Source organism: Rhipicephalus microplus, chromosome 6 (assembly GCF_043290135.1).
Source record: "Rhipicephalus microplus isolate Deutch F79 chromosome 6, USDA_Rmic, whole genome shotgun sequence".
Lineage (NCBI taxonomy): Eukaryota > Metazoa > Arthropoda > Arachnida > Ixodida > Ixodidae > Rhipicephalus > Rhipicephalus microplus.
In genome coordinates, this window is record NC_134705.1 from 58,325,241 (window position 1) to 58,901,956 (window position 576,716).

A 576,716-nucleotide genomic window follows, 5' to 3' on the forward strand; every position below is an offset into this window, starting at 1 on the left:
TTTACTGCCACACAAGACTAAAAAAAACCTTAATATGTGTTGTATACAGGTCATCACTAAACAAAATCAAACAATTTTTTCAAGAACTTGGAAAACTACTCGACACCTACTTGAACCGAACATTCATGCCATTTTACTGGACGATACCAACATTGACGTTGCAATGCTCAAAAAGACCATACTAATTATTCTTATATTGACTTGCTAGCTCGCGAAGGTCTTCAGAAATCATTAACATCTGTCACTCGTATAACAAGCTCACGACAAAGTATAATTGATCATATTATAAAAAGCCATTTATCAGCAATTTTTGTAACATGCACCATTTCATGTGACATCACTGATCACCTGCCAATGTTTGTGATATCAAATCCTACTAACCAAACAAGCGAAAATAAAGTCGCGTGTACATTTTATGACAAGAAGCAGATTTTCCACTCTTTGGCAAGAGAAAACTGGAAGGTTCAACGGAGGAAAAGTACAATGCATTTATCACCATTTTACTGACACACATGACGGTGGGAGAGCAAATATATGGGTGGAGAGACCTTAGTCAGGCAGAGGTAATCTGCCTTTAGTCCCTTCAACCTAGGCAATCATTGTTTTTGTCTGAATAAACAGTGAATGAATGAATGAATACCACTATCACTATTACAAGAACTAATTTACGCAAGCCATGGATAATGGTTGGCCTTCTGCGCTCCCTAAATCACAAGAACAACATGTAAAAAAATTTAAAACGACAACCGCATAACGTCAACCTCAAAACTTAGTACAAAGCTCAGTACAAATACCACCTTAATAAACTTCTAGGAACTTCGAAGCGTGGCTACTACAGCTCATAAATAGCACAAACTAATAACGACAGTAAGGCAACGTGGAAAGTTATTGATTAATCCCTCAATAAAAGGAAGATGGATAGCAATATTACAGCAATTATTGATGGTGATATCACTGTGACTAATTGTACCGCTATAAACAATGCTTTCAGTCATCACTTTGCAAATATGGGCACTACCAGTGACGGGGCACTACCAGTGACGCAGTTTCATGCAGCAACACTTGTAGTAAGCTTTCTGGCGCAAAAATCTTGAAATTTATTTTCTTTTCTTTGGCAGAAATTAAATTGAAACAAAAATTACTTGCACTAAAAACACCAAGTCAATAGATGACGACGGCCTATCGGTTCAAATACTAAAACACACACCTCACTTCTAGCTGAGCCATCGACATATGTCATCAATGCTATTTTTGAAACTGGTTGGTTTCCTTTGAAATTAAAACTCGCTAAAATAATACCCGTATTTAAAAAAGGCGACAAGACAAAAGTTGCAAATTATCGTCCAATTTTTATATAGCCAGCATTAACCAGAGTTGTTGAAAGGGGATGCACATTAGACGGAACAACTTTTTTGAGAAACAATTTGTACGCCCCTGAGCAATATGGCTTCAAGAAGGCAAAATCAACAGCAAATGCTCAATTTAATATTGTTGAAAAAAACATAAATAAACATAGAAAATAAGCTCCTTACAATAAGTATCTTCATTAGCCTCATAAAAGCGTTTGAAGTGCTTGACCATGACATATTGCTAAGCAAGTTAGAACACTGGGGGATACGCGGGACAGCGCTGACGCTTTTGTTTAGCCATATAAATAATAGAGAGCAATATGTATACGTCTACGGTGTATTATCATGTCGATGAGTAACAAATAGAGGTATTTCGCAAGGTTCAATTATAAGGCCATTCTCGTTTTTAGCGTATATTAATGATCTACCATCCATACCATAACGCATATGACACTAATATATTCATAACAGCAAAAAAATATCTTATGTCACAAAGCAACAGCCTTAGGGATGTTATCATTTTGACTTCAAGCAAACAAACTACTCGCCAACAGCTATAAAAGTAATTATATTATCTTTTCTCCCCAAAACAGTCACTTAACCTCAATTAACCACCTTGCAATCATTAGCATTGTACTAGAAAGGTTTAGCAATAAAAAATTTCTTGGTGTATACTTGGATGAACAACTTTCATGGCACACTCACGTGCATGAAACAACACTTACAATATACAGAAAAATACCTATTGTTTACAGGCTACGCTACTTTTTCCCAATAAGGACACTGATAACATCATACCACTTTTTCAAACATTCACACATCACATATGATCATCATTTATTTGACCCTTAAGGGCCCCTTAGGGACATTACATAAGAGGGGGGGACATTTTTCTAAATACAAAAACAAAGAAAAAAATAGAAAGTTGAACAAACACACGAGCCATACTTTTGCAGGATCCGAGAACAGACGCACAGAAAATGTACTTATACAAGTATAAAAACATGCGCGCACAAAATTTACACATATAAGAGCGCAAAATACAGTGACAGTGGCAGAGTTTTAATGGGCTTCCAAGTTTAAGTGAGCTGTTAGTAGTTGTCTAAATGCGCACGAGTCACACTCTGAGACGATGACTTCCGGTAAGTTATTCTATTCCTCGATGGCGACAGGAAGAAATAACTTATTGAATGCAACGGTCGTACCGAAAAGACGTTGGAGGCTTCTGAAATAAATAGCCGGCGAGAATAGCGGGCGGGAGAAAGCAAGAGAGAACCATGCAAGTGAGAAAAATAATAGTATAATTTGTGAAATAAACAAAGTAGAGAAAATATACGTCTGTCAGCTAGATTCTGCTAGTCTAAAGACTCCTTTATAAAAGTGATGCTTGATGAGTGATCGTAATTGGACATAATGAACCAGGCAGCCCTGTTCTGAACGGATTCCAACAGATTAATCAGTTAGGTTTGGTGAGGGCTCCGAATGGACGACGCGTATTCAAGCTTCGTACGAACGAAGGTTACGTACGCAATTTTACGGACTGTAGGAGGTGATAGGCATAACGTTCTTCGGATGTAACGAAGCTTCTTTGATGCGTCAGCAACTAAGTGTGTGATGTGATCCGACCACGTGAGAGTGTTAGAAATAAGCACGCCAAGGTATCGGTAACTATCAACATACGCCAAGGTCGTTGAGTTTAAATTGTAGACGTGTTCCGAGTTAGACTGTTTGCGAGATACGCGCATGACTTTGCATTTGGAAACATTGGTCTGCATCATCCAAAGTGAACACCAGTTTTCAATTAAGGATAGGTAATTTTGTAGAATTTCATGGTCGTCAGGGGTGGGGGGTGGTTATTCGGCGATAAAGGAAGCAATCGTCTGCAAATAATCGAATGGATGATGAAATTCCTGATGAATGTATGATGATATGCTGTAATAATTTGGGGATTAACCTACCCGACAACACTGAAACCCCCCATAGTAGCGCCGAACACAGCAGTACGTGCCCTTCTTTTCATACCAAAAGCACACTTAACTTCATATGCTTATGGACTTCTAAACATACAACCCATCACAGTTTGTGTGAACTATCGTGTATTATTACTTGCCGGCCAACGTCTGCATAATGTTGTTCAGTGCCCGTCAGTAGCATTGACATATCAAACGCACACATATTAATTACGCTCCACTTTAAGTGCATTATTATGCATACCACGCTTAAAGACTAACAACGGATTACACTCATTTTGTTATATTGCACCAAAACTTTTGAACACGTTCCCTTGTACCATCTCAGCTTCCTCATCATTTCATGTGTATAAACAATTTCTTCGCGATCACCTACAAAATTATAACAGTCATACTTAAATTCATGAATACTATTCAGATTTGTTGTATTGATATATATTTTGTTTAATTGCTATGCAACTATTTTATGTATTTCTTGTATTTCATTGCACTAATTTCCAATATTTTCCCTGTAGCTCAGCTGACTACTACTGTTAGAAAACGGACCCCTGCAACTGCCCTTCGATGGGCTCCGGGTTCCTACCTGTATAATAATAATTACCAATTTTATGTATTTTACATGTAATCAACTGATTGATTGACTGCTTGATATTTTGAACAATTAATTAATAATCAAATTATATATGGTTGATTAAATGATTGATTGATTGATTGATTGAATCTCTTACTGAGGCAATATTGGGATATCAGAATCATTTGACACTTAAGTGAACAGTCGTCCATGACTCTGTACACCGAAATTTAGGAGCACGCAACTAACAGCATCGCCACCTCCACCGGAAATGCAATCACCGCGGCTGGGATGAAACCCGGGACTTTCAGTTCAGCAACCCAACCATCTTTGTGGGTGGAGAGGGGCAGGTAAGGCTTATTGTCTTAATAATTGTGCATGTTCACTGTGTTTACACGAAAAATAGTATGTATGGCAGCTCCTCTTCAGTGAAATCTGAGAACATGTGGAGCATGTGCACAACGATTCTCGTTCGTTGAGCTCTCACTGATCCGTTTACGAAAGCGTCGACGACACCTATGTTTAAGGAAAATCAGTTGTGTTTTGCCGGCATGAGTAGAATATCTTTAGGAAGATTCCTACAGTTGGTGTGCGACTCTACAAAAAGTAACATAGTAAACATGAATAGCGGTCAATGGCCACGTGCTGCGGCCCAGACCCGTAGGGTTCCCGCCATCTGTAAGGTGGAGCATCCTCAAACGCTGAACAAGAACCAATCAATCACGACGTTTCTATTGAATAACTGATAGACTAACAGTAATGCTTTGAAATGTTTGGCGAGGTAAATAGTTTAATCGAACTTTTAAAATGCAGTTACCATGGTTCCGGTGCATCTGCATCCATCATTGCTGATCACGGCCCGGCCCTTCGCCACTGCTGCCTGGGCCCCCCTGCATCACACCAACTCCGTTCTGACTCTGCGATTTCAACGGTACCCACGCTTACACATTTAATTAAAAAAGTGAGGAAATTGAATTACTTTACATTGCAATAAGTTTTTACAGCTGGTCTTTGGGCCACAGACACGTAATGAAAAGTGGGTGTTCCAGTGCTATAGTCTCCGGTCAGAAAGTGTTTCGGCGCGTAAAACTGCATTCCTGCCACACTTCTAACGATCTCAACAATCGATACCTTTCAAACCAGGAAATCGGGTTTCATTGACCAATACCAATACTTGACCAATAAAATAAATCATGCCAAAAAGTGGTGCATTCGCAGAAAAAGAAAAGGTGCTCTTTTAAACGATCACCTGCTAAAAAGAAATAATCATACCGCGAGGCTATACGGGGTGAGTAGCAATGAAGGGCTCGCCTCCTCGCATCACTTGTTCGCGCCGCGTTGATATTTTGGTTTTCCCAGCATAAGTGAACCAGTTTGAAAATCTCTGTACTACAATGCTCTTCCTTAGGCACGCAACAGCTGCATTGTCTAAAAGCAATTTCTCAGTCGTCAGGATAGAGACGTTTTAAAGGCTTCAACTACCACTACGCAGCCATATCCATGCCCATAATTTTTTATCCCCTTCCCCTTCTCTCTGTATCATTCTAATACTCCCCTGTTCCGATTCCACCAGTGTAGGGTAGCAAACCGGGATTGTACCTTGTTAACCTCCAGACATCTCTCTTCTTTAAGGGCGAATAACCTTACAGCCTTGCCTTGTCCATCCACGATGTCTGTCACTTGCAGATACGTGGATGTCAAACGCAGCAAGAGGCTCAACTATAGTATAATATAAATCAAAATTGTTACATAGCATTAAAAACAACCCAGAAGCACCCAGCTTTGTCATTCACGCTTAATGGCTGCTGTCGTGGTGGTTAGCAGGTCGTTGATCCAGCCAACACGTATGTGTGTATTGAAATAAAAAAAGGTTCACAATAGAAAAGGAAATCAATCATAATTATGACAAAACAATATTAAACAACTAAAGCACAAACCATTTATATTATTGGTGGCTTCAACGTTCAAAATTATGAACCTAAGGGCCGCGCTTTGTCGTCTAATCAGTATGACACTTCATGTCACTCAATCTACATTATATGGAGCAACGATTTGGTAACATGTATGGGAGGTACCAACCACTATGCATAACCTTCATTGATTACAAGAAGGCGTTTTACTCAGTCGAAATATCAGCAGTCATGCAGACAGTGTGGAATCAGGGCGTCAATGAAGCATATATAAACATCCTGGAAGAAATCTACAGGGGATCAACTGCTACCGTAGTGCTTCATAAAAAAAGCAACAGAATACCAATCAAGAAGCGTGTAAGTCAGGGGAATACAATCTCCCCAATACTATTTGCCGCGTGCTTACAGAAGGTTTTCAGAGGCCCAGAATGGGAACAGTTATGGGTAAGAGTCAATGGAGAGTACCTCAGTAACCTGCGCTTCGCTGATGACATCGAACTGCTGAGTAACTCAGGAGACAGATTTCAACTCGTGATTACGGAGTTAGACAAGGAGAGCAGAAAGGTGGGTCTTAAAATTATTCGACAGAAAACGAAGGTAATGTACAACAAACTCGGAAGAGAGCAGCGCTTCGAGATAGGAAATAGTGCACTTCAAGTTGGAAAAGACTATGTCTACTTCGGGCAGGTAATAGCCACGGAGCTTGACCACGAGATTGAAGTAACTAGAATATTAAGAATGGGGTGGAGCATATTTGGCAAGCACTCTCAAATTTTGACAAGTAGATTGACACTGTCCCTCAAGAGGAAGGTATATAACACCTGCATCTTTCCGGCACTTAGCTATGGAGCAGAAACTTGGAGACTTACAACAAAGAGGGTTCAGCTTAAAGTGAGGACGAGGCAGCGAGCAATGGAAAGAAATATGGTAGGTGTAATCTTAAGAGACAAGAAGAGAGCAGAGTGGATTAGGGAACACACGGGAGTTAATGATATCATAGTTGAAATTAATAAGAAATGGACATGGGCCGGGCATGTAGCACGTAGACAGCATAACCGCAGGTCATTGAGGGTAACTAACTGGATTCCCAGAGAAGGCAAGCGGGTTAGGGGGAGATAAAGAAGGTTTGGTGGGCAGATGACATGAAAAAGTTTGCTGGTATAAATTGGCAGTAGCAAGCACAGGACCGAGTTAACTGGCGGAACATGGGAGAGGCCTTTGTCCTGCAGTGGATGTAGTCAGGCTAATGATGATGATGATGATGATGATGATGATGATGATAACGACGACGACGACGATGACGATGATGATGATTCTGTGAGGCACAAGGAAGGTCTAACGATAGACTAATATCAAATATTAAGGTGGCGGAGTAATTCTAAACACCAGAAGAACAAACCCTTTATACTAGCCGGCGATTTCAATGGAGATGTTACGCATCCTGGCAACTAGGTTCGCCTACTCGTCCTGATTCATTTCGTGGAGATGGTCCCTTTTTTTTTCGGTGCTTCTTCTGCTACAGACACTTGGCTTTGATGGGGATCTTCGGGGGAAAAATTGATGGTTTACAACAAGTGTGCGTTTAAAAAATAGTGCACAATTTAGAGTACTTGGTACTCAACGATGGGAGAGCATAAAGCCGTCCCATTGGCCTTTCACTTGGTGAGGCCGTGTTGGCAAAAATTACGCCATGAATGTAGCCCTGATGAGTACGATGGGATTTGTGTTTAGAAAAAGTGTTTAACGCTTTAGAGTATTTGTACTCTACCATAGCCACCCGATTAGAGCGCTTATGGAGCCATATTCCAATGTATTCGCCTAATCTGCAGTCTCGTTGTGTGAAATAACCCCCTCTTTTATCCGGGAAGAATAAAAAAACTATCTCTGCAGATAAATATGCCATGAAATATACACCGGGTGTCTTAAAACACCATGGACGACAATCAGTTATGGCTTGTGTCTTTAATCTGACTTGGCATTTAAGCTCTACGAAAAGTTCACAATGCTTGCGTAATACGTTCTCTTGCAACACCCGCAAAAGACAGTAAACTCAGATTATGCGTTTCAATGCCAATAAGTTCAGACTGCTTGGTGGTTGTTGTTCGCGAACGCGCTGTTGCTTGCATTGGCGTTTGCTGAAATCGGTGACGTGCCCAGAAGAAAAGGAAGAACCTTGTGAGATAGGGAAAAGGAAGGATATCAAGTATAATATAATAGTGAAGAGAACATGTAGTAACTAATAATGATGAAATGATCACTTAAGTTAGCTTCGAAAGGCACCGTTTTAAACCGGGTCTCACGGTTCGAAGAAAAGTGTTTCGAACCGCTTGTTTATATTAAATACGAAGCATTTATTAGCAAACTTTGGTTACTTTGAGCGTATCTATCCTTCTATCTATCTATCTATCTATCTATCTATCTATCTATCTATCTATCTATCTATCTATCTATATATCTAGCCGCTTACGTTTGGGTGCTCTCGTGGTCACCCCCTTAACTTGGCGGGAACCAAAATTACCATGGCACGGTAAGATGGTTTGACGAATATGACGCCCTGCCCAAGACATGAATAATGCCATAATCCCGTAGCGTACGTCGTGACACACTTCCTGCCAGATAGTGGCACATACCCACGGGCGGGTATGTGCCACAGGTGATTGACACTAGTAGTTACCCAGGAAGGACGAGAAAACACATGGGCAATTTTAACGCGCGAACGTTAAGAAATACCTGACATCGGTAGCGTCGACCCAACGAATGCAAAAAAAAAAACAAATGTCAGGGTCCAAGCTGGAATCGACCCCAAGCATTTTGCGGGGCAATGAAGCCTTTTGCCACAGAGCTAAGCCAGGTCTTGGAGCTACTTTTCAAATAGACGCTAATCTTCGTGAAACGTCAATAGCGGTTGCAGTGATGCCTACCCAATTCTATAAACTATACATATGTACTCCTTCGATATAGCAGTCACGTCTGGTTAATGCCAATTGTGGTTAGTTGCCATGCGCTGAAGTTGATGTATGTAGCAGAGTCCCGAAAGCAACACTTCACTTTGGAAAGGAAATCTGTAATACTTGGTGATTTTAACTGCGTCCTCAACGGGCGAGATCGATCAAACGGACGCGCCATTTACGATAAAAGTAGTAGGACGCTAGCGGACGTGGTTACCGAATTCGACTTGGAAGACGTGGGCAGCTGTATGGAGGGAACGCGGGATGTGCGTTTAACCACATTTTCAGGGGTATAGCCATGTACGCCTTGATCGCATTTACGTGTCGCTTGAATTAATAGCCCACTGCAAGACATATGCTGTCTACCCAATACACTTCAGTGATATTTGTTTAGTTAAATGTGATATGGGAGAGAAAACAAAAGATGGAACTTTTTCATGGGAGCTTTGGAAGATGAATTCCACTTTCATCCTTGACGAATATTTCTTATATCAGGTAATGAACTGCATCAATAAAACAAAAATGTATGATGGAGCTAAACTTGCAGAACAATGGGAAGAGTTCAAGCAGCGAATAAAAATACAAGCTATTGATCGTTCTTGCGCATTGAGTTACGAAAGGAAAAAGAAAGAAAAAGAACTCCGAAAGACTTTGGAAAGACTGGTTGACTTGGAGTGCAAACAACCGGGAGAGTATAAAAGTAACATACGCAATATTAAGCAGGAACTTGCACTGCATGACGAGGAACGCTACCACGGTGCACTCGTCTGTGCTAGGGCTGAGGCTTTAGCGGCTGGAGAGACGCCAACCAAAAGAGCGTTAGGGGTAGAGAAAACGAACGCTCGACGGAATCATATCAAAAAAATAGAGAAGGATGGTCACGAAGTAACCGATACCGACAGCATTTTACCCGTATTTTCAAGTCATTTTAAAAATCTTTTTGCGTGTAGACAGGTAAACATAGAAAGATGCTAAGAAGAGTACTTAGGACGCATGCCGCAAGTGAGTGAGGAAGAGAAATATGCTTTGGAATTATCTATATCTGCATCTGAAGTTGAACGGGCGATTGATAAGTCAAATCCCGGGAAATCTCCACGACCAGATTATCTTTGTGCCAAGTGGTACAAATGTTTTAAAAGTGAATTGTGTCCAATACTTGCAGGCGTTTTTAACGAGGCATATGAGGAAAAGAAATTACCACCATCCTTTGGTGAATCACGTACCGTTCTGATTCCGAAAACAGACGAGGTTGAAAAGCTCAGGCACGTCACAGCGTACAGGCCAATCGCACTGACAAACGTAGACTACAAAATATTAATGAAAATTTTGGTGGCTAGACATCAGTCAGTAATAAAAGATATCGTCGGTCCACACCAAACGTGTGGAATCGAAGGTCGGTCCATAGTAACAAATGTTCATAAAATGCGATCCGTGCTCGAATGTGTTGACACCAGTCAAGCTCGTGTGGCCATACTCCAGCTGGATCTGGAGAAAGCGTTTGATTGCGTTGCCCACGCTCTTTTGTTTGCAGTATTGGGGCACATTAATGGCAGTAAGATAGGTATTGATGGTGTAGCCATAGCATATCAAAATGGTAGTACGAGACTAATTATCAACAAGACATTACCCCCCGCCCCAATTAGAATTGAGCGCTCAGTGCGTCAAGGTTGCCCTGTTAGTCCACAGTTGTTTTGCATATATATTGAAACTTTTGGTCGGTTGATATTGCAGAACGACATCATTAATTGGTTTAGAGTACAATCTTCAGAGGTCAAACTACTCGCATACACTGATAATGTTGCGATTTGTAGCACTTCCTATGAAGGTATTGAAGAATCAATCAGAGTTTCTAAATCTTTCGCCGAAGTTACAGGAAGCCACGTAAACTGGGGTAAATGCCTCGGCTTTTGGTATGAATATTGGCCTTGAACACCAGAATTTCTCGCAGCCATTAAATGGACAAGAACGCCAGGTAAATATCTCGGAGTACCGCCCAAGTCATACAAAAGTACTGATGAATATTGGACACAGCAAACGAAAGAAATTAAAGAGAAAGCGAATAGGTGGTATGCAACTTATCTGTCCATGTTTGCTAGGGCTACTGCATGCAACTGGTTTTTTGTGTCTAAGCTGTGGTATGTGACGCAAGTGCTGCACTGCTCCCGGGTAAATGTGCAAAAACTACATCGGGTGTTTGCAATATTTGTGTGGGGGTCTAACTGGGAAAGGTGCAGTCGCACGAATTTGTTTAGACGAGTGAAGTGTGGAGGCCTTGGGCTAGGACATCTGTTTATCAAGCAGTTAGTAAATAGGTTTTTTTTTTCTTTTTTCGCGAGACAAGAGATCCTTTCCTACTAACAGTGTGCCAAACAAGACTAAGTAGACTGCTGCCTGAGTTTGTTGTGAGCACTCATGTTAACACAGGGGCTGTGCAAAGATACACGAAGGAAGTTCTGGCCAGCGTGCGGTTTTTGTGTGTTTGTTTTTCAACTGGCTACCTGTGGCCTGTTAGGAAAAAAAACTGTACCAAGATTTATGTGACACGATGCTCCCCATCCTACTGTACAGAGCGCTATATACAGCACGCAAGGGTCAGAACGTACTTAAACGAGTTAAAAAAATGCCGGCAGCTCCAAGTGCAAAAACGTTCTTTTTTTAAATTACACACCGGAACACTTCCTGTAAGAACCTTCCTAGAGGAGCGTGGGTTTTATACGCCTTGGGGATCTCACTGTCTAATCTGTAAGAAACTGGAAACTATTGACCATGTTTTCCTGCACTGTTCAGGAGGAGTTTATTTTTGGGACGTATTACAAAGGACAATCAAAAAAGAGTTCCCGTTAGACCCTCATGGGATCAGGTATTTGGCAATAGTGAATGAGGATGAATTACCTTTCGATTTTATTATGGTGATGGCCTCGCACAGTATATGGCGCTCTAGAATGGCTGGATTTCATTGTGACCCAGACAGGAGACCAGCAAGAGAGTATTTTAAAGAAAGCATCTCAAGATTACTCGAGGTAGTAAGAACAGACGAATGTGTACCTTTATGGGTAGAAAGGGTAGAAGCCCTACTCATCATGAAGGAATCCTAGGACGTGATGTATTATAGTAATGCTTTAAGGCCTTAGTTATTTTTAAGTTTTTTGCATTGTTCATTGTGAATTGTCAAATAATTATCGTAGCAGTCCGTTTGTGAAGTTTAACCGGAAATAAAGAAAAAAAACCGGTGTAGCTCAGTGGTAAAACGCTGGGCTTGGACCCGGGTTCAAGGCCTACTGTGTCATTGGTGCGAAATTTTTTTTTCACGTGATGTGGTTACGGACACCGGCGGCGGCGTCGGACAACAACTGCACGTGACCTAAGAAGTAATCTCATAACAGCTTTCGCTGTACAATGGAAAACTGAAAACGGTTGGGTGGGTTTGGCAAAACACCGCGTAAAGAATGGGCATGATTATGGCGCCTATTGGACAGAGCAGATACGTATGCACGTGGATCAAGGACAAACTTATGATTAACAAGAAAATAGTGAACGTTGAAGCGGCTTTTCGTTTGTCGTAGTTAAAGTGTCATGATGTTCTGTGATGAGCTTGGTCGGTGAGTCTGCAATTTCAAACTTACAATACAGAAACCTTAAAGCATTTCTTTGTATTGCTTCAAGTTTGTAAATGTTACTTTTCGCAAGGAGGTCCCATAAACACAATATTATACCAGTTTAGACTTGAGGTACATGTAACTAAGTAGTTTAGTGTTTGAAGAAGTGTTTCGAAGTTTATGTTGTTTTTGAAACACAACTTGCGGAAGGCAGCAGGACTTACGTTGTCTGTTTGTAAGTTCCAAGACAAGTCATTAGTGGTATTTCCGCCTAGATATTTGTAGCTTTTTATCTGTTGTACTGATAATGAGCCGAAGCTATATTAAAATGGCGGGGTGTGTTGAAACGGGTTACACAAAGATAAACAGTTCATGTCATGTTCAGTTCCATACTATTGTCGTTACGCCAATTAGGCACGTTATCAAGAATTATTTCAAGTGCTGTTGATCGTTAAAACAAGCAACTTCACGAAAGAGCACACAATCATCTGCTAACAGTTGAATTTGAGTTCCTAGCAGTTTACTGTGTTTACAATGTCAATTACAAAGTAAAAATAATAGCAGCCCCTGAACACTATTCTGTGGCACGCTTGATGTTATCGGAAGAGAGGTCGAATTGTTTCCTACTACTGGAACAATCTGTGAACGTCCTGTTAAATAATCTTGAATCCAGGCAATAATTATGTCGGGTAGATTCATTTCCCTGATTTTTGTACTTAGTTTGCGATGAATGACTTTGTCAAACGCCTCACTGAAATCAAGAAATATGGCGTCCTTATGACTAAAGAACTCAGGCATCTCCACGAATAAATTGAAGACGAGTGGGCAAAGTTAGGTCACATGGTCCATAATGTCAACGTTAAAGTCGGCCACTACATTTCTTTGAGTCACGGTGTATGCAAACGTATACGCCAACCTCAATGACACGTCATGCACCACATGTTTGATCAAATGGCTTGAAACATAGGGTGCACATTTGTGCAGGCCTCCTGAGTAGACAACTGGTGATCATTTACCTTCATTATACTGCGTATTGTTGCAGAGGACCACTTTTCTGGATACACTACCATGTTTGACAATTGCCCGATGTGATGCGTTCCAAGACCAACGTGAAAGGTATTTTTTTTTCGGCGAGCTTGGTTTGCATAGTACACTTGAGGAATTGATAGAAGCACAACGTATTGCACAGTACGAGTGCCTCTCTAAAACCAAGACTGGTAGATACATCCTGGAAAAATTAGGCATCACTTACCACACACAATTTGACACCAAATGCGGCATTCCTCGTGACGTGTGGGCTAAGCTCACAGTGCCTCCGTTACCTAAAACATGCATCCCGTGCACAACGCAGGGAGAAGGCTGAGCGCAGCCAAGATAATGACAAAAGCTACGGAAACAACAAAGAAGTGGTCTTCGTAGATGCCGCTCGTTACAAACACAAAAGCTGTTTTGTCCCGTCCGTAGTTAACCACAAGAAACAATGCAGCACCGCTCTGACGCTCTGACAATACACACGAGACACGTTGAAACGGCGGAAGAGATAGCTATAGCTTTGGCCATATCACAAACTGACGCGTGTTATATAAATAGCGATTCACAAGCAGCGGTACGCATCTTTGCAAATGGCAGAATCTCATCTGAAGCACTGCGTATTCTTAGAACAGGCAAAACGAACCAAGACTACAGATGTATTAGCATTCTCTCCATGGTTCCCAGCTCACATACCCGACACCACGGGAGATATCAACCCTAACGATGTGGCACACAACGTAGCTCGAGGACTCACTTTCCGGGCTACGACTAATGTTGATCCTTCGTCAGAATTTCCAAATGTGTGGGAGTTGGAGGAACGAATCACAATGTTCAATGAAATTACGAAACATTATAAATTGTACAGGCATATTTACCCTCCTCCTCACCATAAACTCAACAGGGCACAGTCTTTCAAATGGTGACAATTACAAACCAGATCCTATAGGAATCCAGTGCTATTACATGCTATGTATCCAGAGATCTACGCGACCGCTCAATGCAAAGATTGTCATGCACGAGCTTTCTTAGATTATATACTACGGGAATGCCAGGGATTAAAATACAGTAATGAGAACGCGGTCTCCACCGATGCCTCCGCGTGCGTTGGCTAGCCGTGCTGCTTAGTCCAGCCCTGCATGATCAGCTATGGGTAATCCAGAGGGCCGAGGAAGCCGCTAGAAGGCAAGACCTTCTAGCCGACACCTAGGCGGGAACCCAGCCCACTAACACGCCGGATACAAAATAAAGTTTATTCCATCCCTCCATCCATCCTTCTTCGGGCGAACCAAATACAACCAAAAAACAACCTGCGCATGCATTTTGGGTCTAAAGGTGGATTCTTTTCATGCAAACGCTAAAGCTGGTTGGTGGCAAAACAATTAGAAAATGAGTTACAGTCTCGATACGTTAATTACTAAACCTCGCACAAACCGACATGTTCCTTCATTTTCTTACTTGTAATGTAATACCGGGTGCCTAGGAATCATCCCACGTGAGTTTGAGGCGTTTCCGACAGCGCATCATAATTCGTGGCGGAAGGAGATAGTCTAAAGGACAAACAGATGGACAGACAAGCGGACGGAGATATGCACGTACGGACGAAACACGCAGTTGATCATGTGTTATACTGTCATATCCTTGATTGATGTATTGATAAAGTCGATTTTTACGGTTTCAGAAAATAATGCCAACGATTTTCAGCTAATTTCCCTCCATTAGATTTAGAAAAAATGGTTGACAATTTAGAGCACTATGTACTGTAGTATGGCAGTGCGTGGAGCTCTCCACGAGATGTGTGTTAAGATAAAGTGGGTAACGATTTATAGTACTAAGTACTCTACAATGCGAGGGCGTAAAACTGTCCTGTGAAGCTCAAGACGCACTCAGCGACAACACTATTATGTTCCCAATAATCATCATCGATGAGTGTGGGTGGATCTGCTTCATTCACGTAGTCTCGAGTTTTGCCAAGTCCAACAAGACCGTATGTTGCCCTGCAAGAATATGCGTGAATGGTCGTGTCAGATAAATATGATATTATACGTTCACTGGATTTTCTCAATCGCCATAGATGACCACCGTACGCGGCTTCTGTCTTTAATCTGAGTTTTTATTTATTATCTTCAAAAACTTAAGTACGGTTGCTTAATATTTTTCTTCACTACACCACCCGAAAGTTTCCACGCGTTGCGCAATGAAGTGCAATAAATTACAGCAACGTGGTGGTTTTCCCGCAATGTGTCATAGAGCTCTCCTTCGAAGCACACATTTCGGAGTGGGCTCAGGAAGCAGCGATAGCGCTTGCAGCCGCGGATCACAAGCCAAAGACGATAATAACAGATTCCAAAATAATCACCGCATATCCATGGAGTCAATGAGGATGAGTGGCGCGAAGCGTCTGTCCGCACGTGCGCCCATCCGTCCGTGCATGCGTTCATGCGTCTGATAGAGTTCGAGAACGCACATGGCGTGCGGGTAACACCGACGAGACGAGAGCCAAGGTAGCCGAGCGCAAACGTCTTCAACGCCCCTGCCACTCTGCTTCACCCATGCCCCACCAACGACCCGCCACGAGCGGTGACTATCCAGGAGACCAAAAAAAAGCACTCGTTCTCCACGCACCCAGGCACAGCCCGCGCAGCAGCCAATCGGAGAGTAGCGGTACAGCGCCATCTAGAATATTCTCACTGAGCTGCAGTTTGTATGTTCTTCTATGAGACATCGGCATCTATTGTACTGTTCGGAAAATACTGCCTTCTTTTCTTTCTCGTCTATTCTTTCGGTTACGCGTGACTCATGGCAAGGTTAGACTAAGAGGAGCTTCGCCCCTAAAAGCGTGTGCTCACTGCCTAGAAGAGGAGATATTCCCCATATCTAGTCTTATTCGAAGATGGGCTGCCGCTGATCCAACAGCGAAACGCGTAGCTTGGCCTTCTAGCCTTAAGAGTTTACGAGGTAATTAGGCCGATGACGCGAACGCCCAAGCGCTTACTCACCCGGCTCCACACCGCGGCTTTCATGACTCGGCGGCCAATACACCACTGCTGCTGTTCAAAGGAATATTTTGTATTATCGCTACACAAGGTGATAATCCGCTATCGTATTATCGCCTTTTCCTAGCTGCTGCAATGGCGATGAGTAAAGCGCATGAGCGAACTTTAAGGCACCTGCAGACAGATGCTATGCTCTGTCCTGGAATTATCAAAAACTCCGATCTCAACACGAATGGGTGGTACCTACGCTGTGGCGAGACCTGGAACATCTTTCACGTGGTTAGGCATGTGCAAAAAATACTCACCTGCCGCCTTCTTTTACCACTCCCTGAGAGACATGGCACACTGCAATACTATACTGCTCCTCACAGGGGGCTCAACGGACACAAGTGGGACGGGCGGGAGTAGGGGCCTCGTCATAAGGTGTCGTGGACTGAAGACGACTACTATGTAGTGGGGTCATGCTATGGTCCGCAAACTCTCTAGCTTTTTTTTTAACACGAATGTATTTTATGCCGGGGTCCACCAAGATTTCAGTGACGTATTTTCGTCACGCAAGTGAGGTCGCAAGGTACGCATATATAGAACACAAAGAAAAAAGTGCCACCAATAGAATCAAACCCCTGACCCTTGGGTCCACGATATCAGATGCTCGGTACTCTATTAAGTACGCCTTGCTCAAAAACTTCGCGTGCTTCGCGCCTTTTATATACCACTGTCCTATCACAGCATTCATGGTAAAGTGCACTAACGCATCATAACCGTGGTATCCGCCATTAGTTTCTTCAACGCGTCGTTTCTATGCTTCTGTCCGATTGGGCGCGTTTCCAAGAGGATAACTACAATTTACCTGGTGTCTTCCCACTCCCCCCGATGGTGACCTTAACCCTTGCGTCAGCGTCTTCGTTCCCCACGTACGCTCGCCCCGCGACCAATCGCGGGCCTTCACACGAAGATAGTTTTAAATGCGAAGTATTTCTTAGCGAACTACGGCGACATTAAGCGTATCTATCTATCTATCGATCGATCTCGCCGCTTACGTTTGGGTGCTCTCGTGGTCACCCCCTTAACTTGGCGTGAACCAAAAATAGCATAGGGGGGTAAGATGGCTTGACGAATAGGACGCGCTGGTCAATACATGAATAGTGTCACAATCTCATCGCGTACGTCACCAAACACATCCCGTCTGACAGTGTCACATACCCACGGGCAGGTATGTGCCACAGGTGATTGACCCAGCAACTATGGGAACACACATAGTCAATTTTAACGCGCGAGCGTTAACAAATGCCCGACATCGGTAGCGTCGACCCGATGAATGCAAAAATAAAATGTCAGAGTCCCAGCCAGAGTCAACCCAAGCATTTTGCGTGGCAATGGAGCAATTTACCACAGAGCTGCGCCAGGTCTCAAAAGTACTCTTCAAATAGATGCTAATCTTCGTGAAACGTCAATAGTGGTTGCAGTGCTGCCTACCCAATTTTATAAACATAACACATGTAGCCTTTTTATACAGCCTTTACGTTAGATTAACGTCAATTGTGGTTACTTGTCATGCGCTGAAGTTGTTTATGTAACAGTGTCCAGGGCCAGCATCCTCGCGAGCATCAGTGCTTCATATCTGCTTCTGGTGTTGGTAGCACGCATGTTCCAGTTGGTATCGTTGCGCAAGTGCAATGAACATCTGCAACTCTTCAACATAGGTCTGTGCGTGGAACATTTGTACATATATTTAGTGTCATTTCATGACGCGTCACTCAATGAAAAAATCGCAACACCGTCAGCTTCCCCCCGCGTGCTTCGCTTAACGTCGATTCCCAGGCACATGGGATCTGCTGATTTTTTCACTACAACCACCAAAGAAAAGACGCGACGTGCGTTTCGTTTCCCGTTGTCGGGAAGTAGTTTTTAACTTGATGATGTTTTGAAATAAAGCTCATCTAACAGGTCGAATGCATGTGGTGCGTGTTAATTATTCTGTGTGATGCTTTTTGGGTGTACTTTCCGGGGTACCGCAGAGGTGGCTGCGGTACCTTTATTAGATGCGAAGCAGCTCTTTGACTTGCCTGTGTAACGCTGTCCATACGTGTCTCCGTGCCAACGCGTCGTACCGCGTTCCCTCCGCTGCAGTTGTTGAAACCCTGCCAAATAGGTCAAGTCGCAGCTGTGCGTCAACGTCCCTCTCTCCCTCACCCGCAGCAGCTGCCGGTAAGTGGTGTTGCTCCTCCGCCCACTCAGGCGATGATAATTTCAGGTGGTTTAAACGATGTCTTAAATGAAGATACAGCAGGACTAGCAACCACACTGGCGAAAGGCGTCGATGACATGCGCGCCGCTTCTCCTCTGGTACAGGTAGTGATATGCACGATACCGGAGGTACCGGTGCGTGATAGCAACCTGCAAAGAGCGGTTGTCAACGCAAACCAAGAGATATGGCGGATGAGTCGGGAGAAAGGCTTTGAGGTGGTGGAAATAAACAGAGAGGTGCATAGGTGGGGTGGTTTTCAACGAGACAGAATTCACTTTGATGGGCGGCTAGGTCATGAGGTGGGTTGGCGACTTGCAGGACGCGCAGTGGCTTTTTTGTGGGGCAAGCGGGCCCTTCGGGGTGCAAGATAGCTAGTAACGAAGAAAACAACCAGGGAGACTCTTTGACAGGTGGTGTGGACAGATACGATTCCAAAGTGGCACCAGTATCTAAGATAGGTAGAGTCCGGGGCAGAAATAGACGTAGCCACGAGCGCCGAGCCAATTCAGACATAGTGCATATTAACATACAGGGTGGTAAGAACAGGCTGAAGGGGGAAGAGATAGAAGAACACCTAAGGGAAGAGAGGCCGATGATATACGGTTTCGTAGAAACACATCTCAGGGACATGGAACAACCTCCGAACAATCCGGACTACGCGTGGGAATATTGTAATAGAACAGAAGGCAGCAGAAAGGGGGGGGGTGGTATTGGGGCATTCATTCATAAAAGTACAGACTAGCAAAGGGTCAAGCAGGAGTGCAAGGAACATTAACGGCTAAAAGAGAAAGTGGCAGGTCAAATGACACTCCTTGGTTTCGTGTACTTGTGGGCGGGAGAAAAGGCCAGAGAAGAAAACCAGGCAATGATAGAGTGTATATCAAGGCACATTCAGGAGTTAGAAAGAAAGTGCGAGATAATTATACTAAGAGATATGAATGCGCACATAGAAGATATAGATGGCTATACCGACCCGACAGGCAAAATTATCATGGATCTGTGTGAAAGGCTTGATTTGATCATTTGCAACAGTACCCAGAAATGTGAAGGGCAAATAACATGGGAAGTAGAAAGGCTGCAGTCGACGATAGATTATGCACTGATGTCACATAAGATGTATGATAAGCTCAGGGGAATGCACATAGATGAAGGTGGCTCCAGAAGTCTAGGTAGTGATCACAAACGTATCAAGCTAAGTTTTGGAAGAGCAGTGAAAGTGGGAAGGAGACAAGATGAGCAACTACAGGAAAATTTTTATCCAGAAAGGCAAATTGAAATAGCCACTAAACAAATTGAGAAAGTAATCACGGAGGATAATAAAACACTGTAGACATACACGAATCTAATTAGACTGTTCGAGCTAGAGCTTGCTAAGACGCGTGACAAGTCACCCCAGAAAAGAAGACACAAACCCAAAAGTTGGTGGGATGAGAAACTTAAGAGAGCCATAGCAAAATGCCAGGAAGCCTCTAGGGAACACAGACATGCTAAGCAGCGGGGTGAACCGACAGATGATGTTGAAAGAAAATGGGAAACCTTTCTAAGCTGTAAAAGGGATGCATCCCTTATGATCAATGAAAAGATCAGAAGAAAGGGAGCTCAATGGCTGGCAGAAGTACACAAAAAAAGATAGAAAGGCAGCTGCGAAAGTTCGGAACCATCTAAACTCCCTAAGAAATGAGACAAGCCTAGAGCAGAGTTTATAACTACAGCCCATGGTGCTAGGCTAGAAGGGAACGAAGCTATTGAATATATAACAACAAGGGTGACAGAAAAATTTCAACAAAGAAGTGTCTATGCACCACAATAGACAAGGATGAATCAAGTGGCGCAATGGCTCCATTTTCACAACGAGAGTGGGAAATGGCTGAGAAAAGGGTTCCTAGTAGTACATAAACAGGCCCAGATGGCATTCCAATTATGCTGATAAAGACATTTGGTCCGAAGTCTAAGCAGGCTTTGAGAGAGGCAGTGAGCAAAATAATAATCGATGGTGAAGTTCCCGATGTATGGAAACTTAGTAGGATGAGCATGATATATAAAGGAAAGGGGGGCAAAGCTGACATAAACAACTACCGTCCTATAACAGTGACATCAGTGGTCTACAGGCTGGCGATGCAGATTATAAAAGAAAGACTGCAGGCATGGATAGAGAATGAGGGGGTGCTGGGGGAACTGCAGAATGGGTTTCAGAAACAGAGGAGGTTGGAAGACAATCTGTTCTCACTGACGCAGTGCATCAAAATATCAGAAAAGGAACCCAGGGCCCTGTGGCTAGCATTTTTGGATATCAAGGGAGCGTACGATAGCATGGTTCAAGAGGAATTATGGCGATTGCTGAACACACTAGTCGTGGTACATGAAGTCACTAATTTTTTTAAAGATATCTATAAAGGTAACAAGGTAGTTATAAAGTGGAAAAAACAGATATCCAAGCCTGCAGAGGTCAAACAGGGGCTTGGGCAGGGGTGTCCCCTGTCACCCTTATTATTCATGATGTACCTACAAGAATTAGAGGCCAAATTAGAGGAAAGTGGACTGAGCTTCAACCTCTCTTTCGTCAAACAAGGAAAACTCATTGAACAGGCACTACCAGCATTGATGTACGCAGATGATATAGTGCTAATGGCCGACAACAAGGAAGATTTACAGAGATTAATGGACATCAGCGGTAATGAGGAAGATAGGTTAGATTTCAGATTCAGTAAGGAAAGATCAGCAGCCATGATTTTTAATGATGTTGAAGGTAGTGAGCTTAGAATACAGGAGGTCACGCTAGATATAACAGATAAATACAAATATCTGGGCGTATGAATAAGCAATGAGGCCGAGTACCTAAGGGAACACGCAATATACGTGACGACTAAAGGTAACAGGAATGCAGCGGTAATGAAAAACAGGTCGCTGTGGAATTACAATAGGTATGATGTTGTCAGAGGAATATGAAAAGGGGTCATGGTTCCTGGTCTGACGTTCGGCAATGCGGTCGTGTGCATGAGATCAGAAGTTCAAGCAAGATTAGAAATTAAGCAACGGGGAATAGGCAGGCTTGCCTTAGGAGCTCACGGTAATACACCAAATCAGGGAGTACAAAGTGATATGGGATAGACATCATTTGAGAGCAGGGAAGCTAGCAGCAAGATAAAATTTGAGAAGCGATTGAGAGAAATGGGGGAAGAGCGTTGGGCTAGGAAGGTATTCAGCTACTTTTACATGAAGAACGTCGATACAAAATGGAGGAAGCGAACCAGAAAATTGACTGGTAAATACTTAGAAAACAGCAAGAGGCCAAACCAAAAAGAATTATCGGTTAAGAAGAAAGTGAAGGAAACGGAGACTGATATGTGGAGAATTGGCATGATTAAGAAGCCCGCAATAGCGATCTATCGAACTTTTAAGTAGGAAATTAGCAAAGAAAGGATCTATGATAATACTTGGGGTAGTTCTCTACTGTTTGAGGCCAGGACGGGAGTATTGTGAACCAAGACATATCGGGCCAAATACGAAGGGGTAGACATGGTGTGCAGTGCGTGTGGAGAGGAAGAAGAAACTGCCGAACACTTGATAATGTTCTGTAAAGGGCTTCGCCCTACAGTTCAGGATGATGGCGCAAAGTTTTTCAAAACAGTTGGATTTAGGGACAGGGAGGGCAAAATAGACTTTAAGCGGGTAGCATTAACTAGAAGGTGGTTATCTGATTGGTGGCTAAAGCCAAGACACGAGTGAAAATTAAACCCTTCGCTGCAAAGTACGACTCCTATTTAAAGGGAAAAATATAAATCTATATTTTGGCTCACTAAGTATTACGGCTTGGTGGCGTGAGCCACCGCCCGATCTAAAGGGTACAGCCACATTAATCCATGCATCCATGGTGAGGAATGTGGAGTCATGGCACGCATAATTTAGATATTTTGATTAGTGCTCGGCTGTTTCATCTCTGGAAGGCTTTACAACTTCAGGCGATCATCGAGCGAGTGTTTTTGCCTACGACAAGACGGATATGTAGATCCATCGTGTTCGCAATGCCGCACCGGCTGCCCTGTCCGCAAGGCTGCGGTTTGAAGGTGATCAATCTCTTCTTCGAATAAGTGAAGATTTAGATGTAATATAATGCTATACAGTATTTTGAGAGTGGATATTACCGAATGTTGCCTTGTAAACAATGCTTTAGACACTGAAGATTCGCTGCCATTTGTTTGGAAGCGTCGTAAAAGATGAGTGTCAATCGTGCAATACTCGTGTTCAACAACATGCTAAATAACGACGAAGTATACTCGTGCAGTCTTGTAGTTTTATCTCGTATTTACTCGTAAATAAATATCCCCATACCTGTTGTCTGTGTGTGAGCTTCGCCTTTACTGTCCATAAATTTTTTTTTTGCCATGGAGATATGCTCGACGGTCTGAAAATCGGAATAAAATATGATGTTTTCTTCAAATATAGTGTTCAGTAATGTACTGTGACATTTATGAGAATTCTCGAGAAAATCAAAATTTAGAATAGTAGGTGGCACAAATTGTGTTAACAATTGCAGTGCAAGATTGTAAATTTACTGCGATGTAATATGTCTGTAACATTTACTGATATGTACATTAAAGGTATGCGTATTTAGTCACAGAACGTTAATTATGATTGCTTCGTAAAAGTATGGTATAGTCATCTATCAAGTCACGTATTAAGAGATGTTAATTAGGAGCCACTGTTCCTGCTTACAGGAGCTGTCCGAAATTGCGACGTGTGTTTTGGTTCAGAGCAATATCTACTTTACTTTGAGGCACACTGCACAATTTTTAATAATTCAGTACTAGTTCGATGTTGATGAAATTTAATTTCTTGTAGTAGTGCATGTGTAGTAATTGCAGCTTCACTAACAGTGTAAATATTTCTTTCAGATGGTTCCGTACGCACGAGATCCAAGAAATTGCAAGCGCCTGCCGCCTTTCCAAACAAGCAATCAAGATGCTTCACAGCCCCTGCACACTCAATCTGCAAAGTTTCTAATAAACCAAGTCAACGCCAAGCTTCCTCGTCTAATGCACCACAGGGGTCCACTGGCAACTGGAAACAATTGGGACCAGTTCATGTAGTTTATGGTCAAATTCCCAGTGGATACCAGCTGCCAGTGGGTCTCAACTGGGATCCTGTTCAAGTAGTTTATGGTCGAATTTCCAGTGGAGACCAGTTGCCAGAGGGTCCCAGTTGGAACCCACTTGCAACTGGTCCCCGCTGGGAATTTGACCATAAACCTCTTTAACTGTGAACTGATCCCAGTAGTCTCCAGTTAGAATATTTGCACATGGGATATCTGCGAAGTCGCCTGTTCAATGTAGAGAACATGCCACAAATACCAACAACATTGAACAAGTTTCAGAATTTGTTTCTTACAGCGAGCTCTTCACCACGCGTTCTTATATAGTCTACTTGTCGACTCGTTGCCTTCATTTCAGTCCTGGCTGAATTTCTCTTCATTCCTTGATTTTCAAGTACAACGCTAAATCTTTCAATGAATCATAACACGACAAACTTTATCAGAATGGGGTCAGTTAGCATGTCATGATCTTGTTTTGCGCACCAGGTGGTCTTGCATAAATGTGTCAATTACAATATTTTGTCTTTTTTTCGGTCTTATTCGCTGTATTCCATGGTCACAGTGAAAACACGGAGAACGAGATCTCTCCCAAAGCAGCGCAGGCAGCTGCTTGTAGACTGACCTGAAGTCGTCGGCTGGCGCTCGACCAATCAGCATATTTGGCTCGGCGCGTCTATATAGACCCTTTCAGAGTTTACACCGTCTATACAGACCGTGAAATGAACAGCTTTCAGTTCGCGGTTGTGTCTCATTTCTTGTTTTCTTCATGAATTCTCTTTCAGTGTAGAGCGCAAAAAGTTTGAGCAGAATAGTATTTTGCTTAAAGAATATATAGGAAGCATTGTTTGTTATCTCTGGTGCTTTTTAGTGTGCAGAATACAAGTAAAGCTACTTGGATAGGCAGCCCAACTTTGGCGTATAGCCAGACCGAGCATGGAATTTTCATGGGGGTATATACTACACGACCTCATGTGCATTTAGTAATACAAACCCTTAACAACTTTTATTGTTGTACATGTTTCAACTTCATCTCATATCCATATGTTCATGTAAATGGCGTCTGTTTCGTCATCATCGTTAGAGTATGTCTAAGAAGGAAATATTATTATGTTGAGTGCTATCGACGTTTGTGGCAAAAAAATTTTTCTAAACAAATTTTCGCCGTTTCTATCCCTGCGAGGCCCACGGGACGGCTCTATGCTCTCCCATAGTTGAGTACAAGTACTCAAAATGGTTAACCACTTTTTCTAAACATGGGCTTCCCGTGAACTCGTTCACGACGTAATTTTTTTCTATGCGGCCTAATCAAGTGTGAGGCCCATGGGAAGGCTTTATTCTCTCCCATAGTGGAGTACCAGGTACTCTAAATTGTTACCCACTTTTTCTAAACACACAAGCTTGCCTGCTCGAATGTAAAACTGACCAAAGCGTCTTGGTATGGGGTGCTTTATGCTCTCCCATAGTAGAGTGCGAAGTACTCTAAATCATTAAACACTTTTTTTTTCTGAACATGCATTTCTTAAGTCTGGCTTTGTCAGGCATCAAGCGACTGTCCGCTGCGGTGTCCGCACGCCAGCAGGTGTTATATCTGTACTCTCAATCTCTCTCCCATAGCAACAGCTGCGGACGCGCGCGCTTACCCTCGCCCCTGGAAACAAGAGCACGTGGTGCGAGAGAGTGTAGGAAAGGGTACGTGCAGTGCTTCGCCACTCTTTCTTCCACCATTCACTCTCTCCCCTCCCTGCGCCCCACTGCTACCACTGGCCCGTCCGCTTGCACCTAACTCTCGACTGTTCGCTGGCTGGGCGCCTCTCAAGAAGATCCGGAAATGTGTGCTCGAGACGCCGCTGTGAAACGCAACGCCGAGCAGAGAACGTTGACGCCTTACTCCCCCGTCCACTCACTTCTCACTCTCGACCGTTCACTGGCTAGGCGCCTCTCAAGGCGATGGCAAAAGTCGGTGAAGGCAAATGTCTCACGGCAATGGTACCCTCTCTTGGCGCAAGAGATGCATTCTCATTTCCTCACAATAATTTCCTACGGGGAGGGGGGGGGGGGTTCTATTTAGTGTCTCTTTGAATGTTTTGCTGAGTATCACGCACATGCGTAGTACGTGTGTCGGTGTTGCAAGCATTATCATCGTGTTAATATTTTGCATCATCATCATCATCAGCCTGACTTCGTTCACTGCAGGACAGGCCTCTCCCATGTTCCGCCAGTCAACTCGGTTCTGTGCTTGCTGCTGCCAATTTATAAGTTGCGGGTATAATATTTTTACAGTCGTCAGCAAAACAGACTGTTCGGCGAGTTGGTATTATACGCCCCGCCACATTGGTTTGGTGGCTAAGGTACTCGGCTGCTGACCCGCAGGTCACGGGATCTAACCCCTGCTGCGGCGGCTGCATTTCCGATGGAGGCGGAAATGTTGTAGGCCCGTGTGCTCAGATTTGGGTGCACGTTAAAGAACCCCAGGTGGTCGAAATTTCCGGAGCCCTCCACTACGGCATCTTTCATAATCATATGGTGGTTTTGGGACATTAAACCCCACATATCAATCAATGAAAAAAACTTAGCCCATTTCCACTCCGAGAGTGGCCGGGCAGTTCCATTCTATTCCTGCAATTCCTCAACGCAGGAGAGACATCTTGATAGTTGTTATCCGTGCTGCAGTGGCTGCATTCAGTTCTGTCAGTTCAATGTAAGTTCTAGTTGTAGTACTGGATAGTTTCACAAAAAAATTACATACTCATATGATACAGAAGTGACGTCCAATTAACGTTCGTTGTATTTATGCGCTGTGTGTTGTGCATATGTCATTTTAGCACCACGAGATATCTCAGACGTGTGACTTCGCAAGCACGTGATTTTAATTATTTTCGATTAATGGCGAATAACAAATGACCAAAATAAGCCGTAATAAAAACTGTGTTTTGTGTAATTTTTCACCTAGTCGTGAATGAGTGATCATTACGCAATGGATCATTTTCGAGTTATTGTTTCACCGCGGTATGAGCACGTGCTCTGTGCATTAACGAGACAATCACGGACAATCATGAACAGCTAACGACCAATGCGTCATTTCACAATGCAGACGGAAACAATGCGGCGTAGCTTAACTACATAATCACCCACATTTGTTTAAAGAAAATTTCTGCTTATGTCCTGAAGGTCGCGGGATTGATACCGGCCGTGCCAGTCGCATTTCGATTGAGGCGAAGTTCGAGTGGACACCAGGCGGTCCAAATATCTGGCGCTCTTCACTCTGGCGTCCCTCGAAGTGATACCGCAGTTTTCGAGCGCCAGTACGCTCCAAGTGAAGTTGCAAAATACAAACATCATGAATATAAATATTGTGCTGTGCCCCATTTACCGAAAATAATTTCCTAAAAATAACTTCTGGTTGACAAGTCAATAGTGGTGATATAATTGTAATAATGATACAATGTGCTAAAACACGCTTTGACTAGGACCAATTACGACACGCAAACCCGAATAACTGAAAGAAAGTGCATTAATAAATAACGTAAAACAAACGTTGCAGGCACTGCTACAAACACTAAAAAATAAAATAATTAACGAGCAGCTTTTAAACGTTAACGAAAGCTCATTGAAGGTTCCAAACATATACTAGTGGAAAGCCGGCATCGACATAATTGTAATAGATAAATCTATAAAAAATTCATTGTTGCAATAATATTACGCGCATAACACGTTATGTAGGGTTGTCGCAGCGTATACCACGTAAAACTGTTCCATTCTGTAATGTTGCTGAACACTGCTAACCGAACTCTATCTCAGTATATAAGAAGTCACATCGAATTATTGAGAAGAATGAAGGCATTTCACATTTTTGCTCTTATATATATATATATATATATATATATATATATATATATATATATATATATATATATATATATATATATATATATATATATATATATATATATATATATGAGATCTAACCGACAGTAATGCCAAGAAGGAATGTACACGGGAAGTTATTCGAACCAATGGAATGTAAATAAGAAAGGTGGGTGAAAAAATAACCAGCCGTGAGCAGGATTCCTGCTCACGGCTCGGTTCCTGCTCACGGCTGGTTATTTTTTCACCCACCTTTCTTCTTATTTACATTCCATTGGTTCTAATAACTTCCCCTGTACCCTGTACATTCCTTGGCATTACTGTCTGTTAGATCTCATTATTATTGTGTCAAAACACGGAAAAACGAGCTCTTAGGTACACACTTCTTTCCCTTATATATATATATATGTATATATATATATATATATATATATATATATATGTGTGTGTGTATTGTTATGAATTTGAATAACGGACGCTCTGCTGGTAATGAAGAAGACGATGATGATCGGTGGCTATAGTAGTAGCTCGCGCACGCCGCTCGCCATTAGCCAGACCTGTCTGATAAAGCACATTTCGCCAAGCTGCGTCTGAACCTGTCTCGACGTACAACACCTCTATTTTAAGTGGTAGAGGAGCCGGGGTTCCCATCAACCTGGAACTTCGCAATCGGACGCAATAGGATGGGATTTCCTTTCTGCCCATCAGGCCTTTGTCGACTGCGCTCGTGCTGAACTCTCGTTGACGAATCCGTGCCTTGATATCGACCACCACAGTCCCTCGAAAGTGTTTGCCACAGCTAACGTCCGCATCGCGCCGTTGTCCGCCGTCCTAGTGCCTGTGTTTTCCCTGCTGCCACTAACTCGACGTTCCTGTTCCAACCAACCATAGCTGGTGTGCACCACCGAGCCATCGTCCTCCCGTTCGCCGTCATCAACTTTTCCAATGTTTCGGCGGTACATTATGCGTGCAACGTTTCTGCTTGTCCGTACATCCTGCTTCGCGGCGAGTGTCTGGGAAGCCTCGAGACCCTAAATCGTATTTTCGAAGACTCGATGTATCCAGACAAGCCAGTTCTACCGGCTTGTGGAATTACACCCGCAACTGACGCCAATGACCCTATGGGTGTATTCCGCAAGTCCACTGACTGCCACCTCACGCCTGGACAGCAGGAACAGCTGATCAAGCTCCTCCAGCGTTTTCGAGCCTCGTTTGACCACAATCAGCCTTCCTTAGGTCGAGCGTCATCTGTTGTTCACCATATAGATACCGGTCAAGAGACGCCCCTTCGACAGAGTCCATATCGTGTGTCAACTGCCGAACGCCGTGTCATCAATGAACAGGTTGACGATGTACTGACACGTGGCATAATCGAACCGTCAAGCAGTTCTTGGGCCACTCCAGTTGTGTTGGTGAGGAAGAAGGATGGATCCATCAGGTTTTGCGTGGACTACAAACGTCTCAACCGAATTACGCGCAAGGATGTCTATCCGCTGCCACGCATTGGCGATGCCTTGGACTGCCTACAGGGAGCGGAATTTTTCTCTTCTTTATATCTGCGCTCTGTATACTGGCAGGTACCCATAGCAGAGGCCGATCGCGAAAAAACAGCTTTCATCACGCCCGACGGGCTTTACGAATTCACAGTTACGCCCTTCGGCCTCTGCAACGCATCAGCTACTTTCGAGCGAATGATGGACTCTATCCTTCGAGGCCTCAAATCGAACGTTTGCCTTTGTTATTTGATGAAATTGTCATCTCTTCAACTGATTTTGCAAGCCATTTAAGCCACCTCAAAAAAGTCCTCACGTGTATTTCTGCCGCGGGGCTGCAACGGATTCTGAAGAAGTGCCATTTCGCCGCTCAAAAGCTTACGATCCTTTGCCACGTGGTTTCAAAAGACGGCATTCTTCCTGACCCCTCCAAACTTACAGCCGTTTCAGCGTTTCCCAAACCGGCCATCATGAAAGAGCTCCGAAGCTTCATAGGCCTTTGCTCTTACTTGCGGCACTTCGTCCGCAATTTCGCGACGATCATCGCTCCTTTGGCCAAGCTCCTCGCCGGCTCTAGAGAGCTTTCAGCCTGGTCTGGCACCTGTGACGATTCTTTCAATGAACTGCGCCGCCTCCTCACGTCGCCGCCTATTCTGTGACACTACGACTCATCGACACCCACAGAGATCCACACCGACGCTAGTGGTGTCGGGCTAAGTGCTACTTTTGCAGAGCAGAAAGACGGCTTGCACAGCAGAAAGAGTACGTGGTTGCCTACGCAAGCCGAACTCTTAGCAAAGCCGAAATCAACTATTGCGTCACTGAAAAGAAATGCCTCGCCATTATTTGGACGATAGAGAAATTTCGACCTTCCGTGTACGGGCGCCCTTTTTACGTCGTGACTGACCTTCACGCCCTCTGATGGTTGTCGTCACTGAAGGATCCAAGCGGTCGCCTCACCCAATGGGCGTCACGCCTCCAAGAATATAATATTCGCGTGGTCTATCGCTCCAGCCGGAACGCAGACGCCCTCTCCCGTTCGCCCCTACCCCCTGACCCGGCCTGCTGCGAAAGTCTAACTTGTGATGCCACTGCCGTCACCATCGCCGACATGCCATTTGAGCAACGCAAGGACCCTTGGGTTGCTTCGATTCTAGACATCCTGGCTGGGCGGACGGCTCCCCCCCCCCTTCTCGCACGTTGCGTCGGCAAGTCGAGCACTTCACCACTCGCGACGACGTGCTGTATCGACGCAACTACGCATCCGGTGGACGTCAGTGGCTACTCGTGATTCCACGTCATGTGCGACCCGAAATTTGTTCCAAGTTTCATGACGACCCCCAATGTGGCCACGCAGGTTTCCTGAAGACTTATTCTCGCATACGGCTCCATTATTGCTGGCGTGACATGTACCGCTTTATACGACAATACGTTCGGACCTGCTCGACGTGCCAGAGACGAACAACTCCCCTTCATCACGCCAGCGGTACCTTATTACCTTTACCATGCCCATTCCGCCCATTCGACCGCGTCGGCATCGATATCTATGGTTCCCTTGCCAACACTAGAGACGGTAACCGCTGGATCATAGATGCCGTCGACCACCTCACGCGGTATGCCGAAACTTCATCCCTTCCCTCGTCTACAGCAAAAGACGTTGCGACTTTCGTTCTTCACAACATTATATTACGTCATGGAGCACCTCGAGAGTTTTTTTTTTTTTTTTTTTTTTTTATTGGCGCTAGTATGCCCTACGGCATCAGTTAAATAACCGAGAGTTACTGAGTGATCGTGGTCGCGTATTCTTGTCAGACGTCATCACGGCATTGCTGCGTGAGTGCCACGTCGTTCACCACCCTACAAGTGCCTATCATATCCAGACCAATGAAATGACAGAGCGCTTCAAGCGCACCCTTGGTGACAAGCTGTCTATGTACATCTCGTCAGACCACTCCAATTGGGACCGAGTGCTCCCGTTTATCACGTTCTCCTATAATACCGCCATTCAAAGCACTACTGGGTTCTCTCCTTTTTTCCTCCTTTACGGGCGCGAACCTTCTTGCACGATGGACACCATTCTTTCGTGCAAACCTGACTCCTCAGAGTCCACGACTTTGTCTCAAGCCGCTATATACGCCGAAGAATGCCGCCAACTGGCAAGGTCATTCACAACCCAAGACCAAGGACGCCAAAAGCACCACCATGACGCATCAAATAACATTAATTCCTACGATCCAGGTTCACTCGTCTGGCTGGATGTCCCTTCTGCTACACCTGGCCTTTCTACCAAGTTGGTCCTCAAGTATCACGGCCCATATCGTGTGCTACAAAAAACGTCACCGGTGAATTACTTCATCGAGCCACTGGAACTATCTTCTGACCAACGTCGTCGTGGCCAGGAAATTGTGCACGTCTCGAGACTTAAGCCCTGCTACGACTCTCCCGTGTTTACTTGTCCATAGGTCGCCAGGACGGCTCCTTATTTCGCGGGGAGTAATTGTAATGAATCTGAATAACGGACGCTCTGCTGGTAATGAAGAAGACGATGATGATCAGTGGCTGTCATAGTAGCTCACGCACGCCGCTCGCAATTAGCCAGATTTGCCAGATAAAGCGCATTTGCCAAGCTGCGTCTGAACCTTCCTCGACGTACAACACCTCTATTTTATATATATATATATATATATATATATATATATATATATATATATATATATATATATATATATATATATATATATATATATATATATATATATATATATACCATTTCTTACTATTAAAATGCAAATTATAAACTTTGTGGGTATGCACATCAGGAATTCACCGAGCTGCACATCTAATTAGGGCAAAAGCATAAACGAAAACTGTGCTCGGTGAAGTGGAGCACGTGAAACACGTGAAAAAGAATGAGATAAAATAAAGAAAAATAGAAAATAGAAATAAAGAAAAATAGAAATGAAGGTGATGAACACATAAAAAATAAAGACAGAAAAAGACGTAGAAAAAGAAATATCAAAAGAAATATACATGAAGAACAGATTAAAAGAACAGAGTAAGACAGAAGAAGAGACATAAAGTTCTAAAAAAACTTAAGAAAAAAAACAATATAGAAAAAATGGAAGAAATGATAGGAAAGATATAAAGAGCAAGAAAGAAAGAAATAGAGTGCGAAAGAAAGAGAACAAAAATAAAGACCAGATACAAGAAATATACATGAAACAGTGGCAAAGCGCAAGGCAGATAGAAAAAGGGTAAAGACAAACAAGCTGGCCAGCCACCTTTGCTTTCGCTTCAGGCTCGTCACCACCAGTCAATATTTTTTGTTTATTGGCATCAATCGATCATGCAGCCTTCACTTCAGATAACCTCGACATAAATTAATAACGGCATATGTCTTGAACGATGACACCAGAGTTCTATCTAAGTAAATCATTGCGTACGCCGCAATATGAGTTTCGCCGCCATAAAAGCCTCTTTCTCTTCTTCTCTTCTCGTGGCTTTTACCACATGCAGGGGATAGGCCGAGTGTTAGGTGAATTTTTTTGAAGTGTTTCCTCGCAATATTTCTCGTATAAGCTAGGGATCGGTAATACAGCAAATTTAATTTAATTACAGAATATTAGTATTTAAATGTTTAAAAGGGTGAAGAATTTGACTCAATAATATTTTAGTCGGACTGATAAATTCATCTATGGCGTAGTAAACATCCATGTGACCGTATCCCAGAGTAGAGGCGCCAAACGATAGAACGACTGATTGGGATGCTTCCAGACCCAAGTTTCGAAGAGGTGGTGCTATGAATCTTCTCCTCAATGACTTGTACTGACGACAGAATAGAAAGTAATGGCTAATTGTTTCATCCTTCTTACAGAAGAGACACTGAGGAGACAGCGCTTTACTTGCTCTAGGCAGGAAAAGTTGAGGGAGGTAACCCGGCAGCGAAGTTTTGTTATAGCCACTTTCATTATACTCGACCGCGATAACCGACTGCTCCAGGGAAATTATAGGTGCTTATATTCTGGAGAAGCTGTAAATACAGGGTCTGATAAGCATTTTCTGACAGTTAGCGTGCGGAATCGTGCAATTGTAATGTATGCTGTCAGTGGAGAAAACGGAATGATTGGCACCAAAAGCGTGGCCTTTGCTAAAAAATCAGCGCTTTCGTTTAAAACTAAATCCTTGTGTTTTGGTACTCAAATTAAGTGGAGAGATTGAAGGTGCGTGGGAACTAGTATTATGAAAAGCTTTAGTGAAGCCGCTTCACCAGATGCGAAGAGAGACGAACACGCAGATAATGATTCCGTGATAATCACTACTACTGCATTTAAACTGTGTAACTTTCCGAAAGCTTATATTATGGCCATAAATTCAGCTATAAAAACTGGGATAAAATCTGCCAGTCATAAAGAAAAAGACCACTCAAATTGAGGGCAGAATATTATTATGGCAGCTTTTTACTCAGTTTGTGATGTATCTGTTGGAATAACCACGTTCGTTGTCAGATTATTTAGATGCCCTTGCAACAGACCATTTATAATTCCGTGAGGTAATAATTTCGCCTGATTAGAAAAAAATATCGTGGTAGACAATGTCTGTGAATTTAGGTTGCGTGGTCACAGGACGTACATCACGAATTTATGCATTTAATTGATTGATATGTGGGGTTTAATGTCCCAAAACCACCATATCATTATTAGAGATGCCGTAGATGAGGGCTTCGGAAATTTTAACTACCTGGGGTTTTTTATCGTGCACCCAAATCTTAGCACACGGGCCTACACCATTTCCGCCTCCACTGGAAAGGCTGCCGCCGCAGCCGGGATTCGATCCCACGACCTGCGGGTCAGCAGCCGAGTACCTTAGCCACTAGACCACCGCGGCGGGGCGATTTTGTACATTTAGGTCGTCGAGTAATGTTTTTATAACTATGATTTGTGCCTTGCGGAATCTAGGCCAGTGATCGAAAAAAAATAAAATCGGGATTGGAGATCAAGATTATTTGAGTATGAATAGACAGTGTTTCGTACAACCGTGGAAAAGTCTGCACCGTAATTAGGTTGAATCGGCTTAACAGGGGTAGTGTTCTCGCTTTCAGGTATAATACTGCATTTGCTACATATTTGGAAGGCCTAAGCACAGCCGTAATGCCTCTCGCTCTATCTCGAATGAATGACTGGCGCACGCTACTTTTGAGCTTCCCGCGATTCAGACGCCAGCCTTCGACAAGCGAGTGTTTGTGTCCAATACTCCCCGATGGCGCCACCACCGTTAAAAACGCATGCTGTAGCTGAAAAGATCCCTTCGTCATTCGTACAAGCGAAAAGCACTATCACCGCAGGCGGTGCTCGTTGCGTGGTGAGAACGTGTTTGCACTCAGTGACGTGTTAACTAAGGCCGGTAGTACACGAATTGATTTCAGCACAAGTTAGTATTGATGCACTTCGCTGATCGCAGGCACTGGCGCAAAACAAACCGGGCCGACCCCGGAAAAACGAGCGAGAGAGAGAGACAGTTTCATGTGACCGCCGGTAAGTGCCGCTGCGGTCGCAACTCATTGAAGCAAGTGCATTGAAGCCAGCAGCCGAGTTGTGGAGAGAGCCGGCGCAATGAAAACATTCTAAAATGAAAACAGGCGAAGGAAGGGCGAGAGAGTGAACAATCAAAATAGCGACATAACAGCAACACACGCCAGCGCGCTCGTCCGCGATGGCGACCCACAGATGGACCCGCCAGTGTCACCGCATCGTCGGCGGAAACGTGGATTTTGCCTCGTTCGTGCGATGAACAGCCGCGGACGACGACGTCTCAGCCTTGGGTATCGTCGGTGACTACCGAGTGCGGTTGTGCTAGCTTCAGTTCTAAGTGTTCGACCGCGTTGACTCGAGAAGTGTGTGGTGATCTCGCGTTGGTTCTCGCCAATTTTCTTCCCTCGGAAAGTGAAGCGTCGTGAGCGCGCATGTGTTCTCCCGGTGCTCGAGCCGCGACGACGACGCGTCAACAAAGGCTCCGTGATCCTCGTTGTGCTTAGCGGTGCCGTGGTGCGCTCAGCATCGTCTCAATTTTTGCGGTATCATTCTCTCGATCAACTGGCGGCGACTGCCCGGGAGAAATCGACACGGTGAGTTGTTTCTTTCGCATCCCCGCGCGATGGCTTGCGATGAAGTGATAGAGCGCATGTCGGGACAAGCTTTCACAGCTCTCAACGCGCGTGCTGTTCTTTCTTGCCCCGCGGCGAAAGCGCCGCACCGCTGGCGAACGTGAGTCACTTCAACTTACTCGCCGCGCCCGCTCGCTAGGTTGCCCCTCACCTTTAGGGCTTCGCTACTTTCATTTGTTCATTCGTCGCTAGACTGCGTGTGTGGCTTATCGGAATTGTGTGTGCGTACGCCATCGCGTTTGCCTGCAGCGTGTGTGATATGTACCGATCTGCACCGGGGTATCCGCGACTCGGGCTAGCTGTACGCTTCACGAGCCTGTCTGGTATTTCCGGTCCCGCTGGTTCCTTTTTGTCTGTTTTATTTCTCTTTTTACATTGCGCGCGGTCCTCCCTCCGCTGTTTTTCCCACTACTTACCGTACTCCAGAGTGGTGGGAGGGATGTGCTTTTTTGTGGCTGTCTAGGACACAAAAGGAGAAAGAGGTAAAACGTAAAGAAAAGAAAAACGCTAGCTCAACAACGCGCTGTCGACGACGGTGACAAAAGAGCCCGCTGACCTCCCCCCGCCATCAGCTCCCCGTTGGTCCATTATGTCGCGTTGGGAGGAGCTCTTCGAAACCGCGCGTTTCATTTTGCGGATACCAAGGCCGCGTTCCTCTCTTTGATGATCGAGACGACGTAGTGGTTCATTCTTTGCCGTAGCAGCGAGGTCCTGCATGCGACACGTGCTTCAGCGCCCCGCAAATTCGTCCCGACAGATTGTGTTCGCGAAGGCGAAAAGACGTCAGCATAGGCGTGTGCTTTCTTTTTTCGACTACGAACGTGTGGGCCGGTGCGGAATGTCGAACCCGGCGGGCCGCTGGTGATGCACGACGCCTTTCGCAAACGGAAAGAAGCGGGGTCAAACACTGCTGCAGCGCCGAGAAGAACGCCTCTCGGTTGTCCTTCTTACCGGCGTAGCTTGCGCGAATGGGTGGCGAACCCACGCGAGCGCTTTGCAGGCCTGCGAATCTGCATTCGCGCACAGTCCCCCGTATACCTGCGACGCTCACGTTTTTCTTATGCCTGCAACAAACACCACCGCCCAGACAGTTCGCACGCTTCTCTAACTGCTCGCACCCATGCACTAACGGCGGCGAGTTTCGAAAGACACGTTTTTCTTTCTTTCAAGCGCGCGTGCGTAGCTTTTAAGTTGGTCATGATCTCTGCGCCTAGCCGTTGCCTGCCGCAACCAACGGCCAGGCGCGTTTTTTTTTTTTTTTTTTTTTTTTTTTGACGGCTGCGCTACTTTGGTTGTTACGCGGGTGGTACGCAACCGCACGCGCCACAATTGAAGCGCGGCGCTATCTAATCGTGCACGCGTGCCACTGACAGCACCGCCCAGGCATATAAGCCGCTCTGTGTGGGGTCGCTCTTGAGATCGCCTCATTCGGTTCCTTTCTTTCTCTTCAACTTCTTTTGTGTCTGTGTGTTTCCATTTTTGGACGTCGTTGGGTGTACCACCTATCTGGCCACGCACATCCGAAACCACCACGCTCGACCATAAAGATTATAGGCAGTGCGGGCGCCCGCTGCACAACGCTAGTTCAGAGATGTCCCATGTTTGCATTTTCGGACTCCCATATCACTGTTTCGCTGAGAGAAATCGGCACAACTTATCCCTTGCTTGCACGGTATCCACTCGCATGAAATATATATATACTTCGTCACAGAAGTGAAGATACATACGCATTACTGGACTGTGGCACGGGACCGAAAAGACTGACCTCACTCACTGCCTGCATTTTGTGGGAATTATTAGCCACTGCTCAACAGGGGCGGATCCAGCCACTCATTTTAGGGGTAGGGGGCGGTCGCTTTGACACTGGAAAGGGGGGCGTGGTCATGACTTGTTTTTATTATACGAGCAAAACCCCTTATGACACAAATACTGTTAATTTGTGCTCACAGCGGTTTCACTCATTTGTCCTAATACTCAGTAGCAGGTGGACTACAAGCATTTAACTAATGGTAGGGGCGGCGTGCTGACACAGACTATGCGTCAGGTTAATCGCCCCTACTACCCCCCCCCCCCCCCCCCCCCCCACCCTTCTGGATCCGCCACTGCCCAAAGGACATTATGGCGACGGCCAAAGACGCTCCTGCTGCCATTCTAGTACACTGTACTCCTGCGGAATGCTGTCAACACGTTTTCACAGAAGGCCCTCAGGGTGCCGCCATAATATCATCTGAGCTGTCCCTGAAAATGCGCTGCCGAGGCTGTGACTTCAGCCTTTGTACTCCCCAGGCACTGCGCCGTGCTCCCGACCGGGCTGCAAAAATTTGGTGCCTTTTTCCTCTTCTAACCACTATACCACCACCACCCCCGTTGAACGGTACATAAAACAGGTGTTTCAACCCCACGGCCAGCTAATTTCAAACGCGCGGGAGCCCGGCGATATGAAAGAACGACTTTTTTTTTTTATTTGACTACTTGCGGCATTAAACGCAGACTCCGCTTTGCGATTGGTAGCGGTAGACGTGAACATGCGCATTGTACTCTACTAAGACCACATGTATGGCGGCGGTATGCACGCGGAGCCCAATGCGGGCCGCGATCGCCGCACGCAATTTCAGATTTTTTGCGTGCGGTCCGCGAACGCCGACTCGCGTTACGACGCATGCGCAGTGGCAGGGACTTCACCGCAAGGGCTCGCAGTGGGCTATTCTAAAACTCCCTGCGCAGTAGCAGCGACCGCACCGCAAGTGCTCGCAGTGCGCTATTCTAATACTTCGAGCCCGGACGAGGCAGGTACATATGCATGGTCACGTGGCCTTTGCAGGTCCCCCCCCCCCCCCCCCCCCCCCCGAAATTGTTAATGCAGGCCAATTCGTATGCGACCTAAGGTCACTATGTCATTCGGACGCCTTCCTTTCCGTCGTCTTGAGCCGCCGCGAAGTTGGCGTGGGTGTTTCATCTTCCTGCTAGCTGCACCGCGAATATTTCATTGAGCTAGCGTAGCGCGCTCGCCCGAGGTATGCGGTAAATGTTACGGCGCTGGGCCTTTCCTTCCACTCGGCTGAAGCTGCGCTATGAGCGCGTGCATTAATGAATGCCGCACAGGATAAGCTGCGCGCAGAAAGAACGCGCCCGTGTAGTCTCGGCGTCGTGACGGTCGGGGTAAGCCGTGCGAGGTCGCTTATTGGGCGCATTACTGGAGCGCCGCGGCAGCATGCAGCAAATTGGTCATACCTTACTATATGATGTGGGATTACGTTTTCTCTCTGCTACTTCTTTCACTTACTTTCATTTCATAGATTCAGCCTGCTTTCAGGCATATTTCCGCTGTAAGCTCTTCACACGGTTTTTGGATTTTGTTTGCTGTATACTGGGGCATTCAGGCGAAGCTTGGCAGACAGACGCAGAAGTTTATTTAGGACTCGAGCATTGCTACAACTCAAAGTGTTAGAGCGTCGAGACTGTAACCTCACCGCCATGTCGTGGTTTTTATTATGCCTGCAATCTATTCATTGGGCCTCATTGAGATGAAACGTTTTTGTTCTTATGAAAAAAATTGAATGAAAGCGAATGAGCCACAATTGTGTATGGTACCATGAAACACACATGCCAAATTGCCATACTTTGGCTAACTGCCTTTGCTGCGTAATGTCATGGGAACAGTACTTATGATACAAGACTATTGCCACAGCTTTCATGTACACTTGTAGCTTATAATCAAGATGAACCTATGAAATAGTTGGGCTTTAGAGCACAGAATACACTGTACAGGATAATTCATACATTACACGCCATTAGCTCCTGTTTTGCCAACCAGCACTGCACTGAACTCCTAAGGGTGCATTGGTTATTTAGCACTGCTTATTCTAAATACTTCCATTAGCCAGTCCAGGTTTTCTTACTGTTACTGTCTCAGGTCTTATTATGACTTTTCAAATGCTGCATGACACGAAGGGATTCTCAAGCAAACAGCCACACAGCCCTTTCAAGACAAGCTAGACATCTCATGCGAACAATTAGTCAGCCTCCTCAAGTACTATAAAACTAAACTTATATGCTGCCCTGAAAGCTAAGTTGTTTTTTGAGAAAGAAAAGGTGGCGAGAAATGTCAGTTGTAACTTCATCTTCAATCATTTGTTATCAGTTTCATTGTAGCCTTTTCTTTTTTCAGTGGCATAGAGACTAGTGACTGAGGAACTACATTCGCTACGCTTGACATAGCAGCTCGGCTGACCTTTAGTTGAGCACATGAGACGTGGCAAAGGCCACAAGCATGGTCGATGAACGTTGATGATCTGTATGCACTAGTGAATAATAATAAATGTACACATATAATGGCAGTAATATATTGTCACATGTCAATCTGTCTGAGCCATCTGTGGTGGCCTGGACACGCTTAAAAGTGGAGGGCATTATTTCACTCATGGCAAATATGCATGAAGGAGGACATAGGAAATCTCAAGGTGTATAGTGACTACTAATGCATTTCATTTGTTGTTACTTTTTTGTAATGGTTACGAAAATGCTAATTTCCAAGGATAAAAAAATTGCAGTGCTGAAACACAATAAGGTGGGTGTGCTGGCTTCATATTTGCAATTATCCAGAATGCCCACAGAACATTGCGTATACACAAACACTTGAAGGTGCCACTTTCTAGCTGTCCGTGAAACAGCATAAAACTGTGATAGGAAGAAGGCAATACAGTTTCATTCATATGGCCTTTTGTTGCATAGGTCATTTACATATTGAAAATTTTAGGTAATTTAGGACACTAAAGTTCTATTGTATTATGTTGACTATGTCGCTTTCTTGCTAATCTGATCGAAACAAAATTGCAGCCTCTCACTCTCTTCCTTTGATTTTTGTTCTTGAGCCAAGTAACGGGGAAAAGATGCCAAGGTTTATTCAGATTTATAGCGTCTGGTGCATGTCAGAGAGGTCGCCTGTGCAGGGCATGCCCTGGAAGCATTCATACCTTTTATGGAGTTTTTTTTTTCTCTATGATTAGCATCATCTAGCTTGGCTGTGTTTCCTTTCTTGAAAATTTTGCACTTACTACTTTCCTGTCAAGTATTCCGTGCTGTGCTGATAGTGCATGTTGCAAAATATTGCGGAACAAACGAACTTGAAGCGTGCCAGACTCCATCGAAAAAGAGGAAACTGAAGCGGAATCAAAGGCAGGCATACGTGGGTGAGGCAGCAGTTCACCTTTAGTATATTGGCAATAAACGGATGTCCTTGATTTATGTCTCGACAACCAGCTATTTCGCAACAGCGCACACACACCATGAAAGGGACTCTAAAGAGAAAAGCACATTTTTTTTTTTTTCGCATATTAGTAAGTAAAGTGCAATTTCACTATCCTGAAAATACCACTCTTGCCGGGAGACAACTCTTGCTAAGCGAGAAAACACAAAAATAAAATGCAGGTCAAGACGCCATCTTGAGATTTCCTCACCACTCTGATGTCATCGATTTTGAAGGCATCTGCTTGAGCCACGCAACTTCTCATTTATAAAAATGTACATTGTCATGTGGTGGGTGCCACAGACCTAGCATGTGAAGTTTCGAAATTCCAGAAAACTTCGGTGAGCCAATCTCGTGAAGGTACGAAAAATATGTTTTGAAATGTTCGACGGAACATGCAGAGATGTCGGCACTAAATTCAAACCTTAATAATTTTTATTTTCTCCACTAATACTGCTCTTATGATAGTAAAACTCATCGCATTAAAGTTCTCAGAATGCATTTGGTCAGTCTGCACCAAATCACTGTCTCTCTTTAATGTCCTTTTAACAAACTAGTACTGGTGTTAAAAGCAAGAAAAGGCGCCAAAGATGAGCAATGATTATTGTCCTGTAACAGAGGTGTAGGTCATAGGCTAGCTTGTTATTGTGAACGTAGTTTCGAGCAGTATGTCCCTTTATGATGAGCTGACAGAAATCATATTGTTGCGGGTTCGCGGCTATGCAGCTATGCGGGCGGTGCGAAGAAGAAGACGACGACGTTTTGGGCTGTTCGAAAATACACAACGGCTGCCATCTTGACTGCTGGAGTACTTTTCTACTCTAAAGTAGTAAATACATTCGCAACATTTTGGTGGTGGCGCTGGGTACGACGCAAGACGGAACTTCGAAGCGGACGTGTTCTCGACTGCCCGACCATGGCAACAGAAACCAATTCTGCCGCTCCTGTTTCAGCCGCGACTCCGGCGCAGCCTGTACAGCCGGTCGTATTGACGCAACCGCGCGACCCTGGCAACTTCTGCGGCACCGACCATGTTGACGTTGACGACTGGATTCCGAAGTTCGAGCGGTTTGCAGCAGTGTACCGGTGGGACCCTACGATGATGCTCGCCAACGTTGGCTTCTATCTCTGCGGAACAGCTGGCGCGTGGTTCGAGGCTCATGAAGCGGACATAACCAGCTGGGATACTTGCAAACAGAAGCTTCGTGACCTGTTTGGTAAGGCCGTCGGACGCCAGCGGGCCGCTTCTAAAGAACTCTCTGGTCGGGCACAAACTACGACCGAATCATATGTCACCTACATCCTTGACGTTCTCGCCCTTTGCCATCGTGCCGACCCCAACATGTCCGAGGAAGACAAAGTAAGCCATTTACTTAAAGGCATTGCAGATGATGCTTTTAACATACTGGTTTCCAAAGACTGTTCCACCATTGATGACATCATCAAAGAGTGCCGCCGATTCGAAGAGCTGAAGAGTCGCCGGGTCGCCAAGAATTTCTTGCGTCTTCCGAACACGGCCGCTACGTCATCTTGCGAGGACCTTCAGCCGCCATGCAGTCAACCACATAACAACGAGAGTGTGGTTCGCATCGTTCGTAGAGAAATCGAGGCCGCGTCTCCGTCTTTTCTGACCCGCCCATCTGATGATCGACCAACGATCTCGTTGATCCAACAGGTCGTGAGAGAGGAACTGGCAAACGTTGGGCTGCAGCCTGTATGTTCGTTGACGGAACCTCGGGTCAGTACCATAGCGCCTTCTCCTGCACCAGAAAGATTCCGCCGCTATCGTGATCCTGCTCAGTGGAGGACACAGGACGACAAGCCTATATGTTTTCATTGTCATGGTGTAGGACACATCTCCCGCTACTGTCGTTTCCGCACGTATCCACCTCGGTCGTTTCCTGGCTATCGACGTGACGACAACCACCGGCCCCTGCAGTACAGCGCTCGTGACGATGGACCGTACAATGGCACTCCTGCGACGCCAGTCCGCCGGTCCAGCCGTTCGCCGTCCCCGCATGACCGTCGCTCCAGGTCACCTCAGCACCGCCGCTATTCGTCGCCCCACCCTAGTGGACGCCCTTCTTCGGAAAACTGAGCAATGCAGCTCCCGGAGGTGACGCTGCATTGGACTCCCGACCTGAAAACCCTCTGCTGACCTTGACTACGGACAAAAACCTGCTTGATGTAGAAGTGGATGGCCTTCCTGTTACTGCCCTTATTGACACCGGCGCACATATTTCAATTCTGAGCTCTGACCTCCGTGCACGATTAAACAAGGTCCTTACGCCGCCAGAGTCCCTATTTGTACGTGTCGCTAGTGGAGCGACCCCGGCTGTGCTCGGAATGTGCACCGCGCGTGTGAGATTCGCCGACCGCCAGACGTCCGTTCTATTCCATGTTCTCGCTCACTGTCCACATGACGTCATCCTTGGACTCGATTTTTTGTCCGACCACTCCGCTGTAATTGACTGCTCAGCCGGCGTCGTGCAACTTGACTTGCCTGCGGCCACCGAAGAGTCGAAGATGGTACAGAACAAGCTTTCGTGCGCTGAGTTTGTTCGCCTCCCACCCCAAGCCCTAACTTGTGTCACAGTTGAACCATATCCCAGTGTTCCGGATGGGGATTACGTGGTCTTTCCCTCTCCTGGTGTTTTACTGGCCTGCAACGTTTCCTCCCCGTACACCATATTAACTGTCACAGCGAACAAGACGTGCCTTCCTCTTCTGAACTTCGGACTCAGCCCTCAAATCCTACCACAAGGCATTGTTCTCGCCACTCTTTCACCGTCACACGAGTGCCAGATCTCATCAGTGTCACGTGAACTGGCCACAGTCGCCTCGCCGAACCCGCATAGCACCGACGCAGCCAACTCTACACGGCTCAACAATGTAACTAAGATGATTGCCTCAGACCTGTTGCCGTCTCAGGTCAAAGACCTCACTGATCTTCTCACGAGCTATTCGGACATATTTGACTTTGACGGTAGGCCCATAGGTCAAACATCGCAAGTCAAACATCGCATTAATACCGGTGATGCAGCTCCAATTCACAGGCGTCCCTATCGAGTGTCACCATCAGAGCGCCAAGTTATCCAACAGGAGGTGAATAAGATGCTCACAAAAGGCATCATAGAGCCCTCATCGAGTCCGTGGGCGTCCCCTGTAGTCTTAGTTAAAAAGAAGGACAATACCTGGCGTTTCTGCGTGGACTATCGGCATTTAAACAAGGTCACCAAAAGGGATGTCTACCCGTTACCTCGTATTGATGATGCCCTGGACTGCCTTCATGGCGCAACCTATTTTTCTTCGATAGACTTACGCTCCGGTTACTGGCAGATCGCCGTGGACGACCTCGACCGGGAGAAGACCGCCTTTGTAACGCCCGACGGTCTCTACCAATTCAAGGTAATGCCGTTTGGCTTGTGCAATGCGCCGGCAACGTTCGAGCGGATGATGGACACGCTTTTGCGCAGCTTTAAATGGTCTATCTGCCTGTGTTATCTGGACGACGTGATTGTGTTTGCCCCAACCTTTAAGTCTCACCTCGAGCGCCTTTCCTCAATTCTTTCAGTATTTCGAGAGGCTGGGCTCCAACTTAATTCTTCGAAATGCCATTTTGGGCATCGCCAAGTTACTATTCTAGGGCATCTCGTTGACTCCTCCGGCATCCGCCCCGATCCCGACAAAGTCCGAGCTGTCCTGGATTTTCCTGTACCGACTTGTGTCAAGGACGTTCGAAGTTTTGTGGGCCTATGCTCATATTTCCGACGATTTGTCAGAAACTTCGCAGAGGTCGCACGCCCCCTCACTGATCTTTTGAAGAAAGATGTACCATTTGAGTGGGGTCCTGATCAAGGCACGGCCTTTTCCCAGCTCATAACACTTCTGACCACGCCACCGATTCTCGCCCACTTCGACCCGTCTGCTCCAACCGAGGTCCGCACTGATGCTAGTGGCTACGGTATTGGCGCGGTTTTAGCCCAGCGTCAATCCGGTCACGATCGAGTTCTTGCGTATGCCAGCCGGCTCCTTTCTCCTGCCGAACGCAATTACTCTATTACGGAACGCGAGTGCCTGGCGCTTGTATGGGCAGTTGGTAAATTCCGCCCCTATTTATATGGCCGGCCTTTCACAGTTACCACTGACCATCACGCTCTATGCTGGCTTTCAGCCCTCAAAGATCCAACGGGGCGCCTTGCTCGTTGGGCTCTGCGCCTCCAGGAATTCACATACACAGTGGTTTACAAGTCTGGCCGTTTACACCAAGACGCCGACTGCCTCTCCCGGTACCCCGTTGACGCTCCAGATCTAGTAACCGACGACGCGTCCATCTGTATTTCCTCGCTCTCTGCTTTCGGCAACATGGGATGTGAGCAACGGCGTGACGCGTCCCTACGCGAGCTAATCGACCGCCTGAACACAGGCTGTACAGACAGTTCGCTTCGCATGTTCGTAGTCATAGACGGCATTTTATACCGCCGCAACATGCACCATGTGGGAAACGAACTACTACTCGTAATACCCACTCATTTGCACTCGACCGTACTTCAGCAACTACATGATGTACCAACGGCTGGCCACCTTGGTGTTGCCAGAACGTACGACCGTGTCCGCCGACGCTTTTTCTGGCCCGGCCTCTACCGTTCTGTACAACGTTATGTTAGGTCTTGTGAGTCGTGCCAACGCCGCAAAAGGCCAGCGGTACACCCCGCCGGCCTCCTTCAACCGATCGACGTACCTGCCGAGCCTTTCTATCGTGTCGGCCTCGACCTGCTGGGCCCTTTCCCTCTTTCTACCGACGGTAACAGGTGGGTCGCCGTCGCCATAGATTACTCGACCCGTTTCGCAATTACGAGACCTCTTCCAAGCAGCTGCGCTACAGATGTCGCCGACTTTTTGATTCAAGACGTCATATTACATCATGGTGCTCCTCGTCAACTGGTCACCGATCGCGGTCGCTACTTTTTATCTAAGGTAATTGACGATCTACTTCGTTCTTGTGCAACCAAGCACAAGCTTACGACGGCCTACCATCCTCAAACAAACGGCCTCACAGAACGTCTGAATCGCACACTCACTGACATGCTCGCCATGTACGTGTCGACGGATCACCGTGACTGGGACATTGCGCTACCCTTTGTCACTTTCGCTTACAATAGCTCACGCCACGACACTGCTGGATATTCTCCCTTTTACCTTTTGTATGGAAGAGACCCGACATTGCCGTTCGACACGCTTGTACCCAACCCTGCCGACCTGTCCACAGCATATGCTCGCCGCACTATTAGCACCGCGGAGAAAGCCCGTCAGATTGCCCACCAGCGCCTTTCGGACTCGCAGCTCCGTCAGAAACGTAGCTATGACAGCCACCATCGGGACATCCACTTTAGTTCAGGTGACCTCGTTCTTCTGTGGACTCCGTCGCGACATGTTGGTCTGGCTGAAAAGCTTCTACCCAAGTATTCCGGACCTTATCGTGTGCTACGGCAAGTAACTGATGTTACCTATGAAATAGCACCTCTAAACCCTTCGATACCTTCCACATCTTCCGACATCGTCCACGTCGCTCGCCTCAAGCCGTACATCTCGTCCAACACCTGCTAACAAGCGCCGGGTCGGCGCTTTTCGCCGCCGGAGGTCGATGTTGCGGGTTCGCGGCTATGCAGCTATGCGGGCGGTGCGAAGAAGAAGACGACGACGTTTTGGGCTGTTCGAAAATACACAACGGCTGCCATCTTGACTGCTGGAGTACTTTTCTACTCTAAAGTAGTAAATACATTCGCAACAATATTCATCACTTTGTCAAGGTACAATTGATGCAGGAGATTGTGACTTTTTAAAAGTACACGACACAAAGGGTATCAACTTTTTTGTTAATAATCAAGTGTTGTGTTTTTTGCATAAGCGCATTCAATTCATTCATTCAATGTACACAGCCGGCACATGTTGAAAACCATAGACAGTAGTGGATACAGGAGCCCAATGCAAGAACTCATTACCTGCTCAGCATGTGCAAAGCAAAGAATGGCAAACACACATGTGCGAGCAATCACAAAGGAAAGAAAAAAATTTTGTAAGAAAAAAAACGAACACACTATGTGTCAAGTGACAAGGTTCATAGCAGTTACAAAACAACTACAAAGTAAATGGTGAATGCACATGTTTGTCAACCACATGTCAGCAAAATGAAAAGTAACTAACGAAACAGATGATGATTACATGTACGAAATGTTGTGGCACTTGTGGCACTCAGTGGCTGATTGCTAGTGAAGAAAAATATTGCGGAACACTCAGTTACACTGGTGGGTGACGGGGCTTCCTGTTGGATGTTTTTTGAGGGAAAAAAATTCTCAAAATTATTCGTTGCATAATTTAAACTCTGTAATCTTGGCGTGTTTATAATTGCGCACTCTTTTTATGCTGTTTAAAGTACTCTTTCAGTTCAAATACCGTCACGATTTCTGACAAGTTCCGAGTTGTTTTTTCACTCTTGTGGTATATATTGGTGCTGGCAGAACGAGAGAATGTCCACATATTATGTTGGTCACTCTTAGCATGAAAACAAGGTTCTTTTGCAACGAGCGCACATCAGTGTTCAAAGAAGCCTGCACACCAAGTTATATTTGCAGAGGCGTGTGTTACTGGTATCTAGGCATTGCTGCACCTGCAGAGCTTCCTTTGCTACGATAGTCAACTGTGGCTGCTGACACCTCGCAAACTTGCTGACACTTCACAAAGCATAGCCACCCACTTGCACATGGGCTCGAGCTCAAGATTGTACGGAGCGCGAAGTGCACTTTTCAAAAAGCTGTTGTGGCCACGTTGTACGTAGGACCTTTCGCTATGCAGCATCTGTTGGAACGCCTGTCTCTGTAGGCACCCATCTGTCAGCCCAGAAAATACCTACCAAGATGACGTAAACAAAAAAAAAAAGAACTTCTGTGCGGCAAGTTCGGGAGCGTGCAGATGACTGACTGGGCAAGTTGAAAGAAACATTGCAAAAGCAGATGCCAACCTGAAAACAGAACACGTCTTAAAAGCGAGCAGATGGGGAGCTGAAGCCATTTGCCATTTTCTCTCCAGATAATCGCTATCATTACTGATGTCTGTGCTGAGGCTTCTGTGTCAGTTGCATGTGTCTCTGTACAAAGCACTTTGATCTGTACAGTGCCTTGCCATTTTTTTTTTAAACTCTAACCTGTGTGATTACTGCAAACCAGAAAAAACTTTACACTGTTCTTGTTACGAATCGTAAACAATGACATGTATGCAGCAGCAAGTCTAAAGGTTAGAAAACACTCGGACAATACTTTTATTCTAATACTGAAGTTAGCCTCCAACAGACTACAACTGGCATCATTGATGTATTCGTGGGTTTGTGACACAAAGGGAAATGTGCATGGTGGCAAGGGGTAGTTATGATGACATTATCAATACATAATATTATGCTTACAATCACATGCTTTTTCTGTGCAAACTCTCTCGTCAAAGGTATTGTGATTCTAGGATAAAACAGGCACAACTTTACACAGAGTGGCACAGCTCCTTTTTTTAGAATTTCCCTTAAAGTTCTGGCACCTCCCGTGAAAGCAGCTCTGTTGCACAAATTGTGCAATTGATTTTCACAGAAAAATTAACTTGTCATTAGTTATCTCAAGTTACATATTTTACTGCGAATGAAAGAACGGAATATCCAGCACTAGTTTGTTTGTTTTGAGTCGGCCTTAGTATAAACTTGCAGATAATGAAGCCAGCAAACTTTATACAGTATGTTCGTTGTACTGTTATAAGTTATAAGTGTAGTGTTCTAATTGGGGTATATATGTGAGGAAGGTAAAGTGGGCGAAAAGACATACTTGCCGCTAGCAGAGATCAGGCCTGCAACCTTTGAATTATGCATCGGATACTTCCGAGCTGTGGTGATGGCCTGACCCCTGCCAACTTTGTCGGGTGTTTTTGTGCACGCAAACCTGAGAGTGTTTGGTCACCGGCTCGATTCCAGCCACGAAAGTTGCATTTTGAAGGAGCCAGAATGCTAGAGACCCATGTACGGGCGAATTCGGACTCCTTAAAGAACACCAAATGGTCCAAATTTCTGGAGCCCACCACTACAATGTTTCTCACATTCATAGCTTGGTTTTGGCACTTGAAACCCAGAAAATTATTATTGGCAGTTTTAGTCAGCAATGCTCATCCTAGCGGTGTGGCTACGATGCTGATGATGACAAAATTATTTTGTTTTGGAGAGCGTTTAAGGGCCCCTTAACAACTATCTGAGAGTACAAAAAATTGGTGTGCACCATGTTTTTTTCTGGCATTTCCCGTCTTTGCAGCACAATTTGAGATGCCAACTAACTTCGGTGACGTGATGTCAAGATTAAGCCCTCGATCGGTCGATATATGCGATGTCTATTTGAATTGTCTCCTACCCCATTTTGTCATGCAGTCACATGCCTGTTCTGCCTTTTCTTACATGGATATTGCGTGCAAAAAGGTGATGTTACTTCGTTTTTTACATTTGCAGCTACACATGCAGAGATAGCTGTGTCTAAATGAAAAGCATGAAATGCTGACTGGCTCAACGTGTAGTGCTGACATTCCTTGTGTTCTATGAAGAAATAATTAAGTGGTGAGAGGGAAACAGCACTTGTAGGAGAGGTTGTGAAGACAAGAAATAAACCGTGTTACCTTTAAATGCAGTGGCCCTTTAACTTTCAGGAAAACTCCCAGGAAATGTGGGCATGCTAGCTGTACAATGCTTGGCATCATACTGCATTGCACTGTAGACAGAACAAAAAGGACAACACAAAATGTGCGCGTAGCTAAATTTAGCTAAGGGTTTGCTAAGTGCAGCATTGGACAAATGCTGCTTTACAAGTGCTGTGAAGCGGTGCAACGTCAGCACTATGTGGTCTTTCTGACCGCTCCAAGCTTGCTCGAAAGGATCTTTCTGGCTTGTTCAAGCCTGCTCCAAATCATCTTTCTGCTGCCTGCTACGAAAGGCACTTTTGCCTGCTCCTGAACCCACATATCCATCGCTGCAATGTGCTGAGGATGAGGGCGGCACAGTGCAGCAGGTTGCGCTGCCAGTGTGTCACAGACTGACGATCGTTTGCCTCCCTCTGCACTGCCAACAAGGACGCAGAGAGGGAGAGGAAAGGGGAACCGATCTCAGGGTTGAAAGGCAATAAAGTTAGTTGGTATTGAGACTCTCAGGAACACGCTTTGTCTCTGCGTCACTTGCGCGTATCAAGAGTACCCCGCTTTTAAGAGACACCTTATATAAAGAAGAAGAGCTGCTGCCTGGTGCATATCCTTCGTAAAGGGGTTCAATTGTTTTGGCAGAGGCCATCTTCTAGTAGATTCAAGGCTCGGCTGTCTAATTTGGCTGTGACTTTCACCATGTGTCCATAGACTTTCATGGACACATGGACAAATATCACGGATGATGTTGCCTGGCTCGGTTTGTTGGAGCAAATGGAAAGAACGCAAGAAAGGGGACACAGGATGGTACAAAAACACACTTAAATATCCTAAACTATACCAGTAGCAAATACTAGCAAGCATATAAAGCAGTAGGAACCCACTCACTAAATACCAGGTCCCATCGTGTCCAGGTCAAGCGTGTGTCCCTTTTTCTCAGGGCACTATTGTATTATTGAGTGCATGTAGGAACAAATTTATTGAGCTGTGAATTATCTGACAACCTCAGTCATTGTAGTCATGATGGGCACATCATTTGACAGAAACCGTACTGTGATCCTATTATTGTGTTATCACTGATGATCCAGAATGGTTGCTATTCTTACTAGGGGCCATTGTGGTGAAGCTCTGACATCTTTGCTACCGCTTGAAAGAAGAGATGTTGTGAGCCCTCTAGCTTGTGCTCCACTAGGATGGCAGTTGAAGTGGATCAGGTTGTGCTTTGCTTGGGTGGACTGGTTGTGCTCAGTTAGGGTAGTCTCATCAGTGCTTGGGCTTACGGCTCGCTAAGGTTTGTAAAGAAATGTAATGCCACTTCCGGCTTGTCTCCAGTTTGATTGTTTCAGCACAGGTGAACACAGATTTAAATCCACCTTGGGCATGATCAACACGTCTTCGTGTGTTGAAAAGTTTCTCTTTTGAAAAAGCTCTGGAATGCAGATAGCCTACCTGGCGTCTGAGCGTTTAATTGCAGATGTGCTGTGTCATTTGTGGATTGTGAGGCATACAACCCCAATTTTCTATTCCCGTCCTATGTATTGCAAACAGGTATCGACAAATCTGCATTCAAGAAGGCAACCAGTGTGGCTGAATTTCAAGTCATGTTTAAGGGGGTCATACAATGTGTTAAGGGGGCACAGTGTCTCTGAAAGCTTTCCTTTTTTTTTTATTCATGGATTTACTATAACTCGCTATGCTCACGTATATTCGGGTGCTGATGTATAATATGCTATTAGTTTACTATTACAATGTAGTTTTTGAAATATCATCCATTCTATGTGCCACTTCGGGAGTTGCAGTTTGCTTAGACCAAGCGAGTTGAAAAGTAGATAAGCATATTAGGATATGTAGAATGAAAACTGTACAAAGTAATACAACAATATATGTTCTAAGCTTGGTTGAACAAAAGTTATGGTATATTAAGCATTCGTGACGGAAATCCGAGCTTCTTATAGACTCGCTGTTAAATGTTCAATGTATAACTTTTCTTCTAACAGGCACAGCACGTCCATTCTTGTTTTATTGCTTACAGTTTTCATTGGATATGTTCTAATATGCTTATTTGCTTTGCAGCTCTTCTATCAAAAAAAAATGTTGCTCCAAAAAAGCGTGTAAAATATCTGATATTTTAAAGTGTTAAAAATTATCACATATTTGAAATTTGCACAGAAATATGCATTAACTCGGTGAGCTTCATATAAATCAACGAAGAAAAATTTTTTTTTTATATTGAGGACCCATTTCCTTCTGTAGAAAATTATAACCAGTAGTCTTTCTTAGGCCAACATTAGTAGGAACCAGAGGAAGAGAATCACAATAGGGGACTAAGTGCATGAAATTAATTACTTGACAGCCTCTTACGTCTCACGGGTTCGATCACAGTTGTAGCGGGTATATTTTAGTGGAGCTGAAATAGTAGAGGCCCGTACACGGTTTGATGTCAGTGGACATTAAAAAATGCTAGATGGTTGAAACTTCCGGAGCATTCTGCTACAGAGTCCCTCGTAGTCATATTTGGTGTTGGTGTGTAAAGCTCCAGATGTTAAAAAGTCCATTACGGCATAATGCAACTTTCGTCTCTCGTAATGCGCTCTATTACACTGAATACTGTGTACATGATTTCTTCATTGCGCCATCCCAGCCTATTCACTACTCATGTTAGTTTTGTTATTGGCTCTATCATCTTTCTGTTGCCCGTTTAGTGCATTTGTGAAACTTATTCCCGCTAAATTCTTTTCCACTTGTACACACACAGCACAAAAGAAGTTTCTCAACTTTCCAGTGCGACCTTCAACCTGCTGAGATATCACAGACAAAGGTACACTGTAACTAAATGTTTCCTAGCTTGTTCCGGTTTTTCGGCAGGTTTGCTTGCCCATATCTCATTGTGCAAGGTTTTGGGTAAGGCTGCAGTTCTTTTATCGCTAAACACAGGAAGACATTGTTCTCTGGCTCTATCTCTCGTCAACAATATATGGGACTAATTAAGTGCCTTGGGAATTATTATTAAGATGAATGCTGTTTCACTTGTATTACACAGGTGAGCAGTAAATGTGATGTCATTTTGAGATAAGCATACCCTTGTAGAAAAGTTCGCTTTTGCTTTTGCATATCTTGCAGACAAGAGAGGTCCAAATACTTACGAAGGCACAACCTGCCCCCCCCCCCCCCTTTTTTTTTTTTGTAGCAACAGAGAAAAATGAACTGACCGCTGCTTGGTATTATAATTGCCACTGTTGTCTGTCTGCACCGATGCATGTTTGTATGGTGCTTTTACATCACAAACTTAACCACATTATAATGCCTGGGAAAACCTATATTGTGCTACTTATTATCAATTTTATCTCTTTTCACCTTCCGAGACGGAACTTAAAAAACACTTTCAACTTGTTGTTGAGGTGTTAGTTTTAATTAACAAATGTTGAGGATTTAACAGATGTTGACGTGTTAACCTTAAATAACAAATCATATCGTACGAATTCAAACATGTGAAATATGCTGAAGTTTCACTTACTGTAAGTAGACTCGCAGCTTGAGCCACTTGAAAGTGACAGCTCTCTTGAAATGAATCAGCATAATCTGCTTTGAGAACTATGTCCACAAAATAGTAGTCATTAATGTGCTAAAAGGGTTGCTAAAAGTAATCGGCATATGGCTTCATTAAAAGTGCTTGTAACTTTGCAAATAAACTGCCGCAAAAATTTCTTATCGTTTACAGTTCAATGAAATTTATTGGGAACACTGCACCCATCAAGAGGGCTGAAACATGTTTTGCCTATTTTTTTATGGTTGACATTGTTCATCTTCTTTTTATCGCGATGCTTCGTGAGTGGAACTTCACCACAATGCTTTATTGCAAAACATCATTACTGACAGACTATCTTGGATGTCAGAACACAAGTGTGGTGTAAGTATTTGTTTATTTTAAGATATGCTGCACTTTGTGATTTTACTTACGAAATTTTCTTGTTAACCTTAGCTGCTTTAGAATAGTGAAAGTAGGCAACTTGCACACAAAGTCAACATGCAATCCTCTGATGTCCCATTATCCAGAATTTTATCACAAGAGGCATAATTGTCTGAGGCTCTAAGTTAATTGTTGAATGCCTGAAGTTTCGTGAAGGGATATTGCCTCGAAAACTTCCACTTGTAGTTTTCTTGCTTCAAGTGCAAGGCCAAGCCCTTAAGAGCGTTGAGAATATGTTCTGCTAATCATGAGTGCAACCTGAAAAAATAATTGCAGTATGTTTTTAAGAGCTAGTCTTAGTTCTTACTGTACCCTGATGTCATAACGAGGTACGAGCCTCGCGTCATGTGAATGAAGGTATCGTAACATTTCCGCAATAGCTCCAACCGTGGCTTTTTTGGTGTCGTACAAGTTGCTATTTAGAAAATTTTGATGATGCACAAGCGGCCATTTTGGAAGTTTTCGTTCCGGATGTCATCAGAACTAGCCAGGCTTCTGCGGGAAGTTGCCAGAACTGTAGACTGACGTCAAGCTAATGTGGATGTCAGCAGGTACACCCCCATAGGAAAATTGACATTAAAATCGAAATTGGGGGACTGTTAAGTTGAACACTGTAGCTATATCCTGTCCCTAGTGCCTACAGAGTTCAAACTGGCTTGTGCCAGTGAAGCTTTTGCATACGCCTGCAGTCTGTGTAATGGGCACTATGCTTTAAACCCCGGGCAATTGTGCGTGTGAAATCTTTTCGAACGGAAAAGGCACAGTAACGTGTGCCTTTTGTAGTGGGTGGCTCGGCTTTAAACCATGAATTTTTGATAACGGCATGCTCTGATGCCTGATTGAAATGTACACTTGTACCACATGTTATGACTGCGTTGCATTGTTAAGCATATATACAGGGCAGTGCAATTGTAAAGCATGCAAGTTACTTTCACTGCATTTCGAAGCAGAGCGAGTTATTTTCACTGTATTGACAAGCAGAAGTGCGACTCTGTGGTAGAACACTTGCTTGCCTTGCAAATTACTTTGGTTCGAATCTCTCTCAGACGCAGAATGCAACCAACGAGACAGTTGCCGACGCTGGAATTACTGCGAAATTAGCTCTTTAACATTGTCGCATCAAATTAAAACATCTTATCAACATTTGCTCAGCTTCATCCTTGCTCAGAACCGTCTTCGTGTACAGGAGACTTGTACAGCAGCAAACAACATTCAAGTGCCAGAAATACAAGGACAGAAGAGAAAGAGTGGACATGAAGAGCACAGGGTAGGCACACCTTTGAAAAATGGTGTCAGTACCTCTTTAAACACAGCTAAACACTTTTTTGGGGTTCATAAGTGCGTCTGCATTTTGCACTCATCAAGACGCAGCTGCTATGACAGAAATAGAACCCAAGACGAGAAGCTGAGCAACACAGCAGCATAGATGTTCAGCTACTTTATTCACACTGGATACAGGTTTTGAGAGTACAGACATTTACTGAATTGTTTTTCAGTATCACAGCAGTGAGGTTACGGCATGAAGCTTGTGTGTGTGTTGACCATATAGCGTGTTTAAAACAGCCTCGATCTTGTGTCTGCAACGAACTTGCTTTCTCCTTCTCATTTGCTACTGCGGCCAGAAGGAAATGTGCGAAGTTTAGAACGACGAAAAGCTCGGGTTAGTTGCTAAGACTTTATTATGAAAGGAAGGCAAGGTGTGAAAACACGGGAGATTAGAGAAGCAAACGGTGGAACCCAAAAGTTGTGTTCTCTTGTGTATGTGTTTGTATGCTTTATGTTTTATGGCGAAAAGCTGACTTCCCTATCTTTGTGCAGATATATGATGCACACTGAGTGTGCAATGATAACACTGCAAGCATGCCTAGCATACGCTTTCTTTTACGGCGAAAGCCGTTATGACATCACAACAAGGGTGCCGTGTCGTCCGCCACTGGCACCAGTGTTTGTAATCGCTGTTGCACCAAATAAGAATAAAAAGCAAACTAAGAAAAAAAAATATTGAGGATAGATTCGGGACTAAACCTATGTCCTTACCATGGCAGCCCAATATTCTACCACCGAGCCACACCAGTGCTTGGATCTCCCGCACACAAAAACCCTATAATGTAGAAAAATATAGAATGGCAATGAGCCATTAGCACTGAGGTGCACATAAAAGCAATATTGATACATAATAAAGCATCCAAGGGCGAGAGGTAATTATCATTACATGTGTAAAAATACAGCAGCAAAAGAAAGTAAAAAAAATGTAGGTTGCTAGAAAGAACAAGCGAAGGCATAAATAACTTGTAAGTGTGCTCACGCTACAATAAATTATAATGTTTAAGCACAATGGCGACTAAGAGTAAAATCGCATGCAGGCGGCACAGAATACGAATTATGAAGCTAGGCGTCACACAAATAAATTGTGTTACGAAAGGGTCATTGAATGCTTTCAACCTATCGCAAAGGGCTGAGCCATAATTGTTTGTCATCGACTACCGAATCAATTAATCTAGTAGTGGGTACCTTACAAGCATATTTGCACTAGTAGCCCTAAGAAAACTTGCATCAGGGAAAGCCACTTTTCCAGCTTTCGCTGTGGCTCTGCTGTGCTTTCCGTGCAGACCTGTCCTGTTTTTTTTTTGCTTTTGTTTTTGTGGGGGTCTCGCTTTTCGACGATAAACTAGAAGTGTTCAGTGCCAAGCTGCAGTGACCTGGGTCAGTGCGAGTCCGCTCTGCTTATCGGTGATAGAACATTGCTTGTGGGAAGGGCTTTATTTACGCCTTTTTGTCAAGATAAGTAGAGGGCAAAGTATGTTTGTTGGATCGCTCACTGCTGACTAGACTGTTCGTTCGCAGAGTTCCTAAGTATAAGAATGAAAAAGAAAAGTCATTTTTTACAATTGTGGCACTGTTGAAAAACAAGTGGGCTAAGCGTAACAGACTAGTTTGCATGGTTTGCGGAATAATGCTTGCAAGTGTGTATTCACAAGGCTTGGCAAAAGTGTCAGTGTCACTCGAGCCGAGCTATGGTCGGGTGAGGAATCAATGAATACCTTTGTTTAAAGTAATAATAATGTAGTAGCCATCATTCTCGCCGTCATGGGTACTGGCAGCACTGACTAATGCTCCCAGGTTGAAATGCACATATATGCCTCATAAAGTGGATGGGGGAGGCGTGACTGCCATTGTAGCTCAGTCAGTAGAGCGTGGGACTCATTATTCGAAAGTCGCAGGTTTGGTCCCTGCCAGCAACAAGGTAATCTTTACGCCCACTTTTCTTTTTTACATTTATTTACACTACAATTACTATCACTAATATCTCTTGTACCTCTGATTGCATCATTGTCTATTAGTTCTCACTCAGAAAAATGAGCCCTTACGTTCTAACTTCTTTCTTTTGTGTGAGATGGTGGTTTTGTGTTCATAATTAAACTACTCATGCTGTGACAAAACTAATACTTAGTTCGGAATTCACTAATTATTCTGGTCTCTCTGTGAGCTATGGGCAAGGCAGACACTCAAGTGAAATTTTCCGGTTCACTTTTAGTCTGCACAGGCTTGTATCACATCTTTTTATTGCATAATAAAGAGGTTGTGAAACATTCTCAGAAAGTTTTCAACTACTTGTGTATTCAGAATCCTGGCTGTTAATTCAATACTGTACCTCAACTTGTTCCATCGTTTGGGTTCACTTACAGTAGCTATAAAAGCACAGTATTGATCCTCTTTTGCGTTCCTCTCAACTGTACATGGACGTCACTTTAAGGGAGCCAATTCTCTGTCGTCGAAAAAACATGGCAACACAGCCATGTTTGCTGAGCCATAGTTGACTGATATTCATAGCATTCACAGCATCATATCATTTCAATTACTGTGCTGTAAAGCCATCGTTTACACTTTAGTAAGTTGTGTAGCATTGTCTAATGATGCATATAGTAGGCATAGTGAGTGCTAAGCCACCAAAATATGCTCTAAAACACAATCTAATGCAACCAGTAAGAGAAACCCCAGGTGCACTGCACCAAGCGAGTGGAAGCAACACGACAGAGTCCGAACGTATTTGAATGTCAAACTAGAGACCCTAGCAGAATCAAGCAGATCACTCACTGTACTTCTAAGGCTTGGAATGCTTTTTTGCATTCCTAGGTTCATGTAAATCCATTATTTTGGTGCAAAAAAAATCTAACGCTCTGTTTATAACTTCACTTATCATGACGTTTCACTGAAGACACATGTTAGTGCCTATTGTGGCCGGTAGGGCCTCATGGTCATTTTAGAGCCCGAGAAAAGTGTAATTTGAAACGCAAGTCATGTAATATACTCTGAATATTGTAGTCTGGATATTGTTCCAAAATGCCTACTTTTTACCCCACAAAGCCCGCCTATAGAAATTGCCATAGAAAAAAATCAGATATCTCGTTTAATTGCTCTTGGGATACAAGTGAACATATTCAGAACAAGTTGAAGTGCTAAAGATGTTACATATCAAAAATAGAATTCGTATCATATTTGATACAGTGGGCTTTTCCGAAAGGCACGCCAGTGTCATGCTTCAGCACCTATGATAATCAAAAAAAAAAAACAATTTCTTTCCTTGTTGAGGCAAAGTGTGGTGTCACATTTGGAACAAATGATGGAACTGAACTTGTTCTCACTTGCCACACAGTTCCTGCAGCGCAGCCGCTGGTTTGTAACCAGTGGGAAATGCCAAACACCATCTTTCCTGACGTCAACATTGGGCTCTCTTAGTGGAACTCTTCTTTTTTTTTTTCAGAGCAGGTGATGGCAAGCTAGATAGGCGTCCCTTTTTGTCTTTCCAGACAGCATTAGGCGCTCTGACAGCGCAGTGATAAACACACGCAGCTTCATTGGGTTGGAGCGCAGTTGGGCAGATTGGCACCTGTGCTGATTCCATGCATTTACTGCACAGATGAAAATGCTGTGGTACAGTAAATACATGTACCACCGCCTCGACCTGATGGTGTATTTAAACAGGGAAACTTGGTAGTTGTGTTGATCAATCCCCCCCATGAAGCTGTTGTACGCGCCCACAACACATGGGCGTGGTACGTCACTGTGCTTTTTGACTTTGCGGTCGTAGCGTTTGACCGTCTCTATGGGCTCCACAGAAGCAAAGTTTGAAACTAGGGTGACTGCTCTTCGATCAAACCGGCTCATCGTCATCACTAGTGTCACCTGGCACAGCGTTGTTAGCAACGGTCCGTTCTTCTTCATCGCTGTCCGAAAGATCACTGAAGTCACTTACGTCGTCACCAACAGCAACACGCTCGAGGATATCCCTCACCGTCGCACCTAAAACAAAAAAAGACAGCACGATCAAATAGTGAAGCAAGAAGCACCGAACAGTTGCTTGTGTTTTACGGCGAGCAGAAAATTTCATCTTATGCTTTCATTTCCAACTTAGAGCAAGAAAAATGCGCGTTCAAGTAACGCCCGCTGTATCAGATATGATACGGGCGAAATTACCACGCAATTGTAGGGTCCGAAGCTACCACACATCGTAAAAAATTATACCTAGTGATCAGATAATGCATCAGGCTAAACAATTCACAGAAGGTTTAGGAAAACATACGTCATAATTACCTTTTCTAGTGTAGAACGTTCGAGCTGGAATACCGTTTCGTGCGGTGCTGGAGGCGGCCATCTTCTAATGTGAGCTAGCGGCGCTCTGGTGGCAAAAATTAGAAGCATGGAAATTCGAAAACACTCTTCAACGTTCCCTAAGCACCACCAACTAGCTTTCGTGCTTTCAGTTTCGGTTTGTAGCAGCGGGGCTAGCTTCAAACTTGGCGTATCAAATATGATATGGTGGGCGTTGTGGGGCCAGTTAAACGTTGCTAGACAACAGTATGAGAAGTAATTAGTCCGCCATAAATTTCAGTGTACGGTGGCTTGGCATCGATCACATGGCCCATTCATACACGATGACACTTTAACGCGCTTCTTTTGCCTAAAGCAGGGAAAATTACAACTGGGCAGCTTCATTTTCGTGTCACAGCCCCTTTAACTCATGGCCTGTTTCACTTCTTTTCACTGTGTTAGGTGCTTTTAGAATAGCATGGGTGTGATTCTTGACTGTAGCAGTCAAGAATCACACTGTAGCAGTGAAGAACCCCAGGCGGTCGATATTTCCAGAGCCCTCCACTACGGCGTCTTTCATAATCATATGGTGGTTTTGGGACGTTAACCACCACATATCAATCAATCAATCGACTGTAGCAGTCACAATTTACCGTGTAAAGATTTCCAAAGGCCCCCTAGTTAAATCTTGGTTCATGCTAATTCACTGCAGTTGAAACTAACCCTGAGATCTTATAACTTGGAAGCACAAAATTGACGAGAACAGAAAGGAGCACAGAAATATGATTTTTCAATGTGGGAGCAGCCCACTGCCCGTTGCATCATGCCATAGAGTTTCCTAAAGCTAACTAGAGGGGCTCTGGAATCGTTCAGCGACCATGGGAATGATGGGTAGGACACGGATTCGCTTAGTCTTCGTATTTGCCGCGCTCGAATTGCACCTGTGGCTGCGTTTATTGCTGTGTTTCGGTTTTGTTTTCAAAGAAAGAACAAACACATTTGATCTTTGTGATCCGATTTGAAAAGGTAAGCCTAAAAAAACAAGGTGTTGAAGCACAGCCGCTAAACATTTGCTGATATTTGTTTCATGAGAAAACAGCTCCAAGCCACAAGAACATATAAGGAGCCAGAACTACGAAAATTGGACAAATCCGTGTACTACCCATAATTTCTATGCTCACTGAAGCGCCATGCATTGCAGCTCCCATAGACACTAGCGCCAGAGTTCCCTCTAATGTATACTTAGGAAACTCTATGGCGTCATGCACCTCAGGACTTCAAATAAAGTCTCGCATCCATCTATCTATCTATCCATCCATCCATCTGCTTACGCATTCTAAGACATGTGCATGTGAACCAGTGTTGTCTAGCGTTTGAACCAGTGTTGTCTAGCATTTGAATTCTGGGCAGAAGTAGAAATGCTATAGTAAGGGAACTAATGGGGACTTATCACATTGAAAAGAAAGAAGGTGATTGTATTAGTGACACTTCTGCTGTGCTGCGCACTAAGAAAAAACTGTTCTTAGAAACTTGGCTGTGGTATGACTATTTGTTGCTCTGATAATCTGATTAGTGTTGTAGAATGTGATGTGCATTGTGCCTGCGTGCGCCACTCGGTTGTTTATATATATATGGACACTTCTAAATAAAGCTAAGTTGCAAGTTGGCACCATGTCCTATCGATGTGTGTTCCCTCATTTCCTAGTTAATTTTGCCCTTCCAAGTTTTGATATTGTGAACCAACTAGCCCAGCAACACATTCTTTTAATTCTGAGATTTATGCAAGTGGATTCTAAACAGTTTGAGAATTGAAGTCTCATCCTTTAATTATGTCTAAACCTTAAATGAGGGTTCACCCCACCTACTCTTTTTCAACTGAAGGCTAGCCCTAATGTTTCTCAAATAATTGGCACTGGTAGATTTTTGTCACGCAAGCCCTGTCAGGGCAACGGTGTCTTTGAACAGCATTTGCATGTGATGGTGCATGGCTGTTTCATCAAACTATTAAACCAATGGCACAATGCGTCAGTAGTTAAAGAGACACTATAGAGAAAAACGCTTTTTCTCTTATTAAAATTACTATTCTCACCACTAAAAGATGCTTCAAGCGATGTAATGCTAGAAAATGAAATGCGGGTAGCTATACGACCTTGAAATTTTAGCACTAGTCTGAGATCTTTTATCATCTAGTAGAGTTTACGTAGCTTTGAATTTGTTATAAAAATAAAGGTGCATTGTTCTGTGAGGGGGCCCGAGATTTAACATAACTTTGTTGAACCAACGTCACCGAAATTCACTTTCAACTCTGTAAAGTCACACACAAATTTCTGCAAAAAATATAGAAATGACATTTTCAGCTTTATTTTCTCCTATAATAATATGCATATAAGGGTGAAATTATTGACATTAGTGTTAGTATTTTCAGAGTACAGTTCATCAATTTAAACTGTTAGTTGCACTCTAGTGGCCCTTTAAGTTACTATCTGTTGTCTAGCTTTTTGGTGGCAGCACTCATCATATTAAAGATTTTGACACACTTCGTTTCAGCGTGCCAAAAATGAAAAGTGCCTAGAGGACATTAGAATGCGAGATGGAAGATGTTTCGATAAGCAAAGGATTTCTTTGAGATGTTTATTACATTATACTTAAAAGCAGTAGTTTGTGGATATTGTGCGTGACATAGACAAGTAGACGAAGAGCAGTGGAAGGAAATATGGATTGGTTTTGGACTGTTCTGTATATGCCACGATTAGCACAGTATCACACTGAGTGCTATTGAAGGCTGCAGAGGGATTTTTCCACAATAATAGTCCTCATTACATTTCCCAAATATCTTTGTTACCTTTCTTCGTTTCAAGGCTCAAAATATGCCAGGAAATAAAACAGTGGCATTAAACGGGGAGCACTGATTTATGTATGCCTTGCTTCTTCTTATTAACCAATCTTATTCTGTGTGCATGTGCTAGAGGTGTTATGACTTCACGATAAACTTGCTCATTTTATTCCTGTGAACTTTTTGTTCATATACAATTGCAGTGCCACTAACTGTCTTTTTTCAATAATATAGTCATGTTTACTGTTGCTGTATGATGCTAGTTAATGGTGCTCTGTCTTTAAAAACTACAGTAATGTCACTAAATATTGAAAGGCTCTATTTCAGTAACTCACAATCAAATTGACATGACAAGGGTATCATAAAATCAGTGTGTGCATTTCATTCTTTTGGGCTTAAGAAATGTCAGTTCATTGATTGCTCATCATTACTTCTGTATGTACAACCCAGCTTGCTTTTGACACTCAGGAATTAAGCTATTTCGTAACAATATTTATAATATCTTGCACTTTACATTGAGAAGCCACATTACGATTGCCAGGGACGCCCTACTTGAGGGCTCCAGAAATTTTGACCATCGCATGTTCTTTAACATGCACCAGCATGGTCCAGCACATGGGCTTCTAGCATTTCGCCTCCATCAAAACGCGACCTCCGCGGGCAGTATTGGACCCGTCATTTTCTGGTCTTCAGCATGGCATCGTAAGTGCTATGCCACTGCGGCGGACTGAGATCCTGGGTATTGCAAGAAATATACACGAAAGAGTGATGCGAAACACTGATGGTTTGCCGTTTGCTGAAGATATGGTAATGGTAACTAGAAAGGGGCATTCAATCTCCTGTGTTTCCATTTATGCTGTACGTATTGCTCAGGCCCATAAGTGCCCTTGAAAGGTGTTGTGACTCGCAGGCTTTTCTTTTTTTTTCTCTCTCTCTTCTCATCCTACTCGCATGGTAATTAGAAGGCGGCTATCAGTTTATTGTACTGAGTCATCAATTTAAGGAAGGAAGTTGAGAATTTCAGTTGTGCGTCATTTTGATAAGTCGAGAATGAGCTCTATGCGGCTGGATGACCGGGTGGCATGGCTGCATGGGAGAAAAATTGTTTGCATCTAATGTGGTCCTGATTATGTGGGTTATAAAAATTAACATACTTCTTAGTAGGTCAAAACATGCCTGATATTTTTGTCCGCATATGCGAGTTTAACAGAGCATCTACTTTGTTGTGATATGTTGTAGCTTAGGCGTAAGCATTAACAGGAAAATTTGGAAGGGGCATCATCAACAAGATCTTTTGTTGTAGCAATCTTGGACTCATTTGTTTTGATGCACTCCTTTTTCTTTTAAAGAAATAGAAAGAAAATTTCTTATGTTGCATACAAGTAGACTGTAAGGCTCATTGTAATGTTTCAGAGTATGAACTGTGCATGCGATGTCTCTCAATGCACTGTGATGTTGTGTTGCTTAGATTGTTAGGTTGCAGAGCGTGTGACACGTTGAAGACAGAGGAGAGGGGGTGCTTTTAAAAAACACAATTATATTGTATGGCACATAGACAAACTACATCAGCAAGCAGGGGAGATATAACAAGAAGATCGTCTTCTGGTTGTGTGACTGAATTTTGTTGTGGGCTGGTAGAGGCCTGATGATGTTGTAATCACTCTAAAATAGCTCAGCAGCCCCGCCGCGGTGGTCTAGTGGCTAAGGTACTCGGCTGCTGACCCGCAGGGCGCGGGTTCGAATCCCGGCTGCGGCGGCTGCATTTCCGATGGAGGCGGAAATGTTGTAGGCCCGTGTGCTCAGATTTGGGTGCACGTTAAAGAACCCCAGGTGGTCTAAATTTCCGGAGCCCTCCACTACGGCGTCTCTCATAATCATATAGTGGTTTTGGGACGTTAAACCCCACATTCAATCAATAAAATAGCTCAGCAGCATAACAATGTGACAGAAGCAGTATGGAACAAGGAATGCATGAGTAACCCACCATTTAGTTGGCAATAGCAGCCATGGCCAAGCTCTCATCAGTGCCAGGCTAGGATCTTGAGGTGCTCGCAGTCCTAAATGTGGGCTGTTAAAACGAACCTTGTGTATAGATGTGGCTTCCATGACAGCAGTAGGTCACGTATTAGGTCTTGCAAGGCAAGGAACTTGAGGCGCTCATTGTACTGGAGACAGGCTCCTGTTTGAGCAAATCTCGCTTGCAGATGCAGGTTCGGTAGCCCTGCGACCCATTGTACCAGTGTTTAAATCCGTCTCTGCCCTGCATGAGGCCTTTTCTTTCCCTCTCCATCTTTTTCTTTTTGCCACCTTTTCGTGCCATCAGCAGCTCCATCGTCTGCTTTCGCTGGTTCTCCTTGACATGCTTCTTGAACTTATTCGTGAGCTTATATCAAACTGATCTGCCACCATAGTGGCTATGATATACTTAAGTGTCTCGTACCCTACCCTGGGTCCGAGAAAAGTGCAGGGAATAGCACTTTTAAGCCGTTGTATGCTATCTTCTTCACCCTTGCAGTCTGTGATGTTGCCTTCGCCACTGATCTTTAAAGTCGCGTAAACATGCTCTGTAGTGCCCCATTGATCTTTTGATGTTTCACGACATCTTCTATATATGCCGAGATTCGAGGTATAGTTTTTGTTTGTTTGTAAAGCTTCGGTGGAATGAGCCAAGCAACATTAATATGATAGTCTTGCTTCTTGCTGTGTTCTTTGAGGGTGTGGCACTCTGCGTAGAATCTGCATACATTGTTTTTGTGCTGATGGCTCTTTTTTAGCAGGTTCTTCGTCTGACAAATGAAAGTGACATGGAAATCAGCGCAGGGCATCTGGCAAACTTGCCTTGGGCTGGCTTGATATTGGGAAAGGAATGTCGTTAATATGATTCATAAAGCGTTTCGTAACAGCAAACTACCAACCAGGCATCACACAATGCGAATCGCGTAGTGAGTGGGTTGTCCAATGCTCCAACACATTACAAAAGCTTGTTCTTCATCAGCTAATAACTGTGGCACATATCCACTTCAGGCATGATTCTTCGTCGTCAGCCACTGTATGCAACAGAATATTTTTTTCAAGTATTAAGCGATTTCTCTGAAGAATGACGGAGGATAGCATAGTGAATGCCGGTCTACTGTGCAGAAATTGTGGATATTTATGGCATAGTGGGTACCTTGCATGTGTGCTTCTAGCATTTACACTAATAGTGTATGGTGTTTAGAACAGGCTCTGAAAGGCTGCTCTTCATGCTTTTGCTGTGACTGTGCTGTGCCTTTCGTGCAGGCCTGGTGTTTTTTAATCAGCCAGACAGTGGTCTGTTGAAGATGTTTACCTTGAGAGATATTGTGTGTTATAAGGGGAGCTTAGCTTAGCAAGTTTCAGAAACTTTTCTTCAACTAATGAAGCCGAGATACGAAAAAAAAAACCCAGCGAGGTATGAAACCAAGGAAGGTATGGGAACAGTTCATTGAACTGTTGTATGTGTATTGTTTTAATTGCGATACAAATCTGAAGAAAGTAAAGCGGGCAAAAAGACATCTTGCCTGTGGTAGGGATAGAACCTGCAACCTGCGGATTATGCAACCAATGCTCTTACTTATTGAGCTTTGGCACTGGTCGTCGCCCCGTGCATTTTATTGTGTATTTATGGGCATGTAAACAGAGGACTGCAAGAGCCTGCACTGCTCGTAGGCAGGACAGTGAGTGTCACTCACCGTCATGGCATGCTGTAGCAACTCAAACTACAGCAGTAACAAAACTCGCTTGGACTGGATACGTAGCTTTCTGGCTTGAAGTATTCAAAGCGTAACAGTGAAGAGTCCCGAGCCTGCCAATGCTCATGTTCAATGTTCAGCACCCATGCATTATGCTTTTAGGCTAATTTGAAACTTGAAGGAGCAACGACACCAAATTCCAAACACGAGAGTGGCGTTCATTCGATTGCTTCATATTCATTCATGAGCTTTTTAGTGAAGTAAGAATGGCGTTCATTACGTAGAAGTTGTCCTATTTTGGAGTGCAAAGAGTGGCCAAAGATTAAATGGTGCGTTCCCGGCAATTACACATCGACAGTATTTTGGCGCGTTCAGCGAGCTCCTAGGCCACGCCTCAGGCACCGGGATGAGCAAGCAGTGATGATAATTTTAGTGCTGTCATCAGATCACAGTGTCTACATGTGGTACTAGAGCCACTGTATATGCTACCTTTAGGTAGCAGAGTAGCAAATTTGTTTTCCAGCGCCGCCAGCAACTATCCACTGCAGAAAAGCTGGTGTACAGGCCGCACCGCTGAAAGCGAACGGCACCCACGTAAAATCTTTCAAGTAAACGTCGTGTGCTCTGTAGCTCGTTAGCTACAAATTGGTGCTTTTATGTGATTTATATTCATGTCTTCAAGCTTCGACAGCCAAGTATTTGCATGGATTCGGTACCATTTTCTGAAAACATTTTGAAATAATCAATGCTGTAGGCTTAGTGGGGCGCTCCTTGAATCTAGGAGGACTTATATTTTGTGTTTGTGAGTTGTTGCTTATCTTCCATAGCTAGTGCCACTTCACCATGCGGCAGCAGCAGTTCATGTTATTCGGCACTACGCTATGTCCTTGGACTTGGCATTACCGAACAGAGCAAAACATGCTTTTGAAGCCCCGTGGCACAGTCCCAAAAGCAGGCATTTCTTCTTCCCCGGTTGTTGAGATGCCAGGCACGTCTACTGGCTTTCAGCGATACACTTTGTCGATCTGTGACAGGCTCAAGCAAGTCACCTGCCAAAATAGAGTGCGGCTTCACCGCGTAACTATGGTTGCTAACCAAGCAAGATGTCCGATCTATGCACTACTTTGCTCCCGTAGAGAGTATATACAGCGACTCTATGTGGTATCGTCTGGCGGCGACACCTGGCTGCCTGGCAATGGCTTCACTTTCTTCGTTTTGCTTGTTTTGTCCTGCGCGTACATGTGAATCCTGCGTTTTCATTGTGCCGCTACGGGTGATTTGTTGGGGAGTCATGAGCATGAATGTAATTATTCAAAGCTACGGTCATGGCAAACAAGCAACACGCACGCAGTGATCATATGTAATACCAGCCAGCATGGCTCAAGCGTATGTCTCCAGCTGCCTCGTTGCTGCTTGGTTGAGCGTCGATGTCAGAATCACTGCTCAGCATGGGATCGGGCCAAAAATGATTTGTCACGCCTTGAATCACCACAATTCCATAATGGTCAGTGTTTTAATCGTTGCTTATGGACGCTGATGATGGCAAGCACAACGGGGGGGGGGGCAAAGACATGCCTATACACGTGTACGTGGAGCAGACGAAATGTCAACTGAAACTTGCGTCATGATTTTGAGTGGCCACAAGATTACATGGGGTAGGACCGCAGGGGCGTCATGATTTTGAGTGGTCACAAGATTACATGGGGTAGGACCGCAGAGGGTGACCGCTTGGCAGCGCTGAAATTTCGCGGACTTTGCACCTGCTTTTGATTGGGTTCGATGCTGGCCGTAGTAATTTATATTTCATATATTAATTCATTTCTATGTTGCATTATTAGTACCAAATTGTTACTAGGATACTGATAACCATGCATTGATGCAAAAAATGCATTGTGCAGCATGTTGTCACTGCTCCTTTAATGTACGCCTGTGAACAAAGGTATTAGGGCCATGGGGATGTGTGGTCAAAATCAATTGTTATGTGCACCATCTAGTGGTGAATTTCGAGAGCATTATTCTGGTCAAAAAATCGCCAGAGCAGTGCTCTCGACATTACACGAAGCACCACTAGATGGCGCACATTTCATTTTTGCCACGCACTCCCTTGAACCATATATATGTACTTTCGCTCACGGGTGCGCATCAAACCTCCTTGCTCGATGCACTGCAACGCCCTATACCGCAAAAAGGTAGCCTTGTTAATTATGTAAAAAGGTTTATTGGGCGAACCTAACGGGCAGGTGGAAGATTCGAGATAGCGACAGGATGAGGAAGATGGTGGAGCTCGAGCGCCGATCTCGTGGTGCATTACTCTACGATGATGCTTGTTACCTTTTGTTGTCATTATTCCTTCATTAGAATTACATCACACTTGCAATTGTTTAACTTGCGCAACACCAGAGTGAATCCAGAAAAAAAAAAAAAAGGCTTGCAGAAACTTATCTCATGCTTAGCACTTAAGTGCAAATACAAAAAAGAAATATGCATTGGCTGTATAGAACACACTTCATTTCATTACCTGTTGTGATATCACCGTATCGCGAAGCGCCGAGTGATAAGTCGGACCGATCCATGGACGGGGAACCACCCCTTTATTTTGATGGCAATCGCTTATATACAGATGATAGCATTGACAGCGCCCCCTATACACTACACAACACATTCCCCCCTCATAAAAATTAACAACACAACTAAAGTCAGTCTACTTTCGCGCACTCACTTCACAGCACACGTTCACTTCACCACACTTGATGTTCTTGTAGTCAGGTCAGCTCGTAGTCTTGATACCGTGTTGGCATTCTTCTTGTTCGTTCCGGCCTGGTGCGTGATGGTGCTGTGGCTGTGGCCAACTGCGACCGAGATGTGTCCTGCTGATCGGGAACCTCTAATATGGGCTCCGTTACCGTGGTTTGTGCACTGTCAGAATGGTTAGCGCTTCCCTGGGTGTCTTCTGATGGACCCACTTCCGATTCATTCACGACTATAGGGTTTTGTGGCTGAGCCATCTTTCCTATGTGAAGATCCATGTCGTAGGAAAACCCCGAAGATGCATTGCGTCGCGCTGTAACCGCGTCAGCTAGTGCTTGTGCCTGTCCTGTCCTTCCTTTACTAATTACTGTTAACTTTGATGCGTTCCATTTCGTCCCGTTTGCCAGTAGAAACGAATTCGTGCCCACACGTCTCTTCACCTGGATCGGCAAAGAAAACTTGTGTTTCGTCTTCGGTCCGCCTTGTTTTACTTTTACGAAATCTCCTGGCTCAATGACAGACGCTCTGGCACCTCGTTTTTCATCGACGTACTTTTTTGTTCGTTGTTGCTGCTCCTTAACGCGCTGTTTCAACTTTTCCATGACGACACGCGGCTCCTCAAAAAATTCCCTTTCTGGGAGGCCAACAACATCCAATCTCGTTCTGGGTTTTCTTCCATGCAGCAGGTAAGCCGGCGACGCTCCTGTAGTTGCATGCGGGGTGGCCCTATAAACACCCAGGTAGTCCCAAATTGCCTCCTTCAGTGGTCTTCGCTCCAATGCCGCAACCTGCATATACTCCTTGAGAACGCGGTTGAACCGCTCAATTTGCCCATTGCATTGCGGGTAGTACAATGTTGTAACACAGTGCTGAATTCCCCGGTCTCGTAAAAACTGCTCAAAACATGTCGACATGAACTGACGCCCATTGTCAGTCACAATGCTTTTCGGGTACCCTTCTCTCGAAAAAATTTCCACGAGTACTTTCACTACTGCCTGTGCAGTTATTGTGGACACAAATGCCACCTCAGGCCACTTGCTGTGGTAATCAATAATAGTGATTGCAAACCTGCACTCTGGAGGGGCTCGTTCCATCGGCCCAACGATGTCAATTCCAAGCTTTTCCCACGGCTTCTCGGGCCACTGCACTGGCTCCAACGGGGCCCTTACAGTTTTTGCAGATTTATCTGATGCTTTGCAGACAGCACAATTCCTAACCAAAGATTCAACATCACTGTCCATTCCGGGCCACCAGTACTGTTCCCTCAACCGTTGTTTGGTCCTTACAATGCCTGGATGCGATTCGTGTGCCATCATGACCAGCCTGGAAGCAAGTGCTGCTGGGGGAACGAACCGTTCAGCGCGAAACAATAGTCCGTCTATAACCGACAGTTCTTCTTGCATACGAAAAAACAATTTTATGTTTTCAGCTAAACAGCCCTTTTCCGGCCATCTGGACATAACATACTGTGCCACCTCATTTAACACTGAATCCTCAGCTGTCGCTGCTTGCAACTCACTCTTTGTGATCATGCTGGAAACCACAGCAACTACTTCCTCCACAGGGTCGTCCTCTGCAGGGGTCAACGGTAGCCTAGAAAGCGCATCCGCAACGACATTGGTGCTCCCCTTTGTGTACTGCACCGTGAAGTTGTATCTCAGAAGTCTAGCAGACCAGCGTTCAATACGCAGTGGCCGTCTTCCAACCCCATTTGTGGACAGCAGTGTCACCAAAGCCTGATGGTCAGTTCGTAAGACAAACTTGCGGCCCCACAGATAAACATGCCAATGTTCGCACGCCCATAAACATGCCAGCGCCTCTCGTTCCCCGGTAGAGTACTTGCGTTCTGGTGGCGTTAGTGTCCTCGAAGCGAATGCCACTGTACGTACTTCTCCGTCGACTACCTGCTGTAGCACAGCTCCCAGTCCATATGCCGAGGCGTCAGTGGTCACTTGTACAGGCAAAGACTCGTTGAACATGGCCACCACCCCACATGACGACAGCATCTTCTTGACCCAGCAAAAACTCTCCTCGGTGCTCTGGTCCCACACGAACTTCTGTCCTTTACGAAGAAGCCGTCGCAGCGGCTCCACCACCTCTGCATAATTGGGGAGAAAATGAGAGTAATAGCCTATGAGCCCAAGGAAAGACCGCAGCGAGACTACATCGGCAGGCGTTTGTGCTTTCATCACAGCATCCACCTTTGACTTAAGTGGGGCCAGACCTCTTGCACTCACGTGATGACCCAAAAAGGAGAGTTCCTTGACAGCGAATAAGCATTTCTGATTCAGCTGCAGCCCCGCCTCAGCGATCCGATGCAATACCTCGCGAAGGTTACGGTTGTGCTCGTGCTTAGTCTTTCCAAAGACTATAATGTCGTCGATATAAAACAACACGCCCTTGCAGCCCTTCAATATTTCTTGCATCATTCGCTGAAACGCGGCAGGTGCCGATGCGAGGCCAAAACAAACTCTGCAGAACCTAAATAAGCCTTCGTGCGTAATAAACGTCGTTATTTCGCGACTCTCTTCGGCTAATTCCACTTGATGGTAGGCTGCAGCAAGATCCAGTTTCGAGAACCATGCTGCTCCGCTCAGCGCATGTAACAGTTCCTCCGTGTGCGGCAAAGGGAATCCATCAATGACTACTGCTTTGTTTGGCTCGCGCAAATCGACGCATAGGCGAATAGTTCCATCTTTCTTCTGCACAACCACTATAGGAGACACCCATTCCGCAGCGCTAACCCTTTCTATAATGCCTGCATCCAATAATCTTGTCAGTTCAGCCGCTACTTTATCTCGCAGCGTCAGGGGCAAACGTCGAACTTTCGCTGCTACTGGTTTTACGTCTGCGCGCAGCTTTACAGAATGTACAAAGTTTTTCGCTAAGCCCAACTTATCAGCGAAAAGAAAAGAAAACTCACACAATTCAGGAGGGAGCGACTGGGGGCTGGCCGTGACTTGTAGACATTCCAATGTAGAACCGATGATGTTCAACTGTAGCTGGTGCACCGCGTCTAGTCCCAGTAATGCCACGCCCTGGGGAACAACGTAAAAGCGGAGGCAAGCCGAGTTTTTCCCGCGTACAACTCTGGCTGTGAACCATCCCAAGACTGGAATTTTCTTCTGTGAAAAATCACGCAGCGTCGCTGTAGCCGCAGTCAAAGGAAACCTGTTGGCGAACTTGTCTCGGTAGACGTGGTCGGGCAAAATAGACACCGACGACCCAGTATCCACCAGCAACTGAAGTGGCTCGTTCTCAACAACGACGTCAACTACCAAAGTCCGTCGTTCCACTTGTCTGACCGCCAGCACAGTGAGCACGCCTTCTTCGCTAGCGCCGTCGTTCCGGATCGTCCGTACGTTGCCATCTCGTAGGCGACGCCCCTTAAAACGGCAGGAAACGGTTCGTCGCTAGCTCGCTAGCTTCGCCGACTGCGCCAGAATGTGATATCACCGTATCGCGAAGCGCCGAGTGATAAGTCGGACCGATCCATGGACGGGGAACCACCCCTTTATTTTGATGGCAATCGCTTATATACAGATGATAGCATTGACAGCGCCCCCTATACACTACACAACACCTGTCATTTGCCAGAACATTTCTCTTAAACTGCAATATGGAAAGATTTATCGAGAATCCCTACTGGGCGAAATGTGCTCAGATGGTGTCAATTTGCCACAGGGCATATATGATTTTACGAAAATTTCATTACTAGTGCTTGAGAACTTCATGTTCTTGCTCCTTTAACTTGTGCAAAGTGTTCAATTTCATTGGACCCCTGTCCTAAGCAATAGTGTTACATGCAGGTGGACCCCTGGGCATGGCCGAGCAAACGAGGCCGGGCCGTGGCACAGGTCGCCAGGAATGCCGGCAGCAGCACAAGCCGAAGGGGCGCAAACAGGGCGGCGAACGGCAGTCACGATGACCAGGAAAGCTCCATGAGCTCGAGCGTCCTGCGGGCCTGCTCGGCCCAGTACTACAATGCCTGCCTGCCTTCTGGCGATGCCCTCCATCGTAGCGGCAGCGCAAACCAGCTCAATGGGCATCACGCGCAGCCGCAGTCGTCGCCGTCCTCCCACCAGTTGCATGAGAGTTCTGCATCGGCAGTCCCCCACCAGACAACGGCCGGCATGAGCAACGCCACGTCGGTGGGGCCTGCACGACCTCAGCGGACGCACAGTGAGCGTTCCCAGCGCACGTCCCGAATGAGCCTGTACCGGAGCAACAGCTCTCTGGACCTCGACCACAACGCAAGCGGCAATGCAGTCAGTGAGCCGGGAGCACTTCGCGGAGGCCCATCGCGGAGAGACTATGGCTCGGCGTCGTCATTGGACCTTCTGGCTGCTTCGTCCGGAGGGGACATCAGTTTCTTTGCACTGCTGCGGGAGTATCGAGCTAATCAACGCAGGGAGGACCAGCGAAGGTATGTTTTTACTGTTGTTCAGGTCATTATTTATGCACAGTTCTATCGACAATGTGCGGTCGATTGCGAACTGTGCCTTTGACAGTGTTTCACTGTAATTTTTTCACGTTTATTGTTCACAGTTGTTGTGGTGGTGGTAGTAAAAACCTATGGAGATGGCTCTTTGTTCCAAGGATGGAATGCATGCATGTTTACTGATGTGTAAAAGAAGCATATATGAATCATAACAAGCCGTGTTGTAGTTCCGGTGTGGTATTTTTAAACCAACACAATCTATCCACTACCAACATTGCACCTTGCAATGTAGGTGGTGATTATACCCAATCATTCAGTTCTTTTTCTCATAAAATGTTTCGCTAATGCTGAACCTGTTAACATTGTTATAACGTCTGAATATCCATTATCAAGAAGCCTGTATAAGGCACATTTGTTGAGGTTTATGAAGTATTTGCTGCCTGAAGCTTCAATATTAAGCAAACCTAAAGTAACAATGCACAAAGTGTTTGTAGAAACTAGTTTACTGAGCTTAGTGTGGTAGGACAGCCACTGATCTTCCAGATTGTCTTTAAATTAGTAAACAAACAGTACTCTAGAGCAACAAGAATAGGGGTTCCATCTTACACTTTTTGCTATCATTTATACACTCAATTTCATTCTTAAAAGTAGATGCAATTAAAAAAGTTGCACTAATCTATAGCCTAGAGCAATGAAATTTTTCGCTTTACATATAGGCTCTTATGCTGATTTCAATTATGTGATTAGTTTTACAGTAAGTCACACAGTTTTCATTTTGTGCCATTGCAATGTGTGAAGTACTGTTCGTTCTGGACAAACTTTTTGTGCCACTAAGCTTTTGAGGTTCTGAGCCAATAATGGCTCATCTTACTCTAGATTGTCTATAGAATGAGAATAACTATCAAGAAAGTGCACATAAAGCATTTTTACAGTAAACAAGAATGTTATAATATGAGAATTCCTAGAATCTTCAGCCCCTACTAATTGTTTTCTGTGGGTTTGTAATAACTATACTGGTGATATAATGTTATAAAGGAGATACTTGCATCCTTCACATGTTAAAGAATATCTTGGGAAAAATTCATATTGATTTTGCTATCAGAAATACCAAAAAACATGATTTCTGAGCTCAAAAAGTTCCCTAAAGATTGATCTTGAGAAACACGCATTTCAAAGGTATGAATGAAAGCTGATCTGTGTGACAAATATAAGTTTTTAAAATGATTTCTCCCACTGTGAGAGCTTGGCAATTATTATTTCGAATGGGTGGATTTAGTGAACTCCTCATGAAAAATGAAATAGCAAGCAGCCAGGTGATAATTTCCAGGGAACACGAGATAATGAACTCTTTGAGTTCTTAGTAGCCTCATTGTGCTCTTTGAAGGTAATTTTAACCTACCTGGAGTTTAATTACAATCTTTAGTTTTCTTTGTTGTGAAAGTAGAGACACTAAACTTGGGAAAACAAATAAAAAGTGTGTATTTTTGGAAAAACGTTGGCGTTTTTTAACTCCCCTCAAGAGGCAGTGTTACAAAAACTGTGGAGGCTTGTGTAACTGCTTGCATCTTTCACCACATTGTAGTGCCTCATGTGTTGCAGATATCTATATGTCTTGCACAATCATAAAATCGTACACAGCATCAAGTCTCCTTGATGCTTGGTGTGTAGCATTTCTGTCCGGGCTTGTATCATTCAAAAGACCCATGCTATATCACATGCTTTCATTCTGGCTTTGTTGTGAAAGCAGTGGAGCCACCGCCAGCTATGGGGATTAGTTTCACAACTTTATTTGTACTGTTTGATTTGCTATGTATACCATTGAGCACCCTCATACACCTGAATAGTTTAGTTCATCGGGCTGGGGCAATTTATGTAGGCTTCTTAATTCAGAACTCAGCAGTTCAAAGACAAAAATGACATTGAGAGTTTTTTTTTTCTTGGTGAAACAGCTTTGGAATGCCTCTGCATTTTTGCTAAAGCACCATTCGTCAACCGCAATATCAAATTGCCACCCAATGCACTCGCACAATGCAGCACCTGGCTAGTCACCTGCAATACGAGCAAACCAACAGGCATGAGGGCCGCAGAGCAACCACTACAGAAAGACACAAATCTCAGTATAGATTCTTTGATCAGGACTCAACATTTTATACCTCAGCACAAGATGCCTCATTCTAGGTGAGAAGCATTGTATATGTGAGAGTTGTCTGCCACCACAACACAAAAGCAGGTATAGAAGGCAGCGTTCAGAGGATATAGATAGCATGAACCTCGATTTTCGTTGGCCCCCCCACTGTTAACAAAAACCTGGGCCTACCTATGCCTCTATATTTGATACATCACAACTGCAATCTCCATTTAGTTTCTTCTCTAATTTTTATCACCTATAATATGATTATCCCTACTGTGTGATCATTATATGACAGTATCTTGTATGCTATTCATTTGGCATCTTTCACTGCCATGTTTCTAGTATGGCCACTAAGGGATTACAAATTAAGAGCAGCTATCAATCCTGGTGATTATGTAAGTGCTACAGCCACCTACGACATCTTATCATATACATTAAAATGCAATCTAGAGTAGACTCTTAGTAAACTGAAATCTGTAACAAAACTGCTGCTTCAATGGAGGATTTGCCTCCAGCACAATTGGTTTCGTACATTTGTTCATCTCACCTTTGTTCATCCCTTAGCAAGTGGAGCTCCTGAACACATTTTGCTGGTCCCTTCAGGTTCCATTTAACGAGAGTCTTTTGTATGTTCACTATACGTCGCCTTCTATACTTCTTTTGTGTAGTGGTGGCAGACAACTCACACATGTACAATGCCTTTCACTTAGAATGAGGCATTTAGTGCTGAGATAATAAAATGTTGAGTCCTGATCCAGGAATCCATCCTGGGATTTGTATCTTTTCGGAGTGGTTGCTCTGCGCCCTGCATCAGACTGCGATATGAGGTGACCTTTGAAAGGTGATGGTCCTGAGTTCTGTGTGGCTATTGGGGAAAATGTGTATTTAATAGTAAAGTTTTCTTTTTGATAAATGTGGTCCACAAAGGGTCACAGAAACAGTCTTTGTAGCATTCTTCATGGCTCCTGAAGCCAGGTTTCGTTACACGCAGCTCTTCATGAGAATCGAGAGACTGCAAAGGAAGCACAGTGTAGTACGTGAGCCATCTCGCAACTAAGAATATATTTGAAATAATTTAGCAAAAAGAGGTCAGGAACCCACAAGCCTTTATTTCTGTGTGACTCAGTGTGGCTTTTGTAACACCAGCAACTATGACAACACAAGGTGTGTGCGATTCGTCAGTATGCCCGCATTATGTCCTTTTTGCTTGGGTATGCTGGATCAGTGATAATGAAAAAAAATGTTCGCAACTTCTCACAAGCGGCCCATGGCCATAAACAAATACGTCCTAACATTTTTCTTATCTTAAGGTTGATGAGCTGCAGCATCGGCCACATTTCATGCAGTGTGCTTGTATAGTGTCACGTTGACAGGAAGTTTGCTGAACAGAAATACCAGTCACAGCTGCCCTGATTCAGTCATCAGCTTTTCAGCGCCTCATACTAGGGTTACTCATGTGTAGTTGCAATGCAGCAGTTTGTTTTTGTTTCGTGAATAGCAGAGAACTTATCTACACCATTGTTATTGCCAGCCTATTAAAAGTGATACAGTAGAGGGCTCTTATCCGTTATCTGTAATTACTGGGATAAGTGCTATCTGTTGTCACTAATTATGCACCATTTCGATAATTTCAGTAGACCTCTCTCTTTTTTCATCTCCTCTAACAAGAATAGATCAGCTTAAGGACATTTTGGTGCTTTACGTGCAGCCCCGGACCAGCCAACATCCAGGAGTTTCTTCGAGGCCGCCTCGACCCTGCCCCGGCGGTCCAGAATGCCTCAAACACGTTGGCGCACGGAGCGCTTGAGGAAGGGTCAAGTCCGCGCCTTAAGACAAAGTTCCAGCGTCTTCTGGAGCTCCGGGATCGCGGCAAGAACTGGAGTAGACTGCCCAGTGCCAGCGTAACGACGGGCAGCGTGAGTGCTACCACCGGCAGCTCGAGTGGCGGAGGAAACCAGGAGAGCTCGCTCTTTCGCAAATGGAAACCAGGTGGTCGGAGCGAGTCCGCCGACGCTCGAAGCCTCGAGCCCTCGCTGCCTGATCCGGCCGAGGAACGGTTACGAAGGAGAGCACTGGCCCACTACGACTGCCAGAGCCTGGGAACCAACTTGAGTCGTGCGTCGGGCCGTCTGGCGTCCATACTTGGGAGGCGGAGGAACACGACAACGGGCGCATCTGCCGCATCCATGCTCCAACGAGCGGGAGCTGGAGGCGGGCTTGGCGAAGATGGAGTGGAAGGCGTTCCGGATTCGGGGGATGGCCGGCAGAGTGCGCTGCTACTGAGCTGTCCTTTCTTCCGGAACGAGGTCGGAGGAGAGCAGCAGAGGCAGCTTGGACTTACCAGGGCGACGTCTAGGTAGGTCTGCCAACTTGCAGTGTATACAATTTGATAATAGATGTAGCAGTGCCATTTAAGTGGCTCATAGTACAATGGCAAATGAAAATTTATCTACACTTTTCATTCAACAGTTTATACACATGAAGCTAAAGTGGTACTATGCCCATAATGTTTCTATGTAATTTTCGTCCTTATTAATGCACTTAGCCCAGAGGTCAGCGAGGTTACGCATTTCCTAAATAAACGGTTTTTGGGTTGGTCGTGAACTCACTTTTCACACCGCATTTTGCCCTTCTCACTTTGACTCTGACACTTCCCGACATGAAGAATCTGATCACTGCTCGTGATCAGATTCTTCATGTCGTCATCAGATTCTTCAAAAGGGCAGTTCGCTCCTGCCGCAGTGGTCTGCGGTTAGCTACCAACATGTTGGAAATTTTCGCTCTGATCGCAGCTGGCGGAGCAATTTTCGATCGGGGCCCATCGAAATAGGGCCAAGCCGTCGAAATTGGGTCGACGTCCTTGTTTTGGTAATGGCCGATGCTCTCCATTGGCTGATGCTCTCCTGCAAAATGAAGCAGCATCGATCCGCACCCCAGTGTGTTCAGGTTGTCGCCTACTAAAAGCGTGCAGTAGGCCAAAAGTTATGCTAAACCATACGCGTACCCGAGCAGGTAGCCGGGGATGCTCTCTGGGATAAGGCTTTGCGCATACAAGTTGTACAAGCGCATTTGTTGGTGGTTTTCGCCGATGATTACACGCAATGTCATCGCTGCAATCGCGCGGAAGTTGGAATTGCTTATCGGCTGATCTCCGCACTTATCAACATGACAAAAAACCGTTCACGGCACATTGTGGTGCCTGCAAATTCAGCGGCGCAGTGAAATTTATGTTTTAACTGCCTGTACGCTTAAAGCGGGTACGCACTCACAATGTTTAACTGTACTAATGTGAACTAGAAAGAGCGTAAAATCAGATTGCAACCCAATATAGTACACAAGCATGAACCTTCATAGAATAGCTGCACGTAAATTGTACAAACCGAGCCTCAAACTGTAGCAATCGTGGCGGTACAAGTGTTATGGTCCTAGCCCGTTAAAACAAAAGTTTTGGGTTCAATTTCTGGTGTGGTAGTTGCATTTTCATGAAGGCGAAAGGCCAGAGGTCTGTGTATACTTCAATTTAGGTTTACTTTAGAGCACCCAGGGGATCAAGTTTTCAGAGCCTTCTACTAGGAGGGTTCTGGAAAGTTTAAAGAATCACCATAACATGTTTTGGGACATGAAACCTCGAATATTACTATCTTAACCATCAATGGTGCGCACTATATTATGAGAACTTTCATAGGGGATTAGTTGATATGTGTCCTCTTGTTTTTAGACTTTCTTTTTTTGTGCATGTTCACCTGGAAAAATGTGCTCAGTGATTCCTGTCTGCATTAAAGCGACTGTCCTGTTGAGTTATGTATTTTTTATTTGTTGTGCCATGCAGTAGTAGTAGAGTCTGTCCCCACAGTTTCTATTGAAATACCTCAGCGTAATGAAAGTGATTAGGTCAGTTGAACACAGTAGTTAGTGGCTCTATGGGTACATTCTGATGAAAAACAGCCACTCAGGGACACGTCAAATAAAAGGGGCATTCATAACACCACTGCTAATTTTGTAAATTTTAAATGCATGTTAGACCTTCATTGTGCTATGGGCCATTTGCATGACGTTTTCGCAAATCGTTTTACCGATTTTAAGTAAGCACTTTAGGGGTCTGAGCTGTCATGTGCTGTTTTGTGCTGTGATCGTATGCTGTCATCGTCGCTTGGTGTTATGCAGGCAAGACCCATAGCCAGCTGTAGGATATCAGGTGCGCGCTCGCGCCAAGCTGAGTCTTCTTTTTCTTCTTCTTCGAGTGTCTTGATGATGATGATATAAAGTACATACATTACTGCTGTGGCTAAGGAAACGCGACAACACAAACCACGTATGAAAATTTGAACGAACAAGCAAGCGAGAAATAGAAAGAGAGAGAAATTAGGAAAATATAGGGAGAAAAATGGAATTACAAAAAGGTAAGGCCCCGCCGCGGTGGTCTAGTGGCTAAGGTACTCGGCTGCTGACCCGCAGGTCGCGGGTTCAAATCCCGGCTGCGGCGGCTGCATTTCCGATGGAGGCGGAAATGTCGAGGCCCGTGTGCTCAGATTTGGGTGCACGTTAAAGAACCCCAGGTGGTCAAAATTTCCGGAGCCCTCCACTACGGCGTCTCTCATAATCATATGGTGGTTTTGGGACGTTAAACCCCACAAATCAATCAATCAAAAAGGTAAAACAGAAAAATTTTAAATAGATTAAGAGAACAAGAGAGAAGGAAAGAGAAACGAAGCGAACTGCCTAGCTTTGCACTTTCTTCAGGCCAGAGATTTTTCTATAAATACCCTAAAGGAAACTCCGGCGCTAGTGTCTATGGGAGCTGCGATGCACGACGCTTCAGCAAGCATGGTAATGGTGGGTAGTACCTGGATTTGTCTATTCTGCATACTCCTGGCCCCATTTGGCTCTGTGTGGCTTGGAGCTGCCTTGTCACAAAACAAAAATCTGCAAATGTTCAGCATTTGTACTTCACTATATCAACCTTTTAAGCTCATCATTTCAAACCGGGTCACGAAGTTCATAACAGTTCGCTCTTTTATTCGGAACAAAACGAAAACATGGCAAGTATCAAAGCCACAAGTGCATTTGAGCCAAAGCATGAGGAGTAGGCAAATCTCTGTACTACCCATTATTCCCATGGTCCCTGAACAATCGCAGCTCCAAAATCCCCTCTAGTTAATTTTAGGAAACTCTTATGCTTCAGGCTTTGCACCAATAGTGCGAATCTTCCTTAATATTTATTGTGCGATGGCAAACAGATTCACCTGTAGATAAGCAGGAATAAGCAGGAACGAACTCTCTCAGTTCTTAATGTGAAACAAAAAAGTTCACACAAATTACTGCATTTATAGATATAAACGGTCATTTGCTCTTTGTATAGCTTATGTTTAGTGTATGACTCCTCAACTGATGCATGCTGTGCAAAAAGAAACAACAACCATATTTCTTCATTGCTATAGCATGCCTACGCCTTATGGCAGTAGGAATGACTACTGAAAGCTTTTTAACATAGACTAGCCTTTTCAAAAGTTTTTTAGGCCCCTAAGCAGCCGCAAGAAGCTTGGAGTCCTAGTAATTTTGTAAAAGCATTTGTGGAGCCACTGCTCTATTCTTCCTTTTTTCTTATGGCCCATGCCTCCCATCGCTCTGAGTGACATTTATTTATTATACTTTTTGAGGCTTTGAATGCTGCATGCTCAGTTAAGAAAGATCTTTTGTACATGGGCGCTGCAGGGGCCTCCGGTCGGGTCGAGGAGGTTCTCCCCGCAACAATGGCACCAATGGTCCCTGGCATCGGCCCACTTGTCTGAGCGGGCTTGCCATTCTGGAGAGGCCCGGCCTAGACGATGGAGCGTGTCCCTACCAGCGGCCGGCCACCCTGCTCGATGGAGTGGACAGGGGTGCCCTCTACTACAGGACACACTTCCACGGCAAAGGTGGGATCAAAACTTTTGGTGGCTTCACTTCAAAGTGTAGTTTTAGACTCCTTGCACAGACATTCTTCACAGCCGTTAAAACTGCAGTAGTAGAATTTTTCCCCAGTCTTTGAAGCAGAAGACAGTTACATCAAGTGAAACACAGTACAGTAAAATCTCGGTAGAATGAATATTACTTTAGTGAACTTTTCAAACTAACGAACTTTTAACAAATACCACGCCGATTGCTAAAAGTTTCAATAAAAATATTTTACTACTACGTACCTCAGAATATCGAACTTTTTTGAATAACTAGCGCTAATTTAGCTCCGCATTATACAGTCGAGCCCACATATAATGGCCCCACTTAAAACGAACTTTTGCTTAAAACGAACAATGTCCACTTGACCGTGAAAATATACATTTGTTCAATGGCACAAAGTCGCACTTACAACGAACGTCTCCGAGCACCGCTGATCGGTTACAGCGAACGGAGTCAGCGATCTGCCGACTTCCCGGGAAACCAATTTCGACCACCGATCAGACATCGGCGAGGTGCCCCTACATCCTTATTATTAAATACCGACCCTGGCTCTGCGACCCTCTAGTTGCCGCTTTCCCCAACCCATGGAGAAAGGAAAGTTGTTTCCTTCCTCCATGCTCCGACTCTCTTTTGTTACGCACCCCTCCGTCTTGTGTCCCCCCGCTACTCTGAGCACCCGGCATCACCAGACGAGGCCCGTGTTTTCACACTGCCACAGATCTTTCGAAGACCGGTCGGCCATCTACCCTGTTTTTGATCGCTGGTACTGTCGTTGGCGTCGCCGGCCTAGAGTGACCAGACCATTTGCTAATATGGTCGGCCACTGACTGTATCCGATAGTCTGCGTCTAGTGCCTGCGCGTACGCTACCCCGCCGACTCTGATAATTTGCGATTCGTTCCGTGTTAAGGACTTGCTCCCACTCACTTCGCACTCAGCTCAGCACGTCTTCCGTGCACGTGCGGAAGCGCGAAAACGGCTGTTAATTTGCGCGGAAGGAATCGCGAAATATTGAAGTTCGTGAGGCCACGCAAACCTGCCGGCGCAACAGAACAATTTTTTTACTACGGCCGCCGATTCTTCGAACACCGCCGCACGCACTGATGCAGGCGGCTATGCTTTGACTTCTGCGCGCGCAGGCACTCTTTCCAAGTTTTTCGACGTGCGAGTTTCGCGGACCTTTTAAGCAAAACGATAGTTATAGCGCGAGAACAAAACGACGACACAGAGACAAGAAGGACACGAGGGACACGTCTTGTCTCTGTGTCGTCGTTTTGTTCTCGCGCTATAACTATCGTCATGCCATACCAACTAGCCCAAGCTGCCACACTTTTAACTTTCAAGCAAGCTACCCAACCTGCCTCCTTCCCGTATGTTTTGGTTTTCGAAGTCGCTCTCCCACTGCATCCTTCCCTCTCTTTATTGCAACTCTTTGCCCTTCTTTCGCAAGTCTGCTCTCCTCTCTTGTTCACAACCCTTTCGCCTGTCTCCACCGCTTCACGACGCCTGCTACGCTGGCTTGAATTAGTTTCATTTTGCTGACTGGAAACGGGCCCAGATCTGTTCCACGCGTTCTGGCATGTGTGTCGCGTGGTGTGCGTGTGTGGTCATGATGGCCGACGGGAGGACTAGCACGCTTTTTCCTGCTGCTCAACAAAACGTCGAAAGTGTGACCGCTTGGCTTGAGCGTAATCCACGCGTTAGGTTCCGCGTTGCGAAGCGCTTGCTCATAGCTGTTGACCACCTGGCAGACAACTTGCCGCTTCGGGCGTCCCGGTATTCAGCTGTGGAGATTGTGGATATTTCGTGGGCGGCGGTGACAACTACATGCGTGCGAAACTGTTTTCGCGAGGCCCACTTCGTCGACGTCGAACCCGCTGCCAAGCCTGAAGCTTCCGAACTGCAGTGGCAGCGTGTCGACTCCGACCTGGGAGAGCGGGTGGGACATCTGTTACGATTGTTTAATTACGGCCGATGATGAAGCCAACACTGCGGAACCGTGCACGAATTTGGGCATTGTGAATGAAGTACGTGGCGAGAGCGATTTGGAGGAATCGGATTGCAAGAACGACGACACTTTGTAGTCAGTGCCCTATGCAGCTTATGCCACGGGCCTCGGCGAACCAGCACTCTGCCGTTTTAAATGAACTGGAGACTGCCCTTATCGCGTCTGCTCTTTGAAACACGTGCATCACGGACTTTTTGAGGCAAAAAAGTTTGTGTTTTCACTCGCAACTTTTTTTTTTAAAGCTGTGTTTTATTTACTACGAACTTCGGCATACAGCGAACGGATGCTGCGTCACGCTCAGGTTCGTTATAAGCAGGCTCGACTCAATTAACAATGCCTCAGTACTATGAACTCATGTTCTGAAATCTGTCGCGACCAACGGAGCTGTACCCAAGCAGACAACACAGCGAACGTAAGCCTTGATTCTTGGGAAATGCGCAACAGTGTGGAGAGAAAAAAAAAACAAGTGACAACTTTTTTCCTTTTTATTGAAATGCTGACGCTGCAGGGTTACAAGGGCAGAGGCGAGGGGCAAGGTCAGCACGGGAGGGCAGGGTCTGTGAGGCAGAGGGCAGAGTGGGAGTTGCGGAGCAGAAAGCATGGGCAAGGAAAACTTGATACAGCGAGGAAGCAGAAAAGCAAGCGCGAGAAACTTTTTTTAGCTCTTTGTTTTCTAAGGAAGAGGCGATGACAGCCGCGACACTTTGGGTTTTTCTTATCTTTGTCACTTCTACATGTGATCTTGGAGGCCAAAGGGGTATAGGTGTTCTATGAGGAGGCCTTGTCAGTCGTGTTCATCTTTTCTGTGATTACCGTAATTGCTCGAATCTAACGTGCACCTTTTTTCCGGTTAAGCGAGTTCATAAATCGCATGCACGTTAAAATCGAGCGCGAGAACAAATGAATACGGTCATTCTATTGCCATCGGCATTTCCAAAATGGCCGCCCCCTACGTGCTTTGGCATGGCACGTTGGCCATTTCTGCCTATGGATTTCCCAAGTGCGGCACTTCGTACGTGTGCTGAGGAGTTCGTCATCTTGTAGTTCATTAGCATCGACGGCATGGAAGGGCCGGCTCCAAAAACTCGACAAGTGCACCACGATGGCGCTTTTAAAAGAAAAGTCATGGCGTGTGCCAAAACAGACGAAAATCGGGCCGCATCGCGGTCGTTCGGAGTTCCCAAAACGTGCGTGTGGGACTGGCGGAAACAAAAGCAGAAGATTGTCAAAGATTCACGCAAAGGCTTCAGCGGACCACAGCAGGGTCGGTTTCCGCAAATTGAAGAGCTGCTTGCCGAGTATGTGCTTGAGCAGCGAGCGGCACAGCAGCCCGTGACGACAGAACTGCTCTAAGTGCAAGCTATGCAGTTAGCTTTAGAAAAAGGGCTAACGCGGAGCCAGTTCAAAGCGAGCAGGTGCTGGCTAACTAACTTTATGAAGAGGACAAGCTTTTCCCTCCGAAAGCGAACGGGCATGCGCCAAAACTTGCCGGAGGAGTACGAAGAAAAGCTTCACAGTTTTCAGAGGTTCGTCCTAAACTTGCGACACAATAACGGCTACCTGCTTGGGCAAATCGGGAATGCCGATCAGACGCCTCTTTACTTCGACATGCCTGGCACCACAACCGTCGAGAAGGGGGCGAAGCAAGTTGGCATGCTGACATCGGGCCACGGTAAAACAAGAGTGACGGCAATGCTCCGTTGCATGTCAGATAGGCAGAAGCTTCCCCCGTACCTCATATTTAAACGGAAGACGCTCCCGAAAGGAGTCATTTTCCCGAGTAGCGTGATTGTGCGGGCCGAGAAAAATGGGTGTGCGTTGCAATCGATGTCTTACTTTTTTTTTTTTTTTTTTTAGTGGTGAAAACCGAGTGCGTGTTACAATCGAGGGCGCGGTAGAATCGAGTAAATACCGTACTTATCGTGTCCACAAAGCAAGTCGGTGTTCGCGCTGCGGTGCTAATACAGTTATTTCATCTGAGGTTGTGACGAAGAAACGAAATTAGTTTTCGCTAAGAAGAAAGTGGCGATAGTGGATGAGCTGGAGGCCTTCGAGCTGCAAAATTATGCTGCACGCATCATAAAAAATTTAAAAATCAAATTTTTTTAAAGAAACGGGCATTTCTTGGTGTTCACTTGCGCATTTGTTTTTTATCGGAAAAAACAAGTTCAAGGACCCATTGTTGTAAATGTAAGTCAAATTGGTCAGTTGAAAATAAGTATATATGGTTAATTTTCGGGCTTCCATTATAACCACCTTTTGAAATAAGGAACAAATTGCCCTGGTCCCCTGAAGTTTGTTGTACCGAGATTTTACTGTACTTTTCTATCTTTGTTGCAATTGCACCACTTGAGCAAATTTATTATCATAATCAACATGAGTAATGCTGCTTTTAACAATTTATGTACTGTTAAGGCAAATTGAACAGCTCATATGGCACCCTTTTGTTACTTGGAGCTCTACAGAAGGCCGGGGTGATGAACACCTTCTTGTTCGTGCCTATCGGCATCGATACAGGACTATTGACCATTTCAAATTAGAATTTAGATAGCGGGCTATTGGCCATTTCAAATTAGAATTTTTCAGGTTTAAAGTGCACCTGGACAACTACAGTAATCTAGAGGGTAAAAGGAACGCTACTTTTGCTGTTTTGTTTGTCTATCTCGTTTTACAACTGCGCAGTGTTTTTTTTTAGTTATTGTAGTCTGTCAATACAGTTCTCAACTTGACATTGATGTTACATGCTGGAACTTCGTGGACATCATGCACTGCTAGCGATTCCAGTGCATCTGCACACAAATGTTTTTTCACAGAAAGAATAGGTAACCCCCAGAGCAACTTCGTTTTATATACAGTAAAACCTCGATAATTCGAAGCCGGCCGGACTGTCAAAATTCTTTAAATTAAGTGAATTTCAAAATTAACCGAAATGAAGAAAAAAAAAGCAAACAAGCACTACAAGATGAAATCACATAATTTTTTTTTTTTGCAAGAAAAAGGTTATTGTAAATCATCGGTGATAATGGATTGCTTATTGCGGTAGTTCGCCACCCCAAGTGCCATGTTCTCAAATTTGCTCACAATGCTCAGCATTTCACTGTCACCACCGCTGCACTCTACAAAGCTGTGGAAGGTGTTCACGGCATTGGCCAAAGCGCGCGCACGGGCGGGCTCGTTATCGTCGCCATCATCGCCGACTTGCTCACTGTCGGTGACGTCCTCATGCACATAAGCGTATGATGTTTGTACACCTGTCTCAACACTGGAATACTCCACGAAGCTTAGTCCGTCCCCGGAGTCAGTGATCTGGGTGCACATCGAGTCTCCCTCGTCATCTAGGCTGGACGAGCTGCAGTCTTCATCAAGATTTTCGCCACCTTGTTTGTAGAACCCGGCATGTTCAAAACAGCGCTTGATCACCTTTGGCTTCAACTCCTTCCAGGCAAAGGCAATTAAACAAATCGCACCAAGCAGATCGATGTGGTATTGCTTCCCAATGTCGTAGCGAAGCAGAACCCGCTTCACTAGGTGGTGGCAGTAAATCTTTCTCGTTTGCAGGATCACCCCTTGGTCCATCGGCTGTGATACGGCCGTAGTATTTGCCAGGAGGAAGACCATCTTGATGGCTTCCAGGTTTCTGATGTCCCCGTTGGCCGGGCAATTATCTATAACAAAGAGCACTTTCCAGCCTTTGGCGGCGAAATCCCAGTCGAGGAACCACATGTATTCCTCAAATATCGCCACCATCATTCAGGCTTTCTTGTTATGTCTGTACGTGACAACATCCCTCAGAGGAAGGCACCCGTTCTCAAAGCGCCTAGGCTTACCCGATCGGCCGATTACGAGCAGTGGAAGCTTGTCTCTTCCAGACATGTTCGCACCAAAGAAAATAGATATTCTCTCCTTGGGCTGCTTTCTCCCCGAGACAGTGGTGTCCTTGGCAGCAAATGTTTTTGTGGGAAACATCTTGTAGAACAAGGCTGCCTCATCCAAGTTGTAGACATCGTCCTCGCCAAACTTCTCAAGGAGCAGTGTTAGCATACGCATCTGCAAGTCGTCAACGAAGTTCATGTCGGCGCTGCCGCTTTCCCCGCACACGATCAAGTATGTAAGGTTGTTTCGCTCTTTAAATCGGACGAACTGACCATTACTGCACTTGAAACCTTCATGGCCAACGCGCAGTACCAGGTCATCGGCCTTCTCCCTAAGGATGGTGCCGTTCACGGGAAGACTAGCTACGTTTGCGTGCTGCAGCCACTTCATCAAAGCGACCTGAACGTCCGGGTGGGTTGGGTAGCGAATCCTTGATCGCTTTGATGAATGCGTTTTTCCATATCTCTCAAGCAACTTTACTTTGTTCTTCAAAATGGTCGAGAGCGTCGACAGGGGCATCTTGTGCTTTTCGGCGAGTTGGGTCTTCGTGCATGTCGACTTCTCAACCGCCTCAATCAGGGACACCTTCTCCTGCAGCGTCAGCGTCTTGTGCTTTGGCATGGTGAGTCCAAAAAGAAGTTAGGACTTTGCAGGTGACACAAGCAGGCATAGGAGACAAAGTAAACAAGACTAATGGTCGGAAGCATGCGAGCTACGTGAAAAATGTGAAACGGAATGCACGAAAAACGGTAAAACGTAGAAAATCGCGAACGTCGAAAGCACGAAACGGAAAATGCATTTTAACCCGTTTCCGGTACTCCAACTATTATGACCTCCGAGATAAGCTTCACCGGAAGGCTGTTTCACGTTCGTTGCTGCCGGTCAGAATTACGAATTATCCATATAAAACCCCGCGGGCTGTTAAAATAATCCGGTAAAATTTGCATAGGAAAACACGGGACCGCAGAAGTTCTTTGAATTAACCGAAATTTCAAATTATCCGAGTTCAAATTAGCTAGGTTTACTGTATTTCAGTAGCACGGATAGTGAAAGTGTGACATATCAGCCTGGAAATGTACACAAGTTTACCTTTCTTCTCTGAATTGTTTCACCGCTGCCTCATGCTAATCTCAAGGTCTTTGTCCTGTTTTAAAGGTCAAAATTTTTAGGCACCACATTTCAGCATCACTTTAATTTCCAAATTAGCAGTACTATTGTTTTTTTGCGAGAAGACTGCCGGCATGGATGTTCACGTTTCACTACCACCTATTATAAGTTGACACGAAATCAATGTTTGTATTTAGCTTGCTATAACTTATGATTCCCCGTATCGGTGTTCATTGCTAGGAGGGTAAACTTTAATAGATATGATGTACATGTAACATATATGTCACAAAGAGTAATGAAGGGAAGGTCTCATACAGAACCTCTGTACTAGTCCTCGTAAAGGTGAATCATTTTTTTGTTTAGTGTTTTTATTCCCGCATAATTGTATATGGAGGCTGTTTGGAGGCAATTTGAATAAAAGAAGTGCATTATAGAGTGATATTTTTTATGAAATCTGTACAAAACATATTTGATACCAATCGTACCCAGTGCAAGCAGTAATTGTTGCACTTTGTTTTTGCAGGATAAATTAGTAGCTAGTTGGATACTAAGTCTTTTTATAAGTGCTCCAGAAGCAATATTTTGTACAAGTTCATTGGTTCTCTCTTGTGGCCAATTGTTGATGTGCAGGTCATCAGAACTGGTTTGGCATTGACGAACGACTAGGACCAGTCGCAGTTAGTCTCCGCAAGGACCGTCTTGATGTGCCAAACTCTGCGAGACCGTCCCCCGGTGGAGCACCTCAGACACTGTATAGGATCATCGTCCGAACGAGTGAGGCAAGTATTGTGCATACAATTTCAATGGTACATTTTGCTGGGTGCCACAGCACTTGTATCGCATTGTAACATCGGTAAGCCCGCTCTCAATTTCAGCTAGACAACGCCTCTTTCAGCTGCTCGTCCCGTATGTCATATATTGTGCTGTAAATAGACAAAGTGCTGCATAACTAGAACACATTTTCAACGCGTTACAAGGTCATAGTGAGAGCGCCTCGTGGTGCTCGGTGTAGGCGTGTAAAACAGCCAGCCAAATGTACTCAAAGTGCTCACTTTCGACTTAAAAGTGATCAGTTGAATGTACCATGAATATAAGCTCTTCAAATACTTCATGCATATTTCGTGCATATTTTTGGATTATGAATGTTTCATAAAGGTGTAGACAACATAACTCGCAAAAAAGCTTTAAAGGCGTTAAGTATGAAGGCAGATAAGAAGAGTGCTGGAGAAGCATCTAGAAAAGAAATTGTAATGGTGCCTACACAGTCTTCTACTGGCAATGGAAGATAGCATTTATGTCTATGGGCATCATTTGAAGCAGGTGAATTGTGGTGCGGGTGAACCCCTTCATAAAAGACATGCACCTGGGAGTAGTTCTTGTTCCTGATATGAGGTGTCCTTATAAGCAGGATAACACATCCTCATTTTCTAATCAATGCCTGTTTTATTGTTAGGCCCAGTGGTGTCTCTTATAACCAGTTGTCTCTCACATCAATCTTCCTTATAAAAGGGTTAAACTGCACTCAATGAAGACACAACCTGCATGCAGTCAGCTATACTTAATATACAGGCTCGTGGTCTAATGGAAGCATGCTTATTCTAATGTTCTTGTTTGCGAAGCTCTTTTGATTGACATTCATCTAAAGAGCATTGTGCTTCTAGCTGTATGTCATTGTTTGATATTTCACTCGCGTTGAAGCTCTTGAAAGCACTCTTAAAAAAAAAAAACCTGTGCCGGGCACTCAAAATCGCGTTGCAGGTGTTTTTATTTGTGTCTTTATTTATTACAGTATTCTTTTGGCCCAAAAAATGTCCGGAATCATCGCTTTCTTGTGTGAGGCTTGTGACAGGCACTTGTTCTGTCACATCATAGGGTCAGATAAAGGTTGTGCTTGGTTCTCCATATGCTGCTATGCTATCTCGGTTTCGAACTGGTCAAAATGAGCATCGCTTTGTTGCAGTGTATAGACATGTAGTTATGTAGGGGAGCGATTTGCCCGTAGCATTGGTGCGCAAGTTTTCGCAGCAATGAAATATCAGAGTTACACATGCACCAAGGTTAAAACGGCTGCGCCATTTACGCAATCAGGCGCCAAACTTGTTCACCTGCGTCTTCCCGCGTCGAACTACCACTGTATGCGTCATACTTGTTTATCAGCGTCATTCTAGCTGTATCAGCGCCATACTCGTTTATCAGCGCCCGAATTTAGCTGTAAGATGCGACAGCCATCAAGCCCCATGCCCGAAAACATGGCTGAAACATCGTGTTTTCGATTTCTTTGAAACTGTTATAGTTTCGGTTTCATCAGGGCTGTGATTGTGCAAGCACCAGCTGTGAGCTTCAAATTTGACGACGTGGTCACGATCGCTGCAGCGAGCGTGCTAACTCGGCAGGCATCACCGCGAATTGGCTTGTGAGTCCTCAAAGCGAAGAGACTGTGAAAAGAGCATCTCTCTTTGGTGCAGCCGTATTTTCTTATACCAGCGTTTTGTGTAGTTACGAAGTATCGGATCCGAAAAAAAAGTTAATTTCCAGCCTTACTTCGTAATAACATGACAATTTGTTGCTATTGCATTCATTGCTTGGTCGTTGCAGTGAAAGAAACTGTAGTTTGTTTTTGTAGCTTGATGGCAGCATTCAAAAAAAAAGAAAAGATGACGGTAACAGTGCTCAAACAAAAGCGGGAGTGGTGTCCGGTTCCGGGAACAACCTATAGCAAAGACAGGTGCACAGAACTGTATATCGAGCACACGCACGTGTTCTGGTGAATTTCGTCGCTGTGCTTGGCTACGCGGCGCTTCTCGGCTCGGCAATTGACTCTTATGTGTTTAAATTTAACAAATGGGTGGCTGTAATTAGCTAAAAAGAAAGGTCAGTTTGATTTCAAGGGCAAAGCAAATTTCCAACCTCACATAACTCTACAAAACGCTGGTGTAAGGATACGGCCTCGCCAGGGTGAGCAACACTTTTCGCACAGTCTCGTTGCAATGAGAGCGCAGCACGTAAAAGTGCATGCACGCTGCCCTCTGATTGCTGACGGCTTCTAAGCTAGTGCGTGCACCAGTGATCGTCGCTCCAGTAGGGTTAGCTGCGTCCTTGGAAGCAACAGTTGTTGCTCAAGCGACACACTCCCCCTCCTCGCATCTTTTCATGCTCGTTCAACCAGGCGAGGTGTTCCTCCTCTTCTACGGCACGCCTCCCAAGTGGGGTGATGTTATCGCATACGCCTTTTGAGTGGCATAGAAGGGCGGGCTCATTGAAACTTTGTTTCAGCAGTGTCCGTCGACCCCATACTCACACTGTTACTCGCTGGTAGAATGTACAACCACAGAGGTATGCTGTTTACCAACTGGGATTTTGTGAGGAACATGATGGCAACGGTGACGGCAAAAAGCCATTGAGAGTGATTGCTATCGTTAATAATAAGGCTGCTGCACAATTTTTCATAGCATTCACAAAATGCTACATTGAACCAATGTTGCTTTACAAGTACACTCAAACCTCGATATAACGAATCTGGATATAACAAAATATTGGTTATAACGAAGTAAAGAAAAAGTAGTCTCGCGAAAGATTTAGTGTTAAGAATAAACCTTTATAGTGAATTTTCGGATTCAACGAACTTATTGTGTAAGATGCAAATTTGTTCTACTGAGGTTCAAGATTACTGTGTAATGTGCTACATCTGCTCTGAATGTTCTCTGACTGCTCCAAACTTCCTCAATAAGGTCCGTCTGGCTGCTACAAGCCTGCTCCAAAATGTCTTTCTGGATGATCCAAGCCTGCTACAAAAGCCACATTTGCCTGCTCCCAGGACTGCTTCCTAACCCATGTACCCTCTTCCACCCCTTATGCACTGCAATTTTCATTAAACGTTCCTTTATCACTATTTTTTTTTTTCACTTTTTTCTTTGTAAGTCTGACATCAGAAGGGATTTGGGTCAAAAAGGCAAGGCTATGAACTTTTGCACCAGGCCATGGTGGCAACTGCGCACCACTGCGGTGGCCTTGTGGCTCAGTTAGCTGCTGACCCTCAGGTTGCGAGATCAAATCCTGGCTGCAGTTGCTGCCTTTTCGATGGAGGCGAAAATGCTGTAGGCTCGTGTGCTCAAATTTGGGTGCACGTTAAAGAACCCCAAGTGGTCAAAATTTACGGAGCCCGCCACTGCAGCGTCTCTCACAATCGTATGGTTGTTTTGGGACGATAAACTCCACGTATCAATCAATCAATCAATTATGGTGGCAACTGAGTAGGCTATAGATGTCTCCATACATTCCGATTTTTGCGGGACTTCAATCACTTTCTCACAGTCTTCACTGATTAAATTACTTTGTAAATCAATCTGTCATCAGTTGTCAATCTTTTTTTACTGCTGCTTTACTTTTTGAATAGTTTCCCAGCTTGGTGACATTGCATGATTGCTGTACTATGTTACAATACAGTTGAGCCCCTTTATAAGAGACATGCACCGCGGAGCAGTTATTGTCTCTTATATGAGGTGTATCTCATAAGCAGGATACCACGTATGCACTTTCTTAATAACCTCCATTTTAATGTAGGCACACTGATTTGGGTGCACGTTAAAGAACCCCAGGCGGTCAAAATTTCCAAAGTCCTCCACTACGGCGTCTCTTAAAATCATATATTGGTTTTGGGATGGTTAAACCCCACATATCCATAAATAATGTAGGTACACTAGTGTCTCTTATATACATTTGTCTATTACATCAGTGCCTCTCTTAAAGGGGTTCGACTGTATAACTAACTAATATTCCAGTGTTAGCACTTTCCTTTTATGGGAGTTGATGTATGTGATTTCGTCTGGGACTAATGCTGAGGCTCTCGCTTGCACTTGGCAAGTAGGTGTCTTGGTATTTGATTTCTTGATCTGTTAGTCAGTCTTTTATTTTTGAATCTAGCTATATGTAATGTTCAAAGTATGCTTTATTAAAGTGAGACTCATTCGCTGCTTTGTTTAATTAGTGTGTCCTCATTAATTGTGCTCCCTTCTTCCAGCTGGCTGTGCTGCGTTGCAGCTTGGCGGAAGAGTCTCTGGGCGGCTCGGTGAGCAACGGCCGATTGAGTGGCAGCGGCAGTGGAGCCAACTCCCTGCCCGTCCGCGAGCTGCTGGAGTTGGCCGCACCCGAGCTGCAGACAACCTGCCTGCGACTGGCCGTGCCTGGACCGGCGACTGAGCAACAACTGCTCAAGCTCGATGAACAAGGGGTCAGTGGGCAACATCCGAAAAGACAGCTGTAATGAAATTGGGTTCAGTTGAAGCATTCTGGACAGATATGCAGGCTACTAATACAGTTGAACCCACTTACAAGAGTATTCAGGCGCCACTGATTGTTATAACTGATAATTGCTATGAACGAGTTACATGGGAAAAAGCTATATGAAAGGATGGCAGCCTGTTGTGATGTCTTATTGAGAGGGATACGCGAACAGACATCAGTGAGCACAATGACAAAGCAGCTGATTTCACAGACACGTTTGAAAATTGGACGCTTTCAAAGGACCGCATCAAGCTTCATAGAGCCAATTTACAACAATGTTTGAAAGTTTCGGACGCTGAAACTTTTCAAAGTTTCAAATTCGTAACCTGATTGCCCGTTTTAATGGAAGCCTCTGCCACTACCCTGCCTTAGCATATTTAAGGGTATCTTTGCCGCAGTTCCGCAATGCTATGTGGCAAAGCATACCGTAAGTCCAAGGGGGCGCTGAGGCAGGTTAGTTGCAGGCTAGGATACAGCAACTAGAATTTTTCTGTAGATAGGAATTTGCTCTAAAAAACACACACGAAGAAAGAGAGCACAGTCAAGCGCAGACTAACAACTGAAGTTTTATCATTCCCTTGTGTCTTTTCGAGGATTTCTCGTTGCATTACCTTTCGGCACGGACAACTCACAAGCAGAAGCCATTGCTATAAGCGAAAACGCGACATGCGGGCATTGTGATAAGCAGGTTGTTTCACCACAGTATACACATTAAGGTTCGACGGTGTCTGCCTCGGATCAGTGGCTGCTGACCTGATGGTCACGAGTTCCACCTCGACCACGGCGGTCACATTTCGATAAAGGTGTATTGGTAGGGGCCCGTGTACTGTGCGATGTCCGTGACTTATATTAAAATATTTAATCGGTAACTGTAGTTTTATCATTTCTTTGCATTTCTCACTCACCAACCTTTCGTACAGTTTTTATGCTTCATAACCATGGTTAATTTACCCCAAGTGAAATGTGTAATCAAATTTGCACTAGGTTGTTTATTGTAAATAAACAGGGCAAATTATTGTTATACAATGCACGGATTACCATTAGCAAGTACTTTATGGGGGGAACTTTACCAAATTGCTGAGTGCTTTCTATAGCGTTATGTGTCTCACTGTATTTTTGTGAGTTTTCGCTAATCTTGTGCGCAACTTCTGTTGCAGCTGATGAAATCGTACAAGGTGGGGGTCATGTACTGTAGGGCGGGACAGGCCACGGAAGAAGAGATGTACAACAACGGTACGTAACGATCATGACTAACTAGAGCAATAGAGCAGCATCACATATTCATCTAATCTTGAAATTGTCTTGCTGTTTTTATGCATTAGCTCATTTTAAGATTCTACAAATACAGCATCAAGTGTTACGGGTGATATGAAATTAAGGTAAGTAAAGCACACACGGGCTATGAATGCCACTGTGTGCTCATTGGCCCCTGTGTGCTGTATTTTCATGAGCCAATGAACTTCATTACACCAGCATCTTGGCCATGAAGGTTGTTCTGGCACCAGTTTACTATCTGAGGCCAACTGGAGACATGTTTTTCTTCAGTAGCCTGACTTCAGGATTCCTACATATTCCCTACCCCTATCTCTCTGTCCATTGGCTAGTTCGCCAGTTCCTGGGCAGACCAGTATGGAGGGAATGCTTTCCTGCCCCCCTTTAAGTGGTGTGTCTGTGCTCACCCACAGTAAATAGTACAGCTAGTTTCTAAAGCTGCCTTTGCGTACCTTCTGTTTAGATCATAGCACTTGTTGTAGTAGGTAGGCTTGTGTGAATAGTGACATTTAGGTACGAAGGGAATCGTGACTTTGGTTGAATAATTTTGAATCGAATTTAAATAGTATCTATAAAATATTACAAAGAAAATGGGCATATTTTTTATAACCTAACAAACCTGCACAGTATTTTTTTAAAGATTGAGACAAGGCCTGTGCAACTCCCATTTTTTGGTTCAAACAACTTTGAATAGTAGCAGCAATTGATTTCCTGTGGAATGCAAACAGTAACCTGCAAGTTATGTTCATTTTAAAATTTACTACACTTAGAACATATAAGCCATTATAACAAGCTTTCAAACTCTAAAAATGATCAATCAATGTGATGGTGTGCTGTTCATTTAACCTTCATGTAAGGCTTCGTGGCAGTGCAGATTTTGTCTGCAAAGGTGCTTTCACAGCTTTGCACACCTTCACTGCAGTGAAACCATTATTACAGTAAGTTACATGCAGATCAATGTATACCCATTCATTCATTTGAAATACTTTGAAATCATTGACAATTTCAATTCGAGTCAAAGTGAATTTGAATACTGTAATATTTGTCCGAATATTTGAAGCATTTGAATATTTGCACAAGCCTAGTAGCAGGTGTCATCATGTAAGCCACATGGTCAAAAAAGGAGTCGATAAAGAAGTAGGAACAAAATGATGGTGATGATGCTTTTCTTCAAATAACTAAAACCAAACTGTGATGCTCAAAATCACAACCATTATAAGGACTCTTTTTGCCCCACAGTTATCTAGTCGTTATAGCTCTCAACTGCTGACCCAAAGGTCATGGAATCAAATCCCAGCCGCGGGGACTGCATTTTCGTCGGAGACTAAAATGTTCACGGTCCATGTATTTATATTTAGGTGAACATTAGAGAACCCCAGGTAGTTCAAGGTCCATGTATTTACATTTAGGTGAACATTAGAGAACCCCAGGTAGTAGATATTTCTGGAGCCTTCTGCAACGGTGTCTCTCATGATCATATTTGGGCTCTGAAACGTTAAAGCCCAAATACAGGGGTGCAACAACTGTGCCAATTGAGCCAATTTGATACAATCCTCAATTGTAGCGCTGAGCTGCGCCAAAATGTTAAAATTTGTTGAAATCACGCCACGCTGTGCCAAAATGCCTGATCAGCCAGGTGAGAAAAGGAGCAACGACACTTTGGCCAACTGCAGTTTGCGTCATCAATGAAATAAAGCCCTCAAACTCTAACCCTAAACCATATGTGAGATAATACTTGTTAGGTGAGCTTACTCGCGACATGCAATTGACCAGATCAAGTAACAATGCCGCGCACCCATTGGTCCTCTGACTGCCGCGGATAACGGGATAACGGATGGTGGGATAATGGGACTTTAAGACAAAGTGCGTTGCTGTAGCCACCAAGGCTTCGCTGGAACTATAAATTTTCTAGTCTGCAAACGCGGTTATAGCATGTGAGGAACTAAAGCTAAAAGCATATGCCGCTTTTCTGCGTGCGAACAAGCTCGACGTGCTGCGAACACTGGTGTTGCTAGCAATCAGGTTGGCTGTCGTAGCAGTGGCACATAAAACAATGCTGTCTTGAAGTTCCATCGTGTCGGTCACGGTTGTGGCAATAGACAGCCGTTGCCATCGCTGGGCCAATAGGTGCACGCCGTTGTTACTTTCAAGCGATCCGAAAAGGCACCTAACCCCACCATGAAAGAAAAAAAAAAGAAAAAAAAGGGGAGGGTGCATGTGGCAGTTCAAAAATTTCCAGGCCTTGTTCTAATTCGTGCAGAACGTTGCACAAGCCGCATTTCCCTCTGTACGCCGGTGTCATGCAGAAAAGTGTATGAAGGTTTTGGAAGGGGATGTTAGCGCTAGTCATGGGACGCAGCACATTTTGTTTAATTACTCATGCATGTATACGCCGCATAATTCTGAGTAGCATTATGAGCACTGATGTCTAAAAAAATTACTAGCAATCATTTGGAGCAGTGTATGACATTTCTGCATCTCTGAAACAAAAAAGAAACAAGATTTTGTGCCGGTTTTTCTTTTTTCACCACCCTACTCCTTTGTTTTACGAATCTCCCAAATTTCAAGTTCACGAGCTTGGCAGATCTACACTTTAATTCGCAGAATCTGTCAAAGGATTTGACAGGTGTAGCAAATGCTCATGTGGACTTTATCATTGTTTGCTTAGTGGGGCGGTTCAAAATACTACTTTTATTGAAACAGCAGTGCTCATGTTCACACATTTGTAATTTGGTGCTCCAAAAGTAACATTTTGCAGCTCCGAAACTTACTCCAAATTTTATTCTTATTGTTGCACCCCTGCAGATCCAGTCGATGTCCGATTTTTCGGACGCCTGAAATTCCAGACAAGCCTGATTTCCCATACTCATCTGTGGCACTGTCAACTTCACTATAGAATAAATGTATTAAAAAGTTCAAAATTCCGGACATTTATAGCTTTTGCCATCCGATTTTCCAGACTTTTTACCGATAACCGCAGACTCGAAGTCACTATCGACGCTGCCATTTTGGTTGCTTTTGGACTGTTCAACCCACCGCGCCGCGGCTGCCGCACTCTTGAAACCCAAAATGCCACGGTCCAGCTCACGCCAGTCTGTTGCCAGCCGTAGCCTCTGGCTGTAGCTTAGGCCACAGCCTTAGGCCGCATGGTGCTGTGCAATGGCAAAAACTATGCTTTTGACCTTTGATCTGCCGTCGGCATGCTTGCAGACTCGTAGAAAGCGTTTTCGCCACGCAAGACGGCCGTCTCGCTCGGAGTGGACACGTGTGTGATGAACTTCCACCCGTGGACGTTGCCTTCGACTATCTGCACGTTACCGGTATTTCGATTACAGCCGGGATAACCCATGAGGGCTTCACCAATTCTGAAACAAACCTCAAGCTGTGTTTGAATTAACTAATGATGAAATCATTCGCAAAGTTACGGAAGATTTCGACGACTCCGACAGTGAGATCAAAGAGGCAGCGCTACACAGCCAGTGAGCTCGAAGTTGACACAAACACTGACGCTGAAATGACGTTAACTGAAATTGAGACAGACATCATCGTGAGTAAGTAGAACGCCAAGCAAACGAAAATAAATGACATTTTGCGCCTAAGTGTTTACAAGTGCGGTAGTGCTGGCCACATCGTATTTCCTTTATCTTTTTTTTTTTTTTGCCCATTTCATAGCCACATAAACCTTGCATTTGCTGAATTGCAATAAGAACCCTGTACTTTTGTCGGGACTCTCTCTCTGTCAGCGAAAAATACCTGTTAGAAAGTGTGTGTTTTAGGGGCGAAGCTCCTTATGGCGTGGCTTGGGCGTCCCTCGTATGTAACCACCAGTGGCACATACCCGAAATAGGTATAACACTTGACCTCCAAGGTGGTGCCAGTGAGAGATTTCTTCTGTGCGTTGTTTAACAATAAAAAATAGTGCTCAATGTACATGCCAATGGCTGCTAATGGGGAATGAGAGACATGAGCATTCGGCTTTTAGTCAACGCGCACGCTGCGATCCCCATTAGCAGCCATTAGCATGTACATTGAGCACTATCGGACAAGAAAGGGATGCTACATTATACTCGCTGGGTGTAACCTCCTTAGCTTTAGAAAGGTTTAGCGAGCGTTGAGCCGCAGTGCCATGAATACAATGAACTTGTATATACCATGAATGAACTCAAGGTGGTTAAAAATGAGAAGTAGATACGAAGCGCAAGCCGTAAGAAAGTAAAAGCCGAATTCTCCTGTCTCTCATTTCTCATTAGCAGCCATTGGCATGTAAATTGAGCCCTATCTGACAGGGAAAGGTTGCTACGTTATACTCGCTGGGCGTAACCTCCTTGGTTTTCGAAAGGTTTAGCGAGCGTTTGGTCGCAGTGCCATGAATACAGTGAACTAGAATATACCATGAACTCGAGGTGGTTAAAGGTGGGAAGTGGACCCAAAGCGCAGGCCGTAAGAAAGTGTGCGTGTGCCACCTCTCGTTTAGTCCTTGGAATGTCCGCTGGATGGCGGTGCTTCTATATGGGGAATATATGATAAAAAGATGCGAGATGGTGGGACTTGGAGTGTTGAATAGATGAACGGACGCAGGGGCGGATGCATGAAAGAACGCAGGGACGGGCGCACAAACAGACGCATGGACGGTCACACAGACGGACGCATGGACGGACGAATGCTTCGCCCCACTCTCCATCATTCACTCCGTGGATATGCTGCCATTTTTTTTTTTTTTTTGCTTGCATTTCTTTCCGGACTGCCCGATTTTCTAGACGTTTCCACTGTCCCTTGTGGGTCTGGGAAACGGATTTCGGCTGTATTATTAATATTATGAGGGTTCTTTGTACCGAAAGTCATCGTTATCATCATTACAGCTTCGCTGTCAGGCGGCTCTCAAGGCATAGAAATGATTCAATCTTTTTATTTGGGGAGGGGGGGAGGCACTGTGTTGGCGCTAGACTATGGACATTAACTCGGCATTGTATTATATAGTGATTCTCAATGAGTACAATGAAGACATCGGCATTGTAATGCATCCTTGTTCACGATACATTTAAGACTGTATTACCAAGGTGTCTGTGGAGATGGGGAACGTGCTGCTGAAACACAGTTTCAAACATATGGCATAATGCAAATCATTGGTGCAATTTTATACGTGTTCTGAATCCGGACAGAGACTTTCCATTCCATCGAGTTGATCATGATTGGCACATTTGAGCCGGGGGGAATGCCGTGACGTTTTATGTCATGTGAGCCAAATTCGGACGGAGGCGTTCCGCTCCATTGAGTCTCACATGATTGGCTCATTTGAGCCATGATGAATGCCGCGACATTCTGCGTCACGTGAGTCAATGTGCCGTGTGTCTATTTTTGTCCGTTACTGCGACGGAGGTGAAAGAACGCTTGGAGAGACTGTCCAAAATGAGACGGATGGATCGAAATGGCTGCGAGGCAGCATGGATTGGATTGAAATGTAAGTGCTTCGCGCCTTTCAGTATCCGGGTACATTTAGAACATAGTGTCGGAGCAGGCCTCATGCACTTACGCTGTGACTCAATCCCCCCTTCGTTGTCATAGCCAATCGTCTGTCTGTCCGTGTCCGTTGTGGTAGACAAACAGAGGGAGGAGCAGACAGATGGACAGACAAGCGAACAGACAAACGGATGGACAGACAGATGCAGGACGGATGGAGGATTCAGGGTTTATTGATGAAACACTTTCAAGCTCCGCCCCACTCATCATCATTCACTCCGTGGTGTTACGAGCATGCTGCGTCTCTTGCGGAGTCACTGAGTGTGTCCATCACAGACACTGGGCCCGTCCTTCGCAGGTCGAAGACACGAGGCGCTTCCAATAAACACGCTGGTCGCGTCTTTTCGCACAAGGCACATCCCACAGGGACACTGGCCGCGTCAAATTTCAATTGCGCTCACTTGAAACGTGCCAAGCCGACGTCAAAATTGTGATGCAGGCCTCCATTTCCCACACTGGCTGTTCGCTTTCTCTCATCCTCGCGACCGATGCGGACCACCCACTTTCTGACGTAACGAATAGAACGCCTCCATCCGGATTTTCGAACGCGGATAAAATTGCACCGCAGTTGTCAAGGAGAAGTGCACACACCACATTTCAGTGAACACTTCTGTCTGTTTCTGCCCCGTGTGTCTGATGATGATGCTGGCTCCACCACACCATCCAAGTCTCAGCCTTGAGGTTTCTGACTCTGCCAGACAGTCCTTACAAGTTGAACTACATGTATATATCTGTTGTTTGTTGCAGAAACTGCGGGTCCGGCCTTTGAAGAGTTCCTCGAGATGCTGGGTCACAAAGTTCGGCTCAAGGGCTTCCAGAACTATCGGGCGGGCCTCGACAACAAGAGTGAGCGCTTGCGAGACGTCAGAACTGTGGGCGTACTTTAGCAGGGCCACAGGGACAACAGTAGTGTTGCTTGGACCTAGTTTGTTAGTATTGAGAAATCGTGTGACTGAGAGGGTGCATTTCCTAAGATGGGTGTTTTCTGTAGGAGTGTCAGCGTGACAGGTCAATGAATGAGTGCAATGACAGCAAAAATAGTACCAATAGGATCTTCACTGGGAGCTTTAACGTAACTTTAGGACCATGCCTTCAGTTGGGTAGAAACCTTACCTAAATTCTGACCATAATAAACCAATTGTCTTAAGCAGCATTGTTTATTGTGCAGATGTCCTTTTTTCTTTCTTTATGGTTTTGGGTTTTTTTTTATACTTCAACTCAAGTCTTAATCAAGCTTTCTTCTCTTTTATTATTATTCATTTATTTAAGCTGCTCTTATGCTGCAACTGTAGCAAAGAAGATAGTGATTCTTCACAGGGTGTCAGGGTTGAGTGAACGGTTGTAGTGCAACATTTCGCTTTTTTCTGTCATTTGATCTGACACTGATACGAGGAATGTTGGTCTGTTTTTCTTTTATCCTTTTGTAGCGGACACCACCGGCCTGTACTCGGTGTACTCAACCTATGAGGACTGTGAGATCATGTTTCATGTTTCCACCATGCTTCCATACACACCCAGCAACAAGCAGCAGGTCAGTGGCCGTGCCTGTTACTATGCTCGTATTCTGGCACTGTTAAAGGGGCACTAAAGAGCAAAACGATTTTTTGTGCATTAGTAAGTTATGATTTCACTCTCTCGAAAACACCACTTCTACTGCAAGATGGCACTTGGTAAACCAGAAAACGCGTAGAAAAAAAATATGAGTACCGACACCACCTTGGGATTCCCGCACTAAGCACTGTGAATAAGAAATTTTGAAGGTGTCTACTGGGTCCTAAATAGCTTCTACTCGATATAAATTAAAGTCATTGTCATCTGTCTGTGCCACAGACCTAGCATACGAAGTTACAAAAAGTTTCATCGTGCCAATGTCACGAAAATACATTTGAAATGTTTTACGTTGCAGGGAAATGTAGGCGCGAAATTAAAAAATGCATTAGTAAGTTATGATTTCACTCTCTCGAAAACACCACTTCTACTGCAAGATGGCTCTTGGTAAACCAGAAAACGCGTGGAAAAAAAATATGAGTACCGACACCACCTTGGGATTCCCGCACTAAGCACTGTGAATAAGAAATTTTGAAGGTGTCTACTGGGTCCTAAATAGCTTCTACTCGATATAAATTAAAGTCATTGTCATCTGTCTGTGCCATAGACCTAGCATACGAAGTTACAAAAAATTTCATCGAGACAATGTCACGAAAATACATTTGAAATGTTTTACGTTGCAGGGAAATGTAGGCGTGAAATTAAAAAATGAAACTGCAACCTTGATTTTCTCCACTGATAAGGAACTTGTGATAGTGAAACATGGCATTAGAGTTCTCAGAGCGCAGTATGTCGATTTAAACCAAGTCATTGTTTTCTTCTAGTTTCTCTTTAAAGACTATGCTGCGTGCAATTGCAGTTGCGGAAACATGTCTGCAGGCAACCGAAACTGCGTGCCACCACTGGTATTCTGCCCCATTACCTTGCTGCACTGTCGTGGTCCAGATAGGGTTCCAACATTTACAGAGGGTCAATTTTCAAGGCCTGCATGTTTATTGAGGCCCGTGGTCTCCTGTGCTACACATAACACAAGAATGTGTTTACACAAATTGCTTGGTTCTGCAGCTGCATAAGTGTCAATTTGTTACATTCGTTCTGCTGTGCTGGGGAAACGGAAGTTTGCTACTACAAAGGAATTACTACACGTTTTATTGTTCTGAGGTGGAAGTTTTGTGTTCTACTGACATAGGAAACTACATTGTAATACTGTTAAACCCCTTTACGAGAGATATGCTCAGGGTGAGAGTTCTTGTCTATTATATGAGTTGTCTTATAAGCAATGCTCCACGTATGCATTTTCTTATCAATAAGTATTTCACTGTAGGCACACTGGTGTCACATACCCATTTCTTTTACATCAGTGTCTCTTATAAAGGGGTTTGACTGCATAGTCGTCTTTGTCTCATTGAAGTTATGAGGACATTTAACTGTTGGCCCAAAATTCTAGCAGCCTCAGATATAGTGCGCCACACTTTTCAGGCCTGCATGTTCACAACTTTTTATATTAAACAGAACTGAATATTAAGCAAGTTTGTGTGGATTTATTTCGAGGAAATAGCACTAAGGTTGCAACACTGTTCATGTGTCTTCTACGCTCTCATCTTAATCAGTGGTGCTGTTCTGTCAAAATGAATCTAGTGGTATGCTTGCTGGAGCACGTTTCGCTACAGTAGCTATTAGCTATTGTATAGGCTTCTTCCACATTTATATACGAGCTTACATATTGGGGGCGTTCATTGCCAGCGCAACCTGTCAAAGTTTGATTCACGAGGAGCATTTTGTGTGCAGCTGCTGCGCAAGCGTCACATCGGCAACGACATCGTCACCCTTGTGTTCCAAGAGCCCCGAGCTCTGCCCTTCACGCCCAAAAACATCCGGTCGCACTTCCAGCATGTCTTCATCATCGTGCGCGCCATCGAACCCTGCACCTCCAAGACTCGGTACAGGTCAGTGACTCGGCTGTGTTGCGGCTTTTATTCATTTATTTGTTGCCTCAAAGGCCCCTCAGTGAGAGGTATTACATGAGAATATGCCTAACCCATTTGGAGCCCTCACCAAGCATACCTCATTAACGTTTTAGAATCCATACAGAACCGTGCGGCCAGATTCATCTCTTCCAGGTACAGCCATGATGAAAGCATCAGTGCCATAAAGTCATCTCTTGGAACACGAGTCGTTGTCATTCCGACATAAGATTGTAAGGCTGTGCTTGTTCCATCGGCTCTATTACAACTTCCCTCAACTTCGTGGTAAATTCCTAAACTACCCGCACCGTACATCTCGTCGCCTTTTTAGCTCTTGCAGCATCCAGCGGTTCCATGGTTCAACGTCTTCTTTCAATCAATCTTTTTTGCCGATCGCCAATGCAGAGTGGAATATCGGATAGTGTTGTCACCGAGCATAACCTCATTGTGTTTAAGCAGTTGCTTACTGATCACCTCACGCTGTAATATTCGTTACGGTCTTACAATGTTCTCCATGTCTCGTTAAATTGCAATGTTTCTATTTTGCATCTAAACAGGTAATCTATTTCACTTAGATGTGTGTTTCAAACTTGTGACCTGTCAAGTCTCATGTCTAACTTTCTATGTTACCCCCCCCCCGCCCCTTAAGTAATAATCCAACAGGGGCCTTTAAGAGAAAAATAAATAAATGATGATGATGATGATGATGATGAAGTGTGCTTTCGTGCATGTGTTCTTGTGCGAAAGCACCAGAATAAATGTATGGCCACTAGGGACAATGCCATTGTGATTTAGCTGTTGCAGGAATATGCCTTGTCATGGTGGTATTTCTCGATCTCTTTACTTCATACATTCGTACAGCATTAGCCTTCAATATTACTGTAGTGATGTAAAAGCATAGTGGCAGCCTAGCATTTAAAGGCTGTTATGATCATGGCAATAAATAGGGGTATCAGGATGGTGTATGTAGTTGCTGGCAATAAAGGAGCTTTCCCCGCAGGGGCGCCTGCGCAAGTAGGCGTTTGGTGTGTAGCGACACCACGGACCCGAGCTAACGGGGGAGTTTTTACTCCCTCCCACGCCTAGCCGTGCGTGGCTTTGCCGTGTCCGGGGAAAAGGGGATCCTGGGGGTTGAGCCGATGCTGGGTGATTGGACCTTTAAGGCCCCCCGGCAGAGGCAACACACCCCTTTAGCCCCGGCTTCACGTAGACGGCACCCCTGGGCTGACCCACCCAGGGGAAATCGGCAGTCGCCTTTTCCTATCTCTCTCTCCCTACATCTTCGTCTTTATCTCTCACTTTTTATCTGTCCTGTCTTCTCCTCTCTTCTGTTTACTTTCAAACTTCCTGGCGGCTAGGGTTAACCCTGTGCAAATAGCCTACCTTGGTCTAGGCGCATTGGGTTGTAGTAGTGTTGTACGGCTGGCGTCTGCAGGTTTAACACCCGCAAACTTGTAGCGTCCCCTCGTTGGGCTCCGTGGTGGGTGGCCGCCAACGCTTCCGAAGAAAATTAAACTGGCATGCATAGAGCATTTTCATTATTAAGTGATCGTACCGCCTTAAAGCGCGTACGCACCGAAGACTTAGGATTTTTCAACCGATCAACTGAAAACTTCCCCCATTTTCATGTTATACATAGTGAGATAAGCAGCAAGCAAGCCAGAACTGTATCCCCCTTTGTAGTAGCCAGATGTCTCACAGAAACTCTAGGAGCCGGGTACAAAGTTACCAAAATGGCCAGCGGAGACCTCCTCCTTGAAGTTCGAGAAAAAGAACAGTATGAAAAGCTACAGAATCTTTCAACTTTTGGTGACACTCCCATAACTGTAACGCCACACAGATCCATGAACACAACCCGTGGAGTAGTATCTGATGCTGATTTGCTCGGCTTGACTGAAGAGGAACTTCTGGAGGGGTGGAAGAGTCGGAATGTGACCAATGTACAAAGGATCACCATTAGAAGAGACAACAAGGTAACACCAACAAAACACCTAATACTCACGTTCGCTTCCAGTAATCTGCCAGAAAGTATTCAAACAGGGTACACTAAGACGTCGATCAGACCATACATACCTAACCCACGTCGTTGTTTTAAATGCCAGAAGTATGGCCACGGCTCACAAAGCTGTCGTGGTCACCAAACTTGTGCACAATGTGGTGTGTCAGGCCACAATTCTGACAATTGCGAAGAACCATCACACTGTGTGAACCGTGGCGGAAATCATGCCGCATACTCACGGTCTTGTTCATTTTGGAAAAAAGAAAAGGAAATCATCACATTGAAAATTAAAGAAAATATCACATTCAAGGAAGCAAGACGAAGAGTGTCGCCATTTTATGGCGCTACATATGCTGATGCGGCGCGTCAGGGGGCAACGCCGCACCAGCCCTCGTCACTCCTTCGGCCAGTGCAGAGCGAGCCGACGGCTGTGGCACCTGCCCCCAAGGCGGCAGTAGTTCAGTCTACTCCGCCTCCTAGCGAATTGAGGCCGGAGACTCCAGGGTCTTCTGGTCTCAAGGCCTCCCCTCACCAGGCGAGGCCTAAAACCCGAACCACCAGCTCGCATGTGCAGGCACCCAGTGCCTCTGAGGAGGCAATGGATACAACGGTACCCTTGGTACCAAAAGAGCGGCGCACCTCCTTGGAGAGCGCCAAGAAAACTAAAAAACCAATAACGGGGCCGGACGACCGTCCTGCCACCTGAATTAACGAGCTCACTCCAACACAGGATGCTCTTTGTACACACAGCAACATCTCTCTTGTTTAAATATGCAGACAGAAATATTACAGTGGAACGTCCGAGGCCTTCTTCGAAACCTCGATGACTTACAAGAACTCCTCCATGAACACAATCCAAGAGTGCTGTGTGTACAAGAGACACACTTAAAACGAACTAACACAAACTTTTTACGTAACTACATAATCTTCCGAAAGGATAGAGATGATGCCATGCTACCATCCGGTGGTGTAGCGGTTATAGTAAGTCAAGGTATAGCATGCACACAATTACCCCTTCAAACTTCCCTCGAGGCGGTGGCTGTCCGAGCAGTTATTCGAAACAAACTTGTCACTGTCTGCTCTTTGTACATACCTCCGCACCACCGTCTCGAAAAACTTCAATTCCAGTTTTTAATAGACGAACTACCTGAACCTTATCTGGTCCTTGGGGACCTGAACGCACATAATGGTCGGTGGGGTGACTCTCGCTGTGATGCCCGAGGTCGTCTCATTGAACAATTCCTCATTTCATTGGGTGCTTGTCTGTTGAATAGGAAAGAGGCAACATACTATAACCTTGCCAACAAAACTTACTCTTCCATAGACCTCAGTATCGCATCTCCTTCACTTGTACCATTACTTCAGTGGAAAGTCATAAATAATCCATACGGAAGTGACCATTTCCCTTTAGTTTTGAGTACACCAATAATAAATGAATGTCCTCCACATGTTCCCAAATGGCTGGTAAACAAAGCCAACTGGGAACAATTTCAAAAGCTTACTCACCTAAATTGGACTGACATATGCGGGTTAGGCATAGATGAAGCTGTGCAGTACTTCACGGCTTTTCTTACTGACGCAGCAACCAAGTGCATTCCACAAACATCTGGACTGCCCGGCAACCGACACGTTAGGTGGTGGAACGCTGAGTGTCAGAATGCGCGAAAGGAACAGAACAGGGCATGGAGGTTGCTGCGGAACTCGCCGACAGCGGAAAACCTTGAGAGCTTTAAGAAAATAAAATCTCGAGGCAGGAGAACGCGTCGGCAGGCCAGAAAAGAAAGCTGGCACAAGTTTTTATCAGGGATAAATTCATATACACAAGAGGCTGAAGTCTGGAACATGGTTCGTAGGGTAGCAGGAAGACAAGTACACTCACTCCCACTCGTAAACACACAGGGTGATAGCCTGGAAGATCAAGGGAACTTCCTCGGTGCACACTACGAGCAGGTGTCTAGCTCGTCACACTACACTGAAGCTTTCCAAAGACATAAAGCAAAGATAGAAAAGCAGAAACTAGAATCCAAGTGCACAAATTACGAGGAATACAACCAACCTTTCAACTTAGCTGAGCTACAAAAATCACTAAACTCTTGCAATAATTCTGCTCCAGGCTACGACCGTGTCACATATGAAATGTTGAAAAACCTGCCGCTCGAAACGCGCAAAAACTTTACTCTCTCTATACAATGCTATCTGGCTTTCAGGCACCATCCCTGCTTCCTGGAAAGAGGCTATTGTTATCCCAATTTTGAAACAGGGCAAGGACCTTTCCTTAGTTTCAAGTTATAGGCTCATTGCACTAACCAGCTGCCTTTGTAAATTGTAAACTTTTTGAAAAAATGATAAACCGCCGACTTTTACATTTCCTTGAAACACACAATCTGCTCGACCAATTTCAGTGTGGGTTTCGGGAGGGTAGATCCACCACCGACCATCTGGTGCGTATCGAGGCACAGATCCGAGACGCTTTCGTCCACAAACAATACTTCCTCTCAGTGTTTCTCGATATCGAGAAAGCCTACGACACAACATGGCGTTTTGGCATATTAAGAGACTTGTCTCACCTGGGTGTGCGCGGTAGAATGCTTTCCATAATCGAGAGTTACTTGTCCAATCGGAATTTCAGTGTCCGTGTGGGCAGTACTCTCTCGCAAACATTTGTGCAAGAAACGGGAGTACCGCAAGGTGGTGTACTTAGTTGTACACTTTTTATTATTAAAATGAATTCCTTGCACCTGTCCATCCCCCGCAACATGTTCTATTCCACATATGTCGATGACGTCCAGCTTGGCTTTAAGTCATGCAACCTAGCAATGTGTGAGCGGCAGGTTCAGTTAGGTTTAAACAAGGTCTCCAAATGGGCAGAGGAAAACGGATTCCGGCTGAACCCAGAAAAAAGCACCTGTGTCTTGTTCTCCCGAAAGAGAGGCATCTGTCTCTCTTTCGTCTGAACGTCTGTCTGTGAATGCGGAGCATAAATTCTTAGGCTTAATCTTGGACAACAAGTTGACCTTCGTACCACACATAAAGTATTTAAAAACAAAATGTTTAAAAACCATGAATGTTATAAAAGTGTTGTCACGTACTACGTGGGGTAGTGACAGGAAATGCCTCATGAATCTGTATAGAAGCCTCATTTGCACCCGCTTAGATTATGGGGCCATTGTTTATCAGTCAGCGACTCAAAGCGCTTTGAAGATGCTGGATCCCGTGCACCATTCAGGCATCCGCCTTTCTACGGGTGCTTTTCGCACCAGCCCCGTAAAAAGCCTTTACGTTGAGTCAAATGAGTGGTCGCTTCATCTGCAAAGAACTTACATGTCCTTTGTATATTTTTTTAAGGTGAAAGCAGACAAGAGGCACCCCTCATACTCTACTATTAATGATTTGTCGAGCTCCATTCTGTTTCAAAACAGGCCTTCAATGAGACAGCCCTTCTCAGTTCGCCTGAAGGGTCTAGCTGAGGACACTGGAGTGTTACTCGAACACAATTTAATGGCTCCTGTAGCATACCTTCCACCGTGGCAGTGGCAGACTATAGTTTGCGATGTGTCTTTCCTAGAAATTACTAAACATGCGCCTATTGCCCATATTGGAACATACTTCCTGGAACTTCAACACAAATACACACGTCCTGAGTTCTTTACAGATGCTTCTAAGTCTAACTCCTCTGTGTCCTACGCTGCTGTTGGCCCTTCCTTTTCGGATGCTGGCCCTCTACATCCAGGCACAAGTATCTTCACAGCGGAAGCTTGTGCAATACTTGTGGCAGCTAAACACATCAAAAAATTACAAATACAAAAAGCAGTAATTTTTACAGACTCCCTCAGTGTGGTAACGGCTCTGCACAGTCTTAAAAAACAAAAAACCCTGTCCTCATTTCACTTTACTCCATTTTATGCACACTCTACACACTCAACCAACATGTTGTAGTGTGCTGGGTGCCAGGGCACCGTGAGATTCAAGGCAACGTGAGGGCGGATCAGCTCACAGCATCCGTCCACAAAAGCACTGCCCCTACACCCATATCAATCCCGGCCCTTGATCTTAAGCCGTCTCTCAAACGAAACCTCAGGGTATACTGGCAGAGCAAGTGGGATACACACACACAAAACAAACTACACGTTATTAAGCCACACCTTGGTCATTGGCTGCCTGTATCGAAATCGCGTCATACAGAGGTAATACTAACGAGACTCAGGATAGGACACACATACACGACGCACACATATTTTTTGTCTGATGGCGATCCACCATTGTGTGACAGATGTGGTGAAGCATTGACAGTCCTTCACATGTTAATCCAGTGCAAACACTTAGAAACTCTAAGAAAACGACATTTTCCCATTTACCGAGAGCATATACCTTTACACCCTGCAATGTTCGTCGGTAGGGAACCGCTTTTTAGTCATAAATCATTGTTAGCGTTTTTAAAAGAAATTCATAATTTTCATATCATATACCCGGGCATACCGTAGCACGACCTCTCTAGAGAGGTTTTTGCTGCGGTGGCTACACAGGAAAGCACTTGCCTCACGGCCCTTGCACGCAAGGGTACTAACGTGTGAGGTACTTGTGCTAATGCCATACATATCCACCATCGTCTTTTTATCACCAACTTTTGTCATCATTCACACCACACACATCTTTCACGGCATGGTCATCATTTTATTACTTGTATGTTCTTACCTGCCTTATCGCGAGGAATTTTATGGCCCTTATACAGCCGCTTATCACAATGATTGTCCATATTTTTAGTAAGATGAAATGGCGCTCTTTGGCTAACAAATGGCCTTTGCGCCAAAAAACACCATATATCATCATCAATAAAGGAGCTTTCTTTTTGATAAGATTTTAGCTACGTTACTGCATGCATGACCAATATGAATGCCTTTATTACTGGCAGAGTATTAAGGGAGATTTTGTTGAAGAATGCCTACAAGGCATATGCTATTCATTGAGACTGTTTTAAAACCTGTGGATTTTAAATAGTATATATTAGATAATACAAAGGAGAATGAGCATATCTGTCATGACCCAACTAATAAGCACAATATTTTTTGAAATCGAGTCAAGACATGTGGAAATGTTATCTTTTCGTTTTTAAAAAAGTGGAACCAAATTTGAATATAAGCACGGTTTGACTTTTTACTAGAATGCAAATGATAACCTGTAAATTATGTTAAATTTTAAAATTTGCTATGCTTGGAGCATGTAAGCTTATATAACAGGCTTTTAAACTTGAATGATAAATCGATGTGAGGTTAATATCATTTAACCTTGAAGTTGGGTTTTGTGTCAGTGAATTTTTTTTTTTTTTTTTTCAGATAGGTTTATTCGCTGTAGAGCACCACTCCAGTGTAGCAAACCCACATTTACAAGATGTTACATGCAGTTAAAATATGTGTATTCATTCATTTATAATAATTTTAATTTTTGTTGGAGCAACTTTCAATACTGTAACATTTGTTCAACTACTGTACTTGAAGTGCTCAAATATTCTCGCATGCCTAGTGCCAATCTCATGGTTACTAGCTCTTGTGAGGCTTCACAAGTAGTGTAATATATGCTAATAAAACCTTTTTAACTAGGTGGATAATAGTTCACCAATGTGCGAACTATGCCGTGAAAATGCAATTTTTAATCTGCTTCCTTTTAATGACCGACTTCCATATTATGTCGGCCACAGAGAGTGTGCACTGGAGGTCTCCATTTTCACATATTACAGTGGTGACCCCTGCGAGGTGCAATACAGTTCAGCAAAAACCAATGAAGTTTCAATTTATAATGCAATGTATATATATATATATATATGTCACACCCTCATATGTGCTACAAATTGCCTGCTCAGAGTTTAATCAGTGGTTTGAGAACTATTTTTTCATGCAGTGTTGCCGTAAGTCGATCCAAAGAGGTCCCCGTGTTTGGTCCGCCAATCCCTGAAGGTGCCACATTTCCAAAGTCCAAGAAGTTCACTGACTTCATTCTTGCAAAAGGTATTATTCTGTGCCTGACTTTGTTGCAGCCTTTTGACAAGTTCCCTTTCTTAGTGGTCCAAAAGCTGAATGTGCCAGTGTAATGAAGCATTGTGTTGTTGAATAAATGGTCATTCAAGCTAGTGAGGTTGAAGTTTCGTAATGCATTCATTTGCACTAGCTGGCCAGCTGAAACTATGGCTGTTAATTACCATATTTAATGATTTAATTTGTGCCTTTTTTTATTCTAGGGCTTTGAAAAAAGCTTGCATGAATTGCTAAAAAATATTACGAACACATTGTCAGTACTTTGTAATGAAATCACAGGGGTAGAACAGCTGCGCCATTTGGGCCATTGTGTGCCAAACTTGTTTACTTGGGCCATCCTGCACTGAACCCATCCCTGCTGCACCAAACTCATTTATCAGCACCGTGCTGCGCTACAGCATCATAATTTAGCTGCAAGGTACGAAAGCCATCTAGCGCAGTGCCCAGAAACGGGGCTGAGAGCCTGAAACACATTCCTTTTTGTTTCATCAGGAGCAGTTATAGTTTCGGTTTCGCAAAGGATGTGATCGCTCCAGCAGCAATCATGAACTTTGATTCAGTGGGCGCGGTCGTGGTTGCTAAGTGCGCGCAACCACGGCAGGCGTGAATCGCTCGCGAACCCCTCTACACGCTGTGCTCTCAACTCAAAGAGACTGCGAGATGAGCATTTATCCCCGGCACGTCTGTATTCTCTTACACCAACATTTAGTAGAGTTACCGGATGTTCCCCCCATTGCGGTAATCTCCTGCATTCAGAATGCTTGAACTTGACTGGTATGCAGGTGCACAAGACTGCTCATTGAGCGCATGAATGTGTTCTCCTTCATTTGGCTGCCGTGCTTCGAGCTTACCGACTCTGTAGTTGGCGCTCACGTTTTCAGTTCAAATAAATGGGCGGCTGTACGTAACTAAAAATGCTACAGTTACAATACAAGAGCAAAGCAATGAATGTGATAGCAGCAGATTGTAGTGTTATACGAGGGGAGGCTGGCAGCTAACTCTTTTGGATTCCACCTCACATAACTGTACATAATGCTGGCTTACAAGAATACGGTCACTTGAGGGAGAGCTATATTTTTCGCACAGTCTCTTCGCAATAAGAGCATGTAGAAGCATAGGCGAGCCGTGCGCTGATTGCTGCGGAGTTAGCATGCATGCCAGTGATCGTGACCATGCCCTTAGAAATCATGACCACGCCCTTAAAAGCAAAGTTCATAGTTGTTGCTCGGGTAACACCCCCCACCCAGTTCTCGCTTCTTTTCATGCTCTTTCAAGACGGGTAGAGCGCATCCTTTCTGATTCAACTACAGGCTTCCTAGATGGTTGCGGAGTGGGGACCCTATCGCAAGTGTTCCTGATCTCTGCTTCAGCGCATTCTTCGCCCCCTCTCGTGTGCTTTTATCCGGGGATAGAACATACAATGCGCGGGGGTATGTTATTGATTTAGAATCTCAACAGGCACGATGGCAATGAAAAAACCCATCGAGAGTTTTCATATAATTTCTATCGTTATAATAAGGCTATTGCACAACTCGGCTTATGCAGCATTGCACAAATGCTGCTTCACAAGTGCTTTGAATTGGTTTACACTTGCTCTAAATGTTCTTAATACTCTATAGACTTGCTCGAATATGCCATTCTGGCGGCTGCAAGCCTGCTGCAAAAGGCACTTTTGTCTGCTCTCAGGACTGCTCCTTAACCGATGTACAGTAAAACCTAATTAATTCAAACTCTGTGATCTTAAAATTCCGCTCAATTCTAAATATTTCCGCGGTCCTGTATTTTGCAATGCAAGTCTGAGCGCATAATTTGGAGCTGCGGTCAGCACCAGTTCGGCTCATTCAAAAACTTTGGGTGCCATGTGCCAATGCCCGATCCCGCAATTTGCCGCAATTTTCGCCGCAATTAGGCGGAAATAACTGCTCTTAAGAGCCATAAGGCAATGCAACATAGCGATACCACTTAGTGGCAGCTGAAGCACTTCCGCCGCGCTAGCTCCAGCGAAAAAAAAAATGGTTTCGTGATTAATTGAAACGTGCGCCTGTGGGAAACAAAACATGCTGCACTGCAACACAGCAGTGACGTGCAGGTTGCATATTGCGTGTTTCTCGCTACGTCAGCGCGTTATGATTTATCCATTCTTTCTGGGATTGTAAAGAAATTTCATACAGAGCAGTTTGGCGGAATTCACAATGTATGCGAACCTCAAAATGCCGGTTGCTCCAGCAATTTGTGCTCTTGGACTGCTGTCGGAGTTCATCCTAGCTACGCCTATTTAGAAAACTAAGCTCGAAAGCATTAATGGTCATGCTTTTCAGTCAAAACATCTCGTGAATTTTGTCACTCTGGCCATTATTAAATTCTTTTTTTTTACCAGAAAGAATTGGCGAATGGTCGCATCATGACGTGCTGACGCAGCGAGGAGCAGGCAAAATGCTGCCCGCTTGGTCGCTACTGTATAGCAGTGAAGCACATTTTATTTTCTGCAGGCTCGCATTTTAGTTGATCAAGCCTGCGTTTTTTTTTTTGTTTTTTTTGTGGCAGCAGCAAGGCCTATTATTCCTCTGTGTTTGCGGCAAAATTAAGACCATGTATTGCAGGAAAACATAACCTTTGGGGCCACAAACTAGCCGGCACAGTAAATGATCAGCCCTGATTACTTTGAATAATTGCGAGTTCTTTGCATCCCACTTTTCATATGTTAATTCCGAAATCCACCTAATTCGAAGATTTCTCGATGTCCCAGAGACTTTGAATTAACAAGGTTTTACTGTACCCTGTTCCACCCTGAAATCGTAATATGCAAATTATCATGTCACTTTTAGTTGATTTTAACCACAAACCCTCCAATTATAATTGAGAAATTTGCTAAATGAAAGTGGCAGCATGTAGTGGTAGGTGCCAGTAAATCTACACAATAAATCCGTAATGGTGAACACCCTAACGTAATGTCAGATCATGCTACAAAAATGCTGTGCCGTTGAAAGCCTGTTAAATAGCAGCTGTCGTGCATACACGGTGTAATTATTATACACTAAGCATACAGTGCTACAAGACAGTGCACTAGCACACAGTGAGTATACCAAAGAGAATTTTTAATCATCATAGGACACATTGGTGTTGTGTAAGAGAATGGTCTGGCTTTTGTGAATGCATAGGTGTGTGTTTTGAAAGTGATCGGCCACCATCGCGAGAACTTGTGCGATTTCTTTGGAATGCAGTGCCGGCTGTTGCATGGAGCCCTGTAGCTATTTGACAAGCTCTGGCTGTCACCACCAGGGCACTTGCTGTACTTTAAGCACGTATTGCCGTGGAAACGCAGTTGCAGTAGCATTTCTTTGTGTCTGATCCATTCCTGAGCATGCAAATATGTAACTTTCAGTCACAGATTAGGTTTTGCCATAGCTGTAACTGCAGGCTGCTTAAGTAATAGACTCATGCAGTGACCTTGACTGGTTCACGGCCATGCAGCACGTGCATGTGTTGTCACCGAATAAAAGTGGCTATTATGCTTTGAACAACACTACACCACATATGCCCTTGAACAGCTAGCTTTGTCAGTAGATCTACGGGAACAACAAAATTTTCAGTGCGAAGCAAGCTGGTGGGTAGGTGTTTCAAAGCTGTCTAATCAAAAGTGAGGCAGTGGAGAGGCCAAATTTTAATTATGCACTTGATTTGGCACAGCCAAAGTGTCGCCAACAGCACTTTACACGTGAAAGGCGAAGATGCTATTTCCCGAGTCTATCCTCTTCTTTCAACTTCTGTGGAAACCCAACCGGTGTGGCAGACAAGGGTGCGCTCCCTTCATGTTACAAATACAGTCACCGACCGATTTTTCGGATTCTGAAAATTCAGACTTGTTGGATATTTCGGACTTCAAAAGTTCACTGTCAGGGTTCCTATAGAGCTAATGCATTTTTTCGGCCGATTTTTCAGACGAATTCCCCGTAAAGTTGAATTTTTCGGACTAAATCACTTGTTTTGAACCGCGCCACAAACCTGTATGGACGCCGCCATGTTGAATTTTCTGCTGGCTTGACTAAGCTTTGTGGCTTAATTTTAAAATGGCTTTCCTGCCTCCAAGATTGAAAAGCAAGCATCATACTTCAAGTTTCGGAGGCCAATGTCTGCTTTAGAAAACGCGGCACGGGACCTTTTCTCGTCTTCGGTCAGCCGTAGTGGTCAGCACTGTCGTCGTTGCACCATACAGGGAGGAGGCAGAGCCGCGCAGTAGTTGAGTGAATGTGCTTGCCACAATGACATGAGGAAGTTTTAGAATAGCGCAACGCGAGCCCTTGCAATGCAGTCGCTGCCACTGCGCATGCGTCGTAACACGAGTCGCCGTTCGCGGCCTGCCCACAGAAAATCCGAAATAGCGTGCGGTGATCGAGGCCTGCGAGGCCCGTGAAGTGTTGTGTGTAGCTTCCGTGCATTTGAGGGTGAATGTCCCTAGACCTTTCCCTAGGGGAAGCAAATGCTATTCTAGAACTCGTAATGCGTCCGCTATACCCACAACGTGCACAGCGCCTGCAAACGTTATTCTAAAACTACAGTGTTCTAGAAGGGGGCTTCTAGAACACTGTACTAAGACTCCCTATTTAAAGAATTCGCTCGTGCGGACGATGACAATTTGGTGTGCGGAGCCCTCAGAAGAAGAAATTCTTCGCCAGGTCGCGCCGCAGCCGGAGAGTGGTTCAGATGATGACGACGATCGCCCGCAGCTGTTGACAGCGGAGATCGCCACCGCGGTGAAGCTTTTATTGAGCATTTACGGTGACGATGTCACCTTGGCGCAAATATGGGCGAACCAAATTGCTTCCAAGCGTAGTATGAGGCAAGGCAGAATCATGGACTTTTTTAAGCCTACCTGATGCAATAGAGTTCATATTTCTGACCAAAACGAATTTTTCGGACTGTTCAGTTTTTGGACTTTTGTTCGGTCCCCGCCAGGTCCCAAAAATCTGTCAGCGACTGTAAGCCTCGTAGACATCCGTATAAAACATATAAAATTCTCTATGCTAAAAATATTTGGCATCCAATTTCTTGGACTTCATGCCTCGATTTCAGGTTCAAAACAGCATTGAGCCCCCACCTCTTCCAGATCTAGCTTCTCCGTGTTGGAAGTAGCATTGTACTGGGTGAATACGTTTGCAACCGAAGCGGCGCCTGAAAGACAACTTTGCCCCAACATTGAAGTGTGATGACATAAAACATTGAAAATTTGAAGGGGCCATTGTCAATTGGACCTCGACTGTATTTGTCTTCAAACAGATTGAACAGTAAAATTTTACTGTGAATCAGATAAAATGGCAAACACTATCGAAAAATATTCGAAATTTTCTAATATTCGCACACCCCTAGTTGTCGGCAATAAGTCATGCTAGAACATTTTATTGAAGGCCACTACTTATCCTTCATTCTTTCCTGATGCCCATCTACAAAGACAATCACTGCAATCATATAGAAGTATGAATCATTGATCAGCAGGTCTCTGCACTTACCAAAAAATCGCAGCATATCCACGGAGTGAATGATGATGAGTGGGGCGAAGCGTCCGTCAGTACATCTGCACTTCTGGATGTCCGTTCGTTCTTGCTTCTGTCCATCCGTCTGTCTGTGCATCTGTCCCTGCATTTGTCCCTGTGTTTGTCCATGCGTTCATCTGTCCGTGCTTCAAACAGACAGACAGACGATGGACGGACGCGGCCAGCGGATGATTCACAATTTGCCGATAAAACTCTCCGAAGCTTCGCCCCACTCATTATCATTCACTCCGTGGATATGCTGTGAGGTTGTTACTCCATACATGCATACATACAGGTGATGACCGATCCACGCCTTAAGAAGCTTCACTGCTAAAAGCTGGAAGTCCTCTTCTGAGGACAGAGTTGTGCTGGAAAGTTGAAGGGTGCAGTTAGTTTTTACAGGCAAAAACCCTGTTGCACGCGCTTATTGCGCACACCTGTTGTATGCAGGATGAGTCACGGTGGCTTTCAAGCGGTCAGCGAATACATTAAGCTCTACAATACTTGGTCCAGAATCTTTCAAAAGTGCATTTGAATCATTAGTATGTTTGAAGTGGGCGTATATTAACAGGTTTTCTTTGAGCACCTAATTATTTCAATACAGCCCATGCCAGATGTCTCCAAGAAGGTCGGAGCTCACTGGCTTTCGTACTGCCATCATTGCCTTTCAGTGATCAACGCAGAAAATGCTGCCCACCGGTCTGAGAAGTTCGCCACGATGGCACAGCGGACACGGCAGGAGTACCTCAAGGACCTTGCAGCCAACTACTCGACCAACACCACGCTCGACTCAGGACCCAAATTTTGTGAGTGGTCATCTGATTCTTCGCAGTACTCTCAGTGGTGGCTACAGATGCCCGCTGTGATCTCTGATGGCTCTTCGTTGAATGGTGTCTTGTCTTGATTGTCTACATTTAGAACAACTATCCTTTGACATGAATGTAAACTTTGTGGCCGCGACAAGGCAACAAAATGGACGAGGACCAATACTAGACAGCGCAAGTGCAAGCTGACAATCTTTTCTGTGTGTGTGATGTCCCGTATTCTTCTTCATCGATTCTGTTTCCCTGTAGCGTGCAAAAAGTTTACCCATTGTACAATTAACTGGCCCTTACCCAGTTTGGTCTTTATAAATTGGATCTTTTTTATTTCTGCGAATAATATGTGCACCCCAAACTTGGCCAGGATCAGTGGCTCTGTACCATATTTCTTTGGTGTCAATTCGATGCCCTTTACTTCTCTGGAGTGAGGAAAATATAGAATAAAAAAAAAGACCACGGCAGTGCTGCGCGGGCTCGCTGAGTGAAGAAAAAGGGTGGTTGCCTGGCCGTCTGAGTAACCTTTGCATCATTGTCGACGTTGCCGCATGGAACATGCGCCGCGCATGGAACATGCAATCATGTCCTTATCAAGTACCGTATTTACTCGATTCTAACGCGCCCTCGATTGTAACGCGCACCCGATTTCCGCGACGAAAAAAAAAAAAAAAGTAGGACATCAATTGTAACGCGCACCCATTTTCCGCGACGGGAGAGAAAAAAAAAAGTCCGTAGGAGTCAACTTTTGCACATTGAGAACAAGTATTTGGGTTTTAATGCACTAAAGTTTCAAAATATAAAACACAGTCAAACAGCCAGCCCTGTAGCTAACATTGAGACCACTACGGCGGCGTTACGAGTTGCGTAATAGGTCAGTCCTCGTCGCTGTCAGACAACTCCTTATCACTGTCAACAGCCCAAAGCATTTCATCCTCGGTACCGTCCATGGCATTCGAGATGCCACATTTTTTGAATGCCTTGATCACCATGGCTGATGGTATTGCACACCACGCGTCCTTCACCCACGCAGCGAAGTCTTGCAGAGAGGCGCGCTTCATCCTGTTGCCTGGCGTGACATCATGTCGTTCATTGATCAGCCAGTCGGTGTAAAGCGCCCGCATCTTGTCCTTCAACGGCTTGTTCAGGCAGACATCCAGCGGTTGAAGTTGGGACGTCATGCCGCCAGGTATGACTACAAGGTCCGTATTGCACGCAGCGAGCTTGTTCTTGATCCGCTCGTCGAGATGGCACCTGAACGCGTCGAGCACGAGCATCGCTCGCAGGCCCAAACTGGCGCCAGGCCGCTTCCGCCAGACGTGATGGATCCAATCGGCGACCAGGTCCGTCGTCATCCAACCTTTCTCGTTAGCTCGCACGATTACACCACTCGGGAAAACGACTCCTTTCGGGAGAGTTTTCCGCTTAAATATCAGGTACGGGGGAAGCTTGTGACCATCTGACGTGCAACAGAGCATTGCCGTCACCCTAGTTTTTTCGTGGCCCGATGTCAGCACGCGAACTTGTTTCGCCCCCTTTTTCTCGACGGTTGTGGTGCCAGGCATGTCGAAATACAGAGGCGTCTGATCGGCATTCCCGATTTGCCCAAGCAGGTAGCCATTGTTGTGCCGCAAGTTGAGGACGAACCTCTGAAAACTGAGGAGCTTTTCTTCGTACTCCTCCGGCAACTTTTGGCATATGCCCGTTCGCCTTCGGAGGGAAAATCCTTTCCTTTTCATAAAGTTACTCAGCCAGCACCTGCTCGCTTTGAACTGGCTCCGCGTTAGCCCTTTTTCCAGGGCTAACTGCATAGCCCGCACTTGAAGCAGTTCCGTCGTCACGGGCCGCTGTGCCGCTCGCTGTTCAAGCACATACTCGGCGAGCAGCTCTTCAATTTTCGGAAACCGACCCTGCTGCGGTCCATTGAAGCCTTTACGTGAAGCCTTGCAGTCCACAATCTTCTGCTTCTGTTTCCGCCATTGTCGCACGCACGTTTCAGGAACTCCGAACGACCGCGATGCGGCCCGATTTCCGTCCGTTTCTGCACACGCGATTACTTTTCTTTTGAAAGCAGCATCGTGGTGCACTCGTCGAGTCTTCGGAGTCAGCCCTTCCATGCCGTCGATGTGAATGCACTACGATACGACGAACTCCTCAGCACACGTACGAAGTGCCGCACATGGTAAACACATTGGCAGAAATGGCCGACGCGCCATGCCAACGCCTCCTCTAGAAAGATGCCCGAGGAATGCCTCGCGCTTCCAGCAGAGTTGGCCTGCCTTCAGTTTTAAACAAGCTCCGCGCGGTGGCGCTCGCGACCAACACTATCATCACGGCGACGGGCGATACTAGCCCAAGCGTTTCTCATCTGCGGCCCATAGGGGCGCGTAAGTCGAGAGTTGTTCGAGACCTTCAACTGTGCACCACTGTTTTGGAGGCTATGCAAAGTGTTGCGTTGTTGCACCGTCCGCCACAGGTGACGCTAGCGACCAAGAACATTTTCAAAATGAAGGAGAGAAAGGGCGTGGCAACTGTTTTTTTTTTCTCATCCGGCAGGCATCTTCTTAGAGAAGGCGTGGGCCATGCCGACGCACATAGGGGGCGGCCATTTTTGACGTGTCGATGGCAATAGAATGACCCTATTCATTTTTTTTTTGTTTCGTACTCGATTCTAACGCGCATGCGATTTATGAACTTGCTTAACCAGAAAAAAGGTGCGCGTTAGATTCGAGTAATTACGGTACTCTGTGACTTTACAGTTGGGAAAAGCATTGTTGTTATCGCAATTGCTACTTAGTCGGCAAGTTTTAAAGATTTTCGGCTTTCTGATGCGAGCTTCCCCCTTTGTTGCCACTATGTGGACTTGCAAAAGCACAATGGACTTCTGTCGCCGTTGATTTCCCAGCCACAAACCTAAACATCTTATGACACACACTGCCCTTGAATCAGTGCTTCAGTGCGATCTTTCCGATGCCCAATCTTCATGTTGTCTTGTGCAAACTTCCTGCGACGACATGCTGAACTGTAGGCTAGGCCTAATAAGTGTTGGTTACTTTACGGTGGTGGTTGCGGGTGATTAAAATTGCTGTTTTGTGTGGAATCGACATAACTCTTTGTGGTTGCTCTACTTGAAAAAAAAAATAAAAGGTGCATGGGTGGCATTTTTAACACTCCAAAGATGGTTCGTTCGCTATTCAGATTTAACGGCTTTAAATATGGGGTGCAAGCCCGTGAAATGAACGTCCAGTAACGTTCAGCACACAAATATTTGGTTGTGTTAATGCGTATTATCTATGCAGCCTGAGACGTAATCGGTGAATTTCAGCGATGGCGCTATCTTTTCATAGTTTTTTTTTTCTCACATTCATTTTTTAGCAACACTAGGGTATTTCAATGTTAATTTTTGGAAATTTGGACGCTTGTAAGCATACCGCAACACATGCCTCGATTCTTGGCTGAACTCATTTGTGCACGCGTTGCCTATGAAAAAAGTTGTTTCAGCTGTAGTGTGGATATTCACGACTTCGGTGACTTATATTATGAGTGGTTTATGCTATATTCTGAAATAAAATTTTCAGGAATTTTACCTCACGTAATAGGCACACCCAAAACTTGGTGCCAGATTTTTTTGAAAAAATGTGGGACTATTATGTGAGTAAATACAGTATACATGCTATACATGTCACCTGTTCGTTATACCACACCCATGTGATTTTATGTATTTCGTAACCGTGAGCTTGGTAACTGTGAGCAGCTAAAAATAATTGGCTAGCTAAAAACGATGTTGCTATACATTTACCAGAATAATCTATTGGAGATAAAAGTGCCTGTCGCTTAAGATCCCTCTTGCTGAAAATTTTTTTTCTTGACGGAGCGAAGAACATTTGTTTTCTGCTTTGGGCTATGAAGATGGCACTCAGTGATCACCCTAAACAAGTTGTAACAAACAGAAAACATTAAAAGGTTTTTGCTACACTATTTCAGATGGCAAATTAGTTTTGTGGAAATTTCCAAAAACTGTTAGGTTAATGAAAGTGTAGTGGAGCTTACACACTAACGCGTATGCGCCTTTCAAACAGAACGGAAAACCCCGTGCTCTGATTGCGTGAGAACCTGTGCCGCCTTCGCCAGACTTGCTGTACGCCCGTTTTCCGTCGCGACGTCGCTGCGACTCCTCTGTTTGAATAAACATCATCGCATTTGGTGGAGGCTGCTGAGATCCCTAAGCAGACCTGGAGCTCCGCTCTCGCAAGTTGGCCGAAAGACCACCGTACAACATGACTGACGCAGTCGCCAACCAGCCCATCCCAACACAGCCAGCACCATCGACTTGCCCCGGCGCTACCCGTCAGCGGGACCCACCAATCTTTAGCGGCAGTGGTGAGCAAGACGTCGAAGACTGGCTCTCCTTGTACGAAAGCGTAAGTGCCAGCAACAAGTGGGACAACGACTCTAAGCTCGCCTCTGTTATCTTTTACTTGGCTGACGTCGCTAAGCTATGGTTTACCAACCGCGAAACCGCCATCGCCAACTGGTCCACCTTAAAGACCCTCGTGATTGAAGCGTTCGGCCGACCAGAGGTCCGCAAACTCTGCGCTGAGCAGCGTCTACGCCACTGAGCCCAGCAGCCTGGCGAGACTTTTACTAGTTCTATTGAGGATGTGCTCGACCTCTGCAGGCGTGTTAACCCATCTATGCCTGAAGAAGAGAAAATTCAACAGATTCTCAAAGGCATTGAAGATGGCGCATTCCAGATGTTGCTGGCGAATAGCCCGACCACGGTGGCAGTCCTCGTAAGCCTGTGCCAGAGCTTCGATGAATTGCGTCGTCAGCGTTCCATCGCCCGACAGAGTGTCCCATCACCAGATTCAATCTCGGCCATCGCACTCGCAAACGGCAACGTATGCCAAGGAACTCTGTCGAACCAGATTGAAGACTTCATCAGGGAGGAAGTCGCCCGACAGCTCTCCCTGCTGCCGCATAGCGACGCGCCCACCACAAGCCTCCCTTCGACACTGCAGCAGACTATACGCACTGAAATTTACATTCAGTTCCGGCCCCTTACCCATACCTACAGTTCCGGCCCCTTACCCATGCACTTCGGTACCATCTGATCTATCAACTGCCGGCTACGCACCACCTGTGCCATCTTCACCTCTCAGTACGCAGCTGTGGTCGTGGGGCCCCCACCGCATCCAGTCGCCTTTTCGGCTCCACCTCATCTGGCCTCGCCTCTAGTTTACAGGCCCCCACCTCGCTTTTTCCGTCCATCTAATGAGTGGCGCACCCAAGACAATCGTCCTATATGCTTCGCGTGTGGCATCGCTGGCCACGTTGTACGCTTCTGCCGCCGCCGTCCCACACGTGCTCACGCATACTTCGGAGCTCCTACCTACGCGCCGCAGCAGGCCACCACGTCTGCATATGAACAGAGGCACTCAGATTCGGATCGCCGCCCATCGACTGCTCGTTTCCCATCCCCTCGTCGCCGATCGCCATCGCCTATGCGTCGTCGACCACCTCCTGAGGAGGGAAACTAATCAGTGCAGTTCCGGAGGCAAGAACTGCAACTTGTGCGCAATTCCCAAGGCCTCCGTTTTCGCTGCGAAATGTTGTTGATGTCGATGTTGAGGGAGTCGCCACATTAGCGTTAATTGATACCGGGGCCGCAGTTTCTGTGATGAACGCAAACTTTTATCGGAAACTGAAGAAAGTGACCACATCTCTCCGTGGCATGGTACTGTCCACGGCTAGCGCGCAACGCATTCATCCCTCGGCTGTGTGTACGGCGCGCGTCGTCATCCAAGATGTTTTGTACGTCGTACAGTTTTTGTTCTACCATCTTGCTCTCATGACCTTATCCTCGGTTGGGATTTCTTATCACGTCATGAAGCTATCATCGATTGTTCCCATGCCAAAGTGTCCCTTGTGCCAACATGTGAATTTCCACCTCCCGACTGTTCTCCTCTGCTCTGCAAACTCATCGCTGACGACGACATCACCTTGCCCCCAGAAGCTTCGGTCCCTATAAGCCTTTCATGTGTGGCGCAACCTGACGCCACGGTGGTGTTTACGCCATCTCCGGTTTTTACTGAACGCAAGGGCATCGTTCTTCCATTTGCCGTTCTTACAATTGCGTCTGGTTTAACCGTAATGCTGGTTACCAACCACTCCAACTACCCCATTGGCTTACTTCGTGGCGAAACATTAGGATAGGTGCAACCTGTCGACCATATCGATAATATTATTCTTCCCGACGAAACGCCATGTCACATTGCCGCAATCACTCGTGCGTCTGAGCAATCAAGCTCGTCAGCCTTCGACAACGCTATTGACGCAGACCTTCCCCTCTCGCATCGCCGCCAACTTGTTGCTCTCCTTAACAAGTTTCGCTCTTGTTTCGACTTTCAAGAACCTGCTTTGGGCCGTACCACGACTGTCACTCATACTATTGACACCGGGTCACATTCGCCTCTGCGACATGTCCTTACCGCGTTTCCGCCGAAGAGCGTCGCGTCATTACGGAGCAAGTAGATGACATGCTTAAACGTGGAGTCATACAGCCTTCTCAAAGCGCTTGGTCATCACCTGTGGTTCTGGTAAAGAAAAAAGATGGCACCGTTCGATTTTGCGTGGACTATCGCTGCTTAAACAAGATTACAAAGAAAGATGTCTACCCGCTACCACGAATAGACGATGCTCTTGACTGTTTACAAGGCGCCGAGTACTTTACATCTTTGGATCTGCGTTCTGGGTATTGGCAGGTACCAATGGCTGAATGTGGTCGCCCTAAAATAGCCTTTGTAACGCCGGATGGCCTATATGAGTTCAAAGTCATGCCATTTGGGCTCTGCAACGCACCTGCCACATTTGAGCGCATGATCGATACCATCTTGCGTGCCCATAAGTGGAAAACTTGCTTGTGTTACCTGGACGACATCGTAGTCCTTTCATCTGATTTCCCGACACATCTTGTTCGCCTCCACGAGATTCTGACGTGTCTAACTTCTGCAGGCCTACAACTTAACTCCAAGAAGTGCCACTTCGCAGCACGAAAACTAACCATCTTGGGACATGTCATCACAAGAGACGGTGTTCTTCCGGATCCCGATAAGCTTCGAGCTGTCGCTGACTTTCCGTTACCCACATCACTGAAAGCCCTACGAAGTTTCGTCGGTCTCTGCTCCTACTTTCATCGCTTCGTGCGCAACTTCGCGTCCATCATCGCACCTCTCACAAGTCTGCTTTCCAACAGCAAAGGTATATCTTCATGGTCACCTGCATGTGACGACACATTTCGCCAGCTGCGCCACCTGCTGACCTCACCACCTATTCTTCGTCACTACGACCCTGCTGCTGCCACAGAAATTCACACCGATGCAAGTGGCATCGGTCTTGGTGCAGTTTTGGCACAACGGAAAGGCACCCAAGCCGAATACGTAGTCGCCTATGCAAGTCGCGCTCTTAAGAAGGCTGAATTGAATTACTCCGTGACAGAGAAGGAGTGTTTGGCCATAATCTGGGCATTGACGAAGTTTTGCCCGTATCTTTACGGCCGTCCTTTCGACGTGGTCACAGACCATCACGCTCTATGTTGGGTGTCCACCTTCAAAGACCCGTCCGGACGCCTGGGCCGTTGGGCACTTCGATTGCAAGAATACGACATCCGTGTCGTATATCGTTCTGGTCGCAAGCATACAGATGCAGATGCACTTTCGCGATCGCCATTAACACCAGATTTGGCTTCTCTATCACCCCTTTTTACCACCTTGTCACCAATCGACACCACTGACATGCTTTCAGAGCAGCGTAAAAACCCATATCTTGCATTGTTACTCGACTACCTTACCGATCCGTCTGCTGTCCCTTCCACGAGAGCGCTACGCCGACAAGAAGCCCACCTTTCCGTGCGAGACAACATTTTGTACCGCCGCAACTACATGCCTGGTGGTCGGAAGTGGCTCCTTGCTGTCCCAACTCATATGCGCTCTGACATCTGCATGAATTTCCATGCAGATCCCCAAAGTGCTCACGCAGTTGTCCTGAAAACCTACGAAAGGCTGCGCCAACAATATTACTGGCGAGGAATGTATCGCTTTGTGCAGAAATACGTTCAGTCTTGCACCACTTGCCAACAGAACAAGACACCTCCGCGGCACCTTACTGGCATGTTACAGCCGCTCCCATGCCCGGCTCGCCCATTCAACTGCGTGGGTATCGACCTCTATGGCCCCCTCCCATATGGTCGCTCTGGAAACCGGTGGATTATTGTCGGCGTTGATCATCTGACACGCTACGCTGAGACTGCAGCTCTACCGACAGCGACCGCCCACGAAGTTGCACTCTTCATTTTGCGCAGCTTCATTCTCCGCCATGGGGCTCCACGGGAATTGCTCAGTGATAGGGGTCGAGTGTTCCTGTCGGAGGTCATCCAAGCTATTCTCGCTGAATGCAATATTATCCACTGGAAATCTACCGCATACCATCCACAGATAAATGGTCTCACTGAACGGTTCAACCGCACACTCGGCGACATGCTGAGGATGTACACCTCCTCCAACCACACTAACTGGGACACTGTATTGCCTTTTGTTACCTTCGCTTATAACACCGCGACGCAAGGGACTACCGGTTTTTCCCCGTTCTTTCCGTTGTACCGCCGCGAACCTTCTCACCCACTCGACACTATACTCCCGTACCGCCCTGATGCATCAGAGTGCTCCCCGCTTTCGGAAGTCGCCAGATACGCTGAAGACTGCCGTCAGTTGGCTCGGTCTATGACAAGTAAGGCTCAAGGTCTACAAAAAACCCGGCATGACGACGTTCATCACATAGTGCCCACATTTCGTACTGGCTCCCTTGTGTGGCTTTGTTCCTGGCCTGTCTTCTAAGCTTCTCGCCCGGTACCATGGTCCACACCATGTCATTGACGCAACCTCGCCGGTGAATTACATCATCGAGCCCCTAACACAATCGCCAGATTTGCGCCGTCAAGGACGCGAGACCGTGCACGTCGACCGTCGCAAGCCCTACTACGACCCCCTCATTGTTCCTACTCCCTGAGTCGCCAGGATGGCTACTCTTCACTCAGGGGAGGGGGGGGGGGTATTGTAGTGGAGCATACGCACTAACGCGTATGCGCCTTTCAAACAGAACGGAAAACCCCGTGCTCTGATTGCGCGAGAACCTGTGCCGCCTTCGCCAGACTTGCCGTACGCCTGTTTTCCGTCGCGACCTCGCTGCGACTCCTCTGTTTGAATAAACATCATCGCAAAAAGAAAAAATTGCAATGATTCATTTGTAGCAGAAACGCCAGGCATGCGTGGAACGTGCAGCGCAGTAACAGTAGAAGCTGGAATAACGGCCTTTCTGGAGCCTTTTGTAAACTTTCTTGGGGCAGCCGCTACAAGTACACGCACTATGGCACAAGCCATCATAATTTTACTTATGTAGGGAAGTACCTATTATGCCATTATTTGTTATTCTTCAGAGAATCTAAGGCACCCGTTGCATATCTGTAAAGCAACTGCGGAATCAACAGAGTGCACTCGCACTTTATTGATGCCGGTGTCGATTACAATTAAGAACTATTGCTGAGCCCTTTGTAATGAGTTGAAATTCAATAACCTACTCGTTGTGCAATTCTCTTCATGTGATGCCTGGCTCTCATGGTACTCTTCTACCATGCTTGATTACATAGGGTAACGTGATTCCTCGCTTGACACGGTGCCTGCATAAGTAGCTTTTGTGTAGGAGTTTCAAGCACAGGCGTGGCTCTGTGGTAGAACACTAGATTGCCATGCAGTGGGCTCGGATTCAAAATCCTGCATTTTTTTTTCTTCTTTCGCATGATAGTAGTTCCAGACACTAGTCGTGGTGACAGACGACAACGCCGCCTAACTCAGCTGTTGCAATCTTTAAGTAGGTTTCGCTGTAAAAGTCGCAAAGGAAATGCACGTGAATTTGATAAAGAAAGTTTAGGTCTCATTGACTTAAATCATTCTTTGTGAAAAATACATATGGGCTTACCTTTCGGCTCTATACTACGTCGTTGCTTGTGACTGTGTCCATATGTTGTATTTTGTGTGCCAACACGTAGGCTATTTTGTTGACGTACAATTCTTCGCCATATATTTGCAGCTCTTTTGAGCTTTGGGTCACGCAAGAAGGAGAGGCCGAGGCCTAGGTTTGTGCCAGACGGCTTCGTGCGGGGTGCCATCTCTTGGTCGGTGCAGGTGAGTAAGGATGCCTTTATATTAACAGTTACTGCAGCATTGGTCAGCATCGGTGTGTTTGAATGTGGGAGCAGCAGACATGACACTAATGACATACGCTTGACATACCTCAGTCCAGCTTTTGCTAGCTGAAGCTAGGATGAATAACTTAGCTAGGATGAATATGCCGTAGACAGTTCTGTGGCACCACATCTCTGTGTAATAGGACGAAGAGACTTTATGATGACACATTTTGTTTTCAAGTGTGTTCACTAGGCTTGTACAAATAGTTAATTTGAGGTTCAATGGGAATAGTGATTTGGTTAGAATAATTTTCAATTCAATTTGAGTTGTATATACAGTTGCCCACCGATTTTTCGGACTTGGCGGGGACCGAAAAGAAGTCCAAAAAATCGAACAGTCCAAAAAAGTCGTTTTTGTCAGAAATATGAACTTCTTTGCATCAGGCAGGTTTAAAAAAAAGTCCATGATTCTGCTTTGCCTTTCCTATGTGATTCTTAAAGAGAAAAGAAGAGAAAAGTGAGCCCCGTAACTGTCTGCATCAGAGAGCAACACCTCAACAGTAACTCACGAGGGATAAGGGGGTGGGATTAAAAGAATAGGATTAAAGATATAGAGATAGAGAGGGGGAAGGAAAGAGCGAGATGCAAGGATAGCGAACGACAGAAAACGACAGAAGTAAAGAGGAGATGGGAAAGATGGACACGGTCGCAGGAGTCCGAGGACAAGGCACCACTCATCGAGAGCTCTTGTTGACAGCAGGAAATGGTGCTGGGCGAGCCAGTCGGCCAGAGCTGCGCTGACGTTGGAGATCGCGGGGGCACAACCGGTCAGCACGAAATCCAGAGAGCGAGTCTCTGCATTGCCTCATACGACACTTGGAAGCAATTTCATTCGTCTGTATTTGCGCCAAGGGGACATCGTCACCGTAAACGCTCGACAAAAGCGCCACCGCGGTGGCGATCTCCGCCGCCGGCTGCTGCGGGCGATCATCGTCATGATCATCTGAACCGCTCGCCGGCTGCGGCATAACCTGGCGAAGAATTTCTTCGTCTGTGGGCTGTGCGCACGAAATTGTCATCGTACGCGTGAGTGAAAATGTCATCGTGGCAGGCACATTCACTATTCTAGTGACCATACTACAACTATACATTCACTTCACCACTGCGCAGCTCTGCCTCCTTTCTGTACGGCGCGATGACGATAGTGCTGACCACTATGGCTGACCAATGACGAAACAATGGTCTCGTGCCGCGTTTTTTAAAGCAGACACGGCCTCAGAAACTTGAAATATGACGTTCGCTTTCCAATCGCGGAGGCAGAAAAGGCATTTTAAAATTAAGCCACAAAGCTTAGTCAAGCCGGTGAAAAATTCAACATGGCGGCGTCCGTAATATTTCGTGGCGCAGCTCAAAACAAGCGATTTAGTCCAAAATATCCAACTTTCAGTGTCAAATTCGTCCGAAAATTTGGTCGAAAAAATGCATTAGCCATATGGGAACCCTGGCGGTGCACTTTTTAAGTCCAAAATATCAAACAAGTCCGAACTTTTGGAGTACGAAAAATCGGTTGGCGACTGTAGCTTATTTACTCGCATAATTTGCGTACTTTTTTGTCGATTTTGGAGGCCCTAGAAGGGGGTGCGCAAATTATTCCGGGATTTTGCGAGCGCATGGACAAATGTACGAATGGACGGACGGACGCACGGATGAACTGATGGACACAAGGGCGGACGCACGGACGGATGAAAGGACGAATGCACGGATGGACAAAATGACGGACGCTTCGCCACACTCATCATCATTCACGTCACGAATATGCTGTGATATTCATTACTTATCATACAACAAGTAACGTCCCCTAGTATCGTACCATTTGCATTTTCAGCGTATGTGCATTTCGTTATATGTACAAGTACCGCCCTCATAGGCCGATTCAAGAACTAACAAGAGTTGGCTGCATACGACTACGACGGGACGCTCAGCCCACGCTTCAAGGAGCTTCGCTCCTAAAAATGGGGAAAACGCAGTATTGACTTGCATAGCGGTGTTATACACGTATGTCGCAAATGGAAGAAAGAGGTCCCAGTTTGTTTGATCGGGAGCGACACGTGTTGCGAGCATGTCACCCGGAGTACGATTAAACCGTTCAGTAAAACCGTTCGTCTGTGTATGGTAGGCTGTACGCTTTCGTTGTACAGTATGGCACTGTTGAAGAAGTGCTTGGTTTACATTGGAAAGGAGTACGTGAGGAGGACAATGACGAAGCACAAAATGATTGAGGATGAAAGATGCGACGTCTTGTGCTGTGGCTGTGGGAAGAGCAGCAGTTTCAGCGTACTATGTAAGATGGTCAACAGCCACGATAGCCTATCGGTTGCCTGTCGTTATTAATAGCAGTAGTTCGTAGAAGTCATTTCAGCGTACCGTGTAGGATGGTCAACAGCCACGGTAGCCCATCGGTTGCCTGTTGTTATTAATGGCAGTGGTTTGTAGAAGTCAATTCCAATGCAGTTGAATGGGCGGTCTGGGCATGGAAGTGGCTGCAATCAACTTGCTGCAAGATGTGGCGGGTTTTTCCGCCACAGACATTCGTGGCAGCCACGAATGAGCTGGCGGACGAAGGTAAAGATTCCACGCCAGTAATACCTTTTCCATAGCGCTCGTAGTTCTTGAAAACACCGGTGTGAGCACATTACGGGTCGGAATGAAATGACATGCAGATTGTAGAGAGCAGGGTTTGGGGAATGACTAGTAGCCATTTTCTGCCATCTGCTGAATAGTTGCGCCGGTACAAAAGGCCATCTTGAATACTAAAGTGTGGAGCCTGGCGGCGCAGGGTTCGAGTGGTCCGATGTGTTTGTGCCTTGGATAACGCATCAAGAAATGAAGCGGTCCATGGATCATTGTGTTTTGCAGGAGAGATGGTGTCCACATCAAGAGCTGACAATGTCTGGTCTGAGAAAATCGATGCAATGTCAGGGGATAGTGGGGATCGCAACAGTGTATCAGCATTGGTATGCTTGCGGCCGGAACGGTATACAATGCGGATGTCTAGAAGCCGGAGCACCCAACGGGCAAGATGATCCGATGGATCTTTGCACGAAGATAATTTGCATAGTGCGTGGTGGTTCATTACTACATCAAAAGTACGACCATAAAGGTATGGGCGGAACTTGACAAGTGTCCAAACGTTCATCAAGCATTCCTTCTTGGTGACACCGTAGTTTGATTCAGCCTTGGTGTGAGTTCTGCTGGCGTATGCGATGACATACTCGACGAATTCAGGCTTGTGTTGCATGAGAACCACACCGAGGCTGACACTGCTGGCGTCGATGTGGACCTCAGTTGCCGCCGTAGGATCGTAGGGACACAATATTGGTGATGAAGTGAGGAGACGACAAAGGGTGGAGAAGGCTTGGTCACACTCCGAAGACCATGACGAAATATCGGTGGCGCAGCCTAGAAGTTCGGTCAAAAGACCAATAATAGAGGCGAAGTTGAGCACGAGCCGGCGAAAGTATGAGCATAACCCTACGAAGTTTTGTAACTACTTTACAGTCGTTTGTTTGGGGAAGTCGGCAACAGCATGTAATTTAGCCGGGTCTGGAAGTATGCCACCCTTTGATACAACGTAACTGAGAAAGTCGTCAAGCAGCGAATTGGCACTTCTTGAGGTTGAGTTGGAGCTGAGCATTCTTCAGGCACATTAGGGCGTGTTTCAGGCGCTCGAGATGTGTTGCAAAGCCTGGCACAAGAACGACAATATCGTCGAGATAGCAGAGACATATTTGCCACTTCAATCCCCGAAAAACCGAGCCTATCATGCGTTCGAAGGTGGCAGGTGCATTGCAGACACTGTAGGGTATGACATTAAATTCATATAGGCCGTCGGGTGTCACGAAGGCTATTTTTGGTCGATCAGAATCTGCAAGGCGCACCTGCCAGTACCCTGAATGCAAATCTAACGATGAGGAAAACTCGGCACCTTGTAAAGTATCAAGGGCATCGTCAATCATCGGTAAAGGGTACACGTCTTTTCGAGTGATCTTATTTAAGCGCTGGTAATTCATGCAGAAGCGAATGGAACCATCTTTTTTTTAATGAGCACTACAAGTGAGGCCCATGGACTTCGTGAAGGTTGAATGACGCTATTTTGGAGCATATCTTCCACCTGCTCGGTAATAACCTGGCGTTCTCGCGCGAAAACACGGTATGGTCATTGCCAAAGATGCACATGAGAGCTGGTACAGTCAAACCTCGTTATAACAAAGTTGAAGGGGAAGTCTTAATTACCTTGTTTTAACCATTACATTGTTATAGCCAATATTCATTTTTACCGACAATTAGCCAGCAAGAGAAAATGTACTTACCACCAAATATCACAGCAGCATGCCGCGCAGAGAAAAACGGCCGTCGAAAGGCAAAAAAAAAAACGGCAAGTTAATGAACAATGCACTTTATTTTCGCCGAATTCAGCACACTAGCTGGCAGATCACTTTGAAAAAAAAATAGTCCTTAATAGACTTTTGCCAACTACCGTAATTACTCGAATCTAACGCGCACCTTTTTTCTGGTTAAGCGAGTTCATAAATCGCATGTGCGTTAAAATCGAGTGCGAAAAAAAAATGAATACGGTCATTCTATTGCCATTAGCACTTCCAAAAGGGCCGCCCCCTGTGTTGTTCGGCATGGCGCGTCGGCCATTTCTTCCTATGTGCTTCCCATGTGCGGCACTTCGTACGTGTGCTGAGGAGTTCGTCATCTTGTAGTTCATTAGCATCGACGGCATGGAAGGGCCGACTCCAGAAACTTGACGAGTGCACCACGATGCCGCTTTTAAAAGAAAAGTCATCGCATGTGCCGAAACAGACGGAAATCGCGCCGCATTGCGGTCGTTCGGAGTTCCCGAAACGTGCGTGTGGGACTGGCGGAAACAAAAGCAGAAGATTGTCAAAGATTCATGCAAAGGCTTCAGTCGACCACAGCAGGGTCGGTTTCCGCAAATTGAAGAGCTGCTCGCCGAGTATATGCTTGAGCAGCGAGCGGCACAGCAGCCCGTGACGACAGAACTGCTCTAAGTGCGGGCTATGCAGTTAGCTTTACAAAAAGGGCTAACGCGGAGCCAGTTCAAAGCGAGCAGGTGCTGGCTAACTAACTTTACGAAGAGGAAAGGCTTTTCCCTCCGAAAACGAACGGGCATGCGCCAAAACTTGTTGGAGGAGTACGAAGAAAAGCTTCACAGTTTTCAGAGGTTCGTCCGAAACTTGCGGCACAACAACGGCTACCTGCTTGGGCAAATCGGGAATGCCGATCAGACGCCTCTTTACTTCGACATGCCTGGCACCACAACCGTCGAGAAGAAGAGGCGAAGCAAGTTCGCATGCTGACATCGGGCCACGGTAAAACAAGAGTGACGCAATGCTCCGTTGCACGTCAGATAAGCACAAGCTTCCCCCGTACCTCATATTTAAACGGAAGCGCTCCCGAAAGGAGTCGTTTTCCCGAGTAGTGTGATCGTGCGGGCCAACGAGAAAAATGGGTGCGCGTTGCAATCGATGTCTTACTTTTTTTTTTTTTCGTCGTGAAAACCGAGTGCGCGTTATAATCGAGGGCGCGTTCGAATTGAGTAAATGCGGTATTCCTCACACGGATGACTGCTTTTTCAGCTGCAGCAGCTATTTTGAGTTTGTCTTCGCCGTCATCACAAGCATCAAAGAAGCAGCGCAACAGGTCTGTCTGTCGCATCCAGCGCTTGCTCAGGCGTCGGTATGATGGTTTCGCCAAGATTAGGCTCTGGGGTATTGACACATTCATCACTGTCGTCATGCACCCCCGTCACCGCGGGCACAATCCCTGCATCTGACAACTTTTCGGTTGTCACCACGTCAGTATTGGCACCAACGTATGTGCAGAAAGTGTCGCAGTCAGGCGCAACGCAGGCGTCTTGGAGAGCATCCCACAACGTAGGGGCCTGGTTGCCCGCAGCACCCACTGGCGACATCGCCGAAATGTTCGGTTATTGTTTTGTTTCTTGACGCTGCACTCAACAGGTTTCAACATTGATGACTTCTGCTTGATTGTTATATTTTTGTGCCTACGTTTGCCGCTGCCGTTGTACATCTCGTGTCTAGCGGAGGAAACTGATACAGGTGGTGTTGCTCTTCCACAGCGAACAACAAAGAACAAAGCCACAATCTCTGCCATTCTGGCGCAGAGCTGAAGGGGAGAAGGAGGTCAGATGCGCGGGCGGGTCAACCAGCTCTACAGGAGAGGGAAGGCCGGCTGACGCGCACGCTCGTGCGAGTTGCTGCGCGGGCAAGCGCATTAGTTTCTGAGGAAAGGGGAGGCCGGAAGATTTGCTCCCACATGCCTGTTGGAAGGTGGCTCCCAGGGAGCGCAAGACGCGAGTTTTGAATTACCGTAGTCGTGATGAGACGTAAACTGTCGCACGCTATAATATATCGATTTGATGTATTTCAAAATGATCAGTAAACCAGGTTCTGACCGTCTAGTGTATGAAATGTTAAAAAACCTACCAATCGAAACACGAAAAACCTTACTTTGTTTGTACAATGCTATCTGGTTTTCTGGCGCTATCCCTACCTCCTGGAAAGAGGCTATTATTATTCCCATTTTGAAAGAGGGCAAAGACCCTTCTTTACCCTCGAGTTATAGGCCTATAGCACTTACAAGCTGCTTGTGCAAAGTCTTCGAAAAAATGATAAACTGCCGACTTGTACATTTTCTTGAAACAAATAATTTGCTCGACCCATTTCAGTGCGGGTTCCGAGAAGGTAGATCCACCACAGACCACCTTGTTCGTATCGAGGCACAGATCAGAGACGCCTTCGTCCATAAACAATATTTTCTCTCTGTGTTCCTCGATATCTAAAAGGCTTATGATACAACATGGCGTTTCGGCATTCTAAGAGACCTTTCCCACCTTGGCGTGCGCGGAAGAATGTTTCACATAATCAAAAGTTACCTGTCAAACCAGACATTCCGTGTCCGAGTGGGCACGGTTCTTTCCCAAACATTTGTTCAGGAAACAGGCGTGCCACAAGGTGGTGTACTTAGCTGCACACTTTTTCTCATAAAAATGAATTCCTTGCACTTGTCCATCCCTCGCAATATGTTTTATTGCACATATGTCGATGACGTCCAGCTTGGCTTTAGGTCTTGCAATCTGCCATTGTGTGAGCGGCAGGTTCAGTTAGGTTTAAACAAGCTCTCCAAATGGGCAGAGGAAAACGGATTCCGACTGAACCCACAAAAAAGCACGTGTGTTTTGTTCTCTCGAAAGAGAGGCATGCACTCGGAACCTGACATTCGACTGAACGGGCAATGTCTGTCCGTCAAAGCCGAGCATAAATTCTTAGGCCTAATCTTGGACAACAAGTTGTCCTTCGTGCCGTATATCAAGTATCTAAAAACAAAATGTTTAAAAGCCATGAATGTTTTAAAAGTGTTGTCACGTACTACTTGGGGTAGTGATAGGCAATGCCTCATGAACCTCTATAGAAGCCTCATTCGCACCCGCTTAGATTATGGGGCCGTTGTCTATCAGTCTGCTACTCAAAGTGCCTTGAAGATGCTGGACTCCGTGCACCATTTGGGCATCCGCCTTTCTACGGGTGCTTTTCGCACCAGCCCCGTAGAAAGCCTTTACGTTGAGTCAAATGAGTGGTCGCTTCATCTGCAAAGAACCTACATGTCCTTTGTTTACTTCCTTAAGGTGAAAGCAGACAAGGAGCACCCCTCATACTCTACAATTAATGATTTGTCGAGCTCAACTCTGTTTCAAAACAGGCCTTCGATGAGGCAGCCCTTCTCAGTTCGCCTGAAGTGTCTAGCTCAAGAAACTGCAGTGTCACTTGAACATAGTTTAATGGCTCCTGTAGCATACCCGCCACCGTGGCAGTGGCAGACTATAGACTGCGATGTGTCTTTCCTAGAAGTTACAAAACATGCACCTATTGCCCATATCCGAACATACTTTTTGGAACTTCAACACAAATACACACGTCCTGAGTTCTTCACAGATGCCTCCAAGACTAACTCCTCTGTGTCCTACGCTGCTGTCGGCCCATCCTTTTCGGATGCTGGCCCTCTACATCCACGCACAAGTATCTTCACAGCGGAAGCTTACGCGATACTTGTGGCAGCTAAACACATAAAACAATTACAAATACAAAAAGCAGTAATTTATACAGACTCCCTCAGTGTAGTAACGGCTCTGCACACTCTTAAAAAACACAAAAACCCAGTCCTTGTCTCACTTTACTCCATTTTATGCACACTCCACACACACAAACAACATGTTGTAGTGTGCTGGGTGCCAGGGCACCGTGAGATTCAAGGCAACGTGAGGGCGGATCAGCTCGCTGCATCCGTCCATGAGAGCACCGCCATTACATCCATATCAATCCCGGCCCTTGATCTTAAGCCGTCTCTCAAGCGAAACCTCCGGGACTACTGGCAGAGCAAGTGGGATACACACACACAAAACAAACTACACGTTATCAAGCCACACCTTGGCCATTGGCCACCAGTATCAAAATCACGTCTAACAGAGGTAACACTAACAAGACTCAGGATAGGACACATATACACGACACACACACATCTTTTGTCCGGTGGTGATCCACCATTGTGTGATAAATGTGGTGAGACATTAACAGTTGTTCACGTTTTAATTCAATGTAAACATTTAGACACTCTAAGAAGACAACACTTCCCACTATCCTACCGACAACATATACCTTTACACCCTTCAATGTTTGTCGGTAGGGAACCGCTTTTTAGTCACAAATCATTATTAGCGTTTTTAAAGAAAATTCATAATTTTCATATCATATACCCGGGCATACCGTAGCACGACCTCTCTAGAGAGGTTTTTGCTGCGGTGGCTACACAGGAAAGCACTTGCCTCACGGCCCTTGCACGCAAGGGTACTAACGTGTGAGGTACTTGTGCTAATGCCATACATATCCACCATCGTCTTATTATCACCAACTTTTGTCATCATTCACACCACACACATCTTTCACGGCATGGTCATCATTTTATTACTTGTATGTTTTTACCCGCCTTATCGCGAGGAATTTTATGGCCCTTATACAGCCGCTTATCACAATCATTGTCCATATTTTTAGTAAGATGAAATGGCGCTCTTTGGCCAACAAATGGCCCTTGCGCCAAAAACACCATACATCATCATCAAAATGATCAGTAAATGCTTGTTGTGGACATAGTATGCTTCGTTATATTCATTGTGAGGAAATTTTTGCTTCGTTAAAACGAGATTTTAAATATATAGGCGTCTATGGGAATTTCAAGGGGAATTAAGATTCCTTCGGTTTATACATGAGTTTTTTATATCTCATTTTATTGTAACGAGTTTTTACTGTATCGATGTAATGAAGAGTGGTAGAAGTGTGGCCAAGTGTGGGTTCAACAACATCGAAAGATTCGCGGAACTGGTACAGCAGTTGGAGGAGATCAGATCGTTCAGATGGCGAAAGTCCGTCTGTGATCGTCGAATCAAATACTTTCGAGAGTGGTTAAGGCTACTGACGGCGGCGAGGTAACTTCAAAATGATTCTTGCTGCATGGTGTTGTCCCTTATCAATGGGCTGCATGCATCCAAGAGATTCGCCTTCAAACAGTTTGATGGTGTACGGAAAGGGATTAGTGAGGCAGAGAGCACTGGCTCCATTAGAAATTGAGAGGATGGAATAAAGTATAAAAAGTGGTTTCCAGCTTGGAAAGAGGATTGATGGCTCAAAGAGTGCTACTTCATCACACATGCCGTCAGAGAACACAGGTAGTAAAACAGCTGCTCTCGGTGGAATGTCGGTGTCTTCTCTGACAACTAGCTTGTGTACGGTTTGATGCGTGTGGTTGCAGGGCTGGTCAAACCACGGCAGCAGTTCAAGTTCGGAACAGGCACAATCTATAACGGCGTGATCACGCTATAGGAAATCCCAGCCAAGTATGGTATCATGAGAGCAGGAGGAAAGGCAATAAATTCAACAATGTAGTGGTCGTCTGCGATGGTGAGTCGGGCAGTGCAGAAGGCTGTAGGTCGAACAGGTTCTCCATTCGCTGAACGTAAACACATCTTATCAAGAGGCATGGTCACTTTTTACAGCTGGCAGCTAAGTTTAGCGTCCATAACGAACAGGGCGACACTGGTATCTACAAAAGCGTATGCATGGGCGCCGTATACAAAAACTTCGATAATAATTGACGGCAAAGTTCGAGGACTTGAGCGTTCCGATAGTGCAGTTCTTGCCTCCTGCATTGCAATGGCTTGTTTCTCTCATTTTGAGGGACCCGTCGTGGACGCATGGGTGACAAGGAGCGATGATTGGGTGAAGGTGAGCGACAAGACGAAGTTGCTGGATAGTCACGTGAAGGCGTGCTAGGCTGAGGATCCGAACTTTCGTAACCAGATGGGGGTCGGTCCATGTAGTTGCTCTGTGATCGGGCGTCTGTGTAGCCAGGCCCGCCACGACCGCAGTATCGGGCAATATGGTCAGGGCCGCCACATGCAAAGCAGATCGACTGGTTATTGTGTGTTTGCCAGGCATTCGAGACAAAAAGCGAGTTCATTATGGGAGTATATATGGTATATATGCCTATAAGCTGTGAAATTTTTATTAAAAAACTCTAAAAATTAAGCATAGTTTTAACTGACTCAATGTTGGTTTTTCAAATGTTTATGCTCTTATTGTTCATTATTTCTTATGCCCTTGTTCATTATTTCTTACCGTGTTTGCTTACTGTTTCTGCTGTTCTGTTCATGCATTTGGTATAGGGCATGCCTTGAACTGCTGTAATCGCTCAGTGTGTGAGGTGGCCAGTTTTTCCTCAAGCTGCTCAGTGCAGCTTTTTCGCCTGGTCTTCTCGCAACCTTGTTGTGCAACAAACTTAATTCAATAGTTTGACGTCGTAAAAATCAAGGGACAGTGGAGCTTAGGTGAACCATCAGCGATGGCAGTTCAAAGTAATGCAAAGTTAGGCAAAGTAGATCAAGGTTTAGCAATGTTTAAAGGAGTTATGCATTGCCATGCACCATCCGAACTCTCGCTATCCTGATGTTTTGCTATTGCAGTTGCTTGGCTATTTCTTGGCTTTCCATTTCCTAGCACATTTGTGAGCTAATCCTGCACGTGAGCTCATCTTGCACTGGGCACTTTTATGATTAGCCATGCTTTACCTTCTGCCACCTTCTTGCCCTTGTTACAGCCAGGCTCCTACACTGAGCCTATGCATTGCTTTCCCTCTCTCAATGCCCTTGACTTCTCCTGGCTGGGCTATACTGCGAATATTGCTGTGTCCAGTCTGGAGGCAAGTAGTGGAGCTGGCTCAATATCTGTGGCATGTACCTACGAACCTTTCTGGTCCCAAATGAGCTCGGTTTTAATGACTTTGCTCTAAAATAAGGAAATATGTTTTGAAAGCATTGTCCCCCCTCTAGGTCCAACTTGTATGAGTGCAGCTGCTTTTCCATATTAATGATCAGTGGTACCTGCATGACCATCGAAAGTGCAAAATCTTCACATGCAACGTGACCTTCAGGTGGAAGACCAGGGCCAAGGCTGTGTGTGCGACTGCATCCTGGGCATCTCGGCCAGCTCACTGGTGCTGCTAGACGATGCCACAGGAGAGCCGGTCTTTGGCTGTGCGACCGCAGCAGTGCTTGGATGGTCGTCACACAGCAGCAGGTGAGGCTGTCAATGGTCGCCATTCTGCATTATGCATCAGCCAGTTCACAATCGTGACACACTTGGCAAGATAGATCATATCAAACCTGTTGACTGCTGTAAGACCTTCAGTCAATTATTAAGTCATGCTTAGGATCAACGTGTCCAGACAAGAATGTCTCTTATATTAGAACTGAGGTCATTGGATTCGTGTAGAAACATGACAACTGAACGTAACCTTAAGAAGTGTGGGAAATATGTTCCATTCAAAAGTCTTGTTTTTGAGAGATTGAAAGAGATGCATAATTCATGTAAGAGACCATTGATATCAGAGTCAGTTGTTCTACTTGAGCAGCAGTTTTGTTTGTGATATTTTCATTTATTAAAAGTGTAGTGCAATTTCCTGTTTGAAAGAACATGATATAAAAGGGAAAAAATAATAAAATGCAGTTGAGCGGAAAAGCGACAGAAATACCAAGCGATTTTACTGTTGAATAAGTCAAAGGCTGTGTAAACATTGTAAATAGCAGTAAAAGACAGCTTACTAATGACTTCATGGGGACATGGGGCAGCCTGTCTAGCCCAACATATTTGCACAGCGCAATATGTCAATTCCCAATCACCAACTGGCCCAAGCATCTGTCTTGTCTAGCCCACTGGCGTTTCACTTGATGACCTCTAGCAGTGGCTGCCACTATGCTAGCAGATGCATACTCGGAGCAGAACGTGTGCATTCCATCAGAAATTACGCCATGCTTTCAGGCAGTCGTATAACATCCAGGCAATCTTTCACCTTCATTGGTTGGCCCGAACTGCACACGCTCATTCACATGACCTTGAACACATATCATATAAACGGATGTATTGTACACAATGAGCATGTCTTCACACGAGCAAATTACCGTATATTGCCAATTTTAAGTCGACCCTACCACTTCGAAACCCTTTTTAGGCAAAAAAAAAAAGTTAACTCTAAACACAGCTTCATACTGCTGCCATAGCACACCAGTAAGTCTTCAAAAGAAAAAGTGGTGCAAAGAAACATTTATTTGGCCATGAGATATTGCTGAACACCCGTCGCCGCTTGACAGAAGAATGCAGAAATCACGATTCGTTGCCATCGCGCAAGCCACTGCTGCTGTTCACGTGGAAGAGCTGCTGGTGCTACTGGGATGCCACACGTGGAAAATGCTGGGCGGACCATGTCCGTTGGCAGTCCATACTAGACATAATTAACCCATTGTGCCTATTCACTCAAAGAGCTCGGTTTGAACTCGGTTAGCAAGAGTCACATGTCTTCAATATCATCATAGAAAACACTCAAGCTTTTGCTCATCTAGTCATGAACCCTATCTCGAACTGCCTGCTCAACAGCAGGGCACCATGCAGACTTTCGTTCGCGAAAGGAACGGCGTTTCACAATGCACGCAAAGATCTTGTTCCTTTTATTTTCTCCATTCCCTCCAGCACTTTACGGACACTTTGAAATTTTGCCCTACTTCAGCGTTTCTTTCCGATTCTGCATAGAGGATGGCTTGCCACTTCAAAGCAGCGCTGTACTGTTGCCGCTGTAGTGGTGGCATCTTGGCGTCCCTTCAGCAGCTTTTCAGATAATGCACACCACTGCTTGCAACCGAGGTGAAATGCAGAAATAGCGAACAGGCTGAGCGCATCGTGAGTGCAACAATATGTGATGACGCTCATGGGTTAGCGCAGGTTATATTTGACTGGTCATGTGGTCTAGTTCCTTGCAAAGTGCTGCCATCCCACACGGCGCTTCCAGATTTTTCATGAAACACCCATGGTGCTTCAGGGAAATCTGAATTTTTGAATTATACCTAGTTAGCAAGCACTGTTAGGGCCCGCTGGCCACTAGAGCGAGAAACGCATGTCACATTTTTCGCAGGCGGTAAACCTCATGTTTTTTGGGAGGCAGAGATGCATCTCGAAGTTTTTTCTGACATATAAGCGTGTGTTGCATTGTCAGTGAGCGATAAATGCATCTCGCGCTCATGCGCTGTCACACCAATATGCGGTGAGTGCAGGTGTTGTTGTCGATCTTGCCTGACAGACGTGCCGATGCCGTGGTGCTACCATTGAGACCGTGATGTCGTTGGCCATGGGTCATGAAAAAATGTTGTATCTCTGACGCACCGTTGCTGACACCGCCTCCTCTAGCCACCATAGCTAGACCGTAGTTTCGCGATCGTCCTAGCAGATCGTAAAAATGTCCGGCTCCGAATGTGGCGGGCGGGCATTGAGAGATAGCAGTTAGTGCGACTCCGTTGCCTCTATGACTGAAGTTATCAATGCGTCGAATAGCAGTGAATCTGAGGACAAGCATGACGACCATTCGTTGGACCCCTCAGAAAAGCCGACTTTATGATTCCAAATCATCTTTACGATTCCGCGTATTGGTTGACCCCCGAACTTTGGGAGGCCATTTTATGAAAAAAATGTGGACTTATAATTGGTAATATACGATAGATGACCATGCATAAATAAGTCATGTGCTTCAAAGCAAAATTGTAGGTTCACCATTGCCACCAGCATTCCAAGCTCAGTGGTGATGTCCGTGGGCATGAGAGCATCCAGATTTTTTTAATCATGTGCTTCCTCCGTGTCATAGCTTCAGCTGTTAAGCGGACTAAGGCAAGGGCAATTAATATGTTATCTTTCTTTGTCCCCGCACCACTCTTGGCTGTGAAAAACTGTGCACAATTGTAGCACATAGCTTTAAAGTTAAAGTGAACCTGTGCATATACCGTATGAATCGGACTATAGGTCGAGTGGGAGTGTAGGTCGACCCCCCAAGTATAGGTGACCGAAAAAGAAAAACAAAGGGAAAACCTAAAATTGCTGAAGCACACTTATTTGCAAATCGGGTGCACTGTACTCTGATCGGCGGAGCTCCCCTTAACCACCATCGCAACTGCTCTTTTTCATCAGACGAAGCGCCACTCTTTTCTGAAGACGAGAGTTTGTTGCTGCCTGCCTGCCACAGTGCATCATGTTCCATGCCATCCAGCAAGTTGCCGATGCAACATTTCTAAAAAGCATTTTCCACCATGCAATCTGGCAAGAAACGCCAGGCGAAAAGCATCCTGCCCTAAACAGTCGCTAGCGGAGGCGGCCAGTCGGCATCTTTGGGTTGTCGCCGGACATTTACTCGTGATACTCCATCCACACTCGGTTCTTGAACGGCTTTTTTAGCACTACGTTGAGCGGCTGGAGAGTAGACGTCATACCACCTGGTATCACGATGAGGTCTATTTTTCCATCGCCGAGTGCGCACTTCACAGCATCAGTCAAATGACAACAAAACGCTTTCAACACAAGCATGCTGCGAGGAAGCAGCAGTGCACTTGGCCCAAGGTTCCAGGTTACCGTATTTACTCGCACAATCCTCGCACCTTTTTTTTTTGGCGGAAAACCGATGCAAAGTTGGGGGGTGCGAGAATTACATGAGAAAACTATCCACGAAAACATACAGTTCGAAAAAGAAAACTAAGTGGCCGCAAATTGGGATTCTCACACCAGCAACTAACAGCAAGCTTCAAGAAGTACTAATTAAAACTTACCTCAACAATAAAAGCACAGCTTCAACACAAGACAAGATTTATTTTAGACACAGAAGGCGCAAGCGAATAGCCGAGAGTTAGAATACCGTACGCAAAGCTCGTGGGCCTAGCGGCAGCATTCGTGGCTCAACAGGAGCCCGCAAAAGGTAAGCGTAGGACTTCAGTATTGGAATGATGGCCATTTAACAGAATTGCCCCGCAGTTGCCTTCTGACGAAATAAAGTTTACCATCAATCTCAGTCTTGGGCACACGGAAGGCCCAACGCGTCTTGGTGGCTTTCATTAAGCGAACACAACACTCATCGACTCCGAAGGACCTACCGGCGGCCTTGTTGCCTTTGTTTAGTGCAAGATCAATCACTCTCAGCTTAAAAGCAGCGGTGTAGTTTTCGTATCTTCTCATAACGTCGTAACATTTTGGGCACAACGTACAAAATACGCCGCAACATCCACTTCCCACTTTGGCTTGGCTTGAATTGGATTGAATCTCGGTGCAATAATAGTACTCTATGCTTAGGAGATGGTGCGGGCTATCATCATCAGTGGCTGGAACGAGCATACGACATTTCGGGGGTACGATAATTACTCGAGGAAAAAAAAGAAATCTTATTTTTGTTGGGCGATGAGGGGGGTGCGAGAATTATGCGAGTGCGAGGATTACGCAAGTCAATACGGTACTCATATCCATTCAAGCGTCATGGCCTCATTCATGCATCCTTTTTGGTTGATGCCAACAATAACACCTGGTGGGAATGTTTCTTTGGCATTGTTTTTTTGTTTGAAAATGATGAAGGGCAAAAGCTTTTTACTGTCTTTCACTGCAAGCCGGCATGACGGTGAAGAGCGAGTGCTCATTGCCATTGGACAACAGCTTCACATCCTTGGCGCCACGCTGCGTGATCGTGGTCGACAAACACGTGTCGAACCACACGGTGGTGTCATCGGCATTGCCAATCTGCACATGACCTAGTTGTGCAGTTCTTGAAGCTGGTTTACAAAGCGCTGAAGGTTCACAAGCTTGTCCTCGAACTCTTTCGGCAACATTTGACAGATGGATGTGTGCCAGCAAAGAAAAAATCCCTTGAATTTCATGAATCGACGCACTTACGAATTTAGTGCACGGAACTCTTCTCTCGTGAGCCCAGCTTCTTGAGCGAGCTGCACAGCCTTGTTGTGAATGGTATTTAAGTTCACTGGCAGCGAGCTCGCATGAACTTCCCTTGCAAAGTCTGGTAGCGTATCCTTTAGCTGGGGATGAACCACTCTTAGCCCACGAAAAAACATTTTCCGAGGATTGCACATCTGCAGCTTTCTTTTCTGCACTGTCCAACAACGCACGCTTTTTTCTGAAACACCCAAGCGGCGCTGAGCAGCCATGTTGTCGTTTGCTTTTGCGAACTTAGCAACATTCAGTTTAGACGCTACTGAGAACTGCCTCCTCGTGCCGCTACTCGTATTATGTGAATGAAAAAAAATGTGATACAAATCAAATGCAATGTCAAATGGAGCGAAAGCTCAGAACAAATCATAATCACTTTACAAACACCAAAAATACAGGCACACACGAAAAATATGCCTGTTGTTAGATTTAGATGTGGATATAGCCGTGTGTGGCTTTTCACGCGCATGCAAGCTACGTGTTGCCAGACAGCGGCGCACTGTCAGCTAGACACCGCTATTTAAGACTAGGGGTGACTTTAGCTCGCTGTTTTATTGCGAGTATTGTATCTCAACTTATATTTCAGTTTATACGGCACTCAATGACGAGAAAACCAATGGTTGGCCTCCTTGGTGCTTTATGATTGTCATGGTACAGTGTTGCACAATGCCGTGTGCTGACTGCTTGTTCACAGTTCATGTGCACCTTCTGGTTAATGCATTCATCTCAGTGTAAATAAAAAGCATTGACTTTCCCGACGGTACTAGAATTTTTGTTTTCTTTCAGTGAGAATCAATTGGCAGATTATGACCAGAAACGGCCTATTAACAACATTTACAAGTTTGTGCCTATAGTAAGCATCGAGCTTGCAGTGCTGGTGCGCTAGTTACCATGCTAGATTTTTATGCAAAGTTATAAGAGATGGATTTCGCCGGCAGATGTATTTCGCCGGCCTGTGAAAAACTCAAGCAGTGAGTGTACAGAAATGTGGATTTACACAAATAAGGCCCTAGATGGTATGACAGTACATTGCATATTTGTACAGTGAAAGCTCGTTAATTCGAACTTCAATGATTCGAATTTATGGATAACTCGGAACTGTAAGTTATGGTCCGGCCAAGCTCCATACAAGCCTATGAATAAAAAAGCCCGTTAATTCGGTTGCGAATAGGTTCCGCCGCGGATAATTCGAACTACGCGCCACCGGCGGCTTGGCTAGTCATTCGATAGGACTGCTGCCGAGTTACGAGGCAGCATGGACAGGGAGCGGAGAGGAGAGAAAAACGGAGAAACTGGCACGGAGGCCAGAGTGCAGCAAATAGCGCCACTTACTCTTCACCACCCACAATCTCTCTCTCGGCGGCTGCCTGCTGTCCGTCCTACGTAACCTCCAAGATTTGTTTTTTTTTTTTTTAAGTGCCAATCTCGGAGCCTTTGAAAGTCCTGCGTAGTTGTCGCTGTTAGATGACAGAGGGCATGACCAGCACACAGCAAATCGTATGCGTCGTAGCTTCGCCCAGCCTTCTCTGCAGTGTCTCAGGCGTGCCTCGTACACCTAGGTTGTTGGTGCTGGGAGTAGCTTCCGACTGTCGCGATTCTTTGTGTTGGTGTTAGGCCTCGGCTAACGTTTGTTGCGGTAGCGCCAGTAGTAGCTTCCCGTCTGTCGCGATTTTGCTGCTCCGACTTGATGGCATGTGCCCGCGGCAAATACTGTGTCAAAACACTTCAGGAAAAAGCCGATATCCTGCGGGAAGTGGACAGCGGACTCTTGCCTAAGCAAGATATCGCAAAAAAGCATGGGATACCGAAAACGATGCTATCTACTTATATAAAAAATAGGAGGACTATTGAAGACGCCTTAGAGGCAGAAGTTGCGACCAAAAGGAGGAGGTTGCGGCCTGCAAAGTATCCTCACCTCGAGAAAGCGCTTCTCATTTGGATAAAGGAAATGCGTTCGCAAGTGCACTCAAGTGCAGTCGTGTGTTGTGCACTCACGGATGGCAACATAATATGTCAGGTGAGAAGTGCAGAATCTGTCGCTGCCAGTGACGATGATGAGGAGGAGGACGAAGCACCAGCGCGGCCCTCTGCTGCGGAAGTTATGGCCGGATTGAATGCCGCCTGTCTTTTCTTAAGTTTTGAAGAAGGCGGAGAAGAGACCTTCCGCCAAATTCGCTCGTTAGAGCAAAAAGTGCTGGCTGTCGCCTTCAAGGAAAGAAGGCAGACCGCGATCACAGATTTTTTCAAAAAATAAATTGTTATGCCCTACTCACAGTGTACTATTGTTCTTCACTTTCGTTAGTTTGAATTTTCATTAATTCAAACTGAGGTGGCTTCTCCTTGCAATTCGAATTAACGAGCTTTTACTGTATGCTCTGTTTTGCTATACTCTAATTGACGCTGTGTTAATGGTGGGCTTGTTGCCAATCAGCCGTGGTTCATATGGCTATCTGATGTTTTATCAAGGTCACTAGTGATTTTACTTTGATTATTTGATTGTTTCATGCATGACTGTCATTTTTGCTTGTAGCAACCAAAATGTTGCACTGATAATAGCACAGGGGTGAAGGTGCTCTCGTGCATAGAAGAAGAAAAAAGTTGGGACGAAGTGTTGTGCAATGTGATAAAAAAGAAGAAAAAAAATTGGACTCGTATCTGCATGTTACACTGCAAATTTCGTCGAAAGACGAAAGCCTTGCATCTGGAGAGAGTGAACAAAACGTTTATTTGATGTTCTGGGCAAGGAAATCGGTGAATGGGATTCTGGAGGCGCTGCATCAGACTGCCTCAAGCGTGCAGCGGAGGCGAACGAGCGCACCGAGTCGCATTACACATGAGACATGAGCGCTATCTGGCAGTTATCTTGGAAAATGAAGCACGCGGCGTGCACACACGTCTTAGAGGCGATAAGGTGTAGAACGCAAGGCGACGGGTAGGTGCCTCCACCATGTCGTCTTAGCAAAGCGTTGGAAATACTTGCCTTTTCATGCAAGCGTTGTATTATCAGCGCAGCGTTAGAAATGCTTTGATCCATGGAATTGCTTATGTGTGCCTTTTCAAGTATAAAGGCACACATGCAGAATATTGCCGTGTTGTTATGGTGTTTCGGATATGTGCAATAATCGCTTTTTAATCGACAATCGCACAAGTATGAACGCTAAAACTTGAGCAATATTGGTGGGCGCTGCGGATGGGGTCCGCTGTTTAGAGTATCGTTTCATGCCTGTGGTGCCGTTAAGGGGGGATAAACAGACAAATGTACAGACAGACAGACCAAAAACTTTGCATCAAAGGTCCCCAAATAAGACTATCGTCTTTAAAATGTAGCAGGTTAGGCATACACTTGCCAAGCTTCACTTATTCACCCCCCCCCCGCCCTTTTCTAAATATGGGAAGGGCTCCTAGTTTTTCTACATTTACACTTTTCCACTGCTACCATCGGGGGCGCAGCGGGGCAGAAACAGGTAGGTGAAACATGGAGCTTTCAAACTGAGTACTACATCTCGTTTCAGTTACATGCGAGAAAATTAGCGTTCATTTTGCTTTTTTTGTTCGATTTCATCATACTGTACATTGCAAGCAGCTCATTATTTTAAAGCTTAAACATCAGTTTGCTTGTTTTTCTGTGTCTTGCGGCAGGTTGTTTTTGTGTCTGTTAGTTTGACTGATTGGTCACGTTGATGTCTCTCGTTCCCAGTCTGAAGCTTTTCTACCACCAGGGAGAGTGCGTAGTCCTTCGGGCACGTGACTCTGACGCTGACGAGGCGCAGGAGATTGTGACCAGGTTGGCCTGTGTCACCGACGGATGCGAGGCAAGTGACCAGTTTTTTACGCATCGAGTTGATAACTCGTGCCACAATGCTTTCTGCATTCTAGGTGCATAGTAGGTGTGCTAATGATGTAGAACTGTCATTTAGTTAGCTGCTATTAGTGTAAGGAAACTATTGATTGGCCCATTGGCAGTGCCATGGGTGGTACTATTACTGCTATTACCTATCGATAGTGTCGTTAATAATTATGCTGTGGTTGGCTTGTGAGATCGCCACATTTGCGACTTCAACTATTGGCAATACTAGTTTCGTTTAACTTATGAGCAATCTTTTGGCAAAAAAAAAATACAGTAGACTTTCTGTAAACGGAAATTCGTTAAGCAGAGCTGCTGCTTAAATGGAACAACTTTCTCTGTTATGATTGGTTTTATACTTGAATGCTGCAACCCACTTCACCTCTCAATAAATGGAACTCCTGTTAAATGAAACACATTTTCCCGGTCTTTTCAGGTTCCGTTTAATGAGAGCGTACTGTAAATTGTTGCTGCAGTAAAATTGCTGAAATATGTTCATTAACAAATTTATTTTACAATGAACAAACTTAGTCCTTGATATCTTTACTTTGAAATTGCAAAATGCATTGTAAATTTAAGGGGGGACATGGGTCTTAGGGCTCTCTCATTAATTTTATGAACCAAATGTGACAAAAGTTGACATGCTTACTTAGTTTGTTCTGCTGATTCTAAAAATGCAGTGATTTTTTCTGTAGCTTCATTAGTTAATTAAATAATCAAGATAACAATTTCTATTGTTCTTACCACAATGGAAAAATAACCACCTGTCAAAAATTTATAAATGACATAGGGATTGACAGTAGAAAGCATAAGACATACAACATAGGAAGCACATTTTCGATTGGGTCATTATTTCTTACTTTACAGTACACTAAACTTCACAGCTCTGAATGTGGCCATTGTGTGGTCACACAAAAGACTAGTTTAAAAAACTTGCATCAAGATAAATCAAAATCTGCTTTCTATGATGTGTGCCCCAAACATATAGCTTCATGCTGCAAAAAAAGTATTCTGCTATCTGTAATAGTTGCCCATATATTGCAGTAATTTTCATGCAGGGTGTGCTGAATTGCCATTTTGAGAAAATGAAGAAAACATAGAATTCTAACATTTTTAACTGTAAAGATGTATGTACTTAAAATTACATGGCCATTGACGTATAAATGAATGCTAGAAAGCCTAAGGAGTGCAACGCTTCAAGCTGATCTAAAATTGAACAAGTACTTCTCAAATTACAGCACAGTTCATTGCATTTCATTACGGCACAGTTCATTGCATGTAACCAAATACAGAAATTTTTATATTAAAATAAAAAAAAATTGAAGCTGCCCATTAAAAATAGGCTTCCAGCATTGTTTTTTGTGCACATTTAGCTACATTGTGCAAAAACAGTTACAGCTCTAGCTGTCCTAGGTCTACTTTTACCGAACAAGCAAAAGAAAGTGGTCAAAATCTGTGCTTCAAGAATAATGCTGTTAAAACTTTATTTCGCCCCGAAGAAAAAAATATCATGGCACACATACTTTTAGTCAGTCAATATGCACCGGGAATGTAATAGGACTGATTGTTTGCACGAGCGTGTTGTTTCTTCTACTCCTGTAGCAAGTTGTCGTCGTGTGCTTGTCTGCCACGAGGCCGCTTATCAGTTCGGTAACTGTACTGACGGCGGGGTGCGACAAATCCGCGATAGTCGAATAACACAGTTTCAGTTTATTTTGGACATAATTACATGACATGAAATATGTCCACGAGGCAAGGCAAAAGGAGACTCGTATGTCTCCTGACGAGGTCTTCACCCCGGACTTGCACGTCGGACAGCCAGGAGCAAAATCAGAGAAATGCTCATTGCACAACTTATATGAACAAAAAACGAACAGTAAAAAACACATTAGGAAAAAATTATACAAAGTTCACATTGTTCAGGTTTAACAGTTTTTTAAAGTTACATAAATATACAAAATTACATATTTTCATGTTCAAAGCAAAATAATCTTCATTTCAAGGAGGCAGGAAAAGTAGGTTTACTTGTTTTTTAAAATGAGACATACTTGAGTTCTGATTAGCCAATTCGATTAGGGATGGGTATGCATTCAGCAATGAAATAATCTGATAATCTATAGCTTTAGTACCATAATTAGTTCTTGGTCTTGATCCCATCAATGAAATAGTGCAAAAGACATATGCCACTTGTCCATTTAAATATTTGCTTGAGAACATGGTGCGATCACGTTTGAATTCGCGGAAAATCATTGCTGCCAAAGAAATCTGATATAACTCTGAGAATGGTGGTACGTTCAGACTTTTATACAGAGGGTCAGTTGATGGGGGAGAATGGGAAATCATTTTTAGGCTCCTTTTTTGTATAGAGGAAACACGTTCAGCATTCATCTTGTTGCACGTACCCCAGACTAGGTGACAATATGTTAAGTGGGAATGAATAAAAGCGAAGTACAATTGTTTTCTAACACGCAGCGGCAATAAATATTTTAGCCTGTATAACATAGCAAGAGATCTAGATAGTTTAGCACGAACATAATTTATGTGCTCAGACCAGCTGAGGTCAAACCTAAAAACGACTCCCAAGAAGCGGCAAGAGTTGACGGGCATTATTATATTGTTATTGATACTCAATTCTACGTTATGAAGAAGTCTATTTTTTGGGCGAAATGTTACGTACTGTGTTTTCTTTACATTTAAGTTTACTTCGTTCACATTAAGCCAGGTATGAAGTTCGTTTAGCCAGATATTAGCACGGTGCTCTAATAAATTTAAATCTGGACCAGAAAAGAAAACGTTAGTGTCATTAGCGTACATAGCAATGGCGGGAGTAAAAGAAATATTAGCAATATCATTAATATACAAAAGAAAGAGCAAAGGACCTAAAATAGATCCCTGTGGGACCCCAAAGTTTATCTTACCTTAGTCTGACTTTAATTCTTGAAACTGTGTATATTGCATTCTGCCTTCGAGGTAACTCTTTAATAATGTAAGGGCCAGTCCACGGATACCATATGTCGTTAGCTTATGAAACAAGATTTGGTGTTTGATCGAATCAAACGCTTTTCGAAAGTCAAGAAAAATTCCAACTGCAAAATATCACTGTTCGAAATTACTAAGTATCTTTTCTTTTACCTGCAGTAGAGCAGATTCCACTGATTTTCCACATTGAAAGCCGTACTGGTGTTTCAAGATAATATTTTTAACTTGAATGAAATCATACAATCGTTTATAAATAATACGCTCTGCGATTTTCGAAAAAAGAGGCAGTACCGATATTGGTCGATAATTATTCAGGTTATTTTTACTGCCACCTTTATGAATGACAGTAACACGCGCAACCTTCATTTTCTCAGGGAAAATGCCGGTCTCCAACATTCTGTTGCAGATATAAGTTAGTGGGGCAGAAATGTCACAGATAGCAGCTTTAATCGGGGAAACGCTGATTTCATCATAACCGGGCGAGCACGTGTCTTTCAGTGCGAACACCGCAGATGCTATCTCTACATCTGAGGTAGGTGTTAGAAACATAGAATCCTTGTAGGCTGTAGGAATGTAGGAAATAGCAGATTTCGAAGATGATGCTACCTTGGGGCCAAGAAAAGCACCTGATCTCGAAAAATGCATATTAAACTGATTTGCAAGCGTGGTGCCAGAGATGGCTGTTCCATTTATGTGTAGTTAAACACGGTGATGTTTTCCGGCTTGTCCAAAATGAGTTACCCGTAAATGTTGCGAACCAAAGTTGCTCCCTCGCTCATCAATTTCGAGGCTACGCGAGTGCCGAGGTGCTAGTTTCCTTTTCACGTAAGACTGCTTTCGAGCGGAGATCGCGACAACGTTGCGAACACGTCGTTAAAAGCAGTCTACCTGTTGCCACTAGCCTCTATTGCGGTGGTGGCGAGCATTTTCACCGCGAACGGATTGACTTTCTGTTGTTCGTCGTTGGCGGCGTACTCCACTCTGACGACCCGTCGCGCAGTTCAAGGTCTTTTCGTCGGGTGGGGGGAACCGTGGCATCGGCGTGCTTAGCGATAAGACTGCGCTTCCGCTCCGTCACTACAAAGATTGATATCTCTTGTAGCTTCACTTCTGCTTTTTACTTGCTGTCCTCTAACTGATGAGGCTGCAAAACAAAGCCGTTCTCAGTAACGTTGTCGGCAACCAACGGGCTCCTACTTGAGTTAGGCCTACATCGGTGACTTGGCGACTGCCGTTGACCTCGTCGAGTTCGTTATCTTCGTTGTCTTGAGCCATAGCGGGGCTTTTTCTGAAGTTCACAGCGAACGAATGACCATCACACCCGCTTCAGAAATTACTGTAGCACGGAACTTCTTTACTGCCGCAGGCAGTCAGTAGCACCATGACGAAATGGCGCATGTCCGTGCGCGTCACGATGGTGAAGCAGACGCCGAAAGCGCCCCTTGGCCAATCTGATGCCTAGGTTTTGTCACGTGCCCCAAGCAGCCAATTGAATGGCGCGCTAGTGCTTCTCAATGACGCGTTTTTGCTAAAAAAACAAGGAGCAAGGCGAGCCAGCGGTGGCGGGAAATGGAAGATGAAGAACGACCCTTCTAAACGAGACCAAGATGAACACGATAGCTCGTGTGTAACAGCAACAGTTCGGCGCGGATAAAGGCGTAATTTTAGCATCAGTTTGCACTCACATTCATCTCACAGGGTTGTTATAAATTGATTTTGTGCCAGAAATAATGACGCGAGAAGCTAGAAACTTCTCAAATAGGTGCAAAAATAGGCACAGATTCTGAAAATGTCAGCTTCAAAAAGTCGATTTTTTTTTTTAGATTTTTGGCCTTCTAAGACCCGTGTCCCCCCGTATGCAATTTCGCCACATGTAATGGCTTCCTTTTCACTGCAGATAAATAATTCAGTCTAATTATTATGTGTCAGCCAAATACTCTGGTGAATGTACACTGCCATGTCAACTCTCTTGCCCTTCAGCTTGCTCCTTCTGACCCTCCATATACCAAATGCTGTAGGCCCGTGTACTCAGATTTGGGTGCACGTTATAGAACCCCAGGTGGTTTAAATTTCTGAAGCTCTACACTACAACATCTCTCATAGTCACATGGTGGTTTTGGGACGTTAAACCCCACAAATCAGTCAATCAACCTCCATATACTATGCACTCGGGGTATAAAGTTTATGCTGCTATGAGTTCACGTGGCTGATTTTGTGCTATCTATACAATGGAATCTCGATAATACTATTGCGGTTGATCCGAATTCCACGATGTTACAAAAAATTAAGGTTACTTTGGATGCACTGCATTATTTAAAATGCTCCATGATTCAGTGTTATACAAACGCATTCCCCAGCCAATGCGAATGATATGAATGTGCGAGTGACTGCTGCACGTGAGTGGCACAACGCGACTTGTTTGTGGGAGGAAGGCCTGTACACACTTGGCTTGGAAGGAAGTGAAGGAAGTGAATGTGTCAAACTGCTCGAAATTTGCCTCGCATTGCCACCATAGTGGCCGGAAAACCACGTCACGAGGCTTGCGCGATAAAAAGGATCCGAGACAACGTGCTGGTCCTTGTCACTTGTGTTTGTTGTCTAAATTTTTGTGCTGAGCAGTCAAATAATGGAATACCAAATAGCGCAATCCCACACTTAACCTCAAATTCAAAGTGGCGGCAAAGGCGCTCGTAGTGGCTCGCATCGGCCCAATTCCAAACTATACTCAAGAACGGCTTTTTGTGGCAGTGCAATCGAGGCTACAGAGCCGAACCATGCCGTTTCACGAGTGTCATTGCGCAGCTGGAAGTATAATTGATGTCTGATTTCCCGGACTCATCTGTGGCACCGTCAAGTTCCCCATAGAACTTCAAAACCGCACGTGTCAGTCCGTTGCCAGCTTTAGCTTAGCGACTCAGCCAAGCCAAACCTCACGGTGTTCGTTCACATGTTGTTTTGTCAGCTCTGCGGTCGTGTCTGTGGTTGATCGTTTGCTGCTGCGCGCTATCTTCAGTGATCACGTTTGCCAACCTTCAGCATCCACCAAGTTCCTAGCTGTTTCATGCTGCGCTTTTTGTCGAGTGAATTGCCGTTTACAGCAATGACACCGGCTGCTCCTTGTCTTCCTTCGGGCCTTCAAAGCTCACAAAGCCCCCTCGTAGGCTCACGATTGAGAAGAAAGCTGCCATCATTGAACAGGTCTAACGCTGTCGGTCGCAGGCAGAGTTGGAGAGGGAGCTCAGAATTTTGAAGCAAACTGTTCTGGACTTCATCAAAAACAAGGCGAAGATCTTGGGAAGTGGCTGCCAAATCAACCGGGGCTGGAAAGAAGAATGTGAGCCAGGGTGTTTACCCGAAGCTCAAGGAAGTGCTCGTCGTGTGGCTCAGTGCCATGATCGCTAAGAAAATCCCAGTGTCAGGCGACATCCTGAAGCAGAAGGCGGAGTTTTTCGCGCTTCAGATGGGCGTGAAGTACTTCAAGCTGAGCGATGCATGGCTTCGCAATTTCAAGAGCCGCAATGGCTTGAAATGCAAGAAGATGTGCGGGGAAAGCGGCGCCGTTGGCGATTCCATCTCCGCCGAATATCGGGATGGAAAGCTGCAGTCCTTGCTTCAGCAGTTTCCGCCTAATGATATTGCTACGTGCCAGTGCATGCAGTTGAAGAAAATAAAGCAGATAGACTGGCGCGAGCTAATCTGTGCGGCTAGCGCTGATTTTCGCCGGGTCTGGTTGGCGTCTACTAAATGGCCAAGCACTGTGATTTGATGACATCCAAAGTGACATTTGGACGAGTTGAGCTGCAGGCCAGCGCGACGGAAGATTCCCAGTATAGCTGAGAGGTGCTCTATATGAGTTTCAAATGTTGGTGAAAAGACGATGACGTCGTCCAAGTAGCACAAACAGGTGGACCATTTGAATCCTCTGAGCAGGGAGTCCATCATTCGTTCGAAGGTGGCTGGAGCGTTACAAAGGCCGAAGGGCATGACCTTGAACTGATATAGGCCATCAGGGGTGATGAATGCCGTCTTCTCACGGTCCATTTCATCTACCTCTATCTGCCAGTAGCCGGAACGAAGGTCTATGGAGGAAAAATAGTAGGACCGATAGAGGCAATCAAGCGCATCATCTATTCGTGGCAGAGGGTAGACGTCTTTTTTGGTAATTTTGTTTAGGTGTCGATAATCCACGCAGAAACGCCATGCACCGTCTTTCTTGCGGACTAGCACTACAGGAGAAGCCCAAGGACTGCAGGATGGCTCAATGATGTCCTTGGCGAGCATTTTGTCGACCTCACTTTGAATGATGTGACGCTCGGCCGCCGACACCCGATATGGACACCTATGAATAGGATGCTCATTACCAGTGTTTATGCTGTGGCTCATACCAGTAGCTTTCCCCAACGGACGGCTGCTGATGTCAAAAACGTCGATGTAGGACAGCAGAACCCGGTGGAGCTCTTCAGTCTGCTGCGGCGTTAAGTTGGAAGCGATCATAGAAGTAATAGCGTTGTCGGAGCGAGTGGCAGATTGATGTTGAGCGTGGGGGGTCAGAAGGAGCGGCCATCGGGAAAACATCTACCGCATTGTCTTCTGAGGTGCAGAGCAAGGCCAAAGAGATCCCTTGTGGCAGAACTTGAGGTGTCAAGCTAAAGTTGACAACTGGGAGGCACGTAGAATTTCTTGCGACGGACAGAATGGTGTGCGGTAATGTAATGCCACGGCTTATGAGAACATCGGTGATAGGGGTCGGAACATAGTCACCGTCGGGAACTGGTGGTATTGAGACAAGCTCTATGTAGGTCAGTGTCTGTGGAGGGAGACGCGCGTGTCCCGTTGTGCAGAGGCGACTCGGCCGTTGTGCAAGAGGTTCTGTTGCGGGCAAGTGTAGATGGAGCGTACTGGTCGAACAGTCTATGATGGCAGAATGCGCGGACAGGAAGTCGAGGCCTAAGATTACGTCGTGGGGGCAATTATCAAGGACAGTGAAGAGAACAACTGTGTGTCGATCCGCAATGCTTACACGAGTGGAGCACATTCCAACGGTAGATGCTATTCCACCATCCGCAACACGGACGAACTGAGTGGTCGCAGGGGTTAGGACCTTCTTGAGCTTGTGGCGAAAATCACTCGTCGTCACGGAAAGTTGGGCGCCGGTGTCTACAAGAGCAGTGACATGTACGCCATCTACTTGTTCGTCTATGAGGTTCCGTTTTGTCGGTATCATCAAAAGAGGATTTTCGGTCAGTCCGAGCGATGCAGCGCCACCTCCAGGGGCTGCAACGCTTAGTTTTCTGTCGGAGAACCTCGTGGGAAGGCGGGGGAAGATGGTCGGCGGGACTGTGAAGAACGAGACTGGCGACGTTGGGGGATGGAGAGCGGGAGTAGCGGTGTTCAGAAGCAGGTTCCTGGGCAAAATGGTCGCGGCTGGTCTCATGGCGATAGGCAGGACGTGCATAGAAGGGACGAGAGGACGGTTGTGCAGGAGGACCCCAGCGACTTCTGCAATGGCGAGAAATGTGGCCGATTCTGCGACACGAGAAGCAGATCGGCTTGTCATCGTGTGTTCGCCATGCGGACGGATTACGGAACGTTGAGGGAGAGCCAGTCGTGAAGGGACGTGCAGGCGTGTATCGGGGCTGGTAGTCGGTGCGGGGAGGCGGTGAGATAGAGTGAATTCCCAAGCTGGCGATTTCCTGCCGGACGACTGCTTGAATGAGAGACAACGTAATTGGCGGAGAGGGGTCAGGGGACGTTGGCCCCACCTTAGCTGGAGCAGCCGCTTCAAGCTCCCGCCTGACGATTCGCGTCAAGTTGTCACAGGTGTCTGGTGGATGATATGTGTCGAGACACGATGACGTCGCAGTGGTGTTCGGGAGGCGCTGGAACTGATGGGAGATGCGCCTGTTTTTAGCTTGTTGGAACCGGCGGCTTTCTTGAATGATCGCATCAACAGATGACACATTGTTAAATACCAACAAGTTGAACGCATCATCGGCGATACCCTATAGGATATTAACAACTTTTTCAGGTTCGGACATATTTTCGTCAACTTGGCGGCCTAGTGAAAAGACAGCCTGAATGTAACCGGTGTAGAGCTCCGTGGAAGATTGTGCGCGAGTCGACAACTCATTTTTCGCAGCTTCACGACGACCAGAGATGTTGCCAAAAAGCTCACGGATCTTTACCTTGAAGCTGACCCAGCTTGTTATGTCATGCTCGTGGTTATCAAACCAAACACGAGGGGTTCCGTCGAGATAAAAGATGACGTTTGCGAGCATAAGAGTGGGATCCCACCTGTAAGTGGCGCTGACGCGTTCGTAAAGGCGTAGCCACTGGTCGATGTCGGAACCCTCGCTGCCCGAGAACACGCCGGGGTCTTTGAGCGCGGGAAGCTTCACTAAAGTTGTTGCGGGCGCTGGGTTGACAGGCTGGGCAGAAGGGCGGGCTACCGGAGAGGATGTAGCCGAGTCTTGAGTGGTCATGTTGTAAGCCGCGAGGGAGCGTCCGCTTCGGAGTTCCGTGGCAAGGATGGGGATCGCACAACTCCACCAAATATGTTACGAGGAGACTGACTCAGAGGGGTAGTCACCGATGTATTTACAGCTGGTTAGATGAGCAGCGCCAGGGACAGAGATTAGCTCGCGCTGCGACGGAACTGCGACGGAACTGGACTGTTCTACAAGCTGCTGCCAGAGAAAACCCTTGCATTTGCTGGTGACCCCTGCCACGGCGGCAAGCACAGCAAAGAGCGGCTCACTGTCTTCGTTGGCAGCAACATGTCAGGCAGCGAGAAGCTTCTATTACTAATATAGTCGAGCCCGCTCATAACGAACCTGAGAGTGACGCGGCATCCTTTCGCTGTATCCCGAAGTTCGTAGTAAATGAAACAGCTTTTAAAAAAAGTTGCGAGTGAAAGCACAAACTTTTATTGCCCCGAAAGTCCGTGATGCACGTGTTTCGAAAAGCAGAAGCGTTAAGGGCGGTTTCGAGTTCATTTAAAACGGCAGAGTGCTCGTTCGCCGAGGCCCTTGGCATAAGCTACATGAGGCACTGGCTCCAAAGTTTCGTAGTTCTCGCAATCCAATTCCTCCAAATCGCTCTCCCCATGTATCTCATTCACAATGCCCCAATCCGTGCATGGTTCCGCAGTGTCGGCACCATCATCGGCCGTAATTAAACCATCGCAACAGATGTCCCACCCGCTCTCCCAGGTCGGAGTCGATGACGCGCTGCCACAAATCGCCGCCGCAGTGGTCCTGTTCGGAAGCTTCAGGCTCAACATCGGGCTCGACGTCGACGAAGTCGGCCTCGCAAAAACAGTTTCACGCGCATATAGCCGTCACCACCACCCAGGAAATATTCACCATCTCAACAGCTGAATACCGGAACGCCCGAAACGGCAAGTTGGCTGCCAGGTGGTCAATAGCTATGAGCAAGCGCTCCGCAACGCGGCACCTAACGCGCGGATTACGCTCAAGCCATGCGGTCACACTTTCGACGTTTTGTTGAGCGGCAGGAAAAAGCGTGCTAGTCCTCCCGTTAGCCATCATGACCACACAAGCACACCAAGAGCGAGCAAGACGTGCACATGCGACACACATGCCAGAATGCGTGGAACAGCTCTGGGCCCGTTTGTAGTCAGAAAACGAAACTTATTCGAGCCATCGTGGCGGGCGTCTCGGAGCGGTGGAGACGGGCAAAAGGGTTGTATCAAGAGAGGAGAGCAGACTTGCGAAAGAAGGGCAAAGAGTTGCGATAAAGAGAGGGGAGGATGCGGCGGGAGGGCGACCTTGAAAACCAAAACACATGGTAAGTAGGCAGGTTAGGTGGCTTGCTTGAAAGGTTCGTGAAACTCGCGCATAGAAAAACTTGGAAATAATGCCTGCGCGCGCAGAAGTCAAAGCATTAGCACCTAGATCTGTGCGCGCGGCGGTGTTCGAAGAATCGGCGGCCGTAGTCAAAAAATGGTTTTGTTGTGCCGGTGGCTTTGCGTGGCCTCACGAACTTCGATATTTCGCAATTCGTTCTGCGCAAATTAACAGCCGTTTTCGCGTTTCCACACGCTTGCGGAAGACATGCTGAGCCGAGTGTGAAGTGAGCGAGAACAAGTTCTAAACACGAAACGAATTGCAAATTATCAGAGTCGGTGAGGTAGCGTACGCGCATGCACTAGATGCAGACTATCGCATACAGTCGGTGGCCGACGATGTTGGCAAATGTTCTGGTCACTCCAGGCCGGGGACACCAACGACAGTACCAGCGATCAAAAACAGGGTAGATGGCCGACCGGTCTTCGAAAGATCAGTGGCAGTGTGAAAACACGGGTCTCGTCTGGCAATGAGAGGTGCTGAGAGTAGCGGGAGGACAAATGACGGAGGGGTGCGTAACAAAAAGCAGTCGGGGCATGAAGAAAGGAATCAGCTTTCCTTCCTCTGTGGGTTGAGGAGAACGGCACTAGAGGGTCGCGGAGGCAGGGTCGGCGTTTAACAATAGGAATGTATGGGCACCTCGCCGATGCGTGATCGGTGGTCGAAATTGGTTTTCCGGGAAGTTGGCAGACCGCCCACTCTGTTCCCTGTAACCGACCAGCGGCGCTCAGAGACATTTGTTGTAAGTGCGATTTCGTGCCATTGAACCAATGTATATTTTCACAGTCTGGCGGATATTGTTTGTTTTAAGGGAAAGTTCGTTTTAAGTGGAGCCGTGTTATGTGGGCTCGACTGTAATAGGCAAGTCGAAGCAGCCAAGATGTTTCAAAGGGGCAGTGACTGTGCCTGTTCTTTATGAAGCCAACAAGAAGGCGCGGGCAACGCAGCAGTTGTTCGAAGCTTACGTGCGCAAGCTGGACAGAAGGTTTGAGCAGCAAAATCGAAGAGTTCTGCTGTTTGTGGACAACTGCACTGTGCATGGCCACATCAAGGACCTAAAGGCTATACAGATTGAATTTCTGCCGCCGAACACCACAGCAATCCTGCAGCAGACGACCAAGGCGTGATTCGGAACTTGAAGCATCATTCCAAATCATGCATGCTTAGTCGCGTGGTTCTCGGGAAAAGCTACGCTGTTGACCTCAGGTCTGCCGTCGGCATGCTAGCGGAATCATGGAAGGCGGTTACGCAAGAGACTCTCTCTACGCAACTGTTTTTGCCAGGCAGGCTTCACACTCGACATCGAGACGGCTGTCTTGCCTCAAGTGGACAGCGTGTGTGACGAACTGCTATCCGCGGATATTGCCTTCGACCGTCTGCGCACTGCCGGCATGTCGATTCCAGTTGGAATAACTTTTGAGGGCTTCGACGACGCTGACAAAGACGTTGAGCTATGTGCAGACTTGACCGATGACAAAATCATTCGTCAAGTTACAGAGGATTGCGACGACTCCGACACCAAGAACGAAGAGTCATCTCCTACACAGTCAGCGAGCTCGGAGTAGACAGGAGCACTGGTGACACTGTCATCGATGAGCAGCGGCAACTTGACGTTGACTGAAATTGAGGCTGACATGATCGCAGGCAAGTGGAACACCGTGCAAAAAACATAGGCGACTTCTTTGAGCCCAAGTGCTGACCTATGAGGTAGTGCCGGTTAGTCGGATTTTTTCTTTTATATATATATAAACGGCTCTTTTCAGAGCCACCTAAGTGATGCATTGACTCAATTGCAATGGTAATCTTGTACTCCGGTCGTTACCTTCTGTGCCAGCAAAAAATACCCACAAAATAAGGTGCGTTTTTACAAGCATTCCTTTTTCCGGACTGCCAGATTTTCCGGATGTTTTCGCGGTCCCTTGAGGGTCTGGGAAATCGGACGTCAACTGCAGTTGAACAAAAAAAATTTTTGTGTGTGTAATCAAATTTTTTGAAAGTGCACAATTTCTATTCTGCTAATTGATAATGCCAGGAAATTGTTAGTGATATTGTGTGAAATAGCGATATGTTTTAGATATGTTGGGTTTTTTTTTAGTTGCCGCATGCCCCCCTGCTGTCTCATTGGCTCTCTTCCTTCATCTTTCTTCCAAAAAAAAAATGGCCTCCACATCACTAGCGCCTCCTTCCTCCTCTTTTTTCATAAAACAGAATGCAGATAAGAACACGTGACAGAAAGAGATTTGGACAAGTATGTGTTACCAAGATCAATGAATAACCAGCACGCCCAAACCTTCTCCCTTCTTCCTCTGATCGCTCGCCAATTCGCTCACCATACAGTATGTCTAAGAAGCTTTAGTAACAAAAGCTGCCGAAACAAACCAAGCAATTTGTCGACAACGTCTATGCCTAAATGAGACTGACGCAACTGGGACTCTCCGTCGCTTCCGTGTACCGTCCTGTCAGCCAACTTACCTGCGTAAGCAAGCGTACTGTTGCATGGCTCAATGCGGATTATTTATTTTTGAACTTTAGAACCAGCGCTAACTGTGTAGATGTTTAGAAAGCATGAAATTTTACAGACCTGCCGGGGTTTAAATGTAAACATTCGACAGATGTCTGTCAAGTTGGTTAGGTAAACTGGGAAAACGATTTTAACTCCAACCAAATTAAGATACGTGAGGCGGTTGGCCAACAGATAAATTTCAACGAAACGACCATCCTGGTCGAGACTAACTGGAAGAGAAGGCTACTACTCAAGTCATGGCATATACAGTGAACGGCCCAAAACATCAACTGTGCCCTCCAAACCCTTCTCCCTGTGTATCCACATGGACTATGCTTCTTGACAAAATGGGGGATCACTAACCGCCCCGCGAGGGCCTTCAAGATGCCGCTGCGACATCGCCACAGTTGCCCTCTGAGGTAGGAACCGAGTTGGTTTCAAAACGTCAGGTTCTTGCGTATTTTCACGTACCTTACTTTGGTTGCTGTTCAAATTGTTTTCTCAGTGCCGGGGTTCACATGCCTTCCTGTTCTAAGTAAGTATTCTAACGAATGCAACATAAGATTGCTATACTGAGGTGTGCATAACTGGCACCATGCAGTATCGTAAGTGACGACCGCATGCCCCTACAATTTTCATGACGGAGACGAAAATGGGCAGCAGTTGAGATTGAGCACAGGATTCGTGAGTTCGGCAGTGGGGCGAGGTCGTTGCTATACAGTTCCTGAGCCGCAAAAGCTTGTGAGGAGTGGGCCACTGATGCCTTTTGGTGGCAGCCTAACTCAACGCGATCCAAACTGAATTTCACCTCGCGCCACAGGATTTACAATACAGTAGAGTGACTTGTTGGCTGAGTTGGTTCATTCTTATGGTAAATTTAGCGCCTCTCGTCTTGGTATTTGCGCTAAGTCTACTGTAAGGATGTGCAAGCTGCTCTTCGAAACGCCGTGCCTGTGCTATGTAAGCACTCTACACACATCAGTTTTCAGCTCTAGATAAGTACATTTCAGTGCATGCCCTAAAAACTGCAGCGTTGAAAGTATTCACGTCATTTCTGGATGACTCATAATGACAGACAAATGAAAGAGTTGGGAACGAAACGCCAATATGCCTGCACGCTCGGTAATCGTGGTTGAACGCAACCTACGAAGGAGCACATGCAAAGAAATGGACTGCAGAAAATATGCATCTGTCACGCCGAAAGTGGATCCGAGACAAGTTTACAGGGGACTACACTGGCGCAGTAACACCGAGCAGTTAGCTCCGCCCCCATAGCTTTCCCTTCATTGCCACAGAAAGTTGTCCCCGATTATATCTGCGCAGCACAACGAAGCTCACAGGCTCGACAGGAGCACTTTCATCAAGAGCTTGGTTTAGATTACAATTGCTGAAAACACTGCTACTATAAAAGGTGCAGCAACAGCAGCGAGTCGGCATGCCCCCATTGGTCTCGCTTTTTCACAACTGGCTGCTGCAGCTGATGCGTCCGCTCGTGTCATTTCTGCTAGCATATTTCTCAAAACAACGTTCGAAAAAGTGCAAACTGTTTTTTTTTTTTTTCAGTGCTTTGCGTGCATAACTAGATGTCGATATAAATTTAAATGCTGAAGAAACTGGCTAAATGGAATGAATTTTCAAAGTGGCGAATGCGACAGTGGTGGGATGTACAAGGTGCAGAATAAATGTTAAATTTTTTTCATGCGGACGTGGTGTCTTGGCCACTCTGCCGTTTTTATTTTCACTTCGCTTCTCAAATGAGCGCTCATGGACCAATTTTTTTTTTTCATGTCAACTTTGCACCACAGTTTTCCAGCCACTTAAGAGGTGAAGCGAGTGAATTTTCACTAAGGTTTGCCACTTTCGCTCCCTTTGAGCAGCATGAGAGAGGAAACTGCGGCACGGCTTTATTCCTTTCCTGCAGCTTTCTTGAGAGACATTGAAGGCATATAAGTTCAAAAGTTCATTATGAACTTTTCAGCAAGGAGCGATTGACCTCAATAAAGTCCTTGGTTATCCTCATGATCAACTTAACTTGTTTTGGTTCGTGCTAATTTGAGATGATACGAACATTTTCTGTGCTTCCTATGAATTCGTATCATTGAGATTCTACTCTAATAACATCCCCCATACTTTCCTTCACATCATTTTGTGTCAGTTCTCATTAAGATACGAGAAAGTAGCTCTGTTTTTCTTATGCGAATTGTGTCCTGTCCAGACCCAGGAGCTGATGTTGTGCCGCAACACCGTCGGTCAGCTGGGCTTTCACGTCCAGTCTGAGGGGCTGGTCACTGAGGTCGAGCCGCACGGCCTCGCCTGGGAAGCCGGGCTTCGACGAGGATGCCGCCTACTTGAGGCAAGTGCAACACATTCCCCAAACTGTGCCTTCTTCCTTTGGAACGTGTCAGTTTTGACGGGGGCCCTGCAACACTTTTTAAAGGGGCCATGACATAATAACCCCACCCAATTGCAGTGTTCAGCAAAAAATAGACGTAGGGGATTTATTTTATGTGTACATGTATCAAAAATGGACTGTAAAGGAATATTCTAGAATATTGAATTTCAAATTTATTTTAAATAATACTTAATCACGAATATTTAAAGCACGACAAAGGCCAATGGTGAAACTTGGCTAGGATGCAGTATCTAATACTAACTCTTAACGTCATTACAGAAGGCTTTCTGTTGAAACTTCACTAGTGCAGTGGCTCAGAAGTGAGCACATAAGATTGCCGCACATCATGGCTCAAGCAGAAAAAGACAGAAAACAGTCCAGGAGACTGTTGTTAAACTGCTAACATAAAAAAATAACCAGCACTGAGCTCGAACTTAGAGTCAAGTGGTTCAAAAATACTTGCGTGGCTCCTGACCCCAAAAAAAGGATGATCCTTTGAAGTTCTAGAAAGAGCAAAGAGCTGCATTTTATCCAGGTATCGCCAAAATTGCTTTGTGATACCGTCCCATCTCTGCCACTGAGGCACCTAGTGAGTACATGTTTTCAACTGCCAAAAACAGTGCAACATTAGGCGAGGTATCCTTAAGCTGGTCATGTGGAAGTGCTTGTGTTTCTGCCTGATAAATTGTAGTCTTTCATTGGCAGTCACTCACCACGTCATGTGCCCAAGAACATGACAAGATTGTATTTCTTTGTTGGTTTTTTTTAATTTTAACACTCTTTCGTAATAAATATTGACGCGTGTCTACATGTGGACAAAAACAATGATGGGGGATTTAGTGGACATGAGGTAGTGGGCCTCTAGCTGAACTCTAGACTGAAAAAGACGATCTTGTGGCTCAGCTGTTGAGAACACGCTGCTTTCATTGTCTCAAGGTGTACCTGTGTTTAGTTCGCGTTGTACCGCGACACTAGTGGAAGTGCTGGGTAGCAACCCTGTCTGATGCTCCACACGCCCGCTGGGGGCCGTTCATCGAGTCCAGACATATTGTCACCTGTAGAAACTCCGGTGCATCGCTCCAGTCGACGGTTGCGAAGCCTCGCACCAGAGCTCACTCACTCGCCGGAACTTTTTAGGCGCCGCACGCTTCAACCAATGGCCAACGCAAGCCCGCAACAAGTGCCCCAAGGCAGCTTTCCGACGCACCCATCTCAGGTGACCATGTTTCAACCCCTCGTTCCGATCGCTTTAGTGGCAGTGCCCATGAAGACGTTGATGACTGGCTTGACCACTGCAAGCGTGTTGCCAAGGTCAATCACTGGTCGGAACAGGAAAAGCTTTCTCGCGTCTATTTCTACCTTGATGACGGTGCTCGTACTTGGTATGAGAATAGAGAAGGCAATCTGTCAGCTTGGTGCAAATTTCGACAGAAGTTCGTCGATACCTTCGCCAATGTCGATCGAAGAGACTGTGCACGGCAGTTATAGGAGCTACGGGCTCAGAAACCCAACAAAACCGTTGCAATGTTTGGCGAGGACATAACTCGTTTCTTTCATCGAGCTAACCCGCACATGACGGAAGATAAAAAGTTGAGTTACCTCATGCGCGGTTTCGAGGAACAGCTTTTCACCTGGCTGCTGCGCAACCCTCCAAGTACCGTGGTTGACTTCATTAAAGAGGCTACGGTTATCGAGCGGGCCCTTCATCAACGCTGCATGCAATATGACCGCATATCCAGCAATGTACCAATCAATGCTATTGCCATGACTTTTGAGAGTCAGAGCTCCTTGAGAGACTTGATTAGGGAGATAGTTCGCAAAGAACTGCAGAGGATACGGATTTCGGTTGCTGAAAATCCCATCATGTCGGTCGCTGAAGTCGTACGCGACAAAATCCACCAAACGTTGTCTACGACTGGTCCTGATGCTCAGCAGCGTCCTATGAGCTACGCTGCTGCTTTCCACGTCCACCACCCGCTATGCCGACGCTGTACCACCAGGTGCCGATGGCCCCCTGGTCTCCGCTGCAAGAGCAGACACTGCATCAACCACCCAAGCTCCAGCCATACAACTAACCGTCCACAGCCACCCTATGGGCATCGACGCCAGGGGAGATGCTCAGACGTCCACTGACTCGAAAAACAGATGCTTGGCGCACAATGGGCAGACGTCCGCTATGCTTTCACTGCGGAGGTGCAGGCCATATTGCCTGTTAATGCTGGCATCGAGGTGATTCATTCCATCCTCATCGACCTTGGTTTGACGGTCGATGTGCCAACGATGAATACACTCCACGCCTTGACGACACCTCTTTTTATGAAGCCCGTTCTTACTTTGAGGATGGCTCTACCACTGCAGAAAAGGCAATGCCTACTCACCCTTCTGGTCTGAGACGTCAATCCGCTCTCCGTCTCCCGCGCGTTCACCTTTGTTGCATCGCCGCACCTACGCGGACCTTAATTCATGACGTCGGTACAGCGGATAAGCAGTGAAAACGATGAAATTGTGACTGCCGACCTTAGTGTTCTTCTTGACGGCCAGAAAGTGACAGCTTCAGTCGACACTGGTGCCGACTTCTCTATTATCAGTCAGGACCTCGTTGACAGCCTCAGAAAAGGGAAGACGCCGTGGACGGGCCCTCATATAAGAACGGCAGGGGGCCAGTTATTGATGCCCTCTGGAAAATGTACCACAAGAATTGACATCAGAGGTTCTCCTTTCACTGCCTTGTTCATCGTTATCGCCGCATGCTGCAAAGATGTAATTCTTGGTATGGATTTTTTACGGGAATATGGCGCCGTCATCAACATACCAGAAAGCTTGATTACGTTTTGCAACAGTTCCGGCTTACCCAATTCTCCAGAGGCGCGACCAAACCAACTGCATCTTACTGATGACGACGTGGTTCTGCCTCCTAGGTCATGCACGCTTGTTTCTGTGGCCACCGCTGCTCAGTTTTACGCCGAAGGAGTTGCCGACCAAATAAGCTCGCTGCTCTTCACCCATGGTATTTCCGTCGCACAAGGTATCGTCAGAGTTGCTGCTGGACGCACGGACTTGCTGCTGACCAATTTTGGTGCTGAGCGCCGGCACCTTCTAAGAGGCACGGCTGTTGCTTACTTCGACGATGTCGTAGATGCCGAAGGCGGCTTGGCGGTAGTCAACAAGTCGCTAAATCTTGATTCAGCGCCTGTTCTGCACGTTAGCATTACTTTGCCGAAAGACGACCGACACAGACTCCTTGAGCTACTGGCCAAATTTCAAGACTGCTTTTCAACAACATCAAGAGTTGGCTGCACGCCTCTAACCAGGCATTGAATAATTACCGAGAAAACAGCAAGACCTATTCACCAGAACCCTTATCACGTGGCTTCAAAAGAACCTGAAGCGATACAACAGAAGGTAGACAGAATGCTTGAAGATGACGTCATTCAGCCTTCACAGAGCCCCTGGGCGTCGCCTGTAGTCCTCGTTAAGAAACAGGACGGCAGCCTGCGCTTCTGTGTGGATTACCGGAACCTAAATCAGGTGACCAGGAAAGACATATATCCACTACCGCGTATACGCGACTCTCTTGACAGACTTCGAAATGCTTGGTACTTCTCTTCAATGGACTTGCGGAGTGGATATTGGGAAATCAAGGTGGACCCGAGAGACCGCGAGAAGACCGCTTTTGTAACACCAGATGGGTTATATGAATTTAAGGTCTTGCCATTCGGTTTGTGTTCAGCGCTTGTTACCTTTCAAAGACTCATGTATACCGTGCTTTCCGGGTTGAAGTGGAAAACCTGCTTAGTATATCTCGACGATGTCATAGTGTTCTCCGCAACGTTTGACGAGCACCTTGAAAGGCTTGAAGTGGTCTTACGAGCCATACAGTCCGCAGGCTTGACGTTGAAGCCTGAGAAGTGCCACTTTTGCTACGAAGAGCTGCAATTTCGTGGTCACGTCGTCAGTCATACAGATCTTCGTCCTGATCTTGAGAAAATCGCAGCCGTTGCACAGTTCCCTGTCCCAACCAATAAAAAGGCTGCTAGACGCTTTCTTGACCTCTGTGCATATTATTGACGATTTATCGCGGACTTCGCACGCATAGCATCATCGCTAACTCGCCTCACGAGAGAAGACGTCACCTTTGAGTGGAATAACGAAGAGGAAGCTGCTTTTAACCATCTTCACCAGCGACTACAAACACCTTCAGTCCTTGCCCACTTCAACGAGAGATCCCCTACGATGCTTCACACCGATGCTAGCAATGTTGATCTTGTAGCTGTGCTTGTGCAGCAGCAAGAGGGCACAGAAAGGGTAATCGCTTACGCAAGCAGAATGTTAACACGTGCTGAGGTTACTCCACGACTGAGAAGGAATGTCTCGTCGTGGTATGGGCGGTTACAAAATTTCGTCCGTATACCGCGAAAAGATCCGGAAAATCCAGAGTTAATACAGTACTTTTGAAGGCGTAGCTCAAGTGTCCTCCAAGTTTTAACATGGTCAGAAAATGCTGTCAAACGGTAGTCAAGGCTCCTGTGAACATGTGAGCCAACGTGCACAATGCAGCATAGCATTCAGCTTAGAGTTTGCAGTTTGCAATTTCAAAGTCAGCTAGAAATCACTTTTGCTTCTCTTGACTAGGGATGCCATATACAACCGAAGGTCAACTGCGTCATATCCCAATAAGCCCATGGAAATGGCTATCGGCTGATTTGAGCATTGCGAGCTTCATAATCATCTTGGCCACTACGGCATGTGACGACAAACCCGTGCTACGCTCTGTCTACAAAGCTATAATTACATTATTATATTGTTCACCTCGGCAGAACAGCAGCTAGGGTGCTTGGCTGCTGACCCGAAGGTCGCGTTTTCGATTCCGGCCGTAATGGCCGCATTTCGATAGGGGATAAATGCTAGATGCCCGTGTACTGGGCGATGTCAGCGCACGTCAAAGAACACTAGAAGGTCGAAATTTCTAAAGCCCGCCACTACAGTGTCTTTCATAATCATATCTTGATTCCGGAACATAGAAGCCATATTATTATAACATATTATTGCTACATTATATTAATATACCACCCCATGATCGCATTGAAAATGAGCTGCGCTTTTCTGACAAAACGTGCTCAACATCATAACATGTGCTGACAAACGGACATAGCTTCATGCCTTCGTGCCACTCCCCCCCCCCCATTCCTGTGTAGCTTTCACTATGATTGCTTGGCTAAGAGAGAAAGCACTGAAGGGGAGACACAGCTTTGGGATCACGAAAAATGGCTAAAAAAATGATTTTTTGAAAGTCTAGTTTTCGATTTCTGCAACCCTTTTTTTATCTGATTCCCAAGTATCTACACTGAAAACTGTGCAGAAGGGCTTTGGAAAATCGGTTTCACCTTCCTAGGTAGTGCAACTTTTTCTTGAAATCGTAAGAAAACTGCGGTTATCAAAAAATTATAGCTTCGCAATGGCATGGCTGGAGCCGGCTTCTTGAGCTCATCGGAAAGAACACTTCTCGGTGTTTAAATTTTCTGCCTGAGCAGGCTCCTCCCTTCGAAAACAAGCGCACAAAGAGCAAATTTTTGAAGGTCGTTTTGAGGCTTTTAATTGGCTGTGACCACCATGTCGCCTCAGCTCGCCTCGCCGTTGGCCCGATGCTCGCTCCGGGAAATCATCGTCTACTCTTTGTGCGATGCAAGGACATGGCTCTCGAAAATCGCTACCTCGTGACGGGTTCACGGCTCGACGATCACTTAGGATATAATTGCGCTTTAGTTAGGAGCTGTAAGTGGATTCACGATCAGATTACTACGAGCAGGCGCGCAGTGTATGAGCGCGGCGCGTTATCGAGTAGTCTTTAGCTTTAACTCCTCTGACGGCAATACTGCAGGCAAGAACGACTCGCTAACGCACTCGTGGCAACATGCCTCTTCGCAAGCAACGAAGCACATCTCTTGCTAGCTCCTCGGAACCGCAGACGGGCATTTTACGCATCGGCAGCAGACCCCACTGTCAAGCTCGTCAACCCCCCCCCCCTCACTGCCAAGATTGCTCGGAACAGCGTGGCTAGCAGTTTCGCAAATGTGATAACAAGCGCAGTGCGCGCAAGGGTTTTGTCATTGTAGGTACACATTTCACACATTGTCACCGAACACCACCGGCAAGTGCGTCACGCGCCAGCTGCGCTGTCGGTGCGGCCTTGCACTTCACGGTCATATGGAAGGCTGTCAGTAAGCTTTTGTGATGCAATTTAGACATGCTTGAAGCCTTGCTTTGTATCTCCATGGGCGTCTATGAATGTTCTGAGACAATGAAAGCCTCATAGATTAGAGTTTCGGCGACAGGCTCTATGATGATGCGTTTCACGGCTAGAGTGGCAAAAGAACATACGTGAAGCAGGGGCACGAGTTTTTATATGCCCGATTCGTGTCATTAAATCAACTGCTAAAAAATTTCTGTGCCATTGGTTTTGTGCCCATAACTGTTATTCATTTGGAAAGAAGGCAAAGGCTGTCATGATGTGAACCATTTTTTTTGTGCAATGAACCTCTTTCTATAAAAAATGTTCAGTGATTATTTGTAATCAAGAAGTACTCAATTACGCCAATGACAGCTTGAACAAAAAAGAAATGTATAAATTTCAGTATATGGCCTTATTCAATTACAATCTATTCTGTCATGCCTAATATCACACTTCTCCTTTATACAGAGAACTTGTTTTGAAATCTATACTTGTTCTTTGTAGATAAAAAAAAAGGGGGTTAAAGAAATACAGACCATGTGACGTCCCCGCAAACATGGACTGAACCCCGCTTCTTTCGAGATGTGTGCGCTCATTTCTCAAACCCACGCATAAAGGGCATTCCGGAGTTAAGTACCAGAAGGATTGTTTCCATTATCCTCACGGACTCCCCCGCGCAGACACGAGGACCGGGCGGCGCCTTGTCGTCTACAGACGATGTGACAGAGTACAATAATCGGCGCGCACCCTTCAGATCTGTGGCATGGGGGAGCAGCAGAACACCTTTTGTTGGTTCGGGGAAAGCGACCTTTGCGGCAGGCGCCTGTGCCGGGTCCATTATGCCTTTCTATCAGTCTCCGTGGCGCCAGGGCTCTTACTGCGTTCTGCGCGGATGGCCGCCCGCGACGGTGAACGACGAGGAAGCGGCGGCTACGGAGAATTTCGTGGGAGACGCTGAGCTGCATAGAAACGTTGAGACTTGGTCTCGACATCGGCTCACCAAGTAACGGAAGCATCGAGACCATTTTTCGCCCGTAATTAAAGTGTCTTCGGACGGCGCGCCCATCACTCTTCTTGAAGCTTGAGTTTATACATTTTACTTGCTCGGCTTTATTCGGGAGAGGGTTTTCTACTGGTGTAGGCCACGGGGGCGGCCGCCGAAGATAATACACTCCGGACAGAGAAGAAAATATGCTGCGTGGATAGCGGCGATTGGTTTGGTGCCCCGGTAGGGCAGAGTGGGAACCCGAGAAAAGCGGCCACGTGTCAAGAAAGGGGAGAAGCGAGGAGGGTCTCTCCCAGGGGAGAAAAAGAAGTAGACGGCGACGGAAGGGGACAGATCAGACCGCGATGTGAAGAACCAACCTTCGGCCCCGACTCGAGCAGCCAACTCCGAGACTCCGACTACATGGACATTCTGTGAGACGAACTTCACCTCCTTTACTTGAACGAGTTTTGCGGGAAGGAATGCGGTGTATTGAGGCATTGCGCGGTTTTATTAATTTATCACTTTATCATTTGTGTCGTTGTACGTTTACTGTGTATTGAGGCACCGTTGTATTGCCACCGCTACTCGCTTATGTATCTTGTTTCGCGTGTCGCGAGTATTTGTTGAAGTGAACTAGGTGCTTTTGTGTAACAAAGAGGTCATTCACGGGCGCTATGTGTGTACGCCATTTGCACTTGTTATTCAATTAAATGCGTCCATGATTAAGAAAAGATCGTGACGTCTCTTACTTCCCGGCCCCAGCACGAATCCCTGTATGTGGAAAGCAATTGAGACACGTAGCCAAGAGGGAACCGGATAAAAAGGGGTTGAGGGGCTTCCCTCTCTTTGGCGATCGGTGGCGTAGCGGGGAACGTCTCAACAACAAAGGCACACTGGGCAGAGGCCAGTTGCCTGAGAAGGGAAATATCACAACACATACCTAAGATTACAATTTCTAGGTCTTTTGAAGACGTGAAGAGAAGGTGAAACTTGAAACGCAGTTTTCTCGATACTAGTTTTTTTTTTGGGGGGGGGGGGGGGGGGGGCATTATGCTCAGCTCATGGAACAGATATCTCGACAACCTCTGCACAGATTTTTGTTCTGTTTGTTTTGTAACGCTCCTTGAACTGCACTTCAAGGGGCTGCGATCTAGTTTTTCACTTTACTCCCTATAGAATTTTTCATAGGGTTTCTTCTTTGTAGTGCAAGTGTGCTCATTGCAGTGTCGCTGGAGAAAATGTTAGCTATAAAATTTAGTGTTGCAAAAAAAACAATCTTGAAAGTGCAGCCCCCTTCAGCATACATGTGGCTGGGCATTCAGTAATTACTATTTTTGCCATTTTATAAGTCCACCAGCCCCTCCACGAAGTTCAATGAAGAAATAACTTGTATCTCATTAAGTTTTTGTGTGATCACCTCGAAATTTTCATGGAAGCACTGTGAGGCCATTTTTAGTTTCTATTTCGTTTTGAAAGGCACGTCCGCCCTTAAGCTGTACATTAAACTTCTGTAATTCGGCTCATACTTGACACACTTGGAAAAATGTTTTGCAGCAGTCAATTCGGGATGCAATAAACTCCGATATTTGGGATGCAATAAACTCCGATATTGAGGTCTACGAAGGTTACTTAAAAATGTATTGCATGGTCCCTTTCACAATGTCACTCAATAGAAAGCGTGGCAAGAAATAATGTTAAGGGGAGACACGGGTATGGGAGGCTGAAAATTTTCCGAAAAACCGATTTTTTGAAGTATTTTTTTTTCATAATCATTAAAGGTCTAAAGAAGCTGTTCCTAAAATATTATAGCCCTGTAATGCGTATTTGTCGAGTTATTGGGTCGCAAAGTCAGTTTGATGACCATTTTCGCTTCCGAAACCACCTCAAAAACGGTCGTATTCAACGCCGCAGCGCGCGAGAACCGCACCAAGTAGCGCGGCCATTCTGGTCTCATTTTAAAGACGCATTTTTCTATTATCTATTCCTAGCAGAAGAACGTTTTTCGTCTAGCAACAACGCAGCTATTACGCATAAAGAAAAACTGAATACTCGCTCATCATTGGTGCGTTTTTGTCACGTGGGGCAGTTCCCGGTTTCCTATTGGACGTGAAGGGATTCGTCTGCTAGACAGCGGCGTGCAAGCCGCCATTTTGCGTAGAGGCCTAACAACGGCTGTGCATTCGGTGCAATGGCAGGCGGTCATCGGAAGTTCCGGAGTGCTCATGCGTTTGGAAAAAGGCGAAAACGGCGTCTGAGAGCCCGCACCTTATCACCAGCGAGACCTTCTGTCGCCGAGAACTCGGAAAAAGCAGGCTGTGCCAGCGCTATCACCACCGCGGCACCCGCGATCGCGGACGCGATAGCCGCGTCCCAAAATCACACGAGAGCTGTGCGCGTCGACACTCCCCTGGTTTCCGACGCTGAGAAAGTGGCCATCGAGTGTCGTGCGAGCGATGTTCTGCAAGATCTTTCATCGAAGTCTGCCACAAAATGCAAACGGTCTTTTTTTTTTTCGAGACTCGGATGGAGCCGCAACGCCTGGTACGCCGTTCACCGTCGTTAGCTTAGAGTTGGTCAACGAACTTCTTCAGTGTATGAAGTGGGGTGTGTGTGGTGGGCCTGGCAGAATCTCCAAGGAAGACCGCGAATATGGCACAGCCGCGAAACTTGTTCTGACATGTGATGAGTGCAGTAAACTAAGGACCTTATGGAGCTCGCCGAGAGCAGGGGGGGACGCAGCGCACGGCCCCTTTGAAATTAACGTGCTCGTGGTGCGCGCGGCAATGAGCACAGGAAACGGGCAAACTGCGCTCAACGATATTTTTTCAGCCCTAAATATTTCACGGAGAGGCCTGCACACCAAGACATACCAGGATTATGTGAAATTGAAAATGAACCCTGCCACGCATAAGGCTGCCGCGCGCGTTATTGACGACTGCGCAAGCACTGTGAAAACGGTGTATTCCGAACTCAACTATGGAAATCCTGGAAATATCGCCGTTTCCTTTGATGGGACTTGGCTGACCAGGGGCCACAAATCCCATATTTGTGTAGGGACCGTGATTGAACTATTCACGGGTTATGTGCTCAACTTCGTCGTCCTATCGAACTTTTGTTTGGGCTGCCAGCTAGGGCCGAAGGAGGACAACCCGAGGTATGCCAAGTAGCTAGCTGGTCACACTTGCCAAAAGAATACCTCTAGTAAGCCAGGACAAATGGTGGTGGAAATAGCACAAATTTTATTTGGCCGCTCATTGGAGAGACATGGGCTCCGCTACACAACCATGTTGTGTGATGGAGACAGCCCGACCTTCAACAGTCTGCAGGAGGCACAGGTATATGGCTTCGTGCCAATAGAAAAAGAGAACTGTGTCAACCATGTGCATAAGTGCATGGGCACAGCACTTCGAAACCTCCTGCAAAAACAAAGAGCCGAAGGAAAGCGAAGCCTTGGCGGCAAGGGCAAACTGACAGGCTAGCTGGTCACAAAGCTCACGTCATATTATGGATGGGCTTTACAAAGCAACCAAGGAAGCATTGAGGCCATGAATAATGCTGTCTGGGCAACCTTTATCACGTAGCATCTACTGATGCAAGCCCTCTTTTTTTCTCGTTTTATCAAAACAACATTTTTCATCACACCCTAAGCCATTGCCCACAGTATCTTTTGATGTAGCAGTCGGATTTTGAAAATTCTTGTAGCATTTGAAAGCCTATACATTCATTAGTGCAAGAAAACCAGAAAAATGTAATATTTTTATTTACAATAGTGATTTAATTAGCAACAAACTTAAGCAACAGTTTCAGATTTCTAATGAGTATACTTGTTAAGGCCATAACTCTGGTACCAATAAAGCTAAAAATAAAATTATGGTTTTGTTGCACTCCCTGGCCTTCATAGAATGCTGTCATATCAAGTTTGTAGCAATATTTTATGAGGAAGATGTCAAAAGGATGGGCAGAATGCAAGTTTATGTAACAGTCAATATTTAAAAATCTAAAAGTGATAGCAAAAAACTAATTGCATATTTGTTTTCAGCTGTGAAAAATACATATTGTATTAAAATTTCAGCTGGACATACTGAAAATTAAAAAAAAATTTTCAGACCAGTGTCTCCCCTTAATTATCTAGGCTTAAAGAAGGAACGACATGAACTGGTATGTAAGAAACCACTGTATGAGCTAGCTTTGAGAGGGAAAGTACAGGAATTCAGAATCTTGCTTCAGAACAGGCACTCAGCTCTTATCGAGGAAACCAGCCTTAACTTTGATGCAATGAACGATAATCTGATGAGTATCATTACGCAGTACGCAGTGGAAGTTGGAAGTACAGTAGTTAGACAGGATACTAGCAAGCTGTCCTAGGAGACGAACCTCATTAAGAAACGTCAAAGTCTGAAAGCTGGGAACACAACAGACAAAATAGAGCTGGCAGAGCTTTCAAAATTGGTTATTAAGCAGAAAGTATCCGATGTAAGAAAATATAGCATGGAGAGAATTGAAGATGCTCTAAATAACGAAGGAAGCATCAAAGCGGTAAGGAGAAAACTTGCCAAAGACAGAAACCAGCTGTATGCCCTAAAGGACAAGGAAGGCAAAGTACCTACTAATATGGATAGGGTAGTTAAAAAGTAGCAGAGGAGTTTTATAGAGATCTTTACAGTAGCTAGGGCAACCACGATCATAATGTACGGACTTGCAATAACCCAGATGACGTCCCACCAGTAATGACAGAAGTCAGGAAAGTCTTGGAGGGAATGCAAAGAGGCAAAGCTGCTGGCGAGTATCAGGTAACATCACATCTCCTGAAAGACGGAGGACAGATTGGGTTAAAAAAGCTGGCCACCCTGTTTACGGAATTTCTCCTGAAGGGAAGGGTATCATAATTATCAAAGAATGCTACTATCATCATTTTAATCCATAAGAAAGGGGACGACGAGGCCTTGACGAAATACAGGCCTATCAACTAGCTCTGCATTCTACACCAGCTGTTTACGAAAGTAATTGCTAACAAACTTAGGACAACATTAGATTTCAATCAGCTTCAGGGCAAAGACCTCTGCCATGTCCCGCTAATCAACCCAGTCCTGTGCTTTCTGCTGCCAGGTTATACCCACAAACTTTTAATCTCCTCTGCCCATCTTATTTTTTGTCCCCTCTGACGTGTCTGTCTTCTCTTGGAATTCAGTCAGTTACCCTTAAATCACTAGCAGTTGATCTGCCTACACGCTGCTTGTGCGGCCCATGTCCATTTCTTTTGATTTCAACTATATCCTTAACCACCAGTTTGTTTTCTGATCCACTCTGCTCTCTTCCCATCTCTTAAAATTACACGTATCATTTTCCTTTCCATCATTCGCTGCGGCGTCCTCAATTTAATTTGAACCCTCTTTGTAAGCTTCCGGGTTTGTGCTTCGTAAGTGAATACCAGTAAACTGCAGCTGTTACATGTTAAGAACAACGTGAACGTAAAAGCACGGAACAAGGAAGGAAAGCATAACATTGGAAGGAATGGATTGAACATTGTGCCTATCAGTTGACGCTGCTTCTATGAATTGAGACAGCATGCTTAGAGAATTAAACTATGATGACAAGATTAAGACCTCAGCACCACTGTGCTTCGATGTCTGTAGGAATAGTGCATAATGGTGTTCCACAGTGCTGTACAATCGTGTTGCAGCTCTTCTAACATATCAAGTGAAATATGCAGTAATTTTTTTTTTTTTTTAATGTGGACAAATTAGTAAACTAAACACAGTGGTTGGTGTCTCCTACTGCAGATCTGCAAGGTGGCTGTGGCAACCCTCAGCTATGACCAGATGGTGGACCTGCTCAAGACGTCCGTCATGGTCAGCGTCACAGTCGTGCCTCCGCACAAGGACGGCAGCCCACGGAGGTAGGCGAGAATGGAATGTGTGCTCGGTAGCAGCCATGAGACAAATGTTTCCATCACGTCAACTTGAGTGCCGTGAAATTGGGACCTTTTTTCTCGGGACTTCTGTTGAGTTTAAGGCCTCAACTTGTAATTGTCTCTACAGTAGGCTCTCGTCAGAACCTGAAGGGACCAGGAAAATATGTTTCATTTAACAGGAGTTCATTTACTGAGAAATGAACAAGAGTGGAGAATCCATGTATGAAACCAGTTGTGCTGAAGTCAATTCTTTCATTTAAGCAGCAATTATGTTAGCCCGATTTCCATTTACTAAGAGTTTACTGTACTTTTTTTTTTCATCGCTGCACAGAGGTTGCCCCCTGCAGAACTGCAGCTACTTTGGCCCCGACTACGACAGCAGCGCGGGATCAGATCTAGGATCGCCTGGGGGCAGCACTGGTAGCTTGCTCCAAAGGGGAGGGCCCGCACCGGCTGTGGGCCAGCAGGTGCCGTCGTACGCCAAGGCTCGAGCAAGGTAAGCTATGCACGGCCACGCGCTATCGGGCTCCGATAATCACAGCCCAACTGAAACATGCAAGTAAGTAAATGGAGGATGCTTGAAAAAGCAACGAAAGTCATCACACTGAGCACTCTCGGCATTCATAGCATTAAAGAGCTGGTGTCACAGAAATTCCGGTGTCGGTAGCACTGTCCATGTACAAAAAATTGCAGTGGATGTAGCAAATAGAAGTTGGACGTTTCAGTCAAAATCAAACCCGGTTATTCATTGTGGCAGTCAAGTGTTCAACCAAAAAGATACAGTATTGGTTGAAAAGGCTTGTGAAAAACACCCTATACAGAGGCAGACAGATTTTTCAGGCTCCGAAAATTTGGACTTGTTGGAAATGCACTGTCATGATTCCCATAGCACGAATTCCTTACTGCAACCAATCTTTCGGGCAAATATATGGCCGAAAGTTCGATTTTCCAGATTACATGACTCGTTTTGAGCCATTCTGCTCGATTTTGAAAGATGCCATGATGGATTTTTCAGCAACTTGGTTTCGTTTGGCTTGCAATGGCTAGTTGTGTTGCATTCAATATCGGAAGCCCACATGCTCTTCCAGTTTCAGAGGCTGTATTCGATTTTCTTTTTGCTAAAACTGTCTATTGGACACAGCTTTGCTTGTTCAGTCAGCTTTATCGTCATCATTAACATAACGGTAGGTGCATTAATGAGAAAGATTGTTTTTTATTGTCTGGTAATGTGGCAGATAATAAGGCCTGTGGCTAGCCCACCTATTGAAGTTGGCGCGACGGATGTACAATGTAGGCGTCTTCAACACATGTGCCATCTGGATAAAACTAAAAAGCAAAGAGCGGATGGAGAAAAGACAAAGAAGGGAAAAAGAAATAGACAAACGCAGGAGCTGGTAGAGAGAGAGATAGGATGTTGTTAACACCACAATAATTAAGATCTATATATAATATGAGTACTAATTAAGATTACCAATCAAGATTTTTAATTGAGACCTTGTTAATCATCTAGGTCAGTTACAAGTGCCACTGTTTGTCTTGCCTTGCACCACTAGTGCACGCTGTCCTTGTTTTTTGTTATGCTGTATATTTCACTCTTTTGGCAGATATGAATATCACAAACATAATAATAGTCCAGTTTCAATATGTAATTTATGTAACCTTATTAATTTTGCTTAACTGAAAATCTGCTGTTTTCATTTTATAATATTTAGTAATGAAACTGAGCACAGAAAGGTTCATCAAGAGGCTTTTATAATTGCCTTAACCTCCAACAGCATGCACATCAAGAATGGCAAGGACAAAGCACACTGAAATCAGGTTTAAGCTAGAAGAGAAAAAAAATTTATCCGAGTGCAGAACAGAACTCCAGAAGAAACTGTATGGGTTGCTGTAGAAGGTAGTATTGGAGTTGATCAAAGTAATTTTCCTAGTCTTGGATTGAATAATCCAGAAGCATACGAGCTAACCGGAAGTGTAGCTGATAGATTGACTGTAGCTGGTTTACATCTCTTGCTAATTCTCCACTATGTGAAGATGTGAAACAGTGCATATATACCTACTCTTTTCTTTCACATAGTATCTGTATTTCACAGTCACTGTACCATCAGATCTAGCAAGGTGGCTAGAAGATTGATTCATTCATTGGTTAATTTATTGATTGTAGTATCAAAATGCATATGTAGTCAATACTGTCTTTCATTCTATTACTTTATGATCTGATATAACCAGGCCACTAACTTATCGATTGATTGATTGATTGTCTGAAGTAATTTTCTCTTGCTAATAGTTTGCTATGTCAAAATTTGAATTCATACTGTGCATGCCCCTTAGTTTTCATAAGGCATTGAGGATGAAAATGGTGTGGTCTTTCACAGTCTGCTGTGGCTCTGCTTAACAGTGTCGTTGGGTACCGCCTCTTTTCAGGAGTGATATGCAGTTCAGGTGTACCAGCCAACCGCAGAGACCCTGCGAGGCTCCGCCAGCTGATGTAAGTGTTTTTGTTACTTCCAATAAACTATAAATAAGGCTGATCATGCGTAACAATCTGATTTGTGACCTAGAAATAGATATAACACAGTTGACTGTAGTACAACCTCACTCCAACTTTTTACTTTTTTTGAGTGTGTTGAAATGGTTTTTGGGCATTAAACCTGAACAACAATAACAATAATAATTAAATGTGCCAGAAATCTTGACAAAAGAGAAAGAACATGTGCATTTTTATGGAAGGAAAAGTTGTTTAGTTTGAGCTCTAAAGCATTCTGCTTTAAACCAGTCAACTTCTTCTATACCCCCTATTTCATGTGCGCAGTAATTTCTAAATGTTTGAAAAACGTAAACATTCATAAGGCAATGGTACTCATTATCTTCTGTTATGAGCTGTCACGAGCCGCTTGACTATGGTCGCATCATGAACTGTCATGAGCTTCACTTTGCATCAAGCTGGTTAACCTTAATTGTTTTTTATCTTTTAGTGGCGAATGTTCCTTTTGCCAGTGAAGACTTTTCCTCGTGGTTTGCCTTGTCAGTGAAGACCTTTCCTTGTGGCTTAACACGCATGAGCCAACCGTCCATTAACTTGCCTGTAAATAACTTGAAATGCCTCACTAGTTCATTTCTCACGCAGTAGCCCCAGGTGCTCGATTGACAGGTCCGTACCGTAGCCTGTGCAGAGGAGTTTTCGCATCTAGTTTCTATCCCATCTCTGTACGGCTTTTCAGATATTAGCACTTGTGTTGTTTTGATCTCTCTCTAATACCGTATTTACTCACGTAATGAACGCACTCATATAATAAATGCATTCCCAACTTCAGTCATCAAAATCTCGATTTTTCCTCTTGTGTTATAAACACATTCCCTAAATTCGTTCGCTGCTGTCTCGCTAACCCACACCTGAAGGATTCTTGTGCATTGGATCTCTTTTGTTTTTTTATTATTATGCCAACCCCCCTAGGGCACCTCAGCTCACTCCCTCCCCCCATTCGCCCGCTGATGCGCACCATATTGTTCATTCTATATGCGTACAGCATGACCCTAGTCTTTTTTTATTATCTGTACGCTACAGCAAGGTTTATGAATGACGCGAGTGTAGCGACATCGCAGTTGATAAGCACACAGCTAGCAAAGGTCACAAAATTGCCCGCACCACCCAACGGTCGCTTCCTGCAAATATGAAAATTTAACACCCAACCACATGCCCATGATTTTTTAGCAACGACAGGATTTGCTGTTACCATGACCATTCGTCACCATCGCATCGCAGGTATACGGCCAACTGCCATGAGTAAGAGGGCAAGAGGCAGGTGCCAGGCGCTGGAATGCGGCGTCTGTGCGCGAGAGCCCCGATGACGCGCTTAAGCGCTACGTTCACGTACAAGATTGGACAAAAAGGCTCTGGGCACGCAACCTATGCCATAATGGAAAATCTTGAGGGATGAGCTGTCACTGTGGTGTGGAGTTTTGAACTACAAAGGTCATCAAGGTCAGCATCGCTTCAGCGACGAAAGCAGTAGCTGCCCTGTTCTGGAGGATGTCGGTGTGAGAGGCTCGGGAAGTGGCCGTCGACCTCAAAGGTCCTGAGTGAGGCTGCCCGGTCTTGCCGCAACCTTTCACCGCAGTTCCTTTCACCGCAGTTCTGTAGTTCCTTTCACCGCAGTTTCTTTCACCGCGGCGACTGTAGGAACTTGGCGAAGAGGTCGACAACAAAATCAATTAACCATCAACCCGGCATGGGCACGTAGTCGATGTGGCAACACGACGAACTGTAAGAACGTGTTCTTACAGAGGTGCCATTTCAGATAGTTGTTGGATAGGGTTAGAGTTGGTGCTAACGCATATTCTAGTTAGCTTTGGTTTCAATCTGTAGCAGACTGGTGTATATACAGTCAACTGCCGATTTTTCGAACCCTCTAGGGAGCAAAAAACCGTCCGAAAATTCGGGCAGTCCGAAAAAATGAATGCAAGCAAAAAAAACGCATTATTTTACTGATAATTTTCAATGCAAGCAAAAAAAACGCACCATTTTGCTAATATTTCTCAATGCAAGCAAAAAACGCATCATTTCATTGATATTTCTTGGCGTCGACGAGCCGCTCAAAAGTTATTTCCGTGGGCATGGAAGCACCAGCAGAGTGGAGGTCGTTGATAATCTCGTCCATGAGAGGGCAAAGCCCGCGTGGCGAAAGCAGTTGCGAAGCGTGTCTTGCGCTACTTCTTTCCATGCGTTCGCAAGCATTCCGACAGCAGACCAAAAGACAACGCTGTAGCCTTTCCCGTTTTTCGAGCACAGCACCATGCGGTTGAGTATACATGAACGGTACAAAAGTTTCAGATCACGGATAACGCCTTGGTCCATCGGTTGGAGGATCGCAGTCACGTTGGGCGGCATGAATTCCAGCTGGATAGCCTTCAAGTTATTGATGTAATCATAAGCAGCGCAGTTATCAACGAAGAGCAGAACACGTCTGTTCTGTTGTTCAAACTTCCTGTCCAACCTGCGGACGTAACTCTCGAACAACTCCTGCGTCACTCATGCCTTTTGTTGGCTTCATATAACACTGGCAGCGTTGCCCCTTTAAAACACCTCGGGCTCTTGGACTTCCCGATTACTAACAAAGGAAGTTTTTCGCTGCCAGACAAGTTGCTGCCGACAAGAACGGTCAGCCGTTCTTTGTTATGCTTGCCACCATGGCATGCGTCACTAGCAAAAGCAAGTGTTTTTTCCGGCAGCAGCTTGTAAAACAAGCCTGTTTCGTCACAGTTGAAAATGTTGTCAACAGAGAACTGCTGCAACAAAGACTGGAGTTTTCTACTGTGGTACTGTGCAATAACTGCACAGTCGATGGCGCCGCTTTCGCCACACATCTTCTTGAACTCGAAGTCATTCCGATGCTTAAAGTTTCTCAGCCATCCATCACTGAACTTAAAATCCGTGATGTTCATTGAAAGCACGAGAGTTTCCACTTTTTGTTTCAAGATGCAGCCCGAGACTGGCAGCCGCTTGGCAATCATTGAATTAAGCCACACGACGAGAGCGTCCTCAAGCTTTGGATGAACACCTTGGCTTGCATTCATCTTTTGGGCACCAGACGGTTTTTCGGCCGCTTCCGTGATCTTGTCTTTGTTCCTTAGGAAATCGGAAACTGTTTGCTTGGAAATTCCAAACTCCTTGCTCACGTCAGCCTGCGATCGGCCACTCTTCACTAACTTAATAATGGCAGCTTTCTTCTCCATCGCTAACCGACGGTACTGTTTTCCGCGCTTCAATGCCATCGGCGAGGACGAAATCCTCACAATGTGAACAAAGGAGTTTGCTGACGAGCGTCGAAGCCTCTTACCGTTGGCTTAGCGTTGCAGAGCACACTTCACACGATCACACAACCACGCACTAGGCTAGCCAAACACCATGTGGGCTGCGTAAAAAAAAACGGCGCGACGGCAGGTGACGGTGCCTCAAGTACTTCGGAGGTGGCGCTGGTAAACATTCAAGATAGCCAGCGTGGCCAGACCAAATCGGTGTGTGATGGTTAGTTCTAGTTCGAAGTGGTGAAACGCTTCGCGAAAGCGCTGCGCGGGAAGCCAGAGTGGCACGCACGAGCACAAGCGCTGAAGCGAAAGGAGCTTTATTGGCACCAAAAAATTTCCGGGTGGATAGTTTCAATTGTCAGCAAAGCACCTTTGCACGATAAACACGGCCAGTGTTAGAAATCTCGGAGGCCGTGTGTATTTCTCCACTAACGATCAATGAGTCCAAGCAACAGATGCCGCCACAGTAGACCGGCGCGCTCATTTATGCGATCGTAATTGCGTGTGACGCAGTTGTGGTTGTTTCCACTGGAGGTCAGTGGTGGTTTCCGACCTTCCGTTGTGTCGAAAAGACCGGAAAATTGGACTCCGAAGGGTTCGAGCGTCCGAAATTTCAGACTTCCTTGTACATTGATTCTATGGGGCTCGTGGCGGTGCCGCGAAGATGTCCGAATTATCGGGCATGTCCGAAAATTCGAGTGTCCGAAAAATCAGCTGTTGACTGTATAGGTTGTGTTATTAAGTTAATTTTTGAGTGCTTAATGCGAAGTCAGTGTACTAGTTCTGTTCGTCCTTTGTATGAATTGCATTTGTTTTGCCACTCCCGTCTCCCATCTCTCAATCAAGTTTCTTGCTAGCGCTCCCTAATTAAATCGTGACAAAAACAAAAAAAAAATCACTTGTTGCCCAGTAAGGAGCGTGAAGATTTCCGCAACATGTTAGCACCCGCAATTCTCGTTTCCGTTACAATTTGTTCTTCAAGCTTGTTATCCGTACGTACTTCAAAGAACGCAACATATAGGCTACCTTTCCGCAACATGTTAGCACTCGCAATTCTCGTTTCCGTTACAATTTGTTCTTCAAGCTTGTTATCCGTACGTACTTCAAGGAACACAACATATAGGCTACCTTTTCTGCAGTAACTTCTTATGTGGACATCGAGGCAATCTTGTTATTTGACAGTTTGTTCTGATGCTTCGGTGGTAGCTTGCTACAATGTCAACAGCGTCATCGCAGTCGTCGTGCAAGGTTGCCATGAAGTTGGCAAAGTGCATCGTAGTGCATGTTTATGGGCGCCCCTCGAGATCACAGCAGATGCCACTATTGCAGTCAAACGATTGCGAAAAAAGAGAGCCACAAATCGCTTTGATGGAGTGCGCGGGTGGCCCAGGGACAGCTTGTAGAAGATAGCGCCTTTAACCACTGAAGATGAGTGAAGTGCAACAAAGAATCTGTTTCCAAACAGTGTATGCATATGTCAGTCACGAAAGGCTAAACGACCTAACCTTTTTTTTCATTACCGCATATTTTGCTCGTCCCGGAAAAGTTTCATAAAATTTGCATGGCATAATAAACACACCCCCAACATTGCTCCGATTTTTTTTCTTCGGAAAAAAAGCACATTCAGTATGCAATTAGATACGGTATTTGTGTTTGTGCAGCTACCTTTCTTTATCAGGCATGTGTTTCTTAATTATGTGAGCACAGCTACATACACTTTAATCCACATAGAGCTGCATTATAGAGCTGCATGTAGATTTGCATCACGCATACAGGCACAATACACTATATCACTTCACGTCCATTACACTTGATCGCAGGATCGGCCATCCCCTGTACCCCCACCAGTTCCAGCACGAATGGCGCGCAGTCCACCGGGAAGGGGCGGCAGCTCGCCAAACGAGCGGCTGGCCCGAAGAGCAGCGTGCAACTCACTGCCGCCCTTAGTCGTGGCACCGCCACTTTCCTCAGCAGCCTCGGGCCAATCAGGTGAGTTCAGCCTGTTGCCCCACACGTGGCATGGCATGTGAGATTTCTTTTCACGTGCTTCGGTGTTTAGTTACGAGAGCCTGCACATTTTTCACAGGGTCATAACGTTGACAAAAGCAGCAGTTAGCATGTCCAAAACAAAACTTCTTATTTGTCTGTACTTGTGACCAGAAAACAAAAGGTAAAACTACAGCAATGGCAAATATAGTGGCGAACAGAGCATTGCCTGTTGATAATCTGATCATTGCTCAAACACACCGTCTTTTATACTTCACACATTGAACTTTCCAGCTTTATAACAGGGCTTGCATGAGCTCTGGCAGCAATTTGACCTTTCGTATTCTGCACGTAATCACTAAAAGAATAATCTCAAGCAACAGCAAAGCTTCCTAAACATTGGGGCCTGCGTTGAGGGGTGCTAACAGGTCTTGCTGGTGAAACCCCTATACATCAAAAATGAAACAATAAACGCGTGACATTTCTGTTTGAACTATCATTCAAGATTAAGGGAAGTGAGTAGCCCAGCCACACACAGTGGCATGTCAGAGTGTCTTGGTCTGTAAACAGCAGGCACTTATCTTAACGGGCATCTACAGCGATGCACAATTTGGGCGAGTCGGTATGGCTGGCAGTCTTTCAGCTCTCATATTGTCTCTCTTTCATCGATCGGCACTTTGAAGCAAGGGGCAATGCAATGCAGCATTTTTCCGAAAGGCAGATGTCTACAGGCAGAACAGGTATTTGAGACTATTTTCCAGTGCTTCTTAGAGGTTGAGAATGTGAGTTTTTTGCCATTCAAATACAAAAATGTTTGGGAGCATTGCTACAGCCTGAATTTTGTCAATTTGAAATGACATATTTTGAATGATTGAGAGTTCACAGAACCTTACAGTCGGGACTGGATTAACAGTACGGAAAGCCTGGTTAAAAAAAAATATAGTAAGGGCGGCCCCTCCCCCTTCACACCGCCTCCTTTTCTTCCCACTTTGTCATCTGGTCATGCTTGAAACTAGGCACTTTTTTTTATTTAGCTGCAAAGAACACAATTCATATTTATTCTAAACCTCCCTGGTGTGTTTGATGTCACCTGGACGTTTTCTTTCTTTCAGAGCATGTGGAGAGATCGTAATAAATAAATAAATACGTCGGGAGTCTAAGACACAAGGACAGCATTTAAATTTGTCTGGTTCATTGAATCATACTGAACGAAGACCAAACTGTGGGAGTAGTTAAGACGGAAAGAAGTAACACATACGACACTTAGAAGTGCAGTCCAAGCACCATGCATGTTTCTTCCACTTGCCTTAACTTATAGCGTTGTGCAGTACGCACGTGCACTAGACACAGATTATCGGATACAGTCGGTGACCGATGATGTTGGAAAATGGTCTGGTCACTCCAGCCCGGTGTCGCCAACGACAGGACCAGCGATCAAAAACAGGGTAGATGGCCAACCGGTCTTTGAAAGATCGGTGGCAGTGTGAAAACACGGGCCTCGTCTGGCAATGCGGGGTGCTCAGAGTAGCGGGGGGGACAAAGGACGGAGGGGTGCGTAACAAAAAGCGGTCGGGGAGAGCAGCAACTAGAGGGGCGCGGAGGCAGAATCGGCGTTTAACAATAAGAATGTATGGGCACCTCACCGATGCTTGATCGGTGGTCGAAATTGAAGTCGGCAGACCGCCGACTCCGTTCGCTGTAACCGATCAGCGGCGCTCGGAGACGTTCGGTGTAAGTGCGATTTTGTGCCATTGAACTAATGTATATTTTCACGGTCACGTGGATATTGTTCGTTTTAAGCGAAAGTTCGTTTTAAGTGGAGCCGTTATATGTGGGCTCCACTGTAGTGCTATTATGTCTATTGTATATGCCTACTGACCAGGACAAGTAGTACAGATGGTCTAAAACTAAAATATTTTCAATATAGGAAGAGGGTGGGTCAAATTTTTGGAAAAGGTGGCACCTATAAAAAATAAGATTCATTTAGATTTTTAACAATTAAAAATGACCATGGATATTTTTATTTATGCAGAAATCGTTCGCTTTTAAACTTTTTATAGAGTTACATTTTTGCAGGCAACATCCACTTTCATAGGGCTATAGAAAAATGAAACACGTTCATTGCACTCATCTTTCCTGCATCTTTCCTGCAGTTAAACTGCGGAATATCTTTATATTTTTACAAAATATTTCTTCCCTCTACACGATGCATGGTTTTGGGCGAGTAAAAGGTTTTTACCACAGACTGCAGAACTGTGAGCTGACTTCAATATTATGCACGGTACACAATGAACCTCTTAGCATGTATATTGATTATTGAAATAGATAATCTGTTTCTGTCTAAGGAATTCAGCTGGAGGGTCAAACTTTTTCGAACAAAACGACAAAGTCGGCCATTTTTTCTGGTCCTTGGGGGGGGCCCCGAAACCTCAGGGCCCGGTTCATTTGAACTCTTTGAACCCTCCATTATCTGTCCCTGCTTACCATCAATCGGCCATATTCTTGTATGTATTTCTCTCGTGTGTGGTAGTTTCCCAAGAGTAAATGTTGCACTTGCTAAAGAAAAAAAAGGCAAGAGGCAAACTGATATCTCACACTGCATGCACGGTGAATGCATCTGCCTGTGAAAGATTGCAAGAGACTCAAGTGCAAGATTAGTGTCTTGGATTCGTGCGTGCTGAGCAGAGGTAAGCAAACTCGCCCCTGAGACTCGCTGAGATTCAGCTCGAGCTGAGAGTCTTAATGAATCTAGGTGAGTAATACAGTGAAATCTCAATACAACGAATTTCAGGGCACCACTAAAAATTATTCGTTATTTTTAAACGTCGTTGTGAAAGTAATAAAAATATGCAAAAATCATAAACAAGCACATAAGTTGCCTACCTGTGCTGTGCATACATTCGCGACCGTAGTATGCTCTAATAAGGGCGAAAAAACAAACACGAAATATTACTGAACCGGTGCACGTGTATTTTACGAAGAGCGGGATCTATCCTAATGTGGGCAGCGCAACTGCTGAATGACCTCTTGAGCGTGTGCATGCTTCTTGCACACTGCAAAGCATCGGCGTTAAATGCAGATTCTTCACATTGGTTTACAAGTGCTGTTTCAACATCGTCTTCACTCTCGTCGCTGTTTTCTTATCATGACAAATGGTATGGATCTTACCAGTCATCAGCTTAGATCACGTGCACGCTTTGTTATCGCACTGTGCATAGTGTTCGAGCGTTAGTGAATCAGCACGGGTAGTCATTAGTGACTTCATCTTGTAGGCCACTCGCATTGCATTTTTCACTTTGTAGTATTCCTTTCGCGCTGCTTCTGGAGCTCATCCTGAACGTTCAAGCACCAACCAAAAGGCTAGAACAGAACCGCATAACAAGCGCGCAGGTAAAGCTGCCCGACGAAAACAAAGGCAGTGGTAGCAGCAGGACGAAGCCTGACGTGAAAAACAAGTGCTAGGCAATGATCATGGTGATAGGGCTGTCACACATTTGAATAGGGCGGGCAGATAGAGAAATATGCGGATGTTCTGATGATGATGATGATGGTGACAGTGGCAGGTACGGAGCTGGGCATTATTTTCACAGTCGAGAGTAACTTTTTAAAATCTCTATTCGTTAGTATTTTGAAGTGTTGAGGAGATATAAGGTGGGTGAATTTTGGTACGTTGTCCTGAAACAATCAGTATTCTGAAATTCATAGTACTGAAATAGTTTTACATTGAACCAATAGTCATTTGGAGGGAGATTTTCGAAAAAGTTGTTAATCTGAAAAAGTCATTAATCTGAGGTTTGGTATATAGAGAGATAGATGACTGTACTTTGGTCACTTTGAATCTGAGGGAGTCCGATTAAGCAACTTTTGGTGAGTCTTGAGTGAGCCCAAAGTGCAAAATGTATTTCTTGGGTAAGCCTGCATGCGTTCTTTTTTTATTTATGGCACTAAGTCATAATGAGCTGGCATGCTCCACCTTGCAGTGACACCACGCAGCGGGAGTGGCGGCAGCAGTCCGTCTCTGGCATCCCTGATGCTGCTGGAGCCCCTCCCCGGTCCCCTGGTGGTGTCACGGAGCGAACTCAGCCTGGCCCAGCTGTCCTCGCACGAGCAGCGTCAACTGCGCGTGGGCGGCGGAACGGGAGGCGGTGGCCTCGCTTCGTCGTCTTCGCGACAGTCACGGCAACACAGCCCCCTCGACCCTTCCTCGGCAGCTGGCAGGGACACCCAGGTGAGAATTGGAGTCGCAGTTTTATGCAGATCCCAGCTTAGGATGCCAGTTTTTATCTCACAAGGAAAGATGCCGCATATTCACGTGTATGGTGCACATACAGTAAATTGTTCGCACTTAAACAGCACATAAAAAAACTAAATACTCCATGACTAAGCAGGGATACGTGCGGGAAAAGCGCCTTTCTAGGCTTTCGAAGTCGTACCTTTTTTATTAACATTAAAAAGCTTTAAAGTTATTGTGTTTGTATTATTTTAATTTACACTGTATTGCCGCATTCTTCATTGTGGCAACATAATACATTTGAACCCGCTTATAACAATACTCAAGTGCCATAAAGATTTCATCATAATAATTTATTAGTGTTATAAACGAGTTGCATAAAAAAAGGAAAATGCAGTAAACTACCACTTCTTGCGGGACCGTCACAAAAAGCGCGCACCCACGCATGCATCCACGGTGGCAGAAACGCCGGCTTATGAGGTGCAAGCACACCTGACTTTCGAACGCACAAACAGGCGCTCTCGCTTCTTTTGCAGGTGCCCCCGCTTTACGCGCTGTAGTCTGTAATTGGCTGCATAGCCACAGAAGATGTGTGTGGCTCTTGCTCGTGCCGAAATGGCACATTCAGGGCGAGATCCGTAGAGTACCGACAGGGAATAGAAAAACTTTAAAATGTCGAGAAACTCATTGTATGGAGATTCGCTATAGGCAGGTATTTGATGATTTAAATCATCAAATACCTGTTTATAAAAATGGTTGTTAGGCGACAGCACTTTCAAACTTGGCTCATCCTTCACACAATGGCTGTGCGGTGCATGCGTGGCTTCAGCTCTCCACCCCATGGAGGAGCTGCCGCGCCTGACAAATCTACACCCCTACCAAGCGGCAGCTCTTCTATCCGCTTGGTAGGGGTGTAGATTTGGTGCATGTACAGCCCGGTGTGACGTCATGGTAGCAAGGCAGGGCGAATTCAGATAGTGCGCAGCTGTGCCGGTTGCTATGGCAATGGCACAGCAAGGTTTTTTTTTTTTTTTTTTGCCGGACGACAACTGTTTTTACGGTTTGATAAACAGCTTCAGTGTTCAATAAATAACTGATAATTTTGTGTCACTACTTCTTGAACTGAAGCTCGGTGTTGCTGCATTCTTCACCATCGCAGCGTGCTAAATTTTTGCAAAAGTTTTCACCGGGTTTTTCTGCTTTTTCGCCTCTGCAGCACCACCACAGGAGCCAGGGTGACCTCAGCAGTCTAGGATCATCGACGTTCAGCGGTCTTGACCGGTGTGGGCCGTCGGTGCAGCCGGTGGCACAGCACATGGGCTCGGACTACCAGTCTGACAGCTCCAGCGAGTGGCAGCTGGGAGCTGGAAGCAGCGCAGGTTAGTTTGTCAGACTAGACAATAACACATCTCAATATTTTGAGATGTGTTATTGGGGCTGCTGAGCATCAGTTCAATGCTACAGTCGAACCCCGTACCAGTGAACGCCGCTTCAGCGAAATTTTCCGCTACAACGAAAAACTCTTGTTTCTCTGTCAGCAGTTCATAGAAGTAAATTCATAAATATTCTCACCAGAACAAACACTTCTTCTTCTGCTGTTCTCTTTCGAGGAAATTTGATGATGCAATTACAGGCTCACATACTTAATGCTGCACATGAAGGGGGGAGGCTACCACCGGATACCAACTTTTTGTTTATTGACATATCTTAATGAAATTTTCAGGATAGACTTATAGCAAAAGCATTAGAAGAACTACAAAATTTCATCAAGTTATGTTCACTGGTTTTCAAGTTACAGCAGAATATCAGGGTAGTGCACATGGTTCTCTTATTCCAGGCCTGGAGAACTTTGAAAAGGTGCTGGAACTGTGAAATTAACTATGATGGTTCCCAGATTGATACTCCAGGGGGTAACAGAGCCCTTTTTTTGAATTTCCTTGCTGAAAAGTTTTAGCAGACCATCAAACTTTGTGTTCGTGATTAGGATATTATCAATCAAATTTTGATTAAATATAATAAATAACACACACAATATATTGAAAAAATGGGCTTGTCACCCCCTCAGAAATTTATTCATGTACATAATAAAAAAAGACTTATGGAAATCCAATGAGTGGTTCCAGAGATATGGCTGGAATAAGCAGCCTCACTAGCCAAAAAAGTCATTTTGAGAAAACGACGTTTGAAAGTTTTGAGCACATAGGCAGTTCTAAAATGAACCTGCAGCGTAACTGGAGGTGTCCTTTGGCACTCTCTTTCTTTGCCGCCTTTCCATCTTCTCTAGGGATCGCTTCTTAGCCTTTTTCAAGCGCAGAGAATCTTTCTCGGCTGCCCGTTGAATGGCCAGGTGGCCAGGTGTTAGCCCCACTGATGAAGCTAGCTCTTGGGTGGCCCTGTAGCAGCCAGCATTGTATCTTAGCACTGCATCATGCAGTGCTGTCTCCACAGCAATCAGTGACGCATGCTGCTCTTTGGGCATGAGGGACCACAGCACAGAGTGAAAGGACTCTGATGCATTCTGCGTCTTTACTTCCAGGCAGCGTTGCAGAAGAGAAGCCTGTGAGAGCCTCTCATAAATGGGTAGAAGTGCATCTGCAACATAGCGTGGCAGCTTGTACGAATGCTTCGGAGGTGGAACACCGGTAATCTTGCTGGCATTGTGACGACACCAGGAGTCTGCACCCTCTGGGCACAAGTCGTGGTGCGGCTCCTCATCCGTCGACGTCACATGGTGGTACGATGCCATCACTGCCCGCCGCATTGCAGCCACATCATCGGAATTGTTCCGTAGGGCCCAGCCATAATAATCTGTCAACTTGTCGATGAGGGCCTTTGTCAGCCTGCCCTTCCCTCCCAAAGCCTTGTCACTTTTCTGCACAAGGTTGCGAAGTGCAGTCCCCATCCTCTTTTGAACGTGGTTCAGGCATTCCTCTTTTGAAATGGGGACCAGTCCATAAACATTTTCTTGTACAAGGGCAGAGAAGGTGGCACTATCTCCATCAGACACGAGCGTTGTGTAATGGAGGTTGTGCTTCGACAGTGAGCGTGAAAAGAGGATGATAGCTGCCTCAACCTTCATTCTCCCTGATTTAGAGTCGGTGTTTTTCTGGCACACATGATTCTCCAGCCAGCATCCATAGTCTGCGTCTCCAGGCTTTGGCCCTACTTGGCAACCAAGGCACTGATTAGACAGAACAACGGCGTCCAAGATAAGGCCTGTATGGTATTCGATAATTGCCCCGACTCCAATATGGGATGTGTGCCCACGCTTGTGCCATGTTCCATCATAACAAACTGTTATATCCCTGGTGAAATATTGATCCATTTCTATGTAAGTGGCTTTTACAGCAGAAGCAGATTCTGCATAGAAATTTTCTATGCATTGTGTCTGCGGTTCCCTGAATTTCTTCAGGTGCTTCTGAAATGTCTTGTGATGGAGGCCACGATGGGACACGTTCATCGCTGCCCAAAAGTCGTTGAGAGCTGTTTGTCCCTTGCCTATTTGTTTTGTTGCCATAATGGCTCTTACATTCACATCAAAGGCCTTTGTGTCATCCTGACGAGATGAACTCTATGAGCTTGAAACTACTCCACAATGCAAGCATACTAGCTCAAGCTTTGCAGCAAGTCCAAGTTGGGTGCCTCCTCGTACCTTCATCCCAATCGCGGTGCACCGGTGGCACGGGGTCCGAGATAGCAGGTCGTCTAGGGCATTCATTTGCACAAGGAAAAATTTTTCGCCTTCACTTGTAGCGGTGGCAGCTTCATGATCGCGCTCCATTGCCTGAAATTTCCGCTCCGTCGCTGGCATAGCGCCAAGTTCTCTTTGCACAGCAGCGCGTTGTTGATCCGCCGCTTCTTTCTTCTCGCACGTCAGGAAACTTGTTCGCAAATGCACAGTTGACGACGCGATCGCACTCGAGGCCGATGAAAGAGAAGATGCGGAAGCCACTGTCGTTGAGCACGAGACACCAGGCGCACTTGTAACGACAAAATCTTGCACCGGCGGAGCAGGAGTCCCGTTGCTAGGTGCGTCGATGCGACCACTCTCTTGCGTAGATGAAGCAGAAGCTGCCCCACAGGTACCGTCGGCGCGATCACCGTCGGCGCACGTGTGAGCGGAGAGCCTCGCCGCGCGGACAAGCTTCATAGCTCGCTTCCTTGCACCGAACGATTGTAGCGTCTTCTTTTTCGTTGGGCGCATCGTGAGCGAACACAACAACGGTCTCGTATAGACGGTTGAAAATCGTCGCGTAAAGACGGTTGAAAATCGTTTCGAAGACAGTTGAAACGTGGAGAGTATGCGAACGGCTGCAACGATACATGGAAGCGAGTGGAACACAAAGACGCCGGACGGAGGAGCAGCAGACGAGCGGCCGCATCGGCCGCATTATGCGCAAGAGCGCTACGTCATCGCGCGCAGCAGCCAATGGCAGTCGCGGGCTCCCCCGCGTCCTTGGGGAGCGCGCGCTTCGCCCGATCCCAGCTGCGCGCCTCAGCCGCGGGAAACTTGAAAGCTCTCGCGAGCCCTCTAATCATGAGCGGCTTGCTCCTCTCCTGCGCTGCCGCCGGCGACGCAGGTGGCGGGGAAAGAAAGAGCAAGAATTCACAAACAAAACAACACCAAAATGGCGGCGCTCCGTCGAGCGGTCGAGAAACTGCAATCACGCCAAGTTGGGGTATTTTGAGCGCTCGCGCGCCGCTCGAGGGCCGCCACGGCATGTTCTAAACTTTATTTCAAATGGTTTCGCGATGAATTAGACGTTGATATTTACAGAAAAGGTAGTTTATGACACATACTGCCCGAATATGTGGTTTGCCAAAAATCGACTTTTTCGCGATTTTTCGGTTTTCAAAGGCCGCGTCCCCCCTTAAACACAATGTTGCACATTTTGATGTATTTTTCAGTACACGAAAATATGTCTACAAAGTCTAAAACGTGCTTTGGCACCACTAGAAACCACTGCTGTTTACTACTAAACAAGGGGGCCGCCATTGGCAATTTCACTGACCTGCTTTTGCCACTGGCTTCCTTCTGTTCTGCAGACAATCCGAAGCTGAAGTACCCCCAAAAGCAATCGTTGAAAAAAATGACCCGTGCTCCTCCAGTTCGTAAAGTTCATTGCTGGTTGATTCATTGACTCAGCCGCTATCTAAACAATAGATACAGCTGCAGAGCTGAAAACAGTATCATGAGCAGAAATTTAACCAATGCATCGTATTTACTCACGTAATCCTCACACTCACACAGTTCTCTCACCCCCAACATTGCCCAACAAAAAAAATATATATTTTTTTTTTTTGCTTGAGTAATTATCGCACCCCCGAAAATTGCCGTAATAATGTCGTCTGCTTCTTCCAGCCACTGATGAGGATAGCACATGGCAGCCTAGTGCCATCTTTTTAGCATCACGCATACCGTATACGCATAGAGTCTCAATTCAATCTAAGCCAAGCCAGAGTGGCAAGTGCGCATTGCTGTGTGACAGTGCTAGTTCATGTAGGGTGTGTTGTTGTGTTCGTTCTGTGATTAGACTATGGGTTGATTCGAAAGCTACATGGCTGTTTTCAAGTCCACGCCGATGCGATGGTAAAAACAAATGCCGATCTCAAAGGTGCTCCTTTTGCGAGACCTAAAACAAACATATAAAACTAATGCCATCATCTTTGCAGTATGCATCGTTAAGGCTGTTCCTTTGTTTGCGGCAACTGAAAGCACATCATGTGTGCCTAATGCAGCACTCGCGCAGCTAATCTTGGAGTAAAGCGAGGCATAAAAAGTCAACATGGCCGCTCTTCTTGGTTGCTCACCTGGCTTCGAGGGCACTTTACGACTAGAATGATCCTGTAGTTACAGTGTAACAGCGGGATGGCCAATAAAATTGACTCTATGGGTGCTATGCTGTGACCATCGGGAAGGCGACATAATAGTCGGGGAAACGCAGCTGTGAGAAATGAAACAGCGGGGTACTACTGTATTTTGAGAGCATCATCAAATTATATTTTTTGTGACGTTTGCTTTTAACTCTATAACTGCTTCGTCTTTTTGAAGTTTGTATGCAGTGGTATGTAACACGTTGGGGGCTCAAATTCTGTGCAGTGGAGTGCCAGGCACGCTCCATCGACATCTAGTAATGTCACTGAAATGAATGTAAGATGTACAGCTGATTTCAGCAGTTCTGCAGAGTCCACTCAGATTTAGCGTTTTGCCTAAATGTTTTCAAGTTGTGTTTTGTGCCAATGTCCTTTTCCTATAGATGAGCTGTCGACGTGCGGCAGCAGTCATCTCGGAAGCCCACTGCCTCGCCGTGGTCTTCAAGAGCGAGCCCCAAACCACAGTCCCAAGATCCGACTAGGGTGAGGCTTTTTCATGAATGCACATTGAATTAGACGGTTGGCGTTTCGCAGTGGTGGTTGTCTTCCATCCGGCTGCGTTGGGAACAAGTGATGCGAAAAAATTGTCACGAGATGACCACATTATACGATGTCATGATGACGTCACAGTGACGCCACAACACGTAATGTCTACCTATGGGACGTCGTTACATCACATCGCATCATAGATTGGTCAAAGGTGCTCCGATCGTGAAGGGAATGCAAAACCAGATGCTGTACCTTAAATCTTGGGGTCAGTGCCAAATCATGCTAGGTGAAGAAATCTTTCAAAGGTTGGCTGGGCAGTCTCAACACATCGGCTGAGAGGACAAAATGAGTTCGCTTTCGTCTTTGGGTCGTCTTCACTGAAGGCATAAGGGACCCTGCAAGTTTTAACCCACCATGCGGGCAAATGTCGCATGCTACCAGTGCTGTGACAACAGAACGGTACGATTGAGAAAATGCGCTGTAAGCGACGACGTAGTGAACCTTTCTTTAGAAACATGGAGCTGGTGGTGGAGTTTGGCAAGAGGGTGCACAGTAGGAGAGTTTTCATCCATAGAAATGTCTGTCAGAACAGCGTGTAGAATCTTATTCTTTTCTGAAATCAGGGCCTAGCCTTTGCATTGATTGGTTGGTATCCCACTTGTGCATGTGCTGTTGAACCTTTAGCAACCATCCTGTGAGGATTTTACAGTCCTAGGATTATGGCAGCAGTAGAAATAAGATGCCTCGCAAACTTGCTGTCCTTTCAAATGCTATGCTTTAGTGCCATGAAAGGGCCCAAAATAGGCATAACCCTCATTTCTTGTTGATGACTCAGAATGAGGTTTGTAGACTACCGTAATTACTCGAATCTAACGCGCACCTTTTTTCCGGTTAAGCGAGTTCATAAATCGCATGCGCGTTAGAATCGAGTACGAAAAAAAAAATACGTTCAATCTATTGCCATCGGCAAATCCGAAATGGCCGCCCCCTACGTGCGTCGGCATGGCGCGTCAGCCATTTCTGCCTATGTGTTTCCCATGTGCGGCACTTCGTACGTGAGCTGAGGAGTTCGTCATCTAGTAGTGCATTAGCATCGATGGCGTGGAAGGGCCGACTCCAAAAACTAGTGCACCACGATGCCGTTTTTAAAAGAAAAGCCATCGCGTGTGCGGAAACGGACGGAAATCGGGCCGCATCGCGGTCGTTCGGAGGTCCCGAAACGTGCGTGCGGGATCGGCGGAAACAAACGCAGAAGATTGTCGACAGCAAAGCTTCACGCAAAGGCTTCAGTGGACCACAGCAGGGTCGGTTTCCGCAATTTAAAGAGCTGCTCGGAGAGTATGTGCTTGAGCGGCAGAGCGGCCCGTGACGACAGAACTGCTCCAAGTGCGGGCTATGCAATTAGTCTTAGAAAAAGGTCTAATGTGGAGCCAGTTTAAAGCGAGCAGGTGCTGGCTAACTAACTTTATGAAGAGGAAAGGCTTTTCCCTCCGAAGGGGAACATGCATATGCGAAAAGTTTTGTGGAGGAGTACGATGAAAAGCTTCACAGTTATCAGAGGTTCGTCCTAAACTTGCGGCGCAACAACGGCTACCTGCTTGGGCAAATCGGGAATGCCGATCAGACGCCTCTTTACTTCGACATGCCTGGCACCACAACCGTCGAGAAGAAGGTGGCGAAGCAAGTTCGCGTGCTGACATTGGTCCACGGTAAAACTACAGTGACGGCAATGCTCTGTTACACGTCAGATGGGCACAAGTTTCGCCCGTACCTCATATTTAAATGGAAGACGCTCCCGAAAGGAGTCGTTTCTTCGAGTGGTGTGATCGTGCGGGCCAGCGAGAAAAATGGGCGCGCGTTGCAATCGATGTCTTACGTTTTTTTTTTTTCGTGGTGGAAATCGGGTGCGCGTTACAATCGAGGGCGCGGTAGAATCGAGTAAATACGGTAATATAATTAGCCATTTTTCCTTTACAAGTGAAATAACTAAGTATACAATTGAACCCACTTATAACAATACTCACATGCCATAAAAATTTCATCGTTAGAGCCAAATAATTTATTTAGCATAGAAAAGCTACCTAATACCTGTTTGCTTTGTGGTCGTACTCAGTCCTAGGAAGGCATCCTCCAGCTGCTTGATGCATCGCATATCAGTTGATCTTCCCGCCGCTGCACCCAACCTTATTTCGAAGCCATCAGCTTTGCTTCAACGTCAGGGAACTTCGACCCTCGAACCCGCTTTCGCTGGCTGAAGAAGCTCTGCTGAAATTCATTCAGCACCTTCTACCTGTTTTTCAGCACGTCGAAAGCATAGATGCTGAATTTCTGCACAATGCTCGATTTTATACGGCCTTCTTTCTCAAATTTCTTAATTAGGGCAACCTTCTTTTCTAGCGTTAGTGACGTGTACAGCTTTGGCGCCATGCTTGCCGCACTCACGCTAAGTTGCTGCTTTTAGCAGTCGGCAAAAAATTCATACCGCTCGGTTGCACAGATGAACGAAAATCACAGATAAGGAAAAATCGTATGCAATGCACAAAGCGAACGAGACAAACTACGCTAAGCATGTGCAGAGGACCTCCCTGCTCAGCGCATGTGTCACATGACGTGCCACAACGTTGCTTGACAAAGTTGTGTGGATAGGCTGAGACTTTGCACCCTTTGCATTCGTGGAAAGCATCGATGTAGTGGCAAGCGCAGATAAATAGGAAAAAAAAATCAGTGGACTTCAGGCGTGGCATCATTGTGCGAATCTTGCAAAATGGTCCGGCAGCAGTATTTTCGTTCTACTCTGTCAAGATTTTCAGTTATCCGCAATGCGACCCAAAAACACTTCGAGATAAAGGCAAGAATATACATGGGACGTATAGGAAAATGTTTGGTGCCACGAAAAATTTCAGCATAGCCAATTTTTTTAGATATGTGAGTTTGAGTCAACGAGGGATTACTTATTATCAGGTGGAATATGCCAACAGACGTCAGTGATAAGGATGACAAATCTGTCGACTTTAGGACATTTTTGAAAATTCGGATGCTTTCATGGGGCTGCCACAAACCCCATAGAGCCAGCGTATGGCAACATCTGGAGTTTCAGCTGCAGAAACTTCTCAAAGTTTCGACTTTTAACACAGAAGTGTTTTATGGCGGGGTTCATCATGGCATATATTTTCATCACAAGTATGACATTGTAAATATATACTGACAGTTTGCAAAGAAAAAAAAACTTGGCAAGTGTGAATACGTAGGGAAATTTAGACCCAAAGCAAATACTGGTGATTTGGTTGAATAATTTCAAATAGAATTTGAGTAGTATATATCACATGTTTTAAAGGAAAATGGGCATATTTGTCACGACCTAATTACCCGCACAACATATATTGAAACAAGGCCTGTGCAAATGCCTTTTTTTTTTTGTTCGTAGGAAGTAGAAACAACTTTGAATAAAAGTAGGACGAACTTGATTTTTGATAGAATGCAAGTGATAACCTGTAAAAAATATGTTATGTGTTAATATTTAATATACTAGGAGCATATAAGGTGGTTTGACAAGCTTTTAAACGTCAAAGATGGAGAATCAATATGAAAATGACCTTTAAGTAAGACTTCGTGACAGTGTGGGTTTCTCCTGAAAGGGTGTTTTCACGGCCTAGCACACTTTTGTTGCAGTGCAGCCACTTCTACAGAAGTTACATGCAGATTTATATACATTTAAATAGAGCTCACACATGAAGAAGTAAGAATTGTGACAGTTGTTGGTGCTTGGCCTGTGTATACTTGTGCGTTTGTTTCATGTGTCTTTCTTTCTGTTTGGTCAGCGCACTTCAAGTGCCGAGGTGTGACAGCTGTTCGTTCACGCTTGTCCTGTGTATGCTCATTCATGGGTGCTTTCTACTTGATGTGCCCGCTGCAAGTTTTAAGTGGCTAGCCAATCTTCACATGACATTGCAGTGTGTTGCTGTAGTGTTTATTTCTTCGCCCTTGTGGGGAAACAGGACGCAATGAACGCTCAACTACATCTGTAAGGTCAGGTTTCACTTTTATGTTATAGTAACTCCTAGACAAAGAGATCAGCCATGTATATTTTTACTCAAAATGCATGGAGTGTATTTGCAAAAGTCGGCTTTGCCACATTGCCAGAGCGCACTGCAGTAAAGCATACTGGGACTCTGAAGGGGCTTTGAGGGACATTGGAGTTGTGTGATAGGGTTCAGCAGCTTGAATTTCTCATTTTCTTCTTTCTCTTTAAAAATTTCTCATTCTATTACCTCTGGGCACGGACACCCAACAGCCAGAATTCATTATTACCGATAAGGCAGCATGCAGGCATTGATTTAAGTGGTTTAATTCACCATAAAAGACATACGAAACTTGATGGAGCATCACCTTCTCGTTGTTATAACCGATATGTAATTGAAAATGGTATCCTTATAAGTGGATTTGATTTATTGAGTGTTATAATGTGCATGCTGACCTGAAAGTTGTGGATTGGATCCTAGTCGCATTTCCATGGAGCCAAAATGGCAGAGGCCCGTCAGTGCACGTTAAAAAACACCAAATGGTTGAAATTTCAAGAGCTTTCTTCTACAGCATTTCTTGTGATTTTATTGTTGTTTTGCAATGTGAAACGTTAGTTATTATTGAGTGTTACTATGAAAAATTAGAACCATAAAATTATGAAAGTTCGACGAGAATTCAGATGTATTTTTCCTCACATGTCTCTGCATTGCATTGAGATAAAGTGTTGCTTTCAAGATTGGACTCCAGGGTCTGCTTAGGGGGGTTCGTGAGGTGCCAACAAGAACAGATTTGCTTTTTTTTTTACAAGCCAGGTGAATTGCTATAACTTAGCACTATAAAATGGGACATTTGCATGATGTTTGATTATGAACGAAGCTGCAGTAAGCACAGAATCTTGTTAAAGCAAAAAGGGGCCATTTGTCAACCTATTTCATTTTTTAAAAAACTTTCTCACTCATTGTAAAACGCAGGAAGCTTTCGAACTAATTGCTAACCGAAATCTAGAAAACAAGAAAGCGCATCGTGATGCCCGCATCTGTCATTGCAGCCATTCAAATAGTGCTTGGTGTGGTAGCAGATGATAGCCAAGGTGGGGGTGCAATTTCTTCCAGGCTCTTTAGTTGTCAGTAGGGGGTCACATGACTTCTTGAAAAAGGCCCACAGCTATCACAGTAAAATTAAGTTAATCAAAGTTGCTGAAGTAGTTTAAAGGTGCGTGTTAGCACACTGTTGATTCCTGGATATCGTTAACATGACCACGTAAATGAAGTGCATTTGCATATTATTTAGCCACAAAGCCTTCCCTATGTTTGAAAAACAAGGACGTGAGGTTGCACATGTTGCTCGATGAAAGCTGTATCTTGGTTCTCTGAACAATTTGATGGCAACAGGGCTACACGTGGGTCAGCTGAAAAAAAAAAAAAGAAATGAAGCTCTCTCGGCCTCGCTGAAGAAATATATTTTGCTCTGAGGTTTCACTCAGGCTCGGCAAAATTCACTCATGCGGACTCACTTGGACCCAGATTCACTAAACTTTTTCTCAATCTGGCTCGAACGGACTCAAACTCACCTGCACATTACTCAGCCAAACTCGCTCAGACTCGCAGCTTGGCCTGAGTGTGAGTGAGACGACTCACGAGTCCGTTGTCGCAAAAATACCAAATGCTCTACAACGCAAATATATGACGTATTCCGTGCTCTACAATACGCCTTCTGATCTTGTACCTTCATACACTTGTTTTCAATTCATTTTTATGGAATACTGAACTCGCACAAGATATTCATCATTTTTTTTAATGATTTTCTGTGAAAGTGTTTACGAGGGGAGGTCATGGCACCCTCCCTCTATCTCACGCCTGTAATAAATATTGATGTGGTACGTGAACACTAGTACATGGAGATATGAGTCAATAGATTTGGGAAGAAATGTGAGCTGATATAAGGCTGATATTAATGCTGAAGATGAACATGTAGGACGATAGGTCGGCAATATAAGTTGGAGCTCACACAGACTTGCTCAAGAAATGTACTTTGCGTTTATGGCTCACTCAGACTCAGGCTCGCCAATATTTGGCTTAGTTGAACTCACTAGGGCTCAAAATCGCTAAAACATTACTCACTCAGACTCGCAGCTCGGTCCAAGTCTGAGTGTGTCAGAGTGAAAGTGAGTTTGCTGACCTATGGTGCTAAATCATTTTGCTCAGAAGTTTACCCCATTGCAGCAAAGTAGACTGGGACTGAAATGGCTTCTAAAGTGCTAATGTTTATTCACTAGGCTGGTGAAAGTTCACAAGCAGCTGACGTCCACAAAAACAGTGTTCGGGAACCGTGTGACCTCTCTTACCTGAACCAGTGCCAGCATCAATAACTGCCACAGCAATGGTTTGTAGGCAGGGCTACATTTCCTGGCCAAGTTTGTAGGAAAGCTTGTGTCGGAGGCTGGTTAGTAAAACATTATGTGAACCAAAACTGCGCTTGGGACAAAACACCACAGTCTAAGTAAACAAAGTGAACACAGTCGTTCTGTCTGTGTTCGTCTTGTCCTGCTACTACTCTGGTGTCTCGTCATAAATGTTGTTTGAGTTCACATATTAGAATGGAGAAAGTTTACACACAGCTGGCATTGCTGCAGCAGACATTGCAGCACCCCTCTGTAATGACAACTGAGCCTAAAAAATGCTTTTATGCTTTCATATTGTACGAATATGCTTAGGGAGCCTGTGCAACTTTTTTCAGTTCTCTTTCTTTGTTGTACGCAGTTGTCGTGTTGTGAGCAGTGGCAGCACTGCGACCCCAGGTGAGGAGGTGATGCGCAGTCCACTGGCCAGTCTCCGCCACGCTGTTCCCAGCACGCCACGGTCGGCCAGCGCAACTCACCCGCTGTCGTCGACTGGTCCATCATGGTCGCCCTCGTCTGCCAAGGGGGGTGGAAGCAGTGCTGGCAGCAGTGCGGGCAGTGCGGGCGGAGGCTCCACCTTCCAGGAAGACCTGCTCAGACTCATCGGACCGGACTACCTCGACAGTGATTCGGAGGCAAGGACCATAGATTTTTTTAATACATTTGCCTGGGCTAGTTTCTATTGATTGAACGCTTCCATACTACTTGTGAGCACGCACAAGGCGTCCATAGCCTGTGAGAGTGTCCAAGTTTTACAGTGCTGAATTTTGTAGCTCGCAAGAAATATGTTTCTAGAAAATGCATGATCGCGACATTTTTATATGGCTGCGCAAGTGTGAGCAACTATGCTATTGCACTGGTTGAGTCAAAGTTGAGTTCGTCTTATACACAGTTTCGGCTTGATCTGCCAATATTTTCTGGCAAAGTCATAAAATGCACTAGGTGCACCCTATAGAAGGATGGCCTATGCACCAGAAAGTATGGTAATATGCACATAACGATGCTTTTAACATAAAGTGAAGTGAGTGTGGGTGACGAATTGATCGACCCAGGAACCCACTTGGTGCCCGCTTGGGCCGTCGGAGCGTCCCCGCTCGGGCCCTGAGACACCGTCCTCATCGCTGGAGCGTGCTGGAAGACGACAGGGACTGGCGCTGCGTTGCCACTCGGCTGCGGAAGACGTGATTCTCACCACTGCCCAGCCAGCACAAGTGATCGCCTGCTGTGATCTCTCGCCAACTGCCGGAGCATCGGAAGCAAGTGCAAACAATGTGGCTGATAGTGCTAGGTGTGACATCGCGATTTTTGTTGCTCATATAAAAGCAGCAGTTGCAAAGTGAACGGGGCTTGTGCTAATTATTGCAGAGTAATTTAGAAGCAAACAGTTCAAATACACGCGAGATTTCTATAAAACATTGACAGGAATGCCAAATATTGACTAATTCAAAAAACGCTGGGGTCTAGTTGTTTGATTATTTTATTTATAGATGCCATAATCTTTAAGAAGCTACATTAGGTGTGAACCAAATAACAGTTTTCAAGAAAGGCACAATAGTGTACACACAAAGAGCATGCAAAGCAGCAGGTAAAGTAAGCAAAAGTAAATTGTTAAAATCTTTTCTTGGCGACAGGGAACACAGGTACACAGATGCACCGTAAAGTCACATTATTGTTCAAACCTGTCTTATCCAAGCATTTTATGTAAGAGTGCACCTTATCTTCGTAGGAAGCACAGCGACTATTATACAGAACACACAACACAAGCGCTGTGTAATTGTTGCTGCGCTTCCTGCAAAGATGGATTCATACCAACTGGCCCGCTACAATTGTTTATTGAGAGTGCAAGTCTAGCACGTCACGCAAGTCTTGCAAAAAGGTAAATTAGTTTACAGAGTCCTACTCACTAGCATTCACAACACCCCAGTCGCCACGAATGCATCGAACTTTCTGGTGACCGAGGCTGTAGGAGCGTTTCGTTAATGTATAGTGGCATTTTTGTGAATCAATACCCCTGCCCTGACACGACAGTACTTTATGCATTGCTGCAGTCTTTCTGCCTAGCCACAATTATGCATAGCCCATTCTGTTTTGCGGTCTACCCTAAGAGTACAGTCTCTAGATCAATTATGAAGGCTGCGTGATAGCCAGCCATCCACTGCAGCACTCATCTTGGCTGTTTAACTTGCACCATTTTTTTTATGGTGATATTGTGTTCCATTATACTTGGAAGTACTTATTATAGTCAGGTGTAATAAAGTCTTCATAGTTTATTTGTATAATCCGCATAAAATGTTTTCTAGCAGAAAAATTGGTGTGTGACTTTTGTGGAAATTGAGCGTTGTGGCTTGGCATCATGGCTGACGCTGCACACAAATCAGACTAGAGCAAATTGTTGCACCGCCACAGAGGAAGGAAACAGAGCTGATGTTGAAGATGTGACCGTGTTGATTTATGCAGCAGAATGTTTTCACAATTGATTCACTGAGTTCAATAGGTTGTAAGTTGTAACTTAATAAAATTAAGACTGCCTTGGTAACATGCAGAATAATGTGTTGTTTTTTTTTTTGAATAGTTTGGAAACTTCAGATAATTGATCTGAAGTGAGTATCAAGTAGCATAATATTCATTCGCCTCATTGGAAGTAAGATGTATATGTGCAAGGCTGCAAATGCATGCTTTCACGGAGCATCTGGGAATAAAAAATAAACGCAAATCTTTCCAGCAGTTTCCCGCTTTTTGAATCCACTTTCTTTCTGTTTCCTGCATGCTTTCCATCCAGCTCTGGAAGCAGCAGCAACCTCAAGCAGCCAGAGCAGAGACTGCAAGACCTCGAGGACAAAGTGGTGAAGCTCCAGGAAACCCTAGCCCAGGCAAGTGGTCCTGGGACAGTCATTTGGGGGTTACGGCAGGGTGGGCTTAAAATTAGTAGCGACGTTCACTTGTGTAGATTGTGTGTTCCTAAAATGTTATTCCGATTGTGCAAAAAAAAAAATACGGCTCTTTTTTTGCGCACTGCCTCGTGGCAGCACCTAGTTTGCTTTTTGCGTTGTCTCTGTTAGTCAAATGACAAGCGTGGCTGGCCGTAGGGGTGTTAGGAATGGCTGCAATGACCTCTCACATTGAAAGTGGATGTGAATGTTCAAGAAATGTGTGTTATCAAGAAGGCTACAAAATTAATCTTGCAAGGGATCTCAATTAGGGAGAAAACAAAGTCACTGCTTGCACTGTACCACTTATTTCATGATGTGGCAAAGCTCCACAGTGCCAACGTCAAGATAAGCTGGTCTCATTGGCGAGCACTTTTGTTTGGCAACGTGTCATAGTTTCCGATACTGCGTGTTCACTGGATAGAGTGGAAAGCAAGTTCAGTTCCATTAACGTAGAATTCGCGGCGCACCACTCTGGACAACGTTGTGTAAGGTTTTGATGTGAAGCTGTGGGGATGGAGCAAATGTCACAACGTTTTTAGGTCATCCTAGCTTTTTTTGCACATTACATTGGCCCTGCATCTCTTTCAGCTTTATGTGTGACACACAGCCATTGTAATGAGAGACTTGCTTGTGCAGCAACATGTTACAGTTGCAACGTCTCAGACGTAAGAAAACTGACTTTTTTTTACGTTATTTAGAGGTATAGTGAACAAAAATACAAAAAAAAACAAAAAAAACTGCGAGATTCTGCTCCAAAGTTGCCAGTGTTCTGAAAAAGAAAGTTTGTTTCACATTTTTTGTACAGTTGGCTGTGTATTGGGCGGATTGTCAGCACGCAGCAGCTGCTAGCGAGTGCGAGTCGTGACATCAGATTCTCCCAATCAAGGGAGCACGTGCTCCTCTTCCCTTTCTCCACCTCCTTTCATTCCACTCTCCCCCTTCCACATAAGAGCTGATCCTTTATCCCTGCCAGGAGCATTGTTCGCTGTAGGGGCTGTTCATAGTAGTTCCGAAACCGTGTGGGGAGGTGAGCGGGTTGAGACTTGGGTGACAGCTGCCATTAGTGACATGTCCGTTTTCGGCAAGTGTAACATCACCTTCTCTAGATCACGGCGCGGCCGCTGGAAGCGGACTTTTGTTAAAAAATTATTAAATTCATGATATTCCTTTAGTTTCTGCCTGAAAGGAAGGTTGTCTCTATCAATTTCAACACGCAGTCTATCAGTGTGGCTGAAAATTATGGCGGCAGAAATTTTGTTCAGTACCTATATAAAACGCCCAGGCCAAAATTTAGTTGTGGTGTGGCAGTTGTGGTTTGATCTGCATACACAGATACAGAAAGGCCCAGAGGAAAGAGGGCATTTTTATTGCGATAGAACTTATATGGACACTCTCCGCTGCTTTGTACCGTTGGCGTGGGCGTCGGCGTAAATGTCATGCACCGTATACATATTTATATATAAGAAAACGGAAGAAAAAAAAATCCAGAAAGAAAACATTCCGGCGCGCGGAATCGAACGTGGGAGCTCTGCGTCATGAAAGCGAGGCGTTAACCACTGAGCCACACCGGAGCACATTCTTCACCGCTCAAACAGCAAGCTACTTAAACCTACCACTTACCGCTGCTCACGAGTATTTGGGGGGGGGGGGGGGGGGGCTTGTGTTCTGAGCATTACCAGCAAGATGGCGCAAAGAGCGCGCGTCGCCACATTGCGCGGCGGCGCCCGCTCTAATCTACGCATATTTTGTTGGGCGAGATAAAGGCGATCTCGCGGCAGGGAGGAGGGGAAGGTCGTACGCTTTAGCTGGCCTCTGGCTTTACCTGGAACAATTCTGTTGAAGTTACCGGGTGCACAAAAATCACTCCAATCAATGCAGTCTCCGTTTGCGAAAAGCGCCCGCTTTTCAGACACAGCAAAGTAACAAATGAGATGCTTATTCGCGTGCATCCATACCTGTGTGTACGTTTTGTGCGTCATTTGTGCATGAGGAATGCAGGGCATGTTTTGATTTGCTTTTAATTCTGTGTGTGAGCCTTCAATTCATTGCTATCGCATTCATTGCTTTGCCTTTCCGGCAAAGCTATGACTTTTTTCAGACTACAGTCAACTCTCGTTAATTCAAACTCAAAGGGATCTCTGAATTCTGTTTGAATTATCAGAAGTTCTCAGATGGTTGAAGTGACACCACACATTATGATTAGGCATTGATTTTATCACGTTTAAAACTTTTTTAGCATTTTTAAACCCTAACTGCACACAATGAACAAAAAGCAATGGTGTATGGTCCACAAGTTTATTGGCCATCTGAGAAATTGTGAATTGCCAACTGCTTCTTTGCTATATGTGCCTTCAGTACAAACCCATGTATACCAGTTGTGAAGCATCTTGGTTTACTATGTGTGTGCTTCGTTTGAAACATTTGTTTACTAGCAAAGCTTTTTTTCTTGAAGGCTTGAGACACTTATTTTTCATTTTTAGACTATTAGGATTATGAAGGTACATATATTTTGAAACATTAGTGGGAAAGCAGCAGATAATTTCTGGTGCGAAACCTCAAAAGGTATGAATTAATCGAGTGATGAAATTTGAATTAAGAGGCGTTAAAAGAATAGAATACATTGAAATAATAGATAGCCAACCGAAAAATTTAATTTTTGTTTGAATTAACCGAAAGTATGAATTATCAGAGTTTGAATTATTGCAAGTCTACTGTATTTAAGTTGGATTTTCGTTAACTGCTCTGTTACTGTATCATTATTTTAGCACCTTCTGTGTAGAAGAATTCATAGGCAGCTGTACTTTGCTTATATAAAAGGTCAAATTTCACTGACCACAAAATTTTTGTCTTACAAGAAGTTGTAAATTTCTTCAACTTTTTCATATTCAGGTTTTAACATAAGGGCAATCTCATGTTACTGCTGGATGAAATATTTCACAGTACCTTGTGTTGATTCGTGTGAGTACTTCATTGTACAAATTTGTGTTTGTTTGTTTAATGAACACAACATTTTTCTGTGAAAGTTATGCAAAGTTAGTGATGTTAATTGCACTATTTGGTATAAAATTCTCAGCCGAATTTTAATCCCTGCAAACAACGAAGTCTACACTGCACTAAGATTTTGAAAAAAGAAAGCTCATAGAAATTAATTAAATGTATATTGAAACAATGAGAACAGCTAGTGCTGTATTTTGTCATGTTGAAAATGAAACTTGTGAAGAGGTAAACTTGGCTCAAGGAAGTTGCATTTCTAGCTTATTTAAATACTTGAAATTTAGTTAAACATGAGCTCAGAGTCATTCTGCTTGCTTTATTCGATGGAGCCACATTACAGCTTCAACAAGAAAGGGCTGTTGGCGGGAATCTTTCATCTGAGATTGACAGAGCTTGAATTTCATTTTGTGGATTGCAGTGTATTGTTATGCAAAAGAGTAGAAAAGACACGGACGTGTGAAACTTTTGTTGACCTTTGCATATCAGTCTGGCTCAGTAAGCAGAGCAATGATGTACCAAGCTGCACACGAAGCCTTATGGTGCTTCAGTTGGGCTATTGAGCGCATTCAATAGGTGAACGTGCTAATTATGCAGTTAACTACAATTCTTTTACGTACATAATGAAGGGTAACTAGTGCTTCCCCATGTAAATGTCTAACCGTTAACCCTTTTTTATTTTTCAACTGCTCACAAAGTTGAATCTTGGATGGATTTAATTGTAAGTGCAACTCCTATATTGATTGGGTGGACTGTGTCTTGGTGTCCCATGAGAGCACTATTGCAGTGACAGTGGCGAGCTGCACCAGCTAAATTTTGTTTTATGTGATGTTTATAAAGCCTCACAAAGAAAGTTTATCTTCAGTAGATGTCATGGAAGTGGCGTCATGTAGCCATATTTTAGCAGGATCGCACAATCCGCCAGGTACCATTCTGTCGTCTAAAAAGTCAAGTAAAGAAACTTCCGAGTGTCTCGGCTGGTCATCGCATACAGCCATTTTCTGTATGCAGCGTTCTCGCTTGCAATAAATGCTTCTATAAATTTTTATAAATGCTTCAATAAATTTTTATCCAAGTTTGTACAAAACGTAGTAGAGCATGCGATTGTGAGGGCTCAGATTCGCTTTGGTAAAATATTTCTTGGGATGTGTTATGGCAACATTGAAATATTGACTCCATTAAAAGTGCAGCTGTTCAAGCTTGGACATCCCCATTAGTCTTCAACAGAAATTATCATCATCATGAGTTGGCGTGTATTCTCTTTGTCTGCTTCATCATATGCTTCGCTCCCAGAACACAAGTGCCGATTTGTCCGGCGTGAGATGCAATATTTCTGATGGGAGAGAAAAGGAAGAGAAATTAGGGACAAAAAAAAGTTTTTTTTTTGTGTGGCAGGGTTCTAATCTGCATACCCACGATCTGAAGGCAAGCGTCATATACACTCGGCTTTCTAGGCAGGGCATACCGTAATTACTCGAATCTAACGTGCACCTTTTTTCCGGTTAAGCGAGTTCATAAATGGCATGCGCGTTAGAATCGAGTACGAAAAAAAAATACGGTCATTCTATTGCCATCGGCATTTCCAAAATTTCCAAAACGGACGGAAATCGGGCCGCATCGCGGTCGTTCGGAGTTCCCAAAACGTGCGTGCGGGACTGGCGGAAACAAAAGCAGAAGATTGTCGACAGCAAAGCTTCACGCAAAGGCTTCAGTGGACCACAGCAGGGTCGGTTTCCGCAAATTGAAGAACTGCTCGGCGAGTGTGTACTTGAGCAGCGAGCGGCACAGCGGCCCGTGACGACAGAACTGCTCTAAGTGCGGGCTATGCAATTAGCCTTAGAAAAAGGTCTAACGCGGAGCCAGTTTAAGGGGGGACGTGGGTACTAAAATTTTGTTTTTATTTTTTGCTCAATCTTAACCAAACTTCACTACCTAAGCTAGTTTTTCATGCTGATTTCAAATCTCTAATTTGTTTAATATTTCAAGTGGTTTAAAAATTATGAAGGTCTGAATCTTTATTAATTGCGTACTTCTTACAGGACTTCTTGGCAATTTATTCTTGCTAAATCCAAAAAGTGAATGCATAATCCCAATGCTGGAGGCTTGCTGTAAGAGGTGATGCTATTTTTATCCATTTGAAGGCATTTTATAAGCAAGAAAACGGACGAACACTTATGGTCACTTTAATACAATAATTTCTCTCACTAGAATCTTCAGTGGTAATTTTTGAAGTGATGCTAGAGAAATAGAAATAGCATCACCCCCTAGATCATGTCAAGGCAAATAAAATGATACCAACTTTGTCGCATTCACTCAAGTTTAACATAGGAAAAGCCCCCGTAAGGCCGAGTGCAATGTTCAAAAACATCGAACTGAGAAAAACGCGTTTGAAGTTTCTAGCAACTTTAACTTTTGCTAAAGTGAAGCTACATTGATATTAATGACATCATTCTGTAGCTCTATATTATAGGATAAATGGCCATGCTAAATTTCACTGTACCCACCTAGAATACTGCTCACAGCTTTTCTAGAACTATAAAATAGTCATTGACTCAGCATGAGAATTATTTTTTTACTTTGTGGTCGTTTAAGTGCCTTGCAAGTGAAAGGAACACAAAAATATCATGTAATATTGTCGTCCTTGGATAGAAAATAGATTTACGCAATGTTTAGGTCTAAAACCAAGAATATTTATTTTTGCAAAAATTCTCACTATTTGCCATCATGACTGTTTACAGGAGACCAGGGCTGTAAGCAGAGTCCCCTGCTGGCTTGTGGCGCTTTGAAAGTCTTTCCTTTATTGAACTGCTGTCGAGATGCTCTCTTCGTGATTTTTGCAGCCTGCCCTTGTTCTTCTCAAGGCTGCGACGCACCAAGTTATTGCCAGCACTGTAGCCCAGCTTCTCGGCAATTTCCACGTTGCTCTTAGTTGTGCCTTGGCTGAAGAGGCTGATGGCTTCGGCAACTGCCCTTTCAATGCTCCGCAAAGATGCATGCTGAGTTTTGGGGGCCTGCTGCCAGATCATAGCGTGCAGGCTCTCACTTGGGTTCTGGGTGATCCCATCGCTGCACCTTTCCAAGAGGGCATTGTCACTTGGCCGCCTAAACACAGGCTCCAATGCCTCAGTTACGAAATCAGGCAGGCTGTCCTTGTGTGGTGGCGGCTTCTCATTTTTCGCAAGAGCTCTCTAAAATTTGCACCAGGATTCAGGGCCTTCAGGGCAAAGGTCATGCTTTGGTGCTTCGTCAGTTGAAGACATGTGGTTCAAAGTTGCTAGAACAGCCTTCTGCATATCTGGAACATCGTTCCTGTGGCTTCTCAAGGCGTAGCCATAGTATGAAGTGATCTTCTTTATCTTTTGTTGCGTAAGTCCGCCCTTTCCACCAAGTGAGCCACCTTAAGCTTTTTTTTTTTCTCTACAAGGGTACGTAAGGCAGCTCCCATACGCTTGTGTACATGATTTATGCAGTCCTTTTTGGCCACCTTTATGAAGCCGTACACCTCTTTTTCTGTGAGTGCATGGAATGCCCTGCTGTCACCGTCCGACAGCATTGTCGTATAATGAAGCTTGTGCTTTTCAAGTGAATGCTCAAAGAAGCGAAGTGCTGCCTCCACTTCCATCTGGCCGCATTACCATCAACATTCTTCTGGCACAGAGGGGCATGCTAAATGAGCCAGGCAGAATGTCCTGCTTCTCCTTCCTTGGGTCCTGTGGTGCCAGCCAGGCAAAAGTTCGATAGCATGATATGGTCTATCACGAGGCCACTATACATCTCAACAATGCAGCCAATACATGTATATGCGAGCTATGTCTACGCGTAAGCCAGATGCCGTCATAAATAAAGTCAACGTTCCCGGGCGCGTTGCCGAACTCCGCATAGAGCTCCTTGACCCGAGCAACGCTCGCCGCTTCGCATTCGGCAGCAGTCGCACAGCAGGCTTCTTTCATTATATTGATGTGGCTTTGGTAACTCTTGTGGTGAAGCCCTCGATGCGAAATATTCATCCCGGTGAAGCAGTCCGACAGAGACGTTGCCCCCTTGCCGATACTGTTGATGGCCTTCATGGCACGCATATTAACATCAAACGGCCTTATTTTGGCGTCGGTCTCGTCGGCTATACGTGGGGACGAAAAACGCTCTTCGCGAAAGTCACAACTGCCGCACGTGACTATGAGCTTTGAACACAGCCCATACTCTTTCTTGGCCTTTGAAATAGTGACGCTTCTTTCACCGCATTCTAGGCACGCGACAAGTCCAAATAACGAGCGTATCGCCGTCAGATCAACAATAACAAATTTTGTCCCGTTTTCTTTGCCACCATCCTCCAAATCAATATCTAGTAACTCGAACTTACGTTCCGTCGCGCACTGCGATGCGAGTGATGCCTTCGTGCCCGCTGCATTTCTCGCGCACTCAGCAAACTCATCCGCCGAATAAAACCCCGTGCCAATGCAGTCTAGGATGCTGCTGGAAGTGCAATATGACGATCCGACGACGACACAATCCGATGAGGTGCTGCAAGGCACAGGAGAGTGCATCGCTTCAGACACAAGCAGCCGCAGCTGCGCGCCGTCGTCGGAATGCGCCGCTTCGGCGGCATCGGGCGAAATCGGCTGCACGTTGTCGGCTGCTTTCTCCTGGCGGGCGTTCCACAGGCGCCTCCGTTTCTTGCCGTATGCTTGCCGCGTCTTCTTCTTTAAACGAGCGTCTCCAATCATGCCGGCAAAAGACGGAAAGTCAGTTCGTCGGTCGCGTAGCACAAGTAGGCACGTGCGGGAAGCAGACGAACAATGTGCGCGAACGGGAACCGGCAGCCGACGAACAATATACAAAAAAAAGCGCGGGCAACTTTGGCCACATCAGCCAATGGGAAGCGAGGAACAGGGGGCTCGCCTGGTGCGCGCGCGCTCCGGCCAATCAGCGGTCCGGAAGGGGGCTTTGGAAAAGGGTCGAGGGCAGCAGTTCTATTTAAGCGACGCGATTTTGAAGGGTGGCAAAATGCGCACAAAGGAATCAGCTTCAAAACAAGCCCAAGATGGCGGCGATTGGCCAACTGCCTCGCCGGCGGCGCGCGCGGGAAGTTTGAACGAATTTGACCTGCCATGGGTTGTTTTGCGGCTCCCGTGGTGACTTCATAATCAATTTTAATCCATTTACTGATCGAATTCAGCGTTCACAGTTTTAGGACACGTTTTATAGGTCTAAAAATTTCAAATATCGCATTTTCTCAAAATTGACTTTTTGGCCATTTTTCACCATTCTAAGACCCGCGTCCCCCTTTAAAGCGAGCAGGTGCTGGCTAACTAACTTTATGAAGAGGAAAGGCTTTTCCCTCCGAAGGTGAACGGGCATATGCGAAAAGTTTTGCGGAGGAGTACGATGAAAAGCTTCACAGTTTTCAGAGATTCGTCCTAAACTTGCGGCACAACGGCTACCTGTTTGGGCAAATCAAGAATGCCGATCAGATGCTTCTTTACTTCGACATGCCTGGCACCACACCCGTCGAGAAGAAGGGGGCGAAGGAAGTTCGCGTGCTGACATCGGTCCACGGTAAAACTACTGTGACGGCAATGCTGTGTTACACATCAGATGGGCACAAGCTTCCCCTGTACCTCATATTTAAATGGAAGACGCTCCCGAAAGGAGTTGTTTTTTCGAGTGGTGTGATCGTGCGGGCCAGTGAAAAAAATGGGTGCGCATTGCAATTGATGTCTTACTTTTTTTTTTTTCGTCGTGGAAATCGGGTGCGCGTTACAATCGAGGGCGCGGTAGAATCAAGTAAATACGGTAGTGTAGCCTTGTGCAGTACAGCATAGCAAGGAAGTGGACAAGGTAAACTGTTGAGAAGGATGTAGAAGAGTTGGGGAGAGAGTAACGTGCAGCATTTCCTTGCATAGTATAGCGAGGGGGTTGGATAAGACCATGAGACTGATGAGAAGGAAAATAAGGGAAAGTGAAGCATATATATCATGGCCTTAAGACTTTCAGAAAGCTCCAACCAATAAATGGGTTTATTTCCCCGCTTTCAAAACCAACTTCGTTCCTTATTCAGGGGGAGTGACAGCGAAGATGTTGAGGTGTACCTTTCAACTTCACCTGGGAAGAAGTAAAGAATGAGTGTCTTTTTTGATGGGGATATCGTTAACGGGGTTGTAGTTGCTGTGGTTGCATAGGGTTGACGGGCTGGGGGATGGCCAAGGACGGAGACTTACATCTGTTTACGTTCGCGGACTAACAGCAAGAAGGGCAAGCGGAACTGAGAACTCCACAGTCCCAGGCAGCCTCCAGCCCATCAACCCCACGCAACCGCAGCAACTACGACCTCCTCAACATTCTCGCCTTAAAAAAAGACGGGCCTACTTCTCCCCAGTGGGGCCCTCAAAGAAGTTAGGAGTTGCACCTCAACACCTACGTGTCACTCCCCCTGAATATGGAACCGAGTTGGTTTCAAAACGTTGGGTAATAAACCCATTTTCGTTGGAGCTTTGTGAAAGTCTTAATTACTGAACCAAACAAGCAACTCTATCAAAATGTTAAACTTTAAATATCATAGTCTTGTATAGTGTAATACAGCAGAGCTAAAGAAGGGAAGTGAGGGTGATGAGGGAAAAGTGAAGCATAGAATATAGCATAGCAGTGTACAGTATAGCAAGAGTGGGAGAGGGAAGTGTGGGTAAGGGAAGAAAGAATAAAAAGGAGAGGGTACAGCATAGCATAGCCTTGTTTAGTGTAGTATAGCAAGGGGTGGTCAAGGAAAGTAGAGGTGAGGAAAGAGCGAATGAAGAAGGGCAGAGGGTACCGCATAGCATAGCCTTGTTTAGTGTAAGTATAGAAAGGGGTGGGAATGGAAAGTGGGGGTGAGGAAGGAGCGAATAGAGAAGGGCAGAGGGACGTTGGGAAATAAACCCATTTTTTGGTGGAGCTTTTTAAAAGTCCTAATTATCAAACCAGACAAGCAACTCTATCAAAATGTTAAACTTTAAATATCATAGCCTTGTTTAGTATAGCAAGGGGTGGGAAATGAAGTGAGGGTATGAAAGATTGAAGATAGTAAAGCATAGCATAATTATGTACAGCAAGGTGGGAGGTAAGTTAAGGTGAAGAGGATGGAAACGCCACCAGCCTTACGGTTTTCACGGTCTTCACATCCCTGTAGTGCGTAGCTGTGCCAATTTTTTTTACCTTCTAAACGGGCCCTAGTTCTGCTTTAACTAAGTATAAGGGGCAGGTACTAGCACGCCTGTCATGAACACTCTCTGGTAGTAGTGAGGTAGGCGGAATAGTGAGAACATGTATGGTGCATTATAATGTGGCAGACTTGTGTTATTGGCCCCCCATTCACGTTGTGGACCACTGACACCTGAAACGTAAGCCTGAACTGAAAAGTGTTCTGCAATCACACTTTTTAGGAATTGGAAAGGCACCTGCTCTAGTGCTACCAACTTGCATGAGGTAGCATTCAGGCTCTGTTATTGGCTATTTTTAAAAGCCATAATTAACTTTCATCATGGTAGATATAGTGCATAGACAGTTTGCACTGATTTCGTCTTTAGCATGTCATGATAGGGGCAGCAGCATGCTGAGGTGGCAAAGCTGTTTGCACCTTTGGTTCTAGCACCATTATTCATTTAACCAGATCTGTGACATAAAGGCAGTTTACCTGTAGAAGTGACTGCAGTGATGTTGTATTTAAGGCCCAGTACGATAAAGAACTGCGATTGTTTAGTTCCACATTGGGCACTTGCTTCTAGCAGTAATATTAATGTACCAGAGACTGAAGTGTTCTTGATGCTTATGTGCTTAAGTGTCATTTACATGGCCTAAAGTGACCTGATTCTGAGTCATGTCTTGCACATATGAAATATCTGTTTTTGTCCTTTGCAGTATCACTGTTGCACCTTGTGTTTGTTCCTTTCAGGCTTGCACTGTATGTGGAATATTGCAGTCTGTTCAGTAATCGAATGCCATGAAACCTATCCACATAGTGATATTGGCACTCCTGTTTAGAATATCGCAGGTACAATATTAAAAAAGGGGCAAAGAAATTCACTGTGAAACAGGCATGCAAATAATCACCATGTTCACCGTTTCAGAACTCTGACTTCTTTGTTTGTGCATGCCCGCAGGAGCAGCACAGGAAGGCCAGCCTCGAGCACCAAGTCCGGCAGCTGCAGCAAGAGAACCACCGTCTGCACGAACAGTCCGAGACTGCAAGCGCCCAACTGCGCCGTTTCGCAGACTGGTTTTTCGGACCCTCCGACACGTAGCCAGGCACCCGCATGAAACTGTCTCGTTTCTGGCTCTTTGTCCGAGATGGATTACCTCTGCCGACCATGGAGCAGTTTTCCCATGGTACCGAAACTCGAGTTATTTGGAAACCCGAATGCAAGGGTCAGTGGTTCAGCAAGTTGTTTTGTCTGCCACATTCCTTCATTCTTGTGCTCCTCCAAGACAAGATGCAAGTTCGTGACAAAGCTCGTCACCTGATATGTGATCACTCATCTGTGAAAAATTGTCTGTGAGGCTGGGGTGATACGCTATTTCCTCTGCTTCCCTAGCGCACAAGGCGTTGTGTCCTTCTCAAACAACTTCCGGGCAGCTTCAAGACTTCTTTCAAGCCGCTGTTCTCAGCATATGTGTCACAAAAAAAAAGGCTATCCAAAGTCTGCTTCACCGTCCTTCGTGGTGACAGGCCAGAACTTACTACAAGTGGGGCTTGACTTTTGGCACAGTAAAGCATAGGGAAATGTTTGCTGCAGTGTTTCTACATCTGAAGCATAGGGCATTGGATGGCACTATTTTGCCAATATCTGACTAGAAAATACTAAAGGTTGGATGAATGAACCATCGTGGTTGTGTAACTCTGAGGCCCATCTGTATCATTGCTTTTCACTGCTTCTGGCTCGAACGAGTGCTGGCTTGTACACAGCAGGCTTGCCTCTTCAAGGAAGCATCTGCAACCCCAATGAGTGAAGCGCAGTCTTTTCGTCTGAAGTCGACATCTTCTTCTAACTCTTGTGTTGGCAAGGGGAGGAACTTTGAAAAGATTGGAGTGACATTGAAAAATGCAGTTCAACGAGGGAACTCGAGTGGTGCGCCCTACCAATGCGTTTTTTTCGCTGCCAACACGTGACCAGTGGCTAGAGCTGTGCTGAATCGACTCAAAACTCAACCGTACCTTATACATCAAAACTGCTACTCGCAATGTAACTGTTGTCGCGTTTTCTCATAGTTGATGTTCTGTGTGTGTATGTGTGTAGCTTGTAAATCTTGCCTGCTGACAGGAAACCGGGTAAGCCGTTGTTGTACGTACTCAGCCCACCATCAATTGCAGCCGAATATGCTGCATTTCTTAAGAGAGGAATGTTACGTGTCGATCTTTATTTCATCTACGTATACCATATGTCGCATCCTGCATAAAAACGCTGAATGTAGTTTGTTTCACCGTGTCGCTACAAGTCTGGCACCCGCAGGTAGTGTTGAGGTTTATGCAAGCTGGTTACTTGTCAAGGAATTTGTCATGTAGTTTTCGAAGTGGGTGCGATTGCCTTACGTTCTCAAATTAGCCAAACCCTGTCATTTAGCCACATTTCGGACTGCTTGGAATGGCATTCAAAGATCGAGGCTGATGACAGCAGATGATGTTCAAGCATTTGCAACCGAATTGTCATTTAAAACCATTTGTCCCATTCGGTTAAGCATTGCTGGTTATAACGCAAAATGAGCATTAAATAAGAGTCGTGTTTTTATTGCTGTTGTAATGAAAACTGTCCCATATTTTTTATATATACACTATTAGGCACTGGTAATGAAAAACCAATCAAAAAAAGTCTTGCATGGATCTTTAAAGGACTAATCAGATGGAAATTTTCAACATTTCTTCTTCCTGAAGATTGTGTGCAAGTGTTTGGCAAAATTAAGCACGAGTACACTCAAAGCTCATTATAACAGTCAAATATGCCACAAAAGTACCTTTGTTATATCCAAAAGCTCATTATAAATGTGTATTCTAAATATTGTATGACAAAACCGTTTTTTTGTTCTTTGTTATAACCAACAATTCATTATATCCGGGTTCCTTATATTGAGGTTTCAGTGTAGTTTAGCTGGCTTTTCGGAAGTGTGCAATCTGGTATATTTTGTAGAATCAAGTTATTGGTATATCAAGTTATTGGATTGGTATATCTATTCGTTTAAGCTCCAGGGCTCTCTGAAATTTCAAGCTTAAAATGTTATTCAGAATGTCTTTTTTCCCCATCAACATTCCATTGTATTATCAACTGTGCCAATGAAAGTGCCGCAGCCTTGCATGTTCAACAACTGAGACTGTCCATAATGCTCTTCACCATTGCTCTTTGCTCACCGTGTGTCAACTTTAGCTAGTATGTCTAATGACTGTCTTGAATGAGATGCTTTTACAACTCAGAAGACCTTATTTTAAACAATTCTTCTGCACATTGTCCCTGCTGTTGCTCTGTATCATGGTATTAAATTCACCACTGAACTCAGTCATCTGTTGCCCTTAGTTGATATTTTCATTCCTGATAACCGTCGCTTGTCTTTCTTCAATAAAAATAACTGCTCCAGCGACGATCAGTGAAGTAGAATTAAACCAAACATGATATTTTATCGTTTGCATGATGAAACACTGGAAACACAGCTTTCTGATTGCATGTGCCAGTGATGAAGTATACTTGCTATAACATTTAGAAACCAAGGCATGACATCTGGCTTGTAAAGGTCAGCTAAATGGCGTTGCACTGTTACTTAAGGTGGCAGCAAAGCTCTCTTTCAGGGCAAGAGATTGTCCCAGTCTGATGTGCAAACTTGGACAAGAGTTGGAGATTAGGAGAATCTGTCAGTAGGGTCAAAGTGCTGTATTGAATGCAATGCAGTGTGCTTCCTAATTTTTTTGGCTGTGACATACATGAAAAATAATTGTTATATTCGTGCAGATGTATTAATAGGTGAAATTACCCTCGTGAGATTTTTATGCCTGAATTCTGCTTCTAGTGTTTTTCTCTGCAAGCATGGTGAGCACTCCTGCTGCTTAGAGTTTGGCGTGGTCCCCATTTTCACTTAGCTAACAGTACCTCGAAGCATGTTCTTGATGTTGTACAGTTGTAATTGTTTGTCTCTACTGAACTTTGCTAACTTGTTCTTTTGTTTGGAGTTCACTTTGACTATTTAGAGTTCCCCATGCATGAAGCTGTAGCAAGAAGTCAGTATTTAGGGGCCTAGCATGATGCTTCTCAACCTTGTCACTCATTCCTACGATCTATAAAAAGGGTGTGCTTCTTGTTCTGATACCGAATGAGCACCTTCTTCCTTCAGTATCACTGATGATGCATTCTTCTTCCCTGAGTGATTTCATGAAAAAACTGTGATCTATACGAACTGTAGCCTTTCCTTTCTTTTACCCAGAGTGAAAACGCAGTAAGTTTCTCAAAAATGTCGAAGGGCATTTGGGGCATTGTGATTCTCCTACTTTGAAAATGTCACCCAGCCTGTGAAAGTGCATTTTAATGAATTTCGCAGTTCTAGCACTCTGCATAGTGTGTCCGCGTTTTTGTGCCAAGGATATTTGCATTGTGGTCGTTCCCTCGGAAGAGTCGTTCTTTTCTTCTTGTGCTCATGGTAGCTCCCCACAAGGCCGTTCGCTCGTGCTTGTTTATCAAGCCGTATGTAGTTTGCAGCAATGGTATAACTTTGCATGCATGCGCAGGGTTGTTTGCTGTCACTTTCATGTGAATTGTTCATTTCCTCACGCGAACACGCTCATCAAAAGTGTCTTCAAACCTTGGATGTCATGCACATTAACCACTTCAAGACACAAGGAGAATCACGTGCTCAAGGTTTTCGTTGTTTCTGTTATTCATAACTGTGCTCTCTCCTCTTTTATGTTTCTATTTATGTTCTGAATTTTTTTTGCCATTGTGCGACTCGAAAACAATGCTGCCATTTTGCTGTCCTCTTTAATGTGGATCCTGCAACCAGGACAGAAATGAAGCCAGCACGTCGTGCTCAATGTACTCAGGTTTTCTCCTGCTTGTTCTTTGATCTCGGCAGCATTGACTTGTCCTTGAATCTTTCACTCTAACTCTGAACAGAGGACATGGGCCGTGTGACTATCGCAGGTCTGTTGCTGATGTTTTCACTGCAATTGTCGGATTCATTCACCGCTCATTCAGGAAATAGGTGTGTTCTTACGCATCTATGTTTCACAGAGGGATTAACATTATGAATCCTGTAACATCATGAAAACCGTGTGGTTTTAATTTAAGCATCACCTGTCGAATCGAGCTAATGATGCCGAGTACTTTTTACAGGATGGAAGTGGTTGGTCAGAAATGACAATCTGTTTAACGAATGCTTGATAGGTGTTGTGTGTATGGCTTGCTAGTTTCTTGGTTGGCCACTGTTAAGTTATTTAATGAGTGTTCAATCGAATTACTTGCTGGCGCATAAGATGGTCAGTGGTGCTGCGTAATGGGGCAGCTGGCATATTTGGACAGGACTCGGTGCGCGACATCTCTCTGTGAGGTTTCCTTGGGGTTTCATCGAAACTAAGTTCTATGTTGCTGAAGTGCTGCACATTTGTTTGGAACACAAGTGTTTCATGCCTTGTTGACCTCCTCTAACGATGTCAAAGAGTGTCATTCCGCTTTCCAAAAGAGTCTTTTTGCTCAGCCTGATATTTTGCCCTCCTGTATGTTTTCGTGTGAGATGCAGGCATGTCACGAGTGTCACATGGCAGCTCTCTGTGCAACTCGTAGCCACGCAACTCCAGATAACTCGCACCCAGTGCTCTCGCTGTATCAGCCAGTGTCTTCCCGTGCACGGTGCCGAGACAGTTGTTTCTTATGTTGGCTGCGCACAACGTTGTGAAGCTTTCGTGAAGCAGCCGTCTTTTTTGACATGTGCAATTGCTGCATTGTTAGCAAGACAATATGAGTAGTGCATTTGCTTGATGCAGCAGCCTAACGTGTGTGTTTGAACCATTCCTTTTTTTTTCTTGACCTCAAGACAGAAGCGTCACCTCTGCAAGTGTAAACATTTTGTTGTTTTACTTCAAATCCTCATTTAACCACATCTTTTCAGTTATATACTTCTTGTACAGTACCTCAAGCTCTTTTATTCACTACGAATTTTTATGAGCGTTCATTTTTATAGCGCCACCTTCATCTGACATTGTAGGTTGTCTGCATTTGTGTGTTTGAGAGTGTCCTTTTCTTTTATTTGCTGCTGCTGTTTGCGCATTAAGAATGTTAGACGAAAATGCCTCCCGTATTTCCCCGTTCCCTGCAGATTTCCTTTTTTTTTTGTTGAAAAGCAATAATAAAAGTAGCCAAAGATGCGTTCGAAAGATCACTCATTGCTGCATTTACTGTGAACTGTGCTGCAATGAGCAAACAGTATGCTCTGTGACTGAGCTGTTGTGCCACCACTGAATATGTGCATACAGCTTTCTGCTTGTATGGTGACTCAATCCTTTAGCTGTGGGAGCAGGATGGTGGGGGAGGGAGTTAGTGATTAAAATGTGCTACACTTAATCCATCATTTGTTGATATAAAGGGAACCTTTATTTCTAAGCATTTCAGCATTGCTAAACATGGATATTCAAAGGCTTTGCTTGGGTACCTTACCCGAGTAAAGCCTTTGAATAAGGTGTGGAAAAGTTATCCGTGTACCATTTAACCCAGTCATAAACTTCATTGCTTGTAAAGCCCAAAATAACCGCTAAAGTGCTAAACAAGCTGACGTAATACTGGCAATGTATAGCTGCAATGAGAGAAGGAATCTCTGCATTAACCCGTTCCGACGCTATGTACACACTTGTCCACACCACTCGTTTTCGTTATTTGCATAAAATAGAGGCTAAGAAAGAGCAAGATATATTGTACATTAGATTAATTGAACCACCTGCATGATTAATTTGTCTTCATTTAACCTCATTTTGCAGTGTACTGATACATATGATCACTTTTATGAAGGCACTAACCGCGTTTGACGAGTTGTGCGATGTGCCGCTTCCTGCAAGCAATGTGAAAAGGAGAAATTTTCCTTACTCAAAATTGACATAACCAAAAATAAATTTACACTATATTTCTACCCTGAGACTAGATTCTATTTATGCCAAAAGTAAGAATCAATGACTTCAGGATAAAGAGATATTTAATTGCAACTTAATTATTACTAGCTACTATGACAAAAATAGATTCAACAACAATCATCTCGTTATTTTTGTTGCAATAGAATATTGAGTACTTTGAAGTAACATAGTGATTTGACACATTTACAGACATTTCTTAATATAGCTAGAGTCTGAAAGGGTTAAATTCTTGCACGGAGGCGATCGTCATGGTCGGTGATGGTGTGCGGCAGGCAGGTTTTCTACCACTTGGCCACACGTCTCCTTGAATATACAGAGAAAAGAACTTCCTCTGCTTGGAAATGCAGGGAAAATGACTTGGATGTTTTACAAACACACCTGTCCTATATGCAGGCTTCACGCAATAATATTGTGTGAGACAAGCATTCATTGCCATGGGGTGTCGGAACATGTAATTATCATAATGACTTGATGGTTTAAAGCTGGCAAACCGTTACAGAAAACACACATGTTCCTGTGCATATTCCTTTAAGACTACGTAGTGGGTGTTAGCAAGTTCAAAAACATATTACGCGCATAATTTCTGGGTTTTGTATACTTGAGGACAGGGGCAAAGGCCAAAGAGGAAAACCAAGAAATTGTGCAGTGCATAGAAAATGACATTGACGAAGAGTGCGAGGTAATTATATTAGGAGATATGAATGTGCACATAGAAGATATGGATAGATATACTGACTCAACAGGCAGAATGCTAATGTATATGTGTGAAAAGAATGATTTAATGATTTGCAACAGTACCGAGAATTGCGAAGGGCAGATAACGTGGGAGGTGGGAAGGCTACAACCGACGATAGACTACGCAATGATGTAGTCTATCGTCGTATGATCGGCTAAGGGTGATGAACATAGATGAATACGGGTCCAGAAGCTTCGGCAGTGATCAAAAACGTATCAAGCTGAGTTTTGGAAGAAAAATGAAAATGGAAAAGAGGCATTTAGGGGAACCACACGGTAATATTTATTGAGAAAGGCAAGTAGAAATAGCAACAAAAGAGATTGATAAAAAAAGCACCGAGGACACTAAAACAAAAGTAGACGTACACAAATCCAGCTCGATTGTTTGAGTTAGAACTTGCTAAGGTACGAGTCAAGTCAGCCGGGAAAAGGAGACACACCCGAAATCTGGTGGGATGAGGAAGTTAAGACAGCCATAGTAAGACGTCAGGAAGCCTCCAGGGAACACAGGTATGCAAAAAAGAGGAGTGTACTGGAAGATGGTCAAAAGAAAATGGGACAACTTCTCCAACTGTAGAAGGGAAGCGTCCGATCTTATCAGCGATAAGATTAAAAGAAATGGGGCCCAATGGATGGCGGAAGTAAACAAAAAGGATAGAAATGAAGCTGCAAAGTTTTGGAACCATCTAAATTCTCTGAGTAATAAGACAGGTATAGAAGAGAGGTTTATAACTACAGTTCAAGGGGTCAGACAAGAAGGGGATGAGGTAATGGAATGTATAAAAACAATGACAGAAAAATTTAAACACCAAGAAAACGATGCATGCACCGTACCAGATGAGGATGGACCAATTAGCTCAGTGGCTCCTCTGAGACAACGAGAGTGGGAAAGGGCGGAGAAAGCACATCAAAAGGCCCTGACGGCATCCCAATCATGCTAATAAAGAAACTAGGACCAAACTCTAAACAAACATTAAGAGACGCAGCGAGCAAAGCAATAATGGATGGTGAAGCTCCCAATGGGGGGAAACTAAGCATGATGAGCACGATCTATAAAGGAAAGGGGGACAACGCCAATTTAAACAACTACCGTCCTATAACAGTAACATCAGTAGTTTACAGGCTGGCGATGCAGATAGTAAAAGAAAGACTACAGACATGGGTGGAGAATGGGGTGTGCTGGGAGAACTACAAAATAGGTTCCGTAAACTAAGGACGTTTGAGGACAATCTGTCACCATTGATGTAGTGTATTGAAATAGCAGAAAAAGAACACAGGCCCCTGTGGCTGGCATTTCTAGATATCAAGGGAGCTTACGATATCGTCATTCAAGGGGACTTGTAGGGAATACTGGACACACTATGTGTGGAAGATGGCGTCACTAATCTTTTAAACGATATCTATAAAAGTGACAAGGTAGTTATAAAATGGGAAAAACGGGTATCTGAGCCCACAGAGATAAAACGGGGGCTTAGGGGTGTCCTCTGTCACCCTTGTTATTCATGATGTACCTACAAGGATTAGTGACCAAATGAGAGGGGAGTGGAGCTGGCTTTAGCCTCTCTTGCGTCAAACAAGGAAAACTAATTGAACAGGCACTACCAGCATTGATTTACGCAGATGATATAGTGCTAATAGCCGACAACAAGGAAGATTTGCACAGATTGATAGACATCTGGGGTGATGCGGGAGATAGGTTAGATTTGAGATTCAGTAAGAAAGAATAAGCCGTCATGATTTTTAATGATAATGAAGGTAGTGAGCTTAGGATGCAGGAGGTCACGCTAGAGATAACGCATAAATACAAATATCTGGGTGTACGGATAAATAACGGGACGGAGTACCTAAGGGAACAGGAAATATACGTAACGACTAAAGGTAACAGGAATGATTGATTTGATTGATATGTGAGGTTTAACGTCCCAAAATCACCATATGATTATGAGAGACGCCGTAGTGGAGGGCTCCAGAAATTTCGACTACCTGGTGTTCTTTTACGTGCACCCGAATCTGAGCACACGGGCCTACAACATTTCTGCCTCCATCGAAAATGCAGCCGAGTACCTTAGCCACTAGACTACCGCGGCGGGGATTAACAGGAATGCCGCGGTGATGAAAAACAGGGCACTATGGAATTACGATAGTTATGATGTTGTGAGAGGAATTTGGAAAGGGGTCATGGTTCCTGGTCTTATAATCGGCAATGCGGGCTTGTGCATGAGATCAAAGGTTCAATCAAGATTAGAAATTAGGCAACGTGACATAGGTATGCTTGCTTTAGGAGCTCACGGGAATACACAAAATCAGGGAGTACAAGGTGCAATTTTATTCCCTGTGAACCCCGAACATTGCATAGATGTGTATGGTACGTTTCATTTAGACATTTAACACCTCTCATAGAGGTGTCACTTAGGTCCTGAATATGTGAAATCAACGTTGATTGTTCTGTCAAACGACCCGCGAGTCTACGCTAAAAACAATGTTGCAGATACGTTAACGCTGTACATTCGACACACTATGTGGATGTTCATAATGAGAAGAAATGAGTGAAAAATATGTTACCTAGACATATGTTGAACACATTTCCTAGAAGGCACAATCATGTGTACATTAAGGTGTGTGTGTGTGTACATATATATACGAAAACTTGAAAGTTGGATGAAAAATTTTATTGCACAACTTCTGTTGAACACAAATCAAAGTAAAGCAACACGCAGCTCGTCCCTTGGTCAAAGCCGGGTCTCAACAAACAGTAAATAAGTCATCGTGGCCAAGTTGACGCCATCAGTGCGCGTGGAAGGAGGTTGGTCAAGCGTAGGAAAAGTGCGAGAACTGGTTTGGGGGGGTGTCAAAAAAAAAAAAAAAAAAAAGTCGGAGCCTGTTGACTGGCTATAGTGAACTAGAACCAAGGTCCTAGTGGTGCGAACGGAGGAGCTTTGCAACGCAGCGGCTGAGGCAGAATGCGCCGCAAGGATCGCGGCTGTACCTTTCTCTAGTGCTCCGCTTTTTTTCTCGTTTTCTTTTTTTTTTCAGAGGAAAGATGGAGGTTATTCAGTGCTGGAGCGGTGAAACGACGTGAGCCGGTGCCTTTTCCGGTGAGTCAGCGTCTCTACCGCGTCTTGAAATACGGCAGCCGCGCCGTGATGAATTACCAACTAGCCCAATCCTACACTTTACTTCCGTATTAGACGCCATTATATTGATCTCAAAACACACAATAAAAAATTCCATATCACTACAGATGCCAAAGCGACGCCGCCGCAAATGCACGTCCTTATCCGAAATTGGAAAAAAAATGGCAGCATATCCACGAGGTGAATGATGGAGAGTGGGCCAAAGCATCCGTCCGTCCATTCGTTCTCGCTTCCGTCTGTCCATGCGTCCATCTGTGTGACCGTCCATGCGTCCATTCGCCCATCCGTGCGTGCGTCTGTTCGTGCGTTTACACGTCCATCCGTGCGTCCATCCCTGCGTTCGTCCATGCATCCGCCCCTGCGTCCGTCCATGCATCCATCCGTCCGTGCAGCCATCCATGCGTCCATCCATGCATATCTGTCTGTGTCTCCGTTCATCCATCTAGTCAACACTCCAAATACCACCATCTCACATCTTTTCATCAAATTTCCGCATATAGAAGCACCGCCATCCAGCGGACATTCTAAGGACTAAACGAGAGGTGGCACACGCACACTTTCTTACGGCTTGCGCGTCGTGTCTACTTCCCACCTTTAACCACCTCGAGTTCATGGTATATACTAGTTCACTGTATTCATGGCACTACGGCCCAACACTCGCTAAACCTTTCTGAAACCAAGAAGGTTACGCCCAGCGAGTATAAGCTAGCAACCCTTTCTGGTCAGATAGTGCTCAATTTACATGCCAATGGCTGCTAATGGGGAATAGGAGACAGGATAATTCGGCTTTTAGTTAACGCGCACGCTGAGAAATTTTTATTGTTCAACGCACAGGAGAAATCTCCCACCGGCACCACCTTGCAGGTCAAAGCGTAAGACATGTTACGCACTACTACGAGGGACAAACGGGTGCCGCTATAAGGAGCTTTGCCCCTGAAAAAATTCGGCAGATCCCACGTACCTGGGAATCCACGTGATGCGAAGCATTCGGAGGAAACGTGACCATGTTGCAATTTTTTTTATTGAGCGACACGTCATGAAATGACGCTAAACATATTTACAAATGTTGCACGCACAGACATATGTTGAAGAGTTAGAGATGTTCATATAACCAGTTGTTTGCACTTACACGACGATGTCAACTGGAACATGCACATTAGCAACACCAGAGGCTGATATCAGTGAAGCGATGATGCTTGCGAAGATGCTGGCCCCGGACACTGCTACATAAATGAACTTCAGCGCAAAGCAACTAACCACATCTGACGTTAACCCGACAAGACGGCTGTATCAAAATATTACATATGTAATGTTTAAAAAAGTGGGTAGGCAGCGCTGCAACCCCTACTAACGTTTCACGAAGCGTCTATTTGAAAAGTGGTTCCGGGACCTGGCGTAGCTATGTGGTAAAATGCTTTATTGGTCCCCAGAATGCTTGGGTTTGATTCCAGCTGGAACTTGTCGGGTCGACGCTACCGACGTCGGGCATTTCTTCCCACTCGCGCGCTAAAATTGCCCATGTGTGTTCTCGTCGTTCCTGGGTAGATCACCTGTGGCACATAGCCGCCCATGGGTATGTGCCACTGTCTGGCGGGAAGTGGTTCCCGACGTACGCGACGGGATTGTGACATTCTTGATGTATTGACGAGCGCGTCATTATCGTCAAATCATCTTATCCTCCCATGCTAATTTTTAGCTCATGCCAAGTCATGGGGGTGACCACGAGAGCACCTAAAAGTAAGCGGTTAGATAGATAGATAGATAGATAGATAGATAGATAGATAGATAGATAGATAGATAGATAGATAGATAGATAGATAGATAGATAGATAGATAGATAGATAGATAGATAGATAGATAGATAGATAGATAGATAGATAGATAGATAGATAGATAGATAGATAGATAGATAGATAGATAGATAGATAGATAGATAGATAGATAGATAAACGCTCAAACTCGCCGAAGTTCATTAAGAAATGTTTCGCCTTTAAAACGAGCATCCATGCACATTTACTTTGTAGTGTCCGTCACCGTCAAACTCACGTATTTTTGCATGGCTCTTCCAGAAGGTGTAGTGAAAATCACCTCGCACGTGTCCTCCCGTGCATGCAGGTGCTCTTGAAGCTCGTCGAAGCGAACGACATGCACCTTCTCTATATTAAATGCGCGTTGGCCATTCGCACCAACTATGCGCACGTAGCCTGGAAGCCATCCTAATGGCAGGCAGCGTCCGCATAGCTGTAGAACCTAGTGGCAGCAGAAAACACAGGACCAGGTCAATTGGCGGAACATGGGAGAGGCACTTGCGCTGCATTGGGTGTAGTCAGGTTGATGATGATGATGATGATGATGATGATGATGATGATGTGCACTTCGTCAATGCGCTGGATGACAACGATGAACTGTTATGGCTAGCCCTTTGTGATGAGTTGGGAGTATTTGACGATTCACTGGTTACGCCAGTCGTACACTCTTAAGTCAGGTGCCGGATAACGAACGGCACATAGGCGGCGCGCTCCTGCGTACTGATTGACGATTCACTGGTTACGCCAGTCGTACACTCTAAGTCAGGTGCCGGATAACGAACGGCACATAGGCGGCGCGCTCCTGCGTACTGACTGAAATACTGCCTATAGGAAGCCCAGCAATAAAAAATACCCGTGACATCCGCGCAGCACGGAAGTCACGCATACAGCTGGTAAGAGCAGGCGCAAAAAGAAAAAAAAAGAAAAAGTGGGAGAGCCGCCGTCTCCGTCGCGCCAGCCTGACGCCAGGAGCCGGCATCAACTTACGCAGAACCGTTCAGCCATATCATTTTGTACTCCCTGATTTGGTGAATTCCCGTGAGCTCATAAGGTAAGCCTACCTATTCCACGTTGCTTAATTTCTAATCTTGCTTAAACTTTTGATTTCATGCACAAGACCGCATTGCCGAACGTCAGTCCAGGAACCATGACCCCTTTCCATATTCCTCTCACAACATCATACCTATTGTAACTCCACAGTGCCCTGTTTTTCATTACCGCTGCATTCCTGTTACCTTTAGTCGTCACGTATATTTCGTGTTCCCTTAGGTACTCGGCCCCATTGCTTATTCATACGCCCAGATATTTGTATTTATCTGTTATCTCTTGCGTGACCTACTGTATTCTAAGCTCGCTATCTTCATTGTCATTAAAAATCATGACTGCTGATTTTTCCTTACTGAATCTGAAATCTAACCCATCTCCCTCATTACCGCAGATGTTCACCAATCTCTGCAAATCTTCCTTGTTGTCGGCCATTAGCACTATATTATCTGCGTACATCAATGCTGGTAGTGCCTGTTCAAGGCTCCTGTGTCTGTTACAGGTCCCCTGTTCAAGGTTCAAGGTTCAAGTGCCTGTTCAAGGCCCCCGTGGCATGGCGCCGTCTGCCGGTGTTCGAGCGAAGCGCATGGATTGCCGAACAAGATCTGTCCGTGCCGCCGCGCGCAGTGTCAACCCCTAAACATTCCTACACCGTGGCCCCAAGTGTGAGCGCAAAAAAAAAACAAAAAAAAAACCTCGCTTGCTGGATTTCGGGCCGACCGGTCGTGCGCTCGCGCGCTCCGCGCGCTTGCGATCTCCCGCGTCATCGTGGCTCTGGCCGACTGGGCTCGCCCTACGTCATCTCCTGCCGCCGACGACCTTCCACCTCCGACGACTGTGCAGCTCTGACTTACTGGACTTGTTCTACGCCATCCACCGACGCCGAAAGGAGCTCTCGCAGGTGCGCCCCGTCCTCGGACTCCAGTGACCGTGCTCCATCTTTCCTATCTCTTCTATCCCCTCGGTTTGTCCTCGCTCGCTGTGGCTTACCACCACACGTCTCTTCTTCTCTTCTCCTTCTTCGGCTTTCCCACATCTTTTCTCCTATCCTTTTTATCCCTCCTCACCCCATCCCTCGTGAGCTACTGTGGCGGTGTCGCTCATTGAAGCAGACAATAACGGGGCTCGCTTTTCTCTTCTTTTCTCTTTTTAATAGCCACTCCGCGTGAGCGCAAAAAGAAAGAAAAAGACCCCCCCCCCCCCCCCTGCCGTCGCCACGCCAGCTGGGCGTCCGGCGCCCGCGTCACGTTCACCGTCTCCCGCATGCTGTGGCCTTTGTGCGTCGCCGTTTCGTCCCGCTGTCTTGTGACGGTCGTTTTTCTACAAGGTGGTCTGAGACGGGAACATTTTCCAGTACTATACGGCACACTTTATTCGAAATATCATACATCTCTCTGCATTTGGGCATACACTGGTATGTACAGTCCCATTGTTACTCTTTTGACTTCAATAAAAGAGTACGAACAACTTTCCGTTCCTCAGTTGTCGAGGTAAGATACTGTGTCATGCACTAAATAAAAGAGTACTAGCGCGTGCACGACAGCTTACTGAAACACTGGCCTATGTATGTTGATGCTCATGTTCTACGAAGCAAGTTGAACTGATGGTTTTAGGAAAGCATGGCAAAAAAAGAAACAAACTGAAGGCGGCGAGACAGAAAAAGATAAAAATTGAAATATTGGTCGACCTTTAATTAGTGGTTCCGTAATTTGATGATGAAAATCAAGTACAGAAGTCAGAAGTCAGGTGCAGAAGTCAGCAGGAGAGCCCCGCAGTGGTGGTCTAGTGACTAAGGTATTCGGCTGCTGACCCGCAGGTCGCGGGTTTAAATCCCGGCTGCGGCGGCTGCATTTCCGATGAAGGCGGAAATATTGTAAGCCCGTGTGCTCAGATATGGGTGCACGTTAAAGAACCCCAGGTGGTCGAAATTTCCGGAGACCTCCACTAATGCGTCTCTAAAAATTATATGGTGGTTTTTGGACGTTAAACCCCACATATCAATTAATTAATCGAAGTCAGCCGGAGAGCGTATGTCACCGACATTTGCACACTCCTTTGAATATTAGGTACAGTTCTCATATTCCAGCATGGGTTTCTAACAGTGAACCACGACCAAGACAACCAGTGTACCACTGTGGAGATAATGTACCAGCTATAAAAATCCCCATTTTCTAAAGATGAACTGCTAGCAGTAAGAATAAATATTTTGAGGTTCGTTGTGTACCATTTCTTGACCTCAACTGCACGCCGACGTTCGCGAAAGAGATGTGCAGAGGCATTATTTATTTGGAGGGAGACCAACCTGTCCGTCGCAAATTTGTGTACGTCATACTTGACCTTGGCGCGCGTTTCGGCATTCACTTGAACAGCGATGTGATGCTGAATAAAGGTAAGAGTAGCCACTCCCCATAAATAAGATCAGTTAAAGACTGAAAGTGAGTAAAAAGCACTCTATATAGCGAAATAATGCGCATAAATTCTCATTTCCGAAATAAGTAATTGTCCAAATGCTAAAAAGTGCCGCTGCCCTAGCGTGCAGCTCGCGGCAGTTCGCGCGTACGAAATGCAAATGTTAGAGTAGGCATGCTAAAATACCCATTCAACGTTTACGTGTGAAAGCGCATTGTCTTCAAACAGCTGAGAATAGGCTGCTGTCAATGACACGCGTGTACCTCCCGTTACAAATCAGCCGAATTTCTCACAGCACACGCACGTGTGAGAAACATACGCAGGTTTCGACAGCCGAGCACAGCCTCGTCCGCGAATTTCGGTGAGCGTAACACTCGTGGTTCACGGGGAGCTTTAAAACGACGAACAAACACACGTTAATCGTTCTTGCCGAACAGCGCACCACGAACCGAAGTCGGAGCCGAAAGTGCTCACTGTGGTTGTCTCGACTTCATGAAGCCCTACAAACTATTCGCTGATCAAATGCATGCACATGGCACAAGAACAGCTCAAGGTTCCGAAGATGGTTTGCAAAAACCCACTTGGTAGATATATACCCCGCAAAGAGACTCATGTTTATCATGTTTGCACCAGTTTCATACCTTCGTCATCCGTTCACGTCCCGTAATACCAAATTTGGTATAAGTGAAACTAGCGAAACGGACGCCAGCACACCATGAGCTCGGCCTGTCAGTCAGTCAGTCAGTCAATGAACTTTATTTACAAATTGTCCTGAGGAGCCGATTCCCCTCAAGAGGGAGGGTCGGCTGCGGGCCGCACCCACGTGGGGACAGGAAGAGCGAGCCCCTCCGCCAAATTGCGGGCCCTCTGGACAGCCCGGATTTGGACCTCTCGGTCCGAGCTGGTAATTGCCGTCCTCCAGGCAGCTTCTGTGCTGAGAGGCTCGCCATCGCGCAGCGCCGCGCATTGCCAGAGCATGTGGGGTAACGTGCAACGTCTCTCTTCGCAATGAGGGCATTGCGGCTTTATGCTGTCGATAAACTTGCTGTACACTAAAGGCGACGGGTAAGTACCCGTTTGCAGCATTCTTAAAGTGACTGACTGGGCCCTAGAGAGTTGCGGGTGCGGGAGCGGAAAGCTACGCCTGGCCAATTGATAATTTTTGCAAATTTCGTTAAAGGTGAGGAGCGAATCAAGCTGCCGGATGCCATCCCCAAAATTAGATGCCGATTGCCCGTCACGGTGGGACAGTTCGCGTGCTCGGGCATGGGCAAGCTCATTGGCATTGGGGATAACAGGGTGGACATCCTTGCCCATGTGGGCAGGAAACCAGGTGATGTGGCCGTCGATTTCCGTGCAATGTGGTCTTTTGGTAAGAAGATGGGCCGCCTGCTCACAGACTGACCCGGTCATGAACGCTCGTGCAGCAGCTCGAGAATCAGTGAAAATGCGCGCGCGCATGGGAATCGCCACGGCCATTGCTATAGCAGCCTGCTCTGCCCTAGCCGGCGTGGTATCTCGAAGAGATGCTGCTGTGAGGATTTTACCGTGAAGGTCAGTGACCACAGCCACGAAATTGGATGTGCCGGGATACTGTGCTGCGTCAACGAACGCCACAAGTTCAGGGGTGGCAGCAGCGGAACTGAGGAGCGACCTAGCCCTAGCGGCCCGGCGGCCGACATTGTAGAGAGGGTGAACATTTCTAGGAATTTGTGAGACCGTAATCTGCTCCCTCAATTTGGGTGGAAGCTGTATCTTTTTGTCTGCTACCATAGTTGGTTCGCAGCCCAGAAACTCCAGGATGCGTCTCCCAGCTTTGGAAGAGGACAGTCGTGCAGCTTGTGCTGTTTGTTGCGCTTCTGCAATCTCACTAAATGTATTATGCATACCAAGAGCCTTGAGCTTTTCCTCATTTGTGTTGTTTGGAAGGCCCAAGACCCTCTTAATGCACTTTCGAATAATCGCATCCAGTTTTCCTTGTTCTTTCCTTTCCCACCTATGCGCTGCTGCAATGTAATTAATGTGACTCATAAGAAAGGCATGGAAAAGCCTCATGAGGTTGGCCTCACAAAGCCCTCCACGCCTGTTAGACACCCGAAGTATAAGCTTGACCATGCTCTCCGCCTTTGCCGCAATACGAGTCAGAGTATGAGAGTTACTTCCGTGCTCCTCCAGGAACATGCCTAATATCCGAATTTTATCGACACGGGGGATGGCCTGCCCTGACCGTGTGTGAATTTCGATCCTGATCTCTTCCGGCGGAAATGGAATAGTGGTGAACTTGCGTTTCTCCGGCTGTGTGTACAGGAGGAGCTCCGACTTGGCGGTCGACAAGTGCAGCCCCGTGCTATCCAAAAACTCCTCCGTGCACCTGAGGGCCTGCTGGAGGGACTCCTCAACGTCTCCGTCCCTACCCCCAGTGCACCATATAGTAATATCGTCCGCATACAGCGCATGTCCGATGCGGTCGATACGAGAGAGTTCGAGCGAGAGTTTCCTCATCGCGATATTAAAAATTAGCGGCGAAATGACCGATCCTTGAGGGGTTCCCCTAGGTCCAAGGTGAAATTCCTTGGAGCAGAGGTCCCCGAGCCGAATGGTGGCAACGCGATCCCTGAGAAAAGAGCGGACGAACCCGTAAAAGCGGGCCCCCAATCCCAACTCAGAGATCGAATCCAGTATGTGAGGATGTGAGATATTATCGAAAGCTTTCTCCAGATCGAGTGCAAGAATTCCTCGGACATCTCTGGTGTCTATGTCGAGAATTTGATGTTTAATCATTTTCATAACGTCCTGCGTAGAGAGCGCGGGACGAAAGCCAATGAGATTGAAAGGGAAGAGCTCGTTTTGTTCAATGTGATGGGAGATTCGGTTAAGGATTGCATGTTCCGCGACCTTACCCACGCAAGACGTGAGCGAGATCGGTCGGAGCGTGCCGAGCCCGAGAGGCTTACCAGGCTCGGGAATGAGGACGACAGAGGCCGTTCGCCACTCCTTCGGCACCTGCCCCGACTCCCAAACCCGGTTGACCTCGTCAGTTAGTAGCTCAATGGATCTATCGTCCAGATTTTTAAGTAGCCTGTTAGTGATACCATCCGGCCCGGGAGCCGATTTTCCATTGAGATCAAAAAGGACCGCCCTAATCTCTGCCGTGTTGAAGGGGGAGTCCAGCTCCGCATACTCCAGACCAGAGAAATCCGGGTAGTCTGCATCCGTGGTAGCCCCCAGGGGGAGGTACCTATCCGCCAGCTGTTGTAAGATTTGATCATTGGAGAGCCCAGCAGACCTCTCCTTGTGAATGAGCCGATCAACAGTGTTTCTGATTAGCTTTAGTTTGCTTATCTCCCAGGAGGTGCTTGAGAATGTTCCATTTCGCCCCTGACCGCATCTGCCCATCGACAGCGTTACAGACATCATCCCATTGTTGTCTGGCCAGGGTTTGGCTGTACGATTCAATCTCCTATTTGAGCAGAGCAATTTTCTTTCTGAGCCGCCTGTTGAGTCGCTGCGTACGCCATCTGTTAAGTAAGGAGTTTTTGGCTTCAAGGAGCCTCGCTAGGCGGCTGTCCATGCGTTCCGTTTTAAGATCCGTCTCCACCACCTTAGTGGCATCTTTAACATCTGCCTTAAGACGCTCAAGTAGCTGGCCAAGGTCATCGTACTCTTTTTCATCGCTTTGTCTGAGTTCCCGAAAGACATACCAATCAAATCAACAATTTTGAAAACCCGCGGCGGCGGTGCTTTAACATCGAGGGAGATAGACGCGATGAAATGGTCGCTCCCCAAGTTCTCATGCAAGTTCTGCCAGAAAGGGCACTCGACGTTCCTGACAAAAGCCAGGTCCGGCGTAGTGTCCCTTGCTACAGAATTGCCGAGACGTGTGGGAAAGTTGTGATCAGTAACTAGTAACATATTAAGATTGGTAGTATGCTGCAGAAGCGCCCGCCCCTTAGCCGTATTATTGATATAGCCCCATGTCTGATGTTGCGCATTGAAGTCGCCAGCAACTGTCAACAGAGCCGAGCCCGCGATTTTGGAGGCTTTGCAGAGAAGCGCATTAAAAATCTCCCGAGTATCAGATGGTGAGCTATAAACGTTGAGAATGAATAGGTGCTCCTTAAGCCGAGAGTTTGGGATTAACTCAATGAGTATGTGTTCCACCTTTAGGTCTGGACGTACATCGCGAACCTCAAAGGAGAACTCTTTGGATATGAGGGTGGCGACCCCACGTTTTCCTTCCCCCCAGCAGGCCACGGAGCGATAACCCCGGAGGGCCACCTCTCCTTTAAGGGTCTCCTGGAGGAGTATTACGGCTGGCTTATTCTCCTGTGAGCTGACGAACTGCTGCAAGACTGCCTTCTTCCTGTGGAAGCTCGCGCAATTCCATTGCCAAATGACAAATGTTTTATTTAGCTTCGCCATGATTGCTACTTAGGTTTTGCTCCACCACCACCACCCTTGCAGAAAGGGACTGGATGACAGAGCTGAATTTCATGGACCACCCCCATAATTTCCTGTTTAAAGTCACTGAACTCCTTCTCGATATCTACCGGAGGGTCAGCGGCTTTTCGCTTACCACCTCTAGGTTGTGCCTCGGCCTGCTGCACTTTCACCGCCCCTTCCGGCGTGCGTTCGCGCTGCCTAAGCTCCTCAACTAATGCTTTAATCTCCTGAAGCTCACTCCTCAGAGTTGCATTCTCACGCTCTAGCTGCTGTATTCTAGCCGTAGCTTGCTCTGGCAACTGGCGCTGCACGATAGTGCGAGACTCACGTTTTGGGCCCACTCGTTCAGCCCAGGTAGGTTCCTGCTGAATCCGGGCACAGGAGGCAGGCCTAATAACCCTCGAGCGAGAGCGGTGACCCGCACCCCGCCCAGGGTTATCAAGGCCACCCCCCTGGTTGAACCCAAGCCCGGGAGCTTGCTGTGGCACGAACTCCGCGCGCTGCTTGTTTGCTTTTCTCCGTCGTCGCCTTCTACGCCGAACGATGTAGGGAACCTGGTACCTGCTTTGGCAGGCCCGATCCGCCGTCGGATGCACTCCTCCACAGATGGAGCACTTCGGCTGGTACGTATGATTCTCAGGGGGCGATGAGACCCCACAGTCCGGGCAGGTGATGACTGTAGGAGTGGGACAAACGTCCGAGCGATGTCCCAGCTTTCCGCAGGTTCGACAGGCGTCGATTTGTCGTCGGTAGAGCGTGCACCGGATCAGGTTCGTCCCACACATGACGTAGTTTGGAACTTTCATACCGTCAAACAGTACGATCACCGTGGGCGTTTTCTTGATGCGCCGTACTCCAAGAACCTTCGGATTTCTTGCGTGCACGAAGAGCTCACCAAGCCGGTCATCAGAGAGCTCAGGGTCGATACCACGAACAACTCCTCTGCACGTATCCCCGGGTGGCGTCACGTAAGTAGAGACTTCATGGAGCGTTTCTCCCACTCGAATTTGCTTCACTTTAGCGTAGGCTTCTGCGTTCCTAGCGTGTGGCGTGCTGATCACAAAAATGTTCTGCATTTCATTGGCACAAACAATATCTTCCTCAGCCTGCGGCGGGCCGAGACAAGCAGCCATCACCAAAGCTTGGGTAACCTTGATTCCACTGACCTTGCGCACATCCATGCCTCCCTTGGGACGTACGACAACCCGGTAGTGATCTTTAGGCAATCGCGGCAGGCGCGACGCGGCGATGAGCTTGTTTATCGGCCCCTTCGGGTGCGCTGGACGGGCGGCACGATGACCGGCACTGGGGCCAGGGCTGTCGCCGGGCGTAAAATCCTGACGCTGCTTCTTCCGAGAGTGGGCAACAATCCATCCGGAGGCTTCATCCTCCTGCCTGGAGATTTCTTCGCCGAAGACCATCTCCTCGAGCGGCATCCTCGAAGCGTCTCGCTCGGCAGGCCGAGCTGAGCGCCAACGTGGCACAGGGTGAAACACCCAAATAAAAGTTCGAAAGCTTGACCTACCCGCAAAAGTCGGGTATCCACTCGATCCTTGAAAGAAACTGGATCAGATGAGTCGAAAAACCGAGGTCGATCGGCAAATTTGCGGTCAAAAACATTTAAAAAAGCAGGAGCCGATGCGAGCGCGTCCGGCTCGCGTCTAGCAAGCGGCGTTCCTCAGCTCGGCCTGTAATTATGTTGTTTCATGACACGCATCTGATGATTATCATGTTTGCACCAGTACCTTCGTCATTCATTAACGTACTGTAATACCGAATTTGGTATATGTGACGCTAGCGAAACGGCCGTGAGCGCATCATGAGCGTGGCATGTCGTCATGTTGTTACATGACACGCATGTCATAATTTCATGTTAGTGTCTGTCGCTTGTGTTTGTCATGCAATCATGCCATACCATACCAATTTTGCAACATGTCATGTGAACAAAACCACTACAAGTGGTGCAGGACCATAAAATGTAAATCTTGACATTCCTGACATACGTGTCATGATTTTCATGTTATGACTAGACAGATATGTTTTTAATACAGTCATATTATGCCATACCAAGTTTAGTATTGCATAAAACCTTATCGAAACTGCCAGGAGAGCTAAAAATTGACAGATCCCATGTACAACGGGAATCGATGATATGCGAAGCACGAATGAGAAATGTTGATATGTCACTTTAAAACTAGAAAACATTACGAGGTGGAGGTAATTGATGCCATACATGACTTCCGTGTTATGATTATCATGTTTGGATGTGTCGTTTACCATCGTCATCTATTCAGGTCACGTGATACCGAAATTATTTGTGGAGCTAGCGAAATGGCCACGAGCACGCTATGAGCGTGGTATGTTGTCATGTTCTTACATAATACGCGTGTCAGGATTATCGTGTTTGCATCAGTCATATATTTCGTCATCCATTGACGTCACGTAAAACAAAATTTAATATATGTGGAGCAAGCGAAACGGCCGCGAGCGCATCATGAAGGGCCCAATATAGTCTAACGTAGCGTTGACGCGTGTGCACGCTGGGCACAGCGACGCAACGTTGCAAAACGCGAGCGCTCTATAGTCTGACGCCAGCCGCGACCAGCGTTCGTCGGCACGGCCCGATGGCAACCGGCGCGAAATACGACATGCTGCATTTCGCACCGATGCGTTACCCAGAGAACACTGCGTCTCCCTCTTTTCGTGACGGAGGAACGCCGGACGCGCTGAAACGCGCATGCGTAAAAGCAACGCAGCCCGGCGCGCGGCTGCGAGTATATGGCAGGACCAGCGCCTGGCGTGGCGACGCCGGCGTGACACGACGAAATGATCGCCAGCGAGCACGCGCACCACGTCACGTCGCAATGTATTGGCGCCTTGACTGTGACCATTAGTCATGTTCTCACGTGACACGCATCTCGTATTTATCATGTTTGCCCTAGTCACGTACTTTCGTCATCCATTGGCGTCACGTAATACGGAATTTCACATATGTGAAACTAGCGAAATAGGCACGAGCGCATTATCAGTGTGGCATGTAGTCATGTTATTACATGACACGCATGTTGTGATTATGTTCGGATGTGTCATTTACCTATGTCATCCGTTTGCGTCGCGTAATACTGAGTTTGGCAAATGAGCAGCTAGCGAAACGGCCGCGAGCGCATCATGAGCGCAGAATGTATACGTGTTGTTACGTGACACGCATCACATGTTTATCATGTTTGCACCAGTATGATACTTTCGTCATCCATTCTCCTCCCATAATACCAAATTTGGTAGAAGTGAAGCTAGCGAAACGGCCGCCAGCGCATCGTGAGCGTGGCCTGTAGTCATGTTGTTACATGACACGCATCTCATGATTATCATGTTTGCACCAGTACCTTCGTCATCCATTAACGTACTGTAATACCAAATTTGGTATATGTCACGCTAGCAAAACGGCCGCGAGCGCATCATGAAGGGCCCAATATACTTCAATGTAGCGTTGACGCGCGCGCACGCTGGGCATAGCGACGCTATAGTATACGTTAGCAAAACGCGAGCACTTTATAGTCTGACGCCAGGCGCGACTGGCGCGACCAGCGTCAGTCAGCACGGCCCGACGGCAACAGGCGCGAAATGCGACATGCTGCATTTCGCGCTGATGCGTTACCCTCTTTACGTGACGAAGGGATGCCGGACGCGCTGAAATGCGCCTGCGTCAAAGCAACGCAGCGCGGCGCGCACCTGCGAGTATATGACAAGACCGACGCCTGGCGTGGCAACGCCGACGTGACGCGACGAAATGAATGCCCACGAGCACGCGCACCACGTCACGTCGAAATGTATTGGCGCCTTGACTGTGGTATGTAGTCATGTTCTCACATGACACGCATGTCATGATTATCAAGTTTGCACCAGTCACATACCTTCGTAATCCATTCACGTACTTTAATACCAAATTTGATATATGTGACGCTAGCGAAACGGCTGCGAGTGCATCGTGAGTGTGGCATGTAGTCATGTTGTCACATGACACGAATGTCATGATTTTTTATGTTAGGGTCAGTCGCTTGTGTTCGGCATGCAATCATGTCATACCATACCAGTTTTGCAACGTGCCATGTGAACGAAACCACCGCAAGAAGTGCAGGACCATGAAATGTAAATCTTGACATTCATGACATACTTGTCATGATTTTGATGTTATGACTAGTCAAATATGTTCTTCATACAGCCATGTTATGCCATACCAAGTTTGGTATTGATGCCATTATTGAAACGGCCAGGAGAGCTAAAAAAATGGCAGCATATCTACGGAGTGAATGACGGATAGTGGGGCGAAACATCCGTCCGTCCATTCGTTCTTGCTTCCGTCCATCCATGCGTGCGTCTGTGTGGCCGCCCATGCGTCCATCCGCCCGTCCGTGCATGCGTCTGTTCGTGTGTCCACACGCTCATCTGTGCATCCGTCCCTGCTTTCGTCCATGCATTCGCTCTGCGTCCTTCCATGCGTTCATCCGTCCGTGCAGCCATCGGTGCGTCCGTCCATGCACTTGTCTGTGTGTCCGTTTGTCCACCTATTCAACACTCCAAGTACCACCATCTCGCATCGTTCGCACCGCAACCCAGCGGACATTTCAAGGACTGAACGAGAGGAGGCACACGCACACTTTCATACGGCTTGCGCTTCGTGTCTACTTCCCACCTTTAACCACCTCGAGTTCATTGTATATACTAGTTCACTGTATTCGTGGCACTGCGGCCCTACGCTCGCTAAACCTTTCTAAAGCCTAGGAGGTTACGCCCTACGAATATAACGGAGCAACCCTTTCTTGTCTTCTGTGCGTTGTTGAACAATAAAAAATTCGCAGCGTGCGCGTTAACTAAAAGCCGAATTTTCCTGTCTCTCATTCCCTCTTAGCAGCCATTGGCATGTACATTGAGTACTATCTTTTATTGTTCAACAACGCACAGAAGAACACTCTCACCAGCACCACCTTGGAGGTCAAAATGTTATAGTTGTTACACACTACTACAACGGCTACGGGGGACAAATGGGCGCTGCTCCAAAGAGCTTCGCCCCTAAAAGTCGTAGGCGCCTAGATGGATACGCCCAAAGTCACCGAAGTTCGCCAAGAAATGCTTCGCATTTAATAACAATAAATCATTGCCAAACCATCCTCAATTACGTCACATTCGCGAGATACCCAACCACTCTGCGACGCATTCAAGTTCCCCCCGTGGGAAGATGTGGGCGGCCTTTTTTTCCTCCGTATTCTTCTGTGAAACTTCCTTGCAATGCTAATATTCCATTGTTTAAATTTATAGACCCGTGACTTAATTAGGTTTTTAAATAATATACCGTAAGAGAAATTGTGAGATTTCATGGGCGCTATAGCAATCGCCCCAAACTGAATTAAAACTTGTGCCAGATACCGGTGCTCTTCGAATGCTGTTGTTCGCCGACTGATGAGTCCGCACATGTACCTCTTGTCGAGCTGTTCGGTGATCATAAAGGCCGAGGCTCCGTGCCGAGGCGGACCATAGCACTGCGGTTTGCTGTAGCACGCCTCTATCCCAAACTGGGATAGCTGGGGCACATAATTTTTGGTAGTGGGGTTGGTTCCAGCCCCATGTCTATAAATTCCAAATTAAGAACAGCTCTCGCTGTTTAAATTGCGCTGTACTTTTCACTGTACACACACAACGAACATGATGGTGGGCAAATAAGTCACGTGACATGTGTCATGATTCTGATCCCTCCGCAGTCACCATTCACCCGACAGCGAAGTGCTACCAACAAAGATTTCCGCAATGATCCGCGAGAGTCTGAACTGTGATTTTGGCTTCCGTCGTTTCACGAATGGCTTCGCTCGGACCGAAGTAGGGACGCGGGGACGGGTGACGTGTGGTGACGTAGTACGCGACTCCTGATTACGAATCACGATTTCGTCCATTGCGTGAACACAGTATTTGGGGCCCGACCAGTCGGCCTGGTATAAGGTGCACGTACGAGGTCTAAAATAACATAATGAACCGTAGTAATCGAAGTGTAATCGCAACAATTAAATAATAATTCATGAAAAAATTAAGGCAGCTTCGCACTAGTGCTCTAATGTCTGAACGAAGTGCGATGTGGGGTGGTCCGCTTAGTTTTTTCCTCTCATTCCTTTTTTTTTTCTTTGCTCAGTTTTACTATCTGAGTTTCGTCTGTTTATTTCTATCACTTTGTTTATTTCTGTCTGTCTATGCCCTTAATTTTCTTGCGTCCTCTTCTTTCTCTCCCTGGCTTGCTTTCTCTTTCTTTGATTCTTTCTCTCTTTTTCTGTCTTTCTATTTCTCGTTTCTCATTCTTGCTACTTACTTCCTCCTCTCATGCCTCCTCCTCTTTTCCCTTTCCGACTCCCCTGCTATACCACACTGTACAAGACCATGCTATAGGCTGCGCAGGTGTGCCTGGACAGCCAAGTGGTCACGAGGCCCAACTTCGGATCATGGGAACGCAAGTTCCAACCACGCTTCACAAAACATCACCGCCCAAGCACTCCGTACAGATGGTTGAACAGCAAAGCTCAAACTTTGAACCGAGAGAATTTCACTGAGCACCCCTCGAATTAATTTTTCATGCTTAAGCCGTTCATGCAAGGTGCATCGATGCGCGCGCACCCTATAGCCAGGTTTTAGCCTGTCGATGTTCGCAGCGCCTTTCTTCCAGTGCGCCCAGATCAGAATCGCGGCTTCAAAGATTGGCTTTGTCGGCGTTGGGGATCCCGGAATTCACGGTCTCGCCTGGCACGATTTGGATCGGTTCCAAGCGGCTTCCGTGCCTCCGGCGGTATTCTCGAGTGCGCGGCCGCCTTTTCTTGCCTCTCCCCGCGGTCACGTGTGTAATCGCATAACGGAAAGGAGAAAGTACGCACGCTTTTTCGAGAGCACACATGAAAGGGGCGCGGCGGCGGAGGCTTGTTGACACCGCCTTCCTTCTCCGCTCGTTCCGCGGCGACGTCGTCGTTTCCGTGCACTCGTTTCACCGCACCGAACTACATCGCGGTGTTGTTAAGCCCGCGAAGAAAGGACGCAGTTCGGTGGCCCGATTTTCTCGCTCGTCGATCGAACGGCTTCGGATAAAGGCGCACGGACACCGACTGCGACAAGCGACGTAAGTGGGCTCTTCTCCCTGCGTCGTCCGCTTGCTGTACGAGTCGAAAGAGTATGTCACCGCGCGTACGTTCCTTACGTGTGCTTTTGTTGACGATACCTTAATTGCAGTCCTCTTCATTTCTTAATGCGAAAGGTCTACGCACTGCTTAGAAGATAAGTCGCGTGCGCTTGTCCCAAATTCTGCAATGTCGATCAAGTGAAACATCCTTCCTTGAATCTTTTTTTATTATTTTGAATATGTGATATAGTGGCGCGCGCTTTTGGTCAGTGTTTCCATCCATGCCAGTAGCCAGAGAGATGCTCTGGAAGACCCCCCCCCCCCTCTCCCAGCATGTGGAAATTGTGATTTACGTGGGTATGTGTGGGCGGGGGGGGGGGGGTGGATGTGTTTTAGTGAAATAAATAACAAAAAGACGTGTTTTTCTAAAATAATCACTACCTTCATTCAGTGCTGCTGCCCCTTCCACCATAAAAAATTCCATTGCTACCGCCTCTTGCTAAACTGTATTCTGTAGCAGAACAGTTGAGGAGAGTTCCAGCAAGTCGGGTGTGTTCCCACGGTAAAAGTCAGGTGCACGAGGCTGGCTTGTCGTAACGACGGCAAGGTAAATTTGATGGATGACAACGCTAAAGATTCGGGTTTGTGCACGTGTTCTGGCGTAGCATGCGCGAAGGATCTTCATAGCTGCACAGCTATAGCATGGCAGATTACGTTGACTAGCGATCTAGCAGATAGCTTATATCGACAGGGCTCATATGGCTTCTACGTCGATCGTCCTGAATTCAGCCGATGTTCTCAAAGACTCGTATCGAATCGAGGGCCGTTGAACCTGATCTCTGATCTATGGTAAACTAAATGGCTGTTTGGTGTAGACTAATGTCACGCCGGCAATGTGGGATCGTTATGGCTGTTGACAGTATCCTCCGTAGCCTGTAGTTACCTAACTTCACCTAGATGTAGTGAGTACATTTATTTTATGGCGCACTCGCTTTTATAGAAAACTTTTTTGCTTTGGTGAAATGAGTTATAGGTTTGTGGCTTGCAAGGCTTTCCCTACGCTTTCGTTAAAACAAGGCAATTGCATGCCCCATGATACACAAATCCCAAGTGACCCACGGAAAAAGAAAAATCCAGAGCTTCGTACGAAGAAGTAACAACGCTCCATAGGTATGGGCCCAGATGCGCTCTAAGTGCGCACGTCGAAAAATGGAACCGAAATTGCGGCCTACAGTCATTGCAAGCTATGGGGTTATCACGGAGATGGTGAAGCTTAAATATGTAGTGCAATCTATTAATTTTTTTCAGGAAAGTGAGTTGATGGGCTGTATGTCAAAACGATCAACAACTGCCCAAACATGCCTTATAGCCTCGTCAATGAATTGCAGTGGTATAATTCAATTAATCGCAGTTCATCCTAAAAGTTGAGTTGGCACGTAAAGGTGAGAAAGAAAACAGGGGCATCATGTTAACTTTCGGGTATCATGGGATTGTTTGGTCGCTTGTTATTTTTGCTGCCTTTATAGGGTGCAGCCGTTTTCACTTTATGCGCATATTAAGAATTGATGAAAGCCACATTAGTGGTATCGCAAATTAATTAATGCCTAGCTTTTCACCGAAACCTATATAAATACGGAACGATTAGTTGCGCTGAAAACAAATAATTAAAGCCAGTGAAATGTCGCAATCTTTCGGTGTCCTCAGTGAATTGAGCAGCTGATGAGAGCTCGCTCAGAGCGACCCCAAGCCATTTTTGTTTCTGAATCAGCACGGAAGACAGTGCTGCTTGCGATCATTGCGACCGCGATGAAACGATTAGTGCGCGCTCTGTTTTTCCACTACCCTCGCTAAAGCGCGCACAGGCTGCCACAGCTGCTCCGTTAGCCCATCTTCGCAGTCAGTGCTCGAATGCCGACACAATCTGTCTTGCCCCGCCGCGGTGGTCTAGTGGCTAAAGTACTCGGCTGCTGACCCGCGGGTCGCGGATTTAACACAATCTCACAATCAACACAATCTGTCTTCACACAACAAATGAGTCAATGCCTTATCGAACTTCTTGCGTGGTAATTGATTGATATGTGGGGCTTAACGTCCCAAAACCACCGTATGATTAGGTGAGACGCCGTAGTGGAGGGCTCCGGAAATTTCGACGACCTGGGATTCTTTAACGAGAACCCAAATCTGAGTACACGGGCCTACAGCATTTCCGCCTCCATCGGAAATGCAGCCGACACAGCCGGGATTTGATCTCGCGACCTGCGGGTCAGCAGCGGAGTACGTTAGCCACTAGACCACCACGGCGGGGCTTCTTGCGTGGTAGTGGCATATTGAATAGGCTAAGCGCCCCTGATATTTTTTTTTTGCACGTCTACATTTCTCTTCGATTTCCTTCTCATCTTTCTTCCCCTTCCACGCCCCCCTAGTAACGGGTAGCAAACACGATTATGGTTGACCTCCTTGCCTTTCGCTCAATTTATAATCTCTCTCTCTATGACGTGAGCGTGCACATTTACGATCGCCTACACACGCCCCACAAATAAACTGCTCCCCGCCATCTATACCCTTTCTTTAACGTATTTATGTCACGTGCAAAGCCCGGACCTTCATTCTTAAGTAGTGTAAGACAGAATTGAAGTCATCGCTTCAGGGTGATTACACAAGAAATCGACACGAGTCTGACAATGAATATTCCAAATTTTATTGATTATTTTGTGCACACACCATCCAGTATCCACAAACAGTAGAAGATTTGTAGGAGTTTATTTCAGGCAAAAAGCAAGAAAGAAGGGTGCAATTTACGTAGCGGACTGGCGAAAAGGCATAAAAGCCTGACAAGGTGCCTGCCCCCTGCCAACCCAAAACTCACCAAAATGACACAGTGCTCAGCGTAAAATAAAAAGTAATAAAAAGTAAGCATAAATTAGTTTCTACACATAAAGCATGTGTATGAGCGAAAATCTGCCCATCAATAAAATAGTTAAAGCATGTATATATATATATATATATATATATATATATAGTGGGAGTAATAATTCAATGGGCCAGTTAGTCTTTGTGAAGGTATGGGATATGGCACAACGGGAGCGTTGTCAACAAGGATAAATATATTTATTTCCCAACAGTTTCGGGAGGGGTCCTCCCTTCATCAGGGGATGAGACTCATCCCCTGTATGAATACTTGAAGAAACTTAAAAATTTAATACACAAGGTTTCAAAAACGAGAACGCAAGAGCATCAATAAGTGATTATTGTGACAATAAATAAACACAGTTATAACATAAGGAAACGTTGGTGTAATTCACACAAAGAAAATACTCCAAGGAGTGTGAAACAAATATGATGGATGTGATTCTGTTTCTGTAGATAGTAAGTGTTCCTATATCATCTTTTTAACAATGTCATATGAGGCTGTAATTTTAAATATAGTAGCTACAATTGGTTGTTCGTTCAGTAAATGCAAAATTTCATACAGTAGTTTTGTGTCCCGTAATTCGTCCGTGGTTTCTCATATTTATACACCCTATGCCATAGGTTCTGTCTGTGACCTCTCGAGCGGTGCCTCTGATAAAACCCTGAGCCATCAGCTCGTACTTGTTTATAAAGAATCATTGTCAATTTTTGTTTCATGACATTGGCTATCGTAAGTATTTTATGTTCCTTAAAGACAGGCGTGGTATGATGCCCCTGATATTAGTTGTATAGTGAACTACGTTTCTTTTTTAACAGCATGGTTTAGGAGAGAGTAAGACGTCGAACATATGGAGATACCAATTTTATTCCCTGTCGTTTTCGAAGGTTCACTACGATATAAATATAGAGGTAATAATGCTAAAAGGTGTTTTCTGCATAGAATGTGTGAATACTGAAGGCTGAAGTATAACTGCTTAATGCATGTCGACATAAGCAAACCATTTTCAAAAACATCTAAGTGTGCGACAATTATAACAGTAGTATACTTGATAACTTTCCCCTCCTAACATAATGCAGCTAGCGTTTCTAAACTTGGTGACCTTTGATATTATAATCTGTTTATAATATATATTTTATGTTGCTGCTGTACAACGAGTAATTATTTTTATGAATTACCTCAAGCTTACAATTTTGGTGACAGTCAGCTTTCTTGAAAATTCTATATTTATAGTAATCCCACGCTCAATTTTTACTTAAAATCCCGTAAATAGACCGTCGCAAGCAATGAGAAAGTTTTCCAAAATGTTGCAATTTTTCATTGTCTTGCAGCGACAATATTATGGTTACAAATCAGGCCCGTAGCTAGTCAGGGGGAGGGTGTTTAAAAGCCCGGGTTCCCTCCCCTCCCGAAATTGGTATGTTTTGGGACTTTCACCGAGGACAATTATAAATATAGGTATTTTTCTAAGCCTTTGACAAATGCCCCCCCCCCCCCCGTCTTCCCAGACTTTTACCGGAGAAAAATGGCCGGCTACTGGTCTGGTGCAAATTATAGCTTTTTGAGGATGCTCTGAGGCAGTAAGAACGTGAGAAATCGAGATAAAAATGTGGGCACAAGTTCTGGACTCGTTTAGACGTGAACACATTTACAGAACAAAAGCAGATTTAGTAAATAAAAATGACCGTTTTAAGCGGGGCCTTCTGGAATGCCTAATCACGGGGTTTAAAGTCGAGTCTTGAGACGTCCGATTTATTGGCGCCTCCTTCACTGACGCCTTCGGTTAAGGCTCCTGTGACAGCCATCTGTTTTAACGTTTGGGTCAGAATACTCGGGGGGGGGGGGGGGGGGGTAAGGGATACTTTTTATAGGGAACAACCAAATTATGACGATTATTGAAAATTATTGGTGCTACTGCTGCTGTCTGAAACAGAACACGCTCTGGCGTATGCTGCTGTCGGTCCTCAGTTCAACAGATCGCTGGGCGCCCAATCTCAGAGGCAATGTTTCACGACGTTGCCTGCGGCTAGCTCACTGATCGAGGTTGACGTCCTAGTCCCCTTCACGCTGTGGGTTTCGGTCACGGCTAGTGGGCGGGGTGGAGCGTTCAGTACATGGGCCGGGAAGCACCTCCGCCAGACGTGGCGAGAACGTGACGTGGACGGAGAGAGCAGAGAGTATGTATCAGGTGACACTGTTTATTTGACCGAACTTGTGCCCGGGGAACGGAAAGTGAGATTACGGCAAGACGTACACTGGCGCTGATAGCGGCGAACAAAACGTCGGCCGTCGATCAACTGGCCAGCTAGCACCTCCTCTATTTTATCGATGCCAGCCAGATGCACCCGAATCAGCTGTTCACCACCATCTCCTCTAGCACTTTCCTGCCCTTGCCCATCGCCTAGCCTTCGCCTGTGCTTTGCGGTAATGGGGAAGCAGTGCCTCACGACGGGAGTGATATAATTTTTTGTTCAGTTGTGCACAGATCTGTGGGGCGGCGTCTTGCATTCCTCGTAATCGCAGTGTAGGTGGTCGCACTGGTTCTGTAAAAGATACGCTGTTGCGAGATAAAGTGCCGCCGTTCATGGCGCTATGCGCGCAAACCAATGGGGACGCGTCACGGTGACGCCACTGCATAACCAGCGCTGTGAGCTGGCGGCGGTATTGCTTCCAGCCACCAAGAAGGAGCATGAAAGAACAAATCTTACATGCGTATGATATTAGAGAGGGATACACATCTATCGCGTTTTCGTGAAAAAGCACTAAGAAACAAGTGTGATGCAAGCAGCCCTCCTGTGGAGTCGCATCCCGACCACTCTCTGAACTAAAAGGGGACCGACGGCACCCGTCGAAGAGCGCGCGTTTGGCATTGAACGAAATAGAGGAGACGTTGACCTGGAAAACGGTGATGCGCGTCGGTATTTATACACGTGCCATAGAATAATCCAGCGTTATCGCTAGCGACCACGTAAATTCCAAAAAATTCTGTGATGTTCGCGTTGGGTTGCGTAATCTTGACAAAATGATCTACTACAATGGTGAAGCTTCTTGAACCTTCAGTCGCGGCTTGCGCTGACCGTCGCTGACAGTTTTGTGGGCGTAAATCGAATTCAGCAAGAGCAAAAACTAAGAAACATGCGTTGCAGTTTCATCGTGTTTAGGCTGTAGAAAACGCTCAGACGTCTGTCGCTTCAACAAAAAATGCTTTAGTAGAGTGCCTAATCACGAGTGCAGCCTGATAGTGGCAGGCTCTACAGTGGTCGGGTCAGCATCTGAAGTGGCAGTGCGTAATATGGCCTTAAGGTTGAAGAACATCAAGCTGCACCATACGTATTCAGACGATGTGTACACGATAAAAACCAGTAAAAGTCATTGACATGTATTCATGACACGTTTAGATAGGCACATCTGGCGATACAGATCATGGTCGTATTCGGTTAAGGTCAAGCTCTGTCATAAATCATGTAGAAATGATGCGCGATGTTTAATCACATCCTTGTTTTTTCCACGTTCCCTAGCTCAAGAGGGAGGAGGGATAAGGCACTCTAAGTATCTGTGTTGAATCTTCTCTGCAACCTCTTTTCTCCCCTTCATCCTTTCCCCAGTGCAGGGTAGCAAACCGGATGTGCGTCTGGTTAACTTTCCTGCCTTTCCTTGCATCTTTATCTCTCTCTCTCTCTCTCTCTCTCCGAGCCCATATACTCTGATGTTCGATCATTTTGATGCACCACTTTGTCTGCAAATATGTACTGATAATATGCGACAGTGTCAGTGCGTATTGGACTTTCTCGATGAAAGTCGTATGATGAGCTTCATAAATATGCCTTGGGACATTAAACCCCACATATCAATCAATCAATCATAGATATGCCTTTATAAATAACTATTTCATAAGGTATTGAAATGGCTTTTGTTCTGTAAATATGGTTATGTTATTACGAGTCAGAAGCCCATACCCAGTCAGTCAGTCAGTCAAGAACTTTAATATATGGTCCTGAGGAGTTTAAGCCACCAGGGTGCCCACGTGGGACATCCTAGCAGCCGCTACCGTAGGCGACGCCCGAGTCGGGGCTGGAACGTGGTGGCGTTCCGCCAGTTCTTGGGCCCTCTGGACTGCCTTAAGTTGGTTTCGGAGATTGGGGCTCCTGAGTGCCTCCTCCCAGTCGGACTCACTGGTGAGAGGTCCCTGAGGTAACGCGGGACATTGCCAGAGCATGTGCGCGAGTGAACAGTACACTTCTGTGCAATCTGGGCACTGTGAATTTATGTCTGAGTTATAATGGCTGAGTCGGCCCCGTGATGGGTACGATCTCGTTTGTAACATTCTAAAGGCTACTTCTTGCGCGCGTTCGAGTTTTGAATGGGGTAAAGGGTATCGGCTTCTGTTGTGTCGGTAGTGGGAGGTAATTTCATGGAAGGTGAGTAGTGGGTCATTAAACTGCACGTCTGGGCCCAGCTCTTCGGTGGCTGATTGATCGTCACGGCGGGTCAGTTCTCGTGCTCGATCATGAGCCATTTCGTTGAGGTTGGGTTGTTGTGGGTGAACGTCTTTGCCCATGTGGGCAGGGAACCAAGAGAGGTAGTGCGAGCCCGTATATTTCCGTGTTTGTAAAATGCGGGCTGCTTCTGGAGCGATGTTGCCGGTTTCGTAAGCCCGAATGGCGGCGCGAGAGTCTGTGAAGACATTAGTGAGTGAGGGGTCGGTCATCGCTAAAGCTATAGCAACTTGTTCGGCTATGGCGCTTGTTGATAGCCTAACCGAGGCGGCTGAGCGTAGGGCTCCGTCGCCATCTACTACCGCGAGTGCGAAAGAGGAGGAGTTACCGTATTGCGCTGCGTCGACGAATGCGGTAGAGTTGCGATTCGCGGCGGTACGGTTTAGGATCGCGCGAGCGCGGGCCAGCCGTCTGCCTTTGTTGTGTTGTGGGTGGACATTTCGCGGAAATGGGGTTACCATGTAAGTAGCTCGGACAACTCTGGGGAGGGTTACTGCGCGTTCAAGGCAGGGGTGTGGGGACATGCCGGCCTCGCTTAGAAGTCGGCGGCCTGCCTTGGAGGAGGAGAGGCGGATCACTTGGGCCGTGGTCTGGGCCTCGATCACTTCATCGATGCCGTTGTGCATGCCTAGTTGGTCGAGACGGGAAGTGCTCGTGTTTTGAGGCAAACCAAGGACTTGTTTAATGCTTTTGCGCATGAGTGTGTTTAGTTTCGTCTTTTCTACCTTCGTCCAGTTGTGGGCAGAGGCGACGTAATTGATGTGACTCATTAGGAACGCGTGGTATATGCGCAGAAGGTTGGCCTCTCCAAGGCCTCGTCTACGACCCGAGACTCGCTGAATGAGTCGGAGCATGTTCTCGGTTTTAGCTGTGATATGTTTAATTGTTCTTGCATGACAGCCAGTGGCCTCGACGAGGAGGCCGAGAATGCGTATGGAGTCCACGCGGGGTATTCGCTGCCCATCTTTGGCGTGTAGCGCTATGGGTAGATCACCTAAGGGTGTTAAGTTACGAACGCCTTGGCGAGATTGCCGGTACAGTAGCAACTCTGATTTTGTGGGCGACAAACGAAGTCCAGTGTTTTTTAAGTAGGCTTCTGTGGTATTGAGAGCAGTTTGAAGGGCTTGCTCCAACTCCGCCAATGAGCCTCCCGGGCACCAGATGGTGATGTCATCTGCGTATATAGCATGGTTTATGTTTGGGATCTCGCGGAGTTTGTCAGATAGTCCCTTCATTACTATGTTAAAAAGGAGTGGAGAAATGACTGCCCCTTGTGGTGTCCCGTTGGAACCTAATGTGTAAGTGTCGGATGTAAGTTGCGATAAATGCAGCTGAGCTTTTCGATTTTGCAGAAAAGAACGAATGTACGCCTGGAATCTTTTACCGAGACCAAGGCTGGCAATGGATTCCAGTATAAAGCGGTGTGAGACGCTGTCGAATGCTTTAGTGAGGTCTAGGGCGAGATTGCCACGAACATCTCTCGTTTTTGAGTCGAAGATCTGTTTCTTTAGTAATAGCATGACGTCTTGTGTTGAAAGGTGCGGACGGAACCCGACCATGTTGAACGGAAAGAGTTCGTGATCCTCTATGTAGCGCGATACACGATTTAGGATGACATGTTCAGCTGCTTTTCCTATGCATGAGGTTAGGGAAATCGGGCGTAGATTGTCGAAGTTGAGTGGTTTACCTGGCTTTGAGAGAAGGATTACCGTGGCCGTGCGCCATTGTTCAGGTACCTGGCCAGTTTCCCACATGTAATTAATGTCTTTTGTGAGTAGTGTGATGGCTTGGTCGTCTAAATTTCGCAACAGGCGGTTGGTTACCTTGTCAGGACCGGGGGCTGATCTGCTGTTGAGGTTGTGTAATGCCTCCCGAATTTCTGACTCCGTGAAGGGTTCGTCGAGTTCGGGTATCGTTTCGCATTCTATTTCTGGGTAGTCGGTGGGTTGTGCTGTGTTTAAGGGGAGGTGACGTTTGGAGATTTCTTCAAGAAAGGATGAGTTTGTTCCTCCCATCTTTTTGTGCGAGTGTAGGAGCCGGTCTATTGCATGACTCTGGTTGTTTTTTGTTTCGCAGTCGTCCAGCATGTATTTTAGGAGGTTCCATTTACCCCCAGTTCGCATGCGGCCGTCGACCGCTGAGCAGAGTTCATGCCATTGGAGTCGTGTGAGCTCCGTGCAATATTTGGCAATGTCTTGGTTCAGTATTGATAGACGTTTTCGTAAGCGTCTGTTTAGTCGTTGTGTTTTCCAGCGCGCGAGTATTGACGCTTTTGCCTCGAGCAAATGTGCCAGATGTGGGTCCATTCTCGGGACCTCGAGTTCTGTTTGTATTGTTTTCGTTGTTTTGGCTATGTCTTCCTGAAGTGAGGTGAGTAGTTCGATGAATGTGTTGTATTCCTTTGTGTTGTTTTTGCGGAGGGTGCGGAAGGCATCCCAGTCCGTTAGCGTGAATGTACGGGGTGGAGCTGATGCGTTGGGTAGTTCGGTTCGTATGATGAAGTGATCGCTGCCCAGGTTTTCCTGCGTATTGGTCCAGGTGTGGCCTGTTACGTTACGGGTAAATACCAAGTCCGGCGTAGTGTCGCGTTGTACCGATGTTCCAAGTCTCGTAGGGAATCGGTGATCTGTGATGAGTGTGAGGGACAAGTCGTCAATTGCTCGCGTGAGGTTAGTGCCTTTAGCCGTTGCCTGGGGGTAACCCCATGACGGGTGGGGGGCATTGAAGTCGCCTGCTATAACAAGCGGAGAGTTTCGCGCGAGCGTTGTGGCTTTAGTTAAGAGCGCATGGAAGGACTGTCTGTAGTCTGACGGGGAGCTGTAAACGTTAAGGATAAAAACGCTTTGTTTTAAAAAACGGTTTGGTACGAGTTCGACGAGTATCGCTTCCAGGCGGCTGCGGGTGGGTAATACCTCATGTACTATGTGAGCAAATTTCTTGCTAATCAGCGTGGCTATACCTCTCTTGGTATCCCCTCGTTGTGAGATGGGGTGGTAACCCGATAATGTGAGAGTATCACAAAGGGTCTCCTGCAGTAATATTACGTGTGGCTTCTTGGGTTGCGCTTTAATGTACTGCAGCAGTGGGGTTTTACGGGTCGCGAAGCTAGCGCAATTCCACTGCCAAATTTCTAACGTGTTTTGGGTTGTGGAAGCCATGATGATTACATTGAATTTGGTGGCCCAGGCAGAATTGCCGTAGGATCCACAGAAACTACTGTTCTGGCTTTGGTTTTAGCTTTTATGGTGGCTTTTTGCTCTAGTGCTTCCACCCGGCGTGACAGCGTGTCGATGTTATCGTGGTTTTCTCGCGTGAGACGTAAGATTTCGTTTAGAGTGTCTTCTGGTGAGTCGCTGTCATTCGTGTCCGCTTCGCGGAGTGGTGGGGCTCTGCGTTTAGGTTTGCTAACATCTACAGTGGATGAGGGGGGATCTTTAGGAGCTGTGAGAGTTTGTATTTGGTGCCTCGCCTCATTTAGTTGTGTGGTGAGCTGTTGTATGGTTGCCCGAAGACCTGCTAGTTCTGCTCGTAGAGTTGTAACTACCTCGCTTTCATGCTCTGGCAATGAGGGCCGCGTTACCTTTGTGACTGGCGGCGTGCTCCGTAGCGGTGGTTTCTTCCCTTGGACTCGGTCCGCCCATGTCAGCTCAGCCTGGCGAGATGGGGAGTGTCTCCTGGAGCGGGAGTGGCTGCGCTGGGCACTGCGACGTCTCGCTGTCGGTGTGAGGGAGCGGCTTCGCCTGGATGTCGCATAGGTGCTCGAGGTGGCGCTGGAATCGCGGGAGCTGGCTCCACTCGATCCTCGGGAGCGGCTACGACCGCGTCGACGGCGTCGGCGTCGTCGTTGGCGTACGATGTACGGAACTTGAAATTTACGTTTGCAGTCCTTATCGGCAGTGGGGTGTGGTCCACCGCAGAGGGTGCAGTGGGGCTTACATTGGTGGTTTTCGGGTGGGGTTTTGAGTCCGCACTTTCGGCACCACGTTGTGTTAGGATTAGGGCAAACGTCTGCACGATGGCCGAGGCTGCCGCAGTTGTAACAAACTTCCGTGTGTCTGCGGAAAAGCGTGCATCGAACTATGCTCGCCCCGCAGTATACATAATTGGGAACTTGCATTCCTTGGAACAGGATGGTGACGGCTGTGGTGTTCTTGATGCGTTTCACCTCCAGGGCACTCGGGTTGCGCTTTGTGACGATCAGTTCTCGGAGCTGGGTATCGGTGAGGTCAATGTCAATGCCTCGGATGACGCCTTTGCACGTGTTATCGGGTGGAGCCGGATATACAGCAACTCGGTACAGAGTGTCTCGCAGACGTAGTTGCTGTACCGTGGTATAAGCTCGTGCGTTTCGTTCGATTGGGGTACACACTACAAAAATGTTCTGGGTGACATTTGGGCATATAGAGTCTTCCATGAGGTCTTGAGGAGCCAGGGCGGCGGCCATCGCCAGGGCTTGCTCAAACTGCACCGGCGTGATTTTAGCCACGTTGAGGCCATCTCGGGGCCTTACGATTATGCGAAATGTGTCCCTCGGAAGTTGAGGGAGTCTTGAGGTAGCGACGAGGCGTTGGTACGCGCTTCTCGGTTCGGCGGTGCGGCCGCCGTCCCTACGTCTCCCTCGCGTACTTGTTGGTCTTGCGTCTTGGGATTGGTTAGCTTTGCTCTTGCTTGGCTTACGGTTGTACGCCGTAATCCAGCCTGGGCCATTCGCTTCTTCAGGCGATATTGCTTCGCCCTCGACGATTTCCATGATGAACGGGGTAAACTTGCGGGATAGGCCCAAGCCTACCCACCTTGGCTCACCGGAGCAAGGCTTAGCCCGCTAGGGGTAGCGAGGCAGCGGCGGCGTAAGCACTTCAGAAGGCCAAAAGTAGAGAAAGAGTCCACCCACCGAAATAAATACGGTGTCCACGGAATTCTCGTAACTTGGTGCGTACGTTGGTGCGCAAATCACGGTGATTGTAGGCGGCAAACCGCACACAATCATTGAAGCTAGCGGAAGCCGATGTTCTAACGCCCGCACTGGTCGGCTTCTTCTTCTTCTTCAGCCCATACCCACTTTATTTTATTCCGGTTTCTCGTAGTTTTAATGCCACACTGCGTCTTCAAAAAGTTGCCTTCTACCCACAATACTTTCGCAACAAACAAAATAATGCAATGTGATTGTTTATATTATTTTTGCATGGTCTGCGAGGGTCTGTATGCGGGCTTTTAAGAAAAAAATTGAAGACTAATTTTTTAAGCAACCATTTCTCAAGAGTGTTAGCTGTCGCCTGAAATGTAAGTTTATGGTCATTTACGAATATAGTTACTCACGGCAAAGGAAGAATATTAGGATAATATATTAAAAACGTTATAATTCCATTGGTCACAAAGTTTAGAAACGCTAGCTGAATAAATTTAGGAGGCGAAAATTCTCACACAGCAATTTTATTGATGTTTCATATTTAGACATCTTTTGAAAACCACCTCCTTTTATCCACAAGCTTCAAACAGCTCTATAGTTCACTAACCGTTTTGAGCACATTTTATGCTCGAAACGTCCCCTTTGTAAGGCTAATACCGGCGGAATCATATTTTCGTGAACTTTCAAAAACGACAGGGCGTGATATCGGTCCCTCCGAATGAAATAAGTTCTCTATTTCTTTCCTCGCAAATAGTGCAGTTAATAAAGAAAAAAAAAACAAAATTCATTTCTAGCCTACTAAGCGATATGTTCAAAAAACTTAAAATTTCGAATCAAATCTAAAATACCAGTTTTCGTACTCGCCTTGCTCCCTCGTGGTATCATCGCTTATCGTTTTTCTCCGTCACAATTTGAGAGGTCATTTCGACAATGGCATATATACGAAAATTGCCATGGCTTAACGGGATTGTAGACGAGCATAAATAACAAGTCGTGACATGATATGTTTGTAATGAATGCCATGATTTGCACATCATGGTCCTTATATAGTCTTGCAGTGGTTTCGTCCACATGATATATCCCAAAATGGGTGTGGTATGACATGACTGCACGGTAAACATAAGTGATAGGCCGTAACGTGGAAATCATGACGAGCATGTCATGTAAGTCATGACTACACGCCATGCTCGCGGTGCGCTTGCAGCTGTTTCGCTATATTCACATATACCAAATAACGTGATATGAATGATGAAGGTAAATGACACGTCCAAACATTATGATCATGATATGCGTGTCATGTAAAACATGACTCCGTGCTACGCTCATAGCGCACTCGCAGCCGTTTCACTAGCTTCACATATACCAAGTTTTGTATTACTTGACATGAGTGGACGAGGAACACAAGTGTCAGGTGATGATATGTGAGGTTTAACGTCCCAAAACTAGCATATGATTATGAGAGACGCTGTAGTGGAGGGTTCCAGAAATTTCGGCTACCTGGAGGCTCTCTAACGTGCACCAAAATCTGAGCACATGGGCCTACAGCATTTTCGCCTCCATCGTAAATGCAGCCGCCGCAGCTGGGATTTCTGCGTGGTGGGGTGTCTGACACAAACGTCAGGTGCAGACATGATAATCGCGGCATGGAAGTCATGTATACGGCATAATTTACATGCCGACCTCTACTGGTGCTGGTATTACAAACGTTAGTCGTGTCGTCCTTACGCGACTATAAACAACTTACTTGCATCTAATCCAAATACGTGAGGGCGCATAACATTTCTAATTGTGTTTAGTGTGCACTACGTTTATCCGCCTCAGAAGGTTGTGGTTATTTTAAAGTGACATATCAATATTTTTCATTTGTGCTTCGCTATCATCCATTCCCACGGTACGCGGGATCTGCCAATTTTTTCGAGTTGTTTTGTATGCAATTCAAGGGTAGTCAAACTGCAGAAAACTAAAAAAAATATTTGCAAAAACAACAAAGAAAACATTCCCAGCGCGCCAAACCATTGTTAAAAGGCGGTAGTTAGAACTGTAGGCGTTGTATAAAAAGTCGAAAGATTTTTTTGTTTATCTTAATACGAAATACTGTTAATATTAGACAAGATTTCCTCATATCTACCACAAGAAATTGAACTATAATAAAAACGCGACTTGTATAGAATTGAAAGGTTGCTAACTTCGGTGTGCCTTGCCGCGTTTTTTATTGCACACATGAACTTAACAAAAATGTAAACAAATGAATTTACGTAATAAAGGACGCAGTCAAACGAGTCGAACGAAAACGGTACAAAGCAACAGGAAAACAAGTCTGTTGTTTCTTGTGTTACACTGTTACTGATTATTAGTCGACGACACGCACTCGATTTGTACACTTTATCGAGAAGCTCATACGATAGTTCTCGTGTCATGGTGCGATTCCGGGAGTTTAAAGCCTTGACATGTCGCGTCGTTATCTTGCATGCTCTGGAAAGCAATGCTCTATTATTTAGAACTGCAATCAGCTATAGCGCACAATGAATATTGATTGACAGAGTTATTACAGGAGGTTACTTATTAAATGTTTACTTGTTAAATGGCCACGTGAAGTATTAGTCATTTGAATGCAATAGCTGACATGTTAATTAACGTATTTTTGTTAATTTTGTGCAAAACTGCGCAGTGAGCTACTTACCTACTATGGCTTGTTAACGGGACGCCCAAACGGAAACAATGACGTTTCCAAGATTTATATAGGATGCAGTATAGTTACATTGCCAATAAAAATAGAATCACAGAGCATATGAGTGATCACCTGTGCTGGTTGGGTCACTACCAGTTTCTCTGTTAGTACAGGAAGCGGGTCCCCGTACGCGACACAGAGACGCAATGAGTAATGTCCTCGTGGAACCCGTAATTTTGAAGTAATACACTCAAGGGCTGAAAGTGCTAGGCGCTGGATCTGGCCGGATCGACTGTTTCATTAGTTAAGCTTCATTCTATATCGAAGCCTAACACCGTAATTTAAAAAAAAAGAAGCAATATTGATGCTCTTTGCGTGAATCGTTAAAGAACCCTAGGTGGTCGAAATTTCCGGAGCCCTCCACTACGGCGTCTCTCATAATCATATGGTGGTTTTTGGGACGTCAAACACCACAAATCAACAAATCAATCTCCTTGCGTGAATGCACCCACAGTCATGTCATTGCACCCAACAGTCGCTGGTTCGATCACGGCCGTGGCGGTCACATTTTACTAGCGGTGAAATAGTAGAGGTCTGTGTTCTGTGCGATGTGAGTGCACGTTAGAGAAGACCGGATAGTCGAAATTTGCGGATTGTTCCACAACATCGTCCCTCACAATCATATCGCGGTTTTGGAACATGAAACCACAGATATTTTTATTCTTATTGTCTTGTCCTTACACCCCTCGCCCTCGCCGCCAACGTAATACTTTTGCGCAGTATCCACGCAAACTTAGATTCCGGAGCGTTGTTCGTTGAAAAAAAAATCGTGCGTCAAGATGAAAGACAACGTCAAAAAAGGGCAAATTAGAATTGCATACAATTGTTATCACAACACAAAGAAGTGGGTGTCATCTCTGTATGATATTTTTGGTTGGTGACGAGGAGGTGCACTCCTCAAGCAGCTAAAAAAAAGTACTGTCATATCTATACAACGTTAAGTTATATTTAGCTTGCTTGGTTATTGCGTCTTCCTGTGACAATAGCAGCAAAGTGCGGCCCTTTACACCGATTGACAACTCACCTATAGCTGGTGTGATATACGATGTAGACATCGCGATTCCCCACGCTGACTTGCTTACTCTCATCAAACCGGCGAATGAGGGTACTGTCATCACTCAGGTACACCACCTTGGGAAGTCACGATGTGTGAAACTGGTCTTCAAAGGCGATTGCACACCATCCCATGTCAAAGTGGGACATTGTTGACATCCTTTTCAGCCTTTTGTGCAAAGACCACTTTAATGCCACCAGCGCTTTAAGCTATGTCTCGTCAAGGGCGTATGCCCGAACTCGCTACGGTGCCCCCGGTGCGCAGAGCCCCATTCGGAAGATGCGTGTCAGTCTGCATTTCTTAAATGCGGTAACTGTAATGGCTCACACACTGCCTCATCGAAAGGCTGCCCTCGAATTAAGAAGTAACGCACGGTGCTTAAGCAAATGGTCACAGACAATTCGACCCACAGGGATGTTGCCGAAACAGTCCGGCGTCGGCAGCGGCGTCGGTGCCTTCGTTTGACCTCAAAGACTGCGGAAGCTCGAAACGACAGCCACCTCTACTAAAGCACCATTAAGTCAAACCACAACAGGACCGACAAATTCAAAGACTTCGGAGAGGACTATCTCTACAGAGCAATGGCCTATTCTTCCAAATCATCCGCTAACCATAGAACGTCAGCAGACCACGCCCTCTCAGGGTCTTCACCAACCACTGATGACACACATATTAAAAATGGCAAAGTCATAACTATGCTTTGTTCTCTCATGGATGCCATCCGGGAGACCTTGTTGGACATGAAGACAACGTCTGCTCGAAGCGCTCTGAAAGTACTGGACGCCTTAAGCCCAGTACTTATATCGCTCGAGTAGAAATATGGCTAACGATCACCATCATTTCTAAGAAGTCAAGGAAGCATCCATCATTCAGTGCAACTCCAGAGGACTAAAACCGCGTCTTTTCGGACTTTCGTCAGTTAGTGTGCGTCAACATATTCCAAGTCATCAGCACTTGTGAACCCAACGCGTGTGTGAGCTCTCCTTTCTCTCATTTTTTTCTCCATCTTTGAAACTCCCTCATCCCTATCCCCAGTGTAGGGCAGCATACCGGTCGCTCTAGACTGGATAACATCCCTGCCTTTCCTTTCCTTCCTGTTTCTTCCTTTGAACGTTGACTATTATAACCGAAGGTGCTCTTTCGATGATCAGTGGGCAGTGCTGGACCTTACATTGGTTGAACAGGCTGTGATTGGTGCGAATTTCACGGCGACATTAATTTCTTGCTTCTGCTAAGTTTCCCCTCCGCTGTTAACGCATTCACGGGAAAGTGAAAGTGTTTATTTCCGGAAACGCATCGTCGTAGTTTGGCGCTGTCAGCCAACGTGTGGCGTCGTCCACATAAAGCGCACGAGGGCCTGAGTGTTGATTGCACGTCTAGATAAGCTCAACAGGCATGTGGAGTGCGCAGATTGACCGTTTGAGCAATAAAAACCAAGGCCCTGGAAGCGGGTCGCGCAGTTTGTTATCAATGGTGGCATGGTTGAGTGAACTTTTCAGGGAACAAAGTTTGTCTAAGCAAAGTATCGCGAAAGGCTACAGCGCACATAAACCTGGATGAAAAAACGACACACAAGACCATAGGCGTAAATCACGGAGCAGTGAGGGGGTACGTGCCCCCCCCCCCCTTGCGTTCAGGCTGGGAAGAGGGGTCACCCACTGGGGAGAAATTCGGTCTTGTTAACAAGACTATCGGCAATATTCTGCGCGAAGTGAAAAAAGGAAGAGCAGTGGCGCTTTGCGTCGCAAGTGTCCATCGCTCCCCTGAGGTTCAGCTTTAGAACAACATACATTTTAATTACTTGACAGTCAAGTAGAGCGCATTCAAGATTTCTGAAAGGCTGAATATTTGTTCGCGTGTTGTTTTAGCATGTGTTTTAAATGTGTTGAATGCCCCTCAGCTGCGTGCGACAATGGAAATCGCAAAAGCCACTCGACCAATCTTAAGAGAAACAAATAGAACAATGTAATCACTCGAGCACAGACCCTATGGCTGCTTTTCAGTTTTATTTCAAAGCAGGATTTGATGCTCGCGTAAGTGAAAATACAACCCATATTTTAAAAAAATGCGGTAGCTATGACATCATTGAGTCCTCACATTTCAATTTTACTGGATTTACGCTACTGCACAGGACATACTGAACTACAACTGATACCTGAATACGTGTGTGTCGATGCGCTGTTTTGTGTTTGTCCTTCATACCTGTATATGTGCGTTGTAGCCTTTCATGATGCAATACTAACTAACCCACAAGCCACCAATCCTCAGCTGCAGAACACAGTCGCTATCTTAGCATATGTGTCATCGAGCCGAAAGAAACTAATGGAGGCTTCAACAAGACGAAGAGGGATAACAGCTGAAGTCGTTGTACAGTAATCAAAAGTTTCGGCTTCGATTTCAACTGAATTGTGATGTTTTCAGACACCACATCATACTGAGTGCTTTTACATTTTTTTTCAGTGAAAGAATTTTATGAACCACTCCAGCAGACGTGAAGGCGGTGATTACGAGCACTACCGAAATCTGAAATAAATATTAGTCGTTTTTCTGAATAAACTTGCAGCTCCAATAACATGTCTTCATTTTTATCATCATCAGCTTGACTACACCCACTGCAGGGCAAAGGCCTCGCCCATGTTTTCCCAATCAAACCCGACCCATGTTCTGTGCTGCCACTTTATACGTGCAGACTTCTTAATCTCATCTTCCCACCCAAATTTCTGTCTCCCTCTCACTACAAGTATTACTACATAGGCTTCGATGATGCATGACTACTGAAGTCTCCACCGAATCAAATGCCTTCTTGTATTCTATCAAGGCTATGTATGTATAGTGGTTGGGTGTATTCTGAGCATTTCCCCGTCACCTGAATAATAGTCTGAATATGGTCTATTCTTGAGTAGCCTGAACGAAATACTGCTGGGTTGTTTTGTTAATCGAACTCAAATGACGTATTAATTGCACTGGCTAATATTTTTGTTAATAGCTTGCTGACAACGGACAGTAAGCTGATCTGACTGCAATTTTTCAAGTCCTCTCAATCCCCTTTCTTATGGATGATGATGTTGGCTATCTTCCAAGATTGTGGTAACCGTCCCGTCAAGAGACACCTCGTATATAGGGTGGCCAGATATTCTAACAGAATCTCTCCACCTTCTTCAACAGGCCTGATATCACATTATCCCCACCAGCGGGTTTGCCTCTTCGAAAGACCTCTGGGGCCTTCTTTATTTCCCCTGTCGTTACTGGAAGGATGCCAGATTCCTCTCGGCTATTACTGATTACGATATCAAACTGGTGGTCTCGGCTGCTGTACATATCTCCATAAAACTTCTCCGCAACCTTAACTATCCCATTCATATCGGTTGTCACCTTGCCTTCCTTGTCCCTCAATGCAAACATCTGATTTTCGCCTATGCACAGTTCTGCCTTCACAGCTTTCAGGCTTCTTACGCCCTTTACGTCAAGCTTCATTTCACGCATTAGGCGTGCTTCATGCCTGAAGGTAAAGGAAGAATCATCTGAAAAAAATGGTACTAACCATTATCACCGCCTTTAATCTGCTGGAAATTGACCTGTATATCAAAGTAAACTAACGCTGTAAACCTATGTTTAAAGACCATGTGCCTCGAAAAAAACATAATTTTGGCATATTTAAGTCCATATGATGCATAAATTCACAGTTCAATGAGGGGTGGTTCAACCCAAGAAATCTCCCTTGAGGCATCGATCCTGAACACGCCAACGCGCACAGAGTAGAGACACACAGAAGTACATACCCGTGATGTAAGTAACGTGGTAGCACTTCAAGTATTGCGGGCAAGCACCCCCAGTTAGGTGAAGGTGATTTTTCCTTCGCCTGAATTCAAAACCAGGGTAATATTCCATAGGAGGTAGGGTCAACGTAGGAGAAGACCTGAAAACTGCTTTCTAAGTTACGTCTAAGCGTCTCAAACAGCGCAGTGAAGTCGACTGTTCCTTCCGAGGAGAAATATTGAGTTTCATAGGGTTACAGGAAGGCCACCCGAGCTATGACGAAGGTCAAGCTTAGAGCTGATCCGTAGTCATTGTAGAACGAGTGGTAAGAAAGTACGGCACAATGCCTACTTAGAGGTAAAACATGAGCCTCGCATGCAAAAGGTCTGTGGTTCCGATCCCACTGTCGGATAACTTCTTAGCGGATTAAAAAAACGTGTCATGATGAAATTTGCATAAAAAGAAAGAAAAAAGCTTTAGGGTGCAGCCTCACTGGCGACCACAGCCGGTTATGCACTCCCTCACCAGAGCGGGTTTGGCCACCATGTTGCAATATTTGGCCACTTTGAGTTCAAAGATTGCGCATGGTTTTCGCTAGTCCTTATTTTCATAACAAAATGTGTTGCTCTCATTTCGGTATAATCCCAAATAAAATATTATTCAGCTGATGAAATAAAAAAAAAGTACAGCATAACCACGGGGTGAATGATGTTGAGTGGGTCGAAGCGTCTGTCTGTCAGTCTGTTTGTCTGTCCATCCATCCCCTCCGTTCATGTGTGCGTCCTTCTGTCCGTACGTCCATCCACCTGTTTGACTGTTTGTCTGATACTGCCGGTTACGCCTGACGCAGTACAAGGTTAGAACAAGAGGAACTTCGCCCCTAATAAAAGCACGTTTGAAAGTCACGCGCAACCTTTGAACTGGTGAGGTCATGCATGCGCTCCCGTGTTTCATGTCATGTTGAGGGCGACTGTACGTCGGCGTGAAATGAAACCCGAACAGCGGTAAGCCTTGCGAATCGCATATTGCCGCGTGCCATCACCCCGGACCGCTGAGCAGCCCTCCGATTTGACATGTCCACGGTGATGACCGGATGGCACGGACTGTACCATCGCTAATGCTTGCCGCTGTTCGGGTGTTATTTGACACCGATAGTACATCCAACACACGTGGTTTCCTAGAGCCTAAAGTTATCTAAAAACTGCAGCTTGTCATTAACAAGAAGCTCGTCGGTAAACTTGAGCCCTTGTCCAAGTACTTGAAAAGCATTGAAAAACATTGTGACACGTGCTGAATAGGCCTTATCTTGCTTTTGTTTTTAAACAAAAAAAAGTCGACAGATCTAACTGTGCGTATACAACCCTTGTCCTTAGGCAAGCCGGTTTCCAGCTCTAGGTCATTGTCTGCTAAGAAGATATTGCACAACACAGGTGCCACACGCGAATCTATACAAATAACTTCCTTTTGTACAAACAACTCATCTTGAAAAGAAATTACCAATGCCCCATGATAAAGTTGCAGCAAAGCTAGAAAACTATGCCCCGGAACCCCAGCATTGTTGATAAAGGACACAGACCCATTCTTTTCTGTGCACGGCGGGACTCTCATAAGTAACGCCCTGTGTGGTAAAGACTGAAAAACTTCGTCGTCGATGCAGAAAGATGTCATGAATGTTGATGTAATCAAGAAACGAACTTATGTCACCAGAATTCTTTGCAATAAGTAGTCATCCATCTCAAGAGTGTTAAACTGTTTCATTGGGTATCGACTAACCAATGGCTTCCTTGCATTATTTATTATCACGATGGTCCCAAATGGCGTCTGCGCTTTGTAAGTTTCAACATTAAAAACGCGGACAATTTCTCATTTGCGCTCACTAGTGCACTTCACTAGTTTACTCAACCCGTGATAATTGCACGACACGGCCAGAGATTTCACCTTGGCGTGGCACGCTCAAACATTTGTGAAGTTCTTCAGCAGAGCCTGTGAGCGTATATTGCGTGGGAGTTTCGGAAGCTGAACACTGGTTGAATTAAAGGCATCTGGAAATTTTCGCGCAAGCACACAGGGACACAGAAAGGAAGACAAACAGGCGCCCGTTTGTCTTCCTTTCTGTGTCCCTCTGTGTTTGCGCAAAAATTTTAAGATGGATATGTTCCAACTAGGCCGAATCGCAGTTTTGCTTGAATTAAAGTAAGCAACGAATGCGCGCTCGTACGTCTTTATCGTATACGATCGTCTTCGTTCTGTGCCTACCATTTCCATTACAGCTATGCACCAACCAGCCCGTCAGCATACGTTATTCTGATGGTTTTCCTGTAATACACCCAACTAGTCTTACATGTACCGAGAATGCGACTTCTTCTGCTCTTGCCTTACAACTTCTCCCTTTTTCTGCGTAGATGTCGGTGCGGCCACTGACTCGCGTGATCGAGGGCATGCTCTGGAGCCACTATTTTCCCGAGCAGTGCGTTCGATCGGCTCTCGCCTACGAGCCGCTGCCAGGTGACGTGTTCGTCGTCAGCTACCCCAAGTGTGGAACCACCTGGCTGCAGTACATCGTCTACAACATATACAGGTACATGAGACACACTCACTAATCCCACTAGCGCGGTGACGCTTCGTTCGACCTGTGTAGAATATAGACAGATACATTAGTATGCTAAGTGACGGGGCGTGCAAAAAAATTACGGCATATTCACGGGGTGAATGATGATGAATGGGTGAAGCTCCGGAGGGATTCATCGGTAAACTGTGAATCTTCCGTGTAATTCGCCTCGCCCAGTCGATCATCATGTAAAGACGTGAGAAACGCTGTGTGTGTATATACACAAATCAACTTTTATTTTTTCTTAGACGATGGATGGCTTGCAATGTCCCTTCATTATGACGGCTTTATGGTCTGTGAAATGAAGGGAGAGCGGTTCCTGTATGGGTTGCAGTGGGCAATTTGCAAATACTAGGTCTATGCATGTTCCTCGGATCGTGATAGGTTTCATATGGTCAAACGATATACGTCTGAGTGCATATCTAGAAGCCATATGTTGGATAAGCCAATTATTGTCTATGATAGCCACGTTAAAGTCTCCAAGTAGTACAAATGGTCCATTCTTGTATTTGTTCTCATAATTTCGTAACGCAGTGTCTATGAATGTCTTGATGTTCCCGGTCGACAGGTTGGGTGCGAGGTACATGGTCATGAGGACGATTCCAGAGTCAAAGAGTTTGATGGCTGCATATTCTCCGCACTAAATCGAACGATTGCCTTCAACCAATGACACGCGCCATATGTGACATCATTCCTATTTTATAAGATCTCGCGTCTTTCATCAACTACAAGTACCGCTTTCTAGTTTATAACATGTTGCATCTTTTCATCATCAGCTACAAGTACCACCATCTAGTAAACACTACAAGAACTAAACGAGAGGTGGCTACATACAGGAGACGGTACCGCCATCTAGTGAACACTGCAAGAACTAAACTAGAGGTGGCTACATACAGGGGACGGTACCGCCATCTAGTGAACACTGCAAGAACTAAACTAGAGGTGGCTACATACAGGCTACAGGGGACGCACAGCCCACGCTCTAAGGAGCTTCGCCCCTAAAAGGGACACGAGAGAGAAGTCATGCAGGACAGCGCGAATGCCGTGTGTTGTCCTTGCTGTGTGCTGGCGCTTGTCTTGGCGTTCATCTTGTGTTCGAGTTTTCGAGCCCTGTCTTTGAACATGAATATCTACCAACTAGCTCACCCTTTTCTTTCTTACCCTAAACATTTCTTATGACAGAAAAGTTCATGTTGCTCGTCGACGGAAAATGGTGATCACACGTCTATGCGCCCAGCAGTGCCCTTAATTGAAGGATTCTCAATGCCTCTAGGGCCACAGTGAGAGGCGTGAGAATTGCATGATAACTTGAGAATCTGCACACACCCTATGCTGAATGTCGAATGGCTACATATATAGAAGAAACAGGCAAATCACTGAATACTACAATGCCTCGTGTCGGTGTGCCTTATCTACACGCAGACATCGTGCGTTCATGTTCTTCGTAAAACAATTTTTTTATTCCATTGTACTGATATGCATAGGCTTACTGACATTGTTTCATTGGTCAGAAAACAGGGCTTATAGACGGCCCATTTCTTATTTGGCACACACAGAACTTTTGTGTATCATCATCAGCGTGACTGGGTAGCATCATCAACCCAGCCATGCGATCGCTGTGACCACCTGTGAACTTCTTCATCCCTTATACCCAGCTAACTTTCTGCCCCTCCCTCGCGTGTTTACTTCTCTTGGAATCAAGTCTGTTGCTCTTAAAGGCCAGCAGTTATCTTGCCTACGCGTACGTGCTCTGCGCATGCGCGTTTCTTCTGGTTCTCATCTTGTCATTTCAAGTTACTTCTATCATTCTTGTTCCCACTGCTCGCTGTGTCATCCACAATTTAAGTTGAAATCTATTTCTAAGCATCCACGTTTCTTCTCCATCGGTAAGTACCGGTAAGATGCAGCTGTTACGTACACTATTTCTCTTGTGTGATAGTGGCAGACTAAACTATTCATGATATCAAAATGCCTGCCAAATGTGCTTCACCGCTACATTTTTTTTCACATACTTGAATCTCACCATAGTTCGGTTCCGTGGTCACCACCTGTCGTAAATAGACGTATTCCCTTGCCACTCCCAGTGACTCGCTACTTATCGCAATGTGTTGTCCCGCAGGGGACAGGGCGTGCAGAGATATTGCGCCGTACCATAGTCACCTGTCGTCGTGCATCTCTTTATTTACGTTTTCCCTTACCCCCCGAGAAGTAACAGGCTAGAAACCCACTTTCGAGGCTGACCTCTCCACCAGGCTCATTAAAGGGACACTGAAACGCTTTTTTTAAGCGAGATTATGGTGTCCTGATACGCAATTTTGTGCGGCGAACTCTAAAATAAAGTTGAAAATTTGCATAAATGAGCGAAAATAATTTTATTTTGCCGACAACAAGCAATAGGCTGCGCGGCCGCCATCGCTAGTCTCGCCGCCGCTGTAATTGGTCGAAGCTCCATGACGACACTGTCAGGAAGGTGAGGACAGCCGACTGCGCTCGCCGGCTGTCAATGCCGTGTTTGTGTTGAAATGAAGCATTTGCTGCGAGAATGGCGAGCTATGAAAGTCGGACCGGCTTCGCTTTACATCCGTACATGTTCGAGCCGGTTGCCACTTTTAGCGTGTATCTACAAATCTGGCTCGTACCCACTGTGTGGGATTGGCCATTAAACCAGCGGTTATGAAAAAAACGAGTTTTTAAATTTTGTTCAATAAAAAATAATCATTCAGTCATTTAGAAAATATAAGAGTGGATAATTATAAAGTGACTTACGAACAAAGTAGGTAAATAACTAATAATTTAAGGAGATAAATAGGTGGTAACTCCAAAGAACTAGAATTTCATTAGTTAAAAAAGAAGGAAAATGAACAAGCAAATCTTCGTGTGTCTCTGGGAAATTCGCAAACTGCTACGCAGACGCTGCTGTTGCTGTGGCCTAGAGAAGAAGCCCCATGGAAAAGGATATTTTCAGAATTTATTGATGCTGCACAGTAGCCATGCTTTTTCTTCTTTTCTGTCCCCCTCTCTTTCGCGGCCTCTGCCTTTTAGGGGCGAAGCTCCTTAAGGCGTGGCTTGTGCGTCCCTCATAGTACGAAACCACCAGTGGCACATACCCGAAATAGGTATAACATTTGACCTCCAAGGTGGTGCCGGTGAGAGATTTCTTCTGTGCGTTGTTTAACAATAAAAAATAGTGCTCAATGTACATGCCAATGGCTGCTAATGGGGAATGAGAGATGGGAGCATTCGGCTTTTAGTCAACGCGCATGCTGCGATCCCCATTATCAGCCACTGGCATGTACATTGAGCACTATCTGACAGGAAAACGTTGCTACGTTATACTCGCTGGGCGTAACCTCCATGGTTTTAGAAAGGTTTAGCGAGCGTTGGGCCGCAGTGCCATGAATACAGTGTACTAGTATATACCATGAACTCAAGGTGGTTGAAGGTGGGAAGTAGACCCGAAGCGCAAGCCGTAAGAAAGTGTGCGTGTGCCACCTCTCGTTTAGTCCTTGGAATGTCCACTGAATGGCGGTGCTTCTATATGGGGAATATATGATAAAAAGATGCGAGATGGTGGGACTTGGAGTGTTCAATAGATGGACGAACGGACACACAGACAGATGCATGGATGGACGCATGAACGGACGCAGGGACGGGCGCACGAACAGACGCATGGACGGTCACACAGACGGACGCATAGACGGACGAATGCTTCGCCCCGCTCTCCATCATTCACTCCGTGGATATGCTGCCATTTTTTTTTTATCTTCGTCGCTGTGCAGTTGCGGTTAGGCTAAGTGTGAGGAACCATTTAAACGACATTTCACCTTCAGGGAAGAAACAATGTATACTATCGGAATCAATTTTTCCATGAACATGACTAGGAAGACTTTCCGAAAATATGGTAAGGCTACCAAGTCGCCGAAAAATGTTTGCTCCACGGAATTCACTAGCAGCTTTCTAATCAGCGTGCATGTTTTTCTTTTTTTTTGCAAATAGACATTTGATGTGGTCACCGGGATAACTGGTACAGTTGGGTGGAATGAACTGAATATATAGTGGATGTTTGGATGTTTTATCTTTTCATTGACTTAAATAATATTGCCTATTTTATACGCCTCATGTCTGCCCTTATTTCGGCCGTGAATAACGACAGGATCAACTCGTTCTTTTTTCACAGTGGTGGAGTTCCTCCTCGGAACCGTGAGCAGTTCTGGGACAACACTCCCTTCCTGGAGATGCGAGGAGCCGAGCGCTCCATCCTCAGGAGCAAGCCCGGTGCCATCAAGACGCACCTGCCTTTCGACAGGCAGCCATACTCGCCGCAGGCCAAGTATGCTGTACTCTCAATGACCTACATAACTGCAGCGGGTAAATCATGCTGCAGTATCGTGGTGTACAGTTGTGCCCACTAATAGGGTAAACCCTTAGCAGTGCCATTTTTTGGGCGTGTTGGTAAAGGGAGCTTGACGACATATTGAGCGCTAAGAGACAGGGACAGGAGAGAGTGGACACCACAATGCGCTAACTTCAACAATTTTTATTTTCAGGAAACGCGAACCTATAAATCCGTGTACAGTGGCGCCACCAGTCTAACCACTAGCCCAGCAGAAAAGCCCTTTCTCGATCTAACAAGTCAACTGACGGTGCACTTACACATGCGTCACCTTTGCGAAAGATAGCATGGGCTTCAATTATCTCTCGCACGTCTTTTTCTTTATGCTTCGCCAGAACACTGCAGGATGCGTACAAGGGTGTGCAACCACATTCCACGCAATGTACTGACAAATGGCCATAATTATTCTTGTTTTTAACATTGAGCTTATGTTCACGAAGACGGTCATTAAGGCATCTACCCGTCTGACCTATACATATACCACCACAAGTCAGAGGAAGCCCATAAACTACCCCTAATGACCGTCTTCGTGAACATAAGCTCAATGTTAAAAACAAGAATAATTATGGCCATTTGTCAGTACATTGCGTGGAATGTGGTTGCACACCCTTGTACGCATCCTGCAGTGTTCTGGCGAAGCATAAAGAAAAAGACGTGCGAGAGATAATTGAAGCCCATGCTATCTTTCGCAAAGGTGACGCATGTGTAAGTGCACCGTCAGTTGACTTGTTAGATCGAGAAAGGGCTTTTCTGCTGGGCTAGTGGTTAGACTGGTGGCGCCACTGTACACGGATTTATAGGTTCGCGTTTCCTGAAAATAAAAATTGTTGAAGTTAGCGCATTGTGGTGTCCACTCTCTCCTGTCCCTGTCTCTTAGCGCTCAATATGTCGTCAAGGGTAAACCCGCTTAGCGTGGCAGCGCTCGAAGAGCGCCAGTGCAACCGGCGCGGCCACGTATCGAATCGAAGCGGCGTATGTGCACGCGAGCGCGTCGCTCTTGCTGTACTACAGAGAAGGAAAACCGGCGCTGGGCTACTACGGAACAAAGAGTCAATATAAAGACTCTAGAGGAAAAGCCGCCCTTGCGTGAAAACCTGTAACCACTCGGGTGTCGCCACGATGTAACAATACTCAGCTATCGGGTGATGTACGCTTGCAATCGCCACTGCATGCTGCAATAATCACTGACATTTAAAAAAAAATATTTTGGGGGTCTCTGTTGCATCGCAGCAAGAGACTGTCACATGAAATCGGGTTGTTGGCTCATATCAGCAAAACAAAAGTCACAGCTTTGCCGCAAAGGCGAAGCAATGAACGCAATAGCAACAAATTGGAAAGCCACGCGCTGAATGGCAAGCAGATGGAAACGTGCCCCGCGTTTCTCACACACAAATGACGCATGAAACGTACTGACAGGTGCAGATAAATGCGAAGTAGCGCTTCCGTTCTTACTTCATTGTGTCTTAAAAGCACGCTATTTTCACAATTGAAGACTGTGCAACAATTCCAGTGACTTTGTGTGCGTGGTGACTAGAACAGAATCGTTTCGGTGAAAGCCCAAGGCCAGCCAAGACGTACAATTCTCCCCATCACGAGATAAGGGTGCATGAGACCACCTCCTTCTCTCCGCAGTGCGAAGTACGCGTGGGATACAAGAGCGCGCGCCGCCGCGTCTTGACGATGGGGTGAACGCGCGCTCATTTCACCATCTTACTGGCAATGATGAAAACACGATAGCCCCTCCCCGCCCCACGAGATGCCCATCACCAGCGGTAAGTGTGAGGTATAAATAGCTTGCCGTTTGAACGTTGAAGGACGTGCTCCTCCGTGGCTCAGTGGTTGACGCTTCGCACTTTGATTCCGCGCGTCTTTGATCCGACTATTTTTCTATCTTGCACTTTCACACACACACACACACACACACACACACACACGCGCACGCACGCACGCACACGCACACGCACACGCACACGCACACGCACACGCACGCACATACATACATACATACATACATACATACATACATACATACATACATACATACATACATACATACATACATACATACATACATACATACATACATACATACATACATACATACATACATACATACATACATACATACATACATACACATACACATACATACATTCATAATGATACGGGGCGCGAAAAAACGACACACAACAGAGAAGAAGTACACAGACGACGCGTCGTCTGTGTACTTCTTCTCTGTTGTGTGTCGTTTTTTCGCGCCCCGTATCATCATGAACCAGCACCAACTCGCCCAACTTTTCACTTTACTGAGCATACATTCATACACACACACACACATACACACACATACACATACATACATTCATACACACACACATACATACATACATACACACACATACATACATACATACATACATACATATGTATATATATATATGTATATATATATATGTATATATATATGTATATATGAGATCTAACAGACAATAATGTCAAGGAAGCTATAGTATAGGGGTAGTTATTTGGCCAATTGTAATGTAAATGAAAAGAAAGAAAAGTGGGTGAAAAGATAACTTGCCGTGGGCAGGATCCGAACCTGCGACCTTCGAATAACGCGTTCATTGCTCTACCGCTGAGCTACCACGACAGCTATCCCCCCCAGCCACTTTATTGAGTATCTATGTCAATTTAAACGTGGGAGTGTCAGTCAGCGCCACTAGTAGCCATGGCGGCGAGTGTGGTACACTCTTTATGAGCATGTTTGGCGTCACGTAGCACGTGAACTTATTACTTAACTGGCAGCTGACCAATAGTCCCCCGAATACAACCGAGAGGCACCAAGTCTGCCAGTACGAGACCCTCGTTAATGAATAAGGGAAACAAGAGTATACTTAAGGGCTCGTTTTTCGTGTTTTACGCAATATTATTGAGATCTAACAGACAATAATGCCAAGGAAGGTATAGCAGAAGTTATTAGGGCAATTGTAATGTAAATGAGAAGAAAGAAAAGTGCGTGAAAAGATAACTTGCCCTGTGCAGGATCCGACCCAACAAGTTATCTTTTCACCCACTTTTGTTTCTTCTCATTTACATTACAATTGCCCTAATAACTTCTGCTATACCTTCCTTGGCATTATTGTCTGTTAGATCCCATTAATATTATGTAAAACACGAAACGAGCCCTTAAGTATACTCTTGTTTCCCTTATATATATATATATATATATATATATATATATATATATATATATATATATATATATATAATTTTGCCACCTGATATGCTTGGGTGAGATCCGGGAGTGGAAGAAGACAAAGACGATTTGTCTGAGCTGCTGCTTGGCTAGTCGACTCAACGAACCCAATAAACGAAGTTTGTCTTAAGAAACGTGACAAGACTGGTGGAGGTGCTGGGTACAACGTCTCACGATCCACCCGATGCCCAAGACCCCGTCCAGCAGCCGGAACACAAGCCCTGCACCCGTGGACACTCCTGTTCACAGAGTAAGCCGCCGCCAACGAGGCCTACCACCTGAGACACCAACCACTGACGCAGCGACTATGACTTCGACACAAGATCCCGTGCAAGCTCCGACACCTTCCACGCCGATCTACTGCACCGTCCAGAACCCGCTCATGCCTAGCCCTTTTCATGGAGAGCAGCATGAAGATGTTGACGACTGGCTGAGTGAGTTCGAACGTGTCGCAGCGATAAATTACTGGGATGATGCCGCGAAGCTCCGGAACGTGTACACTTGCCTGAAGGACGGTGCCAAGACGTGGTTTTTGAACAGGGATGATGTTCTGACATCTTGGCGCGAGTTCCAGCGTCGCCTTCTGGAGACCTACAGGAGTCCCGACCGCCGCGAACGAGCGGAGCGTGCACTACAATCACGCATCCAGATGCCAAACGAGACCGTCTCGATGTACGTTGAGGACATAACACGGCTTTTCAAGCGAGCGGATCCTGCTATGGCAGAGGAAAAAAAGTTGCGCCACCTCATGCGTGGTGTGAAGGAACAACTTTTTGCTGGTTTGGTGCGTAGTCCCCCTAAGAGTGTTGCTGAGTTCCTTACTGAAGCGGCAACAATGGAGCAAGTACTGCACCAACGGTCTGCCCTGTTTGACCGTCAAGTGAATGCTGCCTCAACCCCGAAATTTTCGCCACCCCTGGGAGCAAGAGCCCCGAATGGATTCGCGAGATCATCTGATCTGTCGTCCGGGAAGAAATGGAAAAGATGTACGGGACAAGACCAATCGATGTTGGTTCTATCACCAGTGTCATCCGTGACGAGGTCCAACAGGTGTTGCACGCCCATCGTTTTCCGCTGATGTCGGTTGATCCGGAAACGGCTCCTGTGTCTACTGACAGTCGCCGTCGTACGTACGCGGAAGTTTTGCGATCTGCCACGCCTCGTTCTGGTCAAGGAGTCCCGACCCAGCCAGTGCCGCACGTCCCGATCCAGACAGTGCCGCACGTTCCGCTTCAGACAGTTCCTTACGTCCCGATCCAGACAATGATGCCGTCAGTCGCGATTCAGTCGGCGCACGCTGGTTTGGACATCGATGGTCGCCGTGCACCGACGCGCAAGTCTGATATCTGGCGTACGCCGGACAGACGACCCCTCTGCTATCATTGCGGTGAGGCTGGTCACATTTACCGCGAATGCCCATACCGGCAACTTGGCCTGCGTGGATTTTCCGTCAATTCACCTCGTCCCCAAATTGGTCAAAGGCCGAGGGACATCGAAGAATATCTCGCGCAACAGCGTGCACCCTTTACACGACGTCAATCACGGTCACCATCTCCGAGGAGACCCGCAGCCACTGGGTCACGTTTCGATGTGACGGCACGAGAACGCTCTCCAAGCCCCCGTCGGGAAAACTGAAGGCAGCGGCCTTCGGGGGCAAGGTCGCTGGGACTCAAAGTGCGGAAGACCTCCCATCGACGCTTGCACGCAACACGGAAGACATTCAACCAGAGAATAATCGCAGTACCGAAGGAACGCCGAAATCCACATCTGAACCCAGTGACCGCGTGTCACTTGACATACCTGTGCTGATTGACGGTTTTCAGGTCAATGCATTGATAGACACTGGTGCAGACTATTCGATTATCAGCGGGAGGCTAGCAAAAGATCTCAGGAAAGTGATTACGCCGTGGAATGAAACGCGAATTCGAACTGCTGGAGGACACGTTGTAACACCACTGGGTCGCTGTACGGCAAGAGTTAAAATTCGTGCGTCAACGTTTGTGCTCAGCTGCCTCGTTCTGCGCGACTGTTCACGTCAGCTGATTATCGGCATGGACTTCCTTCGGGAATACGGTGCCATCATAAATCTCCGTGAACGCATCGTAGCTGCCTCGTTCTGCGCGACTGTTCACGTCAGCTGATTATCGGCATGGACTTCCTTCGGGAATACGGTGCCATCATAAATCTCCGTGAACGCATCGTGACCTTCTCGACTCAAGGCGCAACAGATCGAGACGCTGATAACTGCCGTAGACCTGCGCTGCGTGTTGCTGATGACAGTGTGACGCTGCCGCCCCGAGCGACTGTTCCCATCGAAGTCATTTGTGAAGACCTCCGGGACGGTGACGTGGTGGCTGAAAGCAACCTATCACTTCTGCTACTCCAAGGTGTATGTGCTGCCCGAAGTGTTGTGCGTGTCCGTAACGGACAGTCACAAATACTAGTTACGAACTTCAACTACGAGCACCGGCATCTTTTCCGCGGAACCACCGTAGCCTATGGAGACCCTGTTGCCGACGTCACGGAGTGCTTCGCGTCCGAGGAAACGCATGAGACCACATCTACATTAAATCGACGCTGTCAGACAAGAGAAAGGCTGCACTTCATGACCTTTTAAAGGAGTTTCGATCTTGCTTCGCCTCTTCTTCCAAAGTCCATCAAACACACCTCGCCAAGCATCGAATTATTACCGACGATGACGTCCGCCCCATCCGGCAGCAGCCTTATCGCGTTTCTTCCAAAGAACGTGCGGCTATTCAGACACAAGTGAAAGATATGCTCGATGACGGGATTATTCAACCATCCAGCAGCCCTTGGTCCTCGCCAGTCGTTCTAGTGAAGAAAAAAGACGGAACGCTGCGATTTTGTATTGACTACAGGAAGCTTAATAGCGTCACGAAAAAAGACGTTTACCCGCTTCCACGGGTCGACGACTCTCTCGACAGATTACGACACGCGAAGTATTTTTCGTCCATCGATCTAAAGAGTGGCTTTTGGCAAATTGAAGTGGATGAACGAGACCGAGAAAAAACTGGGTTTGTGACTCCAGACGGACTTTACGAATTCCGTGTTCTTCCCTTCGGCCTCTGTTCTGCCCCAGCCACTTTTAAGAGGATGATGGACACAGTTCTCGCTGGCTTGAAGTGGCAAAGCTGCCTTGTCTACCTCGATGATGTGGTCATCTTTTCCGAGAGCTTCGAAGAACATCTGAAGCGTCTGAGAAAGATTCTGGACGCCATTCGCACAGCTAAACTCACGCTGAAACCCCAAAAATGCCATTTCGGCTACGAAGAGCTGAAATTTCTGGGGCATGTCATTAGTGCAGATGGAGTGCGACCTGATCCAGAAAAAAACTGCTGCTGTCGCCGCCATCCCTGTTCCATCAAATAAAAGAGCAGTACGCCGTTTCCTCGGCTTGTGCGCGTATTATCGCCGATTTATCGCCAACTTCTCGAAGATAGCTGAACCTCTTACGCGACTCACTCGGGATGACGTGCCTTTTACTTGGAGCGCAGAACAAGATGCAGCGTTCACAGAGCTACGGCGGAGAATACAAACAGCCCCTGTTCTTGCCCACTTTGATGAGGACGCTGCTACAGAAATTCATACAGATGCCAGCAACGTCAGACTTGGCGCTTTCCTTGTACAACGACACGGTGGCGTTGAACATGTAATAGCTTACGCCAGTCGTACTCTTTCTCGAGCCGAGACCAACTATTCTACATCGGAAAAAGAATGCCTCGCAGTCGTGTGGGCGACGACCAAGTTTAGGCCTTACCTCTACGGTCGTCCCTTCAAAGTGGTGACTGACCACCACTCGCTCTGCTGGCTGGCAAATCTCAGAGATCCATCCGGCCGTCTCGCTCGGTGGAGTTTGCGTTTGCAGGAGTTCGATATCACGATTGTGTACAGGTTGTGGTGTACACGTATCCCGAAGGAGTACGGCCACCAGCGTGGGTCCGGTCTTAGCGAGCCGCAGGGCACGCGTTAACCGTCGCCGTGGCGGGAAACACGATACTGCTCAAGTCGCAACACTTTATTGTGGCAACACCAAACGCAGTACAGCCCGTTGCAAATAGGCGCGGCGGGAAAGCAAGTAGGCTTATCCACGCCACGGGCACAAAGTACTACACAGGGTGCCACGAGCACGTCTCCGCGGTAAAGGTAATCCACGGAGACACCGGGACAAAGGGGCCCGGTTGCTCGAGCGAGGGCAAAGGCGCTCGCGTTGGCTTCGAAGGGAGACGGGTCGGCGTAGCTAGGCCACGCACTAGGACACCGTACTGCCCTTCGGCCGTGAGTACGCAGCGGGGCAACAAAAGGTGAGCGTTCGCATCGGGCGCGAGGCGCCGTCAGCGAAGTCCGACGAGCCCCGAGCGACGGGACTCGACGGACGGAAAAGAATGCGTGGCTCACCGTTTGAAGTCCCGGACTGTACCCCCGCTCCCGACGCAGCGCGCGAAAACCTCTCGGGGGTCCCCGCGCGCGGCGCCACAGTCAACATCCGCTACCGGGTGAGGGAGTTAAACGTCACTCCGCCCTTCCCAGCGCGGCTGACGGCAAAGGAGGGCAGACATGTCGGGACATGAGAATGGCAGAAAAGGCGGGAAAGCCCGCGCAAAGGCAGCGGGCCAGCCTCGATTCCCACATCCCCCCCTCCTAAATTTGCCCTTTACCGGTCTGCAAAAGGCAGCCGGACGTCACCCATGCAGTTAAAATGACACTGCTATGAGCTACAGCTAACCTCAGTCCAGCCCTGTTACTGCTGCTAAAAAAGATCACAAATGAGAAACAAAACATAAATAACAAAGTAAACACATGACACTATACAAATAACTGCGGAAGGGAGGACAGAAACGTGGCACTGGTGTTCGTGGTGCTTAAGGGGAATAGCGTCCACTGCGCGGAGGGGCGGAAAAGGGCGTGACAGTGTCCGCTGGGTGCGATGCCCGAGTGCGAGGTCACAGATACGGGAGGGGGCTCACTGGTGGCTTGTTGCTGCTCTTGATAAGCCGCGAGTCCGACGAAAGCCGCTTCGGTTGTTCAGAGGCCCCGCATTTCTGGCTCGATGACGGAGCTGGACGTTGCGGGAAGCCGGGCCTCTCCGGTGGTCAGGGAGGCCGAACCAAAATTGGCTGCAAGGCGCCCTGGCGTTGGCCGGCAAGCATATAGCTACTTTCAAGCGGCCTCGCGCAGGAGCCATGGTGGTAAAGGCAGCGGGGCTTCTTCGACGACGGCCGAGAGCAGAGCACAGCCAGATGGTCTGACGTCAGTGGGTCAGTGACCCCCCAGCACCTCCAGTGTCCGCGTCGATGGAGGGCAGCCATGACGCACTCTTCGCGGGCTCGCACTGAAGCGTCACGCACTTACACACGCACGCACACACACCGCCGACGGCTGCGCAAGCGTAGGCGCAAAGCGTCCTTCGTCTCTCTCTCCCGGCGAGCACCGACACTCAAGGTCACACACAGCTCCCTTCGCGGTAGACGAAACGAACACGGAAAAAAAAGAAAGTAAACGCAGAGCATACTGACACTAAACATCTGGCAAAAAAACAAAACACAAATAACACTTAATATTAGACAAAAGAAACATAAAATACACATGAACACTTAAAAAAAAACTGGCAGCAGACAGGGCGGGGTCAACTCCTTTACGAGAAAAGGCCGTAAAGAAGCCAACCTATACTGAGGCTAGACAGTAAACTGAGGGCCTTCGGTTGCGGAGAAGTCCGCCGTCCGGCGCGAAATCACAAAGGTGACCGCTTCCTCAGATTATACCGGCGCGGGGTCCGAATGCGGTCCGTCGCTCCGGGTGTGCCCGTTGCTTGCGCGAAGTGCCGCAGGGCACTGGCGCGAGCTCGTCAGACCGTGACAAAGGGCTTCAGGTCTGCGATGTGGGCACGGCTGAGTTTTCCCAAAGGGGATCTTTCAGCTAGTACGCGCCACGGACGCTCACTGACAATCGGTTCATAAGACCGGGCGGCTTTCCAACCCTTGGCTCAACCGTTTGTCAGACGTGGCAGGCACGGAATAGCGATAAAAGCCACGCTTCGTGCCGGGCCAGGTCACAACATTGCTCAGTTTGCAAAAACTTTCGAGCCACTCAGGTGACCGGCCATGGATTCGTCGTGAGAGGATCGCAACAGTGCGGCTCTCAGACTTTTGGGCATAACCACCTTAAACGGGTCGCTGGACTCGTCGTCAGTGGCTATATAGTTCAGCAGGAGCCCGTCATGGTCCAGCAAAATGAATCCGCCGGGGACTCAGCGACACACGCTGTTTCAGCCCCCTAATTGCGCCCGCCGCAGAACAAGCAGCGTAACGGCGCTCCGCGCCTCGTCAAGACGGTTTAACGGCGCCCGCCGCAAAGCAAGCAGCGTATACGGCGCTCCGTCCCTCCGAGACTCGAAACGGATCCCTCTGCTGAGCCTTCAGTAGCTCTTCGCTGCCGAAAGCAATTCCCATTCTCCCAAATGAGGGAGTCTGGTATCGCGCCCACTCAGGACCGCAGCAACCGCGCCGCGTGAGTCGGCGTTACGGGTTCGCTCTCGGCCTCGTGGCCTTCGGAAAGCTCCCCCGCTCGGCCGCTTCGCGGTGCGCCGCTTACCTGGTTAGCAGCCAAGGTTTGTCCGCATGGTGACTCACCCTTCTCGCCGAATGGCGGCGAAGCTGCTGTTTCGCCCCCGACGCTTGCATGTGCTAAGGCACCGCGAGCGGCCGTCGCACCGAAATCCAGGTTCTCGGCAGACAACAAGGGGCACGAGATAGCGCGTCAGCTACCACGTAGGAGTGTATTCACCACAAAAAGGGGTGACGACACAGGCGAGCGCCGAAGGGCGCCCGTCGATAGAGGCGGTGGCCTCTTGGTGCAACGCGGCATGCCACGAAGCAGACATAACGTTCGGGTAGGGCAAGAGGCCCATTCCGAAGCGACGCGCCATCTCCAAAGGGAGCGGCTAGGCGCCTCGTGTCGTCACCGCAATAGGGGGTACCGACACAGACGGGTGCAGAAGGGTTCCCGTCAATAGAGGCAATGGCCTCCGTGTGCAACGCGGCATCCGCTAAAAGGGACAGCGGACAAAAGTCCCGCGAGGCAGCCATGTTGCGACGAGCCCGAATCGCGCAGGCGAACTGACTCGCTAAGAGCAGTCAAAAGCTAGAGCTTTTGATACCGCGTTGGGCGCCAGTGTGGTGTACACGTATCCCGAAGGAGTACGGCCACCAGCGTGGGTCCGGTCTTAGCGAGCCGCAGGGCACGCGTTAACCGTCGCCGTGGCGGGAAACACGATACTGCTCAAGTCGCAACACTTTATTGTGGCAACACCAAACGCAGTACAGCCCGTTGCAAAAAGGCGCGGCGGGAAAGCAAGTAGGCTTATCCACGCCACGGGCACAAAGTACTACACAGGGGTGCCACGAGCACGTCTCCGCGGTAAAGGTGATCCACGGAGACACCGGGACAAAGGGGCCCGGTTGCTCGAGCGAGGGCAAAGGCGCTCGCGTTGGCTTCGAAGGGAGACGGGTCGGCGTAGCTAGGCCACGCACTAGGACACCGTACTGCCCTTCGGCCGTGAGTACGCAGCGGGGCAACAAAAGGTGAGCGTTCGCATCGGGCGCGAGGCGCCGTCAGCGAAGTCCGACGAGCCCCGAGCGACGGGACTCGACGGACGGAAAAGAATGCGTGGCTCACCGTTTGAAGTCCCGGACTGTACCCCCGCTCCCGACGCAGCGCGCGAAAACCTCTCGGGGGTCCCCGCGCGCGGCGCCACAGTCAACATCCGCTACCGGGTGAGGGAGTTAAACGTCACTCCGCCCTTCCCAGCGCGGCTGACGGCAAAGGAGGGCAGACATGTCGGGACATGAGAATGGCAGAAAAGGCGGGAAAGCCCGCGCAAAGGCAGCGGGCCAGCCTCGATTCCCACAAGGTCAGGGCGCAAACATGAAGATGCCGACGCGCTTTCTCGAGCGCCTGTGGGGCACGCTGTCAGGGGCTCCGAGGATGAAGATGCCTTTCTCGGAGCAGTCAGCGATTCCAAATTTATGTCAAAACAGCGGGCAGACGACGAATTACGCCCAGCTATTGATTCCCTGGAAGGCCGGAACTCTCAGGTCCCTCGACACATTGCTCGCGAACTGTCCTCTTTTTGTCTAAGAAGAGGCATTCTTTACAGGAAAAACGCCCGTGGTAGCGACAAAGCCTTCCTACTCGTTGTTCCTACCGAAATGCGGGACGAGATCCTCCTTGCGGGCCCCGATGAGCCCACGTCAGGACATTTGGGCTATTCGCGAACTCTCGCCAGAGTTCGCCAACAGTATTACTGGCCGCGACTATCAACAAGTGTACATCGATACGTGAAAGGCTGCCGTGAGTGCCAGCGTCGCAAGACTCCGCCTGTGAGACCCGCAGGCCTGCTCCAGCCGATCGCACCTCCACAGACACCGTTTGACCTCGTGGGAATGGACCTTCTTGGACCCTTCCCTTTGTCGTCCTCTGGGAACAAATGGATTATAGTTGCGACAGATTATCTCACTCGGTATGCTGAAACAAAAGCGTTACCCCGTGGCACATCCTCTGAAGTCGCGCAGTTCTTCGTGCACCAAATCGTCCTACGGCATGGTGCCCCGTGATGCGTGATTACGGACAGAGGGACGTCATTTACAGCACGAATGATGGAGGACATTTTTAAATTGAGCTGCACAACTCATCGAAAAACGACGGTTTATCACCCGCAATCGAATGGACTGACAGAGAGGCTTAACAAGACCATAGCGGACATGCTGTCAATGTACGTTGACGTACAACACAAAACCTGGGACGAAATTCTTCCGTACATCACGTTTGCATACAATACGGCAACGCAAGAAACAACGCGATTTCCGCCTTTCCGACTCGTTTACGGACGCAACGTGCGAACCATGCTCGATGCTATGCTTCCATGTGACCAAAGCAATGAAATCGCTCCAGACGCTGAGGAATACACTCAATACGCCGAAGAAGCTCGTCAGCTAGCTCGCATAAACACCAGTCGCCAACAAGATGAAGACGCACGACGTTACAACCTCCGCCATCGAAATGTCACCTACCACCCTGGGGACCGAGTGTGGGTATGGACCCCTGTCCGGCGACCAGGCTTATCCGAAAAACTCCTAAGCCGTTATTTTGGACCGTACAAGGTTCTTAGATGTGTCACCGATCTTACCTACGAGGTATTTCCGGACGGCGCAGCGTCTTCTCGTCGACAGCTTCGGCCCGAAACCGTGCATGTCGTTAGGCTGAAGCCGTACTTCACACAGTAGCCCTTGTGGTTCACGTGTTGCGACAAGCCGTGACATTGTGCTGCTGCTGTTGGTGTTCTCCTGTGTTTTTATGCCTTTTGTTTTTGCGCTTGGCGCAAGCATTGGCGCGATTTCCTCATTTGCGCTGCGAGTACTGGCACTCTCCCTCCTTTGGTTCTCTGTATCTGCGTGTATATGCCTTCATTTTTTTTTTTCGTTACGAGCATCGAGTCGATGCTTTCAAAGGGGGGACTAATGCCACCTGATATGCTTGGGTGAGATCCGGGAGTGGAAGAAGACAAAAGACGATCTGTCTGAGCTGCTGCTTGGCTAGTCGACTCAACGAACCCAATAAACGAAGTTTGTCTTAAGAAACGTGACAATATATATATATATATATATATATATATATATATATATATATATATATATATATATATATATACGTATGTATATATATATATATATATATACGTATGTATATATATATATATATATATATATATACGTATGTATAAGGTGAGTGATGGTGACGCAAACGTCGACGACGACGCCGGCGGCAAAATCCAGCTGAGAGTGTGCATATAATTACTATCGCAACAAAAACACGGTCGCTGACATGCACGAAAGCCGGCGGAATCTGCCGCGCGGCTCCGCTCCGAAATGTTTATACAGTACAAGGATGGTGGCGCCATCTAGTGAGCAGGACTGCACACTTTGTCCCCGTGAAGCAAATTACATATAGTAAGACCATTGTATCTTTCACAAATGTAGTTGAATAACCATCACACAATTTTGTACTTGCTTTTAATACGTGAGCACATCTGTTTATGATTATGCTTCGAAAATTTGAGTTGATTGAATTTATATATTTTGCGCTTCTTTCGAGTATTGCAATGGGAACAATTACAACTCTCCAAGATATCAGCGCTTTGGTGGTTGTAGTTGCTGCGCCCCAGCTTTTTCTCTAGTCAGTATATTAATTTTATCCTACGGAATGACACTCTTAAGTGATGAAACAGCATCTTCAGTGTGCCATGTGCATATGCGTCGCTAAGCTTCGATGCGCGGCCACGCCGGCATGCTGAGCCACGTTCGCCTTAACAGTCGGCAGCACATACAGGGGGATTAATGGCATAAAACCGTGTAGGTGATGTGAGATACGCGTACGTGGTGGACGACATCTATAAGGTGAACACCTAGTTGAGATTCAAGGCAGAAAAATGGAGTGTTTGTTCTACTTCTGGCTCTTGGCTTCTAACCTGGGTTCTCGCCACTGCCATTCCCTCCTCGAGCGTGCTCCTTCACTGCGCTCCGCATTCGCCCTCTTTCGCCCTAGTTCATTGTACCTGTTTCGATGCCGCTGACGTCGCTCACCGCAAGATCGGGTGCCTAACAGCTGCGCCCTGACATGTAGACAAAAAAAGAAGTCACAGTTTCGCCGCAAGGGCGAAGCAACGAATGTGATAGCAACAACTGGGAATGTCACGCTGACAACGGCAAGCAGATCTAAACGCGCAGCACGCTGCTTATACACAAATGACGCACGAAAACAGTACACGCAAGATGAGAGCGAAATAACGTTCATAGCTCGACACTTAACGTACTGTTTAAACAAAAACGACAGCCCTGCCATGGTGGTCAAGTGGCTAAGATGCTCGGCTGCTGACCCGCAGGTCGCGGGATCGAATCCCGGCTGCGGTGGCTGCATTTTCGATGGAAGCGGAAATGTTGTATGCCCGTGTGCTCAGATTTGGGGGTACGTTCAAGAACCCCAGGTGGTGGAAATTTCTGGAGCCCTCCATTACGGCATCTCTCATATTTATATGGTGGCTTTCGGACGTTAAACCCACAAATCAATCAGTTGAACAAAAACGGCACATGAAACGTAATCTTAGGTACTATAGCTGAGTGCAACAAGTGTCACAAGTGTTACTTTGCTGTGTGTGAAAACCGCGCCTTTTTGCGCAAATGGGGCCCGTGCAGCGAGCAAATGATCTTTGTGGGCCCGGCAAACTGCAACGCGATCGTACTGGTGAAAGCCGAAAGATAAGCACACGCGCACCCCCCCCCCCCTCCTTCCCTCTGAGGGGTGAAGTACGTGTGGGGGATGAGCTGGCGACTACGCTTCGCGACGAGCTGGGCGCCGAGCGCGCTCGTTGCGCCATCTCGATGGTAATGCTGAAAACACTATTTCACAAGAGATTTGCATCACCAGTGATGCGTGGTATATATAGATTGCTTGCCCTTTGAGCATTTAGGGAGGTGCTCTTTCGTGGCTCAGTAGCTAATGGCACGCGCTCAGGAGCGCGAAACCAGACATTCGATTACGCGCAACGGGGTCTTCTAGATTTTTTCAGATACGAAGAAGCTTTTTGACTAGCCTGTGTAACGCTGTTTTCCGTCCGTACCGCGTATTCCTGGCCGCAGGTGTTGGGGCGATGACAAGTAGGTCAGTCCTTCCCTCGCAGGGCGCGCGCGTTAACGTCACTGCCTCCCTAGCCTATAACATAACACCGCTCGCTGCGTGTTATGTTACTCGCTCCAGCCTCTTTACCGCTGGCAACATTCGAGCGCACAACGAGTGGCAACACTCTTTCGGCTCGTTTATCGGCCATGTACTTACACAAAACCCAACCGCACTCCCGTGTCTGCGCTTCAAAGAAACGTGAACTCGAGTAAAGGCTACACCGAGTTTCGTTTTAAACCATTTTTCCAGCCCTATATACGTCGACGTCCGTTTCAGGCGGGTCAACTCCGTGCGCACCACTGCTGCTTCGCATCCCGTTATGGTTCGCTTGGGGAAGGTGGTCTATACTTTTTTATTTCTTGATTTTCATATTGTAACAAGGTCGTCACATGATTTATTTATTTATTGATTGATATGGGGGGTTTAATGTCCTCAAATCACCATATGATTATGAGAGACGCCGTAGTGGAGGGCTCCGGAAATTTCGACCACCTGGGGTTCTTTAACGTGCGCCCAAATCTGAGCACACGGGCCTACAACATTTCCGCCTCCACCGGAAATGCAGCCGCCGCAGCCGGGATTTGATCCCGCGACCTGCGGGTCAGCAGTCGAGTACCTTAGCCACTAGACCACCGCGGCGGGGCGAGGTCGTCACATGAACGAAGGGAGTAGACTGCAGGTTGCCAATGGAACTGTATATTCAGGCCGAACTTGTAGGCACGTAAAAAGAGAGTCAGATTACAGCAAGAAACTGGCACTTATAGCGGCAAACAGAGCGTCGACTGTCGATCAACAGGCAAACGACGACGCACGTCGGTATTTATACATGTGTCGTCGAATGTTCCAGCGTTATCGCTAGCGGTCACATTTGTTACAGAACAATCTGTAATGTTCGGGTTGTGTGCGTAATTACATCAGGACGTTATACAATTATTTCGACGGTTCTTTAGTCAATCGGTGTGGTTGCTCAAGGAGACACACCCACACGTGTAATGGAGTGGTAACAATACTTGAGCAAGGAGCGTGACAATATATACAGATACGTACACATTAAGGTGAATGACGACGGTGACAAATGCCAACGTCGACGCCAAAGCCGGAGGCAAAAATCACTCGAGAGTGTACATGCAATTGCTATCTTAATAAAAGGGAATTGTGTGATGTATTTCTTGAAAGTGAACAAGAGCCAAGAAGTCCAACTCGCCATGTTACATGAACTTGAAGCTATGCCATACTTCTGATAACGGCCGGTCCATTTCGAGGGCAAAGGTGTGGAAGTAAATTTTTGAAGTGCAACGTTGGAGATTCCCGGCTCTCATAATCGTTCAATTTCTAGCGCTATTTCTACTATATCCTACCGCTAACTCTGTATTTAACCTTGCGCTAATGTAATTCTCATGTACGTAATTGTGTGGGCAAGAAGATTTAAAATGTTTTTTCTCTAAACCTCCTAGGCTGTAAGTCTAAATCACGCGCAAAAAAAAAAAACCAGCACTATAGTGTCGCGCTTGTGTTGGTCGTAGCGTAGAACTAAATCCTGCTATGCAGCTCTACTGCTAGGAAAGCTGAACGAGTGCGTTGCCCGGGTAACCCAGTGACTCCATTGGTAATCGCGTGCTTGCCGAGACCGTTTACTTCGCGGCGCGGCCCTCATCCCAACGTTTCAGGAAGTTTTTCGCAGTTTTAGGTAAAACGTCAGGTAAAAGTTTTAGATAAATTTTCGGTAAAACTCGAGATGCTTGTGTTGTTTGATAGTCCTGCATGCGGGGCCACTTATGACCGATAGTGACACCCGCCACGGCGCTGTAGTGGCTAAAGCACTCGACTTCTGAGCCGCAGGCTGCGCGATCGAATACCAGCCACGGCGGACGCATTTTTGATAAAGTCGGAAATGCTTGAGACCCGTGTCCTCAGATCAAGCTGCACGTTAAAGAACTCCAGGTGGTCAAAACTTCCAGAGCCCTCCACTACGGTGTCTTTCATATTCATATGGAGGTTCTGTAAACTCAACATATCAATCGATTATGGTGGTGGTCTCCACTTCGACAGAATGGTGAAGCGTAGCACAGGAAAATTAAAATGTGGACTGCGTGGCCAAAACTACATTACCGCAGTGCTAAGGCGCCATTTCGCAATGCCAAGGAGCTATTGACAAGCTCAGGAATACGTAGTGTAGCCCATGAACAAGATTTTGTGACTGCACGCTCAAAGAGGATTGGTCAGTTGAAGTAAAGACTCGCGTGAATTGTTTTCGAAGTTTCGAAATCGAAGTACTTGAAGTCTGTTACGTTGGCGGCGGAGACGCCGCCGGAGACATGAACTAGTCGTTGTCACCAGGCAGAAGACAGCATTTATTGACCGCTTGAAACTTGTATCATGAGAGAGGGGACATGGGGTGGAGAGGGAACAAAGAGAGAGAGAGAGAGAGAGAGAGAGAGAGAGAGAGAGAGAGAGAGAGAAAAGACGCGTGCAAGTGCTGCTCTGTGTCCACTTCGGCAACCGCTGGCGTTGCAACAAAGGTAGTGCTCTAGTTAAGCGGAACCTTGTGCAGTCGACGGAGTTCAAGCAAAAGTTCGGCGGAAGTGTATATCGTGAGTAATTCTAGCGCAATTGAACCGCACTGACATGTGGTTCACTTCGGCTAATGTTTACATATGCTGCAAGCAACAATCGATGAAAAACAATGGTCCCAACTCGCAGCGTTGTTACGCCCACCTATTTATTAGGCTCAGCGCCGAAGGCCGTGCATGCACCTGTGCTAGCAAACAAAAATCTGCACGCTTTACCAATTTCATTGCACAAAGTAACACTTGCTCGCGAATGCAATGTCGACAGACCCCCGAATCCCAAGTTCGCTTGTCTACCCGGCACGCATAAAGTAAAGCTCTTTATCCTTGTGGAAGGCCGTCTACAACGTATGCCACAACAGCGAGGTCGTTGGCATTTGGGTTCGCCCCATCTTCGACGCTTTCTTCATCGCTTGATCAGGTGGCGATGGGGTTGAAGTCAAGCGTGTACGGCGTCTTCACCGCTTTTGCTGTTCGATACCACTGCCCAAATAGCGAGGTGATGATGGGCCCGACGACATGGCGATGCTAAACGCCGCAACACTTGCAACACACTGACACTGGCGGACCACGCAACAAGCAACACTAGCAACACATCGCACACAGTGACTGCGTGCGGAAGGTTCTGTTTGATAGCAGACGACGGCACTGCTCCTTACGGCTTGTCACTCACGTCATGGCGAAATGACGGTCGCCGCGCCGTTGGGCAGAGTTTACAGCCGGCGACTTCTACGGCATATTTTGGACTGAAATAATCTTTTACAGCCCAGTGCTCACATGTGTACAAGCATATTTGACCATCTACCTCCGTTTTTCGCCGAAAGCCACTAAGTGCTGGGTGACCACGTGATGGCCCCTTTATATACTTGCGTGTCCATAACCCTGCACTTCAAAGAGGGCAGGACGGGCACACTTGAGTAAAGTTTTCTGGCTTCCCTTTAATGGTGATGCATCCGCGGGCATATGCCCTACCAGGATATGATTATAGTGTGCTACAGTAATATAACCTTTTATAGAAGGGTCGGCAATTGGTTGAGTAGTTCAGTTTGCTGCAGTAAAGTCGTCTGCTAGTTGTCGTATCGTAGGGGAGCGGCGTGAAAGACAAAGGCCGAAAAGGCACACATACAACCACAAGTAGCACTAGATGCAACCAGATATTATCATCTGAGATTTAACATCCCAAACCAGGATATGATCGTGGCATGTGGTGGAAATTTTACCTTGTCCCTCCACGTCTTTCGCGATGGAACCCCCTACGATAAACTTTTTTTGAATGTTTTCCTGCTTTAAATGTACCACAAACGTTTGACGCCGTCTGTACACCCATTGACACATGTCACTTGACGCAGGTACCTGTACATCACGCGCAACCCGTTCGACTGCTGCGTGTCCTACTACTACCACACCAAGCACCTGCCGGGCTACTGCTTCGGACAGGGCACCTTCGGTGACTTCTTCGAGCTGTTCATCACGGGTGACTTCGAGTACGGCGACTACTTCGACCACCTGCTCTCGTGGTACGCGCACCGGTTGGACCCCAACGTGCTATTCCTGACGTACGAGGATATCAAGGAGGACACATCAGCCGCCGTCGTCAAGATCGCCGGCTTTCTCGGAAATGAGTACGCCTCGAGGCTGTGCCGAGAACCGGCGCTAGTGGGCCGCATCTTGGAGGCCGCGGCGCTGGGCAACATGAAGAAGGTCTTCAACTCGTGCGACTTCCCCGTCACAGAGGAGGTGTGTGAACGGTTAGCACGTACTGTCTCCATAACAGTTTACCTGAGCAAACATATGCAAATGTGTGAACGCGAAATAGTTTAACTATCTCCAGATACAGCATGATTACGTGGCAACATATTATAGATCAATCGTTGCCGCACGACTTAGCCAGAACTGGTTTTTCGCTCTGTCAGAGTGTTCATTAAGAGCAGGCACACGGTGATGAATGACCGAAGCGCAGAGCGAGAAAGAGGGTGAAAAATAAAGAAAAATAAAAAAAGTTGGCAAAAACAGCTTCTTGCCGAGGCTGGATTCAAATCAGCGTATGCGCGATTCTTACGCGCGCTTTGTTACCAGTAAGTTATTCAGGCACACTAGCAGAGCTTAGCATAGCCTTACAATGTATAGTATATAGTGTAACTATGAAATGAATCGAATAGCGTTGCGATATGGAGTGCACCAATGGACTAAGCTCGCTCCAGAGCATTCCCGCTGCGTGACAATTGTGTACCAAGGATAAGTAGGTGGGGGTAACTAAGAGAAATGTGGTGGTAAGGAGGGGGTCAATGAGGAGCAGCGAGAACAAAGCAAGCATAGAAAGAAAGAGATAGAGAATTAGACATAACTAAGGCAAGAAATACAAGTGAGGAGAGAGGAAAATAAATATATAGGAAATGGGAAGAGGTATAAAGTGTGTGTGTGTGTGTGTGCGTGTGCGTGTGCGTGTGCGTGCGTGTGCGTGTGCGTGTGCGTGCGCGTGTGCGTGCGCGTGCGCGTGTGCGTGCGCGTGTGCGTGTGCGTGCGCGTGCGTGTGTGTGTGCGCGTGTGTGTGTGTGCGTGCGTGCGCGTGCGTGTGTGTGCGTGCGTGCGTGTGCGTGTGTGTGCGTGCGCGTGTGTGCGCGTGCGCGTGCGTGCGTGTGTGTGCGTGTGTGTGTGTGTGTGTGTGTGTGTGTGTGTGTGTGTGTGTGTGTGTGTGTGTGTGTGTGTGTGTGTGTGTGTGTGTCGCTCGTCAAATGTGCGGGTAACGCTTCTATAGACACGTCGGCGTTCAGGGAACGGGAGTACGCTTGTGCAGAGTTTTCCCGGCAACACCATCTTCGTTTTGGTGAACAAGGGTAAGTATCCGAAGATCATGACAAAGAATTGACCGGCAAGCTCATGCTTACGTAGGACAGACGACTGGTTAGAGCAACAGAATGGTTCGAAGTGATGACAAATGCAGTCGAAGAAGGCAACAAGTTTATTCATCATTGCACTAAAGAAAGGCCACCAGTTAGACGGAGTAAGAAAATAAAAAAAGGTTCGCAAAGTGAAACAAAATCAGCACGCACAAAATACATTGAAATTAAAACACACATGGAGGGGCGAGGATGGGGGTGGTGCTTCAGCTTGCACTAGGTGGAAAGAATTTGACGATGATTATGGAACCTGACGAGCAATAATGCCGTTTTCTATTAGGCAAGAGTAATACCTTGATGTTGAACAGGTACTATTTGTGCAGTGTGTTGTCCGACGAATAATTCTAATTCTTGCAACAACGCAACAGACTGGTACATACATTGTTTCTGTCTGTGCTTGAACTCCCTGAACAACTTAAGCCTTTATGAACTTAGAAGTAAATAGAGCTGCCGCAGAAGACTATCACATAAATAAATTGAAAGTGAGAAGTCTGTTGGAAAAGTCAGTGTTTAGCAATAATGCATACTAGTGCCTACCATGGTTGACAGTGGCTATGTTGCTGTGTGGTTGACAATGACGTCACCGGATCGACTCCCGGCTGAGGAGACTACTACTGTTGAAGGAGGGGAAAAACACCCGTGTACGCAGACTTAGGTGTCTTTTAAGTGAAGAACCACAAATAGCTAGAGCTGATTCGGGGTGTACCGCTTCGTCCTGCCGTAAAATCATATTCTGCTTTCGCACGTGCAAGCAAGCATATAAGCTTGTATTTCGACATGGCAACATCATACCAGAGGTGATAACATATTGCTTATTTGTGATATGCGTCACTGAGAATAAATACTTTATTATATTTTTCTATTGATGAGAAGCATATTTACGAAAAGGTTTCTAAGAGTCATTTGTAACGATTCCTAGCTGATTTCAACAGCGATCACCGTAAAAGAAAATGATGCATGTAAGCATGAACAAAAGATAAGAAACGAAACCAAGGTGACTTTTGGGCTATTTAGTTTTCTTGCATTCGGGTCTTCGCGCTCGTCTCTTCACCAATGACTCAGTGCCAGCTAGCTCAATTATTGGCAGTTTCCGTAAGTAATCAATATATCGCTATTTCAATTGTGAGAGTGTCGTAAGTTAACGCGCCAAAGTGAGTGAATCAATAAATCCCAATTGCAGCTTTCAGTGGCACAGTGGTTATGAAATTATCGATGCTCGACTAATGGACCCCAAAGTTGTGGGTTCGATCTCTTCCACGGCGTACGAAGTTTGGTGTAGGCGAAATGATGTAGGCCTGGGGGCACGTTAAAAAAAATAACAGACGCTGAAAATGTACGAAGCCCTGCACAACGGTGTGTCACGTAATATTATTCAGGCTTTGGTACGTAACGTAAAAAGTAACGTTTTTATAATAATAATTCATAGCAGAAATGTTTCGGTATGCCCCAAGTGGTCAAAATTTCCGGAGCCCTCCACTACGGCGTCTTCCATAATCACATGGTGGTTTTGGGACATTCAACCCCACATATCAATCAATCATCAATCAACGTTTCGGTATGTGAAACTGTGAACGTGTTTCACTGTTTTCAAAAATACATTTCAGCAAAAAGCGGCAAGCATCAAAGAACAAGAACGGCAAGCCGCAGCGAGCTTGGAAGAACTTGTCCGAAGGCCCATGACTGGCGAGTTTGTCCGCAAGGGCGCTGTGGGTGACTGGAAGGGACACTTCTCTCCGGTGCAGGTGCAGAGGATGCTGGAACGCATCAGAGTCAAGACGGCGGGAAGTGACGTCATGGACTTGTGGAAGGACATCGACATTCCTCGATGACGTATACAGTTGACAGGTCCCGAAATTGAAATAAATGTTGTCTACTTCTCGGTCACTTGCTTCTTTTGTTATGCTGATTCGCGCAGTAAATTTTGTGATCATCCGTGTGTTTCGAAAGTTATCGAAGCTGCCGTCCGGTGAATGTGTGAAGAGCCATCACCAATTCTCGTCTAACGTCCTTCAAAAGCTCACATCTTTTTCTTCTCATTATATGTAGTGATCCCACCACGTCGAACGCAATTTGCACCTAACGTTGGGTTGTACTGCCTCCAAGATGGGAGGCACCTCAAGTGGTTACCCAAGGGGACATGGCCAGTGGCCGATGGTCGGTTAAGGGCCGGCAACCAGTCGGTGGCCAGTTCAGTCGGCGAGACAACCCAAAAAAGTGGTCGGCCCGTGAGTGGCCATTGACTAGGTCGGCAGTAGGTCTGCCAGCGTGCTTTACCCGACATCGTAGATTTACCATCAGCCAACGCCATTTGGCCAGGTCTGCAGTAGGTCAGTCAGTGTGCTTGGCCCGACGTCGCAGGTTTACTTTCGGCCGACCTCTTTTTTTTTAGATCGGTGACAAATGCAAACGCGGGCGATCACGCTCGTCAGTTTGCCCGTAGTGTAAGCAGAAACACGCGTCTATTCTGCGTTTTCATTTTATTTTGAAATATGTACTGTGAAATTACTTTCATTTCGGCATAACAGCAGTGTCTGTGACATATGAAAGCGGTCTTAGGTGCAATATTATAGCTTAAAATTATTTCTTACACCTACATTTCAAGAAAGTGAAAAGGTGAAATAATTGTTTCACAACTATAAATTTAGTTTTATACGCATTTTTATACGCTACTACGGTATAGATGAAGATACGCATCTTTGGAATAGTGGCAGCTGCAACCACTCTGACGGCTGATTTGACAGAAGACAACGTGCGAACAGAGGGGTGCAGAGTTCGGTGAGTATACGTGCCCCGGTTATTCGTAATTATATGAACATTAAGACAGAGAAGGCGCAATGGTGTGTCCTTTCAACGTTGTTACACATCCGTGACCCCCTAAGAAGCTCTCCCACCTGCCCCTGCAGCAATCGTGCGAGGCTTAGAGGTGTAAGGCCTAAAGAATGGAATGTAGCAAAATCTTAGTTAACAAGAAAGGATACAATATTCTGGCCATGCTTTCGTTCTTTTTGCTGTTAATGAGATGTGAAAGCTTGGCAGTATAACGCTCTAACTGAATACAGAACTGCCTTTGATTGAACTGCACTTTGATTACCGACACCCTGACACCAACCTCGTGGTGGGGGTGCTCTAAAAAAGCACAGTATTTGTGTCGCAGTATCCGAGTACATCGCTACACTATTTGAGCTATAGCAATAGCATGCCATGGTTAGCGAAACTTGTACCTCTGCATGCAAAAATAAATTTGGACACTACATTTGAATGAGTGATCACTTTGCCTTTTTGCAGCTCTAAAGCTGCTTCAATCATTTTTAGGCTGAAAACAATGTTGTGCTGTGTTACTGAATTGAGAGTTCCGTTGCTTATAACTTGTATAGCATACTGACAGAAAGAGCTCATCTTTCCGACCAATTTGGCTCCTTTCAGCGTAAGTCATAATGTTACGATACTGTTTTAAAAACGTAAAAAGTTTCTTTTACGTTTTCCTTTTGATACTTTTGATAAACAAACATTTGGTAAAAGCCACGCTCGTAGTATGAAGTCCACAGACACACCATATCTTCTTCGCTGTACGACACATATCGATGTCGCTTGCAATAGTGAGCCTTTGAACGGTCTTGGGCTGCGAAAGTACGAAGACGCACGATGCGCCGTGCCTACTCTGCGTGACAGAGTGTCTCTGCAAGGGATGAGTTTTCTTGCTCTGAAAACGGGAGAATCGTGTCGAGGGTAGTACGCGGCTCACGGATGTAGAGAAGGTAAAACGGGCTAAAGCCGGTGGTCTCGGTAGGCGAAGGTCATAAGTGACAAAACATCGTCCCAGTTTTTATGCCTGGAATCAACGTACATAGCGAGCATGTTAATTAGCGTCCTGTTGACACGCTCAGTCAGACCGTTGGTCTGTGGATGGTATGAAGTGGAGGGACTAAACAGGAAATCAGACCAGCGAATCAACTCTTCCGCGACATCGGCTACAAACTGCCGGCCACGGTCACTGATAATAGTACGAGGGCGCCCATGTCGGAGGATGATGTAGCAAAGCAGAAAGTCACAAACGTGATCGGCTGTTGCGGCAGAGATCGCTGTGGTTTCAGCATACCGAATGAGGTGGTCTACACAGACTATATTCCAGCGGTTCCCAGTGATATATTCTGGAAAAGGACCCATCAAGTCAATACCCAAGACCTCAAAGCTAAAACATGCAGGTGGTATGGGATGGAGAAATCCTAGCGGCACACTTGTCGAACTCTTGTACCGTTTACAATGCTCACAGCTGGTCACGTATTTAGCTGTAGCTTGACGCATGCGGGGCCATTAGAACCGTTTCAGCGTGCGGTGATAGGTCTCGGCAAACCCCATATGCCCAGATGTTGGATCGTCGTGCATAGCTTGTAGCACGTTGGGTCGCAGAGATTTGGGGACAACCAAAGAAGGCGGGCCCCTTTTGCAGCAACATTTCGCTTGTAAAGAATGCCGTCCTGCATGACGAATGGGCTCTGATGTGGCTTATCGACGGCAGATGAGAAAAATGGAGCCAGACTACGGTCTTGACGTTGTTCTGTACGGAACGTTTCCAAATCTGGAAACCGTGAGTCAAGAGGAGCCAGGCAGTCGTCTAAACTGTTGGCGTCGCATTCAGTCGTGGGAAGGGAAAATCACGATAGGCGGTCAGTTTCCGCGTGACGGTGGCCACTCTTGAAGCAAACATCAGTCATATTCTTGCAAGCGGAGCGCCTATCGTGCATGACGACTGGTTGTATCTCGTAGACCAGTGAGCCAACAATGTGAGTGGTGGTCTGTGACGGTAGAGAATCGGTGGCCATAGATGTACGGGCGAAACTTGTGCACGGCGAAAACAGATTCTAGACAATCTTTCTCTGTAACAGTGCAATTGCGCTCAGGTTTACTTAAATATCGGCTCACGTAGGCAATGACATGTTCGGCGGTGCCATGACGCTGAACTAATACTGCGCTGATGCTAATTTCACTGGCGTCAATGTGCACCTCAGTTGTGGCTGATACGTCGAAATGGACGAAGAATAGGCCCAAAAGTGAGTAGAAGCTTCAGCTAAGAAAACGATGACTCGCACTCTTTCGTCCACTTGAAGGGTAACAATATAGTCTCTCACTGTAACATAGTCCATAGTACCTATGAACAACAGCGGCTGATACTGGCGTGAGCTGCAATTTTATTTGGGGGGGGGGGCGTGGGGTGCAATCATAGTTTACGTTCGTGCGTGGTTTTGTTGTTGTACATGCAGATGTATACAATACAGTACATGTGCAAATTTTAAAAAAATCAAAAGGAAGTTAAACCCCCTTCCAGGCTACGCCCTAGTGGTCACCAGCTGGCCACGTGGCAATTTTCACCGGGCCGAACGTTGCCATGCGGAGGCTGGCACTCGGCCAGGTCAGCCAATAAGGTAGGCCCTACAATGTAGGTGGCCATAACATCGGCCAGCGTGAGGCCAATGTCAATCCCCATACGTGGGCATATCTCGGCAGCCAACCAATTCCCAACGTCGGCCAGGTTGGCCAGCGACCTCGAACCAGCGTTGCACAGAGCACCTTTGTACCGTTGGGTATGCACCGCCTCCGTGATCCGACTGGCTCCGTTCAAGCTATGTTGCCTGGCGATGACGTCATGGCGTAATGCGATGTCATAATGACATCAAAGATTGGGCTATCTCTGGCGTCCTGCTGACGTCATCACGTGATTATTTTTGCTTCGCTCGACCCGTAGGCCGCGAGACGCCGACGCCCACTTTATCCTGCAGATCGCAGGATCAGGCCACGACAAAAGCGCCATTTGGTCCTGCCAGCCGCAAAAACAAAATAACTGACAGCAGCAGTGTTAGCCGAGAAAAAGCGTGATCTTTGTAGCTGAATGTACATCTGTGCCCTGAATACAGGTATTTACTTGGCAAGGCCATCCAAATGTATGAATGGATGGATGGATGGATGGATGGATGGATGGATGGATGGATGGATGGATGGATGGATGGATGGATGGACGGATGGATGGATGGATGGATGGATGGATGGGTGGATGGATGGATGGATGGATGGATGGATGAATAGATAGATGGATGGATGGATGTATGAATGGATGGATGGATGGATGGATGGAAATATGAATGCATGGATGAAAAACTTAATTGGGGTCCTGGAAGGTTTCACCTCCGTTTTATAGAGGTAAAATCTTAATAAACCAAAAAACAAAACTGAAATTCGCATAGGTATCCGTTGGCAAAGTGCTTACCCGGAAGACGGATAACTTTTGGGTCATCAGCGTACACATCGCTTCCCACATCGAAGGTTATGATCAACCTTGCTTTGAAAAATATTTCTTTTTCATTGCAAACACACGCAGCTTAAACAAAACTTGAACCAGATTACCTCATTTTTATGGATGCATAAGTTTTTGTGCGACCTAATTGCTACAACGAAACTGGGGTTTTGAACGAGGAAATCGTGGATATGCCTGGTTACACATTAATATCCAAGCCACGAGTGACCCTTTCTTGAAGGAGTGGTGTCTCTCTTTTCGAGAATTATAATTTCATTTTCCCACTTAAGCCTTCGGTTACACTTTCATCAGCCGCTGTTCAAGTGCTCTTTGCAGAAATATAAACTAGATATACTATGGGCGTAGTTTATTGTCCTGCGAACGCGGCCCTGGAGGTTGTTTTAATAAAGTGGAAGTAAAAAATTGGGCACCCTTAAGCTTCGCCTTCAAGAGTCGAACGCGATAGTGAAATCCAGGTCCCTCGTGCGCACTTCAACCGCTAAGTGCATACTTATTAATATGTTTTGTTACACACACAAACACACAGTATATTGTACCAGCGCGCGCACGCGAACAGTACATACAGGTGTTTGATCTAGAGCAAGAGTCAAATGGCCTCCAAGATACACGCCGCGCTTGCCATCTCAGAGGTCATAAAGAGTCTGACAATGCTTCACAGATGGCAGCACATTATCTAGCGTTTGCTGTTTGCTTGATCAACGCCTCTGGAAAGGCACAATATGTTTTCCGCTATATGGACATAGTCGTTCATTTTTAGAGCTGTTTCAAAGTTCCTGTGTGTTTTTAGCGGTGATGGCTGCACTATTCTGGCCTTTGTCGACGTAGTTTGAGGCCTCCCAAATGCGCCTACAAATCGCCGAATGGACGTGTTTTCGTCGTGACACCTGTCGAACAAAATGCGTCAAAGGGGCCCTGAAAAAGTTTTACAAGTAACCATGGCATAAATTCACTTGAACAGCCTATTGCTTCATGAATTCAATGCCGCAAAAATTTTAAGAATCCGTCCAGTGCGAGTGGAGTTACAAAGGTTTGTCGCATGCTGCAATTCTCTCTTTCTTCGTCCCGACGAAAGCGCTGGAAGCTGAGCAGAAAAGGGTGACAAGGGCAAAGAAACTACATCACGCGTGCCTCATGACCTTGAGCCCTTTTTTTTCTTCTTTTTCTTCAAATGTGTGGCTTTTTAGACGTGATCACGTGCACACGCGTGGACAAGTAGTGGCCTCCTGCGGTGATCTCTCTAATGAGTTTTTCGTTCCATGTCCAACGTGTTCGTTCAGGGGCGATTTTTCGCTCACAGCCAAAGGGGCTGACGCCGACGACAAAATTTCTGCGACACGAGCTCTCTAACGCTATCGCATTAAGATTATCATTAGTTACGATTATACCGAAGCAAGCCGACTGTAATCAATGAGGACGTGAATATTAATACACTCAATCTAATACACGAAGTTGTACTTACGTCCTGGATTTTTTTTTTATTTCTGAAACCTAACAAGTCAACCAACACCTTTCATAAGCACTGCGGCTACTCATTCTTCATTCTACAGATCCCACTCTATCTGGTAGTCGACGTGATGCGAAGCAGTTAGACGAGTAATGACCTCGACCGTATTTTTTTAATCGAATTGAATCAAGCGTTGCGAGTTGGACCGACTTTTTTGTGCATCTTGCGTGCAGTTACGGGTGTGTCGCGGGCATCCCCGTTGCGAGGAATTTTTCAGCGGTGGGTGCGGAGACACTTGCTGAAGGCCGTGACTATTTGAGGAACGCACCTGTTTTAAAGAAAGTATATCTTTGGAGAAACAACAGCATAGAGAATTCGGCTCCCAGAGCTTACTCTCCCCCCTCCTGTTGTATATGCTGTCATCTAGGACAAGCCAGACGACACTGGTGACCACGCATGCTCGAGGTGCGCGTGGCACATGGCTGAGCTCCTAGGCTAGAACGTGGTCCTGCCACCCGGTTCTTGGCTAATCCCCCTTTGTGGGTGTGCGCCAGAATAACAAGGATCGCCAGAATAACAAGCATCATCATCATCATTACGATCAAAATCATTTTCTTCTTCGCCATCATCATCATCGTCGTGAACACGGTTCTGGAATAAACTTGTGTCCACGTAACCCAGCCGACGGCCTTCTCGCTCGTCCCTGACGACTTCAACATGGTGTCAGAAAAACAGGTGCTACCAGTGGACATCGGCTTCTAGTCATCATCCTAGCGAAGGATGCCGCAAGCAAAATAGCACCAGGCATGACGTCATTCATTATTCAACCTCCGCGCCTTCAACTTTTCGTCGCCGAATGAGTGGCCGAAGTGGAAACAGCGTTTTGAACGTTTCCGAAACTCTTCAGGCCTGTGCCTGAAACCCGAGCAACATAAAGTAGATGCCCTACTCTACATCATTGGTGAGTAAGCTGAGGAAATCTCCGCCACTTTCGCTTTATCCGAAGAGAACTCCAAAAACTTCGACGCAGTCTTGGAGCAGTCCGACAAGTATTTCATTCCGTGACGCAACGTAATCTTCGAACGAGCCAGATTCAACACCAGGCTGCAACAAGATGGTGAGTCGGCCGAAGATTTCGTCACTGCGCTTCACACGCTTTCGAAAGGTTTCGAGTTCGGTGCTATTTGAGAGGAGTTCGTGCGCAACCGCCTCGTCGTTCGGATAAAAGACAAGCAACTATACACCAGGTTACAGCTCGACGCAGAGCTCACACTACAAAAGGCTCTATGTTCTGTTCGCCAGATCGAAAATGTCCGTGAGCAACAAGCGCAACTCTACCATGAAGTGCCATCTTTGAACAAAGTTGCATCCGGTGCGCAGACCAGTCGACGTGCTTCACTGCAAGACAAAAGCGGCAATTATCTACATGGGGCCAGCAAGCCATCTCCACCCTCCGATAAAAACAGGGAGCAGACACAGTGCCGTTGGTGTAGTCAAGAGCGTCACTCACGCGCTCTCTGCCCAGCACGCTGGGAAGTCTGTAAGAATGGCCGGAAGAAAGGTCACTATGCCTTCGTATGCATGTCTGTCACGAGGCTAGTCAACCCACAAGCTCTCGTGTAGGTTCTTGTGCATACAAACCGATGAGAAAACCCACATAGGTAAAGAGAACACGAGACCGTTTATGCACACAAGAAAAATAACTAAATATATTTTCAATAAACTAGATAAAGGGAAAGAAATAAGAGGAAAAACAAACAAAGCACACAATTTCGAGGAGAAATTAACCTAGTGACCGCGAAATGCTAAGGATGCGTAAGCTCCGCAATAGCAAAAGCGACTGTCACCGTTCGGTCGCGGCACTCTTGTAGACGGCGAGGGTTGATGCGATGGGGTGCAGACAAGGTAGAACAGCAGTCCAAGCGTTGCTCGGGTTGAAGGTAGCTCCGGGCGCACCAAGGTCAGTAACCTCTCAGCGTTCGTCCTCCGACGCTGGGACGTAGCCCTGGAAACGGGACGAGCCTGGCCAAAGCAAGATGGTGAGAAGCCTGGCCAACGCCAAACGACGAGCAGCCTGGCCAACGCCAGACGACGAGTGGCCTGGCCAACGCCAGACGACGAGCGGCCTGGCCAACGCCAGACGATAGATGATGCTGGGGTGCCCGACCAGGTGGGAGCCCGCAGCAGCCTTGCCTCAGGAACTCGGCCGCCACCCCCGCGCCCTGGTAGCCTGCTTGCCTCCGTCGCGTCCCGGCCACGTCTGTCCCGTTCTTCGTTCGGGCTTCTTCCCAACCAGCGTGGGGGCCTCTCATTCGTCCGAACTTCACGCGCCTCGTCTGCCCATCGTCTTCCTCACCGAATACATCGCGAGAGCGCGCGTCCACACCATCGGTCGTCGTCGTCTTCTTTCCTATGTCGGTGCACTCGCGCACATTTTAAACCGAACACTGGTTGCCCTCGCGCACTTCACGAAACGCGCACTTCACTTATCACAACATGCCCCTTTTTCGAAAAGTTTTTTTCCCAACGGAAAAAACTGCCGGATGCGTGTTTCACCACACAGGATACGTTCTTGGAGTTTGCATGAACACATGCACACTGGTATCACTGCAACAAGTCTTAAGGAGCACACTTACAGGAAAAAAAATCCACATATGGTAAACAATATTCCGATGGTTGGTTGAAATGCTTTGCCTCCCATCTTTAGCAACACCTGAATTCGTATCTATGGCCGTAACCTGCTCATGAAGTCGGCACCTGCGTTTTCAGAACCTTTGATATGTTGAATATGAAAAGTGTACTCTTGTAGTACTAGACTCCACCTTAGCAACCTACTGTTCAGGTGTTTTGCCTTCGCTAAGTATTGTAGCGGTTGATGATCTGTCTGTACGATAAACTGTACTCCGTACAAAAAAATATGAAATTTTTCTACCGCCCATACCAGCGCTAAGCATTCTCGTTCGATAGTCGACTAATTCTGCTCCCGAGGCAACAGCTGGCGGCTGGCATACGAGACTGGGTGCAACAGCCCCTCGTGTTCTTGCATGAGGACTGCACCGATGCATGTGTCGGATGCGTCTGTACGGAGTATGAACACACGTTTTGGGTCTAGTGCCTTCACGATCGCCCCAGAAGCAAGGGCTTGCTTCAGCGTTTGAAGTGCTCCTTCTGTTTCAGGAGTCCAACAAATCTTGTTTTTCTCCATCTTTCTGGTTAGCTGAGTTAAAGGCTGTGCTTTCTCTGCATAGCGAGGTATTAAATCTCAGTAATACCCAGCTAGTCCCAGAAAAGATCGGAGTTGCTTTTTGGTGTCAGGTAGAGGTGCACTGGCTATCTTCAAAACCGTAGTTTCTACAGGTTGAATAGTCCCACCTCCTAGACGATGTCCCAAGAAGACTATCGACTCCACAGCAATTTCGCACTTCTGAGGCTTGATGGTTAAGCCAGACTCCCGTACTTTCTGCAACAAGCGTTGCAAGGTGTCTATGTGCTCTTCCCAGGTGTTCGTGGCTATGAGAACGTCATCGATGTAGTGGACTACATTTTCAAGGCCCTGTAGGAGTGTTCTCATTAGACGCGTAAACACCGCAGAAGCTGTCTTTATGCCAAACGGCATGTATATAAATTGGAAATGACCGGATTGCGTTGGGAATGCCGTTACTGGCCTCGATGTCCGGTCAAGTGGGACTTGCCAATACCCCTTTGTGAGATCAAACTTTGAGAAGTATCTCTTTGTGCCCACCTCTGTAAACATTAGGTCGGTCCTAGGTATGAGTTCAGCGTCGGAAACCAGTATCTCGTTGATGCGACGGAAGTCGACGCATGTGCGATAGGTGTTATCCGGCTTCTTAATAAGTACCAAGGGCGAATTGTAGGGCGAATGGGATCGCTCAATCACACCCAGTCTTAACATGTCCTGAACTTCTTGTTCTACTACTTCCTTCATGGCCAACGGCAAAGGATACTGCGGTGTGTTGATCGGTTCAGAGGTCGTCCATTGAAGTCGGCATTCCAACAGATTTGTCTTTCCCGGTATCTCAGAGAATACATCTTGGTAGGTGGTTAGAATCTTCCGAAGTTCTGTACGTTTGTCTTCTTCTAAGCTACTGCCGATCGGAATCGCTTCTACACCCACAGTCGGCTTAACTGTGCAAGCTGGTAGAGGGGTATCTGTCTCCTCCTCTTTCATAACCACAAAAGATGCTGTTTGTGGAATTGTGTCTGGTTGCCGGTCTTCATATTGTTTTAACATATTAATATGGAAAAGTTTGGCGTCATGCCCCAAGTCCAGCCAATAGTCGTAGTCGCCCTTTTTCCCAATGACCGGAAACGGCCCTTTCCATTCCATCAACAACTTATTCACTGTTGTAGGAAGCAAAATAAGAGCTCGGTCTCCAACTTTCAGCTGACGGCTCTTGCTCTTCCGATCATAGTGATATTTTTTAGTCGTTTTCGCTCGTATCAGGTTCTCATGGGCTAATTTTAGCGTTCTTTCCAGACGATCCCGGAGATCGAGGATATATCCATAGGTAGTTTTCACTTCCTCTTCGATCTTTTCTCCAGTCCACAGCTCCTTTAACAAGTTGAGTGGTCCTCGGACGTATCTCCCGTAAATGAGTTCGAAAGGAGAGAACCCCATGCTGGCCTGAGGAACTTCTCGATATGCAAATAGAAGTGGTGCAAGCAATCGATCCCATGATTTTGGATCCTCTTGGCATAGCTTGCGCAGCATTTGTTTCAAAGTCCCATTAAATCGCTCTACCAAACCATTGCACATGTGATGATAGGGCGTCGAACTCAGATGTTTGATTGCCAACAGATCGTTTACTTCTCTTATCAGGTCCGACGTGAAGCACGATGCCTGATCTCACAGGATTTGGCGGGGAAATCCAACGCGAGAAAACATTTCGACCAACCCGTCTGTCACAGTCGCGGAGTCAATCGCCGGCAAAGCAATGGCATCAGGATAGCGCGTAGCGAAATCGACCATGGTCAGTATGTATCTGTTGCCCCTATTTGAGACCGGCTTTAAGGGTCCAATAATGTCCACGGCCACGCGCTCAAAAGGAGTGTCAATCAGGGGCATTTTCCCAAGAGGAGCCTTTCCTACTTTGTGCTTTGGATACATTCTTTGGCACGTGTCACAGGACCGCACGTATCTTTTAATCTCTTCCTGGACCCCTGGCCAATAGAATGAACCTAACACCCGATCAATCGTTCTTGTTACTCCTTGATGCCTGGACATCAAACTCTCATGGGCCATCTTCAACACTTGACTTCGCAGCTTGAGAGGAACTATGACTTGCTGTATCAATTTGCCAGAGGATAGTCGGTAATTTCGATACAACAATGACTTCTCCATGACAAAGGAATACTGGGTCGATCCTCTGCCATAAAAAACCTGCCCTACTTTGTCCCTGCAAGCTCCCAGGGTCTTGTCTTCTGCTTGGGCCCTCTCGAGCTCCCTCCTGTTCATCTTCAAACTTCTGACGCTAACTGCAGCTGAATCCGGCCGGACGCTTGTGCTCTTCATACTACCAAGTGATGCCTTTAAACGATGGTCTTCTTTCTTCTTATACAAGGTCTCGGCTACGCCGTTTGGAGTGAAGTTCCCTTCAGCCAGTTTTTCTTTCCATTTCTTGTCAGGGTCATCAGCAGCACGAGATCCTGCACATTGCCAACGATGATGTCATATAGCGGGGAGGACATGCATTTCACGATACACGTGCCTGAAAAATATGGCGAAAAAATCTCCACCTTCGCCTCTGGTACCGTGATCCGGCTCCCGTCTGCTAAGAACAAGGCCGTCGTGGTTCCTGTCAGTGCTTCATCTGGCACCAAAGAACGCCGAACCACCATTGTGTTGCTTCCTGTATCCCGTAGGACAGAAGTAGCTTGGCCGAATATAATGCCCTGCAGCACTGGCATCGGATGTTTTTCTGACTTTGGCTGCGTATTTACCGCTCTGGTCATATTCTCCTCCTGCTTGTCCGCAGGTATATCATTCACTACTTCTGCCTTTTTCTCTGGCGACAAGATACAAGAAGTCCTCTTCGTGACGTTCTGCTTTCTGGTACATACATTAATATCATGCCCCGTTTTGCGACAGTAGTCACAGTATGGTCTTGTCCGAGCACGACATTCTGCTGCCCTGTGACCTGTTTTATCACAGACAAAACATCGAGTGGGAGACTTCCCCGCTGTACTTCCGCATTTTCCTGCGGCGCCATTCTCCGTTTTGTCGCGAAAAACCAACAAATTTGACTGTCGTTGGGCCTCTAAAAAATTGTCCGCAGCCTCGGCAATTTCATCTAGCTTACGACATTTATTCTCACGTAGGAAAAGCGCCACGCGGTTATGGCATTGATTAATAAACTGTTCAGCTACTATGAGATCTCGAACAGACGAATATTTTTTTTGCTGTCTTGGACATCTCCACCCATCTGTCGAAAAAACTTGCCAACCTGGTTGCATACTGCTTGCCTGTTTCTCCATCTTGAGGTCTGCTATGCCGGAACTTCTCCCGGTAGCCCTCCGCCGTGAAACGAAAACGCTGCAGTAATGCTTACTTGGCTTTCTCGTAGTCAAGTGCCTCTTCTGGAGCCAAGCGACCAAATACTTTGAGAGCTTCTCCGCTCAGACACAGACTCTGTGCCGTGGCCCACTTATCCTTAGGCCATTTTTCACCGGTGGCCACATTCTCAAATCTCTTGAGATAAGCATCAAGGTCATCCCGGTTTTCATTAAATCCGGGTATGAAATTGTGCGGGTTAACGTTACACGGTTCTCGCACCTGTTGACCATGGTCCGACGCCGCGGATCCCCTGGCCCCTTCCACCTGAGCAAGTTGAAGACGCAGTTGAATCGTCTTCTGGCATTCGGCCTCAAGTTTTCGTTCCAACTCCGCCTGTTCCATCCTCTCCTTTCTTGCCTCTCGCTCAGCTGCCCTTTCTTCTCGAGCTCGTGCCTCACGCTCATCAAGCCATGCCTTCAACTCATAGCCCTCTAGCCCCATGCGTATCGCTAACGCCGTTAAATCAGACGTACTCATTTTCTCTCCTTCTGTAAAAACCTTAATTGCATAAACAATCTTGTCCTGCTGTAGCGGACGCCAATTGTCACGAGGCTAGTCAACCCACAAGCTCTCGTGTAGGTTCTTGTGCATACAAACCGATGAGAAAACCCACATCGGTAAAGAGAACACGAGACCGTTTATGCACACAAGAAAAACAACTAAATATATTTTCAATAAACTAGATTAAGGGAAAAAAATAAGAGGAAAAACAAACAAAGCACACAATTTGGAGGAGAAATTAACCTAGTGACCGCGAAATGCTAAGGATGCGTAAGCTCCGCAATAGCAAAAGCGACTGTCACCGTTCGGTCGCGGCACTCTTGTAGACGGCGAGGGTTGATGCGATGGGTTGCAGACAAGGTAGATCAGCAGTCCAAGCGTTGCTCGGGTTGAAGGTAGCTCCGGGCGCACCAAGGTCAGTAACCTCTCAGCGTTCGTCCTCCGACGCTGGGACGTAGCCCTGGAAACGGGACGAGCCTGGCCAAAGCCAGATGGTGAGAAGCCTGGCCAACGCCAAACGACGAGCAGCCTGGCCAACGCCAGACGACGAGCGGCCTGGCCAACGCCAGACGACGAGCGGCCAGGCCAACGCCAGACGATAGATGATGCTAAGGTGCCCGACCAGGTGGGAGCCCGCAGCAGCCTTGCCTCAGGAACTCGGCCGCCACCCCCGCGCCCTGGTAGCCTGCTTGCCTCCGTCGCGTCCCGGCCACGTCTGCCCCGTTCTTCGTTCGGGCTTCTTCCCAACCAGCGTGGGGGCCTCTCATTCGTCCGAACTTCACGTGCCTCGTCTGCCCATCGTCTTCCTCACCGAATACATCGCGAGAGCGCGCGTACACACCTTCGGTCGTCATCGTCTTCTTTCCTATGTCGGTGCACTCGCGCACATTTTAAACCGAACACTGGTTCCACTCGCGCAATTCACGAAACGCGCACTTCACTTATCACAATGTCACGATGCCTCGATTGTGTCAAAACTGAGCACGGAACTATAGAAGCAGGATTTATTAAAGCAGTCAAGAGGACGGATACTGGAAAGTGGGAACCAACAGTCTTGGTTCATGGCCAGCCAGTAGACTTCAATACTGACACTGGTGCCGACGAAACCGTCCTCCCGACGCACGTATTCTAGACGCTCAAGGAAAGGCTGCTCCTATCAGCTCCTACTCGTCAGCTGTATGGCCCAGGTGGAAAGCTTCTTCCAGCAGCACGAGTGGTTCATCTCCAGCTCATCTACGGCAACCACGCGACTATTCAGGAAATATACGTCCTAGATCAGATCTGCACTCCGTTGCTAGGCAAGCCAGCCATCAAAAAACTACAGAAGCTGTTCGTCGTAAACGCCGTTGCCGACAAAGTGAACCCGAAAGAAGAATTTCCAGCGGTGTTCCAAGGACTCGGCAAGCTTCTCAAAGAACACAGGATTTATCTTCAACCAGGAGCGAAACCTTTCGAACTCAGCTCCCCGAGGCGCATCCCAATTTCATTGTACGAAAAATTAAAGTTGGAACTTCAAAAGATGCCGAAACTCAGACAGACTTCTGTCGAATCTTTACGTTCATTTATGCCAAAACTCCGTATCATATGACCTGTTGATGAGCTGACCGAGTGGTGTGCACCAATGGTAGTCGTCCCAAAGCCCCACGGAGATATGAGAATATGCGTCGACTTCACAGAATTCAAGCATCACGTTCTCAGAGAATGGCATCCTATTCCTTCCGTGCAGCACACTCGCGGACTTCTTCATGGAGCTAAGCTGCACTCTCCAAACTTGATGCCAACTCTGCATTTTGGCAAATTACACTTTGTGAAGAATCAAGGAAACTCACCACCTTCAACTCGCCGTTTGGGTGCTTCTACTTCAACCGACTACAATTTGGCATTGCGTCAGCTCCTGAACACTTCCAGAAGCAGATGGCCTACATATTACAAGGCATCAGTCGAGCTGTCTGTCACATGGACGACATCCTCATCTGGGGTTCCAACAGCCAGAGCACATTGAGACACTCCTAAACCTGCTGCAGGCACTTGAAAGGCTGGAGGGATATTGACCGATAGCAAGTGCGTGTTTAATATTTAGCTCCTTACATTCCTGGAACATTGACTCGATGAAGACGGAATAAGACCCGATGAAATGAAGGTTGAAGTCGGAATGAAAATGGAGAGCCCCAAAAACAGGACCGAGCTGCAGAGAGTTCTCGAAATGGCAACATACCACGTGAGATTCATTCCCAATTTCTCTGATATTCTGCAGCCACTCACACACCTGTTGTCAAAAAAGCAAGAAATTGTTTTGGGTTCTCCATAAGAGCCAGCATTCAACAGGTGGTAGTCGGCGCTCTCACCTAGTCCTGTCCTTGGAGTCTACGACTCATCAAAAAAAACAGTAGTTACCGCCGATACATCATCATTCGGACTGGGAACATTAATGCGGCAGAAACAAACCAATGGAAAGTTTTCTGTCATCACTTACGCCTCGAGGTTACTCTCAGAAACCGAGAAGCGCTACGCTCAAATTGAAAAAGAGGCTCTGGGTATGCAATAAATTCAGCAATTACCTTGTTGGCAAGCTGTTCAAGCTAGAGGCGAATCACAAGCCGTTGGTTCCAATCTTCGCTTGGAAAAGTCTTCACGCCTTGACGCCAACATTACAGTGGCTAAAGATGAGAATGATGCGATATCGATATGAGGTTGCATACGTACAAGGCAAGGAACTTCTAGCCTAGCCACAGATGCACTTCCGAGAGCGCCTCTGCGAGATAAGGGAGACAGCGAGCTCGAAGAAAGCGTTGAAGTTTTCCTGTGCTCTATGACAACCTATATTCCGATAAAGCAACATTGTTTACAATAGTTGAAGGTATCCCAACAAGCAGACCCTATTTGCACACAACTTCGTCTGCTGTGCGAGAAAGAATGGCCCTCTAGGAGAGACTTAGGACTTGACCTGAAACAGTTCTATGACCACCGACACTATCTCACTGTCGAGAATGGCTTGCTCATCTACACATCGCGAGTTGTCTATTCTCGACTCATGTCGAAAAGAAATTCTATGACTCTTGCTTGAAGGACACTTTGGCAAAACAAAGACATTGGCTCGAGCCAGAGACTGTGTCCGCAGGCCCACCATAGGATCCGACGTATCGTCCCTGGTAAAGCCATGTCAGCAATGCATCGAAACAAGAGTTAACAGAAAAATGTTACTAATAAGCGCCGAATTTCCTGAGAGGCCTTGGCAACGCATTGCGATGGATTTGTTTCACTTCAAGAACCAGTGGTGGTTGATAGCTACCGACTATATTCAAGATACCCCGAAATAGTTCGACTTGAGAAGCTCACTTCCGCATCCGTAATCAACCACCTAAAGTCCATTTTGGACGCCACGGAATTCCCTAGGAAGTGGTTTCCGACAATGGCCCGCAGTTCCCATCGACTAAGTTTTCACTCATCGCCCAAGACTATAGGCTGCAGTGAAAATCATTGAGACGTCCATGACGAATACCAAGGACTCTTACCTGACACTTCATTTGAGCGAGCGATCAGAGCCTGCGGACTGCTGCATTTCGATCTTCTAATTCATCTGCCTTTCCTACACAGGCCTCGCTGCTGTATCTACGGGTCGGTTGCATTTTGCCCTCCTGGTGAACCTGCAATTCGGAAACTTCAACACGTGCTTTGCAAGCAACTGGATCCTATCAACTACTGCTATCTGCTGTCTCTGCCACTGGTGTCACTGCTGTGCCTGTATTCGGGATACTTAAGCTGCCACGTGGCCATCCAGCAGCATCATTTAAGCGAGAGATCAGAGCCTGCGGACTGCTGTATTTCGATATTCTAATCCGTCGGCTTTTCCTACACAGGTGATTCAAATGCTTCATTCTTACGTTAAGTTTTTCCCCTGATTGCAGTGCTCTGATTACTCGTTTCAACATGGCTCCTACCATTGCATCGCTTTCCAAAGAGTTTGGAGACTTTAAAGTGTCAATTGAAAGAAAATTAGCTACTGTTCAAACACGTTAGAATCAGTAAAATCTGGAGTGTCTGGGTGTCATCCTGAAAGTGCGAACAAACTACAACATCAAGAAAGCCATGGATTTCATGAGCAGTATGTTTGAAGCTGCGAAGTCGGAAAACAGCGGTCTTATATCTGACAACAAGCACCTGAAAGAAAATAATCAGATGCTACTGCAAAAGAACAGACATTTGGAACACTACTCCCGCCTCATTAATTTGGAAATAAGAGGTGTTCCAACAACGCAAGGCAAAACTGCAGAAACATTGTTGAGCTTCTCGACGAAAAGGTGCCATATTAAACCGGAGGACATCGATACTGTACTCAGAGTATCAACGCGCGACACAAATAACGAAAACATAATTGTGCGCTTCTGCTCCCGCGACAAGCGCACCGAGTTTCTTAAGAACGCTCGGAAATCGGGCCCAAAAACAGACTTGCTTGGTTTTCGGGCAGTGCAGGAAAAGCCAACATACGTTAATGAGCATCTGGCGTCCGATAATAAGCGGCTGTTTTCTAAAGCACTCGCTCCCAAGAAACAAATGAAGTGGGCTTTTCTGTGGACTGACAATTGTGTCAAGGCAAAACAAACTCTTGATAGTGTGGTGCACAGAATTCTCAGTGATGTTGATCTGCACGGGTTCAACGCATAGGCGTGAAATAACGTTAAGCTTGGAAAAAAGAAAACATAATGGCTTATTTTCTTCCGGGTGACTGTAATAACATTTCGTCGCAGAACTGGAGTTTTTCTTCGATCCATTTCAATGCTCGTAGCCTTCCTAAGAATCATGACCGTATTACCACTCTACTAGTTTTCCTTAATCATCAGTTCTCGGCTATATGTTGCTCCGAAACTTGGCTATCACCTGGTCACGGTGACTTGTATGGCTTTCTCGGTTATATAAGCAAATATTCTCACCGAACTGATGATCGTCATGGTGGCTCCACCATTTTTATATCAAATAACATTCTGTATAAAAGGTGCGATAATTTAAATTTAAATGTGGTGAAATGTTAATCTCTTTGGCTGAAAAATGATCTGCCGGGTATTTGTCAGAATAAATGAAAAACTACTCTTGCTACTGTCTATCGATCCCCTTCCAGTGACCCATCTAGTTTTTGCAATACGCTTCATCACTTGCTTGATAAACTTACTGCTGAGCGCAAGAAAATAATAATTATGGGCGATATGAACTTTGATTTACTAGATTCCTCTAACCATTCTGCACTCGAGTATACGACTTTTTTATACTTTTGGGTTTAAATCGCTAATATCTGTACCAACACGCTGTTCTGATAACGGCTCACAGTCATCAATCGATCACATCCTCACAAACATTTATGACGTCAGTCATGCTGGTGTTATTGAGAGTGACATCACAGATCATTTTCCTGCATTCCTATATTTTGAACAGGTCACCAGTCGTAGCAACGTAATACGTCAAAAGTGTCGCTTTGATTCTGTTGGGGGACCGTCCTATGTACGGCTGACGCAGAAGCCTATAGCTAATGTTTCAGCCGCACACAGTCGTTCCGTGCACGGTTAACGTCCCCCAACCGTAGCTTGCCTCATTGCAGCTACTACTACGGGTTCGGGCGAATAAGGCAACTGGCCAGATCAACAACAAACACTTTATTGCTAAGCGTTAGCAATCGCGCGTCACTGTCGCGGGGAGATACTACAGATAACAAAGGTGTTGACGCTTACACCTCGGTCGTGGACGTCCTCGGCTCGCAGGAGGGGTTGCGGGTTCGTCCTCCTGGGATGGTCGCTGGTGTCAGAGAGCGAGCGCCCGTTTGCCCGCTCGTTTTGTTCCCCGACCCGATTTCCCTTTCCCTGACGAGAATGGTACCTTTCCTCGCTGAGGGAGAGGGGAACCTGTTCCTGGCGCCGGGAAAGGGGGGGGAATCGCACGCGCCGGCCGTGGGGGAAGGGGTCCCCGCAACCAGGCGCGTGCGCTGCCCTAAAAGGGAAAGGGAGGCTGGGCGCACCTGCTCCCCACATCTCCTCCCCCCTTAAGAAGGCCCCCGAACGACAGAGACTGCAAAGAGGGAATAATTCGTTTTATTCGTCCTCTAGATAGGCCAGAAGGGCCTGGTCTACGTCCATGCCCTCGGACCGTTCGGTGTCTGCCGCGGGCACCGCCGGAGCCCCCACCGCTCTCTCACCCGCCTCCAAGGTCATTGACGCCACCTCCGGTGTCAATGCAGCCGCCACCAATGTCTCTCCCGGCCCCGCCGCCCCCCGCTCTACGGTAGCCGTTATTGATAGCGGCGCAGGCGGACTCTCGCTGGACGCGTGGCCTGAGGCAACTCTCAGCAGCCACTGCGCGAAGTCCGCCTCCTGGGCCGCCCGCGCCAGCATGGCCCGAACCGCGGCGCCGGAGCGCTCCTGGGATGATTCGCGGCTGGATGGTTGGGTAGCCTGGGTGCGGTGCCGGTGTAATTTCCCCAATTCGTGGGAGTTATGGATCACCACGGCGCCGCACTCGCAGAACCGCGTCCCTGCGGGCACTGGAAGGCAAGCCCCGTTAGCCCTCCGGTCCGCGTCCTCTACCGTGCGCCCCTGAAAAGGGCGATACAGGTGCGCTGGGGCGACCCCAACTCGGGCCCTTTCCTGCCGGCGCCAGGGCCTCGAGGAGACGTAAGACACCGGAGGGTCGCCTCCATCCTGGCTGGTCCAGGTTGCCACGTCTCGGTGGTTGCGGCCGTGAGGCGATGCGGTCGGCTCGCCGCGTTGGGACCCTGGTCTCGTTCCCTGTGAACCGGCGGGTCGTGATGGTGACGGCGAAGCCGAGAGTTGGTGACCAGGCGGCAGCGCGCGCGGACCCCCTCGGTGGCGGCGGCTCAAGTGGCTCTGCCTCGGCGTTCGCGGCCGGGCCGCAGTGGGGTAGGGCTGCCATGTGGACGTTGGTGGGGGTGGGGGCTGGCCGTAAGGAGGTGGTCTCCTCTCCTTGCTGTTCCGGCGGTGCTGTTCCCAATGGCGCTCCATCTGTTCGGTGAGAGTGATACAGATAAAGAACGACAGGTTAACAATCGCACATGTGTTGCGCGCTAACCCTTGCACCCCGCGTCGAACATATCAAACGCGGCCTACCGTGCATAGTTGCCTCCGACTGTTACGCAGGAAGTAGCGCGGTTCTGGGCTCCTGACCCGGTGTCGAACCATCTCACCCGCCGCGCGCGGCTTGGAGGGGGACTGACCGTAGTCCTCATGCGCCTCCCGTGCTATGTAGCGTTTCAAGTCACATACATGCACCGGTCCGCCGCTCGGTTTGCCTTTCATGTTCGCGAGTCGATAAACGAGCGAAGAAACTTTCTCTCGCACTCGGTACGGCCCGGACCATTTCGGTGCCAGCGAGGCAGCAAACTGTTTGCTAGCATTACTGAGAACATGATGGCGCCGCATCACCAGATCGCCCACTTCGTAGTGTACGTTCCTACGCGTGCGGTCATACTGCGCCTTCTGCTGTGCCCTAGCAGTGCGGAGATTATGTCGAGCTTTATGTAAAGCTTCCGCTAGCTTCTCGCGCAGCTGCGTTGCGTATTCAGCGCGTGCTGATGTCGCCACTGGCACTCCACTGCGGTCCGCGAGTACGGTCTCCATCGGATTCGGCAGTTCTCTCCCCAAGTTCAGAGAAGAAGGCGCATACCCAGTCGATCGGTTTACGGTCGATCGTAATGCAAAACCGATCTCTGGAAGATAGGTATCCCAGTCCTTATGTCTTTCAGAGAACGCGACAAGCATGTGCTTGATGTTGCGATTGACTCGCTCCGTGGGGTTCGACTGAGCATGGTAGGTGGTTGTTTTCTTGTGCTTAATGCCCAACGCGGCGCACGTGTCAACAAACACCTTCGCAGTGAAATAAGACGCGTTGTCTGTAATCAACTGCTCGGGGAACCCGAACCTGGTAAAAACCTCCATCAACTTCTCTAAAATCACTCGAGCCGTCAGCTTCCTAAGGGGAAAAAGTTCTACCCATTTAGTGAAGTGATCCGTGATCACCAGCAAGAACTTATTTCTGCTAGGAGTTGAGGGGTACGGGCCCATTACGTCACACGCTGCGATTTGCCAGGGAGTCTGACTGTTAATCGGTTGCATGAGGCCGGGCGGACGTCCTCCTCGCGGCTTGACGCTTTGGCACACACGACATGAACGGGCGTAGCGAATCACATCCCGCTTCATACCTGGCCAGGTAGCGAGGCGACACAACTTAGCGTACGTCTTAGGGCCGCTCGCATGCCCACCAATGCACGAGTCATGAAAGTAGCGAAGAAGCGCTCCTCTCAACGCGCGCGGTATCACGACTTTAAATGACTCACTTGTGTCATCGTCGGATGGAATGTACCTCAGCAGGACGCCGTCAGAATCTAGCAGATATGAATCCAGCGCGCTCACAGCACTACCAGCTGTTGCCGAGCGCTCCGCACCGACAGCAATACCAGCTGCCCCCTTGTGCGCGGTGGCCTCACTACCACCCGGCTCCCGGAGCCCGTCGAACACCTTTCGACAAAATGGATCTTTCTGCTGAGCTTCTAACAGCTCCCTTCTGCTGAAAACAATCCCTGCGCTAACGACAGCCTCTACGTGGTTCACGCTCTTAGCTCGAACTAACGTTTGCTCCGCTGTTTGCGTTAGCGCGAGTGTCTCGCTCTCAGTTCGTTCCGAACTAGTCGCGTGACTTGCCTCGTGTCGAACTGGAGCACGCGATAGTGCGTCGGCCGCGGCATTGTTCTTACCCTTGCGGTAGCGGACGGTGAAGTCATAACGCTGCAGCAACAATGCCCAACGCGCCAATCGGCCACTTGGTTCGTTCAAACGCCTCAACCACGTCAGCGCCATGTGGTCCGTTTCAATCACAAACGCAACTCCGTCTATGTAAAAGTCAAACTTACGGAGAGCAAAAACTATCGCCAGACACTCTTTCTCGGTTACTGAGTAGTTCCTCTCCGCCGGTGTCAACGTACGGCTCGCGAACGCAATCGGTCGGAGGGAACCTCCATGCTCCTGAAGCAAAATTGCTCCTAAGCCCAGGTCGCTTGCATCGGTGTGAATAACAAACTCCCTGTTCAAATCGGGTAGCTGCAGCTGAGCCGTGTTGGCCAGCAACTTCGTGAGGCGACGCAGTGCGGCCTCTTGCTCTTGGCTCCAAGCCCAACGCTCACCATTCCTCAAGAGCTTCGTTAAAGGCGCCTGCACTGCCGCGCAATCTGGAATGAATTGGCGATAAAAATTCACCATCCCCAAAAAGCGCCTCAGCTCACCGACATTGTTCGGCGATGGATAGCTCACTATCGCTTCAAGCTTACCCTTATCCGGCAAAATGCGACCCTCGTCAAGCGTAAATCCCAATAATGTTATTCGGGTCGCCGCTATCTGAGCTTTGTTTGGGTTCAAAGTGATGCCCGCAGACCTCAGCCGTTCTAGAACGTCTCTCAAGTGGCGCACGTGCTCTTCGAACGTTTTCGAGTAAACCACTATGTCGTCTAGATATGCGAGTGCGTGCTGCCACTTTGCATCTCCCAAAACACGGTCCATTAGCCTCTGATACGTAGCGGGAGCGCCCACCAAGCCAAACGACATTCTCCTGAATTGGAAAAGTCCTCTGTGGCACGTGAAAGCTGACTTCTCTTTATCCCGCTCGTCCATCTCAACCTGAAAATATCCGCGGCTAGCATCGAGCGTTGTGAAGTACTTCGCCCCGCCTAGATTGGATACTAACGATGAAATGGAGGGAAGAGGATACGCGTCCTTCTTCGTAATTTCATTCAGCCTGCGGTAGTCTACACAAAGGCGATACGTATCATCTTTCTTTGGAACTAGAACTACCGGGAAACCCCATGGGCTGTTTGACCTCTCAACTACGCCTGTTTCGATGAGTTCGTCCAAGGCGGCGTCTAGTGCTTTCCGCTTAGCTAAGCTGATTGGTCGGGGATTGCATTTCCAAGGGCGTGCATCACCCGTGTCAATTCTATGCTTAACCAGCGTAGTGCGGCCGGGACAGTCAGTAAACATCGCGTCATATTCGTACAACAGCGACGACAGCTGCGCTCGTTCCCCCTCTAGTAGGCTCTGTGCCTGTACCAAAAGCGGGTGCACTGCCCTTTCCTGCAGCGCAGCACATTGCTCCGGCGGGGCGTTTACTCGCTTTCTCGGCGCGCTTTCCTCCTCGCGTACTCGCGCCTCTCCCTGCGATTGGCATGCTTTTGTCAATGCGGAGGCCTTCGAGAAAAGCTTCAGCGCGTCTCCGTCGCGCTCTCGGTAACCACCGTTTGCAATGTCAATGACAATACCCGACTTAGCGAGGAAGTCTCGACCCAGGATTAGAGACATTGACAGCCCTGGAAGATGCACGAAACGTTGTCGCCTCACGCGTCTGTCCCAGCGGATCACTAGCCTAGCCGCGCCGCTCGATTGTGCTGTGCCCGTAGCTAGACGGAAGATGGTGTTGCTTTGCCTCAAGCGGATGTTGTTCTCGCGGAGATGGTGCAACACATCGTCACCGAATAAAGAAGCGCTTGCCCCAGTATCCAAAAGTGCTACGAACTTTTTCCGAGCTATCGTTAACTCGATTAGCGGCGCGGGCGAGTCTACGGCATCACCTGCGCGACAGACCGACGGTGCAAGTGATCCGAACGCATCGGTAGGATTACTAATCGCCGCGCGGGGTCCCATGTGAATCACCGGCGGCGCCGTCCGTTTCCCGAACCGCGCGTTTGCTCCTGACCCGGCGTGCGGTCGCATTCGCGAGCGATGTGCCCTGGCGCGCCGCACCGATAGCAAGGACCGCGGACACCACGCCGGTTCGCTCGTAACTCGCCTCGATCAGGTGGTCCTCGCTCTGGACTGCGCCGCTCGTTAGGCCTCGCGTCAACCACGTGCTCCTGCCTTGGAATGTCACGCGCAGGGGCGGCGTGTGCCGTACGGAGCGCGTAAGCGTAGGGGTCTAAAGCGCGGTTTGACAGCTCCCAACCGCGTGACACGTGCTCATCAGCGTACGATGCTGATGCGTTACCCCTAAACGCTTCTGAAGTCACTGCGCCGCCGTTCCATGCACAGCGAGGCTCGATTGACTGCGCGGCGGGCGGAGGGGGGCGATACGAACGCGCTGCGAGGATGTCCCCTTGTATGCGCTTCGCCTCGGTGGCGAGCTCTTCGAGGTCTGCGAACCTGCATCCCCTGAAGTGCGCCGCGAAAGTCGGGTGCGCCTGTCGGGTAACACGCTCGACCTTTTCCGCGTTGGTGGCGTGAGGGTTCGCGAGACGATACAATTCGTCCATCGCCCGTACGTATTCCAGCAAGGATTCGTCCGGATGCTGGGTGCGCAGCTCCAACTCCCTCCGCAAACGCCACTCATAATTAGCCGGTAGGAATTCGCCGCGAAAGCTTTCGCGGAACTCTTCTACCGTACGGGCGCGATGTCCGGTTAGTCGGAACCACCGAGCCGCTTGCTCCGTGAGCGACACCGGGACCACGCGCTCGAGAAGTTCGGCATCAGAAAGACCCGTCGCCTGCTGATAATGGAGCAACCGGTCGAGATACTCGTTGGCGCTCTTGCAGTCGTGGTAACCCGTGTAGGTCGGAATGTCTACCTTGACACGTGGTCGCACATTTTGCACGGGGGCCTGCGCTGTGTTCTGCAGGGCGCTCGCGAGGCTTTGCATAACTGACAGCGCATTCTGTAAGAGTACCTCGCTCGAGGGCAAACTGTTGCCCGAAGACTCGCCTATAGTTGAGGCGCGTGTCGTAACTTGTGGCGGCGCCTCTCTGTTCGCGTCGCGAGATGCCGGAGCGCCATGCGGGCCGCTCTCCGTCGTAGGCCTACTCTCTGCTAACGCGGTCTCTGCACCCTCCTGATCATCCCGCGTGAAACGACCAAGCTCTACGCTGTCGGAAAGTCCTAACAGTACCCCCGCGTTAGCCAAAGGATCGCCACTCTGCGACGCGACATCCGACAACATTGACAAATCTTGGAATTCCGACATGCCTATTATCCTACGTGTGGAAGAGCGCCCTGGCACTTGCTCGCGTCCACAGAACTAGCCGCGTTGCCAAATTCGTTACGTTGGGCGCCAGATGTTGGGGGACCGTCCTATGTACGGCTGACGCAGAAGCCTATAGCTAATGTTTCAGCCGCACACAGTCGTTCCGTGCACGGTTAACGTCCCCCAACCGTAGCTTGCCTCATTGCAGCTACTACTACGGGTTCGGGCGAATAAGGCAACTGGCCAGATCAACAACAAACACTTTATTGCTAAGCGTTAGCAATCGCGCGTCACTGTCGCGGGGAGATACTACAGATAACAAAGGTGTTGACGCTTACACCTCGGTCGTGGACGTCCTCGGCTCGCAGGAGGGGTTGCGGGTTCGTCCTCCTGGGATGGTCGCTGGTGTCAGAGAGCGAGCGCCCGTTTGCCCGCTCGTTTTGTTCCCCGACCCGATTTCCCTTTCCCTGACGAGAATGGTACCTTTCCTCGCTGAGGGAGAGGGGAACCTGTTCCTGGCGCCGGGAAAGGGGGGGGAATCGCACGCGCCGGCCGTGGGGGAAGGGGTCCCCGCAACCAGGCGCGTGCGCTGCCCTAAAAGGGAAAGGGAGGCTGGGCGCACCTGCTCCCCACAATTCAGACAAGTACTGCATGCTCAATGCCGATGAAGATTGGTCCAGTGTATATGCCGCGAATGATCCTGAAGAGGCCTTGACCAGGTTCTACGACGCTGTTTATTCAGCAGTTGAGCGTTCAACTACATTGCAATCATCTAACAGACGATACTTTGCCCCACGGTGCCCTTGGTTATCGTAATCACTGATACGATCTCTTCGCAGGAAAGAGAGCTTATATAAAAAGACGAAACGTCAGCCTTTTAATTCGCGCTTGAAATCACGCTAGAAACCTTACGCCACCACAATGTCTACACTATTAAGAAAGTTGAAACGAAGTTATTGTGAACGGGAACTACAGAACTGGGGACATAACTCAGAAGAAAAATTGGTAGCTTTTAAAAGAACTTTTAAATTCCACTCAGTCGCGCAGAAAAGTGACCTCTATCCGTGTCGACAACGTCACCCTCACTGCGGCCAGTGACGTGGCCTACGCCTTTGTTCTACATTTTTCCACTAGCCCCTCACTCCCCTCCTCCTTAGCCCGCAGGGGCGCCTGCGCAAGTAGGCGTTTGGTGTGTAGCGACACCACGGACCCGAGCTAACGGGGGAGTTTTGACTCCCTCCCACGCGTAGCCGTGCGTGGCTTTGCCGTGTCCGGGGAAAAGGGGATCCTGGGGGTTGAGCCGACGCTGGGTGATTGGACCTTTAAGGCCCCCCAGCAGAGGCAACACACCCCTTTGGCCCCGGCTTCACGTAGACGGCACCCCTGGGCTGACCCACCCAGGGGAAATCGGCAGTCGCCTTTTCCTATCTCCCTCTCCCTACATCTTCGTCTTTATCTCTTACTATTTATCTGTCCTGTCTTCTACTCCCTTCCGTTTACTTCCAAACTTCCTGGCGGCTAGGGTTAACCCTGTGCAAATAGCCTACCTTGGTCTAAGCGCATTGGGTTATAGTTGCGTTGTACGGCTGGCGTCTGCAGGTTTTAGCATCCACAAACTTGTAGCGTCCCCTCGTTGGGCTCCGTGGTGGGTGGCCGCCAACGCTTCTGAAGAAAATTAAACTGGCATGCATAGAGCATTTCCCTTATTAAGTGATCGTACCGCCTTAATGCGTGTACGCACCGAAGACTTAGGCTTTTTCAACCGATCAAGTGAAAACTTCCCCCATTTTCATGTTATACATAGTGAGATAAGCAGCAAGCAAGCCAGAACTGTATCCCCCTTTGTAGTAGCCAGATGTCTCACAGAAACTCTTGGAGCCGGGTACAAAGTTACCAAAATGGCCAGCGGAGACCTCCTCCTTGAAGTTCGAGAAAAAGAACAGTTTGAAAAGCTACAAAATCTATCAACTTTTGGTGACACTCCCATCACTGTAACGCCACACAGATCGATGAACACAACCCGTGGAGTAGTATCTGATGCTGATTTGCTAGGCTTGACTGAAGAGGAACTTCTGGAGGGGTGGAAGAGTCAGAATGTGACCAATGTACAAAGGATCACCATTAGAAGAGACAACAAGGTAACACCAACGAAACACCTGATACTCACGTTCGCTTCCAGTAATCTGCCAGAAAGTATTCAAACAGGGTACACAAAGACGTCAATCAGACCATACATACCTAACCCGCGTCGTTGTTTTAAATGCCAGAAGTATGGCCACGGCTCACAAAGCTGTCGTGGTCACAAAACTTGTGCACAATGTGGTGTGTCAGGCCACAATTCTGACAATTGCGAAGAACCATCACACTGTGTGAACTGTGGTGGAAATCATGCCGCGTACTCGCGTTCATGTTCTTTCTGAAAAAAAGAAAAAGAGATCATCACTTTAAAGATAAAAGAAAACATTACATTTAAAGAAGCAAGAAAAAGAGTCTCGCCATTTTATGGCCCCACATATGCTGATGCGGCGCGCCAGGGGGCAGTGTCGCACCAGCCCTCGCCACTCCTTCGGCCTGCGCAGAGCGAGCCATTGGCTGTGGCGCCTGCCCCCAAGGCGGCAGTAGTTGAGTCTACTCCGCCTACTATTGAACAGAGACCAGAGACTCTAGGGTCTTCGGGTCTCAAGGCCTCACATCGCCAGGCGAGGCCCAAGCTTCGAAAAACCAGCTCGCATGAGTGGGCATCCAGTGCATCCGAGAAGACAATGGATACGGCGGCACCCCTAGTGCCAAAAGAACGGCGCGGCTCTCTGGAGCGCGCCAAGAAAACTAAAAAGCTCATAACAGGGCCTGACAATGGCCCTGGTACTTGAGCTCGACCTTTCAGCTTTAACAAGTCACTCCCTTAACGTACACACAGCACTACTTTACTTCCAATATGGACACACAAATTATACATTGGAACGTCAGAGGACTGCTTAAGAACCTCGACGACGTTCAAGAGCTTTTATACAAATACTCACCTCAAGTGCTGTGTGTACAAGAAACACACCTAAAATCCTCCAATACAAATTTTTTACGTGCCTACTTCATATACCGAAAGGACCGAGATGATGCAGTGGCGTCATCCGGTGGCGTAGCCATTATTATTAACCAAGGAGTAGCGTGCACACATTTGCCACTCCAGACATCTCTTGAGGCGGTGGCTGTTCGAGCGGTACTTTTAAACAAACTCGTCACCATCTGCTCTTTGTATGTACCTCCCCACCAACGTCTTGAAAGACGTGAATTTCAGTCTTTAATAGACGAACTGCCAGAACCTTATTTGCTTCTTGGTGCACACTTCCTCGGTGCACACTTTGAACGGGTATCCGGCTCATCTGACTATACTGACACTTTCCAAAAATACAGAACAAGAATAGAAAAGCAGAAACTCGAACACAAATCCACTATATACGAAGCATATAACCAAGCTTTCAGTCTAGCTGAGCTCCGAACATCTCTAAACTCCTGCAGCACTTCTGCCCCAGGTTCTGACCGTGTGGTGTATGAAATGTTAAAAAACCTACCAGCAGAAACACGAAAAACCTTACTCTGTTTGTACAACGCTATCTGGTTTTCTGGCACTATCCCTACCTCCTGGAAAGAGGCTATTATTATTCCCATTTTGAAAAAGGGCAAGGACCCTTCTTTAGCTTCAAGTTATAGGCCTATTGCACTTACAAGCTGCTTGTGCAAAGTCTTCGAAAAAATGATAAACTGCCGACTTGTACATATCCTTGAAACAAACAATTTGCTCGACCCATTTCAGTGCGGTTTTCGAGAAAGTAGATCCACCACAGACCACCTTGTTCGTATCGAGGCACAGATCAGAGACGCCTTCGTCCATAAACAATATTTTCTTTCTGTGTTCCTCGATATCGAAAAGGCTTATGATACAACATGGCGTTTTGGAATTCTAAGAGACCTGTCCCACCTTGGTGTGCGCGGAAGAATATTTCACATAATCGAAAGTTACCTGTCAAACCGGACATTCCGTGTCCGAGTGGGCACGGTTCTTTCCCAAACATTTGTCCAGGAAACAGGCGTGCCACAAGGTGGTGTTTTTCTCATCAAAATGAATTCTTTGCACTTGTCCATTCCCCGCAACATGTTCTATTGTACATATGTCGACGACGTTCAGCTTGGCTTCAAGTCATGCAACTTGGCCATGTGTGAGCGGCAGGTTCAGCTGGGTTTAAATAAGGTCTCCAAATGGGCAGATGAAAACGGATTTCGACTTAACCCACAAAAAAGCACGTGTGTCTTGTTCTCTCGAAAGAGAGGCATGCACTCGGAACCTGACATTCGACTGAACGGGCAACGTCTGTCCGTCAAAGGCGAGCATAAATTCTTAGGCTTGATCTTGGACAACAAGTTGACCTTCGTACCGTACATCAAGTATTTAAAAACAAAATGTTTAAAAGCCATGAATGTTATAAAAGTGTTGTCACGTACTTCGTGGGGTAGTGATGGGCAATGCCTCATGAACCTCTATAGAAGCCTCATTCGCACCCGCTTAGATTATAGGGCCGCTGTCTATCAGTCTGCCACTCAAAGTGCCTTGAAGATGCTGGACCCCGTGCACCATTTGGGCATCCGCCTTTCTACGGGTGCTTTTCGCACCAGCCCCGTAGAAAGCCTTTATGTTGAGTCAAATGAGTGGTCGCTTCATCTGCAGAGAACTTACATGTCCTTTGTTTATTTCCTTAAGGTGAAAGCAGACAAAAAGCACCTCTCATACTCTACAATTAATGATTTGTTGAGCTCAACTCTGTTTCAAAACAGGCCTTCGATGAGGCAGCCCTTCTCAGTTCGCCTGAAGTGTCTAGCTGAAGAAACTGCAGTGTCACTTGAACACAGTTTAATGGCTCCTGTAGCATACCCACCACCGTGGCAGTGGCAGACTATAGACTGCGATGTGTCTTTCCTAGAAGTTACAAAACATGCACCTATTGCCCATATCCGAACATACTTTTTGGAACTTCAACACAAATACACACGTCCTGAGTTCTTCACAGATGCCTCCAAGACTGACTCCTCTGTGTCCTACGCTGCTGTCGGCCCATCCTTTTCGGATGCTGGCCCTCTACATCCACGCACAAGTATCTTCACAGCGGAAGCTTACGCGATACTTGTGGCAGCTAAACACATCAAACAATTACAAATACAAAAAGCAGTAATTTATACAGACTTCCTCAGTGTGGTAACGGCTCTGCACAGTCTTAAAAAAACCCGGTCCTTGTTTCACTTTACTCTATTTTGTGCACACTCTACACACTCAAACAACATGTTGTAGTGTGCTGGGTGCCAGGGCACCGTGACATCCAAGGTAACGTGAGGGCGGATCAGCTCGCTGCATCCGTCCACGAGAGCCCCGCCATTACATCCATATCAATCCCGGCCCTTGATCTTAAGCCGTCTCTGAAACGAAACCTCTGGGACTACTGGCAGAGCAAGTGAGATACACACACACAAAACAAACTACACGTTATCAAGCCACACCTTGGCCATTGGCCACCAGTATCAAAATCACGTCTAACAGAGGTAACACTAACAAGACTCAGTATAGGACACACATACACGACACACACACATCTTTTGTCCGGTGGTGATCCACCGTTGTGTGATAAATGTGGTGAGGCATTAACAGTTCTTCACGTTTTAATTCAATGTAAACATTTAGACACTCTAAGAAGACAACACTTTCCACTATCCTACCGACAACATATACCTTTACGCCCTGCAATGTTCGTCGGTAGGGAACCGCTTTTTAGTCACAAATCATTATTAGCGTTTTTAAAGGAAATTCATAATTTTCATATCATATACCCGGGCATACCGTAGCACGACCTCTCTGTAGAGGTTTTTGCTGCGGTGGCTACACAGGAAAGCACTTGCCTCACGGCCCTTGGACGCAAGGGTATGAACGAGTGAGGTACTTGTGCTAATGCCATACATGTCCACTATCGTTTTTAATTATCACTAACTTTTGTCACCTATTCACATCACACACACCTTTCACGGCATGGTCATGATTTTATTACTTGTATGTTTTTACCCGCCTTATTGCGACGAATTTTATGGCCCTTATACAGCCGCTAATCACAATCATTGTCCACATTCTTTGTCCCATGAACTGGCGCTTTTTGGCCATCAAATGGCCCTTGCGCCAAAAACACCATATATCATCATCATCATCATCCCCTCCTCCTTAGACTATGTATCTCCGTTTTCTCGCAGTCCTCAGTCGATGTTTCTTTTTCCTTCTTGTGCTTCCGAAATTTCCTCAATTATTTCAGGATTAAAAGCTACCGGAGCTGGGTTAGACAACATTCGCTCAAAGCACATTAAACTTGTAAGATCTCTGGTAGCGCCTATATTAAGCCACACTTTTAACCACTGTTTGAAAAACGGTGTTTTCCCGGATAAATTAAAAGTTGCGAAGGTAGTGCCAGTGTTTAAAAAAGGTGTGCAATTACAGGCCCATATCTGTCCTTCCCTTTCTGGATTAAATTTTGGGAGAACTAATTGAAATAAGAATGTCTAAATATTTAAACAAATTTAAAGTACTTTCTCCTTGTCAGTTTGGTTTTAGGGCTGGTCTTTCCACTGATACTGCAATTGCTTGTTTCACTGACAAAATCAGATCATTCATTGATAATGGTAACATCGCAGGATCTCTCTTCGTCGGCTTTTATAAAGCACTTGATAGTACAGATAATCTCATCCTATTTCGTAAACTTGAGCACTATGGAATAACTGGTCCCGCATTAACGCTAATACAGAGCTTTCTTCTTGATAGGTTTCAGGTGGTCTCGATCGAAAATTTTCCACCCAGTCCCAACCGCATTACCAGAGGTGTTCCGCAAGGTTATTTTGGGTACGTTATTATTTTTAATATACATAATTGATTTACCACATTGCCTTAATTATTCTTCGTGTTTACTTTACGCTGATGACACGACTCTCTTTTCTCATCACTTGGATTTCGTGACTTTCGTGTCAAGACATCAAGCTGACCTTAATTATCTTGTTGACTGGTACAACTATAATGAAATATAGATTATTCCTTCCAAAACCTGCTTTATGCTTCTTCATTCACCAAGCAAAAAACTAGAATTCATTCCTCATCTTTATGTGAACTCGGTAGTTATTCCTTTAAGGGATCATACGTCATTTTTAGGAGTTATAATGGACACACTTCTGAAATTTCAGCAACATATCAATTCTGTTTGTAAAAAGATTTCGTATGGCATCAGGGCATTGGTCAAGTCACGAATGTGTTTTAGCATCGAAACTGTGAAGGCATTGTATTATGCATTTATACACAGTCATCTCAATTGTTGCTTCACATCATGGGGTAATTCATATTCAGTGCACATTTGGCCGTTAAAGGTATGGCAAAAACAAGTAATGCGACTAATAACTTTCGCTTCACGTCAAACGCCATCACATGCGATTTTCGGCCAGCTTGACGTATTACCCATCTTCCAAATGTACGTTTATAATGTGTGTGTTTTTTTTCAAAATTTTCCACCACACCCTCAATATTGACATATTTCCTATTGCCTTGTTGAATAATTCCAATAAAACCAGATTCGCGGTCGCCCATAACCTGTTATTACCTTGAGTTCGCACTAATTATGGAAAAATGAGCATTGTTTTTTCATCAGTTTCATTATGGAATTCTTTATCACATGATATGAGAGACTTAATGCGTATTCATGTTTTAAGACAAAATTGAAAAAGGCTCCATTAAACGTATTACTGCTCCATTTTGTTGATTTTCGATATCTTACTTAGTTTGTAAAAACAGTTCGAAAAGTTCTTGTGACTTGCTCTTTCGTTATTCGTATTTTAGCTTTTTCTTGGCATTAACATAGAAGGTCCCGCCTGCGGTTTACTACCTCGGTACCTCATCCTGCATACTTACTCACAATGTACATTTCTACGCTAATAAAAAAACTTTGATTGATTGATTGATTGATTGATTCTAGCTTACAGGTCGACAGCTTTGAAGAATGGATACAGCCTTGCCGAACTGCTCATGGGTCGTCGGCTGAGATCCAGGCTTCCTCTGTGTTCCACCAAGCTGACACTCTTATTGCCATATCAAGACAGCCTTCAGAATGTTGAGGAAAGATACAGACAACGTCAAAGGATGACTTCGACAGACCTCACGGAGTCCGCGACCTGCCGGAACTTCTTTATGGAGATGCCTTGTGGCTGACAGACCTCTAGAGCAAAGGGCCAGTACAAGCCCCAGCCGATGACTCTCGATCTTATTGGGCCAACACCGACACTGGTGCTGTGCCTAGAAACCGGACGGAGCTAGTCTCATATTCCCGTAGTGACAACAACGCAGATAGTGGCAGTACCAGTGATTGTGCTATAGACACTCGCTCGCGTTGCCAGGACACTTTCCACGGGCATACCAAAAGTGGCAGATGCATGAAGCCGCCTGCTGCAGCGAATGTCGCTCGATTGCATTGGGAGATGATGTAGATGCTGCCATTTAGGACAAGCCAGGCGAAGCTGGTGACCGCGCGTGCTCGAGGTGCGCGTGGTGCGTAGCTGGACTCCTAGGCTAGAACGTGGTTCTGCAATAAATCTGTATCCACGTAATCCAGCCTCCTGCCTTCTCGCTCGTCCCTGACGACTTCAACATTTCCTGCTAGAGTATTGATTGTAAATTGATTGGACACGTCAACTGCGTTCGCGCCCAAGATGTATCGCATGATCCGACGTAAGGACTGTACTCGCGTCAGATCACATGTGTCGGTTTTATCGAAAGGAACTGCGGGCTACGGTACGATTATGTGCCCATCATAAGAAGCTGTTTGCACCGTGTCTTCTCAGTTGTGCAATACATGACCATAGCGCCATATCTTGAGATCATGGCGATAACGTCATCGTGACTTCAGATATGAGGCCATTATGACGCCATGTAACTTGCAGTTACATGACGGCATCTTCTGGCATTGTCGCCTGGTCACATATGGGCCGATTACGGAAGACGTGGGAACCAGGTGAAACGCTTAGATTGAGGTTGACTAAAACTTTACTTGAGTCCAGAGAAGAGGCAGGTGAGACCCCATGCCACTCGGCTAGTCCCGTTTGGGGACCCGGTAACACTAAGGCATTTTACTAAGAAACGTTGTTTAAATATGTCTTCATCAACGGTAGTGAAAAGCCCCTTGTAGGGTTTACACAGCGCCCGTCCTATGCTGTCATTGTAGGTAAAGTCTACTTCCTTGACTTCAATGATATTAACATGGTTCTGCCGGACATGGTTTCCCTCGAGTCCAAGTGGCCGTATTGTTGGGTGCTCAACTAAAGTCGTTGGTTTTGCTTAGCTCTCGCTAGCACTCCGTGATAACATTCCTCGTCATATACCTCAAGTTTATATTCGATATTGCTCCACCATTCAGCATGTACTCGGGGTTTTTCAAATTCAAGAGCCACCAGCTTCCCAAGAGTTTTTGTAAGTTCCTTCTTCTTTGTGAAGTAAAGGAAATTGAACATGAGATTGTTCACTCGCTTTCATTTTGATGCATTTCAGTAACGGATTTACAGCTGACACTGATATGGATCATGATAGCTTGCTGAATTTCCAACAGCATTTCTGGATCAAGTTAAAACTCAGCAGAAAAATGATCTCGTGCTTTCCCAAAGCAAGCAAACCGGGATACCACTCAATTAGCTTGGGTTGGCCACTTTGAGTCTATTGAAAGTGAAAATGATGCCTCAACAGTGAGGCCATGTTTCTGAAAAAAAAGATGATCGCGGCCACCATCTTAGTAGGGGCATGATAAAGTGTTAGTGTTCCCCGAAGAAAACAGAAAACATCAAGACCTATGAGTTCATTTTATAAATGGCGGCGTATCTCCATGTTTAACTGCCAATGTCGTCGAATCGCGATAGTATATTGTCTCGAGAGAGAATAAAAAACGTTTATTTGATTTTCTGTGTGAGAAGATCGGTAAATAGGATTCTAGAGGCGCTGCGTGAGACAAGAGCGCCACCTAGCAGTAATATTGCGAAACGAAATCATCTCTGAATGGCTTTTGAGAAGGCGTGCATGCGCTGGGTTTCTTAGTTGCTTTATATGCTACCTAAAGGCAGCATTTACGATAATTTTAGGGTTTCTCTCTAGGCGTCCCAATCACCGCGCTCCCCAGCAAAACGAATGAACATCACCTCACGCACCTGGCCACCGCGAGAGGGCGCATTCATTGTGGACATAGCTTCGAACTGGCATGGTGGATGGACTTGTTTTGCGAGGGCTTCCGATCTGTTGTGCAATAAGTGTTTTGCATACTTTAGGCTTGTTTTATAAATAATAAGGCAGCAGTGTAAACCTTTAAATAACTTACTACATTGTACGGTATTGGGGGAGGGGGGTATGTCACCTGGTATTTACTTGTTTGTGTGTTTTTTTCTCCTGCCATACTGTGGTGGGTTGCACGTACACCAAACACGTAAATTTTTGTGATAGAGGTTAGACTTTTTTTGCTTAAGGCAGAGTTCGTCGTACACTACGTTTTGTAATTATTGACTGACACAATTCAGCTGGACAATTGGTGTCAAAAAGGCACGGTTAAAAAGACGGCAAAATTTTCAGGATGCGGGATGGGTTTCGAAATAGAGGCTAGTGTGGACGCGAATGCAGAGGAAACTCACACCAAGTGTAGGCAATGTGGGGCCTAGGAAATAATGGGAAAACTGATGGTTGCCCAGAGTGAACTGCTGATCATAATCGCTGAGCTGGAGACTGTGTTGGCGACAGAGCAAGAAAAAAAAATTGGCAGATCCCACGTACAGTGAGAATCGATGATATGCGAAGCAGGATTGAGAAAGATTGATATGTCCTTTTAAAATCAGCACAACGTTACGAGGTTGAGGTAAGTAATGCCGTAGATGACTTCCATGCCATGATTATCACGTTTGAATGTGTCTTTACCTTGGTCAGCTATTCACGTCACTCGATACCAAATTTAGTATATGTGGAGCTAGCGAAACCACCGTGAGCACGCTATGAACGTGGTATGTTGCCATGTTCTTACACGACACGCGTATCAGGACCATCACGTTTGCACCAGTCATATATTATCGTCATTCATTGGCGCCACTTGACACCAAGTTTGGTATATGGGGAGCTAGCAAAGCGGCCACGAGATCATTATGAAGAGCCCAGTATACTCCAATGTAGCGTTGACACGCGCGAACGCTGAGCGCAGCGATGCTACGTTAGCAAAGCGTGAGCACTCTATAGTCGGACGCCAGGCGCGACCAGTGCTACCAGCGTCCGTCGGCGCGGCCCGACGGCACCTGGCGCGAAATGCGACATGCTGCATTTCACACCGATGCGTTACCCAGGCAACATTGCATCTCCCTCTTTTTGGGGCGGAGGGACACCAGACACGCTAAAATGAGCATGCGTCAAAGCAAAGCAGCGCGGCTCGCGCCGGCGAGTTTATGGAAGGGCTGGCGCCTGGCGTCGCAACACCGGCACCACGTCACGTCGAAATGTATTGGCACCTTGGCTATGGCATATAGTCATGACATGGCACACATCTTATGATTATCATGTTTTCACCAGTCACATACCTTCGTCATCCATTGACCTCACGTAATACCAAATTCGTCATGTATGAAGCTAGCGAAACGGCCACGAGCGCATCATGAGTGTGGCATGTAGTCATGTTACATGACACGCATGTCGTGATTATCATGTTTGTATGAGTCATTTACCTATGTCGTCCGTTCGCGTCGCGTAATAACGAGTTTGGTACATGTAAAGCGAACGAAACGGCCGTGAGCGCATCATGAGCGTAGCGTGTAGTCATGTTGTAACATGACACACATTTCATGTTTATCATGTTTGCACTAGTATCAGACCTTAATCCTCCATTCACGTTAAGTAATATCAAACTTGGTATAAGTGAAGTTAGCGAAACGGCCGCCAGGGCATCATTAGCATGACATGTAGTCATGTGGTTACATGACATGCATGTCATGATTTTCATGTTTGGGTCCGTCGCTTGTGTTCGCCATGCAATCATGTGATACCATACCAGTTTTGCAACATGCCACGTAACGCAACCACCGCAAGAGCAGCAGGACCATGAAATGTAAATCATGACATTGATGACATGTCATGATTTTTATGTTATAACTAGTCAAATATGTTCTTCATACAGTCATGTTATACCACACCAAGTTTGGTATCGATACCATTATCGAAACGGCCAGGAGAGCTATGTGTCGTAGGCGACTAGATAGATAGATAGATAGATAGATAGATAGATAGATAGATAGATAGATAGATAGATAGATAGATAGATAGATAGATAGATAGATAGATAGATAGATAGATTTTAATATTTTTCTTTTCTTCTGACTTCGCCTTGAGCACGTGTTCGGGCGTGCGGCATGGGCACGCGTATTCCGAGAAAGGGGGACCACTGTCAAAGAATCCTTAACCCCCCCCCCCTCAGAGAAATCACTCACCAGACAACCAAGTAAAATGACACATTCAACCCCCGAGGTAAGAATTTGAAAAACAACCTCCAATATATATTTAATATTCTTGAGCCACAGACTGGAGATCGTAGCTGCCTGGCATGTGCTTATCCTGCACGTGCGGAGCTTTGACACGCGTAGCCCTTGTTTGTTGTTCTTCTCTCTCTATTTTTCTTTTTTTAATTTATCACATCGTTCTGACGTAGCCCTCCTCACCAGGCTTCAAAAGCAACTATGGAGGGGGAGAACAGGTGGAATGCGACAGCGACAATGATCGCAAAGAATGTACTTTTGTATTCTTTACAAGCTACAGGGAAAGCTGATGAGAGGTGAATCTGAGGAGTCAGACTTTTTATCACTGGAATTTGCTTAATTTAGCCACCTGGACCAAAAAACGCCGGATTGTATGTCGTTTGACCACTTGTTTTTTTTTTTATAAAATGCACGTGCGTTTTTTTAATGCACGCGCTATGCGTAGTACGCACACGTGGCCGCTTGGCTGCTTATCAGTGCATGATGGGTAATTGGGCCACTGGTATATGTATATTTTTTCTTTTTCTCTCCCTCTTTTTTCCTCTCTCTCTCTCGGCTAGACGATGGCATAAAAGCACGTCGGAGCCTACTAAATTTTGTCTGATGAAGATTGGTCTACGATAGAAATGTCACCAATAAATAGTTTTTTAGAGGCGTATACTCATTTTCCCTACTTATTGACGCAAGCCAAACGCAGTATTCAAACTACGCGCCCTAGTACGATCGCCCCCCAAGAGACCAGCGGCCCGATGATGAAACAAGAAAAGGCCGTGACGGCGCGCGCCTCCTCAGCACGGGATTTTGATGAAAAAGAAGTAGTGCACCACTCGAGGACTTCTCGGAGATTGATCCCTTTTGCTGATCGCCTGTCAGAAAGGCCGCTACATTTTCTTTTACTTTTTTCGGGCACAAGTGAGCCCCAATAAACAGTTATTCATACAACATTTGGATTGTGCGGTAATATATATATATATATATATATATATATATATATATATATATATATATATATATATATATATATATATATATATGTATATATATATATATAAGTATATATATATATATATATATATATATATATATATATATATATATATATATATATATATATATATATATATATATATATATATATATATATATATATATATATTGTTAAGGCGTTTATTAGCCGGCACCCAGCGAGCATGCACAATGGCGACAGTAACGGCCAAACACGGGCTCTCAGCGCGAGCGGCATCCTTTTTGAGTAGACCCGCTAGAAGGCACCTATTTCAGTGTTCAGAAGCTTCTCTACAATTACCCCTGGGTCGAGGAGGGAGCCGCCTGGCGACCTAACAGCTTGTCACTATGAGCGGGCCATAGTAAGCCTTCAGGCGCTCCACGTTGACTATGTCGCGCCCGCGACGGCGCGTGTCCGAAGTTTGTTCAATTGTTTCGATCAGATAGTTGACTGGAGATGTGCGCTCGATGACACGGTAGGGGCCTTCGTATTTCGGGAGTAGTTTGGAAGAAAGGCCAGCTACAGAGGCTGGGATTGAGAGCCATACAAGAGAACCAGGAAAGAACGTGGGCTAAGAAGTGGCGGAGCCATCACGAATACTCTTCTGCCGCTCTTGCTCATGCGTCGTAAAAGTCTTGGAAAGCTCTCGACACTCTTCACCAAGCCTGGCTGTCTCAGAAATAGGTGCACACTCAGATGGATCCGGCGTGTACGGGAGTATCGTGCCGATAGTGTGTGACGGGTGCCTTTCGTACAGCAAGAAGAAAGGTGAAAACCCGGTTGTGCTCTGAGGGGCGGTGTTGTAGGCGTAGGTGACGAAGGGCAGTATAGTATCCCAATTCGTGTGGTTGGCGGTGACGTACATGGAAAGCATGTCGCCGAGGGTACGGTTAAAGCGTTCGGTGAGAACATTCGTCTGCGGGTGGTAAGCAGTAGTTTTGCGGTGGACAGAATGGCACTCCGTGAGAATGGCTTCGATGACTTCTGACAAGAAGACACGGCCTCGATCGCTGAGAAGCTCCTGAGGTGGACCATGGCGCAGTATGAATCGATGCAGTAGGAAGGACGCAACATCACGTGCAGTAGCTGCAGGGATAGCGGTGGTTTCGGCGTATCGCGTTAAATGATCTACGGTGACGATGGCTCAGCGGTTACCAGCCGACGTCAGAGGAAGCGGTTCATACAAATTGATACCTATGCGCCCAAACGGACGCTGAGGGCAAGGTAACGGTTGCAGACTGGCTGGCGATATGTGTGCTGACGGTTTGCGGCATTGGCAAGCGAGGCAGGAGTGAACAAACTGCTGCACGTAGCGGTACATCCCGCGCCAGAAGTAGCGCTGTCGAATGCGATGGTAGGTTTTGAATACCCCAGAGTGCGCGCATTGCAGATCAGAATGGAAAGATTCACATATGTCTGACCACAGACTGCGGGGTATCACGAGTAACCACTGCCGGCCATCGTCGTTGTAATCGCGTCGGTGTAGAAGGCCGTCACGGATGGCGAAATGGTGAGCTCGACGACGCAAGACACGCGTGGATGGCATTGCGGATGGATCAGAGAGCAAGTCGATCAGCGGGCCGATCCAATTGTCCTTTCGCGGTTCGGTAGCGATGATGTCGAAATCCATGGCAGAAACAGCAGCCGAGGATACTGAGCAGAGCACATCACCTTCAGGCAGAGGTGAACGCGAGAGGGCGTAGGCATCAGCATGCTGGCGTCCGTTGCGGTACAGCACGCGGATGTCGTAGTCTTGTAAGCGAAGAGCCCAATGGGCGAGATGACCTGAGGGATCCTTCAACGATGAAAGCCAGCATAGTGCATGATGCTTGGTGACGACGTCGAATGGGCAACCATACAAATAAGGTCGAAACTTTGTAAGGGCCCAGACGATCGCCAGGCACTCTTTCTGCGTGACGGTGTAGTTTGTCTCGTCACTCGTGAGCGTACGGCTAGCATACGCTACGACATATTCAGGGAATCCGGGTTTGCGCTGTGCCAGGACAGCGCCGAGGCCTACACCGCTGGCGTCTGTGTGCACCTCCATCGGGCCGTAGGGTCGTAGTGGCGTAGAATGGGAGGAGACGTAAACAAATGGTGGGGCTTCGCGATCACGTCGTCGCACTCAGACGACCACGAATCGAGGGGCCCGTTACTTCCAAGCAGCTTTGTCAGCGGTGATATGATCGTGGCAAAGTTTCGTATGAAGCGTCGGATGTATGAGCACAGGCCCACGAAACTTTGCAGTTCTTTGACGGACGCAGGTTAGGAAAATTCGGCCACGGCCTGAAGCTTGGCTGGGTAAGGAAGAATGCCATGTTTGGACACGACGTACCCTAGGATGGTGAGTTGCCATGCTGCAAAGTGGCACTTCTTCAGATTTAGTTGCAAGCCGGCATTGCTTACACGCACAAAAACTTCTTTCAGACGGTGGAGATGCGTGAAGAAGTCTGGAGCGAACACAACAACGTCATCAAGGTAACACAAGCACGTGTGCCATTTCAAGTTGCGCAGAACGGTGTCCATCATGCGCTTAAAGGTCGCAGGCGCATTACATAGACCAAACGGCATGACGTTGAATTCGTACAAGCCGTCGGGTCTGATGAATGCAATCTTCGGTCGAGCGTCATCAGCCATGGGTACTTGCCAATACCCCGAGCGCAGATCGAGAGAAGAAAAAAATTCGGCTCCGCGAAGGCTGTCGATTGCGTCATCGATGCGCGGCAGTGCGTAGAAATCTTTGCGAGTGATCTTATTGAGCCGTCTGTAGTCCACACAGAACCGCGCAGAGACATCTTTCTTCGCAACAAGAACAACAGGAGACGCCCATGGACTGTCCGAGGGCCGAATAACGTCGCGTCTGAGCATATTGCCACCTACTTCTAGTAGTGGGTCGTATGCCAAGGTGAAGGCTCACACCTCAGAGAAGAAAGAAGTGCGCTTGGGCCCCCCCTGCTTCGGAAAACAAGCCCAACCAACGCGCTTGGTTAGAGCCCTGTTGCTCAGACGTCAGTAAACCTTGCCGACACCCCCTGGAGCGACGTGACAATTGGTGGAGGTGCTGGGTAGCCCCTCACGGATGTTTCAGACCCCTCCTGGAAGCGGCACCACAAGCTCAGTGCGAGTCAACACTCCCGTTCATCGGACAAGCCGCAGGATCAGGGGATTGCCACCTGAAACTGACCCTACAGTTCACCCAAGTATGATGAGCACGTCCGTTCAAACCACTTTAACAGGTACGGAAAACCCCCCGGTGACTCGGTACACCCTCGAAAGTCCACAGGTTACGACACCGTTTCATGGCACCGAGCTCCAAGACGTCGAGGACTGGTTGGTCGACTTCGAACGCGTGGCTGCTTTGAATGACTGGAACGACGCGGCCAAACTACGGCGTGTGTATTTCTATTTGGAGGATGGAGCACGTACCTGGTACATGAATCACGAGGAACAGATGACATCGTGGCCCGAATTCCGCCGACGGCTGTTGGATACTTACAGAAGTGCTGATCGCCACGAACGAGCGGAGCGAGCGATCCAGGCCCGCATCCAGATGCCCAATGAAACTGTCATGACCTATGTGGAAGATATGACGCGCCTGTTCCAACGGGCTGATCCAAGTATGACAGAAGAAAAGAAGTTGCGTCACTTGATGCGGGGAGTTAAGGAGCAGCTTTTCGCTGGCCTTGTACGAAGCCCTCCGAACACGGTCACCGAGTTTTTGTCCGAAGCCGTCACAATGGAAAAGATGCTTCAGCATTGATCCACCCTGTATGAGCGGCAAGTGAACACGTCTACTGCTCAAGCTCTCACGACTTTTGGGAGCAACACCGAGTGTCTGCGCGACCTTATCCGCTCTATAGTACGCGAGGAGCTGCAAAAGTCTACCACACCACCACTACCTACGGGGAGTTTCATTGCAAGCATCGTCAAGGACGAGCTGCATCATGCCCTTCGTGACCCTGTGAGTCTGGATAACGCCACACCCGCCCCGGCTGACAACCACCGTGCGACCTATGCGGAAGCCTTGAAGCGCCCAGCTTCCTCTTCCCCGCTGTTTGTTCAAGCACCTCCTACGGTTTCACTTCAGTCGGCGTAGCCTCTACGGTACTACGAGAACACACGCACGCCCCCACCCCTCGTTTACGCCAGCCCTGTGCATCTTGCGGAACAACCAGCCCACTACGTTGACGACAGACGTGCTTCGCCTCGGAAATCTGATGTTTGGCGCACTCCTGATCCCCGACCTTTGTGCTTCCACTGCGGTGAAGCGGACCATTTGTACCGCCACTGTCCATACCACCGCCTCGGGCTGCGCGGCTTTTCAGTATATTCAGCGCCTCCTCGGTATGGCCAGCGACCCCGGGACATTGAGGACTACCTGGCTCAACAGCGCATGCCACCGCCTTCTGGACGGCAGCCGCGCTCACCGTCGCCGAGGCGCTTTTCATCTTCGCCACAGCGCCATGCTGGCGCACGGTCCCCCAGTCCCCGCCGGGAAAACTAACGCAAGCGACCCTTGGAGGCGAGGTCACTGGAAGTCGACATGCTGAATACCTCCGACCGACGCTAACAGTAAAGGGTGTAGATTTGACTGAGCGATATGTGCTGCTTTCTCTGGATATACCGGTGCTGATAGACGGCTATGCAGTAGGTGCTTTAGTTCATACCGGGGCTGACTATTCGATACTAAGCGGGAAAACGACCAGACTACTAAAGAAGGTAATCACGCCCTGGCATGGCTCCGTGATTCGAACGGCTGGTGGCCACACCGTCTCTCCGCTTGGAACCTGCACGAGTAGAGTTCGGGTCTGCGGTTATACTTTTATAGGAAGTTTCCTTGTGCTCCGTGAATGTTCACGCGACGTTATTCTTGGTGTTGACTTCCTGCAGGAGTATGGAGCTGTCATTGATCTTCAAGAGAATCGCATCACCTTCTCAGCCGACCGAGCAATCGACAAGCAGGATGACCAACAACGTGCCGACGTTCTTCGTGTTTCTGCTGAAAGTATAACGCTTCCTCCAAGAGCCAGTGTTATTGTCGACGTGACATGCTGTGAATTGAGAAATGGTGAAGCGATTGCAGAAAGTAATTTTGAACACCTGCTCACTCGAGGTGTTTGTGTGGCTAGGAGTATCATACAGCTGCGTGATGGTCGATCTCAACTGCTCGTTACAAATTTCAGCAACGAACACCGAAACCTTTTCCGTGGCACTTCGTTAGCGTTTGCAGATGAATTAGTAACCGTTCCCATCTGCTTCTCGTCGGACGAAGTGGAGGCCAATGATAGGTCTCTAAACAATATCGATATTCATTCTAACCTCACACCAGAAAACCAGACAGCACTGCGAAAACTCTTGCTTGAATTCCAGTCATGCTTCGCTGCTTCCTCTAAGGTGCGCCAGACTTCGATCACGAGGCACAGAATCGTCACTTACGATGACGCCCGCCCAGTACACCAACAGCCTTACCGTGTGAACGAGAAGCCATTCGTACGCAAGTTCGAGTGCTCAGCGCCCGCAACCTTCCAGCTAATGATGGACACTGTGCTTACTGGTCTGAAGTGGCAAACTTGTCTCGTATACCTTGATGATGTTGTCGTTTTTGCTGAAACCTTTCAGCAACATCTTCATCGCCTCAGGAGTGTGCTACATGCTATTCAATCAGCAGATCTTACACTCAAACCGCAGAAGTGTCACTTTGGTTATAAAGAGCTCAAATTTCTTGGCCATGTAGTCAACGCGAAAGGAGTCCGACCCGACCCCGATAAACTTGCCGCTGTAGCCGCGTTTCCGCATCCTACAGACAAAAAGACTGTTCGGCGCTTTCTGGGCTTGTGCGCCTACTATCGACGATTTATTAGAGGGTTTTCGAAGATAGTGGAACCCTTGACTCGCCTTACACGCGACTACACACCGTTTGTATGGGCTACCGAAGAACAGGCTGCTTTTGCCGAGCTACGACAGCGGATGCAGTAAGCCCCTGTTCTTGCGCATTTTGACGATGATGCTGACACAGAGGTGCACATTGACGCCAGTAACATCGGCCTCGGCGCAGTGCTCGTCCAGCATCAACACGGCAAAGAACGAGTCATAGCCTATGCCAGCCGCTCACTGTCCCGTACCGAGATGAATTACACGACCACAGAGAAAGAGTGTCTCGCAGTAGTGTGGGCGATCACCAAGTTTCGCCCGTACCTCTATGGTCGTCCATTTAAAGTGGTGACGGACCACCATGCCCTCTGCTGGTTGGTAAACATTCATGATCCTTCTGTACGACTGGCCCGATGGAGCTTGCGTCTACAGGAATTTGATGTTACCATTGTATATAAGTCTGGACGGAAGCATGAAGACGCTGATACGCTATCGCGTGCACCCATACCTTTAGTCATTCACGACAAATCGGACGATGACGGTTTCCTGGGCGCCCTTAGCTCATCTGACTTGAGCAGACGCCAGCGAGAAGATGAAGAGATTCGACCACTCATCGACTATCTGGAGGGTCATAGCGCCGTTATACCTCGCCATCTATCTCGCGTCGTGACGTCTTTTTGCCTCCGAGATAATGTCCTGTACAAAACAACGCCCGTTCTACGAGCCGCGCTTATCTCCTCGTCGTTCCGAAGGACATGCGGGACGAAGTCCTCTCCGCGTGTCATGACGAGCCCACATCTGGTCATCTAGGTTACTCGCGAACGCTCGCCAGAGTAAGTGAGGGGTACTACTGGCCCGGACTTTCGGCAAGCGTGAAGCAGTACGTCAAAAGCTGTCGTGAATGCCAGCGTCGAAAGTCCCCACCAAGCAAGCCGGCTGGATTACTTCAGCCAATTGATCCACCCTGCAAGCCATTTGACCAAGTCGGCATGGACATTCTAGGCCCATTTCCTTTATCGTCCGACGGCAACAAATGGGTCATTGTTGCAACTGACTATTTGACCCGCTATGCTGAAACACAGGTGATACCACGAGCCACGGCTTCTGAGGTAGCACAGTTCTCCATGTGCCACATTGTTCTGCGCCACGGTGCGTCATCTACAGTGATAACCGACAGAGGAACAGCGTTCACTGCGCAGCTTATTGATGAAGTTTTTCGACTGAGTAACACTAGGCATCGAACGACGACTGCTTACCATCCGCAGAGCAACGGCTTAACCGAGCGACTAAGTAAGACAGTCACAAACATGATCTCCATGTACATCGACGTCCAACACAAAACATGGGATCGCATTTTGCCTTATGTGACGTTTGCTTATAACGCCGCCGTTCAAGAAACAACCCGATTTACATCGTTTCGCCTTCTCTAGGGCCGCGAAGTTCAGACGATGCTGGATGCGATGCTTCCTTGTGAAGGCGCCGATCAATTAACAACTGACGCAGAAGAATTTGCAGAGCGTGCTGAGGAAACTCGCCAGCTCGCCCGGCTACACATTGGTCAGCAGCAACAGGTCGATGCACAACGTTACAATATGCGTCACAATGACGTATCTTACAGTCCGGGAGACCAAGTTTGGGTTTGGACCCCTGTTCGACGCCGTGGCCTCTCCGAAAAGTTGCTGAGCAGATACTTCGGTTTGTATAAAGTAATACGCCGCGTGAGCGACGTAAACTACGAAGTGGTTCCGGACGCTACGTCGTCACGATGGGTACAACGAAAACAACCGACCTCTGACATAGTTCACGTGGTGCGCATGAAGCCTTATTTTGCGCGTTCCTAAAAGACCACTTTTCCTGTGTTTTTTTATTTGTGCTCCGACAATTGCCTCATCATTTGTGAAGTTATCGCGTCTAACATTTGATTATTGGTGCCCTTTTTCATTGTTTGGGCTACTTTGTTTTGTTTTTTTTTCAATAACTTTACAGCATCGGGACGATGCTCTTTCTTTTTTTGTTGAGGAGGAATATTGCCACCTACTTCTAGTAGTGGGTCGTATGCCAAATTGAAGGCTCGCACCTCAAAGAAGAAAGAAGTGCGCGTGGGCCCCCCCCCCCCCCCCTGCTTTGGAAAACAAGCCCAATCGACGCGCTTGGTTAGAGCCCCGTTGCTAAGACGTCAATAAAGCTTGTCGACACCCCCTGGAGCGTTGGACAATATCATCAACCTGCTAGTTAATTTCCCGACGTTCAGCAGGCGACACGCGGTAGGGACGTTGTCGTAATGGTGGATGGGCACCAGTGTCGATACGATGCGTAACAGCGGACGCGCGACCAAGAGAACTTCGCCCGACATCGAAAGAAGAACGATATTCTCGCAACAGGTGTAGAAGCTGGAAACGCTCTACCGACGTAAGATTGCCATCAATGTAGGGGCCAAATACATCAGAAGATGATGGATCAGAAGTAGAAACAGCACTGATGGTACCTGAATTGGGACAACGCGAGTCATCAGGTACGTCCAGGACTTGTGCGTTATCCACTGGTTCCACTCTGCCGAGACATTCCCTTCGAACCAAGGTAACAGTGTACGGGAATGGGTTGGTCACAAAAATAGCGGCGTTGCCCTGGGTAACTTGCACGGTCGCGAAAGGTACTAGCAACCCTTTCCGTCGGCAAGCACGGTCGGATGGCGAAACGAGTGAAATTGTGTCGGAGAGTCCAGCGCAGTAGACAGATACACCCATCGTCGAGCTTGGAGGCACTGTGGCATCGTATTTCACGAGAATCTTGCTCAGTTTCGAGGGACTGTCTTCCGGCGTCAAATGCGAGAAGGGTGAGAGTTCAATATCGGCGGTGGCACAATGGATGACGGCGTCGTTGCGGGAGAGAAAATCCCACCCAAGGATGACGTCATGAGAGCATGCAGGAATGATGATGAATTGGCCGACATACAGAACATCCTGAACGACAACGCGAGCTGTGCACCCTGCTGTGGGATGGACATGATGCGAACCGGAAGTACGAAGGGACCACCCAGAAATTGGCGTCGTCACTTCTCGAAGCAAGCGGCAAAAGTTTTCGTCCATAACAGATACTGCAGCTCCAGTGTCAATAAAAGCAGATGCATGAACACCGTCCACAAGCATGTTCATGGCATTAGATGGGCGGCTCTGAGGGCTTTCAGAATGCGATAGCGTCGCAGCCCTTGCCTCGGGGACTGCGTCGACTAGTTTTCCCGCTCGTGAGCAGCTGAACTTGGCCGCATGGGGGAAGGGGAACGACGTCGTGGAGACAGTGACCTACGAGAAGATGAAGCTAGGCGAGTTGGCGGTGGAAATACGAACACAGGCCCAGAAAGCTTCGGAGTTCTCGTAGCGAGAATGGTTGAGAAAAGTGGTGACCGCGGTGATTTTGTGGGGATCCGTCCAAACGCCGTTTTTGTCTACGAGATGGCCAAGAACTAGAGTTTCACGATCACCAAAATGGCCCTTTTTGTCGAAGATTGTGTTCTTCAAACTTGCGGCGAAAGATTACAATGTCATCAAGATAGCAAAGAAATACTTCCCATTTTAAGCCACGGAGAAATCTGTCCAGAAAGCGCTCAAACGTGGCTGGAGCGTCACATAGACCAAATGTCATGACGTTAAATTCAAATAAATTATCTGGAGTTATAAGAGCCGTTTTTTCTTTATCGGCAGATTGCATAGGAATTTGCCAATATCTTTATTTAGTATACCTCAAAGGCCCCAGTCGGGGTATTACATGCTGATCTTAAGTCTACGGAAGAAAAGTACGAAGCAGAGTGCAAACAATCAATAATGTCGTCGATGTGGGTAAACGGATATACGTCTTTTTTTGTAACTGAGTTGAGCCGCCGGTAATCTACACAGAATCTCCAAGACCCATCCTTCTTTTTTGCAAGTATAACTAGTGCTGCCCAGGAGCTAGACGACTCTTGTACAACTTTCTTAGACTGCATTTGTTCCACCTGCTCAGCAATAACTTTACGCTCCGACGGAGATACTATGTATGGTCTCTGACGAATGGGATGGGCGGAATCAGTACCAATCGCATGACGAGTGCGCGAATGTGGTGCAGAAATTCTGCGGCTATTGAGTGCGAAATCAAAAACGGATTCATGGTTGGAGGAATTCGAACTAACGCTAGTCTCTTCTCTGGCGATAACGACTTATTCACCATATCCATTAGTATGTCATTACTAGGACAAGCCACATCCGACGCATTTACCTTTTTCCGGTCGTTGCTAATGACAGCAATGTTAACGTTGCTCCTGACGTCGAATTCAAACACAGCCAGCCTCATTCCTCCAGGCAGTACAATCGGCTCGAAAGAGGAGTTGACCACTTATACCAAGGCTTTGCTACTACTTGCAGAAATCACGCAATGCGGCACAACCACATCCTTCGTCGCACATCTCAGCTGGATTGGGTGAAATATAGCGTCAACATTATCTGCTGTAATACCGCAAACATCTACAGGCACTTGAACTATTGACTGAGCCGGTAAAACTATGTCATCAACGACTGCGATAGTCTGTTGGCGTCGCGTGGGCTCTTCACGAAAACCAGACAGTAAAACTTCGCCAGCTGCGCAATCCACAGTGCTCCACATTCTTTCAGAAAGTCTATCCTCAGGATAACTTCATGAATAGAATTAAGAAGAACAGCAAAATCTGCCTTAAGCAATATAGCACCGAAACTAACAATTGCAGTACAAACTGCCACTGGGCCCAACGGTTTTCCACTCACTGCACAAAACGTTGTCTGGCTTCCCCAAAAGAACATCACTGTCTTGCCAAGACGAGACTTAAAATTTCTGCTAAAGACGGAAACAGTTGCCCCTGTGTCTACTAACGCGGACGTGGGGACACCATCTATAAGAACACTGATACTATTTTGTAGCATGGAAACTGGCGGAGGCATATCTGTACGCAGTGAAAAATGTCCGGCGACCTCACCTCCATCGGCCACGGCGTCTACTTTCCCGGTGGAGGAAGAGTGAGACGCCGACGACCTAGTGATGGTGACCGATGCTGGCGGAAGGAGGCTAATGGCGTCACACTCCACACAGAAGCCGGCGAATCGCTGCGGAAGGTCTGTTGGAAGTCGGTTCTGTAGTAGCCGTTGGGTGGCCAGCGATAGTCTCTCCGAGTACTTGCGCGCCGTGAGGATGCCGAGGGTCGTTGATACTGCGGCAGAGGTGACCGATGCCGCTTTGAGCAGAAGCGGGCTATATATGTCCATGAACGCCGCAGCAAAAGCACACAGGTGCTTCACGCCCCTATCGCTGCTGAAGATGGTCAGCGGGATAATCTCGCCACGCTGCCCTATCGGAGGTGACCTTTGCACGGAGTCGTTTCGCGGATGAGACATATAGGCATGACGACGCAACTGTACCGGCGTCCTTGAGTCGACGAAGCCCGCAGCGTTGACGGACGCAGGTGGGGGACCGCATGGCGTATAAGAAACGTGGTCATGTGCTATCGACGGCGCAGCTGCGTCCCACCGGTCAAGTTCTTCGCGCACTATTTCTCCTATTGTTGACGCCAGATTGTTGGGTGGAGGGACTACGCCGATGCTTGCGACCATTGTGACGTTGGGGAGTCTACCAAACTTTGTCGAAATGCGCCGAGCTTTAAGGGCCTCAAACGTTCGGCAATGTCGGATGATGCCATTGGCCAACTGCAAGTCATCCTTTCCTGTAAGATAGTGATAGATATCGTCCGCAATGCCCTTAAGGAGATGCCCGACCTTATCCTCATCAGTCATTAGCGGGTCCACACTCTTGCAAAGCTTGATAACTTCTTCAATATATATCGTACATGTCTCCCCAGCGACTTGAGCACGTTGGCTGAGGGTCTGCTCAGCACGCTTCTTTATCATGATCGGATCTCCAAAACATTTCTTGATTTTGTCCATGAAATTCACCCACGTAGTCAAATTCTCCTCATGATTATCGTAGCACATAAACACGGTTCCCTCAAGAAAAAGTGGTACGTAGTTGCGCTGGCCGGTAGTGTCCCAGTGGTTATACAGACTCTCCCGCCGATAGTGCTTGAGCCATTCATTGACTTCCTCTCCAAGTTTCCAGAGAACGGGCACAGTTCCTTGTTGTGTGTCCATAGGTGTTAGGCGCAGCTGGTTGTATTTCGTCGTCAGGGTTCATGATGACTGGTAGCGGCGGAAGTCCTGCGAATCTGCGGATTCGGCGAAGCTCCAGGAGTTTGTCTTCCGCCGCACTTGTCCGGTGCTCCAAGGCGTTACCTAGAACGGTACGGGTGAGAGATGTTTACTGTACAGGCGGGATGATAGATGGTTGCAAAGTCAGGCCTGGCACAGCACACATTCACTTCTTTTTTCTCTACCCCACTTCAACGAAAGTCCCGTATCAATATATATATATATATATATATATATATATATATATATATATATATATATATATATATATATATATATATATATATAACCAATGTAGTCTAAATACGAAGAAAGAAAAGTGGGTGAAAAAATAATTTGCTGTAAGCAGGAATCGAACCTTAGACCTTCAAATAACGCGTTCGATGCTCTAGCCACTGAGATATCACGGCGGCTATCCCCCCAGCCACTTTATTGGGTTAATATGTGAATTTCAACGTGGGCTTGGGTTAATATGTGAATTTAAACGTGGGATTGGGCTAATATGTGAACTTAAACGTGGGGCGTCTAGATTCACATATTAACCCAATAAAGTGGCTGGAGGGATAACCGCCGTGATAGCTCAGTGGCTAGAGCGAGAACGAGTTATATATATATATATATATATATATATATATATATATATATATATATATATATATATATATATATATATATATATATATATATATATATATATATATATATATATATATATATATATATGGGTGCCACTTTCCTTAAAGTACGAAAACTTGCTGACAAACGAATTAGACAGGAAATGCACAAATCAACATTGCAAGTGTACCTTCGTGCTAGAATAACCCCCAAGGGTATGACACTCTCCCTCACACCAGCCGCTACAAATCTAGATGAACACGACCAAATAACATGTAAAAATGTCCTCCTTGAGGCATCTCTTAAATTAACAGAAATTGCTTTTATTCACAGTGATAAGCAGGTAAAGAAACTGGTCGCTATGACCAACACCATTCTCCACCACAACACTTTATCGAACAAAGAAATCACCCGATTAACAGAATTTGAACAGAATAAATACCAAGCCATCATGACCACAAGAATTCAAAAACTCAAAAGAGACCATGTGCCCGATACCACGTTCCCTGATATAGTTCCTTATCACTACAACACCACCACCCAGGAAACCACTAACGGTACAAACGAGCACCCATCTAGGAACACACCCTGTGACACTGTGGTTGTAAACTTATCGGACACGAGCTTGTCATCTGACAAAGAAAAACTGCTATCTAAGGGACTAAGCTTCTTCCCGACCACAAAATCTTTCGATGAATTCCACTTGCTCCGAGACCTCGACAACTTCGCTCGAAGCTTAAGGTTGCGCGAATATTTCTTGGACAGGCCTTCTAACCACGAAACAATTCACCGTCGTAAAACAAATGATTGGACTCCAAACAGTAATCGAGACAAGTGCTTGGACCTTTATATCACCGCAGTACAGAAAGATATAGTACACGAATACCACAGACAGAAAGGAAACCGAGAAAACTTGACCAAATCTGAAAAAATAAGTATGAAAAATTTGGCATCTAGGACAGACATAACAATAAAACCCACTGACAAAGGAGGAGCAATTGTAGTCCTTAATACAACCAACTACCTACAAGAAGCATACCGCCAACTAGACGACTCAAGATTTTACGAACGCCTCCCAGGTGATCCGACAGACGAATACAAACGTATCGTATCAACAGAACTAAAGAAACTGTTGGACGCAAAAAAGATAACCAACACTGACCACAAACTGATGCGAGCAGCATACCCTCGTCCAGGTCACTTCTACATCCTCCCAAAAATTCATGAACCCGGTAACCCAAGTCGACCAATCATATCAGGCATCGGTAAAATAACTGAACCCATATCAGGGTACGTGGACAAACTAATAAGCCACATTCCATGCACCCTCGCGTCGTACGTAAAAGACACCACACATTTTCTTCGAGACATTGCAGGTCTGTGTGTGCCGAAAAACTCGTATTAGGTTACTCTTGATGTCTCTTCATTGTATACAAATATTCCTCACGACGACGGTATAGCTGCATTACAAAACATGTACACAAACCATAGACAATCTAACACCCCAGATTTCTCTGATATCGCAACTTTGACGAGGATGGTCCTCGAATTAAATTCATTCGAGTTTAACCAAGAGTGTCTTCGACAAATAAGCGAGACCGCTATGGGCACCGAAATGGCACCTAATTATGCCAACATATTTATGGGAAAGCTAGAATCTGAATTTCTTGCACAAAGTTCCTTGAAACCAATGTTATACAGAAGATACATAGATTACATCTTTCTTATTTGGACCCACAGCGAGGACGAACTTCTCAGCTTTATCGACACTTACAATGCTGTACACCCGAACATACACTTCACAAACACATACTCGCAAGTAACTAAATTTTCTTGATGTTTCCATAACGATAGAAGAAGAGAAGCTCTCTACAACCCTATATCGCAAACCAACGGATCGACAACAATACCTCCATTACCAAAGCGATCACCCACGCCACTGTAAAAACAGTATTCCATACAGCGAGGCTCACCGGTTTAAGCGAATCTGCTCTAGAGACGCTGACTTTGACACGAGCTCACAGAGGCTAAAACTTATGCTCGAGAAACAAAAATACCCCCCACATGTAAATAATGACGCTGTCCAAAAAGCGAGAAAACTAAAGCGTGAAGACTTACTTATGAAGCGACCACCGCTAGAAGACCCACAACGAACAAACCTCTGCTTGACTTACAGCACATGCTTCCCCAATGTAAACAAAATCCTTAAACGACATTACAACATTCTGGAACAAAGTGAACGTCTGAAATGCGCATTTCCATCCGCTCCAGGCGTCGTTTACCGACGACCACGTAACCTCAAAGACACACTTGTCCACTCTCAAATTAACACATCACCCCCAATAGTTCATGCCGACCTTGTTTAAAGCCACGATGTCTTGTATGTAAGGTGATGCGAGAAACACACAAAGCAACCAGCACAAAATCCAAGTTTTCGATTAACATACGAGGAAACCTAACATGCGATTCCTCTAATGTGGTATTCCTACTCGAATGCAACGTGTGTGGTATGCAGTGCATCAGACAAACAGAAACACCAATTAGGATTCGCTTCAATAATCACAGAGCCCATGCGAAATTAGCCCCAAGTCTATCTCTATCAAAACATCTCAATCTTCGCGACCATGCATTCGACAAACTATCAGTAACGCTCTTAGAGACGGGATTTAAATCAAATCAAGAACGTGAACAACGAGAGTCATACTTTAATCACCGATTTAACGCCCTCGATAGAGAAATAAATGAGAATCTTGGAACACTTGCAGCAATTAAAGCATTAGAAAACAATAACGGCAATAATGAAAATAGTAACTGAGTTCACGGCAATGCAGCTGCGAAGGGCACTGGACAACTCAAAACAATTCCAAGTGTAACTACTCTTCCTAAGTGCAGCTGTCGTCTGTTTTCTGTTTTATTTTACTACCCAATCAATTGTGCCATGCATGACATGCCCAACAGCAGCCCTGTGCACGTGCGTGTTTTTTTCTCTATCTAGCCCCTCTTTCTTACCCCTATTTCCCCGCCCCCAGCGCTGGATAGCAAGCCAGATGCCAATACCTGGTTGACCTCCCGGCTTTTCCTTTCTGTCTCTCTCTGTACTTCTAAACAGTAATATAATAGACATTGTCATCAATCGAACGACACTACTGTGATCAGATGATGATGATGATGAGTGTTTTTTAATGGCGCAAGGGCCAATTGATGGCCAAAGAGCGCCATTTCAAAAGACTAGAGATGTGAACAATGATATGATGCGTGGCTGTAAAGGGGCCTTAAAAGACCTCGCGCTAACGTGGGTAAAAACATGGATGTAATAAAATTATGACAGTGGCGTGAGATATGTGCAGTGAAAGTGGATGGCAAAATGTCATGATGATAAAACCATGATGGCGGTGTAGTCACCGCAGCCACGACCACGGTACAGAGGTCGTGCTACGGGCTCCAGTGATCAAAGTGATAATAGAACGTGAACAACGATAGTCATACTTTATCCACCGATTTAACACCCAAGATAGAGGAATAAATGAGAATCCTGGAACACTAGCAGCAATTAAAGCATTAGAAAACAATAACGGCAATAATGAAAATAGTAACTGAGTTCACGGCAATGCAGCTGAGAAGGGCACTGGACAACTCAAAACAATTCCAAGTGTAACTACTCTTCCTAAGTGCAGCTGTCGTCTGTTTTCTGTTTTACTTTACTGCCCAATCAATTGTGTTATGCATGACATGCCCAACAGCAACCCTGTGCACAGTCGGGAGGCCCCCACTGCACGCATAATCCAGAAGCGGGCAAGGAATTCGCATTGCGCCCGCTTACCAGCCTCTGCCGCAATTCGCGGAACCCCTCTTTCTACGACGAAATGTTGACAGGACCCCGAGTAGTTAAAGGCTTAAAACTTCCTAAAATGCCCGCTTACTAGCCTCTGCCCCAATACGCGGTACCCCTCTTTCTACGACGAAATGTTGGGAGGCTCCGAGTAGTTAAAGGCTTTGAACTTCCTAAAAAAAACTCTTTTTTGCCCCAAACCGAACCGCCAGTGCCAGGAGGCGCCGTCTGGTCTGGAAGAATGCGTTAGTGAAAGGAAGCATACACAGACCACTGACATCAGAAAGGTGAAGGGGAGAAAGGGGAGAGAGGTGAAGGGGGAAGTGGAAGGAAGAGTGGAAGGGGGGCGCCCGAGGGGAGTCCACCTTATATTCTTTTTTTTTCTCTTTTTTTCTTTTTTTTTCTTCTGTATTTTGCTTCTTTCCTTTCCCTCTGATCTGAGATTGTATAAAGCTGAGCACCAACAAACTGTACCTTTAATCCTGATGAAGGCCAGACTCTAGGCCAAAGCGTCGAAATGAACCACGTTGTGACCGCTCACGGAGGATCTACTGGAATATATATATATATATATATATATATATATATATATATATATATATATATATATATATATATATATATATATATCTTGTGAGCATTATTACTCCTTTCATCTTTTCATCTGTACATACTCATTATCAACAATCCAGTTTAGGTTGTGGAGCATATACTCGAGACAATAAAGGAGAGTCTTGAGGGTACTGGATGCCATCTTACAAGTGGTGGAGAGTGCTGCCCAATTCCTGCGTTCTTTCGTGCTCTCGGACACCCCCAGCGTCTTCTAGTCACATCTCTGGAGCTCCGTTCAGGCCGCCGCTTAAACGACCTGGGTTCGGTAATGTCGCAAGCCGACCAGCCCAGCGCACCAGCTGCGCCACCGCTCCCACCGCCTAGAAACCCTTCTCACCTGGTCAACATCCCTCAAAAGGATCCTCCGCTGTTCGCAGGGCTTCCGGGTGAGGACGTGGAAGACTGGCTCGAGGAGTATGACCGCGTGAGTGCCGTCAACAACTGGGATGAGCCTGCGAAACTCACCCACGTTGCGTTCTACTTGAGCGGTGTCGCAAAAACGTGGTTTTTAAACTACACTACAGATTTTTGACATAGCCCGCCTTTCCGCGCCAGCTCCGCCAGATTTTCGCCAACCCGTCAGCCCGCTCGGATATCGCCAAGAAGAGGCTTGGTGCACGTATTCAACGCACCGGTGAGTCTTACACTTCTTACATTGAAGATGTTCTCACCCTTTGCCGCCGCATCAACAACCATATGGCGGGAAACGACCGTGTGTGCCACCTGCTAAAAGGCATTGCGACTGTCGCTTTTATAGCGCTTGTGGTGCACAATCCCCAGACTGTAGCCGATGTTGAAGGTACCCGTCAGCGTCTTGAGGAGCTTCAAACCACTCGGGTGGAACCTGATATGCCTGATCTGAGCTGGAGCCATGATGCAACAGAGCTGCGTGCATTGATCCGCTCTATCATCCGCGAGGAACTCCATGCACAGGCTTCACCTCGCCACCTTGATATTCGAACGACGCCACCTGCTACTAGTAGAACGATGCCACCTGCTACGTCGTGAGGGAAGAACTGGCCTTGATCACAGGCACACCAGTTCCGAGCTCACATCCAGTGCCCATTCCAAGTTATGCTCACGTTGCTGCAACGGCGCCTGCACCCCACGAAAGCCTGGCCTCGATGACTGTCGCACCTGTTCCGAGTTCATATCCTGTGGCCATGCCAACTTATGCTCAGGGTGCTGCTAGAACACCTGCACCCCAGCAAAACCCAATTCAGCTACCAGCGCCCGAAGTGCATGTTTCGCTCAACTCACTCGCATCGCGACCATCTTCCCAGCCTTACAACACCTGGCGCACTACACGACCGACTTGCTTCTATTGCGGCATCCGTGGGCATATTTTAAGGTTCTGCCGACGCTGTCAACAAGACAAAAGACGAAGCTACGACGACTTTGAACGGTACGACTTCTACCCAACTGGACCACCCTATCGCCGGCAGTATCAGAACAGCACACGCCGGTCGCCGTCTCCGCAGAACTCAGCCTCAGTTGGCAGTTCCCGTTTCTCCCGTCGTCGCTCACCTTCACCGAGGCGGCGTTCCTCCTCTCCCCTTCGACCTTCTACTTTGATTCCCAACCGCCAACTGGAAAACTAAACAGTGCAGTTCGGGAGGGATAGCTGCATCTTTCGAACTGCGTCAAACTCCACCGGACCGCCCATCAAATCTTTTATTGGTGTATGTTGAAGGTATACAGGCAGAGGCACTGGTAGACAAAGGCGCATCATTTTCCGTAATTCGTGCAGACTTTTGTGCCCGCTTGAAAAAGTTAGGACGCCATACGATGGCCTTCCCCTTCGTTGCGCGATGGAGTCCCTATTCAGCCTTCAAATGTTTGCACAGTCCGCGTTTTCATAGATGGCATCCTTCCCCACGTTCAGTTTCTTGTACTTCCTTTGTGCACTCACACAGTCATTTTAGGATGGGACTTCCTTTCTTCGGCATCAGCTTTCATATCGTGTCGTCAGCGAGTAATTCATATGTCAGCTACTGAGAGTTCATCTGATGTCGATCCATACAGCTTCCGTTTCATTGCTGCCGCAGATTGTTTCATTTCACCAGGAGATGAACGAATTCTCACGATCGCTTCGTATCCTATAATAACGGTGACGTGTTCATCGCTCCATCAGTTTGCTCCAAACCTGCGGGGCTTACAATTGCAGCCGGCCTTGTGCGGTTGAACGACGGTAAGGCATTGGTCACCGCCTTGAACCCAACTTCTTCGCCAGTGATTCTGTCACAGGGCACTGCTGTGAGCTGCTTCGCTGACAGCGAGCTTTTTTCGCTGGTTCCTCTTCACGCAGAATCGCCGCCTTTGTCTGCTACAGATGATATGAAGGCTACCACTGTTGCTTTAAATGCTACCATAAGATAACCTCACTGCTGAGCAAAAAAGAGACCTCTTAGACCTTCTCCAAAAGCACAGCTTTTCGTTTGACGTAAATTCTAAAGTTTTGGGCCGCACCTCTGTTGCAGAGCACAGCGTCGAAACCGAAGGCAGCTCCATTGTGCGCCGCCGCCCATACCGTCTGTCTTCGGCGGAACGGCAAATCATTGAGGAAAAGGTCGCCGACATGCTCAAACGGGATATTATTCGACCTTCATCCCGCTTTTGGTCGTCTCCTGTGGTGTTGGTCCGGAAAAAGGATGGCTCTGTCCGCTTTTGCGTTGATAACAGAGCACTCAATAAGATAACGAAAAAAGATGTATATCCGTTGCCACGCATAGATGATGCCCTGGACTCCTTACAAGGCGCAGAATATTTCTCCAGCCTTGACCTTCGATCCGGGTATTGGCAAATACCTATGCGCGAAGCAGACAAGGAGAAAACAGCGTTTGCAACGCCTGACGGGCTTTACGAGTTTAACGTCATACCTTTTGGCCTAGGCAACGCTCCAGAAACATTCGAGCGGCATGATAGATACTGTCTTACGTGGTCTCAAGGGGAAAACCTGCTTATGTTATTTGGACGACATCGTAATTTATTCTTCTACTTTTTCTCAGCACCTTAAGCATTGCGATTGCTGGGCTTCAGCTCAATACAAAGAAGTGCCAGTTCGCCAGCAGGAGCATCAAAGCATTAGGTGACTTTGTCAGCAAAGATGGTGTTCGACCCAACCCCGACAAGGTTGCTGCCGTAACTATTTTTCCATGTCCGGGCAATCAAAAACAATTGCGAAGTTTCGTGGGCCTGGCGTCTTACTTCCGCTGCTTTATCAGTCACTTTGCTTCCATTGCGGGGCCGTTACACAAGCTTCTGACATCAGGAACGGCCTTCACTTGGACTGACGAGTGCAAGTGTGCTTTCCAAGCCATTAAACGTGCTTTGACATCAGACCCCGTCCTCCTTCACATCGATGAGAGTGCACCCACTTTCCTGCACACAGATGCCAGCGGTCACGGAATTTGTGCTGTCCTCCTCCAGCGCGACGACACTTCACGTGAGCGAGTATTTGCGTATGCCAGCCGCGAACTAACACCTGCGGAGTAAAGCTACTCGATAACAGAGCAGGAATGCCTTGCTGTTGTTTGGGTCATCCAGAAATTTCGACCTTATCTGTATGGACGCCAATGCACTGTGATTACCAACCACCATGCCCTATGCTGGTTGCCCTCGCTGAAGAATTTGTCTGGGTGCCTCGATCGCTGGATACTCCGTTTGCAAGAGTACACTTTTGACGTTGTGTACAGGTCTGGCAAACAGCATCAGGATGCCGACGCCCTCTCTCGCTGCCCTCTGCCACTTTCATCTCCAACCACGCATCCTCGATGCCCCTCAGGTGATCAAGCGGCTTCCTCGGCACTCACATTATCACCCCTGGCAGTTGCTGGGTCACTGTCTTTAAACAGCAGCGCTCAGTTTGCCGCGTGCCAACGTGACGACCCATACTGTAACCGCATCATCGGGTACTTGAATGACTCGCCTTCTCCATCTAATTCAGCAAGTTCAAGCTAGACAACAATGTCCTGCAGCGCTATACTTACAATGTGGACGGACATCGGTGGGTGCCAGTACTTCCCCGTTCACTGCGAAAACAAGTTCTCGAAGCACTGCACGACTACCCATAAGCTGGACACTTAGGATTTCAGAAGACCTACGACCGCTTTAGGAGCCGTTTCTTCTGGCCTGGTCTTTCTACCTTAGTGGCTAATTATGTCGCTTCTTGGGCGCTTTGTCAACGCCGGAAACGACCAACCTCTGCTCCTACTGGATTATTACAACCCATTCTATGTCCTGATACACCTTTTGTCGTTGTCAGAATAGACCTCGTCGGACCACTTCCCGTAACTCCAGCGGGCCACGGCTGGATCGTCACAGCCGTCGACCACCTCACACGATACGCGCAGACCACTCCTCTACGCACTATAGCTCCGCCTCAGACGTTGCCGCCTTCTTTTTAGAAGCCATTGTGTTGCGTGATGGTGCACCTCGCACGTTGTTGAGTGACCCGGGCAAGGCCTTCATGTCGACAATTCTTGACAAAATTCTAAAAACTTGTGGCACAGATCATAAGACCACATCCGCTTACCTTCCGCGCACAAATGGCCGGACAGAGCGATTCCACCAGACTCTAATCGAAATGATACCCATGTACATCGGACCGAACCACGATAACTGGGACAAAGTCTTGCCGTTCGTAACCTTTGCACACAACACCGCTGTTGAACGAACCACCGGGTATTCACTTTTCTTCCTCGTCTATGGTCGTGCGCCGACATTCACTATTCACGCCTCTTTTTTCAATGTAACGACAAAAACGTCCACGACTACGCCAGAAAATTTTGTCTCCAGGCTCACTGAAACACGGCAACATGCTCAACTCAACACGGAGGCCAGTCAACTAGACCGCAAGCAACGCTATGACAGCTTTCGTCGAGACGTCACCCTCCGCCCTAGAGATGAAATACTTACTTTGGATGCTTGTTCGTACACCCGAATTGTGTGAAAAGGTTCAGTCATGCTTTCTCGGACCTTACGTTGTTAGTGAACGAACATCTCCTGTCAAGTACCTTGTCACTCCCGTCGAGAGTTCCTCGGACCGTCGTTACCGTGCCTCCGAGATAGTCCACGCTTCACGTTTTAAACCATTTGTTCGCCGTACCTTTCCCGCCTAAGTCTCGGCCGGGCCGGCCGCTCAAGTTCGCGGGAAACATAAGTGTGAGCATTATTACTCGTTCCATCTTTTCATCTGTACATCTTACAATATATATATATATATCGCCCTCTTACATATACGTCATCTTACCACATCACACACATGCACACACACACACACACACACACACACACACACACACACACACACACACACATATATATATATATATATATATATATATATATATATATATATATATATATATATATATATATATATATATATATATATATATATATAGGCATGGTGGTTGAGTGGCCGTAGCATTGCATATAGTCAAGTAGATCCTCCGTGAGCGGTCAAAACGTGTTTTATTTCGACGTTTCGGCCTGGAGTCTGGCCTTCATCAGGATTGAAGGTACAGTTTGTTGATGCTCAGCTTTATACAATTTCAAATCAGAGGGGCAGAGAGAAAGAGGGAAAAAAGACGGAAAAATAGAAGACAAGAAAGAAAAAAAGAGAAAAAGAATATAAGGTGGACTCCCCATGGGTGCCCCTCTTCCACTCTTTCTTCCACTTCCTCCTCCATCTCTCTCCCTTTTCTCCTTTTAACCTTTCTGATGTCTGAGGTGTGTATGCTTCCTTTCACTAACGCATTCTTCCCGACCAGACGGCGCCTCCTGGTTCTGGCGGTTCGGTGTGGGGTAAAAAGAGCTTTTTTAAGAAGTTTAAGCCTTTAACTATACAGCGCCCCGTCAACATTTCGTCGTAGAAAGAGGGGTGCCGCGTATTGCGACAAAGGCTGGTGAGCGGGCGCAATGCGAATTCCTTGCCCGCTTCTGGATTACGCGTGCAGTAGGGGCCTCCCGACTGTGCAGAGGGTTGCTGTTGGGCATGCCATGCTCGGCAAAATTGATTGGGTATTAAAGTAAAAACAGAAAACAGGCGACAGCTATACTTAGGAAGAGTAGTTACACTTGGAATTGTTTTGAGTTGTCCAGTGCCCTTCGCAGCTGCAGTGCCGTGAACTCAGTTACTATTTTTATTATTGCTGTTATTGTTTTCTAATGCTTCAATTGCTTCAAGTGTACCAGGATTCTCATTTATTCCTCTATCTTGGGTGTTAAATCGGTGGATAAGGTATGACTATCGTTGTTCACGTTCTATTATCACTTTGATCACTGGAGCCCGTAGCGCGACCTCTGTACCGTGGTCGTGGCTGCGGTGACTACACCGCCATCATGGTTTTATCATCATGACATTTTGCCATCCACTTTCACTGCACATATCTCACGCCACTGTCATGATTTTATTACATCCATGTTTTTACCCACGTTAGCGCGAGGACTTTTAAGGCCCCTTTACAGCCACGCATCATATCATTGTTCACATCTCTAGTCTTTTGAAATGGCGCTCTTTAGCCATCAATTGGCCCTTGCGCCATTAAAAAACACTCATCATCATCATCATCATCATCATCATCTGATCACAGTATTGTCGTTCGATTGATGACAATGTCTATTATATTACTGTTTAGAAGTACAGAGAGAGACAGAAAGGAAAACCGGGAGGTTAACCAGGTATTGGCATCTGGTTTGCTACCCAGCGCTGGGGGCGGGGAAATAGGGGTAAGAAAGAGGGGCTAGATAGAGAAAAAAACACGCACGTGCACTCATGTGAAAACGAAAACACACACAGGAAGGGCGTCCTAGCTACAACTGTTCAGTAAGGCCGGTCAATCGCAAAAGTGTAGAAGCGCTTTCAGGGCCTTCTTTAGTGAAGTTGCATCTTGTCGATATTGTAGAATTCCTTGCTCCAACAGAGGTTTATTATCTAATTTGCCGAGTTCCTTGCGAAGGCATAGTCGTTGTTTACTATACTCTAGGCAGTCACAAAGAATATGTTGGATCGTTTCTCCTTTGCCACAGTGGCCACAGGCTGCGGTGTCGGCCATCCCAATGCGGAGAGCGTAGGCGTTGGTAAACGCAACGCCCAACCACAGCCTACATAACAGGGTTCGGTCTGTTCGGCAAAGCCTCGACGGGACTTGAAGACTTAGCGTAGGGTCAAGCGAGTACAGTCGGGCATGCTTGAAGTGTGGCTGATTCCATTGTGATGTGGTTTGATGGCGAGCAAGCCTGCGGAGCTTTCGTGCAGCATCTGTCCTAGAAAGTGGTAGTCGTAGTTTATGATCTTCTGTGTGCGCTGAGCGGGCAGCTTGATCGGCCCGTTCATTGCCGATGATTCCGCAGTGACTGGGTAACCACTGAAATGTAATTTGGTGCCCTTTCTCAGTCAGCTAGGTAGTGTATAACCTCTGCTATCTCTAGTACCAGCTGCTCGTGTGGTCCACGGCGTAGGGCTGATAGTAGAGACTGCAGTGCCGCCTTCGAGTCGCAGAAAATAGTCCACTTGCGTGTAGGTTGATCAACTACAAATTGCAACGCGGCACGAAGTGCTGCCAATTCTGCTGCCATTGATGTTATTGTTGTGTGAGATGTCTTGAATTTAATTGTCGTGGCCAACCTTGGTATCACCACTGCTCCTGTAGAGCTGTCCAGCTGAACCAATCCGTCAGTGTATATATGAGTGGAGTCTTGGTATTTCTCATAGAAAAGAAGTAGTGTGAGCTGTTTAAGAGCCGGTGACGACAAATTGGCTTTTTTCTGGACGCCAGGTATGTTAATATTAATCATTAGTTGAGCGAGGCACCATGGCGGAGTCACAGGTCTAGCAGCAGGAAAGAACGAAGTTGGGATCGACTCCCCATGTGCGGTCACTGTTTTGCAATAAGATGTGCATGGTCGGTCCTCTGATAGAGAGGCTAGGTGATGTCGAGGAGTTCGAGCAAGGTGTCGTGTATGTGTCCTCAGCACTTCAACATTAATGTGGGTCTTCATGAGGTGGTCCCTTGTGATTGCGATAGTTGCCGCTATTGATGCACTTTGGGGCAAGCCTAAACAAATCTGGAGTGCTTGAGCCTGGACACTTTGAAGCATTCGTATGCTTGTTTAATTGCGTTAGTTAACGCAGGTAGGCTGTACCGAAGGAATCCAAAAATAAAGAACCTTGTATAGTCACAACATAGCGGCTGTGGACATTCCCCAGTTCTTTGCAGTGAAGAAATGGAACAAATGGCAGAACAAACCGCCTTTTCATGCATAATACATGTAGGCTCCATGAGAGGTCCCTGTCAATTATAACACCTAGGAACTTGTACTATCGGAGGTAAAGTATCCTTTCGCCGTCTATCCGAAAGCTGTAGTTTTTTATCGGTTCGTGCGTAAATGCCACAAGCGCACATATCTCTGAGGAAATTTCCAGGCCTCGTTTACGGAGCTAAATAGCAGCTTGAGTGGCAGCTCTCTGAATTCGCGCTCGCAGCTCTAGCCGTGGTACTGCAGACGTCCAAATGCAGATGTCATCCGCGTACATTGGCAATCTGACAGTACTTGGCAGATGCCTATTGAGAAAGATTACCATTGGGTTGAATAGTAGAGGGCTAAGTACGCCACCCTGGGGGCACCACGGTGGCCGTAATGTAGCGAAGTGTCACCATCCTCGGTTCTCAGGAAAAAAAAGATCGCTCAGAGAGACTGCTGCGTAGCCACTGAAACATGTGACCACCCACTCCTACCTCTTTAAGAGCGGTGAGGATAGCTTCATGAGTGCCGTTATCATACGCCCCTTTAACATCAAGAAATAAAGAAGCGCAGAGACGCTTACGGTCTTTTTCGTGTCGCACGTAACTGACCAGGTCTATGACGCTATCAATTGATGACCGGCCACGGCGAAAACCCGTCATAGCGTCCTAGATGTTGTAAAGCTCCAGGAACCATTCTAGCCGTCCTATACAGACTTTCTCCAAGGAACACAAACCAGAATCTGAGATGTATTCAATAGTGAACGTGGCGACAAACAGCCTGTTGAACCATTTTGACAAACTGAAAATTTATGCAGTGCAATATAACACCCCTCCCCTTCGAGAAAAAAAAGCTGCCATGCGAAAGGTAAACATATTAAAAAAAAATTCCGCCATATCCACGAAGTGAATGCTGATGAGTGGGCGAAGCTCCGGAGGTAAACCTGGTAAACCATGAATCCTCTGTACATTTTGCCCACTCGATTTTATTACATCGCTCCCCCTAGCGTACGTCGCCGCACTAAATCGAACGATGGCCTTCAAGCAACGACACGCGCCATATGTGACATCATTCCTATTTTATAAGATCTCGCGTCTTTCATCAACTACAAGTACCGCTTTCTAGTTTATAACATCTTGCATCTTTTCATCATCAGCTACAAGTACCACCATCTAGTAAACACTACAAGAACTAAACGAGAGGTGGCTACATACAGGAGACGGTACCGCCATCTAGTGAACACTGCAAGAACTAAACTAGAGGTGGCTACATACAGGGGACGGTACCGCCATCTAGTGAACACTGCAAGAACTAAACTAGAGGTGGCTACATACAGGCTACAGGGGACGCACAGCCCACGCCCTAAGGAGCTTCGCCCCTAAAAGAAGTGAGGTGTGCATGAGGTAGCGACACTTTTATGAAAGAGATGTGTCGTGCTTGTATTTCTGTCCCGCCCTCATTTTTATGCAGTACATTGGACAAAATAGTCTGTTTAATGCACTTTTATTTTGTGTTAAGGCGACAGAAAAAGTTTCCTAGCGCTGCTGTTTTTTCGCCAATATTGCAAGTTTACTTCCTCGTCTTCTGCATCTTACTGCCAATATTCGGCCACCACTTTCCCGGTGCACCAGGTGCCACGTCTCCAACGCGCCGAAGCCTTATGTTAGGGTGCCACTACGTCCGAAAGCTTCGGCTACTGGTGGTGGCCATTCTTCTCGGCGCCCATCATATGAAGACGAACTGATGAATGCGTCTGAACAGCAAGATAATCCCGTGTTTCGCGGGCCCGAGGAAGACTGTGACAGCCCCTCGACGACACCTAACGCCGATGACGAGTGTGCTACTCCGAAGAAGGCGCGAACTGATAATCAAGAGGATTACAGCGATGCAACAATCATCGACTCCGCGGAATTGAACTGTGATGTAGAAACAGAAGACAGGCCTTTCACAACAGTCACGTACAAAAAAGCCCGACCAGCGGGGATACCCGTAGTTTTCAAGCTGACAGACCCCAGCGCCTCGTTCTGGAAAGTCAATCCGAACAAACTGGCCAGTACGTGCTGCTAAAGAGAAAGTGGAGTCGTTCCGTGTCAACAGAGATGGCAACTTCTTCGTAAGTGTCTCTACAGTTACTGCATCCTCCAGACTTCTTGAGTTAACACATGTTGCTGGTCTTGAAGTGGCACCGTATATACCGCAGTCGTATGTGAGGAACCTAGGAAAGATTAGACAAGTACCAGTGCAATACAGTGAAGATCAACTGCTTGAATATTTAAGAGACAGTGGTGTAATCTCAGTCAGGAGACAGACTAAATGGTTCCGTCGTGAAGATGGTTCAGCAGAGCCACATTTACTCGGCAGTGTAATTCTTGAGTTCTCCCCCGACAAGCCACAGCCGCCTTGTATTCTCCTAGGCTTCACAAGTCACCCGGTGGAAGAGTACCTACAGCCCACTACACGATGTTAGAAGTGTCAACGATATGAACATGTTGCCAAATCGTGCCATAGACAACTTCACTGCAAAATATGTGGAGGAGCACATGATTACAAAGAATGTACATCGATGAATCATCCCAAATGTGCCAATTCCAATGGAGACCACGTAGCGTCATATGCTGGTTGTCCGAAACACCAGGCAGCTACTCGACTAAAGCGACAAGAAATTTTGCTTGGAAGAGCTCCAAAAAAAGGGATCGCCTTGTCCGAATCCTGAAACTGTGCATCCATTCCCTGTTACTTCAAAATCACAAAAGAGTACATCACCTCTATCGTATGTGGCGGTAGCCAAGCATGCTTCAGCTCAAAAAACAAAAGTACAGGCAAAACGAACCGTACAGGACGAGCACCAAGCATTCAAAGGCAGACAAGCGACAGCAGGACACCGAAACCGTCAGCAACTCAGGACAACCAAGCGTCTACACCTTTCACCTCGCCAAAGCCAAAGGCACAACAGCAACGTGCACTGAAAACAAGTGATGTGGATATGGTTATGTCGATGCTCTTTCTTGCTTTGAAGGCAATCCTGCCTGTATTTCCACAGGCCAATGACCTTCCAGAGGTGAGCGCAGTCCTTTCATTAGAGCCTCTAGCAGTACAACAAAAGATTGTTATATAGCAAAATGGCTCTACAAATGAACAACTGTTTCCACAACACAGCTGTGTTTCAGTGGAATGCCAATGGCCTTAGGTCCAAAAGCGCAGACTTTAGGAAGCTGGTTGCTCAGTATAGCTTCCCCGTTCTGTGTCTAAATGAAACCAACGTTGCCCCTGACTTTAGGATTCCTAACTATGTCACATATGCATCAAGAAGAAATCCAGGCTTAAGTAGGGCACTGTTATGCGTACAGCGCGACATACCCTCTTTTGTTTTATACTCGTCGGACTCGGACTTGCCAGAATTTGTAGGCTTCAAAATTCAATTCCAGAAACTTACCATCACCGTTTTTTGTGTTTATTTGCAACCATCGACACGCATCTCTGAATCATCTCTGGTTCATTTATTGGGTAAAGCCCAGGGACCTACCCTCATCTGTGGAGATTTCAATGCGCACAATACCATGTAGAGCGGTACTCATACCGATTCACGTGGGAGAGCACTCGAAAAAGCAATTAATCAATGTGGTCTTGTTGTACTGAATGATAGATCAGTAACATTTTTAAGACGTAATAATTATGCAGGCTATCTAGATTTGGCTATAGCCTCTCCTGACATTGCACGAGAAATGAACTGGTGTACAGACCTCGAAACACGAGGGAGTGATCATTACCCAGTTCTTATGCATCACCCAAGAATGCACGTGCAAACGACCACATTTATTTCAAAGCTAACTGACTGGAAACTATTTCGTGAACATACTGGACGTGACTTGATGTCAAGAGAAAGAGAGAGAAAAAGATAAAGATGCAAGGAAAGGCAGGGAGGTTAATCAGACGCACATTCGGTTTGCTACCCTGCACTGGGGAAGGGATAAAGGGGAGAAAAGAGGTTGCAGAATAATGAGAAGGTACACACAATCACGAGCACACTCGGGGAGCACACACAGTCTACAGGCGGTCGCTCAGGTTTGTTGACTTTAGGTGAAGTAGCAGTGCTTTAGTTGCTTTCTGCGCAACTAAGGCAAATGCCCAAGGTCCTAGTATCTTCTGCCCACAAAATGGTCTGGGGTCAAGTTGATTCAAAACCATCCGGAGCTGGAATCGCTGTGTGTCGTAGCAAGCGCAGCTGCACAGGACGTGTTCGATGGTCTCTTCAGCTCCGCAGTTGTCGCATGTAGGAGTGTCTGCCATACCAATGCGAAAGGAGTACACCTTTGTAAATGCAACACCCAACCAAAGGCGGCATAACAGTGTTGCATCGGAGCGGGAAAGTTGTGATGGTAGGCTTAGCTTGAGCGAAGGATCCAGTTCATAAAATTGACACCTTTGGAAGCTGGTAGACGACCAGAACGTGCGTGTGAGATCTCGACCCAGCAGGTAAAGTTGTCTTGCTGCATCATTCCTTGATAGAGGAATCGGGACTACACGGGTTCCTTCATGGGCTGAGCGGGCTGCATCATCGGCTAATTGATTTCCAGTAATACCGATATATCCAGGCAGCCATTGATTTATAATATCATGCCCTCGTGCTAGAGCTTCATGATGGCAATGTCTTATTTCTTGTACCAATTGGTCATGACTCCTCCTACGCATGGCAGACTGCAAACTCTAAAGCGCTGCCTTCGAATCACAGAATAGGACCCAATTTCCTGGACGCTCTTGAACGAGATATTGTAAAGCAGCCCTTATAGCAGCAAGCTCTGATGCCATAGATGTAGTCATATGCGACAACTTAAACTTGATTGTCATTGCTGCAGCCGGAATTACAGCGGCACCTGATGAGCTGCTGGACGAGACGGACCCATCAGTGTATATCTGCGTTCGGTCTAAGTACAACTCATGTAATAATAGCAGTGTTGCTTGCTTCAATGCTACTCTGGAGTGATTGCTTTTCTTTTTGATTCCCGGATTTTCTAGACGTACTTGCGGCTGGTCGAGGCACCACAAAGGACATGCCATTCTCGCAGCTGGCGTATATCCTGATGGAATGCTGTTTAGGTGCTTGACTATGACGTCTGAAAACGTAGCACGTGGTCTTCCGGAGGGTAGAAGGGCCAAGTGGTGGTCCGGGACACAGCTAGCATGTCGAATGTGCGCTCTGAGGCAATCCACAACTCTATATGTCCTGACCGAATTGTCTTTGACAAGCAGGATTGTGGCATAAGTAGAAGCGCATCGGGGTAGTCCTAGGCAGATACGCAGTGCCTGACCCTGCAAACTCTCCAATGAATGAGTATTGGATTTGCAAGTGTTAGTCAGTACCGGCAAGCTGTAGCGCAATAATAGACCCAGAAATAGGGCCCTGTACAGCTGTAGCATGGAGGCCACAGAAGTTCCCCGTGCTTGCCCGCACATGAATTTCATTATATGCATAATAGATAGCAGTCTCTTCTTCAAGTACGCACAATGTGGGCTCCGCGAAAGACTTCTGTCGATTATTATGCCCAGGAAACGATGCGTTCGTGCATTTTGACACTCTGCCCATCGATGTAAACAGGGTATGGCGTCATTGGTTTGCGTGTAAACGCCATCAACGCGCACTTCACAGTTGATATAGTAAGGCCTTGTTTCTGAAGGTAGGCTGTTGTGAGGGTTGCTGCCCGCTGAATTTGTGCACGCACCTGAGGGCGAGTAACCTCAGCACTCCAGAGGCAACTATCATCGGCGTATATGGATAGGCACACTGTCTTTGGCAGAACCTTCACCAGACCAATGAGGGCAACATTGAACAATGTGGGGCTTAGAACACCTCCCTGAGGTACTCCGCAGTAGGTGTAATGTTGAACAGTTGTACCCTCATATGTTTGCACAAAGAAACCCCTGCCAGTTATATAATCTTTTATCCATTGAAACGTTCGTCCACCAATGCCCATTGCTGCGAGAAAAGTGAGGATGGCATCGTGAGCTACATTATCATATGCACCCTTCACGTCAAGAAAGAGTGCCACTGATATGCGCTTGCGACTTTTTTCTTGTTGCACAAATGTCGATAAGTCAAGGACACAGTCGATGAAGGAGCGGCCCCGACGAAAGCTTGCCACGCAAGAAGGGTATTTGGTGTATCGTTCCAAGTACCACTCGAGACGAAATAGAACCACTCTTTCCATCACTTTTCCGAGGCAGCTTGCGAGAGCCATAGGGCGATACGCTGTCAAATCCAATGGTGATTTTCCCGATTTCAAAAGTGGTATTAATCAACTTATTTTTTATTCTCGGGGAACACTGCCGCTGAGCCAGGAGTTGTTGAAGCATGTTAAATGTTCTTTTCTGGCTTTTTGTCCAAGGTGTCCCAACGCACTATAAGTAATACCATCAGGACCTGGCGATGACATGCGCTTAGAAGCGACTAACGCACCTTCCAGTTCTTCCATGGGGAATGGAATGTCCATTTCTGGTAACCACGTCTCAGGAACGATCACGGCGTCGATGCTCTCGTTCATAATATTCCCGGCAACTCTCGTGCAAAATTCTTCAGCCACCTCGAGTTCTGTTTTTCCATGATGGAGTGCCAAAGCTTTAAAAGGGTGCCGTTGTTGCGGAGAGGAGCGAAGAGCACGAACTGTTCTCCAGATATATGACAGCGGTTTATGAGGGTCTAGAGATTCGCAGAATGCTTTCCAGCATTCGCTCTCCAGCTTGTAAATGCGTCGTTGAATCTTTTTCTGGAGCCGCCTTGCTTCCCTCAGATCGTAAATTGATCTTGTGCGTCTGTATCGTCGTTCAGCACGCCTTCGTATAGCTCGTAATCGTTACAGTTCGATGTGAAACTGTGTTATTTTAGACTAAAATGGTAATTTACATTTGGACGCTTGCATAGCTTCCGCTATGGTATTTTCCAGGCTGCAGGCGAGGCCTTCTTGGCAAGCGTCATCAACACGCGACGTAAACTTCGACCAGTCAGTGCCAATAACAACACCGGAAGAGAAATTTTTTGTGATACCATCGATCGTCACGTAGGTGAGTATGTGATCACTCCCATGAGTCTCAATATTGCAAAACCATTTAACTTTGTGAGAGAAGCACCGTGACACCAATGTCAGGTCAAGGCAACTGCCATACGTGAGACCCCGCAGATATGGGGGGGTACCATCGTTCATGATGGAAAGATCGTAATTGGAAGCAAATGTAACAATGTTCCGGCCCCTGGCATTCATCCTAGTGCTCCCCCAAAGCATGTGATGGGCGTTGAAGTCACTGGTGATGATCCAAGGCCTATCGGTCCTCATTAGGATGTCTTTTAATCTGTCGCAGTGAAATCGCGATGACGAAGATATATATCCACCAATAAGCGTGAACAAAACTGCATTCTTCTTTACACGAAGACACACGTGCTGATTGTCGTCATTTGAACTTATTGGGTGCGAAAGATAAGTCAAGTCTGTGTGAATGTAAACAATTACTTTGCTTCGTTCTTCGCAAGCGGCTGAACAAAAAGCTTTATAACCGGACAATCTATAAGGCGTTGATACGTTTGGTTCACATATGACAAGTATAGGGAATTGATTGGCCCGAACAAATTGGCGAAAGTCCGAGATACGGGACTTCATGCCTCTGGCATTCCACTGAAAAATCGACGCTCTTTTAACTTCAGTGCGGAAGATGAGATTTTGTTGAGCCATTGTACTTACACGACGTTAGCAAGAACTGGATTCAGTGCATCCAGTATTTGCAGTGCACTCTTAGCAGACGGAGATTGTATGCTGCTCAGTAGCGTGCGAATCGTGGCAATTAATGATTGCACGATTGCAGTCACTTGCCTGTCTTGGTTGGAAAGATCTCGAACCGGGATCACGGACTGGCCATCATGAAACTCCTTCGGTTCGCTTGATGCTGCTTCCCTTTGAAGTGCAGGTCACTCTGTCGCAGTTAGGGTATGCTCACTGGCTTTGTCCTTTACAGCCTTTCCCACGGCATGCGGTCTGGGAGGCAAAGGAGGTGGTACTGATGAGGGATCTGGCAAACGTGTCGAGGTGGTAGCGGGCGTCCTTGAAGACCGACGTTGACGTGAACGACGCCTTCTGACTTATGCTGCGGCTTCTCGATGAGATGAGTGATCGCGCACCATCTCCTTCAAGATGGCAATTTCCTTCTGAATCCGCGGGCAGTCCTTCGACGTGGCTTCACGGGATCCATTGCAATTAGAGCATTTGTTGACAGTTGCGACGCACTTATCCGCTTCATGGGGCTTGGCGCAGCGGTGGTATACCACCAAATTCTCGCAGACGCTGCTCACATGTCCAAGTTTCATGCATTTACAGCACTGAAGAGGCTTTGGAATGAAAGGTGGGATACTTCAGACATGCTGTGATGGGAGTCAATGAATTGGATACATTTATGTCCTGCATTAAAAGCAGTTACTCCTGTGCGACAAGGTTTACAGCTCTCCCAGCAGGCCACTCCAGTGTAGATGCAGACTATGAACGCCTACGAGCTATTAGAAGGCGAGCAGAACGTCGCTATCGCAGCACTGGGAGGCTTGAAGATTATAAGAAGAGTCAGGCCACACACATCCAATCTAACTGACACATGCAAAAGTTAGTTCAGAAAAATGACATGATTTCTGAATTCATTGACCCCATTTACTCCACTTCCGAAAATCTGGCAAACAATCACCGCTCTAAGTCATCCAGTATCCCAGCGAAACCCATTCAGAGCATTGGCCATATCTCTTGGATTATCCGAACGTGATGTTTATAATAAGTTTTGCACAATGCTGGCTGGAACTCAGCGATTGGTTCACAACACTACTGCACTGCCTAGTTCTGTAGAGCAGCAAATCCAATATGCATAAACTTTATCACATGATCAACTGGATAACACGTATTCTCTACTAGAGTTGCGTACTGCTCTATCACTAACCCGCGTAAGAACGGCAACCAGTCCCGACAACGTATCATACAGTGTTCTGAAAAATCTAGGACCCAACGGCATGCCAGTTCTTCTACGGATGTATAACGACATGTGGACGAAGGCGTACGTTCCAATGTGTTGGAAGGTCGCGAGAATTGTCCCACTACTGAAGCCCGGCAAATCACCACTTTCGCTTGACTCATTCCGACCAGTCAGCCTCACTAGCTGTGTATCTAAAGTAATGGAAAAATGGTTGACAGAAGATTACAGTGGTAGATTGAAGCTAACAACTCACTTCCAGAACAGATGGCTGGCTTCAGACGACGGCGATCCACCAAGGACTGCGCCTTCGACCTCTTTACGTTTGTAGAACATGAGATGAGCTGTGGAAACATGGCTGTTGCGGCGTTCATAGATATTAAGAATGCGTTCGACTCTGTGAGGTGCACCTTTCTGTGCTGCATGGGGCTACCTCACTAGGGGTTCACGGTCGTATCCTTCAATGGATCGCCAACTTCCTATGTAACAGACAAATATATATTTGAACCAATAACGGAGACAGCGATCGCTTCAACATGAGCAGAGGTGTACCGCAAGGAAGCGTTCTAAGTCCGCTTCTTTTCAATGCTGCAAGGGCAGGTCTTCCAGAAGTACTGCCCGAAGCCTTGCACATATCCATGTATGCAGACGACATATGCATATGGACGTCTCACAAATCGCTGAAAGTGATCGAACATCGGCTTCAACAAGGACTAGACGCAATAAGTGATTACCTCAAAGGACGAGGCATGCAGATTTCTCACGCCAAATCTGTAGTTCTGCCATTCACGAGAAAAAGAGTGAAAAACTTGAAGCTTTTTGTGGATGGCCAGAAAATTGAAATCTCACGAAAGCATCGCTTCCTTGGCGTTACCTTAGATAGCCACCTCAGATGAAGTCAGCATATTTCTGATCTAGAAAATCAAGTGAACAGCACCATAAATGTTATACGTCGCATCGCGGGAACAAAATGGGGGCGGTACATCAGCGTCTTTCTTCCACGTCCATTGTGCACTAATCCGACAGAAAATTGCCTACTCAGCACAAGTTCTCCACAACATCTGTCAGACGTCGCTACATCGACTTCAGCTGTTACAAGCACGAAGCTTACGCATATGTCTGGGGGTTCCACAGGCAACATCAAGTTCTTTGACACTGGCAGAGGCAAGAGAAGCCAACTTTATAGTAATTAGAAATGTGGAGACATGTCGGTACCTTTTTCGTCTAGTCACGCAACACCCTTCCCATTCGCTCATATCCAACATCGTGAACCGTGCTGGAGCGCAAATACACCATATGTACCAACAGTACATTTCCCGGCTACCTGTGTCGACACATTGGCCACTGGACCAAAACTACCCTTCATGGCTGCTTGAGCTACCAACTATTGAAACGTCAATAGAAGGGCTTCACAGCAAACATGAAGTGCCAACCGTTGCCGCTCAGCAGTTGGCATCACATCATCTGTTTGACAGCTACCAAGGATACACTCACGTGTACACTGATGGCTCCGTCACCAAAGAGACAGCGACATCAGCATTCATAATTCCAGAATTGCACGAAGAATATGCATGTCGGTTGGACCACCTCTCTTCTTCAACAACGTCGGAGCTCGTAGCGATTTTGCTAGCCATAAGCTTTATTAAACTGTCAACGACACGAAGAAAATGAGTGGTAATTACAGACTCTGAGGCAGAACTGGCATGTGTGGAAAGTGCCACTTCAAGACACATTGATGTGCGTATAGTATACGCTATACTAAAAGAGCTCTCAGAAGCTACGAAGTCGAATCATCGAGTGGAATTTCAGTGGCTCCCCAGTCACTGCGGAATTAAGGGAAATGAAATGGCGGATGAGTTGGCGAAAACCGCTCATAATTCTATGCAAACGTGCCTCATTCCGGTATCTCTATATGATGTCAATAGAGTTTTATGAAAAACAAAACGTGAATTATGCCTGTCTACCTGGTTCACGGACAAAACAAAGGAATCGATTTTATATTCTGTTGATCCTAATCTTGAATACCAATTAGATCGTGACCTCCCAAGACGTATCGACACACTCATTTATCGCCTACGACTCGGAACTGCTTACACAAGGCATTTCCTACTTCGTATTCATCGTGCAACATCGTCAGCATGTTCATGCGGCCACGACGACGAGGATATCTGTCACCTCTTGCTCGACTGTCCGAAACACGACACACATCGAAGGCGACTAGAACAAGAATTGCATAGGTTAGATCCTGAGCAACCATTCGGGTTGAATAAAATACTAGGTCCATGGCCATCCAAAACAAACGGCAAGGCAGTGAAGGTGCTGCAACAGTTATTCGAAGAACGAAGATTTGTGACGAAAACTGAGCAGACAAAAGCTAAAAGTGAGCGTGTCGTCTACGTGTTTGTTCTGCCCATATAGGAGAACTTTTTCTCTCACCCATGTAGGACTGTATATATGTATGCATGCTATTGTTTTTTATATTTTTATTTGTACCAACTAATTGGAAAGGGGTAGTCGTTGCCAAGTAACCGTGACAAAAACTCCTTCGTTTAATTTCTATTTCATTAAAAAACATTTTATAAAAATGTGTATGTGATTGGATGTATGAAACTTCCGATTTTCAATCATACGATCCAAGTTTGACCAAACAGTACTCCGTTTCTTTCAAATTGGACCAATTTCTTTTGTGATTTCTGCTGTAAAACTACTTAATTACTGTCTTAGTAAGCGCGTACATGAAATTTTAGGTTTCGTTATATTATTTTTGCTCTGCAGCATTTTTACACTTTAAAGAGAATGAACCATTGGGAGCACGCAAATTCGTAGAACGAGCGGTACGGGAAGTACAGTGACGTCATGATGTTTATTTAGAGGCCTTGAGCTATTCTACGTGGTGTTGCACGGCCACTTCTGGAAACACTCTCTAAGTGCGATTGGGACGGCCAGAGAGAAACACGCCACGCTCCCGCCATCTCGGAGGCTATGATCTGTAGAACGCCGAGCAATAGGTAAGTAGTAGCAGTGTATCGTCTTAGAAGAGTGTAAGAAACACTGGCCTTTTCTTGTGTAACGTCGCATTATCAGAGCAGCGTCATAAACACTACAATCTTTAGAATTACGTATCTATGTATTTTTTTTGGTAAGAAGGAGCGCACCACTAAATATTGACGCCTTGATATTGCGCCTCAGATCGTAGTAGTATTTGCTTTGAATTGGCAGCGCGCACAAGTACGAACGCAGGCACCAAATCAACATGGGTGGGCCTTGTAGAAGCGGTTGAACTTTATCCTGGTAACTGAATTGTTTTGCTTGATAAACAGACAAACACCCAGACAGACTGAAATTTCAGCGTTGAAGTATCACAAGAAAAACTTTAAGAAAATATCCGGACAGTTTTTGGTTTCCTGGAAAAGCTTCAAAATTTTGAAAAGTGTGAATGGTGATCGATTCTGCATTACTCATCTCGATATGTTACTTTCGTCAAAAAGAACAATCTTTTAATTCTGCGAGAGCCTAAGCCACCTCATCAAACAAGAAAATTTACCTACGGCCACAAAACCTCCGGCCACAAAATCACAAAAGACTAGAATGCATCCTATTATTCACTGTTGGCCCATGGATCATCATCGGGGACTTTAACGCCCACTATACGCTATGGAGGAGCCCGAAAATCCACGCAAAGGGCAGAAGTCTGATAACATTTGCATCAGACAACGAGCTGTGCTTGTTAAATGGCACCACAGTTTTACGTGGCCATGGATACAGCAGCTGCCTTGATTCGGCTTTTATCTCTAGAAGTCTTGTCAGATGTGCCGGATTATTTGCGGACATAGAAACACGTACATAAGGGCGACCACATTCCCACATATGTCAATATCAGAATACATATGTCAATATAAGAATATCATAAGTCAGGGTATCAGAATATCATATGTCAATATCAGAATAGTGTCGTGTACCTTGCAAGGTATGCGACACTACCCAAAGAGTGTAGTGAACCAAGTTCGAATCTCTCATGAAAGAACGCTGTCAAGAGAACACCTCACTTAACTTGGAAAAGGTGATCAAGCGCACAGTGCAGAGCACGGTGTGCACCCTCGCATGCTCTTCGAGAGTAATGGAATTTGATGTAAAATTAGAACTACCTCGGGCAAAAAAGCAATCGACGACTTACGGACCTATAGACGTCTTCAGAAGAAAATGCAACGCCACGTAGACAACCTAGAGTCGCAACGTTGTGCTGCCTTTTGCGAGTCGTTTGATCACAGCAAGCCTTTATCACACTTGTGGAGAACAGTGAGAGGGCTCCGGACAGTTCCCATTCAGCCGTCACCGTTCAAAGCTCTAGCCCCTTCTCAATAGAGATCGGAAGTCAACGTGGCAGAAGGGTTATGTGTCAAATTATCTGTTCAGCTCACAGATCCCAACATCTTTACGCACTCAGGTGGTGGCATGGCATCACGCGATGACCACATGGACAAACCTTTTTTATTCATGAGCTTAAAACAGCACTGGCTTTGTGTAGACGGACATCAGCACCCGGGCCTGATGCAATATCCTACAAAGCACTGTGTCACCTTGGTGAGTGTGTGAGAAGTGGTCCCCGCGAGGTATACAATGATTCGTGGTGAGAGGGCACCCTCCCAGTTAACTGGAACACCAGCCGTTTGGTTCCATCACTGAAGTCTGAAAATCCACCATTGGTGCTCACATCGTACCCCCCGATTGCACTAGTTGCTTGGGCAAAGTCATGAAGGGGATGGTACTAGGATGGCTAGACTGGTACCTGGAGAATCACAACATTTACCCAGACTCTATAAAGGGTTTTCGCCGTGACCGATCATCAATTGATAGCGTCATAGACCTGGTCAGTTACGTGCAACACGAAAAAGGCAGTAAGCGTCTCTGCGCTTCTTTATTTCTTGATGTTAAAGGGGCGTATGATAACGGCACTCATGAAGCTATCCTCACCGCTCTTAAAGAGGTAGGAGTGGGTGGTCGGATGTTTCAGTGGCTACGCAGCTGTCCCTCTGAGCGATCTTTTTTTTTTTCGTGAAAACCGAGGATGGTGACACTTCGCTACATTACGGCCACCGTGGTGCCCCCAGGGTGGCGTACTTAGCCCTCTACTATTCAACCCAACACTAATCTCTCTCAATGAGCATCTGCCAAGTACTGTCAGATTGTCAATGTACGCGGATGACATCTGCATTTGGACGTCTGCAGTAGCACGTCTACAGCTGCGAGCGCGCATTCAGAGAGCTGCCACTCAAGCTGCTATTTAGCTCCGTAAACGAGGCCTGGAAATGTCCTCAAAAATATGTGCGCTTGTGGCATTTACGAACGAACCGATGGAAAACTACAGCTTTTGGATAGACGGCGAAAGGATACTTTACCTCCGATAGTACAAGTTCCTAGGTGTTATAACTGACAGGGACCTATCATGGAGCCCACTTGTATTATGCATGAAAAGGCGGATGACAAACATCTGCCATTTGTTCAATTTCTTCACTGGAAAGATTTGGGGAATGTCCACGGCCGCTATGTTGCGACTATACAGGGTTCTTTTTTTTTGGATTCATTCGGTAAAGTCTGCCTGTGTTAACCAATGCAAGTGAAACAAGTATACAAATGCTTCAAAGTGTCGAAACACAAGCACTCCAGATTTGTCTTGGTTTGCCTCAAAGTGCATCAACAGTGGCAACTATGGCCATCGCAAGGGACCAGCTCATCAAGACCCACATTCGTGTTGAAGTGCTGAGGACACACATACGACACCTTGCTCGAACTCCTCGCCATCACTTAGACTCTCCACCAGCAGACCGACCACGCACACCTTACTGCAAAACAGTGAACGCACATGGTGAGTCAATCCCAACTTCGTTCTCCCCTGCCGCTATACCTGTGACTTCTCTATGATGCCTCGATCGCTCAACCAATTAATAATATTACCACACCTGGCGTACAGAAAAAAATTGATTTGTCATCACCGGCTCTTCAGCAGCTCACACTACTTTTCCTGTATGAAAAATACCAAGATTCCATACATATATACAATGACGGATCAGTTCAGCCGAACAGCTCAACCGGAGCTGTTGTGATGCCAAGGTTGGTCTCGAAAATTAAATTCAAGACATCCCACGCAACAACATCAACGGCAGCAGAATTGGCAGCCTTTTGTGCCACGTTACAGTTTGTCATTGATCAACCTACACGCAATAAGGCTATTTTCGGTGACTCTAAGGCGGCACTGCGATCTCTACTATCAACCAAATGCCGTGGACCACACGAGCATGTGGGGCTAAAGAAAGCACAGGTTATACACCACCTGAAAAAGGGCACCAAGTTACATTTCAGTGGTTACCTATTCACTGCGGAATTATCGGCAATGAACGGGCCGATCAAGCTGCCCACTCAGCCCACGCAGGAAACCGTGAACTGCTACTACCAATTTCTAGGACACATGCTGCACGAAAGCTCCGCTGGCTTGCTCGCCAACAAACCACGTCGCAATGGAATCAGCCGCACTTCAGGCATGCCGCCTGTACTCGTTTGACCCTACGTTAAGCCTTGAAGCCCCGCTTAAGCTTCGCCGAGCTGACGAGACCCCTTTATGTAGGCTGTGGTTGGGCGCTGCCTTTACCAACGCCTATGGTTTCCGCAATGCTATGACCACCACCGCAGCCTGTGACCCCTGTGGCAACAAATAAACCATCCGGCATATCCTTGGTGACTGCCTATAGTCAGTGACAACCTAAGACGAAAGATAGGCTCCACCCACGTGGCCCCATTGTCCTTATTTTCCATGCATCCACGCTGCAAAGGAAGTAGCTCCCAATTAATGGCCATTACTTTCCCGCATGCGGCCATTACCTTACAATACTTAATTAGTGTTGAAATACCGAATCCGATGCTCGATAATTAAAGGTGAGAAGGCGCGAACTTCCGCGTCAGCTTAGCAATATATCTGTTGTTGAGATCGCACCCCCCCCCCCTGCGCTCATCTCGGAGTTCACGAAGAAGCAATGCACATCTCTCGAAGGCGATGTTTCTGCGCGATACCTTAGGTTGCACTAAACAAACAATGCCACATTTGATGTAATGTTTAAAACTAAGAAATTGTTCTTTTGTGGTTTCATAAAAAGAAACAGGGTCAATAATCACATTTTATTATGTTGTAAAAATATGTCTTTTACGAAGCTTTCGCTGCCAGGTTTCTTCGCTGTCTTCTGTAGCAATGGACATATGACTCAAAGCGAAGAATGGAGAAGCGATCTGTGATTAACTTCGCGAATTTTGATTCTTGTGCTGCCTTCAATACAAATGTGCGTTTCGCTTCACCGTGCTTGTCGTGTGTTTGAGGTAAACGCCAATGTTTCATTCGATGTCTTGTTTCATCGAAATAAAAGCGCGTAGCAGACATTGTGCTTAACAGTGGGTATCTTTGAGTTAATGGCTCAAGCGATGTACGTGGCTAAAGTGGCGGTGACTAAAAGCTGTAAGCGAAGTTTTTTTTTTAATTTCTCAGCGAGCTTCGGCAACTTCGAGCGTATATCTATCTAACCGCTTACGTTTAGGTGCTCTCGTGGGCACCCCCTTAACTTGACGTGAATCAAAATTAGCATGGGAGGGTAAGGTGGTTTGAGAAATATGAGGCGCTAGTCAAGACATAAATACTGTCACAATCCCGTAGCGTATGTCGTCAAACACTTCCCGCCAGACAGTGGCACATACCTATGGGCGCGTATGTGCCGCTGGTATGCAGGTATGTGCTACAGGTGATTAAGACTTAGTATCTACCCAGGAACGATTAGAACACGTATGGGCAATTTTGATGCGCAAAGCATTAAGAAATACCCGACATCGGTAACATCGACCCAGCGAATCAGAAGAATAAAATGACAGGGTCCCAGCTGTAATCAAATCCGAGCATTCTGCGTGGCAGTCAAGCATTCGACCACAGAGCTACGCCAGGTCTCGGAACTACTTTTCAAATAGACGCTAATCTTCGTGAAACGTCAATAGTGGTTGCAGTGCTGCTTACCCAATTTTATAAAAATTACATATGTACTCCTTAGATACAGTCGTAACGTCGGGTTAACGTCAATTATGGTTAGTTGTCATGCGCCGAAGTTAATTTATGTAGCAGAGTCCAGGGGCAGCATCCTCGCTAGCATCAGCGCTTCATATTAGCTTCTGGTGTTGCTAATACGCATGTTCAAGTTGGCGTCATTGCTCAAGTGCAAACAGCTCGTTATATAAACAAATGCAACTCTTCAACATATGTCTGTACTTGCTGTTTCGTGACGTGTCGCTTATTTAAAAAATGCAACACGGTCACCTTCCCACCACATGCTTCACATAAGGTCGATTCCCAGGTGCGTGGGATTTGCCGAATTTTTCTTTCTTGGACAACTTGCACTCCATGGTGTTGCCATCACCACGTCAGCCCTTGATTGATTGATTGATTTGTGGGGTTTAACGTCCCAAAACCACGATATGATTATGAGAGACGCCGTAGTGGAGGGCTCCGGAAATTTTGACCACCTGGGGTTCTTTAACGTGCCCCCAAATCTGAGCACACGGGCCTACAACATTTCCGCCTCCATCGGAAATGCAGCCGCCGCAGCCGGGATTTAAACCCGCGCCCTGCGGGTCAGCAGCCGAGTACCTTAGCCACTAGACCACCGCGGCGGGGCGCATCCGTCTTTCCTTTCGTGGGACTCTAGTTTGATACAAACAAGTTATCTCTATGCGTAATACCTGCACGCAATGCAGGCAAAATGAAAAACAATATACAAAACGTCAGACTTCATTATATGATATCGTTAAAGATGATACAATGTTTAGAAAAAACAAAATGTTTCACTTTTTTTTTTTTGCTCGAGAATAGTTTCAGCGGCGTCGCTTCAGTGACGATTACGATTGATGTAACTTATTGTGACGAGCGATAGCAGAAGACCGCCAAGGTATACTGCCTGGTGAGATTTCTTCTGTGCGTGAATAAACAATACAAAATTTTTGTTCAAAACGCCGTTGATTGATAAAACAAACGAACGAAAGACGCGAGATGTTTTTTAAAAGCAAAACCAAAAGACGCCAGGTGTTCCTAAAGCAAAACGAAAAGAAGACGCCAGCTGCTAATTAACGAAATACGCCAGGGGTTTTCTAAAGCAATGGTTTTACAATTAAAACCATATTGATACAAGTTTGTAGTTGCCGATGCTCGTTGCCGTCGGTGTGTGCTCATATGGATAAGGATGCCGAAAGGTAGGCGCGCAGGGCAGCGGCGGCGCGCGCTCGCAGACCGGACCCTGAAGTGAGAGCACGTGAGGCTGATGCGCGCCGGGAAGCTGCGCGACGTCGCCGCCAAGATCATGGTGTACGGGAACAAGAAGCCACATCAGCAAGGCAACGTCAGCAAGATCCTGCCATACGTGAACAAGAAGCTGCAGCGGCACGTCAGCGTCGGCAAGATCCTTCCGTACGGGAACGAGAGACCACATCAGCAAGGTAGCGTCGGCAAGATCCTGCTGTACGGGAACAAGAAGCCACATCAGCAAGGCAGCGTCAGCAAGGTCCCGCCGCACATGAACAAGAAGCTGCAGCGGTACGTCAGCGCCGGCAAGATCCTGCTGTACGGGAAAAAGAAGCCACATCAACAAGGCAGCGTCGGCGAGATCCCGCCGTACGTGAACAAGAAGCTGCAGCGGCACGTCAGCGTCGGCAAGATCCTTCCGTACGGGAACGAGAGACCACATCAGCAAGGTAGCGTCGGCAAGATCCTGCTGTACGGGAACAAGAAGCCACATCAGCAAGGCAGCGTCAGCAAGGTCCCGCCGCACATGAACAAGAAGCTGCAGAGGTACGTCAGCGTCGGCAAGATCCTGCTGTACGGGAAAAAGAAGCCACATCAACAAGGCAGCGTCGGCGAGATCCCGCCGTACGTGAACAAGAAGCTGCAGCGGCACGTCAGCATCGGCAAGATCCTTCCGTACGGGAACGAGAGACCACATCAGCAAGGCAGCGTCGGCAAGATCCTGCTGTACGGGAACAAGAAGCCACATCAACAAGGCAGCGTCGGCAAGATCCCGCCGCACGTAACAAGAAGCTGCAGCGGCACGCTGCAGCGTCGGCAAGATCCTTCCGTACGGGAACAAGAGGCCGAGGCAGCACGTAAACGTCGCGAAGCAGATCTTGAAAACGTTCGACAATGGGAAGCGGCGAAGAAGCACGCATATCACCCGGCGAATTAACGGAAGAAAATTTCAAGGCATTACTTCCTGGAGCGTCGCCCAGCCTCATCATCATTTGCCTCGTGGATCTGCCGTCAATTTTTTTTATAAAACATTTAAGCAGCTAGACTATATGATAAGCTCTTTTCTGCGCTTTGACCAGATCAGGGATTCGGAGGAAAGCATTCAAATTTTGACTGCGGAAGAAAGCGGAACGCCATCCACAACGCCATCCGCTGAATTCCCAGTTATGGCGAAGCGTTCGTGTCGAAAGCCTATGTGCCATCGTCAACGCGCGGACAGCATAGAGTCTAGCGGTTCCTCAGATGATGAAGTAGCTGAGAGAGGTGAAAGGGGATACGAAAGCGAAGCCATCACCGTCGCGGCAATCGACTTATTCCGCAACGCGTGTTTTTTAAAGGTCGCAAGGAAATGCCTTGAGACTTCGTAAACTGTGCTTGAACTGCTCCAGAAGTGGCCATTTTGTCACGCAGTGTCATAAACCGCTAACTGCTGAATTTTTTAAGTGGCAGGAAGATTTCGAATTTTCCAGCTCACAACAGCCGGGAAACGAACAGCTGGTGACGCCGATGCCCGCGAGCAGTCACCAGTAATTGAGCAGGTGTCACGTGTCTCTGAAGCGGGTACTTTTTATGTTCCTGTCGCCATCAACGGACAAATGGTTAGAGACATCTTGGATTCTGGAGCTGTCAAAAGCTTGATTACGGCTCCAATAGTTGGCAAACTCGAATTAAGCATAAGGCCTTCGTCCCTACGTTTGGTAGGAGCAAGCGGTCATCAGCTACAAAAATTAGGTCAAGTCAGTGCTGTGGTGACAGTGGACGACCAAAACACTGCAACATGACGTTGTTGTTCCCCAGTTACCTCACGAAGGAATACTGCTAGGCGATGACTTCTTGCGGGTTTCAATAGCCGTCATGGACTGGGGCTCGGAGAGCTTCGCGGTATCGGTCCACCAAAGGCTACGCAAGGTCTACATAGTTAGGGAGAAACCACTGCCAGCTTTATCGCGGAAGTTAGTTCCTGTGGCCTGGCATCGCGCGTCGGAAGATGAAAATCATTTAATGGTCATTACCGGGACAAAGCTCTTGTACGACCGCTATTCAGTCATAGTGGAAGCCGTGGTAACAGCCGCATGGGAAAATACAACCAAGGTTTTGATCACGAACTGCTCTTCTCAAGGTGTCTTGCTTCCTTATCAGATGACAATTGGCCTCATTAAAGAAGCAAGCAGAATTGAGGTTATTGAACTTTCTGAAGAGGACTGCCAACAGATCCTTCAAATTTCATACTGTCGCGCGTTATAAATTACAGGGGGTTTATTTTAAAACACGCACAGTGGAACTTGTAGAGACACTCTCAGAGAAGGCCGCTAAGATTGTCGTCTTATTCACTCGCCTGCACTGCGCCTCTCGAGCAAATCCGCGTTCTTTGTTGTCGTCGCTATCTCGCCGCTAAATGCAGCTATGCACGCGGCATTACCCTCCCGCCAGAGTGAGCGTCGTCCCGATGCTCAACAGGTAGAGATGCGGCCAGCTGGTGTTAATATCACTGAGTGGTAAAGTTTCATGCTAACCACGTGCACCGTCTCAGGCAGATGCTGGCGACGTTTCGAACAGGAGAAGGCGTCGGGCACGACTTCGTACGTCACGTCGCTAAGACGGCGTAAAACCTTGTAGGGTCCGAAGTATCGGCGTAGGAGTTTCTCTGAGAGGCCTCGTCGTCGTACAGGAAACCAAACCCAGACTCTATATCCTGGTTGATAAATGACGAATCGATGGCGGAGGTTGTACCGTTGGGCGTCAACTTGCTTCTGGTTCATTATTCTGACGCGGGCAAGCTGCCTTGCTTCCTCGGCGCGCTCAGTGAAGTCTGCGGCGTCTGTCTCTGAATCATTGCAATCGTAAGGCAGCATGGCGTCCAGCATCGTAGTAACTTCTCTGCCATGAATTAGTGCGAACGGCGTCATTTTTCTTGTTTCCTGGCGCGCCGTATTATACGCGAATGTGATGTACGGCAATATTCGGTCCCAATTCTTGTGTTCCACGTCGACGTACAGGCAAAGGATGTCAGCGATTGTTTTGTTAAGTCGTTCTGTAAGCCCATTCGTTTGTGGGTGGTAAGCTGTCGTTTTTCTATGCGCTGTGCTACTGAGCGTAAGCACAGTGCGCAAAAGCTCGGCTGTAAACGCGGTACCTTTGTCTGTTATGACGACAGCTGGAGCACCATGTCTCAGAACAATGTTCTCAATGAAGAACTGGGCCGCTTCAGCTGCAGTGCCACTCGCGATTGCCTTGGTCTCCGCGTATCGGGTGAGGTAGTCTGTCACCACTATAACCCATTTGTTGCCGCTGTCCGATGTTGGGAATGGGCCCAGCAGATCGATTCCGATTTGAGAAAACGGGGTTTCTGGCACGGGCACAGGATGTAATAGCCCAGCGGGTTTGACAGGTGGTACCTTGCGCCACTGACAGTCAATGCATGTTCAGACGTAATGTTTCACCTCTGCTGCGACTCTTGGCCAGTAATATTTTTCTTTGATGCGTGTCAGTGTTCGTGTGAAACCTAGGTGGCCCGCAGTGGCTTGGTGATGGCAAGCTTGTAAAGTTTCGCTGCGGAGAGCTCCAGGAACTACCAGCAGATAGCTTCTACTTGTTGATGAAAAATTCTTTTTGTACAGAATTTCGTCCCGTAAACAGAATGATGATAAGTTCTTCGAAAACACTCTTGGTGCATTGGCGGCTCGTCCGTTCAAGAATTCTATAGGCGAGTTGAGCTCCCGATCATCTTGTTGTTGCCGAGAAACAATAGCTGCATCAACAACTCCTGAAAAACCTGTGAATTCATCATCCTCTGTAGCCGGTGATTCAATCGGTGACCTTGACAAACAGTCGGCGTCTAAGTGTTGCCTTCCGGACTTGTAAACTACAGCCATGTCGTACTCTTGGAGTCGTAAGCTCCATCGTGCTAAACGTCTGGATGGGTCTTTCATGTTGATCAACCAACAAAGAGAGTGGTGGTCGCTTACGACTTGGAAAGCGCGGCCATATATGTACGGGCATAACTTCGCAACTGCCCAAATGACAGCCAGACACTCCTTCCCCGTTGTTGAGTAGTTGGACTCAGCACGTGTCAACGTTCTGCTAGCGTAGGCAACCACTCTCTCTATACCATCTTGGCATTGGACAAGAACAGCACCTAGGCCCACATTGCTGGCGTCTGTATGGATGGCTGTTGGTGCATTCTCGTCGAAGTGAGTGAGGACAGGTGGAGTTTGTAGACGCTGTCGCAGCTCGTTGAACAAAGCTTCTTGCTCTTCACTCCATACAAATGCAACGTCTTCCCTTGTAAGGCGGGTGAGTGGAGAGGGGATGTGTGCAAAGCCTGCTATAAATTGCCGGTAGTAGGCGCAGAGACCCAGAAAACGCCTGACCGCCTTCTTATAAACAGGCCTTGCGAACTTTGCGACGGCTGCCGTTTTATCTGGGTCAGGCTTCACACCTTCACGACTGATCACGTGTCCCAGAAACTGGAGTTCTTTGAAGCCGAAGCGGCATTTTTCTGGTTTGAGTGCGAGTCCAGTGGATCGTATGGCTTGAAGGACTGATAGTAACGGCTTTACATGTTATTCAAACGTGGCCAAAAAGGAATCACGTCGTCGATGTACACAAGTCAAGTTTTCCACTTCAGGCTGGACAGAATGGTATTCATTAGTCTCTGAAACGTGGCTGGGGCTGAGCATAGACCGAAAGAGAGGATTTTGAATTCATAAAGCCCGTCTGGCATGACGAAGGCGGTCTTTTCTCGGTCGCGCTCATCTACTTCTATTTGCCAGTATCCACTTTTAAGGTCCATATACGAGAAGTAGCGCGCATGCCGTAGCCTGTCCAAAGAGTCATCGATCCGTGGTAATGGATAAACGTCTTTTTTGTAACATGGTTCAGCTTTCGATAATCGATACAGAAACGCAAGCTGCCATCTTTCTTTTTCACGAGTACCACTGGCGATGCCCAAGGACTCTTTGATGGTTGGATTACATCATCCTCTAGCACCTTCTTGACTTGCTGCTGGATACCTCACGTTCTTTCTGAGCGACGCGATATGGGTTCTGACGGATCGGTGTTGCTGTGTCTTCCGTAATGATGCGATTCTTAGTCAGAGGCATTCGACCCACTCGTGATGTCGATGAGAAGCAGTCCTTGAACTGGTCGAGCAGCTCCATAAGACGGCATCTTTCAGTCGGTGTTAGACTCAGACCAATATCGACTGGTGGTGTATGTGGAGGTGATTGAGCTGTGGTTTCCCTTGCATTAGAAGACAGTCGTGAGAGTAGTCGAGCCCTTCGAGGTGCGCCACAGCTGTGCCTTTACCGATGTGCTGGCGCTCATTCGTGAAGTTGGTCAGAAGCACCTCTGCGCGCCCATCCACTAAGCTGACGATGCCGCGAGCGATGGCGATGCCTTGGCGAAAAAGAAGGGCAGTTATGCATTCGGTTATGGCATCTTCATTACAGTGCACGCCGCAACACACGGAAACAAGACTACATGACAGTGGTGGCACGCAGACGTCGTCGTCGACCACGCGTAACACCCTGGGTTCTTCGTCTGGATCATGGGTCACAGACTTGTCAGCGGCGAATGTGATCACACCATCGCGTATGTTGACCACAACACCGTACTCTCTTAAGACGTCCATTCCCAGTATCACAGGTTTGCAGCACTCCGGTAGGATCAGAAATGTGGCTACTAAAGCCACATTCTCAATCGTGAGTCTTGCTGTACATTTTCCAGTGGGAGTCATTATCTGGCCTCCAGCATTTCGGATATAAGGGCCCGTCCATTCCATCCTGACTTTCTTGAGTTTGTCTGCCAATCGTTCACTCATTATGGAGAAGTCTGCACCCTTATCGACTAAGGCCGTCACTTCAACGCCGTCAATTGTCACATTGAGGTCGGCAGTCGCAGTTTTCTCGGCGGAGTCTTCATCGTCGTCTTTCACGTGTTTTGGCAGCAGTGGGGGATTTTCGGCTATTAAACGGCTTGCAACCTCCCTCCAGAGGTCGCTGCTTTCAGTTTCCCCGCCGTGGGCTGGGAGACTGATCTCTGACGGCGTCAGCAAAACTAGGGCGGCTTGGTGAACCAAAACGAGCCGGGGATGGTGAGCGCGTCCGGAAGGTAGAAGAGCCTTCTCGCCTGCCAGCCTGGTCGTCGTCGATGGGGGCACGGCTTTCGTCGAACTGTCGGCGCGTAGCTGTAGGTGCACTACCGCGGTATTCAGCTCGGCGATGTGGACAAAAACGGTAAATTTGCCCTGGCTCTCCACAGTTGTAGCAGAGTGGTCGGTGATCCGCAGTGCGCCATAGGGTCAGTCTTCCGCATATAGGGTCGCTTACAGAATCCTGCTGAGTCCAGGCTGCCACAGGATACGGTTCGAGGTACTGCAGCGCTGGCATGGGCGTGGGTTGACGAACAGCGTCTGCATAGTTGTATCCGTTCGGCTGGTAGGATACTTCTGGAGCCAATGGACGACGCACAGCGTCTGCGTAGGTACACGAGTTTGGACGGTGCGGTGGAGCGGAATATTGCTGAGGAGAGGCAAACGCTTGTCGAAGTTCATGGCGAACGACTTCAGCGACGGAGGCTACCGTGGACTCCTGCTGCGGAGGTGCCTGTGACTGCAATGTGTATTTTGCGTTCTTCTTTGAGATCTCCTCCCGCACGATCTGTCTAATAAGGTGGCGTAGAGAAAGCTTGTCGCTTGCGGTAAGTGCGGCGGCGCCTGCAGCTGCGCCGGTGGCCGGGCGATCAGACTGTCGGTACCGTTGCTGTAGCGCACGCTCTATTGCGGTGGCCTCCCTGGTGAACTCGTCCACTGTTGTTGGCGGATTGCGCACAAGACCAACAAATAGTTGCTCTTTGACGCCCCTCATGAGATGGCTTAGCTATCGAGCCTCGGGCATGTTGGGGTCCGCGCGGTGGCACAGACGCGCCATATTCTCAGCAAACATGGCGACGCTTTCATGCAGCTGTTGGGTGCGTCCTTCAAGAAGGCGTTGTGCGTTTTCGCGTCGGTCCGCGTTACCGAAGGTGTCAAGAAACCGACGACGAAACTGCTCCCATGTCGTCAATGTTGCCTCCCGGTTTATAAACCACGTCTTCGCGCCGTCTTCAAGGGCGAAGTGTACGTGGAAGAGCTTTCCGTCGAGACTCCAGTAGATTCGATTTAGCTACCCGTTCAAACTGCTCAAGCCAGTCTTGCGCATCTTCGTTCGGCCGGCCATGAAATGGTTCAGGAATGCGCATATTCTGGACCGTCACCTCTGCAGGACTCCTTGCCATTTCTTGAGTAGGGGTGGCTGCCGGACGTGTTGCTTCCTCTAAAAGGCCAAATTCTGGTTCAATACCTTGAAGGCGACGGCTTGAGCGGTGCACAGGCGTCTCCACGCGTGGCTGTCTCGTAGGGCTGGACTCCTGGCTTCTCACAGGGGTGCTGATCATGAGGTGGTAGTACCCAGCACCTCCACCAATGTCGCGGGTTATAAATTACAGGGGGTTTATTTAAAAACACGGACAGTGGAACTTGTAGAGACGCTCTCAGAGAAGGCCGCTAAGATTTTTGTCTTCTTCACTCGCCTGCGCTGCGCCTCTCGAGCAAATCCGCGTTCTTCGTTGTCGTCGGTGTCTCGCCGCTAAATGCAGCTATGGACGCGGCAATACCTTCCTTCTCCTGTGTACCTTGATGCGCCACAAGCTCATACGGTCGTCGATCCGCAGCACCGTTTTATCGCAATAGAAGACCTCAGCTTTAACATTGGAACAGCGTTATCTTCCAATGAGCTGCAGGTCATGAAGGATTTGTTGGTGCAACATTTGCTTTGCTTTGCACTGTCAAGTACAGATTTAGGCTCCTGCACAGTTGAGCGACATTGCATTCCAACTGGAAACGCAAAGCGAATATCACAACGTCCTCAAAGATTGTCACCAGCACAGCGTGATCTGGTCAAAAGTATGCTCGAGGACCTCATTAATGCCAATATAGTGCGACTTTCTCGGAGTCAATGGGCGTGGCCCCTTGTTCTTGTAGCAAAGAAAGGCGGGACGACGCGCATTTGCGTTGATTATAGACGTCTCAACGCCGTCACTGAGGGCATTGTGTACCCTTTCCCAAGAATTAAAGATGCTCTGCAGGCACTCACCGGAAGCAAGTACTTTTCTGTTATGGACTTGGTGTCTGGATTTTATGAGATCCCCATGCATCTAGATGACGTACAGAAGACTGCCTTCGTCACGCCGTGGTGTCTTTACGAATTCCTCCGGATGCCATTTGGCCTTAAAAATGCCCCATTCACATGTCAGCGAACCGTGGATACGATGATTGAGACTATTAAATACGACGATCCCCTTGTGTATATGGATGACTGCGTAGTCTTCAGCCGGACATTTGAAGAACACGTTTCGCTCCTTCGGAACATATTTACAAGGTTCGAAATAGCAACCTCGAAGTTCAAGCCACATACGTGTTTCTTTTTTTGTACTGACATCAATTACCTTGAGCACGTTGTCACAAAATACTGTGTATCTCCTGACCCATCGACACTGGCAGCGGTTCAGGCTTTCCAGCCTACTCGAAATGTACAGGAACTACAATCATTCATCGGGCTCACATAGTACTTCATGAAGGTTATCCCAAATTACAGCGTCATCGCAGCACCTCTTCAATCACTCCTAAAGAAAAACGCTACTTTTTCTTTGGAAGAAGATCAACAAGTGTCATTTGAGACATTAAAGCACGCGTTGTACCAGCCGCCTGTCTTTAAGCTAGCTATTCTAAAAAAACATAATTTTGTGTCCAAGTACACACCGATGCATCACGGCTCGGCATGGGAGGTCTATTGCTGCAGTAGGATGAAGAGCGACGATATTGTCCAGTGATGTACTTCAGTCGATCTCTCAAAGGCGCAGAGTTTAATTATTCTTCGACAGAACTGGAAGCTCTTGCAGTAAAATCGGCATTAGAAGAGCTACGACCATACCTGATTGGCCGAAAATTTCAAGTTGTCAGTGACCACCATGCACTGTGCTGGGTCTTGCGCTACAAGGAAGGAAACCAACGCCTTCTTGGTTGGTAACTGATTCTGCAGGAATTTGACTTTGATGTCATCTATGAATCAGGAATTCTGCACAGCGCTCCAGATTGTCTTTTCATGAATCCCTCTATTGTTAATGATGCTGAATATATTCTTGCAGTATCATATCCATCACTGCGATTCTGTGACAACATGGGTGGGGAGCAGCGTCAGGATGCATTTTGCGCTAAAGTGCTGGATATGCTTAGGGGTGCGCCGGGCACGAAAAAGCAATAAAAACGCGTGAAAAAAAGTTTATCACGCATAGCGACGTTGCTCAAAAGAGACCAAGGTCCAGTCAGCAGTCGATTTCTCCTCGGCCTTCCTGCACAACGACAAGCTGAGGCAATCCGTGAAATCCATGAAGGACAATACGGTGGTCACATGGGCATCAGGCGAACATTCGGCGCCCTTAGGTCTAAGTATTACTGGCCGAAGCTCTATGCAGATGTCAGACGGTACGTACGTGCGCCACTGTGACCTTAGTCAGAGGATGAAGATGTCGACATCGGTGCCTTACGGTCTATTACAGCCAATAGAAGTCCACAGACCATTTCACACAGTTGGGATAGACATAATAGTGCCATTCAAAACTTCAGGAGGTTACAAGTACATCATTGTAGCCATTGATTACCTCACAAAGTTCGTGGAGGCAAAACCACTCTGGAACATAGAGGCCGCAACCGTCCAGAAGTTTGTCGAACAACTGATCACATTAAAGCATGGATGCCCAGCCACAATTATAACAGACCACGGTACTGAAATGATGGCGCGTTCTACTGAAGCCTACTTTAAATATCGGCCATCAGATTTGCTGCCACTACCGCATATCACCCCGCAGCAAACGGCTTGTGCGAAAGAGCCAATAAAACAATCAAACAGATATGCTCGAATGCTGGACATGGCTCTGTCGATTTCCACACGAGACGCCTTCCACTCGCGCTCCGCAGTGATGTTGTCGTTCATCTCACAGTCTTTTTCATCAGGTTGTAATGACGCTCCTTGTTGTTCTGGCAGCAGATTCCCATACATTCGCTGCAACTAGGTCACCAGGTGTTCTTCTAGATCTGCGACAGCTGTACCTGTTGAGTCTCGGAGAATAGGAAGGAAGGCGTCGCGATTGAGAGAGTAGGTTTACATCCAGAAGTGGCGTGGTCCATTGTTGCCGTCTTTGTGATTGCATGCAGTTGTTTTTGGTTCCTTTCGGCAATTTTCTTCTGGACCATTTGATGCATCACTCTCTTGCACCGCAGGAATTCCTGCCACGCCTGTTGCAAATCTTCAGCCGAGAAGTGCTTTACTGCGTATCGGTGAGCTCGGTTAGCCTTGTGACGCGCGTCAAGTGCCTTCTTCACTTGCTAGTCCCACCAGGCCTTATGTATGGTGCCACCTCGGGATCGGACTCGCTTTTCATAGTGACACATAGTGCGTCGAAGCTTTTCCACGAACTCCTCATATGTGGTTTGCAGCGCATGAATGTCATTTTCTTCAAAATCCTCCGCCACTTGCTCAAAGGATTTTGTCGATAAGTAGCGCCGAGCTGACTGGCGGCATTCTGTTCGACGAGCCCAGTGGTTGGAATTAGAGAAAATCAGGGTGATGAGATTGTTGTCGCTATGCAAACTGTATCGCCCACTCTCGTTCACATGTTTTCTTGTCAGGTGTGCCGCTAGATTAGGCGATGTGAGGATATAGTCTATACAAGACTATTTCTGGCGCCTCATGTAGTCTCACCTACGCAGTCGAGGCGGAGGTTGGCTACTTCAAGGGGGGATGTTTCTGCTAGCTGCAGCATAAGTCCACTGTAGTGGTCTTGGAAGCCATCGATGCTTTGGTACACGTCCGCTGAAGTTTCTTATGGTTAATATCTCTCTGTTGGAACCCCAGCCCTGAATGTCTTCTGCAATACATTGGGTGATGCCTCTGTTCTCAGCATTTTGTCCTGAATCAGCACTGAAGTAAATAACTGTAAAAAGCACTGGTATGCCCAGGACAGCCCCTGTCATCCACATGTGTTCTTTACAGGAACCTTCCTGTTTCTTCCAGTTGCTGTCAATGTCAATCCGCCAAAAGACACCTATTCCCACTCCTTTGCGAGAGCCAGGCTCCGTGTTACATCGCGCCCATTGCCGAATCGGGTGTACCGGTGGCTCTTCTAGAACGAGGAGGTGAGTCTCCGCAACTGCGTATAGTGAAATATTCTCGGAATCGAGCATTTGGTACAGTTCTTCCTATTTGCTGTGTTTAAGCCCTCCATGCATATTGAGGAAACCAACATTCGTACCGGCCTCTTTTTTGAGGCGTCAGCGGTGACATCTCCTCATTGTGCTAAGTTGGGGAGCCTGGCATGTTGTTGAACCAGCTGCGGCCATTGTAGAGCTACTTGTTGGCGGATCACGTTTCCCACCATTCGGAAGAGGTCGGGGAGCGCACCAGAATTGCCTAGTCGCCATGGGGCCATTGCAGGATGGGTGGTGCTATCGTTGGATGTCCACACCTGCAAAGCTAGGCTCGACCACGGTTGACACAGCTCTGTTCTTGGGGCGGTGGATGCACAGTGTCCATCAAGTACCTCGGCTGGGAAAGGTCCTGGAAGTTGCTGCTGGTCCTCCTGTGCGGTGTGTTGTTAGGCGCGGTTTTCATCCCATGAGGTGATGGAGGTGTGTCTGGCATCTTCAGGGTATGCGAGGCGACACCTGGATTCCACTTTTGCCGAGGTGTGTGGTTGGGCTTGCCTCTGTTTTTCCGAGGCGCCTGTAATACTAAAAAAGCGCGTAGCGCTCGAGCTAGTACGGTTGCAATATGGCGTGAGGTATCCGACAGGTAGTGGATACGACCCTGGGCTAATTGCTTTTCACGTGCCAGTGTATCGAATGTGTGGACAAATGTCACCGTTAGTGCTCCACATAGCTTCCTAAGTTCGGTGTTGAGGAGCGTTGTTTTTGCCCGTATTGATTTGCCTTTGGTGGCCACTTCAGGGCAGAGCATATCACCAGTCTCCGTGCAAGTGGGCCACATTCTCCCGTATAGCCTGGGCAATATCGCCTGGGTGTGATTCATTCAGCACATCCTGTATCCCAGCGTGCAGTACCACCAACCCTGCCCTGTGGCTTCCTCCTTCACTATGATGTCGTAGCAGATCATGCAGTTTGTCGGCAGTCGCCATATGCTCAAACCTATGTTCCACCTGCACAGTATTGTCCCATATTCGACGGAGCGCTCTGGTGATTTGTGGTGCATTACCATCACCGACGATGAGCACCCCAGATAGAGAGTCTGGTACAACATCTTTACTCTCCTGTCGGCCTGCTTTCTGGGTGTTTGTATGGGGTCGGCCACCTTCTTTACCCTATTGTTTTCGACTTTTGCCCTCTGTTTTTTCTTCCGTGTGTTTCCTCCATTGATTGCTTCACTTATATATATACATATGTACAACACCCTGTAGGTGCCAGCCAACTGAATCCGAAACCGGAACTGAAACCATGACACCACAGAAACAACAAACGAACAAGAACGAACTAAAAGTTCATTTGTACAATATAGGCACAGTCTTACGTCTTAGTAATGATGTTATGTGCTAACCTTCCATGGGAGAGTTACGGTTTACCGATGATCTTCCTCCCTCTTGCTTCGCCCACTTATCATCATTCATTCCGTGGATATGGAGTGATTTTCTTTCTCGTTATCACCTGGTAAGGTTTTAGATTAGTTCTGCGGAGTGTAAGAGCGTTCCCGCCCAACTTAAACTCTTTCCGCCGAAGTGGGATGATCCAAAACGCGTGCCACGCGTTTGGTGCGCAGCCTTAGCACGAGGAGACCTGCTTGCGCGTTTTGGAACCGGCGCTCTTCGGCTGATAGCAAGTCAATGTTGTTGGCTCAAACCAAGTCACCTACTGCTCTCAACCTTGATCATGCCAAACATCTGAGGTCATAGATACTACCTTAGACCAGAGAAATGTGCCAAGCCTCGAGCCATGACCTCAGTCCTTGATAAGGATTGAAAAAGATACCGCGGAGTTCAACTGTGATCCACCACCGATAATCTTCATCGCTCCGCAGGAGCGCGATATCACGCAAGTGCAGGTGTTAATGATTGGTGCCAAATGGAGGATTCTTCAAGTTTATGCTTAAGTTACCACCGGACTACTCAATGACCCCACCAAGACTTCTCTTCCTGTCGACAGACAGCGGTCGGGTTCGGTTTCACTACCACCTGAAAACCAACGGCAAGGTGTGCATCAACACACTCAATGCTGCCGGTATAAGACTAGCAGAATGGAGCTCTGATCTGTCAATAACCTCGGTGCTTGTGTCACTTCAGTCCTGTCAAAATCAACAATATACTTCGACGCATACCGGCAGGAAACTTAATTCTGACGGGGATTGCGAGCGGTACAACAGTTTCCTCCGTCATGAAACGGCCCGCGTCGCTGTGTGCGACCCTGCAGGTTGATGCGGTTTGAAGAGAGGATAGCTGCCCACGGCAATTCTGAAAGGTGATTATGGAGTCGTTCTTAGATTCGTACTCCACGTACGAAGAAGCAGTGAAGCCACTGTTTCCAGAGACTAGGAAGAGGATCAGGGTTGCCGTCAGTAGTATCTACATCACCACCCAGCACGGCGCACTTCTCGAACGGCTGCAAGATCTCCGCGAGAAAGTCGAGGAGAAATTGGACACAGCTGCCACGCCATAGGCAAGAATCATTCCGTCGGCGGCCATCACTAACATTAATAAACACCTTGGCAGCAGAAACGAGATTGTGCAGTGTCTTATCATTTTTTACGAATGTATTAGCAATGCCATCGGAGCAATTTTAGTTAGTAATAATGATCTTAGAGAAGATCGCGTTAAAGTGGCGGGCGATATGTACGTGTAGTGAGGGTAGGGTGGCTAGAATAGTTAGGGCAAAGGTCACCTGCCCGTGAGAACGACAGAGCTGAAGGATGTGTAACGCAGCTGAATTCCGAGAGAAACACATAAGGAGTACAAATTCCACGGGGCTCTGTGGCTGAGCTATTGCTGTGCTGCAAGTCCCCCCCCCCCAAGCGTGTGCTTCCACCGGCCATTTTGTCTGCTGAGATTTCGAATGAGTGGCCTTTCTTGCAGTTGAGAAGCTCGTTCACCTTCTTCTTGCTAGTATAAAACGTTTAGAAATATAACGTGCATTCAGGCTCCGTGCGTATCTATAGTTAAAAACAGCGCGAAATAAACACGGAAAAGAATTCCCAAAGGGCTAGCACTGACTGACAACTGCTGCGTTTATTGCAAAAGGCATACATATGCATTAAAAAGGGAAACTTGGGGAAGTTAATCATGTCAAGTCTTTTGGTAGCGCTTGCGTCTAAGGCACGTTAGCGAGTTTTAGAATCGCGTACGCAAAGCCTGCTGGCGTATATAACGTTGATCATAATGAGTATAGCGTTGGAGTGTGTCACACTACGGGAGCCTGCAAGAGGTGAGCGTATACGACACATGCGCAACGCAAACGCAAAGCTTTGTAACAAACTGTTTTTGGAGATGGCAACAGAACTTGTCAGATTTATAGAAGGCGCGCTAACACATTTCATCTTTACATTTCATCGCGAAAGCCTCATAAATTACACGTGCAGACTGTTCTTTGTACGTGCCTGTACGTGCACCCGTGTCTTTTCTTTTGAAAACGCGAATCCTCTACCTCACGTTTACCGCTCCCGTCTTTATGTACGTCGCTTGCAAATAAACCCAGTGTTTGCCTGTCAGCGCTGGTCCTGTGTAAATTCTTGTCAGATTTTTTTTGCGCCATATTTACCTGTGTTCATGAACGTCAAATTTACCCCCGTATTCAGAAACGCTTCTTGACTGACTTCAATGCAACCCGTTTGAAACTCGTTTGTGCTGCTTTGAAGGTGGTGGCAAGTCGAGTAGCGTTTCGTTAACAACTTCAAGCGCCCTTAAAACCACCAAGAGTCTGAAATGTAGATGTGGCGTTGCAGTTGTGTACGATTCTGCAATAAGTGGAAGCTTCGTCTGCCACCGTGGTCAGCAGACGAAGCTGGCGAAGTAGAAGCAGAGAGTGAGGCCCTTGAACTTGACAAGGCAGCAGCTCGGTGCACTCGTGGAAGGTTGAGGGGTGGTCTTCGAAGTGGTTAGGGCCGCCACCGGCGAGATCGTCGCGGAAGGAGAGTCCCTTGACGACGGCTGCCCCTCCAGCGCTTGGTGGCGAGTCACAGGGCCGTCTGGCAAGGCAAGGCTGACTGCGGATTTGAACTGGAGCTGCCAGGAGGGGCAGCGCGGATCAGTCGCAGCGTGGAGACGGCGTGGAGCGCGATCCCTTGAGGCGCCTGCCACCGCAATGGAGGCAGCGCCCGTCTCGCGAGCAGGTCGCCGTGCTATGGCTGAAGCGAGCGCGCTGAAGGGACCACGGCTCATAAGGGCGGAACGGCCTCTAGTGATTCGAACAGGAACACCTACGTTGGGACCGTGGTGCCCTAAAAGATGAGTGTCAAGCACTTGCCTCATCGGACGCAGGATGCGACAGGGACGGCGGAAACAAGGTTGTTCGCGATGTCATCCGTGTCGAGGACGCCGTAGACGGTGCCCACGCAGCTGCTATCCACAAGGCATTTCCCCCTGACGTGAAACCCACAGAGCCGACAGACGTAGAGAAGAGGTGGAGGATCCGCGAGAAGGTGGACGTCCACTGCGACCACATTGCGTCGAAAGTTGGCGCGCCGAGTGGCCGAAAAGCCGGAGAGGCCCCGATGGCTTCGAGAGTTGTAGCGAGGAAGTTAGCCTACTTAAACGAAAAAGGATAGTGCCGCTGCGCTCTCCTACTGCTGTAGGAGGGGACGCGGGCTGTGGCACGGACACCGCTGGCGTGTTACCATCCGGAAGTGGCGTGGTGCCGCCGCTCTCTTCACTGCTGCAGAAGGGACGCGGGCTGTGGTACGGGCTATTACAACACACGACACTGACTCAACAGAACATAGGTGGCACGTCGTTTATTCCCGGTTAGCCAGAGCTTCGGCGAAACCGAGCTCCCGTGCAGCGCGAGCGTCACGAAGAATGGCGATCCGCACTTCTTGCTGGTGATGATGATGTTAGCCTCTGATGCCACAGCTTCTCCCCTTCTTAAAAGCTCAAACGATCAGGAGCGCGGTGCTTTCGTGTTGAGCTCCACAAAGGTTGAGTCGCCGGAATTGGTTAATCTTTCGCGCTTTCACGCGAAAGTTCTTGACGGGCCGATAGCGTGTCCGTGTCACACGATCCGTCAACCGAAACGTCCCGCCGTCGAACTTGGTCAAAATGCCGCCGTTCCGTTCCCTCAGTCATGTCCACTGCGATCATGTGCTAGCCCTGATGGTCCCGCACAATACGTGGTATCCACCTTTTCCGTGGCCAGAACGCTCGTGTCCAAACACGCTGTCCTACCGGCCATCGCTGTTCTCGTTCCTTGCAGGGCTTTCCTCTAACAGCATCTGTGGTCGGCATAATGCAGTCGAGTTTCGTTCGTATTTGATACCTTAGCAAAAGCTCCGCTGGAGACTTGCCCTCTTTCACTGGCGTGCGGCGATAACAGAACAGAAATCTTGAAACTCGAGTTTGTAGTGAAATTTCTTTGTTTTTCTTCAAGCCTTCCTTCAAGGTTCTTACGGCTCGTTTCACTAAATCATTTGATTAGGGATGATAAGGCACTGTCGTCAAGTGTTTTACTTGGTTCTTCGAAATCTGCAGAATTGGAAACCCGTGAACTGAGGTTCATTATCCGTCACAAAAGTACGTGGAAGACCAAACCTCGCAAACACTGCCCTAAGGGTCTCCACTTTCACTTCTGATGTTGCAGATTTCGTTAGAACTGCCTCCGTCCACTTCGTTTTGACATCTACAACTACCAATACCATGTGTCCTTCAATGGGACCTCCATAGCCGGCATGCAACCGGCTCCATTTCTTTCCCATCGTAGGCCATGGTACAGGTGTTTGCGCTGGAGGCATCGCCGCAGCCTGTATACAAGCAGGACATCCACACACCAATCACTCGACCTCACTGTCTACACCCGGAAACCAAAGCAGGCATCTCACAATGTTCTTCATGGTCGCCCTGCCTGGGTGTGTTTTATGAAGCAAGTCCAAGATGCGTCGATTTAGAGCCACGGGAAGCACGATGCGGAGTCCCCAGTAGACCAAGTCTTGGTAGTAAGTGAGTTCAGCCTTCTTGCTGAAGTACGGGGGGAAGCGGCTCTGCTCTTCAGACGAACATTTTGGCCAGCATTTTTTAACACAGAATTTAACTTGATGCAGCAGAGAATCTTTTTCTGTAAAATGCGCCACATCGGTGACACTAATCGCTTCTTTTTCCAAGCATTCCGAGTACAGGACGTACTCTGGCGGATTTTCTGTGCTGGTATCGTGTAGTGTGTTCGGTAATGGCAGGCGACTTGAAGCATCAGCATTTGAGTTTCCAGTTCTCCTGCGATACTGCAATGGGTAATCATAATGGTCCAACAGAAGAGCCCACCTCTGAATCCTTTCCGCCGCCATGGGAGGAATGGCTTTTCCTGGGTTAAACAAACCTTTCAGTGGTTTATGGTCGGTCACCAAAAAAAGTGATTGCCATATAAGTAGTCCTTAAATCGCGTCACGCCGAATACAAGGGCCAATGTTTTCTTTTCGAGCTAAGAGTAGTTTCGTTCCACTTTGGACAAAGTTCTGGAGTGAAACCCAATCGGATAGTCTGTGCCATTGATGCGATAAGAAAGTACTGCCCCCCCCTCCTACAGATGAAGCGTCACATCCAACTTCGAAGGTTTGTCAGGGTGAAAGTTTGTCAGAAACTTTAACCTTTGTATAGCCTCCTTAACCTTTCGAACTGCTTCCTCGTGTACTTGCTGCTATTTCCACGTAGCTCCTTTAGTTAGCAGATTGTATAATGGCGCTAGGACTGTGGAAAGGTTCGGTAAAAATTTGGCATAATAGTTGATTAAGCTCAAGGCGGATTTCAGTTCGCTCACTGACTTGGAGACTGGTGCTTGAAGAACTGCTTTAATGTTGTCGTCCTTCGGTTTGAGACCATTAGCATCAACTCGATGTCTGAGGAAGGCGACTTCTCTTTGTCTGAATTTGCATTTCTTTATGTTTAGCCTGAGACCATAGTCCCGTAAGCGCAGCAAGACTTCCTTTAACAATGAAGTGTCATTGCGCTTCTCAGCCACTATGATGTCATCCATATAGGCTTGTACACTCGGGAGATTCTTGAATAAGGAATCCATATGCCTCTGGAAGATGACCGGAGCTGAGCTAATCCCAAAAGGAAGCCTATTGAAGCAGAATAGGTCCTTGTGAGTGCTTATGACTGTCAGCTTCTTGGCCTCGTCGTTCAGGGTCAGCTGGTTGTATGCTTGAGTCAAATATAGTGTACTAAATACCTCACCGCCATTCAGTCACGCGAAGATGTCATCTATATGGGGTAGTGGGTACTGTTCAGTCACTGTGGCCGTGTTCGCTGTCAAGCGAAAATCTCCACACAGTCGAATGAACCCATCAGTGTTAACAACTGGAACCAGTGGTGTTGCCCATTCAGCAACCATTACTGGTGATATCACACCGTCGGCAACCAATTGGTCCAAAGCATCAGACACCTTGGTTGTAAAAGCGTATGGCACCGTATGTGTTTTCCAAAAGCGTGGCATGGCATTTTCCTTCAGGATAAGCTTCACCGGTGGACCTTTCTATAGCCCTAAACCTGGCGCAAACACATATTTGCACTCGTTGAGCCAAGTGTCAAGTTCCTGGTTCATATGGTCTTCCTTACTCGTGTTGAGGTTTGCGACGACATTTGGCCTCAACATGGCCCCTACACAATTGTTAAACGCCTTGATGGTATCCCGCCTAATGCTGGTCCAGGTGTATTGACGATAACCAGGGTGCCCAGTACGTCGTGCCCCTCACAGGTCGCTTTCATGTGCACTTCTTCAACCACTGGAAGTTTTTCAAAAAAACATGACAATATGAGAGTGTTGCTGCTTGGAGGTGGCCATCTGCTGTGATTCTGCTTGAATAGGCTCATTGAAATAACGCTAACAGGTGACCTTGTATCGATCAACATGGTAAGCAGCGCACTATCCCAAGTATCCTTGAAAATTGGCTTAACCATGCGGCCAGTACTTGTTTTATGAGCCACTATAATATAGAGCTTCTCATCTTTCCAGCTATCGTCAGCTGCTGCCGACAGGACGTAAGCGCCACGGGGCTTCCGCTGGGTTTGTTCTCGGCACATTCGAGCGACGTGTCCTAGTTTACCGCATCGGCGGCAAACAGTACAAACATGATAGCACTGCTTGTTCGAGTGAACTTTCCTGTCACACCTATGGCAAGGTGTCATGCCTCCAGCCTTCCATTGCCCTTTTCGTGGCCTATTCTGACGCATGAATTGGATGCTACTCTGATCGGTAGATTGGATGCTTCTAGCATTCGCGGTCGCGTTCTGAGCTGCAATAACGAAATCCTCTGCTTCCGTTAGCGTCAGATTCCTGAGAGTCAGCAAATGTCGTCCAACATATCTTCATCTAAGGCTCCACACACGATTCGGTCTCGTAGCATGCCTTCGAGCGACGATCCGAAATTGCATTTTTCTGCCAGTCGCCTTATTTCAGCAATAAATTCTTGTACCCTCTCTCTTTTTAGTTGTGATCAAGTAAAAAAAACATAACTTGCCGCTATTTCGTTGGCTTCAGGGGCATAATACTCTTCTAGGTAATTGACGGCGTCATCGTAGGTAAGTGCAATGATTTGCCTCGGATGGCAACGTCCCTGAACCATTTGAATCGCGCTGTCATGTAGCGAGGCCACCAAACACTACTCGTCGCATCGTCGTGTTCATGATGTCTTGCCCTTCGAAGTAGGCAACTCGGAACGTTGACCACGTTCCCTCAAACAATGGTGGCCATCCCACGCTCATGGCTCTGTGGGTTCAGGACTGGTTGAGGTCCTCATTGTCGTTGTCGCCACTGTTACAACGCACGACACTGACTCAACAGAACATAGGTGGCACGTCCTTCATTCCCGGTCAGCCAGAGCTCCAGCGAACCTCACGCGAGCGTCACGAAGGACGGCGTACCGCGCTTCTTGCTGGTGATGATGATGTTAGCCTCCGATGCCACACGGGCACCGCTGGGGTGAAGGCGTGGAAGCGGAAGCTAGGGCATCACACTTCTTCCCACGTCGTATTTAAGGTGCTGGACATTGACGAGCCTGGTGTGCAGTGTTCCCATGAGGAACTGGAAGTGGATGACATTTCCGTCTTTGTGTTGCTGTGAGAAGTTTGTCCCTCGCAGGAAGCCATGGCCGTGGCAGGGGAGGAGGAAGAACCGGCTGTCGCGGTCCCTCCGCCCGGAGCCTGGGAGCTGGTGGCCGCATGCTGCCGTTCTGCTGAGGCAGGGGTTTTCGCTTGGAGCGTGCAGGCTTCGACTGTGCCGATGTCGAGGTTGCCGGGACGGCTACCTGTTGGTTCGCTTTTTGTTGTTTTGCAACCAAAAGGTCTCGTTCTCGGACTGCTTTTCCCACTCATTGTGTTTTTGGCTTCCCCCACTCCCTTTTTAGAACGTATCGCCCACAATGTGATCTGGGGGTTCGTTCCAGGTGGGATCACCACACAATAATTGTTAGGGGCAAAAGTCTGTTGTCGCGCTCGCATGCCTTCACTGGAATAGGAGGGGTAAAAGCACAATGAGGAAGAAAAGCAGTCTGGGCACGATAGGTTTTTTTTTTCATTTTTAGTTAGAAACCAACTTTGTAGGAAAGCTGCTTTGCAAGTTTCTGCAAATTGTGAATTGTGAGGTACGTTTTTCCATTGTAGGGCCTAGGCTCGATCTTAATTTGCTTAAACGTATCAAAAGTGCTTCTGTTTTTAATATTGAAATTTATTCAGAATACTGTCAATCCCGTGATGGGATTATTACAGGTGTGGTGTCACATTGTACATTGTAAAAACAAGCAATACACAGACTGAAAATACATGTTGCAAGCACTTGAAATTTCAAGCAAATATCGCAAACATAGTGCAAAATTCGCTGTAGTGATAGGCAAAGAGTCTTCGTGAATATAAACAACAGATGAATTGCTGGGGCAAGCAAAAAACAAATACAAAACGTAATTGTACAGACAGAGTTAAAACTTGCGGCATCATCGATTCAGGAAATCATGGCTAAATAAAAGTCAGCACACATTCACTCGCTCGATTAACAAATTTATCACCTTTTGGCTGTGTCAACACGGTGGGGTGCAGGGCATTTCAAGCGCGTATGGCTCGCGGAACAAAAGAGTGGCCAAAAACATTGTTCTTGAAGGGATACTCATCAAGTGTGTGACAATGCTTATTCCGTGTTTGGGGCTTACTGTTAACCTCAACATAATTAGCCGGATTTATTTTCAAAGAGTTGTGTAGCACCAGATACAAAAATCTCAGACTATGAAGCCTGGCGCGGCTCGCCAGGGTGGGCAGATCCGCTCTTATCAAAAGAGCAGGAGGTGAGTCAGTACACCTATAACGGTTATAGATAAAACAGACTGTTTTACGTTGCATTCTTTCAAGCGCGGCTACATGTTTGTTTGTGAAGGGGAACCAGGCCACACTCGCATATACGAGGATTAGGCGGATAAGCATGGTATATGCTAAACGTTTTGTTTGGGGTGTCGAATGACAAAGGGTTCGCTTAAAAAAAATAACCTGCCGAGGGACTTCTTTGTAATATGTTCGACATGCCCAGTCCAATTCAAGTCGGACGATATCAAGATGCCTAGATATTTGCAGGCAGCGACGTTGCGAAGTTGGATATTTCCCAGCGAATACGAAAAATTTGCCGTCGTTTTTTTCTTTGTAATTGACATGGCGACAGTTTTCTCAGTATTTATTTCCATTTACTACTCTCGACACCAGATTTCTACTTTTTTTAGCAAATCATCTAGTTTTAAATGATCCTGGTAGCTGTCTATTCGCTGGTACAGGATGCAATCATCTGCGAACAATCTGATTTTTACATCGGCTACGTCATCAACGTCATTAATAAAAAGAAGAAACAACATGGGGCCTAAAACAGAACCCTGGGGCACTCCCGATAATACTGGAACCGTGTCAGACACATGTGCACCATATTGAACAAATTGGTAGCGGTCGGTCAAGATAGTTTTCGATCCACTTGGTCATAGGTCTGTTTCCCGGTATATTGGCTAGCTTTTGGATCAGTTTGGGATGGGAAACGCGGTCAAAAGCTTTTGACAAGTCTAAAAAGACTATGTCAATCTGCGATTGATCGTTAATGCCATTGGCAAGATCATGCAAGGTCTCAATCAGCTGTGCGACAGTAGATATTCCACGACGAAAACCGTGTTAATTGGAATAGAGAATAGCATTTTCTTCCACGTATTCGGTGAGTGACTTTAGAATAATATAAGCATTTTTCAGGAAGTACACGTAATAGAAATTGGTCTGTAATTAGATGGACAAGACGACTCACCACCTTTGTGAATGGGAAGATTTTTCGCAATTTTTCATTCCGATGGAACCTGGCAATCCTTAAGCGATTTAGAAAATATAAGAAAAAGGTATGTACACACAGATTCAGCGTAACGCTTTAAAAACGCATTGGGAATCCCGTTGGGTCCACGACCTTTTTTCCCATCAATGTTCAATAAAGGTGATAGCAAACCCAGCTCAGACAATTGAGGCAAGCTTAAAGCACTTATGTTTTTACCCCGAAACAGAAGCCGCGTATGTTTACCATTGTCAGCTGTGAAGACAGACTGGAAGTAAGTGTTAAATGAGTTAGCTTTTATTAATTACTGCTCTGCTGAAACGACAGTAGGGAGGTTGTTTTTGAACCAAGATATTGCCAGAACTTCTGGGGCGACTCTCTTATAAACTTACTTAGTGTTGTGCTGCAGAAGTTCTCTTTGGCACAACGGATTTTTACCCTCAATGACCAAGATAAGCAAGCTATTTTTTCTTGGAACCCGTAGACTGGGCTTGATTTGTTAGACTTTCTTAGTCTTTTTATTTTACGCTTAGTATGAATGATGTCACGTGTGATCCAAGGGTTGTGTTTTTTTTTTTTGTGACTTTTGCAACCTGCGGAACAAACTTGGTCATACAATGAGTAATAATAGCTTTAAATTTAGCCCAAATTACGTCAATAACCAAGGACTCATCAGCACATATATAGAGAAAGTCGTCCAATTCATGCTGTAAATACGTCATAACTGCAGCGTCATCGGCTTTGTGAAACGCCGGGACAGACTTAACCGGCCCTCGCATGCGAGCGGGGCATTGTACAGGCAGGCAGCATGAAACCATTTTGTGATCAGATAACAATCATCTTGAAAAACAGTAAATTTGATGGTTTACAGGCTCACATACATGTCCTTGAGAATGAACAACAAATGTACCACTTTGCGCATTCAGCAAGTGAGAAGTTCACGACTTCCTTGATTAAAAATGATGTGTTGACAAAAATTTTGGAGCATTATCACATGTTTTCACTTCATATGATTGCTAATCAACTAAAAAACTACTACATATCAAGGTTTTTAATGCTGCCCACAAAACTGGCACTTTTAGTTTCGGTTTCATAGTGGCTAAGTGGTCTAACATTTTTGCTTGTATCTTTTAAAAGGAATAGCGTAGATGGAAGGTTTATACAGCAAAATTATGGGCACAAAATAGTGCATATAACGTAACCAAAAACCAAAAATAAAATTTTTAGACAAAAATTTACTTTTTCCACTTTGCCTCATACTTTAAGGAACACTAAACATGTCACCACAGTTTTTCTGTGTTTGCTGTTCTCGCAGTCGCTTTCAACTGGTGAAATTCCATACCGAGAAGTGCGGACGTTCATTGCCTCCCACAAGGCAGGTCACAGAAATTGCCTGCTTAATTACAGCCCCATTTCATTATAAAGTGTGCATTGTAAGCTCATAAAGCCCGTCACATACACAAAAATCATGGTTTCTTTACTTACACAAATGCATTTTCATTAATCGCAGCATGCGTTCCACAAAGGCTCACGCGCGAGACACTTTCACTGTGGTCTAAACTAAAGGTAACTGACGTCTCTGTGTCTGAAGATTTTTCGCATGCAACAAGACTTGCAGGAAAAAAGCTGTTAGAATTTGCAAAAAGCCGGCCACAGCCCCCTCACTATCAAATGAAACACAATAAACTAGATATTAATAGCACGTGTTACATGTATGACGCTGTGAACGATAAGATCAATCAATGAAATAAGGCGCACGGCTTCAGCGCCTCTCGCCCTGGCGTCGCATTAAATCGAGACCTCATAAGAATCAGCGAGGGGAAGTGGTGTATCTTCTTTGGCGCAACCTTTCCTATCAACGTCAAGTGTATCTTTTATACTAGCCAACACAAGAAGTGTTATTAACTAACGTGAACTACTCAATTCTTTTATCGATGCCTGTTGTCCTGATGTAGTTGCCCCCACCGAAGCCTGGTTACATTCTAACATTCATAACAGCAAAATATTCGATAACTTTTCTTGCTTCAAAATTTACCGGTGTGATCGTACCCAACGCAAAGGGGGTGGTGTCTAGCTTGCAATTAAGAAGTCCATACCATCCACTGCTATTCATTTTCAAAGTGAACTAGAAGCCGTATGGTCATGCGTAGAGATTGGCCACCACCAATTTGTATTTGGTGTGTGTTACCGCCTGCCCTCCTATCCGTCTAGCTTTGTATCCGAGCTACATGATGCACTTCACCATGTCTCTACGCGACACCCATCCGCACCTATTTTGCTCTCAGGTGATTTCAATTTCCCGAGTATATGCTGGTCTCATGACCCTCCTTTATCTCTCGCTTATTCTTCCGTGGGCAAGGAATTCCTTGATCTTTGTTCAATTTTTTCCTTGTCGCAGATGGTAACTCAGTCAACAAGAATTACTAATGATAGTGCTAATACTCTTGATCTTTTTACAACTACTCTTGTGTCAAAGGTTTCTTGCATAAGTGACACCTGGCATAAGTGACGATATTAACATTACAGTATCAAAATCTGCTAGTACCACTAAGCTGATTCATGATTACAATAAAGCTAACTTCGACGCCATTAACAACGAACTGTCCAGATTTCTTAGCCTTTTCTTGAACAAATTCGATAACCGCACGGTCGATGTAAATTGGAATTTGTTCATATCAAGAATTCTTGAACTGATAAACAAATACATCCCTTTACGCAAGCTATCTTCAAATCTTAACGCGCTGTGCTTTAGCAGTAACCTTAACAGACTGTTCAATCACAAAAAATGGCTTTACCGGGCAATGAAGCGGTTTTCCTCCGAAAATCATATTACTTCATATAAAGTTGCTGACTCCCATTGCGTAAGCGTACTATAAAGCGCTAAATTTAATTTTCTTCACCACACTTTACCTTCCATGCTTATCACTGACCCAAAGAAATTTTGGCGTGTTGTCAGACCTACCAAAGATAACTCTATTGGCCTAGTTGATTGTAATGGTTGTGTTGTCCCTGATGCTGAGTGTCCTCATGTGTTAAATGACGTTTTCAACCGGAACATTGTCGCGCCTTTTGATTTTTCATTGCCCAGCGAAGCCTCTTATAACTATTTACCAATGGATCTCATTATGATTGATCCCGCCGGCATTGCTAAAATAATTGAATCTTTAAAACCTTCTTGTAGACCTGGATGCGATCTAATCACTACAAAGTTTTTGAAAAGCACTCTTATTTACTCATCAATATATTGTCTTAACTTTATCAACAGTCACTAGATACTCGTGAATTACCGCCCGACTGGAAGGTCGGAAAGGTGGTCGCTCTGCACAAATCTGCAAGCGAAGAGTCTCTTTATAATTAATGCCCCATCTCGTTGACAAGTGTCCCGTGTAAAATTCTAGAACATGTATTGTTTTCTCATCTTGCAAGGTTTCTTGATTCTAACTAATTTTTTTCGTGTGCACAACATAGTTTTCGCAAAACATTTTCATGTGAGACACAGTTGCTAACCTTTACCCATCAACTTCATGTCATTTTAGATCGTCGTTCACGTGCTGATAGACTTCTCTAAAGCTTTCGATAAGGTAAGCCATAAACTACTACTTTTCAAGCTTAGCAAACTAAACCTTGATCCCAATCTTTTCGCCTGGTTAGAGCACTTTCTTCTTAACCGTTCACAGTTTTTAACGTGCTATGACCATGAATCTTCACTGAGTCCTGTTTTATCTGGTGCGCGCCAAGGTTCCGTTCTTGGTCCTCTTCTTTTTCTTATTTATATTATAGACTTGCCAGATTGTGTTTCCTCTGACGTCCACCTATTTGCTGATGACTGCGTTATTTTTCGCAAAATGGAGGATGTTAATGATACTAACATATTGCAAAATGATATCGCTGCCATATCCAATTGGTGCTTGAAGTGGCAAATGGAACTTAACACTTCTAAAGGCAAGGTATTGCATGTTTTGTGGTCCAAACATTGTTCCCCTGCTTACTATCTAAATAACACGCCGCTCGAAAAACGTTACATCATATCGGTACTTAGGTGTCAATATTTGTGAAAATTTAACCTGGTCTTTGCATGTTGAGAAATAAATTAACAGCGCTAATCGCATGTTAGGCTACTTAAGCCGCAACTTTCGTGCCGCACCGGTCTCATTGAAAACACTGTTATGCAAAACATTAGTTAGGTCAAAACTGAAATATGCAGCTTCAATTTGGGACCCCAACTCTGAAACTCTCATTAAATTATTAGAACTAGTCCAGAACAATGCCGCTCGTTTCATTCTTCACAATTACAGCAGAACAGATAGTGGTACATCCCAGAAAAATTCCCGCAATCACCTCATCTGGCTACCCCTCGCAAACACAGTAGGCTTTCTTCGTTCCATAAAATTTATTACCACAACTCTATTCTACGCACAGCTCTCATTTCCCCACCTTCGTATGTTTCGTACCGCACTGACCACCCTCACAAAGTAGGAATTATGACATGCCTGACTAATACTTGTTTTCAGTCATTCATTCATCATACATCGAACCAATGGAACCACCTTCCCGGACCAATTTCTGGCATTCAAGATAATGAATGCTTCCGCACTGCATTATTAACAATGTAACATATGTTAAGTGTATATGTTTAGTTGTTGTTGCTGCTGTACTTTATTTCTTTGTAGTATTGCTCCCCCTACATGAACCCCCACTTCACTCTGTAATGCCCTTGGCCTTGAGGGTAAAATAAATAAATAAATAAATTTTCTCTTTTTGATTACATTCCCGTGAACTCAGATTGTAACCTACAAACAGACGCGATATTCCCATTGATTTTCCATAGGCATTTGGCAAGTTTCCAAACCAATGTCTTCTTACTTAAAGTATTTCTAGCAAATATTCATCTCAACATTTTGCAATGAGTTGAAGCATTCCTGCAGACCAATCTCAGTTTATTATAGTAAACAACCGCAAATCTAACCCCCCTGCTATTGACATCTAGCGTAAACCCGAAGATCTGTCCTTGGACTTCTACTCTTCTTAACATATAATAACCGATTTCTGCACATGCCTTGCAACGTTCATTTGTTTACAGACAGCGTCATTTACAAAACGATTCGTAATCCATTGAATTGAGATTTACTTCAGGAGGACATTAAATTTTTACAGCAATGGTGCGACCGTTAGCTACTTAATCCTAAGAAATGCAAACTGATGGTGCTTTCTCATGAGCGTGATCTATTTCTTTATCATTTTAAACAAGCACATTCCCGTGTGTGCTATACAGTGTTACAAGTACCTAGGTGTTACTATATCGAACGACTTATTCCTTGCTCACACACGCCACTAATATCATTTCATCTGCTAACAAATCACTTGATTTCCTCAAGCATCATCTCAAACGTGCCTCCAAATCGATTAAACAACTAGCCTACGAGGAAATAATCTAATCAAAACTCAAATATGCATGCGATGGACTCAAAGCCGTTCGAAACAGTGCTGCAAGGTTTATTCATTCTAATTTTCATCCGGCGTGACCATATCTTACTTAAATAATTGAATTTGCTTCCCCTCTGTACGCACCGGCGCACTGCAACCTTTTAGCTTTTCCTGAATTTTGTCACACCTCCCTCGTCAAGCACCCTGCATCCTCCCAGGAACCCGAACATCTCATCATACATGACACACTTTTCAAGTGGGCCACCCTTGTGTGTACACCTTTCCCACATCATTGTTTTGTTATGTCCCTACAGATTGAAACAACCTGCCCCACAAAATCGCTGCCATCACTTGTCTGTGTACATTTATGAATAGTGTCACTGCACACTTTTCACAATAAAGTGCAATTCTACTTTGTTATTTAGGTACATACGTATTTGAGCTAACGTACATAGCAATTTATCCAAAGTTCATGGTGAATTTTTTTCATGTTCAGCTATGTATTATGCAGATGATGTTTTAGTGCATGCATTATTATCATGTTGATTTTTGTTTTGCTTTGAGTTATGTATTAAGTAAATTATGTAGTAATCTATTCCCATATCACATGTAATAGACCAAGAGTCTTTAACGTAATAAAGTGACGGGAAGCTCAGACTCTGCAAAGACATTTATACAGAGCAGCATAACGTAAATAAAGTTGTGATGCATTTATTCTTGTAGTTTATTTATTCATTTATTTATGATTAATTTAAAAGCTCTCTGAAGATAACCACACATTCTACGTGATTTTAGCCACTTGTTGCACAATCCCCTTGAAGTAGCTTCTTATGCTCGCCGAAGATCACTAAGCTTCTGGGCCAAGTGGATGCGCACACCTTTCATTCCCTTGTCAGCGATGTCTGCCGGTGTTTCGTCCCCCATGTAAATGTGGAACAGAGCTGCAAAAAAAAAACAGTATGGCGTGTGACACACAGATACTACACACAAGCATGAGAATTTAAAAAATGCAACCATGATTTTAAAAAGTTATTCGTGGTTGAACGTGACTGAAACGGGCTTATCGAGAAATAGCTGAGGTTTGCTTGCACCTGGCAAGACAATTAGTTTCCAGATATTTAATTTTATAGCACGTATTGGTTTATGGCATGCAGAAGAAGTCTAGATAACTTGAACCAACGTATTGCTCCACAAGACAGCACATGATCTGATGAGTGAAGGTATTGCGATGCTGGTTGGTCGGTTGCTTCCTGAACCTCTTGGCACAACCCACACAGGGGAATAGGCCATGATCGGATGGGGTCTTGCTCAGTAATTTGATTTCCTTACTGAGAGAAAGAGTTCAAACTTAATTGATTAGTCATTACAGATTATAAATTTAAACTCGTAAGCTTGGGTTACAATACACTCCTTTTATTCACTAAGTGTCATCCCCACATGCCAAGCCAGAGCGGTGACGATGTTTATCTGCAGATAAGATAAAGCGCATGAATAACACTCAAAGTGTGCTGTTTGGCACTTTGTGCCAGAATGTGGTCATTTTACAGCCTGCAAACATGGTTGCAATAAATCACTTGAAATTTCGCACGCCCCCGCTCTTCTTCCCTTCTCCTATTCCATCATTTTGCGTCAAGTGGCCATATTTTGTTTTGATCAATACAGGTATGAACAAACCAACTCAACAGCAAATACTACTAAGACAATACATAAACGCTGCTCAGCGCCACTGCCGTGTTGTACACTGGTCAGCAAAACTAGCCGTGCAGCGATCACAGTCAGATAAATCTGCACCGCTGCGCCATCCGACGCGAAGTCGCGCCATCGACGTATCACAGGGCACGTGTGCACTGCGATGTCTCGACACCAGACACCCCACGCCGGGTGCGGCCACTTGTTAGATTGACAGAAGCGACACTCACTTGGAATACAATTATGTAGTGCACTCTGTCATAATTGGCGGAAGGCGCCCGTACCTTCCACAGTACTGCCAACTGCTTGTGAAATGGAATATAGACAAACTTTTTAAAAGCACTGGACATAACTCAGACATGTCTGACTGAAATTTTGGTACTTGCCTATTATATATGTGCAACACATGCAGCACTTTCCACATCAGTCTCCAAACGCTCCTTCAAGATACTGCACTTACATTTTCAAGTAATATTTCTTCGATTGATGTGTGGGGTGTAACGTCCCAAAACCGCCATATGAGTCGAGGGCTCTAGGAATTTTGACCACCTGAGGTTCTTAAACGTGCACCCTAATTTGAGCACATGGGCTAAAGTATTTTTGCCTCCATCTAAAATGCAGCTGCCGCAGCCAAGTGATATTTTTTCGCATGCACCTACTATGTAACTACATTTCCTGCCCAGGAAACTATGTAAAAAAATGGTACGCAGTTGCTTAATAAGTACTGATTTAAACAGCAGCATGCATGAAAAATAATGCAATGTCATACGAAATGTCACTGCTTCATTATAAGTTGCCGTATGACCATTTTTAATGAGGAAGCAACATCTTAAACAGTCAAAGCAGCGCTTGCGGAACACTAAAGCAGATATCGCACAGCAACAGATGCAGGAACTTTTCTTCCTCTTCCTCGCTATGAAGGCGCAGGTAGTATACAGGCTCATAATAAGGCTTATGTAATAATAACAATTGTGGGAGTTTAGCATCCCAAAATCACCATGTGATAATGAGAAACACCAAAGTGGAGGGCTCCGCAAATTTTGACCACCAGGGTTTTTTTAACGTGCACCAAAATCTAAGCACACGGGCTTCAAGCATTTTCGCCTCCACTGAAAATGCGGCCGCCACAGCCAGGATTCAATCAACCTGTGGGCGGCTCATATCGGCTGACATGCACTGGGTCAAGACCACAATGTCTGAGGTCGTGGGGTGTAAATAATGGGTTCAACAACGCAGTTGACGGAGGATGTGTGGTCAGTTATACGATATGGGCGGCTGTAACGGGCAAAAAAATTAGTTGACAGTTCAAGGCTGTGTGGAGGCACCGACAACTAAACGAGTGAAACAGTTGCATTATGTTGTGTAGACACTTCATTGTTATGCCGCAGCTTTCCCCGACCTTGAGCGGCAGTCAAAAATGTATGTGCAAGCTGCCTACAATCCTCTGCGTATTTGACCACTTCAGACACCGTCGTGCATGCGGAAGTGTCGGTTGAGTACGGAAGCAATGTGTTCATGGCGTAAGAGGGCTCTAGTACATATAGTAGAAATAACAGTGAAGAGCCAGTGACAGCTTGTGTGGCACTTTTTTAGGCATACATTACGGATCACGAAACAATGTCCTAGTTGCCGTAATCCGACGTGACGTGCATATTCAACATGTCACCGAGAGTAGGTTGAACCTCTACCTTAAGCCGTTCGTTGTAGGATGTAGACTTGCAGTGGATGATGTTGCGTGCAGCGGGAAGGGCTCGCATTGCTTCAGAAAGGAACACGCCCTTGCTGTCACTGAGCAGTTCACATGGCGATCCACGTTGAAAGACGAAGTTCCACAAAAATAATGCGGCTTCGCAAGCAGCAGCAGCTGGATACACCGCAGTCTCGACGTAGAGCGTCAGGTGATCAACTCCTACAATTATTCATCTGCGTTGCAACTTGAGCCTATATATTTTAATGCAGTAGAATCTCGATGATACAAACTCAAAGGAAGCATCCAAATGTTCGTCTCATCTCGAGTTCTTATGAACCAAAACAAGTTAAAAGTGATCATGAAAACGAACAAGAACTTTATTGAGATCACTACTAGCTGAAAAAGTGGGTGATGTTCTTCCGAACTTTTCTGCCTTTGCTGTCTTTTAAGAAAGACGTCTGAAAGGAATGAAACCTTACCGCAGTTTCCTCACTCTTGCTGCAGGCCCTTAAGGCACGCTTACAGTTGGCCTCAATGGGAGCCTAAGTGGCAAAACTCACCAGAAATTTGATCGCTTTGCAATCAAAGCAACCGGAAAAGCCCATCGTAAAGTCGACACCAATAAAGTCTGACCTGGAGCACTCCCATTTGAGAAGCAAACTGAAAATGAAAATGCCAGAGCGGTTAGAACACCACGTCCGCGTCCCAATGAAAACACAAAATCCGTCATACATCCGAAACAACTGCGAACATCCGTGGACATCATTGGACCTGTGAGAGATAGCAAATAGACATCCTTTGCGATTTGGGTTAAACATGTGCCAAAAGGGATATTCTTAAGATATTCTGCCCGGACATCCGTAAAAAATAGTAGTTCCGTACACATTTTGTGTTCTCAACCTGCCTTGGTTACGCTGACTGTGGCTTGGCTCCCATCGCACACAAAATGAAACTACCTGTATTTTGCTTCGCTCATAAGTGACCATCGAGTGAAGTAAAAAAAGAGGAAAATGTAAACATTTACCAATTACTGAACAATAACGACAAAGTATATTTTCAGTATACAAATTACGCATTTAATTGAAACTTTACAGCTTTAAAAGGGGAAAGCGTTGTGCGTTAGTGAATGACAGAAATTATGATTAACTTTCTTCTTTTAAACACCATGTCATTTTCTAAGTTTCTCGAAACATTGAACAATGCCAAAAAATGTTACTTGCTTTCAGTAAGTAACTCATGGAATCTTTTTTGTTAAATATAACATATGAACTTTGCATTTACTCAGTTTTAGCACAATAATTTGCCGTAGTTGTGTTGTTTCGCAACTTTGAGTGACTGTAGGGGGAGCCATAAGAAAACCAAAATGGCTGTCATTGCGTCGATTATCTGCATGCACAGAGCCTTTGTCGCAAGTGTTGTCACTGTATGGTTGAAGCCGCTAACGGCTAGAATAATTTTCCGCTACAGTGAAATTCTCATGAAGGAAGCAGCTCATGTTTGAGAGCATAAAGTGTGGGACATACAATGTGATCGTGCACCAAATTCCAAGTCTGACGCGCTGGTGCAGCAGTCGGTTTGGTGACGTTCCATTATACTGTGTTGGCGGGTCGGGCATGCTGCGTGCGTCAAACTCGGCAGATTTTTGTCATCCGCTCGGTAAAACGATCGCACGGCCGTATATCCACATTGATAAATGCTATAACAAGCATCCAGAGATCGTGCAACCATCGCCTGCAGTGGAGCCTGGTAGTAGCTAGCGAGGACGAAACCACCTTGGCAATTGAAAGCAGCCGAAAAATCTCCATCCATACGTTCCTTACAGTGAATGGAAAGTTAGTAAAATTTCAAGTGGACAGCAGGGCTGTAGTGGGCATTATTCTAGAAAGACACGTCAACACACAACTCCTGAAACCATGCATAACAACACTTAGAACATGTAACGAAAGCAAAGTGTGCTGCTGAGGCAAAACTCAACAAAAAGTCATCACAGCAAACAAGCAGCGGCATTCTGTAAAGTTTATAGTAATCAAAGAAGACCTAACTCTTCTCATTGGAAGAAAAACAGCCAAAAAAGTGAGTCTGATAACTGTAGATTATAACTTCGTGGCTGGAATTGACGAAATTCCTGAAGAGCAGTTCACAAGTCAGATAGTAGAAAAATACCATGATGTCTTTGAAGATACTTTAGGAACGCTCCCGGGAACAGTTCAATTGGTTACTAAGCCAGATATGGTTCTGAAAGCAATAACAAGTTGCAGAATGCCTGTCAGCATTAAACCGCAAGTCGAAGAAACGTTGAAAAGCCTGGAGAAAAAAGGAGTCATCAAAAGCGTAGCAGAGCCAATGCAATGAGTCAGTCTAACGGTTGTTGCAACCAAGAAAAACAAGACAAATGTGGAGGAGGAGGAGGAGGAGGAGGGGGGGGGAGGAGGAAGGGAAGAAATGAAAGGCAGGGAGGTCAACCAGACGCACGTCCAGTTTGCTACCCTACACTGGGGGAAGGGGTGAGGGGATTAATGTGAATATGCATTGACCCCCAAGGGCTAAATGAGGCTCTCGAGCGAGAACGTCACACGTTCATTCTTGATGATGTACTACCCGATCTCGCAAAAGCCAAAATTTTCTCAAATCTGGACTTGCAAGAGGGGCACTGGCAATGCTTTCTCAATGACAAATCAAGCTTCCCGACTGCTTTACAAACCCCGAAAGGCTGTTATCAATGGCTCCAACTACTATTTGGACTTGCGGTAAGCAGCGAAATATTCCAAAAGAGGCTTCAAGTGGCACTTGAAGGATTGTCGAGTGTTCTGTGCATCACAGACGACATTATTGTCTTTGGAGTGGGCGAGAATGAAAGAGATGCTCAAGCGGACCACAACGAGAAGTTAGAAAACCTACTTCAGAGATGCTGACAAATTGGAATCCGTCTCAACAAAGATAAAACAACTTTGAACCACATCAGTCGTCTTCTTAGGTCACGTACTCACTAATGAAGGACTCAAAGTTGGTCCAAGTAAGGTCAAGGCAATTCAGCAGATGCCAAAGCCAACAGGTGTCCAAGGAGTGCAGCACTTCTGTGGTATGATGAACAACCTCTCCCGATTCCTGCCCGAAATTTCGCATGTATTAGAACCATTGAGGAAACTCAATGGTTCTAATACATGCGAAATTGCATGTAATAATGCATGCACCATGGCACTGGTGGAAGTCGCAAGAAGAAGCGTTTCAAAAGGCAAAAGAGTCCATAACAAGAGCTCCAGTTTTAGCCTACTTCGATCCACCAAAACAGCTAGAAATACAGTGTGATGCGAGCGATCTTGGATGAGGAGCAGCTCTTTTTCAAGAGGAACAGCCAGTTTCCTTCGTCATCCCAGCACTGACACCCACGGAAGTTTGTCTTGCAGAAATAGAAAAGGAAATACTGGCGATCCTTTTTGCTTTAAACGAATTTCATCAGTACAACTTCAGAAGAAGAATGAAGATATTTAGCGATCATAAGCCACTGCAAGCGATCTTGTAGAAATGACTAGATCAAGTTCCAAGACGACTGCAATGCATAATCCTTCAGACACAGGTACAACATCACAGTCGAACACAGAGCAGGCAAAGACCTAGTCTTGGTTGAAATGATATCTCGTGCAACAAAGGTAATGAACATGAACTTAAAAGCATCAATGTTATACACTCCCTCCCCGTCAGAAAGGAAACCTTGGAAAAAATTAGAGCCACGACTGAGAGAGATGACGCACTGCAAAGGTTAATGTCAATCATCTTGTCAGGCTGGCCATAAGACAAAAGTGAACTGTCCAAAGATATGCACGTATACTTCACGTACAGAGATGAGCTCACTGTTCAGGATGACCTAATTTTCTAGGGATTACGTCTTATCGTCCCATATCATTGCGATGTGAAATCAAAGAGAAACTCCACTGATCACATCTTGGAATTTTATTAGCTCTCTAAGACACACTTGGGAATGTGTTTTCTGGCCAGTGATGAATGCAGAATTGAAAAGACTTCATCGTGAGGTGTGAAATATGCCAAAAGCACGCACACACTCAGCAAAAAGAAGCTCTACCACTTCATCCAGAATCAAGCAATCCATGGAAACGAGTCGAATGCGACATCTTTGAATTCAAAAGAAATAATTTTCTGGTTACAGTCGATTATTACAGCAACTTTTGGGAAGTGGACCAGCTCAAATTGATCGCATGAAGCCAAGTAATACTGAAACTGATGAGTCACTTTGCAAGGTATGGGAAATTGAGAACCCTCCATAATCCAATGGTCATCAATTCCCCAGCAAAGAATTCGAAAAGTTGAAAAAGAGCTGCAATTGCGAACACAAATGTGAAGTTCTGGTTACAAGCATTTCAATGGAATGGCTGAGTCAGCCATCAAGATGCCAAAATGCTCCTGGAAAAAGCAGATGAAGACCCCTCAGACCCACCAATGGTATTTTTTGATTACAGAAATATGCCACTGCGAGAACTGAGAGCCAGTCAAGAGCAGCTGCTAATGTTAAGTAAAAAAATTGACGACAGGTCACATGAAGTTCAGATGAAGGACAGCGTGCTGAGAAAGAACCGAGTATTTATCAGGGCAAGCCCTTACCCGGAACAACACACTTAAGTAAATCACCCCACTACAGTGGCATACCAACCAAAGCATATTGAGACGTATAGAGGAACTAGAACCATACAGCTTCCCAAAAGGTTGGAAGATTTCATCATAGTGTGAAGAATCCACTCCAAAAAAGGAAGGATGTTACAAGAAGGATCTAGAGATGGTGCAACCATCGCCTGCAGTGTCAAGTCGCACCCTGCTTCTGAATTCTCTGCTTCCTCCTCTGTGAACTCCGAGTTGAAATATCAAGTTGCGCCTGGCCCTCCGGTTTGCCAAACTCTCCCCCGCTTCTGAACAGTAGACAGCACGGGATACAGGTGATGTAGAGCTGCTTATGCTACCGGCCGTTTCTTTAACACTCCAATCATTTTGACCAAGGATGATGAGGCATTTACCAATTCTATGCCAGCGCTATCTCTGGCGTTAAAAAGATGGGCTACAATAGTTTCATCATGCAGACTAATTCCCAATCCAATAAACTGGTGCTACAGTGCGTCACTTATTCAAAACAGTGTCAGTTTACAAGCTACGACCGACATTGGGAATCACGATGCTTGAGCATTTCGAAGGTAAACATGCGGCACCGCAGGCTATCTTGCCCAACCGGCTTACATTGCTTTGATCTTCGCCCTTCATATCTGCTTTCGTATCTCGACGCAGGCATAAGACAACAAATATCAATCATGTTGCGAAAATTTGATTGCCCTAGACTGACTTGCACTCGATCGCGGACGACAGCAGCATCTGCCCAGCTGCTGCTCGCATCTGTTAGTGCATAGCTCTCCAATAACTTGAGCACTAAAACACAAAAAGTCAGCAGCACACGCAATGCACTACTAGGCACTACGAAATGCGGTTCCAAGGCTCACTCCAGGGTGCCTCCGAGCACGAAACTGCACTCTCTGCGCTGCCACTGGCAAGTGGTCCGGCCCGAAGGGAGTGGACACTCTGCAGATAAGAGCCCTAACCTTCACAACACATCAGATCAACTTACACCGACGCGTGCCGGCAATAACACGGCTCTAGCACGGCTCTAGCACAAAGCTAATCTCACTGGTGGAAGACCGCTAGTGTTGTGCGGTTTGACGAACTCTCGTCGTCCGCGCTGAAATCCTAGGTGTTGATGTCGTTTTCCAAGCCTGCGCTGGCGTCATCACATTTGAAGATTCCAGCCCAGACGCACGAGAATCCTTCGAAATTTGCCGTTTTCGTGAAGCAGTCACACGCGATGTCGACGCCGTGATTGAAACTACGCCCGCTCACCCATGCGCATTGAAAGGAGCTTCAAAATCTGCGCTCGATGAAAAAGAGAAACACAAAAGCAAAACTGATGAAATGCTTTTTCTTTTCACACATTATATAGTGCAAGATATTCAAAAGCGCTCGGATGGGGCAAATATTGAAGTTGTAAAGATCGAAAACATATCTATGCAGATAGGTGCGATCACGGAAGTGTTAAGCGGCTGTGATGAGAGCCCCATTGTCCGCAGTGGTGCCCTTGGTGGGAGGTTTTGTTCCTATACAGAACTTGGCCGAAACTTTCGCGACCAGTAATAATTATTGAGGGATTATGGAGGGTTATCACAATGCAGCAAGCAAATACCAGATAATAGCAGTGGCAAAAAATCTGCCAGGTATGATTGTATTAGCTGGAGGAACATGAGTAATGATGGCATAAACGAAATCACTATTGGCTGATAAAGGCTAAGGACATACCTTTCAGGCAGTTTAGCTTCTCTGGGGTCATGGCACATCTCGGCTTTTTCACTCCAAGTGACTTGCTTCTGTTGGACAGCGCTCCCGTCACGGTCCGGCTTTTCATCTGCTCTGTTGTCCAATAAATGGAGCATGCCGAGCGACAAAACGTTGAATCACTCGACGATCTCATCAGGGAGTCCCAGCATTCCCTGTCGACCAACCTTCCGCACCCGGCATAAATCTGCATCGATAAAAAAAGGAGGGGAACAAAGCTGCATAATACATAAACAAGTACACTCAAACCTCGATATAACACAGCTGGATATAACGGAACATTGGTAATAAAGTAATTGAAGAATACTCTTACAATAGATATGGTGCTAGGAATATACCCTTATTAGAAATTTTCAAATATAACAAACTTATTTTTGTGTAGGATGCAGCTTTGTTATAATGAGGTTCGCGTGTGCAAAGCTTGATCAGGTCAAGGTATCCTTATGAATAGTCTAATGCGCTTTCACAAGTGAGGCACAATGCACGCTCACCCGCAAGCAAGCTCATTTCATTTCAGAACAACATTTTGCCATGTGAATTTCATGTACCTTGTTTGACAAATAAGCTAGCTTTAGTATTTTGTACTCCACTAAAATGCTAGCACTATTTGTGTTGGTTGAAAAAACTCCATTCCACACTGTATCTGACTAAAACTTGCACCAAATCTTTGCTGTTAGGATGCAGCAGTCAATTGTTGCAGAAAGAAGCCTATCTATAAAATAGGTGTTACCATATTTACGTGCATAGTTTGCGCACCCCTGATATTTCGCAAGCTTTTCAAAAAATATATTTACTCACATGTTTCGCGCTCCCCGACCTGCCTGAGCCAGCTCCCTGGCACGCGCACCTTTGAACCTTTCGATACTTCGACCAGGTGCGCCCCTCACCGAGCAGACGAGGAGCGCAGTCAAACAGGCTGAAAGTGCAAAGTCCCTTCTTTTAAAGACTTCCCCCAACTAGGGTCCCCAGAATACCACTCCCGAACACAAACCAGGTCGCCGAAACTGCTCGAACGTTTGCCTCACCCTATCTCCTAATCTCTACCACCGCGATAATGGCGAGAATGCACGCTCGTGTCACGGCACGGACGACTTTGTGCATCGAAGGCGTGCGATGGTCGGTTGTGCCAACTGTTCCCCTTACTCTCTGCGTCCGCGCTGCAACGCATGCTAGGTCAATTTCTGAAGTTTAAGTTTCGCCATCTGGCCAACGGGGTTTGACCATTTGTTTGTGATAAACCACAGTAATTACACATACATAGAAATTGAAGCTCACTGTTGTAAATTTCGCCGAATAGAACGGGAAGCATGCCATCGCAAAGCACTACAAGGGGACGTACTTCAAGATGACAACCGCCGCAATCGGTACGCGAGAAAGCAGAAGTGTCCACGCTTGCTAACTCAGTTTCCTGTCATTGAAGGAGGCCTTTTCAATTGTGTGCGGATGCTTAGTTCTTCTGGTATCGCCGTGTCGTGGAACGTAGTTTCTTCCAGCATTGTCGAAAGAGCTTTAAAAAAAGTGGGGTGATCGAACACGCTCGACAGATCCAAGGATGGTGTGCTTCGGGTGGGCAGTAACAGCGACAGCGACGATGATTCCCAATCGAACTTCATGATCAGTGATTCCGGCTAGACCGCACGTTACCGGATCTGACTGGTTAATGCATGGGCTAATTCTTTCAAAATTAAGAAGTACACTTCATTCGTGCTCCAATTTATTTTTTTCTCTTTTTTTAAATGTATATAGTGCGCACGTTAGGACTGTGACACTATATTTCGTATGCGGTCGCCAAATCCCCGCGCAATTCACACACCCCCTTCTCAAGGCCCCGAAATCGTGAAAAAAAGTGCACAAATTATGCGAGTAAATATGGTATTTCCTGCAGCACATACACCAATATGTCAGGAAAAGTTGTCTGCACACAGCCCATACTTTAAAAGGACACGCAAAGTTAGATATAACAGACCCAAATAAAACAAAATGTTGGTTATAACGAAGTAAATGAAAAATGGCCTTGTACTGAATATACTGTTAGAAATAAACCTTTATAACGAATTTTTGTATAAAACAAACTTATTTTCGCGTATGGTGCAACTATGTTATAATGAGGTTTGAATGTACATTAACGCTTTGAAAACAGCTGACACAACTACCTTGCCATTATCTCTGCTTGAACCAATGATGGTCTGTTGTCCAAGGTCGTGCTGACTGCCGTCGAGCTTACTCTGGCCACTGTCAAGCTCACCTGGGCTGCTACCAAGGTCCTGGTCATCTAAATAGAACACAGCTTCGTCGTTACACAAGTGCAAAATACGATTATGCAAGAACGTTGTCCATCAAACATTTGTTCTCATTGAATACGATCGTTTATAAACAAATACGAATGAATCGCCAACGATAAAAGACACACTCCTGCAGGTCACCTTTTTAAATGACTCTAAGAAACTTCCCAAGCGAACACTTGACCTGCTTGTTGATGAGGATATATCGCAGGTAATCAAATCAAAGGCACTAGCATGCATTTCACTGAAGCCCTCACCCCTGTACAATCAGTGCTCATCGAAGCAACATCACTAAAATAAGAACAGCATAGGCACACGCTAAAGTGTGATCCCTGTGAAGGATAGTAAAATGTAAGATTACTCAATCTGTAAGAGTCGCATAAGTAACATAATCAACATTAGTAACAAAGTAACAATGTACGAAAGAAGTGCAAGTTTGAGGGCTCATTTTTCTTTGCTAGGTACAATGTCACTGGGACTTATTATTATTATTATTATTATTATTATTATTATTATTATTATTATTATTATTATTATTATTATTATTATTATTATTATTATTATTATTACTGAGAACTAGCCATAATGATACTAAGGAAAGTGCAGGAGATGTTACTGAAAGTAATCATCATGTAAATGTGAAAAAAGAAAAGTGTACAAAAAGGCAACTTGCTGCCAGCAGAGACTGTACCTGCGACAGTAGTATGACGCATCTGACGTTCCACCAACTAAGTTACCACAGCGGTCATTCCCCTGACTACTTTATGGGGTATGTAGTGTGTGCATTTACAATAGTATTGAAAGGTGGGCTAGTTGGTGCGGCAGCATTTTTGAGTACAGCGCAAGATCGACGAAGAAAGAAGGAACTCGGACGAGCGCCGACTGGCAATTGAAAGTTTTGTTTGATGAACACAACAATGTGAAAGCAATAGCCAAAAAAACATTCTTCTTGCCTTCTGAAAGACTTTCCAGAATTTGTCCAATCATACAGAGGTTATGAAGGGCCAACCAGGCAGAATGTTAGGCTAAAGAAACACCTATCCTCGTTAACGACTTCTGGCAGTTCACACTTGCAAGCTCGTTGCAGAGTGTGGCTGTCAGCCGATGGCAGAGGGATAAATGCACTAGGGTAGTGATGGAAGCGTTTTACGCTGAAAGGGAGGGGAAAGTACGTGAGTAAACCGTCGGTGGCCCTTGGTGAAAAGGAGGTTCAATACTTGGGTTCAATGCTGCCGCGCTAAAGCGATTTTTTAAATAAACTGTTCGCATGTTTTTGCCGGTAGAAGGTTCATTCTTTTGTTTTCTCTTGTGTGTTCAAGCACAAGTTCCACTTCGTCATAATTAGACAGTCTTTTGTTGACCCTGATTGCTCTGCTGTGCCAATGCCATGGTGCGTCAGGTGATAGGTCGGCTGCTTGATATATGTGTGTGTGCCTTCCAATAAATTTTTATTTGTGAGTTCAGCACACACGTCGCGTCTTTCTTTGTCCTTGTCTGTTTATTAGCACTGTTTTTTCATCCCAAATATATACCACCAACTCTACACCTTCTCCTACACCTTCCTTGGCATCATAGTGTGTTACTTCTCATTATTATTGTGTCTAACAATGAAAATAAACCCTTAAATTCGCACTTCCTTCCTTTTTAAAATCTAAGAATATTCTGACAGTGAACTGTTTCTTTCAACGGGAGATGCGAGTATAAAAATGAAGTTTTTTTTAAAAAATTATATATTTTTTGTTTTTGTTTGCTTTCACCAAGTTTAGTTTCTTCACTTTCAGGGCAAAAAAAAATTGAATATCGTAATTACACTCAAAGTAGGTTATTTGCTTCTAAATAGCATAAGGTTGCCACTAAAAACCAAAAAGGTCTCATTGTTTAAAGCACCCTGGCTGTTTGTCGTAGCATTTCGCATGAGCACCAATACCACATGTTCAAAATGACAACGGTTTTCAAGTTTTCATAAGAAAAAAAGTTAAAAATCATTCTAAAATCATATTTTTGGCACAAATTTCTTTTCATATAAACCTTTAAAATGCAATTTTCTCAAAAAACAATTTTGGGCAACTTCTCGAGTTGTGACATCATGTTTTTGATACTTCTGATAGCCAGGTCAAACGAAATTCGACCCACATATTTCTTAAGATGTGAAGAGTGCAAGTATCTCATTTAGAACTATGTAGTTATTAGGAACCAAAAGTAAACAATTATTGTGGTCCAGCATTTTAAAACTTCTCATATTACAGTTTTCCTCGTCTATCAAAATGTCTCATACTCACTTTTTGTTAGTTATTTATGTTCTACAGTTAACGGTGAGCAATCTCGGCCATTAATGGCTCAGAACTATCAAAATGTAGTGGCAAGAAAAGTGTGTCCAAGAAGAACTACATTTTACGAAATGTCAAAGCACAAAATAAAATCTACGCAACTTACTATAAAACTCGTTACATATTTGAAATGAGCATAAAAGCCTATGTCTGCAGCACAAATTTCATTTCCCTAGGCTGCAGATTAAAGCAATTATTTTTTCGAGTAGCACGCTCTCAACCAGATTTATTTTATGCCTCATTGTACAAACTCATATGACATCTTTTTAATTTTTTTATCCACACCGCTGCCATATTATCAGTTTGTGTTTCTCCAAAAAGGTAGTTATATTTTTCAAATATAGCTTGTTCAATTAGTTTCGAGAATGCATTCACAATGGAGAGAGGAATATAATTTCATAGGTCACTTTTGCCACATTTGTGTATAGGAATTATGCATGGAACTTTTAATTCATTGGGAAAGTGGCCATCTTTCAGATCACACTTACAAATGTATTTTAGGGGAAATGCAGTCACAGATGCTACTGCTTTTATCGGATCAGCCTTGATCTCAACAGAACCGACTGCTCTTCTACTATAAATACATTCAATTACTATTTTAATTGTTCCAAAAGTACTTACAAGCAATAGGTGTAAAATATCATGACAGTTTCTTTTTATGGAACTAGTTCTGTCAACATTTGTTGTATAATTACACTTCTTATCACATGTAAAAGAAACGGAGATTAAATTCGTTTCAAAGGTCTTAAATGGCTTTGCTGTTAAGTTTGATTTGATGAGGGATAATGGCAATATCGTTTGAATGACATATTACGCTGTATAGGTTGCCAGAACTTGTTAGAATCATCAATGCCATAAAATTCATTATACTAGCGATTGTTTTTTAACTTTCTCATTACCTTATTCAGTTTGAACTAATATTCTTTGTATTCATCTAATTTGATTATAACTTTCACTCTCAAAAACTCTTGAAACAGCTTGTTCCAACATTGCATTCATTCATAGATTGATGGGGTCACGTATGGTTTTCTAAGTTGTTTCCGTTTTTTTTTTCACATAACTGCAGTGAACGCATGCCAGTACAACTTCAGTAGCTTTCAATACAATCGTGCAAAACAGACCGAAGCCCTGCCCTCGTTCAGGACTTTGGACCAGTCTGCAGCATGCACACTCAGCTTAAAGATATGCATTTCAAATTCATCTATTCCTCTAGTACATGTATGACACTTATGAAAGCTTTTCTTTTTCATTTTTTTTCTGATATACAAAAGATACGCAAATGATCAGTGACATTGATAGATAGCACCCAAGACGCTGCATCATTGGTATACTATTTGTACAATGGCTATGTAACATTGCTCAATGGGTTACCATGATTCATGCAGCACATTTTACGAGATCTTCAAGACAGTCAACAGATGTAAAAGATGAAAGCATTTTTGCTGCAGAGCGTTCTCACAAATGATTTATATGAACACCACCAGTAACTATGATTTTCGCCAAGGAAGTTGACAGGCATGCAAGGACACCATCAAAATGTTCAATGTGCCGCATGGTTTTTCCCGAGGGAGGCGTGCATACATTAATTATACAGATATTGCAATGAGCAACTGCAATGATTTTATCGTGCGTTGTCTTTTTTTATAGAGCAGTCAACATCCTCTCCTTTATGTAGACTTTGATGCCATCACTCTTTTTTAACTTGCGAAATACATTAAATTCCTTGTTGCCCCCAAACAAGTAGACATCTACATTATCTACAAACCGTTTCAGGGAAACATAAAGCATCAAACTTCAGAGATATCTTTTATAGAATATTCGAATGTTTCGAATATTCAAACGGCTAATGCAGTATTTAAATTCGCTTCAAATCAAACTTGAAATGTTGAAAACTTTGAATTATTCGAAACAAATGAATAAATGCATAATAATCCGTTGTGCCACCTTTTAAAAATGGCTTCACTGCAGTAAAGCACTGCTAAGCTACGAAAGCACATATCCAGGGAAAAACCACACTGCCGCGAAGCCCCACTTCAAGCTTAAATGTCGAAAGCCATCGTCGTCGATGTAGAGCTACCGATAATTTGCAATGCCAATAGACTGCCAACCTACCAAGCAGATGCCACAAGAACCCCATGAGGAGGGTCAGCAAACAACGAAATGGCAGCTGTTCCTTTGTTCGTCTGTACTAGTCTGATCGTTAATGCATTTGGCAAGAAAGCAACATTATGACTTCACACGTTTCCTGCATCTATGAACAAAATGGGCCCTCCTTGACACGAGAAACCCTCATCATTCTTGCGAGACATGAAGTTTTCGTGAATATATGTGACGACTCGTGCTTTCACAGATCCCACAGTGCACGCACATCAGCTTTGCAAGATTTTCTGTAGCCACATAGGTTGGTTGAATGTTATCATCTCGCTTTTTCAGTTGAAACTCACCATTTTACTTGCATCCTCCTCTTTCTCGTTGTTGCTTTCTGCATAAAAGCACGCAGATGCGTGTATGTGCTTTAGCCTTCGTCTTTCTCACAGGACGTACATGGCAATATATAGACGTGACAAGGTTGTTATATATCCCGGGCTGTCACCGCAGGGTCTTGGCGGCGAGCCTGAACTGCTGCTAAGTTGTGAACCCGCCGCGCTGCCGCCTTGGCTTCTGAAGTGTTCATGTGGCCGAGCGATAACGAAGACTGGTCACTGCATGAGCTCTCGGGCAGGAGAAAAGAAGCGCATGTGCCGACTGTGGTGTGCGCAACATCTAGTGAGCTTTCTTGAAATCCCTGGAAAGCCGACACCTTGAGTGGTAGCATCTAGTCAGCATTGTTGAAGTCACCGGAGAGGATGCCTTTAAAGGTGGCACGCCATCTAGTAAGCATTTCTGAAAGCACCGGAAAAGTGTACACGCTATCGCCACCAGACAAGGTACGAGCATAAAAAACTTGCTGAGCAAGCTCTTATAGGGCACTTTAGCTTGGTCAGGAAAGCGCTATTATGAATCGTGCAAGCATCATTTCAGTCATTCGAGAATGTGTCCACCATAAGCCTATCACGGAGCGAATGCTAGGCTCACAAGGGCTTGACCTTTGAATTGACACAACGAAGTGGCAAATGAGAAATGAACATTTTTATGTCAGTACACCTTTAATCCAGCGTTTTTTCCGAAGCAATTTCGAGCGCGAGTGTGTCTGTGAGGTAGAACGTTTGCCTACAATTCAAAAGGCCTGTGTTCGAATTACAGTCGAACCGAAGATTTGTCTTTATTTTTATTTATTTGCACCGATTTCAATTGTTTGATCACGGAAAATACCGATTTTTCACAACCAACGACGTAGACATCACTGGAATTTCTACGAAAAACTCTCTTCAAGGCTTTTGCATCAATAATGTCCCTGACACTTTCCTTGCCTTTTATGTCTGTTGGTTGCATTGGGTTGTGACTCATAAAAAAATTAGCCTCTTATATATTTTCTTTCTTCATTTCTTGATCAATGTGCCTCATGTTGCTTTATCAATATCTTATTATTTGGCTTGCCATTCCATGCACCAAGGTGCAGGTAGTCCTGCACTTTGGTCAATGGCAGTACTGAGGAGGCACGGTGTTAAAGGAGCACTGACACAAAATTTTGAAGGTGAAAAAATGAGCGAGATAAACTTATGTCGAAATATACACAACATCTTTGAAATAACAAGAGCAAATATAGCCTAAAACAAGTGTAAAATCAATCTTAAAGCGCATGCCATGCAATTGAGTGAGATGCGGAGCTTCCCGCGACTCCGACATCGACGCAGGGGCTATGTAAACAAACCTATGCCCCGAGTCTGTGCTGGCTCGCGTCTTGCACTACCTTTTATTTCCTCCTCCATGTTTGAGGCTTTGGGTGTGCTGGCTGTACTGTGATGTGGGTGTCCACATCAGCAATGCGTGTTCATGTGTCTGTGTATGTTCATGTGCCTTGCCCTTGTAACTGCTCCTGCCTAGCTCAGCACTCTGAAAAAGAGACCAAGACTGGATGCTCTATAAGCATCTCTAAATAAATAACCCTCACACACTCATGAAAATGAGATTTCCGACCAAGATAACTGAGTCATAAGCTACCTATTGCAAAAGAAAAAAGAAATGAGGGGTTTTTGTGCCAGTGCTTACTAATATGAAAACTTTCAGTTACCTTTTTTTTTTGCCTACGATGAAAGGCTAATACCTTTAAGAACCTAGGAAACACACTGTTATGTGTGAGTGCACCCTGAAAATGTAATTACAGTATTTTTTCACAAGCTACGCCTGGTTCCTACTGTGCCCTGCCATCACAACACAGTACGAGCTCCTTGCCACATGCTTGCACAATATATTGTGATGTCTCTATGGCCGCTCCGCACTGTGGCTCCAGTGACGAGGTACAAGCGGCCGTTTAAGATGTTTTAGTAGTGCCCGAGCTAGCATTTTGAAAGTTTTGGTATATGATGTCATCACAACTAGCCAGAGGGCTGCGTGAAGTCACGAGAATCAAACCAAAGCTCGGCGTTAAGCTAGTGTTAATGTCCGTAAAAGGAAAATTGGCTTCATTATCAAAATAAGATATTTTATGGGCTGAGCTTCACACCCCTGTCTCTGTGCTCAGGAGGTTTGCATGGCAGTGTAAACTCACCTTTCAAATAGAGGCTTATTTGCTATACCCAAAATGAAACAATTTGTGCAACCTCACGAGAACACAACAAAGAAATTCACGGGGACTAGCATTGACTAACGACTCACCTAGAAAGCACATAAATGCGATCCCGACAAGCACCTCATAATCACTGCGAATGAGTAAAATGGCACCGAATAACCCTTTACACAAAACAATACAACCATTGAAAGCCAATACACTATCAGATCTTGTTTAGCAGATTGATTTCTTCTTTATTGGATGTGATGGATGGTTGACTAACATTCATCTTTAGGGAAGATCAGACATGCATTTAGCATTACATTGTGCACGTTGTTCATTCAAGTCGTGTAGGCCTTTGAGTAATCAAACCGATGTTTTGGTCCTAATCAGAATACAAGAAAGATTGTAGAAGATAGGCATATCTTCAGAAGGTGTATGCGTTAGCCATCTGCCAATCGCATTGAATGAAGAAATCTATATGCTAAATAAGATGTGATAGCATATCTATTTCGTTAATTGTTTTATCATGTTTATGAAATGAATTATTTGGTGTGGTCTTGCTCACACGCAGTGATTATGAAATGATTTTCGGGATTGTCTGCACGTGCTTTCTAGTCAAATAAAGGTCAGTAGTTAGTCGGTGCTAGTCCTTGTGAATTTCTTCGCTGTGTCCTCGCATGGTGTCCACAAATTTTTCTGCTATGCAGCTACCTTAACTAGGCCACCTTTCCATGTTATTCTAGCCAAAGCATCATGCAACATGCATTTCATGCCCTCCTTCCAACACGGTAAAAATGGTGTAACTGGCTAAGGCACATACCATATTATGTTCAACAGCATACCTCTGCAAACACAGTACCAACAAAAGTGGGGCAAGAAATAATATAAGCTAAATAATTTTACTTATAGCAAGACAATCTGTTACAGAAGAGATAAAGATTTGGGATAAATGCACGCAGCCAGCTACCATGGAGAGGACAACTTACACAACAATCATGCAAAAGCTAGCGCAACTTCTTGACAATTTAAAGTCACATCAGTTTGTGGGAGGGTAAGTTAAGCATAGTGAGGACAACCGTGTACTTTACAGCTTTTCATGGAAGCATTTATTTTACTTGTAACTAGGTACAACAGTTCGTCAAAGAAAATTTTATAGCTCTCACCAGCCCGTATGGTCTCGGGGCACTGGAGGTTTAAGTAGGGTTCTTTCCTTATTTTTTTTGCCAGCTCAATAAAAGTATAATTCTTTTTGCTGCCCTTACAAGAGCCTCTAATCACACAAAACAATACTTTCAAAACAACAGAGGTTTGCCTAACTGACCCTTTTGCGACTGCTGACAAGTATAGTTGTCAGGAGATTTTTCTAACAAAATTGCTGACAGGCACACTCGTCGTTCAACAGAAATTGGTCCCGCAAAAAACCCATGATGACGATATTCGTCATACTTGTGTTTCTTCATGCTGGATGGCCCGGCTTGTCCATATTAAAACATTTGTGCGTCGGCTTTAATTTTACCACCATTTTTCATTGCATTGTCATGTGGTGAGGTCGCCTAGGAGTAACCTTTTTTATGCAATTAGTGAAATAAAGGAATGCCACTGAATTGAAAGAATGCTAACAATTTATTTAAAAAAAGCTCTACAAATTGAGTAAGAAAATGTTCGTGGTGATTAATCTAAAGTTTTCCCTTCTATCCGCCATTTTTTTTACTTTCGGTCGCGAAAGGGTTCTACAGAAAAGTTTTCTAATTGACTGTCAACCTTATCTGGAAAAATACAAACCTGGCACGTCGAGGATGACTACTGATGTCAACACCTTCGAAAGCACCGCACCAAACAGTAAGCAGTATACCGTGGAGTTGCTTGGCCACAAAGTACGCCGCACACCCGAAGTTCTGGCTCGCGCAGGCTAGGTTGTCGCCAGATTGGTTCGTCGCGCTCACGTGGTGAAGACCGGAGACTCGACCAGTGCCGCTCATAAACATCGCAACTTTTTGCCTCTCATGTCCTTCCTACAATTTTTTGCACAGTACCTACGATATATCGCTTTTAAGTAACAGTATGGCGTTAACAAACACAGTACAAACCACGTGTTAGACCGATCGATAAACGACGACACAACACGAGCGCGCTCCATTATTTTAACGCACCCCCACCAATGCCGCGATCATGCCAGATCGAGAACAAAACCGCGAAGTGCTACACTCGATGAACTCGCTTTTCATGACTCTGTCAAATGAAATGATCGCGCCTGAGATAGTTGACCGTTTGCTCACCTGTCATGTGAATGATCTTGGCTCCCTCGTAGGCGCACTTACGGCTTTCTCTACGGCACGACCGCACGTAATAGGTTCTCGTCCGATCGAAGTCATTGGCGTGCTTTGGTTCAAAGCGCTCCGATTCGGAGTTGAGGACCCGCGTGTGTTCAACCACCGCGGTGTCGAAAGAGTGTTCGTACTCGGCGTACACAAACATTTCGGTGCCAAGTTTCACACGAACCGCACTAAACTCCGCGCCTCCACTTCTGGTACACTGTACCTCCACTAGGGTGGCTAGAACTATAGAGTTTCCCACAATAGTAACTAGAGAGAACTCTGGTGCTAGTGTCTATGGGAGCTGCAAGTTGCAATGCACGGCACTTCAACGAGCATGGGAATGATGGGTAGTACACACACATTTGTCTAATTTTCGTACTTCTGGCCCGCTTTTGGGTCCGTGTGTGTTCGTGTGGCTTGGAGCTGTTTTTTCACAAAAACATAAATTAGCAAATGTTCACCGTTTGTGCTTCACAACCTTATTATTTTAAACTTACTATTTTAAATCAAGTCCTTAAGTTCAAAAGGGTTCATTCTTTCTTTTAAAACAAAACCGAAACATAGTAATAAAGAAAGCCGCAAGTACGATTCGCCAACCGCAAGTACGAAGACTAGGCAAATGTGTGTACTACCCATCATTCCCATGGTCGCTGAAGGATCGCCCGCCAGAGTGCCCTCTAGCTAATTTTGAGAAACTCTATGGCTATAATGGGGAGGTGTGACGAGCGCGGCGCTTTTCGCTTGCCGGAGAACTCCGTACTATAGATATCCGTGCCGGAGAAGGTCCTTCGGCGCGCCGATGCCGCTAGGGGCGCTGATACTAGCGGCGCGGAAACACATCTCAGGGACATGGAACAACCTCCGAACAATCCGGACTACGCGTGGGAATATTGTAATAGAACAGGAGGCAGCAGAAAGGGGGGTGGTATTGGGGCATTCATTCATAAAAGTACAGACTGACAAAGGGTCAAGCAGGAGTGCAAGGAACATTTATGGCTAAAAGGGAAAGTGGCAGGTCAAATTACACTCCTTGGTTTCGTGTACTTGTGGACGGGAGCAAAGGCCAGAGAGGAAAACCAGGCAATGGTAGAGTGTATATCAAAGGACATTCAGGAGTTAGGAAGAGAGTGCGATATAATTATACTAGGAGACATGAATGCGCACATAGAAGATATAGATGGGTATACCGACCCGACAGGCAAAATGATCATGGATATGTGTGAAAGGCTTGATTTGATCATTTGCAACAGTACCGAGAAGTGTGAAGGGGAGGTAGGAAGGCTGCATGGGAGGTAGGAAGGCTTCAGTCGACGATAGATTATGCACTGATGTCACATAGGATGTATGATAAGCTCAGGGGAATGCACATAGATGAAGGTGGCTCTAGAAGTCTGGGTAGCAATCACAAACGTATCAAGCTGAGTTTTGGAAGAGCAGTGAAAGTGGGAAGGAGACAAAATGAGCAACTACAGGAAAATTTTTATCTAGAAAGGCAAATTGAAATAGCCACTAAACAAATTGAGAAAGTAATCACGGAGGATAATAAGACAGTGTGGACATACACGAATCTGATTAGACTCTTTGAGCTAGAGCTTGCTAAGACGTGTGACAAGTCACCCGAAAAAGAAGACACAAGCCCAAAACTTGGTGGGATGAGGAAGTTAAGAGAGCCATAGCAAAACGTCAGGAAGCCTCTAGGGAACACAGATATGCTAAGCAGCTGGGTGAACCGACAAATGATGTTGAAAGAAAATGGGCAACCTTTCTAAGCTGTAGAAGGGATGCATCCCTTCTGATCAATGAAAAGATTAGAAGGAAGGGAGCTCATTGTCTGGCAGAAGTACATAAAAAAGATAGAAAGTCAGCTGCGAAATTTTGGAACCATCTAAACTCCCTGAGAAATGAGACGAGCCTAGAGCAGAGTTTTATAACTACAGCCCAAGGTGCTAGGCTAGAAGCGGACGAAGCTATTGAATATATAAAAACAAGGGTGACAGAAAATTTTCAACAAAGAAGTACTTTATGCACCACAATAGACAAGGGCGAATCAAGTGGTGCAATGGCCCCATTTTCACAACAAGAGTGGTAAAGGGCTGAGAAAAGGGTTCCTAGTAGTATATCAACAGGCCCAGATGGCATTCCAATTAGGCTGATAAAGCCATTAGGTCCGAAGTCTAAGCAGGCTTTGAGAGAGGCAGTGAGCACAATAATAATCGATGGTGAAGTTCCCGATGGATGGAAACTTAGCAGGATGAGCATGATCCATAAAGGAAAGGGGGACAAAGCTGACATAAACAACTACCGTCCTATAACAGTGACATCAGTGGTCTACAGGCTGGCGATGCAGATTATGAAGGAAAGACTGCAGGCGTGGATAGAGGATGAGGGGGTGCTGGGGGAACTGCAGAATGGGTTTCGGAAACACAGGAGGTTGGAAGACAATCTGTTCTCACTGACGCAGTGCATCGAAATAGCAGAAAAGGAACACAGGCCCCTGTGGCTAGCATTTTTGTATATCAAGGGAGCGTACGATAGCGTGGTTCAAGAGGAATTGTGGGGAATACTGGACACACTAGGCGTGGAACATGTAGTCACTAATCTTTTAAAGGGTATCTGTTAGGTTTTGCCACTCATAAGTTGATCTTGCGGATGGGACAGCACCAGAAGCTACGTTATTCAAAGCTTCTTTCTCGGATCTCTCTCAGCAAGGTCGCAAATTGCTTCCTGTGAGCATGGGACGACAGCGCGGGAAGCTACGTTATACAAAGCTTCTTTCTCGACTCTCTCTCGGTATGCCCGTGTAACTATACACCACTTATCCTCTGGAATGCAAACTACGTCCGTCTCCTCCGATGCTGGGGACAAACACACAATGTGAAACGAACCCGCTTTGCCAACCGGCTTGGAATGTTTGTGGCTTAGAGACAAGTCCCCGCTGCCCGGGGCAAACGCACAATGGGATTAAGCGACCCCGTCCTGCCTCGACTGCCGGGCGCGAGCTCAGTGGGAGTAGGCGACACGCTCTGTTCTGGCGATCGGCTCAAATTCGCAGCGATGCACGACCCGAGCACAAGGTAAGCGGAGAAAGTCAAAGGTCGCTTGCTACCTGCGGGGGCAATTACGTTCCGCGCGCAATCATTCAATTTCCGGCTTTGGAGGTTCGTCTCGGCCCGCTGGGTGTGGGAAAGGGCATGAATGTACCGGGTCTACAATGCCGATATCTCCCGAGCGTTAGAATTCCTGAGCGCGTGGGAGGTGGAGAGAGAGAGACATGATGGGAAAGAGTACCAAAACGCCTGTTTAAACTGTAGAAGCGCTGCTGTCGAGAGTAAGCTCAGCCCAGTAGGGAGTGACTTAATCTTAGTGGAAACAGATTGGATGAGAGAATGTTGAGGCGGACCAGCAGTGGCCCCCTCCCCTTTTTCTTTGTTACCGCAAGATGCTTAAGACTGGAGGGAATCCGTTTCTCTTCAGTCGAGGCTGCAATCACTTAACTGATAGATCAGTACGACTCCGTACGATGCAACTTTTGTCTGGGCCGTAACCACTTGGTGGTCGAACAGTGAGACTAAGTACGTTGTATGTAGTAACAGTGTTCTAGGCTCTAACTTAAGAAAAATTAAGTAGAAGAGTAAGACGCTGTTGATGTCTGTGTTATCATGAGTGTGCTTCGGCAAGATGTACATATGACTGTAAATATTTCGCTGTAATATACCTTCAAGTTTTCATTACCTCCAACCTGCCTCCTGCTTCATCGACGCCGATCATCTCCTTGACGGGACTTCAATCCACATCAAGGAGATCAACGAACAAAAAGGAAAACATAACTGGCGCAGTCGACAGGATCGGCGAGCTCTGCAGCACCATACACCGGACCAGCGCTGAGAGGACCGAGGGGCAAGGCATCCAACAGCTACCAGCGGCAAAGTCGAGACGCTCCCACAGCAGCCAACTCCGGCACCGTGGAGGAGATCCGGGAACGACAGTGCATACAGCAAAGGGTGAGCAGGATTTCTTGCGTTCTTCTCTAGTTGGCATGGCAGTTTATGTGTAGAGCACATGGTGAGAACACGCGGGGGTGCTAAAACAATGGAGTCTAATGAAGATGAGGGTACGAGAGCGGCAGATGTGAATCGGAGTCGAGAACCATCCAATGATGGTATTCAAAATTCTGATCAGTCAAATGAGGCGACAGTGCTTACTCAGAGGCAAGAATCGATGCAGCAGGCATCTCAGGTTTTGCCGAAATCAAGCGAAGCGAGAACGCTCGAGCTTGAAATTCAAAAGCTCAATCTTAAGATTCAGTACGAAAATTTATTGCAGGCTAGAATGAACGCGGAACGTCTCAATGGCACGTTGTTCAACTCTGGGTCGGAGACGGGTGATCAGAGGCGCCGGGGTTTCGCTTCTGTTCTGCAATGTGCAAAAGTGCTAAAAGGGTTCCGCCTGCCGAGTGACGCGGATGTCCCATTGTGGTTTGAGGAAGTAGAAAAACTTTTTGCTACTTACCAGGTACCGCACGAGAGCCGCGTGCAATTGGTTATGCCAGCACTAACTGAGCGAGTCCGTTACCTACTGCGTAACCTGAACCCTGAAGAGAGTGCAGATTATGAGTCAGTTAAAGCAGCAGTGCTGACGGAACTGAAGCTTTCTCCGGCAGAGTACCTGCAGAGGTTCGAAAGAGCAGTAAAGCGTAAGGAAGAGACGTGGGCGCAGTTCGCGTCCCGCGTGAAAACTTATTTCTCATACTACCTCCAAGTGAGAGAAGCCGACACGGTAGAAGTGATGGCAGAACTCATGGTTGCTGACCGCATAAAATCGGGCCTTAGTACGGAGGGTCTTGAGTATGTGAGATTAAGGGAAGGCGAAGTATGGTTTAGGCCAACTGAGATCGCGAAAGTGCTCCAAACTTTCGAACAAGCGAAAGGGAAAGGGCGTGCTTCAAAGCAACCAACTGTAGAAATGGGGCAGAAGCCGGCGACACGAGTTGAGAAAGGGGCTCTGAAATGCCACTTATGTCACGGCTCAGACCATTTCGCTAAAGAGTGCCCGAAGGCTAGTGATAAGGAGAACAACCCCAAGAAGGCTACCGAGCCAAAGCGGAAGGTTCAAAAGGTAACGTTATCCCACGAGACGGATACTGAAATGCCTACTGGAGTACTTAGCGCAAAGGTGAAGTCTCTGAAACACGAGGGTGAAGGCGCAGATAAACTGCAGTTAATTCCTGTATCATGCGCAGGCATATCCGCAGATGCAATTTTGGATACGGGGAGTGAGATAACCGTCATCCGGGAGAGTCTGCTTCCGCGAAGTGTTGTAGAGCCGTCTGGCACGGTAAGATTGGTGTCCGCTTTCGGTAAAACTATCAGGCAAGGCTAGCTACGTTACCGGTCAAATTAAATAGCCCGCGAGAGGTTACGGAGCCTCAGAACGTCGACCTACTCTGCGCGTTAACTGATGAGCTCGTCGAGGGCACAGATTGTTTGTTGACCAAGGACAATTGGAAGCTTTTGTTGAAGGCCAGCAGCCCTCTGGCATCCTGTCGAGCGCCGTCCGAGCCTGCTCACGAGGCGGAACAAGCAGTAGAGAAACAAAAGGTAGTTGCCTGCAATCTTACCTTGGAGGAGAAAGATGATTCCGGGGAAGAGGCGCAAAGTGATGAAGAAAGGGAGGCGTCATTAGGCCAAAGAGTAGAGTTCCGCAATGTGCAGTTGGGCGACACTACGCTAAAGAAATGTTGGGAAGATGCGCGTAGTGGGAAATCCGGCATGTTCATTTCAGACGGACTATTATACCACTGCGACTCAATAGCAGGCACTCGAGTGAGTCAGCTAGTTGTCCCCAAAGATAAGCGCACTGAGGTGATGCACTTAGCACACGAGTCACTATGCGGGGGGCACCTAGGGTCAAAGAAAACAAGAGCTCGCATCAGGTATAATTTTTTTTGGCCGGGTATGGCGAAGGAGATATTAGAGCATTGTCGTTCGTGCCATGAATGTCAAATTCGTTCAGACAAGCGTCGCACGGATAAAGTGCCTATAACTCCGCTCACTAGACCCGAGCACCCTTTCCAAATTGTCAATGTAGACTTGATCGGACCCCTAGACACACCGTCAGCGAGAGGGCATAAGTACGCCCTGTGCTTAGTGGATCTTTGCACGAGGTGGCCAGAGGTGATCCCACTGCGCTTTTTGACAGCTAAGGCGACTTGTGATGCACTGATTGAGATATTCAGTCGCACAGGCGTTCCGGAGATGATCTGCTCCGATCAGGGCACTAATTTCAAATCGCAGCTCACGCAAACGATGCTGGAGAAATTGGGTTGCATGCCAAGATTTTCAACCCCAGAACACCCAGAAAAGATAGCAGCAATTAAGAATTTGGGACCACCGCGCACCAAGAAGGAACTACGCAGCCTGTTAGGACTTTGCGGCTACTATCGAGAGTACGTCCGAGGTTATGCAGAGGTGACGAGCCCGCTCACGCTGTTAACAAAGAAAGCGGTACCTAATAAGATACCCTGGCCGGAGGAAGCTCAGGCGGCATTTGAGACTCTCAAACGATCTTTGTGCGAGGCCGTGGCGCTAAACACCTCTGAGCCATCTCAGCCCTACTGGCTTTTCAAAGACGCATCAGCTACGGCGGCGGGAGCATGTTTGGCACAAATGTCAGCCGAGGGAGAAGAGAAGCCTATCGCCTTTGCAAGCCACCGCTTCTCACCGACCCAGATGCGTTGGTCGACAATTGAGAGGGAAGCGTTCGCAATAATATGGGCCTTAAAGAAGTTTGACTACTGGCTTTTCGGTGCCATAGTAAACGTCGTTTCTGACCACAATCCGCTGTCGTACCTTACAACTTCGACTCCGCACGGGGCGAAATTAACAAGATGGGCGCTGGCTTTACAGCGATATCATGTGTCGGTACAACATCGGAAGGGAGTATGTAACGGTAATGCGGATGCGTTATCTAGGCTTCCGAATAGTTCATGGAAGCCATCAGAATAACAGTGCCATGCCAACTGGGGGGGACGTGAATGTTCCTGCCCACGTGCTGCTGTATATTGTGGACCGTGTGATCGACAATTCAAGAAACAGACACTAGTGATCTCACTGCTTGAAGCAGCAATGCTGTACTTGATTGTTTAGCATGTATTTGTTTTCGTTTAGTGTATTATCCTGTAGTGTTGACTTGCAATTGTGTTTGATGCTTGTGTACAACTGTAGTGTGGTTAGAAAATTCAGTGACTTAATCGCGGCAGTGCTTTGTCGTATCACTGAGCGTAAGACAGCCCAGTATACTCTTTAGGGGGGACGTGTTAGGTTTTGCCGCTCATAAGTTGATCGTACAGATGGGACAGCACCAGAAGCTACGTTATTCAAAGCTTCTTTCTCGGATCTCTCTCGGCAAGGTCGCAAATTGCTTCCTGTGAGCATGGGACGACAGCGCGGGAAGCTACGTTATACAAAGCTTCTTTCTCGACTCTCTCTCGGTATGCCCGTGTAACTATACACCACTTATCCTCTGGAATGCAAACTACGTCCGTCTCCTCCGATGCTGGGGACAAACACACAATGTGAAACGAACCCGCTTTGCCAACCGGCTTGGAATGTTTGTGGCTTAGAGACAAGTCGCCGCTGCCGGGGGCAAACGCACAATGGGATTAAGCGACCCCGTCCTGCCTCGACTGCCGGGCGCGAGCTCAGTGGGAGTAGGCGACACGCTCTGTTCTGGCGATCGGCTCAAATTCGCAGCGATGCACGACCCGAGCACAAGGTAAGCGGAGAAAGTCAAAGGCCGCTTGCTACCTGCGGGGGCAATTACGTTCCGCACGCAATCATTCAATTTCCGGCTTTGGAGGTTCGTCTCGGCCCGCTGGGTGTGTGAAAGGGCATGAATGTACCGGGTCTACAATGCCGATATCTCCCGAGCGTTAAAATTCCTGAGCGCGTGGGAGGTGGAGAGAGAGAGACATGATGGGAAAGAGTACCAAAACGCCTGTTTAAACTGTAGAAGCGCTGCTGTCGAGAGTAAGGTCAGCCCAGTAGGGAGTGACTTAATCTTAGTGGAAACAGATTGGATGAGAGAATGTTGAGGCGGACCAGCAGTGGCCCCCTCCCCTTTTTCTTTGTTACCGCAAGATGCTTAAGACTGGAGGGAATCCGTTTCTCTTCAGTCGAGGCTGCAATCACTTAACTGATAGATCAGTACGACTCCGTACGATGCAACTTTTGTCTGGGCCGTAACCACTTGGTGGTCGAACAGTGAGACTAAGTACGTTGTATGTAGTAACAGTGTTCTAGGCTCTAACTTAAGAAAAATTAAGTAGAAGAGTAAGACGCTGTTGATGTCTGTGTTATCATGAGTGTGCTTCAGCAAGATCTACATATGACTGCAAATATTTCGCTGTAATATACCTTCAAGTTTTCATTACCTCCAACCTGCCTCCTGCTTCATCGACGCCGATCATCTCCTTGACGGGACTTCAATCCACATCAAGGAGATCAACGAACAAAAAGGAAAACATAACTGTATCTATAAAGGTAACAAGGTAGTTATAAAGTGGGAAAAACAGGTATCCAAGCCTGCAGAGGTAAAACGGGGGCTTAGGCAGGGGTGCCCCGTGTCACCCCTATTATTCATGATGTACCTACAAGGATTAGAGGCAAAAATAGAGGGAAGTGGACTGGGCTTCAACCTCTCTTTAGTCAAACAAGGAAAACTTATTGATAAGGCACTACCAGCATTAATGTACGCAGATGATATAGTGCCAATGGCCAACAACAAGGAAGATTTGCAGAGATTGATGGACAGCTGTGGTAATGAGGGAGATAGGTTAGATTTTAGATTCAGTAAGGAAAAATCAGCAGTCATGATTTTCAATGACAACGAAGGTAGTGAGCTTAGAATACAGGAGGTCACGCTATAGATAACAGATAAATACAAATATCTGGGCGTATGGATAAGCAATGGGACCGACTATCTGAGGGAACACGAAATATACGTGACGACTAAAGGTAACAGGAATGCAGCAGTCATGAAAAATAGGGCACTGTGGAATTACAATAGGTATGATGTTGTGAGAGGAATATGAAAAGGGGTCATGGTTCCTGGGCTGACGTTCGGCAATGTGGTCTTGTGCATGAGATCAGAAGTTCAAGCAAGATTAGAAATTAAGCAACGTGGAATAGGTAGGCTTGCTTTAGGAGCTCACGGGAATACACCAAATCAGGGAGTACAAGGTGATATGGGATGGACATCATTTGAGGGCAGGGAAGCTAGCAGCGAGATAAAATTTGAGAAGCGATTGAGAGATATGAGGAAAGAGCGTTGAGCTAGGAAGGTTTTCAGCTACTTGTACATGAAGAATGTCGATACAAAATGGAGGAAGTGAACCAGTAAGTTGACTGGTAAATACTTAGAAAACAGCAGGTGGCCAAACCAAAAAGAACTATCGGTTAAGAAGAAAGTGAAGGAAACGGAGACTGACATGTGGAGAATGGGCATGATTAAGAAGTCCGCACTAGAGATCTATCGAACTTTTAAGCAGGAGATTGCCAAGGAAAGGATCTATGATAATACTCGAGGTAGTTCTCTAATGTTTGAGGCCAGGACGGGAGTACTGCGAACCAAGACATATCGGGCCAAATACGAAGGGTAGACACAGTATGCAGTGCGTGTGGAGAGGAAGAAGAAACTGCCGAATACTTGATAATGTTATGTAAAGGGCTTCACCCTATAGTTCAGGATGATGGCGCAGAGTTTTTCAAAGCACTGGGGTTGAGGGACCGGGAGGGAAAAATAAACTTTAAGCGGGTAGACTTAACTAGAAGGAGGTTATCTGATTGGTTGGTAAAGTCAAGGCACAAGTGAAAATTAATCTCTTCACTGCAAAGTACGAATCCTAAAACTCACTTTTTAAGGAAAAAAAATAAATATAGTTTTTGGTTCATTAGGTATTACGGCTTGGTGGCGCTAGCCACCGCCCGATCTAAAGGGTACAGCCATATCCATCCATCCATCCGGGTAGTGAGCGGCGTACTTCGCAAGGTTTGCCTCGGGTGCGCTGCTTTTTTTTTTTCCGCAAGCGGTAGCTGCTTTACAAGTACTTCGTCAGTCGGCGATTGCGCTGGGTTTCTCTGAAATGCCTGAAGGTGTCAACGACAAAAAAAAAAAGATCTAGCGTCGCGGCATTTTGATTGTCCGCTAAACATTATGCTTCAGCTCAGCCTCTTAAGCGACCCAGGGGTGGCAATGTTGATCACTTAGTGGAGGAGTCTTTCTGTCTGTAGAAACAATGCTGAATGAGATGGAATAAAATGAGGAAGACTACGAAAGACTTCTATGTGATGCACTAGCGGTGTCTGTGGCCCATGACTTGTACACCACTGAGCGGCGGATGGTCACCCTATATATTATGCGGCAAGCTATGCTGTGAGAAATCTGGTACTTCGTAATAATCGTGATGAGTGCAAGAGTGCCCGCCTTGTTTCCAGTGTTGGTGGTTACGCGTTATAAGTAACACCGTTACTGGTATAGCACGAAGCACTCGTTATACATGTAGAAATAGAGCTGCTGCTTAAATTGTGCGAGTTGTAGTTGTCAGCAAGTCGTTCCTGCAGCACGGTAGCACAATTTATCAGTTCTGTTTTTAAAATAAAAGTTGCTTCTGCTGATAGTACAGGTCACGGAGCATTAAGTTTGCAGTACCTGAAAAAGCAAGGCTCACGTTTTCATAAACAGTTGCGATTCTAGCGGGTCCTGTGTAGGTTAAAGCAGGAAAAATTATTTACACTGCAAATACCTGCCATTATGGTCCGCTAGAAAATGCAAGCTGCCAAAATTACGGTAGCTTTTTTAAGGGCAGTGATCATATCTTTTCGGAGAGGGTTGCTGTTGAAATAACATTTCGGCTTTCTGTGACAATGAGAAATGGATTTATATGTGCCACGACGTTATAAGCCATCACATGCAATTCTCCCGTGTACATTAGGCCACTCTGTTCTATGTCCAACATCATGTGCAAAATTTACTAGTTTAATTCAAGTAAATTAAGTACAGTTCTTTTGGTCACAGACTTCATTTCTTCTCTTTCGACAGGTTGAGGAGCACGGGACTAGAAACTCGAGGGATTTATACAGTACCTACCAAGTCACAAGTTGGCAAAGCAACAATACACGACTGATATTCATAGACGGAGAATAAAAAATAAACTCTACAAGTATAAAATGACACCAAGTATGAATACAAAAGTTATGAAACAGAGCTCCACAAATAGAGAGCGGGGGAATACATATGTATCATGACGTGGCATGAACATGAAAAGCAAAAATGAATAAGTGTAGTGACCGAAATTCCGGGAGATGTACTATTCGGGAAAGTGAATGAGCTGGGCGAAGCATCTGATGTGACTATTTTGCTTATTTAAGATTACATACATCCACAACGTCCTAGTTGGACATTATTCGTAAGGAATTAGTTACACATAATATTATAATGAAGTGCCACAAATCATCAGGACCAAAGCTATACACTGGTACACAGAGACATCAAAGTAAAAGATACAATACAGTAATAAGAATTATTAAAAAATGCGCAAGACAGCCAATTTAGCGACGTTTTTTGCAATATTTAAATAGATTCATAGGAAGTTCTCGATGACAGAAGAAAGGACGAAGTATCAAAGTATTCGTGGTTTAGGATGGTTAATAGTTATAAGGTAGCCTGTAGGACAATGTTCATCTTAAATACTTCTAGGAATATGTAGAATCCACGGTTAATTCTTCATGCCTAGTGAGACAAACAGTGGGGTTTGTCTCACTAGGCACGAAGAATTAATCTTAGCAAGATTATTTACGGTACTAGAACCATGTTTAACGAATGCTTTATGACATGTGAAATACAAATACGAGGTTTATTAAAATAATATTCTGGCTCCCGCAGCGCGGACGCATTCATTCAAACTTCTGATCTTGGAGTATAATCGACGAAAAACCCCAGGTGGTCGAAATTTCCTGACCCCTCCACTACAGCGTCTCTCATAATCATATGGTGGTTTTGGGACGTTAATCCCCACATATCAATCATGGAGTATAACCGAAAAAGACGTACGTTATTTGTATTTCGGTAATGGTAATCCGTTGCGTTTCTGGTATGCAACATAGGATGGTAACGCGAATATTTATTGTTAGCGTAGCGAGTAACCTGTCTGGTTACTTTTTTTTTTTTGGTAAGGTATACAACACCACTTGTTTCTAAACTAAATGCGCCAAGAAATCTCCCAGTCCAGGCAGAAGTGGTATCTCAGCGGAGCTTTGCAGATCAGTTGAATTCCCTTGGTGCAATGTTATTGACTCACTCGATCCCACTTCTTTTTTAAGAAGCGTAAACCAACCATAATAATAAAAAAGCAAATAGTAAAGCTATGAGTGTTTTAGTGCATGAACACCTGACATGCATGAAAATAACGCGTTTTTGTAAAAACTGTTCGCATGTCTGCTGCTGGAAACATCGGTATTGCGCTATTTGTGTGTAACTGTGATTGATTGATTGATTGATTGATTGATTGATTGATTGATTGATTGATTGATTGATTGATTGATTGATTGATTGATTGATATGTAGGGTTTAACGTCCCTAAACTACCATATGGTTAAGAGAGACGCTGTAGCTGGAGGACTCCGGAAATTTCGATTACTTGGGGTTCTTTAACGTGCGCCCAAATCTGAGATTGAGCAGCTGTACGCCACTAAATCTGTTACATTCGGTGGTCGATAATGAACGCTGAGTATTCAAGTTGTTGCTTGCGCAAGATTATGCGTTCGAAACAGCGAAACGGGGCTCTTATACCAAAGTTTCCACTCGTGGTTGAATGAATTAAGTGTGGTCAAATTACTATGAAGCCTTACAGTGATTAACATCTCTCAGCGCACCTGCAGCTCCACCATGAATCACCGCAGTATCATTACAGGTCAACTCCGGCGATTTTTCGAGGTCAATGGATGTGAATGAAATTCGCTGGGTACGTTCCTTTCCATATTTCCATTTATACCAATTTATGGGCTTGAGAGATGCGCTGATTGTTTGCAAATGAATGTCAAAGATTTCCTCGCAAAGCTCACATCACTTGCCAGAATTATTGGTAACACTGTATGGGTGAAGTAATGTTTGGCATGTGAACGGAAGTGACGCAGCTGATGCCAACGGTACTTTGGCCGCTACAGCGTTTATTGTGGTGGCCACAAGGCGACAGTGGAAGTGTTCGGCAGGGGTATTGCAGAGGGAAGCTTTCTTCCTTTATGAGTGGTGTTTGGCTGGTGCTTAAGTCGTATGGCTTTAAGAGTTTTGATACTACGCGCCGCCGGGACCAGTATACGTCCTCCGGCTCTTACCAAATAGTACGTCATACGCAGAAAGGGCGCTCGCTCGGGTTTTAGTTTCGCACATTTTTGCTTATTAAAATCATTTGCGAATTTCCCGAGCCTTTCAGCTGTTGGTCTCGTGACAAGAGTATCCCAGGAACATAGAAACACCATTACCTTGACATGGTCAAAAAATCGCCGGAGTAGACCTTTAAGTCCACGAAAGTTGGCGTCGAGTCTTGCTTGTGGGCCTCTTCAAGAATGGTTTTCAGAGATGAGACTTTAAAGGGCTCAAGTGTCATGTACTGCCCTACAATTGCTCTATAAAAATTATTTTACCGAAAACGGGTCACCACCACACAGCATGAGAGCAATTTTTGTGGAGAGCAGCGCGTGCCGTCTCGTTTGTCTCCTCCGTAAGGTTACCCGCGCCGGTGCGTGCAGCGCCCCAAGCGGCATCGGCGCGCTTTGGGGACCGGTTTCGGTGGCCGCTCTTCACACCTCCCCATTCTAGCTACCCTAACCTCCACGCACGACGTCTGATGATGATGATCCCTGTGTTTTGAAACTGGCGATCTACTGGCGTTTAAACAACTCAACAAACACAGCGGCATGAAATATAGCTTCACTCAAAGCAATTACTTGTTTTCCTCTTAAGAACGCGTTTTAGCCCTGTCCCACGTTTTCAACTTTTCCCATGTTTTATATCATTTCATTACCTTACGAAGTTACCTTACGCCCTGCAGTTTTTTTTTTTCTTCGGTAAAACAATACTAAAACTGAAACAGAAAATTTTGTTTGGTCACCCTGCTTTCACCGCGCATTACTGAACGCGTTTTCTCGCTATCATGCATGTAAAAACTTTTTTTTTTACAGCACGGCTGTATAAGCCTGCAGAAAGCCCGTCGGTTGTGAATAGAAATTGTCACCATCACCATTACTGGCAGGCACGTTTTCACTTTCTTGTTTTGTCGCCGTTGTTGTCTTCATTTTCTCACCCAAAACAAGTGCGGCGATTTGTCCGGCGTGAAATGCAATAACTTTGATGAGCGAGAGAACAAATGAGTACAATAATATACAAATATTTTTGGCGAGGCGAGATTCGAACTCGATCCCTAGGTGAGCGTCGTAGCCACACGACCATCAAGGATTAAAAGAGAGTGAGGAAGAGAGAAAAGGCAGAAAGATAGAATAAAGAATAACATATATAGCATGTGCTGGCAAATACGGATGACAACGAGGCAAAGGTGGGTAGAGAATGGTGCACAGTGGGTGAGAAAGAGAAATTAGGGGAGGAGGAAAACACCAATTGAACGGTCCTTTTTAAGTCGTCACGCCACAGCATAGTATGTAAACAGTTTCTAGCGCTGCCACTATTCTGTGGCAAAACACCTGACTCAAGGCTCTGGCTCAAACCCATTTTTAAAGACCATAGTCTTTCTCGGGGACCTTCGACGAACAAATTTTGGTCGGTCTGTCTGTACATTTGAGAATGGTGCACAGAGGGTGACAAAGAGAAATGAGGCGAGGAGAAAAACTCCATTGGAACCACGGAGGAAGGAAAGGTGTGATTTGAACGGTCCTTTTTCAGTCGTCACGCCACAGCATAGTATAGATGGATGGATGGATGTATATGGCTGTACCCTTTAGATCAGGCGGTGGCTAGTGCCACCAAGCCGTAATACTTAATGAACCAAAAACTAGATTTATTTTTTCCCTTTAAATAGTCAGGTTGAGGATTCGTACTTTGCACTGAAGGGTTTAATTTTCACTCATACCTTGACTTTAGCCACCAATCAGATAACCCCCTTCTAGTTAATTCTACCCCCTTAAAGTCTATTTCGCCCTCTCTGTCTCTAAACCCCACTGCTTTGCAGAACTCTACACCGTCGTCCTGAACTATAGGGTGAATCCCTTTACAGAACATTATCAAGTGTTCGGCAGTTTCTTCTTCCTCTCCACACGCACTGCATACCGTGTCTACCCCTTCGTATTTCGCCCGATATGTCTTGGTTCGCAATACTCCCGTCCTGGCCTCAAACAGTAGAGAACTACCCCGAGTATCATCATAGATCCTTGGCAATTTCCCGCTCAAAAGTTCAATAGATCTCTAGTCGGACTTCATTAATCATGCCAATTATCCACATGTCGGTCTCAGCTTCCTTCACCTTCTTCTTAACCGATAATTCTTTTTGGTTTGGCCCCCTGCTGTTTTTTAAGTATTTACCAGTCAATTTTCTGGCTCGCTTCCTCCATTTTGTATCGACATTCTTCATGTACAAGTAACTGAAAACCTTCCTAGCCCAACGCTCCTCCCCCATTTCTCTCAATCGCTTCTCAAATTTTATCTTGCTGCTAGCTTGATTGATTGATTGATTTGTGGGGTTTAACGTCCCAAAACCACCATTTGATTATGAGAGACGCCGTAGTGGAGGGCTCCGGAAATTTTGACCACCTGGGGTTCTTTAACGTGCACCCAAATCTGAGTATACGGGCCTACAACATTTCCGCCTCCATCGGAAATGCAGCCGCCGCAGCCGGGAATCGAACCCGCGACCTGCGGGTCAGCAGCCGAGTACCTTAGCCACTAGACCACCGCGGCGGGGCTTGCTGCTAGCTTCCCTGCCCTCAAATGATGTCCATCCCATATCAACTTGTACTCCCTGATTTGGCGTATTCCCGTGAGCTCCTAAGGCAAGCCTACCTATTCCACGTTGCTTAATTTCTAATCTTGCTTGAACTTCTGATCTCATGCACAAGACTGCATTGCCGAACGTCAGACTAGGAACCATGACTCTTTTCATATTCCCCTCACAACATTATACCTATTGTAATTCCACAGTGACATGTTTTTCATTACCGCTGCATTCCTGTTACCTTTAGTCGTCACGTATGTTTCATGTTCCTTTAGATACTCCGCCCCATTGCTTATCCATACGCCCAGATATTTGTATTTATCTGTTATCTCTAGCGTGACCTCCTGTATTCTAAGCTCACTACCTTCGTTGTCATTAAAAACTATGACTGCTGATGTTTCCTTACTGAATCTGAAATCTAACCTATCTCCCTCATTACCGCAGATGTCCACCTATCTCTGCAAATCTTCCTTGTTGTCGGCCATTAGAACTATATCATCTGCGTACATGAATGCTGGTGGCGCCTGTTCAATGAGTTTTCCTTGTTTGACGAAAGAGAGGTTGAAGCCCATTTTACTTTTCTCTAATTTGGCCTCTAATCCTTGTAGGTACATCATGAATAATAAGGGCGACAGAGGACACCCCTGCCTAAGCCCCCGTTTTACCTCTGCAGACTTGGATACCTGTTTTTCCCACTTTATAACTACCTTGTTACATTTATAGATATCCTTTAAAAGATTAGTGACTACATCTTCCACGCCTAGTGTGTCCAGTATTCCCCACAATTCCTCTTGAACCACGCTATCGTACGCTCCCTTGATATCCGAAAATGCTAGCCACAGGGGCCTGTGTTCCTTTTCTGCTATTTCGATGCCCTGCGTCAGTGAAAACAGATTGTCTTCCAACCTCCTGTGTTTCCGAAACCCATTCTGCAGTTCCCCCATCACCCCCTCATCCTCTATCCATGCCTGCAGTCTCCTTTATAATCTGCATCGCAAGCCTGTAGACCACTGATGTCACTGTTATAGGATGGTAGTTGTTTATGTCAGCTTTGTCCCCCTTTCATGCTCATCCTGCTAAGTTTCCATGCATCGGGAAGTTCTCCATCGGTTATTATTTTGTTGACTGCCTCTCTCAAAGCTTGCTTAGACTTCGGACCTAATGTCTTTATCAGCCTAATTGGAATGCCATCTGGGCCTGTTGATGTACTACTAGGAACCCTTTTCTCAGCCCTTTCTCACTCTCGTTGTGAAAATGGAGCCATTGCGCCACTTGATTCATCCTTGTCTATTGTGGTGCATAAAGCACTTCTTTGTTGAAACTTTTCTGTCACGCTTGTTCTTATATATTCAATAGCTTTGTCCCCTTGTAGCCTAGCACCTTGGGCTGTAGTTATAAACCTCTGCTCTAGGCTCGTCTCCTTTATTAGGGAGTTTAGATGGTTCCAAAATTTCGCAGCCGCCTTTCTATCTTTTTTATGTACTTCTGCAAGCCACTGAGCTCCCTTTCTTCTAATCTTTTCATTGATCAGAATTGATGCATCCCTTCTACAGCTTAGAAATATTTCCCATTTTCTTTCAACATCATCTGCCGGTTCACCCCGCTGCTTAGCATATCTGTGTTCCCAAGAGGCTTTCTGACGTTTTGCTATGGCTCTCTTAACTTCCTCATCCCACCAACTTTTGGGTTTGTGTCTTCTTTTCCGGGGTGACTTGTCACGTGCCTTAGCAAGCTCTAGCTCAAACAGTCTAATTAGATTCGTGTATGTCCACACTGTTTTACTATACTCAGTGGTTACTTTCTCAATTTGTTTAGTGGCTATTTCAATTTGCCTTTCTGGATAAAAATTTTTCTGTAGTTGCTGATCTTGTCTCCTTCCCACTTTCACTGCTCTTCCAAAACTTAGCTTGATACGTTTGTGATCACTACCCAGACTTCTGAAGCCACCTTCATCTATTTGCATTCCCCTGAGCTTATCATACATCCTATGTGACATCAGTGCGTAATCTATCGTCGTCTGCAGCCTTTCTACCTCCCATGCAGCCTTCGTACCTCCCCTTCACACTTCTCGGTACTGTTGCAAATGACCGAATCAAGCCTTTCACACATATCCATGATCATTTTGCCTGTCGGGTCGGTATACCCATCTATATCTTCGATGTGTGCCTTCATATCTCATGGTATAATTATCTCGCACTCTCCTCTTAACTCCTGAATGTCATTTGATATACACCCTACCATTGCCTGGTTTTCCTCTCTGGCCTTTGCTCCCGTCCACAAGTACACGAAACCAAGGAGTGTCATTTGCCCTGTCAATTTCCCTTTCAACCATAAATGTTCCTTGCACTCGTGCTTTACCCTTTGCCAGTCTGTACTTTTGTGAATGAATGCCCCAGTACCACCCCCTTTCTGCGGCCTTCTGTTCTATTACAGTATTCCCACGCGTAGTCCGGATTGTTAGGAGGTTGTTCTATGTCCCTAAGATGTGTTTCTACCAAACCGTATACCATCAGCCTCTCCTCCCTTAGCTGTTCTTCTATTTCTTCCCCTTCAGCCTGTTCCTACCACCCTGCATGTTAATATACCCTATGTCTGAATTGGCTCGGCACTCGTGGCTACGTCTATTTCTGCCCCGGACTCTACCTATCTTAGATACTGGTGCCACTTTGGAATCGTATTTGTCCATATCACCTGTCAAAGAGTCTCCCTGGTTGTTTTCCTCGTTACTAGGTATCCTGCACCCCGAAGGGCCCGCTTGCCCCCCAAAAAAGTTACTGCACGTCCTGCCGCCAACCCACCTCATGACCTAGCCACTCATCGAAGTGAATTCTGTCTCGTTGAAAACCACCCCACCTACGCACCTCTCTGTTTATTTCCACCACCTCAAAGCCTTTTTCTCGGCTCATCCGTCATATCTCTTGGTTTGCGTTGACAACCGCTCTTTGCAGGTTGCTATAACGTACCGGTACCTCCGGTATCGTGCATATCACTACCTATACCTGAGGAGAAGTGGCGTGCATGTCATCGACGCCTTTCACCAGTGTGGCTGCTAGTCCTGCTGTATCTTCATTCAAGACATCGTTTAAACCACCTGAAATTATCACGAGGTTTCGCCTATCAGCTGTAGTTTCGAGTTTTGCATCCGCTTGCCTCATGACTGCTTCCAGCTTGCGTCCTGGGAACGTCCGTACTGCCAACCTCTTGTCACCTTTTACCCTCTCTTTGATTGCTTCTGCGCATCGATGTAAACAGTTTCTAGCGCTGCCACTATTCTGTGGCAAAACACCTGACTGAAAGCTCTGGCTCAAACCTATTTTTAAATACGATAGTCTTACCGTTGTCAGAAAGGTAGGGGAATTGGCACCCGAAAGCGCCACGTCCCAGAGTACATGTCACTCATCAACCCTTCATCATCCGGTTACGTTCAACCCGGTAAGGGTCCCGCCCTTGGGTGAGGACGGGTCTTTTTTTGTTTTGGTTGAACGGCCCTACCCGGACAAGGGTGCCGCATCCACGCGGCGCGCAAAGCACCGTGCGGACGCGACATATCTCGCGGCCCCACCCCGCGAGATGGCCGGTGCCTGTCCCAGGCAAGGGGGCCACTCTTTAGTGCCGCTGACGAGGTCAGGGCACACGGAGATGTGGCCAATCCTTAGTGACCGGAGGTCGAAGACCCCCGTGGTCCCCGCTCAAAGCGAGCGGTTGCGCTACGCCCCCGCGGTGCGCCGAAGGCCATCGGCGCACGCGAGAAACACGTAGCGGGCTTGTGCCCGCTGGCTGCCTGCCAGCGAGCGGTTTGAATGGCGCGCGCGTCGCAGCAGTCGCGCGCGCTACAGACCCGAATACACACGCCGGCGGCGGGGCTAGCGAGGGAAACTGGTAGGTGTTCTGTGGTTTAGCCACAGAAGGTTTAGCTCGGAGGGGAAAGAGTGTATGCTTTCTCTCGAAGAAGAAGAAGAGCGGGAGAGGAGGAGAAAGCACCCTCGGAAGGGCGCGATTTTTGAAGGAAAACGCTTTCTCCTGGAGAAGAGAGGAGGAAGGCGCTGCCGAGCAGAATGTAAACAAATAGCCAGGCGTGGTCGCTTGTCCTAGCGCGGAATGAACGCGCTGTTGGACTTAAACAAGGCATACAGCCGAGTGATGCCTCGCCAAATCGTGCTGCAAGATGTTCCGCCATCATAGCTGGATGGTTAGTTGCCCTTTAGACTCACTATAGATCACTGCCAGTCGGTGCCAGGTTTCGAGAAACTTCTTCACGCCCAGGCGATGCCGCTCACGAAAGAGATGAAACCAGACCTCCTTCCGCACTTTTGCAAGCACTTCGTGAAGGCCCGGCAGTCTCCCCTAGTAAACGGCATCGCATCGTGCCAACCAAACTTGGTATAGGCACTCGACGAGAAGAAGCACGAACTGGTTGACCGCGTGAGACGGGAGCGGATTTAAATAACGGACCGTGCGATATGGAACTCCCGGGAGCTGAAATAAGTCGGCTATCTTTCGGAGTAGGGCTTTTGGAAAGGCGCACTCGTGAAAGAAGTGAACCACGTCCTCTCGACTACGACAGAATGGACAAACACTTCGCTGGATGTTTGATGTGTAGGGTCTGTACATTATTGGCAGACACCCCCTTGCCAGGCGGTACATAAACGAAGCACGCTTGGCGTCGAGAAAGCTGGCAGTGATGAGATGCCAGTTCGACTTGTGCCGGGACAGGTCAAACACCTTGTAGCGCTCGGGTGGAGGCGGGGTTATGAGGCCGACTAAATGTTGGAGTTGCACCTCAACTACGTCACACTCTGGATCGACGTGCTGAATCTCCGCGAGTGTCCTAGCCGCGCTCGCGTAAAAAACTGACGGGGTTCCCGCACTGGGCACGCAGTGAGAGAGGGCGCCCGCCGAGAACTGCCGTAAGCGCGTGCTAAGGAAGAACGACGCGAAGCTTCGAGTGAGTGTCATGTCCGAGTCTAACGCCACACGGGTCCATCTGACGTGAAGCGCCCTGGCCATGAGCCTCAGGTTGGGGACTCCGAGTCCTTCCCGATCTCTGGGCAGCTTCAGGACCGGGCGCCCCACGTAAACACATAAACCGCTCCATAGAAAATCGAAGATAGTCTTTTCCAAGCGATTCTTGGTTTGACCCGCGACCGGCATAACACTAGCCACGTAAGTTAAAATCGAGAAGAGCAACGATCTTGTGATCGTTACCCTTGCAGTCAGTGGACAAGAGAGTTTGCCTAACTCCTTGATTCTGGCTTCAAGCTTGTCTTCCGCTATCCGCCAGTTTTCAGAAGTCAGGCCTCCCGGCTCGAAGTGGAAACCTAGGATGCGCAGCCTTGTGCCTTCACGGGTAAGCCATGTACGGGCTGCGCGCTACTTGGAGCTGAGTTTAGGTACATTACTGCACTTTTCGACCGATTAACGCGTGCGCCGCTCGCCTCGCAGTACTTGTCTAAAACTTCCAAGACGGTGCAAACGGTTGCCTCATTTTGGACTACGATAGACAAGTCGTCCGGCGCATAGGCAAACAGCGCGACAGGCGGGGCGCCCGGTGGAAGGGGAAACTAACAAAGTCGGCTGTCGCCAGACAGTCGCTGCAGAAGCGGTTCGAACGCGAGCACGTACAGGGCAGGCGAGAGCGGGTCGCCCTGCCTGACCCCCCTGCACACGTCGAACAACTCCGAGACGCGATGCTGTATGATGACAGCAGACGTCGGCGAAAATACAGAGCTCTAATCATGCTAACGAACCTGTCACTAAATCCTGCCTCGTTTAAAACTTGGAAGATGAAGTGATGGCTTATTCTGTCGAACGCCTTTTCCTGATCGAATGAGCATATAATACCCGGGATGCCCCGTGCATTCGCCCATTCAATCAAGTCTCTAATCGCAAAGCCGTGTAAGTGGCAGGATCGTCCTTTAACGCAGCATGCCTGGTATGGTCCCAAAACAGTACTAAGTACTGGGGTGAGCCTAACAGACAGGCATTTGGCTATGAGCTTGTAGTCGCAGTTGAGTAGTGTGATGGGGCGCTACACCCGAAGGTCGGTGCGTCTCGACTCGTCCTTACAAAGGAGAGTGATCAGCCCATTCCTCTGAGTCGTTGACAGCGTCCCTTCACGCAGCAGCCTATTCACCAGAGCGGTGAAAGGCATCCCGAGCACTTCCCACAGTTTGACGTGAAATTCCACCGTCAAACCGTCGGTGTGCAGGCTACGATTACGCTTCATAGCCACTAAGGCCGCGTGGAGCTCCTCCTCCACGATGGGGGAGTCGCAGAGCTCGAATACCTGATCGTTTTTTACGAACGGAAAGTCGGCCGAGGGCGGAGTTGGCTCAGCGTAAAGGTTCTCGTAGAACTGCTTTGCCACCTCAAGTACCCCGTCCGGCGTTTCCACTAGGCTACCTGTCTCTAAATCGACGAGGGACGTCAGAGGCGTGTGTGTCCTAGCTAGGTGTCGCCGCAAAATGGTTCGACTACACCATGCCTCCATTTCCCATCTCTCAGCGCGAGCGACGGCCTTGAGGCCATCCCAGCGTCGCTGGAGTGCTACTCTTAACTCTTTACGAAGCGTAGCCAGCGCGGACGCAATGCCAGGGCCGGTGGACTCCGGCCGAGACAGCAGGAGGATCACACGGGAGATAATTCATATCTCCGCGCGTTCCTCCCGCATTCGGCGCTTGCCCCACGAGAAGTGATTCTTAAGAGAGAAAGGAAGAGAAAAGTGATCCCCGTAACTGTCTGCTTCAGTGAGTGACACCTCAACAGTAGCTCACAAGGGATGGGGGTGAGGAGGGATAAAAAGGGGTAGGAGTAAAGGTGTAGAAAAAGGAAGAAGAAGAAGAGAGGAAGAGACGTGAGGTGGTAAGCCAGAGCGAGCGACAACAACCTGAGGGGATAGAAGAGATAGGAAAGATGGTAGCACGGTCACTGGAGTCCGAGGAAAGGGCGCACTTGCGAGAGCTCTTGTCGGCATCGGTAGATGGCGTAGAGCAAGTCCAGTCGGTCAGAGCTACACTGTCGTCGAAGGTCGTCGGCGTCAGGAGATGACGTAGGGCGAGCCCAGTCGGCCAGAGCTACGCTGACGCCGGAGATCGCAAGGGCGCGCGAGCGCGCGCGCGCACAACTGGTCGGCACGGAATCCAGCAAGCGAGTCTAACCAAAAGCATTCCGCGGCGTCTGCCTTCACTTCGTCCCACTTGTCGCTGTCTAGCTGTGGTGTTGCGTGTACCTTGCGCTGTATTAAACGCGCCACGCCGACGAGTATTTCTCTGTCTTTTAAGAGCCGGGCGTTGAGGCGCCACGGCCGCTTACCCTGAGCTGCAATGTCTGTACCGGCGAGCCTTAAAATAAGGAGGCAATGGTCGCTTAAAGCCGAGGAGACTAACCACGAGGAATGCATAGTGGGAGCCAGTGACGGCGAGACGTAAAAGCGGTCGATCCTGCTCCGCGCGCTCCTGCCAGTCCAAGTCATTCCTGACTGGGCCGGCTGAAGAGCGCGCCAAGCATCGATCAGCCCCAGCTCGTCGACTAGCTCACGCAGTACGACTTCGCCACGCCTATCTGTCCATTTCGGAGGGGTGCCGCTGAAAGTTCGACGGTCAATGCGATCTAGCACGCAATTGAAATCCCCCACCAGTACGACTCGAGAGGGGCCGACTAGATGGTTATCCAATGCGGCAAAGAACTCTTTCTGCGAGCGGAAGTCGTTTGGAGCACACACGTTTACGATGCGAATGCCAGAATCGAGATCCATCCACATTATACGGCCATCAGTGTCCCTGAAGTAGCGCAGCACGGAACCCGTGAAGCACGGCATCAAAATGATAGCCACGCCCCGCGAACCACTCGCGCCAAAACCCCAGTAGGACCTGGTGCCAAACGTCGCGTCAAAGGACGTGATCTGACTGAGCCGATGGACGTAAGTCTCCTGTAGTACGAGGATATCTACCTTTCTAGCACGAGCTAGCTCGATGACTGCGTTCTGTTTCGTGGCGCGAGAGAGGCCGCGACAGTTGAAAGAAGCGATAGTAAGAGAAAGAAAAGCCATAGTTAGAGATTAGAAAAAGTGCGCGAGTTGCGCGAGAGAGGCGTACACAAGGGCGAAGGAAAGGGAACGGCGGTATGCCGATCGCGAGCTAAGCTACGGACTCTCCCGCGACGGGAGAGACCGGTGTGGACGGGTACCACGTGTCCGGAAGTTCGGAACAGTCGCACGCGACCGACTTGCAGAGGTCGCACGGAGTCGGGCTCCCTGCGTCCATCTCCGAGTCTTCCACAGTGGTAGATCCCAGAACACCTACGGTAGATGACGACGAATCTTCGTCCACCACTGGTGGTGGTAGTGGTTAGAAGATGAGAAAAGGCACCTAATTTCTGCAACCCGGTCGGGAGCACGGCGCAGTGCCTGGTCGTCCACCACTGCGGTTGCTGCGTGGCGCTTGTGCTCGGGCGAGGCGCTCTCCGAACGGCTAGAATCGGACGCGGACGTTGACCTTTCCCTCGCGGCCACCGCCGCCCGTGCTCGGCTGCCACCGCGCTTGCGACGACGAGGTGACCTCCCTCGCCCCTTGACAACTGGGGCGGGAGGCGCCTTTTCGCCCCCGCGGGGAGAGGGGGCACAGGTTGCGCTGCCTGTTTAGAAGGTGAGGGGCGAGCCTCCTCCTTCTTTTTTTGCACCTGGACACGTTTTGGTGCTTGCACGGGTGTGTCGGCGCGTGGCGCCGGCTTTTTCCGCCGGTGAGAGGGTCTCGACGAGCTCGGGCTCCTTCTCGCCGCTTTTCTTCACCTCGGCTTCTCCTGGTGCGGCCTGAATGGCTTTGCCCTGCTCCCCTTTGTCCGAGATAGACGATAGTCTTTCTCGGGGACCTTCGACAAAAAGATTTTTGGTCGGTCTGTCTGTAAATTTGTCTGCATTTCCACCCTAACGACACCTCAGACGGCGCCAAACGGCCAACCCCATCCGCAGCGCCCACCAATATTGCTCAAGGTTTAGCGTTCATAGTTGTGCGATTGTCAATTAAAAAGCAATTATTGCGCATATTTGAGGCGTCACAACAACGCTTAGATGTTTTCTATGTCTGCCTTTATACTAGAAGAGGCACACACAAGTAACTATACGGAATGTAGCGCTTAATTGCGCTGCGCTGACAGTGCAACGCGATGCTCAAAAACGTGTTTACAACGCTTTGCTACGACGTCACGGTTGTGGCACCTGCCCGTCGCTGCTCCCGTCGCTTTGCGTTCTACACCTTATCACCTCCGAGACTGGCGCGCATCTTTCTCCGCGGGCTGCGCGCCTCCGTTTTCGAAGATAACTGCCAGACGGCACTTGTGTCTAACGTGCCTAGACACAGAACACCTACCGCCTAGATGCGCTCATTCGCCTACGCCGCACTGCCTCGTTGTTTACGTTGACGGCTCCGTCCTTGAAGAAGGCTCTGCAGCTGCTGCGTGCATTGCTGCATCTACTTGTGCAGTCCGGAAGCGCCGCCTCCCCACGATCGTTTCGTCGATGGTCGCTGAAAAGGCCGCCATAAATCTCGCTGCCGATCTTCTTCAGGACATTGAGACAGTTCGCTCTGCTGCCATCGTATGTGACTCTCGCGCGGCCCTTGACTCCATCTCCCGCGAACACGAGGGCACACTACTAGCTCAGAGACTCGCCCTAAAGCTCCATGCGGTCCAGCAGCTTGGTTGCGAACTCTCCCTACATTGGGTTCCCTCTCATGTGGGCATACCTGGCAATGAGTACGCCGACCGCGCTGCCAAGGCCGCTCACGACGCCAGCAATCCGATTACTGATTTTGTCTCTGTCGCCGACGTCGGCAGACTCATCATAGCCCGCCGCATACGCGAGAGTCACCCCGACCCTCGCGTGGCAGCCGGCAAGCCACCACGACGGCTTCCATTTCGTGGACTCTCCCGAGCGGACCGGAGTCTTCTCCTTCGTCTCCGCATTGGCTGCCACCATGCCGCTGAACGGATGCACCGCCTCACGGGTCACGGCAGTCCCGCCTGCTATGACTGCGGCGACAATGAGACATTGGAGCATCTCCTGCTTCACTGTCAGGCCCACAACGCGGGTTAAACCGCAATGCTTTCAACATACAGAAACATTGGACTCCCACGGGCTTCCACGGACAACCTCCTTTTCCCCAACTGCCATCGTGACGAAATGAAACGTGCTCTATCTGCACTGCTTGACTTTCACGACGGCTGCGGGCTCTGGCATCGCATGTAACTCTTTTTTTTCTCACCTTCCATTAATCCCGTTCCCTCCTACCCCGTGCACTACTGCTGAGGTGTCCTCCCCAGTGAGAGACAGTTCCGGGTTGCACTTTTCTCTTCCTTCCCACAAAAATAACCACTACCCCCCCCCCCTACTCGCCACACGCTCGAGGCACTCTAATGCAGCTCCTGCAGCATACCATTTGCCGATTTTCTTGTGCAGATCATCAAATAAACGTTTTGTTCACTCTCTCCAGACGCAAGGCTCGTCTTTCGACTACATTTACAGTGTAACATGTAGATTCGGGTCAATTTTTTATTATTCGTACCAGTCACGACGTCTTGCTCACAACCAACCACATCAATGCCTGAACTTCTGCAACACGGATCCCATCAAGCTATCGTGATATACTACAGTGCCTGTGCTAATGTACTGAGCTCCAATAGCAATAAAAAAAAGAATGAGTGAAGCAGTGGTGCATGAGATCAGTTGCAGTAAACTCTGGTTTGTACGAGCGTCAGTTTAAAGAAAACAGTTAAACCTGTATGTCATCAAGACAGTAAAATCGGCAACTTTCTTTTTTTTGGATGCAAAATCAATTTCTGAGGCAAGATATATTAAAAAAGGCTTGTTCTTGCATGATAAGTGCAGGCAGAACGTCTGGACGATATGGATGTAAAAACAAGTAATATCATTGTGGTGAAAAATTAAATGAGGTGATTTTCTTCATTATGAGATACGTCGAAAACGTCTCGATGCTGTGCCAGCAGAAATTTATTTACAGTGGCCGAACATCACATCTGATCCTCAAAGAAATGCCGCCCAAATGCACGCGTGTAGTATGGAAAAAATTAGCACAGCTTGCACCAAGTCACTCAAGGCTGTGTCACAGCAGAGCTGGTGAGAGCTGGCCCTGGGTAGGCTTTTACTTTTTCACCTTTTTTTTGTTCTGGCACTTTGTATACCATACCATACGTGGCTATATGGGCTGTCCGTTTCAGTAGTTGACCATCGGTATCAAATGTTTGGGGGGTGACAGAGCGAGTGCTAGTTTATGATGATGATAATTTTCCATCCACGACACACAGCAAACTTCGAGCATAACAGCTCTGCTGTTCTCATAGCATGTATATGCCACAGAAATTCAGCTAATCCAAATGTTTACTTCACCGATCCGCTAAAAATTACCAAAGCAACACACGGGCAGCAAACACCCTTTTAGGGCTACCCATGTCCGCGCCTCTTGTTAAGCATTTATATAAAGTGCTGCAGTGATGGCTGAATGAGTGCCTGTTGGCAATGATCATAGCTATGTATCTATGACACATGGCAAACCTAGAGCTTAACAAGTTAACATCTATGCTGAAATGCTGAACTTGTCGCGACTGCTCTGTCACTGTGGCTAGTCGTCAAAACATAAGCTGTTCTTATCGGTAGAGTGAGGCCGATGCTGTCGTGTTCACCGAACGCAACCATTCACTTTTTACTCGTTCAGATAAATGTGTGTGGTTGATAGCAGTTGCATGCCGCAAAACCCAAAAAGAACCGGTCTAAAGCAAGGCAAAAAGCTAGAGCAGCGCAAGGCTGGGTCACTGGGGAGCCGGTGTGCACCAAGCGGTTCCTGGCTTGCATACACCTTTCCCATTGCATCTGTGTCCTATTCCTTCTGTCCCACTCTTGACATGACCATGGGTGTTGTCTTTTCCCATCTTTTTTGTACATTTTTATCTCACCCTTTATCTTTTCATCTGAATTTTCGTCCTGTTCTTTCTACATATTTTTTTCTTAGCATAGAGACAGCTTCCAGTCACTTAGCCAAACAATTGCATTAGTTCATGTTAAGGTCGATACCTTGGCGGACAAGTTCAGCGCACTGGATGCTAAGGTCAACACGTTGGACGCTAACTTCGGTGCGTTGGACGCTAAAGTCAACGTGCTCAAACGCAGGCACTTATCTTTCGAATCTAACCATGGCGCGTCCGCCTAAAGAGTTCAGGATTTGGCAGTGGAACAGCTGGGGGTTTACCCGCAAGAAGGCAGTTCTTCAGCAGTTCATTCGTTCTCACTCTGAAAAGCCGCACGTCATTTTGCTTCAGAACACGCTTTCAGATTTTGTCAATCTGCCGGGTTACACATCTCACGCTCTTTACGGAGACGGACGAAAGGGCATTTGCACGCTCGTATCTAAGGGATACACCTATATCTCCCATGACCTTTCTATGAACAGTAGTAAAGTGGAACACTCATTGATCGAAATTATTCCGGGGGGTCATTTAAAGAGTAGCATTTTCATCCTGCATATTTACACTTCACCAAATGACTCGAAACAAAGGTTTGCGGCGCTCTTGAGTATGGCTGCCGCCAGGGCCGGTATCTCCCCGCATGTGGTGGTGGGTGATTTCAACTCTCCTCATCAGGGTTGGGGTTATCTGCGGTCATCCCGTAAAGGCGAGGATTTGTGGCAAGCAGCGGTGAACTTGAACCTCATTCTGGCCACGGACCCAGCATTTCCGACCAGGATGGGTAACTTCTGCATGAAGGACACCACGCCGGATCTTACCTTTGATAAAAATGTTGAATCTGCTACTTGGCACAACCTGCACGCGGATCTGGGTAGGGACCATAATGTCTTAGCTACCCATATCAGAGTAAAGGGCAAACCCGTAAGAGAGTTTAGTTTCACAGATTGGGATTACTTTCATCATATTAGAAAAGAACGCGCGCAAGCTGAAGACTCAACCCCCAGCCTGTATCAATGGGCCAAACAGCTCAAGGGAGACGTTGGTGAGGCGACAAAAAAGATACACACAGATTTGGAAACGGATAGGATGGACAGCCACCTTGCGCACCTCCTAGAGGCCAAGAAATCGTTACTGAATAGGTGGAAGGGGCAGAGGCTCAATCGTCGGCTCCGCAAGAAAATTGCAGAACTTAACCGAACCATCAAGGACCACTGCCAGACCCTCTCTAGGCAGCAGTGGGATGAGGTGTGCAATTCTGTTGATGACCAAATGAGAATAGGAGGGAAATAGAATTTGCTAAAGCACCTTTTGCACGAGTCGAATTTCAAGAGTAATCAAAGGCAAGCCATTGCTAAACTGATACATGCCGCAAGACAGTCTGATTCTGAAAACGCTATACTGGAGGGTTTGGCTCACAGATATTTACCCATTGGCTCCTCAAGCTGTTCAGACTATACGTCTTACGCTGACCCCCTTGCAATGAGCTCGGAGAGCCCTTTACCACCAGCGACGTTTGGGAAGTTCTTCAAAACCTTTATGGACGATCGGCTCCGGGGCCAGATGGCATCTCGAACAAGGCCCTCAGGAACCTGGAAGACGAATGCATCAATTTTTTTACCGATGAGATAAATCGCATATGGACAGAAGGTTCTGTCCCAGACTCTTAAAAAATGGCATCGGTTGTCTTCATTCTCAAGCTGGGGTGACCTCCAGGTTTAGGCAATCTAAGGCAGATATCGCTAACGTCCTGTGTCGGCAAGGTGGTGGAGCACGTCATTTACAACCGTGTCTCTAAGTACGAGAAGAAAGATCTTTTTTCTTACAACATGGTTGGGTTTCGTCCGTCTTTGTCCGCACAGGACACAATGAAGCTGCTCAAACATCAAATCATAGACGTGAACACAAGGGACGTAAGAGGCATCCTTGGTCTTGACCTGGAAAAAGCGTTTGACAACATCTCTCACGCGCACATCTTAAACTCCATTTCAGACCTTGGACTAGGCGAAGCCTTCCACAGATACGTCAGCTCCTTTCTCGAATCCAGGGAGGCCAAGCTGAATATCGGAGACCTCAAGTCCTCTCCCACAGCACTGGGCCCTAAAGGCATGCCGCAAGGAGCTGTGATATCTCCGCTTCTCTTTAACATCGCTATATGCAAGCTGTCTACACTGTTATCTAACGTGAAGGGCATCAACCATACACTTTACGCTGATGATATTACGATCTGGTGTCCCGGAGGTAGCGAAGGGGAAGTCGAGACTGCACTCCAGGAAGCCATCGATCAGACAGAGCTCTTTCTTGCTGGCACAGGGCTGAGGGGCTCCTCGAGTAAATCGGAGCTGCTTCTATACAGGCCCAATAGAAAAGGAGCCAGGCCAAAAAACTGGAAGACTTTATCAGAGGTAGACATCGTACTTCCCACCGGAATTGGCGCCCCGTTCCGAGAGTGGACGCTATTAGAGTGCTGAGCATGATTATAGAGTCACACAGGTATAATGGACAAACCATCGCTAAGATTTCAATCAAGACCGAGAACATGATCAGGTTGATTAATAGGGTTTCGAACAGAAGGGGGGGGGGGACTCAGAGAATACAGTCTACTGAGGCTCTTTCAGGCATTCCTCATGAGCCACATAACTTACGTTGCTGCCATGCACTCTTGGTATGGATTCGAAAAAAAGAAGCTGGAAACTGATCAGAAAAAGCGTAAAGAGGGTGTTGGGAATCCCCGTGCGAACAAGCACTGAACGGCTTATGCAGCTAGGAGTTCATAACACCCTAGATGAGATCATTGAAGCTCAAGAGACTGCACAGCTAATGCGCCGGTCGTCTACGCCGGCTGGTAGGAAGATTCTGTCTATCTTAGGCCTCAGTCCGGTGCTCGTAGAGGATCACCGTCTTTAACTACCAGATGAACAGCGTACTGCCATCCAGGTCTCTCCGTTTCCGCGAAACGTTCATCCTCAGCACAACGTAGGAAGGCGCCGGGCTAGGGCCATATCACACTTCTGAAGAACATCAGGAACGATCCTCATTCAGTTTGTTTTGCGATTCCGCTCAGTATGGTCGCTCAGCTAGGTTTTCTGTTATTTCCGTCAATCATATGGGCTCTATTATCAATCCTGCGTCAGTTAGGGACTCTACTTCCTCAAGAGCCCGTACAGTTGGCTGTAGCCCTCGCCCTTTTGGATAATAGTAGATCGCAAATCTTCACCGACTCAAGGTCAGCGGTCAAGGCTTTCGCCTCTGGTTCTGTCTGTACTGAAGTATTTAAACTACTTGAAAATAGGACACATTATCCACATACCATTACCTGGTTTCCTCCACATTTCGAACCCCTACTGGACTCTCAAGTAAACCTGAATGACACTGCTCACTCCCAGGCGCGCGCACTAACCCTCCACGCTGGGGAGGACGTAGGTCCGCAGGTTGGCAGAGAGATGTTTAGGGACGCTTTACTTACATTCAGTGAAGTGGCTAAACCTTACCAGTTGAGTAGGCGGTCATTTGCTCCACCACACAACAAGTTGTCAAGACATCAAGCCATCATGTTCAGAATGCTCCAGATTAGGTCCTATCCAAGCCTATTTTTCCTCAGCATAGTCTCCTCAGAGGCTTTTGACTCTACCTGTCCTGATTGTGGTGAGGCTAGTGACTTAGCACATATGCTCTGGCAGTGCCCCTCGTTACGGGGCCCAAGTCGGCTCACAGAAGAAGATTAGGAGTCTGCCTTACGAAGTTCAGAGTTGCTACCACAACTACGGTCTGTCCAGAGAGCCCACGACGCGGCGGTGAGGCTAGGCCTCCCCTTTTTTACGTGGGAGCGGCCCGCGACGTTGCTCTAAAGGAGCAGCATTTCTCAGGACCCAATAAATTTCTTTGTCTGTATGTCGGTCTTAGCATGTTTTCCTCTTTCTTTCTGTACTGATTCTATTGGCCATTTTTTTATATTTCCTCTCCCTCTGTACTCAATCCCCCTCCTCCTCACCGTCGCTTCCCTGTCCTACCCCTTTGCTCGCTGGCTACCTTGAACTTCCGACCAGTAAGAGTTTACTGTATTTCGACGTGTGTACATCCATGTTTATATTATATGTTCATCTTTCCAATCATGAAAGCTTATAACTTAAAACGGCAATGACATGGCATTTGTGGCTTGCACATTCTTAGTCACAAACATTTCTTGTTTCTACAGGACGCATGTAACACACTCTCAGATCCATGTATTCTCTCTAAATAATTTAACAATTTCTTATTTATGAGAGTACCCTTTGGTTTCAATTAGTGGGCGCCGAGTTGGGCAGTGGCGTTACTGTGTGTCGAGCTTGAACACGTGAGCCGCAAGAGCTGTGACACACCCAGTGCTGTATCATATGCACTCACGCACATACGCAACAATAGTCCTAATGCCTTTAACGCTCTCTGAAATTCCCTAACAAAAAATATTAGCATGTACAGAACTGCGGTACACGCACAAACTTTTGAAGATTACCCCGTCACTGGACGGTGGTATCGACGCCTCTTGGTGATTCGTGCAACGATTTAATTTCTTTACTTAATTATTTATTTCAACATACTGCGGCCCAAAAGGGTTATCGCAGGAGTGGGCTGATACAATACAAAAGGGCAACACAGGAGTAGAGAAATCCGAAATACAACACATAAAAAGCATAATACAATTCGCTGAAAATCAGTGCTTAGTAATATACAATAAGAAGTCATAAAGTGATGCAGATCGAACATACTTGGGCAGAGCATTCCACAATTCTATAGAATGAACAAAAAAACTATATTTAAATGCCACCGTACAATGAGAAAAAGTAGGCATGTTTAACTCATGGTAATGTCGGGTGGTTGTACGTCTAGTGGGTGCGATGTACTTGCTGAATTGGGGGAATTGTGGGGAGTGAAATAAATTATAAGAAAATTTCAAACATTTTACGTGACGACGAGAAGAAAGACTGGCAAGTTGGAGAATCGGAAAATCGAAACTAGGTGAAAAATGCCTGTCATAGCAATAATAAAAGATGCCTATGGCTTTCTTCTGAACAGGTTCTATTTGGGTGACGTCAGAAATTTTGTGCGGGTTCCACATAACAGACCCATATTCCAATATTGAACGAATCAAAGTTTTACAAGTAAGAAGTCAAATGCTGAGAGGTGGTGAATGTAATGTAGGTAGCCTCACTTTCTAAGCACACGATTACACGCGAGTTCAATGTGATGAGATCAAGATAAATTCGAGTGAAAATAAGACCTAGATATTTCTTTATGTAGAACTTTTCCAAGACGCCAACCACTTAACAAAGAGGTAAACGGAGAGGGGAACACTTCGTAAATGACATTGATAGTTTTCCTGAACCGTTCACTTGCGTTTGTCAAGTGTCACACCGTGATTGAAAAGTTGTAAAATAACCATTAGGATGACCTGATCATGAGGAGTGGTCATTTGCATACATGCAGATTTCACCAGGAATATTACTTGGACGATCATTAATAAAGTCAGAAACAAGAGTGGGCCTAATATTGAGCCTTGAGGTACGCCAGACGTTATTGTACAAGTGGAGGAATGAGAGGACCTGAGGAGTACGTGCCAAGACCTACTGGATAGAAAATCAGCAATCCACTTATGTTTAGTTTTGAGAATAACAGTGAGCTTATTTTACAGTTTGTAATGTGGCAAAGTGTCAAAAGGTTTGGAAAAATTCATTAATATTATGTCAACTTGATCACCTGCATCAAGGGCCTGTAGGATATCATGATAAAATTCATCGAGCTGAGTTATGGTGCTACAGCCGCGTCGAAAACCATGCTGGGCATCAGAGAACACAATAATGCAGTCTAATAATTTCATGATATGTTTGAAAATTATGTGCTCGAATATTTTACAACAATGAATTATGACAGACATGGGTCTGTAGATCAATAAGGACTGCTCGTTTCCAGATTTGAATAACGGGAAAATTTTGCCCGTTTTCCATGCTATAGGGACCACAGACGTCGAGAGAGGTTTCTGAAAGATAATGGTTAGATATCCACTAGAGCGTAAAAAGTATCCAATAAGGAATTCATTTTTAACATTATCAGGACTACCTTTTTTCTTTGAATCAAGCTTTAAAAGGAGATTCAACCCACCCTTCCTAGAAACAACAATATCGTCAATGGAGCTGCTAGTCTGCCCTGTAAAAAAGTAAACATCGGAGTCATCATCAAGAGTAAAATGAATTTAAACTAATCATTAATTGCATTTGCAATCAGAGTGGTATGACTTATAGCCATGTCATTCCAATGTATCAGCGGTAGTATCCATTGCAAGTACAGACCTCCAAAATTTACCTGGATTACTTCTGAGCAAGCCTGAAAGTGTAACTTGAAAATGAAAATCACAAGCACGATTAGTTTCATTTCGAAATTCCTTTTGTAGAGCATTGAATTATGCAGCAACAACAGCATCATCAGTGTGTCTAGTACGCCGCATAAACCCAAGTCATCGCGAAAGGTGCAAAATTTTCCTTGTGATCCAAGGCAGCTCTGCATTCATCTTTTTTGTTTTTATCGGAACAAAATGCATGATGCACATTGTAACAAGATCACTGAAAAACTTTCAGAAATACTAATTGCTTCGGATTGGCTGAAAGAAGTGCTAAGTGCATTAATAATACCAGTATCATCAGCAGTGCTCATATTGCGAAAAGAAAAATAACTGTATGGGACTTTCGGTACAGCACAAGAAATAGATGCAAAAATGGCTTTACGATCAGAAATGCCCTATACAATACAGCGTGCTCATAACCGTAATCACAGACTCTAGAACTGAAAAAAAACGAGATCTGAGACCGCTGTGCCTCTTGTGGCATCACCGACTATTTGCTTTAGGCCGGAAGTCAGTGAGAAGTTCAGTCTCTCACGGTACATCTGGGAAGCATGGCCTAGCGATACTAACAATGTCAAATTTATATACGGGACATTGAAATCACTCATACATATTAGATTTGGTGAATGAGGAGCCATTTCTTGGACGAATGCACTCAAGGAAGCCAACGAGTCCGCGATTAGGTTAGGTGATTAGTAAAAGACACCAACAACAAGACTCAATGTTTTAAAAAAATTTTACACCAAACTTACTCAATTTGAGACTGAGCAGCAAGCATAGAAAATGTCAAGTTGGATCGCAAGTCTCAAGTAATGCCACCGCCTCTTTTATTCGTTCGATCAGTTCTTATGACATTAAAGACCGTCAGCGATATCTCGGCATCAGAAGTTTCGTTACGAAACCATATTTCCGTGATGCCAACTACATAGAAAAAAGACAAAGTTGGTGACAAGGAATCAGGAATCTTATTGACTAAAATTCTTGTATTGGTATTTAAATATGAATGCGCATGCTTGGTCCACTAGCGGTCCACTTGGTCTACCAAGTCGACTTGGTCCACTAGCGACTGCGACAGCAGCGCCACTTTTTATCGTGCTTCTCCTTTTACCTCGTAAGCAGCACAGCGTTGAGTGGGGCTAGACAGTAATATACGTACTCTAATTTGGAGGACTGGCACGCTTGAAAGGATCAGACTACGCAACCACGTAGGGCAAAGTGATTGACTCCAGCTTTAAGGTTCTTCCGCTAGGCTGCACAACAGAATCGTTTTTCATGTACTTAGGCACGATTGAAAATTGCAAATCTTAGCCATAACGCAAAAAAAATGCTCGAATATGTCCCTATATTTCATGCTCTTTTCATTTCTACTACGATTTGGTCGCACTGTCCGGACAGTTGCCGGCCCCTTTTTAAAGAGTGCCGGCACAAATTTGATAAATTCTGGCTCTATTCCTCCAAATAAAAGCGCTGATGCATGAAACAATATATTTTCAAGGCCGCTTCCTCGACAAGGCACTTTCTGTATTGATAACAGAGCCTTAGAGATGTATAAACACAGTGTGACATAGGTCGAAGTCGTGCGGGAACAGAAACTCTTGTGCGAGCAGCACACTGCAGTTTGCTTCAGTTGTGCGGATTTCCCATAAACAGCGAGGTGTGAATTGCCATTCAGCAGCCCCCACAGCGAATTCGACTGCACCTATGACTTCACAAACACACCAACTGTGTTTATTCATCATGGTTATGTCACTCAACGTGGGGTTAGCTTGCAAATGCAGTGGAACAAAAAGACTAAAATATTTATTGTGTGTTTCTGGTTGAGTACGTGGAGTGTGTAAATACTGCATGCTAAGGAGATGAAATAAAGTCGTTTCTGTGAAGTCTGAACACTGTGTCAGTTCACTTTGAACAGAGATGAAAAATCCAAGGGCTTTATTCCACTTCTACCCTTCGCCTGTGATGCTACCTCAGGTGGTACCTATGGTGGTACTGGAGGTGACGAATCAATGTTCTTGGACCCAGGTGGAACTTTCGACTTGGACGACAGCCCAAAGATGGATAAGACGATACCACCAAAGATGGATAAGACGATACCACAATACCACTAAACTTTCGCTGCCACGTTTATTCACTGTTTGCTGTAACTATGGCAACTATGACTCAAAGCCAGCGAAGGGTGAAGAAGTTATCCGAGGTTGACTTCGTGAATTCCGATTCTTGTGTTGTCGTAAATACCAAGTGTGCGTCTCACATTGCCGTGCTTTTCATCGTGTTTGAGGTAAGGGGAGATGCTACTCGAAAAACGATTTTCTTTAATAAGAGTCTGAACTTAACACAAAATTGGCATGCTAATAGAGTTTTGTCTCTTCTTTTCAAATATGTCATTTATTTTCATGTAGATTGCTTGGTTTTCTTTCTGCAGGTCAGACACTGCAAAATTATGGCCATTGTTATGCAACAAGTCTGACCTAAAAAAATTTGAGATAAAGCATGCAGATATAGCTGACTATGATCCTTTGGAACTGTAGAGTGCAAAAAACTATATAAATTTTGTGTGTAAAAAGGTGAAATACAATAATAAAATAGAAAAGTTTACTATGGCTCTAGTTGCCAAGGGCTTTCAATGTTGTGTAATTTTTGAAAAACATAATCAAGCAGCACTGACAATCAGAATAGATACTTGCACTCTATGGGCCTTCATCATGCTGTGTGCAAAATTTCATAGAGGTATGCTAATTCTAAGTATACGAACTAGCGTGTATAAGAAGCACAGATCACACAAAACTGCAAAAGGAGAAAAACGCATTTGAAAGTTTGAAACCTTTTTTTTTATCACAGAGTTGTTAGAAATGCATAATCTTTGGCCATAATGTTCAACAGAACTTTGAAAAGCACTGCAAGTTACTTGAACTGTGCTGCAGCATAGGTTGTGCCCTCGCGGTCCTTGCGAGCACTCTCTTCTAGCCGTGCCCTTTTCACTCCACGACGACGGTGGGCCCTTGCTTCTGCTGTCAGACGCTCGGACATTCTCTTGATGCGCCTCGCATCGCGGGAATCACTGAAAGTAACTATATCTCTAGATGGCAGTATGTTGAGCTCTTCCAGGATATGCCCGAAAGTAGCATGACCCTTGTTGAACCACAGGATTTCCATAGCTGCGGCAGTCTCGACAACCGTTCGGGAGACAAACTTAGTCTTGGGGCAAAGTAGCCAAATTTTGCTGTTCAGGGATTCCGATGCGTTCTGGGTTTTTGCCTTTGATGCCTCGAGCAAGGAGCTTCTCATCCGTTAGCCGCTTATAATTGGGCAAAACAGCCAATCCCTGTACTTTTGTCAGGAGAGGTGTGTGGCGTGGTGCAGGTTCACCAAGTGCTTCGGCGCGTTGATGTTTGCACCACGACTCTGTTCCTGCAGGGCAAAACTTGAGGCTGCCAGCATTGTCAGTAGAGCATGAGTGGAAGTACGAAGACCATACTGCAGTGTACATATCCCGTACACTCCCCCTGTTGCTTGTTATGGCAATCTGATAGTATGTTTGGAGCTTCTGCATGGCTGGCTCTTTCATTTTCTGCCCTCGTGGTAATGGCACATGCAGCTTCCGTAGCGCGGTGCCAAGTCTCTTGGCCACATGATTAGTGCAGTCTTCTTTTTCTATATTGACAGTACCATAGACTTTTGACTCTGCAACTACACTATATGCTTTGCTGTCACCGTCACTCAAGAATGTCATGAAATGCAGTGGGGTGTCATAAGTCAATGTTCTCTGCCAAATGCGCATTGCAGCCTCCGTTTCCATGGCATGGGAGGAACAGTCTGCATTTTTTTCACAGACTGGGCCATGGAATGCCTGCCACACTGCCTCGTCTGGGCCCATATTCTTGTGCCTACTGCATGTCAGGCAGTAATTTGATATGACCTCGAAGTCTAAGCAGAGGCCAGTATCTAAGGAGATAACTGCGCCAATCCCGTTGTGGCTTTTGTGGCCCCTCTTCTGCCAAGTGCCGTCGAATATAACAGCCACATCAGTTTCGCCTGCAACTTCTTTCGTCAACTCTCTCGATCGGTGCAACTTTTCACTCACAGCTGCCATGACAGCGGTGTGCACCTTCTTTGCTATCGAAAAAAATCCTCGGTGGTGCATTGGCTTTGGGAGTCCAATAATGGAGCGAAATCTCGACAATTGCTCATGCCCAATGCCGACAGCGCGTGCTGCCACCACCGCCTTCACATTTACAGCGAAACTATCTCGGGAGCTCCCACTGTCGTACCGTTGGCTCACTCGGCTGCTGCCGTCCGCCGTAACACGCAGTGACGTATAGGAGCACGTAAGAACAGTCGCTGAGCATTCGCTGTTTTCGCAATGAAGTTCGAGGAGCGACGAAATTCCCGTGCGCTTTTCTGCCGGCTCCCGAACGGCAAGTTTTTGAATACCGCAAGCAGGGCATGCCGCACCTGCCACAAGTGCCGTCAGCAAGAGGGTGTCGCACAAAACTGTCGTTGCACAAACCTCATCACGCTGTCTTTCGTCTTTTTCGAAGAAGCCGAGCTTCTTTTCCGAAGCACTGACGAAATAAAGCGCAGCGTCAATCCCTTCATCGCAGCCACTGTCGCTCGCGCACTCGTCGATGCTCCGTCAGGCCTAGCACACGTAGGCGCGTTCTCGTTCGTCGCCGTCGTTCGGGGCGCTTTACGCCGCCTTCCCTTGAACTTGTGTTTCGTTCGAAACTTCTGCGGTCTCATGTTGCACTTTTTCGGGCTTGTCATCGCGGAAATATGTGTAGACGCGCAGAAAAGCAGACGGACCAAATGCCGATGGCCACCACCAACACAGCTGACAATGACTCGGTAGCCAATGGCGATGCGGCTTAGGGTGCCGCGCGTTTCAAACCGCTCAAACCACGTGATAAAAAGGCCTCGTTTTTTATTTTTTATTTTTGCCCACGTACGAAACTGGCGGTCGTCGGAGCGGTAAGAAGAAGGCCGGACGCTACTTTCCCAACCGATCGCGATGGCGGGCGGCACTGCGACGGTAGAGTGTACTAGAACTTTTGAGTGGCGCGACCGAAACGCTTTCCCCTTGCTTTCTCCATCCCCAACTTGTGGCGAAAGTAGCGGCGGCGCTGCCATCGCCCAATCTTCCCACTTGGTTTACTCGGCTGGCTCGGCGGCATGGCCGGCATCTTGGTTTTAGTCGCGAAATGACAAAGAAGTAGCGTCTAAACCATTGTTACGCGCTAGGTTGCGCAACTGGATATCCGCGTGTGCAACAAAGTCGGAAGTTATCACTTTTCAAGGCCCTGAAAGACGAAGAACGGCGACTTCTTTGGGAGCGGAACCTCCATCGGCTTGACAAGCCGCTTGACGCCGATTGTGCTGTGTGCGATATACATTTCAAACCGCATTTCATTGTTAGAGACTACGTACACGTTATCAATGGTGTTCAAGTCCGAATTCCTAGGGGAACGCCAACACTTGTCCCTGATGCAGTCCCGACGATCTTGCCCAACCTGCCTGCATATTTGACGCTCAAAACTCCGGCTCCGCGGACCCAAATAAAGCGGCGTCATCAGTGTGTGCCGGCTGAGAATGACAACAGAAAACGGCGACGCATTAGCACTCCTGCACAGCTCCTTGTGGATACCAACGGTGCAACTTCTGCAGATGGCGACGAAGCTGACGAGGCAAGCTCAAGTCCCTCGTCTGACGCGGTTGTCACTCTCGGTGACCTTCGTGGTCTTGTCCTACCATCAAAGTCATGGGTGCTGCACGAGTTTCCTGGATTTGCTGGCGTGTCGTACGTAGCGTGCTCACTGAATCCTAGCACTCGTGAACTTTGCATTCAACGAGACGTATACTTCACCTGTGCAGACAATGGAATCGTGCAATGTGAAGCATTCGTGCAAGAGAAACTAATCTGCAAGTCCAGTTTAGTAACTGTTCGAGAAGCCTCAGATGCTCTGCAGCTTGTTGCAAGCGTCCCACTCTGTTGTGGAGCAGCAGAAACTTCATTTTTGCCACCATCGGACCTTACCCACGGTCTACACGCGCAAATGAAGTCAAGATGAGAAATCTTCTACAGTGTAAAAAGCGCACAGAAGCACCTAAAACTGAGCAGGCTATAAATTGCTATAGTGGTGTAAAAAGGATATCATTTTTCGTGCATATTTTCTTACACTCTTAATTTTTTGACGGTACACCAAGAAGAAAAACAATTTTTCCTAGAAGAGGCTTGTAAGCGAGAGAACGTGCAAATAATGACGCGAAATCTCAAAATAAATCTTTGATCTTGAATTTTTTTGTATTAAACCTGTGATGGTAAATTTAGCAGCATTAGGGATCTCGGTTCATAATTCATCGATCTAAGCCAATTCATTGTTGCACTTCAGTGTCCCTTCAAACGATCTTTCGACCATAACATCTTTTTTTTTTTAATGCATTTTGGAAAGACAACCTTAACTCTGTCGTTCTGTTTGCTTTGCTTTATGTTATCTTTTGTATCCTGGCTCTATATTTTATGTTTTTTACAATTTACCTAATTGCAAATGCATTGTTTTATAAATATGTAAACCTTGCATTTTATGTTATCAATTATGATTAACATTAGTTACGACTCTGCTTTGCAGTGTTGTTCCGTTTTTTAAACCCTCAAAATCTTTCACTACTATGTTTCACCTAAGACATTCTTTTGCAGCATTACGTATTTGCATTTCTGTGGGTCCTACAACAATGAAATTATTCCCATATTTCAAAACCAAAGGGAGGTTTGGAAAAACTCTGCTGTTCTTCAAATAATATCTATAAAGCCTACTTTTTTGTCGTGTGTGCACGCAGCCACAAGCAATGAGCTTTTTATTTGAGTCCAGCTTTGGTGTTTTACGTGGAATGGACCAAGTTTTTCGTTTTGTGTGCACCATATTCCTTTTTTTGGGGGGAGGGGAGGGGGGCGCTTCCGGTGTGTACCGGCCAGCTGGTTTCTCGTCTTAAATGTGTACACTTTAAAAATAAAAAAAAACGCGCTCGTTATATTGTACAATGTGCTATGCTGCTTCGGGCTGCAGTGCGGTCAGCAGCAACTTCAATAACAATAATGTCAAATAACCCTTATTTGCGCGAAAGGGGAGGTATGTGAATAAAAAAAAAGAGGAGATCATCTTCACACTAGGCGCGACAGAGAGGAACCAACACGTACGCGGAACGCCTGCCAGCCATCCGCCCGGGTAGATTGGTCGACGCCAGCGCCACCGCATCATTCCACGCCGAAACGGCCGCTCCCAGGCAGCTGCTCGCGCCACTCAAAAGCTTCTAGTACACTCTAGCGACGGGGAGCAGCGCGCAGTCAAAGATGGCCAATATCGGCGCAAATTCACGAAATTTTGAGCCACCGCGATGCCTTCATACACATTTTTTTGCATATTGCGGTTCGAATTTAGTTTTGAAATTTTCACAGATGAAAGAAGAAGGTTTGAAGATTACAATGCAATAAAAATCAGAAATACGAGAAATTTCGCTAAAAACGCGATTTTTCGACTCGCATCTCCTCAAAGACTGACAGGGCCCTTGCCAATTGCCCTGAAGATGCATTTTGATTGCCACTTCCTTGGCTGGATCAGAATTATCCATGCGTTTCCACAATGCTGGCATCTTGGCTTGTCCCATTGTTGGTTAACAAAGGCTCTCAGCGCAGCGGTGGGCTTGTTGCTGACGATCATGGTGCTTGCCCCCGCGTTACGGATGGTGGCTGTGATGGCCGCTTTCATTTTGTTATCAGTTACAGTTGGTCTTTTGTTGCATTTTTGGTGTGGTTGGGATCATCATAGCACTTGCTCTTAATTGCTCATTTGTTTTGGATTTCAATTCTTATTGTACTAAAAAGTAGCTAGTTCATGTTGAAAAAATATCTTCACCACATACTTTTAGTCGGTGACAACCTAAGAATAAATATAATCTCCACCCACAAGGCCACATTACCCTTATTTTCCATGCCTTCGTGCTACAAAGGAAGGAGTTCCCATACAATGGCAATAATATTCACACATACAACCATTCTTTTGTCATACTTACATTGATATTAAAATAATGAAACCAAATCTTGATAAGAGAACTCGAGAAGGCACAGAATTCCACGTTAGTTTAGCGATATATCTGTTGTTTATATCGCAATCCCCACCACACTCATTTCGGAGTCCACGGAAAGCATTGTACATCTCTCGAAGGCGACGTTTCTGCGCGGTATCTATGATGATATTAAAACAAACCAAGCCACATTTGACGTAATGCTTTAAATTAAGATATCGTTCTTTTGCAGCTTCACAAAATGAAACAAGGGCATTAATCCCATTTCATAAATCCTGTAATTTTTTGTTATTTTAATAAACTTTCGCTGCCACGTTTATTCACTGTTTGCTGTAACTATGGCAACTATGACTCAAAGCCAGCGAAGGGTGAAGAAGTTATCCGAGGTTGACTTCGTGAATTCCGATTCTTGTGTTGTCGTAAATACCAAGTGTGCGTCTCACATTACCGTGCTTTTCATCGTGTTTGAGGTAAGGGGAGATGCTACTCGAAAAACGATTTTCTTTAATAAGAGTCTGAATTTAACACAAATTGGCATGCACATAGAGTTTTTTCTCCTCTTTTCAAATATGTCATTTATTTTCATGTAAATTGCTTGGTTTTCTTTCTGCAGGTCAGATACTGCAAAATTATGGCCATTGTTATGCAACAATTCTGACCTATAAAAATTTAAGATAAAGCATGCAGATATAGCTGACTATGATCCTTTGGAACTGTAGAGTGCCAAAAACTATATAAATTTTGTGTGTAAAACGGTGAAATACAATAATAAAATAGAAAAACTTACTACAGCTCTAGTTGCCAAGGGCTTTCAATGTTATGTAATTTTTGAAAAACATAATCAAGCAGCACTGACAATCTGAATAGATACTTGCACTCTATGGGCCTTCATCATGCTATGTGCAAAATTTCATAGAGGTATGACAATTCTAAGTGTACGAACTAGCGTGTATAAGAAGCACAGATCACACAAAACTGCAAAAGGAGAAAAACGCATTTGAAAGTTTGAAACCTTTTTTTTTAACACAGAGTTGTTAGAAATGCATAATCTTTGGCCATAATGTTCAACAGAACTTTGAAAAGCACTGCAAGTTACTAGAACTGTGCTGCAGCATAGGTTGTGCCCTCGCGGTCCTTGCGAGCACTCTCTTCTAGCCGTGCCCTTTTCACTCCACGACGACGGTGCGCCCTTGCTTCTGCTGTCAGACGCTCGGACATTCTCTTGATGCGCCTCGCATCGCGGGAATCACTGAAAGTAACTAGATCTCTAGATGGCAGTATGTTGAGCTCTTCCAGGATGTGCTAAAAAGTACCATGACCCTTGTTGAACCACAGGATTGCCACAGCTGCGGCAGTCTCGACAACCGTTCGGGAGACAAACTTAGTCTTGGGCAAAGTAGCGAATTTTGCTGTTCAGGGATTCCGATGCGTTCTGGGTTTTCCCTTTGATGCATCGAGCAAAGAGGTTCTCATCCGTTAGCTGCTTATAAATGGGCAAAACAGCCAATTCCTGTGCTTTTGTCAGGAGAGGTGTGTGGCGTGCTGCAGGTTCACCAAGTGCTTCAGCGCGTTGATGTTTGCACCACGACTCTGTTCCTGCAGGGCAAAACTTGTGGCTGCCAGCATTGTCAGTAGAGCATGAGTGGAAGTACGAAAACCATACTGCAGTGTACATATCCCGTACACTCCCCCTGTTGCTTGTTATGGCAATCTGATAGTATGTTTGGAGCTTCTGAATGGCTGACTCTTTCATTTTCTGCCCTCGTGGTAATGGCACATGCAGCTTCCGTAGCGCGGTGCCAAGTCTCTTGGCCACATGATTAGTGCAGTCTTCTTTTTCTATATTGACAGCACCATAGACTTTTGACTCTGCAACTGCACTATATGCTTTGCTGTCACTGTCACTGAAGAATGTTATAAAATGCAGTGGGGTGTCATAAGTCAATGTTCTCTGCCAAATGCGCATTGCAGCCTCCGTTTCCATGGCATGGGAGGAACAGTCTGCAATTTTTTCACAGACTGGGCCATAAAATGCCTGCCACACTTCCTCGTCTGGGCCCATATCCTTGTGCCTACTGCATGTCAGGCAGTAATTTGATATGACCTCGAAGTCTAAGCAGAGGCCAGTATCTAAGGAGATAACTGCACCAATCCCGTTGTGGCTTTTGTGGCCCCTCTTTTGCCAAGTGCCGTCGAACATAACAGCCACATCGGTTTCGCCTGCTACTTCTTTCGTCAACTCTCTGGATCGGCGCAAGTTTTCGCTCACAGCTGCCATGGCAGCGGTGTGCACCTTCTTTGCTATCGAAAAAAATCTTCGGTGGTGCATTGGCTTTGGGAGTCCAATAATGGAGCAAAATCTCGACAATTGCTCATGCTCAATGCCGACAGCGCGTGCAGCCACCACCACCTTCACATTTACAGCGAAACTATCTCGGGAGCTCCCACTGTCGTACCGTTGCCTCACTCGGCTGCTGCCGTCCGCCGTAACACGCAGTGACATATAGGAGCACGAAAGAACAGTCGCTGAGCATTCGCTGTTTTCGCAATGAAGTTCGAGGAGCGACGAAATTCCCGTGCGCTTTTCTGCCGGCTCCCGAACGGCAAGTTTTTGAATACCGCAAGCAGGGCATGCCGCACCTGCCACAAGTGCCGTCAGCAAGAGGGTGTCGCACAAAACTGTCGTTGCACAAACCTCATCGCGCTGTCTTTCGTCTTTTTCGAAGAAGCCGAGCTTCTTTTCTGAAGCACTGACGAAAGAAAGCGCAGCGTAAATCCCTTCATCGCAGCCACTGTCGCTCGCGCACTCGTCGATGCCGCCTTCAGGCCTAGCACACGTAGGCGCGTTCTCGTTCGTCGCCGTCGTTCTGGGCGCTTTACGCCGCCTTCCCTTGAACTTGTGCTTCGTTTGAAACTTCTGCGGTCTCACGTTGCACTTTTTCGGGCTTGAAATCGCGGAAATATGCGTAGACGCGCAGGAAAGGAGACGGACCAAATGCCGATGGCCGCCACTAACACAGCTGACAATGACTCGGTAGCCAATGGCGATGCGGCTTAGGGTGCACAAAACGAATGATACCCATCGGCAACACTTTTGAGCGGGCAACAGTGACCAAATTGGAAGGTCTTGTGCGACCAGGCTATCTGCATGTAGGTGGAGCCAACGCAGCACTTACTCATTTGTACTATTTGTCTGAAACAGTTGTATGCGGAAAACTGACTGAGCCACATTGCACGACTGATCACTCGCTATTTTGCACCATGTGTCTGACAGCCTACTCTTGAGGGCTATTACAGCCACATGCACATATTTTTTTGTATTTTTATGCGACTGGCCAGTTACACATGTAACCAATGCTCTGTACAGACAGCACCAGAATGCCTTGGAGCACTCAGAATTATTTTGCTGTTCTCATAAGCTTGTGTGCATACCACAAACAGTAGATGGAACTTGATGTACACAAGTTCCACAATGATTCACCTCCTAGTAGATGAACAGTAGATTTTATTTAAAAACTATTGGGGCCAGAATGATAAGGCTTGAATATTCGATAATTGATGTATAAATATCAAGGCGCTTTTTCCACTGATCGGTTTTTTCGATGACCAATGATTGTAATCGCTGCTATCAGAGTGTTTGGATGCCAGTACTTTTGCAGAGCACAGGTACTTTCAATACACAGCTCAAATCTTTTTTGGCTTTACTTCTGTGAACTTCAACGTTGTGACAAGATTTTTATTTGAAATGCTCGGTTTCAAATCGCAGACGAAGTAGGATCAGTTATTCACACAGCTGTAAGTTTCTGGTATAAACTGGACAGAAAACGAATCCACAATTCTCGGTTCCTATTTTAGAGCAGCATGGTGCAGTTTCAGGGAGTGTACTATCGTACTTTTGGCACAGCATGGCACAGGCAGTTGTAAATGCAGTGCTTCAGCTCAATTAGCACTGCTGTGTCATCCCTGCTTATGTTGTAGTAATGCAGTATCTTCTGTGAAGAGTAGTTATTAAACATAATTAGAGACCACATTACAGCATAAAGATTAAAACACAAGGCACACAGTGTGAATTTTATTAAAACGGTGCTGCGCACATAAAAACAAAGACAGTAAAACTGTTTTGGCACAATTGGTAAAATGTACAGCACCATCAGAACAACTACACATCTGCTGTCATTGCAGCTGTTGTTCAAGAGCACAGACTTTGCCCACAAAGCTACCTTCTCCAAGAGTGGCGAGTGACCACTTCTGGTGAGTCGTCGGAAGATTCAGGGCCTTCCTTCATCTGTCCTGGTGGCCAATGAATGCGGTAGGTCTGTGACCCCGTGGCCTGAAAAGCAAAAACACAATAATGTGTAAACTCCAATCTTGAAACTAAGGTACAGACCACCTCAGTGGTGTAACAGTTATGATGGACAGTTGCTAGCCAAATGGTTGTGGGCTTGATCCCAGCGGCGGCAGTTGCATTGCGACGGATGCGAAATCCTAGAGGCCTATGTACCATGCGATATCAGTGCACTTTAACCATTTACTGCCGAGTGTCGCAAGTTCGTGGCATAGGGAAAAACTTCGAAAAAACAAGCCACGGAATGTGTGCCACCTTTAATGCTTGCTGTTAAGTACTCACAGGGAACACAGCTTTCAGCATGGATAATCTAGCCCCGTCTCGTCTAAGGTACTTTATGCTAGAACCAATTGTTTTGCAGCTGATGACGACGAGAGCATGCAAATCGTTCTTTCTCGCCTATGTGACTTAAGTTCTATCTTCAATAACTTTGTTTACTTGTGTGTACGCGCTCAAGACGTGGCTCAACATGTTATGATGCTTCTTCTGCTGCATGGTCCTCACTTCTACGGCATATGGAGAATTTGCGACATACATAAAAGTACATATTAAAATTGCATTTTAGATAATTTAGTGGAAGAATCATTTAAAGGTTGCTATTTGACGTTGGAAAATGAAAACAATTTTCATTTTGCTTGGCAGTTTCATGATTCAGGTATTAAAGGGTTAATGAACACCACATAGCAATATTTCCTCAGTTCTGCTACTATGGTGCCTCTCAATCATATTGTGGCTCTGGGACGTAAAACCCTCGATACAATTATTGAACTAAGGTATATATGGAAGCTTTTTTTTACTAAACATTACTTGATATATATACATTTTCTTTCACTTCATTCGAGAATCAGTGTATATGTGGCACCTGTCATCAGCCCACCTAAGTGTTTCTGAGCACACAGAAAGGCATTTACACATCTTAGCTTGTATATCATATCAAACTAATTGAGTGCGCAGAGCTCTCATGGATGTGCTGGGTAACACAAAAATAATCCAATTGTGAAAGAATGCCACAGACTCCTTAAATCCAATGAGAGCAGCCACGGCCCTCTTGGTGCGTACCTACAAGCGATTGCCCTCCCCCCCACCCCCAATATATGTTCTTATGCTGTGAGAAATGTTCGCTGTGCCATTTGCGAGAGCACAGCTATGTTTAAGCATATTGTAAATTATCAACTTGCGCTCCTGCTTCATCATTCACATGATAAACATACACTTCTTCTTTGTTTACTCATCCCAGATGAAAGTACAGTTGGCGCTGCACAGCAGGGAAGCATAGTTAATAGGTAAGAAATCTTGACGCGCCAAGTATGAAGAAAGAGCTAAACTGGCCGGCCTTCCTATTTTCTATGTATTTTTCTCTCTCTTTTTTTCCATATTTTTGTGAGCCGTGCACGAACTTTAACAGCTAAGTGGATAAAACGTACAGTAACAGGACTCTTAAACAAACCTAGATAAGTCTGATCGTTGTATGAATGTGTTGCGATATTTGAAGAGCGATTTAGGGAATTTGTACAGCCGGACGTTCCTGGTGCATCAGTTGGGCGGCTGCATTAAACGTACCGTAATTCAGGGGCTAACGTGATTAACTCTTTCGTTACGGAGGAAAAATGCCCGATTTTCAGTGCTTCCAGAAAAAAATTTTCTTCTCTTGAACAACTGCTAGCTTTTAGCATTGCTATATATCAAATCGTAGCTTTTTCATTTGGCTTTCCAACTATGAAAGGACAGTGCTGTGAGGTTTATAGTAATTGAAAGTTTATTTGTCAATTACAAGCAAACATGCACAAAAAAGTACAAACACAAAAAAAGTGAGCGAGTATGCTTAACCAGAAAATTATTTTTGAAATTCTGAAATATACAAATTGTTCCCTATTCTATCAGCTATCGGTTAGTATATATATCAATGCGGTGCTCTAAGTACTGCATTTTTGGATGCCCGTAAATCTAGCGGCCTTGACGGCTGTGCCACTCGGCAAAGCAGTCGCGCGAGGACACGAAACAAAGATAAACTTTGCAGGTGGAGCAATAGACACTTGTTCTGTTTTGTGTTTTTGTTTTCTTGTAGCAAATCTTACAGTTTCTTCTTTTATCCATTCTTTTTGGTTGGTGCCGAAGAGGGTCCAATGGTGCGAAGGGGGGTGAAATGGGGGCGTGTCCTTGCGCGACTTCGTCATAATCAAATATCTGATGAATTAGTTCTTCTCTAAAGGCCAATTGATCAAAATAAATGCTCCTGGAAAGTTCTGGGACTTCTGGGTTGTTTTTTCGGTGCTCTTGAAAGAGAATGAAGTTGTTCACGCACGCGATGTCAACACAGTGAAAAAAGAGAGTTTTCCACCATCGCACGCATTTTCTGAGGACGTTGTAAGTGCCAATGATTTGGTCCGATTTGTCCACACCTAACATCCCAGCATTGTATTTGTGGACAAGGAGCGGCTTTTTGATTACTTTCAGAGCCCACTGGCTCCCCCTTCGCTCTCTTCTTTTGGCCGACACATGCTGGTTTGCCGTGTGCATTGTACTCATCAAGTTCACAGCCCGGCGGTCTTTCCACTGCATGTAGAGGATGCTACCCTTCCGAATCCATCGAATGTCTCCACGCTGTGCCCGTTTTTCCCATGCAGTGTCTTTCAATTCAGCTGGAAAGCAGCGACGGTCCTTGCGAGCTGTCCCGCATGCAAGTGTCTTGCGCTGAAGCAGATGTTCAAAAAGTTTCCCTGATGTGTAAAAATTATCCATATAAATTTTGTATCCCTGATCAAGGTACTGTGTACAAAGCCTGTTCACTACATCAAAGGCTAAGCCATGAGGCCCCGGTGCCTCACGCTTACCAGTGTACACGAAGAATTGAAGTGTGTATCCGGTTTTCGAATCTGCCAGTACCCAGAGTTTATAGCCAAATTTAGTCACCTTGTCCCTAATGTATTGCCTGATTCCTGATCGGGCTTTAGATTTGACCATACGTTCATCAACGGAGAGGTCGCGCTGTGGCTGGAAGAAATTTACTGATTGCTGATTTATGTGCCTCAGCAGCCACAACACCCTCCATGTCTTTCCATCAGATGCTGCCGCCACTGCGTCTCCTGGGTCCCCTACACTCAGAAAGGCAAGCAGCGCGAAAAATCGGTCTCGTCGCATAATATTTGGTGGCAGCAGGCCACTGAATGTTCCTGTGGTCCGCCAATATAAGTGCAGTCGCGGTACTTCAACAAGGCCCATGTAGATGATGAGTCCAATTAGTCGCAGCATCTCCAATGGAGTGACTTCCTCCCAGGACCCGTCACGCCGAGAATAGGTTTGTTTCCCCAATATGTGCATCCAGGCGTACTTATTTGTGTTCTCGCACACCGTCTTGATCACTTCGGTCGTGCAAAACAAAAGAAAAAAATCCAGCGCTCTACAGAACCGACGCGCGTCGCTCCGCATCACTGCTCCAACATAGGCACCTGGTTCTCTCGTTGGCAAAAACTTGACACGGCGCAATGAGTTCGGCAAAGTATCCCGGCCATATGTTGTTGAGGCCCTAAAGAAACAAACAATAGCACTGTCGTCAAGTATGAAGTGCGTTTTTTTATATATATACAGCGCGAAGTCGAAAACGAATCTCACCTGCAAGCGCTTGTCGAAGCTTGAGGCCCCTGCGCAGCAGGAGTGTCGTCGTCCGAGCTAAAATCTGACGATCCCGCATCGTTGCTTGAGCCATCACTACTGCTTAGGTCAGAAAAATCGGCATGAGAAGCGACTGAAATACTTGCTGCAGGAGTCTGCTTTCGAGGAGCGCGACGCTGACAGGACGCCATTCTCGCACGCAACTCGAAACCACTTTCGGTTCAAGTGTCGTCTTCAGCGGCACGGCGGGGCGCGAAATGTAAACAAACCAAGCTGGAACTGTAAGAGGAGTTTTCAAAGAGTATGCCAGATGGCGCAACTTGTCTGTAAAGCGCTGCTTTTATTTTTTGCGGGAGATTTGAAGTCATCGGACACCCGTGTCTGATGGCCTATGGCGCCATACTGAAAGAGTTAGTTTCTTTTTATGCTGCGAAGAAGCTGGCAACCTTCAGTGCCTCGATGTGGTCAAAAGCGCCATAACGTCACGATTCGTAGTTTTTTGCGTAACTGAATGTGCTCCGCCCAAGTGGACATGCATACGAATTGGACACCGTGATAAGCGCGCCCCTGTGTGTGCTGGCCATCCATGTTTCAACATTATACCTCGCGACAACTTTCTGTGCCAGCACAGCCAAGACTATGAAGCCAAAGCACGCACTTTTTTAGGAACAAAAACAGGAACAAGTAGGACTAAAGAGGGAAAAAAAAAGAAAAAAAAATTAGTAAAGAAGAAAAGAAAGAAACAAAGATCCAAATAGGAACAAAGAAGGTCTACCTTTCTACCTTGCACAAATAAACAAAGTGAAATGAAATGAGGACGAGCTGAGAAATCCCAGGCAGCTTGTTTGTCTTTCTTCTGCTTGTCCTCGTTTTTTTTTTTTTTTCGCACTGTTAATTCATTCAAGATGGAAGCCCACCAACTTGCTCAATTGACTATTCTGACGTTATGCACTTGCTTCAGGCTGCTTGGCATGCGAAGCTTCCTTAATTTGTTTCATTCTCATTACATAATGCTGTTATAAAGATTTCATAACAATACATAACTATACAACACAATGTTACTAGGACCGTATCACATACGAAAAACATTTGACATAATATGATTTGATGCATATGAAAAACATTTGATGTGAATGATTAAGAGGCTGCGTGCTTGTGTACGCTATTCCGACAGCATCACCTAATCCTAACATTCATGTTGCACTACAACCTCATCACTGAAAGACAGTTTATTGAAGATTTTGATAGAATAATGGTTACGACACACGCACGTATACATTTTAAACAAGAGAATGATCTGCACATTTTTGGCGCAATAAAACAGGCACTATCAAAGTTGGCACTGCTGCTAAAGGGTCTTCCCACATTGAAACTACCGAGTGGGTCCCACAATCAGAACTCTTCCAAAAGAAGCTTTCCTGCATCTGTGAAAGTCTCATAAAACCTGTTTCATGGCTAATTGGCTTTTGCAGACGGGCCCCATGAAGGGCTCATGTTCGAAATGGATGAGAGACTGAGACTCTAATGGTTGTTGCTAATCCTATTGAGCGTCTGCGAAATGTATACGCAAAAGAAAAGCAAACGTAAGTGGAGCTGTACTATAAATGCAGTAAGATCACTCACGGCGAATATTGCAGAGTGTGGCTGACAGGTGCCTCCGCACAGCTTTCTGTCTTTCCTGTGCCAGGGGATCCTTGCCCGCATAGTATCGAAAGAGGCCTGCACAGATCAGTGAAACTCGTTTTCTCCAAATGCCTCCGCTAGACACAGAAAAGGGAGATTGTTAAGCAAATCACATGCAGCACCCAAACAAGTTTTTTCAGCAGCACATCATGACATCTTGTTGCAAATCTCACTGCACTGTCTTCAAACTCACCGTGAAGCATAGATTTTGGCTGAATCATGAACTAGGCACCTGCACAGTTACATGTAAGTCCTAATGTCTGGCCACTTGCGGCTGATTTCGATTTTGATGAATCGCACTATCAACACGCTAAGAAAATAATATATATACAAATGATGTGAACGGGAGAAACATTTTGATAGTTCAGTCGACATTTTAGCATTTCATTACAAGTGTAGTGAAGAGGAGAAAGAAGGTACACTCGCTAATTTAACTGCCAAGTCGTCACAGCTCTCCTATCAAATCGTCATGTGACATTTGCTACAGGCGCTGGACATCATTTTCATGGCAAATTAAACAACCTATTTGCGGCCGCACACTGACACTAAATCATGGACACCACGTTTACTTTAGAAAACAGCTGTGCTGAAAAAGTGGTGCTGTCAAAGAAATAAAAAAAAAAAGGCCTTTTTGCAAAGGCAGCCGTACCTAAGACTGCCCGAAACTCTTCTAATGTCATAATAAATGAAGCGGCACTCATTTCAGCAAGACAAATACCTAATAAACTTATGGGTAAACTGAAGTGCTATTTCTTGAAGCGGTGGCAAGCATGTGCTTCGGTGCTGTAGCTTCTACAGTGCTGTCGAGAAAAGTTGTCAACTAACATAGCCAAATCTGCTTTCTAAACTGGGTTTCCGTTTCACCCAGGATCTCCCTCTCGTCAGGCTTCACTCTTGCAGCTGGGCTAGAAAGCAGAGACAGCAGATCCCTAAGGATTTACCACAGCTTTAAACAACTCTGCTGCCAAAAAAAAGAAAAGACAACAACGAGAGGGTGATGATGCCGATCGTTTGCATCTGATGCTGTTAAGCCATGGCGGCGAACCATTTAGCCTGCAATGCAATGCTAAAATTAAGAGAATGCGAGATCTAAGAAGTATGTGGCTTTGTGACTACATTATATGTGGGCTTGCAGCATGCATGCAGAATGACGTTCGTACTGCTCAATTGCCATGCCAGTCTTCTGAATAGTGCTGTGTACGTCTAAACGGGTGCTGCATACGTTTCCACGAAGAAAAGTTGTACCTTTCACTGTAGCGAGCTTTTCCGGGCTCAGTGGCTGCCTTGGATAGAACTTTCCAGACGACAGAGAACGGTTAGAAGGAGTGCCAGTCACACTGCGCTCCCGCAGTTCTTCAGGGGTCCAAAATAGCAAAGCGGCAAACTTGCAAAACCTGGCGTCTGTGGGAGCACTGAAGAGCTTGCTCCACTCCCGTCTGTCAATCCAGTAGTTGTTGCCTGCATAGACCTGTGGCGTGTGCACGCACATGTGCACATTAGAGTTGAAATGCTGTCACCTGCTATAATTAGGGAGCAGAGGAAAAAGAGCTGGTGTGCAAGCTTCAAAAAATACATTACTAAATAAAGGCTGTACATATAACCGCAAACAGTAAAATTCATTTGCAAAGCAGTTGTGAAATACAAACCCACTCCCACCTGTGTAAACCTTTAAACAGTATTACACCTGACTTAGAGCATAATCCCTGTGTTGTCATTGTCCTTCCATGTTGAGTGAAATTTTATGAATCACAACTATCTAACTGCTCTTGGTGGACTTATGGCAAGATTTCGTTAATTCAGCCCTGTGTACTCTGTGTTCATAAACCTTTCTCTATACACTTTTTTTTTTTTTGCGTGGTGATTCAACAATAGGAGGTCCCAAAGTAAAAACTGTTGGGGGGTACCTCCTAACAAAGTAAACAGTTCAGTAGTCATTGGTAAGCTAACAGTGGCGAAATAGCGGAAAAGTATACGAAAATTGTGCATAAAAAGTGATGCGAGGATCAATAACAAGTTGTTTGAAACAACAGAGTCAAAGAAACACATTACACAGACAAACCACTTAGCAAATGAATTTGAAGACGTTGGCAAGATGAATGCACTCTACATAATTTTAAATCAAAACGTTGCGTATTCCACAGTGCTACACACAAAAATATAGCCATAATTTGTCCATCGTTTGTGCTAACTTTAGGTAAAAGTAGATGACGGTTAGTCAAAAACATTGAGTTATTTGCATTTACAAAAATAACATTAAAAAAACTAGACATTGGGAATTACTAAGAATGAGACATTTGAAACCCGCTGTTATTGCTTCCATCCACTGCAATTGCAAAAGCACGGCATCTGAGAGCTTTCACCACTGTGTTTTTGGCATCTGCAGCCATTTCTTCGACGATGGCGGTTGTTCCCATACGTCCGCACCCGTACCGCTTTACATCCTCACACTTTGGGGACATTTTCCAAAACAGCGGTCCTTTGTGATGGCACACTTAGCGGCGAATTCTGCAAGAAATCCCGTGAATATATACGGTAGGCATTCTGCGCAAATTGTACTGTCTGCGCAGCTTTTTTTCGAAAAAAAAAAAATCCCAATATTGCCCTGCCCTGCTGCAGCACGAACGTAATTCTTATGGTTTCATGAAGCGACACAGTCTGTACTTATCACCTTTCCACACAGTCACGAAGTATGGAAACTTCGTTGTGTTTGAGTCCAGAAACACTTGCAAGTGCTTCTTTTTGGCGCCACCTTTTGGTACGGTGACGGGCGCGTCTCGTCGCCATCACTCTTCGCTCAGACGTCCGGTACTATAGTGGCTAGAATATACTTAGCGGCACTCTACGATATGGTTACAATGAACTAGAAATGTAGTGGCGAGTGCTGTTCCGCAGCATTGCAAGTGTCACAGCAGGAAAACCCGACGTACACGCTTGATTACGAAGAAAGTCTCAGCTGTGGTGGCCACTTTTCTGGAGATTCCAGATACGATTCATACAATCGGGAGATTTGGTTGATATTCGGTAGCTTCCTGAGCAATTCGGGAGAGCTGGTAGGTGTGCACTGGTGTCTCTTATACCCATTTGTTTTTTATATTAGTGCCTATTACAAAGGGGTTCGACTGTATCATCAGCATCAAGACAATGTGTTCCAAATAAAGATATCCATCCTTTATAAGTGAAAAACAAAATAAGGGAGGTCCTCGGACTGATCCCTGGGAAACGCCTGTATCAGTGATTTTTGGAGAAGCGAAAGAATCGATTATGTGAACAACTCGTCTCTGGTTAGCAAGATAGCTTTTAGTCAGCTGTAAAGGTGAATAATTCATGTGAGTGATTCATACGAATTTTCTTTCACTTCTACAGGGGTGGATGTAGACATGATCATTTTCACCAGCGAAGGTGCTTAAGCTTGTAGAAGCAGTGTTAGTTGCGAACAGAAATCATCATCATCATCATCATTGTGAACGGCCACGCACTGTTTTCATTCTCTCTATCTTTTGTATCTCTCTCAAAAAAAAAAAAAGTGTGTCGATTTGTCCGGCATGGGATGCAATAACCCTGATCGGTGAGAGAACGAGCACCGAGAGAGCAAAAAATATGGACAGAAAGAGAGAAATTCTTAATCAAAAAGTTTCTTGACAAGGTGGATAACTACAACCCATGTGCCCACAATCATACAGCGAGCATCATAGCCATACGTCAGCGAACTGACTTACACTCAGCTTAAGCCATGAATCTGGGCGAGTCCACGTGAATAATAGTTTGACGAGTTTGAGTCCAAGTTGCCGGCCTATGGATGACTACTTGGCTATCCAGGCACGCTAGCAGAGCAAAGTGTAGCCCAGCACAGTATAGAAAGGGGGCGTGAAAGAAAAAGAAGGGTCAGGCCTGGAAGGCATGGCCAAACCAGTCACACCCAAAGCACAGAACAGACACGAGAAATGTTTTGTGCCAACTGAGCCATATTGTGTGATTACCAGGCCCGTCTAGCACACCATCTGTAAAGGGCAGCTCACAGTCAACTATGTGGCATTGGAACTTACATCAGGGCAGAGGGGGCATGCATATACTGAGAAAGTACGTGCTTGGTGCGAAGATATGGTGCTTTGATGCGAAGATATCCAAAGTACCTGCACATGCCAACAGATGTGGGCATATGTCGTGCATTAGACTGATCTAACAACAGATAGCCAATGCTGCAACCACAGCTGTTGTCCTGATGTTATGCCTGTATAGGGTCTTTTTCAGCAGCAGTTGGAAGCACTGATCTGGCTCAGTGGTAGTATGCTTGACTGCCGTGCAGAAAAGCAGGCTTTGATTCAAGCTGAAGCAGGGATTTTCATCAAGAGGGAAGCACTCGAGGGGCTGGGCTGCAGTGTGCTGTCGTCCTCGCTCAGCATAACACCCCTGTCACAAGGCCAATATAACGTCATTTGATTGCTGTCACACGGGGAAAGTAATGCCATTTGATGAAAATGAGATTTTTGGACGAATGAGTTCCCAAAACGCATTCGCATTCGATTTCGGACCGAATGAGTAGCCTCGACACCTGGGACTTTTAGGGAGATGACTGTTTATGTAAACAGAGCTTTTATCATTTATAAATATCTTGTTCTTTACTGCATCATTATGACATTGCGGACAACTTTCATGCCGACACATGGCCCCCACAGAAAATAAGCGTGTTACTCGGGTCCGACGTCTACTGGAAGTTAGCAGCTGTTTGGATAGATTGTTTGTCTTGCGATCTGATGGCTGTCGAAACCAAGTTTGGATGGACCATTCAGGGGACAATAGAATTACCAGAAAGTTCACCGACTAGCACTCTATTCCTGCAGTGCAGCACGACTTCCCATTCTGACAGTGATGCTTCTGTGATGCGGCGTCTCGACGTTGATGAAGCCGTCATCTATCGAGGAAAGAGACGAGGCTCGCCCCAAACTTCAGTCATCTGAAGAGGGCATCGAGTTAGAAGGACGCTATAGCAGATGCCACCAATGTTAAAGAGCCACTCACCAGGTTTTCACAATTTTGAGCTTACAAGCGCAATGTTTACGATCACATCTGCCAAACTTTGCAACGCTACGTGCTGCGGAAATGGGTCAAATTTCAAGATGACGTTGCTCTCCGTTGGTCCTCTGCGTAGGCGACAGTGCTCTGACGTGGCCAACAGTAGCATGTGAATGGCGAAAATTATTTAACACGACATAAGTAGTTTATGCAATATGTTGCTTGAATAGATGAATAAAACTTGAGATAAATAATGAGACGCAATAAGAGAATGTGCACCCATTTTCTATATTTTTCCCGTGAATTTCAACGAGATGCGGGGCTAATGTGCCGGCGTTGCGCATGCGTTCCGTGTTTCCGCGGCCCCTGCATCGACCAGATGACAGCCATGGAAGCCAAAGTAATGCTCCGATGCGTTCGCGCACTCATTATTCTCATCTATTCTACCGCGTCTAAGCCAGCGTTTCCAAACCATCTTGCAGAAATAGGCAGTAGACCACAAAATAATGCTGGCCAACAAAATAACGCCGCTCGCATTCTCGGGGTTCGGGCTTGTCAGGCACGTCATACGCACCTCACCTCTTGGTTGGATGCCGGAGAGGGTAGGGAAGAGATTTTGCCCGAGAAGATACGTGCGGCAAGCGGCAAGGGTTTTAAGCTCGCCTCCTCTCATCAGCGTTTTGCGCTGCTTCAAAAAATAAAATAAAAACAATTTTCTCTGCTCGTAATGATCCGATTTAAAGAATTTTTGTGCCATAACGCTTTTCGTCGGAGACACAAAAACTTCCACGGTATAACTGAAATTTGTTATGAGGCCTGGTGAGTGGCCCTTTATGAGATCCCGGAATAGACAGAGGCAGGGATAATCGAAGATTGGCCGAGTGCCGTCTGCAAGCCCAATGGAACAGCTTACAGCAAGAGTCAGAACTATTGAAGGAGTATGACCCTGCAGTTAGATCATACGTCAACGAGGAGCACGCAGCCCCGCTGTAGTGGGCTAGTGGCTAAGGTACTCGGCTGCTGACCCGCAGGTTGCGGGATCGAATCCCGGCTGCGGCGGCTGCATTTCCGATGGAGGCGGAAATGTTGTAGGCCCGTGTGCTCAGATTTGGGTGCACGTGAAAGAACCTCAGGTGGTCAAAATTTTCGGAGTTCTGCCCTACGGCGTCTCTCATAATCATAGAGTGGTTTTGGGACATTAAACCCCACAAATCAATCAACGAGGAGCACGCAGTGCGCGTTGAAGGGCTCCTGCCTAGGGAGAAGGTACAACATACGCCCCATCACGCAGTCATCCGCCAACCGGTCATCACAAAGCTTTGTGTATGTTTAACGCATCACTGCACAGGTTAGGTCATGCCTCCTAGAAGAATGTCCTGCTCAAGGCTACAAAACTCTACACGTATGATGTGCAGCCACTCAGTAACTTGGTGGGGAGGCAGGTCAGAGCGTCGTCCGATTGACAAAAAACGCATGGAGACGGTCATTCAGGTGCAACGCCGCGGGCTTTGCTACAATGATCTGAGAAGCCCATGCGGTTGTCAGCGGCGGACCTCTCGTGTTGTGACAGCAAGCCCTATAAACTGCTACCACTGTCTCCGTTTCAAGTCTTGCTTGTCGCGCAAGAAGCCAACTTTTCAGACGGCACGTTGTCAATGAAAGAGTACCTGCTTTACAGCGGGTGCAATTGTGAGCGTCTCACAGCAGAGCCATGCGTCTACCTCGGCTGGCAGTAATCTACCTTGGCTAAGATGACATGTTGCTGGTGTTTGACGACAGCACACGCCCGCTACTAAGAAAGTTGAGCAGCTCCTTTCAGTGCTACTTGGGCAGACTTCTTCCAGTGCTTTCAGTGGAATATGTTGCTGATGATAGCATATGAGGTGAACATGGAAGAGCATAGAAGGGAAAAAGGAAGAGATTATGCACGAGCTGTAGAATAAACATGGAGTGCTTCAACTAGGGCCTGAGTCTTTATTACGCGACACCCCTTATGTGAAAATGGCTTAATTTTTTTCCTCTTTGTTTCGATCCAAATATTTATCTCACTGACAGCGCAACAGACGATAGAACCGCATTTTGTGCAACATGGGCTCCTTCACGCTGTTCAATTAAGATTTTCGTCCAAGTCCACCCAGATAGACTTACCTACAGTTCACACTCGAATACCGTGAGCTGTAGTATTCAGGTATGTAGCACATGCTACTGGTGAAAATGATTTCATGATGTACGTGGCAGGAAAGTAGTCTACCATAGAGTCAAGCCAGGGCTCAGAACTGCTTTGGAAACAGACCCAATGCAGGTGTAACATTGCTGAAACGTCAACTGTGATTGCAGTGCTGGCTATCCAATTTTATATATAATATGTACTCCGATACAGGCATCACATTTGGTTAGCGTCAACTGTAGTTAAGCACCATCACTGAAGTTGGTCTATGCAGCTCTATTCAAGGCTACAATCCTCTCCAACACAAACACTACATATCAGGTTACTAATATGTAGTGTTGTTACTGATATGTAGACGATTGTAGCCTTGAATAGAGCTGCGTAGATTAACTTCAGAATCGTCTCCAACACAAACACTACATATCAGGTTACTGCTTCAGCTGGTGATGATACCCATGTTGCTGTTGACATGGTCATGCAACGTTAAAACATGGTTATATAAAACACATGCGAGTGTCCAACATATGTCTGGGCATACAATATGTGTTGATAGTTTTAGGATAATCTCATAACAGGTCTCTCAATAAAAAGATTACACCACAGTCACCTTCCCTCCCCATGTTTTGCACAACACTGATTCCCACTGTACATGGGATCTGCCAAATTTTTGATGTGATGACCTTAAAACTATGTTTGACACAGATTCATGTCCTGTTAAGCTAACCTAGGGGGGGGGGGGGGGGGGCGGTAAACAACAAGAGGGAAGTCAGGGAGGTTAACCAGGCACATGCCCGGTTTGCTACCCTACGCTGGGGGAATAGGAAGGGGGCATAAAGATGAGAGAGAGAGGAAAGAGAAGAGAAAGAGAGAGAGAGAGAAAAAAAAGGAGGATTGTCAGTCAATCGGCTGGCGCGTATGCAGCGGTGGCACTACACAAAAGTTAAAGGTGGTCACATAGGCCTGTAGTCCTCAAAAAGCACAAGACAGCTTTAACTGCTTTTTGAGCCGACGAAAGGCAATAACGGTGTTCCAGTAGCATCTGCACAGAGAGTGGCCGATCGACCAATTGTCGCAATGCGTCCGAAAGCTTCTGTCTTTCAGAGGCAAATCGAGGGCAATGACATATCAGATGGTCGATGTCTTCTTTGGTGCAGCAGACGTCGCATTCCGCATTGCCGGTCAATCCAATGAGGGTTCTATATGCTTTTGTGAAGGCAACCCCCAAACAAAGGCGACAAAAAAGTGAAGCTTCACGTCGACGATGTCCGGATGGAGGTCGAAGTTCCAGTCGAGGGTTTATTTGGTATAGTCTCGTATGTCTTATGCTTGGGGTGTTCCACTCCTGCAGACTCAGACTACGTGCCAGGTGACAAAGTTGCTTTGCAGCGTCAGTCCTTGACAAAGGAATCGGAAGGGTGTGTTCTTCTTGGTGCGATGTGCAAGCCACATTGTCTGCGGAATCATTGCCACTGATCCCACAATGGCCAGGAAGCTACTGAAACTTGACCTCGTGGCCTGTTTCTGTGACGTGGTGAACAAGCTTGACAACTTCGTAAGTTAATTGTTCATGGCAACCTCGTCGAAGGACTGACTGCATGCTCCGTAGGGCTGGTTTTGAGTCGGAAAACACAGCCCATTTACTCGGTCTTTGGGATTTGATGTACTCTATGGCGCCACGCAAAGCCGCAAGTTCTGCCGCTGTGGACGTAGTGACATGTGACAGTTTGATACGCAGAGTAATTCCTCTAGCTGGAATCACGACCGCACCACCAAAACCAGACGCTGTGGTTGAACCATCGGTGTATATGTGCACGTGGTTGTTGTACATATCGTGCAGATGGCCCAAGCTCAATTGTTTTAAGGCTGATGAAGGCAAGTTTGATTTTTTCTGTATTCCTGGAATTGAAACACGTACTTGTGGAAGTGTCAGGCACCACGGAGGATACACCAGTTTTTCAGCAGGCGTAAAACCTGACGTAAATGACGCACGATGAGCGCAGACAATTGCACTAAATTTCGTGCGGGGTCTCTCAGTAGCGAGGGTTGCCAAGTGGTGGGAAGGATTCCTAGCATGTTGCCTGAGGTACGTACGCATCGTTTCAATGGTGATGTGCGTCATGATCGTGTAGTCCTGTGCAATGGCAATTGTTTCAGCTGTCGATGCGCAGCGGGGTAAACCAAGGCATATCCTAAGCGCTTGGGCTTGAATATTTTGGATTGTGCGCAGGTTCGTTTTGCACGTGTTAGATATAACAGGTAGGCTATACCGCAGGAATCCAGTAAATAATACCTTGTACAGCTGTAACATAGACTCGACAGACATTCCCCAACTTTTCCCAGCAAGAAACCTGAATAAGTGACAAATGGCAGTCAGCCACTTTTTCACGTAGTTTACGTGGGGTGTCCAAGACAGGTTTCGGTCGATTACGACTCCCAAGAACCTGTGACTCCGGCTGTGTGACACCAACTGCCCGTTAATTGATATGCCGTAAGCGGACATTGGTTTTCTGGTGAAGGCCACGACTGCACACTTCTCACTTGCGATTTCAAGCCCTTGTTTGCGTAAGTGGTACGATGTCACTGATGCTGCCTTCTGAAGTCGAGCGCGAAGTTGAAGTCGAGTCACACCTGATGTCCACACACAGATGTCATCAGCATAAATGGAAAGTAGTACACTGCTTGGTTGCTTGCCAACTAGTTCAATGAGTGTTAGGTTGAACAGCGTCGGGCTTAGCACTTCGCCTTGCGGGACTCCTCGGCTGCAGTAATACTCGGGTGTCGGGCCATTCTCTGTCTGCACGTGAAATGATCTATTCTGTAGGTAGCTCTGAACCCACGTATATATCCTGCCACCGAGTCCCACTCCTTCTAGTGCGCTGAGAATGGCTTCGTGGGTGACATTGTCGTAGGCCCCTTCAACGTCAAGAAATAGAGCAGCAGATAACCGTTTGCAGGCCTTCTGGTGTTCTACATATGTCACCAAGTCAACTACATTGTCAATTGACGAGCGGCCTCGTCTGAACCCGGTCATGGCATCTGGATATATTTCGTAGAACTCTAAGTACCATTCCAGACGCATAAAAACATCCTTTCCATAACTTTTCCCACACAGCTCGCGAGGGCAATCGGGCAGTAAGAGGAAATGTCCAAGGGTGACTTGCCGGCTTTGAGAAGTGGAATCAGGCAACTTGACTTCCATTCCTGTGGAACCATGCCAGTTTGCCAGGAGTCGTTGTACAGCTGCAAGAGTGCCTGCCGAGCTTGATCTTCTAGGTGACACAGAGCGCGGTAAGTAATGCCGTCAGGTCCTGGCGCTGAAGAACGTCTACACAAAGCAAGCGCAGCCTTTAGTTCGTCCATTGAAAACGAAATCTCCATTCGGGGATCACGTGAGGATACAGAAAAGTCGGGCGTCTTTGTCCCAGTTGAATTTGAGCCGCAGGCAATCCTTCGACAGAAGGAATCTGCGACATCAATCTCTTCGCAGCGTAAGTGAAGTGCCAGAGATTTTAATGGGTAGCGCTGAGTAATGGTTGTACGAAGACCCCGGACAGTTCTCCAGATTAGTGACAGAGGCTTTCTGGGATCCAAAGACTCCCAAAAAGATACCAATCGTTGCTTGTCCAACTTGTCCATGTGACGCTGTATTTTCTTTTGTGTGATGTAAGTAGGCTCCGATGATGGTGAATGTGGTCTTCTTGTTTTTTACTCTTAGGCAAACGTACTGGTTTTCTTCGTCAGGAGGTACAGGGTGATGAACATAAGTTAAGTCGCGCCGTATGAACACAATGACCTTGCTGCACTCTCCGTGGGTAGAAGGCATAAAGCACTCATATCCAGACAGTCTCATCTGGGCTGACAGGTTCGGTTCACAAATCACAATTATGGAGAACTGGTTCGTGAATACATATTGCCGGAGCTCGGACATCGCGCCCTAAGTCCTCTGGCATTCCACTGAAGGACAGATGCGTTCTTGACCTCCTCGCGAAAGAATAACATGTTGCGAGCCATCATTTTACCTTAGAGCTGCAAGCACCGAACTCAAAGTGTCCAGCACTTGGAGTGCCCTCTGCGCTGATGGGGTGTTCATGTTGCTTAGGAGCATGTGCATTGCGCTCATAAGGGTCTGCAACATGTTGATGACCTGGCGATCCTCAGTTGTCTTTTCATCAGTGGTTCGTGATGGCATCGAGGTTGGCGGGGATCGATGCACCTCTGAAACAGGCTGTGTTCGTGGAAGTGATGGCCACTCTTCACGAGGTGGGAGTCTTGACCCTGATGCTGTTTTCGGTGTATCCGTCTTCGCAGAGCTTGACGATGGGGGGCCAGTTCTTCTTGCTTGAGATGACGGGTCTCTATCGGCAGATGCCACGTCAGATGCCACGGCAGATGTTGCGTGATGATCTTCTGTGGTGACGCCGATGTCGCCTGACAGTTGCAGTGGCTTCCCTGTGCGTTGAATTGTCGCGCACCATGCGTTTCAGCACCGCGCGTTCATTTCTCGCTCGTGGGCAATCTTTAGACGACGCTTTATGAGCGCCGTGGCAATTGGAGCATTTGAACGCAGTTGCGTGGCAGGTGTCTTCTGAATGAGGTTCGGCACACCGCGGGCACACGACATTGCTGGTACATACTCCTTTGACATGTCCCATCTTGAAGCATCTGAAGCATTGTAGGGGCTTCGGTATGTATGGACGGACCTGATGGCGAACATGGCCAACTTTGACGTGTGGGGGAAGACTGTCTCCCTCAAAAACAATCTTCAGGCATCGTGACTGACCAAGCCTTGTGATGTGCTTGATGAGGATGTCGTCTGTAGTTGGCTTTATCAAGATTGGGAAATCGTCAGCGGGAATGGAAATGTCCACGTCATAAATGACGCCAACTCTGCCCTTACAGTCAGTGGGGATCACTGATTTAACTGTGACTCTGACGATTTCCGAGATGTTCTGTAGGCTTTGCAGCGCACTACGGTGTAGAACATCAACTGCCAGAATATTCTTCCGTGAGTTGATCCTGACGTCTTTAATTTCATTTGGAGCGAGTCCTTCGAGGTATGCAGAGAGGACTTGGCTGTTAAGCTAACCTAAGTAGGTAACAAGTTAAGGAGATGACTCCAAGAGTGTCAAGACGTAGGCATATAGATAGAAATGATCAGAGTGCCTATGGTTCGCTAAGAAATGCTTTGCACTTAAAACATACAATCCCTACTGTATCCAAGTGCTTATCAAGCTGGTCATAAAGAGCAGGACGAAAAACTAGCCTGCAAAGAAGCTAAAACTGCACAGTTACTCGTAATTGAAATATGCATTCCATACCGTAACATCATAATGCAAAGACATTTATGAAATTAGAAAAGCCTTTAAAATACTATTGTCTTATAGCACTCTATTCACCTACTGTGCGTACAAAGGAATTCAGTGTACAGACAGACAAACGAAATTTTGACAACATAGCTAAAATCTCTAGCATAAAAAAAATCCGTTAGATTCCTAGAAATCTATGAACTTGAAAAAGAAACCACAAAAATTCATTTAAGTAGGCTCTTTTGCTTGGAGTCTATTCCTCCATGAGAAATCATACATCACAACACCTAACATTACTGGCAAGAACCAACACTCTGTGAAAATGGGTAGACCAGCGATGCTGGAACATGCTGCTTTGGTGTTTATCACTGAGTAGATGCCAACTGTTTATTAGTATCTTCCAATTATTGCTTACGTCTTTCCAGAAATCTTCATTGTTATTTGTCCCTATTGGACATAGGTGCCTTTGTTAAGGCACATATGTGCAAAGAGTTTTTACCCAGATAGGACCAGATTATCTGTGGCTTTGCTCAGCCACAAATGGCAGTGCTGCGAAAACAACACAGCTCAGCAAAATCGTCTAATTACCATTCCATTCGCTCCGAAGGATCCTATGTGGCGTGAGCCACTACATCTCGAGTTCTTTTCTGAATCACTGCTCCCGTTCATTTCCTGGTCATTGTCCGGCTCGGCTGATTCAGGCTCGGCCGATTCAGGCTCGGCTAATTCAGGTTCAGCTGAAAGAAAAAAAAATGCTGCAGATTCTGAAATTAGGTGCCACTATCTAGTTACCAAAATTTTGCATGTTGGCAGCCCTACCTAGTATCTAGTAGTCTCTTCACGGTATCTAGTACAGTCGAGTCCATATATAACAGCCCCACTTAAAATGAACAATACCCACGTGACCGTGGAAATATACAGGAATATTTCAATGGCACAAAATAACACTTACAATGAACATCTCTGAGTGCTGCCGATCAGTTACAGCAAACGGAGTTGGAGCTTCAGCAACTTCTGAGGACATCGCTTTCAACCACCAATAAGGTATTGGTGAGGTGCCCATAGGTTCTTATTGTTAAACGTCAACCCTGCCTCCACAGCCCTGCCTCCTAGCTGTTGGTCTCCTCGAACGTTTTTTGTCACACACTCTTCTGTCCATTTCCCCCCCCCCCGCCACTCTTTTATATTAGGCCCCTGTTTTCACACTGCCACTGATTTTGCGAATACCAGTCGGCTGACTAGTCTACCCTTAGTTTTTCATCACTAGTCTTGTAACACTGTCAGTGGCATTCCTGGCCTAAAGTGACCAGACCATCTGACAACATTGTCAACCGCCGACTGTACTCAATTGTATGTACCTGTGTCTTGTCTGGATCAGTGCCGTATCGTTCCAGTGGATGCCCTTGCACTAGCCCACCAACTTCGATAATTTGCGATTTGATCCATGTTCAGGACCTGTTTTCACACACTTTGCACTCCACCCAGCATGCCCTCTACATAATGTAGAACTGTAAAAACGGCTGAACGGCTGTTACATGGAATGAATAGCAGATTATCGAAGTTGGTAAAGTCGCACAATCCCGCCAGTGCCACAACACGATTCTTTGATTTTTACGCGCACAGGCCACTCTCCCAAGTTTTCCTACACATGAGTTGTGTGTTTTGTGGACCTTTTGATGCAAGCTACTCGACCTGCCTTCTTTCCGCGTTTTGGTTTCCAAGGTCGCCTTCCCACTGTATGTTCTCCTCTCTTCACTCTATCGCAACGCTTTTGCCTGTCTCTCACTAATCTGCTCTCCTCTCTTTATTGCAACTTTTCCGCTTGTCTCCACCACTTCACGACACAGGCCACGCTGGCTCGAATTAAGTTTTTTTTTTTACGGCTAGAAACAAGCCCAGCGCAGTTCCACGCATTCTGGCTCGTCTGTCGCTTGTGCACGTCTTGCTCTCTGTTGGTGTGCGTGTGTGGTCAGGATGGTGGACGGAAGGCCTTCCGCACCATTTCCTGCCGCTCAACAAAACGTCCAAAGTACAATCGCTTAGCTTGGGTGTAGTCCGCATGTTCAAGACTTAATATAGGTGCCTCGCTGTGGAACACTTCCTCATAACGTTTGATTGCCAGGCAGCGCACTTGCTGCTCCCTTGTATTCAGCCTTGGAGATGGTGAAGGCTTCGTGGGCGGAGGTGACAGCTACATGTGTGCAAAACTCTTGTTGCAAGGCCAACTTCCTCGACGTCTGAACCAATGCCAAGCCTGAAGTTTCCAAACAGGACCACTCCGGAGGCAATTTGTGGCAGTACATCATTGACTCCGACAAGGGAGGGTGGGACTGCTGGGGTGGTTTCATTACGGCAAATGATGATGCTGACACTGCGAAACCATGCACGGATGAGGGCATTCTGAATGAAGTGCGCGGCAAGAGCGATTAGGTGAAATCAGATGACGATGAGCCAGTGCCCACAAGCACGCCTGTAGCAATTAACTACCTGAATAACCTCGGCCAGCTTGTATATGCCAAGGGCCTCAGCAAGAGCACGCTGTTGCTTAATAGAAACTGGAGACCACCCTAATTGCTTCTGCTCTTCTAAACACATGCATCATGAACTTTTTGAAAAAAAAAAAAGAATTTTGTATTCTCACTTGCAACTTTTTAAAAGCGGCATTTCATTTACCACAAACTTCAGGATACAACGAATGGATGCTGTGTCATGATCAGGTTCGTTATGAGCGGGCTCGACTGTACTGTTGAACCAGATTATAGCATAGTACCTAGTATATTTGCGGAATCGCAGATATAGAGATGATAGAGAAATACCATACCTAGTTAAGTAATGATCGCACCTTTGCATTTTGCAATAAGAATTAGATTGATTGTTTATTTCTACATAATGATCACCCTTCTACCCTGGGGTGCAACAAGACGTTTGCAGGTTTCCACGAGCTTGTGATGGTCCTTGAGCATTATTTTTATCAGGCATCTCACGTGGTAAAAAATATCTTTGGCACAGGAACTCTACATTTCGAGTTGGCAGCCAGAATTAAATTATTCAGCAGAATTCTCGAACCCTTACGATGATTCCCTTCAGAAATGACCCATCCCATATGAGGTGCGAAAAAAATCTATCAATTGCCAATGTAAGCTGACATCTTGTTTAAACCCCCTGCCCCTTTTCAACCTTCTTCAATGTCCTGGCCCTTCTGGTAGTCCACTATGTAACTTAGGTGGGCTTGAGAAACCGTTCCTACGTGGGTGACTCTGTCACAGATTTTTGAAATATTTTGGAAGTAAGAAAGCGTTAATAGCGTGATGTTTCGCAATGTGTTTCCCACGGAGCAGGGCAGATGACGCCACTGTCCCATGTCATGCATTGACAGCGCAGTTCGCGGAGCTCACAATCCACGTTAGTTCAGTTAGTCGCCAGAGCCAGGTAGGCTGGTCACTTGCACTTCTCTGTTATGCAAGAGAACGCAAACGTCACACATAGTAGCCGAAAATTCCCTCCCAGTAAGGCCATTACGTATGCAGTGATGCTATTCAGGCCTTCTCATTCTAAGCAATTTTCGGAGCAGCAAAAGTTTCATTTTGGAGCAGCTTAGAACAGCAAAACATTCCATTTCGGAGCACGTAATTTTGCATGGGGGAGCACTCTGTATTAGCTAACTTCGCATCCTGCAATATACTGTAGAAGCAAGCTACATTTACACTCAAGGATGTGAATACTAATTTGGAGCATCTGAGAAGAGCTTGAAATATTTTAATGCATTGTGAATCTCACGGAGCCAATCATCTTGTAAGCACTCCATATTTCAGTTGATGATGCAAAAATAATAGTGTCATGCTGTGCAGCATTCTGAAAAAACTCCTCCAGCAATTATTTTCATAGCAAACAAACAGAATAGTGATTCAATAAAATTGTACTTCGTGAAATCACATTCTAAATACACCTATGCGGTTATCAGCAGAGACGGTAGTCAAAACAGTGACATACAATGCTAGAGACCCACACCACCCCAACTTCATTTCATCAAGACGACTCCCAGGAGAAAGAGGTGTTTTTTTTTTCTTCACAATCAAGTCACTGCCCGTCACCATCATGTTTTGTGCAACGTCCAAATTAATAACACCCCCCCCCCCGTGTATTTATTTATTTATTTATTTATTTATTCCTCAAAGGTCCCATAGGGACATTACATGAGGGGCATTACATGAGGGACATTACATTATTTTTTTTATTGCGATAGCAATTATATGAATACTCTTTGCTGGATTTTGCCACAGGCGTCGGTGTTGTCGTCACTCACCGTATATGTACACGTATCTATATATACGAAAATGCAAGGAAGGAAAAAAAACCCAGAAAAGACTTTGGCGCCCGGAATCGAACCTCTGCGTCATGAATGCATGGCGTAAACCACTGAACCACCGGAAGGTACCTCCTTCAATGTTCAAACGGCAGGCTATTCATATTTACCACTTACCGCTGTTGGGGGGCATCTTAGTTTTGGGGAACTATGGTGTTTTCAGCATTATCAGCAATATGGCACAGTGAGCGTGCGGCGGCGTTCATCTCTCACGCGTACTTTGACCAGCGTAGAGAATAAGGGGGTGTACGCACGATCGCGCACCTTTATCTTGCAGTGGGGAAAATCGTACCTTATGGCTAGCCTGTAGGTTTTGTCGGAACGATTCTGTTGTAGTTGCCAGGCGCACAAAGATCACTGCAATCGTTGCGCAGCCTCCGTTTGCGAAAAGGGCGCGTTTTTCAGACACAGGGAAGTAACAACTGAGATGCTTATTCGTCCTTCATCTGTACCTGTGAGTATGTTTCATGCGTCATTTGTGCGTGAGAAATGCGGGGCACATTTCGACCTGTTTGCCATTCGGCACGAGACCTTCCGATTTGTTGTTTGTTGTTATCGCGTTGATTGCTTCGCCTTTGCGGCAAAGCCATGACTTTTTTGTTTACATGCGGGTAAAATCGCGCAAGTGGGGGTGACGAATGAGGCCGAACACGTAAAAATAGCCGACTTATCTACATTGCACAAAAGGTGCACGTCACAACATTACACCGCGTGCCAGGCCTGCCATCAATTACTACTCAAGCAAACAGGAATATGCCGCCCGTCTTCAAGGAGCATGAAGTAACTAGGAACACAAAGGGGGATTTCTGGGGATTGTGAACTTACGGGTTTAGCAGGCCTTAACTTTAGGATTTAGCAGGCCTTACAGACAGCTTGCATATTCCCCCACGTGTTGTACACGCAAACCTCATTATAACAACGTTGTATGCTGCATGAAAATAAGTTCGCTATATATAAAAATTCATTATACAGTCGACTCCCGGTAATTCGAAGTCGCTTAATTGGAAGTTTCGGTTAATTAGAAATGAGCAAGTGGTCCCATCAGTTTTGCATGCAATCGTATAGAAAAAAATGCTCGATAATTCGAAGTTAAAAACCCATAATATTGGTCAATTAGAAGTTTTTTCAATCGACAGTCTCGTCGCGACCGTAATTTTACAGTAAAATGGGGAACTTTTCATATGCTAAAACATCTGCCGGACCGCGCTGGTGTCTTCGCCATCACTACTGTCCGCAGCGCCACAGATCTTGAAGCGGCAATCTTTTTAACGCTGGCGAATCGCATCGGCGGCATCGACTGACTCTTTAGTTGACTTTTGTCGAGACTCGAGTGTGTCACCGCGTCACCCGCGCGCTGGGTTGATTCCACACGTGTTTCCGCGCTTCTGATTTTGAGTGTTGTGGTGGTGACGTACGTTTGATAATGGCAACTCGTGGCCCTTACCGAACGCTAGACCTAGCGACGAAAGTCGAAGTCTTGAAGGAAGTTGACCAGGGAGGCACCGCCAAACAAGACATTGCAAGAAAGTACGGCATTAAGCCTAACACGCTGTCGACTTTCATAAAGAATAAGCGCTCAATATTGGATGCGTTTGAAAGTGAAAAATTCAAGACATCGCGGAAGCGGATGCGCACCGGCGCCTACCCCGAGTTGGAGGAAGCACTGCTGATTTAGATCAGAGAGGCACGAAACAACAAACTTCCTCTCAGTGGTGAAGTCGTCACGGCAAAAGCGTCATCGCTTGCTGAAATGTTGGGCATCAACGACTTCGCTGCTTCGGATGGGTGGCTTACGCGTTTCAAACATCGCCACGACTTGATTTTTAAAAGCGTGTGTGGGGAGAAGGCGTCAGTCGATGAGGAAACGTGCCTGACATGGAAAGCGGGCAAGCTTCGCGAGTACCTCGAAGAATACCAGCCGGCAGACATTTTTAATGCAGATGAGACTGTGCTTTTTTATCGGCTGCTACCGGACAAGACCCTGACATTTAAAGACGACGACTGTTCTGGAGGCAAAAGAAGCAAAGAGAGAGTGTCAGTGCTAGTCGCGGCGAACATGACTGGCACAGAACGGTGTCGCCTGCTTGTGATCGGGAAGGCTGCCAAGCCTAGGTGCTTTAAAGGCGTGAAGACGCTTCCTGTGGATTATGCCTCGAACAGAAAGGCGTGGATGACATCCGATATATTTAAGGACTGGATCACCAAACTCGACCGCAAGTTCGCGCAATCAAGCCGTAAGGTGTTGTTCCTTGTGGACCAATGTAGTTCCCACATGAACGTACCTGCCTTGAGTGCCATCCGTCTTGTGTACCTGCCTGCAAACACGACGTCCGTGTTGCAGCCCATGGACCAGGGCATAATAAAAAATGTGAAGGTATTGTATAGGCAGCATCTCGTCGAGCGCATGCTTTTGTGCATGGACAACTCGTCGCAATACGAGGCGAGTTTGCTTAGTGCCATCAACATGCTAGCGCGAGCTTGGACCCGCGTGAAAGAAGAAACCATCGCCAATTGTTTCCGGGCCTGTGGTTTCATGGAAAACTCGAGGGATGCTTCTCCTTGTGCGCCAGTGGAAATGCAAACAAATGAGCTCGACGACGGTAGCTTTCGCGCCGCTCTCGGTGACATCCGTTTTGACGAGTATGTCGCTGTGGACAGCAACGTCGAAACATGCGGTCCACTAACGGACAGCGAAATCGTGCAGATAATTCGGCCCCATGACTGCATTCCTGAAAATGACGATGATGACGACGACATCGGAAATGAGCCACCACCGAGGGCTGCCGATGTAGCTGCGGGTCTTGCTCTTGCGCAGCGGTTTTTTGTTGGAGAACACAACGCCGAAGAAGCACTTCGACACGTGTATTCCTTACAAAACTTGCTAGCCGCAGCCAGATTCGGCAAGCAGAAGAAGATGACAGACTATTTTTCCTCAAAACTGTCGCACTTTTAAACTAATAAAAGTGCCGTTTTTAGTGCTTTTTGCTTAATTCGAAGTTCGTTTAATTCGAAGTTTTTTGCGGTTCCCGTGAACTTCGTATTAACGGGAGTCGACTGTAAAGGTGTATTCTTAACACTATGTCTACTGCAAGACTATTGTTTACTTACTTCGTTATAACAGATATTCCCTTACATCCGGGTTCGTTATATCAAGGTTTGCGTATACTCTGAATGCAAACAGACTGTGTGAAAAGTGCCTCACTTTCTCGAACGGTGGCCATGTAGAGAGTATGCACTGAGCCTTGATTGTAAGGTGGCCACACCTTCGTTGCACCATTTTGGAGGTTCATTCTCATGCAGCGTTTGTGCTGTGCATGCACCGACTTGCAAGAGGAGTTCTTGAGTACTCTAGTGATTCAAATCGCTGTATGGATATCGACCACAGCGTATGCAGCAAATTTTTTGAGGGTGCAGACCTTTGAAACGGCAACCCCACCGCTGGTGCTCTTTGCAGATGACATCAAGCCTCACTTGGTATAACAAGACAATTTGTTGGCACCGCATTCATTGCTAACAGCTTGAGTGAAACTAACAAAATTTATCTTTTGGACCCAATATCACGCAACTCAACAGATTGGTGCTTAAAGGGACAATGACCACTGCACGTGCTGAAGCAGTTTTCGCAGTCTCAGTTGTCTAAATGTGAAGAAGGGGTTAGTAGCACAGAAAGTTTACGAGCAGTCTCACGATGCTTTGAGGGAGCGCACGACAGCGACTGCGCCCTTCGAGGGACGCAACACACCAGGGTTGTCAGCAAAAGCCCCCTACTAAAACCTGCGCATATTAAGCCTAATAGCAGCTGCTCCGACCGGGAAGCATGCTTTAATTTAAAAAAATCCCTGAGACCAAATTCGGAAACTCCAGATGCTTGTGTTTGAGAGTCCTGCGTGCAGGGGCACTACTGACTGATGATTAGTGATGAGCATTGCCTATAAGACCTTTTAATTTGGTTATAAAGTAAGGGTACATGCTCATCCAGGTATTCAGGGTAAATTGACATTTTTCATGGTTGGATGTAAACAAGAGGCCTCCTTGGAAGTCCCAGAGTTCAAGCGACAATTGTCGGCGTCAGAGAACATTTGTGGGGTGCGCACACCATAGCGCGATTATAGTAGCCCCACTGAGGCCATTATAGCCTAACAACAAATTGGAAAGTCACGCATCGAATGGCAAGCAGATCGAAATGTGCCCTGCGTTTCTCACGCACAAATGACGCACGAAACACACTCACAGGACTGCTGATCATCACCTCACTCACTTTATTGTCGGATTGTTCCCAAAATGGGTTTGGCTGCGTATGCCAGAAACGGTTTTCTTTTTTCTTAGGGGGACACACTCAAAGCACCCACATCGTTACATTCTTCGCCGCCAGGGGAACCTCCTATTTGAAAACGGCAGGGTCGGCGTCACTGAATCTTGAGCGCATGAAGCCCCAGGAGCTGGGCATGTGATTGGGCCTTAAAGTTTCGTATTTGCAGGACGCAACCGTTGGTTGGCCCGAGTAGTTTCGTGACCTCTGCTCGCTGTGTGCTAGTCAGCTGCGATGTCTCTACACTCGCTCTGTTCGTGAACCCCGCTGTGGCGCACGGATAATAAAAAAGACAGGGCGCGTGCCGTGCAAAGATAGAAAGAACAATACAGCACACGCAAGCGGGAGCGAGCTGAGGTGGCCGAAGCGGGTTGGTATAATAATAAAAAATGAAAGAGATCCAATGGGCAAGGAGGTGACAGGTGTCGGTTAGTTACTGCATATGCAACCTTTAAACTCTATTTAACAAGATTTCAGCGGACAAATGTAGGGGGTCTCTTTATTACACGGGAGACAAAAAAATCCAGATTTTGACTGAAGCTGGGGGTGTGCATATCATGTGAGTGCGTTCATTACGAGAGCAAATATGGCATATTAAAACCAAAGGATGAACGAGGTCTCATTGTCACATGTTCTTCTGTAAATGCGAAGCACGGAAGATTAAATTGCAATGTCCAGAAATAGACGCGACAGACATTCTGGGTGCACGCATTCAATTATTAGTGAAAATTGCTTTAGTTACGTACCGTGCGACTCTTGAAACGAGCTACCAGCAGCGCTCCTGGAGCAGACGACCTGCTGATCAATCACCGCCACAGTTAAACACTACTAATCAGACTAGACGTCATGAGTCCCTGCGGAGATCGCATTTCGCCGTTGGGATGACTTGCACAACAGAAGTTGCGTCGATACCGAAAACATTGTGGATTACTTGAGACGCACGCGCCCCCACTGTTTAGTATTTAGCCAAATAGTTCTAGGTACGTGGTTGTGACATTGATGGCCCTGAGAATCAGCTGCACTTGTTCCGACGAGCCGGGGTGGTTATTGCCAGTGATAGAAGCTCCCAAATCCGGCTTTGACGCAGTTGGGTGCAATTTCCAGCTCAGTAATCATAAGCTCATGATTACTGAGCTGCACGCGGAAAGCAGAAAAGTAGGTCTGAAAATTAATATACACAAAACTAAAGTAACGTGCAACAGTCCCGGCAGAAAATGGTGCTTTGTGATACATGGAGAAAAGCTGAAAGTTGTAAAGGAATATGTCTATTTAGGAAAGGTACAGTGCAGTCCACTTATAACGATACCACATATAACGATATATCGGTTATAACGATGGGTCGACTTAACAGTCTCATTTCATGCATTGGGGCTATGGGGAAAAAAACCATATATAACGATATGTTATCCACCGCATATCGGATACAACGATGAAAAGTTTGCCGTGGACGGCATGTTTCATTCAGAATAATCGTAACATTTAGATTGATAAGTTCCTCTGAAACGAACTATGCCGAGACAAGACGAATAGTTAGCGTAGGCGAGTACGTATCTGCCGCCACTGCAGCACAGCGCCGGCAGCGCGTCCCGGCTGTTCAAAAAGCCGAGGAGAGCATCGCGAGTTGGCGCGACGCGCTACAGATGGCGCCAGCTGTGTCACGTTTTGCGCCTCGCCGCGCGTCGACCGCGGAGAGGCTGAGAGAAATTAAAAAAAAAAATGCGAAAAGCAAAGCGCCGCGCTCCGCGGCTCCCCGCCTTCTACAACGGCAAGCTACTCGTAGCTTGCCGAACGTAAGCGGGAAAGAGAGAGAAAATAAAAAAAGCGAAAAGCAAAGCGGCGCGGCGGCATCGGGGCGGGGCCTCGTTGCCATTCCGGCTGTGTACCTCTGGCTGTGCTTTCTTCCTCCCACTGCTCCCACCCCGCCGTCGGTCAGTCTCTCTTCCTCAGCGAACCCGTGATGCGTTCTTCGGAGTAAGAAACAAAGTCTTGTTTTGACATCCTACTATCTACAATATTTATTAATTGGTGAAAATAGCGAAATGAAGCCGGGAGCTACAAAAGGTACGTCCGGCGACGATTTTTTGGTGGCAGTCCAGATATAACGATCACCGGTTATAACGATCATATTTTTAGGTTTTCTCGATATCGTTATAAGTGGACTGCACTGTAGTAACCGTGGAGCCATGAGAGTGAAACCATGAGAGTGAAATAACTAGAAGAATAAGGATGGGGTGAACCACATTCGGCAAGCATTCTCAAATCATGAATGGTAATCTGCCACTAACACTCAACAAGAAGGTATATAACAGCTGCATGTTGCCGGTACTTACCTGCGGAGCAGAAACCTGGAGGCTTACAAAGAGGGTTCAGCCTAAATTGAGGACAAGGCAGCGAGTGATGGAAAATAAAATAAAGGGTGTAACCTTAAAGGATCCTTTACACCAAATTTGGAAACTAGAGATGCTTGTGTTGTTTGACAGCCCTGCATACGGGGCAGCCTCTGAACGATTATTAGTGGCGAGCATTGCCTAGAAGTTATATTTGTTTGGTTTTAAAGTAAGGGTGCATGCTCCTCCAAGTATTCAGGTACAATCGACATTTTCTGTGGTTTCACATAGATAGGGGATCCCCTTGTGACATTGCAGAGATCAAGAACATTTGCGGGGTGCACACAATACTGCGACTAGTATCCGGCGAGAAATATTGTTCGTCACCCCTATCGCTCTGTTGTCAGGCTGCTATCGAGGTGGTTTAGTCTGCTTACGCCAGGAATGCTTCTCGTTTTTCTGAAGGGGAGATGCTCAAAGCGCCCACATCGTTTCATTCTTCACCACCTGCGGGCCCGTCTATTTGAAAACAGCATGTTTCAGTGTCACCGAAGCTTGGGTGCCCGCAGTTTCAGGCACTGCTCCGCTGTGGGGTGCTAGTTTTTCATGGTATTCAGGCGGGAGTTTTGAACTGCCACAAAATCTTCTGAATTAACGCTGCTAGCATTAATTATACGATGCATTAAAGAATTTACGATATAATTTCGGCATTACCAGACGCAAAGCTACAAATTACTGTAAAAAACTTGCAAATAGAACCGCTATCAGGGGTCTTTAAAGAGACAAGAATAGAGCAGAGTGGGCCAGAGAACCAACCGGGGTTAATATATTAGTTAAAATCAAGAAGAAATGGACACCGGCCAGGCATGTAACATGTAGTCAGGATAACCCCTGGTCAGTAAGGTTAACTGACTGGATACCTAGAAAAGGCAAATGCTCGAGGGGGAGACAGAAAGTTACATGGGCCAACGAGATTAAAATGTTTGCAGATATACCGTGGCACTACAAAGCACAAGACCGGATTGATTGAGGAATCATGGGAGAGGCCTTTGCCCCACAGTGGGCGTAGTCAGGCTGATGATGACGGTGCCATTTCAGTTCGTGTTATCAGGGAGCCGCAATAAATCTGATTTGGCGCACTTTAGCACAGGAGTGGAATCACTGCATATCAGCTAAACAATAACACTTAGAATCCAGGAAATAGAAATACAATCTATACCCTGTCACTCTTGCATTGAATGTTAACGCAAAGAATATTTAAATTGCTTACCATCGGAAGCTGCAGTGAAGAGCATACTATCTTCTTTGTTGCCTTCATCCCCTGCACATGAGAATCGAATGAGTTAATGTAACGACTAAGTTTGACACAAGTGTTACACTTGAAAGGTCATATCTCAGTATAAACTTATACAGAGACAGTTTTTGAAGTAAACTCGTCTGCTATGCTTGCCTCGCATCTCTTTCACTTCAGCTATTCGATCGCTCTGATCTCATCCCAGTCCAAATTAGTTCTGCTTGATGCTCACAGCGTACAGTACGCTGCTTATCTTTAGGTGAGGAAGTACACAAAAGGTGGGACACCACATTCGAGAAAAATAGGAGTATATAGTGCTGTGCCAAATGAATCTTATGACACACGCAGATCAACCGCATGGCTGCCTTCTTCTTCTACATTTAATGCCCTACTGCCATGTTCATAATAATCGTGTGCAACCATTATTATTTGAAATTTTGCTGTGAAATTAAACGGACTCTTGTACAGAACCGTGCAACAACACAAAGAACATTTGAATTACTTGCCATCAGAAGCAGCATTGGAGTGCACACTGCCTTCTGCCTCGGATGCAGCCTCTGCACATGAAAATCGCATTAGTTAGGTAATCCCGAGTATAAATACAATGTAAGCCTTACGTAAGTGAGCAAACATACAATCTAAGGCCACAAGTGAGTGTGAACCTGCACAACGATACCTTTTCCAGTGAATTTGTCTGCTCTACTTGCCTCATTTCTTTCACAGGAGTTAGTAAATAGGGACGATCTTCTCAAAGCTCAAGTGATTTCGCCTTTCACGCTCGCGGCATACAGCAAGCTACTTATCATCAGATGATCATATCTTTTGGCGAGAGAGTAGGAGATCGTGCACCACATGCCAGAAAAGAATGCAGTACTGCACTATGCCAAAGTGACTACACATTCATTTATGTCATTTTGCTGGATATATTGAGGTTCAGTTTTAGTAACAAGAGCTATCTCATTTCTAGTGACACATGACCTCTTATAGCTATGCATTTGCTGATGTACCTGGTGAGTGTAATTACAATGCAATACAACTACTTCAATGAAGCATCACAGCTGTCATGAATTGATTAACAATCAACTTAACAACATTTCTAAGGAGAGGCACATCCTTAGCTGTAACCTGTTGAACCTAACTAAAGAGGTCAGGTACGTAGTTGGTGACTTCAACATAACTACAGCATAGATGGCTAGATGGCCCTCACCGATTGAGAAGCCTGGTAAAGTGAGTAAAAGAAAATTGGTAGTGCATGAATACAAGAATACCTCTCTGATGAACTTTTTGAGGGTTCACATAACATAATGAGCAAATACTAAGCAAGTTTTACCGTACAAGGGGCTCATTTCATCGTTAGACATCACTAATAAAATAAACAAATGCTGCAACCAAGAATAGCATACAAGATACTATTTTTTCTAACTGTAGTGTGTAATTATTTTGATCTAAGTTAAAGAAAATTAAAACAAATGGGAAGCCCCGCTTTGTGTCAGTGGGATCTGAGTGCGCAATTTCGAATTATGAACTTCAAATGAGCAAAGATGTCACCTGTTCATAGCACAACGAACGCTACTATCACAAGCACTTGTTTTTTTGCTTTGCATTTTCCAATATGACAGAATCTGGCTGGATCAAACAGTAACACGAGTTATTTCTCCCAGTAAGCTGCACTTGTGCATAGAAACACGACGATTTAGGGTTACCTAATGCCCATATTTTGATTCCACCTTCTTCGGTTCGAACATATCGGCGTAATATTTACTAAAATGTCAGAGCCAACATTATCTTTGGAGAGCAGATGCGTCGCAACATGATGTAATTATCTCGAGCTATTGCACATACCAGCTATTAAACTTAAAAAATTTATGTCGCACTTCAATTCGTGATTAGTGTTCAAAACCTAGAGAAAAGCCTAGAGAACAAGTGCCTGCTTTAGAAAACGATGGTAAAACATAGTTATGATGTGCACCCGACCAAGTCTTACAAAGTTTAATGCATAGAGTTTCATACAATATCATCTAGAGGGGAATCTGGCTGCTAGTGTTTACATGGGCTCTATCAACGGCGCTTGTACAGCTGTCAGCACCTTCAACATGAACACTTCGATGCGTGGCCAGGGCTAGTTTCATTGATGCCAGCCGCAAAGTGCTGAGCGCTTTTGCCGAGACAATACCTCCGTAGGCTTGCATAATATGTTGGCATGTACAGTTAGCATCTTGGCAGCAGAACCCAAACGTACGTGGTGTCAGCGTCAATCAGACTGCTGCAAGACATGCGGCGGAAAGGTGCTGACGGCCGTACTCCCATAAGTATGATGGGAAGTCCATCCTTCAGATCTGCTTCGGATGGATCATGTTTTTGGAATGCGAGATGCTTGTTTGCCGAGAGTAAAAGAAAGTGCTGTGAAGTTATACTTAATGAAAACTTGCTCCATTTTTTGTATGCAAATTTTATTGCATATAGTTTTTGTGACCAGGCAGTAGAAGAGAAACCTGGGGAAATTTAACTACCAGGGTATGCATTGCTTTGCTATTGAATTCCAGATTTGGCATGAAGGTTTAATTAATTATTTTTAATGACAATTGAAAACACACATTCTTAGTTTTCTCTCGATAGTACGCATTACCTATTTATAGCAATAACAGAACAGTGATCTGCTGCGATGTAAGGTAAGTCTGTCCAAGTAGTCTGCCCCCAACGCACCTATTATTTTGTTGTGAGGTCGAGTCAGAGGAACATGATGGCGTGTCTGCTTAGCTTTCTGGTCGTTTTACAGTCTATTTGAACGAGTTTTGGCAAGATGCACAATTAAAAAGACATGAATTTCATGCAGTATCCTGCACAGGCATGATATGCTACATCTATGTGCAGCGGTGAGTGGACGATGCTTCGATTAAACTGTCCAATAAAACCTGAAAGCTCCAACACCGCAGCGAATCAAGAGACCTAGCGGTCTCCAGCCTGTCTGGACAACAAAAGTGCTGCTTCAGTTCTTTGCACCACACCCCACTACCCACGCTGCATGAAGAACGAAACTGTAAAAAAAGATCGGTAGGCAGTCCACTAGTTAACGCAATCCAATCCCGAGCCTGTACTTTCCATGATTCTCATGGGGGTACACGATCACAGCGCCAGGTATTATTGTTTGAAAATCTATGGTTTAATGTATGTACTTGATAGCTCAAGCAGCAGTAGCTCATCCCATGCTTGTTGGCCAGCGTGTACTAAAACCACTTATAGTAGTACAAAGGTTGAAGCCCCTCCCACATGGAGCCAACTTTGCCGTGAACCATCCACGATGAGTGCAGCCATCATCGCGTGCCATTGTTTTGCCATACGCACATGCAACGAAACACGAGTGCCCACCACCACCATGATGCAAGCGTGGCTAGAAGCGGCGTGTTCTGTTACAAAGCAAAATTAAAAAATGATCAATAACAAAAACACAACTTATTACATAGAGAATAGCTGATCATTGTACACATCATGTTAATTTGACAAAGAAAACAATAATGAAATCAGAAGTTCAACTGTGAGAAATGAACTGTTGAAAGTGCGAGAGCACAATATTAATGAGAACCAACAGACATTAATGCCAAGGAAAGCATAAGAGATGTTGATGACAAGTTGACTTACGGCCTGCAGCGGTGGTCTAGAAGCTAAGGTACTCGACTGCTGACCCGCAGGTCCCGGGATTGAATCCCGGCTGCGGTGGCTGCATTGTCGATGGAGGCGGAAAGGCTGTAGGCTCGTGTGCTCAGATTTGGGTGCACGCTAAAGAACCCAAGGTGGTTGAAATTTCCGAAGCCCTAAGGCGTCTCTCATAATCATATGGTGGTTTTGGGACGTTAAACCCCACATATCATTACAAAACGACTTGCCACAGGCAAGGATTGAACCAGCAACCTTTGAACCAGCAACCTTAGAACCGTACGTCCGATGCTGTACCAAATGAGCTATATGGGCGGTCATCAATCTGTCTGCTTCATTTTGTAAATGTGAGCACTTTTAAGTTGGGAGCGTTAGTCAGTCCCGATTGCAGATATGGCGGCGAGTGTGGAAAACTTGTTCCCCCTGCTGGCTTCACATAGCACATGACATTACCAAGAGCCGGCAGCTGATCAATACTCCCTCACATATAGGTGTCTTTATGAAAACAACAGATCAGCATGCGTCAAGTTTGCCAGAACAGGCCCTTGCTTAACCCCTGCGAAACCCTCTTGTAATTCAAAGATTGCAGGATTGTCCTTGCCAGTGGCAGGTCATCTAGTCATCCACTTTCTTAACATTTTAATTACAATTACTTCTAATAACACCTCTACAATTTCCATGGCATCCTTGTCTGTTAGTTTTAGTTAATACTGTGCTTAACAAAGAAACACAAGACCTTCAGTTTTCTTTTGTTTCATGAGTGTCATAGCACTGTCATAAGCAGCTTTGAGTGACAAGGTCAACGAACATGATTAACTAACAATGGAATTCAAACTTACACCTATATACTAGTCGGGAAAAACCCTTAACCACATATGTGTGAGTTCAATCCCACAGTGTAGCTGTTTCTCCTTGCTCTTTTGATCAACACCAACTACAGCCCATCATGCGTTTCGAAAAACAAAAACACTCTGGATGGGTTTTTTAATGATTTTTGGAAACAAAAGCCTTGCAATCATTTTGACCATACTACTGAAATTGCATGCACTATGACTGGGTTTACTACAGACTGTGCGGATACACTATCCCTGACTGTGACCCAAAAAAGGCATTAAAGGACCACTCGCCAGGCCCCATACCAAATTTCAGTTAGTACGCGGAAGTTGTTGGGTGTCTGATGAGGAACATTTTGCCACAAAAAGCTTTTGAATCGGTTCATTACGAGCTGAGAAAACTGTTTTCTTGAAGCAGCACCAAACGAGGATGAGAGGAGGCGAGCTTAAAACTCTTGCTGCTGCTCCGCGTAGCCTTCGTAAGCCAAATCTCTTCCCTACCCTCTCCGGCATCCGACAAAGAGGTCACGTGCACATGACGTGCCCGAACAAGCCTAACCCTCGTGCACGTGAACGGCTTTTTTTTTTTACCAGAGTTTTTTTAGGTTTACTGCCTGCTTCTGCGGGATGGTTTAGAAACGCTGGCTTAGACGCAGTCAAATAGATGAAGACAATGAGTGCGCGAACCCGTTACTTTCGCTTCCACGGCTGTCGTCGGCTCGATGCGTTGACCACGAGGACACGAACGCATGCAAAACGCCGGCACATTAGCCCCGCATCTCGTTGCAATCACGGGAACATATGGAAAAAAAGACACACACATTCCCTTATTGCGTCATATTATTCATCTCAAGATTTATTAATCTCTTCAAGCAATCAATTACATAAACTACGCAGGTTGTGGTGAATAATTTTCGCCATGTCACGTGGCACAGCTGGCAACCTCAGAGCATAGTTGTCTACACTCTAAGAAAATATCGAGTAAAAAGGGTGTCTTTTTGTCCCACAACAATAATCGTAATCAGGCTTGCATGTGCTTCCTTTCTTGAAAACTCGGCGCTGGCCACTTTCCTATCGAGAATGCAATGTAACCCTGATAATGGGCATGTCGATCGTGACCGGAATGTACAGGGCGCGGGGCGATAGCGCAAGGATGGAACGGAATATAGATGACGATTATTGTTGTGGGACAAAAAGACACCCTCTTTACTCGCTATTTTTTTAGAGTGTATGTAGAGGACCAACGCCACTGCATTGCCATGTACGTAGGGCCATTCATATGCGCACGTCATGCCCTCATTCTCTGGGCGCGTTCCAGCAGAAGGGAGGGGGAGCAGCGTTTATCTTGAAATTCAACCCATTTCCGCGGCACGTAGGGCTGCAAATTCTGGCAGACGTGATCGTGAACGCCTCATCTACGCATCGCGCTTGTCAGCTCAAAATTGTCAAACCTGGTAGTGGCCCTTTAACAATCATTAGAACACATGAAGATACTTGCTAATACTGCCTAGTTCAAATGACATTGTTACTATCAAACCTTGCTTATTGTGCTATTCGGTTTCCAATTTATTAAGCACAATAAGTGGTGTAGTTTACTGAACACTGGAACAGAGCATGTCAATGCGATGAAATCGCTTATGCCAAAAAAGGCACTGTAACGATCACGGACTTGCAATCAGAGTCGCTCCCAATCACTGCTTTATTAATATTCGGGTGCACGTGTAAGAACCCCAGGTGGTTGAAATTTTCGGAGCCCTCTACTACGGCATCTCTCATAATCATATGGAGGTTTTGGCATGTTAAACCTCACATATCTAATCTCTGCTTTAACCTTGTGACACAAGCAATCTTTTCGCAATTGTTCTTGTGGTTGGCAAATGGGCAATCTAATATAGGTGTGTGCAAGGCTCCTATTAGTCGATTATCAAACACAAAGCATGCAGTTTTTGTGGTTGTTCCCATTTTGGCTGAGCACGTAGATTTTTGGCGATTGGAAGTCAGGACCAGCTGCTGACTAACCTATGCAGCCTACCAAAGTTCGCTGCTTCTAGCGCGCGGACAGTTGCCAGTTACCAAATCAAATGCAGCTGGATTGGTGGTGAACAGGCTGAACAGCGAGAAGAAATTGCTGTATTGGATTGGCCCTTAATCATATCGATATGTTAGCCAGGTGTCTGAAACCACAATCTGCCTCAAATGGTTTTTTGCCTGTTTTAAAAAGTTCAGAGACTAGCCAACCGATGATTTTGACTCCAGCGCAAGGGCAGCTATGCCATTATAGGTGAACTGAAAAAGCACGAAGGCACAATGGCAGCCCCGTACTCCAGTAGGACTTGGTGCCAACAACGGCGCCATTGTGAGCATTCACAGCTATCTTGGCTTTAGTGTGTGAGCTATAGCATTGTTGGCATGTTTGTAAGCACATTGCACACATTTGGAAGACAACCCAGAGAAGCCACACCGCTTGTCATAGCCGCCTAATTATGCAGCACAACTAGTCCACCTTGGTGATAGTTAATGGACACAAATCGCAGAAAAAAAAAAAACGGCTCAACATTGCTGCATTAAGCTAACGAAATACAGTAAGCTTTCACTAAACAAAAATGTATTGAACGGAACTGCTCCTTAATAGAACAACTTCTTATAGCATGATTGGATTCTTCCTTGAGTTCTTCAGTCATGCTTATTTCTCCGCAAATGAAACTCCTATTAAACAGAACACATTTTCCTGGTTTCTTCAGGTTACGTTTAACAAGAGTCTACAGTACTTGCCACACCCATGCACGACCTACAGTACAGTTTCCTAAAATTACCCAGGCAGGACTGGTGCCGCCATCATTCAGACAGCATGGGAATGATGGCTTGTACACAAGTTTGCAAAGTCTTCGTGCTTGCGGGCTTCGAACGCACATGTGGCTTTATTTATTGCTGTGTTTTGTTCTAAGAAAATAACAATCCGTTTCAGACTTCATGACCCAATTTGAAAAGATAAGCCTAAAATTTTAAGTGAAGGGGGAGAAGCGTAACTGCCGAACATTTGCCGATTGTTGTTTTGTGACAAAACAGCTTCAAGTCATGTGAAGTCAAAAGGAACGCAAAGTATGAAGACTAGGCGAATCCGTGTACTACCCATATTTCTCATGCCCACTGAAGCGCCAAGCATTGCAGCTCCCATAGACACTAGTGCCACAGTTCCCCCTAGTGTACTAGTAGGAAGTTTTATGGCCTTCAGCACAGCACACACAGAACAGTAATTTGATTTCTAGTAATGTCATGAACTCGATCTCATGCTGCATGAGCACCATAGTAGCAGCATGAGCAATTTAGGTGTACTACAAGTTTTTATAGAAATTTTCCCACTTTGAATTGGCCCTTGCCGAACAATTGAATATAGTGGCCCAAAAAATACCTCAATAAATGTAATTACCCAATTAGAATGCACCAAGTCAGTTTCAGGGGTTAATATATGTTGGTCCCATGTGAACATGTGCCCAACCCAAAATCTGTTACAAGCAATTTTTTTTCAGCCATTACAAATGCTTTGCGTGTGTGCCAGTTGTACTGGTGTTCCAAGTGGCATCCAGCATTGATATTGGCCAGGAATTTATGTTTGCATGTCTTTTTTAGAATAATGATTATGCATGACACCCAGCATGGTGCCGGTTTCAATTGCAAGCCGTTTATGATGTCCGAAGAGCTCAAAAATTATGGAGCTCTTAGGTAGCCTGGCATTAGAAACTAAACTAGGTTACCGGCAATGCCTCCAAAGCTGAGCTACGAACTTTCCTAGTTTGGTTCACAGTGTGACACACATCACATCGTCCTTGGGAATGACACAAAAAATAAGTTACCGTTTCTTTGCGGTGATGGGGTTCGATGTCGTACTACATAGTACCCCGAGTTGTTGCTTTCCAGATTCTCCCCGTCAGCTTCAAGAATGGCTTCAAGTTGGAAAAAGAAAAAGAGAAATGCATTGCATCAATAAAGTCAGAGGTGCGTTAAAGTTGATGATGGACACAGCAAGCTTGGTCGATCGGAAGTTCTAACTAAGAATCAAATCACATTGACAGATGCTCACCTGCCTGATAAGAACAAGTTACACTCAAACCTCAATAAAATGAACATAGATATATCGAAGTAAGTGAAGAATAGCTTTGTTGTCACAACAAAGCAAAGTTATGAATATACATTTATAACAAATTTTCAGATATAATGAAGTTCAATGGCAGGCATGGCTTTATTTTAACGACATTTGAGTGTATCAGAATTCGCAATACTCATGCACATGAGACTGCCCTCATACTAAGCTACCATAATATCCTGTGTGCCCCCTTGCCCATTTTGGTACATTTAAAATATGCAACAATGTCCGAACATGCCCCCTTTTCTCCAGTCAATTTTTTTTTTTTTCGACCTGTTTTTCATTACAGAATCCTGCAGTGGCAGTTCCTCAATCGCATTACAACTGAACAACTTCCTAAGCTCACGTCTCCCCTCCCTTTTTTCGTCACAATTGCCATCTTTGACTGGTCATTTTGGAGCACTCTCCTGAAAGAGACGGAGGGGCTGAGGAGAGGAAAAAGATGCAACCTCTCTCTCTCTCACGAGAACGCAGCGCTCCGAAACGGCCAGTCAAGGATGGCAAATATATATTTTGTCACTTAAGCTTCTAGCATAATTCTTGATGAGCCGTTGGAACATTCTTTCGTCCTAGGCTCCTAGTTAATCGTGTTTAACAGGTGGCTAAAACAGCAACGCAAAACGGCTGAAAACAAAAGGCCGTATGCGAATCATTTTCATTTAAAACTTTTGTGTAACTGATTTTCACAAGTCTACCTTGAGCAGCTCAGTGTGAGAAAAAAAAACAATGAACGTTCATCAGTCACACACGACGTTGCAAACGTTTCCAGAAGTCCTCCCTCTTCATTGTCATCTCTTTTCATGAGGTAACATTGCGCATTATTTATGTCAAAGCTATGCCTTGTCCAGCAGTGTTGAACAAGCTCCATCGAACATTGGCGTAGTCAGGGGAAGGTTCAAACCTTCCCAATAAAAAAAAAAAAGGTTTCTGGCTACGCTCCTGATTGATTGATTTGTGGGGTTTAACGTCCCAAAACCACCATATGATTATGAGAGACGCCGTAGTGGAGGGCTCCGGAAATTTTGACCACCTGGGGTTCTTTAACGTGCACACAAATCTGAGCACACGGGCCTCGACATTTCCGCCTCCATCGGAAATGCAGCCGCCGCAGCCGGGATTTGAACCCGCGACCTGCGGGTCAGCAGCCGAGTACCTTAGCCACTAGACCACCGCGGCGGGGCCTGGCTACGCTCCTGACATATTTATAAACGCATTGCATAGTTGACATGAGCAACATTTTCGTTTGTAGTCCTTTTCTGACCCTTTGGTGCTGTTTCGTTGATGTAATTATGTCGATTTTCAATCTCTGCATCGTGCTTGGAGATGATGCAGCACTGATCATGCACAAGTGTGTTGCCTTTGGATTTCGCGAACACGTGTCCCAACGGTTTGTGTGCTTAGCCAACACAAAACTCTTCGAACAAGTCTTGTACACCTTGAGGAACATGGGTAATAAATGTCAATGGTTATTGCCCGTTGTCTTCAATCGTTAAGCACTTACCATACCTCTTTGCACGTTTTTGGTAAACCCCATTCCCCTGTGTAGGGCAGCATACCAGTTCCCCCAGTCTGGTTAAAATCCCCGCCTTTCGGAAACTTTATTCATTCCTATCATTTTGCATGTATTACATGGCTTCCTTAGTACAGCAACGTAACAGTAATGAAGTTACCTTTAGAAACTAGGTAACAGTAACTAAGTTACTTCTTTTGGCTTAGGTATTTCTTACTGTAACACTATTACGACAGGATTTCCTGTCGCCATGGCTGTTGCTAGGGGCCATTCGTCGCCATCGCATCGAGGGTTTCTGGAAAAGTAGAAAAAAAAAAATCGCTTAAGCGTCGCCTAGAAAACATTGTGGCTACTTCTGCAACATGGTAGCACTTCCGCGATGCTCGCTTCAGTTGCTATTTGCTCTACGTGCTTGTTATCTGCGTGTACTCCCCGAAACGCAAGATACAGGCTACCATTTCTACAGTAACTTCTCATGTGGACAGAGAGGCAGTGGCTGTATTTTGTTGTTATTCTTGTTATTGATGGATTATTTTGATTCTTTGACGGTTGCTTGCTGCAATGTTGGTTACTTGCTACAGTGTCAATGACGGCAGCGCGGTCGTTGTGCAAGGTTGTCACTAAGTTGACCAAATGCGTCGTAGCGCACACTTCTGGGCGCCCTTCGACATCACAGGAGATACGACTGATGCAGTTAAACGGTTGCGAGAAAAGATAGCCGCCAAACGCTTCTATGGCCTGTGCAGGCCACGTGGGGACAGCTTGCTGAAGATAGCACCTTCAACCACCGAAAATTAGTGAAGTGAAACAAAGAAGCTGTTTCCTAACAGTGTACGCGTACGTCGATTGCAAAAGACTATGCGACCAAACTTTTTTTTCTTTTGCATTACCACATTTATCCCTCATGCCAAAAAAGATTGCATGAAGTTTGCCCGGCATAATGAACGAACCGCCAACTTTGCTTTGATTTTTTTTTTAAAAAAAGAAGCACATTCATTACACGAGTAAATACGGTATTAGTAACAAGGTAAGCATAACACATACGGTTTCTGTGAATGACAGGTGCAATAAAGCCATTACAAAAAATGCCACCAGTTATTTATCTTTCTTTAGGGGGGGGGGGGCATGCCCGAACGCTCACATCCCCTCTTCTCAGATCCACCTTAGGGTTTACTAAGTGCTGCAGAGACTAATGCAACTACTTCCGCTTTGCTTCCTTAATTTACAGTTTTTGCATGCCAGTTTGAACTTAACGAATGCCACCGCTCGAACAATGCAGTAAGGTAGTCTGTGAACAGTGATAAATTCTCGTGACAACGCCACTCTGCATTCGTCATCGAACAACTTGTAAAAAAAAATATTAATAATGATAGCCGTGCAGAGCTTGCTAGTGAGCATGGCTTTCAAGAAGTGGGAGGGAATAATTTAGAAAGATTTGCCAGCCAGGTAGTCTTCTTTTGGAGACACACGCGTCGGCACGGAGCCTTAGGTTATAGGCTGAATATAATGACAAGGTGCATTGCTGCAATGGATCGAGCAGAAGGCACCAGTTGCATTATGAAGAAACTATAGTATTCCTTGTGATCAAAAATATTTTTCGGCTCTAAACGTTTCGATGCCGTGTAACCTTTGGCGCAGTTGGCGCAAGCTGTACTCAAATGTGTGCAGTAAGGTGCAGGGATGTGAAATTGTAGCAAAACGGTGCGATTGGTGCAGTCGGACCACCGCTGAGATATTCAAGGGGCACTTACAACGATTTCCATCTCGAAAGCGTTTCTTCAGCTGCACATGGTCACTCCTCAGATTCGCAAGATCTGTCTGCACCCTCTCGTATTTTTTTTCGAGGTCGGCATAGGCAGTTTGGGACCCATTGCAGACTGCAGCCGCAGGTCTTTCACTGTTTTCTCCTTGTCTCAGTCTTTTGAGTTCTTTCTCCATCGCCAGCAGCCTCTGCTCCAGATCTGTGCTTGCGCCCACAGGCAAACACTGCAGCTTGTAATTATCGAGGGCATCGTCAATCTGTTGCTGCCTCTCTTCTTCGCGGATGTGGTCTCTGTCTTTGCACAGGGGTGGCTGAGGGCTGTGCGTTTCCTGAAACAGAAACCTCTATTCTATGAGGATGTCATCGCAAAATACTATTAACCTGAGAGAATGTGCGCTTGGACATAGTGGCATTGCACTTCAACTGCTGTAGCGCACAGAAAGAACAGGACACAAGGGCACAGTATGGACGCAGAGCTAATTTTCTACTTTCTGACTTTCTACTTCTTTTATTTTACGAAGCAGTACAAGTAAAAACACAGGAACCAATGCCTGCGTGTGTTGCTTCATGGTTTTCGAATTTTCACTCGCGCAGCTTGGTAAAACAGATCATTTGTTAGATGTTAGGGCTGTGTTGCTTTTAGTCCTCCCCTTTTTCTGCTCTGCAGGTGCTAGGATAGTGTTGACACCTTCACGGCCAATCCGAGATAACTCAGGATGCCACTTGTCAGACAGTTACGGTAAATAAAAATACACAAATAAATAATAATCATGCAGATGTGTCTGAATGTCTATGGAGAGAACATATCAACAAATGTAACTTGTGAAAGTTTTGACAACAACGGAGCACATCAACATCTCGGCAACGCAGCGTGCCGCATGAGCACATTATTTGACAGATGAAAAAATTGAAAAGAGTGATGTTGGGCATTTCGTGTCCTAAATTCACGTAACTAATCTCAGAGTTGTCGACTCACAGCCATTTTCAGTATTGCTTGATGCATACCTGCCAAGTTCAGGGATTCTGAATATGGGAGATTTCTGCAACGGGGGTGAGAGGGGTTGCACTGAATTATTCCCCCCTTTTTTTCTCAGGAAAAAACAAACACACAAAAAAACATCAAGAAAAAAAGAGGGAGAGGGGTCCTGATTGCAAGCACAAATCAACGCTGTTGCTTTATAATTGCTTGGAGTGTGCAGTGGCCGAACACGCTTGGGTAGGGTTTCCCTCTAAAGTGAAAGTCTCAAAGGGGGGGCGCAAATACTCCTGCAATTTCGCGTCATCGAAACAGCTAGCAAAATCTATTTCCGTCAAAACAACTCGCGCATGTCATCCTGGGACACACGTGAACGAACAGGAAGGCGCAGATGGCTGCCGAGAAAGCGTGGGTCAACGCACTGCTCGCTACTAGATTCTTTGGGCAGGAATGCCATACCGCTTCTAGCCTTTTTTACACCCTTACTGCTTTTAATCTACCACTGCATTAGTTACGTGCCCTCGGAGCTGGTAGATCGCTATAGCGCGCCGCGGCCACAGTTTTGTGCGCAGCGGTTGTGGCAAACGGTAGTTCCCTTTTCAATCTGCATGTGCTGCTTGCGCACGTACCTTCAAACTAGGTCGTTTTATGCTATCTATGATTGCAGATGACGCAGTTTTGTCCATAGAGCTTGCTGAAAGCAGCGTTGCTTTCTTTGACTGGTCCAGCGTTGAACGTGTGCACACTTGTAGAGTTCTGTCATTTATGTCGTTGCCATACATGATCGTGTCATGAACGACCATGGTTTCGGCCACAGCGGTTGTGGCAACAACAATCACATGCCCTGTAGAAGACAGTGCATGCGCTGGTCGCACACGCACTTTCGAAGCTTCGGGCATGCTGCTCTAGCCTTCAATCGACTGTTTCGGCATTAATGTTCATATCACTTGCCGTGACTAGAAAAATTGTTAAAATTGTTGGGAACATTCAAACTTTAGCCCCACGGACAGTGGGATTTGGCTGGGGAATTTGGCGAATTCACATTTGTCGCAGTTTTATATCACTGAGATTCTACTGTACTATCCGCATCAAATGAAACCTTAACAGCCTTCACAATGGTATAGTGCGCACCGTTCACTTATCACCTTTGAGAGGCACGCGCATCCTGTTCGGCAGCTCTGCAAATATATGCATGCCTGTCAATCATGATAACTTGACGGCGCACACTATACCATCACAAAGACTTGCCACTGTTCAAGTTTCATTTGAGGCCGATAGCACGTTGAACTAAATTAACTGTCACATGCACTTAAGACAAATAAGAGTAACGAAGCCACAGAAGCCCATAGTGTCCGTGGCAAGCTTCCCTCTAGTAATCATCAGTAATAATGAAAAAAAAAGGCACCGTTTGTATATTTTATCATTCTGACAATTTTCTTCACTCTGACAATAATTAAAAGCTAACTAACAAAAACTAACTGATACCTGACTCAGATGAATGCTAAAATGTGTTGGAAGTAGCATTGATGAATTTGGTGCAGTTAAGTTTTCATCTGAGTCAGGTATATCCGCTGATAATTTTCTTACCTTGTTGGAATTTTATCTTACTTTCGACGTTCATTAAATGGAACAATGATATTCTTTTGCAAAAGCAGGGTATATGTATCGGCTCTTGCGTCGCGCCTGTCTTGAGCAATCTGTTTCTGGCAGAACTTGATAGAATTGTGGCATATCGTCTCGCAGATACGACGGCCAAGAAAGTGTTCCGATATGTAGATGATTTTATTATTTTCATTGACAGCTCGGGGGAAAATCCAAAGTGAGAGTACTAGTGTGTTGAATGTGTTTCGTGATGGTCTTAAGCCCCTTGAAGTGACAGTAGAATGGCCTAGCGACGGACGAATAAGGTTTTTAGATTTAAGTGTTCAGTGTTCTGACAACCTGCTATGCTGGTGCTATGATCCGCGTGCTCAGAAAGCTTTACTCCCATTTCATTCCGGTCATTTCAAACTAACCAAGAGAGCTGTCGCGACGACCTCAAAAACGCATTGAACAAGTCATGTGCGCACCTTATGAAGCAGAGTTTCCATAATCAGATCACACATTTGCAAGGATCGGGCTATCCGGATCATGTTTTAGTTTCAGTTGCGGAAAAAGAATTGAAAAGGATTCGTGCAAGGTCAAGCCAATCTAATGTTCATGTCGATTCACCGGCAAAATCAAGACGCACGGCCGTAATTCCATATGTTCACCAGCTGTCTCATAATCTTAAGAAAGTGGCACTTCGGGACAATATTAGTGTGCTATTTTCAGTACGTGATAAACTTGGGAAATTGTGTGTGCTGACGAATCCGTCACGTGAGGAAAGGGTGTTGTGCACAAAAAGGCATACACAAAAATTTGTGGAGTGCATTTCGTTCGTCATTTATCTTATTCTGTTCACATGTGGGAAAAAATATGTCGGCCAAACCAGTAGGTGTGTGAATGAGCAATTGAGAGAACACAATTACAAGGCGAATAAACTGCCGCCAGAAGGTTTTCTCGCTCTTCACATTCACGCGTGTGGCTGCCGGCCTTTGTTCCAGAGTACAATCATTGTTGGTCGGCATGAGGATGAGATGACTCGGTTGATCATAGCCGAACTTATTGATGCTCTTGGAGATGTTTGTATTAGCAAGCCTTCAATTGCCTTGTCACCCAAGGAACTGGCGTTCCTGCGTACGCAGTGATACGCAATTTTATCTGTGAGGTTTTTGTTGTCCTATTTATCGTTTTTTCTTGTAGGTAGATGGCATTGTCGTGCATGTATCTGAATTACACGTGCTTATCTGCTTGGTCGCCTGACGATTATGGCTTAAAAGCAGCTTTGAGGTCGAAAATAAACATGTTGATAGTAGCGCTCTGTCTTCTCATTCTATTCTTTCCCGTGTTCGTTTTTTCGCCTCGCGCTACACAAATTTCTTTCAAATGTTTCACCAACAAGCCCACATCGCCACTCTTGTCGACAATTTTGAAAACAACACCACTTGCCAGAAAAAAAAATTGAGAGAGTTAAACTCTGAAAGGAAAAGTATCAGCAGGCGCAGGTCAGTGCTGCCATCTACAAGGTCACACATTAACCAGCCCACAAATGAGCTTGTCTTGTTCAATATGCTCATGAGGAAATACAATAAAAGCTAGATTATTTGAATTTCACTGCACCAGAAGAAATGTCCAGCTTATCCCGAGTGCTAAATTATAAAAAGTATCAAGAACACAACAAACGAACGTCTGATGCATTAACACATTTCCCTTTTCTTGGCAAATACGTAAGCCATGTACTTATTTTACATAAAAGCAGTGTAAAAGCCCAGTTTTCATCATCGTGCACCCTCTTTCACAATGTGAATGTATTTCATTAGCCCGAAACATGCTGTGCAACCCTCCCTTGTATTGAACCATCACACAATACTTTTCTCAACAGTAAAATGGCCAGGAAGTGGTTGTTCGTCCAGTACGATCTAGCAAGTGAATTTTATGCCAGAATGCGAACCATGGCATAAAGTTTTCATCCTCACCAGCAGCCACACCAAAAAGGTGAAGTGCCAAGACAAGATGTTTTTTACAATAGTAAGTCACAAGATTGAGTGCATAAATGTGCTAAGTACCATCAATTTGCTCGCACATCTCTAGCAACATAAAAAGGTAAAACACTGTTGAGAACTATTCCACACACATGCAAAGTGTGTTGTGCGATCCCAAAAAGTCAACCCCAGTGAACTGGATGCAGACAACGAAACAGATGACGACAGTGGCTGCAGACATTTGGGGCAACAAGGTGGCAACAAGGGGGTCTGCATTTGGCAAACGCTGAGAGTGACATTTAAACTTATGAAGATTTGTCTGACAGCGACATTGTTAGCTCAGTCAGTGACACGTTGCCCAGCTCAAGTGAAGGTAAGGAAAATCGCAACATCTTGCTGTGAGATGTGCTGGTCTGTCAGCCGCAGAAACAGCGTGAGCACTGGACATAATGCAGCTGTAGCCTGGAAACAGAGGGCTGACGGGCCCATTGGTCTTTCACTTGGATGGCTTCGAAAGTGCAGTTGCTACTGTGAGGCCACAACAAAGACAAACAAGGGCGACAGAATTTTTTCTAGCCTATTTTCTCAAAAATCTAAATTTACAGCAGAGCTGTTATGCTCACGGTTAGGCATGCATCGTAGGTAGAAAATTATCATCGTCATGATAATGGCGCATGCTCTTTTCATCCTCTTCAGCTTTGCTCTCCAAACACATGTGCTGATCGGCGTGGGATGTAATAACTTTAAAGGGTGAGAGAATGAGTACAGAGAAAAAGCGAGAGAGCCACTTTTGGCAAAAATATTTCTTGGCGAGGCGTGATTGAAACCTGATTCAGTAGAAATATCAGCCGTCATGCAGACACTGCGGAATCAGGGCGTCGATGAAGTATATATGAACATCCTGAAAGAAATCTACAGGGGACCAACTGCTACCATAGTGCTTCATAAGAAAGCAACAGAATACCAATCAAGAAGGGTGTAAGGCAGGGGGACCCAATCTCCTCAATGCTATTTACTGCGTGCTTACAGGAGGTTTTCAGAAGCCTAGAATGGGAACAGTTAGGGATAAGAGTTAATGGAGAGTACCTTAGTAACCTGCGCTTTGCCGATGACATTGCATTGCTGAGTATCTCAGGGGACGAATTGCAACTCATGATTACGGAGTTAGACAAGGAGAGCAGAAAGGTGGGTCTTAAAATGAATCTGCAGAAAACGAAAGTAATGTACAACAACCTTGGAAAAGAGCAGCGCTTCGAGATAGGTAATAGTGCACTTCAAGTTGTAAAAGATGATTGATTGATTGATTTGTGGGGTTTAACGTCCCAAAACCACCATATGATTATGAGAGACGCCGTAGTGGAGGGCTCCGGAAATTTCGACCACCTGGGGTTCTTTAACGTGCACCCAAATCTGAGCACACGGGCCTCGACATTTCCGCCTCCATCGGAAATGCAGCCGCCGCAGCCGGGATAAGTTGTAAAAGACTATGTCTACTTAGGGCAGGTAATGACCGCGGAGCCAAACCACGAGATTGAAGTAATTAGAAGAATAAGAATGGGGTGGAGCACATTTCGCAAGCACTCTCAAATTATGACAGGTAGATTGCCACTATCCCTCAAGAGAAAGGTATATAACAGCTCTATCTTGCCGGTACTTAGCTACGGAGCAGAAACATGGAGACTTACAAAGATGGTTCAGCTTAAGTTGAGGACGACGCAGTGAGCGATGGAAAGAAAAATGGTAGGTGTAACCTTAAGAGACAAGAAGAGAGCAGAGTGGATTAGGGGACAAACGGGGGTTAAAGATATCATAGTTGAAATAAAGAAGAGGAAATGGACATGGGCCGGGCATGTAGTGCATAGACAGGATAACCGCTGGTCCATAAGGGTAACTAACTGAATTCCCAGAGAAGGGAAGCGGGTTAGGGGGAGACAGAAGGTTAGGTGGGCAGATGAGATTAAGAAGTTTGCGGGTATAAATTGGCCGCAGCAAGCACAGGACCGGGTTAACTGGCGGAACATGGGAGAGGCCTTTGTCCTGCAGTGGACGTAGTCAGGATGATGATGATGATTGGAACCTGCATGATCTGAAAGCAAGCATCGTAACCGCTCGGCTGCGTGGCCCAATAGCAGGGCATAGCATAGCCTTGTATAGTATAGCAAAGTGGTATGAAAGGACACTGAGGGTGAGGAGAAGCCCAGCCAAGCCAGGACCTGGGCTATGCGCCCACCAGCTCTGCTGTGATCCACTCTAGCGCGATTTAGTACAAGTTGCGCTAATTTGCGACAGAACCACAACGTGGACACAGCCTACACATATTTTTACTGGTTTTCTTGGAAACGATGTTTAAATTGACAAGCATACTACAGTTGGATACAAATTTGGAAGTCCATGGCATTTCCACGGGATGATCACGATCCTGCATCAATGGGCACGCACTTGGAACTGACATCACAAGCTGGACTGCCAGTGACCCTACATTTGCAGGTTATTGCTAAGTGCATGAGTGGGACTATTTCTTTAGTCACAGAGGTGATCAGCTGAAGCACTGCAGCCATCTGGGTGGCACGTTTTCATACATTTTAGGTTGTATCCAACTGTACGTAAGAGCATATTTCTTACTTTCATTTAAGGGACAGCATAACTTAGCATATACTTTATTCGCATGCTGTTAGGTACAAAGTAACTAGGTTAGACATTTATAATGCTGATAACACATTGAACTCTCTTTGCTATCAACTTTATGAATGACAGCAATATATTCAATGAGCACACTTTGGCTGCACCTGTGATAGCTGCATTTTTTTTTACGCATGAGTACGAAAAGAACTAATAAATGTTATCATGCACAAAACACAGCACTAACACAATGAACAATAACAGACTGGAATAATTCTTTGTTGCATTCAGTCACATTGGGGTGGTTGCAAATTAAATTAAGTATGCTTGTGTTTGCTTTTTGCCCTCATCCTGCTTGGACCTATATAAGATATGTAGCATTGAATAAAGAAAAGAATAAACTGACAATGCAAGTGCAACAACTTGGCATTACTGTCATCAGTTCCTTCCAAATGGGACCTAAGGAAAAGCACAGACAGGTCAAACTGTCTGCCTTGGCCTTCACTCGTGTCCTATGAGTTTGTGCTCTATATTTTCCATACTATTTAGCTAACCCAGCATACACTCCAAATACATACCAACTGCTTTACAAAAAACATAGTCAGCAATATCTTTTGCATCATGCAGGAGTTCATTCACCTCAACAAAGTTTCGTCCAACATCTGCCATCCTTGGTCGGTTTGCTTTGAACATGGCCATTTCCTCCAGGGTAACTGCACAGTTAAACAAAAACAGCTTTCAGGCAATTGTCCACAAGAAGCAAGCTTTAACATATTGCTTGAAGTTGAAGTATGCCGATGGTCTATATATTATGTGCAAGAAGAAATGCTTGGTTGAAGTAGTACAGAAGGGCAGGCTCATGAGCCATTTGGTGGGACACAATTCATTCATGCAACAGTGAGCCTACTGTCACTGGAGCTGAGAATGAAGTCTGTATGCCTGCATCCATATAGGTATGGGACATACGCGAAATTTTCAGATTTTACTACTCCCGGCAACAAGAGAACACTATCTGCAGCATTCGGGGTGAATGGCTATAGAACTATAGCATTGGCTCTCGATTACTTCCTCTTATACTACCGGCAAGCTCACAGACATTCTCACAAGTCTGCACTTACGGCACGTGCCGTAGTCTGCATGCCATCTATCTGCATGACATAGAAAGCACAAAGAGTCATGAAGAAGTACTGAAGCTGTCTTGGCATTATATTCCTGAATGAAGCAAGAATCAGAAATATGGTGACAGCTGCAAAATGTTCATACATTTAAACACACATGTGTTTGGCTGTCTGACATGGACACTGTCGGTGCATGCCGACTTCCACACTTGGCACAATTGAGAGGCAATAAACATTTAGCCACTTCTACTTCCTAATGCTGTCGCCCAGCATATGTTTTTGCACCTAAACTTAGCCAAAATAGAAATCCATAAGAAATTGAAACTGGATTCGGTCAGAGCAATCCACGCGAATGAAATTTGACCGGCAATTGCAAGATATATTTCTAACATGCCTCAGAAGTTCTTATAAAGAATGTGCCAAAATTACTCTGGAAAAAACACTGATCTGCACTGTCATCATCAGTCTCAATATCTCTGCCTAAAGCTGCCTCTTCTATTGACCGGCAAAAGTTTAACAGCGTACGAAAAGGGCACAGACTACGCCATAAAACTTCCGTATGACATACCAACACGCACAAAATGCTACGTTACTGAGCTCCAGCTTGCCGTATCCAGTGCGAGCATTACATCCCAGCGAACTTGTAAATTTTATCACTCCATCTAACCGCTAATAGCCGCTCGCACGCTCTGGCTGAGTCCCGGCCGATGCGCAGACAGCCCCGGTGATACAAGCTTCCTAACCAACCAGGTTGCAGCGCAGATCACCAGACACGGCAGGCGCGCGCTCCATTTTTTCAGCACACCGCCACCAAAGCGACATGCCAAACAAAGCAACTAAGTTCCTGCCCCAAGCACCACCTTCGACGGACCCGCTTTAGAGAAGTCTCGTAAAAAAATGATCGTATGCACGCGCGTTTACCTGTCATGTGAATGATTTTGGCTCCCTCGTAGGCACACGTGCGACTGTGTCCACTGCCCCTTCGACACGACCGAACGTAGTAGGTCTTCATCCGATCGAAGTCATTCACGTGGTTCGGCTCAAAGCGTTCCGATTCGGAGATGCGAACGCGCGCGTGCTCAACCACGGCGGTGTCGAATGAATGCTCGTACTCGGCGAACACATACATTTCGGCGACGAGTCGCATACAAAACTCCGCGCGCAAATCAACGAAGCTGCGAACAATAGCTTCGAGAGCTCGGTTCCACCCGTGGTTCCACCACGTTTACCACGTGACTGATCTTCCCACTTCACCTTACCAGAGACCCTACTGCGGCTGCGCGCCGCTAGCGCCGCCAGAACAAGGCGGAGCGGGAAAAAAGGAAAACGCGCGCGCTTTTTAAATATCGCGCGAGAACGCACGCATAACTGCATGCGCATCTGCCATCACGTCAAACGGATTCACCTATTTCTTTACTTGTATGGTGCTATATTTTAGCGACTCTATGTTCCTTGTGCACCGGCTACGGGATTTCAGTTCTGGACAGAAAGTTGACATTTTTCACGGCAAATCTGAAAAAACCGAATGAAAGGATTGTAAAAAGAAGTGAATTATGCATGGTTACAAGTGGTTTAGGATATAGTGTCCCTGCATGAGCTTAGTCAAGCAACACTTAACTATCAGAATAATTTATTTTTAAAAAAAACGCCGTTTGTGATGAACAGCTGCGGTCGTTGCGGCATCTGGTGGGGCAGGCTGTGTTACCTTGGAAGCAACCAAAGCTTGTGTTACCTTGGAAATGAGCGAATAAAGGTGCCATTATGGCAATTTTATGCCGCCATATTAAAGCACATAGAAGCTCGCGAAAACAACACACACTTTGGACCATCTTAAGTAACACTTTTTGTCTTCAACATGCATTCCCTGTATGTACCATATGAGAATGCTAGTACCATTTATTACAGACAAGAAAGAAATTAGGAAAAATAGACAACCACCTGATGGGTGGTTGTCTATTTTTTCTTTCTTAATTCTTCCACACCCTTTTGGGTCTCTGCAGAACTCATTTGCACACACACACACAAAAAAAAAAACACCGGCCATTATGACACTGCCTAATGCAAATTCTGAGGGCAGCTTCGTGTAGGGGCAATCGAGACCAACTCAGTTCAAAGTTTTGGCTTTGTGCTGGATATCGACAACACCATAATTCATAACTTTTGTGAATTAGGTCATCACCCACTATGCTGTTATACAACTTTCTGCGGATAAGCAAGGTACCCGCTGCACATCTGTAAGCTATTATGTGCACTTAGTTGATACTGCATGTGGCTGATGACGATGAATAATTATGGCTGTGCACTTTGCAGTGGACACACTCGTTGCACAAAAAGCATCGTACGATGACTGTTAATGCATCTTTGCCTGACATGACGCATGTATACAGTCTTCTTGCAAATTAGTTTCAACCACCAGCATGGCTATATGGTAGAATGCTAAACTGCCATGCAGAAAGCTCCATTTCATATCCCATTCAACCAACATATTCGCGCAATGCAAGACTACGAGCAGGGATGGTGTTATTACAAAAGAAAAGACGAGGACAGAAAACAGCGCTATTCTCTGTCTTTGTCTCTTTTTCCATAGTTATGCCGTAACTACTTGTAGTCTTGCGCTGTACAAATATGTAGATTCCAAATCACCAGCTAGCCCAAGAACCTGTCTTACCATTCAAGCCCGCATAATTTTTCTCATTTTACTTTTTTACATCTATCGGTTACGTTACTGATGGCGACAGCACTCAACGCATGAATGGGCACCTAAGAGCTGCCCTCTGAACAACAAGACTTGCATGTGCACCGATGAACAAGCATGGATGGTTGAGGCGAGTACTGTACAAAGGCCAGTTGAGATGCTGGGTCAGCGCATAAGATCCTGATAACATTCGTGCTTCGCGGTAGAGCCACGCAACCGACTTTTAATCCAGTAAAATGTTCAATAAATTTCCATTACTTTTGGCATCTACAATGTGTTGCATTCTGCTGACAGCTAACACATGCTTTTGTCTCAAATGCTCGGGCAATTGTACGGTGCTATGTGATGGTGAGCCTCTCAGTAAGAAGGACGCCTGGAGGACGGCAATCACCAGCTCAGACCGGCAGGTCCAAATCCATGTTGTTCAGAGGGCTTGCAGTTTGAGGGAGGGGCATGCCCTTCCTGTTCTAACGTGGAATCGGCCCGCAGCTGACCCACCCTCTTGAAGAACATTGGTTAAAGCTTGTTTACTGACTGAATGACTTTTGTTATCGCCGCTCTCAGTCACTTGCTTCAATACGTCATGAGATACAAATAAAAGTAAAGGAAAATAATCTAACAGTTTGAGTGAATAATACGGCTTTGTAAAGACATGGATTTTTTAAAACAGAGGTCCACCGAAAATGCTTGCAGCATGGCATACCCTTTCCCGTTTCCAGGCTACTGTTATCGATAAATTAATTAAACTTTACCTCCGAGTTGTGTTAAGCTTGAGCACAATTTACATACATACATGCATACATACATACATACAGACATACACACATACATACACACATATATACATACATAAGTGTACATATTTGCCTAGGACAAATCATGTAGCCTCTACATTGAGTTGGCATTAAACAGCACTATCTAATCAAAGAACTAGCACAGCTTCAGCATTTGAAAAAAATTAAACTAGGATCTGGATTCTACAAGCCAAAAACAAAATGTGATGACACACAATGTAGCAGACAATCAAGCCAAGGAAAGCAAAGGGGATGGTATTACTAGTTATTATGATTTGAATGTGAAGAAAATTGGACGAAAAGACAATGTGCTGCCAGCAGTGACCAAAGTTGAAACATAAGAATAACATGTCCAATGCTCTGCCAATTTATCTACAACAGTCATCACCCCTCCATTTTATTGAGTATATCTGCACATTTTGAACCTGGGAGTTAGTCAGCGCCGCTTGTAGCCATCATGGCGGCTCTTTTTTTTTTACACAAACTTATGTTAACCTGCAATTTTCATGTTCTTTTCCTGTACTCCCCCCCTGCCAACCCCCGCTATAATGTATGGGCGCTGTTGGTATTAAATAAATAAATAAATCATATGCAGCGTTACACCAACAATTGGAAACAATAGATGCCAACAACGTGAGATATTCTAAGAAGCATTTTTTCTTACAATTCTAATTTTAAAGCATTATAGCATGAAGCGTGGCAACAAGTTATTTGAAGAGCTGTTTTTTGCCACCAAATGCAGGTTACGGGCGTCAGTGCACAGGCTTCAACAGTAAAGCATGGAAGCCTGGCCTCAGAGCAAGCATCCCATGTGCGTTAGTGAAATATTAGAGGGCCCCTTTATCACAGCGCAAAGTGCACAAAAATGCAATTAGTACTGCTGGTACTTGCACAGGTAATAGCTTTGCTTGTTTCTTTATATGACGAATACGTCCTGCAAAACATTGTTTCTAAAGAACTAGGGGGGTTTACAGCCTTCTTCAAGAGTGCTCATTTCAACTGTGCTGCTAGTAATGCACAAAAAAAGACGACAGATGAAGCCGGTAAGATTTCCATTAAAAATGGCAGTTATAGCAAACAATAAAATGACAACTTCAACCAGAGACTAATCACCTACACACTGAACGGTGCTACCAATGCAAGTTCACTAGAGCTGTTATAAATGCAGATTATGCAATCAGTGCTAGTTCACTTCTCATTAATTTCAATTTTTTAACATGACGGTGCTTCATGCAGGGGTCCACCACGGCGCTGCTGATGTGTTTCCGTCACCGATATGATGTTATAAATATATACTAACAGATTGCGAAGGAGAAAACGATATGGAACAGCTTTACCGCAAGGTGCCGAATCAATGACCTGTCAAAGCACAGCACGCGGCGCTCATCATCATCATCAGCCCAACTACGCCCACTGCAGGGCAAAGCCCTCTTCCATGATTAGCCAATCAACGCGGCCTTGTGCTTTCTGCTGCCACATCATATCTACGAACCCTCATCTCATTGGTTCACCTAACTCTGTCTCCCCCGAACATGCTTGCCATCTCTGGGAATCCAGTTAGTTACCCTTATTGACCAGCGGTTATCCTACCTACGTGCTACGTGCCCGGCCCTTGTCCACTTCTTTTTGATTTCAACTATGATGTCAATGGGACAACCTTAGACTAATGCGACTGCCTTACATATAACCTGCGCACTGTTGGGTTCGTGGGGCCAATGTGTTGGACTAACTATGGCATGCAGTCTATTGACAACCCAATTTTTCTAATGTGCAAGAAGATTCTTGAGGTAATTGAATACGCTGGGGAGACTTGAAACATTACAAAATTTATGGAGCGAATGACGAACGTAATAATCCAAATCAACTTGTAGGTTGTATGTGCTGAAGATGGGTAATGTATGAAATATATTGATTGCAATCATTATTTTTCATCATTGTTTTTATATTACACTCAACTTGTATGATTTCAATATATGTTAATAGTGCTGATAATGCATTTTGTATATATCGCTAAGGAGCAGCTGTGTTTAAATATTTAACTTATATTTTTCCGATTGTTTGTTTCCTAGTGTAGTGTTTCTTGTTTATTTCTTATTTGTATGTGTAATTGAATATTTCTATGTGCTGTTTTGCTGTACCTGCCCGAGGTGCATCACAAAGAGTGGGCCAAGTCAGGAGAGACTCTCTCATTTTGCCCCCTTCGTAGGCATTTTGTGGAAATGGCCAAACAAAATTTAAAAGTAAATAAAAAATATCCTTAACCTCTGTTTGTTCCCTGACCCACTCTGCTCTGTTCTTGGCTACACCTATTATTTTTCATTCCATCGCTCGCTGCCTTGTCCTCAATTTAAGCTGAACCCTCTTTGTGAGCCTCCAGGTTTCTGCTCCGTAGGTAAGTACCGGGAACATGTAGCTGTTATATACCTTCCTCTTGATGGTTAGTGACAGATTACCATTCATTATTGGAGAATGCTTGCCGAATATGATCCACCCAATCCTTATTCTTCTAGTTAGGTATTTCAGTCCTATGGTTCAGCTTATTCCTTTATAACTTTCGGCGTCGCTCCACCTACTGCAAAGCACCATTTTCTGCAGACTGTTGCACATTACTTTGGTTTTATGCATATTAACTTTGAGGCCTATTCTTCTTCTTTTTTGTGTCCAGTTCAGTAATCATGAGCTGTAGTTCATCCTCTGCGTTACTCATTAAGGCAATGTAATCATCAGTTCTAACCACTAAGCCACAAAACGTACGCTAGCAAAAGTGCTAACGGCAAGCCATACACCATATACACCATATAATAGTATATACACCATATACCACTTGGCAGTTCTCAGAGTTGCGCAGCTTCAGCGCGTTCTCATCATCACTAGTGAGATGGCATGAAGAGCTCGTGTTGGCTCGCTCTAAAGGTTGTCACCTCTCGTGTTTCAGAGAGCACCGCCTCCACGGAGCGTGATCTCTCCTACGTGTGCGCATATCACACTCGTGATTAGGGAGAGCACGGAGGTCACTCCACTTGCTGCCACGGCCGTGCTTACAAAAGAGCACGCTGCTCACACACGAAGAATAGCGTAAGTTGTTCACGCTTGTCCGGTGTATACTTGTGCAATTATTTCGTTTGCCTTTCATTCTGTTCGAACAGCGCGCTTCAAGTGTTGAGTTGTGACAGTTTTTAGCCAGCGCTCGTCCTGTGTATGCTGATTTCGTGCGTGCTTTCTGCTTGAGGTGCGCGCTGCAAGTTTCGTGCTGCTGCTCTTTGCCGTTCTTTGCGTGACTTTGCAATTTATCGCTGTAGCATTCATTCGTTTGGCCTTAAGGCGAAACAAACACATTAAACCCTCAACTACCTCTGTGAAGACACATTTCAGTTTCATTTTATATCGATTCCAAAAAAAGGGATCAGCTACATATTCATATCTCAAACTAAGCTGCACAGTATAGCCAGGCTGCATGTATTGAAGAGTTCATTAAACCACGAATTAGACCCACCTTGGATAACTTGAGCTATGTGCTGTCATAGCTCTTGCCCAGCAAACCGGTGGACACTTTTCCTGCTGAGCAATAGGCGATGAGACTTTCTAGCCATCATCAGCATCCTATGATTGATGTCATCAATTGAGATTTCAGATGTAGCACCCTCGCATCTAGAAGCCTGTCCTGCTGTGCTCTGCTATGAATAAAATGGCGTGACTTATAAGGTATATGTGGGAGTGTCGGTCGTGGCTTGCGGCATGTATAAACTCGAGCTTGCCCAGAAGCTCAATGCACCAACACCAATAGCGCTAAACCACAACTATCACTTTTGCCACAGGGTAAGTCAAATTGCAGTCTTATTCATTGTAGGCAAGTGATAAGTCCAAAAAGGCACATCAAATGAACTCTTGTGAAACAGACCGCCACAAGCGGTGGCAAACAATATGGATTTTCGCATGCTTTCCAAATGATCCGTTATGTTCTTAAGCACAGTATTGCATAGTCAGTGACTTGTAGGTAGAAAGTGAAGCACTCTGCTTGTGAAACACTAATGCAACTGCCTTACAACGAACCAAAATAAATAGTGCCAGGTATCCAACGCAAGTGGCTCATGTAAACAACTAAAAATGAAGGGAAGAACTCCGGCTGCCATACTTGAAAGCCTTTTTATAATATGCACCTGTCACCTAAAATACAGGTGCACTTTCTAGTTGCACCAAACAAGAAAATTGAGAATTTACTGCATATACTCATGTAAAAGCAGCAATCGTACAAAAGCCACGCCTAGAACTTTGCAACACTCACTCCCTCAAAACATATACTTGAATATCAACCGCGTATGGGTGGCACTTATAAGATTTTTTTTTTTCATAAAATTGGCAGTGTTCCTTGTTAATGTGAAAGATTTATTCGAAGGCTCCCTTTTCGCAATTTGGTACGTTCACCTTGAGCTGTTAAGTGCAACCTTTATTGCCTGGTCACCCTTGCAACCCAGTAGCAAATAAGTTTTGCTCAATTCAGTAATATCACAGATAAAGTTACCAAGGGACAATCGCACTACACCAAGCGCCAGTAGGATGACTTGTGAAGTCAAAGTTGGACCGGTTTACAATGAAGCTGAGAAAAACAACAGCTTTGTTAGGAGCTGTGCAAAATGGCTGACATAGAAGTGAGAAGGCAGTGCAGTTGTTTCAGTGGTGAGCAACATGACCATCATAATGACAGGTGATGCAGACTGGCCAATCACCTATTTGTTTATTTATCCAGGTCACCTCACAGGCTCCTACATCAGAGTATTGTGGGGGGGGGGGGCTTAAAACAAGTAGGGGTAATAATAACAGGATCGTGATAACTTCACCATACAAATACAATGCTTATTGAATGTTAGTATGAAACACTGTAAAGAAGAAAAAAAGAATTGTTTGTCATTCGGGTGGGTTTTATGCATACAGGCTACCACTGACCAGGTGTAGGGCAAGCGGTGTTAAGTGGCCTTAGACTCTGAAATTCACGACATTTTCATGGAGTACAGCCTAAACTAATGGCACCATAGTAAGGTTTTTGGGTTCACAAGGCTGTGAATAGCAACTTATAGAGATATATGTCTTCCAGTTCTCACAGCACAGCAGTGTAAAATCTTCATATTCAAAAATGCCTTACAGGCCCATCAAAGAACATTGAGTAAGAGGGGCGTTGGTATATATATTGCATAAATAATACAAACAGAAAGTAAAAAAAGAATAAGAAAATGAACAAACAAAATAACAAAACAACTGATCAACAGAAAGGTGCAAGGAAATTATACAATAGTGGAATGCAACAAATTCAGGTTATTATGAAAAGTTTCACTATTGGAGATGGATACAATGTGATCTGGAAGCCCGTTCTAATGTGCTGTGGCATGAGGTAATGGTGATGAGTCAAATTCCTGCGTGTGACCATGAATATGCACGAAACTACATGTGTTGTGAATGTGCCGAGATGTGCACAAAGGAACATGAAGTGGCAAACAGTGGGATTCACTACTGATGATGTACCCATGGAATAAACATAAAACGTCGATGTCACAGCTTTGATCCTGTGACATAAACGCAAGGTCTTGTTTTATTAGGGTGATGCTTGAATGACAGTCGTAGTTGGCAGTTATGAATCTCGCTGCCTTATTCTGGACGGCTTCCTACATACGGACAAGGTAATCTTGATGTGGTGACAATGTGGATGATGCATACTCTGGCTGAGGGCGAACGTAAATATGATATGACAATGTGCATACGTTAGAAGGTCTGTGGCACAAGTTTCTGTGCAACACTCCTACTGATGTCAACAGTAGCTGCATTCCTTGCTAGTTGTAATATGAGGATGTTGCAAGTGTGTTCTGAATACATGTGAACAGCAGTATGATGCAACAGTCTTTAGCCTGCTCAAGTTGCCCAAAGCAGACACACGATATATAAATGAACAAAAGCGGAGTCTGCATGTAGCAAGGAAAACTAGAGACGCACATCTTGGCTGCTCAATGAATGCGATTCGCCTGCACAAACAGAAATGCTCCCCCCTGACAAATTTTAGGAGGCCTAGAAGGAACACCTCGGCTACATCGAAGGCATCAGCGCATCGTGAAATTGCTAACCCAACGGCACTGAGACTCAAGTGCTCACTGCAAGTAGACGGAATAAGACCAACCGATTCTGACTACAGGTACGTCTCCCCACTAGATTGACTACCTCCTCTATGTGCTTTGACATAAGCTCAGTAGTCAACCAGTGACTGGCCATCAGAAACACGAGAGAATGCATACAAACAGTAGACAATTCATGGCCAAAAGCTACTGAATGCTGCCCTTGTGAAAAGTCCAAGCCAAAGTAAGGACACCAACATTCGGCAGGTGTTTCGACTTGTCATTAACAGAGCAGGGACGCGTACCACTGCGCACACTGCCCAAGCACTTGACGACTTTCGCACAACCTTTTGACATGATTAGATGAAACATCACGAAGATACCGTGCTGTCTCCTGTGGTGTTTTTGCAGGTAATGGGGTACCTGCCAATTGTGGCTGAGTGGACCTTCCGTCCAAAAGGCGTTGACGGGGAAGCGCCTCTGTGCAGCCCGACAGCTGATAATGGTGACAACTGTTTGCTTAGATCGTGAAAAGCTGGATGGGCACCTGGATGGACCATGAGGGAGCCATCACTGAGTTGCAGAATGAATTCAGACGTAATCATCACTGGAGGACAACTTTTTCATGCAGCCCACTGCAGTGGCGTAGCGGTTATGGTGCTCGGATGCTGACCCGAAGGTTTCGGGATCGATCCCTGCCGCAGTGATCTCTTTTCGATAGAGGCTAGAGGCCTGTGCACTGTGCAATGTCAGAGTACATTAATTAAAGAACACCACATCGTCGAAATTTCCAAAGCCTCCAATGTGGTGTCCCTCATAATCATATCTTGGTTCTGGGATGTAAAACAAGCCACAAATATTAATTTCCCACACAGCTGGTTTTTGATTGATTGATATGTGGGGTTTAACATCCCCAAACCACCAAATGATTACGAGAGACACTATAGTGGAGGGCTCCGGAAATTTCGACCACCTGGGGTTCTTTAACCTGCACCCAAATCTGAGCACACTGGCCTACAAAACTTCCACATCCATCGGAAATGCAGCTGCCGCAGCCGGGATCTCACACAGCTGGTCAATATAGCCGAAGGGTAGCATGGTCTTTTCTCATGTTTCTCAGATGTTTACAAGCCCTACAAGAGCATACCATGGAGCGTTTTACCAAAGGTAAACATTTGCCTTCCAAATGTGGGAAACTAGTTTCGAAGCCCATCTACACACAATTTTCATTTTGAATTCGTTCTGTTTCACAAGTTTATTTTCTCATGCGCTCTGCATTCACACTGTTTTATCTGTCCCAGTGCGAATCCCTTGCTCAGTTACTATGCACCAAGATGACGTAAAACTCATAAATAGTTGTTCAAACCTTGAGCTCTAAAGCACAGAGTGGTCAGGTGAAGAGGACATGAGCCACTGATTTCTTGAATTTGAGGCACCATTCTTTTAGCTGCAGATAAAAACTTCCAAAATCAGGGGCACATCGAAAAAGCCCCAAGAGATTGAGATCAACATCATCTAGAACAGAAATGAGCCCAAGAACCAAGCATGCTCAGAGGAGGGAAAGAAATATAACACTTGAAAACATTTGGAAGCGACAAGTATGTTATACGAATGAGAACTTCTATGCATCCGCATGTCTGCCACATGATAAGACAATTGCCGCTGTAAACAAATGAAAATAAGTTTTTGTTCCAGTGCTTGGGTTTTCACTGGAGCCCTCACACTCCGAAGGTGAGTGTTTTAACCCCTATGCTATGCAGTTATGTTTTGCAAAATCTGAACATATGCGGCATACATGAATGTGTTTTACCTGAGGTGTCGAAGCGTAGCAAGATGGCTCTGTCAGTGAAGGCATTGGTGAACTTCGTAGAAGTAGAAAAATAATCATCAGCAGAACAGGATGTAAAGACGACAGGGAGAAGGGTACAAATCACCAAAATTCAAACTTTCCAAAATGACGATGCCACAGACATTTCAGTGGTCACGCGATGCATGTGCCATGCTCGAAGATGAAACACTGACAAGTGCTAGAAAGACACCATGCAAACTTTGCTCAAAGAGGGCAATCCAAGCATAGGTGTTCATTATTTATTTGATTTTGTTACACAAAAAACGCAGAGGGTACAGGGAGGGACACGGAGATGGCTAATAATGCACAACACTTGCGCATTGCTTAGATAACTCCCAACAAAGATTCCACATGGTTTTTTTTTTCTCTCTTAGTGCAAGCAAGTACTATAGTTTAATAAGAGCAAGTTTAACAATAATTACTTCTGAAACAAAAGGCAAAATATCTTTTACTGCGTGTAATGATCACCGTCCCAAGCTTCACCCCACACGTCTCGAAGAGAACCTGCAGCAATACAATACTTCACAAGTGCCCCACCAGACTACTCAAGCAGTGATTGCAATCCCTTTCCAAGAAACGTGAACAAAAAGAAGAATAATCCCAATCATGATCATTTTATTTTAATGAAAGGTAATGAACAGCTCAAAATGTGACTCCTCTTCTTTAATGATCATGCATAGTTTCTTTCTTCATTACTTCTGCTAATCACAATTCCATTATTTCAAACTGGACAGGTACCCAAGTGACAGTTTGAAGTAAGAAGGTGTCAATGCAATGCACTCTCTATAATATTTGTCCAGCAAGGTCATAATGGCTTTGGTGCACTTGAAATCCGATTGACCACATTCAGAAGAAGCAGCATACCTGCCAAGTTCAAGGATTCTGAATCCAGGAGATTTCCGCAAGGAAGAGTTTCACACTGAATTATTTGTCCCAATTTTTTTGCACCAAAAGCAAAAAAAAAAACATTGTGAGAAACAAAACAAAATCTGGGGGTGGGAAGGGTCCCAAATGCACGCACAAAAAGCGAGAGAGGTGAAAGTCTCAAAGTGAGAGCACAAATACTCCCGAAACTTCATGACACAAAAGCAACTAGCAAAAACTGTTTCCATCAAAACAACTCGCGTATGTCTTCCTGGGACACACGTGAACAGACGAGACAGCGCAGCTAGCTGCCACAAAAGTGCAGATCAAAAAGCTTTGCTTACTACTTCATTCTTCCAACAAGTACGCCAAAACACTTCCAGCCTTTTTTTTTGTCTTTACTGCCTTTAATCCACCGCTGCGTTAGTTGCGTGCCCTCGGAGCTCATTCACGGCATTGTGCACGGCGGTTGCGGCGAATGGTTGTTCCGTTTTCAACCCGTGTGTGCTGGCTGCGCACATGCCTTAAAAACTAAGTCTTAATGTCATCTACGATAGCATCTGCAACGTTTTTATTCACAGAGTTTGCGGAAAGCAGCGTTGGTTTGAATGGTTAAGCAATGTACGTACGCACACTTTCAGAGTTCTGTCACTTATGTTGTCACCATACATGGTCGTGTCAAAAACAACCGCGGTTGTGGCAACGACAACTACACGTACTGTATGTAGAAGACAGTGCGTGCTCTGATCGCACGCAAACTATTTCAGATTTTAGCACGCTGCTTTCAGCCTACGTTCGACGGTTTCTATACAAAAGTTCACCTACCTCCATAATGAAAACTGTTCAAGGCATTAGAATTTCGGTTCAATGAACACAGTGAAATTTTGCTGAGAAATTTCACGAATTCGTATCTAACGCAGTTTGCGAAAAGCCTGGAGCGGATTGATCTGCATTTTTGTCAGTGCAGTCAGATCACGCACAAAGATTTCGATTTCAGGGAGATTTTCATGACAACTGTACAAACGGAAAAGACAGTTGAAATCCGGGAGTCTCCCAAGGCAGGTATAGCGGCTCCACAGGATGAAGCGAACAGGTCTTAAGGCAAGCAATCGCACCAGCTTTTTCGTGCCTCTACGCATTTCCAGTGCTCTTAGACCTCTTGTGTCCTGCCATGGCTGCTGAAAAAACAGGAACACACAGCAGTATTAACGATTATTGCACACACACCACCATAACGTGATCTAAACCAAACCAGACCTTATGAAGTTCCCGAGCTTACGAAGAAATTTACTATATTTAATAGGACATAACGCGAGTTTTTATTCAGATTTTTGCTACCTAAAGTTGATCCTTGCATTACAATCATACACCAAAATAACTACTTTTCCTCACTGGCCACAATGAAAAGCAACCCCTTGCGTAACGATAGAGTACATACGGTAAATTCTCCAGCAAATCCCTGCAGGTTACAGGGTTACAATCTGAACTCATTTGGCCACAAAGCTCGACCTAACTAAGTTTTTCCCTAATAACCGAGCAAAAAAGCGGCAATTTCCTTCTAATTTTTACTCAGACAGGTTTTTTTACTATTAATGCTCACGTTCAATATCTAGGCACTCCAGTTGCAACCCTAGCTTTGTTCTGCCAAGACTGCACACGGCGCTTGCACATCCAACAATCAGTCGGTAGTGGTCTTATATACCATACAGTACAGCAAATGCAGTCATTGCCTTGGTTCATCATCATCATCATCATCATCATCATCATCAGCCTGACTACGTCCACTGCAGGACAAAGGCCTCTCCCTTGTTCCGCCAGTTAACCCAGTCCTGTGATTGCTGCTGCCAATTTATACCCGCAAACTTCTTAATCTCATCTGCCCACCTAACCTTCTGTCTCCCCCTAACCCGCTTCCCTTCTCTGGGAATTCAGTTAGTTACCCTTAATGACCAGCGGTTATCCTGTCTACGCACTACATGCCCGGCCCATGTCCATTTCCTCTTCTTTATTTCAACTATGATATCCTTAACCCCCGTTTGTCCCCTAATCCACTCTGCTCTCTTCTTGTCTCTTAAGGTTACACCTACCATTTTTCTTTCCATTGCTTGCTGCGTCGTCCTCAATTTAAGCTGAACCCTCTTTGTAAGTCTCCAGGTTTCTGCTCCCTAGCTAAGTACCGGCAAGATACAGCTGTTATATACCTTCCTCTTGAGGGATAGTGGCAATCTACCTGTCATAATTTGAGAGTGCTTGCCGAATGTGCTCCACCCCGTTCTTATTCTTCTAGTTACTTCAATCTTGTGGTTCGGCTCTGCGGTTATTACCTGCCCTAAGTAGACATAGTCTTTTACAACTTCAAGTGCACTATTACCTATCTCGAAGCGCTGCTCCTTTCCGAGGTTGTTGTACATTACTTTCGTTTTCTGCAGATTAATTTTAAGACCCACCTTTCTGCTCTCCTTGTCTAACTCAGTAATCATGAGTTGCAATTCGTCCCCCGAGTTACTCAGCAATGCAATAACATCGGCGAAGCGCAGGTTACTAAGGTATTCTCCATTAACTCTTATCCCTAACTGTTCCCATTCTAGGCTTCTGAAAACCTCCTGTAAGCACGCGGTAAATAACATTAAAGAGATTGTGTCCCCCTGCCTTACACCCTTCTTGATTGGTACTCTGTTGCTTTCTTTATGAAGCACTATGGTAGCAGTTGATCCCCTGTAGATTTCTTCCAGAATGTTTATATATACTTCATCTACGCCCTGATTCCGCAGTGTCTGCATGACGGCTGATATTTCTACTGAATCAAACGCCTTCTCGTAATCTATGAAGGCTATGTATAGTGGTTGATTATACTCTGAGCATTTCTCTATTACCTGATTGATAGTATGAATGTGGTCAATTGTTGAGTAGCCTGTTCGAAATCCTGCTTGTTCCTTTGGTTGATTGAATTCTAATGTTTTCTTTACTCTGTTAGCAATTACTTTTGTAAATAGCTTGTATACTACAGAGAGCATGCTGATCGGCCTGTAATTCTTCAAGTCCTTGTCATCTCCTTTCTTATGTATTAAGATGATGTTAGCGTTCTTCCAAGACTCTGGTACTCTTCCCGCCAGGAGACACCTCGTAAACAGGGTGGCTAGTTTTTCTAACACAATCTGCCCTCCATCTTTCAGCATCTTACACGGCAGATAGCACTGAACATCTCTTCACGTCTTTCTCGCTCGGCTTACAAGCACAATAACTGCACTCATCCTCAACGTCATAGCATATCGGTAGCCTGCCATAGCTTCCCGTGACTAGTTTACCTGGCCTACGTAGCCCACACGTGGCGTACTTCATGTCTGGGCTGCCTTTGGGGACCTTTTTCAGGTACACAAGCGCGGGTTGTCGGTAAAAACAATGCCATGGTAACCTTTTGGTGTCACTACATTGCGATTTAAGGTTTCAAAGGACGAAAAAATTGCTTCCTTAATTTTATGAAATTCCTGGATTTAATGGAATAATTTAAGTGTGGTCATCATTTCGTTAAATTGAGTTTTAACTGTATTTAGAGCTTTGAAATGGTTCAGCACTGACATGCTCGCTCGTTCTTTTTTCGGTGATTACCGTATTTACTAGCATAATTCGAACAACCCTAATATTTTGCCAGCTTTACAAAGAATATATTTACTTGCATATTTTATGCTCCCTCGCCCAGCCAAGCTAGCTCAATGGCACATGCACAAACACTTTGCAATCATAGATGGCTATTTAGATAAGCTATTGACTCAACGGCATTTGAAACCCATGTGGCAACTCGTGCTTCAGTCTAGTCAATAGACCATCTGTTCAATGGCCTCCGAAACACCCGTGTGACATCGGTAATAAAAAGGTGTCTGAGCAAGTGGATTTCAGGCCTGAAAAATCACTGATTCTAGTACGAGCGCTTTGGCACAAAAGGCCTCGCTTCCATTTCGCATGTGCTGATCTTGTGGTCCCTGCCCGTATGCTGAAGCTGACAGATGTGCAGCCCAACTACCAGATGTGCACGAGCAGAAATTAAACGTAAATTTGCCTCGAAAAAGATAAGTTTTGTAAAATTCTTCAACAATTTTTCAACTTAGGACACCTAGAGTTCTCATGTTTATCGTCTGTTACTCTTCCAAGCCCACTGACAGCGACAGGGTTGATTGATTGATATGTGGGGTTTAACGTCCCAAAACCACCATATGATTATGAGAGACGCCGTAGTGGAGGACTCCGGAAATTTTGGCCACCTGGGGTTCTTTAACGTGCACCCGAATCTGAGCACACGAGCCTACAACATTTCCGCCTCCATCGGAAATGCAGCCGTCGCAGCCGGGATTCGAACCCGCGACCTGCGGGTCAGCAGCCGAGTACCATAGCCACTAGACCACCACGGCGGGGCAGCGACAGGGTTCAACAGAGTGAGATCGCTATGGCTAAAGCTTGGGGGGCGAGTTGGTTCACATACACAGTAAAAAAAACGCAGCACATAAATGACAGGAAAGAAAGGGAGGAGGCAGAACAGAGTGCTGACTTACAACTAATCTTTAATTTGAAATGCGAACACATTTATATCATGGCAGGCAAAACAGAAGCGACAACCACAAAATCAAAAAATGGTGCTCTGACGTCAATATCACCGTATCACCACTCTGCCTGACAACGCACTTCTTTTTCTTTTTTACTAAGAGAGAAATCACTCACGGCGGACTTCGCAGATTTTGCCTGACAGGTGCCTGTCTACGGCACCGAGCCTTCGTGCTGCAAATGGATCTTTGCCCACGTACATTTGGAAGAGAGCTCTATGCAGAAGTGAGAAAAAAAAAAAGAAAGCAGCAATCAATGCAATGAAATGTTGCAACAAACATAGAACTCATGTTCTTACTACATGACTAATAGTAATCAGAAGAAACTGCCCATCTTAATGCCCACACTCCCACAAAAATTCCTTAAGAGTTGGCTAAGAGGAGGTGCTTAAAGGATGCCAAAGAAGAATGTAGTTCTACCTCTACTTTCACTTCCCTTTATTTCATAATTACGAATCTTCAATTAAAAATACAATTTAAACACCCGTTTCTGTTTCTTACCTTTCTCTCTCTACTTGTTGCTTCTTTCTTTTCTTTATATCTTTTTTTGTGCCTATTTCTATCTATCCCTCACTCTATATACTTCTCTATCTTTCTATTATTTCTTTCTTTACATTTCTTTCTCTGTACCCATTCTCTTGTGCATCACAGTTACAGCATCTAAGAGTAAACAAATTAATGCAGGTGTTCTGCACGCGAAGCCGATGATCAAGAGAGGCCGAAAAGAGCGCATTCCGGTTGTCGATGATTATGAGTTTATGATACTTTTACATTCGTCTGCACATACTAACGCCCAGCTTAACCAGCTTCGCTGTTAAAAATGCTACTATATGCTGTTTCATAACAAAGCGACTTAAATGCATGTCGCATCATTTGCCTTTTACTTATATTGTGCTGTTTCACTCACAAATTGACATCACCTGGCTTGACCACTAAGTTTCCTGTTTGAATTTCAAATGGGCTGCCCTAGCTCAATGGACCCAATTACCTTTCCATCCTCCCTGGCAGATCCTAGCCGGGAGTTTTGATGCCACTTTCGACACGGGGGTACTTTATGCACTCATGTTTTGTTTCGCAGTGATCCATGTTGCCAATATCTTCCAACTCATACTCAACTGTAAGCACAAAGCAAGAATCAGTATTCAATCAATAATGGCACCTCAAGAATAATAAACAAGAGGCAAAGCAATGAACGGGACAGCAACAAGTTGGAATGTTACACAAAGTACAAAGGCTAATAGTTTTAGGAGAAATATGAATTGTAGTAAGCACAAGCCTGCTAAAGAGGCAAACTTGCTATAATATGGCCAGACCCACACGATGAGAGACACTAGATAAATACAAGCCACATGTAGAATGGCTTTGTTCGTGACAGGTGCCTCACATGCACAAAGAATTTCAATTCTTAAAGCATAAGACATCCTGCGTAGAATATGTAGCAAACTGAACAGCCGCCATGGACTTAAAAAATCACGCAAACGTTTATTAACATCTGCATGAGCCCAGAACGTCTAAGATGGCGGCTTGTTTTTTTCTTCAAACAAGCTCAATGCTCCCCAGCATGCTGGCACAAAGACTGTAGTCTTCTTATAGAAGTTAAATGCCAGAAAATTAACTTATTACCGGCCTCGCAGTTGCGTGTCTATACATTCAGGTGCCTTCTGTGTCAAATTCTGATAAAGAACTCGGTACGTGTTTCTTTACACTTTCTCCGTGCATCCTTGAGGCGACTTAATCAGCGTGCTTTTTGAAGTCATCCTCTCTTGTCGCTTGGCGTGGAGACCGATGTTTTCCTTCTCTGCCAGTTCGTGGATGTAGACAAGCAGGCCCACAGGGCTTTAGACACATGTTGTTTCCATTGTTTCAGTAGCAGCAGGCATCTCTCGCCAAAACGGCTCAGCGATGTCCTCACAGTTCCGTTTTCTGTGTTGGGAAGGCAGATCTGTAGTCCCGGCTATGGCGACCAAACTATTTCCCGAGTACCGTATTTACTCGCGTAATGAACGCACTCACATAATAAACGCACCCCCAACTTTTGTCGTCACAACTTGGATTTTTATTTTCCCCCCGTGATAAACGCACCCCCTATATTCGTCCGCAGCAGTCCCGCCAACCAACGCTTAGCACCTCCTCACCCGTTTGATCTACACCATTCTTTTATCATCATGCTGACCCCTCTCGCCCATTGTTGCGTGCCGTATTGTATTTCTTTCTACCTGTGAGCATCATGTCCTCCGTTTATTTTATCTCTGTGCCACAGCGGGGTTCACGAACGGTGCAAGTGTAGAGTTACGCAGATGATAAGCACACACCGATTGTGTGTTCTTGAGTAACCTTCTCAACATGAACAGGTAATGGTCCCATTCCATACTGCACCAGCGCAGCATGAATCTGCTCTTGCCTCTCCTGCTCTTCAATGTGCTCTTGGTCTCTGCATGCTGCAGTGGTGCTCTGAAGTTCAAGAAGGATTGCAGTCAAGCAGGGTTCCCTAATTAAAAAACGTACCATCAAAGGCCAATAGAAACCAAGATCAGAAGGTAACACGTTCAAACTACATCCGGGTGCTCTAATAGTCACATGAACGTCATGGGATCAAATCCCATCTGTGGTGGCCGCATTTTGATGGAGAGGAAATGATAGAGGCCCGGATGTTTATATTTAAGTGCACATCAAAGAAAGCTAAGTGGTTGAAATTCCCCAAGCCCTCCGATGAAGCGTCCATTTAAATAGCATCGTGGTTTTGAGCGTAAACCCAATTACTATTAAATCGCATTTTGGTCACCACTGTAGGAAAATGGGCCAGGTCAGATGGATCACATTAGCAGCCTTCTAGAACAGAACGCACCACATATCTTTATTTTCCTCTCCTATTCCAGCTGTTAACAGATGCTAAAGTTGGCACTCAAAGCAGGCACCAAAGCACCAGCTGAAAGCGCCAACCCTATCATTTTCAGTACTGTTGTTGTCAGTGGACACTGTAATCTCAAAGTGTTCACTAAGGTCTATAGTTTTACATGCCAAAACTTCAATTAAATCAAGAGACATACTGAAGTGGGAGACTACCAATTAATTCTGACACTATGGGTTTTTTTTCCAGGAGCATCTAAACCAAGTAGTGCGCATAAGTTACTGCATTTTACCTCCACTGAATCAACGCAAAACTGCTCCTGGATAGCCCATATTCTGGCAGTCCCACATAGGTCAAGCATTCATCTTGAAATGTTCACAGATAATTGATGTGAGCCTCCTTCGTCATGACTACAATCAATTAGTCATGGCTCTCAATTATTTAGACTACAAAAATTTACTATTTCTCCACTCCTTAGGTGAACGATTTCAAGTCCAGCGACCCAGTTTGTCGGGACAGTTACCATTTCACAGTCATTCCTTCCTGCCTCCACTTGCCTGCGAGACCTCGCTGCCCTGAATGCGGCCATTTCCTCCAATGTTTCTGCATAGAACAGGCAAATTTACCGAAACAACACACACAAAAAAAAACACAATACTGAAAATGATGGCAAAGCTGACAAAGGCCAGTGGTTTTTATTGCAGGTGGAAGCGAATAGCGCGTTGTGAGCATGCTTTTTTCTATCCTCGGGAATAAATTACAGCAGAGCTTTCTAGACAAAGAGTGTAGCCTAAATATACAAGGTTTATTGTTTTAGACAACACAGATTTTTAAAATAAAAATGTTAGAAGCGTCAGGCCTCTATCATCTTGGCAGACAAGCTTTATGCTGAGGTGGAAAAAACTTTGCCGCACCGATTGTTACATTCAAATGAGTATTCAAATTTTATTTATTTATTCAATTATTGATTTATACTGCGGACAAAAAGTCTAAGCAGGGTGAGCAAAAGAACATACCAATAACAGAAAACAAGGTTGCAAAATGGCTTTTACAACATGATTTTGGTTGAAAGACGAAAAAAAAAAACTTGGTCATGATACAATTATAAGGAGGTGACAAAAGAACAGCAGTCGCACAAATGGTCACGGGCGTTCGGGGAATGCCTTGATTAGTTTATTCAAATCAGCTATCGTTTGTGGGCAAAAAGAGTAGCAAAATGTGTCAGTCCTTGCAAAGATTGGCGTTAGGGAATGAGGATAGTGGTACAGAGTGGGTCTGCTTAACAAGGTGAAAACGTACACTGCGGTGTCCAAGGGTAGCTTGTGGTTTACTATGTTGGAAAGAAACTCTAGACCACGTTTTTTTCACCGTGTTTGTAATATTTCAATACTACTTGCAGTTATTAGTGCAGTAGGTGAGTCAGTTGACTTAAATTTACTCTAAATAAACCGTACTGCTTTCCTTTGAATTTTTTCTATGTTTTGAATGTTAATTTTTGTGTGGGAATCCCAAACTATGGAGGCACACTCAAGTTTTGGCCTAATTAAAGAAACGTAGGACAGGAGTTTAACACTAGGCGGGGAAGTCTTGAACTTGTGACGGAGAAGACATAATTTCCAGAATGCGGCAGAGCAAATGTTATTTATGTATATATTCCACGATAAGGTACTCGTTAACGTTCCACCTAGGTATTTATAGGAGGCTACTTTAAGCAAAGGTGCTTCACTTAAATTGTATGTGTGGCCTAAGGGGGTTTTTTGTGTGTTAGATGGAGATACACACACTTATTTGCATTAAGAAGCATGCCCCATTGTTTGCACCATTTTGAGACATTGCCCAAGTTAGTATTAAGGCCCCATTAGTCACTAATGCAGGTTACTTCTCTAAACAAAACACAATCATCTGCAAATAGACGAATTTGTACAGGGGTGCTAATTACATTGACAATGTCGTTTATGTAGACCAAAAACAGGATGGGTCTGAGTACGCTCCCCTGCGGAACGCCGGAAGTCACCGGAAGGCAGCCGGATTGTTGTTCTCCCACCTGAATGTATTGGTTGCAGTTGTGGAGATAAGCTGAGATCAAGGAGATGAATATTTCAGGTATACCAATTAACCGAAGATTTATAATTAATTTGTTTTGTCGAAATGTGTCAAATGGTTTACTGTAACCCAAGAATATTATATCAGTTTGGCCGTTAGCATCAAGATAAGCTGCAAATGAGTAAACCCTTATTAAACTTTTTAATTACTAGCTTGAGGGCATCTGTTTATATCGACAAGTTGTAGGACTTGCCAATTTAAACATATCCATATTGAAAAAAAAAATTGCCAAAGTCACATGATTGGATATTAATCATTGAAATTTAGGGCCCTCACCCAGGCGATATCGAAAGTGAGCACTCTAGGCATGCAAGACATGAGCCACCTGGGTTACACCTGACCGGAAAGACCATGTGACAAACTTAGAAAAAAGGTGCACCAGAATTTCATCAGGAAAAACATCGATCCCATAGGTGTGCGCACAGGTGAAGAGGGGGGGGGGGGGGGGAGACACGGAAGTGCCCACCCCTTAGTCATGAGAGGGGGCAGGGAAAGTGTGCCCCCTACATTGACATATTGACTTAATAGGGAGGGTGACACTGTGACAAACTTTACCCCCCCCCCCCGTCCCTTTCTGAAGGGGAACCTTGCCCCAACTCTTATGGCTAAATCGTTCTAGAGACCACATTGAACCAATTATTTGCATTTATTGTGTGGTGCTTATCTGTTTTTTTTCACGCTGTACTAAAGAAAAGTACAATTTCCACCTGTTCTTTTACTGAACAGAGTAAAACTGCGTGGCAGCCATTGCAGGGTTATTTCTTGTAGACAAGCGAAAAGGTTCATTATCTTTCATTATATTTAACAAAAAAAATGTAACAAAATATAGATAAGAACTACACATGAAATTATAAAAATAAGTGATCCAATGGAGTATTTCGAGACGACTTGTCATTTTTTTTTCTGACTGAATTGGTGCGGTTCACCTTTTTCGAAAGTTCGTAACATGAGCTCTTTGATCTGACGTAAGCCCGATGATGCACTTCTTGCGTGCCCAAAGCACATAGTTTCATCATCGCCTGGATTGGTACTCTTTATTTTGATGAATAATATCTTAAACTACGAGTGTTTTTTTAGATTAAAAAAAAAAAGGTATGCTATAAATTCTCACGTCCTATAACTTCTCAGTATAAACAGCTGCCATCAAATTAATAATTATAGGTTAACTAAATAACTCTTTAGCGGTCATTTCAGTGTAACTTTATATGCGGCAAGGTTTTCTGCCTCAGCGTTGGGTTTGTTTGCAAAGACAACAGAGGCCTGACAGTCATAGATAGCATATTTATAAAAAACTCTGTATTGTATTAAAAAAAAACACCCTGCATACACGAATTAAAAAGAAAAAACGTGAAAGCCTTCAACTCTTATTTCTTTCCTTTAATTATGATACTGCTATCAGAGAGCGAAAGCCAATTGTAGGCGCATGCCAGCATATTAAAGACACCATTAAATCTTTGCACATATTCAACTCTGTCCATTACAATGCTACACGCATTCACACATGCTCTTTAGATATTATTCACTCACCCTGATACACAACTTCGTTTCTTGATTCAGTACGAAGCGCGCAATGACTCCGCTGCAAAGGCGGCAAGAAAATATGCAGAAAAGAAAGAAAAATCTCCACACAGACTCCTTCAAGAGCCATTTAAAAGTAAGCATGGTTTGTAAATAGCAGCTGTCCCTGGAGTGTTGTTTTCAGGGAAGCATTTGCACGGTATATTTCATCTCCTCTCTGGCACTAGCCAGGGTTTCGAACACTGTTGTTATGGCGTGCACATCCTGTGACCACTGAAATGCATGTTTGGCATCGAGGTTTCACAACAATCGCATTTCCCTGACGTGTACAGTCATACCTGTCAGCTTTACATTTCCTCTGGTGGAGCACATCTACAAAATTCAACAAAGCTTTCATAAAAAGTGCTATCTAGTAACATTTGGCTTGCACTGCAGCTACAACACCATCATGCAGGTCAGATACGTTCATATTTTGCAAGCATGAGCTCCAAAAAAGCAATCAATATGGGTGTCCATGTCAGATTATGTGGTTTCACCAGAGTACGAAAGCCTATGACAGCTTCACCTTTCTAGATAACGTCATTGTTATGAGTGTTTTAAGAGCGAAGATGAGCTGGCAGTAACATGCCCGGCAACAAAAAAACCCCTGCTGCACTGTTGCTGTAGCCATTGCCACAGCTGCAACTGAGCCTCCATCATACCAACGGCCACAGTTTCATATACCGTGGCTCAGGGAGAGCAAATTTAACACATTCAGAGTGGCAAGCTTCTTGTGAATTTCGTGGCCACACGTTGCTATCTGAGTCCTGGCTGCCACTTCTTCGGTAAAGCATGGCAGACATGAACCAGCTTCAACGAGTGAAGCTATTTGCAACTTAAGGCAAAATGCCCGCATAAAAAAATTGTGTTGAGTTTTCAGTTTACCTTTGTGGCATGATATATATATATATATATATATATATATATCAAGTGTATGGGTTTAAACTCAAGCCACAGTGGCGACGGTCTTCACAGCTTTGTTCTTTAGTTAGGCGGCATAAAAATGCTTACACATTTAGAAAAAGAAGGTAGGGCTCGTCGTGTGGACATGACGCACTGTGGCACTCGGGAAAACACAGCCGACGTATACTATTCACCAATGTTAGCCAAGGCAAAAGGGGACGACATCCTGTTCCCTTTATCATCTGGCAGGCACAGTGATATGAAAGGTTCACTGAAGGTATGAGCTATTTTTGATTGACAGCAATTTCTAGTGCTGTACAATTTTCACTTGGGAGTGCTCTGAAACAGATAATTTTGTGTCTAGGAGTCCCATACATGCACATACACACACCAGAATCATTATGAGAATTTTACCAAGAGCTGGATATAATGTCATTTCATTGCAAGGCTCACAGTGAAAATGGTCACCAAATCAAGTAGTTCATTTGAATATGCATAAGTAAGGGCATCATGCACTTGTACATACTACAATAAGTTGCTCAGCTATTTTTTTTTCAAAACAAACAAAAAAGAATGTCAGATAAATGAAAACCTTATATGACATAACTCCCAGTATACAATTGTGTGGTCATGAATGTGCAGGGACCTTGTCGGAAATCAATAGTCTTGATATTACTAATAATATGTCGAACTTTAAACCAGCAGCACGGCCAGCCATATACTTTGACATGCAAGACTTCTTCAAGGTGGGCCGATCCAAGAGATCACTGGGCCCACTTGAACCTCTGTTCCTATCTACCTGCAACAGTGGCAAATATCCATCTAAAGCGCATGTAGTAAATCTATATATAACCCCTCAAACAATCAATCGATGTGTTTCGAGGCTGGCACACATTGGGGGACAATCTTTAGGAAGTTGCTAGGAGACGACATCTTCAACAGTGCAACAAAAGCAATCGTGGAAAAAAAGCAGGGGATCCTTACAACTTCATTCTCAGTACATTGACCTTACGAGGGCTTTCAATTGATGCTTCAGACAAGACAGTTGCGTCGCTAAAGATGCATTTCTTAAAAACCTGCTCTCTCGTTAGAGGCTTATGCCGTTCGCTATCATTCAACAGTGAAGCTTTTAGTGAATCGTTGTGACAAACCCATAAAACAAAATTCTTAAATGGGCATGTGACATAGACATTGCGTAAATGTTGAAATGAAGAAGAAAAAAAAAAAACAGATGCCGCTAAAGGGCTTCCTTGCGAGAAGAAGTAATGGTTTCTTGTTCACCGACTAATCACAACAAAAAGATGTTGCCGTAACCAAGGTATAAATGGAAGCTCCACCTTTTTACGAAGAGTGAAACTAGCTATTCATGGATATACAAGGGTTGCCTCGTTGACCATGGTACTGTGTGGCTAACCACATCAGCAAGTCAACACAGCAAGTGAAGATGATGAGGAAAGTTAAATTCCCACGAGAAATAGTTCATGAAAAACCTGGCATCAGTGGGAGTTCTTCTCGTTCCTAAAGACATCCCTTTTCAAGACGGTGTGCACATCAGGTCCTAGAGATGGGACCGAAATTCATGACGGAAACCAAGAGGAACGAGCCAGAGCTTCTTTTCTACGTGCTCTTAGTAACTGGAAGAGTTTTCGAAGGCAAAACTATGTGGTATAACTCTGAAGGTGTGGATGCCTTATTACAACTTAAGCGAATGAATCACAAATTAGCTTTGAAATATGCAGTATCCTATTTAAAAGAACAATCTTTTGTAGTGTCTGGAGCCACCTCATTGTTTAGGCGTGCTGACAAGTGTGGCCAACAGAAATAGAGGACAGCCTCGAAGGTGTTCTGTGTTTGCTATGTATCAGATGATATCTGGAAAGAGCGACATTCACGAGCTCGGGTGGCACGAGCTTCAAGTAACCAAAAGGCGCGTGATCTACTCGAGGAGCACGAGACGTTGAAGTCAGGTCATGGTACAGTGCGTATACAGTGTTTAACACTATGGTCATTTCCTTTCACCTGTGAAATGAATTCTTTGCAGAACATCAATTATGAAGTGGTAGATTTAGAGTTTCTAAATGCAAAGGGTGTTTTTCTATAATAACCTGTCCTGGAACTCTCATACTAATTAAAGGCAAAAAAAAAAAACTTCTCAGAAGTAGTCGGTGTCATGCTTTCACAAAGCTTTACGTCCCTCCTTTGGGTACAAAATGTCTTGAACAATGCTTAATTTTCTTTACACTTACCTATGGTGCACTGGTTTATTGAACAACAAAACAAATGTCAAAAAACTTTTTTTTCAATACATTTATACAAAACATTTATACCTTTTTCAATACATTTTTCAAAACATTTATACCTTCTATGCTTCCTTACCTAAGTTAGAAAGAGGGCATGTTCAAAAAACTTAGGATTGTAGACCTAACTCCACAATGAATAGTGTAGAATGGGACTCCACACTGTCTAACCCCACATTACTATCACAACATATGTTGGACAGAATTTTCTTCTGAAATCGTCAGCAAGGTTGAGATAAAGTTTTCCCTACATATTGCCCAACTTATGGAGAGTGAATGCTAATATACACATTACCAACATGGTTAAACGAGCGTGCAAAAAAAAATGGTATGCACACAAACTTCTTTGAATGAGCTGGGAGGTACATACGTACAAGTGTTCAATGTTTTATCTTCTAGTTCAATACATTGTGTTATTCCTTCTTCTATTTGTGGTCGAGTAAATTTCTCACATTGCTGTACATTTGTGGATCATCCTTTATGCACGTATTTTTTATGCTCGCACAATCTTGTAGTTATGATCAGAAACTTTATCATTTTTCTCTGCATACCAAATTTCTCTCATGTATTTACGTGTACGAAAATTCCCACCACAGTATGTCATGTTATTGGTGCACGGATTAATCAAGACTTTGTGAGGGTTGCCTTTCACGAGGTGCAAAACACCAGAAAAATGTTGGACAAAGTAGAACCGTAGTTTATACGAACACATACAAACACATGCACGTTCCACAGGGCTGGCAGGAAAAGCTGTTTGTAAACAAGGGTGATCTTTCCGTAGAACTTGCTATGACGACCGCCTTTTTTCCTCACATTTTGATGGCATAATATAGCTCCCGCGCAGCATTACTTTACAATAAGCAGCTTGTACGCTATGCCCTGCGAGCCGACTACTTCTTCAACTGCTGCAGCAATACCGCTGTCACACGGTTACATTTTATCGCGATCGGGCCTGGCCCTGATCGAACTGCTTAATCGTGATCGGTTTCGTTACAGGAGCTGCGAAAGGACGCTCTGCTGAGAAATCGGATTCCGATCCGTTTCAATCTCGATTAGCACTGCACCACGGGTTCTACCGTACCTAACAGAACCCTGCCCTAGACACTAGATTTATGGAGGCGGTTCGCTTAACCGATTGTACAGGAGAAAGGAATATATGCCAGAATGCGCATTTGTCGGCTTACCTGTAATGTGGATGACTTTGATCGCTTCGTAGAGCCTGTCTTTGTGGCACGACCGAACATAATAAGTCCTCGAACAGCTGAAGTCATTCACGTCCTTTGGATTGAAAGGTTCCATGGGAGAGCAGTGAATACGCGTGTGTTCCACAACGCCAGTCTTGAGTGAAGGCTTGTACTCCACGTAGACGAACATGGTGCGTTGTCAACTTGGAAGCTGTCACCGCCAAAGCACGCCGCCAAAAGGTACCTCGCCGCTCGTCGTAAACAAATCTGCCCGCCAAAACAACAAACCAACGTGACTATGCAATTGATCACGTGACCGATTGACCATGGTGGCCTACTGGAATTACTGTGAGCCACGAATTGCTGTGAGCGGTCCAAAACAGTTTAGAGGGTAGAGGTGTGCTCCGACAGGTAGGCGCGCCACCACCGTTAGTTTTTGCTACGCCGCCGACGCCAACGTGTTTTCTCGGCGCGCCATTTAAAGAGGATTTTTTTTTTTCAGCTAACCCACGTTTATTTTGCACCAATGTCACCAGCCTGGCCTTAATTCCGTCCGCTTCGCAAACGCATCAAAATTGGTTTACTTGCCATTTCAAGTTAAATAAGTGGACTATAAAAAAAGCTTGCCGAGTGCTCCTAATAATGTTGGATTATATTTAAACGTGAATTTCAAGATACTTTTGAGTTAACTTTATTTCAGCGAATCCCTGTCAGTTACAGCGCTAACGGTGGTGTTTGGCGAGGACTGTCGACATATTCTAGCTGACAAGAATATGTAATACGTGATGCGGTTTTAAACATTGACGAAATGTGTGAAAAGTCGGTACTGGAATATCCATGATTATGACTGTGCAAGCGAGTCGAAGAACAGAGGCAGTTTAAATGCGAAGGGTGGGGGCCAAAATTTGGGACGAGCTGGGTAGAAGTGCGATGGGTATGGAAAATATTGTTATAACTGAGGAAGGGCTAGCTGTTTAGGGCATACTTACGAAAAAAAAATGAGATAGGAAACTGGATCACATGCATGACCTTTAATAAACAAATAAAAGTAAAATAATGACAATTATTATACGAAATGATCTATCAAACAGAAACGATCCCCATTGTATCGGCAGGTTGAGCAAGATCATCAATATTGGACGAAATGGTGATCACCATAAATTAAGTTAGTGTGAACTGTGAAGTAGCACACAGAAGATGAATGCAGACAAAACTCTGAAGCGTGGGCTAGTATTTTCAACGAGTTTTGTTCGACACACCATGTGATGCTCCACGGCGTGCTATCAACCCAAGTAATCTGTCTTTCTTTCACCAGTTATAATCTCGCACTTAATACAACTAACTATAGATGCCGATTTGTCACCAACATGTTTCAAAAAGGTCACCACATACGTAGCTTGCTCGACGAGTTGGTTTATAATTTTGGAAGAACAAACTAAGGAGCTCAACCTGACAGGACATCGAGCGAAATCTTTATGGCGGAAAGTCCACAAACCCATGCACCAGAAGCGCAGTCATAAAAAATAGGCTGAGGCGTTTCACAGCTGCACACCTAACACTACAAAGGCAAGAAGCGTGTCAAAATTGGACAAAAAGCACACTTCCATGATCATCAACACCTGCACCCGCTATCTAGAAACGCGAATTTCTTATATATAGCTGTAAGGACAACTGAAGGATCACTTATACATGCGCGTTGCACTTTGCCCCCCCCCCCCCTTTTTTTTTTTTGAAGGCTTCAAGATCTTCACATTCAATATATTTCTCCCTTTGCCGATGACACTGATATATTGAGAACGCAGAGACTAGCGAAGAGGTCAGTTTTGCGCCTGAAGGATGTTTACACTGCCTATACGTGTTACTAGGCCTCTACCCATCCGATCTCTGTAGACACGGCCACATGACAAAGGAATTTCTTTCAAATCATTGAATGTCATTGGCAACGGAAAAAAAGAGATTGAACGCGAAACTTGTGAAGCCTTCGAAACAAAAACAGAGCGAAATGTCACGTGTTAGCGTTCCCCCAGCTTTCCTCGCAGATAAAGGACTCGCGGTATAGATGGCGGGTATACTTGGCGTTGATATCTTGCTATTCCATGGAAATCGGCTGTTTCATGCCACCTTGAAGCATTTGTTGGAAAAAAATTTACACTTAACTGTGCAACTGTAGTTTAGATAGCCTTTTTAAGCATGTGCTTCGGGTTAATTTTTGTAGGGCCTTTTTTTAATAACATTTAGTTTTAAGTCCAGCACTTGTCTTTCCTGGTTCCTACGCTGTATTCGTGTTTTTCGTAGGTTTCTTCTTACGTAATCGGTAAAGATCATTCATATTATTTATGTCGGCATAGCAACCACCCTTCTACCCTTCCTCATTCTTCCATATTTCGCCATCGTGAATGCACACAAAAGTTTTTCATCAACACGTGACGTTAATGAGAGATGTGTTCCGATTATAAGTCGGCAAACTCACTGTTGAGTCTATCAGAGGAATTGAAAGACTCAGATTGAGGCGTGAGTCAGAGTCTGAGTCAGTCCGGTTGAGTTATACTTAGGTAAGCCTCAGTCTGAGGGAGGCCGGCGGAGTTTTACGACGGTGGATCTGACGATGAGTTCACCGCTTGTCTTAAACAAATCTGCCCGCCAAAACCACGACGTCACTTAGAGGAGGTTGATGGCATTAAGGAGGGTAGAGGCGCTGAGGAAGGAAACAACTTCCACGGCTGGGCCCACCGTAGCAACACCTCCTTAGTATTTTTCAAAGCATGCGCTCTCTCAGGTGACGTCAGCGATCGCCGTCTTACGAGCCTGCTCCTCAAACCGGCCCCTTTGTACCGTCTTCTCCCCAGTCCCCGACAGCACATTTCCTCTCTTGCTGATTGTGGCCAGTTCGTCGAACCAGTAGCTCCTGTCCTGTTTTTCTAGTGCTTCTTCTGCGGCACGCAGGCCTCGACATTCCAAATAGTGTTGTGTGCCTATCTGTACGAGCAATTACAAGACAGGAAACAAGCTGCAAGTGTTCTCATTTCCGAAATATGAAACAATGTTCAAGAAGTGGATCAGTGCGATTCTAGAGTGAGTTCTAGGAGGCGTTGACCGTAGCCGGGCTACAGTGTACTACAAGGGGGCAGTGGAGTGAACGAGGCGGCCGCGCCGTATCTCGACTGATTTTCCGGCGGGTGATAGTAGCGGTGGCGCTGGAGTCGCATGGTTCAGTTTGGACTGGCACGGTGGGTAGACGTGTTTCTTGAGCGCTCCCGATCGACCGCGCAGATAAGTGGCTTTGCATGTTCTGAGCTCGCCTTATAATTAATAAGGCAGCAGTTAAAATCTTTGTAGCACTTATTACATTTTACAGCTTTTCCGTGGGTCAGTCACCAGGTATTTGTTAGTTTGTGCGTGTGTGGGTGTGTTTGTGTTTTTTTTCTCCTGCCACCCCGTGGGGGAGGTGCACGTACATTGAACACGCAAATGTTTGTATTAGAGCTTAGACTTTCTCGTAGGGCAGGTATCGTGCTTTGTAATTATCGAGTGAGTCAAGTCTTAAGAAAAATTTGTGTCATAAGACATGGTTAAAAGGCTTTAAAGTGTTCAGGATGCGGGGTGAGTTTCAAAATGGACCCAAGTGCAGAACCGAATGGAGAGGAGGCTGACGCGAAGTGTAGGCAATGTGAGGTCGAGGAAAAAATGGAGAAAATGATGGCTGCCCAGAGTGAACTGCTGTTGAAAATCACCGAGCTGGAGAATGCGTTGGCGGCAGGGCAAGAAAAAACGAGGGCAATGGGAGAAAAGCTGAAGTCCGCCGAGGAAGCACTAGCCAAGGTGAACAAAGGAGCGGCCGACGGAGAGAACAGTAAGGCATCTGCAACCAGAACAGCGGAGAAGAAAGAGCAAGCAAGTTTGGAAAAAGAGGTTCAGCCGGACATCATTTGAGGGCAGGGAAGCTAGCAGCAAGATAAAATTTGAGAAGCGATTGAAAGAAATGGGGGACGAGCGTTGGGCTAGGACGGTATTCAGCTACTTGTACATGAAGAATGCCGATACAAAATGGAGGAAGCGAACCAGAAAAATTGACTGGTAAATATTTAGAAAAAAGAAGGGGGCCAAACCAAAAAGAATTATCGGTTAAGAAGAAGGTGAAGGAAGCTGAGACCGATATGTGGAGAATCGGCATGATTAAGAAGTCCGCACTAGAGATCTATCAAACTTTTAAGCAGGAAATTGCCAAGGAAAGGATCTATGATAATACTCGTAGTAGTTCTGTTTGAGGCCAAGACGGAAGTATTGCGAACCAAGACATATCGGGCCAAATACGAAGGGGTAGACACAGTATGCAGTGCTTGTGGAGATGAGGAGGAAACTGCCGAACACTTGATAATGTTCTGTAAAGGGTTTCACCCTATAGTTCAGGATGATGGCGCAGAGTTTTTCAAAGCACTGGTGTTTAGGGATAGGGAGGGCAAAATAGACTTTAAGTGGGTAGAATTAACTAGAAGGAGGTTATCTGATTGGTGGTTAAAGTCAAGGCACGAGTGAAAATTAAAGAAAATTAAACCATTCACTGCAAAGTACGAATCCTCAACTTCACTATTTAAAAAAAAAGAAATCTAGTTTTTGGTTCACTAAGTATTACGGCTTGGTGGTGTTAGCCACCGCCCGGTCTAAAGGGTACAGCCATATCCATCCATTCATCTATCCATCCATCCACCCATCCATTCATTTATTCATCCATCCCTACAACGTTTGTTATACCAGCGTGCGTTGGTTATAGTACAGTGTCTAGAAATATACTGCCTAGTGTGCTGAGCGCGGGCTAGGAGATGGCCCCGCAGATGATGACTGCCGGCGGCACCCGCATGGTGCGCTGCTGTGTGAGTGGGTGCATTTGCGTTCAATCCTTGCGCTCCGCAAGCGCTGCGAAGCTTTCAGGAGGCCGAGCCGCGCGAGGCCAACTATTGTTTTCCTGCATTTGCGGAGTGTTATTTACATAATGCTTTATAAGAACTACTCGATTGCTTTCATAGTACTGGCGCTTCGCAATACCAAATTAGGATTATTTCGTGACATACATATCGACTTGCGCTACTGCCCGCAAAAAAAAAACGAAAAAAAAACAGGCAGATCTCACGTAACATGGGAACCAATGCTATGCAAGGTGACTCTGTTGTAAATTTTTATTTAGTGAAACATTATGAAGTGGCGCAAAATATATGCGAGAAATTGGATAGTCAACACTGGAATCAGCATTGGCGTTTCATGAACGTTTGGGTCTTCTTGCAAATTATTTCAAAGACCTGGCGTGGCTCTGTAGTAGAATACTCTGTTTCCACGCAGACTGCTTGGCTTCGATTTCTCTGCGAGGACACAAAGGTTTATTATTTGCATTCGTAGAGTCCACGTTGCCAATGACAGCTTAACGCTCACGCGTTAAAAAAAGCTGTGGCGAGAAGGGTTTGATGGCTTTCGTGACGGGATTGTGAAAGTATTCATGTCAGGACCAGTGAGTCATATTCATCAAACCATCTTACCCACCCACACTAATTTTGCATTACCCTAAGCTAAGGGAGTGATCGTGAGGGCACCCAGACATAGGTGATTTAATAGATAGATAGACAGACAGACAGACAGACAGACAGACAGACAGACAGACAGACAGACAGACAGACAGACAAACGGACGGACGGACAGACAGACGGATGGACGAATAGACAGATAGACAGACGGACGGACGGATGGACAGACCGACGGACAGACGGATGGACAGATAGCCAGACAGACGGACAGGCAGATGGACGGATAGACAGAAAGACAGATGGACGGATAGACAGACGAACAGATAGATAGATCGACAGACGGATAGACAGACAGACGGACAGACAGACGGACGGATAGACAGACGGACAGATAGACGGATGGACAGATAGACAGACAGACGGGTGGACAGATAGACAGACGGACGGACACATGAATGGAAAGATAGACGGATGGACAGATAGCCAGACAAACGGACAGACAAACGGTCGGACAGATGGGTGGGACAGACAGACAGATGAACGGATAAACAGACGGATAGACAGACAGACGGGCGGATAGACAGACGGACAGATAGATAGATCGACAGACGGGTAGATAGACAGACGGACAGATAGATAGATCGACAGACTGACAGACGGTCAGATAGGCAGACGGACAGATAGACAGACGGATGGACAGACAGACGGACAGATAGACAGACGGACAGATAGACAGACGGATGGATGGATGGACAGACGGACGGATAGACAGACGGACAGATAGACAGACGGACAGAAAGGCATACAGACAGACAGACAGACAGACAGACAGACAGACAGAAAGACAGAAAGACAGAAAGACAGACAGACAGACAGACAGACAGACAGACAGACAGACAGACAGACAAACAGACAGACAGACAGACAGACAGACAGACAGACAGACAGATAGATAGATAGATAGATAGATAGATAGATAGATAGATAGATAGATAGATAGATAGATAGATAGACGGACGGACAGACAGATAGATAAATTGACGCACACACAGATAGATAGATAGGTGCTCAAAGTGGTTGAAGTACGCAAAGATATAATTTTAAAAACCATTGACAGTATAACCACCAGAGTTATTTTTCAAAATATGCTTTGTTCTTGAGGGCAAGAATTATCACAGAAGACCCAAAAACCTTTACCTCTTAGCCTGAATTACATTAGGATTCGAGTGAAAACAAAGAAAAATAACATGCCAATGAACAATCTGACACTCGCCGCATATGATACCCAAAACGTTGTTGGAAAGGGATTCATACGTTGGAATGGGGAAAAAAAACTGTGTATATGAAGTTTGAAAGAATATTTTGAAATTTTTTCAGATAAATATTGATATTTGAAATTATGCCTAAACGGCGATTTCGTTCCCGACACCGTTCACCCTAATCCGAAAAGATAGTTAGATGAAGTCACTCGCAGAATGCTTTTCTCACACGACAGCCTTCGGGTTCAGCCTTCTGTCTGCCCTCTTGATCTTGCTTTTTCATCCAGGAAACCACGCTGGATCCATTAGGGCGGGGAACAAGACACCTTTTCCTTGTTCGACCGATAACTTCTTTGACACAGCGGCACAATACACGTCCTTTCTTTGCATTGACGCTTAGCTTTTAACATCTCATGGTGTTGCAGTGTATATATGACGCCATTGAACTTCACAGTAAATCAGATGGTAGCTGTAACACACCGATTTTAAACGCGGCGAGGCCCCAGCAGCAAGAGGACGAGATGAATTTCGCGCGGTCGTGCACGGATGGATGGATAGATAGATAGATGTATATGGCTGTACCCTTTAAATTGGGCGGTGGCTAGCGCCACCAAGCAGTTATACTTAATGAAACAAAAACTAGATTTATTTTTTCCCCTTAAATAGGGAGGTTGAGGATTCCTACTTTGCAGTGAAGGGTTTAATTTTCACTCGTGCCTTGACTTTAACCACCGATCAGATAACCTCCATCTAGTTAATTCTACCCACCTAAAGTCTATTTTGCCCTCCCTATCCCTGAACCCCAGTGCTTCGAAAAACTCTGCGCCATCATCCTGAACTATAGGGTGAAGCCCTTTACATAATATTATCAAATGTTCCGCAGTTTATTTTTCCTCTCCACACGCACTGCATACCGCGTCTACCCCTTCGTATTTGGCCCGATATGTCTTGGTTCGCAATACTCCCGTCCTGGCCTCAAACAGTAGAGAACTACCCCGAGTATTATCATAGATTTTCCTTGGCAATTTCCTGCTTAGAAGTTCGATAGATCTCTAGTGCGGACTTCTTAATCACGCTAATTCTCCACATATCGGTCTCGGCTTACTTCACCTTCTTCTTAACCGATAATTCTTTTTGATTTGGCCCCCTGCTGTTTTCCAAGTATTTACCAGTCAATTTTCTGGTTCGCATCCGCCATTTTGTATCGACATTCTTCATGTACAAGTAGCTGAATACCTTCCTAGCCCAACGCTCCCCCCCCCATTTCTCTTAATTGCTTCTCAAATTTTATCTTGCTGCTAGCATCCCTACCCTCAAATGATGTCCGTCCCATATCACCTTGTACTCCCTGATTTGGTGTATTCCCGTGAGCTCCTAAGGCAAGCCTACCTATTCTACGTTGTTTAATTTCTAATCTTGCTTTAACTTCTGACCTCGTGCACAAGACCGCATTGCCGAACGTCAGACCAGGAACCATGACCCTTTTCCATATTCCTCTCACAACATCACACCTATTGTAATTCCACAGTGCCCTGTTTTCCATCACCGCGACATTCCTGTTACCTTTAGTCGTCACGTATTTTTCGTGTTGCCTTACGTACTCGGCCTCATTGCTTATCCATACGCCGAGATATTTGTATTTATCTATTATCTCTAGCGCGACCTCCTCTATTCGAAGCTCACTATTTTCATTATCATTAAAAACCATGACTGCTGATTTTCCTTACTGAATCTGAAATCTAACTTATCTCCCTCATTACCGGAGATGTACATCAATCTCTGCAAATCTTTCTTGCTGTCGGCCATTAGCACTCTATCATCTGCGTACATCAATGCTGGTACTGCCTGTTCAATGAGTTTTCCTTGTTTGACAAAAGAGAGGTTGAAGCCCAGTCCACTTCCCTCTAATTTCGCCTCTAATCCTTGTAGGTACATCATGAATAACAAGGGTGACAGAGGACACCCCTGCCTAAGACCCCGTTTTACCTCTGCATGCTTGGATACCTGTTTTCCCCACTTTATAACTGCCTTGTTACCTTTATAGATATCCTTTAAAAGATTTGTAACTCCATCTTGTACACCTAGTGTGTCCAGTATTCCCCACAAGTCCTCTTGAACCACGCTATCGTACGCTCTCTTGATATCCAAAAATGCTAGCCACAGGGGCCTGTGTTCCCTTTCCGCTATTTCGATGCACTGCGTCAGTAAGAACAGATTGTCTTCCAACCTCCCGTGTTTCTGAAACCCATTCTGCAGTTCCCCCAGCACCCCCTCATCCTCTATCCGTGTCTGCAGTCTTTCCTTTATAATCTGCATCGCCAGCCTGTAGACCACTGACGTCACTATTATAGGACGGTAGTTGTTTATGTCAGCTTTGTGCCCCTTTCCTTTATAAATCATGCTCATCCTGCTAAGTTTCCATTCATCGGGGACTTCACCATCGATCATTATTTTGCTCACTGCCTCTCTCAAAGCCTGCTTAGACTTCGGACCTAATGTTTTTATCACCATATTCGGAATGTCGTATGGGCCAGTTGATCTACTACTAAGAACCCTCTTCTCAGCCCTTTCCCATTCTTGTTGTGAAAATGGAGCCGTTGCGCCACTTCATTCATCCTTGTCTATTGTAGTGCATAAAGCACTTCTTTTTTGAAATTTTTGTCACCGTTGTTCATATATATTCAATATCTTCGTCCCCTTCTAGCATAGCACCTTGAGCTGTAGTTATAAACCTCTGCTCTAGGCTCGTCTCAATTCTTAGGGAGTTTAGAAGGTTCCGAAATTTTGCAGCTGCCTTTTTATCTTTTTTATGTACTTCTGCCAGCCACTGAGCTCTCTTTACTATAATATTTTCATTTATGAGAAGGGATGCATCCCTTCTACAGCTTAGAAAGATTTTCCATTTTCTTTTAACAATATCTGTCGGTTCACCCCGTTGCTTAGCATGTCTGTGTTCCCTAGAGGCTTCCTGACGTTTTGCTATGGCTCTCTTAACTTCCTCATCCCACCAACTTTTGGGTTTGTGTCTTCTTTTCCGTGGTGGCTTGTCACGTGTCTTAGCAAGCTCTAGCTTAAACAATCTAATTAGATTCGTGTATGTCCACACTGTTTTGTTATCCTCAGTGATACTTTCTCACTTTGTTTAGTGGCTATTTCAATTTGCCTTTCGGAATAAAAATTTTCCTGTAGTTGCTCATCTTGTCTCCTTCCCACTTTTACTGCTCTTCCAAAACTTAGCTTTATACGTTTGTGATCACTACCCAGACTTCTGGAGCCACCTTCATCTATGTGCATTCTCCTGAGATTATCATACATCCTATGTGACATCAGTGCGTAATCTATCGTCAACTGCAGCCTTCCTACCTCCCATGTTATTTGCCCTTCACACTTCTCGGTACTGTTGCAAATGATCAAATCAAGCCTTTCACACATATCCATGATCATTTTGCCTGTCGGGTCGGTATACCCATCTATATCTTCTATGTGCGCATTCATGTCTCCTAGTATAATTATCTCGCACTCTTTTCCTAACTCCTCAATGTCCTTTATTGTACACTCTACCATTGCCTGGTTTTCCTCCCTGGTCTTTGCTCCCGTCCACAAGTACACCAAACCAAGGAGTGTCCTTTGCCCTGCAACTTTCCCTTTTTAGCCATAAATGTTTTTTGCACTCGTGCTTGACCGTTTGCCAGTTTGTACTTTTATGAATGAATGCCCCAATACCACCCCCCTTTCTGCTGCCTTCTGTTCTATTACAGTATTCCCACGTGTAGTCCAGATTGTTAGAAGGTTGTTCTATGTCCTTAAGTTGTGTTTCTACCAAACCGTATACCACCAGCCTCTGCTCCCTTAGCTGTTCTTCTATTTCTTTCCCTTCAGCCTGTTCCTGGCACCCTGCATGTTATATACCCTATGCCTGAATAGACCGATCCCACCAGCCGATCAACGCATGCGCCGGTTTTCCGGAGTTGCCCCGCCGCCATCTTAGTTGTAGTCAATGGGTCAACCAGACTACAGCGACTACGCAGTGGCCGCCGCTTTTTCAGTACTGCGCCGGAGCTTCGCGGACGTCTCTCCGATTTCACCAGCAAGAAAAAGTCGTCATGTGAGTATTTTCAATACCTACATTGTCTGTTAATGGGAGCAGGCGGCGCGAATTTCGGTCATAAGTGCCTGCTACTCCTTCGTTTCGGCGGGACTTAGGACAGCCACCCGTTCATTGCCTGTTGAGTACCGTTTTCATTTGAGTGATGTATGTAAGCGGTTGTTCTGCGCGACTGTTTTTTTCGCATGTGCATCTCGGGGATTGCAACGTTTGTTTGCACAGTGACGTGCTGTTGGGGACAGGCTTTATATGCGGCGCCGAACCTTTCGTGTCTTACGGCACTTACGTGCACGAGTGTCGCGTTCAACATACAGCAATTGGTGAGGGACTTCTGGTGTCGAATCTCTCCCTGCCTCCCCCCCCCCCCCCCCCCAAAAAAAAGGAAACATGGGCAATAGCTTTCGCATGCCAAGCCGCCGCAGCGCCGTCACCTAATATCGCTGGTTACGCCAGTGGCTATCAGCAGGCTGTGCTGCACGTATCGAAAGCCACGCGTTCGTGCGTTGTTAACAGTATTTACCTCCGTACATGCAGTTACCAGAGAGCTGCAGGTTCGTGTGGTTGGAGGACGGCATCGCCTAGAAAACTGCATTCTTGCGGTACAGTAATGCATTGGCTGCATTTTTAAATAATCAATATTCTTTTCATGGATTGCGTTTTTATTATGGCTTTTGTCGTGGTCCTGCGTTATTTCATTGCAGTTATTTTTTTTTCGTTGTTATAGCCCTGTTGTTTATGGTCTTTGTAATTTCTACTTCGCTAAGCTTTTTTCTCTTAAGAGTATTTACTGTGTGCCGTATGTGCAACAGTGAAGATTATCTCAGCACTAGTAAAGTGCAGTCCCTGTCATGGGATTACTATCATGTGACTAAAGATTTGGTACTGGTAAGGTCCTGAAAACAGGGCGAGCGATTTCTTCTCTTTTCTTCTCATGAGAACTACTGCTGCGTTTCAGTGTTTTTTGTGCTTTTTTGCATGATGCTACCACACCAACTAGTCCACACGTCGTTACTACTACTCATCGGGTACGAGCATCATGCAGTGGAGGCATATTATGTTATTAATACGTGCAGCTGGTTCATTGGCCTGGCTTCTGCGTGGACAACGGGCACCGACTGTCTGACACTGCCCGGGGTTCTTTTATAGAGTACGCAGCATGCAGATGTTTGTATGTTCCACCAATAGAGGGTAACGCCCTGATAAAAATATGTAATCTAAGAAAGTGTATTGGCTTAGCAGAGGCACCGTTTGCATCGAGGGTGATCCGCGAAAGCTAATCGTCGTTTGGCACAACGAGTTCTGGGTAAGTTGTTGCAAGCGTGCCGTGAAGTACGTTACGTCGTTTCTAAAAAGTAAGGTCTCGATGTACGGTAGAGCTATTAGGAGAGCCTCGTCAATGAGCTTGCCTTCCCCTTATGCCTGCATGCTTGCCACTTGCGTTGTAAAAAAAAAAAAAACGCAAGCCGCGTACGCGGTGCTGCACTTGCGCAACATGGAAAACTAAAAGACCTCAGCACTACAACTCGTAATAATAATAATATTAGTACGCAGCGGTAACAAAAAACGCTAGAATAAGGAAGATGCGCTAAAAAAATGACCGGCATGCACAACCGCGAACCGCGGCTGAGCTATCCGGTAAGAGTATACGCAGGCAGAGTGAGCAAAGATCATATTCTTTGGTATGCTAAGCTTCATGATTAAACATTCACATAAAAAAACCACCGCAATACGCTTATTTAGTTTCAAAGCGGCACTATACATTTAATAAGATGTCTTACCTGCCGCCCCGTCCAGCCCTGTTGATACGCTGAATCCACGTCTCCCGAAGCTTTTGCTCTTTAGGAAAGACGTAGAAACCCAAGCCTTTATCCCTTGTGCTGTTGTTGTAGCATCCAGGAACACAGCACGTAAATCCTCCCATCGTAAGACGGCTCCACACGACCGAAAAATCTATCGAAAAGGGAACGCTCAGGCACTTCGGCTGGCTGGTGCGCCCGGACGACTACAAGTACCGGCATGCACCGCGGCTGCCGCGGCAGCGGTGGCGTCGCGAAACTGGCCTGTGGGATCGGTCTATTGGCTCGGCGCTCGTGGCTGCGTCTATCTCTGCCCCGGACTCTACCTATCTTAGATACTGGTGCCACTTTCGAATCGTATCTCTCCATACTACCTGCCAAAGAATCTCTCTGGTTGTTTTTCTCGTTTCTAACTATCCTGCACCCCGGAGGGCTTGGGTGCCCCCACAAAAAGCTACTGTTCAAGTCGCCAACCCACCTTATGACCTAGCCGCCCATCGAAGTGAATTCTGTTTCCTTGAAAACCACCCCACCCATGCACTTCTTTGTTTATTTCCACCACCTCAAAGCCTTTCTCTCGACTCATCCGCCATATCTCTTGGTTTGCACTGACAACCGCTCTTTGCACCCTCTCGACACGCAGCGCCGCTTGTGGCATCTGAGTGCAGTCATCACATGCGCGTGCTCAGCACACTGGGCAGTACATTTCTAGACACTGTAGTTATACGTAACAGTGATATATAATACTTAACATTATTGCTAGGTAGCGCTAGCCACCACCCAATTTAAAGGGCACAGCTGGATACATCTATCTATTTACGTAAGATCCCTAGATGAAACAAGTTTTTATCTATAGGGACCTTACTACAAGAGGTTTGCGACGAAACTTTTTCGACCGGCGGTGGCGTGAAGGTAGTTCCGAATCGGCGGCGGCGGCGTCGTCGGCGCACGCCGGGCAAAATGATCGGATGCTCCTCCACGCAGCCGCTGCAGTAACAGGGCGTGTAGTTGAATGCATTTAAGCTTATTTTATTTGCTTGCTATTTGATACGACGTTCAATGCTATTTTGCCATTGTAGCAGTAATGGAGTTAATGGAGAGTACCTCAGTAACCTGCGACTTCACTCTCGCCTTTCGAGCCCATGTGCAATTAGAAACAACGCCTCATTTCCCCCCTTTTTTTTTTGACTAAGAGCGAGGCAAAATTCCTATCAATATGGATAAGATAGTTGAAATGGCGGAGGAGTTTTACAGAGATCTGTACAGTTGCCGGGACAACCACGACCTTAATACTATAAGAAGTAGCAGTAACCCAGATGACACCCCATCAGTCATGATAGAAGAAGTCAGAAAAGCTTTGGAGAGCATGCAAAGAAGCAAAGCTGCTGGTGAAGATCAGGTAACATTAGATCTGCTGAAAGATGGAGGACAGATTCTGTTAGGAAAAGTAGCCACCCTGTTTACGAGGTGTCTCCTGACGGGAAGAGTACCAGAGTCTTGGAAGAATGCCAACATCATCTTAATACATAAGAAAGGAGATGACAAGGACTTGAAGAATTACAGGCCGATCAGCTTGCTCTCCGTAGTATACAAGCTATTTACAAAGGTAATTGCTAACAGAGTAAAGAAAACATTAGAATTCAATCAACCAAAGGAACAAGCAGGGTTTCGAACAGGCTACTCAACAATTGACCACATTCATGCTACCAATCAGGTAATAGAAAAATGCTCACAGTATAACCAACCACTATACATAGCCTTCATAGATTACGAGAAGGCGTTTGATTCAGTAGAAATATCAGCCGTCATGCAGACACTGCGGAATCAGGGCGTCGATGAAGTATATATAAACATCCTGGAAGAAATATACAGGGGATCAACTGCTACATAGTGCTTCATAAAGAAAGCAACAGAATACCAATCAAGAAGGGTGTAAGGCAGGGAGATACAATCTCCCCAATGCTATTTACCGCGTGCTTACAGGAGGTTTTCAGAGGCCTAGAGTGGGAACAGTTAGGGATAAGGGTTAATGAAGAGTACCTTAGTAAGCTGCGCTTCACCGATTGCTGCACTTCGCCATTGCTGAGTAGCTCAGGGGACGAATTGCAACTCATGATTACGGAGTTAGACAAGGAGAGCAGAAAGGTGGGTCTTAAATTAATATGCAGAAAACGGAAGTAATGAACAACAACCTCGGAAGAGAGCAGCGCTTCGACATAGGTAATAGTCTACTTCAAGTTTTAAAAGACTGTGTCTACTTAGGGCAGGTAATAACCTCGGAGCCAAACCACGAGATTGAAGTAACTAGAAGAATAAGAATGGAGTGGAGCACATTTGGCATGCACTCTCAAATTATGACAGGTCGATTGCCACTATCCCTCAAGAGGAAGGTATATAACAGCTGTATCTTGCCGGTACTTCGCTACGGAGCAGAAACCTGGAGGCTTACAAAGAGTGTTCAGCTTAAATTGAGGACGACGCAGCGAGCAATGGAAAGAAACATGGTATAGGTGTAACCTTAAGAGACAAGAAGGGATCAGAGTGGATTAGAGAACAAACGGGGGTTAAGGATATCATAGTTGAAATCAAGACGAGGAAATTAAAATGGGCCGGACATGTAGCGCGTAGACTGGATAAGCGCTGACCATTGAGGGTAACCAACTGGATTCCTAGAGAAGGCAAGCGGGTTGGGGGGAGACAGAAGGTTAGGTGGGCAGATGAGATTAAGAAGTTTGCGGGTATAAATTGACAGCAGAAAGCACAGGACCGAGTGAACTGGCGGAACATGGGAGAGGCTTTTGTCCTGCAGTGGACGTAGTCACGCTCATGATGATGATGATTATGAATCGTATTTCATGCGTAATGCTTTTTTTTCGCGAGTCATTCATAAATGAAATTACTTGGCTTTGTAATAAAATGTATCCTCATCATAATATTAACAAACTTCTTAATTACAGGCGTAGATCATACGAGGTTATCAAGGCCGGTTATGCTCGTAGGCCAATGTGGTACTAACGGATACAATGAAAAATATATATGCATGGTTATAATGAGTACATAACAAGTAATAAAGGTACATCAAGTGCGTACACATATTTTCACTACACAATGGAATTAAATTTCAGCTTATTCAGCAGCGTGAATAAAATAGGACGCGAAACACTCGACAAAACTAATTTATTTTATTTACACACTACGCCGTGTCTATGTATGCTCAAATGATTGCTATATTGCAATATAGAGTAAAAATAAAGAAAATATCACTCAATGTGAAAGAATAAAGAGATGCAACAAACGTTATTAAACGTCTGCTAATCAACCACAAAAATATAAAAAGTGATATGCAAGGAATATTGAATGTAATTCAAAAGCCTATAAGTAGACATCCAAAGCCCGAAAACAGAAGCGTCGTTACTATGCAACTACAATGAAAAAAAAAGCTATCAAATAATGTGCGTGTTACACAAGAATGGACCTTTCCAGAAATCTAAGCGCCGTGCCTACCCCTGCTGGATCGGCTCTGGGGCTTTATGGGAGAGCGGAGCGCCGGTGGTCAGAGCAGACGACGCTTTCCCGATTTCACCTGCTTTCATCGCGCGCCGTGAGTAGTTTTGGCTGGTGTAAAGAGCCGCTATTGTGAAGAAAAGCTTCTTCTGATCGCTCTGATTTTCATTCATGCAGACTAGACTGTGTTGTTCATCGCACATAACCGTAATAATCACTAAACGTGCCGAATATGGAAACCGGCGGACACACTTTCTGGGCTCTGGGATGTGATAATACGTGAAATTCACTGGACGTTTCATTAAATCCTTACCCGCCACGGTAGTCTAGTGGCTAAGGCACTCGGCTGCTAGCCCGGAGGTCGCGGGGTTGAATCCCGGCCTCGGCGGCCGCATTTTCAATGGCGGCGAAAATGCTTTAGGCACGTGTGCTTAAATTTCTGGAGCCATCCACTACGGCGTCTCTCATAATCGCATGAATGGTGCTTTTGGGACGTTAAAATCCAACACTTATATTATTCGTTCATTGCTTGGTGCTACTTCATGGCTTCGATGTTTGTGGTGCTGCAGCTAAGTTGGACGTCTGTTATCTCTGTCCTCACTGTGAATACGGGGCTGGGATTTTACACATGAAGCACACCGTCTAATTTACTACGCGAATTTATTGAAGTGGGATGCCTAGATACCTCATTAAAAACTCTCAGGGTGCCCTCCACCAAAGACGATTTGATGGCGAAAGCCATCTTCTTTTTCTTCTCAGTCGATGTACTGATCCTACTCCGCCAGTCTATCACTGTCATAAGGATTTTTCCGTGGTTGCAAACCCGTCTTGCATCGCGGCTGGGGGAGAGCACTGGTGTAGCTTGGGCGTGGGCACGCACCGGTGGGGCTTGAAAGGGGCCGATGCCCCAGCTCGCCGACCAGAAATGGGCCGTCCAGCAGGCCCACGAAGCGGCCGCCAGATACTCCCTGTCGGTCCTTACGTGGGAAACGCCTGCTACACGCTAAGCGCATTCTGCAGGACTGAAATAATGTTTTTCCATTTTATTCAATTCCTAACGAGGTTTGCACTGCCTCCTAAACTGGAGCCACTGCAAAACTCGCTTTGCATTGGCTCTATGATCAGACCACATTGCACCAAGCTCGGATGTCATGCGATGACGTCGTCACGTGAATTCACGTGATGTTTTGATGACGTAACAATTTTTGGCGATGTCTGGCGTCGTATATGTTGTCATCACGTGATGGTTTTGTTCGATCACACGACGTCGACGACTCGGGACGCAAATGGTCGAGCTTCCCGTTTGATGAGGCATCTAAGATTTTCGCCTAAAACAAAATTGACCGTGGGTGGCTTTGGCGTCCCGCGACGTCGGCGTCAACAGGACTGATGCAAAAATCATCGCGTGATGACGTCACCACATGCCGTCATCGTGAGATCACGGATCACCAGAATGTGTAAGGTCGTCATGACGGTCCCATGATCACGTCATGAGACGGCATCGTCGCTTTGCACTGCTTTGTTATCGTGTGATCGGCCCACCAATCACGCAGGCCGAGCAGAACCCAGCGAGTTGCTGAAAGTTTGGAATGCCTCCAGTCATAAATCAGCGCAAAGCCACTTCAGGTGCAGAAAACATTCACAGGGAGTGGGGGGGGGGGGGGGGGAAGACTAATAAATTGACTGAACAAAAAGACGCAGACAGCTGTCGCCTTCAGGTCGCTTCGGGTAAATGCATAAGAAACACTGCGAGTTTTTTTTTTCACTGTTACGTAGTGTTTATTTTGCTGTTTACTGCCTGGTTAGGTTCAATCGTATCTGCTTTTTATTGACCATAAACTTAGAGCCCTCACCTATTTTTGCTTCGAACATCTCTCTTTTCCTCTCTCTTTTTTGTTTCTCTGTGTCGAGTCAAAGAGCACTAGTTGTATTTTTATGATCATTGATACAAAAGCTACACTCGCCATCTGTTTCTTACACATTGTCCGCTTATGTAAGCGCTGCTTTGGCCATCTATATTTTTCCCACACTGAATGAGGCTTTCACCGTTGCTATTAAAGTCATTCTGGCCATTTACAGCTTTCCACAGCAGCGTTTTCTGGCTTAAACCATATGTGCCCAGATAGTGAGTGCTTATTAGCACCATAAGAATGTTCATATGCTGCGCAATTTTTCTTTCTAAATACGCCTGTGGCGAGTTCTTCAGATGTTTCGTCCTTGGCCCTTTTGGCAAAGGTGACAGCCATGGTTGTATGCTTTGGGCAGCTTGGAGAGGCAGATGTATACAAATGATAAATTGCTAAATTAGCATAATCATATACTGTAATAAAGCAAGAGACCACGGGAGGTGAAACAGTAAAATAGAATATTGTGTGAACTATGCACATTGAGACTCAATGCGTTGTATATTTCTTCCAATTGTTAACTAGTTATGACCTTTTGAGCTGTCAGATCCAAATTTCTTAAGTTAATTTCCAGCTTATCGTGGAGACAGGAAGAACGGGAAACAGGAGGTTTTACGCTGTTTGAAAGCAAATACTGCATGCGAAGTATACGTTGATGCATGTGGACGTGCTGTGAGCCGGTTTTTTCTACTCTCAGCGTCCCAAGTGCTAACTTTCTCACACGAAGCACTTGAAACAGGCGTTTAGTATTGACAGAGTAGGAATTGAACTCTTTTTTAAGCGTGAAATTTCGACATTATCATTCGCGAAGTGCATGGTCTTGCACTGCGTATGGCGCGGTTGCATATCACAAGTGACAGTCCCCGACATAAAGTACTAATAATGAAGCTGTACGGCCACAGTGACAATAAAACAAATAACAAAAGCTTCCGCTACGCGGAAATACGATCAACGAAGCACAGGGTACTCGCCGCGAAAGCCGAGAAAAATTTCCAATTCAATGGGCCTTTTCGCGGGTACGTGAGCAATTCCCAGGCCCGTAACTAGGGGGGGGGGGGTTGAGGGGGTTCTGACCCCCCCCCCCCCGAATTTTGTTTGATGCTTTAACTTTTCGGGTGATACTAAAATATTTACACGCCTTCACAGCGACCACCAGCTGCCAAAGTTACACTGCAACTTTCCTGGCATTGCTTTCCTCTTCTTTCTTTCTTCAAACCTACCCTTTTACCAGAACACCTCAGCGCTCCCTCCCCCGCACGCGCACCTGCCCTATTTGTACAGCTTTGCACTTCGCCCTCGCGTTCCTTCGAGTCTTTTTTTTTTTCGTCTTTCACACCGTAGCAGCTCTTTTATTGATTCCAGATGCTTTCCTTGTGCATTGCCGCTGGAGAAGTTATCCGTCTGTGCGGACCGCACGTGTCGGCTTTGGGTTCCTACGAAAAGCGCGTCTACTTCTGTGAAGGTAAACAGTTCGACAGCAACGGCAACACCAACACGACATGCGCAAATTTGCCAGGGAACGAAACCCCTAAGCGGAAAAGCTCAGCGGCGCATTCCGAGGACGCAGGCTGCAGGGCAAACTTTTATCAAACTGTAGTCCTCGCCACAGTTATTCATTCTGGTGTCGTATATACACAGCTATATGACAATCCTCCAGAAAACCAGCATTCGCAAGTGCAGTAAAGCGGCACACGTGATACCTACAAAGGTCCTTCAAATGAATGAATGACGTGAACATGTGCTGCAGCTGGGTACACACGAATAGAAACAACAGCTTAAGCTACTTGGTCCAGCTAAAAAAAAAGTCAAGATCCCGATGCTCTTCTGTATCTATATACATATTGTAAGGCAACGTTTTTGCTGCAAGACACTTCTTTTACTTGCCGAGCCTCTGCCCCACAACACGGGTCAGACTGATGATGATGAGTATGTACATATGACAAGATGTCGCGCATGAATAATGCTCACACTTATTCCCCCCCCCCCCCACGCTTGAGCGGCCAGCCCGGACGCGTCTTAGACGGAAACGGAACGTCGTACGAATGGCTTCAGACGCGATACGTGGACAATCTCCGAACCACGACAGCGACGATCCGAAGAAAGGTCGCTGGGAGTGACACGGTAGTTCACCGGTGACGTTTGTTCGTTGATTGTATAAGGTCCAATGAAGCGTGACTGAAATTTATCGCACAATCCTGGAGTACGAATGGGCGTCCAAAGCAACAATTCATCCCCCGGACTGAAGGAGACGTCGCGATGAGAGCTGTCGTAGCGTTGCTTGCGATCTTGCTGATTGGCTTCTGTATTAAGGCGAGCCCGTTGCCGACATTCCTCGAGCCTTGTGATGAACTGCTCTGATACGGTTGCCGAGGAGTCAGTTGGAACATTTAGAAAAGAGACGTCGATGGTGAATGTCCGTGTACGGCCGTACACGAGGTAGAAAGGCGAGTAGCCAGTAGTTCTTTGAACAGCGGTGTTATGGGCAAACGTCACAAAAGGCAAAATCGTATCCCAGTTGTCGTGGTTTGGTGCGATGTACATCGATAGCATGTGTATTAGTGTCCGATGAAATTTCTCTGTCAGCCCATTAGTTTGGGGGTGGTAGGCTGACGTCGTCTTATGTACTGTACCACAGGTTGTGAGCAGGGTTTCGATTATGGTGGACAGGAACGTCTTGCCGCGATCACTCAGGAGGACGCAAGGTGCACCGTGACGCAATACAATGGCGTTGAGAAAGAAGTCTGTGACGTCTGAAGCAGAACTTGTGCGTAGTGCAGCAGTCTCTGCGTACCGTGTCAGGTGATCGACAGCAGTCACAATCCAACGATTACCTGCTGGCGTGATGGGGAGAGGTCCTAGTAGGTCTATGCCAACGATGGCGAAAGGTGTCTCGGGACCCGGGATGGGTTGCAGAAGGCCAGCAGGAGACGAAGTTGGTCGCTTCCCCCGTTGACACAGATGGCAAGATGCAACGCACTTGGCCACAAAAGTAGAGATGCCAGGCCAGAAGAAACGTTTCCTGATGCGGCTTTGTGTTTTGTGAAATCCCAAGTGGCCTGCACATGGGTCGTCGTGAAAGGCTTCGAGGACTTGGTGACGTAGAGAACGCGGAAGTACTGGAACCCAGCGGTGTCCATCAGTAGTGTAAACGTAACGATGGAGCACATTGTTATCGAGCTTAAATTGCCGTAGTTTTCGGCGCAATCTAGCATTAGGAGTAGGTGATATACCATTTAGGCGTTGAATAATGCTATTGCAATATGGATCATCATGCTGGCGTGTGGCGAACTCGGTGTAGCGATTTGAAGCTGGCGTGTCGATAACCGCAAGTTGTGATAATGTGAGGGGTGACGCAGTGTTTTGCCCACCAGACGAGAAATCACCTGACGTACTCGATGGTGACAGTGGAAGGGGGCAGCGAGAGAGAGCATCTGCATCTTGGTGTCTTTTGCCAGACTGATAGATGACGTCAAAATCGTACTCTTGTAGGCGGAGCACCCAACGACCGAGGCGACCAGACAAGTTTTTCAGTGACGATAGCCAGCACAAGGCGTGATGGTCTGTAATAACTGTGAAGTGGCGTCCGCAAAGATATGGTCGAAATTTTTGTATGGCCCAGACGACAGCAAGGCACTCCTGCTCAGTTATGGAGTAGTTTTCTTCAGCAGCCGTAAGAGCACGACTAGCATACGCAATAACTCTTTCCCGTGAAGTGGCATCCCGCTGTAGAAAAACTGCACCGATGCCTTGGCCACTCGCGTCGGTGTGGAGACATGTAGGTGTGTTCTCGTCGAAATGACACAGAACAGGGTCTGATGTTAAAGCATGCTTGAGGGCTTGCAAGGCCCGCTCGCAGTCGTCGTTCCAAGCGAAAGTTGATCCGGATGTCAGCAGCTTATGCAGTGGCGACGCGATGGCAGCAAAATGGCTAATAAAGCGGCGGAAGTAGGACGCCAGGCCCAGGAAACTTCGTAGGTGTTTCTGATTTTCTGGCCGAGGGAAACGTATCACGGCAGCAAGCTTGTCAGGATCCGGGCGACCGCCATCTTTGCTGACAAGGTGGCCCAACACCTTGATGTTCTTGTTGGCGAAGTGGCATTTTTTGGTGTTTAGCTGAAGTCCAGCATTAGAAATACACGTCAAAACTTCGTCTAAACGATCAAGATGCTGACGAAAAGAAGAGGAGAAAATGACGATGTCATCTAGATAACAGAGACATGTTTTCCATTTTAGGCCGCGTAGAACTGTGTCAATCATGCGTTCAAACGTGGCAGGAGCATTACATAAACCGAATGGCATCACGTTGAATTCATACAGCCCGTCTGGTGTTGCAAAGGCAGTTTTTCCTTTGTCCGCTTCGTGCATAGGTATTTGCCAATAACCAGACCGTAGATCGAGGCTGGAGAAAAATTCAGCGCTTGCAGAGAGTCAAGTGCGTCGTCGACTCGTGGGATCGGGTACACGTCTTTGCGCGTGATCTTATTAAGTGCTCGATAATCGACGCAGAATCGCACCGAACCATCCTTCTTTCGGACTAGCACTACAGGTGATGACCACGGGCTGAACGATGGCCGGATAACATCTCGTTTGAGCATATCAGCGACGTTGTTCTCGATTATTTTCCGCTCTGCGGATGACACTCGATATGGGCGCAGTATCTGACATGCGAATGACCCTCTGACGGCAAGATATCATGGCTGAAGCTGAGGAGAGAAAGTCCCACCCTAAAATGAGCGCATTAGTACATGATGACAGAACGAGGAACTGTATATATATATATATATATATATATATGGTGAAGGATGCCCTCGATAAAAACTCGTGCTGTGCAAACACCAGAAGGCTGAACGAAAACCGCATTAGCACAGCGAAGGGGAGGGCCATCATGCGGTGTCTTCACTTTGCGCAAACGGGAACACAAGTCCACACTAATAACTGAGAGCGATGCACCTGTGTCCACCAAGGCTTCATTCAGTTCATATACCCTCAACACACACTGAAAGTACACTTGAAGGCTATTCTGGAGGAGTTTGATGCAGTCCGCCAAATGCAGCTTTCCCTCCTGAAGCTGCACTGTTTAGTTTTCCGGGCGATGATCAGACGCCGTGGTAGCCGGACGAGGAACGGCGAGGTGACGAGGAACGGCGCATAGGTGACGGGGAACGACGGCGCGAGGAGCGGAAGGTACTGGCTGCTTCGAAGTGCTATGGAGATGGTGAACGGCGTTGGTACAGTTGGTATGGGTGGCGATGTTGTGGAGCAGGGGCGAGCTCATCCCTCTCGTAGTTCCCATAGCCCCGCCTTTCGTCTTGTTGACGTCGACGACAGAACCGTGAGACGTGGCCACGTATTCCGCAATAATAGCAAATCGGTCGAGATGGACGCCAGGCATGGAAAGAACAGGCATGGAAAGAAGGAGGTGGTGCCCTAGGGGCGAGGACATTTAGGGAGGGCTGCGTAGTTGACACATACTGCGGTGATTGCTGAAAAGGTGATGCTGCAACCACCTGAGCGTATGTCGGCTTTGGAATGGTTTGCGAGCTCGGGACTTGCTCACACGTCATGGATGCCAGTTCCTCCCTGACGATGTTGCGGAGGCTGCCTGCAGAAGGTGTTATGCGGAGCTCACAAGACGACGAGGTGGCCTGGAGTTGCAGCTCCTCGCGAATCATGGACCGTATCAATGCACGGAGCTCATTGTCATGCGTTGGCCTGAGATCTCGTGTGTCAGGTTGTAAACGTATAAGTTGAAGGTCGTCGAGCCGCTGACACGTACTGATGATATCCGCGACCGTGGTGGGGTTTTTTGCCGCCAAAGCGTTAAATGCGACGGCGCCTATGCCCTTGAGCAGGTGGCGAACGCGGTCATGCTCCGCCATCGAGCTGTCGACGCGACGGCATAGGGCGAGTACATCTTCAATGTACGAAGTATAGGACTCGCCGGAGTGCTGGACACGTTCAGCAAGCTTCCGTTTGGCGATATCTGCACGTACAGAAGGGTTGGAAAATATCTGACGGAGCTGCTGCTTAAAGGTAGGCCAGTCTGGGAAATCCAGCTGATGGTTGAGAAACCGTGTCTTAGCGACCCCCGTCAGATAGAACGGCCCGCGGGACAGCTTCACAGAATCATGCCAATAGTTAAGCGCACTCACACGGTCGTACTCATCCAACCAGTCTTCAACGTCTTCACCGCGAAGGCCAGCGAACATCGGGGGATCTTTCTGAGGGGCGGTGACAGTCCATGAAGGCATGCCCAGGGGTGTCGGCGGGGTGGATGGAGCCGTGTTGTTGTGCTCGTTTTGCGACATGACCGTGGGCTGATTGCGCAAAGGGCGACCCGACCGGAGCTCCAGGGATGGTTGGTAGTCGAAGATAACAAAAAAGCGCTGCAGGGAGAGGACCAGGGGACCGGAAAGCACTCTCCACCACTTGTAAGGCAACGTTTTTGCTGCGGACACTTCTTTTACTTGCCGAGCGTCTGCCCCACAACACAGGTCAGACTGATGATGATGAGTATGTACATATGAGAAGATGTCGCGCATGAGTAATGCTCACAATATATTTATCTCGTGCGTCATTGTAAAGGCCCTCTCCCCGCCTTCAATACCGTGTTTAATACCCCCGAGCTGCAACGTTACCAGCTCGACCCCAGGGAAGCGCGGACGCTCTTCACACATAGCAAAAGTTTTCAGGATGAACGGATGTATCCGCCTGTGCCCTTTAGACGCCACCTAGCCGTAAAGTTAAGTACTATCATTAAGGATTGAATTTCACTCGCGCCTTGATTGTAGCCACCAATCAGTTAGCCTCCTTCTGGTTATTTCCACCCGTTTAAAGTATATATTTTGCCTTCACTGTCTCTAAATCCCAATGCTTTGAAAAATTCCGCACCATTATCTTGGATTATAGAGTGGAGCCCTTTAACGAACATTATCAAATGTTCAGCCGTTTCCTCCTCCTCTCCACACGCACTACACTGTCTACACGCCGTGTCTGTGACTTCGTACATGTATTTGGCTCAGTACGTCTTCGTCCACAATTTTGTTCTGGCCTCGAACAGCAGATAACTACCCCAAGAATCATCGTAAATCTTTTCTTTTGCAATTTCCTGTTTCGAAGTTCGGTAGGTCTCCAGTGATGATTTCGTAAGCATTCCAATCTTCCCCATGTCCCTCTCTGTTTCCCTCGCCTTCTTCTTAGCCAATGTTTCCTTTTGGCTTGGTATTCTTCTGTTATCTAAACACTTGCTTGACAATTTTCGAGTTCGCTTCCTCCACTTAGTATCAACATTCTTCATGCGCAAGTAGCTGAAAACTTTCCTTTCCCATTTTTCTCAATCACTCCTCAAATTCTATCTTGCTTCTAACTTCCCTGCACTCAAACAATGTCCACCCCATGTCACCCTGTACCCCTAATTTGGGGTATCCCGTGTGCTCCCAAAGCAAGTCTACCTATGCCGCGTTGTTTAATTTTCAATCTTGCTTGAACCTGGGACCGTGACACCTTTCCGAATCCCTCACACAATGTCATATCTAATGTAGTTCCAACGTGCCCTATTTTTCATTACAGCTGCATTCCTGGTGCCCTTAGTCATTACGTATGTTTCGTGCTCCCTTAAATACTCAGCCCATTATTTATCCATATGCCCAAATAGTTGTAATTATCTACTATTTCTAGCGTAACTTCCTGTATCTTCTGCTCACTGTTTTTATTATAATTAAAAGTCATGATTGCTGATTTTTCCCTGCCGAACTTCAAATTTAACCTATCTCTACATTACCACAGATGTCTATCAATCCCTGCAGATCTTCCTTGTTGTCGGCTATTAATACTGACGCGTGTGTACGCACTGTACCGCGACAATACTATATCATCTGCATACATCAATGCTGGTAATGACTGTTCAATGTGTTTTCCTTGCTTGGTAAAGGAAAGCTGAAGCCGAGTCGACTCCCTTCTAATTTGGCTTCTAGTCCCTGTAAATACAGCATAAATAACAAAGGTGACAAGGGACATCCCTGTCGAAGCTCGCGTTGTATCTCTATAGGTTCAGATACCCGTTCTTCCCATTTGATAACTACCTGGTTACTTTCATAGATAGCCTTTAGAGGATTATTTATTCCATCTTCCACATCTAGTGTGTCCAGTATTCCCCACAAGTCTTCTTGAATCACACTATTATGAGCTCCCTTGATATCTAGAAATGCCAGCCACAGGGGCCTGTGTTCTTCCGTTATTTCAATACACTGCATCAAAACAGATTGTCCTCCAACCTCCTTCGTTTGCGGAACCCATTTTGTAGTTCCCGTGCACCCCCTCACTCTCCACCCATGTCTGTAGTCTTTCCTTTACTATCTGCATCACCAGCCTGTAAACTACTGATGTCACTGTCATAGGACGGTAGTTGTTTATATCGGCTTTGTCCCCCTTTTCTTTATAGATAATGCTCATCCTGTTTAGTTTCGACCCATTGGGGGCTTCACCATCCATTCTTGTTTTGCTCACTACCTCTATTAATGTTTGCTTAGAGGTTGGTCCTAGTTTATTCATTAGCATGACTGGGGTGCCGTGAGGGCCTGTTGATGTGCCATTAGTAACCCCTTTCTCTGCCCTTTCCCACTGTCGTTGTCCCAGTGGAGCCACTGCGCTAATTGCTCGATACTCATCTAGTACGGTGCATGTAGCGCTTTCTAGGTGTTTAGATTTTTTTCGTTATTGTTTTTATATATTCCATTGCCTCATCCCCTTCTAGTTTGACTCCTTGAACTGTAGTTGTAAGCATCTGTTCCATGCATAATTGTATTATTACTCAGAGAATTGAGGTAGTTCCAAAACTTTGCACCTGCCTTTCTATTCTTTTTGTTTGCTTCCGCCATCCATAGGGCCCCCTTTCTTTTAATCTTCTCACTGATCAGATTGGGTGCTTCCCTTCTGCAGCTCAAAAAAATTATCCCATTTTCTTTTGAGATCATCGTCCGGTTCACCCTTCTGTTTAGCATACCTGTGTTCCCTGGAGGCTTCTTGACGTTTTTCTATGGCTCCCTTAACTTCCTTATGCTACCAGCTCTTGGGTTTGTGTCTCCGTTTTCCGGTTGATTTGACTCCTGCCTTAGCAAGCTCTAACTCAAACAATCGAGTTAGATTTGTGTACGTCTACTCTGTTTTAGTATCGTCCGTGATTCTTTTCTCTATTTACCTAGTTGCTATTTCTATTTGCCTTTCTGAATAAACATTACCGTGTAGTTGCTCATAATGCCTCCTTTCCATTTTAATTTCTCTTTCAAAACTCAGCTTGATACGCTTGTGATCACTACCTAAGTTTCTGGACCCATATTCATCTATGTTCATCCCCGTAGCTGGTCATACATCATATGTATTATCAATATGTAATCTATTGTCGCCTGCAGCCTTCCCACCTCCCATTTTATCTGCTCTTCGCATTTATAGGTACTGTTGCAAATTATTAAATCATTCGTTTCACACATATCCATTACATTCTGCCTGTTGGGTCAGTATATCCATCCATATCTTCTATGTGCGCATTCATATCTCCTAATACAATTACCTCACACTTTTTTCCGAGTTCGTCTATGTCAGTTCATATGCACTGCACCATTTGTTGATTTTCCTCTCTGGATTTTGCCCCTGTCCACAAGTATACAAAACCCAGGAGTGTCCTCTGCCCTGCCACTTTCCCTTTCAGCCATAAATGTTCCCTACACTCCTGCTTGATCCTTTGCCAGTCTGTATACTTTTATGAATCAATGCCCAATACTACCCCCCTTTCTACTGCCGTTTGTTCTATTACAATATTCTCATGCGTAGTACAGATTGTTAGGTGGTTGTTCCACGTCCCTAAGATGTGTTTCTATAAACCCATATACCACCAGCTTCTCCTCTCTTAGCTGTTCTATTTCTCCCCACTTCAGCCTATTCCTGCCACCCAGCACGTTAATATACGCTACGCCTGAATTGGTTCGGCCCTCGTGCCTACATTGATTTCTACCTCGGACTCTATGTGTCTTAGATATTGGTGCCACTTCGGCATCATATCTGCCCATTGGCCACGAGATCGAGCAGAGTCGCCACTTAGCCACAACTGGCCAAAGTGGCGAAGTGTGGATTGATCCGTGCGTCGTGTGCTAGCCACGTCGTGTTTCTATCTGTGCCTACGACATGCACATTCTCAAAGTGTGGTTTGTCCGGTCATGTAAGTGCGAGTGTAACTGTTTTCACGTATAGCTGATATGACGTACGAAAGCATTTGGCTTTGTTCGGTTGTTAGTGCGTAGTAATAAGATCGGCGAGTGCTGTTTATAGTCGTCGTACCCTCTATTCACCAGAATAATTTCAGAGTGGGTGCTACTTTCTGTTTTAAGCACATCGCAAAATGCTCTTGGCATCCTCCCAAATATGAGGTTTTTTTAATGCTGTGGGAATGCAGCATTTCATAGTGACTTGATTGTTACAAAAAACAGGCTTTAGGCCATGCGCTTGCGCGCTGTTGGTAGGTGTACAACTACAGCACTGTAGTTTCCCGATCATGCGAGGAGCCTTAGCTTTGTTTATCTGGCCGTGGTACCACTAAATAGCAATATTCCTATCACATAAACTGTGACACATCGGTACTTAAACTGCACCTAAATAAACGTTACAGTGCGCAACCGTGTGCTTAGATTTAGGAACGCTTTTAG

At 46.0% G+C, this 576,716-nt stretch overlaps 3 protein-coding genes, 1 long non-coding RNA gene and 1 other non-coding gene across 8 annotated transcripts; 3 read left to right on the top strand and 2 right to left on the bottom strand.

The window, feature by feature from the left end:
- Positions 1–34,433: 34,433 nt before the first annotated feature.
- LOC119167637 (signal-induced proliferation-associated 1-like protein 2) lies at positions 34,434–220,966 on the top strand. 3 transcript variants are annotated; one of them, XM_037419144.2, is made up of 27 exons: positions 34,434–35,184; positions 71,831–72,447; positions 76,302–76,949; positions 80,306–80,508; positions 88,148–88,296; positions 92,535–92,744; positions 93,955–94,030; positions 100,334–100,432; positions 101,014–101,117; positions 102,923–103,080; positions 110,990–111,096; positions 117,323–117,457; positions 127,607–127,701; positions 139,290–139,435; positions 147,852–147,966; positions 163,564–163,701; positions 176,738–176,853; positions 177,200–177,364; positions 179,293–179,356; positions 184,494–184,662; positions 188,640–188,887; positions 190,107–190,269; positions 195,148–195,247; positions 202,033–202,306; positions 202,724–202,959; positions 204,451–204,541; positions 215,722–220,966. In XM_037419144.2, the coding sequence occupies exons 2-27, from the start codon at positions 71,963–71,965 to the stop codon at positions 215,860–215,862; spliced, it is 4,635 nt and encodes a 1,544-aa protein (XP_037275041.2). In that variant the 5' UTR covers positions 34,434–35,184; positions 71,831–71,962; the 3' UTR covers positions 215,863–220,966. The 3 variants fall into 3 exon arrangements, with proteins under 3 accessions (XP_037275041.2, XP_075722105.1, XP_075722106.1); XM_075865990.1 differs by lacking the exon at positions 34,434–35,184 and adding an exon at positions 35,276–35,323; XM_075865991.1 differs by lacking the exon at positions 34,434–35,184 and adding an exon at positions 51,274–51,992.
- On the bottom strand, positions 92,636–144,660 carry LOC142765267 (uncharacterized). Its single transcript, XR_012884128.1, has 3 exons — positions 143,317–144,660; positions 139,240–139,459; positions 92,636–92,771 (listed from the first exon to the last, which is right to left on the bottom strand). It is a non-coding gene; the product is annotated as an uncharacterized LOC142765267 (long non-coding RNA).
- Positions 220,967–240,745: 19,779 nt separating the features above from the next.
- On the top strand, positions 240,746–240,901 carry LOC119168803 (U1 spliceosomal RNA). The gene has a single exon (XR_005109492.2). It is a non-coding gene; the product is annotated as a U1 spliceosomal RNA (small nuclear RNA).
- Positions 240,902–242,186: 1,285 nt separating this feature from the next.
- Positions 242,187–291,626, top strand: LOC119167636 (sulfotransferase ssu-1). Its single transcript, XM_037419143.2, has 5 exons — positions 242,187–242,425; positions 264,676–264,851; positions 269,059–269,211; positions 288,195–288,582; positions 291,347–291,626. The coding sequence occupies exons 2-5, from the start codon at positions 264,676–264,678 to the stop codon at positions 291,569–291,571; spliced, it is 942 nt and encodes a 313-aa protein (XP_037275040.1). The 5' UTR covers positions 242,187–242,425; the 3' UTR covers positions 291,572–291,626.
- A 177,995-nt stretch (positions 291,627–469,621) lies between these two features.
- On the bottom strand, positions 469,622–548,327 carry LOC119167635 (uncharacterized). Of its 2 annotated transcripts, none has more exons than XM_075865992.1 (10): positions 547,945–548,327; positions 519,685–519,758; positions 511,877–512,216; positions 508,326–508,415; positions 500,497–500,547; positions 499,967–500,017; positions 488,286–488,434; positions 476,460–476,682; positions 475,155–475,250; positions 469,622–469,907 (listed from the first exon to the last, which is right to left on the bottom strand). In XM_075865992.1, the coding sequence occupies exons 1-10, from the start codon at positions 548,132–548,134 to the stop codon at positions 469,846–469,848; spliced, it is 1,326 nt and encodes a 441-aa protein (XP_075722107.1). In that variant the 5' UTR covers positions 548,135–548,327; the 3' UTR covers positions 469,622–469,845. The 2 variants fall into 2 exon arrangements, with proteins under 2 accessions (XP_075722107.1, XP_037275039.2); XM_037419142.2 differs by lacking the exon at positions 547,945–548,327 and adding an exon at positions 521,085–521,405.
- Positions 548,328–576,716: the final 28,389 nt, after the last annotated feature.

Coding starts and splice junctions, on each gene's coding strand:
- LOC119167637 (XM_037419144.2), top strand. CDS start 71,963: ATGAGCTCGAGCGTCCTGCGGGCCTGCTCGGCCCAGTACTACAATGCC. Junction 76,950..80,305: donor CTTACCAGGGCGACGTCTAG/GTAGGTCTGCCA, acceptor TGGGCGCTGCAG/GGGCCTCCGGTCGGGTCGAG. Junction 184,663..188,639: donor AGCAGCCTCGGGCCAATCAG/GTGAGTTCAGCC, acceptor TCCACCTTGCAG/TGACACCACGCAGCGGGAGT.
- LOC119167636 (XM_037419143.2), top strand. CDS start 264,676: ATGTCGGTGCGGCCACTGACTCGCGTGATCGAGGGCATGCTCTGGAGC. Junction 264,852..269,058: donor ATCGTCTACAACATATACAG/GTACATGAGACA, acceptor CTTTTTTCACAG/TGGTGGAGTTCCTCCTCGGA. Junction 288,583..291,346: donor ACTTCCCCGTCACAGAGGAG/GTGTGTGAACGG, acceptor AATACATTTCAG/CAAAAAGCGGCAAGCATCAA.
- LOC119167635 (XM_037419142.2), bottom strand. CDS start 521,310: ATGCGACTCGTCGCCGAAATGTATGTGTTCGCCGAGTACGAGCATTCA. Junction 488,435..499,966: donor CTTCACTGCAGCTTCCGATG/GTAAGCAATTTA, acceptor TTTTTCTTTCAG/CTGAACCTGAATTAGCCGAG. Junction 476,683..488,285: donor CCTTCGGAGCGAATGGAATG/GTAATTAGACGA, acceptor CACACGCCACAG/GTCTATGCAGGCAACAACTA.